Below are 544,405 nucleotides of genomic sequence, written 5' to 3'. Positions count from 1 at the left end.
GAAATTATCGCTGGAAACTTCCCAAATCTAAAGGATGCTGGGTTCAAGATACAAGAAGCACAGAGGGCCCCAAACAAACTGAACCCAAACAGACCCACAGCAAGACACATCATAATAAAAATGGCAAAGTTAGTGATAAGGAGAGGATCCTAAAGGCAGCAAGAGAAAAACAGAATGTTACCTACAAGGGAACCCCCATAAGAATATCAGCTGATTTCTCTACAGAAACACTACAGGCCAGGAGGGAATAGCAAGAGATATTTAAAGTGCTCAAAGGAAAAAATATGCAACTAGAATACTCTATCCAGCAAGAATATCATTTAAAATAGAAGGGGAAATAAAACTTTTTTCCAACAAACAAAAACTTAAAGAATACAGCAACACAAAACCCAGGTTAAAGGAAATATTGAAAGGGCTTCTCTAAAGCAAAAAGAAAGGAAGGAAAGGGAAGAAAAAAAGAAAAAAGAAAAGAAAAAAAAAAGAAGAAGAGGAAGAACTAGGACTGAGGAAACCGCAATCAGAGAGCAGTCACTCAAATAAGCTAGCATACAGATTTAATCATGAACAGGCCTCAAACAAATAAAATTAAAAAGAAAAAAATAAAAAAGAGTCCATCAAAACCATAAAATGTGGGCAAGGGATGTTAGGAAGTAAATAACACTTTTTGTTGTTTGTATGTTTCTCTTCTTAATTTAATATAGTAATGAAGTGTTTGAACTTACAGGACCATCAGGCTAAAACACACAATTATGGGAAGGAGTTAGCATACTTAAAAAAAACAGGGCAACCACAAGCCAAACCAAATATTGCATTTGCAAAAAATGAAAAAAAAAATACACTCAAGCAGATAATAACAGGAGACCATCCAAACCAAAAAAAAAAAAAAAAAGAAAGGAAGAATGGAGAACCATAGAATCAACTGGAACATGAGGTTCAAATGGCAATAAATAATCATCTATCAATTATCACCTTAAATGTCAATGCACTGAACGCCCCAATCAAAAGACACAGAGTGGCTGAGTGGATAAAAAGGCAAAACCTTCAATATGCTGCCTACAAGAAACTCTCCTTAGGACAAAAGATACATATAGATTGAAAGTGAAAGGGTGGGGAAAAATATTTCACGCCAATAGACATGACAGAAAAGCAGGAGTTGCAACGGCTCATATCAGACAAAATAGACTTTAAAACAAAGACATAAAGACAAAGAAGGACACTACTTAATGATTAAGGGATCCATCCAAGGAGAGGATGTTACTATCGTCAACATATATGCCCCAAATACAGGAGCACCCAGATAGATACATACAACAAATACTAACAGACATAAAGGGAGATATTGATGAGAATACAATCATAGTAGGAGACCTTAATACCCCCCTCACATCAATGGACAGATCCTCTAGACAGAAAACCAATAAAGCAACAGAGATCCTAAAGGAAACAACAGAAAAGTTAGACTTCATTGATATCTTCAGGACAGTACATCCAAAAAAAGCAGAATACACATTATTCTCAAATGCTCATGGAACATTCTCAAGAATCGACCACATATTGGGACACAAAGCTAATCTCAATAAATTTAGGAGCACAGAAATTATCTCAAGTATCTTCTCTGACCACAATGCCATGAAATTAGAAACCAACCATGGGAAAAGGAAAGAGAAAAAACCTACTACATGGAGACTAAACAACATGCTACTAAAAAACCAATGGGTTAATGAGGAAATCAAGAAGGAAATTAAAAACTACCTTGAAACAAATGATAATGAAGACACAACCTCTCAAAATCTATGTGATGCTGCGAAAGCAGTGCTCAGAGGGAAATTTATAGCAATACAGGCCTTTCTCAAAAAAGAAGAAAGATCCCTAATTGACAACTTAACCCTCCACCTAAATGAATTAGAGAAAGAAAAACAAAAAAGTCCTAAAGTCAGCAGAAGGAAGGAAATTATAAAGATCAAAGAAGAAATCAATAAAATAGAGACTCAAAAAACAATAGAGAAAATTAATAAAACCAAGAGCTGGTTCTTCGAAAAGGTGAACAAAATTGACAAACCCCTGGCCAGACTCACTAAAAAGAGGAGAGAAAGAGCCCAAATAACCAAAATTATAAATGAAAAAGGAGAAATCACAACGGATACAGCAGAAATACAAAAAACCATAAGAGAATACTATGAACAAACTATATGGCAACAAGTTTGACAATCTGGAAGAAAATGGACAATTTTCTAGAATCTTAACAGCCTGCCAAAACTGAATCAAGTAGAAACACACCAACTGAAACAGACCGATCACTAGAAATGAAATTGAAGAGGTCATAAAATCACTCCCTACAAATAAAAGTCCAGGACCAGATGGCTTCACAGGTGAATTTTATCAAACATATAAAGAGGAATTGGTGCCCATCCTCCTGAAACTCTTTCAAAAGGTTGAAGAAGAAGGAATACTCCCAAAGACATTCTATGATGCCACCATCACCCTCATTCCAAAACCAGACAGAGATACCACCAAAAAAGAAAACTATCACCCAATATCATTGATGAATATAGATGCAAAAATTCTCAACAAAATCTTAGCCAACTGAATCCAACAACATACCAAAAAAATTATACACCATGACCAGGTTGGGTTCATCCCAGGTTCACAAGAATGGTTCAACATACGCAAATCAATCAGCATCATACACCACATTAACAAAAAAAAAAGTCAAAAATCATATGATCATCTCAATAGACGCAGAAGAAGCATTTGACAAAGTCCAACATCCATTCATGATCAAGACCCTCGCCAAAGTGGGTATAGAGAGAACATTCCTGAATATAATCAAAGCATTTATGATAACCCCACAGCAAATATAATACTCAATGGGGAAAAATTGAAAGCCTTCTCACTTACATCTGGAACAAGACAGGGATGCCCACTCTCACCACTGCTCTTCAACATAGTTTTGGAAGTCCTAGCCACAGCAATTAGACAAACCGAAGAAATCAAAGGCATCCAAATAGGAAGAGAAAAGATAAAACTGTCACTGTATGCAGACAACATGATACTACACATAGAAAACCCTAAGGACTCAACCCCAAAACTACTTGAACTGATTAACTAATTCAGCAAAGTAGCAGGATATAAGATGAACATTCAGAAGTCAGTTGCATTTCTGTATACCAGCAATGAAATATTAGAAAATACAAAAATATGATACCTTTTAAAATTGCACCTCACAAAATCAAATACCTCGGAATACACCTCACCAAGGAGGTAAAGGACTTATATGCTGAGAACTATAAAACTTTAATCAACGAAATCAAAGAAGATGTAAAGAAATGGAAAGATAGTCCATGTTCCTGGATTGGGAAAATCAATATTGTAAAAATGGCCATACTACCCAAAGCAATCTACTACTTCAATGCAATCCCTATCAAATTACCCAGGACATTTTTCATAAAACTAGAAGAAACAATCCAAACATTTATATGGAACCACAAAAGACCCAGAAGCGCCAAAGCAATCCTGAGAAACAAAAACCAAGCAGGAGGCATCACTCTCCCAGACTTCAAGAAACACTACAAAGCCACAGTCATCAAAACAGTGTGGTACTGGTATCAAAACAGACAGACAGACCAATGGAACAGAATAGAGAACCCAGAAATAAACCCTGACACCTATGGTCAATTCATCTTTGACAAGGGAGGCAAGAACATCAAATGGGAAAAAGAAAGTCTATTCAGCAAGCATTGCTGGGAAACCTGGACAGCTGCATGCAAAGCAATGAAACGAGAACACACCCTCACACCATGCACAAAAATAAACTCAAAATGGCTGAAAGACTTAAATATACGACAGGATACCATCAAACTCCTAGAAGAAAACATAGGCAAAACACTCTCGGACATCAACATCATGAATATTTTCTCAGGTCAGTCTCCCAAAGCAATAGAAATTAGAGCAAAAATAAACCCGTGGGACCTCAACAAACTGAAAAGCTTTTGCACAGCAAAGGAAACCCAAAAGAAAACAAAAAGACAACTTACAGAATGGGAGAAGACAGTTTCAAATGATGCAACCGACAAGGGCTTCATCTCTAGAATATATAAACAACTTATACAACCCAGCAGCAAAAAAGCCAATCAATCAATGGAAAAATGGGCAAAAGACCTGAGTAGACATTTCTCCAAAGAAGATATACAGATGGCCAGCAAACACATGAAAAAATGCTCAACATCGCTGACTATAAGAGAAATGCAAATCAAAACTACCATGAGATATCACCTCACACCAGTCAGAATGGCCATCATTAATAAATCCACAAATAACAAGTGCTGGAAGGGGTGTGGAGAAAAGGGAACCCTCCTACACTGTTGGTGGGAATGTAAACTGGTACAGCCACTATGGAGAACAGTTTGGAGATACCTTAGAAATCTATACATAGAACTTCCATATGACCCCGCAATCCCACTCTTGGGCATCTATCCAGACAAAACTCTACTTAAAAGAGACACGTGCACCCGCATGTTCATTGCAACATTATTCACAATAGCCAGGACATGGAAACAACCCAAAGGTCCATCGACAGATCATTGGATTCAGAAGATGTAGTATATATACACAATGGAATACTACTCAGCCATAAAAAAGAATGACATCATGCCATTTGCAGCAACATGGATGGAGCTAGAGAATCTCATCCTGAGTGAAATGAGCCAGAAAGACAGAGACAAATACCATATGATATCACTTATAACTGGAATCTAATATCCAGCACAAATGAACATCTCCTTAGAAAAGAAAATCATGGACTTGGAGAAAGACTTGTGGCTGCCCGATGGAAGGAGGAGGGAGTGGGAGGGATCGGGAGCTTGGGCTTCTCAGACACAACTTAGAATAGATTTACAAGGAGCTCCTGCTGAATAGCATTGAGAACTTTGTCTAGATACTCATGTTGCAACAGAAGAAAGGCTGGGGGGAAAAATGTAATTGTAATGTATACATGTAAGGATAACCTGACCCCCTTGCTGTACAGTGGGAAAATAAAAAAAATTATTAAAAAAATAATAAATAAATAAATAAATAAAAACAGGAAAGCTGAAAAAAAAATAATGGCACTTTCCTCCCCCATCTTTGCTTCACTTCTTATCTTCCTTTTTCTTCCCATGCTCACTTTCCTCCCCATCTTCTCTTCCTTTCCTATCTATCCTTCCCCAAGTGGAAGAAGCATCACGGCGGCTAGGCTTACCCAGCAGAAAGCAGGTGTTAGGAAGCCACCTGGTTTATTTTAAAGCTTAGTAGAGTGACTTCCTCTGAGAAAACTTTATTTATCAAGAAGGATAAATACCAAAAAACCTTGGAGTTCCCATTGTAGCTCAGCAGTAATGAACCCAACTAGTATACATGAGGACACAGGTTCAATCCCTGCCTCGCTCAGAGGGTTAAGGATTTGCTGTTGCCAGGAGCTGTGGTGATAGGTTTCAGATATGGCTCGGACCCAATGTTTCTGTGGCTGTGGTGGACCAGCAGCTGCAGCTCCAATTCAATCCCTAGCCTGATTACTTCCATATGCCACAAGTGCAGCCCTAAAAAGCAAAAAAAAAAAAAAAGATACAGATAGATACAGATATTTATATATTTAACTATAGATATAAATACAGAAACAAATACAAGAAACATGCTTTAAAAGTGAAGACACAAAGTATTAAAGTAAAAGAACATAATACACACACATGACTAAGTAAAAGAAATGTGGTATAGCAAACCAATATCTGAAAAAGTAGATTATAAGTCAAGAGTACTGCTGAAGATAAAGAGGCACATTTCACAATAAGAGGGTCAATTCAGCAGATGGGTATAACCATTCTTTCAAAAAATTGAAATATAAATATGTTTTTGGAACATGAAGAATGAAGTAGGAAATCAATAGAAAAAATACTCAAATTCCTCAAATTTTTAGATATTAAGCTTAACTTCTAAATAACTCAAAAGCAAAGAATACATTAAAATGGAAACTAGAAAATATTTTTAAATAAATAAAAATTAAATACTCTTGTGAAATGTAGCTGAAGCCACATTTAAAAAAAATTTAATGCATCCATTTAAAAGGTATTAAAATTAATGAGCCTTCACAAGAAACTAAAAAAAGAGTAAATTAAATGAAAATAAAGCAAAAGAAAGGAAATAAACCAATAAGAGACAAGACAAAGTAGAAAATTAAGGTACAAAATAAACCATAGCAAAGCCACAGTTAGTTTCTTGAATAACTTAATAAACTTTAGCAATATTAGTCAGAGGAAAAACAATTACCAATAGCAAAAACGGCTATAGGAACTTCGCTACAGATTGCACAGACATTAAAAATATGATAATGATCATCTCAGAAGTGGAAAAAGCATTTAACAAAACCCAACATCCATTCATGATAAAAACTCTCACCAAAGTGGATAGAGAGGGAACACTCTTTAACTTTATAAAAGCCATTTATGACAAACCCACAGCCATTATAATATTGAACAGAGAAAAGCTGAAAGCCTTCCTGCTAAAATCTGGAACAAGACAAGGATGCCCACTCTCACCACATCTATTCAACGTAGTATTGGAAGTCCTATCCACAGCAATCAGACAAACACAAGAAATAAAAAGTATCCAAGTTGGAAGAGATGAGGTAAAACTGTCACTCTATGGAGATGACAAGATACTATATATAGAAAACCCTAAGGTCTCAACCCAAAAACTAATTGAACTGATCAACAAATTCAGCAAAGTAGCAGGCTATAAGATTAACATTCAGAAATAGGTTGCATTCTGTATACTAACAATGAAATAGTAGAAAAGGATATAAAAATATAATACCTTTTAAAACTGCACCCCAAAAATTAAATACCTAGAAATAAATCTGAGGTGAAAAACTTATATGTTGAGAACTATAAAACATTACTCAATGAAATTAAAGAGGATTCAAAGAAATGGAAAGACATTCCTTGTTCCTGGATTAGAAAAATGAATACCATTAAAATGGCCATACTACCCAAAGAAATCTGCAGATTTAATGCAATCCCTATCAAGTTACCCATGACATTTTTCACAGAACTAGAACAACCAACCCAAAAACATATATGGAACCATATAAGACCCAGAATTGCCAAAGCAATCCTGGAGGGAGTGGGGATAAACAGGAGGCATAACTCTCCCAGACTTCAGACAGTATTACAAAGCTGCAGTAATCAAGACAGTGTGGCACTGATACAAAAAAAGACATATAGACTAGTGGAACAGAATAGAGAACCCAGAAATAATCCCAGACACTTGTGTTCAATTAATCTTCAACAAAGGGAGCAAGAATACAAAATGAGAAAAAGACAGTCCCTTCAGCAAGTGGTGCTAGGAAAACTGGACAACTGCATGTAAATCAATGAAACTAGAACACACCTTCATGCCATGCACAAAAATAAACTCAAAATGGCTTAAAGACTTAAACGTAAGACAAGACACCATCAAACTCCTGGAAGAGAACACAGGCAAAACATTCTCTGACATCAATCTTACAAATGTTTTCTTAGGGCAGTCTCCCAAAGCAATAGAAATAAAAACAAAAATAAACCATTGGGACCTAATCCAACTGACAAACTTCTGCAAAACAAAGGAAACCATAAAAAAAAAAAGACAACTTATAGAATGGGAGAAAATAGTTGCAAACAATACAACTGACAAGGGTTTAATCTCCAAAATATAAACAACTCATACACTGTGCCAACAAAAAACCAAATAATCTAATTGAAAAAATGGACAGAAGACCTAAATAGACAATTCTCCAACGAACACATATGGATGCACAATAGGCACATGAAAAAATGCTCAACATCCCTGATTATTAGAGAAATGCAAATCAAAACTACAATAAAGTACCACCTCACACTGATGAGGCTATCGTGAATGGACATCATGAATAAATCTACAAATAACAAATACTGGAGAGGGTATGGAGAAAAGGGTACCCTACCCTCCTACACTGTTGGTGGGAATGTAAATTGGTATGGAAATTTACAGTATGGAGGTAGCTCAGAAAACTAAATATAGAACTACCATGTGATCCAGAAAGCCCACTCCCGGGCATCTATCCAGACAAAGTTTTTCATGCAAAAAGATACATGCACCCCATGTTCATCACAGCACTATTCACAATGGACAAGATGTGGAAACAACCTACATGTCCATAGACAGATGAATGGATTAAGAAGATGTGGTACATATACACAATGGAATACCACTCAGCCATAAAAAAGAACAAAATAATGCTATTTGCAGCAACAGAGATGGGACTAGAGATTCTCACACTAAGTGAAGTAAGTCAAAAAGAGAAAGAAATGCTATATCACTTATATAGAATCGAATAGACGGCACAAATGACTCTGTCTACAGAAAATAAATAATTTTTGGATAGAGAACAGACTTGTGGTTGCCAAGAGGGAGAGGGACGGAGTAGGAGGGACTGAGAGTTTGGGGTTAGTCAAAGCAAACTATTGCATTTGGAATGGATAAGCAATGAGGTTCTGCTGAATAGCACAGGGAACTATATCTAGTCACTTGTGATGGAACATGATGGAAGATAATATGAGAAAAAGAATGTATGTATATGTATGTATAACTGGGTCACTTGGAGAAAAAGAATGTGTGTATATATATGTATATGAGAAATATACATATATATTATATGAGAATTTAGATATATATTATATATATAATAAGAGAAAAAGAATGTATATATATATACATGTATGTATAATTGGGTCACTTTGCTGTACAGCAGAAATTGACAGAACATGGCGAATCAACTATAATGAAAATTTTAAAAATAACTAAATAAAAAGATTATAAGGAGTTCCTGCTGTGGCCCAGTGAGTTGATGGTTCAGACTTGCTATAGCTATGGCACAGGTCACAGCTGCAGCTTAGATTTGATCCCTAACTGAAGGAAATTCCATATGCTGCCACTGTGCAGCCAAAGAAAAAATAAAAAAGATAATAAGAGGATATTAGGAGGACAATTCTGTCAATAAATTTGATACTTTTAAGAAAATAAACAAATTCCTTAACAATACAAAACATCATGGAAAATGTGACATAATCGGATTAACATTTGAAAAGCAAAGGATTTGGAATACAATGTTTATAGCAACAGAATAAAACATAAAAAGAGTAAGAACCTCTTACTGTGTCTTTTTTTTTAATTAAATTTTACTGGAGTAAAGTTCATTTACAATGTTGTGTTAGTTTCAGGTGCATAGCAATGTGAATCAGATATATAGATACACAGATATATATTCCTTTTCAGATTCTTTTCCCATATAGGTCACTAGAGGGTACTGAGTTGATGTCCCTGTGTTGCTTATATTAACAGAATTAAACAGAAATAAGATTACCTCAATGTGGTTTTTTTTTATTTCTTCTTTTTAGGGCCACACCTGCGGCATATGGAAGTTTTCAGGTTAGGGGTCAAATCAGAGCTGTAGCTGCCAGCCTATGCCACAGACACAGCAATGCAGGATCCAAGCTCCATCTGTGACCTATGTCACAGCTTGCCACAATGCTGGATCCTTACCCCACTGAGTGAGGCCAGGGATCAAAGCTGCCTCATGGAGACTAGTCAGATTTGCTTCCACTGTGCCACAATGGGAACCCCTCAATGTGTCTTAACGCAAAAAGTATATTTGCTAACTCAGGCCCCACTAATGCTAAATTCTCTCAGCAAACTAGGAATAGAAAGAATTTTTATATGTAATAAAGAATGTCTTTTTAATTGGGTGCATTTTTCTAAATTTTTTTATTAAAAGTACAGTTGATGTAAAATATTGCTTCATTTCTGCCATACAGCAAAGTGATCCAGTCATACATATATGTACATTATTTTTCCCCATACTGTCTTCCATTATGTTCTAACCCAAGAGATTGGACATAGTTCCCTGTGCTATACAGTAGGACCCCATTGCTTATCCGTTCCAAATGTAATAGTTTGCACCTGCCAACCCCAAACTGCCTTCCATCCCACAACCCCCCTCCTCCCTCTCTGGCAACCACAGGTCTGCTCTCCTTATCTGGGATCTGTTTCTGTTTTGTAATAGGTTCACTTGTGCTGTATTTTTGTGCTATATTTTTTAATTTTATTTTATTTCTCTGTCTTTTTAGGCCTGCACCCTTAGCATATGGAGGTTACCAGGCTAGGGATCAAATCAGAACTGTAGCCACTGGCCTATGCCACAGCTCACGGCAACATTGGATACTTAACCCACTGAGTGAGACCAGGGATCGAACCTGCGTCTCTATGGATCCTAGTCAGATTTGTTTCCACTGAGCCATGACAGGAATTCCTGTGGCATATTTTAGACTCCACACATTAAGTGAAGTGACTTACTTCACTTAGTATGAGAATCTCTAGTTGCATCCCTGTTGCTGCAAATAGCATTGTTTTGTTCTTTTTGTGGCGGAGTAGTATACTGTTGCATACATGCACCACATCTTCATCTGTCAAGGGACATTCAGGTTGTTTCCATATCTTGGCCATTGTGAATAGTGCTGTGATGAACATAGGGGTGCATGCATCTTTTTGCATGAAAAGTTTTGTCTGGATAGATGCCCAGGAGTGGGCTTTCTGGATCACATGGTAGTTCTATATTTAGTTTTCTGAGCTACCTCCATACTGTAAATTTCCATACCAATTTACATTCCCACCAACAGTGTAGAGGGTTCCTTTTTCTCCACACCCTCTCTAGCATCTGTTTTTTGCTGACCTGTTAATGATGTCCATTCTGACCAACGTGAGGTGGTCCCTTACCGTAGTTTTGGTTTGCATTTCTCTAATAATTAGTGATGTTGGGCTTTTTTTCATGTGCCTATTGGGCATCCACATGTGTTCGTTGGAGAATTGTCTATTTAGGTCTTCCACCCATTTTTTGATTGGGTTTCTTTGGTATGACCTGTTTTTCTATTTTCAAGATTTGGCCCTTGTTTGCAACATCGCTTGCAAAGATTTTTCTCCCATTCTGTGGGTTTGTCTTCATTTTTTTAAAGTTTCCTTTGCTGTGCAAAAGCTTTTGGGCTTAATTAGGTCCCAATGGGTTATTATTGTTTTTACTATCCTTATTCTAGGAGGTGGACCAAACAAGATATTGCTGTCATGTACGTCAAAGAGCACCCTGCCTATGTTTTCCTCTAGGAGAGTATATTTTAAAAAAAATTTAACAGTGTACTATAATGAAATGAGTGCTTTCCAAATGAGTTAGAGAATAAATTAACGATGTCCACTCTGCCCACTACTGTACAATACCATACCAGAAGTCCTAGCCAGAATACTAAGGCAGTGAAAAGAGATAAAGAAGTAAAAAATCTGAAAGAAAAAATAGTTATTTACAGATATTTCATACATTGAAATTCCAAAAGAATCTCTGAAAATATTAATTAGTAAATGCATTTTGCAAAATCATAAGATACAAAGCCAACATTTTTATGTTGAGTAATATATATATATATATATATATATATCTCAAATCTTCTTTTATCAGTTCATCTGTTGATGAAAACTTAGGTTGCTTACATATCTTGGCTACTATAAATAATGCTGCAATGACACTGGGCTGCATGTATGTTTTCATATTAGTGTTTTTTTCTTCAGGTAAATACCCAGAAATGAAACTGCTGGATCATGGCAGTTCTGTTTTTAATTTTTTGAGAAGCCTCCATACAACTTTCCGCAGTGGCTGTATAAATTTACATTCCCACCAACAGTAGAATGACGTTTCCCTTTTTCCCGCATTCTTGCCAACACTTGTTATCTTTTTCATCATAGCCCTTCTAGCAGGCATCATGTGGAATCTCACTATGGTTTTGATACGCATTTTCCTCATGATTGGTGATATTGAGCATCTTTTCATGTGTCTGTTGGCCATCTGTCTATTGTCTTTGGGAAAAAATGTCTATTCAGGTCTTCTGCTGATTTTTCAGTCAGATTTTTTTTTGATGTTGAATTGTAGGAGTTCTTTGTTCATTTTTCTCTATTAACCCCTTCCTGACTCTATCAACTGCAAATATCTTGTCCCATTCAGTAAGCCGATTTGTTCATTTTGTTGTTTGGCCCAAGCTTCCTTGGGGTCCTTTTGCTTAATGTAGAATGTCTTTCAGCAAGATTCTCCAGAGAATGGCTGGTGTCAAACTAGTTACACCTAGAGAAAACGTTTTGAAGTCGGTGTCTCCTATGATTTGCTAATCGGAAGTATCTTAAAACAGAGCTACACTGTGTTCTACTTTCTTCTCTTTTTAAAGTGATTCTGCCTCTCAAAAGCAGCATTTAAGGCCCAGTTCCAGGACTGGGGAATTATTAGTAGAGGTCAGAACACCTCAACAATGCCAACTCTACTGCTTCTGGCTGACAAATTCCTAAAATGAACTAACAAAAAGTTGTTAGATTTGGTGGCAATAATTCAGCTAAATTCAATACTTTTGGGCTGCTTGTTTAACAAAATGTCACAAAGACTGCACCAAAATGCTCCCTGAAGGATCTTCAAACCTACTTAGTTTAATGACAGCTCTTCTTCCCTTTAAAGAATTAAAGTTCAGATTTCCAAGAGTTCACAAAGCAGTTTTGAAAACTTTCCTCATTAAACATGGGAACACACTGCCCTTGAGCCCTGAAATGCAGTTTTTCCAAGTGAAATTCCCTATCATATTAACCTACTTCGACATTCCTGAGAATTTGCAAGTGGCTCATTACCTCTGAAGATAGTTAATGTACCTCCTAATGTTATCAAAACTTACAGGAAACAGGAAATGAAAGTGGAGTGTCAGGTCTTCTAAAATAATCATAATAAGCATGCTGGCTTGCCCAGCAGAATCATAACAGCTACCATTTGCTGAGTCATCACTAGGTGTCAAGTGCTTCACCCTTATTCATTCATTTTGTCCACACAAACATTACTTTCCCATTTCACAATGAAGAAAGCCAAGGCACAGAGAGTAACATGTCTGGTGTCACAAAGCAAGAAATTCGCCAAGTTATGATTCAAATCTCCATACTCTGTAATGCTACATTATTCCGTCCCTTAAAATAATTCTGGCTTCCTGAGAGTGACTCACCTAAGTTTTTTCAGCATTTTTTTACTCTGTTGAATTGCATCTTTTATGTAGGAAGAGGACACGGCAGCTCAGAATGGCTAATCGGGGCTCTGCATTCAGAAAAGCAAAGATGGTCCAGGATGTGTGTCAATGGTGTTTCACATTGTGCAGCACATGCTAGGGGTGCCAAGCTCTCAGCACTGTGTTCTTACTACAGGTAGTACAATGCCTTTGACTTCCGACTGTGGTTAAAGGTGTGAAGGTGTTGAAGACATCTGTTGAAAAAGGGGTGGGAGTTCTCTCATGGTTCAGCAGGTTAAGAAGCTCGTGTTGTCACTGCAGTGGCTTGGGCTGCTGCTGTGGCCTGGGTTTGATCCCTTCCTGGGTTCCCAAGAAGACCTGGGAACTTCCACATGCCCATGGGACAGGCACAGCTGGAAAAAGAAAAGAAAAAAAATACATAAAGGGGCATCGGCAACATAAAGAGCCCCGTGACCTTCAACTTAGGAGGAGAAACTGCACAGGCTCCTTTCTTTCACGTGTGAAATGAAGCGCAGTTGAGGAGCCCCTTATGGCCACTGTATTACAAAAATATTGATGACATATTTCACTGATAATCTATGCAGGTATGATATTAGGCATTTCATGCATTATTTTATTTAATTCTTATGATATGTTTACAAGATTACTATTATTGTCTTCATTTTCCAGATGGCAGCCACAGTGCTAGTCAGCAATGCAGACAGAATTTTTAAAAATTTTTTATTATAGTTGATTTACAATGTTTTGTCAATTTCTGCTATACAGAAAAGTGACCCAGTTATACATATATATTTTTTTCTCACATTATCCTCCTCCATCATGTTCCATCACAAGTGATTAGCTATAGTTCCCTGTGCTATACAACAGGATCTCATTGCTTATCCACTGCAAACGCTATAGTTTGCATCTACTAACTCCAAACTGCCAGTCCATCCCTCTCCCTCTCCCTCCCCCTCGGCACCCACACGTCTGTTCTCCATGTCCATGACGGAGAGGGAACTTTAACATTTGTCTGTTTTAATCCAAAGCTTGTGATTCTTCGCTGTTACTATAGCTTTCCTCAAAAGGGAGTCTAAATTTATTTTTTTACACTGTTGTAGGAATTGCCCAGTTTTGGGGGTACTGTGTCCTGGGCAGAGATCCCAAAGGGCACAGTTGCAGACAGGCATGTGGTCTCCAAAGGAGGTTGTCAAGAGCCAGAACACTCAGGGACTTGATGGCAGTAGGAAGGAGAATAAAGCGAGAACAGAATCCAGGCAGACAGTATGGCAGAAACAGAGCCCTTAAAACTGGAGTTGGCCTTTATACTGCCATGTCACTAGAGGTCCAATAATTCTCTTCTTAGGCTTGATCTGGATTCGGTCTCCAAATTACAGCTACTGTTCTTTCTTGCCACATCTGGATGTTGATCTTGAAAGACATGGGTCATCAGCCTTTCCGTTCCCCGCAAGAGCACACTTGGCTGAAGCCATGAGAAGCTTGGGTAGTCCTTCCAAGAGACTTGATACACATACCCTTGTTTCTGTCTCTCTTAACCAAATGAAACTCTCCATTTTGTGAGCAAAATATGTCAGTGGTAACAGAAGATAGGCCCATTTAAAGACTTTTATGAACCACCACTTCTTTCAAGACGGCAAACCAAACCACAAACTTTACCATTTAAAATGTACTATCACATCTTCTCAGAAGAGACACATGACTATTTAACTCATTTGAAAGTTACAGTGGAGTAGACAGTAAATGATGGTTGCTCAATGATCAAAGTATTCATTCGGACTCTCTCCCCTGCTCAAGTGTAGAAACTCATCTGAAACAAGATAGAATTTAAAGGGGAAATTTCTGAGTCACTTTAAGTGTAAAGTAGGTGCTGGCCTTGGGAACATCTGGTTACTTGGACTCAAGTAAGGTCACCAGTCCTGCCTCCAGCTGTCATCGACACATCTGTGTGTGTCGTTCTCATCTTCCTTTCTTTTGCACATCTTCCTCCATGAGGTATGTGTTCAGCAGAAAAGGTGATGAGGTCGATGCAAGGAGAGAAAAATGCAAGCGCTCCTCCTCCTGCTTTAGCGGGGACCCTGAGAAGGACTGGGTTGGACCCAGACTATTGCTCACATACCCTCTTGGACAATCGACATTACAGGGGATGGGTGCCATATTCTGCAGTTACCCTGTGGCTCATGAGGTAGGGTAAGGTGATCAACAACTTTACCAGACTCACCTGGTAGGAAGCCCAAATGAAAATGGAAACAGTTTGGCCATAAGAAGGGAAAAGAGAGGTAGGGTAACTAATAAAAAACCATAAAAACAAATAAAAATAGGTATCTACTTAAGTCAATTCAAAGAGAGAGAGAGAGAAATCCTATTTAATCAAATATCCATTTTAGTTGGATATTTGGAAGCCCCAAATATTTTACACTAAAGAATATTCTATCACTTGATCTCATAGTTAGGAAAAACAAAAAACAAAAACACACTTGGACTAGAAAAGTGAAGAGTTATCTTTGGGTCAGAGGCAAATAGAACAAAAGTTAAACTAAGTGCTACTAGACATTTATCAATCAAGCATTATCTAAAGCTGAATGCTTTAGAATCTAAAGTGAGTTAATTATAATGAAATAAAAGGTCGTTTGTAGGCCAAATCTGAAGACATACCAGAAATGCTTACTGAACATTTCCTATTGAAGAATTAAGATCAATTCCCACAAAAACAATAGATTTGTTTCTCATATTGTTCCTATAAGTTACTTACTGAAGATGATTAATGACTAATTTACTAACTTAGCAAGCTTAACATCTCTTTTTAATACTTTCAAATGCTCCCTCTTCAAAAAGAGGGAAATTTATTTAGAAATCATACTCCTTTTCAGTTTCATTTCCTTTTAAATTTTATGCATTTAGTATTCTGAAAAATATAAAACACAGAAAATAAAGAGGAAAATCTTCCTTTTATTACCCACATATATAGCTACAGATACAGTTATACTATCCTTTCAAAATATACAAGAATGTCAAAGACTCGATTCAACTATGGAGTCATTCATGATTAACATAGCATTTTCTCTGGAGAAAGGGAGACAGTGGAAATATTGTTCTTATACAAGCTGGCAATAAGACTTGGGACAAGAATTTAATGTATATGCTCGTGTTGCAAAATCTCAAAACAGAGCAATCCACATGGAAATATGTAGCATCAATTTGTTTTCTTTCAGGGTATTTATTTCAGAAGCTCCCCATGAACAGTCATATTCTGGGAGATGGAGGTTTGTTTTTTTTATTTTTTTGAGGCATTTGCTTGAAAAACTGCGTGGGTAGCTCACTGTTGAGTGGAGATTCTACTACACTTTAAAGCTCTGCAATCTTAGGAATGTTCATAATTTTCCAAAGCAGATGTTCTTCTTGGCATCTACAGTAATACCTAGCATACACAAAAGTGCTGAATACATTAGGATGACCAGATGATAAGCCTTACTGTCTCTGTAGTCTATTTAAAGCTTGAAGCAGAAAAAAAAAATAAAAAAAAAAAACTAAAGAGAAATTTTATTTAGTTCAAGGCTTATAAAAAACAGAGCAAGTAAAAGTTATTGTCCTTTAGGCTTAGAACTCCATTGTAGAGTTCATTTCACAGTAATTCTAGAAAGGGTAGACATCATTAAAGTTTTCCCCTGAAGTGGATGTTCCCCAAATGGTCAGTGAATACTCAAAAAGAAACTTGGAGAAAACAAAAGAAAATTGGGTGATCATTTTTGCTTGTCTGTTGATTTTTTTTTAAATGGAGAAAGAGAAACACATGATTTCTATCCACATGCAAAAATGAAATCAGTAATGATGAAATAAATTCAAATAATATGGTTACAAATCTCCATTTTAAAAAATTAGCAAAGTTATTTCTATTTTTGGCCTTATAAAGCAAACATCATCCACACATAGAAATGAATGCTTTCCACTTTAAAAATATATCTTTGTTTTAAAAGCAAAACATGAGACCATGATAAACTGACTTTCATAAATTTAGAGTATTTATTCAGTAACTAGTTTCTGAACTCCTATTATATGCCAAGCACCCCTCTTGGCACTGAAGAAAAATATGGTGAAAAGGACAACATCACAATCTTGCATGAGCTTTCAGTGTTACTCAACTCTCATTGCCTCCCTCTGTCCAGTGACTTATTCAATAACTTTACTAAGATTCCAACAACCAAGTATCTTATTGGTTGAGTAAGAAGGGTATTATATGTGAAAGAAAACTCTTTGGTCTTTAAGTAGAAAGATATTCAAAAGCCAAGACATCCAATGCAAATTGAATAATTATATGTGGAATACCAGCTTGATCAAAACCCTAATTGCCAGCTTTGATGTGATTCCTCTAGGTTGAGGATCCCTTAGGAATGCCTTGTGGAAGCAAAGAAAAAAGTTTGAGAAAATCCATCCTTTCCATCTCAGACGTCCAGTAAGTTAAAAAAAGAAAGTATAGTTAGATCCTCTATAAATGCCCTTTAGATAGAGATCAATTCACATAAACCTAAATGTCAAAATATCAACCCATCTGTGCCAACTCAGCAATGACATTCTATTCTGCAGCAAGGATCCTGCAGGAACTCATGAGAGATGTCAACTCATGCCTTTGCCTGAAGCCCCTTTCCCTCCAAAGAGCTATATGCAAAGCAGGAACAAATGAGGTCATTAGAAGAACTCAGTCAGACTTATTTAGTCAACAATCTTAGATAATTCCTTTTTCAGTAATGGAGATATGAAAGAAAAAAAAGTTTTTCAATTCCAGGACAAAGTTGCATTTATGTTTCATATCATGCACCCTTACATCATCATGGAATAATAAATTTTTGGCTGCATGACCCTAGGCAAGAAGTTTTATAAACTATGTCCTATCTCAAAGTATTTATCCTGAAGGACTGTTGTGAGAATAAAATAAGATAATGTATAAAAAAGGACCTGTGACTCAAAGATTTTGAAACCAAATTTATGATTACCAAAGGGGAAACGTTGGGGGGAGAAATAAATTAGAAGGTTGGGATTAACATATACACACTACTATATATAAAATAAATAAAGTAACAAGGACCTCCTACTGTATAGCACGGGGGAATATACTCAATACTGCATAATAACCTATATGGGAAAAGAATATGAAAAGGAATGTGTGTAAGAGATTCACTTTGCTATATGCCTGAAACTAATACAACACTGTAAGTCAACTATACTCCACTAAAACTTTTTTAAAAGGAACTTATGACAATGCCAGGTAAACAGAGAAATCATACTATTCCCTCCAAAGGGGACCATGCACACTGATTTCTATGCGTGGGGACCCGTGGATTTAGGCAAAGACATGACCTACAGTCAAATATGAATATTTAAAAATACAGGCTGCGCCTGGCTAGGCATAGAGTGTGCACTATATAGATACTGTTTTTACCTTTCTCTGTGCATCAGGAAATAGTAATAGTGATGAAGTTATCTTCTAAAACTCCCATCTCTGACAAGACATCCATGTTGTGTAAAGAGCCCTTTCTGAGAAATAACATGCGTTAAATCAAGTGATGCATGTGTGACTCTAGCATGGCTGCTACGGGGGGCATCCTAGTCTGGATATTCCTCTTCTACCCTCTTCAAACCCTCTCAGGTCGTCGCACACCTCCAACAACAGCTCTCTCCAGTTTCTATCCATACACATTTTCCCAGCACCTTCCAGGACACTGAGATGTTTCTGATGCCTTCAGAGTGTGATCCCTAATTGTTGACTGATGTGTAGTCTTTGTTTCCTTCACTGTTTCTCTGAAAGGGACTGGAGCCTCAAAAAAAAAAAAAAAATGCCTTTTAATAGTCTTCCAGGGGTTTTTTTGGCAGATGTAGCGCTGTTATTTACATATATTTTTTTGCCAGCCTTTCCAGGTCAAATCTATTCACTGTATCACAATAAATGGCTGAAAGAAAGAAAGACTACAGCAAAGGCAAAAATCATTGCAGAAAACATTCAACTCACATTAGAGTGCTCCGAAGTAGAGAGTGCATAGGGAGCTGTACTAATGCTCAGAGAATGGAACCTGACATAAATTGGCTATGTCCTGGCACTGGTGGGAGCAAAAATTAATCAAGCACATTGCACAGAAAATTGACCATACTTACTAAAATTGAATTTAAACATGCTGTATAGAACTGGCAACTGTATCTAGTCACTTGCGATGGACCATGATGGAGGATAATGTGAGAAAAAGAATGTATATATGTATGTGTGACTGGGTCACTTTGCTGTACAGTAGAAAAGACCACTGTAAACTAACTAGAATGGAAAAATAAAAATTAAAAAAAAAAACATGCCCTACATCTTAGAAACTCCACTCAGTTATGTACCTCAGAGAAACTAGCACATGTACAAGAAGAAATCACTAGAATATATATTTCAGCATTGCTTCTATCAGTGAAAAACTGGAAAAAAAATCAAATAAGAATGATAAATTGAAATGTATTTATACCAAAACACTACAGAGCAGTTAAAATCAATTACCCAATACAAGTAAAAATGGATAAATTGCAAAAATATATTCTTGAGTCACAAAGCAGGTTTCAATATTCACTTAGTTTTTTTCAACAAGTTATTCATTAAGCATTTTCTTTGCATCAGATACACAAGTTTGGTCTAAGCAACAGAAATTCATCAGGGTAGAAAATAGCCTGATCTTAAGGAGCTCATATCTTTATGATAGAAAAGAGAAAAGAATAAATAAATAGACACTCTGTCAAGGGTAAAATTGAGTGAAGGAAATGAAAACAGTGAGGGCATCAGGACTGAAGAGACTATTTTTACACAGGATATGTGGGGAGCGATTCTGATAAAATACTGTCTGAGCAGAGACTGAAGGAGATAGGGAGAGAAATAGACAAAGTGCGCTTTCCATATGGAGAAAATAAGACTAAGCCCTGGGGCGGGACTCTGTTGTGTTCCAGGACCAGATAGGAGGCCAGGGCAGCAAAGGCAAGAATGGTGGGCAAAGGAATGGTAGGCAAAGTGGCAGACGAAAATGGCAGACCAAAGAATGGCAGACCAGAGGCAAGAGCAAACAGGCAGGGCAGAGCAAGGGTTTTACTTTTGTTCTGGCTAAGACGAAAAGCCACTAGTGGGTTCTGCAAAGAGAAGTTACACAAATGACTGTTTTCAAATTATCTCCCTGGGGAGTTCCTGTCGCGGCGCAGTGGTTAACGAATCCGACTAGGAACCATGAGGTTGCGGGTTCGGTCCCTGCCCTTGCTCAGTGGGTTAACGATCCGGCGCTGCTGTGAGCTGTGGTGTAGGTTGCAGACGCACCTTGGATCCTGCGTTGCTGTGGCTCTGGCGTAGGCCAGTGGCTACAGCTCCAATTCAACCCCTAGCCTGGGAACCTCCATATCCCGTGAGAGCAGCCCAAGAAATGGCAAAAAGACCAAAAAAAAAAAAAAAATTATCTCCCTGAACTTTGGGTGTAAAGGACCAAGAATGGAAGATGAGAGACTAGGTAGAAGGTTCTAGAAACTGTTCAAAGGAGAGACAACAATCATTTCAACTCGGTTAGAGGTCATGTATGTGGAGATAGTAATTAGATTCTGGATTCTAGATAGAGCCACTGGAATTTGCCTATAGGGTGGTTTTAAGTTACAAGAGAAAGAACTAGGTAAGGGTTAGTCCACAGGTTTTGTTCAGACCTCGCGGAAGAAGGGAGTTCTGTAACTTGGGAAAGACTGTGGAAAATACATATGTGGGGGTGTGGTAGGCCAATAAGAGGCCTCTGAAGATGTGCCGGTCTTAATCTTTAGAAGCTGTGACAATGTTACCTTGCCTGGCAAAAGGGACTTGCAGATGGGATTAAGATATAGAGCCTGACCTGGGGAGGTTATCACGCATTACCCTGGTGGGCCCAACATACTCACAGGAGGAAAGCAGAAAGGTCAGAGTCAGAGAATGCGTTGTGACGGCAGAAGCAGAGGTCTAGAATTATGCAGTTGCTGGCTTTGATGATGGAAGAAGGTCACGGAGTGCAGGTGCCCTCTGGAAGCTGAAAAAGGCAAGGGACAGATGCGCCCCTAGAACCTTCAGAAGGAATGCAGCCCTGACGATCCATTTCAGACTTAGTATCTTGCAGTTCTGGAGGTCACAAATTTGTCTTTAAGCCATTAAGCCACTAACTTTGTGGCTTTTAAGCCACTAAACTTGTGGCAATTTGTTACAGCAGCAATGGGAAACTAATTCACAAGAGACAAAAAACAGTGTAGTTTTAAAAGAGTAGTTGAATACATGATTTTTATGATTCTTTCCAGTTGTAAAGAAACAGTAGTAACAGAGAAAAGTGTAACTCTGCCACCTGCTGTCGGGTTAACAGCCTGAAGCTTAAAGACATATATGGGACATTTCAGTGTCATCAGGCATTAGGAAAAGGCACATAAAAGTCCGAGATATCACTACACTAGAGGCCAGCAGACGTTTGCTGTAAAGAGCCAGATCATCAACATTTTAGGCTTTGTAGGCCCGAGGGTCTCCATCACAGCTCTTCAGTTCTGCCGCTGTAAAGCAAAAGCAGCCACAGAAATCATGTGCCCATCGCTGTGTTCCAACATAGTTTATTTACAAAACCAAGTGGTGGGCTGAATGTGGCCTATGAGCCATAGATGTCTTCACTTTCATTATAATCTCAAAAAGAGCCCAAATGAAAAAGACTAACTGTACCAAGTGTTGGTGAAGATGGGGAGGAACCGGCATTCTCGTACACTGCTCGTGGGACGCTAACACGATACAACCCCTTGAGAAAACAGATTGGCAGGTTTTTAAAGATTAAATGCACACCTACCACACAATCCGGCATTCCTCTCTGAGTTATTCACCCACTACTATTGAAAACACAGAGTCTTATACATTGTTTTCAGGATAACTTGATGTACAATAACCAAAATTCGGAAACAACTCCGATGGTCATGAATGGTAAACGGACACACAAATTTCAGAACATCCTCACAATGGACTACTCCTCAGCAATCAGAAGAGGAATCTATTGACACACACATCAGGGGTGCACCTCCAAACGACCGTGCAAAGTGAAAATGCCAAGCACATGAGAATATATACGATATGATTCAATTTACATCAAATTCTAGAAAAAGAGAAAATTAACCTATAATGACAAAGCAGATCGGTGGTTGCCTGATGTTGCGGGTGGAGGCAGAAATGGAGGGGAATAAGGATTACAAGAGGGTATGAAGAAGCATTTGAGAGTGATGGAAACCTTCAATGACCTAACTTTAAACACGGTTTCATGGGTATAGATGCACAGCAACACTCATCAAATTGTAACCCCCTTTCGTCTGTCTCTCTAGGCCTGCACCTGCGGCATGTGGAAGTTCCCAGGCTAGGAGTCGAGTTGGAGCTGCAGCTGTCAGCCTACACTACAGCTACAACAATGCCAGATCCAAGCTGCTTCTGCCACCTACACCACAGCTCACAGCAATGCTGGATCCTTAAACCCCTCAGCAAGGCCAGGGATCAAACCCACATCCTCATGGATACTAATCAGGTTTGTTACCACTAGGCCACAATGGGAACTCCCAAATTGTAAGACTTTAAATGTGTGAAAAAAAAATTTTGGCTGAGAGATAAAAAAATAATAATGGTACAGAGAAATGCTTTCCTTCAAAGGGCACGGTGGTTGAGGCTACATCTGACCACTGTGAGTCTACGGCCTATGGTTAGTCATCTCTGCTCCACTACAAAGATGTCAGTGGTCAGATTTCATCTTCAAAAGGTATTAAAGGAGTTTCTGTAGTGCCTCGGGGGGTTAGGAATCCAACTAGTATATACAAGGATGTGGGTTAGATTCCTGGCCTCGCTCAGTGGGTTAAGGATCCAGTGTGACCCTGAGCTGCAGCATAGGTCAGACATGGCTTGGATCTGGCATTGCTGTGGCTGTGGTGTAGGTCGGCAGCTGCAGCTCCAATTCAACCCCTAGCCTGAGAACTTCCACATGCCTCAGGTGTGGCCCTAAAAAGACAAAAAAAAAAAAAAAAGGCTATTAAATAATAAGCAAAAATAGATTACACAGATTTAGTAAATACTCTTGTACATAGTCTCATTTAAGGAGATTCCAGCAGAGCTGCTGAGCACAATTTGTATTATAACAAAATTTTTCTATTTAACAGCAACTTAGGTGCAATAATAGGCTAAATTCTTCATGGGCTTTAACAAGTGGCAATGGTGACTCATCATTTAGGAGTGAGAGGCAACATTATAGCTACGCTGAGGGATCAAAGGGATCCAGCAACATCAGGACGATCATAAAAATTCAGTCGCGTGGACCCAAGGAAACTTCAGAAAGGGGATTTATTTGTTTTATTACAAGTGTGATAGTCTAGCACAACAGATTTTTAGGGGTTTTCCTACACCAAGTCAGAGTTCCCACGGCCTTTCAATTATCAACATTAAAACTGATTACATAGCTTTATATAAAAAACAGCAGATAGCATTGTTTTCCTGAGAAAGCAACCAGGGCCTGTCACAGTGCCTGGCGATACAGAGGGGCTCAATACAGGAAAACAGTGGTCTCCTCTAAGCCGTCATTTAAGAGGCACCACACTGAACCCGTAAACTAATGCTACTTTAAAGCAGCTTTTTTCTTTTCCCCAGGGCCACACCCACAGCATATGGAGGTTCCCAGGCTAGTGGTCAAATTGGAGCTGCAGCCACCAGCGTACACCACAGCAATGCAGGATCCAAGGCACGTCTGCAACCTACAACACAGCTCATGGCAATGTCGGTTCCTAAACCCACTGAGCGAGGCCAGGGAAGGAACCCTCATCCTCATGGATCTTAGTCTGGTTCATTAACCACTGAGCCACAAAGGGAACTCCAAGGCAGCTTTAAGAAATGTTAAAGTATGGAGTTCCCCTCATGGCTCAGTGGTTAACGAATCCGACTAGGTTGCAGGTTCAATCCCTGGCCTTGCTCAGTGAGTTAAGGATCCGGCGTTGCCATGAACTGTGGTATAGGTCGCAGACATGGCTCAGATCTGGCATTACTGTGGCTGTGGTGTAGGCCTAGTGCCTACAGCTTTGATTAGACCCCTAGCCTGGGAACCTCCATGTACCACGGGTGTGACCCTAGAAAAGACAAAAGACATGGAGTTCCCATCATGGCGCAGCAGAAACGAATCCGACTAGGAACGATGAGGTTGCGGGTTCGATCCCTGGCCTTGCTCAGTGGGTTGGGGATCCGGCCTTGCCGTGAGCTGTGGTGTAGGTCGCAGTTGTGGCTTGGATCTGATGTTGCTGTGGCTGTGGTGTAGGCGGGCAGCTACAGCTCCGACTGGACCCCTAGCCTGAGAACCTCCATATGCCATAGGTGCGGCCCTAAAAAGACAAAAAAAAAGACAAAAATACAAAAAAAATGTTAAAGTATGCTTACCAAGAGTAATCATAAGTGCATAATCTCCAGAAACCAGTATCTATGATGCAGGCTTGAAGCCAAATAATAATAGCGATAATAGTAATAAAACCACCATAGAAATATGAAAGTAGTAAGGAGAACCCTGGATACTTACTACATGCCAGGCAAGGCTCAGCACTTCACAGTTGTGGTTTCTTTTACTTCTCACAACAATCATGTGAGATGGATATCACTGCTGTCATCACTTTAGAGTGTACGGACCCTCTAATTACATCTTTGTGCAGGGAATGAACCACGTCTTTCTTATGCTCCAAGAGAGCATGAGAAAGCACCAAGTCCAGTTTCTCATGCCACAGGTATGTTGCTCCTTGTAAACTGCAGAGTCAGAACTCAAACGGAGTCACCAGACTCCAAGCTCTATGTGCTGATTGCTGTTTATTCACATCAGTAAAATTTTAAAACAACGTAAACGTTCAATAGCACAGAAATGGTTAAATGCATTTTGCTACAGCAACTCTGTGGAGTAAAATACAGTCATGAAAATGTTCATTTAAGAAACTCAATGCTACATGGAAAAATGCTCATACATTGATAGGAAAAAGAAAACAAAATGATTTTTCTGCTTTGATTATAATTATGCGAAAATGATATATACATATTAATAAAAACCATAACGGAGTAAAATATTAAACAAGCTACGTTATGGTGGTTGGCGGTAATATATTTAATTTCCATTATTGTTATTGAATAGAATGTTCTAAAAATTACTTTAAAAAAGTAAGAAAAACTGCAGCAAAGGATATGCCTATATTATGTGAAAATTGCATTTTAACCAGGGAGTTTTCGTTTAAACACCATCTCAATCATCCACATTTCTAAATAAATATGATATATTGTAACAAGCTATAATAGAAAAGACTATGAAAAAAGAATATATATATACATAAACTGAATCACTTTGCTATACACAAAAATAAACACAACATTGTAAATCACACTTCAATCATAAATAAATAAAATTGTGAAAATGAATGTATTAGTGTTGGACAATTAAGAAGTTAAAATCCAGGAGTTCCCGTCGTTGCGCAGTGGTTGACGAATCCGACTAGGAACCATGAGGTTGCGGGTTCGGTCCCTGCCCTTGCTCAGTGGGTTAATGATCCGGCGTTGCCGTGAGCTGTGGTGTAGGTTGCAGACGCGGCTCGGATCCCGCGTTGCTGTGGCTCTGGCGTAGGCCGGTGGCTACAGCTCCGATTCAACCCCTAGCCTGGGAACCTCCATATGCCGCGGGAGGGGCCCAAGAAATAGCAACAACAACAACAACAATAACAACAACAAAAGACAAAAAAAAATAAAAATAAAAAAAAATAATAAAATAAATAAAATCCTGGCAGATGGTTAATTTGTAGCATGGGGGAGGCAGGGGGATTATCGGATACCATAGGTGGAAAAGAGGATAATAAGCCTTTCTGTCATCTTTAGAGGTCATAAAATCTTCTATTTCTACAGCTTACAGACCATTCATTATGTTGACAATGCTTTGAAAGACAGGGATATTCTAAGGGAGCCAAATTTCCCTTATGGCTCCATCTTCTGCAGCAACTTTAACACCAAAGTGATGCACCCTTTGTTAATTATCTTCAGGTGAAGGCACTCAGACTTTCATAGGCCCATATGACTGTGTATTTCTGCATCTTTCTTCCCCCACCACCACCACCCGCCGCCCCAGGTTAAGAGCCTTCATTCCCACTCCAGCCACCGCAGCTTTAGATTTCTGCACCTTCCACCAGGACACGATGCCACCAACAGATGTGTATTGGGCATGGGGTTACCACTACTACTCTAGAGCACTTGAGTTTAAGTTCACTGCTTACCAGCTTTGGATCAGAATTAAGACAAGTAGATTTCTAAACTTCAGTATTTTTGGTTGGGAGAACCAAATTAAGAACCACAATAGTATTTAACTCTTTGGCTTACAGAAAGGATTAATTGAGAAAATGTAAATAAACTAGCCCATAAGAAGTACTCATTAATGTCAAGTATTACTATAATAAACACTCCTTAGTAGTATTATCTTTCCTTACAGAGACCCTTCAGCAACTCCTGGATACCTCCTGTAGTTCTGATGACTTCTAAAGCACACACTGTATCTTCACCATATTTTTATTGACTTAATCTCTATTTATAACATGTTATATATACTTTCAAGTTATTTCATTGCTTTCTCACCTCTAAGCATTATCCATACACTTAACCAAGCTATAATGTGTATACAAAAATGATGATTAATGAATGGATAAATTTGACATATTTCTATGCCATTTGCAGCAACATGGATGGAACTAGAGACTCTCATACTGAGTGAAATAAGTCAGAAAGAGAAAGACAAATACCATATGATATCGCTTATATCTGGAATCTAATATACGGCACAAACGAACCTTTCCACAGAAAAGAAAATCATGGACTTGGAGAATAGACTCGTGGTTGCCAAGGGGGAGGGGGAGAGAGTGGGAGGGATTGGGAGCTTGGGGTTAATAGATGCAAACTATTGCCTTTGGAATGGATTAGCAATGAGATCCTGCTGTGCAGCACTGGAACTATGTCTAGTCACTTATGATGGAGCATGAGAATGTGAGAAAATAGAATGTATACATGTATGTGTAACTGGGTCACCATGCTGTACAGTAGAAAAGAAAATTGTACTGGGGAAATAACAATTTTAAAAAATTGACATATTTCTGCTCAGTCTTTAAATTGTCATTTAATATTTCAAAATTTTCCATTAAAATACTCTCCAGTGTTTAACATCAGAAGTTGACATCCAGTTGAGGTAGGAAACCTCCCCCCCAAAATCTGATCTTTTATTGAGAAGAATGGATTGTTGCCACAGTCAGACTTAAAGGATGCAGGAATAATGATCTCCATTTATCCCCATTTAATTCATTAGTCTGGACTGGGCAGAAACCAGATGGACCCTGGTGGATGCCAGTGAACTAACACAAACATAACCAGGTTTAGCCCCAGTTATAGCTGATATATAAGATTTGATATTTTTACTAGAGCATATAAATACAGCCCCAGCTATGTCATGTGTGCCTATTGATTCGATGAATGTGTTCTGTTCGATATCTATCAGCAAAGGAGATCAGAAGTACTTTGTAGTCACTTGATACAGACAAGTAAATATTAGCAGTCTTGCTTCTGTTAAAGCAAGGGCTATATTACCTTTACTGTCCTCTACCAGAGTAAAATCTGAAGGGACTTGAGCCCTCTGAACACGGCAGCATATCACATTAATACTCTGTATTGATGATGCCATGTTAATCAGACCTGATGGATAAGAGGCAAGCACTCTTCACGCCTCTGTGGAAACATGGCTCAGAGGACAGGAGATAAACCATACAAATCATACAAATCTTGAAGCCTGCTACACCCATGAAGTTCTTTGGGGCCAAATGATTTAAGGCCTGCCAGGATGCCTTCTTTAAAATATAAGTTATTATACTGCACATCAATTATTACTAAGAAATTCAATGCATGAAAGGTCTCTAAATGTTGTGGAAGCAGCTCATTCCATACTTGGCAATACTGATCAGCCTATTTAGTAAGTGATACAGAAACTATAATATTTATTGTATTGCAGGGAAGGACAGAGACTAAGTAGCTATATTGCTGTCTTTTAAACAGCAGTAGAACATAGGAGTTAAAAACACAGACCTCATCCATATTCAGAACCCAGCTCCATCACTTAGTAGCTGTGTGACCTTGAAAAAGTTACTTGGCCTCTCTGATCTTTGGCTTTCTCCTCTGTAAAATGAGAATAATAATGACCTCATAGAATGTTGTAAGGGCAATTATGAGTTGATATGTCTGGCACAGATAAAGTTAGCTATTATTTTTATTACATTGGAAGTGCCCCCAGTACAGTGTGCTAGATAGTTTGAGAAGTGGGAGAGAAGGAAAAGACCCGAAGAGGGTCATAGACATTTATGTTTACGAGCTCTTTTTAGTGAATAGGATGAAAAGGTCAAGGATTAGTTTGACAAAAGAAAAAGGGAAGGGTTAGTTATTAAGTTTACTGCATAGAGAAGTAAGGTCAGAGTGTGGTGGAAAGAAAGAGATGCCTGGAGATAAGAAAGGACACCCACACCAAGAAGAGGTGAAGGTGACTGGAAGCGATGGATGGGTGATCACAGAGCACAGGCAGAAAGGGTAACTTTAGAAAGGTCTTCAAGCTAGAAGGAGAAAATCAGGAAGGTTTGAGAAGGCCAGAAGTATATTTCAGGTTGCAGAGACACAGTTGTCAGTGAAGAACAAACATCCAGGCCTTTATAGAAGAAACAAAACAGTTGACAGGAAAAAGAATATTCAGATAGTCCTCATTGGGAGAATTACAACTTAGAAGGGCAGTCAGGGCATTCTGTTCTTGTAGCTACAACTGTCAGCACTCTGGTAAGCTCATGCGAATTGGAAAAAGTCACGACTAAAGAGAAGAGGTGATTGAGTCTTTGAGGAAATAATTGCAGAAATAGCCCAATGATGAAGAAATTGGTGGGAACCAAATAAACCCAGAGCTCTTAATGCCCCACGCACACCCAGTCCACAAACACAGTCCTCCTCATGCCTTTCACATCAGGGCTCCCACTGGGGTGAATTTCAGCAAGGACATTTACATAAATCAGGGAACTGTTTCAAAGCCCGAGCCCACCAAGACCAAGCATCGCCTTCTATCGAAATAGGCCTTGGAGTAAGTCTCCCTGGATTGGCCTCTCAGGTCCAGCTCTGTGTGTCCAACTTCAGACCTTACCTAACTTCTCCAGGCCTCAATTCCCTTCTCTGTAAAATTAAAATGTCAAGGGTGCCTATCTCCTATGAATATGCAAATTAGATGAGTAAATATATGGGAAGTGCTTGGACCAGTGCTGGGCTCAAGGTAAGCGTGTATGGATCCACTGGTATAATCATTGTAGAGGAGCTCATCTCCCTTTCAAACTCATTAGATCTGTCTTCTGAACATTCACTTTCAACATAAGATATTTAAAGACAAAAGGTTTAAATTATTTCAAAGTCTTCTTTTTCTTAGTGACTATTTTATTTACAGAAACAGATTAAAATGAGGGGAGAAAAGGCAGAGCACTGAGCCATCACAACGGTTCCTGGTAGTGGCTGGGTGTGGTCATCACTCCTAAGGCATCAAATGAAGATATAAGGACCTGAAACTCTTCACATGGAAGTCTCAGATCTGTGTTGGTCCTACAAGGGCCAACACACATTAACTGCATCTCCGGACTGTATTCTTAATTTGGATGAAACGAGTTTCTGGAAGAGAGAGCCTTAGAAAGCTGTGCTTTTATTTCCAGTGAAGTTCTAAATGATAAACTAAACTGTCATAGCAGAAGAGCCATCCTTTAGCGCATTAGAAACTCCCAGAGGCTTTTTTTTCTTCAAAATAACAGGGACTACACAAGCAGAATATTCTCTCCAAAGTGGCAGAGATAAAGGTTCTTGAAATAGCAACTCACTTGGGAAAAGCTTCCAGCCAAACTTTCTCTCCTGACACCACACATCTCAGAGAAACAGCCCTATGCCATGCATAGCCAAGTAGAGGCCATGGCTAGAGAGAGGCATGGAATTCGGGTAAAAAACAAACAAACACAAACCTTTCTGATCGACACATACTTTCCAAACCCTAATGGCCATAGGCCATTGCCTCTGAACAAGTTAGAAACTGCTATTCCAAGGATAGAAAATACTCTGGCAAAATTGTCCAGATTTTTTTCATTTATAACATTAAAACTAAAAACTCGAAATATTGCTTTTTCTGGCCTAAGGCAGTCTCAGTTTTTCTTTCTCTAACATAGCAATTATCATCTTAAAATATTTCTCTCTGTTAGTTGCATCATCATTAAATAATTTGTCAAGCTCTAGCCTTAGAGAAAAAAACTCATCTAAACAGATATTCCCTATGGGCTCAAAAATCAATCTAGATAAGGGCCAATAACAGAACTAGATCTAGATGAGACAGGAGTCAGAGGACTGGCTGGTTACAAAGAGTCTCTGCAATACTTTTATTAATTGTTAGGGAGACTTTCCTGTTTCCTTATAGCAAGATTACCTGTCAGGGACATGCAGGATACAGCAACAGACTTCCCTGTTAGATCAAGTCAGTGGTCATTTCACTGCATCCTTTTTAACAAAACTGAACAAGCCTCATGAATCGGAGCCATCCTAGGATGAAAGCTACAGTGTGTCTCTGTTCACCAGCCTCCCCAAATCCCTCCCAGCTGTCTCCAGTCAGCAGTTCCATCATCTGAATTCCACCACCTCCCTGACGCCCCTGCCTCTGTACATTGGGTCTGCTTCTCCATTAAGCCCCTCGGCTGGATGCTTCAGCCCCTGACCATCAGACGCCCACCAGAGCACCACTTCCTGTTTCTGAGCTCTCGTTTCCCACAGCTGTGCACCCAGCTGTGGGGCACCTGCCAGGGTTTCGTCTGACGCAAACCTGACCTCCTTCTGACCAGGAGAGTGAGACGGGAACCTCAGCAGGTGAGATATAATGCAGGGCCGGAGCAATTGAACGAGACCAACCAGACTGCAGCCAAGACTATCTGTGGCCATCAGGGCCCCAGGAGATGACGTGCAAGCTGCAGTTGGTGAGTGATAGGTAGTGCAGCGTGTCCTAAGGTGGGGTCTAGGGTAAGAGGAGTGTGTTTGGAGAAGGAACTGCCTAGAAAAATACCGTGCCTCCATCCTGGGTTGGAGGGAAATTAAGAGACAAGACAGTTATAATCACTGCACCTGGAGCACCAGGATTGGAGCTCTAATCCCATTATAAGAATTGGGGCACAGGGTTCTGGGGTCACTTGGTACTTGAACATGTTGATGACATGTTACTACATTAAAGAAAGAGCAATCTGGTCGCAGTGGAGGTGACAGAAGAGACAGGATGAGCTGTTCCCAAGTCTGTGCCAAGCTGTTTTCCCTCCAGCCCCATCCTGTTTCCGCCCACTCCTGATTCTAATGGCAACATCTACAGGAAAGAAAGACTCACTCGGAGCTGCCGGCAAACTCCCACCCAAGCGTGGGTTGCCAGTAGGCAGAGAGGCTCAGCACTTCGGCAGGTCTCATGAAAAGAAAGCTTCTATCTTGTTTTATTATTTGGTTTAGTCGGACGGATAGAAATCTCAGATGATGCTGATAGGAGTAATGAAGTAATTTATAAACTGTTTGCCTGCAAATTGATCTTCCTGTAATCTGCTATGTTACATACACAGACATGCTCTAAGCTATCAGCACACAGAAAATAAGCTCAAGGGGGAATATTCCTCCTCTTTTATTATCTTTTTTTTTTGTACCTTAGTGTTAAACAAGTGTTTGAAATTCTCTGAGATAGTGACCAACACTTTCTGGTTTGCCTCAGGCCTTCTTAGTTAGGGCACTGAAGGTCCCACATTCCTGGAGAACCCCCAGTTCTGAAACTGACAGCATTAACGGCCTGAACTTCGCCAGAACACACATTGGGACTTGAACCCACATGCAGGACTCAAACACAGCCAAAACCCAGACTGGGACTTGAACCAACGTGCTGGGACTTGAACCAAGCCAAAACCCAGACTGGAACTTGAACGCACAGTTTTAAATTTGAGTTACCCACCCTGTATCTGGACTCACCAAGGGTCAGGTTCTTCATGGCTCCGTGTGGAAGGAATTCAGCGAGAGACAAAGTGATGGGCAAGGAACTGATTTATCAGGAGAGGACGCTTGTAAGAAAAGCAGGCGGGCAGGCAAGGAAACTCTGCCCGAGGAGCTGGTGGGCCACAGTTTTATCATCCAAGGGGCGTGGGGGTTGGAAAGACCCACCTCTTCCTTTCCAGAAGGAGTAGCTCCTCCTTAGTGTCCGTAAGGTAAGGTGTGTATTCAAATCAGCTGAAGGGCAGCTAAAAACTCTTGCCCTCGGTCTGAATTGGAAGGCAGTCCTCATCCCATTCCCCACCCAATGACCCGAGGCAATTCTCGCACCTCCACTAGTTAAGCAGACCTGCCTTGTTCTGAGGTCTTTCTTTTCAGTGGGCTCCAAACATCTCCCAGGTTTCCCTCCTTACCTGTGATCCCCTGTTGGGGCTTCTACAACCACCTGTGCCTCCTCCATCCCTATCAGTTCCATGCCAAGTGGGATTCAGAAGCCTGGACCGGAGCCTTCCTGTAACACAGGTTAGATGTGTGGTTTGGGACACGTCAGCTGACACAGATTATCCCCTGATACAGTTTAAGACAATATTAAGACCTACACAAAGCATTTCATTCTGTCCATCTTTCTGTGACATTAAAGGTTCTCCACCAAGGAATAGGCATCAACACCAAGCAAAACCACCCTAGAGTCGTGTCAAAATTCCCCGTCTTCTACCCTCTGTTAAGAACCACAGAGATAAGGTTGGAAAAACAGGTGCCAGCAACAATTAGCTTCAAATATTTTAGTCTTTATTAGAAAATTTTTGGCGCAGGCCGGGAGCTACAGCTCCAATTTGACCCCTAGCCTGGGAACCTCTACATGACGGGGGTGCAGCCCTCAAAAGACAAAAAACAAAAAAACAAAACACAGTAATCATTTGGAGTTCCTGCTGTGGCACAGCGGAAACGAATCCGGCTAGGAACCATGAGTTGTGGATTTGATCTCTGGCCTCACTCAGTGGGTTAAGGATCCGGTGCTGCTGTGAGCTGTAGGGTAGGTTGCAGATGTGGCTCGGATCTGCTGTGGCTGTGGCTATAGTGTAGGCTGGCAGCTGTAGCTCTGATTCCACCCTTAGCCTGGGAATCTCCATATGCTGTGGGTGCAGCCCTAAAAAGCAAAAAAAGAAAAAAGAAAAAAAAAATGTTTCGCTTTCAATATGAACTTAATATGTATTCAAAGGACAATTATTTTCTTAGGTACAAATATATTTTCCTGGAGCAAGGTGTCTCTGGCCTTCCTTTTTTACCTAAAGGGGTAAAAAGCTAAGAAACGCTTATTAAGGTCATAGCCCAGGAACACAGGCCCATTAAAAGGTGGAGGTTGAGTCATAAATAACAGAGTATTTCTCCTCCCCCAGGCCTTCTGGAAGGTTAATTTTATGTGTCAACTTGACTGAGCTAAGGGCCTGGAAAGCTGATAAAATATTATTTCCGAGTGTGTCTATGAGGGTGTCTCTGGCAGGGGGTGGCACCTGAATCAATAAACTGAGTAAAGCTTACCGTCTGCAATGTGGGTGGGCATTGTCTGAGCTGTTTGGGGCGGGGGGGGGGGGGGGAGCTGAATAGAACAAAACAAAATACAAAGGGTGAACTCGCTCTCCCTCTGCTTGAGCTGAGACACCCATCCCTGTTCTCCTGCCCCGGGACACTGGCGCTCAGACTCAGATGAGGACTTAACCCCACGGCCCCCGCTCCACTTCAATACATCTGCAAAGACCCTAATCCAAGTAAGATCACGTTCACAGGTACCAGGGGTTACAACTTGAACTTATCTTTTAGAAGGACACACTATAGCCCACAACAGATACTCCAAGAAAAAAATCTAGCCACACACTGAGAACCCATATTTTCAACAGACGCTTAATCCTAGATTACACAAAACCTCGCCTCTGTCTCCCTTTCTCTCCTCTCTCACTCAGTCCCAGCACTAACAGCTGAGTTCCCTTTAATTTGAAAATATGGGTCCAGAGAAAGAACAAATGGTGGCTGCCAAGAATGGCGAAGTTTCGGGAACACGCAGGTTTAAAGGTAGCCCGAAACACTGGCTTAATTGCTGAAGATGTCTGTATTTTCCACTAAAATGTTTTTCAGGATTTCTGAGTTAGTCCTAGAGTAAATCTTTTCCTTGCCTTCCTATTTGCATCACTATTTTAAAATGTTGGTTCCAAAATACTTTTCTACCCAAAGGGCTTATTTAAAAACACAAATGGGGACAGTTTTACTGTATTTTCCTGCATTTGGATGTAGCTCACATACAGACTTGAGCAAAATGAAAATCATATCAAAACAAGCAAAGGCTGTTGGAAGAAAAAAACCTGCCTCGAAGAAAGTGTGTATGTTACTGCGACAGAGTAATTTAAGGAAAAAAATTATTTCTTTGGACTTTCTGTCCTGTGTCTTTTTTCTTTTTCTTTCTTTTTCACATGTCCAAACGGTGAAGATTGTTTACCAAAAAAAGTCCCAACTGCTTCTGTTCCTACAAACTAATTTGACCTTCCTTATATGAAAACTATATAAATGTGCTGTCTAATATGAAAGAATGAGTTACTGTGCTTTTGATCACTAAAATATTCATATGACAATTAATAACCAATAAAAAATGTGTTATGTCCTATAATGTCCAAGAGTGCTCTCAAGTATGCCAGCGATGGTTCTTAAGCATTGCAAATGCTGATCCAGTTTTACTTCTCCAAGTTTCTGGGAAAATATTTTGTCCAAAGGAGTTTAAGCATTTCATCTGTTACAGGTTTTTTTTGTTTGTTTGTTTTTTGTCTTTTTGTCTTTTCTAGGGCCACTCCTGCAGCATATGGAGGTTCCCAGGCTAGGGGTCTAAATGGAGCTGTAGCCACCGGCCTACGGCAGAGCCACAACAACGCGGGATCCGAGCCACATCTGCAACCTATACCACAGCTCACGGCAACGCCGGATCCTTAACCCACTGAGCAAGGCCGGGATCAAACCTGCAACCTCATGGTTCCTAGTCAGATTTGCTAACCACTGCGCCACAATGGGAACTCCCATTTGATACAATTTTGTTCTGAAACATAATGAGGAAGTCAAAATTAAAATGAGAGGAGAAGAAAACTCTTACCAGCTTTTTGAGTGCCTTTCACTGGCTTGAAGCTCACACAAAATGAGGTTCCGTGGGTACTGGACATCGCCCTCCAGACATCCACACCTCAGGAGCTCCATCACTAACAGGAAGTTCCTACTCCAAAGTGTCCCCCAGCGAGGCCTCCTCTGGCCTAAAATTTCATGCTTCCACATGATACTTTGTATTCTCTTTTCCTTATGTATGTTTTTATTTTTAGTTAAGAGTAAAGGTTAGTTTCCTAAAGATAACAAGTGATAACAAGTTGTCTTTTCACTTTGGCCACTAGGCAGCTCAGTGCCAAAGTCATTGTTCAACTGTAACAACTACGTTCATTTGTAGGTCCTGCATTTCTTCATTTTTCCCAATCTTGACCTCCTATTCAATCTTCTTTTTTATTCTCTTTTGTGTTTTTCATTCTATATTATCATGTATGTTTCATGTGTTTCCTTATTTCAAATCATTACGGATTAGGATGTATATAAATAAATAACAAATGAAATATTAAGACTTGATAAGGGGAGAAGATGAATAATTCTTCTTCATCAACTTCTTCTCATAGTTGATAAAATGGAGATTAAGTGACTTAAATTTACAAAAAAAAAAGGAAAATGTTTTTATTCTGTCTAAATTACATGAGAAAAAAATGATCCTTGGTAGTCACTGTGGCTTTTTCCCAACAATTCACCTGTTCTAGAGGGTATGTATCATACAATGGATGTGGTCCTAGAAAGTCATCAAGTGGTTTGAGTCAGGGGCTTCTGGTTTGTCTCATTTTTTTCTCTGAACAGTAAAGACCATTCAGGAATAGAATGCGCAGAGTCTAGAGCCTAGCATATTGCAAATAACTAAAAAAAATTTGTGAATAATTTCATTAATGATTAAATTAATGAGCAGCTAAATGAATATTGTCCTACCTGATGAATATGGTGCTCCCTCTGGGATGAACTCTATTAATTGATGACAATTCTTCCTTCCTTCTCTACCCTTGCCAGGGTTTACTGTAGGTGAATTTCGATGTGTATTAACTGGATTACATTGCATATGTGTGTGTGTGTGTGTGTGTGTGTGTGTGTGTGTGTGTGTGTGTGTGTGTGTGAGAGAGAGAGAGAGATGAAGCCAGGTGTTCTGCCAAGGGTATGGCATCACGGACAGTCTTCATGACACAATCTGCAGGAGGACTGGACAGACTGTGTTCAAAAAGCTCAAGAATCTGGGAATCTATATGGTTGCCCACAGTTTGTGAGGTGCTAAGACCTCTTTCTGCATGCTTGAGCCTAAGAACTAAGGACAAAGTGTCCTAAGCAACAGAGCCCAATGGGACTGGTCCCTTCATTCCCCATCTCCTGGCAGCTGCACCAAACCCTCACAGTCTGCGTGCTGGGCTCTGTCACAGCTTCCCACACCCCGTCAATAAAGCCCCTAATTCGTACCACACCAGTGCATGAAGGTAAAGACAGGCATCAGCCCTCACCCCCAACCCAAGTAAGAATTCATGGTGGATGCCTTTGGCTGCTCTCTGGCAACTTCCCACCATTTTAAATCCTGAGCCTGATCTAATATGCAGGAGCTTCCCAGCTCTTGGGAATGGCAGGTCCTTCCAGAAGACCAAAGGTGTCAAGGCCAGCAGCACAAAGAGAAGCTTAGCTTGGAGAATGACTCTGGCTCAGAAGTTCTGAGCCAAACCCTTTGTTGATCCACTGGTCTCTCAGATTAACCCAGGCATCCCTGCTCACTGGTATCAATTTAGATTCTAGAGCTAAAAGGGACTGTGGAGGTCAGGAGTCCAGACCTGGCATAAATCTAGTGTACGGAGTTCCTGCCAGACAGTCTTCTGGTCTCTGCTCTCTTGCTGAGATGGGGCACCGTGTTCCAATCAAGGGAGCCAGTATGTGAGCCTATCTTCCATAGGCTAAGTCAGCCTCGGTCTGCCTATAGCTCCTCCCACTGGTCCTAGTTTGTCTCCACAGTGGCTGTACTTCTGTATTCTTCTTTCTCTGACAGCCCTTTGGAGATGTGAGGACAGAAGACAAAGCCCTCTAAGTCTCATGGGGCTGGTTCTTGGGTTTGAAGATCCCCAGACAGTGACAGGGCTATTCAGTGCACAGCCAAGTCATTGGCAGAAGCTCATGGATTCACCTTGGTAAATCCATCATCTGGAAAACTTGCTACCAGAGACCCTATTTCTCCACTATCCTCTGGAGCCTGGAATTCTTTGGAAATAAAAATGAGTACCCTTAAATAAACAAAAAACATAAATCAGTAAAAGGGGATAAGAAGTATTGCGTGGAAGAATAAAACTCCAGATAGGTTAGAGAAGGCCTCCCTGGGGACATTTTCCAATAAAAACCTAATGTTAGTGAAGGAGCTGGCTGTGTGGATACCTGAGGGAAGGGCACTGAGGCAGCAAAAACAGCAAATGCAAAGGTCCAGAGGCAGAAATGTGCCTGTTCAGTAGAGGAACAACATGGATGCCAGTGTGGCTGGAGTAGAGTGAGCAAAATGGTAGGTAGGTGAACACAATTTTTTATTTACCAGGTTTTTTATTTTTATTTTTTCCATTGTAGTTGACTTACAGTGTTTTGTCAATTTCTGCTGTACAGCAAAGTGATCCAGTCATATATATTTATTTTTTTCTCACATTATCCTCCACCATGTTTCTTCACAAGTGACTAGATACCGTTCCCTGTGCTATACAGCAGGATCTCAGTGCTTTTCCATTCCCAATGTGATAGTTTGCATCTATTAACCCCAGATTCCCAGTCCATCTCCCTCCCTCTCCCTTGGAAACCACAAGTCTGTTCTCCAAGTCCATGAGTTATTTTTCTGTGGAAAGGGTCATTTGTGCCATATATTATATTCCAGATATAAATGATATCATATGCTATTTGCCTTTGTCTTCCTGACTTACTTCACTTAGCATGAGAGTCTCTATCTAGTTCCATCCCTGTTGCTGCAAATGGCACTATTTTGTTCTTTTTTACGGCTGAGTAGTATTCCATTGTGTATATATACCATGATTTTTTAGATCATGGGCAGATCATGAAATTCTGACTCTTCCTCTGAGATGAGAGCCACTGGAGGATTCTGAGAAAAGGAGAGGAAAGACTGACCTCTGTCAGATCACTTTGCCTGGGTAAACAGACAACGGCAGAAGCCCAGTGACAGTTAGGTAGCAGTTCATAATCTAGGTGAGTGGCTGTGGTTTGCACCAGAGTGGAGAAAGTAAGAGTGGAGACAAGTGGTCAAACTCTGGATGCAGTTTCAAGACTGACAGGATAAACTGGATGTGAGAGAAGAGAGGAAGAGATTCCTCAAGGGGATGCCGAGATCTTGGATTGAGAAACTGGAAGACTGAAAAGGGCTTAATTCCATGAGGATGTTTCAGGAGGACACATGTGGAGGGAAATACCAGGAGCCCTCCTTTGGACGTGGTAAATATAAGGTACCTGTTACATGTTCATTGAAGCTGGATGAAGGGCTCTCCAATCTGGAGAGACCAACTGGGGTGTCACTAGTATATAGACAATATTAGCCACTGGTCTGGGTGAAAGGGTCCACAGGAAGCCAGAGCTGACTGAAAGGAGAAGAGGACTCAGCTCTGGTGCACCTCCAACATTCAGGGATAGAAAAGATAAGAAGGAACAGTGCAGAGCCCAATGGGAGTATGCTGGTGACGAAATGAGTTGTTTCACAGTCAGTATACTTGCCAGATAATGCTGACCCATCAACAAGATAAGACGAAGAAGTGGGATGATCAGGGACCTAGGGAGCTTACTGACAATCGTAAGCGCAGCCTTTTACTTGTACTAAAACATTCTTTGCAACTTACTTCAGTGTCTTTCAAGAGCCCTAAAATAATGATCTATTTTGAGCTTCCTACAATGACGTCAGGTAGCAGTATTATGACCCCATATTGACAAGTGGGCTCAAGATCACACGGATTCAAAGAGGCTGCGCCAGACTCCAGCTCCATGAGGCATCGCAGTCTTCGCTCCCCTCAGACGCTCTGTGGACATGAAATACTAGACAGTGCTTCCCAAGTCATCCTCTATCCTTCCAAAAATGACTGTCTCACAACAATAAATTTATCTAAGCCTCTCCACATTACTAATTTGGCTTATAAGACCTCTTGGATACAAATTCTATTAACTGTGTGTCCACTGTGCACAGAGCTGTGCCCTCTCACTGAGGCCTTCCAAGCAAAGGATGCCTCCGGGTGGTCTGCCAGGATCCTTCAACAAGTCCATGGTGGCATTTTAGTCAACGTGTTCTTATTTATTCTCATGATCATTTTTGTTAACCACCTCCCCTTTGCAGGCAGCTTTTATCTTGACTTTCTTTTGTCTGTCCCTTAAGGAAGGTGTTTTCCTGGGTTCCCAAAGGGGCATTTCTTTCTCTAAGTGCCACACTCAGACAGCTACAGTGCCCTCTTCTGGTGGAAATGCATAAATTTTTTCATAATTATTTTTACATGCTTCAGGTGATGCTCTCTGGGTTCTTTCTTCACAATGCCCGACTATGGGGGCTTATAAGAACTACATATGGTATTGTACATACCTATAATACCAGAAAACTTTTAAATAATGATCTCTATTGTTCTGCCCTAAATGCATTAAAGAATTAATGCAATATATGGACCACGTGGGAAAAAAAAGATTTGCAAGTGAAAAATGATCATACCCAAACTTAGATTTTGCTCCCCATCCCCACAGCTGATCTCCACCTTGGAGGTGTCATCCAAACCCTTTCAGTTGAAAGTGTCAGTTTCAAACCTGCTAAAGCAAAACATCATTTCTTGTTTCATTTGATGAAAGAAAATCCAGGGCACCCTGGGTTTAGCTTTGGGCATACTGGGTTGATGAGCTCGAATAAAGTCACTGAGGCCAGACCTTGGCTCTGCTTCTCTCCATGGACTTCCTGGTCAAGAGGCCCAGAGAGAAGAGACGCTTTGGGGCCGATACCAACTTGCCTGCCTGCAGCTTTGGCTGAAAGACCAAATCAGATCATCTGAACCCAACACTGCAGCGAAAGGAACTAGGTAGGTGATTTTCTTAAGCCTGGATCCATCGCACCTGATGACAGTAGGTGAAGGTTATTTCTGCAAGCAAAATAACAGTAACTGGAACATTAAAATAGAACAGTAGCAGAGGGGTGCTACATAAAAAAAAAAAAAAGACTGGGGTGGGGTGGGGTGATAGGAGCTCATTCCATGTGGGCACCAAGTCAAATGAGGCCTTTATATATGACAGTGGTATTTTTTGGTAAAGGATGGTATGTTTAACCAACCGATGGGAAAGGGTGGCAGGAGTTAGCATGGCCAAGCATCTTCTTTAATTTTCACAGCAGTCAGCTGACTCTGTCCTTGCTCTTCAAATGAGAGAACCAAGGTGTGGAGATGTTCAGTCCCTGGCCAAAACCCTCATGACTAATGAGACACAAAGGTGACCCCGGGGAGCCCGAGCTTCAGGTTCTGAAGTTCACGTTCGTTTCCCTCACCAGGAGACACACCTGCCACCGAGACGGTAACTGAACGTGGGCAGCACTGGATGCAGTCGACACTGAATGCAGGCAACGTGGGGAAAGCGGAAAGCCGTTTGTGAGAAAGGGGCAGGCCTGCTGGACCAGGATGCTGGCCCAAAAGATAAAACCATACTCCTTTACACTGAATAGGAGGGAAACCCCTTTATAATCCAGAGAGCTCATCGAAAGCAGTATTATATTAAGATATTTTTATATCCTATAATTTTCCTTTGCTCTCTGAAAAAAACGGCATTTCTGTCTTTTCAACTCATTTGAGAAACATGTATGTAAACGATACAGAATAAGCTGACAATTTGAAATGGAAAGAATAGCCACGTTGCTTTCTGTCCTCAGCCGGCTCCCCGGAAGCCTTCTGAAGAAGAGCAAATGCAGATGTGCATGTAGCACACAATGTTTTATTCAAAGATGCAGACCCTTCTTGCTTCGCTTGCTTGCCACATGATCTGAAGACAGGCCGTCTCCCTCAGCACTTTGAGGAACACCCTCTAGGCATTAAAACAATTTCCATGGGGGAGTTCCCATCATGGCTCAGTGGTTAGCGAATCTGACTAGGAACTGGGAGGTTGCAGGTTCGATCTCTGGTCTTGCTCAGTGGGTTAAGGATCCGGCGTTGCTGTGAGCTGTGGTGTAGGTTGCAGATGCGGCCCAGATCCCAAGTTGCTGGGGCTCTGGCATAGGCCGGTGGCTACAGCTCTGATTAGACCCCTAGCCCGGGAACCTCCATATGCCATGGGAGCAGCCCTAGAAAAGGCAAAAAGACCCCCCAAAAAAAAATTTCCATGGGAAATGGGGCTAAAGAGAACATATCAGAACTCATTAAGTATTATGCCATTTAAACAAGATTTTTAATTTCCCTTGTTCTCTCTTTTGTTATATAATCAATAACTACAACACATATTTCTTAATGATGCAACTTCTGGACTAGTCTGGAAAATGATTTCTGATTAACCTGCTAAAGTTCCTGCTTATAGAGAATGCAACCTCTAGGTTTCAAAAAGATCCTTTGCAACTCAGATGAAGCAGAAAAAGAACCTAAATATTTCCAGTGTCGCTCAGCCGTTTAGCCACAGAAGGAAAATCCTATGCTGAGATTCCAGAATTGTTCTTTGTTTTGGTAATCTTCCAGCATGTGTTTTTACTCTGCCAAATGCCACATCAGAGTCACAGATGGCAGCATGATTTGAGCAGGTTTGAGCTTCTCTGCTCTTTAATCCAAATCCTAAATTAGATGGAAGTCGATATTAACTTCTCAGCCTCCCCCACCCCCATCTTATCCTTCCTGTTCCTGCTTGTTTTCATCACATCGAGCTTTCAATTTTTTGACCTATTAGTATTTTTTTACCAGCACAATTAAAACACCAGGGTGACAGTAATGTCAATACAATCTCTAAGCACCTCGAGCGTCAGCTTGCTTGTTTCAATTTGTACTCTCAAATCTAAACTAATTGAGGTTATCAAACAAATGCTGGATGGCTAGTTTTGCCTATTGATAAAGGCAGATATAATGTTGGTAGCAGGTTTGGGCTTGAGGTTTAAATATGAAAATATTATACTTGAGGCTGTTTCTCCATAACACGCAATATTCCTCCAATATCCAAACATTTGGCTTCGGATTTTTTTTCCCCATCTTCACTTTTTTAAACAGATGCTTGCTATGATTTAGATGTGACAAATCCTAAAACTACCAATTGCACATACATTTTGAAGGTTAAAGACGTTAATGCACCGAATTTCAATACCACAGAAGTATTCAACCCTACCCAAAGATATGAAAATCATATGTGATTTTTAAACTGCTAACTTCTTTTAGAATTCAATAAAAGTGAATGGAATGTCTCCTACATGCAAAGTGGGTCTGAGAATTTGAGAAACACAGTGATGGCTATTAAGGGATCTGCTCTCGAATTAATGTATGTAGCACTCTGTTATAACTGATTGACCCAAACATATTCCTACAGTACACGCTGAAAAGATCACCTTTCACTCAAGTATACAGTGCAAAGATCTCTGCTTACAGATGCCACTGATTTTGCTTGTGTTTTGCTCCCAGGTTCCATAATATTGGATGCTGTGGCATGCACTTCAGGGCTTGGTTTAATGAATCAATTCATTCAACAAAGGTGCACACACTTAGTATGTTTTAGACACTAAACATGGCCCTGAAGATAGAAAGTCATCTCCACACTCATGGGATACACACAGTCCAGTAGACAAGGCCATCCAGATAAGCCCACAAGCTGTAACGCAGCATGGAAGGGGCTGGGGAGGCATACACATGGTCTTTGGGAGCCCTGCACTCCCCGTACAGCACAGGGAACTGTATCCAGTCTCTTGGGATAGACCACGATGGAAGATACTATAAGAAAAACAGCATATACATACATATATATATATGCATGACTGGGTCACTCTGCTGTACAGCAGAAATGGACACAATACTGTAAATCAGCTGTACTTTAAAAAAATCTTAGAAAATAAATCAATGATTAGAGCTCCCGTCGTGGCTCAGTGGTTAACAACCCAACTAGTATCCATGAGGACGCGGGTTCGATCCCTGGCCTCACTCAGTGGGTTAAGGATCTGGCGTTGCCGTGAGCTGTGATGCAGGTCACAGATGCGGCTCGGATCTGGCGTTGCTGTGGCTGTGGTGTAGGCCAGTGGCTACAGCTCCAATTCGATCTCGCCCGGGAACCTCCATGTGCCGAGGGTTCAGCCCTAAAAAGCACAAAAAGACTAAATTAATTAATTAATTAATTAAAAGAAAAAAAAATCCCTGTGCTTATGCCCATCTCTTCTTAGGTTCCAAATCTCATGCCTGCTCCTTGCTAACTCCCTTTCTCTAACTCAGAGCTCCCTGTATGTTCTCTAAAAAATAGACCCTTGGAAGAAGCACATAATCGGACTTTTAAATCTGGCCCCATCATCAACAAACTGCATGTCCTTAGACAAACTATTTTAACTCCTCAGAGTCTGCATGTCTCCTGTAACCTGGAAATGTGAATACTCTGCATATATCTGATGTGAGAGAAAAGAGAAAGGGCCCATGTCAGGGCCTGAGCATCCTTCGTGTGGATTCTCTCCCCACACTGCCACAGTTGTTTCGTTTTGCTTTTTGTCTTTTTTTTTTTTTTTTTTTTTGGTCTTTTTGTCTTTTCTAGGGCCACACCCAAGGGATATGGAGGTTCCCAGGCTGGAGGTCTAACCCGAGCTGTAGCCTCTGGCCTACGCCAGAGCCATAGCAACTTGGGATCCGAGCCGCGTCTGCAACCTACACCACAGCTCACGGCAACGCCGGATCCTTAACCCACTGAGTGAGGCTAGGGATCCAACCCGCAACTTCATGGTTCCTAGTCGGATTTGTTAATCACTGAGCCACAACGGGAACTCCCGCAGCCATGGTTTTTTCATGACCTTCTAGGTCACTTCTCAGTTCGGGCCTCACTGACCACTCTGAACTGTAATGATGACAGCCCATGTTTATTGATCATATGCAATGAGCCATGCATCCTTGAGGGGTCATCTCATTTCATCCCACAACAATCCATTGAGTAGAGACAGCCCAGCCAAACAATCTCACCTCAGGCTCCCATGACGACCAGCGCACGGCTCTTCCCGCAGAGTCCCAGTACTACCTAAGAACAGTCCAGCCCCCCAGTCACTCCCTAGCTTGCGCAGGCTGCTGCCTATTTGCAGTCTGACGGATCCACATCGTCTTCTCTGATGGCATTTCGCTCCCCATCACCCCCAACCTGAGGCCTCTTGTTCCACGAGTATTACATGAGAAGGAAGAGTTTCCAGGCACAAGGCCACAAGGAAGACCATATTGCTGAGACCAAGAGGCTTCCTTCTCCAGCGTCTTTTCCTATTTCCTTTGCGCAATGTCCCCCGGCCAAATGCTCCCCAACTGTTGCAACCAGCCTTGTAATCAAACTCTGCCAAAATGCAGCTGGCTGAGTGAGACACGTAGAAACACTTTAACCCTCTCCTGTCTACTATCTGCAGTTTGTACTTGTCTCATAAGAAGGAAATTTGCCATTTCATTATACTACAGGGTAGAACAAATCAATGTCCTTAAGAAAAGTACGAGGGGCTTCAAGAAAAGAAACCTCATGGGATCTCAAGGTATCCATGCCTGGTGTCTCACAATGTCTCTGATGAACCACTTGACAAGAAGTCTAAGCAAGGAGATCCCTAATAAGCTGCAAATAATTTCTTATTGGCTATATGTGTGTTTTGCTTCCTAAAGCATCTATCCTTTTTCCATGTCCCTTTCCTTTGAGGAAAAGCTATGATTCTGTGAACACACGGTCTCTCCTGTATGAGCTCCTGCACGAAGGAAAGAAAAAAAAAAAAGACTGGATTCTTCAAGGTTTATGATAAGACAGAAACCAAAAGGCTAGTTTTGTAGCAAAAGGTCTTAGACGGTAGAGAGCAGAGAAGTGACAGATTTAAGTAGTGACTACCCCTGCAATTCAGAGGTGCAAAGACCTTTCTGACCAACAACCACACAGTCCTCCATTTGGCTCATGGCTCTTGGAGGTGATTCACCGGGGGACTCAACACCTGGGAAGGTGTCCAGACAGAGCTACCTTCACGGTACATTGATGGATGTCCATTGTTTACACTAAGAATACCTCTGAAATTAAGGGAGAAATTAATATTTTATCACGCCTGCTGTTTCAGGGTGTTGTGTGAACCCATTCATAACCTTTCTTTCAACAGCTTCATTCTGTCGTCTGGAAATCTGAGGAAATTTTAGGTGTCCCACAGTCTATCTTTGGCAGGTTTCTTGGTCAAGGTTGTTAACTTTGTTGGCAACAACTCATACCCATTTTAACATCTTTTTTCATTGAATTTTTAGCATATCTAATGAAATAAAGTCATCTTTTAATTTCGCATTATTACCGTACTCTTTGTATCACCTTTAGCCTAATAATGAATTACTTTATTTTTTTTATGAATTACTTTATTAAGTTCAATAATGTAGTTGTTATAACACACATCTAAAAGCTTAGAATTCACCAAAGCAGATCAAACTCATTGTGGTCAAAAAAACCGACAATGTTTTCTTCTCGGTGGCTCCTAACTCCATAATTTCACCTCCTCTGTCTTGTTTGTTGCTCAAGCCTGAAGAGTAGGAAACTTTCTGTCTCTACTTCTCCACCACATGCCCCTCGTCGCAATGACAGGCATCAGGGCCTGTTGATTCATTCTCCTCAAGATCAGTTTTTATCAGCATCTTACCGTCCCTCTTGCTACAACCACCTATAATCATGAGACCTATAAACTGCTCCTCCAAATCTGCTTGGTCACTTTGTTTTAATGTGTTCCCCAAGCTGCAGCCAAAGTTAATCTCAGAAAAGCACAAATCCTCTAGGTCATTCCCCTACTTAGAATCCTTCAGTGGCTTTCCATGTTTCTCATGATCAATGCGTAATGATCATGATTAGGCCCCATGCAACCCGAGGCCTGTCTCCACTTTGTCCTCTGCCCCAGTCATTCGCTCTCTTATTCTGACTTAGCCACACTGGCTGATCCAAGCTTTTTTCCACCTAAGGATCTTTCCATATACTGTTCACTGCCGGGAACACTGCCTCCAACCCTCCTAGGTTCCTTTAACCCAGCTAACTTGTATTTACCCTGCAGATAAGAGCTAAAACATTCATTCAGGGGATAATTTCCTCCCCCCTCTACCTTACCAACAAACACATTGCCAACTAGGCCCCCAGTTCCATTTCCAAACTACCCTGAGTTCTTCCTTCACAGATCGGTCAATTTTCAATATTCACTTATTTAAAATACATGTAGCCTGTTAGAGTGATAACACGTAAGAACATGAATCGACAAACCCAGATGAGCAGATCCCACCCTGCTTAACCGACTTATGTCCAAATCCCACCAATCTAAGATTATTTTAATCCTAATAATTACTTTTTTATTTTTTTAAAATTTTTAATTTATTTTTTAGCCATTCCCACAGGGTGTCAAAGTTCATGGGCCAAGGATCAAACCTGCACCACAGCTGCAACTCAAGCCACAGCAGCGACAATGGGATCCTTAACCCACTGAGCTACCAGCAAACTCCTTAATCCCAGTCATTAATGCTGGGTTTGTCCTTCTTTCCTGGGTGCTATATAAAAGTCCAAGTGGGGTGTCTTATTCTGTCCCAGGGCACTGCATAGGCCCATCTTGTTTTTGGTACACACTGGTTACTGAAGAAAAGCTCATTTTTTCTTTTCACATTGTTTCACATGGCCCCCAAGTGTTCTGTGCTGCATGTGAGTTCCTGCCACTGCCTGAGAACTTTTATTGGGTGCAGTGGGAACTCCATGGCCTGGAACCAGCCTCTCTGGGTACCTTTCAGGTCTTGTAGTTGCCAAGGATGCTGCCGAGGGAGAGAGCAGGACCATCCTACTGGCAGACTCTGCAGCCTCTGCTCCCACAGCAGTCTGCAAAATCTCCATCCTCTCTCAACCAGGAAGGTGTTTCTCTTTTCCTGCGCCTCCACTCATGGTGAGCACAATCTTTTAAAAAAGCAAAACGAGGGTTGCTTCCAAAGAGTTTCTCCTTTCTGCTTTGCAAAAACACCCTTGAAGCAAGAAACAAAATTTATCTACATAAAAGAAGAAGAAAGAGAATAAAATATAGGAAGAAAAATCATGCAGAATAATTCATGAGGTCACTTCTTGCCCACAGAATGTGCTCAACATATATATATATATATATATATATATATATGAACAGGTGGATTTCAAATAGTAATTCAATCCATGTGTGTTTTGTATGTCTGGGAGTATGTTGACAGACCTACCTGCATATATACAGAGAGAGAGAGATGAGAGCTGATTTTTATGGGCAGCATTTCTAGTCTCTGTGCTAATTACAATAGCACCACATCCAGCTCCAGCTCCATGGTCAACTATGCACTTGGTAATAGAAGAGGAAAATGAACATGTGTTATAAGAGAGCTTCCTATAATACATGAAGCTCAGGATGTGTTTTCTATAGGCAAATAACAGTCCCTCTTCCCCTACAGGTGGGAAGGGAATGGCTGGAAGACAGAATGAAATGTAGGAGACCTGTCCACATGTGAGGCATAGCAGAGTGCTTTGGGTATAGGCAGAGTTTGAATGAAGCAGATGCTAACAAATGATGTACTTTGGGACTGAGATAACCTTCCTCTCAATTGGGCAAACATTTCACTTCCCTCTTCCAAAGCTGAGATAAAGTTTGGAAAAGAAGATTTATTATCTCCCTTTATAAAAGTCACAGGGGGGGGGGAGGGAAATTGATTCTGACATAGTTCCTCAGCTAGATTTCTTATTTTTTCAGAAGAAATCCAGCAATTGGGCTATGCTTGCAGAAATTCAATTCAACTCGAAGGCTACATATCATCTAATATGGCCGATGCTTAAGAATATCAAATGAAGAACAATCATTTCCTGGGAATTGAGCTCTCTCCCAGCAGTGAATATTTGGATTTTGCAAAATGTGTGTTCCTGCAGCACTGAAGCCAGTCGGGACCTTGGCAAGGTACCTGTCCTCCAAGACTGGTCGTTTTAAGAACAAAACCCCAGTTCCAGGAGGCACATTTGCTAGAATGGCAGTGGGCAGCAATTCAAGTAATTTGCTCCCTCACCACCTTGTGACAGTCCTGTTTCTGTGTCTGCGTTCCTTCTGCAGCTCCCCTTCTGCACCCAAAGGTCGATGCACCATTTCATCTGCACTTTCAGAAATCCAGCTTCCTTCTCATATCCTGTTTCTGGCTCACATGCCGCCTCCCTAGCCCTTTATCTCTATGGACTGAAAATCTTATAAAGAGTCTCCCTTTTGCATCAGACTCATATTTGGACCTCACAGATATCCTGGATCATTCATAGCCCCGCTCCATGAGCCCCAGCCCTAAATTTAAACAGGTCATATTGCCCTGTTTCAGAATTTGAATCTTTATCAAAGAATTCTATAATGGATTTCTAGTTTTAAAAGACTCTCAGGATTGCCAGATACATGGCTAGCCTGCTACAGATGCTCTGGCCATCATTCATATCTAATTCATTTCAATCTCTGGAAAAGCCCAGTTCTTCAAACAAATATATTCAGCCTCCTTTAAGCAGACTCCCTCATTTAATATTCAAGCTAGTACCCAATCAAGATTTTGTGGCACCTACTCTAAAGACCAGCAAGGAAAATTCTGTTATGCTTTTGTACTAAGGAAGCAGGATACATGTTCCACAAGATGATATTGGCGCTTGGCAAAATACATATATACCCAGAGGCACTGAATCCAGCAACAGAGTCAACAAGTAGAGGCTTGTCCTCACCATAAGGAAGCTTCTTAGTAACAGGAGCTATTTCTCTATGCAATTATAACAGTGAAATGCCCCAACTCACATGTTGCAGATGAATGCTGCATTGCATAAGCCATATGATGAATGAGGATAAAATCAGGTCACAGAGCATTAGCGGAGAGAAAAATAACAACAAGGTATCCAACCATAACATTATAGCCAAGCGCGCTGTCAAAAGTCAGCACCTCTGATGGAACTAGCAAGGCCAGCAACTGTTGCCCGTGCTCCTGAGGGCCAGTGTTGCATGAGACTGCTGTCCACTCAGAATTGCACTCAGTCGGTGCCTGCCTGGTCCCCGGGCTCGCTGTCCTTATTCTACCCAGCCCAGGTCACCTGACCTGCCTTGAGCTTCAACTCTGTTACATCATTATAAACCAATCCCAGCCTTAGCAACAAGGAATTTAAGAAGTTCTAGACCAGTAGTTGGAGATGACACGCCTTCCACCCCTGACTTCACCTCCCAGAACACACCTTCACAATTTGCACCTTGGTGGTTTTCTTCTGCTCACTCAAATTTTACCAAAGTATGACTTTGGAAACCAGATGGGTGTTAAGTTCTCATCCTATTTCCATGGGGAAGTTTTCATATCTGACTTCTTGCCTGTAAAATGAAAATAAAACCTGTACTTGCAAAGTTGTTACAAGCCTTCCCTAAAATGGTAAATACAAAATTGCCAGGCAAAGAATCTAGTGCATGGGAAGTGCTTAACGTGCTGCTTTTTCAAATTCCCATACTATAATTCTGGAGCTTTCCTCTAGTTTTATTCTGAGATCTTATTTGTCAAATTTTTCAATATTTCATTTCAAAAATGTCAGCACCCTAGGCATTTATTTTTCTAGGCCTGCACTACCCAATTACAGCACCATATAATTAAATATGAATACTTAAACTTAAATTTTAATAACTTTTAAAAAGAGATTTAAATATTTAATTCCTCAGTTGCAGTAGCCACATTTCAAGTGCCCAATGGCCACATACAACTAATGGCTACTGTATCAAACATCCCAAATAGAGAACATTGCCATTACGGCAAAAAGTTCTGTTATGTAGCACTGGCATAGATAATATCTAAGGAACTTCTTAATACATTTAATTACTTAGCTCTGAAGCATTTCATAACCTTTTCCTTAACATGCCAAAAAAATGACAGCTGACCCAGAGGCCATCTGCTGCTATGACACAAGTTATTAAACTTAAAAATTGCTTATGCTTGTTATGGTCACATGACAGTTTTGAGTCTTCTATTCTTAGGTTAGACCACCAATGTACAAAAAGAATTAACCTCAGACTGAACTGACCTTTAGAAATAGAAATCATATTAAATATTCTTGCAGGGAGTTCCCATCGTGGTTCAGTGAGTTAAGAATGCAACTAGTACCCATGAGGATGCAGGTTTGGTCCCTGGCTTTGCTCAGTGGGTTAAGGATCCAGCATTGCTGTGAGCTGTGGTGTAAGTTGCAGATTCAGCTTGAATCTGGCATTGCTGTGGCTGTGGTGAAGGCTGGTGGCTGCAGCTCAGATTTGATCCCTAGCCAGGGAACTTCCATATGCTGCAGGGGCAACCCTAAAAAGAATATATATATATATATATATATATATATATATATATATATATCTTGCAAGATTTTGAAATATTTCCCCTCAAAAAATTGAATTGAGCTAAGTATTTTCAAAGATTGGGTCAAAGGAGTACCAATATCTAATATTTTATAACCATTTTAATGGTACCCATATTGATTCATGAGAACTCTTCATTATATTACATGATTCTTTGATGGTCCGAAGTGAAACAGACTAAACAAGGCATCCACAGGTTTCCCAACTTTTACTGCTGGTATCTTCCTCTTGCTAGCTTCCAAAAGGCCATGGGTTGCCCTTTAAAAAAACTCTTCTACTTCCATAGGAACTCTTTCTTCAGAGGAATCACCAGCTTAGAGTGAAAACCCACCTTATTTCATGGGGGGAAATTATGTGGCATAAAATACGATTTGTTCCTTCAATCAGCAAGTATTAATGAGTCCTTGCTACATGTCAGTTCTTGGCTAGATGCTGGAGACACAGTGATGAACAAAACAAACACGGCCTTTCTTTTGCAGTGGTTAGGGATGAATATTTTAATTCAGCCTGACTTAGATTAATAAAATTACAAGAATTTTTAGTTGTTTGATTTTCCTCATCCTCAGACTAAATGGTGTAGTCTTCTGTTGTCACATGTATGGAAGAGAGACATTCTGTTCCACAAACATCTTCGTAGTCAAGTCAAAATTGTATGCTCCAAAGCGACCCACTCCTGGCCTGACTTAACCAGCCACCAATTTGGGCCAAGTCACCAAGATGATAAATGTGTTTCACTTCATAAACCAGCTGTAATTAATTGGTATTGCTATCTGAGCTATTCTGAGAAGCTGTACTGAGAAGGATATCGAAGGCAGATTTAAGAGGGTGGGAGGTGTTGTGATCTATTAGCAATCTCTTCAAGGGATTGGAGTGTGACAGGTATGGCCAGTTACTTGTACTACCTGGGGAAAAAAGGAAAGGGTTGGTAGGGGAAAGTGTTATCCCAGAACAAGGCCAGTAAAGGCAGACATAGAAGCCCAGAAAAGCATCAAGTTCAGAGGGCTTATCTTCAAACTACCTATGTGTTCTTTGGTGGCTTCCAATGTGAATCAGTCTTATTCTTCTTGCTATTTGCTTCTTTAAAAAGGCCCTCTTTCTCTTCTAAACTTTCCCCTAACCAAAGCATTTGTTTACATACAAATCATCTTGTTATCATTACCATTAAATTTGATATTCTTAAAATCCACCTCTAAAGTTGATGGGCTCTTCATTTACAGAGAACTAAATTTCAGAATTACCAATAAAACAAAGTTAGTTATGCAATTAGATTACTAACATGAAGTCCACCCCAACTGTTTAGGAGAATTCCATCAAGAAAGCTACATATATCTCTTAAAGTGTTTCTTAAGTGTGTTTCTTCAAGTTAACAAGAAGATGAATATGTGTTTAGTGCACAAAAGATAAAACAATAAACTATACTTTGAAGTTCCGTTCTCCCCCAAATGTTCCATTTCTCATTTCTATGCCATAAACACTTAAGTACTCCCCAAAATGATTTTTTTTTGTCTTTTGTCTTTTTAGGGCTGCACCCGCGGCATATGGAGGCTCCCAGGCTAGGAGTCCAATCGGAGCTGTAGCCACCGGCCTACACCACAGCCACAGCAACACCAGATCTGAACCGCATCTGCGACCTACACCACAGCTCACGGCAACGCTAGATCCTTAACCCACTGAGCAAGGCCAGGGATCGAACCTGCAACCTCATGGTTCCTAGTCAGATTCGTTAACCACTGCACCATGACGGGAACTCCTAAAATGATTTTTTTGATTTTTCAAAAAGAACCATGAAAACTCCTTTTCCCTCCACCACCGTGTGTGTGTGTGTGTGTGCATGTGGCACGCGCATCTCTAGGCTAAAGATAAACCAGAAGAATGGAAACTAGCTACAAAATTACCAGTGAATGAACAATTTACTGCAATGTCTAGCATATCATTCTTCTAACTCCATGACATTATTTATTACAGTGAAGAGATGAGTTATTTCATGCCTACAAGTTGTATAGCAGAGGTCTATTCATCTTTTAATGATGTATATTGAATGAAAAGAGTAATGATACTTACATATTTTAAGCTAAATGGCAAGTGTAAAAAAACAAAACAAAACAAAAAACTCAAGCAAAAAAAAAAAAAGGCTCCAATTTACTCTGTCAACCAATAATCTCATGATACACAACTCTCAGTCAAAAGAACTGAATATTTGTCTATCTCTGCCCCCTTGTGGTGACATGTACCTCTCAGGTAAGAGAAGCAAAATTTTAGAGGGAAACACTTAAAAAATAGACAGGAAAAAATTAAAGTAGAAAGGAACGATTATACTTAATACATAATAGAATAATTTTATTTCCATCAACATGTGTATATGTATTTAACATCTGTGTGTAATTTTTAAGAGCTATGGTACCAGAATAGTTATAAATGCAGAATCTAAATTAGTCTGAGACAGAAACAAATAGCAAAATTATACTTAATATTTCATTTAGGTTTTCAAAATATTACGATGGTAATTATACAGAACTACATTTTACCCAGAGACTATACAGGATTAAATGATATATGACATTCAATCACACTGAGGAATGTTTATTGAAGACCTTCTTACTACATTCCAGGCATGGGATTAGATCTTGGGAAGTACATGATAAGCAATAATAAACACAGTCTTCGCTCTCATGAGGTTTATGCCTTGTGAAGAAAAAAAAGACAAGCAACAAATAATCACACTAAAAACGTTACACTCTCCGAGGGGTGTTTGAAGATGAGAATATGGTTCTATGAGAGATGATAATGAAAATTATCTAGTGACGGGGGAGGCTAAAAAGGGAATAGGGTGGGAAGGCTGTGCCTATGGGGGGGGTGGTTAAGGAGTATATATGAGGACTTTCTGCTCAATTTTACTGTGAACTTAAAACTTCTCTGAAAAAAATAAAGTCGACTAAATAAAGAGAGAGAAAGAGGGGTTTCATTGCAAAGGGCACTGAGGTAGGTAGGAAAAGGCATGCACAGGGAAGAACACCAAAACAGGCCGTGGCATGGCACATTTCATGGTCGGAAAAGGCCAATGCCTGAAGCCCAAAGCAGGAGAGAGGTCTCCGAGAAGCATGGAAAGGGATTCAGGGGCTAAAGCATGCGGGCCGCGTTATGAATTTAGGTCTTCAGGCGAAATGCAAAGCTGTTAAAATGGCTTAAAGAGGACAGAGGTGATCTCATTTGTATTGTAGAACTATATTAAGTATTTTAAAATAAATCTTACAGCAAGAGGAGATGCGGGAGACAAAGTAATATACTACTTTTATTAAATTGTCATACATTTGGTAAATGCTTACTAGATGCCAGACTGTTCTAAGCTTGTAAAAATTTAAACCTCACAACCGCACAAGGTCTGTAATAGATAGTAGTGGTTTCAACAAGAGATGATCGAAGTTTAGACTAAAATGGTGGCGATGGAAAGGAATGATGAAAATGCATTTGAAAAGTATATGGAAGAATCCATGATGGGTTGGATTTGGAGACAAAGAAGGAGAGAATGATGTGAATGATTCCTTGGTTTCTGGCTCATGCCGCTGGAGGGAAAGTTGATGCCACATCCTAAAATAGAGAACTTCAAGGAAGATCAGATTTGGAGAGCTGGGGTGGTGGGGGGGGGATGAGAAGAATATACCATCCTGCGGTATTGGAAACGCTGGGTCTGAAGCATCTCTGAGACATCCAAGTGCACATGGGTCACTCCCAGGAAGATCTGGGTCACATCTAGAGCCACAGACTGGTAAACAGTTTCCTCAAAAATAGTGACTAAAGCCATGGCAAAGATGAAATTGTCTTTGGAAGGAGCACAGAGAAAAAGAAGAATAGAACTAAGCCTTGAGGAGGACACGTATATATTGGCCAGGAGGAAGAAGATGCACTTATAAAAGAGCAAGACCAACCAACCTCTGACCAGAGAAGCTTAGAGTATCTTGGTTGTAGAGGAGTAAGAAGATATCACTTAAGAAGGATGCTGGAAAATCTCAGGAGGAAGAGAGACTTCAGTCAACACAAGAGACATGTAGGAACTGGGTAAAGGTTGAGTTGATGGCAAACAAGAGGACAAAGGCACAAAAACTCAGTTCACCAATGGTTAATTCACTGACAACCAACCCAATAAATATATTGACTTGATCACTGAATATGAAATAGTTCATATACAGTGAGTAAAATCTTAGTTTTCATATGGGAATTCTCAATTTATACTGATTTTAATTGCTTTTTAAAATGCCATTTTGTATTGAGACAACCTTTTAGCATTCATCTGTTATCATTTATAATATCTTCAACCAAATTACTTTTGCCTTTATGCAACATCTTTTTTATTGGTCTATTGTGGTCATTTCTTTTCATTGTTTTTTGTGTTTTCAAGAATCATTTTGCAAATTGCTACAAACCAAGTCAAGATATTCTAATTGTTCCTTGATAGAAGTTGCATTTTTAGTTTCATGGAAATGTGATTTTTAACTAATTCTGATTCTTTTAAATAAAGTTAAATTTAATTCTAAACTAAAACATTTCATTTAATTAAAATTTAATTTAAAATTCTGATTTATTTTAGTGCTTGTGAGTTTAAAGTTTAATCATAATTAAAGTTTAATCTTAAATTTTAAATGCTAGAGATATAAAGGGAAAGCTGGCATGCCATTTGAGGAAATGGCAAAAGAAATAGGAGAATGCTTAAAGTTTACTGAAATAGAAAATGACATTCAAAGATAACTGACAATATTTCAGAGGTAGAGTGGTCTCATTATATATAAAATAGGGCAAAAAAGGGGGAGGTTAGAAAACAGCTTTTCTTTGAGAATTTTTTCATCAATACTGTTTCTGTGTAGAGAATAGACTTGTGGTTGCTGGGATGAGGGGAGGGAAGGATTGGGAGTTTGGGATTACCAGAGGCAAACTATTATACATAGGATGGATAAACAACAAGGCCCTGCTCTATAGTACAGGAAACTTTATTCAATAGCCTATGATAAGCCATAAAGGAAAAGAACATGAAAAAGAAGATATATGCATAAATATCATGGCAATGCCAGATCCTTAACCCACTGGGTGTGCAAGGCCAGGGATCGAACCTGTGTCCTCATGGTTACTAGGCAGATTCGTTTCTACTAAGCCACAATGGGAACTTTCTAAATTTTTTTTAAAAAATACTTATTCTGTTTTTCTAAACTTTAGCATTTATATATTTTTTGATCAGGTACTCAGATGATATATCAACATTAAAAAGCTAATATGCAGAAAATCATATTTCATCACTGAGAACCAAAGTGAAATAGCCAAATTGCTTTAACTCTTAAAATCATTTGGAATAAACTGATGAATATGGCAAATTTGGTGAAACCAGTCACTTGACAAATGGCATTTCAGTGAATTAGAACTTTAGCAAATATATATATATATATTGTTTTGGGGGGCTGCACCTGTGGCATATGGAGGTTCCCAGGCTAGGGATCCAATCGGAGCTACAGCTGCTGGCCACAGCCACAGCAACACGAGATCCGAGCCAAGTCTGTGACCTATACCACAGCTCAGGGCAACACTGAATCCTTAACCCACTGAGCGAGGCCAGGGATTGAACCTGCAGCCTCATGGTTCCTAGTCGGATTCATTCCACTGCACCACAATGGGAACTCCAGAAAATGTATTTTCAAATTAGGTGTCCGATTCACTGCAACAAAGACAAGCTTCCTTTTTTCAAAGCTCTCACAATCTAGAAGGAGAGAGAAATCCTCAGAGTTGCAAACTTTCTAACAAATATTTTTCTAGAAATGGCAAATAAGGTAGCTTAAGCATTCAATGCTCAGGAGATATGGATGATGGCCAGTGGTAGGAAATGAGGAATGAATAAGAGCCTATCAAGTTGAATTACTTTTAGGAAATGGGATTTCTTGTTAATGAAAAAGATTTAGAAGTTGATTGGGTGTGGAGGATGATTGAAGGAGCAGATCCAAAGATGATGTGCAACTTGGATAAATGGGAAAATTCCTGAAATAGGGAAATTTGGAGAGAGAGCTGCTAGAAGGAAAGATATTTAGAGTGAGACAGAGAGAGATTATACATTCAGTTTTAGAAATGTTAAGTTTCAGGTGTTTGTGCAGCATCTAAATTCGGAATGTCAAATACAGATTGATTAAATGGTCATAGAAGACAAAAACAATGGGTGGATGAGATAAAAGTAGGAATATAGTTTGTAACTGAAACCATAGGAGTGAATGATACCAACAGCAGAATATTTAGAGTAAGAAAAGACTCAGCCATAAAAAAAGAATGAAATGTTGCCATTTGTAGCAACATGGATGGACTTGGAGGTAATTATGGTAAAATAAATCAGACAGAGAAAGACAAATACTGTATGATATCATTTATATGTGGAATCTTAAAAATACAGCAAACTAGTGAACACAACAAAATAGAATCAGCCTCACTGATACAGAGAACAAACTAGTGGTTGTCAGTAGGGAGGAGGAATGCAGGGGTGGAAGAATGGGTAACACAAACTGCTGGATGTAAGACAGACTCAAGGATGTACTACTGTACTGCACAGGGAATAGAGCCAGTACTTTGTAACAACTGAAAATAGAAAATAACCCTTAAAACTGAATAAATTTTTTATTTAAAAAAAAAGAATGTGGGGAAAGAAATCCTGAGGAACATCTACATTTAAGAAAAAGTCAGAGGAAAAAGAATCCCCTAAGAAGTTAGACAGAGAGAGTGGCTGGAAAAGTAGTACAGACTGAAAAGGGTGCTAAAGAAAGGAGAGCATGCTTCAGGAAAGAATGAACAGTCAATGGAACTAAGTATTTCCGAAAGGTTGCACTAGATCAGGCAGTCTAGACCTAGACCTAGATCTAGACCTAGGCAGTCTCCACTGGATGTGTTACCAGAAAATAGGAGGCAAATCATTAGAGCTGGAAGGACACAAGCCAGGTTTCTTGAAGAATGAGCATGAGGAAATAGAGACAGCACACAAAGAGAGTGAAGGAGGGAAAAGCAGTTTCAGGGAATGGCTTTTCCCAAGACTGTAGAGATAGAAGCAAGTTTAAATGCAGACAGAAAGCAAAAATAAAGTGAGAGAGTTTAAAGATACAGGGAGCTTCTACCATGCTTGCTTCTTGAACAAACAGCTTTCTAGTTCTATTTCTCTTCTTTTTCTATTTTTCTATTCTTATTCTAACTCTATTCTCAATTCTTTCACCTGCAATATGGGATACAAAATAGTGCCTACTTCATGAACACGGATGATAAAAGCCGCCCAGATCTTCACATCCTGCCTGGTACATACTAATCAATAAATACTGGCTAATATTCACTAGCAGGAGTACAACTGGGGCAGCAAGAAAGGATAGAAATGGGATTTGGATTCATGCTACATGTAGATTTGGCAATAGGAAAGAAATGAACAAAGTGTCAGTCTCATAACCACTGTTATCTCTGCCAAACAGAGAATAGAAAAAAATGGTGGTGGAAGCAGAGGATGAGGAAGCAAGAAAAGGGGTTGTTTTCCTCCCATACAAGAGAGGGAGTAAGGAAATGAAGAAACTAAAATTCTTCAGGTGTCTTCTATAGACATACGTTAAAACAAATACTTTGTCTACGTCACCATCTTTGGTTCTCAAAATAGTTATTATTGTCATTTCATAGATGAGCAAACTAAAGATTCTAAACAATCCAGGAGAGTGAAAGGGGTCTTTCCCCATAGTCATTTAAGAACTCAAGCTGATAGAAATTCTGCCATTTTCAACAATACGGCTCCCAGGTTTGGCATAATCATCTCCGGCCAAGAAAAAATTTAGGAAGAAGAGTTTCATTTTTCTTAATCTGTTGCTGTTGTTGTTGTTGTTTTGTTTCTTTGTTTGCAGGTTTGTTTGTTATGGACCAGGAAGATGGGATGGGCCAGACTTGGAAGGACTGATTCCCTTTGCCATTGACTGGAAATGAGCCACACAGTCAGCAGTCTCTGCCACTGTTTGTTTATTTGTTTGAGAAGTATTGAGAGCAGGCAGGAAGATCATGAGTTTATTTTGGAAACATTTGAGATTAATTTGTATATATACAAATGGAACTTCACATATAAAAGGAGAGCATAAGAGAATCTCAATGGAGTTTTGAGAACCAAGACTATTAAACTTTGAAACAAGTAAGATTGCTCAAAAAAAGACAGTAGCCATAGAACCTTAATAACTCATAGATAAAACAGCACTTAGAGCATCTTTACCCATTGATTTAGAAATTTGTAAGAAGGAGTTCCCTTGATGGCACAGCATATTGAGGGTCTGGCATTGCCACTGCTGTGGCTCGGGTCACTGCCATGGAGCAGATTTGATCCCTGGCCTAGAAATTTCTGAATGCCACTGGTGCAGCCAAAACAAAAATACTTTTTTTTTTCAATATTTTTTTTCTTTTCTCTTTTCAACCTTGTTTTTTTTTTCTATTAATAAAATATTTGCTATGCAATTAGAAGTCATGCAGCAAAGGAGACAATACCAGTCAAACACATGTGGGCTATTTAGGAACCAGAAATAATTATTGATGTTTTCTGGAAACCAGTTGATAATCTATACTTAGTTTTTTGTTTGTTTCCTTCCTTCCTTCCTTGCTTCTTAAGGCCACACCTGTGGCAATGGAAGTTCCCAGGCTAGAGATCAAATAGGACCTGCAGCTGCCAGCCTACACCACAGCCCTAGCAACACAGGATCCAAGCCATGTCTGCGACTTACACCACAGCTCATGGCAATGCCAGATCCTTAACCCACTGGGCACGGCCAGGGATTGAACCCACATCCTTATAATAGTCAAGTTTGTAATCCACTGAACCACAACGGGAACTCATATACTTTGTTTTTTTCTATTGTATTTGAATCAGTTTCCTGATACAGTTCCTGCCATATTCATGGTAACTGTGTAAGCAAAAACTTCAAGCAATAAAACAAATAAACTCACAATCTTAATAGAGATAATGCTCAACCTCATAAAATCATATAATACTTCCAGAATAAATTCCTCTATGAATAGCAAGTGTGGTAAAAAGAGCAACAGACATATTCTTGTTCTAGTTCTGTAAATATCTACTTAGATAATTTGGGGAAAATTACTTTCCTTTGGGGGCCTCAGCTTTTCCATCTGTAAAATGACTCGTTTTAAATAGATTCAGTTTATGAAACATTTATTGGGTTTTTTTTATGACCACAGCTGAGGCATATGGAGGTTTTCAGGTCAGGGATTGAATCCAAGCCACAGCTGGGACCTACACTACAGCTGCAGCAATTCTGGCTACTTTAACCCACTATGCTGGGCCCGAGATCAAACCCATGCCTCCACAGCCATCTGACCCACTGAAGTCAGATTCTTAACCCACTGTGCCACAGCAGGAATTGCTAGTGGATATTTATTGTCAAACTCTGTGCCAACTACTGGCGATATATAGAGATGACTGTGATACATCTCAGTGCTAAAATGTTCATTGAAGCTTCCCCTTTTTTCCTGGGTACATGGAAAATTAATATTCCCAGTTCCACTATCAATAGACAGAACCCAGTGATTACTTACAGCCAATGAACAGCAAAAAACCTGTGCCAGTCCAGTATTAGACAGTGGAATACTCAATTTCTAATCTCTCTCTTCTGCCATGGAAGTCACAGAAAGCCCTTGTATTGGGAAGGTGAAGGTTTAAGTTTGAGTGTTGGGAAAACTGGGCATCTACATGCAAAAGAATCAAAAATGGAGTACTCTCTCAGGCTGTAGACAAAAATAAACTCAAAGTGGATTAAACACCTAAATATGACCTGAAACCATAAAGCTCTTAGGAGAAAACACAATCAGTACGCTCTTTCACATGGATCTTGGCAATAATTTTTTACAAATGGGACTACATCAAACTCAAAGGGTTTTGCACAGGGAAGGAGACTATCAACAAAACAAAAAGGCAGCCTACAAATGGGAGATGATATAACTGATAAGGAGTTAGTAGTCAAAACACACAAAAAAGGCATACAACTCAAGATCCAGAAAACAAACAACCCAACTGAAAAATGGACAAAAGACAAGAACAAATGTTTTTCTAAAGAAGACATACAAATGGCCAAGAGATGCATGAGAAGCTGCTCAACATCACTACCCATCAGGGAAATGCAGATCAAAACTACAATGAAATATCACCTCACACCTGTCGGAATGGCTATCATCAAAAAGACAACCAATAACAAACGCTGGCGAGAAAGTGGAGAAAAGGGAAACCGAACCTCGTGCACCGTTAGTGGGCATGACAGTTGGTACAGCCACTAAGGAAAACAGAATGGAGGTTCCTCAAAAATTAAAAATAAAACTGTGATACAATCCAGCAATTCCACTTTTGAGCTTTTTCTCAAAGAATCCAAAAAATAACACTTTCAAAAGATACATGCACATATATGTTCACTGCAGCTTTATCTACAAGAGCCAAGATATGGAAACAATTGAAGCATCCATCAATAGGTGGATAGACAAAGATGTGGTACATATGTGTACACACACACACACACACACACAAGAATATCAGCCATAAAAACGAAATCTTGCCATTTGTGATAACATGGATGAATCTAGAGGATGTTATGCAAAGTGAATGAATCTGATAAAGAAAAATTCTACATGATATCACTTATATGTCGAATCTAAAAAGCCAAACAAATAAATAAACAGAATAGAAACCAAATCATAGATATAGAGAAAGAAGAGGTGGTTGCCAGAGGGGAAGGAGGGATAGGAGAAATAGGTGAGGGAGATTGAGAGGGACAAGCTTTTAGTTACAAAATAAATAACTCACAGAGATGACATGTAAAGCAGGGGAATACAGTGAATAATATATATTGTAATAATTTTGTGTGGTGACAGATGGTAACTACACTTATTGTAGCAATCACATTGTAATATACAGAAATCCTGAATCACTAGGTTGTGCACCTGGAATTAACATAGGGTAGTAGGTCAATTACACTTTTAAAAAGAAAGGGAAGATTCATAAGGTAAGGCTGAATGTGAAAGTCTAAGTGAAGCAAATGGAAATATTTCACTGAGACAGAAGAGGAGGCAGTTAAGGATGGGAACTAAGGAAGCACTAATATTGAATAATTAGATAAAGATTAGTTAATAAATAAAACTGAGAAGACAGAGAAGCAGAAAGAAAACTGGAAGGAAATGGTGAACTGGAAGCCCAGAAAGGAGGGTTTTCCAAGAGAATCAGGAATTGTCTATAAAGTCACTTGCTGGGAAGTCACGAAACATGATTTCATTTGAAATCATGTAAGTCTTGAAGACAAAAACCAGATTTTAGTCATTTAAGAAATGAAAAGATGGTAAAATATGTAATTATCAAAGAGTGCTTTGGGGAAAATTTACTGTACAAAATGCTCCCCCAAAAGAGGGAGTTCGTGACTAAACACATTTGAGACATGCTGCATACTCTTAAGTATCTCTAAGACATACTTCTTAAAAATGTCTTCATGATTTTCTCACGTAGAGAGATGAGAAAAAGGAAAGGAAGGTACTATTTCCTTAAAATCTGACAATACCAAAGCTAAAAAGCAAAAGCAACATCCTAGGACTGGTTCATAAGTGTTACCAATAATGTTTAGCTTCTACTGTCACAAAACTTTGTGTCTTTAAGCAAATGAAAACACTGGATTAAGATAAAATTTTAATTGAATATGTTTTAAAAATGAGAGAACCAATAAAATATGTTTCACTTCTGATGTAACAACTTGAGAGAAGTCATATTGTCAGCCTATTCACAATTATGAGATGTATGACTGGTCGGTTTTTTACAATTTCCCTTTCTCTGATCTATAAAATGAAAATAAGAATAATATCTATTTCATAGGCTTTTTAAAGTGTCACTGAGATGAAACATGGAGAGCATTTAGGATATCACCCGGCACACAGACGATGCTTAATAAATATGGACTATTATTATTACCTTTACTATGAAATTTTTCCTATCTCCTTCAGCATCAAGCTGGCATGTAGCAGAAAACTCCAAAAATCTGGACTCTGATGATGTGATCTTATTGGCCGCGGGAAGTCAATTTAGCATTAAAGTGTAATTGTCACACTGATATTCAAGAGTTGACAGAGGAACTATTACATGTGGTTACTTTGATTTCAGGTGGAAAATCTGTACTTGAGCATGAACTCTCAGTATAACCATGGTCCTTCCAGGAGAATTATACATGTGGGATTTGCTCATTTAATCCCCCTGATTTCCTGGAAATAGAATAATGTAAAGCAAATTCCTATCTGGGGTTCCCACCTAAACACCACGTGTTCCCAGCCGAGTGGGCAAGGAGACTTGCTTTCCTACCATTACTCTAACCATTGGGTTAAGTCATTCCTCAAGAGCTCTGTTTTTGAAAGGACACCACAGAAAAATGTTTCACCATTTTCATAATTAAAGATCAATTCTTTAAATCTTAATGGGAATTAAAAACTGAACATAAAATCTTCTTCTCTGAGTAAAATATGGTTATATATGCTGCCGTTGCTGCCAAAGAACTCCCTCCCTGAGAATCTGCACCACGTGATCACGGGGGCTGTGAACATCGTGAGAGCTTTTTGCGCAAATCTCCCAGACTGTGCACTGCCTCCCACACAATTTTTTTTAATGGGATTTTAACTCATTTTTACCTTCAATGTCAGACTTATTCTGAGGCGATTTACAAACTCATCATTAAAGATGGAAAATGTTATTTCAGTCTCCTCGCCCTCATATTGAGATTTTTAAAAAAATCTGAAATTATCAGCAGCGCGACTGTGGTAAATGGGTTGACTGGATTTAAATCCTTGCTCTAGAACTGCACTGATTTCCCCCTTAGAATGTCTTTGGAGATGGATTTTTTTTATATCTGCCAACCTTAGATGGCCTTTTATGCTTCCACCTGTCTGTCCAGAGAGAGCTCAGCTCTAGCACCTAATGATGCGCTTCCCTGGGGACGGCAACCCAATAGCTCCTGGCTGCTGTCTGTCTGCTACCTCTGCATCCATGGATTCTTTCTTCCCTCCTCTGATACCTTCAAAACCTAGAAGAAGGCATCCTAGCCCCTGCCCTTCTGTAATTCTACCACTCATCTCTGCTTTCCAGGGCGGAGAGCAGTGTTCTAGAAGAAAAGTGAATGTCAGTCTAGTGTCCTCTTTGTATTTGGGGATGTTGCCATTACCTTTCCTCTAATCAGCCACACCAGAAATAGTCAACTGGCTGTTTCTTTTGTACCTAACTTGGACGTCAAAAAACCTTTTAAATAAAAGAATAGAGTAGGATTAGGCATGTGTACTGATTTCCACCGCTACCTTCACCTGGCCAATTTCTTTTTGTTCTTCAAGTGTCCTTGCGTCTGTAAGGTGTGCCAGGACACACTCTCCCAGCCCTCCTTCCTCTCCCAGCGTACACACCTGTCTAGAATAGGTCCTTCTCTGCAGTGCTCTGAGAAACAATATACTTTTTCTTCGTGGCATTTAACATAATTATAATTATGGAGGGATCTGTAATTGTGTCTTAGTGTTTCTCTCTCCCACTGGACTGTTTTCCTGCCCATGGTTACTACTCAGTGAGTGTTTGTTGAATGGATGGATCGTTGAGGCTAATAGCTTTCATTAAAGAAGCAGATCTGATGCAATATGGCAGTACGCAGATTTCAGATATCAACCTGAGGCAGGATGAGAGTGAGAGAGGGACACGCCATTGCATCACTTCAGCATTTAGGAAAGCATTTAATGTAATCTAATTCATTTCATGCGCCTGGCCCTTTAAATTTTGAAAGCAGCAACTAAACACACTGTTATCACCATCTCCTTGGGAACACTATTTCTCCCCTGTTACTGTTTTCTGTAACTGACCAGAACATTCAAATCTGATGTCTGCTTTTGTAGCCAATCACTTAGGGTACAAAGTACCATTGCAAAATAGCCCATAGAGCAGAATAAAAATTACTACCATCTTCTATTTGTTTCCCTAATCAATTGCCTCTAATGGCCACTCTGTGCTGTCTCCCCTGCGTTTTCTGCTCCTCTTTCTCTCCTTGGCATCTTCTCTGTACTCATTCATTTTACCACCGGCATACTAACCGCTTCAGGATTGTCCTGTATAGATTTTCCACTGTGTGGAAGATTCATAGCACATCATTAACCCTAGACTGGCCTCCTGACATTTTCAGAACTGCTCAGTAGTACCCCCCACCCCCATTAGCTGGCATTTGCTCAGAAAATGCAAAAAGCAGTTACAGTACTGTCCTGAGGTTAACACCATCAGGAAACCAAATCCTCGGAGGAAAAAATATCCATGATAATGCTTCCCAAAGCCAAATATAAGTGATTTATTAAAAATTACCCAAATTCACTTGTCAGGATGATTTCCAGAATTTAAAAATCTCATTTAACACATCTATCCTTCAACGATGGTATCTGAAATGTCATTCATAATTGCAAATTCTCAGTCTTGGCAGAAATCAAAATATCAAGGGCAAATGTATAAAGGGGTAATAAGGCAGTTGTAAATATTTTTTTCCTCTAATAGATTGCCAAATTTCTTCCTACTGAATAAAATCAACCATGCAAATGGGTTCTGCTAGAAAATATTAATAAACCTATATGGAAATTAAATCCATAAATACTTATTGGATGTCTAGAATGTATCTAGCATTGATTAAATGCAAAAATCAATGAGTTCTTAATTCCTCTCTTCCTCAGCATCTTTATCTGCAAAATGGTGCTAAGAGCCATACCTAACTCAAACATTTTTGTAGATATTGCCTAAGTTAATACATGTGAGGCACTTAGGGCAGGGTCTGGCATCTAGTAAATGCTCAACAATAATAACTACAATTATTTTTACTTACAGTAATGAAGGGGATTCAAACTAGTGGGCATGACTTAAATGTAAGCATATGAATATATGGACCTTGCTGTGATTGTTCTGGGTGTTTCTAGTGTTTTCTCAAACCTCATTTACCTTAATACAACTATATGAGTAGCAGGCCGAATACAGACCTGACCCAGCACTGGACACTCAGAAACTTTAAACTAAACTAATCAAGTAAGGTTTGGGTCAGACCTCTTTCTGCCCTTCACTGATTTCCAGAAGACATCGGCAATACTGCTTTCTGAAGGAGACCCAAGTTTCCAGCTCTCTCTACCCTAAATCACTTTCCGACTGTCCTAAAGTGAATGCAAATATCACGTGAACCCTGAACATTTGTTTATTTGTTCTTTTTGGGTTTTTGTTTTTACATTTTTTTCAATCTATAAAATAAGGATAATTATAAAAATAACAAATATATATATATATTCCTATGAGCCAAACACCCTTGTAAAAGAACTTTTCAAATATTAATCCATTTATTTCTCACAATAAAAATTATCATCCTTAGTTTACTGATGAGGAAATTGAGGCATGGAAAGATTAAGTGACTTGCTCAAGTTCACACTGTTAATTAGTCAGGATACGAAGAAGTAGCCAATGCTCTTACCACATAGTGTGGGTCCTTATCCCACACTATCCCACCGAGGTAATAAATTCTGCCTAAGCCAAAAATCTTGGTGTTTCAAGATTAGAAGCCCCAAGAGATCCTTACAGAGGAATAAAAAGCATTTATTTTACCCTGTTTAGCAAAGTTTAACTGTGGGGTGCCCATGACGAAGGTCACCATATGTCCAACTTTTCCAAGAGAGTCCGGGTTTGCACCTATTGTCCTGGTGACAGTTATAAACAGCACCCCTTTCACTTTCAATCTGGATAATTTAAATGATATGTCTGATTTTTAACTTAATATGTCTGAAAGTGGAAAACGAGTCTGTGTGTAAGTGTGTGTTTCCCCTAAGATTTTGAATTCTTTACCTTTAAAATATTTTTGCTGTTTTTTTCTTGAAATTGTCCTACACTGATTTCTATCTGTAAAATGAAATCCGAGTACTCATCTGTCTCAGAAGTCCCCTGGTAAAAGCTCTAAGAGAATATAAAGGAGCAATGGACCTTTACACCTATGACACAAAGTGTTGATAATAATTCCAATTAGAACTCAGCTATTCCCCCCATTTTTCTGCTTGGTTCTTGAATTGTTGTTGAAGCTGTTCTGTAAAAGACATTGGAATGTATTCTTGACCCCACACTATTAGTCGCTTTCTTTCTTTCTTTCTTTTTTTTTTTTTTTTAATATCTAGATTGACATACTCACTCACCTATCATTAAGTAAGACAGGAGCATGCTCTTCTGATTCATGACGTTTCCAGGGGTGGCCTCAAAACTCTCATGCATTTTTTTGTGGTATAATATAATGGACTATTCCTCCCCTGATGAACTTTTGTTTTTTCTTGTTCTGATTCAGTTGTCCTTGATGTGTCTTTGTTTTCTGACTTTGGCTTGTCTTCTCATAATCCAAAAATAAAAAAATAAAGCTCGCAGTTATACCTCTTTTATATGTCTTCTGGGTATCTTCCTGCCACTTAGCATTGTTTTAAAAACAGAATGATCTCCTGTTACAGATTATAAGCAGATAACTGACTAAAATGCCCTTCTTGTCTTCTCCCTCTGGTGAAATCTTACCTATCCTTCCAAGCCCACATCAAATATCTTGTTTTCTGCGAATCCTCTGGATGGAATTAATTGCTGGCCCATCTGAGATACTGCCATTTTGTTCATCTAGTATTATGATTTTGCCCTCATCTGTCACCTCCCACAACTGTGAAATCAATCAGAACAAGGATTTTTACTCAGTGTTATATCCCTCTCCTGGGCCTATCACAAGGTCTGAAATATATGTATTCAAGAACCCTTTGATGAATGAATAGCACTTTATCTGACACGAAGTTATTTCAAAAATATTATCTTAGCTCTGCAACAATCTTACAAAGTATAAGATTATGAATGTTTCCATTTCACTGGTGGGAAAGCTGAGGAATCCTGGAAGGCAAAGGGCATGAGGAGAGGCTGCAAACCACTCTGTACATTTCCAACTAAATAGATTTACATAAATTAGACATGGCTTATTTGTCCATGGCAATAAAGATAAGTTTGATTCAAGAAGAACTATTTGATTTGACAGTTTTTTCTAGCATCCAGAGAAGACTTCTGAAAACGTTTTTCAGGTTTTTTTTTTCCTTTACAGTCACTGAGTTATTGGATCCACCATGAGTTTCACTGTGGCAGCTTCATCTGACACAAAATGTGCAGGGCACAGGCTACACCTCTGAAGTAATTTAAGTCAAGGAACACAGGCCTTTAAACTTTGTTTCCCAAGTAGGTTTTCCATTACTTTTAGAGCGGTCTCCAGAGTAGGCTGGTATTCACAGAACAGACCTTGGTCAGTCTTCATGATGGCAGTCTACCAGGAAAATTTCCAGGCAGAAAGAGACCATAGCTCAGGCAACATGGTAACACTGCTCTCAGACCACTGAAATTGACTAAGCTCCCTTTGGAGCTTTTTGCCTTAAATCACTCACTTATTTTTCTCTTTAAAGACACTGGGATGCAAGAAAAATACACTGAAATAAATTGTCATGTGCACCTGACCTCTGAATAAGAAGCAATGTGAATTTACTGAATTATTAAATTTAGTGACTAAATTTATGAAATATATGCAGTTGATTCCTAACAGAGGTTAGGGGCTTGGACACTCCCTGAGGTCCAAAATATGCATAACTTACAGTTGGCCCTCCATACATACATGGTTCCTCCATATCCACAGTTTAATATCCATGGATTCAACCAACAATGAATTACGCAGTACTGCAATATTTACTTTAAAAAAAAAAATCTACGTATAAGTGGACCCCTACAGTTCAAACTCCTTCTGTTCAAGGTCAACTGCAATATATATAATATTGGTTTTTATATATTATTATATATAAGTACATATATATATTTGTGATCTCCTTATATTACTAAAATCGTTTTTAGTCCATGAGCAAAAAATAAATTAAATATATAAGCAAAAGAAAAAGATCAGTAGATTGAGTCTAATTTGCATTGTTCCATAGTGGGAAGAGTTCTGAAATCAGGCAAGTCAGAGGTGTGTGTTCTTTCAACGTATTTATGGAGTACCTGTTACATACTGGGCACCATGGGACAGGTTAGAGATTCAGTACCAGGTGAAACAGACATGGTCCCTGACCTCACAGAGCTTACACTAACACAGGAAAGGCAGACTCTGAACATACAAATGCAATAAAGCGCAAGTGAAGCCCATCCAAAGAAGGCACGGGGGGGCCTGAAGAAGGGATATTTAAGCTCAGATTAATGTATAAATATGTTAGTTTGGCAAAAGCTGGGGAGGAAGAGAGGGAAACAAGGAAGAGCACTGCAGACAGAGACAGAAAAGGAGACTGATGCAAGCGTGCTAGAGCATGTTTGCACTGACTCAGGAAGACTAAATCTGGTTATCTGAGTGACCAAGAGAAAACTGAGGCTCTAATAGGAAGAGAGTGAAAGCCTGAAGACGTAGACAGAATGCAAATGCTGGAGTACCTTTTAAGTCACTTTAAGGAGCTAGGACTTTAGAACATTCAGAACCATGGGACCTAACCCTAACCCTTTGATATACCAGTGAGGTTTTAAGCAGAGTAATGGCCTGATACACCCATCACTGACTGCTGTCTGAAAAGAGGATTGGAGGGACTAAGAATGGTGGGAAGGAAGCCATGAAGAGGCTGTAATAAAGTCCGAGTGTAGTAGATTGCAAAAATGCTTATAAAACATTCCTCTCTCTATCCACAACTTTTGGTAGTACCTTGTCACAGTGACTTAGTGGCTCTGGATGACAGCAACAAATACAATGCAAACCAAGGTTTGAAAAGTACTCGTATTTCAGGACTGTTCTCTCTTATTGTACTTGGAATCCTGAGACCACCCTATGTGTAGATGAACCCAAGCTGCCCTGCAAAAGAATGAGAGGCCACAGGGAAAAGAACCTCAGCATCCCAGCCAAAAGCCATCCAGCTGTCAGCTACAGCCTGCCCACCACTAGATATGTGGGTGAGGCCATAGGAAATCATTAAGCCACCAGCCAACTCATAAGCAGATCACAGACACAAGAGAAAGCCCAGCAGAGGTCAGCCAAACTGGTCCAGACCCAAAGCGCTGCCTGGCTGACCCACATGTTAAGTAAAATGATTTCTATTTTAAGCCACCAGGTTACGGGGAAATGTGTGTTATGCAGCAAACACTAATTGATACACTTGGCAAGAGAAGATGCTGGACTGAACCAGCAGGTTAGCAGGGAAGACAAGCAGGATGCAGGATCAGGAGAGATTTGGATATTTCAATCAAAGGAACTCCATAATTTTTGGCTTGGACCAATAGGTAGATGGTAGGGCCTACTTGCTGAGCTCCGGAATAGTATAGGAGAAAAAGACATGGGAAGGAAGACAGCAAGTACAACTGAGAATATGTAGAACTTGCAGTGGCTGAAAAACATCTAGGCAAGGATGTCAGGCAGGGCATTGGATAGATGGCTGGAGAAGACACCAAGAAAGATCCAGACTGAGGACACAGATTCGAGATTTGTTGGTATAGGCATTAGGGTGGAAGTCATGGTAGATAAACTTCCCAAGCATAACGAGGAGAGTGAAAAGCCTAAAGGGCCCTAATAATTTCTATTATGTCATTTTAGACAAAGTACTCAACAGCTCTGAGCCTATTTTACCACCTACAAAATGATGTAATATTAACTGACTTAATGAGCTGTATTGACTTTTTTTTTTTTTTGTCTTTTTAGGGCAGCACCCATGGTATATGGAAGTTCCCAGGCTAGAGATCGAATAGGAGCTGCATCTGAGACCTACACCAGAGCTCACAGCAATGCCAGATCCTTAACACACTGAGCAAGGCCAGGGATCAAACCCCCATCTTCAAGGATACTAGTCGGGTTCGTTACCGCTGAGCCACAACGGGAACTCCCTGGGCTGAATTAAAGGTTAAATAAAATTTATTTTGTTTTAAACATCTGACACATATTAAGGACTAAAAAATGTTAATTACCCTCCCATCACTTACAATCAAGTTACACAATGATATGTTAGAGTTGATTTTGCTCCCTTTTATTCTCAATATTGATGGATTAGTGATGTGTTTTAATTACAGGCAATGAGAATACTAGATTCTTTATTCTCATTTTGAAATCTTAAACAGTGTTGCTTAAATTACACACATCAGAATTACCTGGGGTGATTATTTCAAATGCAAATTCTTTAGCTCCACCCTTGACCTCTGAACCAGAAAGGATGCAAACAGGATTCTGCTTTTTTTTTTCTTTCTTTTTTTTTTTGGCTCAGCCTGTAGAATATGGAAGTTCCCAGGCCAGGGGCTGAACCTGTTCTAGAGCAGTGACTCCAGCCACTGCAGTGACAACACCAGATCCTTAACTGGCTGCACCACAAGAGAACTCCCAGATTCTGCATTTTTAATAAGCTCCCAAGGTGATTCTATACACATACTCCAAAGGTGCATTACCGAACCCCTTTCCTGAGGCTCCTTAATAATAACATAAAAACAAGCAGAGGTCGTTGAAATTTACTTGATATCCTATGGAATCCCCACACAAATGGCCACTTCCTAGTCATCTTCCCACAACTCTTCTGCTGCCCTAACTCTGAGCCTCCCGCCCCCACCCTCCCCACTGTCACTAGGTAAAATTCTAGGAATATTCCTTCTGCCTTTGAGTTTGACTAGCCTTCCTAGAAGTGGAAATCCTTGGCCTCCACCTGAACCATAGTATTATATTCCTCGAATAGAGTCTGACCCATTCCATGATCCCAAAACTCCCTCTCAGAGGGGTCTCGATCTGCCTCATCATGCCTGCAGCTCCACATGGTTTAATACACAGTCACATACATTACATGGCGTCAAGACTCATGACATCGTTGCTGATTAAGAATAAATATTGTTTCACAGCTGTTAGGAAGGTTCAAACACTTGAAACTGATTGCAGGAAGAAAATAGGTCCAATCTGTTCTGTTCTGCAAAATGTCAATAAAGACTCTTAAGCAGACACGTTTGATACTTTCCTGTTGCACAAATTACCGGGTAGAATAGAAACCAGGATGGCATGAATAGAAAGGCATATTCTGGGAGAATAAAGGCAGTGCCAAATCAATGAGCTGAGCCTGCGCAGGTAGCTACTTGCCACGGGCTTCTGAAGCTCATTTAACGTGGAGACAGACGGCTTTCTCCTTCTTTTCAGAAACGGAGCTCTCTGGTCATGGGGGCATGTTCTAAGCACATGGTTTTGTGAAGTTGTAGCACTTGGGATCAAAAATGCAGAGTCCTTAAATACACTGTGTTCGTTTGCTTATTTCTCAGCAGCTGAAGCAGAAGGGAGGAGCTATGCTAGGAAGTTCTAAAATAGCACGAAAGGTCTATGATTAAAATACCTTTAAATCTGTTCAATAGCAGCACATGTCAGCTCAACGTGCTTCTCCCTCCCAGCTCTCCCTTGCTCGGTTTCAACCCCCTCCTTCAGAGAGCCTGTACATTTGCCGAATCACTGCAGTTGCAAACAAAGAAAAGATAATCCTTCTCTGAATAAAATCATTGAGAGAGCGGGAAAAAAAAAGCCCAATCTCTATGCTCTTCTTAAGAGGTTGGGTTTTATATTTCTACCAGTGCAATGTGAAGTACATATTTTCAAATATCACGTTACCAGCAGGTTGTTGATTTATTCCCATGTGAGTGCTGCAGCCCCCAGATACCCAAGCTAAAGTGTATCCTGTGTCCAGAGCAGACTTCAGCCCAAGGAACAATCAGAGATGAGGGAGCTGCTCACCCCAGGAGACTGTGACTCTTCCAATTTCCATCCTCATGTGTAGAAAACTCCTTGATCTTTAAAATGTTTTTTTTTTTTTTCTAGAAGAAAACGTGCACAGATACATTTTTCTCATTCAGAGAAGGAACTGCTTAAAGGGGAAAGATAACATGTGCTTCCCTATGCCTGTGGCTTTGACTCCACAAGCACTGTCATTATCACTGATGGCAAGTCTTCTCAGGCACAAGAAGCTGACTACTATCAGCTGACACCAGGCAACTCCAAGAATCTGCTGAAGGCCACAGTTTCGATCTCAAGAAAATTCTTCTAGGTCAGGGGAGACCAGAGGGGTTGTTTACATCACTCTTAGTTTTGATAATTCCATTCTCTCTCATGCCTATATAAGCCTAATTAAAATGTAGGTTTCAGGAATCTCTGATGGCTAAGGATCTCAAAACTGAAGATTAAAAAAATTATTCTCCAACTGCTTTAAATTAAACTCCTTCCAATGTAACTCGATTAACCCCTTCTCTGTTTAAGACACTGATGAATGGAGTTCCCGTCGTGGCGCAGTGGTTAACGAATCTGACTAGGAACCATGAGGTTGCGGGTTCAGTCCCTTCCCTTGCTCAGTGGGTTAACGATCTGGCGTTGCCGTGAGCTGTGGTGTAGGTTGCAGACGCGGCTCGGATCCCGCGTTGCTGTGGCTCTGGCGTAGGCTAGTGGCTACAGCTCCGATTCGACCCCTAGCCTGAGAACCTCCATATGCCGCGGGAGCGGCCCTAGAAAAGACAAAAAAAAAAAAAAGACACTGATGAATGATTCAAATACAAGGCATTTTGCAAGCTTTTTTCACAAAGGTTTAGTAACAACTGCTTTACAACAAAGTAAAATTATTAATCCCATTTTAAGTACCATATGAAATCTGAGGCTTGGAAAATTTAAGAAAAGTTACATAAAATCAAGAAATTAGTAACACAAAATAATTCTGAGCCACTATTCTTATTCCTATAAATACATCATGTGGCAGGAAAGACTAGTTCTAGGGTAATGTCTTAGTCCGTTTGGGCAGCTATAACAAAATGCCATTAACTGGCTTATAAACGATAGAAATTTCTCCTCACCGTTCTGGAGTTTGGGAAGTCTAGAATCAAGACACCAGCAGATCTGGTGTCTGGTGAAAACCCAGTTTCTGGTTCATCTCTGGTTCACAGCACCTGTTGGCTATAACCTCTCATGAAGGCTGGGTGAGGGATCTCTTTGAGGTCTCTTTGATAAGGGCACTAATTTAATTCATTTGGTCTCTACTCTCATAACCTAATCACCTCCTAAAGTCCCCCATCTTGGGGGATGAGGATTTCAACATATGAATTGGGGGGGGGGGACGGGACATAAATATTCCATCCATTGCAGGCAAGATCTACAGATTGCAGCACTATTCACAATAGCCAAGACAAGGAAACAACCCAAATGTCCATTGACAGACGACTGGATTAGGAAGATGTGGTGTATATACACAATGGAATATGATTCAGCCATAAAAAAGAACAAAATAATGGCATTTGCAGCAACATGGATGGAACTAGAGACTCTCATACTGAGTCAACTAAGTCAGAAAGAGAAAGACAAATAACATATGATATCACTTACATCTGGAATCTAATATACGGCACAAATGAACCTTTCCACAGAAAAGAAAATCATGGACTTGGAGAATAGACTTGTGGTTGCCAAGTGGGAGGGAGGGAGGGGGGTGGATTGGGAGCTTGGGGTTAATAGATGCAAACTATTGCCTTTGGAATGGATTATCAATGAGATCCTGCTGTACAGCCCTGGGAACTATGTCTAGTCACCTATGATGGAGCACGATAATGTGAGGAAATAGAATGCATACATGTATGTGTAACTGAGTCTCCATGCTGTACAGTAGGAAAAAAATTGCATTGGGGAAATAACAATTAAAAAAATAAAATAAAATAAAAATTACAATAAAAAAGATCTATAGATTAAATAAGATACTTGATGCTAAAGCTAGAAGTGAAAGTTCACTTGATTCTTATGAAATGCTAGGTATACTTAGAAACAATCTAAGTGGAAAAGTCATAAGCCTTTGAACAACCTCAACCTCTATTTTGAACTAAAAGTTGAAAGTGTACTATTTCTTGGCAATCTAAATTATAAGGATTTTAGTGCAAAACTATATTTGTCATTTCTATATTTTATAGCCATTACAGTAAATATAGCTGTAAATTTGTATTGCATATTTGAGCTGTATTGAGGAAGTTTCTAAGTACCTATCATGTCTTCAGCTCTGCCCATCTCTGTAAGGAAAGTAACTTGGACAATGTCTTCTAACAAAGTTGTCATATTTTGTCACATGACCCCTCTGTATGGGTCATAGCTGGTTGAATGAGAATGCCCAGAGCAAGAATTCACAGATGCCCATTCCCATTTATGACAAAATAGCTAAGTCATGAGAATTGCTATTTGGTCTTGGACCGGTTGCTGAATCTTAAAAATATTCCGATTTTCCATAGACCTGATTTCATTGTGATTTCTATGCCTCCTTGTTTCTCCATAAATACTCAGAGTAAATCCCTACTACTTGGAAACAATTTACAAGAGCCTAACTAGCAATATATTCATCAATATTACCATAATTTTTAACCACTAATAGGGAGACACTTTTAATTTTCATTTAAAGCTATGAGACATATAACCCAGCAATCTCACTCCTCTGGGTATATAATCCAGAGAAAACTCTAATTTGAAAAAATACATGCACCCCAATGTTCTTAGCAGCACTATTTACAATAGCTAAGACTTGGAAGCAAGCTAAATGTCCATCAACAGATGAATGGATAAAGAAGATGAGGCACATATATACAATGCAATACTACTCAGCCATAAAAAGAACGAAATAATGCCATTTGCAGAAACAAGGATGGAACTAAAGATTATCATACAAAGTGAAGTAACTCAGAAAGAGAAAGACAAACACCATATGATATCACTTATATGTGGAATCTAAAATATGACACAAATGAACTTATTTACAGAACAGAAACAGACTCATAGACATAGAGATATACTTGTGGTTGCCAAGGGGGGTTGGGAGGGAGAGGGACAGACTTGGAGTTGGGATTAGCAGATGCTAACCACTATATGCAGAATGGATAAACAAGGTCCTACTGTACAGGAAAATATATATACATGTCCTACAATAAATCAAAATGGGAAAGAAAAAGGTTAATTAATCAAAATGAACAAAGTCATGGCAACAACAACCAAAAATACACCTAAAAATAGCTTAGCAATTTTATATGGTCTGTAAGTCTACCATAAAAGATCAATAACATTTTCCATATGACAGAAAAATCCTGAGAGCAAGTAGGCTTTCATGTTTCTCACTGTGTGATCTGAAACAGACTAGGTTTAATTCTGGCTCTGTTCTTACTAGACAGGCTACCTTGAAAACGTTATTGTGCCCATTTGATCCCAAATGTTCTCACCATTAAAACGGGCTTAAAATTAGGTCTTATCCCATAGGATGATTGGAGGGTGAAAAGAGGTAATTAATATCAGTAAAACACTGAAAACAACGCTTAAAACATAGATAATATTTTTCTTTTCTTTTCTTTTCTTTTGAACTCCATAGTCTGTAGACCTGGCTACTTACCCAATACAACAATCACCATAACAAATGCCTTCTCTGCCATATCTGACTGGCGTTTTCATTGTGAAACATATCAAAAAATGAAGTCTTCCGGGAGTTCCCGTCATGGCACAGTGGTTAACGAATCCGACTAGGAACCATGAGGTTGCGGGTTCGGTCCCTGCCCTTGCTCAGTGGGTTAACGATCTGGCGTTGCCGTGAGCTGTGGTGTAGGTTGCAGACGAGGCTCGGATCCAGCGTTGCTGTGGCTCTGGCGTAGGCCGATGGCTACGGCTCCGATTCGACCCCTAGCCTGGGAACCTCCATATGCCGTGGGAGCGGCCCAAAGAAATAGCAAAAAAAGACAAAAAAAAAATGAAGTCTTCCATTCCTCCCCAACTCCACACCCGCCATGCCGCTAAATTCCAGAGGAGGCTCTCCTCCCCCAGATAATGGCAGGCACTTATTTATCTAAAAGATAAGGCAACAAGAAGCTAGACTGGGATGTGCCCCTTCCATCACATGATCATTCAGGCAGTTTCTGAAATATGGTCTCCTGGTCTCTACACATACACTCTTTCTAGATCCAAAATCATGGTTCCTTTTAAATGTACACAAAATGTCATAGCAATAAATAAAACCCTAGCTGCTCCTGGCTGCCATTTCTACCTAAGGGACATGGGCAGACATAAGTAATGAAATTCTGGCTGACAGGCTATCAGAGAATCATTTATTCTCATTCTCTGCACATAAAAGAAAGAGCTTATAAACCTAGGAAAGACGCCAATATGTACATTAAATAAACTCTTCCCCATCAGAAGTTTGACTTTCAAAGCAATGTAAAGGTCGTGTATCCAAATTAAGCAGGTGCAAAGAATCTCAAGACACCAACAATTCAACTCCAGAAATATGAAATGATTCAATAAAATGAAATATCCATATTTTATTCACCAAGTGAAAAATATTTTTGACTCACCAAAATGAAAATGAATGATTGACAAGCCGGCTAACAAGTTAAGCCTGAGACATGAAGAAGTGAGTCAAATTACCTTGAGTTATAAGTGATACAGAATGAAAAGCCACAATTTAGTCTTAGGAAACAGATGGGGGGGGGCGGATTTTAGCCAGTTTCTCAATTTAGTAGAAACATCCTCTCAGCGCTACAGAATTAAGGGCAGAGTGAGGAAATCTGTGCAGACATCAGAGTTAGAAACCAGGTACATTTTCTGGGGTCTGTTAAAACGTAATAAGATGGTTTAAAAAAATTACATCAAAGGAATGAAAGGTGATTCTTCGCACACCTCCTCCTCCTAAAAAAAGTCCATAATACCTTTCCGCTAAGAAGCTGGCCAAACATTTTCTGTGTCAAAGGACAAAAATGTTGGTAGGACATAGTTGGGAGTAGAACTACTTAGAAGAAAATTCCCACTAAGACTTTAATGTGGAAAGATCCAGTCACTTGATCTCATGCAAATGTTTATAAAAGCCAGGTCAGTGATAATAAATAAATAATAAGCAATAATAATATAACATTAAAACACCTACAAAGCATGTACTATGCCTGAGGTATGGTTCTAAATGCTGTGCACGCACAAATTCAGTTCATCTTTACAACACCCTTGTGAGGTGGGTATCTTTTATTTATTTACAATTTAAAGGTGGGGAAGCTGAAATACATAAAGGCTAAAGAACTTGACCAAGCCATACAGCTAGTGAGGGGTAGCGTGGATTTAAGCTTGGACAATCTGATTTTTGGAGTGTGCTCTTAACCAGAGACATATGAAAAGCAACCGTGAAAGAATGATGACACAGGTGATTAGGTGTATTGTTGGGAATCAAAAAGGAGTGATGGAGAAGGTAGCAGCTGGAGAATAAATCTATCTGTGAGTCAAGTTCAATCCCTGCATCACTGGTGTGCAGCCTCAGGGCTTAGGAAGATAAGAACTACATTGCCTTCCACATGTGGAAGCTGTAGCCTTGAGAGCTGAGCAGAGTAATAGTTCAAAGCCTGTGGTTCAAAGCTTGATTCCCAGAGCCTGGGGAGATGGGTGAGGGTGGCGTTTATGGAATGGCATACACTGGCCTACGTATTCACGGCATCACAAAAAAGACAGGATTGGGGACACTGACAGCTACGTGAGTTCCCATGCGAATGGAGGCAAACAGAGCTCTGGCAAAAGTTCCTAGAACAATACTTGGTTCTCCAGAAAGGATGCTACCTGCAGAGCCAGACACTTTCAAAATATCTTATGATGAGACAAAAGGCAATAGCAGTTGTGACAGCCATAAACAGAGAGACAGGAATTACTCTTATTTTTTTCTGGATTGTGTAAATTACAGGTTTGGAACAACCCAAGACATAGGTCAGGACCTGTGAAAACTGAATGATATTAGACTTCATCCTTGAAAATGAGAGTTAGGAAAAAATTCCAGGAGGGCAAGACCTTGTCTGCCTTCTTCCTCACCCCCCCCCCAAAAAAAATCCCCAGAATTGAGCACCTGTCTGGCATATAATAACCATTAAATGATTATGTGTTAAATAAGTAAACCAGATTTCATTTCACCTAAAAACGGCTACATGATATTTCTTACATCTCGGGTTTTAGAGCAATTCTTACCCTTCTCATTGTTGTTTTATAAATTATTTTTAAGCTGAAAGGGACTTCCGCAATTAAGCCTATATATTACGGAGGAGGAAACTGAGTGACCCAAGAACTCAGCCAGGTCCTAGGAGAACTAGGACGAAAGGCTCACCCAACCCTCCCTCGGTCTCACAACATCACTGCAGACTTTCCTTCTTGGAGTTCTCATAGGATCAAAATGAAACTGCTTACTGAGTCACACAACTTCAGATAATCACTATCCTTTCGCATGACCTGTATTCTATGTCATCGTGGTCACATAAAATCATCTCTACTCCCTACAGATGTCCTCACGGTCTCACCTTCAACGTTCACACTTGCCATTCACTTCTCATCAGAATGCTTTCCCGCACTATTTCTTTGTAGGACCAAGTCCTCCTTGGAGCTCAAACTTTTCTCACCTTGGCATCTCCCTTAGCTAACCTAATTCCTTTATTGAAGTTTTACCCGTTTGCTGGGAGCCACTCTCTGGCCACAGGGCCCTTCTCACGTTCTAAGAGCAATTAAGGTCATTTACTCTAAACAGGGTGAAGTGAAACAACTTTTCTGTAACAGAAAATTCATTCAGTTGCCTTTACTTGCCTCTGATTCACTAAAGCAGATCTTTCAAAGCACAAGTCTCTTACCAATAATTTCTAGGGAATCAGCATTTTGTTTATTTTGAACTCAGTTGGATGGGGCTCATCTTTTCTTTTTTCTTTATTACAGTTTTAGGGTTCTATCCTTCTACTCAGAGGTATGAACAATATTCCTCCCCAGTTGTCTTTAAAGGAAACTTGTGGGGATAAGAAGAAAGCCAGAGAAGAGGGGCTATCAAAATATAAGGTTCTGGTTAGAGGGGACATCAGTCTCATGACAGGATAAGATGCCCCTCATTTTTTGCTCCCCACCTCAACAACGAAAATTCAGTATCCATTCACAGACAAAAGTGGGATCTAGCACCCTATGCCAAGGGACCTGGGAGAAATCTTGCTCACCTGTGCACCAGGTAATAGGCAGATAGACTTCAGTCCCAGCCGAGGACCTTGCAGTGGCCCATGAACCTGCTGCAGCTTCTCTCGACCTACAGTCCAGGAGCCACTGGACAGTACTGACTTGGATAACCACTCATGGATGAGACAGCATTTATGAAAGCACAGGTTTCCAGAGGAGAATTTCCAGCACTCTGTTGGGGAAAGAAAAAAAGTTTGGACCCATTGGCATAGGTAAGGAATGTAGTTTGACTGTCTCCCAAGGTGGTACAGCTTAGGGCCAAGAAAGAGCTTCCTCAGCCTCTGATTTATCCTGAAAAGAGAAAGGAGAGCAGGTGAGTAAGCACTCAGCTTCCTCAGCTATGTGGGAAGCTACTAAGAGAGTTCATGTCTCTCTTGCCCTGTCTCAGATCCTGAGCTCCATGACTGGGGGACAGAAAGTCTGGGAGGGCAACAGGTAGGAATCTCAGAGAGACTTCAGCTACAGAGACTGAAAATGGGAAGCTCCTGGCAAGTTTTGAGCATAGAAATGACATGACTGCTAAGAAGAAACTGATGGTGGGCAAGAGAACAAGAAGAGAGAAGAGTTAGGAAGCCATTGAGATAATCCCCAGGCAATAGCTCTTGGTGGCTTGGTTGATGATGACAGCAGTGTGCTACCGAGAAATGGTAAGATTCTGGATATTCTCTGAAGGCAGTGCTAAGAGGCAAGGCTAAATGACTACATAAAGCATGTAAGAGAAAAACAGCTTCAAGAAGACTCCAAGGTATGACAGAGGTATCACTGGCTGAGGTCAGGAAGACTATAAAAGAAGTCTTGGGGCAACAACCAGGTCCTCAGCTTTGGATGTGTTACATTTAAAATGACTATCAGATCTTTAAGTTGAAATGTCAAGTAGGAAGTTAGAAATGAGTCTGGATTTAGAGGAAATATTCAGGTTATAGTTATAAATTGTTTAGTCATCAGTATAGAGATTGTTTTTAAATCATCAGACTTGTTAAGACCATGAGCAGAGAGAAAAGAAAGTTCAAGTGTAAGCTCTAGAGCACTTCTGTGTTAAGTGTTTGGTAAGATGAGGCAGAAGCAGCAAAAGAAGCTAAAAATAAGGGGCCATTGAGATAAGAGAAAAACCAGAAGTGGGTGGTGTCCTAGAGGACAAGAGAAATAAGAGCTTCAAGAAGAGGGAGTGATAAGTGCTACCATTGCTGCAGATACATTAATGAGTCCTGAAACGTGCCCACTGGATTTAGATTCCTAGAAATCACTGACAGAGGTTGAGTGGAATGACTGAGGCTAACACCTAATTGGAGTGGATTCAAGAGAGACTGGGAGGAAAAGAATTGAAGACATAAAATATAGAATAATAATCCAAAGAACTTTTCTCCAAAGGAAAGTGGAGGAATGCGACAGTCATCTGAGAGTGAATGGGGTCAGGACAAGGTTTTTCATAATCTAAAGAATTAAGCGCATGAATATTGGTGAAAGGGGTTGCTTTAAATGTATAGATAAATTAAAATTTCCCTTGAAAATTGAGGTACTTTTTATTGACTCATCTTGAATAGCTATGTTTGAAATTGGCATATATTTTGTTAAAAGGAGACAAAGTTGTGGAGTTACACAGTTCAGTTTAAGAATGTAGGGTAATGTTAATATAATTCTAATTGAATGCAGCGCTTAAATATTTCCTTTAATTTCTTAATTTGAAGGTAAAGAAATGACTCTTTATTCCTTTGATTATTACAGATTACTGGACTTTTTAACTCTTAGTCTAGAGTAGGTCTAAACACCACAGAACTGGGACGATGGGAAGAGGATGAAACTGCCGGAGGCCAGCTCCGGCGGCCAGGGAGCGTACGCTTTTTCCCGATAGGAGAGGGATGCGGCGTCGGCGAATGTACAATTACGGAGACAGCCTCTTTGTCCCTTCTTTCAGGGTGATGGACTGCTCAAATTTTATTGGCAACAGTGGTTGATTCTATAGACAGCTTTTTGCTACAGATTACATCACAGTGTTAACTATTACATGGTAGAGCAGCCACACATCCTGTTTTAAGATCTCTGTCTTAACTAAACTTAGTGAGTACAATTTAAGGGCAATTAGGTACAAGACCTCATGGAAAGGAGGAGACAGTACAAATCATCCCATGGCCAGCCAGTCTTTACAATTGGAAGAGTTCGCAGACACAAGAATTTGGCATTCACAAATCTTGTTTTTAGGCTGGGGCTTATCTTTAAAGCGTTACGGCAGGGAGACAGTGTAAGAAAATATAAACCAACTTAACTAGATATCACTTAAAAGCTTCTATAACTCATAGCTAGGTGTCTTTTGGTCAAGAATAATATATGTCTAACTTCTATGAACCTCATTAAAATCCTAACTCTAAAGTTTACTGTATAACTAGTTAATAGATAAACACTGTGTTTTAACTAAGTTGGATTTAAATAGGGGAAAGTCCTTCAGGATGAAATTCTTACTATATTATTGTTGTAACTTTGTTAAATCACAAATCACCACAGGAAGATAAGAATGGGAAATAAGAATAATCAGTAAATAATCAGGAAAGACTGAGGAAAACTGAATAGCAAGTGAATAACAGAAAAGACTAAGTTATCCATGGGACAAGCCCCACTCAGCAACACAAAATGGGAATTATTTCCTGGGAAATTTAGTTTTCCACCTATGTCAGCAGGCGAGCCTTATTGTCTTCTGGGGCCTGTCCTCGGAACTGTGCCCTACAAGGCAGGCATCCCCTTGTTTAGGAACCTGCCCTCGGAATGGTACCGTTCAGACAGGCCCTTTTTCCTGATTAGGAGCTTGTCCTCGGAACTGCACCATTCAGGCGAGCTCCCTTCCTCAGCTTCTTGTATTTTCTCAGCTCCCGGCATGAAACATTAATAAAACTCACAGTATGAACACATGCACTGAAAGTGTTGCTGTAAAATTTACTGAGACATATTAATTAGTAACTTCCATATTTTTCATGTTAACTTTTATGAGGAAATGATTCTATGCCCATATCAAAAATGACTATGAATTTAATTATACTGAGCTATATATTAAGGTGTGAGAAAAAAATTGCATGCAAAATCGCTTATCAAGTGAGATTCTCAGTGTGGATTTTTTTTTTTTTTGCCTTTTTGTCTTTTGAGGGCCACACCCACAGCATATGGAGGTTCCCAGACTAGGATTCTAATTGGAGCTACAGCTGCCAGCCTATACCACAGCCACAGCAACGCCAGATCCAAGCTGCATCTGCAACCTACACCACAACTTATGGCAACACTGGATCCTTAACCCACTGAGCGAGGCCAGGGATCCTGCAACTTCATGGTTCCTAGTCGGATTCATTTCTGCTGCGCCACGACGGGAACTCCTCAGTTCTGAATTTGATTGACTTCTCTGATAGTTCCTTGAAAATGTGCAAGGAAATGTGGCATGTGGCAGATACCAATGGCCGTTTACCAAAATCATCCTCACTTTTTCTTTTAGTGCCAGAAGCCTCCAAATTTAGCTGAGCACGCAGCAGCTCAAAATGTGGACATTTCGCATTCTTCGTGCACCTAGGTGTGTTCAGTGACTGGGAGCTGGTCTTCGTGAAAGGTGTAAAAGGTATCTTCCAGGAAATGTTCTTGAAGAGAGGGTGCTTGCCTCATTTGTCCCTTTCTACTTTCCAACTGAAATGTAACCCTACTGGACCATCCAGTAAACAGGAGAATGGTGACTATGCCCAAGAAAGGTAACAAGGAGTCAGAAGCCTAGGTTTTTTCTGGAACCCTGTGGAATGCCATTCAGTCCTATCCTGTCTCTTCCAAATTTCTCAAAGGCAAGAAAGAAAGATCTATATTGCTCAAGTTGCTATCAGCTGACGCTTCTCTCTTGCCCATGTCATATGGGATAATATACACAGGCCCAGAAAGTAATAGCTTTGAATGGTCTGAGGTAACATTAGGGGATAGATTCCCAGGAATAATATTTGAGAGATTTTTGAGAAAGAGAGGCGATGCCTGCACTTCTCAGTATATAGAGTAATTGTCTGAAAGCATCTCTTTATCTCTGGTTTTATGTAAAATGTTTATTTTTTTAAAACAATGACTAGAAAGGCATCTGTACTATCTTAAGGCCTGTTCTTGACCATCCTTCTCCAAATAATAACAAATGTTTTATAAATATCCTTGTACCCTGGATGCAAAACATGACACTGTTCCTTATTAATGGAGTTCAAATGCCCAAACAAAAGTGAAACCATGAATTCTGGTTGAAAAAGTGGGTACTTGCCTGTAGTGATAACTATTTTGAAAGAAATTTATTCACAGGATATTAGAGGATATTATCAGACCACCCTAAAAAGAAAGAGGGAGATAATAACTATTACAAATAAAACAATTTTTATAAAGGAGACAGAAGATAGGCAATCTGACCAAAGAAGGAAACTGATAGTGAGGTTCAGCCAAGAAAAGCTGCTTTGTCATGCAATACGTTTTTGAATCACATGAATAAAAAGGGACACCAAATCAAGATTTTTCTATAACTTCCAAAGCCAATGTTTTTATCTTTTGTTTTTTGTTTTTATTCAAAACTAAAGATGGTTCTCTTTTGGTCGTGAGCATTGTGGTAGAATAGTGTTAATTCTGGCATCTTTGTGTGAGCTTGAAAACATAAAAGGAAATAGGATAATTGTCCACATTTGACTCTATTAGGCTTGACACTAAAAATAGCGCAGGATATGTTTCAGGGTCCCTGGTCATCAAGATGCTTAGCCCTCAAGATTAGGAAGAGGACTATGTCTCTACCTACCTCATTAACTTCTGTTCTCAGAAAGACATGGAATTTTCAAACATTAAACCATCAGCTAGCATGACAAGGAAGATGGAATAAATACATTCTTGAAGAGAAGGGAGATTATTTGGTAAATGGAGGTGGTTTAGAGGTCCTAAAAAGGAGAATGACAATTTTTTTAATGTCTTCACAAGGAGGAGCAATGAGGTTATAAAGCAAGAGGGAAGCAAAGACATTCTTCTACCTGGGTTGAAATGAAGAAGCCAAGGCAAAGCCAACATGACTATCAACCAAAGAGACTGAGCATGTAGCAGAAGTGCCCACAGGAGTGATGAGGCAAGGGATGGGGCATATAACCAAATATCTGCTTCTGCATTTCAGGCACAGATCACCAGAACTTGTTTTTTACCTCCATCAGTTAGAAAAGAAATGCATAGGTATATACTAAGTGAGGAGACTACCTCAGGGACAGACCCAATACAATTAAAAATAATTTATTATCAAATATTATTGGACATGGTAGAATGAGTAGCTCTCCTACTGGAAGATGACTGTTGGTAGGAAGATGCTAGGACAGAAACATGCAAATGCTCTAAGGAATATGCTCAGACAGTAACAACAAAGACACTAGAACACACACCCAGCTCAACTTCTGACTAGGTTAACTCAATCCCCATGCAAAAGGTTTAGCAAGGTAAAAGGTGTAATAATTTCCAGGTTCCTGTTTCCAGTTTCCATTGACTTCAGTCTCTATAGTCCTACATAAGATTAGCACCATTTATGCAAAGCCTTTAAGATACATGAAGAAGTAATTTTTAAAAAAACACTGTCAAAAGACAACACGATCAATAAAACCAGATTCAGATATGACCCAGATGTCTAAGTATTAGACAGGAAATTAAAAAGACAACTATGTTCAAAATGCACAAGGCTCTAATGGGGAAAGTTAGACAGCATATATGAACACATGGAAGTTTCAGTGGCAAGACAAACTGTAAAAAAAAAATTTTAAAGGAAATTCTGTAAGTAGCAGATGAGGAAGTCCATCAGCAGGTTCACTGGTAGATTTAAAACAGCTAGGAAAAAAAGTAAATTATAAAAGAGGTCAATGAATTTTGGTTGAAAAAATGGGTACTTACCTGTGGTGATAACTATTTTGAAAGAAATTTATTCACAGGATATTAGAGGATATTATCAGGGTGATGGTGGCCTCATAGAATGAGTTTGGGAGTGTTCCTTCCTCTGTGATTTCTGGAATAGTTTCAGAAGGAGAGGTGTTAGCTCTTCTCTAAATGTTTGATAGCATTCACCTGTGAAGCCATCTGGCCCTGGACTTTTGTTTGTTGGAAGTTTTTTAGCCACAGTTTCAATTTCAGTACTTGTGATTGGTCCATTCATCTTTTCTATTTCATCTTGGTTCAGTCTTGGAAGATTGTACTTTTCTAAGAATTTGTCCATTTCTTCTAGGTTGTCCATTTTATTGGCATATAGTTGCATACAGTAGTCTCCTATGATCCTTTGTATTTCTGTGATGTCCATTGTTACTTCTCCTTTTTCATTTCCAATTTTATTGATTTGAGTCCTCTCTCTTTTTTTCTTGATAAGTCTGGCTAGGGGTTTATCAATTTTGTTGATCTTTTCAAAGAACCAGCTTTTCGTTTCATTGATCTTTTCTATGGTTTTCTTTGTTTCTATTTCATTGATTTTTGCTCTGATCTGTATGATTTCTTTCCTTCTACTAACTTTGGGTCTTGTCTGTTCTTCTCTCTTGAGCTGCTTTAGATGTGAAGTTAGCTTGTTTATTTGAGCTTTTTCTTGTTTCCTGAGGTGGGCTTGTATTGCTATAAATGTTCCTCATAGAACGGCTTTTGCTGCATCCCATAGGTTTTGGAGTGTCATATCTTTGTTGTCATTTGCCTCTAGGTATTTTTTAATTTCCTCTTTGATTTCTTCAGTGATCCATTGGGTGTTTAGTAGCATGTTGTTTAGTCTCCACATGTTTGTGTTTTTTGCAGATTTTTTCTTGGTGTTGATTTCCAGTCATGTGGCTTTGTGGTCAGAAAAGATGCTTGATATGATTTCAATTTTCTTAAAGTTACTGAGGTTGAATTTGTAGCCCAGGATGTGATCAATCTTAGAGAATGTTCCATGTGCACTTGAGAAGAATGTATATTCTGTTGCTTTTGGATGGAATGTCCTATAAATATCTATTAAGTCCATCTGGTCTAATGCTTCATTCAGGGCCTGTGTTTCCTTATTGGTTTTCAGTCTAGATGATCTGTCCATTGCTGTAAGTGGGGTGTTAAAGTCCCCCGCTGTTATTGTGTTATTGTCAATTTGTCCTTTTAAGGTTGTTAGCAGTTGCCTTATACATTGTGGTGAACCTATGTTGGGTGTGTAGATGCTTAAAATTGTTATATCTTCTCAGCAGGTTAGGGCTGAAGAATGGGTGCTGTGAAACTTTAGGGAAAAGTTAACATAAAACAAGACATAGAGACATTTATCTTAATTAAAGATGGGAACCAGGAGACTCAAGATCTCAGGGACCAAGAGTGCCAACTCCAGAAACTGCACTGCTTTTACTGTGCTCTTTAGGATTACATCAAGTGAGGAGGGAGTTGTAGGTGCAGGATACAGTTTTTTCTTAAATTATTTTAAAAGTCACATAGCCGGAAGCTGATTATGCTTTTATTCTGATCTTTAGGCATTTAACAATCATTAGCATTGAGGAAGATTTGCATCAGCTATCTACGCATAGAATTCTAGAGAATCACCATTGTCTTCTGCAGATGGCGTGCCTATGTACAGCAACCCAGCATGCCTAGGTTTGCACCTTGGTTCTCCTTGCTAATGTATATCCTGCTAATGACCCTTCATAAACCCCTTAGGGCCATGAGGCTCATCTTCCTCGTATTCTTTAGAGGACATATCATGCTTTGCAAATGGCATGCCTATCTGCACAGGTCTGGCATGCCTAGGCCAACACATTATGTCCTCATTCAGCTGACCACATGAATAACTTATGCCTTTAGGTCTTTGTTCTTAAGCTTAAGTCATTTACCAGCACTGTGACTGTTTTTCAAGCAGGAATATGGGGTAAAGTAAAGCAGGACAAAATGGAGTTTTCAGCATAGAAAATAGAAGCAAAGAGGCTAAGAAAATAATGTAGAAACATGTCTCGTAACTGTTTCTTCTTGGACTGATCCTTTGATCATTATGTAGTGAACTTGTCCCTTAAAATATTCTTCATTTTAAAGTCTATTTTGTCTGATATAAGCATTGCTATTCCAACTTTCTTTGGTTTCCCATTTGCATGGAATATTTTCTTTCATCCTCTCACTTTCAATTTGTATGTGTTCCTAGAAGTGAAGTGGGTCTCTTAAAGACAGCTTATATATAGTTCTTGTTTCTGTATATGTTCAGCCAGTCTATGTCTTTTGGTTGCAGCACTTAGTCCATTAACATTTAAGGTAATTATTAATATGTATGTTCTTATTGCCATTTTATTAATTGCTTTGGATTTGTTTTTATTGCCTTTTTTATTCCCTTCTTTTCTTGCTCTCTCCTCTTGTGGTTTGATGACTATCTTTAGTGTTGTATTTGAGTTGATTTTTCTTGTTTGTGTATCAATTGTAGATTTTTGGTTTGCAGTTATTCTGAAGTTTTGATACGAGTCTATATATACAAGAGATTGTTTTAAGTTGTTGGTCTCTTAATTACAAGTGCATCTCCAGTCTCCTGCATTTGTACCCTCCTCTTTTCATGATTTCTGATTTTGCTGACATAATTGTGCGTGGATGATTTTGTACCAAAACCACACAGATACCACAAAAAAAGAAAACTACAGGCCAATTTCACTGATGAAGATCAATGCAAAAATCCTCAACAAAATACTAGCAAACTGAATCCAACAATTCATTAAAAGGATTGTACATCATGACCAAGTGGGATTTATCCCAGGGATACAAGGGTTCTTCAATATCCATAAATCCATTAGTGTGATACAACACATTAACAAACTGAAGAATAAAAACCATATGATCCTCTCAAAAGACACAGAAAAAGCCTTTGACAAAATCTAACACCCATTTCTGATAAAAACCCTTCAGAAAATGGGCATAGAGGGAATCTACCTCAACGTAATAAAGGCCATATATGACAAACCCACAGCTAACATCATTCTCAGTGATGAAAAGCTGAAAGAATTCCCACTGAGATCAGGAACAAAACAAGGATGTCCTCTCTCACCACTACTCTCCAACATCGTTTTAGAAGTCCTAGCCACAGCAATCAGAGAAGTAAAAGAAATAAAAGGAATCCAAATTGGAAAGGAAGAAGTAAAACCATCACTGTTTGCAGATGACATGATACTATACCTAGAGAACCCTAAAGACTCTACCAGAAAACTGTTGGAGCTCATCCATCAATTTGGCAAAGTCGCAGGATACAAAATTAATACACAGAAATCAGTGGCATTTCTATATACCAACAATGAAAGATCAGAAAATTAGGGAAGCAATCCCACTTACTATCACATCCAAAGAATAAAATACCCAGGAGTAAACCTACCTAAAGAGACAAAAGACCTGTACTCTGAAAACTATGAGATGCTGATGAAAGAAATCAAAGATGATGCAAATAGATGGAAAGACATACCATGCTCTTGGGCTGGAAGAGTCAATATTATCAAAATGACTATACTACCCAAGGCAATCTACAGATTCAATGCAATCCCTATCAAATTACCAAGGACATTTTTCACAGAACTCAAACAAAATATTCTAAAGTGTGTTTGGAAGCACAAAAGACCCAGAGTAGCCAAAGTCATCCTGAGAAAGAAAAATGGAGCTGGAGGAATCAGGCTCCCTGACTTCAGACTATACTACAAAGCAACAGTCATCAAAACATGTGGTACTGGCACAAAGACAGAAATACAGATCTATACTGGAACGGAAGAGGAAGCCCAGAATTCAACCCATGCACCTACAGCCAACTAATCTATGACAAAGGAGGCAAGAATATACAATGGAGAAAAGACAGCCTGTTCAATAAGTGGTGCTGGGAAAACTGGATAGCCACATGGAAAAGAATGAAATTAGAACACTCCCTAATACCATACACAAAAATAAACTCAAAATGGATCAAAGACCTAGATATAAGACCAGATACTATGAAACTCTTAGCGTAAAACATAGGCCAAACACTCTCCAACATAAAAGACAGCAACATATTCTCAGATACCACCTCTTAGAGTAATGACAGTGAAAACGAAAATAAACAAATGGACCTAATTAAACTTAAAAGTTTCTGCACAGCAAAGGAAACCCTAAACAAAACAAAAAGACAACCCATAGAATTGGAGAAAATCCTTGCAAATGAATTGACTGACAAGGAATTAATCTCCAATATTTATAAATACCTTCTGTAGCTCAATACCAAAAAAATAACAACCCTATCAAAAAATGGGCAGAAGATCTAAACAGACAGTTCTCCAAAGAAGACATACAGATGGCCAAAAAAACACATGAAAAGATGTTCAGCATCACTCATTATTAGAGAAATGCAAATCAAAACCACTATGAGGTACCACCTCACACCAGGCAGAATGGCCATCATCAGAAAATCTACAAACAATAAGTGCTAGAGAGGGTGTGGAGAAAAAGGAACCCTAGTACACTGTTGGTGGGATTGTAAATTGGTGCAACCACTGTGGAAAGCAGTATGGAGGTTCCTCAGAAAGCTAAAAATAGAACTACCATTTGATCCAGAAATCCCACTCCTGGGCATCTATCCAGAGAAAACCACGACTCTCGAAGACACATGTACTCCAATGTTCATTGCAGCACTATTTTCAGTAGCCAAGACATTGAAACAACCTAAATGCCCATTGACGAAGGAGTGGATCCAGAAGATGCAGTACATATACACAATGGAATATTACTCAGCCATTAAAAGGAATGAAATAACAGCATTTTTAGCTACATGGATGGACCTAGGAATTACCATGCTAAGTGAAGTCAGTCAGACAATGAGACATCAACATCAAATGCTATCACTGACATGTAGAACCTGAAAAAAGGACAGAATGAGCTTCTTTGCAGGACAGACACTGACTCACAGTCTTTGAAAAACTTACAGTTTCCAAAGGAGACATTTTGGGGGGTGGGGGATACACTGGGGGTGTGGGATGGAAATCCTATAAAATTGGATTGTGATGATCATTGTACAACTATAAATGTAATAAATTCATTGAGTAATTTAAAAAATAAAAATTAAAAATAAATACATAAATAAATAAATAAATAGAAGTGGTCATTGGACCTGCTGTATAGCACAGGGAACTCTATCCAATATTCTGTGATAATCTTTATGGGAAAAGAATCTGAAAAACAATGGAAGTGTGTATATGTATAACTAAATTGCTTCGTTGTAAAGCAGAAATTATCACAACATTGTAAATCAACTATATCTCTGCAAAACTTTAAAAAATGAAAAAAAAAAAGAGGTCAATAGAAATCAGCCAAATTTTCACAGAAAGAGAAGAGGTGATTTTTTTTCCCAAGGGAGTTACAAAGAAAATTAAAGACGATTTTAAAGTGAATGAAAATGAAAACACAGCATACCAAAATCTGTGAGGTGAAAAGAAGTAGTTCTCAAGGGAAATTCATAGCACTAAACACTAATATTCGAAAAAGAGGAAAAATTTCAAACCAATGATCCAAGCCTCCAATTTAAGAAAACTAGGGGGGAAAAAAAGGAGAATAAAATAATCACAAACCAAGAATAAGGAAGGAAACAATAAAACGATCAGAAGTAAAAGGAATTGAGAACAGCAAAACAACAAAAGTAATAAATGAAACCAGAAACAGTCAGCAGGATTCAACAGCCCACAGCTCCTCCTGACTTTTGCCGGTTTGGTCAGACAGTACCTCTAGTGAGACACTTTCTCATGAATAACTTTCCCTGGAACCCTAGATCCAGATTTCCAGCAAGTTCCACCTGTGCAGCACCCCCAGGGAGTTCTCTGCCATCTAGTGACCTAAGGAAGTGTGTACCTCAGCCCTACAGGTAGTGACTACTCCTTGCATGTGCTATTCTTACATTTTTTAGAATCCTCTTTTATTATCTAATCTCTCATTACTCAAAACCCCTGCTATAGTCAACAATTCTTCAACTCTCTCTGTTCAAATGACTAATTGTCCGATTTCTGTTTCCTGATTGGACACAGACTGATACAATCACATCATTTTTCCTCCAAGCCAGTGGTTTGAATAGCATAAAAGCAGGCTTTAGAATACCTTCCCTCTAAAGATCTTCAAACTATTTCATTGCAGAGCCTACACTCAACCACAAGCTAAAAAAGGAGGGGAGGGAGTATTTTCTTTTTCTTGTCACATAGGAAATTGCCAACAGGGCACCTGCATGTAACATGTGAGTCAGACATGCGAAGAAGCTTGCAATTTTCCTTCTGTGCCTCTGAATAGAAGGCACGATAGACAGAGCACTTGTGCCTCCCCCAGTTCTTCACTCAGTCCCTCCCTGGGGACCACCCAGGCTGGAAGAAAGAATTGTTCAATATATGAATAAAGCTTTCCATTGATGAGAAAGCCCAGCAGGAGAGAGAAATTCCTGTTTCTCTTTTCACATGCCACCTAAGACTTCATTACAAGACTACAGTTCTTTCCAAACTTTTTAAAAATCAAAGTGAAATGCTATGCATAGCCTTCCAAAATCCCATGTGATTTTTTTATATGCCTATTTGAATATCATATACTTTCCTATTTGGAGTTATTCCTTCTATATCCCTAACTGGTGAAAGTTAGAAGATAGACCAGAGTCTACAATAACAGTGAGAATAGGAGAGAAAGGAAAAGAATTTGCTTTTCATATGTTAATGCATTCAAATTTGACATGTTTGAAAAATTCTGACTGGCCAATCAACAGATTTGGAAAAAGAAATGGCAGAATCAGAAAACTATAGACTATGGATAAGAAGGAGAATCAGAATTCCTTTAGTCACATCATTCCCTGATATTAGAACACCCTGCAGAATTCCCATTCCTGTGACTGTCTCACCCCATGGAAAACTCAGTATTAACACTACAGTCCATTCTATATATAGACAACTGATTGTTAGAAAGTGCTGTCTATTTTGAACTGAAGTCTGTTACCATCGTTCCTGGTTAGATGCCTTGGGTTTCCTTGTAAGCCTCAGTCCTTTTTCATACAGCAGCCTTAAAATAGCTAAAGGCATCTCCGCTGTTCTCCCTCACGACACTGTCTGTGTACCTTTGGTAATGATGAACTTCGACTCACTCCCAGAACAAGGCTCCTGGAACAACTAAGATAGTAATTCTCATCAATGACGCGATGAGACAAAGTTCTCCTCATTCTGCTTGCACAAGCAATGAGACACTGAATGCACAGGTCCAATTGCACAGGTCCAATTTCTGGGGGGGAATAAAACCAAGCCACATTTCCAAAACTCCTTCTCAGAGGAAGATGAGGAGCAGAAGCCACTTCAGGCTGGAAATGCTTCCTTCTATCTAGAATACCTTTTAGGGCCCCAGAAACTCTGAGACCCCTGTACTTCTGGAGACTGAGCCTCTGATCCCAGGATCTGGCTGTTTTTCTCAAAGGACCTCTGAGTATACAGCTAACTCATGGAATACGAGAATGTGAAGAAAGATATTTCACACTGACATTTTAACATTTCCTCTAATGGTCTTCTCAATTCATTTTAGGTAGTCTGTTAGCTGATAGGTCCTCCTAAAAAGGTATTTCTCTATTGGGATACCAAAGTAAATGTTGACAGTATACTGTTTGCAGAAGTTGGTTAGGATATAGTGCTAGGTTAAGGACTGAGTTCAAAGACCCAGTATTTTTCATGCAATCAATAATGGGAGTGGACATCACATGCTAAAACTTGCGTTATATTTTGCACTAGCAAAGAAGAGATAAAAGGGTTCCAGATCTCAGAAAATGACTGAAAAATCACATCAATGGAATCTGAGTTCAGAGCTCATACCTGAGACTTTTCAGACTAATCTCAATTGTAAGACATAGACCCCAATCCCTCACCCCCAAACCCACAATGCAATAATATTTCTTCTTTCTTAAATGTCCGATGTTGATTGATATTATATGATACACACTATTTTAGGTAACATACATATGTCTCAGAGGAACTTTAAAATAAAAGATATTCACCAGTTATGTTTATGCTGTGAGATAGGACAGCAGGGAACTCTAAGCACAATTGTGAGTACCAAGTATACCAATGGTAGCAAACGCCAAAGCTGATCCAGATTATGGGAAAAAGAACCAGTGCCATGAATGAGCTCCTCCTTTACATTGGGAGGGAAGGGAAATATATTTCAACACAAGATAGCAGATGCTAAATGCCAAAATAGAACTATCTATGTACACAAAAGGGAGAGGAATCCAGCAGATGGGGAAGGCTTCCCGGAAAATGTACCCCTTATCCTGAGCCCATGAAGTAAGATCTGGATAAATGAAAGGGAGAGAGCAGGGCATTTCAGATGGTGGAAACTATATTATCAAAATGGGGAGGCAGAAATGTGCAGAGTATTTCCATTAAACAGTTAGTCCAGTTGGACTGGAAAGAAGGATTCAGTGAGAGATAAGCATGGAAGGCAAACAGGTTAGAGGCCAGAGGGTAAAGGGTCTGAAAATGCTTAATTGAAAATGCAAACTTCAACTTGTTAGGAACAGAGGCGTTTCCAGGAATACTTTATCACTGGCATGATTTAGACTTGCTGGTGCATAATGATTTTTTAAAAGGTTAGTAGATGCAAACCGTTACATTTAGAATGGATAAGCGCGGAGTTCCCGTCGTGGCGCAGTGGTTGACGAATCCGACTAGGAACCATGAGGTTGCAGGTTCGGTCCCTGCCCTTGCTCAGTGGGTTAACGATCTGGCGTTGCCGTGAGCTGTGGTGTAGGTTGCAGACGAGGCTCGGATCCCGCGTTGCTGTGGCTCTGGCGTAGGCCTGTGGCTACAGCTCCGATTCAACCCCTAGCCTGGGAACCTCCATATGCCGCGGGAGCGGCCCAAGAAATGGCAAAAAGACAAAAAAAAAAAAAGAATGGATAAGCAATGAGCACAGGGAACTCTGTCCAATCTCTTAGGATAGAACATGATGGAGGACAGTATGAGAAAAAGAATGTATATATATATATGCATGACTGGGTCACTTTACTGTACTGGAGAAATTGGCACAACATTGTAAATAAACTATAATTTTTAAAAAAGTAAACTGAAGAAAGGCTGGGGGAAAAATGTAATTGTAATGTATACATGTAAGGATAACCTGACCCCCTTGCTGTACAGTGGGAAAAAAATAATAATAAATAATTTTAAAAAAAAAAGTAAACTGATTTTAGTTGGTATTATTATTGTTTTTCAACTCTCTATAGACACAGCATCTCCTTTCTGCCTTCATCCAGTTGACTGCTCCCGCCTCCCCCATGGTACCCCACTGGTTTAGAATAAGTTATAGAAATTTCTTGTGAGCTATCGTGCTCATGTTTGATATAATGCATTCCCTCTCTCTGTCTCTCTTTCTCTCTTCCTCCCTCCCTCCCTCTCTCTCTGTAAGTGATTAATATTTTCTAGGCATGGGGCTTTTATATACATTATCTTCTTAATCTCAAAACAATCCTGTAGCCATTATTGTCCCCACTGTATGAACTGAAGAAACAAGACTTAGAGAAGTTAATTGGCTTGCCGGAGTTTGCATTGCCATTGGGTCAAATTCAGGTATTTCTAGCACAGAAGTTCGTGTCCTTAACCAGTTTCCTTATTTTAATTATCATCATTAATTAGCAGTTTTGCAACTATGTGCAACATATTCCTTTCATGTTTTACACCATTATTGGGCTTGAGTTTTTTCTTTCACATTCTCTGCTGCCACCATCTGGCCTCTCATAAAATTTTCAAGCTTTTCTTAAATCATTTGTAGTCTTATCAGAGTTTTGCATTTCCTTGAAAAAGAACTGAAATGTGTGTGGACTAGATTTATATTACTGAAAAATTCCTAATCTTATCAATAGACTCTACTTGTCTACAATGTGTTAGGGTCATAAAGAAATGAAAACGGAAATTCATTGGCTAATAAATTAGTACTGGCAAAAGAAATGTAGAGTAAATCAGCCACTATGCCAAATGCTGCTGAGGGATGTGTCAGTTCTGGCTTCAGAGAGCAAAGTGAGCTTGATGCATTTTTCCCTTGCTTGACTGTGGGAGCCCTGAATTAACAAGGGGAGGTAGGCAAATACAAGAAAATCAATAAGGCCATGAAAAAGAGGTTCAGAGGGCAGGGGAAGAATCAGCAGAGACTTAGCACTTGAGTTGTGGACTTCCAAAAGGCTGATAGCTGTAATCCTATGCAAAATAAAACCGGTTCACATTTGGTAGAATGGGAAAAACAATAAAAGCTTCGCCAATTCTTTACCATTATCCAGTCTCCTCTGCCAATCTCTAGCTTCTGCAAACCACAGACTGTATTTGAATCGGATTCTCCCTCACGTGGGAGGGAGGGCAGAGAAATAAACTGGAGTGTGATAAGGGGAGAGCACGCTGATGTGGGTGTGTGATAAGGGGAGAGCACGCTGATGTGGGTGTGGGACAAGGGGAGAGCATGTGATGCGAGTGTGTGATAAGGGGAGAGCATGTTGATGCTGAAAGATGGAGAGATGGGGACTTTGCAGTCCTCTCTGATCTGGCCTCACAGTTCCCGACCTGTTAATGAGCAATGCAGTTGATTGATTTCTAAGTTTCTTCCCAGTTATTGAATTTCGATTCCCTTCTTTGGACATATAACCTCAGTACCCTATTGAGGTGTGGGAATATTGAGGATGAAAGAGGAGGCAGAGGGTGTTTAGTGCATCCCACTTTCCAGGCACCACATAAGGTTCTTCAAAAACTGCTTCATTTCATTAATCCTCAACAACCTTATGACGGAGAAATCATTACCCTTATTTTTACAATTGAGGAAGCTAAATTTTATGAGCTCAGAGGTAAAATAAGCCGCCCCAAATCATGCAAGCTGGTGGCTAAGGGAAGCAGGATTCCAAGTGAGCTTTATTTAAATGAATGAGTGAAGGAGGTCAAGAAAGGAGCATATTCTCTTTTTTAAGAAAATAGATATTTTCACTTGCTGTATATTTCATTTCTCACTGATCACTGGGACTTTTGTCCCACTTGAAGTCACATGTCAGTCAAATGCAAAAAATGCATCTAACAGCATTTAACACACGCCCAACACTTACTATGTGTCAGGTGCTAAATACACTTACATTCTGAGGCATTGGGGGTTAGAAATGCACATATGAATTTGGGAAGACGCAGGAGAAGAGATACAACTCAGCCCATAAAGAGTACTAAAAAAAGAACAACATTAGAACAGTTCAAAAATTATGTTCAGAGGTAGGTGCTTCTTAGGGATATAAAAACTAAGTCAAGTGAATATTATCATTATATTAATTAAGTTTAAAAATTACCCTTTTATCATTTATCTCTGTAAAAAAAAGAAAGATAATATGATTCATGAGCAAAATGAGATACATAAATTTTAAAATATTTATTATTAATTTTTAGAGATATTAAATATTAATTTTTACAATGTTTACTCGGCTGCCTCATTCCCCCCCCCAAAAAAAAGCATAATATCTGATTTTTCCAGAAATAAAAAAATGCTTCCTTCTGTGGTAATTCTCATCATAATTTAAAATCTGGAGTTTAAGCTTTGAAATAGAAAACATACTTGGATTCAGCCACTTAGAACTTTAATATTAGTTAGTTGGGATTATAAGAAAACTTATTTCAATACGAGCTAATTCTAAATATTTTTCCTTCTGTTAAACATATGTTTGATTGCTCCCATAGCAGGAATAAGATTTTTCAAGCAAGCAACAGTGTTACTATGTCTAGAATATCCTAGCCACAGCCTGAGAAGATTCATATTTCAATGTATTTAAATACCTAGAATGAATTTCTGTTCTTCAAAACAAATAGGAAAGCCTCAGTCATCAGTTTTTTAATTAATTAAATTCTCATCCATGTCATTATCAAGTTCATACACTTAGTACAAATAAAACTGTACCAATATAAGAGAAATTGCTGGTAGCAAGTAATTATGTCTTCTTTACTTACATTTTAAATTTTCATGACTAACACTAAAAAGAACAATAAAAAGAGCCTCAAAAAGTAAATGGTACCCTAAGAATTGAAATAAAATAACAGAACTACTTTCTTATTCTAAAGATATACACAGGCCTAGCTGCAGGTTTTAGAGTTTGCTGGATTTCACTTCTTTATTTTTCTAAAATTTTCTAGAAAGTATAATTGATTTACAGTGTTCTATCAATTTCTGCTGTACAGCAAAGTGACCCAGTCATGCATATATATGCATTCTTCGTCTCATATTATCTTCCATCGTGATCTATCAAAATGATTGGATATAGTTTCCTGGGCTGTACAGCAGGACCTCATTGCTTATCCATTCTAAATGTAATAGTTTGCATCTCCTAACCCCAAACTCCCAGTCCACCCCTCCCCCTTGGCAACCACGATCTGTTCTCTATGTCTGTGAGTCTGTTTCTGTTCTGTAGATAGGCTTATCTGTGCCATATTTTAGATTCCACATGTAAGTGATATTACAGGAAACTGTAAAAATAATAAGCACCTGAATAAACTACGAGGTGACTGACTCACTTCTGGAGTCAACTCCAACCTCACCAAGAGAAGTAGCTGAATACCCAAGTGCAACCAATGAGAAGCAGAGGCGTCTTGGTCGTCTATAGCATTATGTCGAATCTCATGGAACTTAAAAGAAGAAGTTAAAGCCAAAATAAATTGTCTCTAAAAGAATATAAACACAAATCATTTTCTAGATGCCTACTGTGTGTGGGGTGGGCTCTATTTGTCAGGCACTGCATACTAAGGCAATGTTTCCTAAAACAAAAGATCTTCCATCATCAGTCTAAGAATGACCTCTGGAGAAAATCAGGAGAATCTAATTAGACAACACTTGAAACCACCATGATTAATAACTTGGTCTGCATCTCTGAGAAAAGTTAACTATTGGTGCTTAAAGGTACTATTTTTCAACATCCATAAGTCTTTTGAATTCGGAATTGAATAAATATTGTAAAGACAAACGACAGGGTCAGAAGGACACATCCTCAATTATACCCTGATTCTTCCATAATGAACTAATTATAAGCTGCTACAATATTGTAAAAAGATTTTTAATTCCTTTTTAAAGATCAATTAATAAAGAAATAAATACAAGAAAAATTATAGTCAAGGGCAGATGAAAAGTACCGTGTCTTAAAATACTAGAAACTGCCCACTATCACCCGAGCATTTACTAAATCACTGAATTACATAACATTATTTTTTGCCAAGCCTCAGTTACACAATGCAATGAATAAATTATTCAGATCTTTTGCCCTACCTCTTTGCTTTTAATAACACTTCTTTGAGCGGATCTCAAACCACAACTATTAAAATGGAAAATAAAATTTTAATACATGGAATGATATCAGTCGGCGATTTATTAACAAGCTGAAAAAATGACTGCTTTTACTAGAAACTGAACCTTGTATAAAGGCTTTAAGGTTTGAGACTGATTATTGATGAATGCCCATCATTCATGACACCACCAAAGTTAACACACATAATTCCCACCTTCCTCTGTTTCGAAAGTACTATTTTTCAACATCCATAAATGTCGTAGAAGATCTTCAACCGCCACTCAAGTTTCCCTCTTGGGTCACACAAGGTACTTATGTATTTAATCTTAAAATGCTTCTAAAATATTGTTTTTAAATTTATTTCTTAAAATTGGTACATAATATTCTATACGTTTCAGGTACACACCACTGTAATTTGACATCTGCATACGCTGGCCTTCCATCGTCACTAGACAATTGACCCCCTTCCCTCATTTTGCCCGAACCCCCTTCCCCTCTGGTAACCACCAATCTGTCCTCTGTATTTATGAGTTTGTTTTGGCTTGGTTTGCTTTTTCTCTTTTTCGATTCCACATATGAGTGAAATCATATGGTACTGGTCTCTGAATGAGTTTTTTAAAAGTTCTGCAGAATGAATCATTACAGACAGTCTTTTCTGTTCAATCTAAAGGTTTTTGCATCCTTAGTCATGTTTCTCTTCAAATCATATAAATCTTTCACCTTTTAAAGATTTTTGCAAGAGAGGCAACCATTCCCACTCTCTTCAAAGTTAGCACTAGGTCCCCAGCTCTCACTTGGATGGAATGAGTTTAGAACTTCAGCCAGTGACATATTCTAATTTAGGGATTAACATAAACACACTGGCCCTTGGAGACATTTCTCTTTAGGGACAGAGTGCTTCGAACCCTGCCAGACCTGATCCATTTCTCCTACTTTATAAGAAAAATAAAATCAACCAAATTCTGCTTGATACTCCAGACTGTATGTTTTCACGAACAGTCGCTATACCAACATTTCTCAGATCTGCACAATGAACCAACTTCCCAACACACTGGCCTCTTAATTTCATCTGGCTCTGACAGTAAAAAAAATGATGAGCTCAGTGATGCTGAAACAATACTCTCAACCACCATAAAGAAAACTTTAGTGTCTATTCTGTCACTCACTGAGCTAGGTTCAAGACTAATGAATTTCTGGGAGTTCCTGCTGTGGCTCAGCGGGTAATGACCCCCACTAGTGTTGATGAGGATGCAGGCTGGATCCCCGGCCTCACTCAGTAGGTTAAGGATCCGGCGTTGCATTGAGCTGTGGTGTAGGTCACAGACAGGGCTCTGATCCTGCATTGCTGTGGCTGTGGGGTAGCTGCAGCTCCAATTCGACCTCTAGCCTGGGAATCTTCATATGCCATACATGGGGGTCTCAAAAAACAAACAAAAAAAAGAAGACGACTAATGAATTTCTGCTGCCACGCAGACATAAATCCTGATGTTGAACTCATGGCAACCCTGCCAAGCAACATAATGACCAACTTACGAAAGAATGAAAGAATGTATATATATGTGTGTAACTGGGTCACCTTGCTGTACAGTAGAAAATTGACAGAACACTATAAAGCAGCTATAATGGAAATGGAAAAAATAAAAATAATTATAAAATGAAAGAATATGTACATCTCAGTTGTTTTTTGTTTTTGTTTCTATTTTCAAGTGCTCCAAGAAAATGAAAAAAAATCATTTTAGCTATATTTCCAATTTTCTAAAATGTTAAACAATCTTCATTTATTTTCCTTTATTATTCCTCTTGTAACCAGGCTTCTGGGCCCATCCACTGGGGCCTGAGAGTCGTCAGACTCTTTCTGATTCCCAACTGTACCTTTTGAGCATATACAACAATTTCCTCATTATTTATTTGATAGCTCAGTTTTCTACATCTGTAAAGGCAGATCATGATAATAGTATCATTCTTTTAGGTTTGAGGAGAGTCGACTAAATAAGGTTCGAAAACTATCAAATTCATAGAACATGAATTTTTCAATAAATATTATTATTATTAGTTCTAATTTCAATGGTCTTTGATAAAGTTAAAAGTGGATCGGCACTAGGGATCTTAATCAGAAAGTGACAGCTGGATTTTAAGCTTCTTGCATAGAATTACAAATTTTGAGAGCCAAAAAAGGCTACTGAGTCCAGGAGTCAGCAAGCCATAGCCCACTGGACAAATACAACCCACCACCTGTTCTTGCAAATAATGAGTTACTGGAGCAAAGCCTGTATGATTTATTGATGTATTGTCTGTGGCCTTTCTTATTCACTGAGTAATTGTGAAAGAGACTCATGTCCTGCAAAGCCTACAATATTTTACAGAAAGATTGCTGACCACTAATCTATCCTCACTCCCTTCATTTTCCTGATGAGAAAATTAAATACAATCACATAAGGTAGAACATCCCTAAGAAATTTCCTAATGTCTCATCTTTGTTAGTTATAGGAAACTTATATGCATGTAGATTGTTTACTGATAGAAATAAAACCTGCTTTATTAGCTTATTTTATGGCCCCCAGTGATGGTTACTGGAAGATTTTATTCTGACACTACATATCTAGCGCTTACACTATGGAAAGAAAAGCAATTCCCATTAGGACCAGAAAAACAGACAGGTTTAAAAAAAGGCAGCCTAAGCTCATGCCAAAAGCTGAATTTTACTTAATATAAAGAGAGGTGGCAGCTTTCCAACTTTAGCACAAAGCAGAAGTACCAAATGGCTGCAGAAACTGCTGCTCTCTGGAGACTGATGACCAGAAATGACCCTGGAAGCAATTTTTTATTCTCATGAGATGGCTTGCTCAGATATTTCTGGGAAGAAGCAGTGGGTCTTCTGAACGAAACATACTATTTGTCTCCTGGTAACTGCTTGCAGAAGTTGGTAGGAGTCAATGAGACCAGACATAAAGCAAGAATGCGGTGGAGCCATGGCATTGAATCAGTGATTACAGAGGGTATCAGTGGACTGTCCTGATGGAGGGACAGTTCATGGGTGCAGCTTGATATGCTTCCATTACATTTATGTTCACTCTCTAAATGCAGCATGAACCCTGCAAATAGAAGCCGTTCCTGGAATTCTCAAGGGTAAAGCTTGGCTTCAACAAAACTTTCAAAAGTGTATGCACACCTCTTCTGGCAGTGGCATCAGGAAGGCAGAAAAACAAAACGTTATTTCTCTTTTAGGGAAACCAGCTCTATTTTCTTCTATGCCACAGAGAATGGCATGAACTCTAAATAGTGGTTACTGTTTAAAGGATAGAAAAATGGGAGTTCCCATCATCGCTCAGTGGCTAACAAATCCAACTAGTAACCATGAGGTTTCGGGTTCAATCCCTGGCCTCGCTCAGTGGGTTAAGGATCTGGTGTTGCCGTGAACTGTGGTGTAGGTTGCAGATGTTGCTCAGATCCCCCTTTGCTGTGGCTGTGGTGTAGGCTGGCGGCTGCAGCTCTGATTCGACCCCTGGCCTGGGAACCTCCACATGCCACAGGTGCAGCCCTGAAAAAAGCAGTGGGTCTTCCGAAAGAAACATATTATTTGTCTCCTGGTAACTAAAGATAAAAGATGGGGGGAAAAAAAGGATAGAAAAATGACTATAGCTTTGCCACCAGACAAACATACTATTTGTCTCCTGGTAACAAAAGACAAAAGGAAAAAAAAAGGATAGAAAAATGACTATAGCTTTTGCCACCAGAAGTCTTCATATGCAATCCCTATGGTGCTGTCCTACAGTCACCTATTTCAGAATTATCAGCTGTGGTTGCTAAAAAATGCAGATTTCTGGTCCCTGCACCAAACAACGTGAATCAGCTCCTCTCTGTGTCACACCCACGCACATGCATTTTCTACAAGCTGCCCACCTGATTCTACTGCAAACTAGAGTCCGGACACCATGGAACTAGCACTAAATCTCTAAATTTAGCCACTGTCTAGCATTGCAACTTTGAGCAATTTACTTAAAATGAATGTAAGATGATCTACTCTACCAGCCAACAGGTTTATTAATTTTGAGAATTAAGGGGGAAGAGCCCAAGGTGTCATGTCAGTGAGAGGAATAATTACCTGGAAGGGACTAGCGCACTGAGCCACAAGGGCTAAACTGCTTGTAGCAGGAGTGTGAAGAAGGTACCTACCTGTTGGATAACATGGCTTTTTTGGTTCATTTGTGTTTTGTCTTTTTGTCTTTTGAGGGCCACACCAGCGGCATATGGAGATTCCCAGGCTAGGGGTCTAATCGGAGCTGTAGCTGCCAGCCTACGCCACAGCCACACCAACGCCAGATCCTTAACTCACTGAGCGAGGCCAGGGATCGAACCCGAAACCTCATGGTTCCTAGTCGGATTCGTTTCCACTAAGCCACGATGGGAACTCCACATGGCTTTTTTGAATATACTCAGGGAAAAGCATTCTAATTTTATAAAATGTTCGCTTTTCATGTTCTGTTTTCTCTTCCCTTTATCCCATAAATTTGAGTAGACTAAGTCTAATATGTATTTTCAAGAGGATGAAAAGAAAAACCTTCAGAAATGAGCAATAGGCCAAAGATCCGTGTAGTTCTGCCTGTTCGATATAGCCTGCACAATTAAAATGTCCAGGGGCAGAGCTTGAACTACCCCAGATGAGAAACCGCCTAAACATTTGAATGTTGCTACAGAATAAACTCATGAATATTTTACTCTCACCAGCTGCTTCATAATCCTTCTCCTGCCTAAAAGCCATGGGATTACGAAATGCAATTTCACCTACTCTGGGTTTTGTGCCCCTGTATATACAACAGCCAAATCTCTTCGGTATTTTCCTAACAAAACAAAAGGCAGTAAAAGCAGCTGTAACTGAAGTCACTGCTACTAGATAAATCCCAAATCTATTCATTTTTGTTCTTTTCTGCTACAATATACAGTTCAAAACCTGGCCTGTACTGCTGTCCTCTTGATGCTACCATAGCTCCTGGGACCAAGGAAGTAAGTGGCCCCTGAAATTAAAGTGGGTGTGCTGGGAAGAAACAGCCCCTCCCACTCCACTTAGAAAAATGGATTCATTTCAAGATACAGAAGAGCATATTCTTATTATGAATAAGAATAGATCAAATGGATTGATTATGCGACTGGCCTTTTAATACATCATCCCATTAAATCTTCTCCCCATTTTAGCATTTTCCATGAGGAAAGTGCCAAAGATTGCAGTAAATCTCACAGCGCAAGTACTAAAAGTCACCCGGGGCAGTCAGAGGAGGTTTACTTGGCTCCAGCTATTATAATTTTCACTCTACAATAAGACAGACCTGAGGGCTCTGTTGTATCTATCTCCGTTAGCAAACCAATTCTATTTGAATTGAAGCAGATTTCTCTTAGTCATTACCACCATTTTTCTTTCAAATCAGGGAATTATCCCAATTTGAGGGACTATGTCTTTAAGGCTGCAAGGTAGTACGGTGCTCAGCAAAAAACCCCAGTACTTAGAGGAACTGCCAGGTACTTTACACCCCAAATCCTCTTCCTTATAATGAACAACCATCAGCATTATTTCACTCCAGCTGTTTAGCATTCTGCGCAGGTAAATTTTCACTATGAGTAATTATAGAAACAGAGTTTATAAATTATTTATTTTGTGAGTGTGTGAAGTCCGGGGGCAGTCACCAAACCACCCTCAATTCTGACACCAGTTGTGAGACGAGGGTTCCCCAAGACCATACTTAGTTTCGGTCGTTCACTAGAAAGACCCACAGAACTCACTGGAAGCTCTTAAACTCATGATTATGACTTAGGATATGGACTAGGTTTGGTTAAAAGATCCAGATTAAAATCAGCCAAGAGAAGAGGCACATGGGGCAGAGTCTAGGAAAATTTCAAACACAGAGCTTCAAGTGGGTCCATGGAGTCATGGACAGCTCTGGTTTCCTAGCGTCAGAGTATGAGGATACTTGGGGAACCTTGCCAACCAGGGAAGCTCACCCAAGTCTTGGTGTCCAGAGTTTATATTTGGGCTCCATGATGGCTGCTCTCAATTTCCAGACACTCTGAAGGTCAAGCTGATGCCATATGACTCAAAGTTTCTACTATAAATAATATTGTTTGACTATCTGATGTGACCCCAAACCCCCCAGTCACACAAAGACATGCCTATCAGCACAGCATTGAAAGGGCTTAGAGATCACCTCCCAGTTTCTGAGGGTAGTGGGCAGACTTCTCTGCGACAAAGTTTAATTCTTCATTTCACAAAGGGTTTAAGGAAAGTCCAAACTTTTTTCAAGAATACAATTTTCACTTCCATTTGTTTATATTTTCTGATGTAGGATTTCTAGAGGTCCAGTTATAGCCTTAGGACCATATGTGAATATGAACTTCATCTTCCAGCCATGTTGTTACTTCATGAAGATGGGATTTTAAAAGGAAATAGAGCTGATTTAGATGGCAGCCAAAGACTGTAAGTATAAGCCTAGATTAGCATCAAACTATAACAGAGACCAATGTGCAATTACAACTATATCATGTGATCAGAGAATCTAAACATGGAGGTGAATTTTAGAATTTCTTTAGTTTAGAATCCTGTCCAATAACTAGATTCTGAAATCAGGTGTCTCCTATGTAGTTGTTCCCCAAAGTCTTCCTCTTAATTCTATCATCTTTTCCTCCAGCCATTCCAGGCTCTGCTCTTTATTCTTTTGACCACCAAGGAAACAGGTGGTTTGTCCATCTGGAACTACAAGTTTTGCTCCATTCTTTTGATAAAATGCTACAGTCTCAAAAGCTTAGGGCTCGTTTCAATTATTTTAATTATTAGGTCTTTAGGTTGCAAGCAGCTATAACTTAATCCCAATTAACTGGGGCAAAACTTTTGGACACAGACACACACAAACACAGGGAGAACATTATGTGATTTCTGTTGCTTAAGCCAACCAATGTGTGCCACTTTGTTATAGTAATCCTAGCAAACTAATATACAAACTAAATATGTATTTCTGCTGGTTTGAATGTTATGTTTTATAGCTGTCTCATCAGTTTGGTCAAAGTCCAGTACAGTCCACAAAAAGAATTTTCTCTTTTCTGTATGCGAGTTGTCTTTCATATTTCATTGTCTTTCATCAGCTTTAACCAATTGGTTTCTCTGTTCACATCACAGATCTTATCCTATGTGGCAGATAAATACAATTACCATGAGATTCTAGACTAAGTAGTCATATGTCAGACATAAAGGCCTTAATTTCAAATATTGTGCTTTGTGGACCCATATCTCTATTAGGTTCTTTTAATAGATTCCAACTATTAAAATACTCAATCTTTTTATTCATTTTGATCTTTTCCTTTATTTTTAACATATTAATTATTATTATTTTGAACTCCTAATTTACTATACTCCATATTTATATCATCTCTAGGTCTTTATTTATTTTATATTTTATCCCTTGATTATTTGACAATTTTCTTGCTTATTATATTTACATGACTGATACTTTTTTATTATATGCTGGATGTTATAAATGATACATCAGAGATGGACTGGAGCACATTATCATCTTCTAGAGAGTGTTAAGTTTTTATCTGGCAGACAATTAAATTGCTAGAGGATCAAGCTGATCCTGCCATAGTTTGATTTTGTCTTTGTTAGGGTGGGTCTATCCCACTTTTGCCCTTGCTCCTAGAATCTAGCCCTCACTTCTAGCATACTCCTAGCATTCTCCCAACTCCTACAATGACAAATCCAAGGTATTCACTAGCTGGACCCAAACTTTAAGGTCCCTCTGAAACATGACATCTCTGAAATTCTGATTAAATTTTAGCCTCCACGAATATTTTTCTCTACTCTAGCTCTTGAAATTACATTCTGTGAATGCCCAGCTTGTGAGTCAGTTAAAGACACAATGTGAATTTTATGTAGTTTTGGGGGGCTCTGTCTTGGAAGCTCTCTCCTATCTAATACCCTATCCCTCAAATCCCAAACACTATGGTAACCCCAAACACCAGTCTCTGTTTCCTCTGACAGCAAAACTTCTATCTTCTTAGGCTACTTCCTCCATACGATGGTTTGCAAGTGGCACCCAGGTAGAAATCAGGGTGAATAAGGATGTAGCTCACATACTTCCCATACCTCAGAAATATCAGCCTTGAATGGACTGCAGCCCATTTCCTGCAAATAATTGTTTTATATATCTTCTCATATTTATATACATTTTGGTAGAAAAGAGAAGTCTGGTGCAAGACAGTAGATCATGGCTAAATTTTAAAGTCATGCATAAAGTTTTTCAATACAGAACTAAGTCCACATGATTCATTTCTTTGCTGTTCTATATTCCTTTCTCTCTTCTCTTTCCAAACCTCACTAACCAGAACACAACAAAAGCATATTTCTAATAGATAATTCTGCCAATAACTAAAATCCTACTACAGGAAGACTCAACATGCTATCATCCTAGAGAACAAAATCTATAATAGAGTGACAGTGGGAATTCTGATCAATGAACAAATTGATAAATAGACTTCTGTGAAGTTCTATGGAAGAAATATGTATTCTACATAGCTTTCATAATTGCCTCATTACTTAAATGAAGCCTTACGGAAAGACAGAACCAGGCAAGGACTAAAGTTAAACAATATGAACACAGAGTGGATGCATAAGGCAGTTTTGTCTTAGACTGAGTTACATGTATGAGGCTAACAGAATCCATGTATTTTCTCAGATTTTCATATCCTATGAAGATGTACACTTTGGCCAGGCATAGCCAAACACCCTTCAGGTTTGTTCCATGAAATGGACTCTGATCTCAGGTCCTTTCATATTTTATGGAAGGGTTGGGAGGAGGGAGGAAACATCCAAACTAAAGTAGAAAGAACCCAGGACTTCACAGTTGAAATAATGGGCTTTTTGTTCTCAGATGCCAATTGCCCAATCAGCTTGCACAACCACATGTTTACATCCTGATACCTTGAAGCGCTCCTGGGCGATCCAGCTAGTCAACTTGAGAGAAAATTGATTGCCTGTCCATAGGCAGAAACTGCCAATGGGGTATTATTTCAAGGTTATCATGAAGGCTTTTTCTAGCAGGACCTTGTTTCTGGTTAAAATACAAATGCATCTTAGGGAGGTGTTAGGGATTCATAAGCCACATTCAGAATGATGCTTTCAACGTGTTTTCTAATAACTTGTTTTGCTAGTTTAGAGATAGTGGACCAAATACCACGTGGGCTGTGAAAGGGAGGCAAATAGGAAGACGAACAAAGGCATACACAGAAAGAGGTTTAGAGGCTTGAGAAATAGCTTCAGAGTGACGAGTTTGAGCTCCTACTGACATGGGTGTTCATATGGACATATCTTAGTAAGAGCATATTAGTATAAATGGTATTGTATATCTCACTTAACACGGTGGTTTTTAATTTGGGGCTACATAGAAGAACTCCCTAGGGAGACTAAAATTCCATGTGTCCTAACCATATCCCAAACCAATTACATTAGGGATGCTGAAAATATGCCCCTGGAAGCAGTGGTTTTTAAATCTCTACAGGAGATTCCAACAGCAGCTAAGGTTGAGAATTCCTGACTTAAATTCTCTTGACTTTGACTCCCTTCTATAAAAAAAAAAAACATCAGTTAGATAATCCCTGGGCATCCCTCAAGTCCAAGTCCTTCCATTCTGTAATCCTCCGTGAAAAGAAAAACTTCCTTTAGTTAGCTTTCTCCTTTCACTGCTCACAAAACAATGAGGAAAATCCAGTGAGATGACTCTTGCTTTAGTTTTGTGACTTTAGTGGACACAAATCTTCTCCAAAGTTTATATTGTTTCATAAGATGTTTGCCATCTCTGCTCACCTAGTCATTCATTAGAAGAAAAGGTGAAACAGCTATTATCTGTCCAAAGAAAGGCACATGTCTGACATGAAAGATTTTATAAACATTTCCGAAGTGGGATGAGCGATTTATTTCTGCAAACACAAGGAAACACTTGCTTCTTGACACCTGCCTTTTGTGAAAATTATGTATAAATGTTTTCAAGATTACAGATCCATAATCCATATAGGCAAAGCAAAACTGTTCCCATGACCCATCTGCAGAAGACTTTGAGGCCTCTTTTGTAAGTCCTGACAGTGCTCAGTTCCCTTCCTTTCTCTCTCCCCCAGAGCAGATGTGTGAGGATGATCGGCCACATGGGCTTTTACAGGAGGTTCTGGGAAGAGGAAAACCTGGAGCCAGGCCATCTGCACAGCACTGAGCCACTCAGTCCGCGTTAGGCATTTTTATCCATAGCTCTTCCCACCTCACAGGTGTGTTACATAAGAACTATATCATGTATAAGACACCCCAAGGTGCTGTAAAGCAGGAAACTAAATAAATATAGAAGGTTCACCTTGCCAGAAGGCAGCATCTCAGTATCCAAAAGGAAGATGCCAGGCCACCTGCTAAGGTCAAGTGGTTTGCAATCTAAAGCAAATTGCCTCTGTGCAAAACAAACGGTGTAACACCATCAGCCCTCTAAAATTTTTAATGTGGTCCACTAACATTCCCTTAGACATATCTGCATATCTGGGCCTTCTCACCCTTGATTGTACTTTTGCTCCACCTGCAAGATCTTCTGCCTTTATTATTCTCCTTTACTTTACTGCCTGTCTCTCCTGCCCCCGCCCCAATCCCAGCTCCCACCATGGAAAAACAACGTATCATTCAAGCTCCAATTTAATTAATAGCAGCTACCATTGTTCAACATTTACCATGCATGTACCAGGACCTAAGTTGAATGCTTTACATGTGTTATTTGACCTAATTCTTTAAACATCTGCAAAGTCAGTTTTGTTAAGCTAGTTTACTAGAAGATAACCAGAACTCAGAGAGGTAAAATAACTTGCTCAGGATCATAAAGCCAGAATTCAAATCCAGGACTAAAGTTTATGCAATGAACACTGGGGTGCATATATCCCTTTGAATTATTGTTTTGTCTGGGTACATGCCCAGCAGTGGGATGCCTGGATCATATGGTAATTCTTTTTTTTTTGTGTGTGTGTGTGTGTGTGTGTCTTTTTGCCTTTTCTAGGGCTGCTCCCACAGCATATGGAAGTTCCCAGGCTAGGGGTCTAATTGGAGCTATAGCCACTGGCCTACACCACAGCCACAGCAACGCCAGATCCAAGCCATGTCTTCGACCTACATCACAGCTCACGGCAGCACCGGATCCTTAACCCACTGAGCAAGACCAGGGATTGAACCCGCAACCTCATGGTTCCTAGCCGGATTCGTCAACCACTGAGCCACAACGGGAACTCCGGTAATTCTATCTCTGGTTTTCCGAGGACTCTCTACACTGTTTTCCATAGTGGGTGCACTAACTTACATTTCTACCCACAGTGTAGGAAAGTTCCCTTTTCTCCATAGTCTCTCCAGCATTCGTTATTTATAGACTTTTTAATGGTGGCCATTCTGACCAGTGTGAGGTGGTACCTCATTACAGTTTGATTTGCACTTTAGTGATGCTGAGCATCTTTCACGGGTCTATTGGCCATCAATATGACTTCTTTGGAAAATGTCTATTTAGATATTCTGCTCATTTTTCAATTGGGTTGTTTTTAAATTAACAATAGCCAAGACTCGGAAACAACCTAAACATCCATCGATAGATGAATGGATTAAGAAGATGTGGTATGTATATACAATGGAATACTGCTCAGCCATAAAAAAAAAATCAAAATCATGCCATTTGCAGCAACAAAGATGCAACTAGAGATTCTCATACTAAATGAATTAAGTCAGAAAGAGAAGGACAGGAGTTCCCGTCGTGGCGCAGTGGTTAACGAATCTGACTAGGAACCATGAGGTTGCGGGTTCGGTCCCTGCCCTTGCTCAGTGGGTTGACGATCCGGCGTTGCCGTGAGCTGTGGTGTAGGTTGCAGACGCGGCTCGGATCCCGCGTTGCTGTGGCTCTGGCGTAGGCCGGTGGCTACGGCTCCAATTGGACCCCTAGCCTGGGAACCTCCATATGCTGCGGGAGCAGCCCAAGAAATAGCAAAAAAAAGACAAAAAAAAAAAAGAAAGAGAAGGACAAACACCATATGATATCACTTATACATGGAATCTAAAATATGGCACAAATGAACCTATCTACAAAACAGAAAAAGACCCACAGACGAGGAGAACACACTTGTGGTTGCCAAGGGGGAGAGGGGCAGGGAGAGGTATAAATTGGAAGTTTGGGGGTAGTAGATGCAAACTATTACATTTTGAATGGATAGACAATGAGGTCCTACTGTACCACACTGGGAACTATGTCCAGTCTCCTGGGATAAACCATAACTGAAAGGGATATTTTTAAAATAATGTATATATGTGTATAAGTTAAGTCACTTTGCTACACAAGAGCAGTTAGACTACATTGTAAATCAGCTACAGTAAAAAGAATTTTAACATAAAGTTGATGCTATTGCTCACTGTGTTGCACTGTCACTCTTACCAACTCTCCATGAACAAAGCCACAGAAGTCTTCAAAATGCCTAAACTAATGAACCTATATTCTGTAGATACATACAAAAATTGGTCTTACTACAAGGCATGAGGACATGTTTTTATTATGCTTTTATTTTTATTTATTTATTTTTATTTTTACTGCCACACCTGCAGCATATGGAAGTTTCCCAGGCTAGGGGTTAAATTGGATTCAGGCTATAGCACAGCCATAGCAACACCAGATCTGAACCACATCTGTGACCTACATTGCAGTTTGCAGCAACACCAGATCCTTAACCCACTGAGGAAGACCAGGGATCAAACCCACATCCTCATGGAGACAACATCGGGTTCTTAACCTGCTGAGCCACTGTGGGAACTCCTATTACCCTTTTGTCACCTAGCATATTTTTATGTACAGTAGTCTAACCCAATCAAAAAATTATTCCCATTTAAAGAGTCCAAATGCATGGGATTAGATGAACACACCTACTTCTAGGGCACTAGGTTATGATTTTAAAGTTGATAAGAGCTATCAGGATTTAACAAATCATTGCTTTCTTGTAACATATAAAAAGTTTGCCAAAAAAACTGATATTAGATAGCATTCTAAATATGCATGAATCATAATATTTCCCAAGCAGCTCTTTATAGTTACTAGTGTCTTCTTTGTACAGAATGTTTTTCAATAGTCCATAGCACAAAAGTAGACTCAAGCATTTAACATAGTATCTTACCTTTCAAGAACAATGAACGCTAGGAGTTACTGCTGAGGCACAGTGGGTTAAGAATCCAACTACAGGGGCTTAGATCACTGCAAAGGTGCAGGTTCTATCCCTGGCCTGGGACAGTGGGTTAAAGGATCCAGGCTGCTGCAGCTGCATCTTGAATTCAATCCCTGGCCCAGGAATTTCTACATGCTGTGGGTGCAGCGCCTGCCCCCGCAAAAAGAAGAATGAGCACTAAGTCTATTATGCAAAGTGATATGGAGGTTAAGGAAAATATTTAGAAAATTCAAAAAGAAAAGCCCTCTAGGCAGACAAACTTAGAAAACGGAGGGAAAACTTTTAGAGCTTGAAGTAGATAATGCCCTAAGAGGAAAGATCAAGTTACATAAACGAGTATTTGTGATGAAATGAAATAAAACCTGATACTGAGAGATAAAAATAATTGGCACCAAGGAGACACTGACCCCACAGGGACTTCCTGCATCTGTAAAAGTATAGGTATTTCAAATGCAAAAAGAAAAATGCTGCCTGCTATGGCATCCTGATGAAATTACACCAATGCTGATTTTTCTAATTTCAAAACTCGTAGCCAAGAGTGCGCAAGCTCTTACTTGGGAACAAGAAATGACATAGAGAAGAGCACCCTGCCTTATTTGGGAGTGTGCGTCCCTTCGGTGAACTGAGATAATACCCACTCACTCTCCTACAAAGGTATCAGGGATGACTCACGAAAAAGGCTCTTCAACTTAGCCAGTATACTAAGTTTTAAATAATAAATAACTTCCTTTAAGCCTGCAGGAACTTTCATCTGCATAGAACTACTACTTAGAATCTCAATTGACTTTTCCTATTTCTTATTAATGCCTGCATAACTTTCAGGAATTATAACCGTAGGTTCCCATTATTTCCTGGCCTCTCAATAGCTATAAATTTTCTAGCCATATGATCTTACAGTCAACTAAATTTAGTGAAAGTAGCTCCAGATAGGGCGTCAAGTGAGCCATGTTCAAATTTCAGCTCCGCCTTAGGTGAGCTGCATTGTGACCTTGATTAAACAAAGCATCTCTCTCAGCCTCAGCACTTTTACCTATCATAAAAGGGGGAAATAATACCTGCCTGCATTTACCCACATTTTGGTGAGGCTCAAGTTGCAAAGGATTGTAAATCACATCTCTGTACCAGAATTGTTCATGCTAATTTAAGAGTTTCCTGTGGCCCCATCTTTTCTACCAGCCAGCAATAAGTACTATTAAGATTTTCAGGTATTTTCTCCCAGTCTTTTTCAAAGTATGTGCGTGTGTGTGTGTGTGTGTGTGTGTGTGTGTAGAGAGAGAGAGAGATCCTTTTGAAAACATAAGCATTTTCTTATTATACAATTATGTATTATAATACATGCATCTATTACATGTATAAAAGTATGTACCTCTAGGTTAAAAGTTCTTCAAAACATGCTTTATAACTACTTAAGCCTATCATATATAATAAAGCATGATGTACACATTATGCATTTTCATGTTACTAAAATTATTTCCAAATGTAGTTATTTAATGGCTGCATTTGAAAATATGGTAGTTAATAATTCTATTATCTGAGTAAACCATCCTTACATGATTAATTCCTATTTTTAACTCATTAGGAACACTTGTTTCCAGTTTTTTATTTGTTTGATTTTTAGCTTTGTTTTTTGTTGTTGTTGTTGATGTTACTCAGTTTATTTGCTGTTATAAATAAGATTTTGGTAAATATTCTATGCAAAAATCTTTTTATGAATCTCTAATTCCATAGAGTACATATCTAGCACTGAAATTATTGAATCAATGGCTACGGACTTTTCTAAGACTTTTGCTAACATATTGTCAGAATCTCTTCCTAAAGTATTATACTGCTTAGGTAATATAAAAGAAAATCAATTTTATGGTTGACTTTCCATGATCACCTATTTTAATTATCACCAATATCATAAGCAAAAAAGAGCATCCTTTTATAATGTGCTTTGTGATTACCAGTGAAATTTGAAAATTTGTCATTTTTATTTTTTTAAATTATTTCTGCCGTGAATTTTCTCATTCATGCTCCATTTTCAATATTTTCTTTATTGGTATGTAAGCACTATCTATTTTGAGAAAATTTACTTCTCAGTTATCAGAACTCATAAAATTTTCCAAATCTGTTATCTACATTTTAACATTGCTTATGATTTTTACATTGTGAGTTTTTGTTTGTTATTTTATTTCATTTTATTTATTTATTTATTTTATTTTGTCTTTTTAGGGCCACATTGCAGCATACGAAAGTTCCTAGGCTAGGTATCAAATCGGAGCTGCAGCTGCCAGCTTATGCCACAGCCACAGCAACACCAGATCCAAGCTGTGTCTGAGACCTACATCACAGCTCATGGCAACACTGGATCCTTAATCCACTGAGCACGGCTAGGGATCAAACCTGTGTCCTCATGGATACTAGCCAAGTTCATTACCACTGAGCCACAATGGGAACTCCCTTTAAGTTCTTTAAATGGAATTTACCAGCCAGTTTCTTCCGTTGCTCTCCTTTTGTATACTTTGTGAGCTAAGTCAGGGGGATCTCTCCTGCCTCTATCTATCAATTCATCTGTTAATAAAAACAAGTCAAAGACTTAGCAATCTAGAATAAAGTTAAGGTGTGACGATACTGATTATCGCTGTTCTGCTAGGAAGCCCAGTTTGAAGTTTTCGGCATGAGTTACTAAGTATTTCTGATGCAGGAGGAACTGGCACCAGCCCAGCCACAGCTCTATTTATAGACAACTGGGATACCTCCTGTGCTATGGCACATCGTTGGCAACAGTGAGCACCCAGAAATTCTGACAATGGGAAGAAGGTCTGTGCTGATACATCTGTAGGTCAGAGGGGGCAGGCTCAGGGCTACTGGCATCAGGGAGAGGATAGGAACAGGGAATAGGACAAAATACAGCTAAAATCAGTTCTGCTAGAGAAGAGTGGTTTGCAGATGTCTGAAATGCAGAAGCTATAATTGAGGAGGTGAGCCTAGAAGGAGTTCAATTTACCTCCCAGTTCTAAGGTTCTCTTGTTTCACTGTTCTCTGACTCCGTTGGAATCTGTGCTGAGTAAGGGCAAGCTTCTTCTTGCCATGCATTTACATTCTACACTTCTGTCTTTAGAAATACCTCTGAGTAGGCAAAATTGCCTCTTGAGCAGCATGAATAATAATCACGGCTAATAAAAGCAACAATAATTAACACTGATTAGACTCGCACTATGGCCCAGACCCTGTTCTATGCTCTTTATATTCGTGGAAACCTTCAAAACACTTTGAACAGATAGGAACTAGAATTTTCTTCACCTTACAGTTGAAGAAACTGAAATACATAGACGTTAACTAACTTGTCCAAAGTCACACAACCAGAAGGAAGGTGCACCAGATTTGACACCAAATAGCCCCCTTCTGATATTCTATATTTATTAATATATAATTGAGAGTATTAATTTTAATTTACACATGTAGAAAGATGTATACATATAGAAAGATACATAAATATTATTTACTTTGATATCTGTTTTTTGTTTGTTTGTTTTGTCTTTTTGCTATTTCTTGGGCCGCACCCGTGGCATATGGAGGTTCCCAGGCCAGGGGTCGAATTGGAGCTGTAGCCACCGGCCTACGCCAGAGTCACAGCAACGCAGGATCCGAGCTGCATCTGCAACCTACACCACAGCTCACGGCAACGCTGGATCGTTAACCCACTAAGCAAGGTAGGGCAGGGACCAAACCCGCAACCTCATGGTTCCTAGTCGGATTCGTTAACCACTGCGCCACGACGGGAACTCCTGATATCTGTTTTTATTTATTATGGTCAATGGAAGGGGAGAATTAGGAAATATTTAAATAATTCCCTGGATTATCTAGGCTTCAGGCTTTCCCGCCCTCCAATGCTTCTATCAGAAATCAAAGAAGAGAACAAAGGAAAAACACAAGCATGAGAACTCTTCCACAGTTTGGTGTCAGCTCTGCTGGAGACTGATTTTAAAAGGAAACTAGGCTGAATTTAGTGATCAAAGTAAGATCAGGTTTGTACGCCCACCTGCAATACTCCTGTTATCACCAGTGCTTCCCCAGCACCAGCTTGGAGCAGAACGGAGGATGGTGCTGAGCGTGTGCGGGTGAAGTCCCAAGAAGGACACCACTTCAGCTATCTCGGAGCGAGCCTTGCCAGCAGAGCTGATGGACTCGTGTCCCTACCATCCCATTCTCTTTTCGCTGCGGTGCCCTGCCCAGACTTGGGGTTTCCGTGGCTGCAGTTTCAGGACTGTGTGTGGCCAAGTCCCTGCGGAAGGCCTCGCAGAGCGACGCGGAGATGCTGCTCCACTGCCCCCACTGGCCTCTCATCTTGTTCCCGCTACTCCATCCTCCACCGCCCTGCTAGACTAATGATGCCAACACGTGAACTGAGTCACGCCCCTCCTCTTAAAACCCTTCCAGAGATTCCCACCTTCCTAAGCGGTGCACAAGGACCTACCCGTTTGCCCTCTCCTGCCCTCATCACCTTCAGGTCTGGGCTCCAGGCGTAAAGACCCACGTGTCAATCCTCACATCTGCTTTGCTCTCACGGGTCCAGGTCTTCGCAGAGCCTGCTCCCTCTTCTGCAATGTTCTCCACCGACTTCACTCACGTCAATATAGACTTAAATGATTTATATATTCGGGTCTCATTTTTTTGACATTTTATTTTTTTATTATAGTTGATTTACAATGTTCTGACAGGTTCTGCTATACAGCAAACTGTGGGTCTCATTTTAAATGCTAGCTCCCCTGTGAAGCCTCCCTGACGGCTTCAGGTCACCTTAATGGATTCATTTAAACTCAGTTTGTTCCACCCTGCCTCCCTCAAGCATTCATCATACTGTGTAGTAACTGTTCACTTGCGCATCCATCTCGAACTTGGACTATAAGCTCCTTATGGGAGGCAACCCTACTTTTCACCTTTGCAAATGGCACTTAATAAAATTTTAAGGGATGAGTGGATGAATGTGTGGCTCAATGAAAGAATCACTTTTACACAGGGATAATTTATTGTATTTATATCATTCCTTAATATTAGCAAAGGACCTCCAAACATATATTATCTCTTTTAGACAACCAATTTTTGAGATAGACGTCACTGAGATTTACGCATGAAGAAACAGGTTCAGTAAAGTTAAGCGACTTGGCAGATGTCACACAGGTTTAGTCACACCAAAACCTGTAGCCTTTCTAGTATGTCACAGCTCTTTCTCATAATACAGTAGATAATTTAAGTGTAGTCATTAGTGGTCCAAAAATTTAGGGATTTTCACAGCTGGGTGACTCTCTTAGTCAATCCTTCTTATTGGAAACATGAAAAACTGCGGCCCAGAGATAGGAAGGAGCTCAAATCGTACATGTGTGGCAGACCCAGGGAAGGGAAAGGACTTCGCAGCTCCTAACTCCCACTTTCTAAGGTCTTAAATCCAGGTTCCTCTACTCACTGTAAGACTGTATGACTTTTTTTCTTCTTACGGCCTCACCTGCAGTACATGGAAGTTCCCAAGCTGGGGGTTGCATCAGAGCTGCAGCTGCCGGCCGCAGCCACAGCCACAGCAACACCAGATCCAAGTCACATCTGTGAACTATGCTGCACCTTGAGGCAACACCAGATGCTTATCCCGCTGAGTGAGGCCAGAGATCAAACCCACATCCTCACTGACACTATATCAGGTTCTTAACCTGCTGAGCCACAATGGGAATGCCCAGACTGTACGACTTTAACTTCTCTGTGCCTCAGTTTCCTATACTGATAAATTGAGTAATACTGTACTGACTTCATAGGTTTGCTGTAAGGATTTAAATGAGATAACCCATGGGAAACTCTTGAAAAAGTGTCTGGAGTTCCCGTTGTGGCTGAGCAGTTAACGAACCTGACTAGCATCCATGAAGGTGTGTCGCGAGAATGTTTCTACAATATTCTCTTAGCCTCTTTGCTGAAAACTCCATCTTATCCTGCCTTGCTTTACCCCATGTTCCTGCTTGAAAAACAGTCACAGTGCTGGTAAATGACTTAAGCTTAAGAACAAAGACCTAAAGGCATAAGTTATTCATGGGGTCAGCTGAACGAGGACCTAATGAGTTGGTCTAGGCACGCCACAGACCTGTGCAGATAGGCATGCCGTTTGCACAACATGATATGTCCTCTTAAGAATAAGAGAAAGAGGAACCTCATGGCCCCAAGTGGTTTATGAGTGGTCATTAGCAGAACATGCATTAGCAAAGAGAACCAAGGTGCAAACCTAGGCCCGCTGGGTTGGGCAGATAGGTGGTGGCAGGCCATGTGCGGAAGCACAGTTGAGGATTCTCTGGAATGCTCTGCATAGATAGCTAAAGCCATGCTTCCTCAAATGCTAACGATTGTTAAATGCCTAAAGGTCAGAGTAAAAGCTTAACCATCTACTAGCTATGTGACTTTTAAAATAATAGAAGAACTTATAAAATAATTTTAAAAAACACCTATATCCTCCACCTACAGCCCCCTCCTCACTTGACTTAATCCCAAAGAGCACAATAAAAGCAGTGTGGTTTCTTGAGGCGGCGTTCTTGGTCCCTGAGACCTTGAGTCTCCTGGTTCCCACCTTTAATTAAGATAAATGTCTCCGTGTCTTGTTTTCTGTTCATTTTTTTCCTTAAGTTTCACAGCACCTGTTCTTCAGCCCTCACTCGCTGAGCTGGTTTCAGCAAAGATGCAGGTTTGATTCCTGGCCTCACTCGGGTTAAGACCTCGCTCAGTGGGTTGCCCGGAGCTGTGGTGTAGGTCACAGATGCAGCTAAGATCCTGCGTTGCTGTGGCTGTGGTGTAGGCCAGCAGCTACAGCTCTGATTCGACCCCTAGCCTCAGAACCTCCATATGCCACAGGTGCGGCCCTAAAAAAGCAAAAAAAAAGGTGTCTGATATGTCTGAAAACCATGAACGCTCGAAAAATATTAGCTATTAACCATCATCATTTCACTTGGGTGGGTTCTTCCTCTTTCATAAATCAATAATAGCATCAAAGCGCCAAAGTAGTAACAGCAGTCACACTCAAATGAAAAACGCATAGAAGGCAAAGAGCAATGTGATGCTTGTGCAGAGACAGAAATAGCCAGTGATAAGACTGGAAGATACCATGAACAAATGATAGGACGACCCTACCTTGAGGTCACACGCAAACAATGCGTTAGGCTTTTTCTTCCCTGAGACTACTCACTTTTTGAGAGAGGCAAATTAGTAGAAATTACATTGCATGGTTGAAAAATAATAAAGTAACAGCAACAATTTTTCATTACTTATTTTCCCCTTCAAATAATTAATTTATTCCTCTCTCTGCTAACTGAAATAGATAAATGCACGAATATATACATAAAATATAACCAGCAGTGAGTACACTCTTATCTATTGAAGGACCATTAGATTATAATCACTGCCTCTCCAATTGAGTTCCAGCCAGCTGGTTTTCTCTGAATAGATTGTCTACAGCTCTCATTAATCAGCCTCATCAGAACTGCATTTACTCATTGATGTCTTGCTTATCCTAGCTTTTAGCAGCAGTCAGATAGGCAGGGATGCTGTGGTAACAAACAAAATTACATTAGCTTGTAGGGGCACACGTCCATTCTCACACATGGACCCTGTCATGGCAGATTGACTGCGGGTCTGCACCTCATCTCATTCTGGGATTTAGCCTGAAGGAGCAGCTTCCATCTGGAACATCAGTGGCGTCACAACAGAGAAATCCACTGTGGCAAAGCATGAACCTACTCTCAAAGCCTCTGCCTATATGTGACACACATCACTTCCGCTCACCTTCATTGGCCAAAGGAAGTTTCACGTCCAAGCTAGTCTTCAGCAGGGTGAGGATGTGGATATATAGGAACCATTAGGAATATTAGCGATCTTATTTTTTTCTACTGAGTTCTGATAGATTCTGTTTTCCAAGGCTAATGTAAATTGTCCCCATCATGCTTCCTGCTTATTTCTGTGTGATTCCTGATTAGTTTTGTGAAGTCTGAAACATACTACTACTGTTCCAAATTGGATACGCATAATAAAAAGACCAGAGGGGGAGTTCCCGTTGTGGCGCAGTGGTTAACGAATCCGACTAGGAACCATGAGGTTGCGGGTTCGGTCCCTGCCCTTGCTCAGTGGGTTAACGATCCGGCGTTGCCCTGAGCTGTGGTGTAGGTTGCAGACGCGGCTCGAATCCCGCGTTGCTGTGGCTCTGGCGTAGGCCAGTGGCTACAGCTCCGACTCGACCCCTAGCCTGGGAACCTCCATATGCCGCGGGAGCGGCCCAAAGTTAGGTTATCAGATTACTACGTGAATTCATTCTAGCACAAATTCTCATGAGTTTATTTTCTTTTTCTCCAACTCCAACCAGTAAAGATATCTTCAGTCTTCTAAATCTTTTCCCCATGGGGCCTGGCACTTACAATAATTACACCCTTCATCTTTTCATAAATACTCCCTAATATAATGATTAAAATAAACTGAGAGCATTTCCTAGACTAAGAATAATAGGCTTCAGTCCTAGCTCTGTAATAAAACTCTTCTTCAATTTTAAAAAAGCAGGTCTATGTCTTTGAGTTTAAAAAGTAATGATGTCATTCTTAATGGAATTGGTGAGACTGGAGAAGAGTGTTCATTATTTAATGACTGTGATGGGCTCTGAAAGCATCCTGCAGTTCGTGTGCCTTATAAGGCCAGAATGAAGGGGAAGGAAAAAATTACTTTGGAAGTCATTCTTTCCATGAGTCAGGGAAAAACCAACTTTTGTATAATTTACCTCACATACAGTTTCCAAAATTACATTAACAATTTGAGCATGTGGGGTATTTTTACTCTAATTACCTAGATTTACCTCGCCTCAGTACCCTATCTCCATGAAGGGGACCAGAACCAGAACTAAAGTAAAACAAGTTACTTTCTTCAAGAGGGCTCCATAAAATTCACCATTTTGCCAAAACCCTTCTACAGTAGTGTTTTTCAACCTTTTTTTCATTGTCATCCCCTTAAGGAGCCTTTTTAGATTTTTTTTTTCCTAATCACCCACACACAATGTTAACACCATAGATTACTGTGTATCTGATTATTTGTTGTATGTATATATGTAATTTATACACAAAAATGTAAGAACCATTTTTTACCCCTTTGAGAGTAATGGTGCCCCACTGAAAATACGTGATCTTTAGGACAGATGCCTTTCCTCTCCTAGGCACTTCTATTTCACACTTAAGCCATGATTTTTTGCCCATCTTTCTCAACCATGCCCTTTTTCATTTTCTCATCTCTGGATCTTCGCTCATGCATGTTATGCCTTCTTTCTGAAATAATCTCTCCATTTCTGCTGAGTCCAACCATTTTTCAAGGAAGAGCCCAAGCCCTACTTCCTCCAAATAGAATTTTTTCAAAATACTAAATCAACCTCTGTCTCCCCACAACATTCACCTTTAATAGGAGACATTTTCCTTACTACAGTAAAATATCTCAGTCTACTTCAGACTAGAGGGATTTTAAGTACATGACCCCCTCACTAGATTGTAAGCTGTTAGATGCCAAGGACTCTTAATTATTGGATCTCTCACAGTTCTTAGCACAGGACTTTGTATAGAGAGTCCTCAAAAAGCATTTATTGTTTTGAGTTTATTAATTTATGGCTCTATTTGTTCTTGGTAGCACCTCATATTAAATACAGACTTCAGCTGCCAAAGAGCTCATGTCATTTAGATGAAGGCTTAGACATAGATGCACACATTCATAATGAGGCTGGAAAATAGGTTATTTGGTTATTCCCCATAAAAATGAGGTTATTCCTTCAATCCTTCATCCTCTGCTCATCAGAAGTGGGGTTTCTCCTTGGAAAGTTCCCTGTTCTATAAGTAGCACCGCTATTCTTCATATTTCACAGCCTCAAAATTTCAAAGGCACTCTAATGCTTCCCTCGACTTTATCCCCCATATCTAAGTAGTCACCCAAACTTGTTGATTCTGCATTTTTTCATGAATCTTTGATTTTTGCTTTTCTCCAGGATCCCGCTGTCAGTGCCTTATTCTAAATCTGTGACAGCTCATCTATCATCAACTCCTCTGTCCATGGTTCACACCTTTCTGCATCACTAGTTTTAATCACACTTCAATCATTCTTACTGTAGATTATCTTCCTGAAACATACTGTGATCTTATTCTGTGGCTCAGCTGCTTACCTGCAGACACATCGAATAAATCCAACCAACTCAACGCAACTGCTATGAACAGAATCATGTCCCCTAAAATGCATATGTTAAAGCCCTACCCCCCAGTGTGATAGTATTTGGAAGTGGGCCCGTGGGAGGTAATTAGGTTGAGATCAGGTCATAAGGTGGGGCCCTCATGATGAGACTAGGGCACTTATAAAAAAAGACACCAGAGAGCTTGCACGCTCACTCTCTCTCTGTCTCCCTCTCTCTCTCTGCTGTGCAAGGACACAGCAAGAGGGCCCTGTCCATAAGCTATGAAGAGATCTCCCCAGAATCCAATCAAGCAGGCATCCTCATCTCAGACTTACAGCCTCCAGAACTGTAGTAAAATAAATTTCTGTTCTTTAAGACACCTAGTCTATGAAATTTTGTTATGGCAGCCTGTAGAACTAATTGAAAGACCTTCAGGAGTTCTCCTGTAGCACAGTGGGTTAAGGATCCAGTATTGTCACTGTAGCAGCTTGGGTCGCTACAGTGGGGCAGGTTCAATTGCTGGCCTGGGAACATGGGATGGGTGTGGCCAAAAAAAAAAAAAAAAAAAAAGACCTTCAGGATTCTCTTAAATGGACTGAACTGATCATCCCAGGCAGCTGAGGCTCCCTACAAAGAATATTCATATCTACTTAGGACTTCATTCTTTCACCCATATACTAGGAAGATATCATCTGTACTTAAATCAGTTAAAATGCTTTTCAAAATAATTGGTTACAATAGCATTGTTATTGTTTAGATATATTTTCTAAAGAATATTCTTGCTACAAAGTGATCTACAAACCTCAACAATTCTTAAGTGTATAGATTACAGGATCCACCCTAATGCGGAGAAGAGCAGTTGTATTTAAGTTCAAAATATCCTTTCTTTTATAAAAATTAAAATTAGGGAGTTCCCATCGTGGCGCAGTGGTTAATGAACCTGACTAGGAACCATGAGGCTGTAGGTTCGATCCCTGGCCTTGCTCAGTGGGTTAAGGAGCTGGCAACGCCATGAGCTGTTGTGTAGGTCGCAGACACGGCTCGGATCCCACGTTGCTGTGGCTCTGGCATAGGCTGGCGGCTACAGCTCCGATTCGACCCCTAGCCTGGGAATCTTCATATGCTGCGGGAGCAGCCCTAGAAAAGGCAAAAAAAAAAGACAAAAAAAATTAAAATTAAGAAATAGAAATTTGATCAGATATTCATCCATTTAAGAAATATCATTATTGACCTATCATAAGCCAAGCCCTAAGCTAGTTGCCACTAATAACATGTAATAGTCAAAATGGACAATTTCTACATTCCTCAAAACTGTAGTCTAGTCTGATGGACGCCTTCAGATCTTTTCTATATGCAAGTGTGGAAAATAACTTTCATTTGCTTTAGAATAAATCTGCATGTGGTTTCAGGTTTGGGCCATAGCGACTTGCTCCTTACATCTCTCTTTCATTTCCATCTCTAAGGCTGCCTCTCTCTCTTTCTATCTCTCTTTCCTATACTAACTCCTTTCATGCAGATGAATGGAAAGAAAGCTCTCCTCCCAGTGAAGTTGTCCTTATTCAACTATAAAAGAGCAGACTCAAGAGACAACCCTCCACATGTCACAGCAGGAATATCCTGTAGCCAACATGCTTTCTGGGAAACTAGGGCAGGAAGCCATGACATGGGCTAAAGGTTTTCTTATCAGAGGGTTCACCCCCTATGGACTTTTCAAAATAAACTGGCAAAGCAGAATAATAGGGACCTAAGAAATTAAGCTCTGTTCCATGTCTTAGAAGATGACTTTTCTCTTTCTAAAGTTAAAGCCTGTGCCTCACAAAAGGTTTGAATTTAGAGAAAGTAGTTTTCAAATTCAAATCTATGGATTTTGTTTTTGGAGCTTATGTAACCCCAAGGAAATATAACTGTGCCTTATTTCCCTTCATGAGAAGTCTAGGACATGTTTTATGCACCCTTCCATGTCACAGAGCAGCATTCTATTCACTTTGATGATGTAATCTGCTGCTTAGTAATTCTCACCCAAAACTCAATGCTAAACTTGAGAGGTTTGCAGACAGATGAGCACAATTCCAAATAGACCCTCGGTCCCTAAAACAGGCTTTTATTCTTCGTTAAAATAGGACCACGTCACTCACTCCCTCATGGTCCTTTAGGAGCTTAAGGTCCACCCACGTGACCCTCTCCCCCCCAGCACACACCCCATGCATGTCTTGCATATCTTTGTGGAAGACTTCATCCTTCATCAGCAGGCTTGAGGTCCCCACACGCGGAGGCCCCACTAGGCAGCAGCCCAGCCATTTTAATGTCACAAATTAAATAGAAAGTATGTGGATTTCACAGGTCTTAAAAACCTTTCTGAGGATAGAAACCCAAAGGCTGAAAACTTGCTTTCCATTGTGATACACAGCGCAGCGGAAGAACAGAGAAAAGCAAGAGATCTTGTTTCTAGAGACTAAATTCTTCAACAATCTTGTCTTTGGCAGCTTCTTGCCTCATTTTCCTCTTTTCTAAAATAGAGCTAATGAAAGTTTCTCATTCTTAGACAGCCAGCTAAGAGCAAAGCTCTGGACTTTTTCAGAAGGAAGATCAAGCTACTTGACTATTTTCAATATATTGGACCTTAAAAAGTATATTTATTTTTAATAACAGCTATAAATTATTTCATGCTTGCTGAGCAGCATATACTTCGTTAAATTCTGTTTCATCATTCTTACAGTCCTATGAGTGAATATCATTATCCTCATTTTACAGGTTAGAAAATTAGGGCTTGAAGAGGATATGCAGCTGGTAAATAGTGAAGCCATGATTTTCATCAATGCTCTATTTTACTACACAGTATTGCATCTCCATAATTTTCATAGGTGCTACATTACAATCACCATCCCAGTTCCAGCTCCATGGCCACCTCAGTAGCTCCACCCCCAGAAGCAGATAGAAATTACTCAATACGTCAGGCAGATTCAAGTAGATGAAGTTGTGGAGCACACTGGTTAAGAATTACACTGCCAGCTCTATCTTACTCCTATGGGAGCCCAGGCAATTTATTTAGCCTTCTTGGTGTTCTGCTTTCTGATCTATAAAATGAAAATAATAAGAATACCTACTTGCAGGGTTAGTATTAGCGTTGAGATATTCCCCATAAAGCATTTAGCGTCTGTCACTTAGATCAGTTATTTGTGTTAACACCATGAAAACTATCTTTTTAAGCTGTGTATTCTCTGTACCCCCTTAATGTTTGACTTATGGCAGATTCTCAGTAATTGCTTGATAAATTAATAACAAATAAAATAGGCCAGGGTTCATTATCAAAGGAGTAAGCCCATCCCAAAACCAGGCTTTGTAGCAAATGCGAAGTCAGAGAGATGACCAAGATCAGATATTTAGTTACTCATAGGAGAGACAGCAGATGTAAGCAGAATAAACCATTAGACCGAGAACAAAATCAAGGTCACAGTTGGCAGAAGCTAAAGGAAAAGAAGCAGGGTGTTGAAACATGGATGCACGCACCAGATTATCAAAGGTGACTTGTCTGCCTTTCTTCGTCCCTTCCTCTGTAAGCAAACATTTGCTTGTCTCTCTCTATGTATCCAAAATTATCCTAAACTGAGATTACAATTAATAAAACCATTAGAATTACTTACTTTATTTATTTCCTTCTCATGCTTATTTGAACTACAATAAAGGTTGCTGCTAAAACAGAGGGAGATTTTTCCTGCCTTGATTTCTACTGAGGTACCAGTATGATCTATTTCAGATGCCAAATTGAATGTGGGATAGGCTGCCATATGCAGAATTTGTCCCCACCAAAAAGTTAAAAGAAGTGGTGTCCTAAGTAATGGATAGACCTTACTTACTTTGAAAATATAAAAAAGGAAATGGAGAGAATGAAAATGGAAAAAGATGTGAAAAGCAATTTCTCTGGAGGGAGTTGCTTTGAGTTTCCTCCCACTTACCCAAGACAGAAGAGTGTTCTAGTATTTTCTCATGTCTCGCCAGCTGAGTGAATGGACTTTAATGGCACCACCTGAAGAACTAGGCTTCCCTGACATCTAATGGGCATAGAAGACTGAAGCCTGACTCAAGCATAAGCTAGTCACAGTGACCTTGGCAGGCTCCTCAATGGGTTGCCCCTGTCAGGATTGACCTACTTTCCTAGATGTTTGATGGACAAAAGTTGCATGAATGTTTCTGGCAGGTGAGACCCAAGTTCCTAAGTAGAAAGAGCTGGTGAGGCATCAAAGTAGGTCCTGTGAGGTAGAGCCACCCAGAGAAGTAAAGAAATTCCAGGAACAAGAAGTTAGAAGACCTTGTCTGCTTGGGACTGTGAAAGGGAGTCAAAGTGACTGTGCACCACAGTGATGGATCTGACAGGGTTTTTGTTTGTTTGTTTTGTTTTTATTGCTCAATGAATTTATTACATTTATAGTGGTACAATGATCATCACAATCCAATTTTATAGGATTTCCATCCCACAACCCCGGTGCATACCCCCACCCCCGAACTGTCTCCTTTGGAAACCATAAGTTTTTCAAAGTCTGTGAGTCAGTATCTGTTCTGCAAAGAAGTTCATTGTGTCCTTTCCTCAGATTCCACATGTTAGTGAAAGCATTTGATGTTGGTGTCTCATGGTCTGACCAACTTCACTTAACATGATAATCTCTAGGTCCACCCATGTTGCTAAAAGTGATATTTCATTCCTTTTAATGGCTGAGTAATATTCCATTGTGTTTATGTACCACATCTTCTTGATCCACTCCTCTGTTGATGGACATTTAGGTTGTTTCCATGTCTTGGCTATTGAAAATCTGACAGGTTAACAACCCTAAAATGAGAGGTCTTCAGGGATGAGAGAAGAACCCACAAAACACCTACCAGAGAGATAATCACCTTAAAAATGTACCCAGTTTAAAAGGACCAACTTATTACATTTTCTCTCCCCTTACTCATGCCCTTTCAAATCTCAATAGGGTCATGAACAAGTTCAAAAACTGGATGAAAAGATTGTTAAGAAGGAGGAAAGAACAAAGCATAGAAAGATAGATGACAACTATGCCTATCCCACCATGTCTATCAACAAGAAGAAGGCCTGAGTTGGGAAAACAGCTGATGCTGCATCAGTTCAGTTTTTATTAACATCTTAGACTTGGCAACTCTGATTCATTTGTTGAGAGTAGGCTTGTTTCTTAAGAGAGATGGTAGGATATACTAATACCTAAGGGTGAGCAAAAAAGTTATGGAACCTACCCAAGTTCTGATTCAGCAGCAAGAGATAATTACTCTCAACAAATGCCTGAAATAAGGCTGAGGGAGATAATAATAAAGTTGTGTTTCATTACATGTCATGAGTCACGTTTTTCCACAAAGGCCTGAATCGCACAACAAATCTGTCTCAATCTTTCTCTCTTCCCCCTTGGCCTCTGTTTTCCCTCTTTCTCTCTTTCCCTCTCTCTCTACTGCATGTGTTACTATCTGTCTGTCTCTCTTTTTTTCTTTCTCAAGAATCTTTGGATTTATAATTTAAAGAAACTGAAAAGAGGTGATATCATGACATATCAAGACAGGCAGATGACATTCTCAAAGCAATCTAGTTTGCTCCCTCTATTAGTCAGTGTTCTATTGCAGAGAGCAGAACTCACACATAAAGCACTTAGTCCAAACGGAGCTTTTCACAGAGTAAGTACTCAGTGAACAAAAGCTGTTATTACTCGAAACATCACTTATTGGGCATTACCTAGGGATGAGGTATCTTAAGAATCATTCCTTTTTTAATGTTGCTCTGCTTACTACTATAAATATGCTGTATTATGCATTCTCTTTCAATTCACACCTTTTTTTTGCAGATACCTAGCCTCTTTTCAATCATTAGAAACAATAAATCATAACTTGTACATTCCAATCTCTAAAGAAAGTTAAATATTTACAAAGTTCTGCATGGCAAATAAAGAACAATTCGTGGAGACAGGCCCAATAAGAATGATCCTTTATACATTTTTGGAAACCTCTATCAGAAACTTGGCCTGGACATTATAGTAATACTTCCTCTGAACTTTAATGTTATCACTGCTTTTAACTTCCTCAGATCCATGTAAGAATAAAATGAAGCAAGGCCAATAAGAGCTGCTAGTTAAACTAGTATTCTTCTAAAGGCTAAACTTTTGGTAGTGCCAAATGTTATCACCTGGAAAAATATTGGAGGGTGAAGCAGAAATTTTTTTTCACTTTCTCTCTGCCTTTCTTACTCCAAAATTAAATGGTAAAAAGTGCTCAACTTTTCAATTATCCAGTATTGCCAGAAAATTTCAAACTTTCTCGATTTTTACGAAAACACACATCCACAAAATCAAACATCTAAATGACAATTAACAATTTTACAAATCTTTGTGGTCTAGGGAGTACCTCCATTTTTCATCGCTCTTGCAATGTCCCCCTCCCCAATCTAGGCTTTATTATTCCTAATTTATAGGTTAGGAAACTGAATCACAAAGCCAACTGACTAGTAAGCGCTGAGTTGTAACTCAACGACAAGACTTCTAAACACAAATTCCTTGTTAATTCCACTATCTCATGCTTTCTTGGACTCTTGGAAGAAATTGCTTTCTGCTTTTTATTGAAAATTGGTCACCAATAAAGTGGAGTGATCCCATAGTTAGGACACATGAGGAGGACAGAGGAAAACCTTGATTCTTTTTTTAGTTACTGATGACCAGGAGATACGGCAAAAAAACCTCTGGGCTTTCATATTTTCTTCTAGGAATGAACACTCTCATCACCTTCTAGGGAAAGTAGTGAGAGCAGGAAGGGAGCCGATGGGGGGAGGGCAGGAGGGGGCGTATCACACAGTAACTGATCTTGAAAAGAAGTAGAGCTGACCTTCGCCTTCCCAAGTGTGTGGCTTAGCACAGACCTCAGGAGATGGCGTGAGCAAGTTCAGAGAGGCTGTGGAGAAACGACTAGGAAGATCCCAGCAGAACCCTCAAACACACCTCTTGCCAGCTGCAAATCCAGCATGAGACAGGGCTGGGCAGCTTCAGACACTGAGTCTATCAGTCAACCCTTCTGGTTGAACTTGCGCTGTGGGCTGCGTAGGTGCAGATACCTGGGGGTTTATTCTCGGGGAGAATAAAGGATCTAAAGAAACAGCAAGTGTCCATGATGTGCCTTGAACTCTAAAAATAAACACTGCTACTCTAGTGCTATCAGCAGTGACCGTGGGACTAGACGGGAGGTGGTAATTGCACATTACAAGCAAGCTTGCTTTGCTTACACCTACAAGAATAGTGACTGATAAATCTGACTCACCAGATAGACATAGTTCGTAATCTCTCACCAGCATGCAAAGGAAAAGTTTTTAATAGCACTGTTGACTTTCTGTCCACACCATTCCTTAAAGATTGCTCACCCTCATCCGCTGTGTTATGAGCTATGGTCTTTTCTTTTTCAGAAGCCTACAATGAAGAGTTCTGCCTCCAGATATGATCTTGCCTCTTTTCCCTATTAACTACCTCCTCGCTGACTTCCTTCAACCTAATATTTGCTTTCTGTTGACACTCACAGCATTAAACAGATATGTCCAAATTTTTAAAAGTTGAAGAAACAGAAAAAAAATTGAACTTACGAATACAGCAATCATGAGATAATGAACAAGGACCTACTTACAGCAGAGGAAATTCTACTCAATATTTCGTAATAACCCATATGGGAAATGACTCTAAAAAAGAATGGATATATGTATATGTATACCTGAATCATTTCATTGCACACCTGAAGCTAACCCAACATTGTAAATCAACTATACGCCAATAAAATATTTAAAAAAAAAAACAAATATGGTAATCATGGGTGATGTTTCTTAAACATTTCTTTAAAAAAGATTAACAATCTTATAAATAAATATTTTTCAAAGCACATTTTAAATGTATTTCATGTATTTTAAAATATATCCCCAACTCCTATTCCAATTACATAAAATGAGGCTCACTCATATTATCTTCACTTAGAGGGCCACTGAGTAGAGAGCAAAAAAAAATCAGAATTAAGCCTCAATATTATATCGCCACATGCTTATACCATGTTGGCTTCAGCAATGCCATGAAGTACTAGATACTGCTAGATCAGCCAATGGATATTGTGAGAGTTGTAGCTAAGTTTTAATTTGCATTTCACTACAAAGTTTATTTCAGGCCCTAATTACTTTTTGGCATGGGGCAGTTTTGTATTTGTGGCTGAATAAAAGGCCATAACAACTCTGGTCATTCTTCAAAATTGCAAGTAAACCCTTTGTGAAAAATACATGGGAGGAAAGCTTTGAACAGTTATTTCCTAACTCTTTTCAGGGCAAATGTGTCTGCTCTTGCGACCTACATTAGTTTATCCAAAACAAGATAAACTAACTATCAAACTATTCTGCCAATCATGTGGATTGAATCAATAAGAATCAAAAAAATTAAACTTCCTTCTCTCACAATTTTTTGAAATCTCACTAAAACCCTAGGCAGACTTTTTATTTAAATCTTTATTCTGGAGTTCCCATTGTGGCTCAGTGGGTTAGGAGCCTGCCTGGTATCCATGAGGGTGCAGGTTCGGTCCCTGGCCTTGCCCAGTGGGTTAAGCATCTGGCGTTGCCATGAGCTGCAGCATAGGTTGCAGATGTGACTCTGACTGGACCCCTTGCCTGGGAATTTCCGTATGCCACATGTGCAGCCCTAAAAGGACAAAAATAAAATAAAATAAAATAAAAACCCTTTATTCTGATAATGTCAGTAAGGTTAAGAAAGAAGCCTCGTAAAGATTAGATGGCTCTTGCACATCTATCAAGGCAATGTAATTATGCAGTCAAGAAAGGACTCAGATCCAGAATGGATTTTTGAGGTTTCATCAATAAGTTTCTAAAAAGAAAGCTCTGGGGGAGGTGGAATGGGGAAATGATATGACTAAGGGTTAGGAAGACAAGATTTTCTTTTTAGTTATCAATATTGACTATAAACACAAACTGATCACAAAAAGAAAGAAATCCAGAGAGGTAAAGCCCTGTACTCAGGGTGGCTTTTTTTCTGGAGACTTTTGCCTCCTTTAGGAAGGAAGCTGAGATGATAAGCAGGCATTTTAAAACTAGAGAAACAAACTTTCTCTGGTAAAATGCCCCATGACTGGGGTTATGACTCCAAAGGGATGAGCCCTAGGAGTAAAGATAAACCAGAAATAGTTCAACCTTTGCAGGGACTGAAGCAGGCAGGGCTTCATATCATATTAATTTCTATAATTAGAATGAGATGATCTGGGGTTGCTACTATTCCTAGGCTCTTGCCAAAAGAAAACATACAATTAATAAGTTCTGGGATAACACTATCATTTGATTCAAATTAATTTAATACTTTTTTCATCATCCACTGCTTAGTACAATCAAAAGCAACCAGAAAATGTAATTAAAAACCAGGAGAAATAAGAGAAAACAGATTTAGAGCTGCAGGAGATTCAAATGATGAGGGGTTTACATACAGGCTTTAGGTCTTTATTAATCTGTCCAAAGACAAACCACAATTCTTAATGTCAAAATTCTTAATTTTGACAAAGAAACAGAAACTATAAAATAAAACCACACAAAAAATCTGAACATGAAAAATACAATAACTGATATTTAAAAATCAACAGATAATTCTAAAATTATATTACATAAAGCCAAAGACAGAATTAGTGAACAAGAAGAAAAACTGGAATAAAACCATCAACATAAAGCATGGAGAGATAAAATATAAAAAATACAGATGAGAGAGTAAGAGATGTAAGAGATACCGTGTGAGAGTCTAACTACTTGTAATTGAAGTCCCAGAAGAAGAAGAAGAAAATGAAAGGAGTGGAGAGAAAAAAAATTCCAAAGTTGCTGGAGAGGTCTCTTTCAAAGCAGTTAAAATCAGCTAGCTTTAGCAGTATCCATAAAATGATAGAATTCTCTAGTCATAGCCCAAGAATGCTATAACTAGCCTAATTGCCATTTTCCTAAATTCAAAGGCAAACTGTGAAAGGTATTTTCCTTAGTAAATTATTAACTAAAAGAAATGAGAACAGAAATCTATGATAGTTATATTAATGTTTTACTTTTTTAGTGATAAAAATGGTTTTGATATTATTTTGTATTTTTTACTTTTGAGCTTATAAATAAGATGCTTATTAGCTTACAAAACCCAAAGCAAAAAGTATCCTAAAATTGCTGTAGGTAAGCTTTCAAGCACAGCTTGAGTTTCAAGGAACAAGACACAGCAAATATTTGGTACACTCCTCAGTTAAATATTCTTATCCAACTAAATGTGACCAAGAGGTAGATGAACTCTGGGGAATTCTTGCCCAGTGATGTGGCACTGAGTAATCAATTAGAAACACAGTCAGTCCCTGTTTAAATTTTTAGTTGTAAAATATGCCCAAATTCCATAAAGATTCTTTCTCAAGAGGTGATAAAAAAATTTTTTGCAATTCCTGGCCTCTATAGAAAGATGTCTCCTGTGAAAGCCAATTAACCTAAGGCTTGGATTCTATTTGAGATCACATTAAATGATTGGACTGGTATCCAGCAGCATGTGCTTTTGAAATTGAGGGAAATCTGATGATAAATTGCTTAACTCATTTAACAATACATGTCTCCAGCATATTGCTTAGTGTCAAAGCTACCTGAAAGGATTCATTTAGCTCTAAAAGATGAATCATTTACTACCCACTCACTAGTCAGATGAGGTCAATATTGGTAAAGCTTTTCCAATATTGTCTTAGTAATTTTCTTTCCCAGACTAACTGAGAGGAAGGAAAATTGATTGATACCCAGTGCTTCTGAATAATTGTGCTTTATTTTATCAAATTTGATGAATTATGCTTAAAAAGTGATACACAAGTAAAACTTCTTTACAATTCCAACACATCGTAAAAGGTCACAGGCTTCCACAGCAGGGTTGGGTTGACCTGATGACAGTAACAAGGGGTCTGTCATACCTTGTGGTAAGGCCACTGTTGTGCAGAGAATGAAATTTTATGCTGAAATAATTATAGAGGCAACTCCATGATAACAGTGATTTAGAAAATTATTCTCTTGGAGAAGCTGAAGTTATTTCTTGAAGTCCTGTCAGATCAAAGGCGAAAGAAAGTAGAATTCTGAACAGAGGAAAAGCAAATAACAAACCTAACCACAAGCATAGTTCATGTCTGAACCAGTAGACAAGAGTCAATGAGAGAAGAACTAGAATCCAAAACAGGGTTCACAAGTCAGAATGAAAGTCAAGCTCAGAAAGGTAAGCAGCCCGGTTCAGATTCTTTCCACACCTAAGTGTGAAACTCTTAGATGAACCAGGACATTAAGCTATCTGTCACCTTTATGAAAGGAGAACTGATGGATAGCCTTTGGACGGTGTCAGTGTGGGTCATTAGGACACTCTGCTCCCATCCGTCAAGGGGCCATATCTGGGCCTTGGACACGGGCAGGACAGTGTTCCCAATGTTAGTTCAATGATATTTGATGTAGTACAATCTCCCCTTTAATGTAAAGCCTTTTTGGTTGACAAAGTAATCTGGTCAACATAAAAGGTAGACAAAGCATGCAGTTAGAAAAAATGTTTACTGGATATGACTAAATTTAAAGAGAATCACTCCAGCATGTACTTAATGTACATTTCTTGAATAAAGACTGAGAGTATAATAGAGAAGCCACTCACATTCAGGTAATCCCAACACAGGGACAGCAGAGACCATCAAATTCTACCTCTCACCCACAGAAGGAATCTCTCTTCACACCGTCCTTGGTTAACGGGGCATGTGCACTCAACCCAACACTTCCAGGGAAGGGAACAGATAAACTCTTAAGATTGTCGATTCTAATTTTTTTTTTTCCTTTTTTAAAAAAACTGGATAACTACTACATTCATAGAGGTCAAATTTTTTAAATTATAAAATGATACTAGTAAAAAGCCTCCCTCCTATCCATCTGTCTAGTTCTGCAGCTACACTGCCAGCACCACTGTATCCTGCCACACAACAAAGAATCATCACTATAAGTTTCCTATTTGTTCTTCCAGAGATTTTGTGCATAGAAAAGTGAATGCAAATATATTTTTCCAGTTCCACTTTTAAAGAGTTCCACTTATTCTAATTTGGCTTCCTTTTGTAAGCAGAAAAGTTATAGTGATCATGTTCAAAGACCTTATATATGAATACATATGAGTGTTTGTATACTACCCTAAATACGTTACAGATATTATGCCACATTATTATTATAGATAATGAACACTTAACACATAAAAATCATAAATTGCAATATCCTCTAATCTCCTTTCTTCGCAATCTCCCCCAGTGTTCTCATCTGTACTCATACCTTCTTTTTCCTGCTAAATTCTGCCATGATCCAATGCCTGGCCTCATGGTTCCTTAACCTAGCATCCACTTTAACATAGACTTTGGAGACAGACAGACTGGATATGAATCAAATTTCATTCTTCATACCCACAACCACCACCTAGATCAGAAACAAGGCAATACTGTCACTCTCACCACTATTCAACATAGTTCTGAAAATTCTAGTTAATACAATAAGGAATGAAAAAAAAAAGCATAGAGATTTTAAAGGAAAAAATAAACCTGCATGTATTTTCATATGACATGATTGCCCATGAAAAAAAATTTAAAGAACCTCCAAAAGAACTTCTAGAACATATTACTACTAGTAAATGAGGTGAGCAAGTTCACAAGATACAACATAAACATACAAAAATCCATTATATTTCTATGTGAACGCATAGACACTGAAATTTAAAATGCAATACCACTTATAACTGTTCCTCCAAATGAATTACTTAGATGTAAATCTAACAGAAACAGGTATAGGACTTAGATGCTGAAAATTACAAAACACTTATGAAAGAAAGCAAAGAAGATCTAATAAATGGCAAGATATACCATATTCATAGATTGGAAGACTAAGCATAAGTTGATGTCAGTTCTCCCCAAATTGACATGCAAGGTTTAACATAATTCTTATCAAAATTCAGCAAGATTTCTTATAGACATAAACGAGACTGTTCTCAAATGTATATGGAAAGGCAAAGAAACTGGAATAGTTAAAGATAACTTTTTTTAAAAATGAAGTGGGAAGAATCAGTCTACCTCAAGTTAAGAATTATATTATAGCTACAATAATCGAGGCTGCATGGTATTATTGGAGGAATAAGCACACAGATCAATGAAACAGAATAGAAAGCCCCAAAATAGATACCCACAAACAGGCCCAACTGATTACTGACAGGGGCACAAAAACAATTCAATGGAGGAAAGACTGCCTTTTTTTTTTTTAAAGTAAATTCTTTTTTAATTTTTATTATTATTATTAAAGTATAGTTGATTTACAATGCTTCATCAAGTTCTGTTGTACAAACTGACCTAACCACACACATTTCCCTATGCTGTACAGTAGGCCTTTTGGACAACATATGCTGAAGCAATTGAACAACCATGGGCAAAAAAAAAAGAAAAAAAGAAAAAGAAGACAGGAGAAGAAGGGGGAAAGAGAGAGAGAAGGAGAAAAGGAGAAGAGGAAGAGGAGAAAGTAACTTGACCTAAACCTTACCTTTTACAAAACACACACACACACAAATGTAAATATTGACAAATGGAAAACATTAAACCATAAAACTTTTAGAAGAGCACATATGAGAAAATCTTGGGAACCTAAAACTAAGCAGAGTTATTAGACTTGATAACAAATGAAAAATTGGTAAATTGGACTTTATTAAAATTAAAACTTGTGCTATGCTAAAGACCTTGTTTATGACAAGCTACAGACCAAGAGAAAATATTTGCAAACCAAACATAACCAACAAAGGACTGGTGTCTAGTGACTGGAAATGTAAAGAATTCTCAAAACTCAACAGGAAAAAAAAAAAAAATCTAGGTAATACATAGGCAAAAAAACCTGAAGAGACATTTCATGGAAGATGATATAAGGATGGCAAATAAGCACACAGAAGATGTTTGACATTACTGGCCATGAAAGAAGTGCAAATGAGAATCACAAGGGCATACAACTGCACACCTACCAGAATGACTACAACAAACAAATTGTGACAATCCCAAACTCTGGCCGGGATACAGAGAAACTAGATCACTCACACTTGGTTACTGTGCTCTTAGGCATTGATCTCAGAGCAATGAAGACTCACATTCACATTAATCCTGTGCATGAATGTCTGTTGCAGTTTTGTTCATAAGGGCCCCAAACTGGAAATAACACATGGCACTGTGTGTACTGGATTATACACCTGAGGCATTTTAGTTATGTGTTCCATGTCCTTCTCCCCAACTTAAAAACGACACGTTTGAGGTCGGAGGTCTTATCTAACTGTGAGACATAGACGAGAGTGTCAAAAGGATGACAGCTCTCCAGCCAGGCTGTGGAGGTCAGATCCTACATGGTGGCTGACTGGACTTGACCAAGTTATTTGACTTTTCTATATCTGTATTTCCTCAACTGCAGGAATGATAATAGTAAGACACCTACCTGCAAAGTTCTTGGAACAGTGTTTGGCACACAGTAAGCTCTCACCGCATATACCTGGCTTCTGACACTTGGCCCAGAGCCTGAGAAAGAGTAAGTGTTTTAATAAATGTTTTCCGAATGAATGAATGAATCAATAAGCGTGAATGAATGAATCACTAAGGTCTTGAAATATTTTCCCTGCCACTGGTTAAACTCTTGCCCTTTCTCTCCTGATCAGTATAAATCTAATCAAGGCCTTTATCACATCTGGTTATACTAATATAATAGACTCTGACCTAATAAATGAGATAATGTTTAATGTACTTAGGCCAATGCCTGACACAAAATAAAAGCTCAATGATTATAGCCATGATTAGGTTACTACAGAATTGTGAATTCCTTGGCAATTCTTTCACAGGGAGTCATTCTCTACTTGTTCTAAGAATAAAGTAAATCTCTTACCATAACATTTAAGGCCTCACATTCTGACTTTAAACTAGTTTATGTACAAAAAAAAAAAAAGTGCTCAATAAATAACAGCTATAATTATATTTACTATCTTCCTCACTAGATTCTTTTCCAATCTTATATTCAAATCCCACCAAATTACTCACTATTTTCTGAAGAAGCCATGGCTCCATCTACAATGTTTTTCTCTCTTCATTTCCTGCCAAATATTTTCCCTTTAGTAAAGCTTACATGCCATCATCTATTTCTAGCCAAGCCCCACCCATCCAGCTATCCAAACCCCATCCTTCATCTGAAGCATTCTTGAGGCATTCATTTATTAATTATCTTTTCATGCGCAGGGACCAGCACAGTGCCTAACGCATAATAATGCTCATTAACACTGAAGTTGGACTGAGGAAAAGAGAAAAGTGCCAACTAAAGACACCAGTTTTTAAAACTCCTGAAACCCCTACTGTTTTCCTCAGAAAATAATCATTATAACTGAGTGCCATGGGCAATATACGGTAAAGTGCTTTGGTTTCTAAGAAGGAGGATGTTTGCTTTTAAGATGTCATAGAAAGCAGCCACATGAATCTCCCAGGAAACCCCAAGTGTGTGTCTCTGAGGAGTGTATCTAAGCTGGGTGTTAAAGGAGGTACCACCATTCTGACTCCTTCTCTCCCTCATTCTCTGACCGCCCCCCATCCCCACCCCCACCCCCACCCGCCAGGAACAGTCCTCCAGCGACCCCCCTGGCCACTGCTGTCCCAGGCTCCCAAACACACACGCCTGGGTCCACATTTCCCCTGCGTCCTTTCCCCCTCACTCGGCAACATTTGCTCTTCCGCCAGCAAAAATCCCAATGCCCAGGATCCTATTCGCAACGATTTTAAGGGCTACTAATTCCTTGATGACGAACACAACTCTCAGTTTCTCCTCTGCATTTATCCCGGTCACATCACTTGAGCACTTGAGTATTTCGAGCTAATTCCTGGTTCGACTTCACACATCTCAGCCAGGAATGTGACTTCATCCTTCAAATGACTGCCACCAAACAGACAGTGCCAACGATGAGGATATAAGCTTTACAGAACACGGAGCCCAACCTGGTAAAAACACAACTTCGTTTCAAACATGACAACGAACATCTACCTAAAAAGGAATAAATTTATATTCATTATTTAACTGAATCAAATAACTCTTAGAGCAAAAATACCACTCTCAGGGGACAGGCACCTACCAGGTACTTTTATTTACTTAATTCTCCGTGTAGTGAAGTTTTCTGACAAGATTTTGGCAAATGTTTCTAATAGATTTTTCCAACAGATTTTTTCCACACTTTTAATGAGCTAGTTCTTTTTTTTATTAATAATTTACTCTCTGACCAAAATTGGTATATAAAAGATTAGAAAAGCTCTTTCCCCAGTTGGTTTTGACCTTTAACCCCTGTTTCACATCGACTGTCTATTTTACTGAATCTTCATCTCTCCCGCATTCGGGGAATAGAAATATAATTGAATTTTAAAGTCTATGCCTCTGTTTTCTCTTTCCTTATGTACTCGACATCAAGTCTGTTCATATAAACATTTTCCAACTGCAACCTGAGCGAATTCCACAGATTCCCCCACCTCCTAACACAGAACTTCCAGCCCCAGGAAAATTCCATGTTCTCAAACTCCCACCCACCCAAGGCCGCAGACCCACAGGTAACTGGGGCGTCGGAGGTTATCCATGGAGGCTCACAGGATAATGCTTCTCTCCTACTGGGGTTCATCTCTAAGGGTGGGAGTTCTCAGTGGTGTTTATCAAACTTTTCACTGTATATATTTTAGTGAAATAGATTTTTCTATTTTTACTTATTCTCTTTCCATGTCAAGAGACAAACACTGCACTTTTATGTTCAGCATCATTTTTCTTCTTCACTGTCTAAGGTTTTAGAGCCTAGCCAAACACAGAGTCTGACTCTTTTTGCTTTCAGAATGAAGTTTCCACCCGGCCTGTACAAATAGTTCTGTGAACTGCTCCAGCACCACAGCAGACACACCTACCGTGTCTGAGCCCTAGAAGGAGCAAAGCCCAGGTTCAAGTTGATTCCCCACTAGGGGAATTAAAACTAAGTGAAGGCAGAAAAGAAAATCATGCACTTGGAGACTAGACTTGTGGTTGCCAAGAGGGAGGGAGTAGATTCAGACTACTGCCTTTGGAATGGATCGGCAATGAGATCCTGCTGTGTAGCACTGGGAATCATGTCTAGTCACTAATGATGGAGCATGATAATGTGAGAAAAAAGAATCTATACATGTATGTGTAACTGGGTCACCATGCTGTACAATGGAAATTTGACAGAACACTGTTAATCAGCTATAATGAAAACGAAATAAAAATCATTCTGTAAAAAAAGAAAAAAGAAAAAATTTTTTAAAAACTAAGTGAAGATACAGGACCAAAAAAATGGTTGTATTAGAGCAAAACTTCCAACAAGGGGACAATGGGTGAGGAAATATTTTTAGAGATTTTCTATCAAATCACACTCTAAACAGGGTCTCAGAGGCAGCCTCTTTAAAAAAAAAAAAAAAAAAAAAAAAAACAAAACAAATGCAGGCCTATCTTCCTCACACCCAGAATGGCTCTTGGGAGCACTGCAAAGCTACCAGCCAGCCTCAAGCCCTGGGCCCTAAGTAGCTCAGACAGTATCCTTTCCTGCCTCTAAGAAACTCAAATATCTGCCCTCAGACCTGGCCAGCTGCCACCCACGGAGAGAACCTTCACATAGGGAAGGTTTATTGTGGGAATTTTCAGATCCAAAAACAACCTGACATTTAAGTTCTGCCACTAATTACTCTAACAATCAACCCACTGTTTTTCAGAGCCTCGAGTTTCTTTCATTTCCATCCAAGCTTTCATTTTGAAATAAAAGTCATTTCCCACCTGACTGCTTTTGCTTTCTATCTGTGTGGATTTGCAAAAATCTTTCCTCTAAATTTACTTTATTTTCAAAGGCAGTGGAGGCTGCTCTCTACCCTACTGTTAGAAGGCTGCTTCTCAAGCGTACAGACAGTGGTTGGTCGTGCAGCTGTTACACTGAGCACTTGCTCAGCGTGGGGAAGGGAGAAGTGGGGGCCCTGACAGTTAGAAAGCATTATGTAGAGTTCTTTACGCCGCCTCACGACTTTCTTCCAGGATGAGTAGCATGGCCTTCATTTGACAGATGGAGAAAGAGAGGTACCAAGAGGCTAAGTGACAGGCTCCAGATCACCCAGCTCCTAAGGCAGAGCAGGGGCTCAAACCCAGGACTGCCAAACCCCAGATCCTATTCCCTTTCCCTAGGCCAAAAGCCTCCCATGAGTGAGAGATTCCACAGACAGCTCTCTCCACCCCAGGCAGGGTTCACCCTGTAAAGTTAGCATTCCATTTCCCAACACACCTTTTTAATGGACATTCCTGTATTCCCTACCATAGGGAACTATTTCTGCCTTGTCTTTGTCTCCAAAGAGATGTCTCCATTATTTTGTCTCGTGTGTGTGTGTGTGTGTGTGTGTGTGTGTGTGTGTGTGTGTTTTGTATCTCAGAGAAGCACAGTTCTAGAATTAATGCATATTTTCTTAACAAAGTCCTAGGTTGCAAATGTCCTCTGTCTCCTGAGTAGACTACTCATTTGTATGAAATTACTTGGGAATATTGAGTCCAATTCCAGCTATTAGTGAGGTCTAAAATTAGGCTGAAAATTTTAAATCAGTGATCTCAAAAAAATCTTGCTTCTGGTTGGTAGGGTTAATGGTTACCTTCATTCATTATAAAAGTTCCTTGATAGAAAATGATGTTAGGACAACTGACCGGAAGAATGGTGAGCCTTAAAATCTCTAACAGTTTGATAAGCTTCAGTGAAGTAGAAAACTAATGTTAATATAAATTGGTACATTCCAATCAGCCATATTAGGTGAAGGTTACATGGAGTCAAATATTTGTATAGAACATGATTGGAATTCTGAGTATTTAACTTTCCCTCTAAACTCTCCTGAATTTTTATTTGTGTGGGCAGCTTTGCTAAAGAATTCTACAAAGAAATACTTAACAAGTGAGATCAGCTTAGTTAAATATCTGTGAAAAAAATGAAATGTGTATACAAGAATATAAATCATTGAGTCAATACCACCTAGAAAAAACACAGCAGCTTTGTGTAAATGAAACTAGACAATTTCGAAATCCTGAAGAAATTTGCAACATACCATCTGGTTACAATAGCCTATGTCAGCAACCCACATATAAAGGGAAAAGTGGGCCACAGTTTTGATTTGGACAAAATTTGTATGACCTGCTTTGGGTGAATCCTTATTTAAACTATTGAGTTCTATAAGCAAATACAATGAGTTCAATTCAATTTTTAAATACTTTCTCTCTCTTTTCCTCACATGCAGAGCAGACCTGTGATACAACAGCACACCGATTCTCAGTAAAAACATTCTCCAATTTTTTCAAGTCCTGTCGCCTGGAAAACGTTCTGTTACCTTCAGGACACGAAACCCCATGCTCTGCTCCTAGCAACATTTTTATTAGCAACATCTTTCACTTGCCACTTGTTACTCATTATCTTACTATTTATCTTTCACAACTGATTATTTGTGTCTCAGGCATATGCAATTTCTATGCCAATAAGAGACTGTGCAGTTCTAGAAACAAACCTGACAAAACTTTATCATCTCCACAACATGTAACATTGTATACACACAGCGGATGCTCCATGCTAAGCTTCTGACTTACCTAGCACTGCTTTTTTGAATTTTAACCAGGGTTAATTTCTTCAATAAACATGAAGTATTTTCTCTAAAATATTCTGCTAATGTAGAAAGTTGAATCAGATCAGATTTATTCTGGTCCACAGGTGGATCTCTTTACTGAAACTGAAATGGATATACGACTGGTGCTGAGACAGTCACCAACAAAAATTACACTAAATCTAAATATTATATGTAAGACTCGTAGAATTAAAATACTGAAACAGGCATTGAGAGATTGCCAGTCATCATTCTACCTCAGTATTAAATGATCATTTAACCATTCATTTCTAAGCATAGTATAAATTCTATCACATCTAAAATTGTTTTTGTCTATTCAGTGTATTACACATGTCATTCATTAATAACCTTAGAATTTTTTTTTTTTTCCTTTTTACAGATACACCTATGGCATACGGATGTTCTCAGGATAGTGGTCTAATCTGAGTTGCAGCCACTGGCCTAGGCCACAGCCACGACAATACCGGGTCCAAGTTACGTCTGCAACCTACACCACTGCTTGCAGCAATGCCCGATCTTTAACCAACTGAGTGAAGCCAGAGATTGAACCTGCATCCTCAAGGACACTATGTCATGTTTTTAACCTGCTGAGCCACAAGGGGAACGCCTAGTATATTATTTCAATTGAAATGTTTGGACACAAACTTAGTAGCCCTATCGCCAGAGAAAAGCACAGCATAAATCTTTCTAAAGCTTTGAATCTTCCAGGCATTGGTTCGCTTGCTGCTTTGGGGGAGCCAATGAGCATTCTCTAGTTCTATTATTCCATTTCCTCTTTAATGATCCAAAGCTTTTCTATTTTTTTTTTTGACATTTTGATATAGAAGCTCAGCTGACATTCAGCTTATATTTAATATAACCTTGAAAAATTCATAAAGCAAAAATATGATGAGAGTGACAAGCATTCTGGATCTTACCATGAATTTGGAGTTTCTTTGAACGGTAGAGAAGAGGGACATACCATCACAGTACAAGAAAATCATGGCAAATTAACTGATGAGAGTGGCAGTTTTCTAGTTTTTTAAATGTACCAACCTTTAACATAAGACTAATAAGCTTCGAAGAAAAGCTAAAAGCCTTCCCCAAGCCGTGATCATTATAAACTCAGACTCCATCCGGTCTGGGGAACTTGACCTTTATGTTAACTCAAAGCATAATCTCTGGAGGCCAATCCTAAAACAAACGTGGTGGATTCATAATAATGAACAGGAAATCCGGCATTCAACCTGGTGCCCGAACCCCTGCCCAGACCGCTGATAGTCATTAACCCTGAGCCCAAGTACTACTGCACGGAGACACTTAGGAAACTTCTGCCCCACTGGAAATTTTGAGATAAGCCAGGACTGGGAAGAACTCTGTGATGGAACCTAATGGACAACTCTAAAGAAGAAAGTCAGATTTCACAGTTGAACCAGCAAATTCGGGCAAAATGAGTTGGGTGACAGCTTTAACCAAGGAGACATGTCAAGAGAAAATCCCAGAGAGAAGAAGTGCATAGCATGGGAAGAGAAGCAGAAAGTGGAAAAGGGAAGGAAGAAACTGAAAGAAAAAGGAGGTGAACAAGGCCAACCCTGAGAACTTGATAGGAGGCAGGGAATCCCGCCTTGCAACTCTCAGGAAGCCATTCTTCACCCCAACTTTCCTGCACACACATACCACACTCTCTCAGACTGTTCCACCGCAAAAGAGCATCAATTACAATAATCGACACCCAGATGCTGAGCACAGAAAAGTGGCAAGAAAAAAGAATCCTTGACCTACCCAGTAAGCTGGGACGGGGTGGATGGAGATGAGGAGATCAGAACAAAGGAGGTGAAGTCAGAACGGCAGCTTGGAAGGGTACCAGAACGCCGTCAGCATCTTCTTATCTAGCATCTGCCTCCCTGGCAGGTTGGAATAGTCCCAGAGCCCAGTGGTGGCTCCATATGACTGTAGGAGGGAAAGCTGTTCACAGGTGAAGATGTCTGAGAAGGTGCTGGTCCACTCCCCTCCACTAGTTTAGATCAAGAGAGAGAAGTTAATAGAGATCACTCTTTCCTAAAGCCTTCCTCAGACTTTTAAGCAAATCTCCTAAAGACTTATTAGTGTGCTAATTTTGTAACATAAAAGCTAGAGTTGAGATATTCCCAACTCATCTTAAATGATTAAATTTTTGTTTCGGCACCCTCCTACCTGAGGAAAAAATGACAGCCAAACCATAATGTCAATCACCTCCCACTAAAAAAAAAAAAAAAAAAAAAAAAGGCAGATTTTAATGCAAATTAGGGAAGACTTCCTTAGAGAACACAATCAAAAATAAAACATATTGCCTTTCCTGAGGCAGAGATCTTTACTACTTCTTCCAGCAGAATCTGGGCCCTAATAAATGATTAAAGAAGTTTCATGAATCAGGCAGTTCAGGGAAATCAAGCTGTGTGTATGTGTGTGTGGCGTGTGTACACATCCAGAGAAAGAGAGAAATATGGCTAAAATGTTAGCAAGTATTGAATCTAGGTGGAAAATATAAGAATGTTTATGATTCTTTCAAAATATTGAGAAGAATCTATGCAAATGCGTTGTGTTCCTAACCTGAGCATTCCCAGTCAGATTATACTCCGAGTGTTGTTTTGCGACCTTTTCTCACCAAGACTTCATGAATACTTTTTTCATATCAATAAATTTATTTGCAGAGTGTGATGTGCAAAAGTAGTCCATTGGATGGCTTTGCTTTAAATCAGTTGTAAAACCGCTTCTCAGTTACAGATGATTAAGCAGTTGCTAAAGCAGCGATGAACATTTTATACACCTTTGTGTGTGTGTGATTATTTCCTTACAGAATCCCTGAAAATAGAAATACAGGATCGGAGAATGCACTTTTTTTTTACATTTTGAGACAATGGTTGCAAGATTACTCTTCACACAACCTGTACCTTACATATTCCCTCACACAGTGCATGACGGGGCCATTTTCCTCACAGCCTTGTTGATCATTAAATATTACCAAATAAAACAAATGCTGTATATCGAAAGTATGGTAAGCATTCTTTTCATTTGCATGTATTTCATCATTGGTGAATCTAAACTGTATTGTCCATTTGTATTTTTTCTTTTGTTTTTCTCCTGGAGTCTCCATGATTTCCCTGTTGACTTCATAAATCTCTTTTATCATACCTCTTATACAATAAAGCCATGTACCTTTTGTCTTTCAATTTTGCTCTCATGATATTTTCAAGAAACCAATCTATAAATTTTTCTTTGGATTTTGACTTTAGATGTCGTTTTTTTGTTTGTTTGTTTGTTTTGTTTTGTTTTGCTTTATCTAGGGCCGCTCCCACGGCATGTGGAGGTTCCCAGGCTAGAGGTCGAATCGGAGCTGTAGCCACCGGCCTACACCAGAGCCACAGCAACGTAGAATCCGAGCCATGTCTGCAGCCTACACCACAGCTCAGGGCAACGCCGGATCCTTTAACCCACTGAGCAAGGCCAGGGATCGAACCTGCAACCTCATGGTTCCTAGTCAGATTCGTTAACCACTGCGCCACGAAGGGAACTCCTAGATGTCGTTTTTAAGGAAAGGCCTTCCCTATCCCTAGATTAAATATAAGATCTTGCTTATATTTTCTTCCACTATCTTTATGCTTTGGTTACATTTAAATTATAATGTATTTGGAATTTAATTTGACTTTAAATATCTAGACTTTTGATTCTGTCCTGGTTTTTCCCAAACTAAACAGAATTCGTATTTTTCTTTCATGGCTCCGTGTCTTTCCCAAGTGTCATTCACCGACACCTCAGGATTACTAATTCTGCTTTCTAATTCGATTTACTCCCTACTCCTAAATGGCTTGCCAATCAAGGCCATTTGGATTCGAAAGAACTACTGACATAAACACTCACGTGGTGATATATCAGGCCATTGACACACATTTCTGACATTCTGAAAAATCCCTTCAAAACCATACAAGTCCCCCTAAAGCGTTAGCTTTCCTGCCACCCCCACTGGCAGGAAAGGTGCTAGGGGTCTCTGGCTCACGTAAGAAGTGAGTTAAGCAAAAGGTAACATTTCTAGCAGTCTCGAGAGTTTGTCAAGGTCTCCCGCTCACGGAGAAAGCTGCATTCTCTCCCAGGCCACTGTCACTTCACGTGTTCTACACACGACAAGCCCAAGGGCAGCATTTCCTGACAAAGGCTTCTCAGGTGCCTTCTGATCACAGACCTGATGTTAGAAAGACAGGGAAACTGGGGCCAATGGTCAAGAACAGGAGTCTGTCCCACTGTGTTGTCAAAAACTGATCTCCGTTTTTATTCATGTTTATCTATAAAGGTTTCCCCACCGCTCAGAGAGAGCTGAGGCTCTGTGTGTTTGGCAGAATGGAGGTGGGAAGAGGTATGTTTCTCTTTCTACAGAACAATGTAGAAGGGCCTTTCCATTTTTTTCCTAAAATGGTTAATGAAGTACTATAAGAAACAGATTTCCATGACTCAGGCAGAGTAAACTCAGGAGCGTCTGCTATTTCCAAATCACGATGGCTCCGCTGTCTCTCTCATCTGAAGCCAATAATCACAGTGTTTCACATCAACGAATTTGTTTTCTTTTGAACCAGCTACTTTAGGCCTAAGGTTAAAAATTGCTCTGTGAGTGTTAATCACAATTTTATTTCATCTCTTCCAAGCAGGTCATAACCTGTCCTCCAACAATGCCACCCTCACCCACACCCCCCGCCCACCAATTTCTCTAGGGAAACGGGCATCATTCTTACGTATGCTAGTCTTTTGTTATTATTTTTTCCAGTGACTGCAGTAAGGGTGAGGTCATCGGCTTAAACAGGTTTATTTCTTCCCAATCAAGAAAAACCAGGTCAGCCCCTTCCCTAAGATAACAATGATCTGTGGTCATTTAGAAATCATTGCTGAGTATGCGCCCAATGAAACTCAGCTAGAAGGCACTAGAGATATTGCCCCATTCCACTCACCTACCTGGTCAGTGGTGTCAACAAGTACTAAGTCTACGAAACTAAAGCGATTTCCTTCTATGATCTAGCTGTATTCATGAAGCTCACCCCTTGAAAATATGAAAATTTGCACGAAATAGGATAGCAAGGATTATTTTTGGCAGTGTAAGCTATGAGCCAGTCCACCAGTCCCTGGGCACCTGAACTATGCTCTTTCTTCGGTCTCTGCCTAAACAGTGTCAGTCTGGATGATACTGAAAGGCTGGCAGAGAAACAGAAGATAGCGGGGAGGTACCATACCTTCTGAAAAGGTCTGATTTGGCCATGTGGAATCCACCCTGTCTCAGATAGGGAGCTTGCAAGCTTTGGCATGTCGCCTTGGGCTGATCTGCCAGGCTCCACACATTATGTTTTGAAAGCACTTCCTCCAACTGCCGCTGAATTGGCAGGGTGGACCTCCTGTGGATCAGTTTTTCCATTCTCTCAGTCCTGCTTAAGCACAGTGATCTGTTATCTGTCAACCTTCTATTCTAAACCAGGCCCTGCCCTTGCCCTACTGAGAAATCTGGGAACTGTTGGAAAGAGAGAACCAAGTTAACGGTGTGGACCATCCAGCCAGGCATCTGAGCCTTCCCCACCTCTCCAGCCACACATCAGTGGCTTTGAACCAGCCATCAGCAGGGGCAAAGCAGAGGGTATGCGGTCATCTGCTCTGTATGAAACCATATTCTTCTGCTGAATAGTCACTGTTCTCCTCTCATAACCTATTCGCATGTGATGTGCAGCCAGAATGCCTTTGCTCCTCACGAAGCCCAAGGATCATCTCTCTAGACCAGGCCGTCTCCCGAGCTGTGCTCCTGATCCATCCCAAAGAAGGACGATTATTTTAATCAGCTTCTAAATAGAACGTGAAAGCAGCCATTATTTACTGAGCACCAGCTCTTTGACCAGCATCATCTAGAACACTCAAGAAGGTACAAATGTGGAATATAGCATGATTCCTGTCTTCAAGGTACTTAAAATTCTATCGAGAGTCTTGTGAGAAAAACGAGAAGTGGTAAGTTACATAGTATGATTTGGTCTGAGTAACAGGAGAGATGGGAATTTCGAGAAGAAAAGCTATGAGTGAGATGGAAGTGCTGGAGAGTACTTCATACAGGAGGCTAACCTCAGAAGATAGATTGATAACATTATGCTTTATAGAGGAAGTCAGCAAGTAGGAAAACCAAGCGCATTCAAGTGAAAGGCTTTGATGTTTTCAAGGGACAATCGAAGAGGAAGTGACTTTTGCCAAAAAATACATTTTAATAATAGTAAGTTGCCATTTAATGAGTGCTTACTATGTGTAAGGTAGATAGTGTATTATCATAGATGACGTAATGGGTAATGGCATTTAATCTACACAATAAGCCCAGATACTGTTATTAGCCTTATCTGAAAGATAATGAAACTAAAGTGTAAGGTGGCTAAGGAGTTTGCTCAGCATCACAGGAGGCAGTAGTGCTAAGATTCAAACACAGCTCCGCGGGGCTGCAGGATGAAGACCTGGACCAGCTCCACCCAGACAGACCTCATGCTGTATTATTATCTCCCACAGAAGGACAATGCTTGAACACTAGCCGGTCACAAAATTCCCAGTCAGAGCCCATGTTGCTCAAGCTTCTTAATGTCACCTCCATCTTTGAGTGACGTTAGATTAGAGAATCATGATAGCAGTTGGCCTAAGGAGAGCACCAGATTATTTGCTCACATACTTTCATAATAAACAGACCACGGTGCCCCATTGGTGAAGAATGTGTTTGCAGAGCCTATAAGGTTATAGCGCTGCACAGTACAGTCCAAAGTAGTTCCAGAATTTACAACCTAGCCCTACATAACCGACTATTTAAAAATCCCTTGCCATGCATACAGACGATGCTTACAATAATCTCCCCTTATCCCTGAGGATAGGTTCCAAGACCCCCAGGGGATGGATGCCGGAAACTGCAGGTAGTAACTAATCTTAAAGATACTATATTTTTGAGGAAGAAGAGTGTGTATAGATGTACGACTGGGTCAGTTTGCAGTACAGCAGAAATTGACATAATGTAAATCAACTATAATAAAAAAATTAAAATTTAATAAATTTAAAGGGTACTATATTTTTCCCTATACATACAAACCGATGATAAAGTTTGATTTATAAATTAAGCACACTAAGAGATTAACAACAGTAGCTAATAGCAAAATAGAACAACTATAACAATAAACTGTAATAAAAGTTATGTAAATGTGGTCTTTCTCAAAATACCTTATTGTACAAATACAAGGCCTGTACCACCTTAACTAAGCATTTATCATGCACTTCAGCCATAACTGTTGCAATCTGAGGTGCAAAACTAGCATTAATTTCTTTTTCCGTCTTCCCGATTTTAGGGATAGAAGTTTGTTCTTACCATAGATCTTAGCAACCTCAGAGTACATTTTTTTCCTTTCTTTGTTAAGTCAAGAAATTTCACCTTTCACTTAAAGGAAGCACTTTACAGCTTGTCTTTGGCATATCCAAATTTCCAACATTACTGCCACTGTGCTTTGGGGACATTTTTAGGTAAAGTAAGTGTTACCTGAACACAAGCACCGCAACACTGCATCAGTAGATCTTAGTAAGGCTACTAAGTGACTCACAGGTGGGTTGCTTCTACAGTGTGGAGACACCAGACACAGGGATGATTTACTTCCCAGAGAAGGAAGGAGTGGGACAACGTGAGCTTTCATCATACAGTTCAGAATGGCATGCAGTTTTACTCACACATCGTCTCTTTCTGGAATTTGCAGTTAATATTTTCTGACTATGGTTGACCGTAGGTAACTGAAACCATGGAAAGCAAACCTGAGGATAAGTGGGGGGACTATTGTGCGTAAGTCTCCACCTAGACATGAGATCCTTGGTCTCCCTTAGAACAGATACGAAGACCTGAGGCCCAAGCTAGATCTCCCAACTGCTCTGCTATGGGACAGAATTCCTGCACCACTCACCACCAAACCATCTTTTACCTAAACTTCAACAATGCCCACCACGAATCCATGTGAGTCTTCCCTCAATGTCCAAGTCATCGCATAGTAGTTCGTTCATCTATTTAGTAAACACCCATTGAGTGCTCACTATTTGCTAGTCCCTGTTCTGCTACATCAGTGGTGTCAGAAAGGATTCTTTTTCCCTTTTTCCCTTCTCATCCCTAGAGGGGAGTGAGATATGTTGCCTGACCTAACAGCATTAAAGTTATGCTATGATCGGTGATCAGAATTAGTAAGAGAGTTGGAATCTAATGACTACAAGGCTCTATCTTAGTTTCCCCAGGACAGAACAAAAAATGGATCCCACCAGCCTCGAATATATCCTGATGAAAGCAGGATGGAGCCAGTATGTTGGCAGAAGAATATAAAAGGAAGGTAGGGAGGTGAGGGCACAGGTGGAGAAGATTTCCAGGGTCTACCTGTTTCAGTTATCTACTGCTACATAAAAAGTTACCTCCAAAACTTTGTGACTTAAAACAATAATAATCATTTATTACCTCTCAGGGTTTCTGTGCATAAGCAATGCACAGGGCACAGTGAGGAAATGGCTCATCTCTGCTCACAGGGTCTGAGCCTCAGGTGGAAGAAAGGCCAGCAGATAGAACACCATCACGCAGCTTTTGCATGTGGCCTTGGCTTTCTCAAAACGAGGTGCCTGGGTTCCATAAGCAAGTATCCTGAGAGAGAGAGACAGAGAGAGAGAAAAAGAAAGACGGAAGCTACACCCTTTTTATGACCTGGCTCAGAAGACATCACAAAGCATCACTTCTGCCATACTTATCAGAACCCAGATTCACAGAATGAGGACCTAAGATTCACCTCTTGGGAGACCTACCTCGAGGTTGTGTAAGTCACACTATAAAGAAAGCACATGGAATTGAATAAACCTATTTGTATGGCCATGTTTATAAAATACAACCTACCATACCAGCTATAAGTAAATCTGAATGGACTGCTAGGTGATATAGTGCACATGGTGACGATATTTCTGCAATATCCCCTAGGCTCTGAGGATGTTGGGTGTTTCTGGTAGTAGACTAGAACATGCCTTCCCACATGCTGAAGAATACTGTTACTGCTCTGGACATCCTGTTATCAATATTATTAAGCTGGAAACCAAGATCCTCGGAATCCTCTTCCCTATATGGTTCCGGCCAAAAGAGAAACTTGTGTGAGGGAGTGCCCGTCATAGCACAGTGGGTTAATGATCCAGCTTGTCTCTGTGGAGGCGCCGGTTCAATCCCCAGCCCAGCTCAGTGGGTTAAGAATCTGGCATTGCTGCAGCTGTGGCACAGATAGCGGCTCCAGCTCAGCTTCAGTCCCTGGCCTGGGAACGTCCATATGCTGCAGGGGTAGTGAAAAATGAAAAAAAAAAAAGAGAGAAAGAAAGAAGGAAGGAAAGGAAAGGAAAGAAGGAAGGAAGGAAGGAAGGGAAGGGAAGGGAAGGGAGGGGAGAAAGAGAAAGAAAGAAAGAAGGAAGGAAGGAAGGAAGGAAGGAAGAAGGAAGGAAGGAAGGAAGGGACAAGTAGGAAGGAAAGAAAGAAAGAAAGAAAGAAAGAAAGAAAGAAAGAAAGAAAGAAAGAAAGAAAGAAAGAAAGAAAGAAAGAAAGAGAAACTTGTGTGAGATGTGGTAAGCCAAGGTGAAGCAGTGGGCAGTACTCTGAAAGCCACTAAAGTGAGATGTAGGGAGGGAGAGAGCTGCCCATCAGGTCCCAGCTCGCCTCTGCTTTCCCCCGCCAGCATCCAGTTCTCCTTCCTCTGCCTCGTGCCCTCCCCCAGACGCTTGGCTGCGGCCCCACGGAGGCGGTGGCTGTACCGATCGCCAGCTTTCCACAGACCTACACATCCTTCTCATCCTTGCTTCAACGGCTGGACATTTATAGAGGCTCAGATTTTCCCTACAACTCCAACTTCTCCACCCGTGCAAGTGCTTTGAGAGGAAGAGTTACTTTCTCACTCTCCACCTTCCCCTGTTGGAAGCCCACCCCCTCTAATTCCTCTAATAAGTCCCTGATTTGATAATACTAACAATAGCTCTGCTTCTCTGACTGGATTCTAATAGAATTCGTATGGAAAATTCATGGGAATATCTAGATAGAGGCAAATCCACCTTCTTCTTGTGAGTCGATGTGAACACTGGGGCACAGAAATGGCTTTTTCAGGTCACAGAAGGGCCCAAGGCAAGCAGTGGAGGCGACATTAAGCCTAATAAATGATCCTCTGAAGAAGGCCACTGAGGTGCTGCACCTTTAGGTCCCAAGACAGCCACAGGGAGAGACAGATAGTTCTCTTCTTTATTTTTCTGTTCATAATGCCTGCATTCTGGGAGGTGAGGCCCTCTAAAGCTAGGAACTATATAATCATGAAGAGAGGAAATATTTCTTGGTAATGAACTAAGCTATAGCAACACTGCCGCTCATCAGCTCTGAGTACTAAATGTCACAAAAGCCACGCCTTAGTTCACAGAGTCATCTGATACTCAGGTAGAAGAGCACACGCCAGACTGTGAGTCAATGACCTGCCTAACAAAACAAGGACAAACAGTGAGTGTCTGTTGGAAAGAGCTCCCTCTACAACACCAAGAGAATGGAAACAGAAGGCCTTCTGTTCCAAAGCCAGTGTCACTTTGGGAGAGGACATGCTACCCTCGCTTTTCCCACCTTCTTGATCTGGCTCTACTTCTTCAAGCTGCATCCCTTTGATCCCTGCCAGCAGGCATCGGCTAAGCTGCCACCTTCCAGACACCCACCTGAGCACTCTGCACCACTGTCCCTCCTTATGGTAACATAGCAGGGGTCTACCATTCACGCAGACCTCAGTCCAGGACCAGAGGGGGTTGCATCTCAGCCCTTCACAAGAGCAGATCTGCTCTTTTTTATTGTAAACTGCATGTCAAAACTAAGCCTCCGTCATAGTTTCCTGAAAGAATGAGTCGTGCACTCAGAAGAGGGCTAGATGAGTCAACCCCTAATGCACTAAGCACATTGTTCTTCTAGTCCAGCCAGAGCTGTTGGGGGACGTGAAGAGCCTTTCACACAACACCCTCAGCCTCCATCTCTTTCCCCCAAAGCCCTGTCTTGACAGCATCATCCTATCAACAATGGGCTGGGTGCAGGTGGCATTTATTAAGTGAAACTATTCATGAAAGTAATATTTCATCTTAGAGGCAGTCCTATCAGGGCAATGAGAACAAGAGATGTTTAAGGACAAATCACAAGCATTCAAGCCCACTACTGCTTATGTGCTTTCGCTGCCCTCCAGAACATTCTTCCAAGTCACATGTGATCTAAAGCAACTAACATCAAAATCAGATATCACCTTGAAACCCTTGTCAATTGAATGCATCGAAAACCAATGCTGCAACAACACATTATTCTAAAAAGATAAGTGAAATGAAAAATCATTTTAAACTTCCTTTATGTATATAAAGCATCAAGTACTGATTTTACTGACCAGGGATGAGACAGATAGAAAAAGAGGAGAAATTTATAGATGAGAACAGTAACTCTCAACTGGGCTATTCTGACCCCCAAGCTCCAAAGACATTTTTTGATCATCACAAACCCAAGCGGGTAGGGAGCTGCTGCCACTGGCATCCAGTTGATAGAGGCCAAGGATGCTGCTCAACATTTTACGACACACACTACCCTCTCCCACTAACAAATAATTATCTGGCCTAAAATGTTAATAGCTCTTAGGTGGGGAAATGCTGGGCCAGAGCCACCAAAAACCAATTTAAATTCTTCCCAGCAACCATGAATTTTACATACAGTGTAACACCTCTAACCTAAGCTCACACCTTGAGCCCTCTTCATCCTCCTTAAGCCCATGTTCCAACCGCAGTATTTTGATAGATAATATAAGGAATGAGAACATCAAAAACACAAAACTCTGTGTATGATCAAGATAAGAACCAGACAGCAAAGTGAAACAGAGAGCCTTCCAGACTCTGAGTAAAGCACAGTGGCAGCTGGGAGTTTGGTTCCTGTACACAATGCAGATGGTGGGGAGTGGAGCAAGTTTCACTGTACGAAAGCAGGCTGTAAGAATAAGTTGAGGAAAGCTGCTACACACAGCTCTGGAACAATAGCTTGCAAGAAGCTGGATACCAACGGAAGTAAAGGAAATATAATAGACACTGGCCAGGACCTGAGCCCAGCCACTCAGTGCCTGATTCTGTGATATCCTTAATATCACCACAAGACAGGAACTTGAGCCACCAACATAAGACCTGGGTTCTGGATTCTGGGCCAAGGGGCCAGTGACAGTGGCTGCAAACATACTAGACAGCAGAGAGAGTGAGAGAATGAAGCTTCACATCAAATTCCAAAGTACATGAAGAAAATTAACACTAAAAAAGTTATTTTAAAAAAAATCAACAGAGTATAAATTCGCTCTAGATCAGTGAATTGGTTCTCAGTTGGGGATGATTTTATCAACCAGGATAGATTTGGCCGTGTGGTCAGTGACATTTCTGGTTGTCTCAATGAGAGGGGTAGGCATGCGTCTAGCAGGCAGAAGCAAAGGAAGCTGCTGTAACCACCTTACAGTGCACAGGAGCCTCCAGAACAAAGGATAATCTAGCTCAAGGCCAAATCGTGCTGAGGAGGAGAAGCTCTGCTCTAGATGAAACAAATATCATGGACATGGCTAAAGGATTTGAAAAGGTAATTGAGGCAATAAAAAAGAGATAAATTTTGAAATAAGTTCAGAGAAATAAAACAAGGGAATGTAAAACAAATGCACTAAAATCTTAGAAATGACAAATATTGATATTTAAAAACTCAAACATGATAAAGTCCATGTGGGGCAGGAGGGATAAATGAGGAGGTTGGGACTGACATACACACACCACTATGTATAAAACAGGTAGGTAACAAGGACCTACTGTATGACATTGGGAAATCTACTCAGTACTGTGAATAATCTTTATGGGGAAAGAATCCGAAAAGGAATGGATATATGTATACATGTAACTGATTTACTTTGCTGTACACCTGAAACTAACACAACTTTCTAAGTTAACTATACTCCAATAAAATTTATTTTTAGGGAGTTCCCTCCATGCCTCAGCGGTTAACCAATCTGACTAGGATCCATGAGGATGTGGGTTCAGTCCATGGCCTCGATCACTGGGTTAGGGATCCAGCGTTGCCGTGAGCTGTGATGTAGGTCACAGACGTGGCTCGGATCCAGTGTTGCTGTGGCATAGGCCAGTGGCTGTAGCTCCAATTCGACCCCTGGCCTGGGAACTTCCATATACCACAGGTGCAGCCCTAAAAAATAAAAAAAAATATATGTTTTTTTTAAAAAGGACAAATTTAACTAACAGTAGTTCCAGCAAGGCCGTTAGAAGGAATGGTGCAATATTCAAAGATAGAGTAGATAAAATGGCAGGATAAATGAAGATAAATCTGATCTAGATACGTCAAAGTCAATCATAGAATATCAATAGATAAAAGAAAAATCTTTAAGGAATTACTGGGAAAAGGAGAGAATACCTAAAATAATGACCTTAAACATGTTTCTCAGTGTTTTCATTATCAGTAGACTTCTCACCAGGAGCAACAGATGTCAGAAAACAATGGAATGACAGCCGTTAAAACCCCAGGGAGAATAATGCTTAACCTAAAATTCTATCCTCAGCCAAACTATCTTTTAAGAGTAAAAGCAAAATAAAAAAATTTCAGGAGTTCCCGTCATGGCGCAGCAGAAACGTATCCGACTAGGAACCATGAGCTTGTGGGTTCGATCCCTAGCCTCGCTCAGTGGGTTAAGGATCCCGTGTTGCCATGAGCTGTGGTATAGGTCACAGACGCGGCTCGGATCTCGTGTTTCTGTGGCTCTGGTATAGGCCGGCAACAACAGCTCCGATTCAACCCCTAGCCTGAGAACTGCCATATGCCACAGGTGCAGCCCTAAAAAGACAAAAAAGACCAAAAAAAAAAAAAATTCAGACATAATGATAATAATAATACCCATAGATTCTACATAAACAAGTATCTCTCTGTGCATATAGAAAAAAGGTATTTATATGCATGATATGCATGTAAAATTGTATATAATAATGTATAATTGTATAAAACACATGTATATTGCATGTATATGTATATATTTATACAGTTTTAGCTTCTAAATCAGAAGAGGAACAAAAAGAGGAGTATGTATAAAACTGTCAGAAGGAAGGGAGGGAGAGATGGAGAGGCAAAGGGAAAGGATAACTAGAAAACACAAACTGGATAGTAGAAATGAATCCAAATGTACCAATAGCTATATTAACGTCAAAAGTAAACCACCTATTAAACCACAGAGATTATCAAGAAAAAATACGGTTTACAAGAAACACATTAAAATAAAAGTACACAGAAAATTTGGAAACAGGGAGTTCCTGTCATGACTCAGCAGTTAATAAACCTGACTAGCATCCATGAGGATGAAGGTTTGATCCCTGGCCTCGCTCAGTGGGTTAAGGATCCAACGTTGCTGTGAGCTGTGGTGTAGGTCACAGACGCGGCTCAGATCCTGTGTTGCTGTGGCTCTGGGATGGGCCGGCGGCTACAGCTCCGATTGGACCCCTAGCCTGGGAACCTCCATATGCCACGGGTATGGCCCTAAAAAACAGACAAAAAAAAGAAAAAAGAAAAGAAAATTTGGAAATAAAAAACTAGAAAAGATGGAGTACCCTTGTGATGCAGTAGGTTAAGGATCTGGCATTGTCACTGCAGCAGCTCAGGTGGCTGCTGTGGCAAGGATTTGATCCCTGGCCCAACAACTTCCACATGCCACAAGTGCAGCCAAAAAACAAAAAAAGATAAAAGATATATCATGAAAACTTTAATCCAAAGAAAGCTCATGCTTCAAACATGAAGGTCAATTTTCTCCTCTGTAAAATATCAATATAATGATGCATCATAATGCTAGTCTCCCAAGACGGTTGTAAAAATTAAATGATATAATGTTCAAGTGTGTAGCACAGGCCTGATACATAATATATACTCGGTCCCTACTGGATTTAAATCTTTCATCCTGAAACAGTATGCTGAGAGCCCCCAAACAAGCCAAAGACTGCACCTCCCCTTATAGGCAGATGCCTCATCCTGGTAGCCAGAACTACCCTTTCTTGAGTTGGTAAGTCGGCTTCTGGACCACTTCACTATTTCCATATTGGGAAACTTGCAGCTTAGATTCAGGAATAAAGAGTTTGTATTAGGTATTTAATACCTACGGGAGCAAAGTAGGCAGGGAATCTCACAGGTGCATTAGGAAGGCATGGAGACTAAAATCAGAATTCCAAAGCCCTGGGATTCTGGAGGGAAAGACATGTGTTTTCTTCATGTTCCATTGTCATCAGTGTTTATTACTAGGAAATGAATATGCTAGAATAAACAACTTCCATGACTGAAAGGAGCTCTAAGAAGAGGTCTGATCATACTGTTATTTACAAAACAGAATAAAATCCTAAAATCCCACTGGATAAAAAACTAAAAAATGTAAAGTGTTATTACAGCTTTTAGAATTTTCAAATGGCAGGACCTCAAATTCAAAGCCATGGCTAATAATTTAATCTGGGTATTTCAATTTATAATCTTCAGCCTAACTGTCCTAAAACAATAACACTCTGACATTTGAAAGGCAAAATTTGACCACAAATCTAAGGCAGAGTTTGGTTTTGACTTTAATTGATGTAAAAGCTACACATGCTTAGCTATAGGAGCATCAGGCCTTCTGAGAGCTTTTTCTATTTGTTTGTCGCTTTGTTTTTTCTTTCTTATCTTTTGAAAGGTCCCAAACCAGATACTTCCTTTCATGATGATGTTTAGCAAGAAAATATTTTCCAGCATCTTCTCTCAAGCTAGTGTCTAAGCAACCACTACTCTGAATCAACACATGTCCAAACCTTGGAGCTCGCATGCAGCAAGACGCCGGCTCTCATACCAAACCTATGTGAAAACTCAAGCGAGATGTTCTCTGTTTCCTTTTGATGTAGCGAGAAAAAAAGACAACTTCCCTCCTAGGAACCAGGAAAAGTGTCAGTAAAAATCAAAGGAAATCTTTTCAATGGAAGGAAAAGGAACACATCACACTTGTAATATCTTCCCTTTTGCAAGACCATAAACTCTAGACAGAAACCATGGCTAAACTAGTAATATTAATAATATCTTCAACAGTAAAGTTCTGTAACAGGGAGCAGAAAGCACTCTGGTTGGTAAAAGAAGAAAGACATGTATTAGGAGGTATCAGGAGCTTACAAAATTATTGAAAGTCAATACATTCTAACTCTCAGAATCATTTTTCCCCTGCAGGAAGCTACTAAGGCGGGAGGCTATTGACCCCAGGACCACACTGCCTCTGTCTCAGTCAGAGAAAGAGAGCCACCAGAAATGGGAGTTCTTGTGGACACTGGACCTTACACAACGGTGTGAACAGTTCCGTGATTTCTGTATGAATGTTGCTGCTGCACCTCCTGGTGCAGCCTGACCAGCAGGGCAAACAGAGCAGGCAATTAGGAAGGAAAGATGGATGTGAAACAGAGGAGAGCAAGGATACCCTAGAAGCTGTAAGACTGAGCTGGAGCCCAGGAGATAAATGGAAACCCGCATTGCCCTCTTACCACTTCGAAGCCTCCGACTTCAATGAAGGGGTGCCTGGCAGGAGAAGCTGGCCTCCTTTTACATACAAGCCTGGCTCAGAAGTTGGAGAAGCTGAAGGAGGGTGTGGGGAGAACAGAGTAGCTCAGGCTCTTTCGGCCATGTTGTTCCACTGAGGAATGACGCAGCAACTCTAAGGACAGTTACACATATCCGTGCACAATAGAATAGGAATGAAGACCACCTCTTATGCAACATTTTGGAAAAAGGCCTGCTTTGTTCTGTACTAGCATAAAAGGAGGCTGGGACTTTCCTTGCCCCACTGCCGCTTAAGAAGCCAATAAAGGGATGTCTGACCTATCCACAGTGCTCCAGACTCTTCTTCAGATTGAATCTGCCTGGTCTCCAGAGACTACAGAACAGAGGGCATCTAGAGTTGCTGTGGGTTCAGCCACTGTCCCCACACCAACAAGGCGAACCAGCAGATAACCACAACGTGCATAAACTGCAGCAGTGCCTTGTCCCAGATATGACCAGAATATGGCTACTGCTTCATTTCCTACCTTCCGAATTTCATGCAAGATCATATAGCCATGCTAATCCTGAATTATGCAGGGAAGGGAACTCTGAGAAATGTAGTTCAATTTTAGCTATATTAACAGAGTACAAATATACTACACTCTGTCATGAAACAGATGCCTTGTGCCTTCAGTTCAAAGTCAAGACTCAAACAGATGCCTCTGATAGAAAGACTCTAAATCATATACGGCACTCAAGCTGTAAGGGGGTCTGGGCAACGCAGTTCTTCAGCTTTTGGAGAGGCACACTAGAAGGAGATTGGAAGAGCTGTTGAACAAGCCAACACACAATACCCGTTAGAGTCACCGACATTCATGAAATCTTTCCCATGTGCTATGTGTTTAATAATTTACATCTATTGTAATTTACTATAAGGTATAAAACACACAATCTGCCGTCTGCGAGCGGGGGATGCAGGAAAGCCCATGGTGTACTTTGAAGGCCTGAGAGCTGGAGCATCAATGCTATAGATTCTAGTCTGAGTCCAAAGACCTGAGGACCTGAAGCACAGAGGGCAGGAGAAGATCGAATTCCTGGATCAACCAATCAGGCAGGGAGTGAATTCACCCTTCCTCTGCCTTTCTTGTTCTATTCAAACCTCAACAGATTGGAAGATGCCTGCTCACACTGAGAAACGGCCCTCTGCTTTACTCAGTTCAGCAATTCAAATGCTAATCCCTTCTAGAAACACCCTCAGAGATAATACTTAATCAGTTACTGGAGGAGTTCCCGTTGTGGCGCAGCAGAAATGATTCTGACTAGGAACCATGAGGTTGCAGGTTAGATCCCTGGCCTCACTCAGTGGGTTAAGGACCTATGAGCTGTGGTATAGGTCGCAGATGCGGCTTGGATCTGGCATTGCTGTGGCAAAGGCTGGTGGCTACAGCTCCGATTGGACCCCTAGCCTGGGAACCTCCATATCCCATGGGCATGGCCCTAAGAAGACAAAAAAAAAAAAAAAAAATCCAGTTACTGGGCATCCTTTGGCTCAGTCAATTTGACACATAAAATTAGCCGTCACAGAGCCTGATCCGACAAGCACCAGTTAGCAAATCCAGATGGGACTCACATGGACCAACCCTCCCGTCCAGATTTTTGTAATTATTCACTTCCCTGACTCTACTGAGCCCCTCCCACCCCTCTCCCTATTTTCTCCTTCCCCCTTAAAATGCCCACTTACCTCTTTATAAACTGAAGTTCAGTTCAGTTCACACTGGACTCTTCCCTGTTGCAATCATATGTCACTGATTAAAATATGTCTTTACCTGGGAGTTCCTATTGTGGCTCAGTGGTAATGAACCAGACTAGGATACATGAGGATATGGGTTCGATCCCTGTTCAGTGGGTTAAGGATATGGTGTTGCCATGAGCTGTGGTGTAGGTTGCAGACATGGCTTGGATCTTGCATTGCTCAGATCTGTTACATAGGCTCACAGCTATACCTCTGACTCAACCCCTAGCCTGGGAACTTCCATATGCCAAGAGTGCAGCCCTAAAAAGCAAAATAATAATAATAATAATAATAATTTAAAAAAATAAAATGAAATAAAAATGAGTCTGTAGCATCCAGCTTTATCTTTGACAATTTTTTTTAATTTTTTATTAAATTATAGTTGACTTACAATTTCTTCAATTTCTGTTGTACAGCAAAGCGACCCAATCACGCACACTTCCCTGTGCTATACAGTAGGGCCCCATTGCCCATCCATTCCAAATATAAGAGTTTGCATCCAAAAACCCCGAACTGCCCCTCCACCCCACTCCCTCCCCCCTTTGAAATAAAATGACTTTCAAAATTTCAACTTGAGAAGAATTATCCTATTTTTTGAGGACTATACAAGAAAATCTTTGAAGAAGGAAAAAAATGAAAAGGAGGTAAAGAAAAAGGAAAACCATACTAGTCATTTTAAAATTACATTGACTAAAAACCCCTAAGTTTATAATGGAAATTTTGATGCTAATAAACGTGCATCTTAGCATTCCTCTGAAATGGGGAGTATTAACATCGCCTCCGAATTAAATACAGCGAACCACTGCAAGCCTTCCTTCCTTCATTTATCTACCCAACAAATTTATTGAGTACCTGGTATATCAAGAGCCAAGTAATCAGATAGAATAACCTGGTGGTCAAAATCAATATAGAAATTAAAACTCAAGTCTACTGCAAGAAAAGAAAAAACAAAAACAAAACAAGGTCAAGCACAATTCATTATTTATTATTACTATATCGTATTAAGATTTATTGAGAACCTAGTATCAGAAATATACCTCAAGTATTTATATATATAATAGAAAGACATGAGACATGCTCATCACCAGATGGTTTTTTGAGTTTTGTTTTGTTTTGTTTTTTTGCTTTTTAGGGCCCCATCTGCAGCATATGGACGTTTCCAGGCCAGGGGTCAAATCAGAGCTACAGCTGCCAGCCTACACCACAGCCATAGCAACACAGGATCCAAGCCACATCTGCAACCTACACCACAACTCACAGCAATGCCAGATCCTCAACCCAGTGAGTGAGGCCAGGCATCAAACCTGCAACCTGCAACATGTTCCTAGTTCGTTTCTGCTGTGCCATGATGGAAACTCCAGCTCATCCCCAGATCATTTTAAACAAATGAAATTATTTCAGCTTCTGACCACTCACTCCTTGTATTCTTTCACATAATCTCATATTCTATTAATGCTCCCTTATCAACAAGAAAAATTGTTCCCTTCACTGAATATGAAGTCTGGTGCCATACCAATAAAACCTTGGGATAATCTAAATTCATCTGACCCAAAAAGTCCACCAGCAATGTCATCAGATTCCAAAGATGAATAGCATGAACCCCCCCATCCTCCACAGTTAGCTTTCTCATGGCTACAAATCTTCACTCTTCTTGCTGGACCATGCTTCTAGGAGTGACGCTATCACTGCCAGTTTTCTGGAATGACCAGCTGCCAGGCAGCCACACAACTCTCCTGTGATGTCTAATGCCAGAGGGTCACACTGGGGCATGGACCAGCTTTGCCACAGAGGACCCTCCACTCCCAAGAGTGCATCTCCGGCTGCCACTCTGAGGACCAGCAAGTCCATAAAGTTCCTTTTCTGGTTGCCCTGAAGACTCTCTTTCAATACTTTTTCTCTGTATTGGTTGAAAAGCATGGGTATGAGGGATAAAACTAGACGGCCACTTGCTCAAGTTCCTGGGGACTTCTAAGTTGACTAAAGTTCTAAATCCAAACACTAGAATCATCAAGCCAAATCCAGCATAGAGGTCAACGATCCTGACTGTATTGATCCTGCTGTCATGTTAGTAGGTACTATGACACAGACCACAAGAGAAAGCTTTGCAACATCGCTGCTTTACCAGTCGAACAGGGGAGAGTTCCCTAGGAAAACACTGCCAACACAATATTTAAATTAATACTGCCAAAACGAGGGCCTTCCGCAATCTTGGGTGGCTTAGAGGAATTTGACTGACCTGAAGAATAAAACTAAAATTTAAAAAAAAAAAATTTCTTTCCAAAGACAATAGATAGTATTAGACAGCCAAGTCCTTGGAGACCAAGAGTCATGTATTGAGGACTGAGGTCTCAGAAAGAGCGAGCATTCGTAGAAGGAACCCTCGCGGATGAAGAAAACAGTGATCACAGAGGAAAGATCAATCTGGCCCTGCGGTTTCAAAGAGCCAAGGGGAATTCTGAGAGGGAAAGGTACAGGGGATGGAGAAACTTTATCATAAAAGTGACTGAACTTGAAGATGTCAAGGGGAGGAGAAGCAGAGAGACTAATTCAAAAGAAACTAAGCTTTTCTCCACAGAGAAAGCACACAATTTTTTGAAGAGGCTTGAAACTTCACGAGGAAAAGGTTGTTATTATTGTTTGCTCTTTCCTATCACAGCAGCCTAGCTGGAAAGCAAGAGAGTCAGCTAGAAAAACACAATGCAGCCTTCTGTTCTAGGGGAAATGGAAAAAAAAAAAAAAAAAGAGGTCCAAGGTTGCCTCCTTCTTACCCACTCTTGAGGCACATTTTTATACCATTGTTGGACTTTGCAGTTTTCCTCTGGTTGCCATGGAATCAGAGAGACAAATACCTTGCTTCCATTTTAAAGCTGAATTCCCTCACAAACAAAATTGTTTCGATTTGAGGATATTCTCACCCTCACACTCCATCAGAGCTGCTTTCAAAAGAACATGTCTTTTAAAAACATGGGTGAAAATTCATGGCATTCTGACTATGGAGGAAATATATGTTTCTTTTTTAAAAACTAGGAAATGAAAAGAAAGAAAAAGTTAATGAAATGGCCCTATGAGCTCTTCACCAACAGGTGACTAGTAGCTCACATTTGGGCATATTTATTTCAGGGCTTCCCTCTATGTAGATGTATTTTTTGTTTTATACATTACAAAATTGCAGCCCTATTACATATATAGTTGTGTATGCTCCTTTTTCTTCTCTTTATATCCAAGGGATGTACTCTTCTAAAGCAGGGCTATAAATCCCAGAGATGGTCTTTATAGAGCTTTATAGCATCTTTCCCTTTTGAATCTTACATATTCTTATCCAAAGAAGAACTTAATAAGACATCAGTCTGATCTTTGTGTCTCCATGAACCTAAACACTTAAGAGGAGTTAGCAGCAAGGAAGGATGACTTAACTGTGTGAGGAAATTCTTGGAAATTCTTGTTCATTTTCCATTCATTCATGCTATTAAACAGGGAGTAGGGATAGCTTCATCTAGGGTTTGAACCAAAAATAATCTGAGAAAATAACTACAAAAAATCATGATTTTTTTCTTTCAGTTAATACATGTTCTCCACAAGTACCAGAGAGTACTTTTCAATGAGTAATTCTTGTGGCATGCTCGGGGTCAAATCAGAGCTACAACTGCCGGCCTACACCACAGCCACAGCAACACGGGATCCAAACCCCACCTGTGACCTACAGTACAGCTCATGGCGACGCTAGATCCTTAACCCACTGAGTGAGGCCAGGGATAGAACCTGTATCCTCATGGATACTGGTCGGATTTGTTTCCGATGCACCACAATGGGAACTCCCAACAATTAGTAATTCTTTAGCCCCTTCATTCTTGCAAGACTGATCAAGATTACCAGGCTTGTCCCATAAGCCAAAAACCTGGACTTTGAAACATATAAAAACTCCAAAGAAGAGGTGTGGTATGGTGGAAATTATATCAGTTTGCATCAAACAAAAGTGCTTTCAGATCTAAGCCCTGCAATTTAGTAGATGTGTGACCCTGAACATGCTATTAAAACTCCCTAAGTTTTCCTCATCTCTAAGAATTTGGGTTGAAGAACCACCCAACCGCTGAACTGGAGTAAGAACGGAATGACAGGCAGGGTGAGGGAAAATGCTCCCCATGGTGCCTGACACTGTGTGAAGCCCCTGGGAAAGATCGACGCCCTTCTTTCAATGGCAGCTTGAGATAAACTTAAAATGCTGCCTCAGGGAGTTCCTCTTGTGGCTCAGCAGGAACCAATCTGACTGGCATCCATGGGGACGCAGGTTTGATCCCTGGCCTCGCCCAGCGGGTGAAGGATCCAGCCTTGCCAGGAGCTGTGCTGTAGGTGGCAGACACCGCTGGGATCTGGAGTTGGCTGTGCCTGTGGTGTAAGCCAGCAGCTACCGCTCTGATGGGACCCCTAGCCTGGAACCCTCCATATGCCATGGGTGTGGACCTAGAAAGACTAAATAAAGAAGGAAAAACTCTGCCTCAGAATTACACCATTTCTGTAAGCAGCGGTGTTTACCTTGTTTGTTATCTAAGTGATCAGTGATTCTACGTTGTTTTTTCTACCTTAACAAACATGCGTGGATAACCCTACCTCCATTTGCCTCTCGGTGAAAATCACGTAATGGAAAAAGTTTTCTATGAAACTTAAAGAGTCAGGAAGAAGAGGAATGTTCATATTTCCAAGTTCCTTTTTCTGAATTCCCAGCCCAGTGGAGGAAACGAGTTCATTTGTGTACCATCAAAACCAAAAGAGAAAAAAAAAAGACTTCCCCTGTTGACTGTTAGGAGACCTCCTTAACTATTCTACCAGGACTTCCAGAATCAAGATTAAAAAGAAAAGAAAGACATGATGTTTCCACACATTTCCTATCAATATGAGGATGTTGGAATTATGCTGGTAAACAGTAAGGAAGCAAAAATCTCATGAGCACCAAATTGTTTTACAATTAACCATACTGAAAGCAGAAGCGGTCAAGAGTTTACTCAAGAGATTTCTGAAGATTAAGAGATTAAATTAAACCAATTATTTACTAAACCTCCCGAAAATCTATAGCAGGCACCAAAAAATATTCTCATTTTTTTATTCTCATTTTCCAGGATTGGTCTAAGTCCCAATAAATAGTTAAAGTGTGATGAGTTCTTTTGCTTTGGCTACTTTATTTATTTATTTAGCGTGTTTCAATCAAAGAAACTAAAATTAAAAGCACTTGTGTAGTAAATCATTGTAACATTGGAAACAGAAATAATTCATATCCCATATTTACATTCATCCTAAGTGAAAAACTCCTACTACTACTAGAATACTGATGTTTAGATAGATAGTATATAGCAAAATACTACTTTTGAACCATTTTTAAAAATTCCGTATTAGGTATACATCTGGTCTTGGCTACGGAAATAATTTGTAAATTCATAGAAGGCAATGTCATTTTTACAAATGAATAAAACAATACACAGAAACGTTTTGTGATTTGGCTAATGATCTAACGACTTGAAAACCAAAAAAAAAAAAAAAAGACTTGAAAACGAAAATTGATTTCGATTTTTCCTGGGACAATGATATGTCATTGAAAGTTTGGGACCATGAAGTTTACTTATATCATCCCTAAGATGTCTTAGGAAGATCATTCAGAAAGTAGTTTGCAGAATAAACTCAAGGAGGGAGAAATTAGTGACAGGAAGGTAAAGAAGAGACGAACAAAATAATTCAGCAAAGGAGTAATTTTAAAAAGGTTGGTATATGACAGGGTTTTTTGTTGTTGTTGTTGTTCCCACTAAAAGCAGCCTCGTTTGTTTTGGTTTGGGTTTTGGTTTTGGTTTTCTGCCTCCCCTACCTCACTAGAAATTCCTTTTCTACTGTCTCTTTTTCCTTCAGAGGAAATCTGGCCACTGCCCCACCCCCTTCCGTCCCCGGTGCATTCTTGGAAACTCCTGCCTTGTGGCATCTTATTCCTCCTTTCAATTCCAGCCTCTGGTTCTGAAACTTCTCTGCCTGTAGCTAAAGGAGCATGTGTCATGTTCAAGCATACGGTTTCACCTTCACCCCTCCAACCTTTCTGCTTGAGGTGCACACATGTTTGGGCCCTCAGACAAGCTGCCTACAGGTGCAGCCGTGGACTATAAATCCTTGGTAAGTTACATCCCGGCAAAGGAGACATGGACCTCTGTCATTCAGCATTTCCAAGCAGGTGTTAGCTTTAACCTCACAAGATCTTTCAAACTCAGATGGATTTCTGTGCAGTGAGAAATCACAATCCGCAAAAAGTATTTTCCTTTTAAAATACCCATTCCTGAGGTTTCTGAGAGCTAAGGTGGGCTGGCTATGCTTGGCAAGAGTACAGTCTGTGATTTCAGGGCTGTGTTTCAAGGTTCAGCCTTCTTAAATAGAGAACAAAATGTCTCTCTCTCTCTCTCTCTCTCTCTTTTTTTTTTTTTTTTTTGAGGTATGCTGCCTGCCAAAGGGAAAATAGGGTGGTTTTTTTTTTCCTTTTTCACCATAAGACTATCTTTCTTCTTTGGGATACATTTTTTTACTTGAAATAAACAGAATAAGTAGGAATCTTGACGATAAAAATAAAATATAATGATGTTTATTTTCATGTGATCAGTAAGTAAATCTTTACTTATTTAATAAACAGCCAAGGAAATGCCACGTATTTGACAAACCTGACTGACTTTTTTTAAATTGAATGATATTTCTAAGAATATATCCTCTAACTGTTCCTTTTGTATATGAAAAAGAGAAACAGCTCTCCACCTGGTAAGAGCGTAATTCTTTGATGAACAAAGTATAATTAACTAAAGAATATCCCTAAATTTATCTTATAAAAAAAAAACTTTTAAAATACCTGACAGATCATTCAGAGTTTAGGGATTATCCCATATGAAAAATATTCAGTAGGAGTATTATTTTTGGACTAATATGTTTTCTATGTTCCAGTATCTAAATAGCATGCCATACTTAATTAACTTCAATATAGGAGTTAAAAATATTGTTTAAGTCTTTGGCACTTTCTCAAAATGCTATCAAATTATATTGGAACTTGCCCACTGTCTTTATCCACCCTAAACTGTAAACTCAGGGAGGACAGGAACAACACCTGACTCGTTCATCATTGTTATTTCACTGTCTAAAGATTGTCGGTTTCAGTAGCTATTTGTTGAATAAATTAATTAAATAACCATCTAATAAAGTAAAATTTTTAACAAGGCTGTTTTTTTTTAAATAAACCCTATTTTAAAAAAGTAATTTTGCAACAGAAAAGTTGCAAAGATAGTAGAGAGTTCTGCCTTAACATCATGCTATTTTTTTAAAAAAACCCTTTCTAAAAAAATTTTTTTGCAACAGAAAAGCTTCAAAGACAGTAGAGAGTTCTGGCATGGCCGTATCCAGTTTCAGTTTGCCCTATATTATCATCTGACCACGATACATTTTTCAAAACTAAGAAGCCAGCATCAGTACATTATTATGAAGTAAACCCAGACTTTTTTCAGATTTCAATAAATTTTCCCATTAATGTTCTTTCTCTATTCCAGAACCTCATACAGGTTATCACGTGCTATGTAGTCGTCAAGCCGTATTAGTATCTTCTGGTCTGTGACAGTTTCACGGTCTGTCTTTATTGATCATGACCTTGAGAGTTGTTTTTTTGCTGGTTTTGTTTTTTTGCTTTTGAGGGCCACACCCACAACATATGGAAGTTTCCAGGATGGGGGTCCAATCGGAGCTACAGATGCCGGCCTACGTCACAGCCACAGCAGCACTGGATCCGAGCTACATCTGTGCCCTATACCACAGCTCACAGCAACACTGGATCCTCAGCCCACTAAGCAAGGCCAGAGATCCAACCTGCAACCTCCTGGTTAACTAGCTGGATTTGTTTCTACTGTGCCACAACGGGAACTCCGACCTCAAGAGTTTTAAGGGGTACTCTTTATGTGTTTTGTAGAGCATCCTTAGAATTGGTTTTTTCCAGTGTTTTTCTCATGATTCGTCTGAGGTTATGGGATTTTGGAAAGAAAGCTACAGAGGTGAAGCACCCTTCTCATTACGTCATATCAAGGATACGACATGCACATGACATGTCATCATGACGTGCACATGACAATACTGATGATGTTAACCTTGGTCATGTGGTTAAGACAGTATTTTCCAGGTTTCTCCACAATACAGTTACTATTTTTCCCATTTCCTACTCTACCCAACATATTCAAAAACGGGGGAAAGTGGGGGAAGTAACTTGTATTAATTATTTGGAGTTCTTCTGCTGGGAATATTTTTTCTCCCTCCCCTGTTTTTTTAATTCAATAATTTATGTATATCACTATGAATATATATATAGTCTTTCACCTAGTAAAAAGTACTTCAGGTTTATCATGTTGTTAGGTAAATCAATTGCTCATTCATTTTTATTGCTGAAGAGTGTGCCACTGAATGGATATACCACAGGTGATCCATTTTTATGATGAAAGACATTTTGTAAATCAAGTCTTTAGTGAATAAGAATAAAGCTTCTATAAACATTTATTTGCAGGTTTGTATCTGAATAGAGGTTTCCATTCAGATGGGAAATACCTAGGGGTTGTGATTATGGAGTCATATGGTAAATCTATGTGTAAACTTATGAGAAACTGCCAAACTGTCTTACAGGGACCTTGTAAAATATTTTAATACAGACTGCAGAATGAGAACCATTTTTAAATCATTTTGGCTATAAAATTAAACTGTAGCACTGATAGTTTATTATTGTGAGAGTGGCCAAGATGGTGGAGTAGGAAGACCCTGAGCTTACCTTCTCCAATGGATACACAAAATTACAACTCTTAACAGAGCAGTTATTAATGAGAACAACCCGAAGACTAGCAGAAAAGACCTTTTTACAACTAAAGATATAAAGAAGGCACTACAATGTGATGGGGGAGGACTCATATAATCAAAACCCATATGCCTCCAGGTAGGCAGCCCACAAAGGGAAGGAATATCACAATCACACAGGTCCTTCCCAAGGAGTAAGGAGTCCAAAGCCCACATTGGGCTCCTCAGCCCAGGGGTTCCACACTGGGAGATGAGCCCCAGAATGTCTGGCTTTGAAGGCCAGCTGAGCCGGCTTTCTGGACAGCTAGAGGGCAATAGAAAAGAGGGACTCCTCTCTTTAAGAGTCTCATGCTCTACCAACTAGGCTAGCCAGGTGGGGCAAGGGACTCTACTCTTATAGAGTGTACCCCAAATCTCACACACTGCAAGGCCCAGGACAGAAACAGTAATTCAAAAGGATACAGGCCCAGACCCACGTGCTAATTTTAAAGAGTCTCCCAGAGAGGCAGGAAGCAACTGAGATTCACCCTGGGGACACAGATGATGATGGGAGCCATTTGGGGGAGCTCACTCTACCATGAGGACGCTAGTGCTACCAAGCACCATTTTGGAGTCCTTCCCCTAACTTATTAGCACTGGGACCTGGCCAGAACCACCAGCCAGTCAGCACTACTAGTCCTGGGAACCCCAAAAGCCAAGCAGCTAGCTATGTAAGGACAAAGTCCCCCACCCACCAGAAGGCCAGCAGTAGCTGTAGACTCCCACATAATCCCAACCATCCCAGAACTCAGCCCAACTCACCAGTCAACTGCCCTATCCCTGAACCTAGCCTTATCCACCAGCAGGAAGAAGCAGCCACCAGACCATCCCAGCCTCACTTAGCAGAGAGATGGTGTTTATATACTTTAGAATATTACACAGCCATCAAAAAGGATGAGATCTTGCCATTTGCAACAACATGTGGACCTAGAAGGTATTATGCTAAATGAAATAAGTCAGACTTCCATATGATTTCACTAATATATGACATCTTAAAAAAAACAAATGATCCAACGTAATAAAACAGAAACAGAGTCATAGATGCAAAAAACACACAGGTGGTTGCTGGGGTTGGCGGGCCAGTGGAGAGAAAGAAATAGGTATGGGAGATTAAGAGGTTAAAAATTTGCAATTAGAAAATAAATGAGTCACAGGTATGAAATGTACGGTGTGGGGAATGTAGTCAGTAATAATATAATATCTCTGATGCGACGGGTGGTAACTAGACTTATCGTGGTGATCATTTGTAATGCATGGAAATACTGAATCACTAAGTTGTGCAGCAGGAACTAACACAGCATTTATACTTCAAAAACCAACAAACAAACTCATAGAAAGAAATCAACTTTGTGGTTACTAAAGGTGGAGAGTGAGGGGAGGGAGAATTGGATGAAGGTGGTCAAAAGATACAAACTTCAGGAGTTCCCGTCGTGGCGCAGTGGTTAACGAATCCGACTAGGAACCATGAGGTTGCGGGTTCGGTCCCTGCCCTTGCTCAGTGGATTAAGGATCCAGCGTTGCCGTGAGCTGTGGTGTAGGTTGCAGACATGGCTCGGATCCCGAGTTGTTGTGGCTGTGGCTGTGGCTGTGGCGTAGGCCAGCGGCTACAGCTCCGATTGGACCCCTAGCCTGGGAACCTCCATAGGCTGCGGGAGTAGCCCTAGAAAAGGCAAAAAGACAAAAAAAAAAAAATACAAACTTCCAGTTATAAGTGAGTACTACAAATCCGACTGGTATCCATAAGGATGAGGGTTCGATCCCTGGCCTCACTCAGTGAGTTAAGGATACGGTGTTGCCAGGAGCTGTGGTGTAGGTGGCAGGTGAGCTCAGATCCTGCATTGCTGGGGCTGTGGCGAAGGCTGGCGGCTGCAGCTCTGATTCGACCCCTAGCCTAGGAACCACCGTATGACGTGGGTGTGGCCTAAAAAGCCAAAAAAATAAGTGAGTACTAGAGATGCAATGTACAATGTGATAAATAAAATTACCACCAAAATCAAATCATTACAGCTGTACACCTTAAACTTACACAGTGCTGTACACCATTACAGCGCAATAAAACTGGAAGAAAAAAACGGTTTACAGTCATAATTTTTAAAACCATTCCACTTAAAAGTTCATCTAAAAATGCCTACAACTACTGTGACTGGAGGACCTCAGGCCAATTATGTGCAGGTAACATCATCTATAAATAGTGCTGGTTATGTTTATACAAAAATTCCCAGGTTAAACAGTCTTTGTCTTGAGGATGTTTGTAGCCAATGTAGCTAATTCATAAAGATAAACTAATTTCAGATGAAAAGTGTGGTCATTCTCCAGAAAGCATATTAAAATTCTATAAATATTAATGAGCAGTCTGTCCTACTCCAAAGCAACATTCCTCTCAAACATAAGAGCACTAGACTGCTAATGTTAAGAAAAACAAAATGATGGGCTTTCAGAATTAGCAGGGAAGCACCTCTTCTGCAGATCATGTATTATACAAGGCACTTTTCCGTCAACCTCCCGATTTAGTAAATTATTCCCCAAGTATTTGCAAGTTATTCTTGCATCATCATCCTCAATTGCCTTCAAGTTCAACTGCACACTTCAGGTATTTTTCTAAATCTGTTTGCTGAACTCGAAGCTAAGCTGTCATTTCTTCAAAAGGCAAGACTGTTTCTTTCATTTACTTGCTTTAAGCTACAGCTCCAGAAAGTCTGAAGACAATTAAGCAGGCACTTTCAGCTATTCAGCTAATTTACGTGCAGCCTGCGTTTTGTCCTCTCCCTCAAAGAGAGAAGATGAAAAAATAGTCGATTATCAATGTAAATAAAACCTATTTTCATGTTCCTGTCCATGAAGTCATATGAAGTTTCTGAACAGCTGAGCTAATTATGGACTCTAATTCTAAGTATATTTATTAAAATACATTTCCCCCACTCTTCTCTTCCCCCACCAAGAAAATGACAAAATTGTAGACTTAACTATTCCAGAATTTGTCGGTGCCTATACATTTTACGCAGACTAACACTTTTTTAAATTTTGGGCATTCCCTTGTGGCACAGTGGGTTAAGGATCTGGAGTTGTCACTGCCGTGGCTCGGGTTGCTGTTGTGGCCCAGGTTCGATCCCTGGCCCAGGAACTTCCATGTGCCACTGATGTGGCCAAAAAAAATTTTTTTAAATATTAACATGAACTTTGCTCTCACTCCACAACCTTATTAAGAGGAATAACTTCTCAGTCTTTACACCGAGCTATCTTCAATACAGATCAATAACAAGAACTGGGAGAGCTAATGCCTTCTCTGAGTTCAGGACACAGGAACAATTTCACAGGTATGCAACTTTGTGCAATTACCAAAGGCTTCATGTTATAGAGGCCCCATATTTGGTTAATGCTCTCTGTCTCTGTCTTGAAATTCTTAAGAATTTTTGAATTATTAAAAGGCTCCCAGTTTTCATTTTGCACTGAACCCTGAAAATTATGTAGCCAGTCCTGTCAATATCTTAATTTAATCACCAATCAAAACACTGCAAGGGCATTCTGTAGAACTATGCATACATTTTCCTTCTACCAGAATCTATTTTTGGGTCATGGCCTCCTGAATCAGCCAACTTTGTTCTGCAAAGACTATAGTTCTATTAATTCCTCTTTCCTTCTTTGTCAGGAATGAAGGTAGGGTAGGGGAGCAGTGGGGAGGGGTGTTATAGTCAAAAAGCTTCTTTGCAGTGTTTATATTTAGACTGGACCTTTCTAACGGTCCAGATTAATGAAGAGGCTTCTGATATAAGGGGCCACACCTCATAATCTGCTCATGGACTTGAAATTAGAAGGAACGAGGTGTGATGGAAGACTTGGCATTAGCGGATTTGGGTGTGTATCCCATATTCACCACATGCCAGGATAAATTACTTAAATGGGTTTGTTTTGTTTTGTTTTGTTTTTAATAAAGAGTAGAGAAAATGATAACTCTGGGCAAATTTTTGTAAAGTTCAAAAAAACCCCACTGTTTACACTCAGTATTTTGTGAAACTATTCTGTCTATAAATATACACATCCTTGGGCAATGAAGATTTTAAAGACCCCTTAAGTTCTCTCTTCCTGGACCATTCTCACCTCAGTGTTCTTTTTCTACTTTGTCAGGTTTGCCATCAAAATTCATCCCATGTTTGCCAGGGGGGAGGGAGTGGGGTGGATGGGGAGTTTGGGGTTAACAGATGTAAACGCCTACATTTAGAATGCATAACAACAGGGTCCTACTACGCAGCACAGCGAACCATATCCAGCCTCCTGGGATAGACCATGTTGGAAAATAATACATATATATTCAAAGAAGGTACATATGTGTTTGACTAAGTCACTTTGCTGTACAGCAGAAATTGGCACAACATTGTGAATCAACTATAATAAAAAGAAAAATTTTAATGTCAAAAAAAATTTCATCACTTATATTTATATCCCAGCTTAAAAACACAAAGGGATTAAGAATAGGTTCCAGCACATGGGATCTTTACACTTGGCAGACTCTTATTAAATTGCTTGGAAATGAATAAAAAAGAGAGGGGGGAAGTGCATCAAAAACAACCTTTATTCACAGTTTTTCAAGAACTGGCCTAGCTGCCTCACCAAAGCTCTATAAGTCTATGCCTCTCCCTCTTGGACCATTTGCTCTGGGTTTCTCCTTCTGTTCACTATTTAAGACGGTAGAAATAAAAAGAGGAGTTTTTAATCTAAATTTTGCTGATGAATCTGTACTTCTTGGGAAAAAAATTTATCTGTATTTGAATTCATCATCATTCCTGAGAATACTAACTAACATAGTTTACTCCATTTAAGGAATCTAAATTTTCAATGTCTTCATCCTTAAGAAGTCAGGCTAAAAAATGTTTCATGGAGTTCCCTTCCTGGCTCAGTAGAAACGAATCCAACTAGTATCCATGAGGACGCAGATTCGATCCCCGACCTCGCTCAGCATTGCCGTGAGCTGTGGTGTAGGTCGCAGACGTGGCTCGGATCTCGCATTGCTGTGGCTATACCGTAGGCTGGTGGCTACAGCTCTGATTCGACCCCTCGCCTGGGAACTTCCATACGCCACAAGTGCGGCTGTAAAAAGAAAAAAAGGTTTCATGCTATTATCATCACCAAATGGTGTAACTAAATTCCAAAGGGATGGCTTCACAGAGCCCGTTCAATGTCAAATTTGTTCCGAGCTATTTATAATTAAGTTTCAGTTGATGAAGGTCATAAGTAAACAATCTAGATGCTTTATCAAATTCCACCATCAAAACTTACCATGCCACAGTCACTTAAACATTAAAACTTTGACTCAATGGCTTTCATTGTGTGCGCCTGATTGTTGACATTGGCCCTTGAGAGGAAATGACATTAAATAGGAGACTGGTGTGCCAAGGTGCACAGCCCTAGAGCCAGCCCTCTCACCCTACCTCACAGAGTTCAAGTCACTTAAAACCAGTTAGCAGATTAGTTTGTCCTATAAGACTCTGCCCAAGGTTCTAAAGCTACAATAGGTTATGTTAATCTACTAAGCAAATTTATTCATTTCTAATATGACTCAGTATTACCTCCCAGAATAAAGACATCAACCCTGTTACTTAATAAACCTGTTTTTTTTTAATTAAAATTGTCATTGAACTTTAGACTTAGTACCTTTGGAATTCTCTCATCCATCCCCTTTATTTTACAGTCCAGGAAACTGAGACCAGATCACTAAGTGACTTGCTCAAATCTTGCAACATGTTAATTGCAGATTTGGAGTTAGAACTTGTCTCCTGACTCCTGGGACTAGGGTTCTTTTCATTAGGAAGTGAAATCATGCTAAACCTTATTATACCTGCCTGCATCCTTTGCTAAAAACTGCCTTTTTCTCAGTTGCATCAGAATCTACTCAATATAGTAGAGAAGCAAGAGGCTCAAATATAGATGACAATCTCAGACACAATAATAAATATCCTCCCTCACATTTGAGTAAAGGTTAGGAAACCAATTTTTTTTTTTTTGTCTTTTGTCTTTTTAGGGCCCCACCCATGTCATATGGAGATTCTCAGGCTCGGGGTCAAATTGGAGCTGTAGCTGCTGGCCCACACAGCACCATACAGCAACACCGTATCCTTAACCCACTAAGCAAGGCCAGGGATTGAACCCACGTCCTCATGGATACTAGTCGGGTTCGTTAACCACTGAGCTGTGACAGGAACTCCAAAACCAATATTTTTTGAGAGTGTGAAAATTTCCCCCAGGGATTTGCAGCACTTACAGGACACTACACGTCTAAACACCAACAGATTACAAGGCCAGGGGCTGACATCAGTGGCCACAAACATGAAATCCTGCACAGCAAACTGATTTCCAGAAGGCTACACCAGCTTGGCAAGATTTGAACTCCTTTTCCCACATCTTCACCATTTCCTCAAGGGTCTGGATACACATTCTTTCAAGTGTATCTTGGTTGTTGTTGTTGTTGTTTTTTGCCAAAACCAAACACACATGGAGCAGTCTTGAGATTGTCTTAGAAATGATTTGAGCTAACCCTAGCTGTGACACTAGGGCCAAGGGAACCCTCTAAACATTTTAAACACACTGGTCTTTCCCCCAGTATCTCACTATTACCACAGTACCATGCTCGGCCCACCCTGGTTCAACCTCTATTCCCATCCCTAATTCATCACTAAAGGCCTTTGGAGTCTAGCATCACATGGGAACTTGTCAGAAGTACATTCTCAGGCTCTGCTTAGACCTACTGAATCCGAAACACTGGGGGTGGAGCCAGCAGTCTCTGTCTTATTAAGGCCTCCAGTTAAGTCTCAGTCACACTAAGGTTTGAGAACCACCAGTCTAGCCTATACCCCTTCACCTCAGTTGTCACTGGTAATAGGAGAGAGAAGCATGAGGTAACAATAAGGGTTTGAAGTATAATAAAAGTTTAGAAAAAATTTAAAACAGCTGCTATGCAGAATTTAATGAGAACTAAATAAGAGTTGAATGAGTGGGGAGAAAAAAGTCCTGTAATAACAAAGACTAGGTTGAATTTAGTTAATCCAATATGCAAACATTTTGCATCTCATTTTATGGCCCCTGCAGTGAAGAAGAAATAAAGAATGTTTGGGTGAGGAAAAGACAAGGTAAAAAGCAGGTGTGGTAGATTTGTATTATGCCAGCTTAAGCAGATATCCGAGAAATCCGTCCCCTACACAGGACCGCGTGAGTTTGGAGCATGACATTTGAAAGGAGAAAGAAAGAGCAATCCTCTTCCTTTTATGCTGTGAAGGTCAGTGCCAGGTTCGAGGTGCTGTTGCGGCTCCTGGGTGTTGTCCTCTGTGCTGGCACCGCGCAGCAGCCACACACACTTCTCCAGCCCCTGCTAGATGTCCTCTTCAGCTTCTCCAAATCCTGGGCCAGGTGCACGTTTAGCTCTGTGAGAAAAGGTGCCGGCGTCTCTCGCAGGATAAGCCCATTACCCGAGTTAAAGGCTTAGAGTCAGGAAGTCGGTTTGGAAATGTGCTTAGGACCATTTCAAGTTTCTGTCCCCTCCCAACTGCCTGCCCTGAGAACTTTGGGTCCCATTACCAGACAAAGAAATGAAAACCTCATATAAACTGTGCAATCAGCTCCCCCAACTGCATAAGGTCAAATCCCTAAAATAAATCCCTTTATTGTGTGTGTGTGTGTGTGTGCTGATTTCTATATGCCAAGCGATACAGAGATAGATACAGATTATATAGATGAGAGACAGAGAAATAACAGCTCTCTGATCAAACCCTAACTGATACAGATTTAAGTACCTGGAAATGGGATGCTACTGCAACAAAAATGTAACCGGGTAGAGTGGCTTGAGATGGGGTGAGGGGCAGAAACTGGAAGCATCTTGAGAAGAATGCTGGTGGGAGCCTAAGGGACATAGAAGAGACTCCTAAAGAAAGCCTGATGTGCTTCAAGGAGGCTTTCGAAGAGGGTCTGAAAGAAAGTAAATGAATGGATGAATCAACAGTGGTACAGAATATTATTCCACAGTTTTTTTAAAAAATGAGCTATCAAGCCACAAAAACACATAGAAGCATCTTACATGCACATTACCAAGTGAAAGAAAACAATATGAGCAATCTACCTACGGTGTGATTCCAAATATATGACATTCTGGAAAAGGCAAAACCATAGAGACAGTAAAAAGATTGCCAGAGGTTAGAGGGAAGGAATGGATGACTAGACGGAGCACAGAGGACTTTGGGGGAGTGAAACTGTGCTGCCTGATACTATAGTGGTGGGTATGTGGTGTTGTCCATTTGTCAAAAGCCGTAGAATATACAACACCTAGAGTGAATTCTGATGTAAACTATGAGCTTTGGCCGATAATGTGTCAATGCAGGACCAACAACTGTAACAAATGTTATCACTGTGGTGTGGGATGTTGATAGCGAGGAAGCCGTGCCCATGTGGGGACCATGGGGCCATGGGAACTCTCTGTACTTGCTGCACAAATTTGCTGGGATCCTAAAATTGTTTAAAAAATAAAGTCTACTTTAGAAAGAAAAAATGTTACTGGAAGCTGGAGGAAAGAATGTCCTCGCTACGCAGTGGCAGGAAATCTCGTAGTCTGCTGCCTGCGGTGATGGGCGAAGCAAAAAATGTACCTGATGAACTAGATGAGCTAGCTCAGGAGACTTCCAGGAAGGCAGGATGCTAGAAGTGCCACCTGGAGTCTTTTTGCTCCTCACAGTAAAATGCGAAAGGAGAGATGAGCTCAGAAACAACATTTAAGTACATAGAAGCCAAGACTGGCTGAGTTCAAAAATAAAACCTCATTCTCAGCCCTTCCAAGCTTCTTAAATTAAGAAATAGCTTTAGCACAGAGATCAAATACTGAAGAACTATAAGATCCTTTCTTAAGACCTTAGAAAGATCTAAGGCAGTGCTAGGGAAAACTGTTCAGTCAGACAAAAGGTCCTCTAAGGTCTAAGCCAAATTCACTCCTTTAAACAATAATCCTTCTAAGACCCTCAAAGGTGATGTTTCTCAGTAGCCTCATAGGAAGATCAAGATGAAGAGAGGCCTGCCTTGAAAAGATATGTACCTGTAGCTTTTGTCTAATAGAGTAGATTATAAATGGATTCACTGAAAACCCAAAAATTTTATTTTGGGGGGCCACACCCACAGCACGTGTATAAGTCTCCAGGCCCTGGATCGAATCCTGCAGTGATAGTGCTGAATCCTTAACTGCTAGGCCACCAGGGAACTCCCATAAACCCACAAAATTTTTAAAAGAATTATGTCTTGTTGGATTTAAGGGACTCAGACGGTATCAAATGAAAGGCTTTGGGATCCCTGAATCGCTATGGCCAAGAAGCAGGTTGAGAAAACCACTCGGGTGCAATACGGCCATTTCTCATGAGAAGGGAAGGAAGACTCAGAAGGTAGATTCTGTACCCACACAACCGTTCTGTTTTTCACTCTGAGTACAGTATTCAGTACAGTTCATGAGACATTCAACACTTTCCTATAAAGTAGGCTTTGTGTTCAACGCTTTTATGTAATAATAGATTAATATAAATGTTCTGAGTACATTTAAGGTGGGCTAGATTAAGCTAGGGTGTTTGGTAGGTGATGTGTATTAAACGCATTTTCAATTTATAGTATTTTTCAGTTTACGACGGTTTTATCTGTACATGACCCCTCATAACTGAGGAAGATCTGTACTTGGAGTCGGCAGAAGATCCATGTTGGACCCCAAAAGGACAGCTAGAGGTGAGATAGATTAGAAGCTGCTGTGAGGAATTCAAGCCTGATACCCGATGTAATGGGAAGTCATTGGAGATATCTGGACAAAGCAGTGACTCACGGAAATGCATGTTCACAGAAGTAAGACCCTCTTCCAGCTCCCAGCAAAAATACAGGCATACTCCCTTTACCTTTCCAACTTGTTGCTGGAAACTTCCCTAGCAGGAAGTCTAGCATCTCTTGCCTAAAAACAGCATCCCATCCTAATCCCAAATTGTCCAAGTAGAATTCTTGGGCTTTCACAATTCAATTCAAGGCTCATCTGTTCTTCTAGATGGTAGGAGAAGGAGCCAATGGAAAGGCTAATCAGTCCATTAGCACCATAACTTGGCTCACTGTCACTGAGTTCCTGCACTTTCTAAAAGATGACGATCTACTGCTAAGGCGACATTCATCCTAGACCAGATCACGGTCATGGCCAGAGTGCTTCCCCCCACTTGCATCTCAAACTTAGGTTCCTTTAATCCTCACATGCTTAGCCATTATCCCCAAAACAGAACTCGTAATAAGGCAACTAGATCCAAAAGGGTGTCTACCACATGATGTTCAGAATCAGTCTCCCCTCCTTTAACTCTTGGTCCATGTATTAAACCTGGATCACCTGATCGCCATTCAGCCCCTCCCTTGAGGCGTTGCTAATAAATTGTTCTCAAAATTGAGTGTGTCAGTATGCATAAAGAATTTACACCAACTGGTGCAAAGCAAGGTCTCATTAAATTTGATTATCACTGTTATTTTACATTTAAGAATACATCTCAAAGGGTAGAAAACTTCTTAGAGATACAGGCTAAGCATATTACTGTTTTCAAAATGATTTCTAGCTCTAACTAGTGTCTTAGAACCAAAATGTGGTCACTGCCCCTTTCCCTTAGCAAAGACTGAGGACTGTCAGGAGGCAAATATTCAGTCTAGGTAGCAATTAAAACTGAGAATGGATGAGTCAGGATTTCCAATCCACACTAAGCTATATGTGTTATAAATAGGCCTTTTCTAAGGGAGTGAGTGAGCAAGTCAGGGCAAGGCAACTTTAGTGAAGAACAAGAAAAGAGAAATAATTGCGTTTTTAAAAAAAGCTCTAGTGTTGTAGAATGAGGGATGAAATCACTTTATAAAGAATAAAATACAATAAATACACTGTCTATTTTCTGTGCTGATACTTTAACATACAAATCCCTTTTCTTATCCTGTCTTCCAAATGCACTCAAGTTCTGCACATTAGTGCACATCGGTGAAACTTAAACTCCTAAAAGAGCATGTCGAGCATCTCCGCTATTAAGAACCATGAATAGGACTAGAATGGGGCAGGTTTCCTCAAAGAAATCGTGATGGGTGAGCTTTCGGCTACAGTGCTGGGCTGTACATGCCGTCTTTGAAATGGATCTTCTTTATCGGTAAATTACCCTCTCTTCCCATCCGTAGCAGTAATGACTCAACAAAGGTACTTCCTGGAGCTCAACCATTGGGAGGCGGGGAGGATTTTAGGAACTATCAGCCCCTTCTCCTCCTCCTCAGGAAATGTCAGGCCCTTTAACAGCTATTCCCCAAGCGGATACAGCCAAAGTCATTTCAGTTCTAACCTCAACTCCCCACTTTTATCCTTCTGCTGAAACTGAAACCACAGTTTACCTAAAAAATTGTGTTCCAAATTTTCCCCCCTCTGCCTTCCAACTTCATTCCGTATCATAATATTTAGTGTTGAGAAACCTTGAAAGCATTGCTTCTCTTTTATTAAGAATTTCTTTTCCTTCGTTGGGCTCTTTGGTGACACATCACGACTATTTTCTTTATAATGTTTCACTGGGTTTCAGTAATAAAGCTGCCTTGGTAACAAAGAAAGCAATACTATAATCCACAGTGCCTGTGGGTGTCTGCCAGTCATACAGAAACAAAGGAGAAAGCTCTGGAAAAGAACAGGAACGTTAATGAGTTTGCGCCGCAGGTAGCTGGCCTGCATCCCCCTAATCCCTCGCTGCAAGGACACTGTCCTGCCTGCGCCCTCGGTGCCAGCACCTGTTGCTCTTTCCTCTCCTCCCATGGCTCCACAGGGCTCACTGTGGAGTCATGCGTCTGGGGTTGGCTATCCTTCCACTCTCTGGGGACAGCAACCAGCCAGCGACAAAGCAGACATGACTGACAATAGATGGAAGGTGTTTGCAATTCCAGGGGGATATCTGTGAGCTGGAAAGGAAATGCTAGGGCCCAGCACCTGATGAGCAGCTAATCATGCTCTCGCTGTCGTCATGATGGGGTGTCATCTCAGCCACAGGACTGTGCTAGCTAGACTCCCTGGAACCAGAGGGTCAGATCCAGGGAAAATTAGCTCAGTTTTTCATCAGGGCAAGGACTGCCATCTTTGGCATCCCCTAGCGCGCTTTACGGTCTAGGATGTCAGGAGAGCTTGCCGACAATTAATCTCTGCAGGGGGCTGTGGGCCTCAGGATGGACAACAACTCTCGTTTACTTCTTTCTAGTCCTTACTGTGCTCTCACATGGACTGCTCGCACGGGCCGAGTATGGAAGACCATCACAGTACCAGCAATTTTACACCTTTTAACACACGATTCTGTGGAGGAATCGGGGGTCCATGCTGAGTCCAAAGGTGGAGACACACAGGCAGAGCAGCGGCGAAGCAATGCCTTTACCCAGCGTGGGAACCGCACCGGCATCCTTTCATCAAACAGCCCAGAGGCCCCAAACAGGAGCTCGAAACCCCAACACCTAGAAACCAAGCCTGAGACGGACCTGTCTTCTGTGAAATGCGCTTAATGACAGAATACTATTAGGTCCAAAAAATATTCCTGAGAGCGATCAATAAAACGAAAGAAAGGCTAATTCCACCAACACAGTGAAAATGACTGTTTTCTCAGGAAAGTTTATAATCAGGAGTTTTCATTTTGCCCAGGAAAGAGAGAATCACAGACTCACAAGATTTTAGGGGAGGGAGACATCGTGGTTATCATCTAAACCAATTTCCTTATTTTACCAAAACAAAAAAGACTAACTTTTTTTCCCCCAACAATCAGCAAGTTAAAAACAGGTTTCCACGGAAGGGGAAGGTGCCAGGGAGCCCTTCCCACGGAGGGCAAAGCTCTGTGAGATTCCCCACGACCAAACCGGCCATGGGGAACAAGAGGCTGAAAGGGGAAATAACAACACTGAAAGGGCAGACAGAAAGAAACCGAAATTAACATCGCTTTACTTCCCAGATTTCATTAAGCGTTTCTTGAACTCACCCTGGAAGGTTACAAGCAAAAATGAGGATCCCAGGCCTAAAGTGAATTCGACAAATTATAATCCAACACCAAATAAAACTGCCACAGGCATTTCTGGGTGGCCTTGAAAATATATGCCTTTGGGTGAGTTCCCGTCATGGCTCAGTGGTTAATGAATCTGACTAAGAACCATGAGGTTGCGGGTTCAATCCCTGGCCTTGCTCAGTGGGATAAGGATCCGGTGTTGCCGTGAGCTGTGGTGTAGGTCGCAGACACGGCTCGGATCCCGTGTTGCTGTGGCTCTAGGCGTAGGCCGGTGGCTACAGCTCCAATTTGACCCCTAGCCTGGGAACCTCCATATGCCGAGGGAGCGGCCCAAGAAATGGCAAAAAGACCAAAAAAAAGGAAAATATATGCCTTTTGCAAAGCATAGACCTTTCCCTGTGTTCCCTCGTGATACTGTCAAATACGACATGAATGAATAGAAAGAATTCATGAAACTAGGAGGCAGCCTCCTACAAGCTTTCCATAAATTTCCTTAACAAATGTTGGATAGTAAAATCTATAACTAAAACTCTGTATTATTTGACAATTAAAAACTGCCATTTCCCAAACTTTTCGACAGTGCTGTAGTCTCACACTGCTTCTAAAAATTCCCTCCACAGTTGCCTCTATAGACGGTTACGTTGTGCGCTATTCTTAGCGCTCAGCTAGGTCTCCAGCAGTTGGAGAATTCCGGGGAGTCCTCAATGCCAAATTCCAGGACAGAAAGCTAATACTCTTGCTTCAAACGTCTCTTTTTAAAACAAATGCGTGATTTTAGGTTTTACTCATCAAAAGAATGCTGCTTTTAAAACATAATATAGACTAAAACAAAAAGTTTTCTATAGCAAACTCAAAAATCATTTCAGTGAGAGCTTATGATGGGGTGGCAATGAGGCCGATGATTAGTAAGTATATGTATATTTTTATATATCTTTTTAAAAATAAGCTTCAGACTTAGTATATGATTTTAGTATCAAATTTTCAAAGAAATTGATATTTCACACAGTAGAGCAACTTGAGCAATAGGTTTAATGGGCTATAATGAATGCATTTCTCAATGTATCAGATTATGTCAGTGATCAGATATTAATTGAGCACCTACCATGGGCCAGCAGTAAATGCTTGGGATTAAAACAGACAAAAATCTCAGACTTTGTGGAGCTTACATTCTAGTGGAAAGTGATAAACAATAAAAACATAAACTTTTAAAAAACGGAGAAAGTATACAGCATCTTAGAAGGTGGCAAACAGTAGGAAAAACAGAACAGGGTGAGACAATCAGGGCGGAGATGCCATACAATTTCAAATAGGGTGGCCTAGGGATACCTCACTGAGAAAGGTGATGTTCGAAAGGCTTTCAGCAAGCGAAAGAGCTGGTCATGTGTGTTTCTAGGGGAAAACAATTCTAGGCAGAGCCTTGTGCAAAGGTCCTGAGGTAGAGAGCATCAGCTTGTGGAGTAGGATGGAAAGCAAAATAAAAGATGAGGTCAGAGGTCAATAGGGGCCTAGTTCTTTCAGGACTGTGTAGGCCATTGTTAGCATTTGGTTTGACACTGCGAATTGTATGCAGAGAAGTGACATGATCTGACTTATGCTGGACAAGCATCAGTCCTTGTTGGAACAAATGGTGAAGAGCAAGGTGATGGAAGCAGGGAGACCAATTAGGGGATGAGAGATAATCATGGCCTTGGACCAGGATTCTAATGAGAGATAATAAGAACTGATCTGATAAAGCACACAGTTTAAAAGCAGGGCTAATGAGATTTCCTGACTGATTGGATGTGGGGCAAGAGAAAAAGAGGAGATTGGGGGTACCTCTCGCAATTGCTGAACAACTAAAAGGGTGGTGTTGCCATCAACTGAGACGGAGAGAAATGCAGAAGTAGTGCAGGGGTTATGATCAGACCACCCACGTGGGGTATACCGTCTGTGATACTGATTAGCTCTTTCAGTGGAGATTTCAAGAAGGCAGTGGATAGAGGCAACTATTTCAAAGAGTTTTGCTGCAACGAGACGCAAGGAAATGGGGTTGTAACCGTCAAGGATGGCGGAGTCAGTAGAAAACTTTGGTTTTCACTATTTAAGATAGAAAATATAACAAATAGCATATTTGCGTATTGATAATAACATGCCAAGAAAAATGAAAAATTGAGGAAGCAGGATTGTTGCGGTGATGATCTTTAGCAGGTAAAGAAGGACGGGATCTGCATACAAGTGGAAAGACGAGTTTTCTCTCTGGGGAGAAATAATAGACACAGTGCAGATGGGAGCGCTAAGGGATGCAGGTGCTGGCAGATGGTAAAAGTGGAGGGTGGATCCTGGAGAATTTTCTTTCGGCTGTGATGGAGGATGATGTGAGGAGGTATTTGGGGTTGGAGGAGAGATGTGAGAAAAATTAGCTAGCAAAGTGAGAAAGTCACTAGACTAGGGAAACCATTTCCAGGCAGCACTAAGGATGAAGTATAACGCATCCGAGGCCCACCTGAAGGAAGCAGCCACCAATTTGCAGAGAAACAAACCTGTGCAACGTTTATAGTGCGGCCAGGGGTTTTTTGTTTTTCTCGTGTCCTGCTCTGATTTATTGGGGGAGGTGTGTAGTGGACAGACAGACAGATGTAGTGACTTTTGCGAGGAAGAACACTGAAGCCAAAGCGGGTGAGGGCATGGAGGGTACGTGCACGGGAGTGACGATACTGACCACATGAAGAGAGGGCATCAGGAGGGGGACAGTGAAAAGGTAGTAAGATCAGTGGATTGGAGAGCTAAGTAGAATCCAATTGTTGAGACTGTGGTTCTGGAAGGAGGGAGCCAGAAGATAGGAAGTAATGATCATAGAAAGGGAAGGGATTATGGAGACACTGCAATTACAGGTAAGGATAAAATTCAGAGCAAGAGTCTTTTTATGTACCCTCCCCCTAAAAAAAATACTATAGAGAAGAAAAATAGAATGTGGCCAGAAGAAAATGAGAAAGGAATAAACACAGAACTGTTGAAAGGATCTGCAGCTTTTCAGAAATGACTGCTAAGCTGCTTTGGGAGTTTTGTGGGTGTGGAGAGAACAGTGACAGGTGGCAGCCAGTGTAAGAAAAGGGCACCAGGAAGACGTCATTCCTTAAAAAGAACTATCTGCAACTATGTCACCCTTTTGAAGTTTCCTTGCGTCATAATGCTCCTTTTTTAAAATGCATTTAATCCTCCGTCATCTACCCCTCAGTATGAATTGTGATCATTAGACTGTTCTAATGTGCTCCCATCCTGTGGACTTAAATATGAGGAAGCGGATGTGCTGGGTAGGAAAATGAGAAGATGGACTAGAAACTTAGAGTGATGTCCACATCAGCATTATTTTTTTTTTTTTTCTTATTTGGCCACCCGCGGCATTTGGAGTTGCTGGGCCAGGGATCAGATCCGAGCCACAGCTGCAAACTATCCCAGAGATGTGGCGATGCTGGATCCTTTACCCACTGTGCCAGGCTAGGGAATCAAACCTGGGTCCCAGCACTCCAGAGATGCCATCGGTCCCACTGTACCACAGTGGGAACACTCAGCCTTATTTTTAATAGCTAAAAAGTAGAAAAAAAAAATGCCCATCAATTGATGAACAGATAGACAGAATATGGTATATCCAAACAATGGATTATTATTTGGCCATAAAAAGTTATGAAGTTTCAAAATATGATACAACATGGGTGAAACTTGAAAACATTATGCTCAGAAAAGAAGCCAGAAACAAAAGGACACATGTTGTACACTTCCGTTTATCGGAAATGTCCAGAATAGGCAAATCTATGGAGAGAGAAAGTAGATTAGTGGTTGCCTAGGACTATGGGTACAGGGAGATTGGGATGGTGGCTGAGAGGTAGCTTATTTTGAAAGTAATAAAAATGTCCCCCAATTGTGGTGATGGATGCACAACTCTGAATACACTAAAAATCCTCCTTAATGGTATATTACGTGGTATGCAAATTGTATCTCCATAAATCTGGTTTTGGAAGAAAAAAAGAAAACTTGAGTGAGTTTGGGTGGGTGGACTTCGGACAGCTGGAGGACGATAGTAAAATAGACTCCAGGGAAGAAGAATTTGGAAAATATTAAAAGGGGCTTTCTCCCTCTTGGGATTTGACCCCGAGCCCTGTCATACACCATTGGGATCTCATATCAGCTCTGCCACCCTCTGGGGCCCTCCCAGAAGAGACACAAGCTGACCAAACTAACTTAGGAGAGTTTTCAGAGCACCGTGTTTAGGACTCAGTCTCTAAAATCAAGCAGAAAAGGACTGAAATCCTCTCTCTGCTGCAGGTGGTGTGTGCATGACTTTGGCCGAGTCTCCTCTTCGCTCTCAGTCTCAATTTCCAATGAAATTCCCAAAAGTACCTTTCTTCTAGTATTGTCAGAAGAAGTCTACGAGCTAAGAAAGGTACAGCACTTATTGAGAAGTGGCTGGCACACAATGACTGCTTAATTATAATACTACTAAAACTGAATCAGTCTCAAAAGAGGTGGTCAGTGATATCAGCAGACGTGAGGGTGCACAGCTCCAGCGCTGCGTTTACACACTTTCAGGCCAGGTCCCTCCTGTGGGTTCAAGAGAAGAATGTTTTCCCCCTTCCTCTTTAGCAAATATCCCCATCGCTGGGTGAACCGTGTCCTTGCTCTCAAGACGAAACGGTGATGCTGCAGGGGCAGCTGCATTTCCACCCAAATACACAGATGCAAAGAACTGCTTTATCGTCGCCTTTTAGGAAAAAACAGGCCCAATGTCAAGGTCGTCGAGTAGCTTTCATAAGCCTGTAAGAAAAATTCTCCAAAAATACATCTTTTGAGCTTGATATTAAGCCATAAATAATCTACTGTCAGATGATTAAAAAAACAAACAAACAAACAAACAAACATGTTCTGAACTTGCAGAACTCATGTTCTAGTGGGCAGAAAGATTTTCAAATACATTTGAAATTACAATTTATTGAGTTGTACAATAAAAGTAGGTATAATGGGCTATGGTGGCACAGATAAGTGAATAATTAGTTCTATCAGTCCAGGAAGGCTTCAGAGAGGAAGTGTCCTTTCAAGCAGTCCTTGGAAGGATGAGAAGTTCTAAAAATGAAGAGGAAAGGAGGGACAAAGTGACCTCACAAGTACCTTTCATATTCACTAATAAGTGAAGTGGGAAATGTGGGGAGCAGGGAGGTGAGAACGGACCGCAAAGGGCTTTGACTGCCAGGCTAGAGGTTTTGGACTTTATTGTGTAGTTAAAGGAGGCAGGGAAGTGGTATAATAAGATCTGTGCTTTAAAAGAGAATGCTGCCGTCACGGCACGATGGAAACGAATCCAAGTAGGAACCATGAGGTTTCAGGTTCAATCCCTGGCCTCTCCCAGCGCGTTAAGGACCCGGCATTGTCGTGAGCTGTGGTGTAGGTCGTAGATGTGGTTCGGATTCTGCATTGCTGTGGCTCCGGCATAGGCCGGCTCTGGCATAGCTCCAATTCGACTCCTAGCCTGGGAACCTCCATATTCCTCAGGTGCAGCCCTCAAAAACAAGTAATAACAACAATAAAAAAACCTTTTAAAAAATAAAAGAGAACTGTGGGATACAACTTTTTTAAAAAAAGATACATCATTTACAATAGCGGCAAAAATATACTATACCTAGGAATAAATCTAATAAAGATTTTTCCTGGCTGCCCTCCAATATCAATTTTTCTTTCTTCCCTGGAAATAGAATCTCTAGCTCAGCACATGACCTTACAGAAGGAAGACTACCTTCCAGCCTCCACTGGATGAATGGAAAGTTGACAGAAGAGGCACTGCAGACCCCTGGAGAAGAACAGTCTCCCGTACACCATGCCAGGACCAGCAATCATCCATCTCCCTCTTCCTAGCAAAGGCCAGGCCTCTGTCTGCACTCCGATCCCAGCCTCACCTTTTCAACACCTTCTCTTCTTCAGCTACCCTTTCTTTCTGTTACAAAATCAACTGATATCTACAGTCAAGAAGCACAAGAACTTTCTTCTCTCCATACCCACTGCTCTGTTTCCCCGCTTCCATGAATCACCAAATTTCTTGAGTTTTCCTTTTCCCTTTAGTCTATTCCAAACTGTCTTCTGAACTTATGTGATCCTAAAAAGAAAGCAGTTACCAGAGATGTCCCTACAGCCAATTCTGTTCTCTTCTAATTTCACCCCAAATCGGCAGTTGACGCCGTCATCTCACTTCCTCCCCTTTTACCACTCCTCTCGCCCACTTTCCTGCCTTCCCTCCTCCTTTCCGACGGCTCCTACTCCTCTCCTCTGCTTGTCCGCCCCTTGTTCCTGACCTCTCCGTGCTGGATTCCCACAGAGCCCGTCTTGGACACCTTCTCTACAGTCTCCCCCCAGAACGATCTCATCTATTCCCACAGCTTTAAATACCATCTATAAAAGATAATGACGCCAAAACTGATTTTCCAACCCACAGCTCCACACCTCCTCTCTCTGAGCTCCTGTCTAGCACAACCTAGTATATCCATCTCCATGTGGCTGTCATAGGTATTTCAAATGTATCAAATTTAAAACCACACTCTGAATTTATACACAAAAGAAAACAAAAACATACCCGTTCCTCTCTCACTCATTCCCCCCTCACCAAGAGTTGTCCAAGATGAAATTCTGGAGGTCCTCTATGGTGGCCACGGGGGCACCAGTCAGACCTCCCTTCAGGAAAACCTGACTCAGAGGGCACTCCTTCGGATCTTTCTCCATGTTCACTCCAAGAAAATGCTGCCTGCCGGCTATTCCCAGAATGACTAAATGCAGCAGGAGAACAACAGCCAGACTCTTTTGATGTGGGACTCTTCAAATGAGCAACTGTGACCTGGGAACTCAACATATCCAAGACTTTTTCAAAGGGGCACAGAGATCTGAAGCTCTTCCTACACAATCCCTCTTCCTTGCTCAGAGCTCTCCTTTCACAGGTGGCAGACCTGCATCAGTCTGCAGTCTCCCTGCCTACTCAGACTCCCCTCTCTGTCAATACCTGGGAATGAATGAGTCATAAAGAACTTAACCATTAACCACCTCAGTGCCTCATTCAAACACTGTCTTTCAATCAGCACACACTTTTAAAGAGCCTCTAAAATTGTTCTGTTTTGGATCTATATTGATTTAATTCTTTGAGGAGGAAGATCAGGACTGGGTGACCTCTAGGGCAAGCCTCTAGTAAAAATAACCTCATAGCTGCTGTCCCTAGCAGATGTCTCCTAAAGCATCACAAGGAGGAGCCCAGAGGACAGCAGCTGACTAGCATCCACCAACAAAGTAAGGCATCACTGACCAGTACATCAATATCTCAATCTCCATCTACTGGGACCTATCCCTCTTGAAACATTCATCCCAAAATCCAATTACCCATGAACCTGGTTAAAACACATTAAAAAATGAAGGGCAACCAAATTGACCTGACAATGAGGACACTGGTGGGTTCTGTTTTCTGCAGAGGCTGGTGGCTCTACTGCAATTGGGAATTACCCAAATTACTTACCTTTCCACATAACTAAATACTGAAAGGACTGCGATAACTTCCTCGGTAACTTCTTTGATTGGGAAGCCATCAAAAAGACATATCTCTCATCCCAACAATGATGGCATAGGTTTAAATATATAAAATTATTAAAAGCAGAGTGGCTTTTCATTGGGGAAAAAAATATTATCTCTCAAAAAATTATGCTCATAGCTGAAGTCTGGCTATTAAAGTCAAGAGGCTATTTTTTTTAACAAGTATTAACTGTTACCTAGAGACAGTTTTCCCTAGTTGTGAGATATTTACTGTAATTCTTAAAAGGAAACAAACAAATTTTTACCTTGGCTCCATTTGCAAGATTATTAAATGTTTCTATAACAACAACAAAAAGGTTTGGCTAGTTTCAAAAGAGCAAATAAAAATCAAATAAGTACTTAGCTAACTACCACAAAACTAGAACTAAGAAAAGAGGACTCTCATTCAAAAAGATCCCGAGTTTTCAACTTGAGATAATTTAAATGTTATCTCCTCAGAGAGGCCTTCCTTGACTGCTTGGTCTAGATTAGCTAAACACTCCGATACTGCCACTGCCCCCAGCCAGTAACTACTGAAAGTCCCACTTTGTTTTCTCTGTAGCACCTAACACTATCTAAAACCATGCCTGCGTGTTTGTTTTTCTCATGTCTGCTTTCACTACTGACATCTATTTCTCAAGAGAGCAGAGACAGTGTCCATGCTGCTCAGGACCCTGTCGCCAGGCTTGTGTACAGTGCCCAAGTCGTGGCAAACACATGACAAATACTGGCTGAGGGCATGAGTTTCACCCCACAACAGCAATCTGTTCTCTAAGGTGTATGGTGTTGGAAAGGCTCGCAGTGCAAACAGAGCTTTAAATCTCAAAAGACTTTCAGTAATCATTCGATTCCCATCAACATGTTTGAACCAAGATTTTATTTATCATTCCAAGTGATTCATCTTCCCAACTAATCATAGAGGCACCAACACAACACCAGCTGACACACAGGTGATATGCAGACTGTAATTCCCACCAAGGGCCTACTGGTTTCAAGCTAGTTCCTTAGGTGAAGGGTCACTTCTTTTTTGTACATGAGTTGACCACTCAATAAAGCACATTCCATTTAGACTATGGAAGTGTTTTCGCCCCTAAATGGAGCATTCGGATTGACCTAAACACATTGAGGGATGGTAAATTAACAAATATGCCTAGACTAATTTGGTTATGTCTTATCTAAGAACAACCATTCGGTGGTTAACAGGAGGAAGGAGAAAGAAGGAGGGACAGAGGAATTTTGTTTAGGTAGTGAGGATGCAGATAATAATCCAGAATCTGCACATTTGGATAATGAGAGAGAAAAAGTAATACTGGCCATGACATGGGATTAATTATGCATATGGCTTGAATCAACATTGACTACAAGCCACAAATGTGTCTGCACTCCATTGGTTTGGTGGAGAAAATCAAGGGCTATTGACAAGAGATAGGAATAAAAGCTGCAGTGATATCACCTTGGGAAGGAAGAACTCTCAACTCTCATTCTAATACCTTATCAAAGTGACTTTAGGAAAATCTAATTTCTTGTCAACAATGGGTTTTTTTGTGGAGTGTTGAATTTACATGTTGATGCTAGAATAACCATTGTGTGCTAAAAGAGCTTCCGCAGGCCACATCCATTCTGGAGAGCCAGGGAGGCCACGTCAAGGACAAAGCAGCAAATGCCCTTATTTTTGATGCTGGAGCCCCAGCCTGTGAGGGCACGCCACTCCCCAAAGTGCAAGTCTTTCCCACCCTCTTTGATCCCTGAAGTAGAGAAACACCATACTGAGGAAGGAAGGAAGGAAGGAAGGAAGGAAGGAAGGAAGGAGAAGGAAGGAAGGAAGGAAGGAAGGAAGGAGAGAGAGAGAGAAAGAAGGAAAGAGAGAGAGAGAAAGAAGAAAGAAAGAAAGAAAGAAAGAAAGAAAGAAAGAAAGAAAGAAAGAAAGAAAGAAAGGAAGGAAGGAAGGAAGGAAGGAAGGAAGGAAGGAAGGAAGGAAGGAAGGAAGGAAGAAGAGAGAGAAAGAAAGAAGCAAAGAAAGAAAAATGAAGAAAGGGGGAGGGGGAAGGGAAAGGGAAAGGGGAGGGAGGAAGGGAGGGAGGGAGGAGGCGGGAGGGGAAGGCAGTGGTTTGGGCTACAGTAAATACAAAACAAAAACAAAGCTAAGCACGAATCAGCTAACATTTAGGGCTACTCTGTAGGAGTTGAACATTTCTCCCAAACAGAGAAATCAGTGGGCCGCCATGTGATATCTATTCAATCAGCTAGAACATTTTGCTCCTTAGCGTAATGAAACTTTTAAATAAAGCTAAGTTCTGGATTGGCTTCCAAGGGGAAGATTATGCAGTTTGCTTTGTGGAATGTCACAACATAAGGGGAAAAAGTGATCATCAATAAACAAATGCACAGAACTGAATCACTACATTCTTTTTTGTGGACAAACCCGTCTTTATTATAAGCCCTATGTAGGGAAGTCACTGCTTCTCCTTTTTATAAATAACTTGGTGCTTGGGGGCTGCCATTTGTAATGGCCTATGAGGGCTTCTCTGTACATTTCCATCGTTGTGTACCCATGGCATGCCATTTGTTTGCATTCCGTGTGTCAGCATGCGCATTTGTACTTGGTAGATTTGTGGGAAGAGGGAGACGACCCAGCAGTCACACAAAGCTCAAGACAAAATTGCACTCTTGGAAGTGAGCTGACTACCTTCAATAGATGCAGGAAACATAATACTTATTCCATGAGGCCTTCATAAAATGCATTTCTGGCTTCTTCACACACACACACACACACACACACACACAGATTTGGTAAAATTCAAAGAAAGGAAAATAGATCTGCCCCACACCCTAAAAGGATGTGATTTTTATTTCATTCATATCCATTTCTGGAAAAGATATGTAAATAAAGGAGGGGATAAGAATATAGCTTGATAAAAATCAGACGTCAGTTGGGCAAACCATAGTAAATCAATAAGCCTTGGACAAAACTAACTGGAGATAGTCATCTGGCTTGACCTTTCTCTCCAAAACTGAATTACTATTCTTCCCTCATCCAGGGGCTGTGTTTAGAGGACTGGTTACTACTGCGGTACCATAATGACTTAAGATTTCATTTTTAAGAATTCCAAGGTCTGGGGGAGTTCCCATTGTGGCGCAGTGGTTAGCAAATCCGACTAGGAACCATGAGGTTGCGGGTTCGATCCCTGGCCTTGCTCAGTGGGTTAAGGATCCGACATTGCCGTGAGCTGTGGTGTAGGTCACAGACGCGGCTCGGATCCAGCGTTGCTGTGGCTCTGGGGTAGGCCGGTGGCTACAGCTCCGATTAGACCCCTGCCCTGGGAACCTCCATATGCCGTGGGAAGTGGCTCTAGAAAAGGCAAAAAGACAAAAAAAAAAAAAAAAGAATTCCAATTCCAAGGTCTATGAGGAACAGAGGGTACTGCTCTTCAGAACTGCACTTAGAAGGAAATTTTAATTTGTTTTAAAATTTGTTCTGAAAATATTTTTATGACAAGATTCAAATTAGATATAGGCAAAGGAACTTTTTCATTGCTGAGATTTCTTTGAAAAGTGGGTGATGGACAACTGATGTGTGTATAAAGTGGCAGCTATCTGTCACTTTTCGGACTACATTCCAGAACTTTGAGGTTCACAGGAAATGAGGAGTCTAATTAACCTCCAGCTCTAAGGGAGGTCCCACAGATCTGTTTGTGATAATTGTATTTCTCGGAACTTAGAGTTCTCTTACACTCTCACCCCACCCACACCACTGCATGACTGCATAATCCACTTCTTATGGTCTTTGCCCAGGGCGCACATTAAGCAATCTAACTCCTACAGTTAGAAGGGCACCAAAGAGAACAGGAGAGGGGGAGGGGAGGGAGGAGAAGGGAGAGACGAGAAGAGGGTTTAATGATGAAATAACAACAATTGTTCATGCTATGCCAAAAATACAGTAAGCGTTCGAAATGAGAATGTTTGGGTTTGTTTTGTTTTGTTTAGATTCTTTTTTAATGGCCTATCCAGGGCAGGCAATAATCACTGGCCCTTACAAGGCATCTATGTCTCCAAAGAGAAACCCACTAAATATTTTAGAAGTAAACTTTCAGTTGGCATCTTTCAAAACACTGATTTCCAAAAATCTCCAGGCTAGAATTACAATTGTCTGGAATCCAATCTGTCAGTAAGAAAAACCTCAGAGCCTTCGCCCTTAATAGTAAAATGGACTGAGGGGTAGACACACTGACAGCTGGCTCATTTCTTGCTTTGCCATGTAAATCCTCTTTAGCATAACTGGCTTCCACCCTAGCTTTCAGAGTGATGGCCCCACCTAGTAAGTAGCCTATCTCATTGGTTAAGCCTTATTTCGATAATAACAAAGAATCAGACCAAATTCCAAGATTTCCATAGTCAGTAATGAAAAGACTACTGGACAGAGTGTTACCATGTAAGGAACCGGCTCCCTGCCCTGAGTTTCCCCATGTTGGAAATGAACACATCTGATGGCTACTTGGTTCATAGAGAAGGATGAGACTGGTCTTTCTCCCAAACAGGTCAATCACAGTATTAAGTTATATGTGTAGAAAGATGCATTCAGCAAAGATGAAAGCACTGAAAGAAATAATAATGTGCCTGCAAGATTTAATAGATCTTGCTAAGAACTTGAATTTTATGCAATAAGAAATTAAGTAATAGGGAGCTCCCATCATGGTGCAGTGGAAATGAATCTGACTAGGAACCAAGAGATTTCAGGTTGGATCCCTGGCCTCAGTGGGTTAAGGATCTGGCATTGCCATGAGCCATGGTGTAGGTCGCAGATGCAGCTCAGATCTGATGCTGCTGTGGCTGTGGTGTAAGCTGGCAGCTGCAGTTCCAACTGGACCCCTAGCCTGGAAACCTCCATATGCCAAGAGTGCAGCCCTAAAAAGCAAAAAGAAAAAAAAAAAGAAAAAAGAAAAAGAAAAGAAATTAAGCAATAATAACAGTTGCCATTTGTTAAGAAACTGTTATATTTCATGATCATCTTTACCTAAATACTCATTTAACCTTTATCAAAAAAATCTTGTAAGAACTATTATTAGTTTGCACTTGAAGAAACAGGCTCTCTGAGATTGTGATTTTTTCCAAAGTCATTCATGAAGTGGAAAATTTGGAAAAATAAGCCCATGCCCATGTCTCTCTGATTTCAAAATCACTTACTAACAAAACCACCTGTTAACTTTCTAATTAAGAGATCAAGATTTTGATGTATGTGAATTAGTTAAGAATCATTAATAACTATTTCTGTAGACAAAAATATTTATAATATGTGCATATATGTGTATACATATGTACAGTCTTTGAATGCCACATACCTTACATAACAAACTGGACATGGACATTATTAAATGTACACAGATAACTTCGTAAGTCATTCCATCATTTGCGAAAGAATCTATACCTGGGGAGAATATTCCCTTCATCTGTGATGGTCTAGAAAATCAGGGACGGTGACTATTCAGTTTCTCTTCTGCTTCCCTGCCCTCCAACCCAATTCATTCTCTTGACTAATTAACTCCTGACTGTCCAAATCAAAAAGACTCAAACTCTTGGCTCAGCTGTCACCTCTGCCAGAACGACCTAGCTGAACTCTGGCCTTCCCTCTGCCCTGAGTCTGCTTTTGGTGACCTAGCACTTTTCACACAATGTTTGCTTGTCTTCTGTTTACTTCTCATCTTCTCCAGTGAAAAGAGTCCATTGTCTTATTCTTCTGTCTTTAGCACATGGCATGATGCCGGTTGCGTAGTCAGTGGCTATTTAACGTGTGATGTATGGATAGATGAATGAACAAATGATCAGAACGCAGAGTATTTGGGCTTCCATGCAGTAGTGACACCCCTTACAATTCCATATCCAATTCTATAATTGCATCCTTGTGATGGCCAAAGGGTTCTCTGAAACTTCTTACGGAATACAGGCATTTGAGATTTAAATATCAGAACCAGGAACCCCCACGTCTAAAATCAAGAATCTAGCAGAATTATGGAATCAGTGACTTTATGGGAAGCGCAGCTCCTCAATGATCAGTTTCAACTTCTCTATTTGCCTGTATGATCTCAATACAGATATAAGGGTATTTATTTTGCCATATCAACAAAAATTGACTCAAACTTAAGGATAAAGAAAAAAGGGATTGCAAAAATTTTAGTAAATAGAAGGGCTCTGCTCAGTATTTCTTTGTGCGAATCCAGGGCAAAAACTTCCAACTACGCAAATGCTAAAACTTGCAATCAGTTACTGTTGCAACTAAAATCACAAATTTGAGGAGGAAAAATACAAAGTAATTTTTCAAAACAAAAATCAAGCAAAGCTCAAACTTTTCAAGTTCAAAAAGCAGCTGAGCACACAGAGAGCAAATGGACAATTTAAACATCCAGTTGAGCATGTATAATATCACACATTGTAAACACCATTCAAAATACTTCTGACTTCAGAAACATTTTTGGTCTAAATGTTTTAAATGTTGCATTGAAATGACTGCCTGAAAATGAAAGCATCAAGTGAAGGTATCAGAGTGGAACAGCATTTTTGAAAACACCCAAAACCCAAAACAATGCCGAGGGAAGGGCAGCTTCCTTACACTGCTAACAAAGGAAGGAAAGTGAGTACTGCAAAGGGTCCTCACCAAATGCTCTGACTCAAAACAAATACATTTAAAGATCAACTTAGATGGTCCTTTCATCCCCTCTAAAGTGCATGCTACACACAGGTTTGAAAGCTACTAGGATGTGTGAGTGGTGAACTGATAGAGGAGAATTCATCGTGCTCAGGCACCTGGAGTCCTTGACCTTGGTGGAACGATAATTAAAGACTCTTTAGCCTCTTGCTTTTCTCGGGTTTAAAGCAATGTTAACACGTTTTACGAGGCTGATGATTTTCATGACTTCATGTCTATTTGTAAATGAGGCGGAGGAAACTAAAAAATATGATTCCCAAACATGTTACATGTCCACTTCTCATTGTATGTGCACATGAGAAGTGAAATAAATTATGGAACATTTGCATTTTGTTTGATGGGTGTTTAGGGGGATTATTCTGCTCGGTCTGTTTCATTTGCAAATAGGTTATTTTTTATCTGTGGCTATTTTTGATGGGCTATGAGACAACTGAGGATTGAGTTCAGAAAACAGCTGCTTCCTTTATCTCCAGAGAGTCCAACAATTTGGTATAGTTAAATATTCTTTTTCACTTAATTAACCAGTTGTTTGAATTCTAGGAGCCTGAGCCTGAAAGAACTGTTAAGTTGTTCAAAGAGAAAGCAGCATGTCTACCCACACACTCTTCTACTATCTGCTAGTAGAATTTTATTTTATTTTATTTTATTTTATTTATTTTTCTTTTTGCTACTCCTATACCTCTGGAATACTTGACTTCTGGGAAAGTTAGTCCAATGTTTAAACTAAATCCTAAGGAAAAATGGCTATAGACTGTGTGCAGCCTTAAAAAAATCAATTCCAACCAATTACCAAAATGATTCAATTTGCTTGTCATGCATAATGTGCTATTCTAGGCATGCAATGCTATATGTAGTTAGACCTAGTGCTATGCTGTCTCATTACAACCGAGGAGAAGCAGAGGTAGGATGAAGTAGAGGACTGCGTGGGAGCTTTGGGACTAGACTGAATACACCATATTTAAATTCTGATCTCACGGCTCACTGGATACGTTGATTGGTTACTGAAAGTTTTCAAGTGTTGATTTCCAAATACAGACAAAACCCCCCACTCTGCGGAAGTTGCACCCCTAGTGAAAGAAGACAGACAACAAGCCAACCAACTAACAAACAAAAAGAGCACATTATATAGTGCTGTAGAAGATGATAAGGGCTGTGGCAAACTATAGAGCAAGGTGAGGGGGTTGGCAGAATCAGAGAACAGTTTGTGGTGTTCTATAGTGTGGTCAAGGCAGGCCTTATTGAGAAGGTGACATCTTGGCAAAGACCTGAAAAAGGGGTGAGGGAACGAGCCATACAGGTATCTGGGGAAAGTGAGTTCCTAAGATCCTAGGGCAGAAGGGGAGTCTAGGCTGGAGAGAGAAATAAGCGCAGTCTTGGTATATAAATGGCATTAGAATGAGAGTCACTGAGAACCCTAGAGAGTGACTACAGAAGAGCAGAGATCACCATCGGAGCCCTGGTGCTCAGACTGGGGGAAAGAAAAAGAACCACAGAAGAAGGCTAAGGCGAGACCAGTGAGGTGGGAGTAAATCAATAGTGAGCACATCCAGGAAGCAAGTGAAGAAAGAAGGAAAGAGGGATTAATTCTGCTCAGTGCCAGGGGTGGTTCGAGGAAGATAAGTACCTGCCCTGTAGATAGTCCTGAAGCCTACCGCATTTTCCCCACTTGGCCTCTAAGCCATAAAGTTCAAATTACCTAACGAAGAAATAGGTATAGTGTCGATCCAGCTGTACCGAGGAGCCTAGAATGAAAATAAAGCAGTCTCAGGAATCTCTTGGAATTTTTGCGGCCACCTGACTTACATACCTGTTTGTTACTTGCATACAGCAACTAAATTCCATCCCATACGAGAGAGGGGAAGGCTGCAAAAAAAAAAATCCACATGGCCCAGTGATATGGGAGAGGAAGAGTCAAGGACAAAAAGAATAGAGATGGGCTGGTTATCACAATAAATCTAAGGGTAGGAATGTTTTTAATGATTCTTTCAGAAGTATAGAGGTTTCAAGGGGAGTTCCCGTCGTGGCGCAGTGGTTAACGAATCCGACTAGGAACCATGAGGTTGCGGGTTCGGTCCCTGCCCTTGCTCAGTGGGTTAACGATCCGGCATTGCCGTGAGCTGTGGTGTAGGTTGCAGACTCAGCTCGGATCCCGCGTTGCTGTGGCCTCTGGCGTAGGCCGGTGGCTACAGCTCCGATTGGACCCCTAGCCTGGGAACCTCCATATGCCGCGGGAGCGGCCCAAGAAATAGCAACAACAACAACAACAACAACAACAACAACAACAAAGACAAAAGCCAAAAAAAAAAAAAAAGAAGTTTCAAGGGACAGCTGGCCTGCCTGCACAGGGATGCAGTTGTGGAACTGGCCATGGAATTGTAAAGGGGTGTCACTACTACGTGGAAGCCCTGGTACTCTGAGTTCTGATCCTTTGTTCATTCCTCTATCCACACATCACAGGTTGGTTAAATACTGACGGTGAGAAGGACACCAATTCTGGCCTCCAGAAGGCTGAAAAGTCATAAGGAAAGAAGGGAAGAAAGAGAGACAGAGAGCATCAGAGAGGAGTCAGAGAAGGGACACCCACTTTTCTAACGAGATCTGGTTTCAGAAGGGCTCTCAAAAAGTCTTTTCACGTACACATCCTAGAATTGTTTACTTCCTACCTTTGGTTTCCTTCCATTTTTTTCCTGTTATGATTTTACTGAAGTTTTATTTCTCTGTGGTTTTAAATCCAAAATCTCTAAGATTCTGTGTCGTACTTAGTTTTGGAACCTATCAAATTCTCATCCTTCGCTCTAATTTCACCCTCTTACTGAACTTCCTTTCGGATTTCTCCCTTATCGATCATCCCCATTGCCACCACCCTTGAGTTTTAAAATATTTCTATTAGCACCTTAAGTACTAGTTCACTTATTTTGTTCATTTACTCCCTGGCCGCTGGGCTCAGACCTTCTGAATGTGAAGGTGATGCCTGGAGACATTTCCTTTTACCGTAAGAACACTGGCAATTTTTTCAGGCTTTTTCCACAGACACCCATATTTCATATTTCCTACCTTCCTCAAAGCTCTTCCTACCTCATCTTTCCTTCTTCCTATCTGTTCTGAGAAGAGCTGACGGTTTTACTCCTCTGAAATATGAATGTGATCCTTCTTCTCCCGCTCCCCTAATCCACTTTCCTGAACATCAAATTCCATGTACAGAAACATATTTCTATCAGTGTTTCTTCCTAATTTCTCCTCTCTGCCCCAGGTAGGGCAATTTCCTTTCTGGTGTTTGAACACATTATGTTTCCCTCCCTCTGACACGCAGAAATTACTTCTCTGATTTGAAGTTCTGCTGTCTCCCTGCAGTGGCTTTTCTGCAACCCACATTAATCTTTATCTTCTGCGGCTCATTTTGCACTTATTGTTTGTGCCACGCACCACACTATACTCTCCTGGGTTCGTATATATAGAGCAATAGTTAGCCCTATGTTTTATCAGAATGCAAGGATGTTGCATTACTATTCTTTTGTCCTCTAATTATTTCAAGTACATATTTTACCTCTCCAACCAGAAAGTAAATTCATTTTCAGAAAAGGCACTGTCTTGGAAGCTCTTCTATCTCTTAACTCCAACTATAAGGTCAGGTAATTGATTGTTTTTTTTGTTTGTTTGTTTGTTTTTAGGGCCACATCTGCAGCATATGGAGGTTCCCATGCCAGGGGTCTAATAGGAGCTACAGCTGCTGGCCTATGCCACAGCCGAAGCAACGTGGGATCCGAGCCATGTCTGTGACCTATACCACAGCTCACGGCAACGCTGGATCCTTAATACACTGAGTGAGGCCAGGGATCAAACCTGCAACCTCATGGTTACTAATGGGGTTTGTTTCTGCTGAGCCACAACGGGAACTCCCATGATTGTAAATTTTGTTTTGTTTTGTTTTGTTTGTCTTTTTGTCCTTTCTAGGGCCACACCCACAGCATATGGAGGTTCCCAGCCTAGGGGTCTAATCAGAGCTGTTGCTGCCGGTCTATGCCAGAGCCACAGCAACACAGGATCCAAGCCGCATCTGTGACCTACACCACAGTTCATGGCAATGCCGGATCCTTAACCTACTGAGCAAGGCCAGGGATCGAACCCGCAACCTCATGGTTCCTAGTCAGATTTGTTAACCACTGAGCCACGACAGAAACTCCCCATGATTGCAAATTTTAACGCTTGCCATTCTCATTTACACTGGCTGGCAAACAACAAAATATTTCATTAAATCAGTTTAACAAGAACTGAGAGCAGATAGAGATCTTTTGTGTATCTATTTTACAAAGACTAACTTTGGTCACATATATATACACATATATAAACATTGAATCTAGTTCACTAGATTATTCTGCTTTGTGGACTATAATTCTGGATATTTTGTGATCCTGCTTACTACCAGAGATAAAATAAATTTTATTAATCCAGATAGACCTCCTTCCTGACCTGTCCAAACTCATACACTCAATGGTCTACTCAACATCTCCACATGATAACTAATCTACTTGTCCAAAACTGAGCTCTCAGTATCTACCCCCTCCTTAAAAAAAAAAAAAAAAAAATTCACAAGTTCTGTATCTCAATTGATGACAACTTCCATTTGCTCAATCCAAGTCTTAGTGTTACTACAAATCCTCTTTCTCTCAAACCCCATATGCAGTCTTAGGAAATACCATGGATTCTACTTTAAAATATATCTTCAGGTCAATCAATTCTCCCTACCCTCATTGCTACCACCTTGGCTCAAGCCACCCTCATTTCTCAGCTGGATTACTGCTAGAGCATCCTACCTTGTGTCCCTGCTTCCATCCTTACGAGACATGCTGGGTCATGTCTCCTCTCTGCTCAGAACACCTCAATTGCTTCTTATGCCACAGGGTGAAATCCTCGCATGGACCAAGACCTGTTACTTTTCCAACCACAACTCCTGTTGCACTTCCCTTCAGCCCCCGCTGTCTAACCATACTGGACTTGTTCCTAAAACATACCAGACATTGTCCACCGGGGGGCCTTTGCACAGGCTTTTCCTGATCTGCTCTTCCCACCAAATTCCTTATGGCTAATGCCCACCCCTCCTTAAAGGTCTTGTTCCAATGCTCCCTTCTCACTGAAGCTACCTTAGTAGCCCAATTCTAAATTGCCACCCATTGGCAATCTTCATTCTTCTCCCTTGGCCCTATTTTCTTCCCTCAGCATTTATCACTGTGGCAGTCATGCTACTCTGCCTCTCAGACATCTGACAACAGGGATATAATTGACCAAAAAGGCCCAGCTCTTGTACGCTGAAATCCATCCCTGTATTTGCATCAAGATGATGCGTCTCAGGGGTGACTCCCGGCCATTGGTTGAGTCTGCCAAGAACATTACGGTAGGCTCCTTCTTGGGAGACCCAAGACCTCCCAGGGAGCTGGCTTGGGCTCCAGCACTCTCCAAGGGCCTTGCCAATCTTCCTCACTCTGTACTGAAGACTGGGCTGTCTCCACCAGCTTTCTCTCCCTCTCACCTTCACGCCAGTCAGATCTGCACCATGGCCTGAGCACTCTCCCAGACCGTCCCAGCTCCAGCCATTTCAGCCTACTTCCCCCTTTTCTCTTACACTGTCATTCTCCCAATAAAATCAAACACATTTAATCCATCTTGGCACGTGTTTCTCAAAGAGACTCACACTAACATAATCATCTTCTCGCCTCCTATTTTTTCTCGTTTATTATATTTATTTTTACTGCCTACTAGAATCTAAGTTCCAGCAGAGCAGGAATTTTGTTTATCCGCATATCTCAAATAGCTGAGCACAATATCTAACACATCATAGGTGCTCAACAAATAAATGCAGAATAGACTGAGTGCTTTAAAATATGAGCACTCGGTCAACTAAATAAACAAATGCATGATGATCCCAATCAATGGTCACAATTCTGCTCCCGCCTACGTTCCCCGATTCTCTCATTTAATCTAGTCCTCCCCTTAACCTAGAAAACACTTGAGCTTTCCCACAGCCGAAATGAGAGTTGAGAGAGAAATTGTTTTTAGGAAAAGATCCAGATTAGTAATTGGATGACTGCCGTCTGTTCTGAGCAGCACATGTGCAATTCTGAGTGAGATATTTATCACGACCACCCTCTTGTCCTTAATTTCGGCCAGGATCTGCAGATCAACAAAATCGAACATTTTTGAGGTTTGATTATTTTAGGCAAAAAAATATCCATTCAACAGCAACCAAACTTGGCTCATAGGCGGCCAATTCTCCTGTTCCCTAGTCTCCCTCATGCCTTTTGAGGATGTCTGAGTAAAGACAAATTACTCTCAGGTATGACTTCAGGCTCTTGAAATGGTGGGTGTCCCTTTAGGGTTCTACAGTGGGGTGGCTTTAAATGACAGTATGGGGAGATATCTTCTCATGTTTTCCAGGGCCACTAAGGTGCCCAGAGTTAATACCCGACAGATTCCAAGGAAGGGGTTTACGTCAGCTGTGAGTGTTCTAGGAGCTAAACAGAGGAGAAAGCAGGAGACCCAACTCTTTCTCATAAAGACCGATGTACCCTTCAGCCTGTTTTGCCCTGACCTGTTTCTTAGGCAGAACTGAGGAATGACTATTAGAAAGTCAGGCAGTCCAGGTTGCAACCCTGGCTTTGCTACTTATTTGCCATGTGGCAAATTACCTCTCTGAGCCTCAGTTTCCTCATTTTCTAAATTGGGCTAATAGCACCTATCTACCAGCACCTTGTAAGATAAATCAGATGCAAAGCATGTGCCTATAGAGAAAACTAACGAATACGAGCTATTTTTAGGACTGATACCCATTATGCAAAGGAAATTAGACCACCTGTTCAAGGTTTGGGTTGTCCTTTTAACCTCTTCAATTGAATGTTGATATGAAGGTCCTTGATAGCATCCAAACATATACGATGAGGTAGATGGTAATTTGGACTTATGACATCAAAATTTCATCAAAGAAATGGCAGGGGAAAGAAAATAGACAAAGTCAGTCATAAAGCTTCCCAGCCTCTGCTTTGACCTAAGAATTCAACTGGGCTTGACTTCCTTTTTCTAAAGGGCCAGGGAATACTCAGGAGGTGTGGGACTCATGAGCTACAGAACGTCTCATCACACTTTCAAAGGCTCACTCTTCTCTCTTGCAAAACTGGGGAGGTCAAAGTGGGCACCTTCCTGAGTGTCATTGCTGAGTAAGGTCCAAGAAAGAATTGCATTCTATAAAAACCCAGGACAAGAAATAACAGAGGGTGGCACCTGACGTTTAAACCACACTGAACACGGCCAGGGGACCAAGTTCTTACCAGAGTTCCATTAACGCCTTAGATGTCTCCATGACCTAAGGACTCCAGAGCTTAGAATAAACTGCTGAAGGGGAGGGGGAGGGAGAGGCAAGGACGGCCTGATGTAAATTTACCACTACATTAAATTCTAAGAATTAGAAGTTTGTATTATTTTCAAACAGCAATCAAAGGAGGAAAGGCGAGCAAGTGACTCGCCCAGTCCAGGTAAGACTCTGTCTTTGCACCTGGAGGAGACAGCATGTGAACAACCTTGGACAAACACACAGACCCACACACGCAGAGATAGTTGTGAGCAGCTAGAGCAGAGGCTGATTAAATGCTCAGCGCGTGGGCTCCCTGTGCGCCTCCTAGAAACGAAGGAATTGGGTAAGGAACAGTTAATAAGAAAATATGCCTTGCTAACTGCACATTACAACAAAGAGCTGGCAGCTCCTGAAGGAAAAGGGCTTGTGCCGCTGCCGTTCAAACTTGTCAGTCAGCCCTTGCCAGCAGCCGCAGCGTCTGCCTCCCCAGCACACCCTCATTACATGTGTCTGTCTGGCCTGATCTGTACATCTGCTCAGAGACGCTGCTCCTGCCGAGTCGGGGATTTCTGCTTCCTCCCCCGGTGCAAGAGCGGATTTCTCCCTGCTCCTCCTCTGTCACCTCCATTCCTCTCCCCAAGGAGGCTCCTGCTGTATGGTAGTTCTGGACGTCCCTCGCTAGCTGCCTGTCCTTGACTTCTAGAATGGAAGAAGCTGAGCTGGTGAAGGAGAGACTCCAGGCCATCACAGTAAGTCTGCATACACTAATAACTCATGGAGGTGGTTGCTTACAGGAAAGGCAGACACGTTTGCTAGCTGCCCCCACCACGGAGCCCCGTAAGTGGAAAAACAGAACTGTCACCTTTCATGGACGTGTGTCTGCCGCTCTCTTAACCCTGGTGACCCTCTGTAACTCTTGGGCTTCCGAAACTGAGTACAGGGCAAATGTTCTTCATTTTCACAAAAACGGTGCCTATGTTTTAAATAGCAATCAGGAGCTTTAATGCCCGTTTGGTTAACCTGAAAAACGCAGTCTTTCCTGAAGTTTATATTTGACAAGCGTTAGATCAAAAAGCAGATGCCCAACTTGGAAACGTTTTTAAACAATTAACGCGCCAAAAAAGTTAAAATATGTTAAAAAGGGGAGCGAAAAAGAAATAAAACAAACAACTGAAACTTTTTATTTGTAGTTGTGGTAGCGTGTTCCAGAAAGCCTAACAGAATTAAAAAGTGAATGTTGTACTTAAGCTGAGCGTTAAACAGGAGAAAAGTAGGTAAAAGCACATATCAAATTAATTCTAAGATATCAGTTTCCAGCAGAGTCACAAACTGAATAAGATCCTGATAAAGGAATGCAATGCATGCAATGCAATGGATTTGGAAAATATTTCGTTAATACCGGGAAGGAGAATAGTGCATTTTTTATGTTTGTTCTGGGAAAGAGTCAAAGTATGAAATGAATTACTTTCCTTAAATGATCCAGCTTTTTTTTTTTTTTTTATTTTACAAAATCCTCTCTTTGGCAGTAACCTGAAAATCTCTGGCACAATCATTTGTCATTAGCTACAACTTATAACTTCTTTAAGGAAAAAATACTTAGGAAATCCACATCCCTGTTTTTCAGCATTTTTTTGCCACTGACTTAGCTGTCAAGAGTACTTTTTAAAAACTGATGCAAAATCAGCGTGGGTAGAAAAATATTATTCTTTGTTCTTCAAATTCCCAGAGCATAAGTTATTATTAAGCTAAGCTCAATTTTGAATTTTTTTTTTTTAATGGACACCATCAATGTCTCCCAGAAAGGACTCAGTAAGCTGAAACCTTTTCTCAGCCAGTGGTTAGGAACCAAAAGTCCACAGATAAAGTTGGCACTCTTCCATAAGACAGTGCTTTGGAAATGTCTAACTTCTAATTAGTACATTTTCCCTTCTTCAGAAAACCTTGGTTTGGCTTATTGTTTTGTTTTGCTTTGTTCTCTTCTGTTGTTAAACTCAGCCACCGCTTCAGCTGTCCTGCTTTAAGGGACAGGAACTGGGCCCTGCTCTGTTGTTTTTGGCTTGGGTCTCTTACATTACAGCTGTTGTTCTAAAGGTTACTTTATTAGATTGTGTGAGTGTGGGCTCACGCTCCGCTTTTCCTGACGCTTCTACCTCCTAATTAACCAAATTAAATCATGTATCCAGTGAAATTCACAAGGAGCCCCTTGCGCCACATTTTCCTTTTTGAAGCATAGCACACCCTTGTTTTAGCCCTTCCCACCCTGGGTGCACCTTACAACTCGTACTGAAGCCGCACATGTTCCAGAGGTATGACTGCATCCAGTTACTCAGGAAAGTTAGGAATTTTCACTGAAGGTTCCAAAGGCAAACAGAGCTAGAACAAGAGTCACAAAGCCTTACAGGCCGCCCAGTGGGTAACCAGGTTCCTGAATATACTGGCATGTGCTTTGGATATTTTAAAAAACAACAACTACTACTCTCTGGATTAATTCCTTGGCCTAAACATAGTCCATTAGAAAGAATTCAGCACATCTCCAAAGTAAGATCACAAAGCAGTTCTATGTTGGAAGTAAGATATGTGTATTAAGATGGTAGAGACAAAATGGAGAAAAGTTCATGGGAACAAATGTCCACTAACCTACACCTCCCAGATTAAGTCCAGTCACATTTGTCACGACCTAAAGGGGGAAAATGGAGCAGCGGTGTGTCCATGGAAACAACACATCCACTCCTCTCCGCCCCAGACCCCCGGGAAATGCCAGCTTTCTCCACCCTTGCCCTACCCAGGAAGCCCCCTCAGCTGTTCCCCTTCTCCTGGGAAAATGAAAGCACGTTGTGTCGAGAGAGAGCTTCAGGAATTGTTTCACTTTGGGAAGTACTTAAAACCCTCAAAATTTCTGACCTTGACTGAAACTCACAGATAATATTCTCACTTTAAGTCTTTTCCTCCTATTTCCCCACACGGAAACAATCTTTATACAGGTCAAGAATAAAATCATAAGGCAACTGCCCAAGGTAGGCAAACATAATGACACGGAGATTTCACGTTATTGGGGAAAAAAAAAAAAAAAAAAGCTTTTTACATTCTAAGATCTATGGGATTTTTACATTAAATTTTGTTCCTCCAGTTCCTGGCTGTGAAATGAAATCATCTTCACTGCTGTATTTATTCCATATGGTTTCGAATGTCCAAAAAGTCGTTACTTCCACTGTAAGGAATTTAAAAAACAAATGTATATGCCTAGCACTCGACAGAATCAAGTGCCCGTCTTCTGGTCCCTTTTTTTAAAAAATCAGATTAAACACAGTAAGTAGATGGAATATGGCACTAGGCTCTTGAATTGAAAACTAAATTACTGTGATGGTGCCACTGATTTCTCATATCAGTAAACTGAATTTTAGATGAGTCAGAAGTCTTCTCAAAGACTTCAAGAGAATAAGGACAAAATTGTGAGAGTACATGGAAACAATTGGTTAAAAGAAGGTACTTTGATTTCAGTATAGCAAGTATGGATTCTATTTTGCACAGCTCCTCTCGTGTTTCTTCTTCATTACTTTATCCATGTACAGGCATACCTTGGAGATATTCAGGTCTGGTTCCTGACCATGGCAATAAAGCAAATATCACAATAGAGCGAGTCACACGAATGTTTTGGTTTCCCAGTGCAGAAAAAAGTTATGGTTACACTACATAACCTAATGCAGTAGCATTATATCTAAAAAAACGATATGCATTCTTTAATTAAAAAAATACTCTGTTGCGGAGTTCCCATTGCAGCACAGCAGAAATGAATCCAATTAGTATCCATGAAGATGTGGGTTCGATCCCTGGCCTCGCTCAGTGGGTTAAGGATCCAGTGCAGCTGTGAGCTTTGATGTAGGTTGCAGATGAGGCTCGGATCTGGCATTGCTGTGGCTGTAGTGTAGACCCCCTAGCCTGGGAACGTCCATATGCTATATGTGCAGCCCTAAAAAGACAAAAACAAAATATTGCTAAAAAAATGCTAACCATCATCTGAGTCTTCAGAAATTTGTCATTATTTTGCAATAGTAACATCAAAGATCCCTGATCACAAAGACAATATCGGATGTTTTCATTTATATGTGAAATCTAAAAAATAAAACAAATGAACAATTGTAACAAAACAGAAATAGATTCTCAGATACAAAGAACGCAACTGGCGATCACCAGAGTAGGGAGGGAAGAGGGGAGGGGCAAAATAGGTGAAGGGGATTAAGAGGTGTAAACAACTAGGTATAAAATAAGCTACAAGAATGTAATGTACAGCACAGAGAATATAGTCAGTATTTGTATGGAATATATGGACTTTGTATGGAATATAATCTATGAAAATATTGAACTCCTATGTTGTATACCTGAAACTAATACAATATTTAAATCAACTAGATTTCAATTTTTAAAAAAAGACTGCGCTCAATGAAGAAAAACAAAAAGATTACTGATCACAGACTGCCATAACAAATATAATTATGGAAAAGTTTGAAATATTGCGAGAATTACTGAAATGTGAATGTGATCAAATCCTGTTGGAAGAATGGTGCCATTAGACTTGCCCTGCACAGTGTTGCCACGAACCTCCAATTTGTTTAAACAAACAAACAAACAAAAATCAGTGTCTATAGAGCAAAATAAAACTGAAGCACAATAAAATGAGGTACACCTATACCAACACTTCCCTTACTAAATTAATGGCCAAACTATCTCTTAGAGTTTAGTTTTCAATTGTAAGTGGAAAACAGGGCACTTCCAACTGATTAATTATTACAATGATTTAAAAGCCTCTTGAGGCTCTTTTCAAGTTAGTACACATTTTAACAAACAGCTGATTTGTATACAAAAAGACAGCCGTTGAAGTAGACTCGCAATTTGACATTCACTTTGCCTATTACCCCAGCTGCTGATACTGATGTCACCGGTGGGAGTGAGATGAAGGACCGACAGAGTTATCCCTACAGAGTCCCTCTCAGGAAGTCCACACAGCCCACGCCGAAAAGTGATGAAAAGGCCCCGGTGAACTTCCCTCAGAAATAGAAAAATCCCCTGATGATCCATAGCATCCTACATACAGCGCACCTTCTCCTCCACAAGGAACACACTGTCTTATCTCCACTCCAACAGTGACATTAGAAAATACTCTTAGTGCAGTTCCCGTGTGGCTCAGAGGGTTAAAGATCCAGTATTGTCACTGCAGGGGCTCGGGTCACTGCTGGCTGTGGGTTTGATCCCTGGCCCAGGAACCTCCACATGTCATGGGTGCAGCCAAAAAAAACTTTTCTTAAAAAAAGGGAAAAAAGACAATACTATTATTAAATAACATAGGGATACTCAGACTGAAAAACTTCTAGGCCTTAAACTGACAAGAGATTACAGTCATAAAATAGTAACTAAGAATTCCGCAAGGAGAAAGGAATAAGGAAAAAGCTGACATTTTTATCCTCCTCAAGACTTACCTATTAGAAATGCACATTACCCACTTATTTTCTCTTCCCTTTTTCAGTTAATGGATATTGAGCACGCACTATGTGCCAAACCTTATACATTTAAATGAAAATAAGTGCAAAAAGGGAATCCATTGGGAGTGTCAGGAGTAGGATGGGCTGGGTTACAATTTTCAGTCGAAAGGGCAGGATGGGCCCCTTGGATCATGGATGAAGGAGGAACTCTGTCCAAAGTTAGACAAGAGCGATAATCACTAGAACAAGCACCTGCCCAGGACCGACTCCGTCTGGTAATGAGCCATGTAAAGTCCTGACACACTGGAATGTGAGCAACAGAGCCAGATTTGCCAGCCAAAGCTGCCCATGATGCTAAGTAATCAAGACCTCTCATATTTCCCCGGATCCACTCCCTATTTTATTCCACTCCCAAGGAATTTTTTCTAGACTTGTAAACACAGGAAGGTTGGAGGCAGAAGGTTCTTTATCTAAAGCAGAAATCTACCCAATAACAAGACCACTATTAAAACAACGTAAATACATACATGTTCTAATTGGCACATGTCCTTCTTTAGTACCTGTTTCCTGTCGCTGGACATTCCACTTCATTGCCTTTGCCCTCTCTCCCTCCTTTTTTTTTTTTTTAATATCTGGGATCTTCTAACAGTTGATGATGAGGCAGTTCATGATCTCAAAGCAGGACCTGCTTATGTAATTAGTGAGGCCCAGCTAACAATGAATATGTGGGGAATCCCTGTTCAAAAACTGGACCCCTATTCAAAAAACATCCAAAATTTCAAGATAGTAACAGCAGAAGTTTAAGAGCATGAAGACTCAGCTCTGGGCCCTGCTAAATACCGTGCCATGTATGACTTCACTGGTCACATGCCCAAGAAGCCCAGATTGGCCATATGCATTTTTACCCTGTTCATTCTTCCTGTACAAATGAGAGCAGGAAAACAAGAGCCAGCCAGCCTGGATCTTGACAGAAGTTAGACCTTAATTTGTGTTTGGATCAGTGTGTTATTTGGAGTTCTAATGACTTCTTAAAAGTAATAATGAAAGGGAGCATAATAAGCCATTGTCCCATGGTATCTCATGGTTAAAACAAAGTCATGAGAAGAGCTCCCAATTTGTCACGAGCGCCCAAGACCTTCACATAAAGGTGGTACATGGAGAGGTAGGACTCTCCTAAATAAAGTCATCCTGTGCCAGTATGTTCAAACAATAAAGCCTCTGCACAATTTTCCACACTGCTATATTGAGATTACATGTTTCTTTCAGAGAGGGAGATTTTCCTTCAAACAAAAGCGCTATGCCACATTTCTTTGCCAAGCATAATAGCCCACCCACAAAGGAGACCGTGTGATGAGGTATAATAAATTGGATAGCTTATGAAGGAAACTGCTTCTTGATAACCAGGGAAGGTTTTTCCAGTGTGCTATAGAGTGATAATGCTACTTTGCAAAGCTCTCTACTGACAAGGATCCCCATGAGCTTTCTGAAACTTAGTGGATAGTGAAAAGGAAAAGCTGCTTCTTTAGAAAAAAGATTAAAACAAACCAGAAACTAAGTGACTAAGTCTAACAAGAGTCTAAACCAGGACAGCATAGTTCAGGCTAAAATTGAAACAGAACTTCCACTTCCTAATCTAGGAAATCTCAAACTACTTAGATGCTCTTAAGATAAAATAAGAATGTCTTATTTTATTAATTTATTTAAATGGCAGTGGTGTCATTCTGGGAAACTCAAAAAGTTTCCTCACCTGGAACCCTGGGACATGTCTATTTTCATGAATCACCATAGGAGCAGTTTGAATAAGAACTGTACTTAACAGTTTTCATGTAAAACCCCAATGACAGAGTGGATTCAGTCAAGCCATGTAAGACATAGAGCCAGGTTATTTTCTGAACCTCTGAATGGAAAGCCAACCTGGCTTCTGTCCTGAGATTCAGGTTTTCAATGTGTAACTGCATTGGTGATTGACATGGGGTAATGCAACACGTTAAAAGGAGCTACAACAGCTACTTAAAATCAAACTCTGCTAACAAAGCCAGATACAAAGGGCATCTCTTAAGCCCAAGAATTCTGCAATTATAAACAATAATAACATTTGGGGATTAACAGGTACACACTACTATATATAAAATAGGTAAACAACGGGACCTACTGTATAGCACAGGGAACTATACTCAATGTCTTGCAAAAACCTATAATGGAAAAGAATCTGAATATGTTTGTGTGTGTGTATATATATATGATATACATATATATACACATATATGTAACTGGATCACTTTGCTCTACCCCTGAAACTGACACATTGTAAAATAACTATGTTTCAATTTAAAAATAAAATAATAATAACAATACCTATTCTTGCATAGCCTTTTAGATATAAAAACTAAAATTTTAAATTTCACACTCACTATCTTATATGTCCAAACAGTCCCATAGGTATTTTCAAAATCAGATGTTACCATTCCCATTTTACAGGTGAAAAACCTAAGGCCAAGGAAAGTTAAGGGATTAAATAGTAGACAATGTCAGAGTCTCTGCTTATGACATCCATAATAAATTCTAAGAAACATCAAAACCTTAAACCTCACCCTCATTCAGAACTTCCTCGGCTGTTCACCCTTAATAGAGTTTGAAGTGGAGCAAAGAGAACTTATGGAGGTTCTGCTTTCCTCAACCACTTTTTTTAACCCAAGCCAGGCATTCACATCCTGCAGTCTCCTCTCCTCTTCCCCAGGAGTAGAAGTGGGAAAGGAAAGAATGCAATGCATTTCAGAAGCATTTGTTATTGCTTTAACATGGGTGGGACAGATTCGTTTTTCAGAGCATCCCATATTCTCAGCTTTTACCTTCTCCCCATCCCACTTCCATTACAGTCTCTTCCCTTCCAGCCAGGATTTTTTAAGGCAAAGACATTGCTGCATCTCTCACAGCTCCCCAACACTGAGCTCCACACTAGCCAGAGCACAAAACATGCATGTCAATGAGCAAATGGATGAATGAATATCATCACGCTGAACGGGGAGAGAAAACTAATGATTATCTGAACTGCTAACAGATTTCTTTTTTTTTTAACTGAAGACATGGTCAAGTTTACCATCACTCTGATTATTCAGGGGCTTGTTTTGTGTTTGTTGTTTATCCTTGTTGTGTTTTGTTTAATCACTAGACAAAGGAATCGAAGAGGAGAACATAAACTGGATTCTAGTTAGAGATTGGTCTGAAGTTGTTTCCAGGCTGGGAAAGAAGACTAAAGTTGCTAAATAAAATGGGATTTAGAAAATTTGTACTTTTTAATTCATCCCATAAGTAAGAGTGATAACTACATCTGGTTCCCATGGCTAACTTAAGAGTTAGGGGTTTTCAAAGCTAACTGCAGAAATAATCATATGACCAGAAGAAAACATAAGGATTTCTTTGTCCAGATTCCCATTCTCATTACACCATGCTCAAGAGATGCTTAACCAGCTTCTCCCTGAGCACTTCCAGTATCCGGTCAATGAATACCTTCCAAAACACCCTATTCCATCTGAGAACAGCCCTCTGTGTTGAGCTCTAGCACAGTGTGCCAGCGTCTAGTTTCGTTTAACTTTCTCCCAATCAGCATGACTCTAGCTTTACTCCTTTGTTTTCTTGATTTCAATCATTTCTCATATCATGGGCTCAATCTAGACCCTTTTAATGTCAGTGACACTCAAAATTTGGTGCCGAGAGTTGAACAGTACAAAGCCCTTAGTGCTATAATTTCCCTTATTTGAGGAATTGTATTTCTACTGATCTATTTGGCAAATGGTAAGGGGTAGGATAAAAAGAATCATCTTTGAAAGTATAGAAAAATTAGTTTCAACAAACCATATGACTTGGGAAAGTTGATAAACCCTCTGGTCCTCACTTGACTTTCTCTAAAATTAAGGATAGAACGAACTTGAAAGTTCACTAGTTGGATACAAGGAATATATAAAAATCAATAGTTTTCTGGAAAACAATAATTAGTCAGAAAATATAATGTGAAAATACCCCATTCCTGATAGCTACAACATTTTTTTAAAAACTGTTAAAACGAAAAAAAATAATCATACTTAGGAAACGTGCACAATTTATAAGAAAACTTTATATTTTTATACTTACTTAGGAACTGTGCAGGATATATATATAAAATGAAACTTTACTAAGCAATATAATATATGTGTCTGGAGAGCCATACCATTCTTTAAGGTAAAATTTGAATACAAAAAAAAAAAAAAGCTGTCATATATTTCCAAGTTTAAGTTTAATGCAATTCCAATCACTAAGGAGGCATTCTTATTCACTTCTGGTAGCTCTCTGAAATTACTAAAACAGGATCATGTGGCACTTGGTAAAAGAAAACTCACAAAGTGTTTTCTCCTTTGACAAAGAATTTCATTGATAAGGAATTTACACAAAAGAGGAGATGCACATAACATGGATTAAGATGTTCATAACATAAACCATTAAAAATAATTTAGAATAAATATAGGGCATATGTATATATGTGACTATATACATGTATATATATAATAATGGAATAGCATGCAGCCATTTAAATTAATTTCAAAGAAGACTAATGACATGGTATCATTATGTTCATGATATATTAAAAGAAATGTCAGATTACTCAGTGTGTAATAAACAATTCTAATCTTACATGAACTGTAATATATCATGCAGATATAAATCATATATAACAGCATCAATCTCTGATTATCTCTGTATAATGATAATTACTACTGAGAGTAGCTTTTAAAATTCCATCAGGGTTTTTTTGTTTGTTTGGTTAGTTGGATGGTTGATTTTTTTTGGTTTGGAAAGAGTGAGGAGGGATAAGTAATTGGCTGAGGTTGAGTTTCCCACTTAGTTTCTATTGGAATTTAACAAAATGATACAAGTTCCACTGGAAAAACAAACCTCTTCTACTAATCAAGGCATTTCTGATAAAAGAAACAAAGGAAAACTTGCCCAATAAAACGTTAATTTATCTTATTGGTATTACATAGTATTAGCATCAAAATCTATAATTAAAGACACTAAACAGATAACCTGCAGCCAGACCCTAATGTACATTTTAAAAAAATGTAAATGATAAAAGTCAGCAAATGATAAAATGAGTAATTAAAAAAAATCCATAGGAAAGAATTTTGATAAAACTTCAGATTAGTTAAAAATTTGGAAAAAAGTATTAGATCCTCAGCCTTTACCATAAACCAAAATTAATTCAGTCGGATTTAAAAGTTTTTCTTAAACTTTAGAAAGCTAGAAGAAAATATGGATGAATAATTATTGTATCTCAGACAGTAGAAGGCATTAAAAACATAAAAGCAATAGAAAAAAAAATTCAGTACTTCTAGAAACACCATAAATAATATTTAAAGGCAAGTAGGAAAAATTATTCACAATTTATATGGAAACTAAAGGTTGCTATTCCTAATTCAAAGAGCTCTTACAAATTGTTAGGTCAACAACAGACTTTACCAAAATAATGGGTAGAATCAGAAACAGGCAATTTAAAAAAGAATTAATACGATCAGCCAAGAAAATTTATGAACAATGCTTGACCACACTAATCGCAGAAATCTCATTAAGCCATCAAAATAAGACACTATTTTTGCTCTTATTCATAGTTAGTAAGGGTGAGGTGATGGACATTGTTTTGTGGAAATACAAATTAAAATAACTTTTCATTGAAGTCCTTGTACCAATTTGCATCAAGAATTTTTAAAATATCTCTACTCTCAAGTTCCCTTGTGGTGCAGTGGGTTAAGGATCTGGCATTGTCACTACTGTGGCTTGGGTTGCTATTGCGGCAAGAGTTCGATCCCTGGCCCAGGAATTTCCCCAGGTTGCAGGTGGAACTCTCTGCCCTTTGACTATGTAACTAAATTCCAGGGGCCTATCCTGAGGAAATAATCAGAAATAATGGTAAACTTTTTACATGCAATGGCTTATAACAGCAAAAGAGTCAAAATAACTTAAAAGGCAGTAAAGGGAATGCTAATTAAGCAAATCATGATATTCCAAATAAAATTCAATATTTTTATTGATAAAAGGTAATTACATGAGAAATGCTCATGACACAGTATTAAGTGCAAAAGGTGAAACATAAAACTGTGCATGGGCCTCCTTGTGTGGTTTGCTCTTGTGTGTTTATGTAAGTGTGCACGTCTGTGGTTTGCATACATTGAAAAAGTATTGGAATAAAATGCACCAAAATGTAGACAGTAGTTATTTCTAAAGTAGTGGGAGTACGGGAGATTTTTATATTTTTCTTGAAAATGGTCTGGATTCTTCAACTGTTCTTCGATGAACATATCCTACAGTTTTCATAGTTTACATTTATTAATCATAAAATTAATCATTAATTTGGGTCCATCCTTCCTAACAAACAAGACATTCTGAAATCCTGATTTGGTCCTCTTTTACTTCATAACTCTCCAAACCTGTACAATAAAACAACCTAGAGCAGTTTTTAGCAAAAAATCTCCCAGTGCACCTTTGCTTCACCCTTGAAATTCTCAACCAGAAAGTTAGCTCAACATGTTTATTTGTTTATTGGGTTTAGTTTTATTTTTCTATCTCTTCTTACGGGGTATTGGGTTTTTTGTGTTTTTTTTTTAATGTTAAGATAGTCACTTTTTTTTTTGTCTTCCCAGGGCCACACCCATGGCATATGGAGGTTCCCAGGCTAGGGGTCAAATCGGAGCTGTAGCCACTGGCCTACCCCACAGCCACAGCAACACTGGATCCAAGCTGCATCTGTGACCTACACCATAGCTCATGGCAACGCCAGATCTTTAACCCACTGAGCAAGGCCAGGGATCGAACCCGCAACCTCATGGTTCCTAGTCAGATTCCTTAACCAGTGAGCCATGACAGGAACTCCCAAGATAGTCACTTTTAAATAAATATTCCTCTCTGCTCACATTTACATAAATTTCAAAAAAAAAAAATAAGAAATGTTGTCAAAGCCATGCTAAAATCAAGAGGTACTGAATTCCCATGATCTAGACACCTGTGCTCCTCGGTTTCTTTACCCACAAAATGTGGAAAAATGTGGTCCCTGTTTCCCAGGAACTTGGGAAAATTAAATAAACTGTGACATTTAAGTGCTTTAAATAGTTCCTGACACTTAAAAAGCTCTCAATAAATGTTAGCTGTTATTAAACTATCATAGTCTTAATCATCTGCAGATCTTAAAAAACTAAGCAAAAGAAAGTTTTAAATGCTTTGTTTTTAGGAATCAAATGCTATCTCTTAAACATTCCTTGTCTAAATACAACACTGTTTAATAATTCATTCTACAGCTTGGCCAGGGATTAACCAGTAAGTTCACTAGTCTTTAAATATTCATAATTCACCTTTTTTCTCTCTTCAGAAAACTGGGTCATTTGCCTCTTTCAGCCTTCTAAAGCTTCTTCACCCAAGAGTCCAAGACTCCTTAACAATATTTTCCTGTCATGTCTATAAATTTTTCTGCTCCCTGAAATGAAACCCATCAGAGTCTGACCAACGCTTGTCTTCGGTGCTTAATTTCCTATTGGGCTTCGATTTCCCCTTAAATATACTTGTTCTAGCCTTTCCAGGATCAAGATGATTCTCCTTAATCAAGGAAGCAAAATAGAAGTGGAGTGGTTCTAGTTTCTCTCCATCATGTTATCTCAGGCTGTCTACCTCAGCAGCAGTCCTCTTGCTCTCAATGTAACTTAAACATGTGTATTTACTTATACACATACACTTTTTGTGCCTGCAGTGTTTTTCACATGTGTCACATCTTCATGTCACTCTGCATTTGTACCTTATTTACACTATTACAAATGGGTACCACCTGTTTATCTTTATTCTTGGTTTCGTGAGCTTTGGGGGAGCTCCCAGTGACATTAAACTATTGAGTTTGGCTTGGTCTGTGTCTCTTTCCTTTTTACCTGAGACCTTTTGTAATAATGTTATCCACATTTCCATTGGTAAATTACCCATGCTTCATGATCTGTCTTCCCTCTTAAAATGTTTGCCTCTTTAAAAAAAAAAATTAGTAACTTTTCAAGAAATTTTTGTTCAAGAATTTTTAAAATCAACTTTCATTGAAATGGAGTAAACCTCTACGCTCAAGATTCATTTCTAGGAATATACTGTTAGCACATCCCTTTCCATATGCACTGCTCAGGGGGTTCTGCATTGTTGGTAGTATTTAAATTCAAATAAGTAGCTTCTGTTGTTGTTCTTTTGAGACCTTGAACAATGAAAATATCAACAATATGAAGTTATAAGATACTTCTAGCAGAATGAATCTGAAACCAATCAGCCCAGTTCACTAAGTTCTGTTATTAATAATGCCTAACTGATCCCAAAATAGACTTCCATATGGGTTCCCTTCCTTGAATACTCCATAAATGTAGGTGCTTCCTGAGGGCTATCTTTAGCTCTCCTTTTTCATAAAGACATCTCTCATCATGCTGTGGCATAGTCTCCTGGATCTCTTCCAAACTCCAACATCTCTGTCTCTAGCTCTGACTTCTCTTCTGATCTCTCTCCATCCAACATTTTAACTACTTACAGACAACTCCCCCTTTTGTCCCAAAGACACTTCAAACTTGATGCGAATCACCATCTTCCTCCCAGATACTCCTCTCCTGAATTTCTTTCTTTCTTTTCTTTTTTCTTCCTTTTTTTTTGGGGGGGGGATGGGCCACACCTGAAGCACATCGAAGTTCCCAGGCTAGGAGTTTGAGTTTGGCTCAAGTTGAATCCAAGCTACAGCTGCCAGCCTACACCACAGCTCACAGCAATGCCGGACCCTTAACCCACTGAGCGAGGCTGGGGATCAAACCCGAGTCCTCAGGGATACTAGTTGGGTTCATTACACTGAGCCACAATAGGAACTCCTCTTACTTTTAAGTGATTCTGCTCTCTTCTCAGTTATATGGGTATAAAAGCCTAACACTCCCATTTGATGTCTTCCCCTCCTGCATCCATATGTCATCAATCGCCAACTTCTGCTGATTTTAGCTCCTTAGTTGCTCTGACATCCACACCTCTGCTACCTCTTGTTCAAATTCTCTTGATCTTATGTATGAGTTGTAACCTAACTGATTATCTCCTTCAAATTGTCCTGCTTCAATATATACACAATCAGGCTCTAGTAAACTTAAAACAAAGTTTGGATTCTATTAACCTTCTCCCTCTGAAAACCTTTAATGTTCCCTATCTCGATATGCAAGTAAATTCTAAACTTCTTGCCCTGTCTTTCAGCATTTTCTATTGGGGATTTATCTTCATCTCATTTTTTTATTTCCCACTACTCCCAGTATGACAACTTAGATTCCAGACTTACCATTCCAAATAACGTCCCCATTTTATAATCAGGGCTTTGCCTGCAGTAAGCCTTGGCTTGAATGCCCTTTCTCCCCGCTCCCCAGCCCGCAGCAGCTACCCAACATACTCTATTTGGATACTACTTCAAAGCCACATCATCTGGAAACAACCACTCCTTGTCTCCCCTCAACTCTCACAATACCTCACTTGTGCCTCAGCAATGAGAGTTATCACTTTAATTCTTAGACTACAGTTCCTTGTACGAAGGATTTTTCCTCTTTAAGAGAATGCAAGTTCCTTGGTGAAGGTATCTAATTCTGAATAATTTTCAAACATTGTACAATCCTTAATGTCACCCTGAACATTGCATTTGTACAGAAGTCCATAAGTACTGAATAATTTAAAAATCAATTCAGGATCAATCCTGCCTTGGTTGATAGAGTCCAACATTTTAGAATATTAGCTAATTTAATCAGTAACATCTCTAACATACACTCTTACGTATCATGTCTTATAAAACTTTATCAAGTTTATGAATGTGGTAGTATCGATGAATCACAGATGGCCACAATAACTTTATAGTGGCACAAGGTAAATAAATCAATTTGCAAAATAACTAAGAGGTAGTCTTTTACAGAATTGGAATTTGCGAGTGTCACTGCTAAAACATTCTAAGTCAGACAGCCGAAAATCTAGGCAAACTTTCATTGACGAAAACATCTTTATTAGCTGAACACTGACAAAGTAAACAGCAATCTAAGTTATTCATAATGGTTGACATTAATAAATATCTGATGTGCCGGATTACAATAGGTGTATATAGAGATGCTCAAGTTTCTGGGGAAATTCACATCTATTTGTTCCCAGATAACGGGGAAGGAGTTAGTTGACTATAGTAACCTTTGGTACACTAGCAGTAGAACCACGTGGACAACTTCAGCTTGTCTTATAGTTGACCGCACCATAACAAAACTAAACTGTTGCCATATTATTTTTCAGTAGCGCTTACAGATCTTTGTGCAGTTTGGCAAAAGGATAGTAACTTGTAGTTGATGAATATCTTATGAAGCAAAAGCATACCTATCTTAAAATAGAGTCACGCTTATAACATTATAAAAGTACCTTCGTAACTACCTAGACTGATAGGAGAGAGGCAATCACATCACCGCTGAGTGACAAAACACTGGTATTCCCTAGCAACCCTTCCACAGCACTGTGTTGCCAAAACACTTCAGACATGCTGCCCTGCCTCTACCCACAGCTTTCATTACCATATTACTAACCCCGGGATGAAACGACCAGCCCAAACTGGCCGTCCGCTGGGGTGGGGAAGCGTGGCCAGTTCCACAGTCACGATCCCAGAAACGTCCTCTTCTCTATGGGGCTGTCCACAGAGAACTGGACGGTCACACATGAGCACAGGGAACTCAAAATGGGCTGCTTTCTAATGAGGGGCCCCGCTCTCCTACCGGCTGTGCTGGCGCTGCCTCCGGGCCTCAGTATTTCATGAGACATAGGACAATGAGGGAGGTTTCGAGAAGCTGGGCTAACTTCCCACCCAGGGAAATGCTCTAGGGAACTGGCTAAGGGTGTGGGGGCTGAGCTCAAATGGCCTGGGTTCAAATCATGGCTCTGCCACTTACTAGTTGTGAGAACTTGGGTTGGTTCACCTCCAGAACAACTTCTGTGAAATGAAAACTATGATTATTAAGTGTAATATTATTATATGTCTATTTTTATGACTTATTAATGCTTACCAGAATGTTTGGCACAATATATTTGAAATATTACTAATATTTGCTCAATAATAATTGGTGGGTATAGTGAAGAACAGACTCTCAGAGGTCTTCATGGTTTTTATTCCTAATGACTGGATTTCACCCAAAGAAAAAAGTGAATCTGAAGCCCCATCCTTATTGTCTGGCTTTTTTCAGAATAGCTGTTTATGAAACTAAAAAAACAATACTAATGAGGTCATATATGCTTCTTACACACAAAGAGAAACATGACATAAATTTGGACAGCAGTGTATGTTCAAATGAATGCTGTTACGTTCAACAAATGTACCTGAACTTGTACATCAAAAAGGAGTTTTTATCTCCAAAGAGGCCACATCAGGAAGCCATGCACTTGTTTCAACAATGTTGCCAAATATTTTTGGACCTCTTCCTTCTAAATTACCTTCTGAGCCTGCTTCGAATTCTTTTAGATGTCTTCATTGGCAAAAAATGTTTGCCTTAGGGAATTTTCAAATTTGAAAGCAGATTTCAAACCAACTTTTATAAATAAGGTGGAGAATAATGTCACCTCTGGTCAAAAATAAGGAAATAAGGGCCTTTTTGCATCCCTTGTAAAATTTCTCAAACAATGCCAGACAGGAAATCTCTAAAACATTTCAGACCAATGGAACTATTATCAGAATTGGTGTGTTGCTTTTCATGTGATTAACAGGTTATGTGTTTATTTACTTAATTTTATTAAACAAATATGTCGAGAGCACTAGAGTCTGGTACTATTCTAAAAGTGTCTGCATATTAGCTTATTTAAGGGTTCTATCTTATGAGGTAGATACTCTTATAACCTCCATTTTACAGATGCAGTAATGAGGCACAAAGTTAAGGATTTGTCCCAGGACACACAGCTAGTAAATGGCAGAGCCAGACATTGAAACCAAGCTTTCTATTTCGCATACGGGCTATGTTTTCTAAAAAGTACAACTTCTGTATATTAATAGTCATGCTATCTGGGATTTTGAAGTATTGCACTTAAACTTGGTGAAAGATACTATACCTCTCCATGAAATTTTTTGGACCTCTGCTAGAAGCTCCCTGAGCGCTAAGCATTACCTGATCGCTTTTTTCGTTCTCCCATCCCACAGCAAAGTTGGCAGGAGGAAACAGTCCTGCCTCCTAGCTTCCTAGGGTAGCCTCTGTAGGCTACCCTGTTTTCCCGCAGAAGCAGACCTTTTACCCAGTGGTTCCAGGAACAGTCTCTTTGCACAGCATTTTCCTCGTGCCTATTTCAAAACTCCCTCCTTAAAATTCACATTTTCCACAGCATCACTCAGTAGCTTCATCTTGCTAGACTTAGTGGGAAAGGCAGAAAAGGTTGAGGCGGGAGGGAAAGCCATTAAAATATTTTTAAATTCCCTTTGAAAAAAGCACTTTATATTGTTTTCCATCAGGAAAATGCTTTGAATGTCTCGCTTTGCCCTTCTCTGCTTTGAAATAAGAGTTTCCAAAGCAGTTTCACCCCAATGCCAAGAGCACATACCACTGTCCAGCCATTTGATAATGACACTATCTCCAAGGAAATATACCTAAGCAAATTGCACAAAATAGATTACACTGGAACATTTTTTATTTCAGGACAAAAGAAAAATACAAGAAGAAATCTCACAGAAGCGTCTGAAAATAGAGGAAGAAAAACTGAGGCACCAGCATTTGAAGGTAACATGACTTTAATTTCATTTCAATGATTTTGCATTCAAGTATTCCAACTGCATGTGAATTTCAATAGTAAAGATGCTTTAGGAAGGAAAAAAATTCCAGCAGAGTTCTAACACCCTAATAACCATAGGGGTGGTCAATAGGCTAGTAATATTTGCATATAAGATGAATGAATACCTTCTGGCAAACATGTGGAAAGTTGGAAACATGGTTTTATTACTTTTATCCTTTATTACTGAATTTCCTCATTTCCTTGGGTAACCTTGAGAATTCAGTCTCGATGATTTTGCCCTAAACATAATCTTGCCTAACATCCCTTGGGAGTGGGTCCAGCCAGGAAGTCCCTTTTGAAATCAGTGAAAGGCCAGTCCTTCCCCAGGGGTGCAGAGCAGACACTGTCTGGCCCACTCAAGGATGCTCGTATTTAAAAGCTCAGTGCAATGAATCCAGTGTGGTCTCAGTATGGTTCAGTGTTCTGTTTTGTTTTGTTTCGACAAAACATTAGGTCATAACCAAAAATAAACCTCCATTTTCAAAATCAGACTTTACATCTTTCATGGGTGTGGTCATTTTGTAATGAAAGCACATTGAGTCTCAACATTTTATTATGCAGCTTAGTCACAGGATGCAACCAAAGGACAAACAGAAGCAACTTGTGAACAGGCCCATGCAGGAAACTACTTATCTGGCAGGGCTTCTCTCAGTAGATACAGTAAATCCCTCAATGAGACAATGCTGTAGTAGGGTCTACAGCTTTTGGATAAACTTGTCAGATTCAGCTAAATCCATCTTTCTGATGGATCAAGAAACCACCTCTGGAGAGAAAAGAGACACATTTAAGATTCTAATTAGTCTCAGTTCTCCGGATTCTGTTTGCTTCTTTGCTCCTAAGCAAATCGACATTTCCAATGTTTGATGGATAATTTCAAAGTATAGTCAGCTTGCTATCCTTACAATATGTCAGATTGAATTTACATAAGTAGGAGATATATAAATGCAGGGTATACTCCCAGAAAAATCAACGAAATATCAAAAATTTTACCAAGTCATTTCAGCACAACTCAAATGAAGTCAAAAGTAAATCTATGATTTTTGAGACAGGTTCTTTCTTTCTTTTTTAAATTACTTAATGAATTTTATTACATTTATAGGCGTACAATAATCATCACAACCAAATTTTACAGCATTTCCATCCCAAACCCTCAGTGCACCCCCCACCCCCCCAACCAAGACAGGTTATTTCTAACTCCAAAATCAATCTTTCTCCCTCCCCCCCACACACAATTTACACATAATTTTGATCTCACAGTGAACTAATTATTGCTTCTGAGTCATTGCATCCTTGCAGAATGGGTAGCCAAACAACAGTAGGACTCACAGTAGGAGAAAAGGTTTATATAACCCTTTCATTTGTTCTAGGAAGTTAGTTTTACAAGGGAAAACTCTGACTCACAGAGAGGTCCATTTCCGAGGTGACATCTCACTTCAATACTTAACAAAAACTGTTCAAAAAGTAATATATAATCTTCCCTATAGGTTTGCTTTATGGAATCCAGGAGACCTCTTCCAATGCAATCAATCCGAACACACATCGTGCTTTGGACTGAAGTACACAGTTGTACAGACTATATACTGTGTAAAGATACCTGAGAGAGAGAGGAGCTGAAACCCTGCCCATACGCCCTTGAACCACGCACCCTGGCACAGGGCGGCTTCTGTCTAGAGGACGAAGTTTCTTTCTGCACAAAAGTGCTGTCCGCCTTCCCAAGCTGTGCATTGACCCAAAGGCATGAGAGTAGGAACTACACTTTTTTCTAATGTGCATATTAATTCTTTGGAGACTAGTTGTGGCCCTGAGAGCTTGTAGCCCTTCTGCCTGCAACCTGGTGGAAATTCACGGTGAAATAAGTAAACAGGTCAAGTTAAATGATTTTTTTTTTAATTCAGTTTTAAGTGTTGGCAGTAATTCTTAATTCTGAGGTGGTCAAAAAGGTCCTGTTAAAGGTGTGGGATTTAACCTGAGTCTTAACTAAGTAGGAACTGCAAAGGTGTTTATAGAGCCTTTCAGCCAATAAGCATTTACTGAGCACCTATTATGGGCAAGGTCTAAGCTGGTCACGAAGAATATAAAATGAGTTTGCTCTTTGCCCTTAAAACGGTAGCTGACACATAAACTTATAATGCTGTTTATACTGTGATGAACACTATAGTCAAGGTATTAACTGCAAAGAGAACACAGAGGAGAGTGGCAGTATCATAAGTACATTCTTCCAAGTCTTGCAGAAAATGGTTGGCTATTTCAAACAGCAACTAGGCATGAGTCCAAAAGAGGGTTCAGAAATGTTCAGTAGTATTTTAAAAATTGATTCCAAAATATGTTCGCCAAGTCAAAATAGCTCTGTTGGCCTCTGCAGCTACCAGTCTTTTATTTTCTCGTTTGTCTCCATTCCGGTGACCATCCTCAACATTTTCCCAGTTGCAAATTATTTCATTACACTTCAATGACCCACTTTAAACCACGCAAATGTAAATATTTACACAGTGCTCTTTCTGTTATCAGCAGTACACAAGCTTCAAAATAGTTGTGTTAATTCACTCAAATGGTCTTTATCTCTGGAACCTACGACCCCTACCAACGACATCCTGAAAAGGGAGCATCCAGGGTCATTATCAGCTTCTCACATTCACGCATTTCTGAGACTTGAGCACCATGGGTCTTCTTGCCTAGTATCATGATCACAAACTGATGCCACCGTGAAACAGAAAATATACTCAACCTAGACAATTTTTTCTGAAAGTCCATTTAAATCATAGGGTGAGAAACTAATTTATTCCTAAAGACTCCTGTAACTGCTGTGTGGAATATAGCGGGGCTTCGGGAAAACCTTTCCCTACAAAACTGCCAGAAGATCTACTACCTGTATGTCACTTCTATTTTCATTTAGTTAATATAGCTTTGATGCCAGACGTCACTGTTGGGAAATAGATTTTTCTATGCATCAGCCTCACAGACTAGAACATGAGTCTCAACTGTGACAGAAAGGCAAAATAACTGTGTTTTGGTTACTAAAATATATGATTGTACCATATCATTTTGATCGTACATCCAAATTACATATTTTATATTTAGATGCAGAATTCTCTGCCGGAGTTAAAGGATAATTTCTGAATTATGAACAAAGTTTATAAAGCTAAAATTAAAACTGTTCTCAATCCTAACCAGACTAAGAACCAAGAAAGTAGCCCCAAGATAACCTAATTATGTCACAAGAACTACTTTCTGCTCTCTACAACTCAGCATCATAAGACTGTCCCATCAGAGTGTTTCTTATAGTGATATAAATGTAACTGACTGAAACTATCCTTGCAGGTTGTTGGGAAGAACTGTAATTTACTTTGATGGTTGTCATATGTCTTCTTTCCTGTGCATTAGCTATCATCATATTCTATCAAATAAAAACCAAAATCAAGGTAAATTCTTAAATGCTGATACACTCAGATTTTCTTGGCATATTATCAGGAGATAAATCTTGACCTTTATTAATAATATTTGCTGTGTCTGTGGGAACACATTTTACAAACAACTGAACAGCTATAATTAAGGGAAAAGGTAACACTGGGAGAAAGAATCTGGTTACAAACTGGAATGGTACAAACTGCTCTTACGGGGCGTGTTGTTCACATGCAATTGCTTGAAACTCTGAAAAAGCCAACACAAATATGATGGTCTAGGGTGAGGCTATTTCTGACCTACTCTAGTGGTTTTCCAACTGTGTCCTGTGCACCTGTAAGTTCCCAGGCCCCCTCACTTCTTAACTAGAGCGGGCCATGTTTTATCTGTTCTACAAGTCATAATTCCATGTAATATTTATTTGTAATCAGTGTAATACGTTTTAACGATTTGAAAACCGCTGCCTTAGTTAAAATAAACTTCATTTGGTAATTATCTAGCCAAATCAGCCTTATTTAGATTTCTTGTAAGTTCAGGGATATTTATATTCCGGTTGTATTAATTTTAGCATGCTTTATAAAAAAAGACAAAAAAATATTCTTACTTGCTTTCATTTTAATCATGGTGTTAGTAAAAAGAAGTCTCAAAAAAAATAGAGGAAATTCCTATTCTTATCTCTTCACCATTTTAGACATAGTAAATTCCCAATGAATAATTATTGAACAAAAAATTTACAAAGGCATATTAGGTATATATAGTGTGACAGCATTTTTCTTCAGGAAGAAAAGGAAAAACTCAAACTCTTTGAGAACAATATCTAACAGTTTTTAACTTGAGACACCGACAGGATGCTAGCTAAAACCTCTCTGAAATTTAAGTCTTCTTCATATTGGTGAATTTTATGCATCATTATTATTGGGACAAGTAGAGAGCTAAACTTAAAGGATATATAGACCCAGGGACGCTCTCAGAAGAAAGAAGAGGTACCAGGGAGGCAAAAAAATAAATGTCAGCCCATAGCCTAAAATTATCACTAAATTAGTTTAAGATACAATAGCAATCTCTTGTTCTGCTCACCACTCCAATTAATCCCACAAAAGACTTTTTTTTTTTTTTTTTGAGTGGTTATTGTATACTGTCACCGGGGTGAATGTCAAATGGACTCAAGAAGCTTGTTACTTTGACACAAGATATACATCCATCAACCCAACAAATAACAGTAAAGGCATCGCCCTGATGAGGCCCCTGTGTACCTGTTAAACGTACAGTGAACATAGAGCATATACTGCTGGGTGATTGTGAAGAAAGAGTTCTCTGAGGGTGAGGTGGGGATGGGAGGTGGGGAGGAGGAGGGGGAGGACAGAGACTGTCATAGACAAGAAGGACCTGAACCAGGCTTTGGAATATACATGGGCTGTAGATACATAAAAACTGGCTTTAGAAGGGAGGGGGATCAGAGAGGGTGCAGAGTAGAAAACTATCAGATTTATTCAGACAAGGCAGTGAGAGAAAACGATTTCTCTCTAATATTTCCATTATTGAAATTCCTAAGATTTGAAGGCAGTCAGGCATTTTGGAATTGTTGATTGATATAAGAACATATCTTTATGTTTCCTGACACCAGAAAAAGGCACTGAGGGAAAAATGGCTTCTAGATGGAATTGGCAGCAGAAAAGAACAGGAAGAGATGAAGAAGCAAAATCAACAAGACCAGCACCAGATCCAGGTCCTAGAACAAAGTATCCTCAGGTATGGCCCTCAATGAGATGTGCTACAACTACCTTTATTTTGACTTTGTCCCATGTTGAATGTATAAGAGCCATTCTCCTTTTTAGGGGCACAATCAGATCTCCCATTTGGATTTTTAATAAAGGCAAAGGAAACACATCAAAAAGCAGCAATAGACATTTTACTATAAATCTTCCCAATACACAGCAACATGAGACTTATTAAAAAAAAAAAAAAAAATCTTATGGCGTTCCCGCTGCGGCACAGTGGGCTAATCGTCTGTCTTATCTCTGTTGAGACACAGTCTCTGGCCCAGCGCAGTGAGTTAAGGATCCAGTGTTGCTGCAGCTGTGGCAGAGGTCACAGCTCTCAGATTTGATCCCTAGTCTGGGAACTTCCATAAGCCACAGGTGCAACAGAAAAGAAAAAAAAAAAAAATTCTTATGGATGAATAACCCACAGCTCTCTGAGCCCATTTCCTCATGCACAAAATGGTAGTAACAGTATCTATCTTTTGGAGTGGTTGAGAAGATTTAAAAATGCATGTGCTAAATTACTAGCACCTACATGGCACTTGGCAGGAAAGCAAAGAAATAATTCTTCAGAGCCCAATCGTCTCTCTCACCATCAGACAGGTGACACTTCCAAGGGTGTGTGCACACTCTCACTCCATCACACCTCTTCCCAGGGCGCCCCCCAGTCACAGACATGATATTTGGCGTGGAAGACACTAGGACCACTTCACTAATATTTTCTCTCTTCCGCTTCCCTGATTGGTCACAGGGGATGAGTTCACTTCTCATGTCCTTCCTTGCCCATCAGACACAATAAGAGTCAGCAACTTTGGATACAGCAGATGAAGTTTTTTAATTGCCTTGGTATAAAATGAGGCGAGGGGCATGAAAATAATTGGAAAACTCAAGTATGAGATGGGATTATTAGTATTATCACAAAATATGGATAGCATGGGAGAAAGAGATATGGGAAATGTCAGAATCACTTTCTGACCTGCGCATGGAAAAAAGACAGGATGGTCTTTGATTTAATAATAACAATAATTTAAAGCCCACACATCTTTGAATCATAGGTGACTTTCAAAAAACCTGGCTCACTGCAAATTTGTTATCTTTAGTGAGGACCATAGAAAAGACTGGAAGATAAAAATATTCAGTAGCTGTGCCATGACTACATTGCCCATACTCACCACACCAAACAAACAGGGTACATTAGGCCTAAAATTGACAAATAGAAAAAAAAAAAAAAAAACTGTTTCTTCAAGCAATTTTCATTTACTTGCTTAATTTTATACACGTGCCTATTTCATAGCTAAAATCATTGACCACTCCTTCTTAGTTAGATGTTTCTTAAATAAACAACTCTTTAAAAGTTTTATTTTATAGTTGACATGTTTGTATTTATAAACCCCTCAGTTACTTGTTCACGGATGACTATTTCTGAATTGCAGACAGCAAATACTTCAAAAATAACTCAGTAAATCAACCGTAGAGTTGGGAAAGCTTGGTTCTTCATAGAGCAGCCCTTAGCAAGAGCTTCCTAACAAAGTCTGGCTCAGCTGACAATTGCTTTCCTCACTCCTCCACACACCACCCTTATCTCTTAAGGCGTCCTGAATTTAATCCTTGTAAACCCTCCTCCCGCACAGACACCTCCTTGCTTCCCCAAAGCCCCTCCTTTGGAGTCTTTCCACATCCTGAACACCTACAACTTTCTCTGCATCTGATGATAATTGAAGTGGCTGTATACTCCAACTCCATTAACGACTTTGGGCCATTTTCTGAGTAATCCGAGGATTTAGTAGGACTCTACTGATTGCTTTCGGGCCTCGCCTGAATGCTCTGAGAAGCACTAAGCTTCTAGTCGTTTTGGTAGTGGCTTGCCTAGTTAGAGTTTCTATCTGAACAAAAAAGAAAAAAAGAAAAGGAAGGAAGGAAGGAAGGAAGGAGGGAGGGAGGGAGGGAGGGAAGAAAGAAGAGGAAATAAAGAAAGCACGAAGAGAAAGAAAGAAAGAAAGAAAGAAAGAAAGAAAGAAGGGAAGAAAGAAAGAAAGAAAGAAAGAAAGAAAGAAAGAAAGAAAGAAAGAAAGAAAGAAAAAGAAAGAAGAGGAGGAGAAGGAAAACCTATTTGCTGAGCCGTATAATGCACCAGGCACTTTGCATATATCATCCCATTTAATCTTCATAACCCTGTGACACAGCTGTTTATGATCTTGACTTTTTGCAGACAGATTAAATAATTCACACAGTTAGGAAGTGACAGATCAGAGACTACCTCCTTTGACTACCCTACGCTGCCTATAAAATATGGCACATGGAAACCTCCATGGACCGAAAAGGCATTATATCTTTAGGGAGTCTCTGAAGCATGTTCTCTCCTTGTTCTCCTTTCTCCAAACTGCCCTTACCACACCCCAGATCTTCCACATCCCGTCAACATCTTTGTTAAATTCCCAATTAAACTTGGTTCATTACCCAATTTCTAGCATCTCACTCCAGCTTTATCATAGATCTTTAGGATGTCATTAATCCATCGTGCTCCTTTGATTGAACACCAAATGATTTTAATCCCCAAATATAAATAATAATAACAGTAGTGATTCGTTTTTATTTTTTTTATTTTTTATTTTTATTTTTTTTTTGTCTTTTTGCCATTTCTTGGGCCGCTCCCGCGGCATATGGAGGTTCCTAGGCTAGGGGTCGAATCGAAGCCGTAGCCACCAGCCCACACCAGAGCCACAGCAACCCGGGATCCGAGCCGCGTCTGCAACCTACACCACAGCTCACGGCAACGCCAGATCGTTAACCCACTGAGCAAGGGCAGGGACTGAACCCGCAACCTCATGGTTCCTAGTCGGATTCGTTAACCACTGCGCCACGACGGGAACTCCTAGTGATTCATTTTTAAATGGCCTTGTGCAATTTACAAAGCACTTGCTCTTCTATTAACTCATTTCACACTCACAGCAATCCTGGAAAGAAAGCATCAACACCTCCCTTTCACAGATGAGGAAATAAGCTCAGCAAGGATAAGGAACTTAATTAAGGTCACAGAACCAGCACAGACTTGGGTATCAAAACAAGTCATGTTCGGTGCTCTTTAGCTGTAAAATTAAAAGAAAGCAGTAGCTATAAATGCTTTGGAAATAGTAAAACACGTGACACCTAACAGCAAACTGTTTTGTTTAAGGACTGGTACTAAAAAAATGCGTTTGCAAAGAGTTAGTAAAGAATTTTCGTCATTGTGACCCATAAAGGCATGTTTATCTCATTAAAAATGTGCAGGGGGAGTTCCCGTAGTGGCTCAGTGGTTAACGAATCCGTCTAGGAACCATGAGGTTGCAGGTTCAATCCCTGGCCTTGCTCAGTGGGTTAAGGATCCGGCATAGCCATGAGCTGTGGTGTTGTAGACACATTGCTATGGCTCCGGCATAGGCCAGCAGGCCGGCAGCTACAGCTCCGATTAGACCCCTAGCCTGGGAACCTCCATATGCCACAGGAGCAGCCCCAGAAAAGACAAAAAAATAAAAATAAATAAAAATAAAAATGTGCAGGGTACAGAACTTTTGAAAGCAACATAGGAGGAGACAAAAGTATCTGTGCCTTGTCGGTATTAAGCAGCCCCCACTACTTCCCAACATTATTAAAAAAATTCATGTTCCAAAGCAGCTTTACCTGACAACTGAACATTTTCTTTTCAGATATTTCTAAAGCTGCTAAATAATCAGGTGCATGTTTTTAAATTCATTCTTTCTCAGAAACAACTACCCACAGTGCTTAAGAAGCTTTTATTACCAGCTAAATACAGTATTCTTTCCTGTTAGCTCTGAATGGCAACCAAGCCAACTGATGAGGTTGAACTAGGCAGATCCATCCTCCTTCCCAAGTCGGAGCAAGAATCCCAGTCCCTGAATGTGATTTATCACTCAACATAGGTGCCTGCTCAAGGGTAACACTTGCCATCTGCCAGGCCTCTCAGCTAGAGGATAAGATTTTAACAGGAACATCAGAACAGAAATGTTCTATTACCTCAGAGTCTATAGCAAGGTCAGACTATCCATGAAGTTTGCATTCCTTTCATTTCCACGCTTTTGTGAAATGAGCTGAAAGAGCATGGTCTTTGCCCTTCATATCCCTGTTCTGGCGACCACAGTGCATAAGCCTGGCCATGTGCTTCCACCTCTTTGGGCCTCTGTTCCCTTGTTTGTAGTGGTGGGACCACCATGGCCACTTCATGGGACTATGAGGAGTGAAGCAACTTCGAGAGTGCCTCATCCGTGGTAGGTGTTCAAAAACATATCAGATGATATTTTTTTCTTTTTTTTTTTCTTTCCTTTTTTTGCTTTTTAGGGCCACACCTGTGGCACATGGAGGTTTCCAGGCTTGGGGTCAAATCAGAGCTACAGCTTCTGGCCTACACCACAGCCACAGCAACACAGGATCCGAGCCGCATCTGCGACCTACACCACAGCTCACAGCAATGCCAGATCCTTAACCCACTGAGCAAGGCCAGGGATCAAACCTGCATCCTCAGGTTCCTAGTCAGATTCGTTTCTGCTGCGCCACAATGGGAACTCCTAGATGCTATTTTTTAATTAGGAATCAGAAACAATTAAAGAAAGGACACTTCCTGGAACTTTATCTGGAGATTTTCATCTTCTGACCAAGACCTCTCATTTCTTTAAGCTAGCACAAGGGAGCTTTTTCTCCAGGTTACCTGAGGTTATCCCCCAACGAAGATCTTTCCCGTTTGGAAATAAGTGATGGGTTTTCTTTACGGTTTGAAGACGACCATGTCAATGACAGGAGTTAACTTTTACAGGGCAGTTGTTGTGGACCAGGCACTGTACTAATCACTTCACATATATTATTTTATTGAATCCTCACAATCATCTTATCAGGTAGATAACATTTAACGGAAGAGAAAACGGATATTTATGGAGGCTAATTTGCCCCATGTCACACAGCTAAAAACTGAAGGGCCAGAATTTAACATCAAATTAAAAGTCCTAATCATAAAAATAAATTGTGCCTCAGATCCTCCAGCAAAACTTTACAAAAGTCAAATCGCATAAAAGCTATCCTTTACAGCACTTTAAATTTCCAATCCATACTACAATTTCACTCTCATATGCATCATTTCATATAGACACTCATGTGACTATCATGTTAAAAACACTCAGAGCTTCTCTGACTCACACGTAACCTTTTAAGTAAAGTATGTCTGCCTATTTATCCTCTTGTCTTTTCTTCCAGAGAGAGGCAACATTTCAGAAATTAAGTGGGTTTCCATGGTTTTTGTTTCTGAGTCACATTCTTAGCTTTGGAACGACATTAGTGAGTATTTTGCCCAGTGCCCTGATTAATCCCTTAGGAGGAAATGTCCCCAAGAGAAAAACCGTATTGAACATTTTCTGAATCATTTGGTCCAAATTAGAGTTTCAGTTTGCCTCCCACCTGAGCCCTGCTCTTAGCATGACCACAAGACCATTTTCTTCCTGACCGCAGACACATGTGCAAATCCAGCACTGACTTCTCAATCCCAACATCCACTTCTAAGCTACAAGGATAGACTAGCTTAGAAATCCTGCTCTATCACTTCTGCTGTTTTCCTCCATCCAACACCTACAGCTGAAAGGCACCCCAGCACCCTTAAGACGTGTCCAAAGGAGCTATGTCATTCACTTGCTAGGCTCCTCTTTCCTCTCCAGCTACCCTGCGGTTCTCCATCCCTGCCTCCATCCAACTGCCTGCATCAAGCTCCTTTCCAGACACTTGCTCCTTTTGGAACTGTGTCCAAAGACCTCTGACTTCGGCTGGAGCACTCAGAGCGCTGGACAGAACGTCATAAGCATAAAATGCAGCATTAAAATGCAAAGGTTAACTGCCAAGGAGAGTGATGCAAATACACTGCATTCCCTTTTAGAAGGATTATCTACTTATGATTAAATGTTCCCTAGTAAGAATGTTTTCAATATTCCAAAGTGCCCTTCTGACCTTCTGCTTTCCTTAATGAACTTTCATTTGCCTCCAAATAGTCAGAAACTGGCTTCTGCACGTGGTACTGATGAGAAGGTACATGTGAAGCGCTGGCTTCCCATGTGATTGCATGCCGTGGGAAAAGCTGGAGAGTGGGCCACTAGAGCAGCTACAGCCTCCCCACATCATTTAAGGGAGAGTCCTCCACAAGTGGAGATGAAATACTAGAAAATCCATTCTGCTCAATAGCATAGAAAGTATCATCTACCCAGTTAACTCAAAAGATAGCAGGCAAGGTGCAATCTCAAAAAAGAACCCAAAGCATTGATGTAGCAATATAAAGGTTAAATGAATTTGCTGCTGGTTATGGCTTATCAAAGTTAGCTCATTACTATTTCTATCCAAGTTTCACCCTTACCTAATGCTCGTATCTACCTGTGCAAACCAAGTATACCTTAGTGAAACTTACGTCTCATCAAACACAGTGACACATGCTACATGAAAAATATCACTTTCTAAATATTTCTGCCTTCTTGCTCAGACCCAACCAGCCACATCTAAACAGTGTACTGCAGGGAGACAGACAAGACTGCTCTTCTGTGACAACACGAGGGAAAGGAAAGGAAAAATCCACCACTTGTTTCATCTTAATTTGCTGTTGCCTAGAAACACTCAAGAAATTATTCTGAGGCAATTATTTGAGTCAAAATCATTCCAAGCATGTTTCTCTCCCCATATTTGACTAATTGGTTTTTACCAGCTTTGTTACAGTTCATCTGTTGTTGTTTTTAATTTCCCAGATATTCTGATTATTTTTAATTCAGGAGCTTTTTAATTTAACCAAAGGAGCTAAGTTAACCAAATTTCCAGCAGGAAAGGAAAGAAACCTATCTCCCCCACAAAAAAAAGGACAATATCTAGAACATAGCAAGACTATCTATGACTACATAGCCTAATAAATGAATGAATGATGGATGGATGGATAGGTGGATGGATGGATTTTGAAAATACCAAATATTTAAGGAGACCAACTGAAGATTAGAAAATGACTTAAATGTTAGTAAACTAAAAAGGAAAGCCTTGAATGTTTTTTTCAATAACAAAGAAGAAATACTCAATTATCTTGAGTCAAAGGAAAAGATATATGGCAATAGCGCCCCTGGTTTTGGAAGCAATTGTTGATGGCATGTTTGAACATCTCATCCTCACTTTACTTTCTCACCTTTCCTCCTTCTTCACAGGCTCTATCACCTCCTAGCATTCTGCCTTTCTCATACCTGCCAATCTCATTTAACATTTTCTCATGTTAGGAGAAGTAAGGATTAAATGGTCACCTAGAATGAACACGCCTCCACCACAGCAGACTAAACGGTAGATCAGAACCACCTCTGAGAAGCCTCCCCTCACTCTCTCAACTGCAATCCGGGAATAATAGGTACCCTTTATGGAGTGCATATGATGTACCAAGCATTATCCTGAGACGGATAATTCTCCGAGGGAAGTCTCAGCAGCCTTGTGACTTACACGAGGACACGAAGTTACAGGAAGGTCTGAACCTTCCACCAGCGAACCCACACGTCACACACAGGTTTCGCTGACTCCAGATCTTTTCCATCACGCTTCGCTCTGCTTATTCTCCATTCGTTTCCATGAACGTTTGTTGAGAACCTGCCACATGTAAGTCTTGGTTCATCTAGAGGAGGTTCAAGGATCACACACTCCTCAAAGCGAACTTTTATTTCTGTTTACTTTTACGTGGATTATCTCATGCAAAACTATTCAGTAGCTTGAAACACAGATTTTAGGCCACGAACAGGGATGTCATAGACTTTTGGCTGTGCTGACATGAGTAAAGGGGGAACAAAGGAGCAAATGAACAAGCCAGAACATGGAAGGGACCCATCCTCTAGATGGTGGTCGTGAAGAAAGAATGTTTAAAAGCAGAGACTCGCTGTGTGAAAGGAAGGGTCTGCCATAGGGACCAGGCTTCCGCCCTCCCCAGGAGAGTCCCCAGAGACGAAATCTACAGCACAGGAAACTTCCACACCATCCCTTGCTCTGCCATAAAGCAAAGGTCGCTCAGGTCATTTAGACCAATGACGGCTAACTGGTCTTTATTGGTTATTCTAGTTATACTGAGGTCGGAATTTATATTTTTGGTCTTCAAATAATAAGAGTCCTGTTCTTCATATCAATATGAACAATTAACACTAGAAGCAAAGTAAAAATGAAGTGGATAGAAAGCAGAAAATATAGTGGGTGCTCTATAATACTGTTAGAGATAAATGTTAAGGGTTACAAGGCACAAAGCCAGTAATTATTTCTGGGTGGAGAGAGTCAACGGCTGTATACGTCACTGAATATGTTTTGTCATCTCATAATATGGTTACAAGTAGTACATTCGCTAAAAATATTTTTCCCCTGCAACTTTTTTTTTTTTAAGAAAAAAAGCTTTCCAAAATCTTGGATAAGCACATCAGCAGTTAACCTGCCATCTACAACAGTATTTGAAGGTCACTTGGGAAACTCATGTCACTTATATAGAGGTCAATTTGAAGTATTACTACAATTATTTAGCTCTTAATAAGTGTTTGGCATGTCCTGCAAGGTTCTCTCCAGGCCCTAATTAAAACCACACACCCTGCTTCTGTCCTGGCAGAATATTTGGGAAGCCCATAACTAACCAATTCACCACACCACACCAACCTCCAGGGCACGCGTTTATTTGCATTCACTTGAAAACTACCTTTGCAACTTGCACATAAAAGTGACTGATTCTCTGAAAACCGGTTCGGCTTCTTGTTTTTAATGGCAAATGCAACCCTTAATTTACAAAATATTATTCTGATTAAGAGGACTGGCTTTTCTACTAAATCATGCTCTTCTGACATTACCTGTGTACCAGGCAGTTTCAGATCAAGATAGTATCAGATAACTGTTAATATTTACAGAGTTATGTTAGGAGATGAGATTCACCCATGCAAGAGCTATTCACATATAACCATAAATTATTCAGCTTTTCTACACATCTGCTGTTCCCAATTATCAGAGCAAACTGACACTTGTTTCAATGTCACTGTCGGACCAGCTCTTCGCTAGTTATCTTGAAGCTGCTGTGCTGTAGTGCTCGTCCTGTTCTTCACTGCTCAGGATTAGAGGCAGTAGATCTGGCTCAGGCAAACTTAGCATTTGCTCCATGCCAAATGCCCTTTATTTCTCTGGCGGGCTTACCCATGGCATGTGATTGTTTGCACTGGTGGGTTAAATCTTTCTCATTACACGCATGCTCTTTGGCAAGGGTCAACTATAGGGCAATTCTTGTCCTATATTCATGCATAGAAGTATTCTTCATCTTTTTTTTTCTTTCTAAAAATTTTTTATTGTTATTACCCCAATAAAATTTTTTTGCCCACTGTACAGCATGGTGACCCAGTTACACACACATGTATACATTCTTTTTTCTCCCATTATCATGCTCCACCATAAGTGACTAGACATAGTTCTCAGTGCTACACAGCAGGATCTCATTGCTAATCCATTCCAATTTTTTGATATAATTTTATTTCAGTTTGGTGAATAAAGTGTGCCTGACATGTAGTAGGTGCTTAATTAAAGTCTGTTAAATGTCTAGTGCAATTTATTGGACCCCAACTCTAACAACAAAACAAAGCCCACCTTCTACTAGATTACGTACTCTCAATTTTATTGGGAAAACAGAGTTTGACATTCCCATTGGCCAAATTATCTATAAAGATAAAAATATCTGTAACTTCTGACCCATTAGTAATAACATACCCATATGTGTACTCAACAGTATCTGCTGCAATTTTAGAGCTACTCTCTTAGATAAATTATGATTTAAAAGTAATAAAATAAGGGAGTTCCCATAGTGGTGCAGCAGAAACAAATCTGACTGGTATCTGTGAGGATGTGGGTTTGAGCCCTGGCTTTGCTCAGTGGGTTAAGGATCCGGCGCTGCCATGAGCTATGGTGTAGGTCACAGATACGGCTCAGATCCTGGTTGCTGTGGCTGTGGTGTAGGCCGGCAAAGCTATAGCTCCGAATCAACCCCTAGCCTGGGAACCTCCATATGCCCTAGGTGTGGCCCTAAAAAGCCAAAAAAAAATTAATTAATTTTAAAAATAAAATTAAAAAAATAATAAAATAAAATAAGCCTTCCTTTTTTCATTGCAAACCTTATCCATTCAATATTAACTAACTTAATAGTGTCAACACAAACCATGGTGGATTTGATATCATTTAGAAAAAGCATGCATATTCTTTAACTACTAGGAGCAAAAACTTTTTTTTCTATTTTTACTGTTGAACTATCTGAAATGCATGACACTAATGATTCATCCTGCAAACCAACAAAAAAAATATGAAAAAAATTCCTAAAATTTGTCACATCAAGGTATATCCGCCATAGGACTATACAATAAGTAGTATACTGGCTTTGTTGCTTTAAAAGATTCCAGAACAGTAGCTTCAACAAGATTAGAAAGGTTAATTTTCCTCCTACTCAGAGCAATCCTAGCTGGGAGAAATTCAAGGGAGGGGAGCAGGAATATTACATGATATGATAAGAGACCCTGTTTCTTCTGTCTGGTTGCTTTGCCACCCCTAAGGAATGCCCTTGGTTGTAAGGTCAAAGGCAACTCCCATCACCAGGTCTGCATTTCAGCTTAGGAAGAGGAAGATAAATGGAGGTCAAACAGCTCGATTTTAAGGCTATGATATGAAAATTGCTGAGGTTACTCCTGCTAATATCCTATTGGCCAGAATTTAGTCACCTGATATTATTTAAAAGCAAAGGAGACTGGGAAATGTAGTCTGTAGCAGGACTACAGGGAGACACCTAAAACTCAGGGAGTTCTACTACTAAAAAGAACAGGAGGGATGGATTTGGAGGAAAATAAGCAGGTTGACAAAGCAGACTAGCATATTCTTTCATTAATTCAATAGACCCATTTAATACATGGCATTTATTAAATAGACACTCTTCCCATAAATATGAAAATTCTAATAATGTTGGAGCACTGTTTTTACTTACTCTCTAGAACAGTAAATTGCAAGGAAATTTTCAAGGACAGGTGTGTTCTTGAAGTGATATTAGCACCGTGCTTGCTCTATAATCATTCATATTGAAGTTGAACATCAAATCCAAAAATGGACCTGCTAGGTTTTCTCTTTCACTGGAGTTGTCAGAGGTGGCCATCCTCTCCCTAGCTGACTGAGGAAGAGAAAGGGGTAACTAATCATTATTGAGGAGTTCTTCTCTATCAAGCCCTGTGCTAGAGACTTACAAACCTTATCTCATTTACCTCCTTAAGACAAACCTTTGTGAAACTATTCTGTTCTTCAAATGAGAAAACTGAAGCTTGAGGGGTTCAATAATTAAGCCAAGTGTGTTAGATTTGCTATGGGCTCACTTTCTGCTTCCATGGGTAGTTAGGGGGAAAAAAAGTGGACCTCTGCACAAAAACTCACAAAACAGAGAAAAACCACCAGCCAGCCACCTCCTTCTCCCAAGATTTGTGGGGAAGAAAGGAATCTCTGGCCCAAAGGAAGAGTCAAGGGTTATGTTGCTCATCACTCCATGTTGAGTTCTATATCTTGCTGGAGGCAAACACATCTGAGAGCCTGTGAGTCCCCAAGAAACTGGATCCTTCTTCGGCTAGCCTGGGGTGGGGCTGGAGAGCAGGTCCTAGCACCTCCATCAGCTGGTCTCAGAGGTACATCAGAAGTGGCACAGCCTGGGTCTAAGACCTGCTGACTCAGGCCAACACAGAGAAGTCGCCATCAGCCCCTCTCTTTGGGTGTAGTCCTGACTTCCAATAGGAGAGCTTGAGCTACCAAGACACAAGTGATTCATCAGTTCTTTGGAAGTATATAGCTAAAGCCAGTTGTAAATTTAATTTCAACATAGCATTAGTGATGTCATTCAATCTGCAGTATTACAATCAAATTGCATAACTAACCAACTTGGTATTTATGACCCAAAGCTTCCATTACTTTGGACAATAATCTTATGCCCAAGCAAAGAAAGTCTCTCAACAAAGGAGCACTAGCTTAGGAAACCTCAGACTCTGAAAAAGACAAAGAACACCTACCAAAAACCAAATTCAAGCAGCCAAAGAGAAAAATGACAAAGCCTAGATTTTCATCCTTATCAAACTGACTGGACCACTAAGCAGAGAAACCTTCAGCACAATAAAATCACTCTAATGAAAATTAGGGGAGAAATACTACCTTTACAGGTAATGAGTCAGTGCTGTTGCATGCTGCTGGACCCCAGCTGGCATTTCAATCTCCACTGTATTATCGAAGGAAGTAAAAAAAAAAAAAAAATCCTTTTATACTGTTGAGCAATGAATTCTGTCTGTAAGTTCATAAGAATTCATTTTTAAAAGTTTTGTTCCCACGGTGGCTAATTAGCAAGGAGTTAAGAGCTCAGGCTCTATTGGCAGAGACTTGATTTCAAATTCAGTCCTGCCACAGACTACCTGTAAGCCTCTGGGCCAGTTGCCTTTCTAGGTGCCCAGATCAATCATCTGTCAAATAGAACTAATAACAGTACTCATGGGGGTGGTTGTGAGGATTAATTAGGCCAGTGCCTGGTACAATGAAAGCAATCAGTATGTTTTCAGTGTTGTTATAATTCCTAACAGGTGAAGCGCTGTAAGGTAGGACATAAACTTTTGAATTTTTTTTTCTACTGAATTCCCATTTGGTCCCTAATAGCAAACTCCATCAGGTTGTGAGTCCTTGTTAATGCCACCAAAACCTGAAAGAGATAAATGGATCCTTAGCAGCGGAAAAATTGCCTTCTGAAATAACCCTTTCTTGGTGCATCCAGCATTTACGGGCTGTCCTTTTTCTAAGACAAAAAAATTGCATTTTGGAATTAGATTGGGGACATTATCTCATGATGATTAAGGAAAGTTATCACCAGAACAGTGCATGAAATGAAAGCTAGCTGCTTTCACCTAGGTAGCTTTTGAAAATAACCCTCTTTTCTCCAGCAAATAGGCAAGAAGAAGCAAGATTCTAATAATGGATAGTATTACAAATCCTTTTTCATGTACTTTGCTTATCTAAATTGGCACATGATGCCTGCTCACCATCTCTCAGAAATTGAGAGAGGTACTAACTCATCCATCAGGCCCCACCTAACAACCCAGGAGGCACCAGGAAGGATATTTCTCTTTCTCCGATGCTTGTTTCTCATCAAACTGAATCAGCATTTCTAGGGCATCAATTCCCATTCGGAAAGGTAACACCTTCTGAAAACGGGGATGGCAGCACTTATGAAAATTCTAACCTATCGGCTGAGCAATAAGCAGATGAAGGTTAGAGAGTTAACCCCAGCGACCTACCCAAAGCTTTCCATGTAAAAAAACCTTAGTTTTACATATACATGTATAGACACATAAATTTATATTTATATATAAAACAAATTTTATACATGCACACACAAAAATACATACATAGGAAGTTCCCGTTGTGGCTCAGCGGAAACGAATCTGACTAGTATCCATGAAGATGCAGGTCCAATCTCTGGCCTCGCTCAGTGGGTTAAGGACCCAGCATGGCTGTGAGCGGTGGTGTAGGTCACAGACACACCTCGGACCTGGCAATGCTGTGGCTGCGGTGTAGGCCAGCGGCTACAGCTCTGATTCAACCCTAGCCTGGGAACCTCCATACGCCACAGGTGCAGCCTTAAAAAGCAAAAAAAAAAAAAGAAAAAAAAGAAAAAAAATACATAGATACATTATGAGTATATGTGAATATATTTACACACACATACAGATATATATGTACACATTTCCCTAGTTTTTCACTTATACTATATATATGCTAAATTTTCTCACTACCCAAAACCTTTGGAAAAAGATATGAGGCCCTGATTTAAGCTCTACATTTTTGGAGCTTCAAATCAGGGTTAAGTATGCTCTTCATTACAAATGGTCACTGAGCCAGGAAATATATAAACATATATATATTTATTATATATAGAGAGAGACAGAGACAGAGACTAGGGGTATGGGGGGACGTTAATAGAAAGTTAACCCAGATGATAATTTCATCTTTTTTTTTTAGGGCCACACCCACAGCATATAGAAGTTCCCAGGCTAGGGGTCGAATCTAGATCTACGCCACAGCCACAGCAACATAGGATCTGAGCCACATCTTGGACTTTCACCACAGCTCATGGCAACACCGGATCCTTAACCCACTAAGCAAGGCCAGGGATCAAACTTGCATCCTCATGGATACTAGTTGGATTCGTTTCCACTGAGCCATGGTGGGAACTCCCCAGATGATAATTTCAAATTAAAATAGGACGATCAAATTCTATTCAACAAATAGTAAATTTGGAGTCTATATTATAGCTAAATGGAAGAAAGAAATAATGAAGGGAAAGTAAAAATATCCCCAAGGAGAATATTTAAAAATCCCTTATAAAGCTTATATCCAGCACCTACGCTACACCAGGCATTGTTCTATGTGCCCAGGGTTTCTCCTCCGCAGTACTACTGACATTGTGAACCAGATAAGTCTCCAATGTGGGGGCTGTCCTGTGCATTATAGGATGTTTAGCAGTATCCCCAGCCTCTGCCCACTAGGTGCCAGTAGCACTTCTCACGCTGTGACAACCAAACATGTCTCCAGTCATAGCCAGATGACGTCATGGAGGAACTCGCCCTCAGCTGAGACCACCTGTACTGGATGTACAAAGAAAGCACTTGCCAGCAGTTGTGATTTTTGTTTTATGTTCCTTAAGAATCCTCATTCCTCAGAAATGTAGTACGTCACCCAGTGTGGAGCTTGTGAGACCCCCCTCTGGTACTGCTGGGCTGCCGCAGCTCCTGCCCCTCTGAGTTCTGACCTTGTGTGAGGCAAGGCTGGAGAGAAGCCTTACCCTCAAGGACTGCTCCTGGGTCGCCCAGCACTTCCACTGACATTCCAATCTTTTAGAAAGCTTTTTCTGAACAACAACCCAAAAAAAAGCAACATTTATCTCTTGATAACATTTATGCAATCCATAAATAATATACAGAAGTATCAAATCAACATATAAAAATAGAATATCGAAGTGAGAATTTTAAGAAACACTCCATATCAGTAAGCATCTCCTTGCAGAATTTTGAGATCCTAGGTAATTAGCACCAAGATGCTTCCTTATTATTCTATTGAGCAGAGAGAGTTGGTTATAACTGATAAAGAAGAGAAAGGGTATGTGGGTTGGTTTCTATTTTGTTTTCACAAACACGTCATGATATGTCATTTGACGGCTTCCTCATGTTAATGCCACTTTCACCGAGGACTTGACAACCTTCAAAAACATTTATTAGCAGATACTCTGATGAGGTTAGCAGGCTTTCAACCTCATACTCTTAGCATCTGAGTCTAAAGACAATCGTGAGAACTCGATGGCATTACATTACCCATGGTCCTCTCTGCAGCAGAAAACAATTACAAATAATGCATCTCCTACCTCCCGGAGATGTAATTGCCCAGGCAGATCAAGAGCTCTCTCACTGTGCCCCAGGAACAGAAAGGGGCAGAGACAGAAGGAAGCGAGCATTTGCTAAGTGCTCGCTCTTTCTTCTGTTCCTTGTGAAGTTCTATGAAGCAGTTAACATTGACCAGACCTCTAAATGTTTAATTGCTCCAGGATCCAGCCCTTGGAATCCCCTGCATGATCTGGCAGCCGCCACCTCCCTGACTTCATTGTCCACCACTGGCCTCCTTACTCCCTGGACTCTCATTTCAAGTTCTGTGGTTACTCTGACCCTCTCTGTGAAGCACGTGCTCCGTGACACACCTGTGTGTCTCTGCTCAAGTGACACTTTGTCATAGAGACTCTCCCTCACACTACGTAAATTAGAGCTCCCTCCCCCGGCACTCTCAGTCTCCTGTTTATAACCCTTATGCTCCTTTTTTTTTTTTTTCTTTTTAGGGCCACACCTGTGGCATATGTAAGTTCCCAGGCTAGGAGTCAAATCAGAGCTGCAGCTGCCGGCCACAACCACAGCCACGGCCACACGGGATCTGAGCAGCATCTGCAACCTACACCACAGCTCATGGCAATGCTGGATCCTTAACCCACTGGGCCCACCAGGGATCAAACCCATGTCCCACATGGATGCTAGTTCATTACGGCTGTGCCATTTTGCTGCATTTTTTATGGAACTGTTTTTCTTCATAAATAACTGTGTGCGTGAACATACACATTTGTTTATTGAGTATATATATTTGTATATATGTGTGTTTATACATAAATATGTGATCAGACATATAAGGAGATAGTCCAGGGCTAGTTTTGATCCTGGGCCATACACACACACATTTGCAGGAGTTGGCAATTGATACCCCAGGACCAAATCTAACCCTGGCCCAAGTTTTGTATAACCGTGAGCTAGAAATGGTTTTTATATTATTAAATGGTGTAAAAGGGAAGAAAAAAGAAAGACGAATATGCAACAGAAACTACATATGCCTACAAAGCCTGAAATATTTACTGTCTGGCCCTTTATAGAACAAGGTTGCCAGCCCCTGTGTTCATATACTGTCTACTTGACTGTAAATGCCTTAAGGGCAGGACTTGGTTTGCACACTGTTATATTCTAGCACACAGGATAGTTCCTGGCACAAAGTAGATACTAAATAAGCATTTGTAAATGAATGAGTGAATGAGGACAATGAGCCTTAGTGAGGTCTGGCAACTTGTCTTCAGTCACACAAGAAGTTGACAGATGAACCAGAATTCAAACCCAGGTCTGGCCTACCTAGTTCCACAGCTGGATCCTAAGGTCCCAGAGCTGCATGCAGCAGCGATTTGAACCTTGTTGTTTTCCACCCAAAGGAGCTCCATTAGACTGTCTCTGACACGCTGTCAGGGAAAGGACAGTGCAGAACAGAATTTGGAAGAGAGACATACTGTACTGAAGAAAACCTTGGATAATTAAACCATAATAACATTTTTTCTTATTTTTTATTCAAGTCTAGTTGATTTACAATGCTGTGCTAATGATAACTTTTACATCTGATATATTTAATGTGCTTTCACATACATCACCTCTTCTTGGCTTCACAAAGTTTCTGTGTAAAGTAAGGCAGGTACTATATTCTCATTGCACCTATTACAAAACTGAACTTCAGGGAAATTAAGAGAATCGGCTATCAAAAGTACTGAGCAGCAGAAACAGAATAATCCAGATCTGTCATTTTTAGTACAGAACCTTCTACTCTATCAACTAACAGATGTCCCCAGAACTCTACTGATGGGCAAATGTGCTACTCCTTATGATACATTAAACTCAGAGGGAGTTTAATAACACAGCATGACACCTCAGTACCTCTAAGAAACCCAAGGTCTACACTGTACCTGGAGTTTTATAAGCAAGAAAACCTCCTCAGCTATAAACAGCCAACTACCAACAGCTAGTGGCAGCAGGAAAGTCAGAACTTTGAAATGAAAGCAGTGAGTGCGAGAATGATCTGCTTGACCGTATCATTACGGGCTTTTATTGGTGTGACGATAGCACAGGAATTGTGAGCTGCCAGATGCATGACCATCTTAAGGAAGGAAGTTGAGAAGTTCCCATCATGGCTTAGTGGTTAACAAATCCCACTAGGAACCATGAGGTTTGCGGGTTCGATCCCTGGCCTCGCTTAGTTAAGGATCCAGCGTTGCCGTGAGATGTGGTGTAGGTTGCAGACGCGGCTTGGATCTGGCTGGCATTGCTGTGGCTCTGGTGTCACCCCCTAGCCTGGGAACCTCCATATGCCACAGATGCGGCCCTAGAAAAAGACAAAAAAAAAAAAAAGAAGGAAGTTGAGAAAGCTGACAGTTATCTTAGCTGGACACTAATATCCACCCATCTCCTGAACTAACTGCTATATCTAGACAGCCATCCTCCAAGGCAGCTGATTTCAGAGCTTAGAGTATTTGGCTGAGAAACTACATGTGTTTCATGGCTGCCAAGGGCCAGCTTTACTAACTCTGTGAATGCCAGTGGTTGTGTGTTTTTATCTAGAATAGAGGTCACCAGGCCACACTCTGAATGAACTTGAATCTGACAGGCAGCTCTAAGCTGGTCAAGATACCAGCTCCGAATGTTTGCAATGATCCAATTTCACAGGTCTGTGTCTGTCCCCATGCGTTCCCTTACATTTTGTCAGGCCAAGTAAGAATTTTTTTCCCCCCAGGAAATGTAGTTTCTATAAACAGTAGCAGCTGAGGCCACTGTACTAGATTTTGCCCATTTTTCAACTCTTTACTCACTTTTAGAAAATTGGGAGATTAAAATGAAGTGTCATTGTCAATGTTAGGATATGCACGGTTTTAAGTGTTAAATAGTTATGACTTTTAAATCAAGTTTAATAATTATAATGTCTTGCTTGGCTAGAAAAAAATTATAATTTTTTTCCAAATAATTTATATGGGAACTCGTGTAAGAAAAATTGGCAATCTGCAGGATAATGACAGATGGACTGTTCCTTTTGGTCCAACTTTAAACTTCAGTCTCTTTATGAAAGAAATCTCCCTATTTCATTTGGAAGTAACATTAGTGGTTGCAATGAAGAAAAGTCCGATTGGGATCGAGGCTCAAATATTTTACCTAAAGAGTCCCTTTGTCAAAATGAAAAATGAAAAAACTTGAATGAAAAACTATTAAGCCAAAGTCAGGTATTAAGCATCTTCGCTGTATTTAATGTGATATTGAGTGTAATGTCACATTCTTAGATGGTATCTGGATACTTATGTGTAGTATTCCATGCAAAGCTTGGAAATAGGGAAGATGTTGTGGAGAGCTCTGTATTTGTACTGTCTTAAGCAATAAAAAGTGCGTCTTTTTGTTGTCAGACTTGAGAAAGAGATCCAAGATCTTGAAAAGGCTGAGCTGCAAATCTCAACCAATGAAGAGGCAATTTTAAGAAACTAAAATCAGTCGAGAGGACAACAGAAGACATAATAAGGGTGAGCATTAGCTTATTTTAAAACTTTGAGTCCTTCACCAAACAAGTTCACAAATAGTACATAATTCTTCATAATATATCCACAAATAGAATTTATTTTTAAACTGTATAATCATGGAGAATTCTTTTTCTTTATAGTCTGTGAAGGTAGAAAAAGAAGAAACATCAGGAGGTATGTTTTTGAGCAGACTGTCATGCCTAACTAAGATATTTTTTGATAAGCCTACTGAAACGTTCCCTTTATTATTAATATATTCTAAATGAATTCTGAATTAATATTAATTTTACAGCGTCAATTGAGGACATCTATGCTAATATCCCTGACCTTCCAAAATCCTACGTACCTTCCAGATTAAGGAAGGAAAGAAATGAAGGAAGATAGAAGATGATGAACAAAATAGAAAAGGTATATGAAAAAATTTGTCTTCAATGGTAGGTTCTTGAATTCAGATTTTACTGTGTCACATATTAGCAAATCGCTGTGATATCCTATCCTTCCAGGTAAGCAATGATCCATTTTACAAAGTTCCATGAGGTATGGAAGTCACTTGCATAAGTAGGGATAATGGGGTTGTAATATTTATTCCATGCATTTTATTCCCCAGCAAACTCGGTAAGGATAGGGAAGATAAAGGCCTGAATAATACGAGAGGCTCTTACAGCAAAGCCCTTCTCAAAAATATCTCTCCCAACATATTCCATGTAGTAGAAACCAGAATAAATGAAATGAAATGAATAAAAAGAAAATATTCCCCTTAAGAAGGGTAGGCATTATTTACCCCCCATGTGAGAATGACTTGCATGAAACTAATACTTCAAAGCCCCTGGGGAAATGAAGGCTGGTATGCAGTCAGAGAGGGAAACTTTAAATTATAGAGTGAAAAGAGAAGCTACACTCTATCTGCGGGAAGTGGTTATTCATTCACTCATTCATTCATTCAACACATACTCCCCCGTGAACCCCTACTCTATGCCAAGCTCAGTTTTCTCACTGAGAATACAATAGTGAATAAAACAGCAAAAACCTCTGCCCTCACAGAGCTGACATTCTAAAGGGGGAAAAAAAATAGATTAAAATTCAGTACATAAATAAAATATGTTAAGAGGTGAAAATGCTAAATTGAAGAATAAAGCGGAGAAGGGGGGATGGACAAGTGGGGGTGAGGGTGTTGCCATGTTGGTTGAGTAGCCAGGGAAGACCAAGAACCACCGGGATGGAGGAGAGATGAAACGTGAGCTATGTTCAGAGAGGAAGGAGGGGACACAATAAAACAAGCGGTGCCACAGTGTATATTTGCCCAGGATCCCATTCGATTTCCTCTGCCAGATAACATCCCAGGATCTTGCCAGGGCCAAGAGGCGGATCTCAGCTTCCCCCAAGTCAACCAGTTCTCCCCAATTCAGTTGTTCTAGTACAGCTGACTTTTCTCTATTTTTAGCCCTTCTTCTACCGGAAAATGAAAAGGAACATAAGGCAAAATGAGAAGCATGTGATTCTAGCCTTCTTCCTCACTCTTCAATACCAGTTCTACATTTAAACAACCTCCCTGTTGGGAAAACTTTAGAATGCTCTTCTCTGATTTCAACAGGCTGCTGGTCTGTGCAGCAAAGTGGTGTAACATAGTAAAATAACCTGTGCAAGGCATTTTACCTACAGGAATGCAGAGTAATTTTTCCTAACTAAAAAAAAAAAAAAAAAAAAAAACTCCTTCCTCCCACTGGCCAGTGTCAAAGGGTATAAATCTGTTGTGTTGCATTTATTAATTAGAAAGAGGAGATATTTTGGCTCCCCAGTGAAAATCCTTACCAGTTGGAACCATTCGTTTCTCTTTCCCAGCTTCTCTTCTTCAGTCCTTCCCATTTTTCAATAATTCCACACATCTTTACAAAAAAACCCATGTCATGAAAGTGCTTGTCATTATATCATTAATGAATAAAATTGGAAAATTTTAAGACATCTCATAAAAGAACATCAAGGGGTATATTTCTTATAAAATTAACACTGCAAAAAAGCAAGCTAGTTTACAAGAGGAAAAGTTAACTAAATCAAGGATCAAATTGTCTCCCAACAGCTTTGTATGCCATGGAAATCAAAGTTGAAAAAGACTTGAAGACTGGAGAAAGTACAGTCCTGTCTTCAATACCTCTTCCATCAGATGACTTTAAAGGTACAGGGATAAAAGTTTATGATGATGGGCAAAAGTCAGTATACGCAGTAAGCTCTAATCACAGTGCAGCATACAACGGCACCGATGGCCTGGCACCAGTTGAAGTAGAAGATCTTTTAAGACAAGCTTCGGAGAGAAATTCTAAATCCCCGACAGAGTATCATGATCCTGTATATGCCAATCCATTCTGCAGACCTACAACTCCACAGAGAGAGAAGGCAACTCCTGGACCAAACTTTCAAGAAAGGATAAAGATGAAAGCTCGTGGACTGGGTAAGGATATGAATGGATCCATACACACTATGAACAATGGGCTTTCAGAGGAGAGGGGCAGCAGCGTCAATCACATCAGTCCCATTCGGCCCATACCCCACCCCCGATCAATGACTCAACAAGCAGAGGAGAGGCCCCACATCCCACAAAAGAGGCAGATGACTCCTTGGGAAGAATCAAATGTGACACAGGACAAGTGTGCTCCCTCTGCAAAGTCACAACTGAGTCCTGGAGAAGCACCAGTTGGGAAGTCAGAACGCCAGGGTTCTTCACCAACCTGCCAGGAGGATGAGGAAGATGTCAGATACAATATTGTTCATTCCCTGCCTTCTGACATGGAGGATACCGAACCTGTGACGATGATTTTCATGGGGTATCAGCGGGCAGACGATAGTGAGGAAGAAAAGAAGCTTCTAACAGGGTACGACGGGATCATCCATGCTGAGCTGGTTGTGATTGACGACGAGGAGGAGGAGGGTGAAGGAGAAGCTGAGAAACCATCGTACCATCCCATAGCTCCCCACAGCCAGGTTTCCAGCCTGCCAAACCAACGCCACTTCCGAGAAAGAGAGCAGAGGTTAACCCCATGAAAACACAAACCACAAATCTCCCCACAAAAATTCCATATCCCTGAAAGAACAAGAAGAAAGCTTAGGCAGCCCTGTCCACCAGTCTCCGCTTGACATTCAGATTGCAGGAGATGGGACTGAGGATCCGTCCTTAACAGGTAACAAGAGTGACAAGGCTTGCCATTGCTGTTTAATCATGTGACAATCTTCTCTTTGTGTTGTTGCCAAACCCTCTTGCTTTCAGCTCTTTTGACCACCTCACAGACTAATACATGCTAACAGTTTTTTTTAATTAATGCTGATATGAATTATAATCACCATAAGCAAAGTGATTAAGTCACTTCAAAAGATAAAGAAAGTGAAAAAAAAACTTGTTGCCTTATTTAGATATGGCATTGATTGACCTTGGTAACTTGAAATTCACCTTCTGTCATGGTATGGTACCGTATGTCAATGTATTTGAATCCCTAGCATGTTGGATCATTAATATCATATCTTTTCCCATGAGAATCTGATGCCAGCTCTTTTTCGTGCCTATGATTTAAACTTCCTCCATAGCTTAAAAAATTGCCTTAATTTTGCAAGAACAAAGAAGAAACAAATTTTCAGTGTGATATTTTATTACTTTGCTATATCTTCTTTCCCTATAATTTTATAATTCTATTAAATTTATTTCCTTATTTTTTCTACATTTTAAAATAGAACGTCATTTTATCTTACATCAGCAATGACATTTTAACTTCATACAGTCCTCCCTAACTTAGAAAACTTTTTTTATTTTCTAAATATGTGCATTCCATATATTCTCATTCTCTAAAATTTTATAGCAATCTTGCTTTTTTAGCATTGAAGAGGAAATAGTTTTTTCTACAAGAGTGATAGCTCATCAATTTTAGACTCCTTGTTGCCATTTGAATATTGTATTCTATTTATCTATAAACAATAATTAAGAGTATGATTACATTAATTATAATAGCTGTACTTACCATGGCTAAAGACATGAATCGAATTACCCAGGCATAAGTATTGGACATGTGAAAGGAACAGTAATTTTAAATGTTCTAACAGAAGAATTCTCATTAAAAAGCAATAACTGGAGTTCCCGTCACGGCTCAGCGGTTAGCGAACCCGACTAGCATCCATGAGGATGTGGGTTCGATCCCTGGCCTTGCTCAGTGGCTTAAAGATCCGGCACTGCCATGAGCTGTGGTGTAGGTTGCAGACGCAGCTCAGATCCCCCATTGCTGTGGCTGTGGGACAGGCCGGCGGCTGCAACTCAGATTCAACCCCTAGCCTAGGAACCTCCATATCCCCCAGGTGTGGCCCTAAAAGACAAAAAGGCCCCCCGAAAAAGCAATAACTATTAACTCCCAGCTAATCCAGCAATCAAAGAACCTGATAATTCTGCACTCCTGTGGTGGTACCTGGACAATTCAGGAACGAGTCTTCCGCTGCAACTCAGAAACCCAGTTGTAGGTTGCCAAAAAATAAAACACAACAAAATGGACCGCTTCCATTTTTTACATAGTTCATTTCGGCATACCAGCTGTAAATGTAAGTGTTGGGGGGTCTAGTGGTGAGCACAGCTGCCTCCCGGTTGTAAATGTAATTATCTGAAGAATTTCTAACTTCTTGGTAAGTGTCTACCAGTATGATCGTCCTAAATCAGAGCGGAGTGGGGTGTCTCCAGAGTGCAAACCCGCTGAAACTAAAGCTCCCTTTCTGTTTTGAGAATGAACTTTGTTTGCCGATCAAACCTTGCATCCTAAAGTTATTCTCCAAACAACAACACGGGAGGCTTAGACAAGAGGAGCCTGCAGTTTACGCTCGGGCGCAGTGACCTCACCCACCATGAGACCTCCCATTTTTAATCCCGGACATGAGGCAGCTCCTCCCGAACACCCTTATTCCTTCTCCTCTACTCATGTCAACATACCTACCCCAGAGAAAAAGATAGGAAGTGACTAATGTTTCCAGACAACACTAATCATGCCACTGAACTAAAATAATGAAAACAGGAAGACCTTTTTCAGACAAAGTAACAATACAAAGTTTTGTGCTATATCCATCAAAGCATCTTACAAACAGAATGCTCCAAATTCCTTGCCTTCTGTCATGACATTGTTTTACACTCCTGTTTTCCAATTCAGCATACGGATTACAGAGCTGGTATTTTTTAATTAATGAGTGTTAAAAAATAAATATATCACACTGACATATGCCCTCAGGGAACAACCATATAAATAGAATATATAGCCACGTAGGCATTTCAATTTCACAAGCACCAAGTAGGTTGAGCTTCTCCCTCTAACCAGCCCCCTAAAAAAAAAAAAAATGCATATTGATGCTTGAAAATCCACCATTTTAGTCAATTTCCCTCATGTATGCTATAGGTCCCTACTAAATATAATATTCCTGACAGGCATAATAGTTAAGAATTTTTAGTCCTTTTTAGTGTAAATGTCATCCAAGAGCAGCTTTTAACTTGGAAGCAAGCATGAAGGAGAAAGAAAGCTATAAAAAAGGTTAGGGTTAGGTCCTAAAGACCAGATTTTTTTAGTCAAAACTTTGAACAGGAAATGACAAGAAAATCTAGGCAAAGTTATGTCCATTTGCTAATGCAAATACAACAGAGTGTGTTCTAAGGATCTGGTTCAATATCAGACACACCTGCCAATGAGAGGCCCCTGTAAGCTTTACTGGGGCTCCACTAGCATCCCCGCCAGAGAGACAGGTGGTTCCCTTTGTCATCCTCACCAATCCACTCTGGTACTTCTTCTAGCTCTGTTTTCCCCCCTTACAGATCAAATGGCTTTTCAGGATGACATAGGGAACGTCAGCTCGGGGGATTCACAAGCTATCAAAGTCAAACTGCCAACCTGTGGCGACCATCAGGAGCCAGGGGATACTGAGAGGAAGGAGGCAAGCTCCCTCCCACCGAATTAGACCAGCCAAAACAACAACTCTGCTATGCTCTGGGGAGAGGACGTAGAGATCAGAGAAGAGCAGAAAGGAGGCGTTACAAGGAGAGCTGACGACTCAGGGTTTTTAGCTGCTACCCCAGGGGCCCTCCCTTGCCAAAAGCTCCGTCCCCACACATCTACTCGGAACTCACACCCTCTGCTTTCCATAGGTCTAAAGAAGGGAACAGCAGACTCTAGCAATCTGGAAATCTTTTCCCCCCTTGAAACAACGAGACGGTGCGTTACTGGACTATCCCACTCCTGAGAATGCGGGCGTCCAGGGTGTACGTTAAGAACGGCATTGAACGTCCACAGCACAATGGGCATGCCTGATTTACGGAAGCTAAACTGAGGGGTATTCTAGGGAGGAGATTTTGTCCCTAAAGGGACCTTTAACAAGTCCCTTAAAATGGACTTTTTCCCTGCTCTCATTTTCAGTATGGCAAAACAGAGGTCCAAAAATCCAAGGGTAAAAACCATTAAACCTTGCCTTCTGCCTTCAGCTCCCCTCTTGCTGTGGAAGTACCGTCCTCTCCTCAGGTTTCACCAGCCAGCATCTCCCAGCAATCGAGACTGTCCTCCTGGCTACAGAGCAAAAGAAATTCTCTCAGCTGGTCCTAAACTCAAGGGAATATTCTTGATCCTCCCACTAGGAATAATAGTTTCCCTGAAGTTTCCAAGGGAAATAATGCTCTTTGATTTCATTTAAACAAAAGCATTTGGTATAAGTACAGTGACAATAAAAATGATCATAGTCTTTTTACAGTATTGGATTCCCACCCTTTCTCGTATTTGTGAAAAATGGTTTTTTCAGATATAGGGTCATTTCACTTGTTAATAGGCAACTAATACACGGCTGTAAAGTGAGAGAACATGACTTCCTTTTTATTTTTAATTAAACAAAATTTTGCAGACAGTTAAGTAGCTGGTTCTTGGGCCATACTACACATGAATGTAATGGTCGGTGCCTTGAAAGCATCTCCCAACTTTTGGAACATGACTGAGGCAGCTATACTCTAAGTCCTAAATATGAAGGGCATGATCCCAGAATATCAGAGGTGTGTTATGAATTTTAAATCTATATTTTAAAATGGTTTCTACATCCACTATATCATCAGCAGTGAAATATGCTCCAAAAAGATACATCTGCCATTTGAAAATACTTATATCTTTTTATTTTATTTTATTTTATTTTATTTTATTTATTTATTTTTGTCTTTTTGCCTTTTCAAGGGCTGCTCCCGCGGCATGTGGAGGTTCCCAGGCTAGGGGTCTAATCAGAGCTGTAGCTGCCGGCCTACACCACAGCTCACGGCAACACCGAATCCTTAACCCACTGAGCAAGGCCAGGGATCAACCCACAACCTCATGGTTCCTAGTCGGATTCATTAACCACTGAGCCTCGACGGGAACTCTCGAAAATACTTAAATCTTGACAAAGACATTTTATAAATACTCCAACTCCTAACTACTGACTCACATTGTTTCATTATAAGGAAGTTTGCTCTTGGGAGTTCCCATCATGGCTCAGTGGTTAACAAACCCCACTAGCATCCATGAGGATGTGGGTTTAATCCCTGGCTTTGCTAAGTGTGTTAAGGATCCAGTGTTGCCATGAGCTGTGGTGTAGCTTGCAGACATGGCTCAGATACTGTGTTGCTGTGGCTCTGGCGTAGGTCGGCAGCTTCAGCCCCGATTTGACCCCTAGCCTGGGAACTTCCATATGCCTCAGGTGTGGCCCTAAAAGGACAAAAAAGAAAGAAAGAGAGAGAGAGGAAGGAAGGAAGGAAGGAAGGAAGGAAGGAAGGAAGGAAGGAAGGAAGGAAGGAAGGGAGGGAGGAAGGAAGGAAGGAAAAAAATTTGTTCTTCCCATTCAGTATCCAAGGATGAAGCCCTGTAGAATAACCAAATTTGATGAGTTAAAAGATAACCCAACCATCATGAATTAGGGTTTATGTCAATGTTTTTTTTTTCCCCCCTTTGGTAGTGCATAGATCAGAAATATGCACAAAACACTGTCATTGACCTGTAGTTCTTTATCTATAGCTAATAGTGATATTATGCACTAATCCTATATTTATTCAATTTATGCTATGTTTACACTATTAATTTTTATAGAAATAGGTTCCTTCTGATTCTGACCCTGCTTCTGCCCTAAGTTAACCAGAGCTTATTATTTCTACTATCTTTTTATGCTACTAAAACAATGCTCACCTTGTTGGATAAAACCATCTGAGGTATGTTTCAAACTTTCCTGAAATCTATGAAATGGTCATTTAGCGTGAATATTAAAGCTTTTTTTAATAACTCTATTTCTTCTTTAATTTGCAGCTTTAAGGATGAGAATGGCAAAGCTGGGGAAAAAAGTTATTTGAGAGGTGTACCATCTACGTAAACATCCTTTGAAGAAGAAGCTAAGAAATGTCTGCAAGTTTCTCTTCTGGATATTTTGTTTCTTTTTCCCGGGATTCAAAAAATATAATTATACCCATATTAAGCCATGTGAATAAGCAGTAGTCATTGTTTGTAAAAAGAAAATTTTAAAAATCTAGGGAGAACATTTAACTTTTCCAGTTACTTGACATGATTCAGTGAGGGGGAGACCAATGTATTTTTATCGTATTGATACCAAAGCATTTCTAATAAGAGCTTGTTAAATGTAAAAATAAAGTTATTTAAAATAGTCCGACTATATTTTATTAACTGACATTGTAATTTTGCTAAACAAAGATTCAAAGGTCAAAGGAAGCCACTGGGCCTCCTCACAAAAATACTCATCTTCAACTCTAACAAGTAAATATGCCATCCCAAGTCAACGAGGCTTTAAGACAACTATATCCTTCTGCTAAGAACCGAATCGATTAACTTGATAGAGACTTAAAGCTCTCTGCATATGGAGTTCCCGTCGTGGCACAGTGGTTAACGAATCCGACTAGGAACCATGAGGTTGCGGGTTCGGTCCCTTCCCTTGCTCAGTGGGTTAACGATCCGGCGTTGCCATGAGCTGTGGTGTAGGCTGCAGACTCGGCTTGGATCTCACGTTGCTGTGGCTCTGGCGTAGGCCGGTGGCTACAGCTCCGATTCAACCCCTAGCCTGGGAACCTCCATATGCCGCAGGAGCGCCCCAAGAAATAGCAACAACAACAACAACAACAACAAAAAAGACAAAAAAAAAGCTCTCTGCATACATTTTAAAGGTGCATGCAATAATTTTCTTCATATTTGGGGACTGCATTTGGATAGTGTACATGGCTCCTCAGATGATAACTGATATATATGCTCATTCTTCTTGAAATATCATCTTTCTTTCATTCAGTTCAGTGTGAATCCCAGGGTCCAATGACATGATCTAAGGCTGTTGGATGGAAGACTTCCCAAATTCTCAACACAAATCTGGTCTTATGTTTGACCAGTTCTCGAAAACAAGTTAGAATCCTAATATATTAAAACATAATAAGAAGGTGTACAACATTTCATTCCCAAGTATTCTTCCCAGAATAGTCCATCATGATTTGAAGAACACTCCCATACCAATTCTCTCCTACTCACTTTATTGTACTGCCCTCCACTCAACACCCTCAAAATCCACTTGAACACATCCTTCCCTGGATCACGCCAGTGCAAATTACTCAGGTCCTGCCAAGTCTTTCAGGGAATAGTCAGTGTCCTCGCAGAGAAAAAATAAATTTCCCTTGTGAGACTATGATGAGATTACCTTAGCTACTGATGTGGAGGCAACAAGAGGTAAAAGAAGCAGATTCTGATAAGGACAAGCATTTATCTGGGGGGCATCAACCTAAGATGAGTTGTTTGCAAGAGCAGTTGTTCTCTACGTGGAAAGAGCTCCTCAGCTGGCCTGGAAGGTTCTGGAAAATCTGGAGAGTCAAATTCCAGAGGCATTTTCATACAAATACCCCAATCCTAGCCCCAAAAGTCCAATTTCTCCCCTTTCATGTCACGTTCCAATGTTAGCATAAGTGACGTGTCAAATCTGCACATTCTTTTGTAGCTCCACCATCCTTGTGATTAAGTCATTGGTTTGGGAGAGTTCTCTTGTGGTGCAGCAGATTAAGGATCCAGCATTGTCATTGCAGCTGCATGGGTCACTGCTGTGGTGTGGGTTCGATCCCTAGCCTGGGAAATTCCGCATGCTGTAGATGTGGTCAAAAAAAAAAAAAAATCACTGATTTTTATACCCCAAAGTTTAGTAGAACACTGCCTGGCACCTAGCAAGTGATCGGTAAATAAATGAATGAATAAATGGTTCATAAGGAAAAAGACGTAGTCTGCAAGGGGAGGCTGTGTAACACCAGCAGGGCTCAGGCAACATGAGCGAGAATCTGGCTGGCAGGTCATCTAGCTACTTACCATGAGGTATGGATCAGGGCTTGAATGTAGACGTGGCCCAGCATGGCCAGAACTTGTGAGAGGCTGGAGCTGATCTTTTGCCTAGGAGTGAAGCTGGAGCTGCTGCAGAATTGGCTGCCAGATGGGCAGAACAGGTTCTAAGTGCAAAGCTGGAGCCTGTAGGTCAGGGCTGTTGAGGACTGGACCATCCACACACCAATCCACTGGCTCTACAGTTCAATGAAAAGGAAGGAAAGCTGGAAAAATGGAAATGAAGTGCCATCCTGCCACTATTGCCTGCGGGATCCCTCTAGCACCCTCTTTTGACAAAGCCTAACGTTGCATCAACTGGCAAAGGAGAAATGTTTACCTCACAAAGCAAAGCAACAAAGGGTGGGTTTGGAGAGGAAGCATTAAATGATGAAGATAAAGATGAAACATTTAATTGGCACGGTCCATCTGATTTTCTACTCAGCTTCCGTATTTATGCTTCTACACACATTTGACCATTCAAGCAACTAAAAAACAACTGTTTCAGACAAAAAAAAAAAAAAAAAAGGAGTTCCTGTTGTGGTGCAGTGGTTAACGAATCCGACTAGGAACCATGAGGTTGCGGGTTCGGTCCCTGCCCTTGCTCAGTGGGTTAATGATCCGGCGTTGCCGTGAGCTGTGGTGTAGGTTGCAGACGCGGCTCGGATCCCGCGTTGCTGTGGCTCTGGCGTAGGCCGGTGGCTACAGCTCCGATTGGACCCCTAGCCTGGGAACCTCCATATGCCGCGGGAGCGGCCCAAAGAAATAGCAAAAAAAAAAAAAAAAAAAGACACACACACACACACACACACACACACACACAAAACTGTTTCAATCTAATCAGATGCAGGTATCCTTTATACAAAGATCTCACCTTCTCCCCCAAATGAGGAGACACACGCTCTGGAGTCACTGTATACACAGCTAACTATATTTAACACTATTTTAAAGAATAGTTGTAGATTAAGAGAATAATTCAGAAGATAATGCAAAGTTCCCATTTACGCCACACCCAGTTTTTTCCCATTCTTAACATCTTACATTTGTATAATGCATTTGTTATAATTAATGAACTTAGAGTAATAAATTGTTATTAACTAAGGTCTCATAGTTTGAGATTTCCCTAAGATTTCCCTAGGTTTTTTTAATTGCTTCTCATTTATTTTTAATTGTTATTTCCCCAATTTTTTTCCTACTGTACAGCATGGCGACCCAGTTACACATACACATACACATTCTATTTTCTCACATTATCATGCTCCATCATAAGCGACTAGACATAGTTCCCAGGGATACACAACAGGATCTCATTGCTAATCCATTCCAAGGCAATAGTTTGCATCTATTAACCCCAAGCTCCCAATCCATTCCACTCCCTCCCTCTCCCCATTGGCAACCACAAGTCTATTCTCCAAGTCCATGATTTTCTTTTCTGTGAAAAGGTTCATTTGTGCCATATATTAGATTCCAGGTATCAGTGATATCATATGGTATTTGTCTTCCTCTTTCTGACTTACTTCACTCAGTATGAGAGTCTCTAGCTCCATCCATGTTGCCGCAAATGACCTAATGTCTTTTTCCGTTCCAGGATCCCATATAGAAAACCACATTACTTTTAGTTGTCATGTCTCCTTAGGTTCCTCTTGGCTGTGACTGTTTTTCAGACTTCTTGCTTTTGACAACCTTGACAGTTTTGAAAATTTTTGGTCAGGTATTGTGTAGAGTGCCTCTCTATTGTAAATTGTCTGATATCTCTTTCATGACTAGACAGAGGTCATGAGTTTGAGGAAGGAAGATCAGAGAGGTAAAGTGTCATTGTCATCACATCCTATCAGTGTTAACAAAGTTTCAATGTGATTCATCGCTGCTAAGGTTGACCTTGATAACCTGGCTAATATAGTTTTGTCAGGTTACTTCACTATAAAATTATACATTTTCCCCTTTTCCATGTATACTGCATGCTTTGGGAAGAAGTCACTATGCACAGCTCACACTTAAAAGAGTAGGGAGTTAAGCTCATGCTCCTCGAGAAGAGAGTATCTACATAAATTACTTCAAATTCCTCTGCACCAATCTGTCTATTCTTCACATTTATTCACTCAGTCATTAATTTAAATCAGTATGGATTCATGGATGTTTACAGTCCAACACAATTTGTGGCTCAAATTGTTCAGCTTTGGCCAACTGAAAGTTCTTTCGAGTTGGTTCCTATGCACCTTTGACATACACCCATAAATGTGTTAAATGTGAGATGTTTTTCCATTTCATCAGATAATCTTTAGATTCTTTCAACCATGTTTTGTTGTTTTCAGTGCACATGTCTTGCATTTTCTTAAAATTATTCCTAGTTTATTCTCTTTGATGGGTGTGGAATTGTTTTCCTAATTTCACTTTCAGACTGTTTATTGCTAGTGTTTAGAAATGCAATTGAGTTTTTATATTGATTTTGTATCCCTTACCTTGCTGAACTCATTTATTTCTTCTAGTAGTTGTTTACTGGATTCCTTAGGATTTTCTGTATGTAAAATTATATCATCTGTAAAAAGTGATAGTTTTACTTCTTTCAGTTTTACTTCTTTTTTCTTTCAGTTTACTTCTTTCTTTACAATCTGGTTACCTTTTATTTCTTTTTCTCACTTAACTGCCCTTGCTAAAACCTCAAATACAATGTTGATGCAAAGTGCTGAGGACACTCGTCTTCTTTTCTTTCTTTTTTTTTTCCTTGTCTTTTTCATCTTTTTAAGGCTGCACTTGCGGCATATGGACATTCCCAGGCGAGGAGGTCTTATCGGAGGTACAGCTGCTGGCCTACCCTACAGCCACAGCAATGCCAGATCCGAGCCGAGTCTGCGACCTACACCACAGGTTACAGCAACACCAGTACCTTAACCCACTGAGCGAGGCCAGGGATCAAACCCAAAACCTCATGGTTCCTAGTTGGATTCATTAACCACTGCACCACAACGGGAACTCCAACTCTTGCCTTGTTTCTGATCTTAAGGGGAAAGTGTTCACTCATTTACCATTAAGTGTGATGTTAGCTGTTGGCTTTTCCTAGATTCCTTCACCAGGATGAGAATTCTCTTCTGTTGAGTATTTCTGCCATGAATGGGTGCCTCTCTTTAATTCTGCTCAACTTTTTCTTCATGTGTTTTGAAGTCTGTTATAAGGCACATACCTATTTATCACTGCAACGTATTCCTGATAAATTAATGCTTTAACCAAGTAAGAAGTGTCTCTCTATCTCTGATAATACTCTTTGCCTGGAAATGGAATCCATCTGGTAGAAATACAGACACTTTTGCCTTCTCATGCTTACTCTTTCATGCTATTTGTTTCCTCATTCTTTGAAGACTATTTCTTCTGCAAACAGAATTTTTGTTGACTTTTTTTGTTCTCCTCCAAATGTTTTTTCACACTGTCTGACCACAGACTCCTAGTCAGGTGTTAAATGAATCATTATTCCTATGTATGGAATGCTTAATTTTTCTCTTTCTCCATTCAAGACTTGCTCTGCATTTTTTGCTTTCAAGAGTTTGACTACGATTTGGATGGGATTAAGATGGTGGAATAGGAGAGTTTGACTATGATGTGCATAAGCATGACTGCTCATGTTCCTGCTTGAGTTGTTTTCCTGCATCATGAATTAGTAAAGTTAGGCTTCTTAGCAAATTGGGAAATTTTCCAGTCATTATTTCCTCAGATTTTCCTCTTCTTCTGAGATAATACCTAAGATGGCATCATTTAACAGGTCCTGAGATTCAATTCTTTTCCAATTTTTTTTCTTTATTCTGTTCAAACATTAGATAATTTCTATTGATCTCCGAGTTCATTGGTACTTTCTCCGTCATTTTCATTCTGATGTTAATTCTCTCCAGTGAACTATTTCAAACACTGTATTTTTTCAGCTTTCCAATTTCCATAAGTCCTTTCATTTCTATTTCTATGCATTTTTATTTATAGCAAGCAAATCCCTTTTTATAAAATTGAGAACAGGATTTTTATAAAATTGAGAATAAGGATTTTAATGCATGCTTTAAAATCCTTACCCTCCTGAATCTAATCACCTAAGAAATCTCCAAGGTTTGTCTTCATTGATTGTTCTTTCTTTAGAGCAAGGATTGACAGACTATGCCCCAGAGGCCAAATTCATCCCACACTTTTTTTTTTTTGTCTTTTTGCCATTTCTTGGGCCGCTCTCGCGGCATATGGAGGTTCCCAGGCTAGGCGTCCAATCGGAGCTGTAGCTGCCAGCCTACGCCAGAGCCACAGCAACGCGGGATCCGAATCCGAGCCGCATCTGCAACCTACACCACAGCTCACGGCAACGCCGGATCGTTAACCCACTGAGCAAGGGCAGGGACTGAACCCGCAACCTCATGGTTCCTAGTCGGATTCGTTAACCACTGCGCGATGACAGGAACTCCTTTTTTTTTTTTTTTTTGGCATGGCCCACAAGATATGTTTTAGGAACTTTCTCTCCTCTAAACCAGAACTATAAAGCCAGGGCTAACATAAAATTACATTCATTTATTTGATAACAAAATAAGAAGTTAAGCTGATACCAAGTTTAGGATCAGCAAAACCCCCAGATCTTTCTACCCAAAGGTAGAATTCAAGAGTAGCAATAAGATAAATATATGTTTTACTGAGGTGAAATTCACATAACATAAAATAATCATTTTAAAGTGGTATTTCTTTTCACACTGTTGTACAACTACCACCTCTACTTATCTCAAAACATGTGCATCACCTCAAGACAAAACTTACACCCTTTACACAATCATTCCCCATTCCCTCCTCCACTCCCTCCCCCAAGGCCTCTGTAACTACCCCTCTGCTGTCTCCATATATTTGCCTATCCTGGATATTGCATATAAAAGGAATCATAGTAGGTGACCTTTTGTGTCTGATTCACTTCGCATAATATTTTGAAGGCTTATCCATGTGACAGCATGTATCAGTACTCTACACCTTTTCATGGCTGAATAATATTTCATTATATGTACCATAGCTTGCTTGTTCAGTCATCTGTTGATGGGCATGTGAGCTATTTCCATCATTTGGCTGTTGGAAATAGTGCTCCTATGAACATCAAACGTTTTCTGTTTTGTTTTTATTGTGGCAAAATATACATAACACAAAATTTTCCATTTTAATTACTTTTAAGGATACAATTCAGTTCATTAAGTACGTTCACAGTGTTACATAAGCATCACCACTATCAATCTCCAGAACAATTTCATCGTCCCAAACAGAAAATCTGTAAAGAATACCTTCCCATCCTCTCCCTCTCTGCCAGGCCCTGGTAAGCACCATTTGACTTTCTCTCTGTATGAATTTGACTAGTCGAGGTATTCCAAGTGAATAAATCATAGAAGAGCTGTCCTTTTGTGTCTGGCTATTTCACTTAGCATAATGTTTTGAAGGTGACATCAAGCTTTTCGTCAAATAAAAAAATACACACTTCACATATAAAAACTACTAAAGTTTAACACTGGAATCAAAAGCAATGACACCATCACCACCATGTACGAAGCCCCTTTCGCTGGTATCACTTCATCCCTTCCTCACAACTGCCCTGTGAGATGGGCCTTACATAAGAAAGAATGAGGCTCAGAGAAGATGAGTGACTTGTCCAACGATGTGACACCTGTAAATCGAAGGTGCATATTTGGCTCTTTCAACTCTACTCCCAAACTCCTTTTTTTGTCTTTTTGCCTTTTTTTCTATGGCTGCTCCTGTGGCATATGGAGGCTCCCAGGCTAGGGGTCGAATCAGAGCAGTAGCCGCCGGCCTACGCCAGAGCCAGGAATCCAAGCCACGTCTGCAACCTACACCACAGCTCACGGCAATCCCGGATCCTTAACCCACTGAGCAAGGCCAGAGACCGAACCCGCAACCTCATGGTTCCTAGTCAGATTCGTTAACCACTGAGCCACAATGGGAACTCCTCCTAGTCCCTTTTAATCACGAGATTAGCTGCCTCCCAGCCCACCATTTATAAGGATGGTCAGGACAAGGAGAGACCCATGCAGAAGGAAGAGTCAGGGAAGGCTACAAAAGTAAGGAAGTTTGGGGGCAAGATCTTAATAAACTAGCTTTTGCAAGGAAGGGAGAAACAGCAAGAGTATTCCAGGCAGGTGACCAAGAGTGACCTGGGTGCAGAGATGAGCCTGATGGCTACAGGGCAAGAAGAAAAGAAGCAGGATATAGACAGGGACAGTGTGTAACCTAATCCGATTTGAAAAGAGCTAAGAAGAATCCTTTCTTTCTTTTCTACCTACAACGGATATCTCAGACAAGGACCTTTGTTCTTTTTTTCTTCTTGCTTCACCAGAATATACAGATAAATAGAATTTCAGCCAATAACTACTCGCCCCCCAGCGCTTCCTAGTTGGCGTCTGCTGCATCTGTCTTTTCCCACTGCAGCCTGGACCAGGGCAGGATGTGGAAGGGATGAATATTACCTAGCACACATTAGAGCCAAAATCGATCTCATCACCAAGTAGGCATTAAAGTGAACTTGAATCATCTGTTAGATAACTTATGCCACAAGCTACCTATGCCCTTAAGATTGATTTCTACAGATATGAAAACAAACGCAGCCTAAGTTATGAATGCCATTCCAACTACAATTTTGTTGAATTTTTCATTTTTTTCAGAAAAATATATTTATTTTATTTTAGACACCCCCCTCTTTAAGACAAGAACTCATGATTTTGCTCACTGTTTGAAGCAACACTGCTGAGAATATAAAGATACAAAAGGTATCTTTAAAAAACAGATCAGGACAACTCTGTGTATTAACAGATGATATATCAAAATAGTGTCAATAGATAAATCAGTGAAAGAGAAGTTAAAATATGTTAGCCTCAGCACTGAAGATCCAGGAAGTTCACATATTTGAAAACCAAATACGCCAAGGTTCACCTTCTCCTTAAAAGAGTCTTTCATTGTCATAAGTAGAGTATAATTTATTTATTTATTTATTTATTTATTTTTGTCTTTTTGCTATTTCTTTGGGCTGCTCTCCCGCGGCATATGGAGGTTCCCAGGCTAGGGGTTGAATCGGAGCTGTAGCCACCGGCCTACGCCAGAGCCACAGCAACACGGGATCCGAGCCGCGTCTGCAACCTACCCCACAGCTCACGGCAACGCCGGATCATTAACCCACTGAGCAAGGGCAGGGACCGAACCCGCAACCTCATGGTTCCTAGTCGGATTCGTTAACCACTGCGCCACAACGGGAACTCCAGTAGAGTATAATTTATTAAGAGAAATTTATTAACCTTTAAGCCCCTTATACTTGAAAATTAGAAGAAAATATTTTAGTGCACGTCTAATTTTCTAAACTAAAAAAATATGTTTTTAAATACATTTGAAAGGAAGTTTATACTGCAAGTAGCCTGGTGCTCATAGACTATGAACACAGAAAGTTCCCATCTCAAACCCTAAGCTACTTATGATAAACACCTATATAAAGAAGAAAAGCATATCATTTTATCCAGTGAAAAATGTAAGATACATAGCTGAGGCTATTATCTACACCAGGTAGAATTTAGGTCCTTGGACCAAGCAGAAACTATGAAATAATCAGAAAGAACATCTAAAAAGTAAAGAGTAAAATGCCTTCCTCAACTTTTTTGTTTAAGAATTTAGAGTTTTTGCTTGTTTCCTCTACCTAAGGTGGTTATGTTCATTTGTTACAGAGAATGTAAAGGGAAATTATCAAACATCTGTTACAAATAATCATGGTTAGAACACAAACAAAATAGATTGGTCCCTAAATTTCATATCTAACCCACAACACGGACATCCCGCAAAAAAAAAAAAAAGGCATTATTTTTTCAAATAAATACTAAGAGTTGGTGAATTTTAAGGGAAATGCAATCCCAAGATCATCTAAGTACTAAAAAATGAATCACAACACAAGGAAACAGAAACAAAGTAGTAGTATTATGGCGCCACCAACTGGCTAGAAGTCCTCATAACAAAAATGAGACCCAGACAAAAAATAGAAGAAAATTACTGGAATAGGAAGGAAAATAAAATTGATAATTCTAATTCATTACAGCATCAGGAACTTCCAACAAAACAGCATCGCTCATTTTTTTTTAGCAAAAGGAAAGGGAATAACTCTTAAATACGTTCATGTTCGTAAGAGTGAATTTTATTAATTTGAAATGCAAGTCTATAATCTCCAAAGGCTTGGACTTAAATCTTATAGTCAAAACGATTAACATACAAAATGCCATTTCAGCTCTGTAGCTGAATATATAAAGACACTCTTAATCAGAAGATACATACTTGCATTTCATTACTAAGAAAGAAATTACAATATTAATAATATATTAAATGTTAATGAAATGGTGTTAGCCCCACTTCCACCTTACCAGGAATGTAGCAAAATACATGGAACAAACGACATTTCCAAAAAAAAAAAATAGTACTTAAAACATGTTTGTCAAACATTCCTAAGAAAAGAAGGAAGGGGGAAAAAAATTCCTAAAAAAGGCCATTCAGATAAAGTAGTAAAAATAAATGTTTTCTTTGAAGTACTATTGCACCTTTATAGTCCAAAATATATTTGCCTTAATATAATCTCCATTTTATCCTAATGACATCTTTTTTGTTTTTCCAAACAGTTCTTTCTTAAATGCTAATATTCTCAAATATTCAGCATAAAAAAAAAATTTGAGTTATTTCTCCTCAAGCAAAGCCTCCCCTTTAATAAAGGCTCAGAATTACACATAAAGATGTGACATCAATTTATGGTCCATAGGACCTTCCTGAATGTTGATCTCTAAAGACCAGACCTCAGAATTTCTCAAAAGACGTGGCCTGGTCTTCCCAACTTGAAGTCATGAATTCGCTCCAGGGAGTCGGTATAGGAACAAGTTTTTTGGATCGATGATGATTATCACCTGGTCTGCAAAAGCCAAGGTCTTCACTTGCTCATAGACGGTTGATTGCAGATAAGAACATAGTGAGAAAAGTCAAATTCCCACAGACATAAATTGCTAACACCATCTTTTTAAAAGCATGACCCTGAGAGGAAAAAAAAAAAAATGAGCTATGAAAAAAAAGGAACTAGTGTCATTAAGATTTGTGTCAATAAATAAGAAAAAAAAGTCTTACTTCTGCTTCAGCTACAGTACACGACTGGAGGATCTGAATCCTATCATCATCCAATATTTCAACTGTCAAGAACAACAACATAAGTTTGTCAGGCCAGTGGGGATGCAGGTAAACTAATTCTCAAAAAAAATCCCTGATCTGCAGCGTTTGCTGATTTCCAGGATGTGCATTCTCCCATTTCAAGCTACCAAATGTTGCAAACTTTCTGAATATTTAAGTCTGTCACACATTAGGACAAGCTGGCTAAAGCATCTGTCAAGAGACTTAAAATATTCCTCTTCTTCTAGTCAATAAACACCCACATCGAAGTCCTAACAATCCAAGTTAAAGTAACGTGTATTTTAAATAGCAACCCATAATCTAGTGGGCATCAAAAGTCTCTTTAAGATGCTAACTCCGCACAACATTGTAAGCCAACTGTACTTCAATTTAAAAATAAAGGACTCAAACCCTATGCAGGTGACCCTATCAAGAACCAAATAATGGTAGGACGGCTATTTCTACTCAGTTCCTAAAAGCTGCCCAGGCTTCTAGACTCACAACATACACACTAGACAACCAACAAGTTTTGTTTCTAGGAGGCCAACTTTACTTATCACGTGGGGAGCTGAAAACTAGACAGGACACCAAAGACATTAGCCCAGAAACCAAGCTAAGATGCCACCGGTTCTCTACTACTAATCTCTCCACTCCTAAAGACAACAGGTATTTTACTTTCCTGGCACTGGGACCAAAATGGACCTTGCCGCTAGAGAGTTTGAGCAAAATACAGCCTTCCTCTCTGGCTCGCTAGTTAGTTAGCTATAAACAATGTACATGGCAACCTACATGACAGCACACAGTAAGTTGGCCAAACAGGTAAGATCCGTCTACAGCTTCACGGTGTTGACCACAGGCATCTCTTCTTCCTCTGTCTCAGGGGTCTCTCGGCTCCAGACATTCAGAACTCTCAGGTGTACTGGCTCCAAGTCAAACCAGCACGTAAAGTAAAAAGTACTTAGAAAGAAGCCTTCTTCCCTAAACACTAATATCTTTCTCTTACATTTTACTCACAAATTCTAAAATAAATGTAAAAAACAAAGGCAGAAAAACTTCCACTAATTTTTACCTCTGACCGAGTAATCGAACAGAAATTTTTAGTAAGCTACCACATAAGAGTCAACGTTAGTGTTCAAGAAACTAACTGTGCTCCAGTAGTTTGCTTAGAAGTGATTCTACATAGCACAGCTTTTTGAGCTGGTTACCTTTTCGAGAGAGTCGGTAAGCATGTATCTCCAGAACAATCTCTGTCCCAACATGCCAGGCTACAAATCCAATCATTGCATAGGTTTTCCATGGGCCAGGAAGATCCAGTCCTGGTAAATCCATTCCCAGGAATATTGCTGGCCACTACATTTATAAGAGAAAAATATATATATACATTCAAATGTAATTCAAGAGGTAGCTGTGTATGTGTTGTTTACATGTATGTAAATTACATCAAGTAAAGCACACAAAAAGAGTTTATGATGATGAATTAAGACGAATTAATTTAGTCTTTTTTACTGTAAGACCAGAAGGCTACAATGGGAGATTATAATTACGATCTATTCCTCGTTAAAAAAGAGGCACTTTCTGAAATGTCTGCAATGTAGGAAGGAAGAAAAGTATGGAAACAGTTTCTTTCTTTCTTTTTTTTTTTCATTTTTGGCCGCCCTGAAGCGTATGGAGTTCCCAGGCCATGGATCAAATCCCAGCTGCAGTCGAGACCCAAGCACATTGTGTGCAATGCTGGATCCTTAACCCACTGTGCTAGGCTGGGGATTGAACCTGTATCCCAGCACTCCTAAGACACTGCTGATCCTGCTGGGCCACAGAAAGAACTCCTGGAAACCATTTCTGATTATACCTCCCCTTACATGAATTTCTATGGACTTAGAAATATGAGGGAAGGAGGTGTCAGCTTAGTATTTATTGTATAAAGCATCAAAATGTACTGGATAATCATACTTGACTTTCGAAAAAACCTTTCCCTGGAAGGCATCATCCCCATGGAAAGGACCTAGAGAAAGAGAGCTGCGGCCCCTTGAGCCCACTGCAGCCCATCCATGACGGACCCTCAACTTGAGCTGCTTAAAGGTTTGGTCATCAGCACAGCTTATTCTGTCAGTAAAGGCAAATGCCTAAAAAATGTCTTAAAAGGAAAGTTTTAAAGTTATTTGGAAAAAAAAACCCATAAAACTGAAATAATGCCTTAAATAGTCACCTCTAGAAATTACTTTCTGGATTTCAATGTTTAAGGCTGATTTCTCCTCAACAACCAATTACTCCAACTACTAATACATCTAAAAATCATTTAGAGCCAAATTACAACTTGCAATATAAAAACTAGCAATTATATATGAATAAGTGGCATCACAATTACTTACCTGCTATTATTCTAGCAGCTGTTCCACACTCCAATGAGTCCAGTTAAACATTTGCTCCTACCAAATAAAGAACCAGTCAGTATTCTTAAAAGTGATAGAACTACAATTAATTCCCAAGAGAATAAACAAGCATGCTATTTCCCTTAACGGCTAGGCATCAGATATCAGAAATACATTTTAAAGCCTTTGAAAATAAGTATAATTTATCACTGAATTTTATAAAGTGCAGAAAAGGAATTCGTGTGCCAACTAATGATATCTACACAAGAGCACTGATAAATAAAGACTCCAAGTACCTTGGGTCATGAGAAGGTGGTCTGAAGGCCGCCAAAAGAAGCTGAAGAACTGCTAGAATCATCACGGTACAACCAAGGAACGGGTGATAACCTGCATGCTGAACACAGTAATGTCATTTTAATGGCCTCAATGCCCATCCATTTAAACCCTCAAGTTAAAAATAACACACACAGATGTATTCTTAGGGTTTTCCTAGAGCTTCAAACATTTAATAATGATAACAACAGGTACCTTTCACTGAGTATCTACACCAGGCATGTACTTCATACACATGGTCACTATGATGACAGTTAGTGGAACTGAGGACTGAAAGAGATCGAGCAGCGCATCCGAGGCCACACGGCGTGTAAATGGTTGTGGGGGAATGAATGCACAGAACGCCACCTCTTCCCATCAGGATGCTGGATGCCCACCAGCACCAGGACAGCCATTCGAGCCCATCTAGGACTAGTCAGTGTTTGATTTTATTTGAATCCGTATCCCCCACCTGCTTAACACTCAACAGATGTTTGTTGATTAAGTGAATAACCTGCACTGTCACTGTATTACAACCTCATTGCCTCTGTTCAGAACGTGTTGAATCATCAACTGTCTCAAAGGGTTCAGTGACACTCCTCCCTCAGCGATGTGTTGCCTGCTGAAGGGAGCAGAGGATTGCTTAGACCGTGCTGCCCAACTATTTCACGTTAAAAACGCAGAGACTGAGAACATGTTCCACTGCATGACACGTTTAGATGGAGGATGGCACAGTCTGTTGTCACTGACTTCCCTGCTTGGAAGGCTCTGAAACCTGTGATCTAGAGCAAGGACACAGGGGTTCTAAGCCAAGATAGGAAGCTTCTGCTAATTAGGAATTAAAAGCTGACAGAAGAGCACCATAAAGCTTTTAAACTATGGACTCAGTTATACACGGATAAGTTATAGCCTGGACCGTGGAGCTGGAACGTGAATCTAGCTGATAAAAAACAGTAAGAGGGAGTTCCTGCTGTGGCTCAGTGGTTAATGAATCTGACTAGGAACCATGAGGCTGTGGGTTCGATCCCTGGCCTCGCTCAGTGGGTTAAGGATCAGGGATTGCCATGAGCTGTGGTGTAGGTCTAAGACTCGGCTCAGATCCCACGTTGCTGTGGCTCTGGCGTAGGCCAAAGGCTATAGCTCCGATTCGACCCCTAGCCTGGGAACCTCCATATGCTGCAGGTGTAGCCCCAGAAAAAAAAAAAAAAGAAAGAAAGAAAGAAAAAAACCGTAACAGCAGCTACAAAATTCTCATGTGTTTAGGTTCTGCTGGGAATGATGTTGAGTGCTTTCAGTTCATTAACTCTCAACCCTCAGCAAGCCTATGAGATAGACAGTATACTACTCCCATTTGAGTAAACTGAGGGACGGGAGAAGTGAAGCGACTTGCCCAATGTGTCCAAGTAACAAACGATGACATGAAGATTTGCCGACTTGTGCTCTCAACCTTTTTACTATCCTCTTCCTAAACGCAAAGACTGCAAGCTTTACAAAGGAAGTTTTTATGCTTGTCCCAAGTACCTGGAGAGAATAAAGTTCCAATGTCTTGATTCATATCAGAAAATCTTCATAATTTCCTTTGCAGAACAGATGGACCCACTTATAAAACCACCTAAAGGAGTTCCCGTAGTGGCGCAGTGGTTAACAAATCCGACTAGGAACCATGAGGTTGCGGGTTCGGTCCCTGCCCTTGCTCAGTGGGTTAACGATCCGGCGTTGCGGTGAGCTGTGGTGTAGGTTGCTGACACGGCTCGGATCCTGCGTTGCTGTGGCTCTGGCGTAGGCCGGCAGCTACAGCTCCGATTAGACCCCTAGCCTGGGAACCTCCATATGCCGCAGGAGCGGCCCAAGAAATAGCAAAAAAATAAATAAATAGATAAACCACCTAAAAAAGCCGGAGGGAGCTTTCCTAGTAATGTCTGTGACCCAAGATCCATCAATCTTAGTCCTTGTAGCAAGAGCCCAAACTGAAGTACTAAATCCTGACATCAAATTCTGACCAGCTAGGAAACTGGAAGAGTATAATCGGAAGCACAGGCTCTGACCTTAGGTACGTCTCCCACTCTTGTCAAGCCTTACTCATTCACTTGGTAAGTATTTACTGAGTACCTGATGTACCAGCATGCTCTGGGTATTAGAGATACACCAGCAACATACCAGTAAATAACCCAGCTCTCATGGAGCTCACAAACTAGTGTGAGGAGGCAGATAAGGAACAAATACATCACATAAGTAAATTATATGAAATGAATAAGTCAAGAGTGCCTTAGGAAAAAACAGAGCAGGGCAGTGCTCTTTGAGAAGTTATTTTGAGTAAAGGCTTGAGAAGGTGAGGGTAGAGGAAGCATGACTGAGGTGGAGGCAGACAATAAAGCAGAGCACGCCTAGCATCAGGCTAGTGTGAGATGAGACAAAGCCACGTGATGAGGGGGGGGAGATCAATTCAGAGAGTAACTGGCAGCCAATCACAGAGGACTTCGTTTTTACCTTTGAGTAGAATTGAGACATCAGAGGAAAACAGTTTGGGACATGGAAATGACATGATCCAATTTACATTTTTTAAAAATCGCTCTGAGCAATGAGATCCTGCTGTACAGCACTGGGAACTATATCTAGTCACTTATGATGGAGCATGATGGAGATAATGTAGAACAAGAATGTACATATATGTGGGACCGGGTCGCTTTGCTGTATAGGAGGAAAACTGACAGAACACTATAAACCAGCTATAATGAAAAAAATAAAATCAGTTTAAAAAAAAATCACTCTGCTCCTTGGTTGAAAACAGACCAATCAGACGCCTACTCCAACAGTCCAGGCAAAAGACGATGGCGGCTCAAACCCACACAGGAGCACTAGTGACGGTGAGGAGTGTGGTATTAGACTTGTGTGATGTGAGGTGTACAAGCAGAGTTAAGAATAATTCTCAAGCTTTGGCCTAAGAAGAGAACTGCCAACAACTATTATGGGACGGCAGGACTGGAGAAGATCAGGACTTCAGTTTGAGATGTCTTAGACCTGCCAGGTGAGTTCCTGAGTAGAAAGCTGGATGTGTGAGTCTCAAGCCAGGGGAGAGGTCTAAGCTGGAGATACCCATTTGAGAATAAGCCTCCGTTTCTTCATTTGTGACAACGATGAGATTATTACCTATAACTACTTCATTTGAGGTTTAAATTTGGTAACATATATAAAGCACTTAGCACGGCTGCTCCCATAGCATTAGTTAGAGAAAACCACATCCAGTGTTCATGTTCCTTAGATGTCATACTTTCAATTTTCACCATCCCTTAGATAGAAAACTCATGAAAGCTATGCAGTGTATACCTCACATCTAAGGTAACCTAAAGATACATTTCATTACCAAGTAATCTGCACTGACATTCTCACTCCATCCCTGACCCCCAACCATGTGAATTAGTTATCAAATGAATCAAAAAAGGAAAGGATATGTGCAGAAATATCTTTTTTATCCATCATTTGAGAATAAAACAGCAATCTCCCTTGGACACCAAAATGAATTTAAAACATATAAATAGAATGGAAGCATTCCGTTTAAGAACTACTTACCCAATTCCAGCCTCTTCTGTAAATAAAAGGCAGAAGAAAAGCAATGAAGGTGAAGGCAGAAGTAGTGAGCATGAGCACTCGATGCACCTGCAAGGGTGAAATGACAAAATGAGGAGAGAGTCAGCTATGTGGGAGAAAGGAGCTGGCGTCATGAGGATGATCATGGGATGAGATTCACGGAAGGCACGCATCTGAACCAACCTACCACATGTGGGGTCAGTTAAAAAAAGAATTTGACTATATCACTGAACATTAAAGAAAAGCCTAAGCTGCCAACCTCATCATTCAAAAGCATCTGCCAAGGCCTCAGCTGCACAGAGCAGCTGGAACGGGTATTTCACACAAACTTAACCTGCCGGGTCCATCATTGCCTTACAAACATAGTTTTACTAAGTTTCACCACCAAGCACAGTGCTTGGATACAATAAGACTGCAAGGAAACAGAAGGTACTAGTTTCTGAGGAGTGTGGAATTTAATTGAGCTGAGAAGAGAAACCACATTTGAAATGTATAATTCATTATCCAAATGAGAAGAATACTGAGCGTGAAAATGGGCCCTGCTCGTTGATTATGCCAAGATAACCGGTTGCAAACCAAAACCATCCCCAGAGAAAGTACGACATAGAGTCATCCATAAATATAGACATCATAGTTTTAAAGACAGTGGAGGAGTTCCCATTGTGGCGCAGTGGTTAACGAATCTGACTAGGAACCATGAGGTTGCGGGTTTGATCCCAGGCCTTGCTCAGTGGGTTAAGGATCCAGGAGTTGCCGTGAGCTGTGGTGTAGGTTGCAGACGCGGCTCGGATCCCGTGTTGCTGTGGCTCTGGGGTAGGCCGGCGGCTACAGCTCCGATTAGACCCCTAGCCTGGGAACCTCCATATGCCACAGGAGCGGCCCTAGAAAAAGCAAAAAGACCAAAAAAAAAAAAAAAAAGACAGTGGAGAATTTGAGTTAGTAAAGAGGAGACAAAAAGAATTCTCCAGCTGGGAATATCCACCTGAGAAGAGAGAGAGAGCAATCAGAGGCAGACAGACAGGAAGGAGCAAGATATGCATCATGATAAAGAATAAATAAAAGATTTGACGCTGCCAGCCAAAGGTGAGACATGATGTTAGAGAAGGTAAATCTTAAGAGCTATAAACGTTATGAAGTTTCAAGAACACCTTCTGATAAAGTCAAAACTGTTCCAATAAGGAGTATTTTTTTCGTTTACAAACAGACATGTACATTCTGTCTCAACACATACTCACTGAATCTTCCACTATGTGTGCAAAAAGCTATACCCCATGACAAATGGAAGGTTTGTTTTGCTTTGTCTTGAGGAATATTATGACTCTTGCTAATGTTTCTATTTTTTTTTTAAAAAACTGCCTCCTCATTCCATGGGAAGGAAGAACATGAAAAGGGACATGTTCAGTTTTTTCTTCCCACCCACAGGGGAGATATGTGATGCTGACAGGTGAGCTAGGAATGGTCCGACACTTACTGGCCCCTAACCAGAGGACGCACTGCAGCTCTGCAATGTAGTAAGCACCCACCGTGTCTTTCTTCAGCTCTACAGCCTTACCTGACCCACCTGTGCTCAGTGCAGTGGGCACATGCTCTTCTGCTCTCTTCCTCTGAAACTAGACATGGAACTCAAGACCCCTTGGGGCCCAGAGTCCATGTTACAAAGGAATGCACATGGCCGTGATACATTCTCCAATCCAGCCTGACCCTGCATAAAGCTGTCTTCATTTTGAGCTCCATCAAGCATCTTATATCTATTCTCAGTTGGTTAGGAAACCAAAGGGCAAAAAGAAGAAATTACAAGAGTTCCCGTGTGGTACAATGGAAACGAATCCAACTAGGAACCATGAGGTTGCGCATTCAATCCCTGGCCTCGATCAGTGGGTTAAGGATCTGGCATTGCCGTGAGCTGTGGTGTAGGGCGCAGATGCGGGTCAGATTCTGGCATTGCTGTGACTGTGGTGTAGGCCGGCAGCTGTAGCTCCAATTAAACCCCTAGCCTGGGAACCTACATATACCAGGGTGCGGCCCTAAAAAGCAAAAAAAAAAAGAAAGAAAGAATTTCAAAATTATAACTATGATCACAAAAAAATGCACATCTTCATATTTGTCACATTGCCAATGTTCAAACAATATTGAAATTGCATTAAACTTTTTCTCCACCTACCTGAAACCATGCTGCATAACCAAATAAAGGCTTTGGCCAAACAGGTTTGAAGAACCGGGCGACCAGTACACCAATGCTAACGGTAGTCATCCATGCCACAAACATTAAGGCACCTACAGGTGGGAAAAGGCAATGGTTGACAACACAATCAAATTAAAGCTGTTTCTTAAATGACCAAGCCAAATGCTCAGAAAATGTAAATAGCTAACAAAATACATTCAGCTGACACAAGCATAAGCTAAATATCAATGCTTTTACCACCACCACAGCTACTTTGAATCGCTAACAGTTCCAAAGCTCTTATTTCATGCCGGGCACTGTCTCCAAGTGCTTTACATGCATTAATGGATCATTCTTTACAACAATCCTATAAGTAGTTACAATTATTATTCCAGTTTTGCTGGATGAGGAGGAAAGCATAGGAAAGTTAAGTAACTTGTCAAGGTCACAGAGTCAGAATTTGAACCCAGTCTGGTTCGCTTAACTGTCTAATCATGATACAATGCAGCCTGTCTGCAGTTACCTCAGAATCTTCTCACTGATTCTCCACTCCAAAAAATGACAAAAAAACCGTTAGGCACATTATTTCTGAATCCAGTTACTGTCAACTAGAGCTACTAGTAAAGCAAAATAACAACAATATAGATATTTTCAAGCTTAACTGTGATGACATTTACTAAAACTCTTCTAGAATAGACAGTGCTGGAGAATATAAAGAAATATACCAATTAAGAACAGTTCCAGAGGTTCCCATCGTGGCTCAGTGGTTAAAGAAGCCAACTAACATCCACAAGGATGCCAGTTTGATCCCTGGCCTTGCTCAGTGGGTTAAGGATCTGGTGTTGCCATGAGCTGTGGTGTAGATTGCAGACGAGGCTCGGATCCCGTGTTGCTGTGGCTACGGTGTAGGCCAGCAGCTAGAGCTCCGATTTGACCCCTAACTTGGGACCTTCCACATAGCAGGAGTGTGGCCCTAAAAGACAAAAAAAAAAAAAAATTTCCCCTAACCAATACCATTTTTTTTTCTTTTTAAGGCCGCAACTGCAGTATATGGAAGTTCCCAGGCTTGGGGTCGAATCGGAGCTACAGCTGACAGCTGCTGGCCTACACCACAGCCACAGGAACCCGGGATCTGGGCTGCAATCTGCGATCTACACCACAGCTTGTGGCAATGCCAGATCCCTGACCCACTGAGCAAGGCCAGGGATTGAACCTATATCCTCATGGATACTCACTAGATTTGTTTCCACTGCACCACAAGAGGAACTCCCCAAATACCAACATATTACAATAGTGTGGTATTGTATACACTTACACTATTCCCTACCTTTCAATCCCATTTTTTTCAACAATAAGCTGAACTACTTTTAATGGAATACAACTTTTACCTATAGAACTAGAGCACATTAGAACCTCATTTCTAGGCTACTGATCTTCCAACTTGGTTCACCTCATCATCTTAAGTATATGATACTTAAATATAGCACTGAGTATTCTGTATACCTCAAATATTTGTACATTGATCAGTTCTTTAAACAAAAAAAATTATCTTTCAATAAAGACTATCGTTATAATTAAACAATCACGATCACAAACGACTCTTTTATTGGCATTTATTTTAATAATGGCATAATTAAAGTCATAAAAGTTAAAATAATTAACTCAATGATACTCAATCCTGGCCACAGTTAGAAACAACCAGAACAACCCTCCTACACTGTTGATGGGAATGTAAATTGGTGCAGCCACTATGGAGAACAGTATGGAGGTTCCTTAAACTAAAAATGGAGTTACCATATGATCCTGCAATCCCACTCCAGGGCATATATCCAGATAAAACTCTCAGTCAAAAAGATACATGCATCACAATGTTCAACAGCAGCACTATTTACAGTAGCCAAGGCATGGAAGCAACGTAAATGTCCACAGACAGATGAATGAATAAAGAAGATGTTCTGTATCTACACAGTGGAATACGACTCAGCCATAAAAAAGAATGAAATGCCATTTGCATCAACACACATGGACCTAGAGATTATTATACTGGGTGAGATAAGTCAGACAAAGTCAAATATCACATAATATCACTTACATGTGGAATCTAAAAAATAATAATATAAATGAACTTATTTGCAAAACAGAAATAGACTCACAGACATAGAAAATAAACTCATGGTTAACAAAATTCAGGGAAGGTGGGGAATAAATTAAGAGTTTGGGATTAGAAGATACCTAGCGCTATATATAAAAGAGATATACAACAAGGATATACTATAGCACACAGGGAACTAGATTCAGTATTTTGTAATAGCCAATAATGGAAAAGAATCTGAAAAAAATAGTTTTATATATAACTGACTCACTTTGCTGTACACCTGAAACAGTGAAAACAACTATATTTCAATTTAAAAAAGAAACAATTAGTGCACTTTTTTAAAATTATGGATGTTTTAAAAGCTCCACGGGTGATTTTAACATTGCAGTCAGGGTTAAAACTACTGATTCATCCCTACTCTCCATTCTTAATAAAAATAAGCATACATTAAGATAGAAATGCTACCTGCAAATGTTCATGTGTAAACATATGTTCATAAGATTTATGAACATTTGCTAAATTACGCCCAGTACCATTCTCAATCTAGCCAGCACTAAATTTATTCCACAAAGTAGTAATACTACTACACATATAACCTTACCATGAACCTTCAGAATGAGTAAAGAATGAGATCCTCCTATGTTCTTGGGAGAGCCTGTCACATTGTATTTTCCATATGTAATCAAAGGTTGTTTAGAATGCTTATGAATTCGACCTGAAATTTTTTTTTCAAATGAAGATAAATTAATTCCTCAGGAGAGAAGGAATGAAGAGACAACGGCATGGCAGAGAAACAAAATCTCTTAAGGTAATAAAACACAAATAAATTTCAACAGCAATGACAAACATAAAATATTGTACATTGATTATAGTATATATTAATACATATGTATCTGTATATTAATATTATATACTATAACACATGGGGTAATATTTTTACATATAAAATTATATCTATGAGTGCACAGAATCATTCCAAATAGTTTGTGTATGTGGGTATGTATGGGGGTATGTGTTCATTCTGGGAATATATCCTACAGAAATACGTACCTATTAACCAAAGATATATGTACATGAATGTTCACAGAAACGTTTTTTTCAGATGGCCAAAAAAATTTAAATAAGCTAAGTGTTCATCATTAGGAAAATGAGTAAATAAGTTATGGACTATCCATTATTTTTAGAATATATGCAAGTATCCAAAGGATTTAAAGTAATTAAGAAATTTGATATGAAATATATATGAATCTTTGTCTCAAACAAATAAATATTAGAGTACATACTTCATCTTAATAATTTCCAAAAATAAGTATTTATACAAGACACAGGTTATACTATCTAAATGAAACAAACGATTAACAAAAAAAAGTTAGGAAAAATGGTCCAGCTAGATATTTATAAACCACTCTATTGAAACAAAATCAAAATTAGGGAGTTCCCATTGTGGCGCATCAGAAACAAATCCGGGAGTTCCCGTCGTGGCGCAGTGGTTAACGAATCCAACTAGGAACCATGAGGTTGTGGGTTCGGTCCCTGCCCTTGCTCAGTGGGTTAACGATCCGGCGTTGCCGTGAGCTGTGGTGTAGGTTTGCAGACGCAGCTCGGATCCCACGTTGCTGTGGCTCTGGCGTAGGCTGGCAGCTACAGCTCCGATTGGACCCCTAGCCTGGGAACCTCCATATGCCGAGGGAGCGGCCCAACAAATGGCAAAAGACCAAAAAAAAAAAAAAAAAAAAAACAAATCCGACTAGGAACCATGAGGTTTCAGGTTTGATTCCTGGCCTCACTCAGTGGGGTAAGCATCTGTCATTGCCATGAGCTGCGGTGTAGGTCGCAGACACGGCTCCGATCTGGCATTGCTGTGGCTGTGGTGTAGGCCAGAAGCTGTAGCTCCAATGAGGCCCCTAGCCTGGGAACTTCCATATGCTGCCAGTGCGGCCCTAAAAAAAAGCCAAAAAAAAAAAATCAAAATTAAAATTACAAGTCCCCTCAAAATGAATAACAATGAAGGTGCTTTACATCAAAATACATGCGATGCAATCAAAGCACTATTCAAAAGAAGTTTTTATCATCCTAAAAACATTTCCTTGGGGAGTTCCTGTCATGGCTCAGTGGTTAATGAATCCAACTAGGAACCATGAGGTTGCAGGTTCGATCCCTGGCCTTGCTCAGTGGGTTAAGGATCCAGTGTTGCCATGAGCTGTGATGTAGGTCAAAGACACGGCTTGGATCTGGCATTGTTGTGGCTCTGGCATAGGCCGGAGGCTACAGCTCCAATTAGACCCCTAGCCTGTGAACCTCCATATGCTGCGGGAGCAGCCCTAGAAAAGGCAAAAAGACAAAAAAAAAAAAAAGAATTTCCTTGGGAGTTCCCGTCGTGGCTCAGTGGTTAATGAATCCGACTAGGAACCATGAGGATGCAGGTTTCAATCCCTGGCCTTGCTCAGTGGGTCAGGGATCCGGCGTTGCATGAGCTTTGGTGTAGGTTGCCAAAGTGGCTTATATCTGGCGTTGCTGTGGCTCTGTCATAGGCTGGCAGCTACGGCTCCGATTAGACCCCTAGCCTGGGAACTTCCATATGCCGTGGCAGCAGCCCTAGAAAAGGCAAACACACACACACAAATTTCCTTTAAAAAAAAAAAAAAGTATTGAAGCAATCATTTCATTCAAGGTGCATTTAAAACAACAAAATACAACCTATTGAACCAGAAAGAAAAATTGATTAAAATAAAGTAGAAGTTAAGCTAACAAGTCTAAAATGAGAAGAATCAAGTTTGTAAAAGGCCATAAAAATCAATTGAGTTTTTTGGCAAATCTGACCACAGATAAAAGAATATCAGAGTTCCCTTTGTGGCTCAGTGGTTAACGAATCTGACCACGAACCATGAAGTTGCGGGTTCAATCCCTGGCCTTGCTCAGTGGGTTAAGGATCCAGTGTTTCCGTGAGCTGCGGTGTGGGTCGCCCACTCAGCTCAGATCTGGCGTTGCTGTGGCTCTGGCAGAGGCCAGAAGCTACAGCTCCTATTCGACCCTTAGCCTGGTAACCTCCATATGCCGTGGGTGCGGCCCCAGAAAAAAAAAGACAAAAAAAAAAGAAAGAAATATCACAAACAATATCAGAAATGAAAATGGTAACATAACCACTGATCCAGAAGATATTCTTTAAAATTATATGAAAATGCTATAACAATTTTAAGTCAACCAAAATACTTCAAAATCTAAATGAAATGGATGAATTTCTGAGAAAATCTAGAATTATAAAAATTGATCAAAGTATTAGTAACTCCGAAGAATAATAATAAAATTTTATTTAGTCAAATAGTTCCTTCCCTAAAGCTTAAACTGTTACGTGATGAGTTCTATCACACCATTAAAAAAATGTTTTAACTTGAATGTTTACTGTGGTAAAGAAATGTGACCATATTCAGGTATGTGCTTTCTGAATGTTTCAACCTCCTATCTCTGAGCACTGTCGATAGCCACAGAAGAGAAGAAAATTACCTACAGAAAGGTGGTGGTGGGGGAACAGCAGTTATAAAAAGAAGAGAAAGATAATGATGTGCTTAGCTTACAGCAGAAGTAAGGATATCAAGAAAAGTGAGTAGAAAACAGAAAACTGAAAAGTTATTTGAAATCTAAAAATGTTAAGCAATTTCCCCTATATCTTATTTTTGATAACTTTTGCTAGAGCACTTTTGCATATTTGGGTGGAAAGAGTAGTTAATTTTTCTGTTCTTATCAGTAATGTAGTATCTTTCCAAGCTTGGCATCGTCTTAGGAAACATCCAAAGCTTCTGACTCAGAGTGACGTTCCCTCTGAGCTTTTAGGCTGCCACCAACAAATGCCTCCTGAGCACCAAGCTTGCCCCAGATGACCGGGATTTTACATTTACATGAGCTACAGAGATTATACGATTGCTTTGGAAAAAAAAAATGGTTTCAACCTCACAAAGTCTCACTGCTTTTAAGCAGAGTGCAACTTATAAATGATCCACACATATATGACTAGAAAACAGACAAGACAATGAGGTAGGTGGTAACTGCACTTTGTTCCCCAATACAAGGGAACTGGAGAGTGAATTCTCTGAAGCAGTAACATCTAGGCTTGTTTTTTTTAGGTTTGGTTTTGTTGCTTTGCATTACACCAGTTTTTTAAAAAATGAACCTGTGTCTCTGACATACATATTTTTGTTAATAAACATATTCATGCACTATTGTTTTAATACATTATGAAGAGTATTAAAATATAAAATTTTAGAGATAAAATAAACCTAAAGAGAAAGTTCTAGTATTGTTCTCTGTATCCCCTAGATTACCTTACAACATGTACATCTTGGTTGGGAGAACATGTCCTAGAGCAGTAAGTTATCAAACCACAGTATGCAGAATAATCACCTGAAATGCTTGTTAAATGCAGATTCCACAGGTGATCAGTAGGCACATGAAAAGATGCTCAACATCACACTAGTTATTAGAGAAATGCAAGTCAAAACTACAGTGAGGTATCACCTCATACTGCTCAGAATGGCCAGTGTCAAAAGTCTACAAATAATAAATTCTGGAGAGGGTATGGAGAAAAGGAACCCTCCTACACTGTTGCTGGGAATGTAAACTGGTGCAGTCACCATGGAGAATAGTGTGGAAGTTCCTAAAAAAATTTAAAAATAGTTACTATGATATCTTGCGATCCCACTCCTGGGCATTTACCCAGAAAAGACGAAAACCCAATTCAAAAAGACCCCAATGTTCAAAGCAGCACTATTTACAATAGCCAAGACATGGGAGCAGTCTAAATGTCTACAGACAGGTGAATGGATAAAGAAGATGTGATACATATATACAATGGAATATTACTCAGCCATAAAAAAGAATGAAATAATGCCATTTGCAGCAACATGGGTGGACCTAAAGATTACTATACTACATGAATGAAGTGAAATAAAGACAAATATCCTATGATATCACTTATATACGGAATCTAAAAAAACGAGATAAATGAGCATACTTATAAAACAAAAACAGACTCACAGACAGAGAAAAACTTATGGTTACCCAAGAGGAATAGGTGAGGGGAAGGATAAAATAGGTGTTAGGAGTTGGGGATTAACAGATACACACAACTATATATAAAAAGATAACCACCAAGGACCTACTGTAGAGCACAGGGAACTGCATTTTGTATCTCATAGTAATCTATAATGAAAAGAATCTGAAAAGGAGATATGTATATATGTATGCATAACTCAATCACTTTGATGTACACCTGAAACCAACACAATATCGTAATTCAACAACAGCAATTTAGTGGGTCTGGGATGAAGTTCAGGAACCTGCATTTTGAGCAGTCACTCCAGGTGGTTCTGAAGAAGGTGGTCTGAGCCCCACACTTTAAGAAATACCACAAAGGACAAGATAGAAACTCTCTACCATGCCAAGAGCGTGGCAACATCAGCAGGAGCAGGAGATAAAACAATACTCTTCTGCACATCCATATCCACAAAGGAGGTTTTTCCAGAGAAATGTAAGAACCAACACTTAAAACATTGTTTCCATCAGAAAATGCATTCCAATTTCTACAGTGCTGGCCTAAGAAGAAATTTTTGGCATCACCATAGACTTAAAAACACGCATAACTTATTGTACAACAGAATTCATCCATTTAAATAAAACTGCTTTTCTTTTAAAGTATAAACCTTTCAAGCATAAAAATTTTTAAAGTATAAATGTGAACTGTTAAACCCCCTAGCAATTTAAGTCATTGAGTCAATGAGCTTTTGTGGAGCAGCTATAAGACGCTGGGCACCAAAGGAAGCAGTTTGATAGAATAGAAATGAAGCAGGAGACAGAGAGGTCCCAGACTGAAAAACTGTAATCTGTTCCCTGTGGACAGGTAACTTCAAGGTAAAAGCTGCATCCTGCTTGGATAAAAGATACAGACCATCTATTTCCCATCCTTGAGGTCAAGGAGACCTCCGGAACTGGAACTACGCACTGGCAGACAGGTGCCTCAGGGGTCAGAGAAAGGAGGGGCACCAGACCATAGTACGTCCTGTCAACCTCCCGGAGACCCTTGTGCTGGAATCCATCCTGGCTAAAAGGTGCGCGTGCACACAGGGGAGGCCCTGAGTCCGGACAAAGCCAGATGAAGCAAAACGATTGGCCAGAGGAAGCCCGCAAGGACTGCCCCCATACAAGAGATTTAAATGACCTCCAAAGCATGTGTTGCTGCTCTTCCTCCCTTGCTCTTTCTCTCTCTCTTTCCCGCTCCCCCACCAGCCTGCCTGTGCCTGTATTTTCTCCACACCTGTCTCCTCTCCCTTCCCCCTTTAAATAAACACTTAATTGCCTCACTACCCTCAGTCTCTTTGCCGAATTCTTTCTCCAAAGGGACAATGTTCCCGGGACCTACGTCAAGTGGTTAAGGTTCAGCATTCTCACCCGACAGCCACCGGAGAAAAGACAGAGCAACACTTTTGTAATTGGAACAAAATTGGGCTTAATTCCTGACTCTGCTAGTTGTTTGATTTTGAACAAGTTTCTTTGCCTTTCTAGGCTCCAGTTCTCTTATCTCTACAATGTGAAATACAATTTCTATCTGCAAAGTCTCTGTGAGGAATAAATGAAATGTACGTAACATATAATAAATGAAAGCTGCAATAACGATGGAGTTCCCACTGTGGGGCAACAGGATCAGCATTGTCTCTGGAGCGCTGGAATCTGATTCCCAGCCCAGGAACTCCATATGCTGTGGGGTAGAAAAAGGGGGAAAAAAAGCAATAACACAATTACCTGTACTTTAGTAATACCTGTTTTAAAAACACAAATATTTGACTGTTTCCTCATTAAAAAATGTACGTCCTACATTTTCCATGTTTGAAAGTATTGAATGTGTGGGTTCTGAGGTCACAAAGTTTAGGTTCAAATTCCAACTCTACCATTTACTTGTGTGGACAAATGACTTAACCTCTCTAAGCCTATTTCCTCCCATATAAAATAGGGATAATAACAGTACATATCTAGTAAAGGTCTCTATGAAGATAAAAATGAAAAGCAATGATAGCACTGAGCCAATAACCAGCATATAAGTACCAAGTGATTTTTACTCATTTTTAGCATTTAGCCATATTTGCTACTGCAAGTAAGAATACACAATTTGACTAAGATAACCAAACACATAGCCTACAACTAAATATGCAAATATTCCTAAATTTTCTCTAACACTGAGTAGATATTTTACAGTGCTTTAAAACCTTTTAAATCTCTACCTATAGTAGAAAATCTAAGCCATATCACAGAATCCAAACTACTATATATAAAATAGATAAACAACATTAAGTCCTACTGTATAGCATAGGGAACTATATTCAGTATCTTGTAATAAACTATAATGGAAAAGAATCTGAAAAAGAAGGTATGTGTGTGTGTATGCATATAATAGTGATTTAGTTATACATATATATACACACACACATATATGTATGTATATGTATAACTCAATCACTTTGCTGTACCCCAAAACTAACATAACATTGTAAATCAACTATACTTCAATAAAAAAATAAACCGTATGATAGAACACGCAAAGCTTTCCACAATTTTGCCTACACCACATTCCCTCCCCCTTTAGCCCACTGCCATTCCCCCATTCCATATGCCCAGCCTGTCACCATTTTCAAAGTAGGCCAGATGCTCAAAGTTTGGGGTAGTATTATCCCCAGGGAGATGAGTCAAGAAATATTACACTACCTTGACACTTGTTCTTCAAAACATCATTTGCCAAGACTTGAAACAAAATCTAATTCTTATTAATATGTGTTGCAGGACCTACCCAGGCAGTCTTAAGGATAAATTAGACATTCAAACTCATAAAACTACCTTAGGCTACACTTGGCATCAGACTGACCACGGATATGGAACAGGAACCAGAGCACACGTGCAAGGCACCATGAGGCATTCTTTTTCAGTGGGAGGTCTTGGCAGAAGTTTACTCGGCTGCCCAGGAGCTATTCTCTTTAACCCCCTCCACCTCCCTGGAGAAAGCTCAGTCCAAGGAGATGAGATTCATATAGGACAGGTCGTCCACAAGAGCCCATATCTCTTACAGTAACCCCAAAGTCCTGCTTTTAGCATCCCTTCAAGAGATCTGCCAATGTCACTACACTCAGGGAACCCTGAAGATACGGCTTCTTACCAGGTATTTACAGTTTCTTCCAGATCCAAAGGCAGTTTACCAACCAGAAATCACTTCCGCCATAAGCGTATTACCTTATAACATAGTTGACAATACCTTTACCTAATTTCCAGAGAAGCAAAGTTAGAAGGTCAACCAAAGTCAGATTGTCAGGCAAAAAAGGAAGAGGGTTTAATAATGCTTCAGCCACAAATGCATATCTTAAAAAAGAGCAACTGCAGTAGGCTCTCCTTAAAAGGAGGGATATGGGGAAAGTTGAGAGAAAAAAAAAGATAATTTTTTTGAATATACTTACCATCATCAGCTGCACCACCTGCTAGAAATATGTAGTAGCTTGTGTTTAGATTGAATCTATTCTTCACCCCAGGAAGGGTAATGTTTCTTCTGAAAGAACACTGCATGACACCATCTGCCAACCTCCAAGCCATATCCTCAAGAGAATCCTGCAGACACACACAATGGGTCTTCTCAGCACTTTCCAAAAATGTGCTAAAAATAAGATATGATCAAAATCCTGGCCTGTTCAATTTCCTTTCCCTAAGATCCTCTGTGCATGTTTTGTCTTCAATGTCATTGTTTTTCTACTTCCTCTTTGAAAAGTACAAGAAACACATTCTTCCAGTTTATTTATCTTTATCCCATTTGGCAAAAATAGCATTTTTACTACCTAGGTTAGAAACTTTTGGCAGATGCACTAACTCCATATGGCCACTAACACATGATCAAAAACACTGAAGAAACAATTAGCAAGTAGTACCCTAGTAGCCAAAATGCAACATGCAACTGGGGAGAAGTTTCAACCCCATGAGAAAGTTATGCTGAGAACATAATGCATCATTACATAACAGCACTGCTCTATCAGAGCTCACTTACTTCTCAATTGCTGTGTGAAAATGACACTTCTCTACCAGAAATAGGCCACCTTTGGCACAGGTGCCAACAATGGGCACTTAAGACAACTGCCTAAGACACTAAACCGGTCTCCACCATGTGTGCACCTCTTTCTCACCAGTCAAGAAATTGTGTAACTAACCGAGCTCCTGTTGTGGCTCGGTGGTTAACAATTCCAACTAAGAACCATGAGGTAGTAGGTTCAATCCCTGGCCTTGCTCAGTGGGTTAAGGATCCAGTGTTACCATGAGCTGTGGTGCAGACACGGCTCAGATCCCGCGTTGCTGTGGCTCTGGCGTAGGCCAGCGGCTACAGCTCCGATTTGGCCCCTAGCCTGGGAACCTCCATATGCCGCGGGTGTGGCCCCAGAAAAGCCAAAAAAAAAAAAAAAGAAAAGAAAAAGAAAAGAAATTGTGCAACTAACATAAGCTTCTTCTTAAAAATCTGTCTGTAAGGCTTTTGAAAAGGGGCTGATGCTTGACCCTCTTAACAAACCATAAAATATTTTTTATAAGATGAAACAAAAAGGACACAAGCAAGAATTCATCTTTTCCTAAAAGAGGTAATTGTTTTATGCTTTCTAAGATAGAAAAGGGGTGTGGTAACTACAGTTAATAATAATGTATCAAAACAGCATAGACATATACATATACGAATACACAGCTAGATAGACAGAGGTTGCAGAAAGGTTTCTCCCAGGCTACCATAAGAAATGAACCCTGCTGCCGGGCCCCTGCTTGGTCCCTGCTGCCAACTGCAGGTTTGGAATATATCTTGCACCACAGCCATGCCACTGTCGGCTGCACAGCCAGAAAGCAGACTGCCCAGATGGAGATTCCAGAATTTTCACACCTACCTTAGAGTCCATTATAGGGTGACTTCGCCCTGTCAAACGGGAAGGTTGTATGTGCACAACCTGGTCTTCACGAATACACATATAAGCATCATCATCACCCTGAAAAACAAGCGCAAATGAGAAAAAGTTCAAGGAAATGCCAACATTCCATTTCTTAGAAAAAGTCCCTGATGAAATCAAATAATAACTGATACCTCTAAAACATAATTTACTGACTCGATCTTAAGGATACTACAAATTCTAGAGAATCGGCTGACATATTAATTAAAAATAATTTTGCTATAATACAATACAATTTCAGTGTGAAAAACAGATTCAAATAGACATAGAACACGGTTATATGTCCAGAATCCACACCAACTGAACACCATTGTTAATGCTTTCATATATATTCATCGAAACCTATTTGTATGTATAACCTATTTTTCTCCCCAAATAGGAAAATACACAGTTTTGTTAACTTTTTTTCACTAAACTTTTCCTAAACATTGTTCTGGATGCTTATTTTTAAGTAAATGTGTCCTATAAATTTTCATAACTGTAAGTACACTACATTATATTGGGTTGGGGGGGTAATTTTTAAGATGAAAGATCCTATAATCAAACATTGTTAACACTATACACACTTAATAGAATTACTACTACGTATTGAGACCAAACTGTCCAAGCTCAAGGGGGCATTCATTGTCAGTCTAATCCTTATCCATCCTTTAGTTTCCAATATTCCTTACCTCTAGAAGTTCAACATGACTTAAAGTGACTATCAGAGTATCTTTAAAGCACCGTTAAGTCATGGTACAAATGAATAATCTGGATTTTAAGTTATTTATATAGTTTGGGTTCTTCTGTTTATTCTAAATTTTCCCCACAAACTATCTAACAAGGCCTTTTATGCGCTTTAGTCACTAAATTTCTTATCAAGATCTAAGACTAACCAGTTATAAAATTTTTGCTATAAATACTAATGTGATATCCTTTTTTATTTTTATTTGTTGTTGTTGTTGTTGCTATTTCTTGGGCCGCTCCCGCGGCATATGGAGGTTCCCAGGCTAGGGGTTGAATCGGAGCTGTAGCCACCAGCCTACGCCAGAGCCACAGCAACGTGGGATCCGAGCCGCGTCTGCAACCTACACCACAGCTCACGGCAACGCCGGATCGTTAACCCACTGAGCAAGGGCAGGGACCGAACCCGCAACCTCATGGTTCCTAGTCGGATTCGTTAACCACTGCGCCACGACGGGAACTCCCCCTAAATTTTTTATTTTTTAAAGTTTCATTTTTGAGAAGTCTCAAGCTCATAATCTCAGTAAAGCCATTATCCCTGTTACACCTCTTGTATTCAAATTAGAATAAGCACAACTCAAAATAAGAAATTTGGAGTCAGCAGAAGTTGACCATGGTAATCAACTGTAGTTTAATAAAAAAATTAAAAAAAAAAAAACAAATTTGGAGTCATCATAACCTAGTGCAGGAGTCTATGCACCACAACACACAGACCAACTTCAGCCTGATGCCTGTTTTTTGTGCAGGCCACAGGCCAAGGATGGTGTTTACACATCTAAATGTCTTTTTTAATTAAAAGAATAACATTTCATGACCGTTAAAAATATATTAAATCCAAATTTCAGTGCCAGTAAATAATTTTATTGGAATACATCCATACCTACTAATTCACGGACCACCTATGGCTGCTTTAGCTCTGCGACAACAGCTGCGTGGCTGCTGCAGAGACCATGTGGCCAACAGATTCTAAAGTGGTTGCTATCTGGACCTCTCCAGAAAAAGTCAGCTGGAATCTGATTTAAATAGTATGTTTTCTAGAATGTTTATCATCAATGGGGCATAGGAACTTTGTTGTTACTTTAAACAAAATTTAATATAACAAACTAGTTGATTTTTGAGGCAAACCGATGATAAGAAGTCAACTAACTCATCAAGGCAGCCCTCCCACATACTGGAGGGAGGATGGCGAGGCAGGGGAGGTCACGCTCAGTTCTCACTTCTCTACTACGAGGGTAAGAGAAGGTGCCAGGACAACCCTGGGCTCCAGGCAGGTGTAGAAACAACAAATGTGGAGTGTGAAAGGGCACATATAATGATGTCCAACCAAATTCCTGGACGGGATAGAACCTTTTCCCCCTGTTTGTTGTTCTCAATTCAAATGTTTAGACTGCATTCGATGAGGAAATATTATGTGGATCTTGTGGGAGAAATAAAGATAACTACATAGTTCCTACAGTCAAAGCCTACTGTTTTTGGTTTTTGGTTTCAATGGCCGTATTGGGCAGCATATAGACGTTCTGAGCCAGGGACTGAATCCAAGCCACAGCTAGGGCAACGCCAGATCCTTTAACACGGCACTGGGCTGGGGATTCAACCAACGCTTCCACAGTGACCCGAGCCACTGCAGTCAGATTTTTAACCACTGTGCCACAGTTAGGAACTCCCAAAGACTATGTTTTAACAGAGTAGACAGTTTAAATAGTATATGAAATAGGACAAAACAGAGAATTAAACAAAGTGCTACAGAAAGATAATTTAGGCAGGGTCAAAGGGCTGAAAAGCCTTCTCAGAAGACAATATTAACCAGGCCTTGGGGGGAAAAAGACATTTATATGTGGATAAGGTAAAACTGTGATTAAGGAAAAAGTTTCCCAAACTGAGGAACTTCCAGGACTAAATATATAGAAATATAAAATATATATGTAATTGTTAGAAAACAGGCAGTTTTGTTGGCCAAAACAGATATAGGGTGGACTTCCCGTTGTAGCTCAGTGGTTAACAAACCCGACTAATATCCATGAAGATGTGGGTTTGATCCCTGGCCTTGTTCAGTTGGTTAAGGATCCAGTGTTCCCATGAGCTGTGGTGTAGGTCACAGACATGGCTTGGATCTGGCATTGCTGTGGCGTAAGCTGGCAGCTACAGCTCCGATTAGACCCCTAGCCTGGGAACCTCCACATGCCACAGGTGCAACCCTTAAAACAAACAAAAAAAAACACAGATATAGGGTAAGGCCAGAAACACCAACAAGGAATTTGAAGAGTTCTGAAAGTCATTCCATAGGAAAAAAAAAAAAAATGCCCTATAACTACTAAAGGTTCACCAATGGCTTTGAGGGCTAGGACTAAAATTATCTCAAATTTGGTCAAAATTTTAACCTGAATCTATTGTAAAAATTGTGAGACGGTCTACAAACAACTGGCCTTAAAAAGAAAAAAATCAAGAAAAAAGGTAGAGTTAAATTGTTCTAAAATAAAAGAGATTAAGGACATAAAACAATTAAATGCCTTGAGTGATAACTAATGAGATCTAGATCAGAAATTCAAAAGTATATATGTGTGACCTTACTGTGGAAACTGGAATATAGACTGCATAAAATGATTATGCCACTGTGATAGAGAGATTATGATAATTGGAAGAGAATGTCTTTCTGAAGAGACACATGCCGAAAACTAGATAGAAAATGTCATGGTATCTACAACTTACCTTTCACATAGGTCAGGGGAAAAAATTGTGTGTTTATATTCAGCAATTAAGTTAATCTACACACAAACACACAGATTGTTGTACTACTTCCTGGTACTTACTGGTACTTGTTGTACTTACTAGTCTCAAATTTCATATAGGTTTAAACCTTTCAAAACAAAAAAGTGGAGTGGGGATGAGAAAGAAGAACCTGAGAAGTGAATAAAAAAGAGAAATGGAAACCACAAAGCTTCCTCGAGCACCAGAGAAGATGGCGGGAGCAACGGACGAAATGGTCCATATATTGCCTAGGACAGTATCAGACAAGAAGCAAGGAATCGGTAACAGTAATTAATTATTGCTGTTGAACACCAAGCATGAAAAACACAAGAGGATATTAGGAGGGTAGATAATAAACTCAACATCACAGAGGATGCTCTGTGTTGTCCGGAACACTCATCTGGAAGAGACCACCCCACAGCTGGAAATCCCAATCTGGACCCACACAAGAGAAGTCGGGATAGGAACACTCTGGGACAGGAGTGTGGAGAAACTACTTCTAGAATAAGACAGCATTGGGCAGGAGAAGGCAGAGAACAGAAGCAGTAACGTGTATACTTGTACACTTTATCTCATTTGGCAAAATATCTGAGGTGAGCGAGATGTGTGTACTTTGAAATTTGGTTAAAATTCAATTAGCAAGTCATTGTTAACAAAAATATGGAAAGTTGTACTTTCATCAATTTCAGTGATGAGGTCTGATACCAAAACAAATGCTATCATTAACTTTCCAACTGAAAAATGGTATAATTTTAGGCTATCTAATCAGTATTCATAACATTAGACAAATTCAGTACTTAAATTTACATAACCTACTGATAAGAAATATGTCATAAAAATATCCTAAAAATTTTAAATAACCAAAAATAGAAATAACTACTTTAAAAATATTTTTTGATGATGATTTATTTCCCCCAGTTTAGGCAAACAGGTGTACAGATGATTTTAATCATTAAATAGGATTGCTCTGTAAATCAACTGCACCTGCATAACTAAGTCTTTTTTTATAAACATTTTGATGAGTACTATACTAGAAACATAAGTAAGATAAATATATCTTGAATTAGAGATAAATGCTTTTGTACCATCTATGCCCACAACTTAGAGGAGAAATCACTGGTCTACTTGTAGGCTCCTCATCACAACACTCACTGCAATCCTCTTGCTGTAGGATTTTATGTGACCAGAAAAGAAATGTGCTAGTATACTATTTCATGAGGTTTGGCTATAAAGCGACTAGATGGTCTTATTTAAGGGACTAGAACACATAACTAAATGTGTACTCTACCTCAGATATGAACCTTAAGGAAATTACACATTTATTCCAACAAGGCTACCACTGTTAATCCATGCTGGACTCATCTTTAAAATTTCCTTCCTAACCAGTTCTACTCACACAGGTACTACCACCATCATTCCTTATTGCTTTATTTTATTTTTATTTTTTATTTGTTACCCAGACTCCTAATACACCTCGTGCCCCCAACTTGGTTTGTTTTTGCCAGAACAGAGAATACCCTAAAGAACATGCTGCAGGTCTAATGGTAATTACAAAAGGGAAGTGGGGGAAATGTTTTGAACAACTGTAACATCATATGAACAAGTAAAATTTCCCATAAAAGCAACTCTAAAAGAGAGTCATGATTTCTTACATGTTATTTTTAGACATATCTGTTAGCCTATGACATCTCTGTTATCTCACAGGTTTAAGGTGTGCCCCCTGCTGAACGAAAACAGTAACGAGTGCACTGTGGACCTAGAGAGTGAAATACACAGGTCATATTGTATATTGCAATGGCATCCCTTAAAAAAAGGTACTGTGGCTTCCTGCAGTATTTACAGCCAGCCTAAAAAGGACCACTGCAATCAGCATGCACTTTTAAGGAAAATATTCCTTCTTCCATCACAGAACCTTAGAGTTCCTTTTTTTTAATATGATTTCCTGGAATTCCTGCCATGATGCAGGAAGTTAAGAATCTGACTACAGCAGCATGGAGTGCTGTGGAGGTGGAGGTTCGATCCCCTGCCAGGAGCGGTGGGTTAAAGGATCCGGTGTTGCCACAGCTGCAGTATACTTCACAGCTGCAGCTCAGATTCAATCCCTGGCCCTGGAACGTCCATACACCACAGGTGTGGCCATAAAATTAAATTTAAAAAAAAAAAAAAGGAATTATCATTTCCAAATAAAAGTGATATTAGGTTTAAAACCTGACTTCTTGGGTTTGCAAATGTGGAAGTTCGAGGCTTTCTCCATTTGAGGCCTTTTCCCCCACCATGGCCAGCTCTACTTGAACACGACTGATGCAAGTCGTAGACTTTTTCACCCCATTTTTTCAAGTTTTATGGAAGTATAGCTGATTTACAGTATTGTGATAATTAATTTCTACTGCACAACAAAATGATTCGGTTATACATGTACACATATCCATTCTCTTTCACATTCTCTTCCCACACTGATTATCGGAGAATATCGGGTACAGCTCCCCGTGCTGCACAGCAGGCCCCCCCCCCCCCCCCCCCGTTCCTCCTCCTCCCCGGGAGATCAGAAAGCTACTGCAGCACCCTGCTCTCCACACCACAGCACGAGACTGCCACCTACAGAGCCTTTCCACCCACTCAGTGCTACGCAAGGAGAGGGACAATCAAGTGAAAGTCAGTGCTGCCTTCTGCAGACCTGGTAAAGAATCCATTTATACCTGGACACATCCGTTTTAATTCTCTGTCTGAAAAATATGCCAGTGACCATCAAAATGGGGCAATGATGGCAGCAACCCAGGCTGTAGTTGCTGGCCCCTTGCGAAAACTAGCAGTTGAAAAGCATCACAAACAATATGAGATTTTATGCAGAGCAACTTTTTCTTTTTCTGACTGTGCCTGAGGCATGAGGAAGTTTCTGGGCCAGGGATCAAACTCTCACCACAGCAGTAACACTGGATCCTGAACCCAATGAGACACCAGGAACTCCCAGAGCAACTTTTTCTTAACTGCATTTCCTCCTTTAGCACAGAGGTAGAAAAAGACAGAGGTAGCAGAAAGACAAAGCGGCAAATCCAATGGAAATAAAATGATTTTCCCTACATTCCTCAGGACAGCCTTGTTCTTAGAGGTGTGTAACTGCCCAACTCAAAGCTACTTAACCGAAGTTCGTTTTCTCCAACCTCCCTTTCCATTCCTCCCTTAAGTATGATAATTTGACTCTGGAACAAACGACTAAACTGCTGTTGACTGGAGCTCACTCCGGTGACTCTTTCATTAGCACTTATGTAAATGAGAGGTACAAACCATCCAACGGTCATGAGACAGCGCCAAGGATAAATAGCCTTCACTGGGGCCGCTCATTTCAACCATCACTGACTGGTCATGGCGTGTGAAGGACAAGAAGACGCAGGCAAGCTCCTTCGCTGGGTCACAGTTCAAAGGACTCCTAACACAGAACTTCTTGTTCCCACAGTCTGAAGCATTGAACTAGAAAAATGACAGGGGAAAAAAGTCTTAATTATCAAACAGGCAGTTCATTTCCAATGACAGAAGAGCCGCGACCTCGAAGTATGGGTTTCAACAAGAATACCTTTTAATAATAAGGATTCGAATAAAGGAACATTGACACATGCCAAATTAGAAATAACCAAAGCAGTAGTTAGGTTATGAACTTTGAAACTTAATTAATTTTAATGAAAGTTTGGAAGACATAACATTAGCTGGACTGTAATTATGCATGAGTATTAAAATCCCTTTAATACACAAAATATTTCACATTAATTATGTTCTGGAGCAAAGTCCCTGGTAAATTTTGAGAAATTTCTCAGGGAATATTTAAGTCCACACTGACAATCTTGCCTAAAGGGTACCCTCTAGTTTTCAGAGATGGAATTATTAAAAGCAAACAAAAAACTTTTAGCAAGTTTTTATATTTAGATCATGGATTCAGCTTCTAGAATTCAGTTTCAAATTTCACATTAATATGATAAAAATGTTTACTCCTATATATACCACTACTCCAAATAACAGTAATAACAATTTAGTGGGGGAGAAACAATTACAGTGATTTAACTCAGAGCTCCTTGGCATGGCAAGTAAGAAAAAGAGTACTGAAAAATGTCAGGTCTACAACTCAACAGAGCAAGCAAACGAGCAGTCATCTTGGCTAGAATGAGCTGTGACAGTTCATTTCAGAAGAGAGCTGAACAGATTTAATGGGGACTATACAGGAAAAAAAACCCTGATTTTTTTCTTCTACTCTGCGAATAGTTATAGCCACCCAATAGGTGTGGGTTTTTCCAGACCAACAACTATCTGTAGACACCCACTGGGTGTCCTACAATCCAGTTTTCTCCTGACGCTATCCAAATTCAGTGTCAGATCCCGCTGGTTAAGCGCTCGGGCCCACAAAACGGCACCCACTTCAGATGCCAGTCACATGCCCCAGGGTGTCACCTGTATTTCTGAATAGTCAGCCAAATATTGAAGGTTTCCACGATCCCCTCCTCAGGTTAGATAATTTATTAAGATGGCTCACAGAACTCAGGAAAAGAGTCTACTTACTAGATTTATTTTTTCACTTACCAGTTTATTATAAAAGGATATCGACCCAGGAAGGGCCATAGAGCGGTACATAGGAAGGGAGGTGGAGCTTCCATGACCTCTCTGAGTCACCACCCTCCCAGCACCTCCAAGGGGTCCATGACCCAGAAGATCTCTGAACCCCATACTTCTGGGGTTCCACCATGTGGGCATGATGGATTATGAGCTCAATTTTCAGCCCCACTCCTCTCTCTGGAGAATGGGATTGCGGGGGCGGGGGACCAAAAAGCTAAGAGCTTCTAATCCTGGCCCTTTTGGAGACCAGTCCCCATACAGGAGTTTACCAAGAGTCACCTTAGAACAAAAGATGCCCCCATCATCCGGGAAATTCCAAGGGATTTAGCAGCTCTATAGCAGGAACTGAGGTCAAAGGTCAATTACAAGCAGGAACCAGGGCAGAGGCATACACACACATTTTATTATATATTATTATAACATATTCTTTTTTTTTTTGTCTTTTGTCTTTTATTGTCGTTGTTGTTGTTGTTGTTGCTATTTCTTGGGCCGCTCCCGCAGCATATGGAGGTTCCCAGGCTAGGCGTCCAATAGGAGCTGTAGCTGCCGGCCTACGCCAGAGCCACAGCAACGCGGGATCCGAGCCGCGTCTGCAACCTACACCACAGCTCACGACAACACCGGATCGTTAACCCGCTGAGCAAGGGCAGGGACCAAACCCGCAACCTCATGGTTCCTAGTCGGATTCGTTAACCACTGCACCACGATGGGAACTCCTATAACATATTCTTATAGACCATATATGTATACATACACATACATCTTATTATTTCACAGGAACTTAAAGAGAAATCATAGTAGGGAAGTTCCCGTTGTGGCTCAGTGGTTAATGAAACCGACTGGCAATCATGAGGTTGCAGGTTCGATCCCTGGCCTCACTCAGTGGGTTAAGGATCTGGCATTGGCTGTGGTGTAGGCCGGCAGCTACAGCTCCAATTCTACCCCTAGCCTGGGAACCTCCATATGCTGTGAGTGCAGCCCTTAAAAAAAAAAAAAAAAAAAAAAAAGACAAGAGGCAAGAGAAATCATAGTAAACGGGTGCGAACAAGCCCCTAGGAACTAGGAAATGTGTGTTTTGGTCTCTGCTCTCCCCTCTACTCATCACATTTGCTAATGAACCTATTCTCTCAGGGTCTCTGTACCTTTAACTATGCAACAGGGACTGAAGGAAACAGACCTCGAGGTCTCCTCCAGCTCTGGGCAAATGCAACCATCCTATGACTCTGAATAAACCTCCCTAAAATTAGAGATAATAATTTTCTATTGTATTTCTGGTGCAGAGATACAGTAAATGGCTCCAACAAGAGCTAATGCCTTCTATACGCATATATGTAATGATAATAAGCTTGTCAATAGATTTCTAGTGGGAAGCTCGGGTCCAAACTGATCATGTACACCCCTAAAGCAGCTTTTAAATAAACATTAAGACTAAGTAAACTGACAATTAGTGCAAATAATCGACAGAATTTTTTGGTCAAACAGAAGTTCATAATAAGGTAATCAAATGTCCCACCATACACTGCATAATGTAGAAAAGAAAGAAAACAAAACGAGACCTAATATAGGAGTACAAGAGCTTTATTTTGCCTTTCCTATGAGAACAAAGAGTTATAAAAGACAAGAAAGGGAAGGAAAAGAAAATGTGAACTCATATTTACTGAACATCTATTAAATGCCAAGCAATTAGAAACCTTAGATGCATTATGCTGCTTAATTCTCATAGTGATACTAGGTAAGAGCTAGATATTATTACTTCTCATTTTATAGGTAAAGAAACAGACTTTGAGAATCAAGTAATTTGTCCAAAGCCAAACAAAAAATGGACAAATCAAGATTCAGGCCCAAGTTTTGGTCTTACAACTATATTATCCTGCCTTAAGATATTTTTCTTTATATTCACTTCTGAATTGGTAAGTATAATGTATCAGAAATGCCTTCAGTAAAAATTTCCAATGTTTCTAATATGTATTACCCTTTCTAAGAAAACTAAAAACAGAATTACCATTTGATCCAGCAATCCTACTCCTGGGCATATACCCAGAGAAAACCATGACTCGAAAAGACAGATGTACTCCAATGTTCATTGCAGCACTATTTGCAATAGCCAAGACATGGAAACAACTTATTTCCATCAACAGAGAAGTGCATCAAGAAGATGCGGTACATATACATAATGGAATATTACTCGGCCATTAAAAGGAATGAAATAATGGCATTTTTAGCAACATGGATGGACCTAGAAATTATCATGCTAAGTGAGGTCAGTCAGACAATGAGACACCAACATTGTATGCTATCACTGACATGTGGAATCTGAAAAAAGGACAGAATGAACTTCTTTGCAGAACAGACAATGACTCACAGACTTTGAAAAAACTTATGGTTTCCAAAGGAGACAGTTTGGGGGGTGGGGAGATGCACTGGGGGTGTGGGATGGAAGTCCTATAAAATTCGATTGTGATGATCATTGTACAACTATAAACGTAATAAATTCATTGGGTAATAAATTTTTTTTTTGCTTTTTTTTTTGTCTTTTTGCTATTTCTTTGGGCCGCTCCCGCGGCATATGGAGGTTCACAGGCTAGGGGTCCAGTCGGAGCTGTAGCCACCGGCCTACTCCAGAGCCACAGCAACTCGGGATCCGAGCCGCGTCTGCAACCTACACCACAGCTCACGGCAACGCCGGATCGTTAACCCACTGAGCAAGGGCAGGGACCAAACCCGCAACCTCATGGTTCCTAGTCGGACTCGTTAACCACTGCGCCATGACGGGAACTCCTACTTTTTGCTTTTAAGGATGCACCTGTGGCATGTGGAAGTTCCCAGGCTAGGGGTCAAATGGGAACTGCAGCTGCTGGCCTATACCACAGCCATGGCAATATCAGGTCCTTAACCCACTGGGTGAGGCCAGGGATTGAACCCACATCCTCATGGATACTAGTCAGATTCATAACCCACTGAGTCAGAACAGGAACTCCCTTAACCATAATTATTTTGTTTTTTTTTGGTTTTTTTTTTTTTGTCTTTTTGCTATTTCTTTGGGCCGCTCCCTCGGCATATGGAGGTTCCCAGGCTAGGGGTCGAATCGGAGCTGTAGCCACCGGCCTACGCCAGAGCCACAGCAACGTGGGATCCGAGCCGCGTCTGCAACCTACACCACAGCTCACGGCAACGCCGGATCCTTAACCCACTGAGCAAGGGCAGGGACCGAACCTGCAACCTCATGGTTCCTAGTCGGATTCGTTAACCACTGCGCCACGACGGGAACTCCCATAATTATTTTGAATCAGAGGGCCCAAAGGGAATTCTAGCTGATAAGCCTGCAAGAGTTTCTGTGTTTTGGCCTTAATGAAGTAAGATCAAAGAATTATATCACCATTTCAAGATTCTCTTCTAAATCTTGTCTAAATTTAGCTTCAGCTTTAAGCTCCCTCTCCATATTTGTTATTTGGCAACAACAAAAGAAAGCTGCTGCTTCAGATTTTTTTTTCAAATGAAAACGTAACCTCTGCTAGTATAGACTACATGTGATTGTCATAACCACACCTTAAATATGCAGCGTCTTGCACTCCCCTTATTCTAACCTGTAAGTCACAATGCTGCAATGAAGACTTCCTCCTGATTTCCTGAAGGGAATCCAAAAACTTGCTCCCACAACCCGGGAAGCTACTTCTCTGCACGTTCCTGAGCACAGAACCACAATTTCCAAGGAATCGGTTCCTTTAGATTGCATTTGGTAAAACCATAAAAAAAAATTACTTACTGATTTGGTTAAATGGGAGATTGGAGATAATGTTGGCATGGGTGCTACTGTAGCTTCAGGTGTTGTAAAAGGAGGTACATTTGGTCGTGAAATCACAGGACCAGGAATCTTCACCCAGTAGATCTTGTATTTCTCAACGACTGTGACTCTAAAATGCAGTACCAGTGAGATAAGCGTTTAGACAGAACCATGATTGTGCCCATATCATAATCAAACCAAGGAAAAAAAAGAATGAACTACGGACATAAAACTTAGTAGAGGTGTATTTCGGAGATATTTCAGGTTTTGTTTCAGACCACTACAATAAAGTAAATATCACAATACAGTGAGTCACAGAATTTTTTGGTTTTTCAGTGCATATAAAACTTATGTTTACCCTATACATAAGTGTAAACTATACATAAGTGCACTATTAAGTATGCAATAGCACTATGTCAAAAAAAAAAAAAAAAAACACGTAAATACCTTAATTTAAAAAGACCTCTTTGCTGGGAGTTCCTGTTGTGGCTCAAATCCAACTAGTATCCATGAGGATGTGAATTCAATCCCCGGCCTCTCCAGCATTGCTGTGAGCTGTGGTGTCGGCCACACACGTAGCTCGGATCTCGCACTGCTGTGGCTGTGATGTAGGCCCACAGCTACAGCTCCAATTTGACCCCTAGCCTAGGAACTTCCACATGCAGCAGGTGCGGCCCTAAAAAGCAAAAAAACAAACAAACAAAAAAAAAAACTCGTTGCTAAAAAATACTATCATCTGAGCCTTCAGCAAATTAGAGCAGTAACATCAAAGATCACCAATCACAAATCACAACAATAAATATAAAAATGGTGAAAAAGTATGAAATATTTTCATCTTTGACAATTACCAAAATGTGGCACAGAGACACAAAGTGAGCAAATGCTATTGGAAAAATAGCACCCACAGACCTACCTGCTTGATGCCAGGTTGCCGCAAACCTTCAACGTGTAAAAGAAAATCGCCGTATCTGTGAAGCCCAATAATGCAAAGCGCAATAAAACAAGAATGCCTGTGGTACTTAACAGTACCACTAATTTTGTATGAAGCAAATCTCCAATGACCTTCTTCCACCTCATCACTCTGTGAACTTCTATTGCTCCCTCTTTCTCTCTCTCCTTCTCTCGCTCTTCTCTTACTTGTCTGTTCTTTGGACAAATTCACAGCAGCCACGAATGCCAGACCACAGACTCAACTGCATAGATTTGTTCTCTCTGACATATAAACTGACTATTATTACACTTTTCATGGTGGTGGTTCAAATTATTCCAAAAGGCATGTGTAGCAGGAAGTTACAAGAAGAAGCTATATAGAAGCTGCATGAGCAATTATCAGCTTTCCTTGGGGTCACATTCCCTTTTCACATCCCACTCAATGCAGAGGTGCAAAGCTGTGTTACTGCGTGCTGCCGACCAGTGCACAAAGTAAAGCAGAAAATAGAGACAGGCTAGGAGAGCAAGTCTCCCTTTGAAATACAACACCACTCAGGAATCATTATATGACTTTGTGACATTCCATTTCCCCTTGTATGTAAGATTAATAGAGAAGCACTATTCTAATTCTACTGAATTTCATAATTCTGAGAGGCACACAGGATCTTAACTTTTTTCTGACAGTCTAATCTGCAAGTTGTAACGCTAAAAAATATGTCACCAAAATTTCAGAACTGTTTTTTTCTATATATTTTCATACTAAATACAGGAACAAATCTAAACAAAGTGTAAGTCCATATACCACATGGACTCAAGCACTAACTGATGGGTCTTCATGTGAAAGGCAGTACATACAATAATACTTCATTCACTCAACAAAGGTCTATTAAGTGTCTATCAGGTGCCAGGTCCTAGGCTAGGTGCTCAGTATATACTGCTAGAAAAAAACAAACAAAAAGGCAAAACAACCACTTACATCAGAAAGGTGGTGTCCTTAGTATACCAAACCTCTCCTACACAAATGAATTTTCATGGGTATAAAAAATGATGCAGAGTATTATTATTTCAATTATACTAGTTACAGAGTTATAAAACTCTTCTACTCACAGAAACTTTATGTGATTTGGGGTACTGCTTGGAGCATTCCAATAGACTTTGACTTCTGTTTTTTTGGATGGACTCGTGTGACTCACAGCTGATCCCTGAAATAAAATGGAAAAGAACTACCATTCAGTCACTCAATAGCTCAGTATGGCTTGAACTACCACCATTTTGCAAAGTAATTTATCATTTCATGGCCTTGGCATTCTGGTAAAGACTTTTATTTAGAACAGAAACTCAGGTACTCAATAAATATATGTTGACTGGTTGACACCGAATTAGCAGCTGGCATTATGAATAACTAGTCAGCAGAAATTTAAGAACTGAAGAGAGTTATGAGTCTTGGATGTGTTAATGCTGTGTGGAGCCTTCTAATTATTTCATTTATACTGTAAGTTCATATTTTCATTATCTGATACAAATAGAAAGCAGAAAATAATCCAAAGAAAAAGTTTCTGTCTCCAAATATATAGAATTATATTTTAGTAATTCCTTTCTCTTGAACAATCTTGTTCCCGCTGTCATTCATCTGGCAAATTCCTTCCTGTTCTTTGAGGTCTAGCTGAGGTCATCTCCTCCAAGAAGCTCTCTCTCAGCTCCCTCCAGCCTATATGTGGCACCTCTGCCATGCTTTCCACGTACCCTGTGTTTGGTTCTAACCGAAGTCATCATACTGTTATTTCTGTGTCTATCCTATAAGCTGTATGTTCTACTTACACGCCATATAGCATATGCCCATATGCTTTATTTATGAGTGAGGCTACGAACTCTTCAAAGAACAAGAATAAGTCTTGTTCATCACTATATTCCTTGCTGGAAAGTTCCTGGTATAATAAATGTTCATAGATTAATAAATTACTTACAAAAATTAGACCTATGTTCTACTCTAGAACTGTACCTTCAATATTAATAGCCTCCAAAATTTAATATAACAAAGGTCAATATTATATAAAACATCAAAAGCGATGAAGTCTTCAAGCTACGTTTCTAGGGTGCTGATGTGTAAAGATATATTCTCAGTAGAAAATTTAGAGGGAAAGACTGATCATTGTGAATCGATCCAGATGTCTGCAGTACATGGGCAATGACACTGTTTATCTTGCAAACACCACCCTGTAGTAAAAGGACCCATGGAACTGAGAGAAGTCAGCTTTAAACGAAATACAAACCCGTATGTCTTCACAGGTCAGAAGCTGTGACACTTCGCTGTCAATTAATGTGAAGGAGCCAATAGGAGGGCCACTCAAATTCTCAGCATCACGAGCTTCTAAGAGAAAGCCTTTAAATGGCTTCCCTGACAAAGTAACTGAGAAACAAACAAAAAGATAAGAGGTTTAGCAGGAGTTCCCTTGGTGGCTCAGGGGTTAAAAACTCAACTAGGATCCATGAAGATGCGGGTTTGATTCCTGGCCTCGATCAGTAGGTTGAAGATTCAGTGTTGCCATGAGCTGTGGTGTGGGCCACAGATGTGGCTCAGATCCAGCATTGCTCTGGCTGTGGTGTAGGCTGGCAGCTTTAGCTCCAATTCCACCCCCCAGCCTGGGAATTTCCATGTGCTGCAGGTGTGGCCCTAAAAAGCAAGAAAAAAAAAAAAAAGAGGTTCAGCAACATCCCAAGGAAAAAAAACTGTTTGGAGGAGGCCTGTCACCTCATCAGATGTATACACACAAAGCTATTCCAAAAGGGAAAAACAGAAATCATCCTACAAACAAAGAAATTCCATGCTCTGCCCCACAGGACATTATTCTGTGAGACCTAACAGCCAGTCCATGGAGAAGAAGAGGATTTAGTTACGATCGGGGGCAGTCCATGGGGCCAAAGAGGTTCAAAAAATGCTGAGTATCACTTACGATGGAGCATGATAGTGGGAGAAAAAAGAACGTATACATGTATGTGTAACTGGGTCACTATGCTGTACGGTAGAAAAAAAATTTGTATTGGGGAAATAACAATAAAAAAAATGCTGAGTAACAGTAAATATTTGCATCTCTACTACAAATCCCTCAGGGCCTTTAACATCCTACTGTGCAGAGTTCCCGTTGTGGCTGAGCAGGTTACAAACCTGACTAGTATCCATGAGGTTGCAGATTCGATCCCTGACCTTGCTCAGTGGGTCAGGGATCCGGCGTTGCCATGAGCTGTGGTGTAGGCCACAGATGAGGCTTGGATCCCACGCTGCTGTGGTTGTGGCATGAGCCAGCAGCTGTAGCTCTGATTTGACCCCTAGCCTGAGAATTTCCATATGCTGCAGATGCAGCCTTTAAAAAGCAGCAAAATAATAATAATAATAATAATCCATCCTACTGTGTCATATGAAACTCTAAGAAGTACTGTATATATAATGCATAGTATTCCAAACTGATTTTTCCATACCTCCTTTTTGTTAGAGTATCTGTTAATATTTTGCATTTCTAAAGTTCCAGAAAATAATTTGTAAAATGCTGTTGTAGATATACCTTTACTAGTCACCCTACATTTTGACAGAAACACAGAGATTATACTATATCAAGAAGGATAAATGTTTAACACCTTAAGCCAGTAAAATAAACTTTATTTTCATATTTTATTGAGTAAACAGTACTGTTAATGAAAACATAGAAAATAATAATGAAAACATATTTTAAAACCTATTCTGAATGGGCAGTAAACATACTACTTAAGTAATATCGTCATCTCTAGCAGTTAAACACAAAAATGAGAAGTGTAAGATCACAGTATCTTACGAAAACAGGTGAAGAGATTTAAACGAAACTGTATAAATCCAACAATACAAAGACTCGACGTGCAGTAAAGGGGTGACGTGCGACATCTAGTTAACACCAGCACAGTACCTTTGATCTGATCTCCTGGCAGGAATGTCGTCTGACTCACTGAAATGTGGTGAACAGGATCAGACTGCGGAGAGTGACCGTGTTCAGGAACCATCCCATGGCATGACTTCGTCACTTTTCCACTGGGATAATTAACCACAGAACTAAGGTGCAACAGCAGTATGAAGGCACCAATGGTAAATCCAGGAACTGCCATCTTAAAAAGAAGATTAAAAGCACATTATTTTCATAAGTAAATAAAATACAAAAGCTTTCATACCACAGGACAGTAAGTTCTAGTCAACTACTTGCTTGCAATAAATCAGTTAAACACCACATTCTCAAACATATGTAATATAAAGAATATGCTGGAGTTCCTGCTGTGGCGCAGCAGAAAGGAATCCGACTAGGAACCATGAGGTTTTGGGTTCAATCCCTGGCCTTGCTCGGTGGGTTAAGGATCCAGCATTGCCATCAGCTGTGGTGTAGGTCACAGACGTGACTGGGATCTGGGGTTGCTGTGGCTGTGGTGTAGGCCGGCAGCTGTAGCTCTGATTCGACCCCTTAGCCTCGGAACCTCCATGTGCCGCAAGTGCAGCTCTAAAAAAAAGCAAAAAAAAAAAAAGAATATGCAATGTGAAGTCTGACCTGAATTTGAATCTCAGCTCTATCAATTACTGAGACTTTAGGCAAGTCACTTAAGCCTCCTTCTTTACCCGAAAAATAAGGAAACGAAAACCCTCCTTCCAAACCTATTTTAATAAAATTCAGATACAGCCAAAAAGTCTGACAAGGAAGATAATAAACGTTAGCTTTTGTTAGCATGATTGGGAAATAATAAAATAATCCAATACAAGCAAATGATTCCACTTCATCCTAGAAACCTTAAAGAATAAATAAGAATTGTTTCTCCTGCATTTAAATATGATCACCTGAATAAATCTGATGTGATTCCTCTCAACTTTCCGTTAATCTAATCATGATGACAGAGCAGATAATTTAATTTGCCCCACTGAAAACCGAAGATAATCAAATGCAAGAGACAATATTTTTACTACCTATAGCCAAGATACTTCTGAATTAAGAAACACAACTGTTAGCCCAAGGAATTTTCTTCTCTCATCCAGTTTGTCTGCCTCTTGTCATCTGCCTAATAGAAAACCAGCCCCATCCTCATCTAGCCCACATCAACCACCTAATCTGTGCATATATTCAGAACCTGCAAATCATAGCATTTTACAAGGCTAGAGGTAGATGGGATAAGACGTTTATGGCAGTAAAGTCCACACAGTGGCTGCAGATGGGCAGAAGCCAAGAAACCCAGAAGCAGTTCATTCTCCATAAAAATGTGGGTTTTCTATACCATTAACTCTGGTCATAGACAAAATAAAAGCATCCTTAGAAACTCCAGGAAAAAAATTATCCTTCTATAGTCATGTAAATTACACACCCCACATTGGACTAGAGCTAAACTACAGAAATTCCCTGCTAGACACCAGAAATTGTGCAGGAGCTACACTCTTTTAAGCAGGCCTGAACCTTACATCGGTGGCTATCAAGTAAATAGCTTAGGGTCCAAGTGCATATCACTATATTTTATCAAACATTGAAGCTAGACAGAATTCATTTCATTTAAGGATAAGCAAAAGTAACAAACAAAGGAACCATAGAAAAATGAACTAAAGAAAAAAAATCTATAGCATAAGAGAAGCTCAAGAGTTCTCCATAGACTCAGAAGAAAAGGACAACTTTGAAAATGGTTAATTTCTATAGGAAAAAATATTTAAGAAAATAACTGCTAAAGAATGGAGCAATAGGAAAATTTTCTGTTCAAACATTGCTTCCAGGTCCTTTTGTCAGAGGGAAATCTGCTTTTAGGCTCATACAAGATTTAGTGAAAAGGATCAAAGTCATCATTTTAACCATGTGATCTTGGCCAAGGTATCATGAAGATAAAGCGCAGAAATGCCCCTCACCTAGAGAACGGTGAAGTGGGAAGAGTTAGTCCGATTTAACACAGACTTATTTTGCACTGACTTCCTGTCAGGTGAAAGTGGAAACAAGACTTGATTTCTAGTCTCTTATGTGCATTAGGTAGCTCAGTAATGTCAATCAGGTCACTTAATCTCTGTCTCAGTTTCTTGGTTTGCAAAATATAACCAGTGATCTAGAAAAAATTTAGGGTCAATCCCACCATGATTTTAAGAAAGCAAAGTGAAAAAGCATACTGGGAATTTTTAGAACATGGAGTATGAGACAGGAAAGGGAAGTGACTAAGACACCACTACATGTCTTTCATTAGGAAAATATAACAAAGTCAGAGAGGGAAGTAGACAACAGCAAGTCCCTTGACCAAGATAAAATTCTGTTTTCATTACGATGGCCAATGACACTTTTCGGTTAATGATTTAAAGAACAAACTTTTTCAAATAAATACGTTAATTCATTAGCCAACCTATGCCAACAGACTGCATAGTTATAAAAAGGAATAGTTAACTCACAGAAACATCTAAGCTAAAACTATGGAATGTGGATAGTGAGCTATTATATTACAAGATCATTCCTTCAAGCACTGAAAACACTCTCACCAATTTTGTATGATTTTTACAAGTTTTTAATATTTATATTCTATCATGTATACAATGTAGAGAATAAAAGATACCATAACTTGTATTTTGTCATCCCATGACAAAGACAAACCCATCACCTTAAAAGGTTAAAAGTTACCCTGAGTCTCTAACTGAAATATTATCAAACCCGATAAGGTTTATACAGTTTTCTTTCTTGCCTGAAAGACAGGCACTTAGTAAAAAGGTACAATGATTTCTTATACCATGCCACATACATACTACATACATGTATGCTTATCTGCATACATCTCACACAAAGATAAAACTTCAAAACAAGTATATTCTTTATTATTTAAATGCCAAATTCTTGTACTTGGATGAAGATCATAATTGTGATTGAGAACCACGGCCATTAATCAGGACAATATATTTATGACAACAAAGTAAAACTCAGATAAAATGAGAAGAATCCAACTGAAAAATATTTAGATGTGAGAAAAAAGATTATGTGTTAATTAAGGATCTTTAAATAAAATGGTCATGAAATGTGTTTTTATTGAGTCTTTTTATTTAAGTGCCTTTTTATCTTTTAAAACCATGTCAGATGATTAAGCGAGCAAATAACTAATGAAGTCCAGCTATATTGCATTCAAGCTCTACCTTTTATTATTAGTCATTTGTTTTACATGAAGGCATCAAAGGAGTTCAAAAGTTAACATACACATGAAAACTTGTGGGAACTAGCCTAGTAACACCCACTCTCACCATCCAACCTATAAGTGTAAGCACACACTGAGGGTCTTGCTAGCAAGCTTTTCTCAATTTAAAAAAAAAAGTTGCAAAAAAAAGCAAACACTTAACCAAAAGAGTTTCCTATAAAAATCTAAATAATCTGGAAAAGGATTTTTTTTTGCTACTGTGTTTTTTTTTTACCATGAAGTAAGAAATCCTTTAAAATTATGACCCTGCAAACATTTCAAGAGATGCTATTTACTTTTGCCACATAAAAAAACTCCTGTGTTTCCTATTCCTTCCTTTTTTATGCTGGGTACATTCTACCAGATTGTTATTTCATAACCTACCAATGAATCCTAACCTGAAGTTAAGACAAACAAAAACTATAACTATAGTTCATCAATTAGCTTTTTTCATAATGATTTTCTATAAAAGGGAAAGAATTTTTCACCCAAGTAGTATCTTTACTTTTTTATAGTATTTTTTCTTCTGGTTTTATTGAGCTATAATTGACATATAAGCACTGTGTAAGTTTAAGGTATACTGTGTAATAATTTGATTTACATACATCATGAAACAATTATCACCATACATCATAAACTTTATTTTAGTTTAGTGACCATCCATCATGAAAAAAAAAGTTTTTAATTTTCTAAAATGAAAAATTAATCAAGAGTCACTCTGAGAAAGAAATGGAAATTTTTATTTGAGCCAAAGTGAGGATTATAACCTGGAAGACAGTCTCTCAGAGAGCTCTGAGAACTGCTCCAAAGAGGTAAGGGGGGAGGGCCAGTATATATGTGATTTTGGAGAGGGGCTGCATGTTATCAAGCACACAGCTTGGAGTAAGGCTGTTATTCCAGAGGAACAGATCTCTCGGCTAACGATTCCAGTGCTTTTCCAAGTACGGGAACATGCAAGAAACTGGGTTCATGAAATTGTCTCCTGAAAATATCTATCTGAAATCCTGTTCTTCCCGTTCTCCCAAAGCACAGAGTGCCTCATCCAGATTTTCACCCTGAACTCCTTTCAGGGTGAGCCTCAGGGTAGCAGCTGTGACTTGAGGTACACATACCCCGAGAGCTGACGACCTGACTGTTGAGGAAGTGGACGGCGGGCAGCATTCTTTACAATCCCTTCCCTTTGGGTCTTAATTTCTACTGTGGTTTGGGAGGCATTCTGTGACCAAACTGTCCTATGGCACTAGGAATGCTAGAGGATTTCTTGGATAGGCCCCTCAATGGGCTAATACTGAATGAAGCCCAGTGAACAGCAGCCAAAAGTCTCTGGACCACCTGTCTCACTAGTCTGTTATGGTCCAGGAAATGGTTCCCTTCTGCTGATTTTTTCCACGTCTAGAGTTACACTGTTACTATCATTCATCTTATAATACTATCCATTTCATCAATTGTGTCAGGTCTCCTTATCACCACCAAATTTATCTGAGGCTTGGTCACACATCTGATAATGTGAGAAACAACAATCTTGTAAAATAGGCAGAATGCAAATAACACTGATAGCTAGTAACACTGATAAGGTCATAAGTAAGTATTCAAGCTAAGAATCTCCATTAGATGCCACCCAGTATTTCCCCAGGTCATGGACTGGTCTGTTCTACACCAACCACTACCTTTAAGGAGAATCATGTGTTGGCAGTGTACATAAACCTCCCCACAGATGTCTACATGCACAAGGTGAGTGGTCCTCAACCCCTTACTGGACTGAGAGATGAATGCTATCTTCTAAGGAGCTACATGGCTGGAGCCAAAAGAAGAAAAATCAATTTTTATGGTTGAGCAGGTATTTCTGTCTCGGTAGAAGTCTGGTTAACCTATAAGGCAGATGCACAATGCACACCAGAGGGAAGGGAGGTGGCCCAAAGGGGAAGTACAAAGATTTTATGTTTAAATTTCTCCTGTCTTGCCTTAAAATGTGAATATTTATTTCATCATAACCATAATATTAAAACATGGCAGGAGTTCCATCGTGGCTCAGTGGTAACAGACCCAACAAGTATCTATGAGGACGCAGGAACCATCCCCAGCCTCGCTCACTGGCTTAGGGATCTGGTGTTACCTTGAGCTGTGGTGTGGTCACAGATGTAGCTCAGATCTGGTATGGCCGTGGCTGTGGCATAGGCCGGCAGCTGCAACTCTGATTCGACCCCTAGCCTGGGAACTTCCATATGCTGCGGGTACAGACTCAGAAAGACAAGAAAAAAAAAAAAAACAACACTGAAATCCCTAAAGCACCTCAATGCTCCTTTCAGAATTTCCATCAACCACACTGTAAATGTTTAAAGTAAATAACTACTTCTTTTCAATATTATTTTCGTTTTATTTTATTACTAATATTTCCTCATTTCATTACTAATATTACAATGGCATTATTTTCCTTTACTTCATTATAAGTATAAAATTCTTCAATTAATTTATGAGTTAAACCCACTTTTGCTTCTAGACTTTTGGCCTAGAAACCGAACCATTTATAGTATGTCTTCCATTAAAAACTGGAATTGAAAGTCCAAGTTGAATACAAAATTAATTCCAGGAGCTCCCGTCATGGCTCAGTCATTAACGAATCTGACTAGGAACCATGAGGTTGCAGGTTCAATCCCTGGCCTCGATCAGTGGGTTAACGATCTGGCGTTGCTATGGCTGTGGTGTAGGCTGGCAGCTACAGCTCCAATTAGACCCCTAGCCTGGGAACCTCCATATGCCGCAGGAGTGGCCCTAGAAAAGGCAAAAGACAAAAAACAAACAAACGAAAAAAGAAATTAATTCTGAGACACAGCACATGTGTAATTTCATCATTTCATCTAGGATCTCGGGCAAACCTGGCAGGCCTGTGACCAAAACCTAAAAGGACTGGAGTGGGAGGTACAAATAGTATTCACTTGTAGAGTGGCAGAGTCTGGCAGAAAGAGTTTTAGGAAAGTAGCTAGAACCATAGAAGGATAAGATTGATAAAGTCAGAAAAGTTAAGACTAAGCATGTAGATATACAGGAAGCAGTAAAATTTCTATAATAATATGGAAATGATTACGGTGTCACAATAAAGAGGGAAAGAAAGGTGACAGTGTGAAAAAGAAAAAGAAATAAGTATTGGGAGTTCCCCTTGTGGTGCAACGGAAACGAATCCGACTAGCATCCATGAGGATTCGTGTTCAACCCCTGGGTTGGGGATCCAGCATTGCAGTGAGCTGCTGTGTAGGCTGCAGATGCGGCTTGAATCCCATGTTGCTGTGGCTGTGGTGTAGGCTGGCAGCCACAGCTCTGATTTGACCCCTAGCCTGAGAACCTCCATATGCCCCCGGGTGCATCCCTAAAAAGAAAAGCAAGAAAGTACCAGGTATATGATGACAGTCTGGTAGCTACTATATCTTATATAATCCATTTTTAGAGACGAAGATACTGAGACCGGGAGTGTACCCTAAATCACGTACACTCTTAGAGTTAGAACCTAAATCTAAATGCAACATCTGCGTTCTCTTCACTGGACATCACTGCTCCCTCCTTGAAGACAGAGGGATGTGGAAAGTAAACAGATACACCAAGGTTCCAAATTTCACAATGAACAATTCGAATGGGGGTTTACTGTGACAAAGGTGAACTCTAAATTGGCCTACTTAATTCAGAATGTTGGGTGCACTCTAAGAGTCTGAGAAACAATGTAGAGATTTCTTTCATAGAACCAAAGCTCTTGAAAGAATGGATATAAAAACAACTATTTCAATGCCTAAAAACACTAACTTGTCAATAAGTGGTAATTGTCATTATTTGTCATCACTATTAACCTTCCATATCACCAGTATGTGCTAATTTCTTTTGAACACTGCTGTGGTTAGACAACTGAGGTTTTCATATATTTCTTTTATCTGCATTTAATTTGTTCAAGCTTTCTGAAATATTTCAGAAAATTTGCTCCCCTTCTTTCCAGTAATTTAACTTTACCTTCATAGAAAACTTCTACATCCAGAGTTAAACTGACTTTGATAGCTGAATCTTAAATTATAGGGAAACTGAAAAATAGGTCAAGTATTTCCACGTCCCCAGATTAAAACGTTTCAGACTCCATTTTCACAGCAGGAAACATAGATAAAAATGATTTTTTAAATTAACAATAGGAGTTATGACATTTTCAGCGAAGGTTCTAAAAAACAAAGAGCGTAAAAAATGGCATACTGAATACCAATTTGAGATCTGTCAGGTTTGACAACTTAAAATGGTCAAAAATAATTCTGAAAAAAAATTTAGACTTTAAATGGAAGCAAGAAAAAGTAAAAGGAGAGGTAGAGGGAAAACCACTGAAGCAAAGGGAACGGGGAGCTCTCCAACCTACTTCGGATCCCCTCATCACGGCATCCTCAGAAAGCAACTCGTCCTTATTTGCTCTCGAAAAATGACTCAAGCAAATATCTTAATACATATAGAGCATGACCCCCACTATAGTCCTGTCCTCAAAACACTGTTAGGTACTAAGTGGAATGGACCCTTCTCTAAAAACACAAAATTAATAGATGAAACCAAAGTATATACTATTAATCTATCATTTAAACGATGTTACCATTTACCGAATGTCTGTTCTATTCCAGTCAACACAGTTACCTGTTTTAAATGTATGAACCCTAATCCTTGTCAGGGGGGAAGGTTTCTTGTCGCATGGAAATTGAAGCTCATGGAGATTGTACAAACCACTGCCTAAGATCACATAGGGATAGAACAGGAAAAAATTTCCACTGTAGAGATTTAGAGGTACAGGAGAATCTCATGGAAGAGCTGAAGGCTTACAACACATCAGGCATCATGTCAAGGACTTAGCACACATTCCTCAAAACAACGGAGGAAGATATGGGGGTATTTCTGTCCCAATACGTAAAATAGGGCACTGACTAAGATTCTTGCTAGGGCCACACCAAATGAGCGGTGAAAAGTACTCCAAGGTTTTAACCACGAAGCCATCCGATTTCACATCAGACACTTAAAGCTGACACGGTTAGTAAGTAAGGGCTTCAGAGTGAGCACAGTTTGAATGGGATCAATAAAAGAACTAAAGGTAAAAAGAAAAAAGTGAGAATGGACTTTGGAGAGCAATAAAAAATAGCCTACCTACATTCAAGGTCAAATGTTAGAAATACTCATTGCAAAAATGTTACAATTAAGTCTGTTCCTCTTCATGACCTTTACATGAAGATACTCATCCCCAAGACTTTCCCCCTTGGCTATCCCTTCCAGAGCCTCAAGCACCACCCCCAAATGATATTTCCCAAATCTTTCAATGGCCACCACCCTGCATCTCCACAATGCTTTGACTCAAATTTCCAACTATATATAGATTTCTGTTTAGATAACAATGAGTTAAATTTTTCAAAAATGATATTCATGGAGTTCCCTTCATGGCTCAGTGGTTAACAAACCCAATTACAACCCATGAAGATGTGGGTTTGGACCCTGGCCTCACTCAGTGGGTCAAGGATCCAGTGTTGCCATAAGCTGTGGTGTAGGTTGAAGATGCGGCTCAGATCCCGTGTTGCTGTGGCTATGGCATAGGCAAGCAGCTACATCTCTGACTGGACCCCTACCCTGGGAGGAACCTCCCTATGTCGCAGGTGTGGCCCTAAAAAAAAAAAACTCCTTATTTTTGCATCTGACTTTCCTATGTTGATGGTGGCCTGTCAACACACTTCTAGTCAACAAGACAAATGTATAGTGCCTATCATTTCATGCAAAAGGTAAAAGCCTGATAATATCCAATATAAGCAAGGATATGGAAAAATAAAGGGTATAAATTGTCGAGATATTTTTGGAGGAAGTTTGACAGTTTCCTACTAAACTAAAATATGTTTAATCTTTAAGCAAGGAATTTCACTTCTAGGAATGTATCCTACCAAAAAAAAAAAAAAAAACCCCACAATGTGCAGCACAAGGAATACAGTCATTTTATAATAACTTTGTATGGAGTATTTTATGCAGTTATTTTATAATAACGTTGTGTGGAGTATATTATATAAAATTCAGGAGTTCCCATCGTGGCGCAGTGGTTAATGAATCCGACTAGGAACCATGAGGTTGCGGGTTCGGTCCCCGCCCTTGCCCAGTGGGTTAACGATCCGGCGTTGGCGTGAGCTGTGGTGTAGGTTGCAGACGCGGCTCGGATCCCGAGTTGCTGTGGCTCTGGCGTAGGCCGATAGCTACAGCTCCGATTCGACCCCTAGCCTGGGAACCTCCATATGCCGTGGGAGCGGCCCAAGAAATAGCAACAACAACAACAACAACAACAAAAAAAAAGACAAAAAAAATTCAAATTACTGTGTTGTACACCTGAAGCTAATAATAAGTCAACTATACTTCAATTTTTTGAAAAAGAAAACCCCATGCAATTATTCAAGGATTACCTGTAATAGCAAACACTTAAGACAATTTAGGTAGTTACAAAAACATACTAGGCTATATCCAAACTCTAAAATACTGTATGCCCATTTAAAAGAAAGAGATAGAGTAGACAATGAGAAAAATAACAGCTAATAATTACTGACGGCTTTCTAGGAGCTAGGCGTTAAGTGCTTTGCAAGTACTTGCTTCACAAAAATCCTAAAACGTGAATCTGCATGTATTTAGGTGGAAACATACTCATGCCACAATGAGAAATGAAAGCAAGCAGATTACAAAATGATACGTAATGTATCAAGTATATATAAAAGGAAAGGGAAAAGAAAAACAAACTTTTACACCGAGCTTTAAACACTCTCATTAGTGGTTACCTGTAAGACAGCGTTTTCAATATGGGAAGAAGAATGGACTTCTTCTTAATCCTCTTTGCAGTACATGTCTTTGTTAAGCATATAGTGCTTTATAATTTAAAAAACACTACAAAACATGCTTATATGAAGACTGTAAAGAAACACTTTAAATGAATTGTAAGATGTTTATACTTTTTTCATTTTTCTATTTTTAGTCTATGTTATTCTATGTTATTTTACTGTTTTTATGCGTTCGCATTTTAATAAATAAAACCTCTACTCTTCTTTTAAGGTCCCTTTAAAACACCATCAAATAGTCTGCCCTACGAGGCAGTACGCAGTAAGGACTTTGAAATCACACCAGCCCTAAGTTTGAATCCAGCAGGTACCACCTTAGTGTTGACTGACCTTGGTGAATTATTTAACCTCATGGGCCTTTAAATTTCTCATTTTGTTAGAGACAATGATACCAATATCAAGGACCCTGGTGAAGATGAAACAAAATAACATCTTCTAAACATCTAGAATAGAGGAGTTCCCATGTGGCTCAGGAGAAACAAATCTGACTAGTATCCATGAGGACGAAGGTTCAATCCCTGGCCTTTCTGTTCAGTGGGTTAAAGGATTGATCCAGCGTTGCTGTGAGCTTTGGTGTAGGTGGCAGATGAGGCTCAGATCTGCTGTGGCTTTGATGTAGGCCAGGGGCTGCAGCTCTGATTCAACCCCTAGCCTGGGAACCTCCATGTGCCTCAAGTGGGGCCCTAAAAAGACAAAAAAAAAAAAAAAAAATTCTAGCACACTGCCCACCATACACCACGTCTTTCATTAAAATCTTTTTCATGGAATCTTGCCTAATTCCACAAACCTTAAATTAATCAGCCTCCTCTCTCTAAGGCTCCAAAAGCTTTGGTTTTTGCTAATAAAAAATTTTACCACTTTTCTGCCCCAAATGGTTCATTTGCCTTAAGGCAAATTCCTGGAGGCAGCAAAGCCATCCTATTTCTTGATGTCCTTTCATAATGACTACCAGGCGACCTTGAAAGCAAGCTTTCAATGTGATACAATATGTGATTTCCAGAAAATCTGATGTTACTGAAGTGGACAGGTGTGAAACAGGAGGTATAGCCAGCCAAAAGCATCAACATATTGACTTATTATAAGACTTGGAGTTCCCGTCATGGCGCAGTGGTTAACGAATCCAACTAGGAACCATGAGGTTGCGGGTTCGGTCCCTGCCCTTGCTCAGTGGGTTCAGTCCCTGCACTTGCTCAGTGAGTTAATGATCCAGCGTTGCCTGAGCTGTAGTGTAGGTTGCAGACGTGGCTCAGATCCCGAGTTGCTGTGGCTCTGGGGTAGGCCAGTGGCTACAGCTCCGATTCAACCCCTAGCCTGGGAACCTCCATATGCCGCGGGAGCGGCCCAAAGAAATAGCAAAAAGACAAAAAAATTTAAAAAAATAAAATAAAAACCATAGATGTCAAGGTAACAGAATTAAATTCTAGGTAAAAGGGACATTTAAAAAAAATCTTAAAAAAAAAGACTTAAGAGAACTCAGCTCTTTAAACGAAATCATCCTTTAAAAAGTCTAACTCATGGTTTTCAATAAATCAATAAACCAAATTTTAGCCTCCCACCTCTTCACTATCCAAACACAATACTCAAATCTTTCCACTTTTTAATTCAGAGAAAAAAGAAAATATCTGAGCTAAAAAGTTTAGCTTTGTAGAGAAATATTCCTAATACTACATTTAAAAATCGAAAACTTCCCTTTGCCCCTAGGGCAGGAGGACAAGAAGTAAAAAAATTAAGGGCAGAGGTAACATCTAGTCACCTCAGAGACTCTCTGAAATTCTAAAGGCAAACACGAGGTGGAGGAGTAGGGGGAACTAAGATTCCTAAATTACAAAATACTTTAAAAACCAAATAAAGTTCTAAGTAACCTTCATATAGGTAACTATGTCATTAGGTTTAAATGTAGAAGGGAGTTTCCATAGCTAAAATTAAAAAACAAAAAAAACAAAAAACCACTAATGCATGAATAAAGTCCATGCTTTTCATGATCTCAAACACGTGTCTACTTACAATTACCCTTTTCATGGGATTAAAGCTCTTTAGTCAAAGTCATGGGACATATTATTAACCTAACTCCTTCGTGAACACTCATTAGCTCAACACAAGCTCACAAGCTCCAGACTATGCTTTGTTAACAAGGCATCCACCCCGCGTCGTCGACCGCCGGGGGTCAGCACAGGCGCCCTCTCTCAGTACTGTCGCCGCGCTAAATTCAATTTTCAAACGCTTTGCAAAGAGTTCTGACCCAAAGAAAACAAGAGACACTTACCTTGAGAAGCAAAGACAGCCTATCTAACTTCCGGTTTTGTTGCAACTTGTCTCTCTTTTCAGCAGCTGGGTGGAGCCAGTTTACCCATAATGAGAAGGGAACGTTTCTCTAACTAAGCGGCAAAACTGGATTTGCGAGGCCAGCGCTAGTTTTAGGACTTCATTTCTGAGAATTAAGCGTTCTGTTTTACACGAACGAACACTTTTTACCAACAAATAATTGTTTCGCTGAGAAAATTAAGTTTTTGTCTTTAACTACAAAACCATTTGAAAATACAACCTGTTGTATATAGTGCTAAATAAAGACAAACAAAAGAACCTATTTGTGCTCAGGTAAAGGTTGCCAAATTTAGCGAATTAAAGTATAGGATGTTAAATTCAAATTTCAGATAAACAACTGGTCATTCTTTAATATAAATATCGTCCTATGCAATATTTGCAATATTATGTTTAAAAATGGTTCATTGTTTTTCTGAAATTCAAATTTACTATTTTATCTGGCACCCCATTTAGGAAATAACAGCATTTAGCAAACTATTTCAATTAATTACAAAAGGAGTAATAGCATCAGACTGCATAGAACTGAAACTTTTGAAAGTATAAATGACTTTTGAAAGTATAATGCCAAGGAATTCTTTTATTATTCAAAATTTACTTTGGAATTTAGTAGTTTTGTTTTTTTTTTCCTAAGTCTTTAGCCTTTGTTTTTCCCAAGATTCTTTTTCAAAAGAAAATTTTCAGAGCTAGGAAAAGACAATGTTCTGAAAATATTAAACACTCCACTTCAGACTATGACTAATACGCGCAGACTGGAAAATGGGCTTTGTCCCATTCGCCTTGACCTGTGATCACTGGTGGGCAAACCACAGTAGTAAATTCTCTAAAACCTTTTGGAGAGGGGAGACAACACCAGGGTGTTAATCTTTTCCCTTAGGAACTTGTCACAAATAACAAAAGCCCCTCTACAGGATCTTAGAGGCAGGCTTTAAATAAGGAAAACCCAGTTCTGGTTTTCTATCCTAAAGCTGCTTGGAATGTGAATGAGTTGAAACAAAGTCAGTTGAACCCTCAGTCCTTCCACAAAAAGCTTCAGGTGGTGACCTAACTTTCTGCAGTTATAATTAGTCTCTTTCCAGGAACAGTCCCCAGTGGACACTTTGCATACCAAAAGCATGATAAAAAGTCTATAAAACGAATAATTCTTAGAATATACGGTCATAATCTTTCAACCCAAAGCGCTTTTAGGAGGCAGTATGGTATTTTGTAGAAAGAACTGAATGGAGAGGCTTAGCTCTATCTAAAACCACCCTCTCCAGGCCTATCATTTCCCTTGAAGTCCCCAGTTTAATCCCCCTTATCACTCCCTCCCAGAAGCTCACCTCTACCAGGCTCCTTCATCATCAGCTGCTTCCCAGCTGCCAGAAAGGAAGCCAAATTCATTAAAGTGTTCAATGGACCTTGGACTCTGAGAAGCAGATACTATCCTATTGGATCCCACTCTCATACCTCTAAATTAGCAGTCCGCAATTTTTTTTTAAATTTCAGTACACATTTGCAACTCCTATAAATTACTGCACTCCCAAAGGGATATTTGGTTATGGGGCTGATATCTGTCAACATCTATTGTACTAAAAATTAAAAGTGAGAAATATTTAAATACTAACTCACAAATTCCACAAATTTAAATGACAATAATGAACTCACTATATGTTGATATATCTTTTACTATGGCTTCTATGACTGTTTTTCAAAAATAAGAATTTAATGAAAATACTATGTACAAGTAGACAGGTAATAAGGACCTACTGTATAGCACAGGGAAACCTACTCAATACTGTGCAGTAACCTATATGAGAAAAGAATGAAAAAGAATGGATATATGATATATGTATATGTATAACTGATTTTGCTGTACATCTGAAATTAACATAACTTTTTAAGTCAACTATTCCCCAATAAATTAAAAAAAAAAAAAGAATTTAGTGAAAAGAGTAGTCTAAATCTTTATAGCTCTCTTCTGTGCTGGGGTTAATGGAAGACAGCTGGATTCTCATAGCTGCTTCTATATTCAATCTGTCACAATATCATATAACACATCGTGCAGCTATTGAGAAAAACTACACTGTGCACTCATGAAAGAATAAGCATGAATAAGGCAAATAAAGTATACAAAAACAGTAATAACCCTCTGTTGAGCTTCCCTTTTGACCAAGACATATGTATTGTCCTATCTAAGTCTCACAAGGACTCTAGGTGAGAGGTATTTGTTATAGACATTCTGCAGCTGAGAAGGCTAAGGATGTGCCTGGCTAAATAAACGGCCAAGGGCAGGCAGAGAAAAGTGGCAGACACAGTTCTAAGCCAGAGGTACTAAACTCTACACTCAGCCTCACTGCCAAGTCTGAATGAGGTCTGATGGACCAAACTTATAAATTTTCCCTTCCTATTATAGTCAGCATTTCATCAAAAATTATATTCAAGTAGAACCTCTCCAATAGAGCGGACCCTGCTTCAACTCAATAAATCCAAACACACTGTCTAAATGGACTCAGTCTTTAATTATGTCCCTCTCATCCAAATTCACTTCCCTTCTCTATCTCCACCGCCATCATTCTGGATTATGTCCTCATTAGTTCTCAACCGGACTATGGTCCTTATCTACTAAGTGCCTCCAGTCTCTCATCAACCTAATTAGCCATTCCACAGGCTATCATGTTAATCTTTCTAAAGCATAACTCACATCATGTAATTCTCATACCCAAAAAATTTGCACTTACTACTGATTACTGAATGAATGAACGTCCAGATTCCATAGATAAATGGTCAAATGAAATAATATCCGTAAATCATCACAGCTGGCACAAAGGTATTTAATAAACAGTACTTAAAAGAAAAAAAAGTTTTATAAATGAAATGCCCCATCTTCCAATAAGCACTTCGCAATACAAAACCGTTCCAAAATTATCCATGAATGTCTGTCCAAACTCTGGTAACTAAATCCACATTTTACATGTTCTCTGACAACTCAAAACTATTCTCAGCATTAGATTAGTAGCAGCAACATTCTTCTTCGTATTTTTCTTACCCACCAGTTCAAGGTCACTTCACATTATGCTCCTCTACACACAGCCTATTACCTAAATTATTTGAAATAATGTGAAAACTTTATGATCAATGATCCTGAAGAATATCTGCCACTTCACCCATATCCTTGGCTAGAACTATCTGTGTCTTCAAAAAGTAACTAGCATTATTACTGAGACTCAGTTTTGATTTATCGGTAAAATTAATCTCTTCAAAAAATGTTTTTATTTTCACCATAATTCTTTTCCACTAAAAACCCTTGGAGATGATCTGAAGTCATGACAATAGAGGATAACTCTTTGTGGGCTAGGACACTGCTTTCTGGTAACTCTTTTCAAGTGAGATATTTCCTTGTTGTGACACAGTATTCTGCTCTTGGAGAATGTCAAGGCATTTCATCACCCCAGGTATTAAATACCAGCAGTCCGCCTCTACCCATTAATAATGATAATCCAAAAAATGCCACTACATGTTTCCAAAGCTGCAGCAGGAAGCACATGCATGGTATAAGAGTGGGCCCACCGTGTAAGGCTATGATTAGATGAATCACTCTGGGCCCCGATGGAAACACTTTGTTTTTAAAGAAAATAAATACCAACAGGGTAAAGACCTCGAATACTACACGATTTTAGCCATATTACTTCTTCCTCAGTTTAAAACAAATGAAAAAGGCAGCGGAATGTGGTGAAAAGAACAGTGGATCATCCTGGACAAGTCACTTCCGCTCTTTGTTTTTCCTACTCCAAGACTGAAAATAAGGGGTTACAACCAGAACTATATATATTCTGTAAGGTCTTCATGGCAAATTCCTCTTTTTTTTAATATTATTTATTTATTTATTTATTTTTGTCTTTTTTAGGGCTGCACCCGGCACATATGGAAGTTTCCAGGCTAGGGATTGAATGGGAGCTGTAGCCGCTGGCCTACACCACAGCCACAGCAACGTCAGATCTGAGCTGTGCCTGTGACCTACACCCCCTCTCACGGCAATGCCAGATCCTTAACCTACTGAGGGAGGCCAGGGATCGAACCCGCAACCTCATGGATCCTAGTCAGATTCATTAACCACTGAGCCACAATGGGAACTCCCATGACAAATTCTGAATGCACTTTTCTGGTGGACAAGAAGAGGAACAGAAAAAAAAATTAGGTGAAGGTCACTTAAATTTATCACAATCATCCAATAAATATTTAATCAAGCACCTACTATATGGCAGATATTGTACTAGATACTGACTTCTATTTGTACAAAGTGGTTGTGCATCTAGTCTAATATATATTATGATTTCTTAGGTGGAGGGAGGGAGGAAGGAAGGAAGGAAGCAAGGAAGGAAGGAAAGAAAGAAAGAAGGAAGGAAGGAAAGAAGGAAAGAAAGAAGGAAGGAAAGAAGGAAAGAAAGAAAGGGAGAATGGGAAGGAGGGAAGAAAGAAGGAAGGAAGGGAGGGAGGGAGGGACAGGAGTATAATTACTCCTGTGGACACACAGTCCTAGCTTTCCAGACATCTGACTTGAGCATGTTCTTTGTCCAAAACCCAACAATGTATGTTTTATGAAGATGAGTTTGGTTTGGACTTGCATGAACACCTCCACTTTTAGAGCTTCAACTCTCTCCTTGATGTTAATAAGCACCCAATATAAAATAGCAGCCCTTTATATAACAATAAATTCAAGTCCTGTTTTCCTGCTTTTTAAGATAACGAACATCTCACCATTCAAAAACAGAAGTCACTCTATTTTCTCCTCTGCCAACCTGAATGATGAATGAATGGCCTCCAAAAATATTATCTACATCCTAATCCCTGGAACCTATGAATGATACCTTACAAAGTCAAAAAAGGGGGGAGGGAGGTGCAGATATCATTGAGTTAAGAATATTGAGATAGAAGATGGCGGAATAGAAGGACTGGAGCTCAACTTCTCTCCTAAAAACAACAAAATTCACAACTAAAGACTGAGCACTCTTCACCCAAATGGTCTGGAAACCTTAAAAAAGATATCCCACTCCAGAAGAAAAAGAGGAGGACACATCAAGAGCTTTATTATAGTAGAAGTGAAAATAAATAAATAAATAAAAATGATAACATTAAAAAAAGAAAAAAAGAATATTGAGATAGATTATCTTGGTGCCCTAATTGCAATCACAAGTGTTCCTAAAAGAGAGGCAGGAAATTACATGCAAAAGAAGAGGAGAAGACAACGGGACCCCGGAGGTAAAGACTGGGGAAGGATGCCAGCAGCTACCAGAAGCTGGAAGATACAAGGAACAGATCTCATCAAGAGCCTCTGGAGGGAATGTGGTTCTCCCAACATCTTGACTTTGGCCCAGTGATATTACTTTGGACATTTGGCCTCCAGAATGTGAGAGAACAAATATCCGTTGTTTTAGTTACCAAGTTGATGTTAAATTGTATCAAACAATACTCACTATGGAGGCTACAAAGAACAAAGAGCTTTATTTGGGGTCTTATGAATTGTAATTTGGAAGACAAAGACTTGGGGGAAACTGAAAGAAGATTTTAGGGAAGAGAAAGAGTCAGGGGCCCACAAAGACAAAAGCTGCATGGCTGCCAAAGAACCAAGACCAACCCTAACATGAGTCAGGAAACATCTGTCCTCAAGGAATCACGAACTGCTCTTGAGAAAGGGCCCAACAGGCAGGCTACCAAGAGCCACCCTAGGGGAACAGTCCAACAAGGATCCTGAGTAGAACAAGAATCAAAGGCTAGGTGTCTTTTTCAAGGAAAGTTTTGTCCAGATATATCCCCAAGAGTGGGATTGCTGGGTCATATGGCAGTTCTATATTTAGTTTTCTGAGGTACCTCCCTACGTTTTCCATAGTGGTTGTACCAATTTACATTCCCACCAACAGTGTGAGTGGGTACCCTTTTCTCCACATCCTCTCCAGCATTTGTTATTTGTTGACTTGTTAATGATGGCCATTCTGACAGGTGTGAGGTGGTACCTCACAGTACTTTTGATTTACATTTCTCTAATAATTAGTGATGTTAAGCATTTTTTCATGTGCCTCTTGGCCATATGTATATCTTCTTTGGAGAAATGTCTATTCAGGTCTTTTGCCCATTTTTCAATTGGGTTGTTGGGTTTTTTGCTGTTGAGTTATATAAGTTGTTTGCATATTTTAGAGATTAAGCCCTTGTCAGTTGCATCATTTGAAACTATTTTCTCCCACTCTGTAGGTTGTCTTTTTTTTTTTTTTGTCTTTTTGCTATTTCTTGGGCCACTCCTGCGGCATATGGAGGTTCCCAGGCTAGGGGTCTAATCGGAGCTGTAGCCACTGGCCTACGCCAGGGCCACAGCAACTCGGGATCCGAGCCGCATCTGCAACCTACACCACAGCTCACGGCAACGCCGGATCGTTAACCCACTGAGCAAGGGCAGGGACCGAACCCGCAACCTCATAGTTCCTGGTCGGATTCGTTAACCACTGCGCCACGACGGGAACTCCTTTTTTTTTTTTTTAATGGTTTCCTTTTTTGTGCAATGATAATCCACCTGTAGGTTTGCTGCAGCGCTATTCACAATAGCCAAGCCATGGAAACAACCTAAACGGCCATCAACAGATGAATGAATTAAGATGTGGTATACATACATGACGGAATTCTACTCAGTAAAAAAAGAACAAAATAATGCCATCTGCAGCAACATGGATGGAACTAGAGACTCTCAAGTGAAGTAAGTCATAAAGAGGTACCGTATGATATCACTTCTATCTGGAATCTAATATATGGCACAAATGAATCTTTCCACAGAAAAGAAACTCATGGACTTGGAGAACAGACTGTGGTTGCCAAGTGGGAAGGGGAGGGAGTGGGATAGACTGGGAGTCTGGGGTTAAGAGATGCAAAATATTGCATTTAGAGTGGATAAGGAATGAGATCATGCTGTATAGCACAGGGAACTATATCTAGGATAATGTGAGAAAAATGTGTGTGTGTGTGTGAGAGAGAGAGAGACTGGGTCACTTTGCTGTATAGTAGAAATTGACAGAACACTGTTAACCAACCATAATGGAAAAAATAAAAATCATTAAAAAAAAAAAAGAAGAAGAACTAAAGGCCAGATTCCATCCTCTTGGCTCATTTTTGAGAGCTCTCTCTCTCTCTCTTTTTTTTTTTTTTTTTTTTTTTGCTTTTTAGGGCCGTACCCACGGCATATGGAGGTTCCCAGGCTAAGGGTCTAATCAGAGCTACAGCTGCAGGCCTACACCACAGCCACAGCAATGCCAGATCTGAGCCGCATCTGTGACCTACACCACAGCTCACAGCAACACCGGATCCTTAACCCACTGAGTGAGGCCAGGGATCAAACCCTCAACTTCATTGTTCCTAGTCGGATTCGTTTCTACTGCACCACAACAGGAACTCCAAGAGCTCTCTTTTTTAAATTTTTTAAAAATAAAGTATACTTGATTTACAATGTTCTGTCGATTTCTGCTGTACAGCAAAGTGACCCAGTCATACATACATACACATATATATATACACACATTCTTTTTCTCATATTATCTTCCATCATGTTCTACCCCCAAGAGATTAGACATAGTTCCCTGTGCTACACAGTAGGACCCCATTGCTTATCCATTCTAAATATAATAGTTTGTATCTACCAACCCCAAACTACCTGTCCATCCCACTCTCTCCCCTCTCCCCCCCCGGAAGCCACAAGTCTGCTCTCCATGTCCAAGAGGCTGTTTCTGTTTTGTAGATAGGATTATTTGTGCCATATTTTATCTTTTATTTTTCTTTGCCATTTCTTGGGCTGCTCCCGAGGCATATGGAGGTTCCCAGGCTAGGGGTCGAATAGGAGCTGTAGCCGGTGGCCTGCGCCAGAGCCACAGCAACGCGGGATCCAAGCTGTGTCTGCAACCTACACCACAGCTCATGGCAACACCAGATCCTTAACCCACTGAGCAAGGCCTGGGATCGAACCTGCAACCTCATGATTTCTAGTCGGATTTGTTAACCACTGAGCCATGATGGGAACTCCTGTGCCATATTTTAGATTCCACATATAAGTGATATCATATGGTATTTGTCTTTCTGACTTATTTCACTTAGTATAAGAACCTCTAGTTGCATCATGTTGCTGCAAATGGGATTATTTTATCCTTTTTATGGCTGAGTAGTATTCCATTTTATTCATATATATATGTGTGTGTGTGTGTATATATATATATATATATCTCACATCTTCTTAATCTATCCATCTGTCAATGGACATTTAGGTTGTTTCTATGTCTTGGCTATTGGGAATAGTACTGCAATGAACACAGGGGTGCAGGTATATTTTTGAATTGTAGTTTTGTCTCGATATATGCCTAGAAGTGGGATTGCTGGATCATATGGCAGTTCTACATTTAGTTTTCTTAGAAACCTCCATACCGTTTTCCATAGTGTTTGTACCAATTTACATTCCCATCAACACTGAAGGAGGGTTCCCTTTTCTCCACACCCTCTCCAGCATTTGTTATTTGTTGACTTGTTAATGATGGCCATTCTGACCAGTGTGAGGTGGTACCTCATTGTAGTTTTGATTTGCATTCCTCTAATAATTAGTGATGCTAAGCATCTTTTCATGTGCCTACTAGCCATCTATATGCCTTCTTTGGAGAAATGTCTATTCAGGTCTTTTGCCCATTTTTCAATTGGGTTGTTGGGTTTTTTGTTGCTGAGTTGTATAAGCTGTTGGCATATTTTGGAGTTTAGACCCTTGTCTGCTCCAGCATTCACAATGATCTTCTCCCATTCTGTGGATTGTCTTTTTGTTTTTTAAGGGTTTCCTTTGCAGTGCAAAGAGTTTTGAGTTTAATTAGACCCCAATGGTTTGTTTCTGTTTTTATTATCCTTATTCTAGGAAGTAGATCAAACAAGATATTGCTGTGATTTTGAGAGCTCTCTTAGCAATACCACTCCATTTTATTTTCCTTTCACATTTGTTACAGCAGACACAGGAAACTTAATCAACTCCCCTTTCTAATTTCTTCATTATTTTTGTCAATTAGCAGTACCCATTTTCCTCAACACTCAAGCTTAACCTGGAGATGACCTTCAACTTTTTCTCTTTTATATATTTTATATGTAATCCATAATCCATTGTAAAAATCTTTAGTGGTCCCTATCAGAAAAGTATTAATGAAATAAAATAAAAAAGAAAATATCAGAGAGCATTATACGGTAAAAGTAAATAAATGCTGTTTCATGAGTTTTTCTGGTTATATCTATGAATAGATACATCCTGGTTTGTGAGATAAACTGTATTTCTTACTGTGGGCAACAGCCCAAATGTTGAAATCAACTGCTTTAACATGTCCTCAAGTGAATCATCAGTTCCTTCTTTCTCAATATTGTTGGAAATGAAGAAATTTTCCTCTGCCCTTCTAGGTTCTTCTGGATGATCAAAGAAATAAATTGACATGAGACAGAACAGCAGGAGAAGATCAAACAAAAGTTTAATAACATATAAACATGGCAGAGACCCAGAAAAACTGGGCAACTTGCCAAAACGGCCTAAACCCTCATCTTGAAGATTATCTTCAGCTAAAGACAAAAGAGGCTGTTGGGGGTAGTGATTTGGGGACTTTCAAAAGGTAAATGACATGGAGATGGGAAAGCAAATGTTTGATAAATAAATGTTTGCCAGGCCATGCAGAGTGGACGCTGATCTCCTGAGTTTCCCTTCCAGCACACCTAGGCCAGAAATATCTCTGGTGATAGCTCTATTCTCAGAACAGACACTTTATCTAAAGTATTTTGGCATCAGCTAAGGGGAACGTAAAAGAAAGACTCCCCGAGTATTGCGTTTCTTAAAATAATCAACCTAAATTAATCTTCATGCCAAAGAAATACATTTTGGGGGTGGCAAATTTTGCTGCCCTAAAACACTTGTATGTAGGCCTTCTTCTTCGCACAGATGTTAGACTATCAAGGGCCAAAGGCAAAAATAGAATATATAAGAGAATGGAAAGAACAACAACAAAAAAAAAAACCTCTAGGCAGTTGGAAATAGTGAAATGTGTCCATTTTTTGCATAAGCTAATTCACTGACAGTTAAGAGTCCAGTCTGGACAGTGTGCCATTGGGCAGGCTGGCTGGAGTCAACAAAGGTAACAATTTCAGTAGTTTATGGATGCTCCAGGAAACTTTGCTAATCCCTATGGAGCAAGAAGAACAGGTATCTCTTTGCGATGGCTGATATGTCCATCCATTGGTCCCCAACTCTGAAAGCCACATTTGCACTGCCTGATACTTTCCTCCAGTCTCTTACCTCCCATCAGCCAATGGCAGAGCCGAGTACTGATCACATCAGTTATCTGAGTGTTTAAGAGAGTTGCTTAGTAACTAATGACTCCCAGCTGCCTTCTCTGGATCTAAACCTCTAATACATGGTTCTCTGCTGCCCCCAGGAGGGCAAGCTGCCCTTCTCTATCCTAAAATGGGATGTTTTCTTTTAAGATGTCAACAAGACTTTAAAAACAGAACAATGGAAAAATTCTTGACCTGAATAACTAATAACTTTACCCTCTCTGAGAGAAAAGGAAGCAACAACCAGAACTGTATCTCTTGAGTCAATTCCAATCAACAAAGAAAATGTGATCAATCCAAAGACAGAAAATCTGGGGGAAACGAAGAAATTAGAAGTGGTGGCATCTACTTGGATGGGAAGATCGGTAGGAAACGGGGTAGGATCAAATTTGAAAGGTAGAAAGCAAGAGTTGAATGCTGAACATATTAAGTTTTAGATGCCATTATGCTATCCAAGTGGACATATCTGTTGATACCATGTCTAAAGATATACATTTAAGCCATTGGCCATTATGGAATATCACGGATGGAAAAAAGAAGTCTGAATAATAAGCCTTGGAGGGCACTAACATTTAGAGGTTGGGAAGAACAGGCAAATTCAGTAAACGAAATTGTGGCCAGTAAAGTAGGAAGAAAACCAAGAGAGTGGTGAGTCCCCAAATGTACAAAGTGGTTCTGAAGGTGGGTGACCTGGTTTATCATGTCCAGTGTTGCCCAGAGCTTGAATAAACTGGAGGCTAGCAACTAACTAAAGAGCATGGTTTCTCAGAGTCACCCATGGGCCTCCCACATCAGAATGATTTACTTATTAAAATGAGATTTCTGGGCCCACCTAAGATCTACTGGATCAGACTTTATGGAAAGGCACGCAGAACTCTGCCCTTAAACCAGCATTGAGTGATTCTTATGGACCCAAGAGCTGCTGTATTAGAGTCTTTGTCATTGGAATGATACCAGTCTTTTCCCAAGACTCATGCTTCTCAGGCTTCAATATGCATCAGGATCACCTGATGGATTCCCTGAAACACATATTACTAAAACCCACTTCCAGAGTTTCCAATTCAGGAAGACTGGAGTGAGCCAGAAAACTGTGCATTTCTAATCAGAGTCCTAGCAGTGCTGAGATTGTTAGGCTATGGTCTACACTTTGAGAGCCACTGCAGCAACTTGAAACAAGGTGCTTTAAAAGTAGGGTAAAAATACATGCGATTCCAGATACAGAAAACAAACTGGTTACAGTGGGGAGAAGGAGCGGGAGGGGCAAGATGAGGTAGGGGATTAAGAGGTACAAACTTGTGTATAAAATAAATAAGCTACAAGGATACATGCACAACACAGGGAATGCAGCCAATATTTTATAAAAACTACAAATGAAGCATAACCTTTAAAAATTGTCCATAACTATGTTGTACACTTGTAACTTAATATTGCACCTCAACCAAACTTCAATTTAAAAAAACATATCTGATTCAAAATGTGGCCCCTCCCTCAGTTAATAAAACTCTAAGATAACATGGTCTTAGAAATAACAAATTTCTTTCAAGTTTTCTCTCTCTCTCCGACAGCTGGACTCTCTCCTTCTTCAGGAAGCCTCTGATTTTAAGGCCTTTTACCACGCTCATCATTGCACCATGTTCACCCAATTATCTAGGAAAATCTCCCTTACTGAAAGTCAGTTGACTGTGGACTTGAATCACATCTACAAAATACCTTCACAGCAACATCTAGATTGGCGTTTGACTGAATAACTGGGGATTTTAGCCCAGCAAAGCTGACACATAAGATGGGCCATCACACTACTGTATCTACAATAGAGCTCCTTTTAACTCTCTACCCCTGCCTTGCTTTAATTTCTTCACAGAACTTATCACGACCTGACATTATGTTTAAACATTTATTTATTTATGTATTGGCTATCTCATCGGCTAGGATGTAAGGTCTGTTAGGGAAAGAGTTTTATCTTTTATCTCCTATTTTGGACATTCTGCTTAATTCTGTTCTTGTATTATTATGACCAACATTTATAAATATCTGTTTATATACATACACCCTGGGTCACTTTTCCAGTATTTAATTTTTTTTCTTTCTACAGCCACACCTGTGACATATGGAAGTTCCTAGAGCTAGGGGTTGAATCAGAGCTGCAGCTGCCGGCCCACACTACCGCCACAGCAATGCCAGATCAGAGCCACATCTGTGACCCACACTGCAGTTCGCAGCAACACCAGATCTTTAATCCACTAGGAGAGCCCAGGGATCGAACCCACATCCTCATGAGGACTAATCGGGTTCTTAACCCACTGAGCCATAACAGGAACTCTAATCTTTAATTTTTTAAAGTAATCTTTTTTCTAATGTCATTTAGAATTAATTTTTTCAAGTCATGTCTATATATAGAAGTATAATTCTACAAAGAGTAACATTTTCCCTTGCTGGTGTAGAGTTCTGTGATTTCTGATAAACATGCAGTCATATTACCGCCACAATCAAAAAATAGAGCATTCTCCTCACATCAAAAAGTTCCTTTGGGGAGTTCCTGTCGTGGCTCAATGGTTAACGAACCTGACCAGTATCCATGAGGATGCAGGTCCGATCCCTGGCCTTGCTCAGTGGGTTAAGGATCTGGCATTGCCATGAGCTGTGGTGTAGGTCACAGACATGGCTCGGATCCCATGTTGCTGTGGCTGCGGTGTACAGTGGCAGCTATAGCTCCTATTCGACCCCTAGCCTGGGAACCTCCATATGCCGCGGGTACAGCCCAAAAAACAAACAAACAAAAAAGTTGCTTTGTGACCCTTCATAGTCAACCCTTTCCCCACTCCCACCCCAAGAAAGCACTTGTATTAGTTTGCTACGACTACTATAACAAAATACCACAAACTGGATGGCTTAAACAACAGAAATCTATGTCTCACAGTTCTGGAGTCTGGAAGTCCAAAATCAAGGTGTCAGCAGGACTGGTTCTTTCTGAGGACTGTGGGGGAAGGATCTGTTCCAGGCCTGTCTCCTTGGTTTATAATAACTGTCTTCTTCCTGTGTCTCCATACCTTCTTCCCTCTGTGTGTGTCTGTGCGTGCACATTATAAGGACACTAGCAATATTGGATTAGGACCCATCCTAAAGGCCTCATTTTAAACTGAATAACCTCTGTAAAGATACTATTCCAATAAGGTCACATTCTGAAATACTGGAGTTAGGACTTTAACATATGCATTTGGGGGCAACACAATTCAACCCATGACACCACTGATCTGTTTTCTCTTCCTCTGGATTTGCCTTTTCCAAATTGTTTGCTATCATTTGAATGAAATCATAGCCTCTGTGGTTTTTTGCATCTGACGTCTTTCAATCAGCATAATGCACCTGAGATTCATCCATGTTGCATGTGTCAGAAGTTCATTCCTTGTCATTGCTGAGTCATATTCCAGTGTGCACACTAGTTTGTTTATCCATTCACCAGCTGAAGGACATTTGAGTGGTTTCCAACTTGCAGCAATTATAAGTAACTACATATCACTACATATCCTCACATACTGGTTTTTGTGTACACAAATGTTTTTGTTCCTCTTACATAAAATATTTAGACGGGATTTTCTAGATCACATGGTAAGTTTATGTTTAACTTTAAAAGAAACTACCAAATTGTTTTCCATAGTTACTGTACCATTTTTTCATTCCAGCCAACAATATGTGATAATTCAGATAGTAAAGAAAATTATATTTTGTGATATTGTTTGGTAATACTTAAGAAGGATATTAATTTAGTATTACAGAAATGATGGAACCAAGAGGTATAGTTTTAACTTGGAGGTTATCTGCTTACACCACCCCACTCCAAGAAAAGCTCTTTGTAAGTAGCTTGTTCTCAGAGAAAGGGAGGAGAAGAGAGAGATTCTTCTAATTGCAGCAAGTTGTTTCTTGAAATACATATTTAGTTTTTAAAATTTTCACCAAAATAAAACATACACATAGGTTTTTTTAAAAATCAAATAGTACAGAAGCCATATAAGAAGAAAACATTCTGTGTTCCTCTGTCTGCTACCCTCAGTTCCTAAACCTAGCAGCAAAACCTTTCACATATATCCGCTTTGATTCTTCTGACAATTGCCACAATGTTTCTTAATACTATATTCTTCCCATTATTTCTTGCTATACTATCTTGACACATTTTTAATTATTTTCCTGCTACTCCCTCTGCTCACCTCTACCCTCTATGTGTTCATATCACTATTTTTAGTTCCTCTACTGACCACTTTTGTGACTTAATGTAATGCCCAAACTTCTATCTGCTTGTCTCAAATATAGACATTATCCTTTGAACTTCTCTTACAGTAGACGAGGATAATAACACCTTTAGCATTCTTTTCATATTCCCTTCCCCATCCCCTCCCATCTTCTGTCAATCAATAACTTCCACATGGTCAAGGTGAATAACATTTACATTCTATTCTGTGACCATAATTAGATTTTACCCTGTTTTGCCTATACATTGATTTCAAAGTTGAAAACTATGAAGAGCATCTACGTTATGATTACTGATTGTTTTAATACTGTTCACTGAAAAGTCAAGATGGATTTCCTAACTTATGTCTCCAAAGTTTTGACCCAAGTGCTACTCAAGAAAGATGACAAGGTTCAAAACAGATTCTCTTTTCTTACTGTCCCACCTGCTAGAAATTAGACCATATTTTGGGTTCTTCACATTTAGAACACTGACTTTCTCATACTGTTCAACATTTGTGTCTGTCTGTTTGTTTTGCCTTGGAGTTTCTTAGAATTTTTCTTTCTATATAGGATAAAGAAGTAAATGCATTCCACACAATATCTCATCTGCTAGAATGTAAGGTCTGTTAGGGAAAGAATTTTATCTTTTATCTCCTATTTTGGACATTCTGCTTAATTCTGCTCTTGTATTATTATGACCAACATTTATAAATATCTGTTTATATACATACACCCTGGGTCACTTTTCCAATATTTAATTTTTTTCTTTCTACAGCCACACCTGTGACATATGGAAGTTCCTAGAGCTAGGGGTTGAATCAGAGCTGCAGCTGCCGGCCCACACTACCGCCACAGCAATGCATTCCACACAATATTCTTTTGCTAGAATGGTTCCTAGAACTTAGGAAAAGTTTACTTCCAGGATTACTAGTTTATTATAAAAAGATTTAATACAGAAACTACCAGATGGAAGAGAAGCATAGGGTGAGGTGTGTGTGGGAAGGTACACTGAGCTTCCATGCCCGCCCCAGGCAAGCCACTCCCCAGGACCTCATGTGTTCACCATCCCACAAGTTCCCTGAACCCTGCATTCTGGGGATGTTCGTGGAGGCTCCATTATGTATCAGTCCATAATAATCAATCATTATCTCAATTTCCAACCCCTGTCCCCTCTCCAGAGAACGGGGTTAGAGGGCTGAAAGACCCAAGCTTTTAATCACAGCTGGGTATTGCTGGTGACCAGGCCCCATCCAGGATATGATCAAGTATCACTTCATTAAAACTAAACACATTCACAAAAATTCCAAGGGATCTAGGAGCTCAGTGTCAGGAACCAGGGTCAAAGACCAAATACTAGAACAAATGATGCTCTTAGTGCTTATTATTTAGGAAAAAACGAGGGTTTTGGGAACTCTGTACTGGTACCTGGAGGCAGAGGCCAGTGCACTTTGTCTCTATTATCTCACACCTTTGCATAAGAAGACAGGGCTTATTGTTAGACCATTTTTGCTTTATTTTATTTAGTTATTTATTTATTTTTTTGCTTTTTAGGGCCACACCCATAGCATATAGAAGTTCCCAGGCTAGGAGTCCAATTTGAGCCACAGCTGCTGGCCTACACCACAGCCACAGCAACACCAGATCTGAGCCAAGTCTGCAACCTACACCACAGCTCACAGCAACGCCAGATCCTTAACCCACTGAGCGAGGCCAGGGATCAAACCTGCAACCTCATGGTTCCTAGTCAATTTCTTTCCACTGTGTCACAATGGGAGCTCCAGCTTTGGGTTTTTGAGTCAATAATTTCAGAGATCTTTTTAAGACTGGCTCTGCCATGATGGGAACTCCCCCTTTTTGCTTTAAAGTGGGTAACCTATTGGAGAGTTAGCCCAGCCATTCTACCCACTCCCAAATACCAAATGTGTTGAAGAATGTAAGCAGAAGCCCTGTACAAACCCCAAGCTTTGGAAGATCCTGGAGACAGACAGCCATAAAAGAACTGCTGCCTCTGCACAGACCCAGAGCAGTTTACCTCTTCAACACTGGGAGCTGAGGGCCATCAGTGGGGCCCTCAGAGATGGGGAGGGGGCAGCAGGCTTCCAGGGCTCAGAGGTGCCCTTGGAATACAGGAACTATAGCTTCTTCTCTTACATTCTGTGTTCACTCCTGTACCCTCGGCTCCAACGACAGTGCCTGGCACATCGACAAAAGTTAAAAAGCTCCCAAATGCTAATTCTGAAGACAAAATCAAATGTACCTCAGTGAAGAGGATGGAGAGGCATTTATGGCATGTATTTCCCTTCACTCTTCCCTTCTCCCCCTCTAACAGATCCTCCTCTTCTTTCAGCAGGGTGTCTGGCCACTCGTGGAGGAAATAGACTTCCCAGCCTCATTTGCATCTAGGTGACATGATTAAATTTGTTCCAGTGGAATGTGAGTGGAGGTAACAGAAGAAACCAGGCAACTGGATGATCTGGAGGAACTAAACCAACAATAGGCCTTGGCTTGCCTGTCTACGATTGTGCAAAAAAGAAATAAAATTTTCTCCTGTATTTTGCACTTTCTGGTACAGCAAGTTGCTCAATTCAGCATTCAAACAACATAGTTTGGCTGTGAAGGAGCTCTCTAACAAGATTAAGTTTAAAAACGACTATAAAACAAATGACTATAAAGAAATGGCACCAAAGCCAAAGATTTATGACAGAGAAACTAAAGTCCAGAATTAAATGAAGTATTTTAATATGCTAAGAATATTAAAGCCCTGCCTGCTAAGGAACATTTAAAGCACAAAATTGAAGAAGATATAATATGACTAAAAAAGACATAATAAATTAAAAGATGGCAGTGCAAAACAGAACTATCAGTGTCTACTTTATTTTTTCTCCATCAAAGAGAATAATCTTGAAAGTGGAAAGACTGAAACAAACACAATCAGAGGGAATAAAATGAACAAGAGAGAGGATGAGGGGCAGCATCTGCATCTTGGGCCCCAATTCCAGCCACTTTAACCCTTTACCTGAAACTTTGCTTCTCCCAAGTTTATCAGAGAGGAGGTGTCAAACACCAGACTCAGAGGTGCCTTAAAAAGACTGGTGCACTGCTCTTCAACATAGTTTTGGAAGTCCTAGGCACAGCAATTAGACAAACAAAAGAAATAAAAGGCATCCATATAGGAAGAGAAGAGATAAACTGTCACTGTATGCAGATGACATGATACTATACATAGAAAACCCTAAGGACTCAACCCCAAAACTACTTGAACTGATTCATAATTCAGCAAAGTAGCAGGATATAAGATTAACATTCAGAAGTCAGTTGCATTTCTGTATACCAGCAATGAAATATTAGAAAGGAATACAAAAATACGATACCTTTTAAAATTGCACCTCACAAAATCAAATACCTCAGAATACACCTGACCAAGGAGGGTAAAGGACCTATATGCCGAGAACTATAAAACTTTCATCAAAGAAATCAAAGAAGATGTAAAGAAATGGAAAGATATTCCATGTTCCTGGATTGGGAAAATCAATATTGTAAAAAATGGCCATACTACCCAAAGCAATCTACTACTTCAGTGCAATCCCTATCAAATTACCCATGACATTTTTCACAGAAGTAGAACAAACAATCCAAACATTTATATGGAACAACAAAAGACCCAGAATCGCCAAGCAATCCTGAGAAACAAAAACCAAGCAGGAGGCATAACTCTCCCAGACTTCAAGAAATACTACAAAGCCACAGTCATCAAAACAGTGTGGTACTGGTATCAAAACAGACAGACAGACCAATGCAACAGAATAGAGAACCCGGAAATAAACCCTGACACCTATGGTCAATTCATCTTTGACAACGGAGGCAAGAACATCAAATGGGAAAAAGAAAGTCTATTCAGCAAGCATTGCTGGGAAACCTGGACAGCTGCATGCAAAGCAATGAAACGAGAACACACCCTCACACCATGCACCAAAATAAACTCCAAATGGCTGAAAGACTTAAATATACGACAGGACACCATCAAACTCCTAGAAGAAAACAGAGGCAAAACACTCTCTGACATCAACATCAGGAATATTTTCTCAGGGCAGTCTCCCAAAGCAATAGAAATTAGAGCAAAAATAAACCCGTGGGACCTCATCAAACTGAAAAGCTTTTGCACAGCAAAGGAAACCCAAAAGAAAACAAAAAGACAACTTTCAGAATGGGAGAAAATAGTTTCAAATGATGCAAACTGACAAGGGCTTCATCTCTAGAATATATAAACAACTTATACAACCCAACAGCAAAAAAGCCAATCAATCAATGGAAAAAATGGGCAAAAGACCTGAATAGACAGTTCTCCAAAGAAGATATACAGATGGCCAACAAACACATGAAAAAATGCTCAACATCGCTGATTATAAGAGAAATGCAAATCAAAACTACCATGAGATACCACCTCACACCAGTCAGAATGGCCATCATTAATAAATCCACAAATAACAAGTGCTGGAGGGGCTGTGGAGAAAAGGGAACCCTCCTGCACTGCTGGTGGGAATGTAAACTGGCACAGCCACTATGGAGAACAGTTTGGAGATACCTTAGAAATCTATCCATAGAACTTCCATATGACCCCGCAATCCCACTCTTGGGCATCTATCCGGACAAAACTCTACTTAAAAGAGACACGTGCACCCGCATGTTCATTGCAACACTATTCACAATAGCCAGGACATGGAAACAACCCAAATGTCCATCAACAGATGATGGGATTCAGAAGAGGTGGTATATATACACAATGGAATACTACTCAGCCATAAAAAAGAATGACATAATGCCATTTGCAGCAACATGGATGGAGCTAGAGAATCTCATCCTGAGTAAAATGAGCCAGAAAGACAAAGACAAATACCATATGCTATCACTTATAACTGGAATCTAATATCCAGCACAAATGAACATCTCCTTTGAAAAGAAAATCATGGACTTGGAGAAGAGACTTGTGGCTGCCTGACGGGAGGGGGAGGGGAGTGGGAGGGATCGGGAGCTTGGGCTTATCAGACACAACTTAGAATAGATTTACAAGGAGATCCTGCTGAATAGCATTGAGAACTTTGTCTAGATACTCATGTTGCAACAGAAGAAAGGGTGGGGGAAAAAATGTAATTGTAATGTATACATGTAAGGATAACCTGACCCCCTTGCTGTACAGTGGGAAAATAAAAAAAATTATATATATAAAAAAAAAAGGGTAAAAAGACTGGTGAAAATATGCCTTTGGGGCTGGAGGGCAAGGCTTCAAAAGGTAAGAAAGAATGGCCTGATTTGTGAGAATTACTCAGATATGAACTTATTTCGTATTTCATTTATTTGTTCATTGACTCTCTTCCTTACACACACACACACACACACACACACACACACACAACGTGCTTCAATTAAAATATAGACTTCAAGAGAGCAGAGATACTGTCAATTGTGTTTTCCATTGTGCCTAGAATAGTGATGCTTGATGCACTCTCTTTAAAATCATTTCCCCTGGCACACCAACATGTTACTGTTTCTCCCAGCTTAACAAAACTTTCATTGGCTTCACTTCCCCTGTCTGAAACTGTCCCAATTTTTTTTGACTCCCTCTTGCAACATAATGCAACAGTACCCTGTACTCTCCATATTAGTCTGCTCTGGCTGCCATAACAAAATGCCATAGACTAGGTTGCTTAACCAACAGAAATTTATCTCTCACTGTTCTGGAGACTGAGAAGTCTAAGATCAAGGTGCCAGTGAACTTGGTTCTTGGTGAGAGCCTTCTTTTCTTTTGCCTTTTTTTTTTTTTTTTTTTTTTTGCCTTTTTAGGGCCATACCTGCAGCATATGGAAGTTCCCAGGCTGGGGTCAAATCAGCTACAGTGGCCTGCCTACACCAGAGCCACAGCAACATGGTATCCAAGCCGGGTCTGCAACCTATACCGCAGCTCATGGCAACCCCGGATCCTTAACCCACTGAGCGAGGCCAGGGATTGAACCCGCATCCTCATGGATCCTAGTCGGGTTCATTAACCACAGAGCCAAGAAGGGAACTCCTTGGTGAGAGCCTTCTACCCACCTTGCAGACTGTCGCCTTCTCCCTGTCCTCACATGGCCTTTCCTCACTGTGCACACAGAGAAAGTAACTGCTCTCTCTCACCTCCTCCTCTTATAAAGCCACAAATCCCATTCTGAGGGCCCCACCCAAGACTTAATCTAACCCTAATTACCTCCCAAAAGCATCACCTCTGAGGGTTAGGGCTTCAATGTATGAATTTAAAGGGACACAAACCTTCAGTCTATAACATGCCACCTCGCCCCTCCAAATTCATGTCCTTCTCATAGGCAAATACATTCATTCTGTCGCAAGAGCCCCAAAGTTGTAACTCATTCTGGTATGACTCTAAAGTCCAAAGTCCAAAGTTTCATCTAAATAACCTCTAATCCGTTAAGTGTGAGTCTCTAGGTATGATACAACCAATGGCATAATTCCCCAGCTGTAAACCTATGAAACCAGGAACGTTTAATGCTTCCCAAATGTAATGCTGTGCCAGGATAGACATCCCATTCCAAAAGAAAGAAATAGAAAAATGGCAAAAAAGGAAAATTAATTGGTCCTAAGCAAGTTCAAAATCTAGCAAGGTGAATTTCATCAGATCTTAATGCTCAAGAATGCATATGTATATAAAACACATATACATATATAGCACCAAATATATGCATATATATACATGTATATATAGAGACTCATTCCTTATGATAAAACCATTTTTACATAAAAATAATAATTTTTAAATATATATTTGTGTGTGTGTGTGTGTATTATATACATACATAAATTTATTACAAGAAATTGAGTCACACAATTATGGAGGCTGAGAAGTCCCAGGTTGGGCGGTAAGCAAACTGGAGACCTAAGAAAGCCAACAAGAAGAGTTTCAGTCCAAGTTCAAATCTCAAGACCAGAGAACACTAATGTTTCATCTCAAAGACCATCAGGCAAAGAGAGAGACAGACTCTTTTCTTATACAACCTTTTGCTCTGCTCAGGCCTTCACTGGGATTGGAGGAGGTCCACAGTGAGGAAGGCAATCTGCCAATCCAAATGTTAATCGCATCTAGAACACCCTCACAGACACACAGAGAATAATGTTTAATCTAGGTGCCTTGTGGTTCAGTCATGTTAACACATAACCATTCCACTCCTGATGCCAGTTCTTCTCTTCCCATTCTCATTTAAGCCCACTCTAAAAGGAGTCTGTCCTTATGACCCTTGCCTAGGTTCCAATGTCCTCTGCCCTGCTAAATCCATCTTTCTCACCTTGTCTGCAACATTAGAAGAATTTAAACATGGTTGATCACTCCTCTTGACACATTTCATTTGACTCCCAGGACAACACTCTCTCTGTGATTGTGTTACCACACTGGTTCATCTTTCTAAGTCTCCTTTGCTGGCTTCTCCATTTTTCCATGTTGGGATACCTTTGGTTTCCGCTCTTGGACATCTCCCAATCTTGCATTCTTTCCGTTGGAAATTATATTCGACCTTAGGACTTGAAACACAACCACATGGGCCCAACTGTTAAAGTCACAGCTTTAGCTCTGACCTCCAGCTGAACTCTCAACCATATGTTCTACTATCTCTGATAGACATCTCGACCTCAGCATGTCCAAAATGGAGCCCTTAATATCCCCACCTTTGAGTACGCTCCATTTACAACCATCTCCATCCAAAAGATAACTTTCATCGTACTCGACTTCCACGTGACATTGAATACTGTTGTTCACCTCAGTTTTCTAGATACTTATTTTTTCAGCTCCTATGACTCCACCTACTCTTAGTTCTCTCATGGCTCTGGCATGCTGTACTCAGCCTTCTACGTGGACCTCTATTATACTCTTAAAGTTTAGGGCTTAAACATTAAGCTTCGTGAACTGAAGTCTGGCACTTGCCATCAGACTCCACACGGTGTAAAACATGAGCTACACTGCCGACCTGCAGCGCCCCGAAGCTCAGGGTGGAGACGGGGAGTGAGGCACGCTGTGCTCTGGGAAAACTGGAAGAACAGGTCTTCAGAGAGTTATTTTTAGATTTTATGAACCCAATTCTTGCATCTCCTCATATCCAGAAAAACACCAAAATTCGTCAATGATGACTAAAATCTGTGACCAGTAGTCCCCTTCATGAGACCAGCAGCAAACTTCTGTAAAATGTGTGCCTGGCTGCAGGCACCTCTCCCTCACCTTCAGGACTTAGATCTTAATAGTCCCCCCTTTCCTCTTTCAGAGAAAGCTCTGAAATACTGCCTCCTCCTAGGCTACAGTTAGTGGGCAAAACAAAAGACGTTATGGTCCCCGGTGAGAAGAGCCCCTCCCAAGGGTGGGCCAATGAGCCCTGAGGGAACTCAGGAAAGCATATCAAAGGAGTGATTCCAGTAAGCCCACACCTTTGGTCTTCCCAAGGAAACTGGTTTTCTGTCAATCTTCTGTAAATCTGGTTATCTGCACATCTTTTGCTCCTACCACCTCACCATTGTTGCAAAAAACTCCTACATCCTAGCCTCGTCCCTCCCCTCTTCAGAGTGGTTTCTCAGGGCTACCTGAGAATTTCACCCCAAATAAAACTTAACTCTCTCCTTTCAAGCTGTATTTCCTTTTTTTTTTTGGTCTTTTTTTTTGCTTTTTCTAGGGCCGCTCCTGCGGCATATGGAGGTTCCCAGGCTAGGGGTCTAATCGGAGCTGTAGCCACCACCCTACGCTTTATGAACTTTCTGCCTACCAAACCAAAAAACCCAAGTTGTTCAATTAATTAACTAAATGGCAAATTAACAATTAATTAATCTATTCACTTCATCCAATTTTCATTCTTAAACTCAACTACTGTCCATTGATGGATGAATGAATAAAGAAGTGTGGCATATATGTGTGATGTATGTGTGTGTATCACACATGTGTATGTGACTGTGTGTGGGTATGTATGGTCTGTTATTCAGCCATAAAAGGTGAGGAAATCCTACGATTTGCAACAACATGGATGGACCTTGAAGGCATTATGCTAAGTGAAGTAAGTCAGACAAAGAAAGACAAATACTGTATTATTTCACTTAAATGTGGAATCTAAAAACAAACAAACACCATCAAACTCACAGACAAAGAGATGAGATGTGTAGTTACCAGAGGTGAAAAGCAGGGAGGGTGGGGAATTGGAGGAGGGTGGCCCAAAGGTACAGACTTCCAGTCATAACACAAGCAACTACTAGGGAGGTGACGTCAACACAGTTAACACTGCTGAGCAACACACCGGAACGCTGTTACAGAGTTAATCCTAACACCTCTCATCACAAACGGAAATTTTTTTCTTTCTTTTTTTCTTTTTTCTTTCTCTTCTATTTGTTGTATCCATATGATGATGGCTGTTAGCTGGACATGCCGTGGTAATTATTTCATATGTAAATCAAACTGTCGTGCTATACATCTTAGATGTATACAAAGATGGATGCCAATAATTTCTCAGTAAGAATGGGGAAAAAAGGAAGTCCTTGTTGTGGCTCAGTGGTTAACGAACCTGACTCGTATCCAAGAGGATGTAGGTTCAATCCCTGGCCTTGCTCAGTGGGTTAAGGATCTGGCATTGCTGTGAGCTGTGGTGTAGGCCGGCAGCTACAGCTCTGACTTGACCCCTAGCCTGGGAACCTCCATATGCCATGGGTGTGGCCCTAAAAAGACAAAAGACAAAAAAAAATGGGGAGAAACTACTTTTGCACATAAGTAGATCTTGTGATAGGTCAGTCTTTGCCCCTCTGCCGCAATTTTGGTTTCATACTTCTGTCCTTGTGTTCTAAGGATTCACCTAAGGTCCTCCTTGCCATGACGCTAATAAAGGATGGCAGAAATATACTGGGAGCTCAGCCTCACCAAGGGTAAAGTCTGAGTCATTTTAAAATCCAAAATGCTCTAGGCATATGTGTTTCAATAAATAATCCCCTTGTTGTGTTGGCCCAATCATGCATCTGCTTTAGCCTATATGTTCCTCTCTAATATTGATCTATACTGTGTGTCTCTCTAGCCTATGTGTCTCTCCCTACCACAGATCTACATCACAGATATATCATATTTTTTATAATTTTCCCTAAGATTCTTCTCTGGGGATACTAGATTTTATTTCTCACACTTTCACTTAATTGTTTGGGATTCTCAACCAAAATGGCTTTTTTTGAAACATTATGGTACCTCATCTGAATTCAAATATTGCCTCTGGCCTAACTTTTCAACACCTCTTTGAACAATAGAGATTATTTTGTGTTAAGATGCCAAAACCAGGGATGGTGGTGAGGGGTAAGGAATAAAGACTAACATACCAGAAGATGCAGCATGGGCCAAGTTCAGGTTCAGGACTGGATACTGGGGTGTACTATACGTTGAACAGCAAGGTATCAATTTGAAGCATCAATAAAGAATAAAGTTTGATAATAACTATACCTACAATGCATAATGCATCCAGAAGTTGACAAGGTATCTGACAAAGTGTGACCTCTCAGCTTTAGGATGAACTGTGCCAATTGCATTTAAGCCTGTCTAAGCTTATCGGAGAATGACCTGAGCAGACCCCACAGAGCTCTTGTATGAGGAGCTGAGTTATCACTTCAGAGAGAACGTAACTTGAAGGAATCAAGCACAACAAGCTGATTCCATAACAGAGCTTCGGTGGGAGGAGGACAATTCTGAACACAGAGTGGTGTTTGTCAGTTATATTTCTTTCCAAGAGCCATCTCCAAGGACTTATCTCACAGTTCTGTGAAGAAGGGAGTAATGTAAGTAAAACCAAGGAACTGTGCATTTGTTATCTATTGCTGTATAACAAATTAGCACATGTTCAGTGGCTAAAAACATACATCTATCATCTCACAAATCGGGCACAGTTTAACCAGGTCCACTGCTTCAGAGTCTCTCCTGAGGCTTCAGTCAAGGTTGCTGGCATCCCATCTGAAAGCTCAACTGGAGAGGTTTCTGCTCCCAAGTTCAAATGGTTGTTAGCAGGATTCAATGATCTATGTCCTGCTGGACTAGAGGCCTTACTGTCCTGCCTACTGACAGCCAGCAGCTGCCCTCAGTTCCTCTTCACTGGGCCCTCCCGGGCTTGGATGCTTGCTTCATGCACACAAGCCAAGAAGGCAGTCAGGGGACCTGCTGGAAATCACAGTAATGTAATTATGGAACTGACAGCCCATCACCTCTGCCATAGCCTGCTGGTTAGAAGCTAAACACAGTTTAGCTTCCTCACTTGAGGTAAAACAGTTACACAGGGCAAGAAGACCAGGAAACAGATATTTGGGGACGATTTCAGAGTCTCTCTGCCTCACACTGATTTATCAGAAACTCAAAGTCATTGAGGGTATCAGCAGCATGGCTTTCATATACTGCTTTGCCAGAGGGCTATAGATGAGAAGGGTAGTTAATGATGGAACCTCATTGTGAGTCTGAGAGCACAGGAACTGAGAGGGGACTTAGGAGCCAACCTGAGGCTGAAGGGTACTAGAACAGCCCCTAAAATAAAAATTCTTCATATTCTGGCTTAGGACCAGCCTTAACAGGGAAATATTCAAGTCTGAATTCAATAAATGTAAATACCCACATGGTGGCAGTAGATGCCAGGAAATCCTAGGTATTGTGCATGTCTAAGGACCAAAAGAGCAAATTTATTTCCCCTCATGGCAACCTGTTTTCCCTATGTCTGACGTTGCTTTTTCTGAGAAGCCTCAAGAACCTTCAGGTCTTCTTCAAACAGATATGATAAGGGATTGTCACCTTTTTTTTTATGTCTACTTTGTCACAGTCTCCTCAAGTGCCACAACCTCCAGAGAGACTCTCAGAAATCTCCAGACTAGAAATGGGCACCGGGCTCCATATTCATGTTTGCCCCAAATGCCAGGGGGGGTACAAGCCAAGCTCTCCTAATACTTCCATCATCATACTTTCGTGACAGTTCCAGGCTAGATCTGCATGTTCTGTCACAGAACATCTGAGAAATAAAAGGCCGCTCTCCTGCTTCTTGCAGGATTAGTAATTTCCAATTAACTCTCTTCATTCTCTCCTAGATAGACCCTGACAGATTCAACCCCTGGGGAAAACGGCTGGAGGGAGAAATGAAAAGAACCATGATTCTGGAGTGATGGTCAGTTTGAACAGACTCTTTTTCTACAAGAACAGCGTGAGGGAAGTGAGACTGCCTATCCTCAAGTCAGTTCTTGCTGGTGCTCCAGCTCCTAGGGAGCCCAAAAGAGGGGTTTATGCGGGGGGCGGGGAGGGATTCTGAACTGAAGGCAGGCACCTCCAGTGCAGACATGTCAACACTGCAGCACCAAGGTGGTCTAGATCAACCCCAGCCTGAGGCTCGCTTGCTCCTAAGTACTGATAACCAGCACACAAGGACTTCTGGACAAATAAAAAGAGGGCCCTGAAGGAAATGGACCAGAACTTTTCCGCCAATAGAGGACTGTGTTCTGTTCGAAGCCATTAATGGGAGTTATTTCCACCCCAAACTATAAAAATGTTAGCCTGAATTACTTTGTTTAAAATATTAGGATTTGTAAAGGTTTTGCAACTGGAAATAAGTGGGCCAAAGCAGCGTTCACACGCTCGGGCCGCTGCCATCTGTTTGATACAGCTGTCTGCTGAAATCTGCCAAAGGACAGTTAAAAATAGATAGTAGCGCCCTTAAAGGACTTGCATGATTGATTTATACAGCCTTCCATATTTATTCACCTAGATCAGTTGTCTCCAAATGTTTTTGCTTGTGTATCCTTAAAAGAAATTTTAAAAATAGCACATCCTTCACAATTTTTTTAAGTTGACCATCTGATATTTTTTAATATGGTTAAAAGTTAAATTCTCCTTGGGTTAATGTTACTTTATTATTAGAATGAATCAGGATTTGGCTATTCCTATTTTTCATTATATTTATAGCATTAAAAACTTTGTTTTTATACATACGTAGATGAGAATGAAAGTTTTGTTAGGAAAAGTTAAAATATGCTAAGTATATATTTTGCATCTGATAATTAGAATAACATGAACATCAGTGAGGGAGAATTTGATTTAATAAAGCTGATTTTCTGAAGCTTAGGGTACATTATCATACGTGATATTTTTGAATCATAGGGTTTTTTTTGAATATTTTGTTCTACATTCCTTATAAATTAGTATAGGTCCTACTTTTCTTAAGAGCATGAAAAGGAATAATGAGAAAAACAAAGACAAAGAGGAAGAGAAATATAAGTATCAGGTCCTAGGATGGATTTGAGTTTCATTAGCCCAAAGTCTATAAAATATGAGGTGCAGACCTCTTTTTAAAAGCGTACATTATAAACTTTTAAAATTAGGAGGGCAAATATTTACGTAATATGAAAACAAAATCACAACAAATTATACATTTTAAAAGGATGATAAATTCCACAAATATCATACAACCTAGAAAAATATAAACAAAATTAATACTCTATAATAATTTTTCTACATTTTGACTTGCTATTTTTAATCATTTCTTCAAATGACAATGCCATTTTGTATCATTTCTATGAGAAAAACAGAAAGATAATCAAGACTTTTCTTCAACACAGTTGATACATTTTGTTACTGATAGTTTAGAAAAGCTTCTTTCTGTTTCATCGTTAGTGGCAGTTATTGGTTAATTTCCTCCCAGTTTCTCTCTCAGGAGGTGCTCCTTGCCAGGGAAAGCCTTTAGGGGCTCCAGCCCACTGACTGACCAGGCTACAGCTACAGCATTAGGACTCCAGCACTGCGGCCAGCTCTGCCAGGTCCTCCCTGCCCCCCCTCTCTCATCCACCTGAGTGAGTGTGTAGCTCTGATACGACTCCCTCAGGAGTAGCTCATTATTTAGTAATAGTGAGGGTATGAAAGAGATAAGGCAGTCAAACAACAAGTGTCATCAACTCCAACTGTCCCGTGCTACTGACTTGGGAACATCCCAACAAGGATCAAACCAACTCCTTCCAAAGGCCATGCCTCATCCTTGCCAGACACTCATCTAAGAGAGGAAAAGACAATGACCTGTGGAAGGTTTACGGTTCTAAGAGCCTTCTCTAACACCAATAGTTTGTTGTCCTTCTGAAGAGTTTAGACCCCAGGGTGCTGTACCAGGAAACATTTGGGATGGATAAGAGGTATTTCTTTTCAAAAGTTGGGAAATGGTGACTATAAAAGAGAATTAGGGCAAGGGAAAAGGAGAGAGAGCATTTCAATGTATATTCTCCAGTTGTTGGATATGGTCTTCTCTGAGACTATGCTCTTCTCTGATTTGAGCCAATATCAATACAGTTACTTCCATTATTCAAATTTTGTGTCTTTACCAATATTTTGTTTCCTTAACCTACCATTAATTTTGAGATGTGCTTTGACATATTCCACTGTGATCGTAGACTTATCAATTTCTCCCTGTAGTTCTATCCACTTTTGCTTTATAAATAGTAAGTATGTTTTGTTAGGTGTATCTATTCTGGTGAATTGAATCTTATTCTAGCATTTATCCCCCTATATTGTAATTACCAGTTTATTTGTATGTTTTCCCATTAGAGTGCTTGTGCATTGAGAAAGGTCAATGTTTGATTTATGAGTGAATATCCGCTACCACTATTATAGCTCAGGCTCTCATTACCTCTTTCCTGACTATTAATATAGCCTCCTAACCAGACCAGTACTAACTGCCAATTTCACCCCCTCGAAGTCTCTGTCAGATTAATCTTCTTTGAAAACAGCTTTGATCATATCACTTGTTAAACTGTGGCTTCCTACTGCTCATGGAATAAAGTACAAACTTCATAGTCATCATTCAAATTTCTCAATGATTTGAAATTCACTCATTTTTCTCACTTATGAGAAGACTGATCAAACCGAAATCCTCACTAGCCTACATGGATCCTACATCCCTTCTTCTTTTTACTTCTAATACTCAGATGATGGTAAAACTTCCCTTCCCATTCTGCAAATCCAGTCCCTTTAAAGTCAATCTTAAAAGCCTCTTCCTCTGAAAGTTTCTGGCATATTCACTCCAAAAAAATATTCTCTCCTTTTAAATAGTGTTACAGACTGGATGCCTGTGTTGTCTCAAAAAGCCATATGTTGATGCCCCAACCCCCAATGTGACTTATTTAAAGAGAGAGCCTGTGAGGAGGTGACATAGGGTAATGAGGTGATAAGGATAGGGCCCTAACCTGATATAGCTGGTGTCCTTATAAGAAGAGGACTAGATCCCAGAGCTCTTCTTCTCCACCACCTGACGGCAGAGTGAGGAGGCGGCTGTCTGCAAACAAGGACAAGAGTTCTCATCAGGAATAAAATCAGTCGGCACCTTGAGCTTAGACCTCTCAGAGTCCAGAATTGTGAGAAATATGTTTCTGTTGTTTAAGCCACCCAGTCTGTGGTATTTTATTATGACAGCCTGCACTGACAAATACAAATGACAATATACTACCTCATCAATATCTCTTCTTGGCTTTAGTTTTTTGTTTTTTGTGTTTTTTTTGCATTGAATTATCATTGCTCATGTAGCATGGTTATTTCTCATTTATTAATGTCTAATAATTCATGATGAGTCAAAGAACCCAGTGACCTCCAGGCCAAATAAATAATCTTATATGTATGCTTGCAGAACCAGGGTTTGCTTGTCAAATTTGTATTTATTTGGTATCTTATCAAAAAATTGAGGCTTTGAAAGTTTATTTACAAGATCTTATATGATATTTTAAAAAATGATTCTTTGTTATGTAATCCTTAACTCCATGTCTACTTCTTATGTATTTCACACAGAAATTTGAATGTGAATATATTCTTCAAGTTAATAATATTTTAAATCAAAGGCTCTGACTTTACTGCTGTTAAATGAGCTCGTCCAGCATAAATACTGTTTGAATTCTCCTAGAATTAAAAAAAATCACCTATTTCCCTTCTAGCACAGGTTGTACAAGTAAAAGCAGTGAATGATTATAGTAGAATCATTTTTTAAAATGTTTTTAAAAAACTACTTTTTCATCTACACAAATATGCTTTGCATCTATATAACATTTCTTTTTTCCAAACAGTTAATTTATATATTACACTGACAGTTACCACCTGACTGCAATGTGTCATAAACTATGCTAGCACTGAAAAAAAAAGATGAGCAAAAAGTAGGACAGATGATAATTACATTTTTTAAAATTATAGCCGACATTTACATAACGCTCATTATGCTCCAGGAACTGTTCTAAAGATTGTATAGACACTAAATCATTTAAGACTCAAAGCAATCCTTAAAATGGATTCTATAACTATTCCCATTTTAAAAATAAGGAAATTGAGGCACCAAGAATTTAAGACCCAAGATTCCAAGCTAAGAAGTCCTGACTTGACAATCCCTGCTCTTCAATACTCAATGGTACTCTGTTGCCTCACTAATCACACAAGTAAATGTAAAATTGCTATCATACAATGCAGTGGGAAAGAGAGGTACAAAGGCTCTTAAAGGCCTCCATAATGGGGGCTTGGGCTGGTCAGGAAGGTCATAGAAGCTCCCTGAGGAAGTCTGCTTGAGTTGAGATTAGAAGGATGAGTTAAGTAGGCAGAGAGGGTGACAGGAGGCTTCCTGGCAGAGGGAACAACAAGTAAAAAGCCCTGTGTTGGAGTGCCCGTCGTTGCTCAGTAGTTAACAAACCCGACTGGTATCCATGAGGACTCAGGTTCAGTCCCTGACCTTGTTTGGTGGGTTAAGGATCCTGCATTGCCATGAGCTGTGGTGTAGGCCGGCAGCTTCAGCTCCAATTCGACCCCTAGCCTGGGAGCCTCCATATGCCTCAGAAGCGGTGCTGAAAAGAACAAAAACAAAAACAAAAAAGCCCTGTGTTGGAGCACAAGCAAAGGACTGAAGCATGGCTAGTTGCCTTCAACAGGAACAAGAGGGATGATGATGGAGGGAAAGGCTGGGGAGGGAGAGAACCGTGAAAGGTAAGGATGAAGGCAAATTATGTAGGCCTTTATGTTATTCAGATTAAGAACCAATTTTCCACTTCAAAGGGCAGAGCTTTTTCCTCTGAAAGAGAAGGCTCTTGTGTAGAGATAAAGATTCAGAAGCTATGGATAAACTATTGCATCCAGCTTTTTGTTTTTGCTGTTGGCAGGAGGGTTGGCCTGTTCGCCATACTGAAACTAGATCATCATAGCTTGAAGTAGAAGTATTAAGATGAAAATTAAGGCTCTGGATGGGGATGAGATTCCTCAGAAAGGGAGTGGAGTAAGAAGAGAATGCTAACATTTAATCGTCAATTGGGGAGAGGGTGAATCTATAAAGGCAATTTAAGGAAAGAGAAAAAGAAGGGGCTCAGGGGACAGGAAAGAGGAAAAGAAAGAGTGAAGAGAGAAAGGAATGAAGGAAAAATGGAAGAAGGAAAGAAGGAAGGAAGGAGAACAATCTGAGAGGTAAAAGGAAAATCCGGAGAACATCAAGCCACTAGAAGCAAGAGGAAAATGTTACAAGGCGGGAGAGGTTAACCACGTCACATATGCTACTGAGCTGCTAAATCAGATCAGAAACAAGATTCAGCATCCTGAAAGTCATTGGTAACCTAATGGTAGCCATGGGAATAAAGCAATGATTCTTAACCAGAGGCAGTTTGGTTCACAGGAGTCATTTGGCAATGTGTGAACACATTTTTGGTTGTTACAGCTGTGGGGAGAGGGCTGCTACTGGCATCTAGTGAATAAAGACCAGGGATGGTGCTAAACATCTTAAAACGTGCAGGACAGTACTGCAAACATAAAAGAAGGAGCCAGCCGAAAATCCCAAGAGTGCCAAGGTTAAGAAATCCTGAGATCAAGCAATGTCAGCAGAAGTTAGATTGGAAAAGGTTTAGGAATGGCTAGGGGTAAAGAAATAGAAACAGTACATAGAAATAATTTTTCAAAAATGTTAATAGGGCAGTAGCTAGAAGGGAATGAAGATATCAAATGAAAAATTTCTCCTCTCCCTCCCCTCACCTCTGTCTCTCTGTCTCTCTCTCCTTTCTTCTCTTTCTTACTCTTAATTGGGAGAAACTTGAGCCTGTTTTTTAAAAATCCAGTTAAAGGAGAGTTTGAATAATCAGATTAGGGAAAAAATAATCCATAACTTCCAGTATTTTAGAAGGTGGAAGGGGGTAAAATAAAAGCACCAGAGGAGGATTTAGCCTTAGGAAAAAATAATGACACCCATATGGTAACAGAAGGAAAACAGGATAGTAGAAACAGACAAATGGACAGGTAAATTGAGTTCTCTTTTACTGGCTTCTATTTTCTCTATAAAATAAAAATCAAGATCATCTTCTGAGAATCACAGGAGATGAGAGGAAGAAGGTTTGAAGAGGTTTGAAAAAATCATTAGGGAACGTGGGAGAGAGGTTGACTGAAAATCATTACAGGACTTCTGCACAGTTTGAAGTTGTTTTAATTAATTTTTTGTAAAATCAAAGTGTCCTATTACATAACTCTCTCCAGCAGTGCTTGGCTACTGAGGCACAGATGCTGAAAAGGCGGACAGTTGGTTTATATTTGGTTGCAGTCCTTGGCAGAAGCCACAAAGAAGATAGAAGGGGAAGGGAGTTTAAGGCACTAGTTACAGTATTGTTGAACAATACATCATGGAATCTGGCTGGGCAAGGAGAGATGTGAATAAGGATATGGATGGGAAGAAAGCTCATGAGTTAATGAACATCAACAGGAGGACATTCTATCCAAGGCAAAATATGAATCCAGTAGTTAACCTCAATCTACACCACAAATATGTAAACCGAGATTATGCGCCCTCCCAAAGCAGGGTATGCAAAATGAAGTCTGATTATCATCAATAAATGTGCTGTGCAACATGGGCCCCCTGAGGTTCACAGAGCTCCGGGTGAACCGTACAACATCATATGAGAGAACAGGCTTTATCAAGGAAACTCAAGGAGTCAGCAATAAGAAAAGTGACAGGTCCTTGGATTTTCCCATTTTTCCCATGAAGAAGTATGTGGGCCCCTGGCCATCGGACGGACACTTGGTCCATAGTCCAGGGCAGAGCCCCTACCTTTCTTACAGGGCGAGTATGACAGCAACCTTATCAGAAGAGATAAGCTCACACCATAAATGTTAAGCAGCCTGGACGGCATGTAATCTATGCAGAGGAAGTAGCAGTGAAAAGGAGCTGACTAGCACCTGCGGACAGCAGACACCATAGAAAGCGGTAGTTCCTGTAAGAGGGTGAATACTGCCATTGGTCTTATAGGAAGCTGCGTTCAAGGGTGGCTTCTCCCACCACGTGAAGGGTGATTCCTGGTTCTGGATGGTCCAGGGGTTGAATAGTCAAGAGTGAACTCTCGAGGTCCCTTTCAGACAATCCTGCCCTTGTGCCAAGAAATTATATACATTATTCAATAAATGACATTTACAATAGCTTGTTGCAAAGGTATTTCAGCAGACTTCTCTCACTTTATTTCTTCACCATCCTGTGTGGTTTTCAGAGAAAAGGAAGAAATAGAGGATATGGTTTCAAAGTGAAGACAGTCCTATGAAACAAACCATAACGTTGTTGGCACTTGCCAACTAAAAATGTTTAAGTATAACTTACAGAGAATATTTCTAGATGTGATTTCTGATACATACACAAAAATAATACACACATAAATACCAGAATTTCAAAATGGCAATGTGTTCTGTGAGGATTTTTTCTTTTATAACAAAGATGGAAAAAAAATAAAACAAAGCTAAGAGAACAGAGAGCAGAGAATGTCCAATAAAGATTTCCCCTGAATTGGTTTAGAGTTCTAAAATAAAATAACAGAATGTTTATCACTAAAACACAGAAAGTATACCTACTGCCAAGAGATGAAATTTCTGAGGTCCAAGATTTCTATAACATGAAAAATCAAACAAAGCAAAAAGTTGGAACACTGCAGAGAAAGCAGTCTTCTTGGTGGTTTTATTTTTATTTTATTTACTTATTTATTTACTTATTTACTTATTTTAAAGATTTTTATTTTTTCATCATAGTTGGTTTACAGTCTTCTGTCAATTTTCTACTGTACAGTAAAGTGACCCAGTCATTCATATATATATTCTTTTTCTCACATTATCCTCCATCATGTTCCATCACAACTGACTGGATATAGTTCCCAGTGCTATATAGCAGGATCTCATTGCTTATCCACTCCAAATGCAATAGTTTGCTTCTATTAAGGTGGTTTTATTTTATTTTATTTTTATTTTTATTTTTTTAGGGCTGCACCCGCGGCATATAAGTTCCCAGGCTAGGGGTCTAATCAGAACTACAGCTGCCAGCCTTCACCACAGCCACAGCAACGCCAGATCCGAGCCGCATCTGAGACCCACACCATTGCTCGTGGCAACGCGGGATCCTTAACTCACTGAGAGGTCAGGGATGGAATCTGCAATCTCATTGTTCCTAGTCAGATTTGTTTACGATGCGCCATGATGGGAACTCCCAAGGTGGTTTTATCTTTAAAGATGCTCTAAAGCCACCTAAAATATGCAATATTGAAATCAGTGGCAATTCACCTTTCCAATAGAATTCAAAGTAAAAGAACCTCAGTACCTCAATGTTGAGAGGGGTGCCCTAGGAAAAAGTCCTCAAGTTGATCAGGGAGATAATATGTCCTCTGAAAGCTAGAAGTAATGCTTTGTATCCAAAATCAAAGATCGTCAAGGGAAAAGAGGTGAAAAATACGAGGAATGCAAAACAAAAGAAAAATCCTCTTTCTATGACAAAATAAGGGAGGGACAGTTTAGGCACACAAAGTCACAGATTTTAGAACTTGAAAAGTATCCAAATGAATTGGCAAGCTGATGGGCTACAGATTTCAGAAGAGTAGGAAATACAGGATCCCTAAAGATAGAGGTTTAGGAAGACATGACCTTAGCCACAAAGATATAACTAGTGCTTCTCAAAGTTATGTGCTTTGAATGTGCTTACAAATCACTCAGAGATCTTGTTAAAGCACACTCTGATTTAGTAGACTTAGCATTAGCCTGAGACTTTGCATTTCTAATAAGCTTCCAAGTGATGCTAATGCTGCTGGTCCTTGGACCACACTTTGAATAGCAAAGTGTCACACTGATGATACCCAACTTAACACAGCATCCAGAGAACCCAAGGAGAAACTCTCCACATATTCATTCAGTCATAGAAGTGTACAGACCTTCAGAATAGCCACCATTAACAAGCCTACAAACAACAAATGCTGGAGAAGGTATGAAGAAAAGGGAACCCTCCTTCACTGTTGGTAGGAATATAAATGTTTTCCACTATGGAAAACATCATGGAGAGTCCTCAAAAAACTAAAAACAGAGTTGCCAGTAATCCGGCGTGATCCAGTAGTCCCACTTCTGGGTATACACCCAGAAAAAACTATAATTTGAAAAGATACATGCACACACCACCACCACCACCACCCCCCCTCCCCCCGGTGCTCACAGCAGCACTATTCACTATAGCCAAGACATGGAACTAGCCTAAAAGTCCATCAACAGATGAAAGGATAAAGAGGACACAGTATATAAAAAAGAATGAAATGATGCCATTTGCAGCAACATGGATAGATCTAAAGATTATCAGACTAAGTGAAGTAAGTCAGAAAAAGAAAGGATGTACTCACTTGACAACTTTGATGTATAACATACAGCAGTGTTAATTATATTTATCATGTTGTATATTATCTCCCTAGTGTTCATTTATCTTATACTGAAAGTGTACATTTTGACTGTCTTTATCAAATTCCCTGACCCCCAACAACCCACTGTCCCCCACCCCACCCCACCCGTTGCCTCTGGTGATCACAAATCCATCTCTTTTTCTATGAGTTTTGCTTGTTTGTTTGTTTCAAAGTATAATTTTGATTTACAACACTTTACTAGTTCTTGGTGTTCAACATGGTTATTCTAAAGGTTTTTCAAATGCAGTTTTACTAAGTTTGAATCTCTACCTAAATTCTTTCCAGTAAAACATTTTATTTTTTATTTATTTATTTATTTATTTTTTGTCTTTTTGCTATTTCTTTGGGCCGCTCCTGCGGCATATGGAGATTCCCAGGCTAGGGGTCCAGTCGGAGCTGTAGCCACCAGCCTACACCAGAGCCACAGCAATGCGGGATCCGAGCCGAGTCTGCGACCTATACCACAGCTCACAGCAACGCCGGATCGTTAACCCACTGAGCAAGGGCAGGGACCAAACCCGCAACCTTATGGTTCCTAGTCAGATTCGTTAACCACTGCGCCACGACAGGAACTCCAGTAAAACATTTTTTAAGAAAAGAAAGTAAAAGCTTATTATTGATTTTTTTTTTTTTAACAATCAAAGAAGGAATCATTTGCCTTGACGACAGCCCATGTTGCCTATGTTCATGGAATAAACTTCCCAAAGTGCTGCCTAATTTAATTTAATCCCAAAGTTTTGCTGATATTCCACTAAGCTGCATTCATGATATCCAACCCCTTTACTACTGTGTAAGCAAGAAAATGACTCCCACAGTCACTGTAAATTGAGAAGCAGGCTTTTTTTAAACCTTGGCAATTAAAATAGATTGGCCTTTGTAGTTATACCATTGACCTTTCCTTAGAGTTTACTTGATCATCCGTGTAATACTTCAGTCAAGTGAGCTGGTAATTAGGTTATGCTGGTCATCAAACTAAGAATTTATAAAGCAGGTATCCCCCATAGATTATACTTCATCTCTGATTTTATTCCCACACAATGTACTATGTGATGCTTTTCATAACATAAAACCTACTTTGAGAAATTAGTCAAAGTACTTCTGTTTTCCAATTCTGGCCTTATATTACAGTTTGGACATCTACTCCCAGAGAGCCTTTCAACTTAACTTTTGAAAATTAAATAATGTATGCATCTGTACAGCTTTGAAACAAGAAAGTAAATCAATAGTGACATGGTAAACAAGAATACAATCCTCTCTTAATACCAAAATCTAAATATTTCAGTTCAACAATACTGAGTCAAATTAAAGTACACAACTCCTCACTGTTGCATCACTTGCAGAACCTGGGTAATTTCATATCTATACTTCACGATGCATCAGCACGATGTAAGATAGTGAGTTTGATGCAATCCCTCCTGTGGAAAGGGGGATGGGGGAGAAAGGGCAAGGAAAACATCCCTGTTCTTTGATCCAAGATGCTTTATTAAGCATTTACTATAGAACAGGCAAAAATCTACAAAAGTCTACTATGGATAAGGGGAAAAGATATTTTCTCCCTTCAAGGAACTCACTCTCTGGTAGGAGAAACACACCTGTAACTGTTATTGTCAAGATATCTTATGCATTCTTCCATTTCAAAAGCTTTGTTTTGAGAGGTCTGTTTGTTCTCCACTCTTTGAGCTGGGCAAAAGATCCATGAAATCAGCTGTTAAATCAATGCCAATTCATAACTGAGAAAAATCAAAAACTTAACCAAAATTATGAATAAAAACACTACTTTTAAAAAGATAAATATAGCACTGCTAGCATCATGCCAGCCACAGCTTATCATACTATTCTGAGATATAGCAAATTCAAGCCTCCCTGGCCTTCCCTGTGACAGTTCAAAAGGGGAATGGAAATACATACAATTAAAAAGAAATAAAGGGAGTTTCCATCGTGGCGCAGTGGTTAACGAATCTGACTAGGAACCATGAGGTTGCGGGTTCGGTCCCTGCCCTTGCTCAGTGGGTTAAGGATCCGGCGTTGCCGTGAGCTGTGGTGTAGGTTGCAGACGCGGCTCGGATCCCGCGTTGCTGTGGCTCTGGCATAGGCTGGCAGCAACAGCTCCAATTCAACCCCCAGCCTGGGAACCTCCATATGCCGCAGGAGCGGCCCAAAGAAATAGCAAAAAGACAAAAAAAAAAAAAGAAATAAAGGATCATCTCAACTGGTGCAGAAAAAATAAAGGATGATCTCAATTGGTTCAGGAAAAAAAAGCATTTGAGAAAATTCAACACAATTTCATCAAAAAACCAAAAAAAAAAACCCCAAACCTCAACAAACTAGGAATAAAAGGAAACTGCCTGAATAAATAAAAGCCATGTGTGAAAAACCCACAGCAAATTTATATTCGATGGTAAAAGACTGAGAGCTTTTCCTCTAAAATCAAGAACAAAACAAATATACCCATTTTCATCATTTTTATTCAAAACAGTACTAGTCCTAGCCAGGGCAATTAGGTAGGTTAAATAAGTAAACAAACAAACAATTATTGGTATCTAAATTGAAAAAGAAGCAAAATGATCTCTCTTTATAGATGTGATGATCTTATATTAGAAAACCCTAATGATTCCACACAAAAAAACTATTACAATAAACAAATTCAGCAAGTAGCAGGATAGAAAGTCAACATACAAAATTAAGTTGCATTTCTGTACACTAAAAATGAACATCTGAAAAGAAAATTACAAAAACAATTCCATTTGCAATGCCATCAAAAAGAATAAATGCTTAGGAATTAACCAAGAAGAGAACAGACTTGTACAATGAAACTATAAAATATAAAACATTGCTAAAAGAAATTAAAGAAGACATAAATAAACAGAAAGATATCACATGTTCATGGATTGGAAGGCTTAATATTGTTAAATGTCAGTACTATCCAAAGTGATACATAGATATAATGCAATAACCATCAAGTCCCAATGACTATTTTTTTTACATAAACAGAAAAACTCATTGTAAAATTCATATGGAATGCCAAGGAACCCTAAATAGCCAAAACAATTTGAAAAAGAAGAACAAAATTGGAGGACTCACATTTCCTGACTTCAAAACTTACTGCAAAACTACAGTAATCAAACCTCCATGGTAACAGAATAAAGACATACATATAGACCAATGGCATAGAATACGGTCCCAGAAATAGACCTTCGTGTACATGGTCAAAGGCATCAAGACTGTTCAGTAGGGAAAGGACTAGCCTTTCAACAGATGGTGCTACGAAAACTAGATATCTGTATGCAAAAGAATAAAGTTAGCCTCTTCACTAACACTATACACAAATATTAATTCAAAATGGACCAAAGACTTAAATGTAAAATTATATAGCTATAAATATATATAAACTATATAGCTTTTATAAACTATAGAAATATAAAACTCTTAAAAGAAAACATCAAGCATAAAGTTCATGACACTGGATTTGGCAGTGATTTCGTGGATATGACACAAAAGGTACAGACAATAAAAGAAAAAAATAAACAAATTGGACTTCATGAAAATTAAAAACTCCTCTCATCAAAGGACACAATTAACAGAATAAAAAGACAACCCATGGAATGGGAGAAAATATTTGTGTGTCTGTATCTGTTAAAGGATTACTATTCAGAATATATAGGATGCCAACAACAACAAAACAACTCAATTCAAAAATTGCTGGAGTTCCCATAGTGGCACAGCAGAAACGAATCCGACTAGGAACCATGAGGTTGCGGGTTCAATCCCTGGCCTCCCTCAGGAGTGCTATGGTATATGTAGGTCACAGACACAGCTCGGGTCTGGTATTGCTGTGGCTGTGGCTTAGGCCGGCAGCTACAGCCATGATTTGACCCCTAGCCTGGGAACCTTCATATGCTGCGGGTACAGCCCTAAAAAGACAAAAAGACAAAAAAAAAATTGTTGAAAGACTTGAACATAATTCTCCAAAGAAAATATACAAATGAAGAGTTCCCTGATAGCACAGCAGGTTGAGGATCAGGCATTGTCACTGCTATGGCTCAGGTCACTGCTATGGCACCGGTTCAATCTCTGGCCCAGGAAACTTCCACATGCCACAGGCATGGCCAAAAAGAAAATATTAATTAATCATTTAAAAAGTAAGAAGAAATACAAATGGTCAATATGTACATGCAGAGATGTTCAACATCACTAATCATTAGAGAAATGCAAATATAAACCACAGTGAAGCACCACTTCACAGCCATTAGGATCACTAGTGTTAAAAAAAAAGGCAGAAAATAACAAGTGTTAGCAAAGATGTGAACAAATTGTAGCCTTTGTGCACTGCTCATGGGAATGTAAAATGGTACAGCTGCTATGGAAAACGGTATGATGGTTCCTCAAAAAAAAAAATTAAAAACAGTTTTACCATAGGATCTAGCAATTCCACTTCTGAACATATAACCAAAAGAATTAAAAACAAGGTCTTGAAGAGACATCTGTACACCCATATTCTCAGAGCATTATTCACAGTAGCTAAAACAAGAAAGCAACCCAAGTGTCCACTGACAAATGAATAAACAAACTGTGGTATTTACATGCGATGGAATATTATCCAGCCATAAAAAGAAAGGAAGGTATGACAAAGGCTACAACATAGGTAAGCACTAATGACACTATGCTAAGTGAAATAAGCCAGTCACAGAAAGACAAACGTAGTATGATTTCACTTCCATGAGGTATTTGGAGTAATCGAAATCATAGAGACAGAAAGTAGAATGGTGTTTGCTAGGAGCTGGAAGGAAGGAAGGTTGTGGAGTTTATTATTTAATGACAATAGAAGTTTCAGCATTTGCAAGATGGAAAGATGGCGGCGATGGTTATACAAGAATATGAATATACTTAATACCACCGAACTGTATATTTAAAAATGGTTAAAATGGTAATTTTTTTTCTTTTTAGGGCCACACCTGCGGCATATGGAGGTTCCCAGGCTAGGAGTCAAATTGGAGCTACAGCTGCTGGCCCACACCACAGCCACAGCAACACAGGATCCAAGCCACATCTGTGACCCACACCACAGTTCCTGGCAACGCCAGATCCTTATCCCACTGAGCAAGGCCAGGGATCAAACCCTCAACTTCATGGTTCCTAATCAGATTCATTTCCACTGCACCACAAAGGAACTCCTAAAATGGTGAATTTTATATTACATTCCTTTTACCACACCAAAAAAAAAAAAAAAAATTAAGGGAAGAAAAGAAATAAGGAAATGTAGCTCAGTGTGTTAGCCCTGTTCAGTGAGATATTCAACTCCATTCACAAGTACAAAAAAAGAAATAACAGGGAAAAAACATTTAAGATGTCAAAAGAGTTAGCCTAAGTAAATTATTCATTAAACCAGAAACAAAAGTATAGATACTATAATTCATTTGTTTATTCATTCATTTCATCTTTTGCTCACTCTTTAAAAGAAAAAAAAAAAAGGCATCATTAAATGCCTTCAAGTGCTAGGCAATGGGGATCCCAATGTAATAGGGATAACATTTTTAAAGATACCAATGTAATGTTCTTTCTTCCTCTCCTTTTGATTTTTTTTTTCCTGCTTTTTAGGGACACACCTGCGGCATATGGAGGTTCCCAGGCTAGGTGTCCAACTGGAGCTAGAGCTGCTGGCCTACACCACAGCCACAGCAACACAGGATCCGAGCCGAGTTTGCAATCTACACCACTGAAGGAGGCCAGGGATGGATGGAAACTGCAACCTCATGGTTACTAGTCAGATTCATTTCCACTGCACCACAATGGGAACTCCTAATGTAGTTTTCTTATTTGTCTTTGCAACATACAAGATCTTCTACATTCAGCCTAGGACATCTGCTTCAGCAGGTGACTTGGACTGTTACGGAATGAATGAAAAGAGAAAGAAAAGTGAGTATTTATTTTATTTTATTTTTTTGTCTTTTTGCCATTTCTAGGGCCGCTCCAGTGGCTTATGGAGGTTCCCAGGCTAGGGGTCCAATCAGAGCTGTAGCTGCTGGACTACACCAGAGCCACAGCAACTCGGGATTCGAGCCACGTCTGGGACCCATACCACAGTTCACGGCAACACCAGATCCTTAACCCACTGAGCAAGGCCAGGGATCAAACCCACAACCTCATGGTTCCTAGTCGGATTCGTTAACCCCTGCGCCATGATGGGAACTCCAGAAAAGTGAATATTTAATACCTGACATTCAAAATAGGATTTTGCTTCAAGACTATATGCATTTTTGAGATAGAAAATTTTTCTCAGTTCTTTTATCTCTGATACCTTTAACATATTAGGGGCTGAGATGAATGAATTTGTTCATAACAGAAAGAATGGAAAACTCACGCTTTCTGGGCTTGAGTGATTGTGGAGACAAAATAACCTGAAGAAAGAGGAAGGTGAAAGAACCAATCTGCTGTGCCCTGATGGAAGCAAGTCTGATAGATCGAGGGAATTATTAGACTAGAAACGCCGTATGGACAAGGATTCATCACTGTACCCCCAGCACCTAGAACCGCACTGAGCACACAGCAGGTACAGTGCTGTTGCATAGAAGAACATTTGTTCTGCTCCCTGCTCTGAGCCCTACGTGTAGAGTGCTGTGTTAGAGAAGGGCCAGGGGTGGCCACAGAGAGGGGACCCAGCCTGGTTAAGAGGATGAAACAAGGAAATCAGTTATAGACAGAACCTAGTTTTCATCCCCAGCACACATTCCATGGACCCACCAAGGCAGAAACGTGGTAACTTCAGCAAAGACTTATGAAATTGATGCCTTGGGCCTTGGAACAGGCTGAGAGTATCTGAGATATTCAAAAGGGTCTGTAGGGAAAGTAAGGCTTTAAGGAAGGTAGAGACATTGGGTAGGGCCTCTAGGTTCTGACCACGCTAAGAGAAAATGGCCAAGAAATTATCTGCTACAAACATCAGTAGCTTATGCCAACAGGATAACTAAGAATAGGACGGGACAGACCTACTTCAGGAGATGCCAGTCCCTGCACAGAGACCACTTTAGGGCCACAGAGTTCAATTCCTCCAATGGAACAAGTTCCTGTGAGACCCTGCTCTGTGTGCCAGGCACCACCTTAGAAGTATGGAGACGGAGTGGCTTGAAATGATGAAACAATGATTTCAAAGAGACAGGGTTAAAGAAATTATCTAAATAATTGGATCAGAAATCATTGTAAAACAAAGTAGACTGAACTTTTTGTTTTCCAAGTGTAACTAGTAGTTGGGGAATGGTAAAGAGACCAAAGCAGTTTTTAAGAATAAAGTTTATATGGAAACAACAATGGATGAAGGGATAAAGAAGATACAGTGTGTATATACATACACACACTGAAATACTGTACATTGTACATATACAACGGAATATTTCTAAATCATGAGAAAGAAGAAAATCCTACCATTTGCCACAATGTGGATGGACCTTGGGGGCATTATGTCAAGTCAGACAGAATGATAACTACTCTATGATAGCACTTACATGTGGAATCTAAAAAGGCCAGACATGTGAAAACAGACAGTAGAATGGTGGTTACCAGAGGGGGTAACTGGGTGGGGGCAGGGGATTGGAGAGATACTGTTTAAGGATACAAACTTGCAACCACAAGATAGAGCCTAGAGATCTGATGCGCCACATAGGGACTATAGACAACAATGCTGTCTTATAAACTTCAAAGCTGGGGGGCAACTAGATCTTAATTGCCCCCATCACAAAAAAGAAACAAACTATGGACTGTAGTTAATAATACATCACTGTTGACTCACTGGCTCTAACAAATGCATGATACTACTCTAAAATGCTAACTGGGCATGAAGGATTCAGGAACTCTCTGTACTTTATTTTCTTAATGCTAAACTATTCTAAAATTTAACATGTATTTACATTTTTTTAAGAATATAGTTTTCTTGGAGTTCCCGTTGTGACGCAGCGGAAACGAATCCGACTAGGAATCATGAAGTTGCAGGTTCGATCCCCGGCCTCGCTCAGTGGGTTAAGGATCTGGCACTGTTGTGAGCTGCAGTGTAAGTCGCAGATGCAGCTCAGATCTGGCGTTGCTGTGAATGTGGTGTTTGCCGGCAGCTAGAGCTCCGATTAGACCCCTAGCCTGGGAACCTCCATATGCCACGTGTGCAGCCCTAAAAAGCAAAAGACAAAAAAAAAGAAAGAGAATATAGTTTTCTTACTATATCTAAAAAGTGTAAATAATTTTACAACTCTGCCATCCAGACACACACAACACAGTCCCTGTCACAAGGACCCCAGTGAGAAAGGGAGAAAAAGGTGAAGGCAATTATCATACAACAAAGGATCATGCAGGAGGAGCAGCAACTCCAGAGCCCTGCCTGGGAGGGAGTACAAGGCAGGGAAAGATTTCCTGAAGGAACTGTCCTGAGATGACTGAGTCCTAAGTTAGTCAGAAAAATCCATAAAAGCAAGAAAACAAAGCCACTGTTGACACAGCCATATATAACATAAGCAACATCCAACTCTAACTTATGAAACCTTTATTGAGGACCAGGCCATGGGAATAACGTCAGCGCCCTCAGATTTGGCGTTTACAGAACAGAATCACTGAGAGTGCGATCGAAATCACATTCCTCCACTTGTTCACTCTGTGACTTTAAGCAAGTTACTTAGCCTTGGGGACTGGGTTTCCTTATCTTTAAAACCAGGGTAATGACTATTATTTGGGGAACTGAATTAATACATGCTATGGGCTTCCAACAGTGCTGGTACCACCTAGACTCTCATTAAATATTGGTTGTTATTAATAGAGTATGCATTCATTTTCAAAAGTTATGAAGTATTTTATTTTTGCATATCCTTGGAAAATAGATTACAGTTTAGGAATTGGGCACAAACAAGATTAAATGACTTGCATAATACCTGAAGAATTTTTTTTCCCTAATTCTGTTTTCTTTGCAGAAAGTGCTTCTGTAAATAAACTCTTGGCTTCTCTTTGCTCTTTAACTCACTCCACTCCTAGGGAGGCAGAGTGCCTTACCTGCCTGGTGAACCGGGGAAGAATAACTGCGAGAGCTGGCTCATCTCTGCCCTTGTTCCTTCAGGAAATAAACAGGCAGTGAGCATCCCCTCCTCCCCAGCCCGCTGTGACGGGGAGGGAAGCTTGGCCAGTTCTGCAGTTTAGTTTTAGCAAGTTTATTTGGTGGACAGATCTAAAGCTACAATCTCCAACTGGACTGTTTTGTTTTTTTTCTTCTTGGCAAGTTTGTTTGCTTAGTTTTCTGTGTGCCAATCATTGATTCAGCCCCCAAGCTTCCTGACAGAAAACTGTGAGGTGTTTATGAAACATCTCTCAAAGTGGTCAAGCACATTACATAAGCACATTCCATTCTTTTTTCTTGGAGCCATCCCTCTTGAGCCTTTGATCCTGCTGCTCCAAACTGCACTGCTTTTTATAACAATTAAAAATAAAAACAGGAGAGTTCTCGTCGTGGCTCAGTGGTTAATGAATCTGACTAGGAACCATGAGGTTGAGGGTTCGATCCCTGGCCTTGCTCAGGGGGTTAAGGATCCGGTGTTGCCGTGAGCTGTGGTGTAGGCTGCAGACGCGGTTCGGATCCCATGTTGCTGTGGCTCTGGCATAGGCTGGCAGCTGTAGCTCCGATTAGACCCCTGACCTGAGAACCTCCATATGCCACAGGAGTGGCCCTAGAAAAGGCAAAAAGACAAAAAATAATAAAATTAAATTAAATTAAATTAAATTAAATTAAATTAAATTAAATTAAAAACAGAGTACTATGCAAACTATGGCAGAGACTGCAAGTTATCTGCTTATAAACCCACTCTTTCTTTCCTTGATTATGAAACCCAGGTTTGGGCTAGTCTCATCGATGACTAGATCAAGGTTGCATTTGCATGTACCCTGTGACTAAGTTTTAGCTAATGAGATTCAAGCAGAAATGGTGTGTGGTATTTCCAGGAATTCTTAAAGGAAGGAGAATCACCCTTCTTGTCCTCTTCCTCCATCCTGTTCCCTGAACGTGGGTATGACAGCTGGAGTCCTGGCAACCTTACTGCACTAGGTTGAGTTCCACATAAGAGGGAGGAAGCTGTGAGCTAGAGAGAGTCTGGCTTTCTAACAACTTTACAGAGCTGCCATGCCAGCTTTGCATTGCTTACCTTACCTCTAGACTTCCTTGTGAGAGAGTGAAACATTTCTTGTTCTATCACATGCAGCTGTAGTCACCCTGAAAAACATAGAAAATTAAATTTCAGTCCTTCTTGCTGGTCCTTTCTCCCCAAAGAGGCTGCCTACTCTAAACCGTTCTACCTAGAAATTCTGGAGCCACTGTTTTAACAGGAAGTTAAACTTAGTTGCAAGGGGAAGATGATTTAGCTTTAAATTGGGGGGCCAAAAAATTATTTAAAGGTCTAAGTAAAAAGAAAAGATCACCACTAAAAACAGCCTCTCAAATTTTCTCCTATCATGGTTTCCAAGCATTGTATGCACTGTTTTTAGCAAATCTGTTATGTCAATGCTTAGGATTTTTTTTTTGTCTTTTGTCTTTTGTCTTTGTAGGGCTGCACCCACAGCATATGGAGGTTCCCAGGCTAGAGACTGATCTGCAATGGCAGATCCAAGCTGTGTCTGCAACCTACACCATGGCTCATGGCAATGCCGGATCCTTAATCCACTGAGCAAGGCCAGGGATCGAACCAGCATCCTCATGGATGCTAGTCAGATTCGTTTCCACTGAGCCACGATGGAAACTCCAGTGCTTAGGAATTTTTAAATGACTTTCCCTATGCAAGTTCTAAGAGCCTAAGATTTGTTTTTTGTTTCAATAGAAATATAACTATATTTACTTCTATATATGTATGGCTCAATAAGTTTTCTAATAAATATCTATTGTATACCAACTAACCCTTACTTCATACTAAGGCTCTGCTCTTCCTCTGCTTTCTACAATTTAGACTGGAAACTTGGGCTCTGATTTTGTTCTTGTAATTCACCTTTATGCTCCCTCTTTATGCAGTAGGAACTTACTGATCGTGTCTTTTGTCTCTGCCAATGTCCTGGAAGCCCCCTCCTCATCTACTTTGACAACTGTCTTTGACCTGACAAAGACAACTGACCACTGCCCCTTCTTTTTTAAAGCTAGCTTACAAAAAGCCTAATTTTTGCTAAATGCTCTGAGACACTTCAAATGCTTTCATTATTTTATCTAATCTTCACACTAAACCCACAAGTGAGGCGTTGTTCTCTCCATTTTATGGATGAATCAACTGTGATTCAGTGAGATTGAAATTAATCCAAGGTTGATTTGTTTTCGAAGGAGATGTACTATCTCCTTTTTGGAAAAATCTCTGTCTGCTTCCCTGAACCTATCATTAGATTAGGTCCTCCCACTTCTCTAACTTCAACTCTTATTTCCTTTCCTGTCTTTCCTTTTTCTCCTCACTGGCTGTATATCTGGATATTTCAAAACACACAGAATAAATTATTCAACTTAGAAGAGATTCTGGAAACAGAGGTCCAAGTTTTATAAAACTATTAATTTTGTCAGTATAGTAACACTACGAAATAAAGTACACAGGAAATATTGGTGAATATAAAGACCAAATAAGGCGGCCCCTCCACTTCAAATCCAGAAAAATCACAGAATTGGAACCTAACCACAAATAATACTCCAAATAACTCTTTTCCCTTTAGAAAACACACAAAGATGAAGAAAGCCCTTCTGACCACAGCTCTTCTATTCCCCAAGTGCACTCAGATCAGTGTTTTAGAAAGCGCTAGAGTCTCTGCCAAATAGCTGAGATTACCCATCAGTTGTTCTTCAAGAAGAGTCTTCCCCTAACAACTCAGCATGAGATTACTGTGTATATATAGATCGCTGTCACGCACAGGACAGGCACATGACAGATGTTCACCAAAACGAGGACTGCACCGGGCACCACTGTCGCCCTGGACTGCAAATTCACTGGCATTCCAAGAACCTCCCAGATAGCACACTTGTGTGACTTTTCTTTTTCAAAAAAAAGGACACTACATGGCTTGTACATTTAATCTTGGAGACACATCACTTTAAATCATAATGCTTTCATTACTTAACATTCCTCACTTTCTTCCACAGTACAAAAGCTCCCAGATTAAGGTTGTGTGGATTAACAAAGCTTCCTTTAAAGTTCAAGCATTTGTGTAAGAAGAAGTCACTGCTAAAAGAATTCACTACATCCATCGGTTTTACTTCTTTTATCCGGCTGAAACATTGGGCACTGAAGTGAGCGTTTTGCTGGAGGAAGGACAGCAGGAAAGGCTAATTTTGGAGCCCTGGAAAAGGGTGATTAACAGGTGGGCAGTGTGATGAGACAGTGATAGGAGAGCATGAAAGCAGAAGAGGGAATGGAAAGGAGAGCCTGAAGACAAACAAAAATGTCAACTGTGGTTCACAACCTCGTCAGGACCCCACTAGGCTCTACTCTTTGGATTTACACAGAACTTAGGCATTAAGCACCATTCCTAGGTCCTTGTTTAATTCAAAGTAAGTAATTTTACAGCTGGAAAAACCAAAGCACAGTTGAGTATCTTCCAAAGCGTCACAGCTAGTTAGTGGCAGAGCTGGGATTCAAACCCAGGAACCACTTCATAATCATGATGTATTATAATTTTACACAGCATACCCTCGAGAGGAGTGGCTCTCAACCTGTTTTTAACCATGACCCCCCAGGAGGCACACGTGACCCAGCACATTCAAACATAAGCAAGCAGAAACAGAAGTCTTGTGAAATAATACTTTTACCAGATGCAATGCACTCAGATCTTTTTTATTTCATTTTAAAAGTTGTTGGTTGCAACCAATAAATGATATCGCAACCCTTAATGGGTTACGACTCACAATTTGAAAAACACTACTTCAGAGCCCGGGGCTTCCCATGATAATTCAGTATCTCCCCTTGGATGTTTGAGGGTCCTCTCAAGCAACTGGACAGTCATCATCACTTATTTGTTGACAATCTACAACCAGACTCCTGAAGTTCACCCTCCAATCCTGCTCCCTCCCTTTTCTTCCTCTCTTTAAACAGCAGCTTCTCCTGCAGTGCCCACCTGGTAGCCACTAGCCACATGAAGTTATGAATTACTTTTAATTTCAGAACTGAGACACGTGAGGAGTGTAACATATACGCTAGATTTCAAAGACTTAGTATGAGAAGAAGGTAAAATATCTCATTAATAACTTTTATACTGATTGCGCAGAAATGATGTTTAAGGTATACCAAAGTAATAAAATACATTATTCACATTTATTTCACCTGTTTCTTTTTATGCTTTTGATGTGGCTACCAGAAGAATTTTAATTACCTATGTGGCATACAATAGTTCTATTAGACTGTAAGATTCTGGTTGCTCAGACTAAAAATCTTTGAATAATCCTGAATCCTTTCTCTCCATCAGCAAATGGTGTAGCCTGGACCATTAAAACAGATTCATAGTTCAACAAATTCTCGCCACTGTCTCTGCTGTATGTTCTTCTCTCTCACACACACACACGCCACTATCTCCTGCTCCAATAAGTGAAATGCTTAACAGGTCTCCTTGCTTCCTTCCTCACCATTTGCAGTTTATTTAGCTATTCCCTATAAAGTTGTCAAGTGATCCTTTAAAAAGGTCAATCAGATTATGTCACTCCTCTGTTCAAAATCCTCCAGTGGCTCTTTTTCCCAGAGCAAGAGCCCAAGTCCTTGCAATGGCCTACAGAGCCTTTCTGGTTCTGGCCACCCGCCCCACCCCCTCATCTACCTGTCATAATTTCTTACCACTCTTTTTTTCATGTAGCTACAGTGGCCTCCTTGAATTCTCCGAGTATGGTCCTACCTCAGGGCCTTTGCACTTGCTGTGCATCTGTATATAACCCTCTATTCTGGGTATCCTCTACCTTCTCTGTTTGGATCAAATGTCAATTACCAGCAAGTCCTTTACCGACTACTATGCTTAAAATGCAAACCACCGTCTCCTCGCTTTTCCATATCTCCCCCTTCTTAAAGTCTTATAACCTTTAAATATCCTACATAATTTACTTGATTTTCCTGTCTCCCGCCAATCACATGTAGGAGTTTCATGAGGACACTGACTTTGTTTTCATTGCTGCATTCTCAGCACCTATGTTTCTGGCAAATCACAGGTTCCCAATAAATATTAATCGAATACATATTGGCTGAAATGACCTGTGGGTTTCCAAACTCAATTTTGGACCATCTGCATGTAGCCATTCTCAGAAAACTACTGAAACAAGCAAACACTTCAGTATCTTTAGTTTTTAAACCCATTATTCTCCTGGACCTTCAATAATTCCACAATAAAGAAAGCAAGATTCTTCTCCACACACCAAATCTTCTGTTCATTTTCTCAGGATTCCCGGGTGCCCTTCAAAGGCCCTGGAAGATGGGTTTTCCTTTCCTCTCAGGCACAAAACCTCCTTAGGCATCTGTAGCACGTCTTGAATTTCTTACCTAAAATAAGTGCAGCTACGGCCAATAGAAATTCTTAATCTAGATGATCTTCCAGGCTATGCGGGTTTCAGCGGGTACAAAGAGACAAGTGTAGTTGCCCCGATTGTTTGTAGACTGGCCATATTTCACCTACCTAGTCCTTCCATGTCTGCATTCAGGAAGATGTGCCCGCTCTCGGGTGGGACTAGACATGGTGGGCACGCGAAGGATGGCGTGTCCCAGACTGGAGCCAGGCCCTTCATTTCAGACACGGGGACACCAAGGCTCAGAGCATTTAGGCCAAGTAACCTTAGGCCACGTAACACAGTCACAAGGAAGACACAAAACGTGGTAGAAAAGGCACAGGAAGCCGGGCGGCAGGCCTCCCATCATCCTGCGGGCTCCCAGAAGGACCGTGGTGCGGTTCAACCTAGCTGTCAGCCTCCTACCGCAGGACTTTAAGGCCTCAGCCACGAGTTCGCAGGCCGTAAAAGGAGGCGCACACCCAGGCCGTCGCACCTCCCTCGCGGCGCGAAAACAAGCGGCTCGCGGCCGAGGCTGCTGCCGCCTCCCAGCCCCGAGGCGCCCGCGACCGGACTCTCGCGAGACGAGAGGTGGGGGCGAGCGGTGCGAAGCCTCCCGGAAGTGGGCGGGGGGACCTGTCAGCTCCCACCCCGGCAGGGTTCTCTCGAGGTCCCCTGGGGTCGAGGGTCTCCTCGCGGGCCGGCGCGAGGCGGAGTCACGGAGAAGCTCCCGGCCGCTCGCGAGCAGCCTCGACCCGGCCCCGGCTACCGCGGCCCCTCCCTTTGCCCTTCACGGCGCCCGGCCCTCCTTGTCTGCTGCTTCCTTCTACGCCTGGGCAGCCTGCCTTCTGTCTTTAGCTGTCTCCTCCCCCGACTCTTAACACCAGAGTCTGGGTCCTGCCGTGTCCCAGAAGCCGCACGTATAACTTGCTCGGTGTAAGTGCTAGGAATGCCGCTGGCCTCCCGGGGAAATGCGTTCTTTCTATCTATAGCTCTATCTGTACATCCCAGGTCCACGCCAGCTATTCCAGGGGCAACAACTGCTTCCCTCTGTTCTCTTCTCCCCATTGGTGGCTTCCGACCCGAATTTGGGAATGGGGAGATCTCCCACCTGTTATCTTTGAGCAGGCTAATCTCTTGTAAGCAGAAGTGCCATTTAAAGTCTTCAAAAGCCATTTGGCCTGGGACTGAGAATTTTACCCCCTCCCAACGCCAGACTTTCCAAAACGTATTGCTTTTCTCTGAAAATACTTCATTTTTTTCCATTGTAATTTTTTTGCTTTGGTCTAATTGTGCTCAAAGGGAGGAAACAACTATCAGTTTGCTTTTTCAGATTCATTCTTTCTCTTTGTTCTGCTAGAGTTAAAATACATTTAAAACATGTAAGTGTGGCTGTCAGCCTTAGAGAATTTAAGATAATAGTTATTTTCTGTATCTTAATTCTTTTTTTTTGTTTCATAGGGGTAACTCATTCGATTTCGGAGTTCTTTTAATTCTTGTGAAAGATTTCAAATCCTCTAGAAGCCAAAATGGGACACAGTAAACAGATTAGAATTTTACTTCTGAACGAAATGGAAAAGCTGGAAAAGACCCTCTTCAGACTTGAACAAGGTCAGTAGCAAGTGATTCGATGAGCTCTGTGTCTTAAAATTTTTAATTCATTGTCATATTAAAATTTTCAAAACTCAAAATAGATGTAATTTCCAAGGACCTTTCTAAACCTGATTATGCAAAGTACTATGTCCTAAAAACAAAAACAAAAACCAGTAGTGAAAGTGAATTTTAGTTGAAAATATTTTATTCCTATCTGTCATGTTAGAATGAGGATAAAATAGTTCACTTTTCTTTGTATGCTAACTTCCACTTAAGACAAAAGTTGCATGTATAATTAGGTTGACCATATTATTTCCATTAGCATTTATTACTAAACTTGGCAAATTGCTTCATATGTAATTTTACTTTGGGTATATCTGTAGTTTTGCTTTTTTTACAGCTCTCTTTTTCCTTGACTGGACATTTGAATTAGTAAAATATTTCACAGAAAAAAAGTATTACTTGTTTATCAAAAGCCTCGCAATTAAGGAGAGGTTAAAATCTGAAAATGATTTTTTGCTAAATACAAAGTGAAATAATTGATCAGATTATGTTGAAATATATTTGAGCTGTGATTTAAAAAATCAAATTATATATCTCTAAGACTAATCAAAGAGATGCTTCATTTTCTTAGACTACGTTTTTCAACGTTGAAAAATATTTCATACCCACTTATGTTCATACTACTGTGAAGCAGAAGTTCAGTGTATGAAAATAAAATGCAGTACCCTTTGTTAGTGTACCAAATGGACGATGAGAGTAGTCAACATTTTGAAGAAACTTTTTGCCCCTGAATTTCTCAAGAGCTAAATTTTTTTTTTTTAATTTCACCTGTTAAATGTGTTTCCTCCAGGCCAAATCTTCATCTCCTTCCAGTTTAAGCATTTAAGATCACTGAGTACTTAATCCATTTTTGGCTTTCCTGACTGTGCACTTTTCTGGTTTTGATTTTTTTTCCTACCCTCTTGAATACTCCTGTCAGCATGGTCATGCCTCTTGCTGAGCTCACATCTTTCCACATTTTATTTAATTATGTATATCTGCAAGAAATCCTTTCTTTTTATGTTTTGCTGGCCTCAGAATTATATATTCTCATGGCTTCAGCTGGTACTTCCATGTTTGTGACTCCTTTTGGAAGAAAGGCTTTGAGCTTTGCTTGCTTCTTGGAAGCAAGAGACTATAATGGGACGAGTAGGGAACTAGAATTTTCCTGGCTCTGCTGCTAAGAATTCATGTGACTTTAAACAAATCACATATTCATTCTAAACATTAATTTCTTTATTTGTGATATGAGGTGTTAATTTCTGCTTTTCTGCTTTCCTGAGTTTTGCAGTTGAGAATTAATAATGTTTGACTGTAAAGCCCTAAATATATATGAGGCCTTGCTAGATTGCTATACCTCTCTAGTCTCACCCTGCTGTCTTGGCTTCATCCCAGTATCGTGCTATGGAAGAATCTTAGGATAGCTCCACTTGGGTTTTCTTAAATCTTAACATGTCCAAAACCATCTCCTCACAGTTCTCAAATTTTCTTTACTTCTTAGCTTCCGTGTTTACTTTAGTGATGTCTCCATTTTCATAGCTTGCGATGCTAGAAACTTGGTACTCTTCTTTGATGACTTCTTTTCTTTAACTGCAATCTCTCTTTAAGACCAGTAATTTCTTTCCAAATGTCTCTGCTTGCCTGTCTCTCTTCCATATGCCTGAATGTGGATGCTAAAATAATCTTCTCATGCCATCTCTTTTCTTTTTATTAATTGGTATTTATAAGCTCAAATTTAAACATCTCTGCCTGACTTCCAGGATTTTCTGTAAGGGAATCCACCTTCCCTAGCCAAGAATGATCTTATTGTTCCTCATTATTCATGTCCTCCATCTGTACAGACGCCCTGTTAATTCCCTCCCCAGTGGCTTTTCTCATGTGTGTTCTTATACCTCCACTCCAGTCAGATTCTTCTGTATCTTTTAAATCCCTTTACCATCATTCTATGTGTTTCTCCTTTTCAACTTTCAGCTAAAATTCCACAGCTGGTATGAAACCTTTCCTTAATTTGTTACCTCTTTTCTTTGATTTGTGATTACACAATTGGCAGAGAACAGTTAAGTGCTGAAACAATGTAGCAAAGTCAAAAAGCTTGTTAGTCTTATACTGTCCAACTAGAGTTTAAGATCTCTGACAATGGGAAGAGTATGACAATATGACAGACCTAGTGCAATGTACAACAGCTAGTAAATCCTTGCTGGTGAGTCTCTAAAATGCCAGTTAAAACTAGCCCAGCTATTTGAAGAGGAAACTCTGAAGGCTTTGTAAAACAAGAAGGATGTGGTTGACTCTGTAACTCTGGGTTAAGCCAGTAAATTCATCTAAATGATATAAATGGAGACGTGTAAAATTTTTACTTCAGTGATGATGCCTTTGTATTATTTTAGAAGATAACTGTGAAAGATAAAGGGAAGGGAAAATGGAGACAAGAAATCATGAAGGCTATTTATATATATATATATATATACACGTATATATATATATATTTTTTTTCTTTCTTTCGCTTCTTAGGCCGCACCTGTGACACGTGGAGGTTCCCAGGCTAAGGATCCAATCGGAGCTACAGTGCTGGCCCTACACCACAGCCACAGCAATGCCAGATCCTTAACCCACTGAGCGAGGCCAGGGATCGAACCTCCAACCTCATGGTTCCTGGTCGGATTCGTTTCCACTGTGCCACAATGGGAATTCCAAGAAGGGTATTTTAAAAACATGGTTTAACTACATCAGGGTTGAAAGAAAAGAGAGGACAGAGTAGGAGAAATTTTAAAATTCATAGGAATTGGTGGACAATTAGGTATGAAGAAAAGCTCTGGCAATTTTTGGTTCTTTTATCATGCCCTTCTTCATTTTTCTTTCCTTTTTACTTTTCCTTAAGCAAGGATTCCTCCTCATTTTTAAGGCCAATATTTCTATAGACTCTTCTAATTTAACAAGTACAAGACCAAATAATTATCTTTGGGGGCCAAATCAGAGCCCTCTCCTTTACTTCCTATCTCATTTAGTAGCAGAATAATGAGTAAAATCATTACTCCCCATCTTCCATTCTTTTACCAAAGGTTGGTCAAATTTCAATTTTTCCTTTCTAAAAGAACATATTTATAAAGGTTCCTTGATTAGGAGTCTCGTTTGTATACATCTAGCGGAGGGGACAAGGTAGAAAAACTTAGTTTATGGTAACAAACTGAGTTTAATTGCTCATCTTGCTAGTTTAGTTGCCTGCAGGAGGGCTAAGGCTAATCTGAGTAAAGTATTCCTAGTATATGAGGAATAAGATACCCACACCATGTACTGCTGCGCTAAGCTAATTTTAGCAAACTGAGCAATTAATTATGGAAGCTGACATACTCTAGGTATTCTGATAATTCATTTACTGTACATAAAAATTTAGTTTCAGGGATTTGGATTAGTGGTCTACAGAGTGGAAAGATAGAAAGATTTATCTATATACATATATAGTACACACACACACATATATACATATACACACTTGGGAGTATGCACTGATCTATTTCTATATAGAAAGAGAATGTAGGATTTGTTTTTATTTTTCTTTCTTTTCTCTCTATCCATCTGCCTCCCTATTTTTTATTTTAAAAAGTAATTGAATTTTGCTAGTATTACAAATTGACATTGATGCTCTCCGTTCCTATGTCTATGTATCATAAACAAACAAAAATTTATTCTTAGGGAAGAGTGGAAGTTACAGGTCTAAAAGGTTGACAGTCACACTATCACTGGTTTACTTGCAGTATATTGCCATGAATAACACTTTTACCCAAGCCAACGTAGGCAGATATTCAAGTTATATTATCTTCAATAGTAGAGTCTTTTTTGTGTGTATGTCTTTTTTGCCTTTTCTTGGGCCGCTCCTGCGGCATATGGAGGTTCCCAGGCTAGGGGTCCAGTCGGAGCTGCAGCCACCGGCCTACGCCAGAGCCACAGCAACGCGGGATCCGAGCTGCATCTGCAACGTACACCACAGCTCACGGCAACGCCAGATCGTTAACCCACTGAGCAAGGGCAGGGATCGAACCCGCAACCTCATGGTTCCTAGTCGGATTCGTTAACCACTGCGCCATGACGGGAACTCCAATAGTAGAGTCTATACAGTACTTTGTCACAAGAGGCAGTGTAACCATAAATGCCTCTTTCACTTCAAGAGATTATCAGACTTAAAGATGAGTTAGAAGTGTTTGAAATTTGCTCTTTGAGATTTGTCCTTTTCAAGTCTGACGTGAAACTCAATAGTATAATACTGAGAAAATATTCTCAGAAAAATAAACACAGTCCAACTCTGAGGTGATTGAGAAAGTTTACTTTTTGATGGAAATTGACGCTATAAAACAGAGTTTGGCACATTTTTTTTTTCCTGTTAAGGTTTCAGATAACAAATATTTTCAGATTTGCAGTCCATCTGCTTGCTGTTGCAGCTACTTAACTCTGCCTTTGTACCAAGAAGGCAGCCATAGATAATACATAAATGAGTGATGTGATTGTGTTCCAATAAAACTATTTACAGAAAGAAGTAGTAGGCTGAGTATAGTTGGCCAACCCTTGCTACAGCAAGAGCATTTTGAATATACATTTTTTAGTAACACTTATAAGTATGAGACATGTTTTGATTAGCTTATGAAACAATTGATATAGTATGTCAGGGAAATCTACATATTTACTAGCACATTTCTACAAAAATATAATTGGCGAATGGGATTGAAAAGTTAATGTCATGGGAGGTCCCATTATGGCTCACTGGGTTAAGGACCCAACTAGCGGAGTTCCCTTCGTGGCTCAGTGGCTAACAACCCCAACTAGGATCTATGAGGACACAGCTTTGATCCCTGGCCTTGCTCAGTGGGTTAAGGATCCAGCATCGCTGTGAGCTGTGGGGTAAGTTGCAGACGTGGCTTGGATCTGGCATTTGTGGCTGTGGCATAGGCCAGCAGCTGCAGCTCCAATTCCATCCCTAGCCTGGGAACTTCCATATGCCACAGGTGCAGTTCTAAGAAAATAAAGAAAAGAAAAGAAAAGCTAAGGTCATGGATTAGTAAACACTGACACTAAGACTTTATCCATTGGGATTTGAGTATCTTTGTGTGGTATTTTTTCAAATCTGAGACCATTAAATCAAGTATCAAAATAAACAGAACTTGGAATACTTAAATTACTTTATCACAAAATATTAAACCAAGGTTTTTAAAGTTAATGAAATTCAGTTACCTTGCTTTCAGACAGATATCAATATTAATTTTTCGTGAGAGCTAAAAGATTTTTTCTATCCATTGATAAATTAGTTATTTAAAACACTTTATTTATATCTTATCTTTATTTTTGTGTTTTATAATTTATATAACCTATTAAATCATCATGCATATATATTATATAAATAAATAAATATTCATATTTAGAAACTGCTTGTCTTTTTTTTTTTTACTGAGCATAGGCCACTGATCCAAAAACTGTTCGAGATATTTTAGATGCATTTTAACCTTTGTACTACAAGTTCTCTGAATCCTTGTGTAATTATAAAAACAATATTTGTATAAGCTGAGCAGGGGACAGGTTGTTTAGCTGTGCTGAGACAGCTAATCTCTGATATTTGTACTTGTTCAAAATGACACCATTACTTCTGTAATGAATTTTCATCATTCTTACAAAGATGTAGATATTTATGATTCTAATAATCATTAAGTATTAAAATTTCATACTTTAATTCTTTGGGCAATTACTTCTCAGTCTATTTCTTTATAATTGTAACTCTTGTTTTTTGTTGTTTTTTTTTTGTCTCTTTGCTTTTTCTTGAGCCGCTCCCAGACATATGGAGGTTCCCAGGCTAGGGGTCTAATCGGAGCTGTAGCTGCTGGACTACACCAGAGCCACAGCAACTCGGGATCCGAGCCACGTCTGTGACCCACACCACAGCTCACGGCAACACCAGATCCTTAACCCACTGAGCAAGGCCAGGGATCGAACCCGCAACCTCATGGTTCCTAGTCGGATTCGTTAACCACTGCGCCATGATGGGAACTCCGTAGCTCTAATTTTAAAATAATGTTCCCCCAATTATAAAATTATAGAACAGTATAAATGGTCTTTTTTCTGTGCTTTTTGTTGCAAAATAAAATCAGGTTTAGACTCTAAACAATTTTGAAACCTGCTTGTAGTATTATGGTGTGTGAATGCTGTCTTCCTGCTTACTGTCACATTTCAGCCATACTTTTTTCCAGAAAATATTTCAAAAGATCTATAAGATGCATAAAATGTAAAAAAAAAAAAAAACAGAATGAAAGTAATCATGCTATTAAATATCTTTTTTTTTTTTGTCTTTTTGCTATTTCTTTGGGCTGCTCCCGTGGCATATGGAGATTCCCAGGCTAGGGGTCGAATCGGAGCTGTAGCCGCCAGCCTACGCCAGAGCCCCAGCAACGCAGGATCCGAGCCGCGTCTGCAACCTACACCACAGCTCACGGCAACGCCGGATCGTTAACCCGCTGAGCAAGGGCAGGGACCGAACCCGCAACCTCATGGTTCCTAGTCAGATTCGTTAACCACTGCGCCATGACGGGAACTCTTAAATGTCTTTTGATAATATTATTTATAATGACTTTATAATATTCCAGCTTTCAGAATACCGTAGTTTGTACCACAGTTTATTTAATCACTCTCAACACTAGATATTTAGTTGGTTGTAAGTTTATTGAAGTGTAACAAACAAAACTGTGATGTGCACAGCTCTGTATGATCTATGTCTACATCACTGGTTAATACCTCAGGAAATATATGTCTGTGAAATTACTGACTCAAAAATGTAAAGCTGGAGTTCCCGTTGTGGCACAGTGGAAGTGAATCTGACTAGGAACCATGAGATTACAGGTTCGATCCCTGGCCTTGCTCAGTGGGTTAAGGATCCAGTGTTACCATGAGCTGTGGTATGGATCACAGACTCGGCTCAGATCTGGCATAGCTGTGGCTGTGGTGTAGGCCAGCAACTGTAGCTCCAATTCGACCCCTAGCCTGGGAATCTCCATATGCCACAAATGCAGCCTTAAAAAAAAAGCAAAAAAAAAAATGAAGCTTATTAGCACTTTTAGTATACTTGTACCAAATTGCTTTATAGAAAAATTTGTATATGTAGCCACTTGGAAAAAATTATTAGTTTTACTATAGAATGTGAGAAGTTACAGTGAGTTCCCTAATTTTACAAGGTTACTTATTAACCCCATTTGAATAATTTGTTTCTTACTTGCTAAATCCACTTACTTTGAATACATTTATATCTACATTTTGGTCCAATCCAGGAATATAGTTAGCAGTACTTATTACTAGATTATAATTTTTTCCAGGAATGCCTAGAACATCCATTCCCTCATATTATCCATATTGCAGTGTACAAAACAGCATTTTTATTTCTTTAGGCAAATATAGAAATACTTAGTTGGATTAGAATAAATTGGAAGAGTCCAGCATTATGTTAATATCTTTCACTGAAATCTTTCCTTCACAAAGAATATCTTACCCAGTGTTTAAAGATTAATATTGTGGTGTAGAATTTACCATCTGATGACCATCGCTGTGAGGGGTTTACTTCTCCCAAAGAACAATTTTAGATATGACTGAAACATATCTACATATTCTCCATTTAAGAATTTCCCTTGAACCAAACAGACACTCTTTATATGTAAATAAGTAGTTCATACTGATATCTCTGATTCACACCCACCACAGTGGGGTTCATTGCAGCTGCCCCCCCTTGCTTATTTGTGGCATCTTTCTATGATAGCGAAAAGCCTGGCTCTTATCACCTTGTGTCACCTTGGTTTTTGAAAGATATTTTCACCAGGTATAGAGTTCTATCCTGGGAGTTCCCACTGTGGCGCAGCAGAAACCAATCCAACTAGTATCCATGAGGTTGAAGGTTCAATCCCTGGCCTCATTCAGTGGGTGGGGGAGGTCCAGTGTTGTCAGGAGCTGTGGCAAAGGTCACAGATGTGGCTCGGATCCCACGTTGCTGTGGCTGTGGTGTAAGCTGGCAGCTGTCCTCCAATTCAACCCCTCACCTGGGAACTTCCATATGCCATGAGTGCAACCTGAAAAAGCAAAAAAAAAAAAAAAATGCCTATACTGACAGTTTAAATCTTTTAGTACTTTCAAAGATGATGCTCCAGTCTCTTCTTGCGTGCATTGTTTCCTGTAAGAAATCTGCTGTCATCCTTTTTCCTTTGTACATGCTGTCTTCTCCTCCTCCGCCCCATGCACACACCCCCACCCCAGCTGCTTGTAGGATATTATCTTTGTCACTGGTTTTGAACACTTTGATTTTGATGTTCCCTGGTGTGATTTTCTTCATATTTCTCATATTTCTCGTATAGGGGATTTGTTGAGCTTCTCGGATCTATAAATGTTGTTTTCATCAAATTTAGGAATTGTTTACCCATTATTTCTTCAAATAATTTATGTTCCCTTTCTTTCTCTCGTTTGAGGACTCTGATGACCTTTATGTTAAGCCACTTGAATTGTCCAAAAGATCACTAATGCTCTTCAATTTTTTAGATTATTTTTCTCTCTGTTTTCTCTGTATAGTTTCTACTCCTGTGTCTTGAAATTCACGAATCATTTTTTTTTTTTGCTATGTCTCAACATCTGTGAATTCCATCCTCTGTGTTTTTCTATAGTTTTCTTCTCTAAAAGTTTGACTTGTATCTCTTTTCCCTGTAATATTTTTTGTGTCTTGACTTAACTTTTTGAATGTATGGAATACAGTTGTGATAACTGATGTTCTTCTTTGTCTACTGGATCAACATCCATGTGGCCTGCACCACAGCCACAGCAACATGGGATCCAAGCTGTGTCTGCAACCAACACCACAGCCACAGCAACACTGGAGCCTCAACCCACTGACCAAGGCCAGGGATTGAACCTGCATCCTCATGGATCCTAGTTGGGTTTGTTACCCACTGAGCCATGAAGGGACTCCAAGACATAACTTTTCTGAATACAACCGATGTTCAAGAGGTCTCTTAACTATAACTGCTTAAAAATTGTAATGTACCCCAGGCCTGAGTGAGCTCTGGCAGTTGTTCGGTTTACAGCTCCCACTCTTTGCCTAGCCTCATGTAGTCAAACCCTGTTCATGTACAGTTTAGTATTCAGGCAGACTCAAAATGACTCTAAGTAGGTTTCTGGAGCTCTTTCTTTGCATAGCTCCCTTCTTGCCTGAAAATTATACTCTTCACAGTCCCCAAACTCTAATCTGTGTCTCCTCAACCCCTTAAAATTACTGTTCCTACACCATGACCCAGGCCAGAAAGGTGCCCTCGTCTGAAAGCCACAGAGTTCATAGAAATCACTCTTCTCTCAGGCATCACCGTCCTTCTCTGTTTCCGAAGACAGTTGTCTCATATAGTTCTTTTAGTTTTTCAGCAGAGGGCAAGTCCAGCACCATTTATTCCATTATGGCCAGAAGCAGACATCTTCAGAATGATATATATATATATATATTTTAAATGTTTTTATTTTTTTGGCCACGTCCATGAGATGCAGAAGTTCCTGGGCCAGGGATCAGACCCATGCCACAGTATTGACAATGCTGGATCCTTGAACCTCTTGGCCACCAGGGGACTCTCAGAATGAGAGTTTTAATACACAAGTTAGGTCATGTCACTCCTCTGCTCAGAATTGTTCACTGGCTCATTTCAGTCCATGAAGAAGCCAAAATATTACAATGGCCTGCAAGTCTCTGCATGATCTGGCTCCCCTGTTACCTTTCTTTCCTCATATCCTACTCTTCCTCCCCAAGCTTACTTCGATCTCGCCAAACTGAGCTTCTTGTCATTTCTGGAACCACCAGGCATGCTTCCGCCCCAGGTCCTTTGGGCTCTCTGTTTCCTTAATTTGGTCAGCACTTTCCCTGCAAGGCCATGGGTAGCCCTGCAACACCTCCCTCACTTCTCTCGAGCCCTTCAGCTTCTCAATAGCCATCCTCTTTAAAGTTACTAGCCACCGTCTCCTCACCATTACCCTCCTCCCCCCCCATTTTCCTTACACTGCTCCGATTTTTGTCTCAGCATTCATCCATTTCTGACATGCTACTTTTTCTTATTTGTCATGTCCACTGTTTATTTTTTTTTTAGTTTTATTTTTTTTTGAAGCATAGTTGATTTACAATGTTGTGTTAGTTTCAGGTGTACAGCAAAGTGATTCAGTTATATATATTCTTTTTCATATTCTCTTCCATTATGGTTTATCACATGATATTGAACATAGTTCCCTGTGCTCTGCAGTAGGACCTTCTCGTTTAACCATTCTCTGTATAATAGTTTTCATCTACTAACCCCAAACTCCCAGTCCTTCCCTTCCCCCTCGGCAACCCCAAGTCTATCCTCTATGTCTGTGAGTCCTGTTTCTATTTTGTAGTTAAGTTCATTTGTGCCGTATTTGTCCACTGTTTAATGGCTGCCTTTCCCCTTTAGAACTCAAGCTTCACAAAGGCAAAGGTCATTGTCTTTTTTGTTGCCCATTACATCATATTCACTCAGCACATAAGTTTTTACTAATTTGTTGGATTTTTAACAAATTAAGCATCAAAAGTATAAACATTGCTGTATTTCTTGTTTCAAAAAGTTCCTTAAGGGGCTTCCTGTTGTGGTACAGCAGAAATGAATCCAGCTAGTATCCATGAGGATGCAGGTTCGATCCCTGGCCTTGCTCAGGATCCGGCATTGCCGTGAGCTGTGGTGTAAGTCACAGATGCAGCTCGGATCTGGTGTTGCTGTGGCTGTGGCATAGGCCAGCAGCTGCAAGTCCAACTCGATCCCTAGCCTAGGAACTTCCACATGCCATAGGTGCTAAAAAAAAAAAAAAAAAAAATTCCTTAAGCTTAAAGATTATAAACAGCAGAATTAAATTTTCCTGCTTCATCAATTATTGCCTATTATTAATTAAAATGCTGCACCCATATTTAAAATGCATACAAGAAATATTTATAGTAGACTTTACTAAAATCAGAATTTCCACATTCTGGTAATCATCATCAAGGTTTAAGGTCTGTCTTGAACCAATAAAAATTTTTCTTTCATAGTAAAGTTATGGTAGTAATTGGTTAATTTTTAATTTTTCTCCTCTTATGGCAAAAATACTTTGTAATACAGTACAGAAGTATATACGTATGTGTGTGTGTATATATATATATTTGTATATACGTATGTGTGTATGTATATATACACGTGTGTGTGTATATACATATGTATATATATATTTGTGTGTGTGTGTCTTTTTAGGGCCGTACCCACAGCACATGGAAGTTCCTCGGCTAGGGGTTGATTCAGAGCTATAGCTGCCAGCCTATGCCACAGCCACAGCAATGCCAGATCCAAGCTACATCTGCGATCTACACCACAGTTCACGACAATGCCAGATCCTTAACCCACTGAGGAAGGCCAGGATTGAACCAGCATCCTCATGGATACTAGTTAGGGTCATTACCACTGAGCCACAGCAAGAACTCCTCAGATATATTTTAATAGAAATAGCCTAAGGCAAAAGTGAGACTGTTTTGGCTTTCAGAATTCCAAGAAAGGCTTAAGTAAGTAAACCATGAAGAGTAGGAATATGGGAGTTCCTGTTGTGGCTCAGCAATAAGAACCTGACTAGTATCCATGAGGACGTGGGTTCAATCCCTGGCCTTGCTCAGTGGGTTAAGGATCTTGTGTTGCACCAAGCTGTGGTGTAGGTCACAGATGAAGCTTGGATCCCACATTGCTGTGCCTGTGGCATAGGCTGGAAGCTGGAGCTCTTGGATTCGACCCCTAGCCCAGGACCTTCCAAATGCTGCAGGAGTGGCCCTAAAAAAAAGAAAAAGAGTAGGAATATAGGCAGTAGTATGCTGAAGTTGCTTGTGTTAACTCCTAAGAATGATCATGCATATCTCTTCCAGTTCCATGTTCAATGATGTGATTTTGGTAGCTAGAGATTGACTATAGTGAGATTGTTTTCCCCCAGAAGTCAGCGAACACCGTAAATCAAGAGTTCCGCAGCACTCAGCTCCACACAGCCCCCTGTTAACCCTCCATTGCCATACCTCTGGATTTGACCCAGAGGATAGAACCTGATACTAGGAAAAACTGGTATCAAGATCTCAACTGTCTCTAGACCTCCTGTTAGAAATCTGAATTCTGCCTCTCTAGAGACTGACTTCCCTCAAGGAAACTGACAACATGAAATAGTTGTCCCCTGATACCTCCCAAGTTTCACATACTATCGCATATTCTGATGCCACAGAAAAACTCACTTTCTCTCCTGCAGTTTGAAAAATACCAGCAAAGGTCTCTGGTTAGATCCCCACTTCTGGTCAGTCGATTCAGGAAGTTGAGGTGGAGGGCTGGCAGGGAATGAGGATTCGTGGGAAATTGGATCCTGTAAGAAGTGGCATATCTCAAAGTAGCCGCTTTGGTTTCCAGGAGAAGAGATGGACAGTATAGAGCAGACGGGTCTATGATGAAGACTATATGTTAAATACAAAAACAAGCTAAATTGGAATGCAGTGTGGTTGCAAAATCAGCATGAAATATTTGGAGTTCTTTTAAACGTAGTTGAGAAATCATTGTTTATACTACTCTCAATAAAATATCTTTTTACTGTGGTAATTAAGTCCTACAGTGAGTTTATTAAAACGTGCTTTTTGTTTAGGGTTTGAACTGCAGTTCCGGTTAGGCCCAACTTTGCAGGGAAAACCAGTTACCGTGTATACCAATTACCCATTTCCTGGGGAAGCATTTAATCGTGAAAAATTTCGTTCCTTGGAATGGGAAAATCCCACAGAAAGAGAAGATGATTCTGATAAATACTGTAAACTTAATCTTCAACAAGCTGGATCATTTCAGTATTACTTCCTTCAAGGGTAAGTCAAGTGTTCTGTATGTGAAAAAAAAAAGTTAATTTATTCTATGACTTGAAGTTATCTAACTTGTAGAAAGTTACTGTATGAACCATAGCAGTGCAATTTTTATAGGACTTTCTTGAGATGCAAATAGATATGGTTCTTGAGTTTTTAGGAAATAATCATAAGCCTCATTGCATATTCAAAGTATTATTATTATTATTTTAAGTAAAGGCATTAGTAGTCTTTTCATATAACCTGATTAGAGGATGCTATTTACTTGAGTGCCCTTATTACTGATAGATTTAATGCATTTATTTTTCCTTAAAGCAATATTATTAGCTATATATATTATAATATGTCATTATATAGAAATTGGAAAAGGATAAAATGTGGCTTTTTATGGAGCTTTATTGCAACTTTTTAAATGATTTTAATGTGCTTAGAAATATATTTTTAAATGGGGCAATTTACTTTCCAGTTAGAGAGTCAGGCTAAAAGATGAGAATTTTTTTCTTTTCCTATCATTAATTGAGAAGTTTCTGTTTTGTTTTTTCTTTAGAAATGAGAAAAGTGGTGGGGGTTACATAGTTGTGGATCCTATTTTACGTGTTGGTGCTGATAACCATGTGTTACCCTTGGACTGTGTTACTCTCCAGACGTTTTTAGCCAAGTGTATGGGACCCTTTGATGAATGGGAAAGCAGACTTAGGGTTGCAAAGGAATCAGGTAATGTCAGCTTTCCTTCTTTTCTTCTTTTAAAAAATAAATGTACTTATCCTCTGTGATACAGATTTCAAAGGCTTTGATTCTCCTTTAATTTCATTTCTTTAGTAATATAAATTAATAGAACCAGGAGTTCCCATCCTGGCTCAGGGAAAATGAATCTGACTAACATCCATGAGGATGCAGGTTCGATCCTGGCCTTGCTCGGTAGGTTAAAGGATCCAACGTTGCGTGAGCTGTGGTGTAGGTCAGAGATGCAGCTCGGATCTGGTGTTGCTGTGGCTGTGGTGTAGACTGATGGCTACAGGTCCTAATTGAACCCCTAGCCTAGGAACCTCCCTATGCCATGAGTACAGCCCTAAAAAGACAGTATATATAAATTGATAGAACCATATGAGATTGTTCATACTTGACCATTTTTAACCTATAAAATGACAGATTATTTGGTTTGATTTAATAAATTAAGGAACTGTGATAAAAAGAGATTATTATTTCTAAGACTCTGACATAAAAATTAGTAGTACACTACTAGAATGTGTTGGAAATGTATTGTCATTATATGTAATTTTAATTCAACGTTGATTAACTGTATATGTGAAAAGCATAATGTTGCCATATATACCAAGAGTAGAATGGAACTTAACTTGCATTTTACTTTTAAGTAAAGGGTAATGTTAATTTTCTACGTTCAGCTGAATAATAGAGTGAGGGAGCAATCAGAAGTTCATGGACATGACGAGAACAGAGTACAAGTACTACGGAACATTAAAACTAGGAGAAAGATGTATTCGTATACTTGCATAGCGTATATTTTCTATGTGTTAATATATCCATTCAAGAAATATAAATTAAGGGAGTTCCCGTTGTGGCTCAGCTATAACAAACCCAACTAGTATCCATGAGGATGCGGTCTCTATCCCTGGCCTCGCTCCATGGGTTAAGGATCTGGAACTGCCTGGTGTAGTTCACAGATGTGGCTCGGATCTGGCATTGCTGTGGCTGTGGTATAGGCTGGCAGCTGCAGCTCTGATTCGACCCCTAGCCTGGGAACTTCCATATGCCTCAGCTGTAGCTCTGAAAAAATTTATATATAAATTGGGAGTTCCTGCTGTGGCACAACTGGATCAGCAGTGTCTTGGGAGTACTGGGACGTAGGTTTGGTCCTGGCCCAGCACAGTGGGTTAAGGATCCCATGTTGCCACAGCTGCAGCTTAGGTTGCAACTGCAGCTCAGATCTGATCCCTGGCCCAGGAACTCCATATGCTGGGGAGGCGGGGGGGTGGGGGGAACAAAGGTTCTTAAAGAAATATAAGTTGAACCTTAATAGTTACTAGGCACTGTGTGATTTTTATCAAATGCATTATCTCATTATCCATGACTTGGATGACACTGATATTTTGAAAGATTTAAATAGACTTGCTCAAAGTCACTTGTGGAACAGCTAGGATTTGAACCCAAGTTTTTAACTCCTATTCTGGTAGTATGGTTGTCTTGCCATTTAGATTTACTTATGAGGCGTTCCTGTTGTGGTTCAGCGGGTTAAGAGGATGTGAGGATGCAAGAGCATGAGGATACAAATTCGATCCCTGGCCTTGCTCAGTGGGTTAAGGATCCAGCATTGCCAAAAGTTTCAGTGTAGGTTGCAGATGCGGCTCAGATCTGGTGTTTCTGTGGCTGTGGTGTAGGCTGGCAGATGCAGCTCTGAATCGACCCCTAGCCTGGGAATTTCCACATGCTGAGAGTGTGGCCCTAATAAGAAAAAAAAAAGAATTACCTATGGAAATTTGACCTTAAATTTTGTTTAGTTTTAGGTATTTTTTTTCTTATAATGGTCTTTCTTTTCTTTCATTGCAGGCTACAACATGATTCATTTAACCCCGTTGCAAACTCTGGGACTATCTAGGTCATGCTACTCCCTTGCTGATCAGTTAGAATTAAATCCTGATTTTTCAAGACCTAATAAAAAGTACACCTGGACTGATGTTGGGCAGCTAGTGGAAAAGTTGAAAAAGGAGTGGAATATGCTCTGTATTACTGATGTTGTCTACAACCATACTGGTATGAGCTTTCTTAATTATCTCTGTTGATTTTGATGAGAATATTCTAATTATTTCAAACCTTGCTGTTTTAAATAACATAAAGTCTGAAGACACAAGTGACCATTAGATGTCCTTCAATTTCAAAATCAATTTTTTTTACTTCAAAGAAAACAGTGTGAGTTGAAGGTACAATCAATATATAAGTATTTGATATGTGATGATTAGAAAAACAGGAACGTGATCATAGAAAAGACTGCATATTTCAGCTTGTACGGTGTTAATACTTTCCAGACCAATTAATGAACCTTGTACAGCAACAGCTTTGGTATTATAGCATATACTTGGAAAAAACAAAAAACTGAATGACATCTAAAGAAAAAATTATTAGAAGAGTTCCCATCATGGCTCAGCAGTTAGTGAACATTTAACTAGCATCCATGATGATGTGGGTTGGATCCCTGGCCTCACTTAGTGGGTTAAGGATCCGGGGTTGCCATGAGCTATGGTGTAGGTTGCAGATGTGGCTCAGATCCAATGTTGCTGTGGCTGTGGCGTAGGCTGGCGGCTACAGCTCCGATTGGACCCCTAGTCCAGGAATTTCCATATGCCATGGGTATGGCCCTGGAAAAAGACCAAAAAAATTATTAGAAAACTTTTGGAAGTTAAATTTGAAAATTCTGTCATTTACATGTTAAAAGATATTATTAAAAGTTAATGTATTTTGGATCCCAGGATTTCATAGCAACATATAATGCTGTCAAATACATCAGAGGTTTCCAGCTAGTGATCCGCAGGGACATGATTGTTCTCATCGTCTGTGAGAACAGCTCCACCTGGAGAAGCCTCTGGCCATGATCAGCTCTCAGTTTAACCCAGTGTGCATTGCACATATTATCTTCCATGATATACAAAAGTCAGGAAACCAACCACTGATTTACATATGTAAACAACAGGAATTCTGAGTGGTACAAAATATTTAACAACAACAACAAAAAAATCTCTCTATCATAAAATCATTTTCCAAGTAACCATTGGAACCATAAAGATCCTTAAAAGCTCAAATATTTGGTTCACCAATATAGATAATAATCTATAATAATAATAAGCAATCGAAGCTAGGCAGAGAAATGAGTACATTCTAAAACGTATTGTTTCCATATCCACCTGGAAACCAAGCATCAGGGTCCACACTGAAAACTTCCTAGTATCCAAGAACTCAGTATTCTTCACTTTAGGATTTGATGCTATTGGTAACTACTTTGGCATCTATAATACTATTCACATCAAATTTATCAAACCACATAATGGCATTGTCTAAGTTACAATATGGCCTAGGCAGCTGTAAAGGGACAGAAAAATATAGTGACTTAAGACCAAAATTGCATTTATTTCTTTTTTTGTCTTTTTTTGTCCTTTTTTTTTGTCTTTTTGACTTTTTAGGGCTGTACCGGTGGCATATGGAGGTTCCCAGGCTAGGGGTCGAATCAGAGCTGTAACTGCCAGCCTAGCCACAGTCACAGCAATGGGGGATCCGAGCCATGTCTGTGACCTACACCACAGCCCACAGCAACACTGGATCCTTAACCCACTGAGCAAGGCCAAGGATCGAACCCGCATCCTCATGGATGCTAGTCGGTTTCGTTAACCACTGAGCCATGACAGAACTCCACGATTATTTCTTATAAAAGATTAAGTAGTATTGCAAGACTGGTGTGGTAGCCCAGCAGTGATAGGGAACTAGTTCTTCCATGCTGCTCTGCTGTCTCCAGCACTTTGCCACCGTCTCTCAATCAGATGTGACCACTCCAGTTCCTGATATCACCTTCTACCCAGTGGGAATAAGAAAAGAGAACCTTTTAAGGACATGACCTGATGTATGTATCGCTTCTGCTCACATTGCCTCAGATTGGATTCTGTCTCTTGTCACACCTAGCTGTAAAGGAGCTTGCAGTATATCTTTTATCAGCCATGTGTACCACTGAACCTTGAGAGTTCTTTTACTAAAGAATCAAAAGGAGTCTAAAATTTGGGCTACAGCCACAGACTCTGTCAGAGACTATATTTCTGAGTCGTTTGAGAGATTCTGCGCAATGTAAAAGACATGAACTTTGCTTCCTCCTTACTTGAAACGTGTCACATGGCATGATGTCCTGTCTGTGAAACAGGTTCTCATTAAAAAAGTTACTCACCAGGGGAAACCAACTTCCAGAATGACAGTGAGGGTTTCATAAGCCCTCTACCCTGCAAAACAACCATAACTGGTGAAAATTATTTAAAAAAAATGAAAGTCTCTGAAAATTGTCCTAAGGGCATTTGGCAAATGGAGAGACATTTATTCAAGAAAAACTACTGAATTTCAGAGTCATGAGAGTCATGACATATGAACCACTGACCTCCCCCCTCCCCACCCTGTCCCAGCTCTGAGTGCTGATGGGCTGACTCCTTCCCCACCCTACCCTAGCTCTGAATGCTGATAGGCTGACTACTAGCAGGTGCTGCCAAGGACACCAGACTCCCTTTCTCCCTGGCTCTAGGTCTAGGGCTGTGGTTGAAAGAGGCAGGCTTCCCGTGTTTCCCATTACCACCCCCCCCACCCCAGAACTGTATTACAGGAACTAATCTAGGAAGAGAAAATGAGGGGTCTGGGGCTCCTTTCCTCCACCCATCCCCCACTCATAGAGGGAACGTTCTACCCTCTGCATGGCGGGTCAAGAATACCGGACCCTTAGAGTTCCCTTGTGGTGCCATGGGTTAGGTATCCAACAGCCCAAGTCACTGCTGTCATGCAGGTTCAATCCCTGGCCCAGGAACTTCCACATGCCATGTGTGTGGCCAAAAAAAAAAAAAATATGTATATGTGTATATATATATATATATATATATGGTATATATGTGTATATACCAACCCTTGCCCCAGCTTGCTCGTGGGATCAAGGTTCCACACTTGGAGAGGTAAGCCGAGTAAACCAAAAGCTACCATCCCTGCCCCCCAGCTATGGGGCAGTGGCACAGGTGTTCTGTCCAGGGGACACGATGTGCAGTAAAAGCAGAGTACAAATGGAACCGACTTTATTTGGTCCATGGCATGGGCAGGTTCAGGCCTATGAGCACTGCTGTAAATAGTGGAGAATTTGGTGGTAAACAGTCAAGAGGAGGCTGGTATCTTCATGAAAGATGCTAGATCATAGGCCAGCTAGTAGTTTAACAGAGAGAACCAGGGAAAGAGCTAAGAGGAGCCATCCAGGGTCAGAGCACACTTCAGAGACAGGCCTCAAAGATAACCCCCGCCAAGGGACCCACATTTAATGGGATCATATTGTGGAACAATTCATGCTCCAAAATATTATCAAAAATAATAGCACAGTCAGGAGAGTTATTCCTGGGTGTGATATCCACGGAAGCAGGCTGCTTAACAGAGTTCAGAGAAAGAGGCAGTTAAGAGATCCCTGTTAAAAACCACCGTCATCCCAGGCTGACTGCCTGTGGCCAAGCCTGCACCTTCTGAATGGCAACCTATCAGGGAAATAGGCTTCCCTGAAATTGTCCAGCCAGGTCACAGACAAGCAACCAAAGAGACCTGGAGGGGATGGGATCATCTATATTATCTGAGTCACCAATACTTAACAAAATTGAGATGTGAAAAAACAGTAAAGTGTGTTTTCTCCATTATGCAAGAAAAGGCAGGCAACAGAAATCACCTTTGAGAAGTCCTAGATGGTGTACTTGAAATAGACTTTAAAGCACATATTATAAATGTGTTTAAAGAACTAGAGGAAACCAGCTGAAGCAGTAAAGGAGGCTATGGTGAAGCCATCTCATCAAAGAGAGACTATCATAAATAGATAGAAATTTGATTAAAAATAAATGAGATTTCTGGAGTTGAAAAGTTAGTAACCAAAATGAAAAATTCACTGGAGCTGTTCAGCAGTGTATTTAAATTGACAGAGGAAAAGATTAGTGAACTGTGACTATGCAATCTAAAGAACAGAGGGGAAAAAAAGATTAAAATGAACAGAACTTCAGTGAAATGTAGGGCATCTTCAAGCCCATGAATATATGCCTCATGGAAATACCAGAGGATAGGAAAGGATGGAAAAAAAGTACTTAAAGAAATCATGGCTGAAAACTTCCTAACCTTCAACATTAATTTCCACATCCTAAAACTCACAGACTGCCAAATAACATTAACAAAAGAGAGCCACATTCAAATCCATCAAAGTAAAAATTTTGAATGTCGAAAAGACTTAGGGAATCTCGAAAGTCATATCTTGAGAGGCAAATATTCTCAGAGTCAATTTAAAATGAAAGTCGGGGGGCAGATTTCCCATTATGGCTCAGCGGTAAGGAACCTGACTAGTATCCATGAGGACACAGGTTTGATCCTTGGCCTCACTCAGTGGGTTCAGGATCCGGCATTGCCATGAGCTGTGGTGTAGGTCACAGATGCATCTCAGATCTGGCGTGGCTGTGGCTGTGGGCGGCAGCTGCAGCAGGGTTTTGGTCCCCAGCCTGGGAACTTATATATGCTGCAGGTACAGCCCTAAAAAGACAAAAAAAAAAAAAAAAGCAAGATCCGAATATATGCTGTCTACAGGCCACACACTTGAAATTCAAAGATACAAACAGTCGGCAGTAAAAGGATGTAAAAAGACAAACCAGAACTGTTACTCGGGGTTCCCTCTCTGACTGCTGCTGAGACAGCTCAACCTTGGGCCTACACAAGTTCTTCCAGATCGTCAGAGGGGAATGTGATTTATATCTCCGGCTGGCTTTCTAGTCACCTGGCTCGGAGTGTACTTGGTGTTTGATGAGAGGTTGTGTTTAAGTCCCTTTGCTCGTGACTTTCTGTCCTCTGCTGATGAGTGTGTCTGTGGTTTGGGGAATGTGTTCAAGCCTTTCCTGTGTCCTTCTAGGAGTGCTCCTGCGTGGGTGCAGCCTAGCGCCTGTACCGCGCCCTCCCAGCCCCTGGAGGTGTCTGTGATCCCAGGAAGGCTCTCCTTGGCGGTCCTTCCCTGAGTCTCTCTATTAAGTTTCTGGTTGCGCTCATGTTTTTCTTGCATCATAGAGCCCCCAGCCTTCTCTCAAGTGCTCCCCACCAAGGTCTGCATTATTTTCCACAACACCCTTGGGCAGGGAGATCTCTACTTGCTATTCCAAATAAATCCAGTGCTCTCATGTCAGAGCCCTTCATCCTCAAAGCTCGCCTTTCCTGCTGAGCAAAACACCTGCACCGCTGTTCCAGAGCTGGGGACAAGACCATCCTGTTCTCAGCATACTCAGGCAGGAGGTGGCAGTCTGGTCTTTTTGGTTGCCTCTCCCTATGTGGGACTCGCACCCCACAAGCAAGCTTCAGCTCTCGGGGGCAATTAGAGCCCCAGTATTCTCTCCTCCCACTGCTGGCGTAGGACTTCTACCCTACAGGTGGGACCTCAGGTGCAACCAGGACTAGAGCTTCCACAACTGGAGAGAGAGGGAGTGAGACACACAGGCAGCCTCTTCCAGAATGAAACTGCCCCCTGGACTGGGAAAGGCCTGCCGGGAGTAACCTTCCATTACACACAGCGGTTGCAGGGCAAAGGGAGCAGGTCATTGTGCAAATGCACAGACTTTTGCTATTCTTACCAAGAATCAGTAGATTTTCTTGAGTAAATGTTTCTGCATGTGCCAGATGCCCTTAGGACAATAACCAGAGACTTCAAACGATTGTGTTTTCTAAGTGTTGCTACTTAAACTGTTTTGCTGGGAAGGAGTATCTGCTAGGTTCCTTACTATGCCACTCTGGAAGTCCATCTTTCATTTTTAATTTTGATATAAAGACATAACTTGGAGTTTGTCTCCTCTTTCATGTAGATTTAGAAAAAAATGCTTTTATTACCTAGTGTTTAGAATTATTTCATTTTACACTTGATTTTGTTTCATAAAAGTGAGATAAGAAACAAAGTCTCAGGGTTTTACCATTTAAAAAGTTTGGGTTGCCTTAGTATTTATTCTTAAGAAAGGAAAACCCAAATTGGATATAATTATCATGACATTTTTCTCTTACATCTGGAATTTCAATGACTGTGATGATAAATCTCAGGAAAAGTACCTTGCTTCAAATTTGGTGAATCATCAGTTTAGCTTTTATTACAAAGCTCTGTTTCTTATGTATCCTGTCTTCATTCAAGGGTTTGTTTATTATTGGGTATAAATAAATACTAAGTAAATCAATGACTTAAATGATTTACTGTATAAATGAAACTAAAAGTAATAATGATTTTAAAACTCTGTATGGATTGTAATGGTTTTCACCTAAGCGAATGAGACATGACCACACTCACCTCAGACTTGGAGCAAAGTGGTTAGACCGCAGGTTCTGGGGAGACTTGCCTAAGTTCTTTCCTGGCTATGTGACTTTGGCTGAGGGACTTAGCTGTCTTTGCCTCGGTTCCTCACCTGTCAGGGGAACATGATAGCGTGTCTTATATCCTGTGGAAGGGCAAGGGGATGAATAAATTAATGCATTTGACTACTTCGGGTAGTTCCTGGCATATGGTGGGTATTAAATAATTGCTCTTACTTTTTATTTTATGTACATTAGCCACTCATTATCCTCAGTGTGAATTCAGGGGGTGTTATCCATTCTAAAGATAAACAAAACATGTATAACTTTGATTTTTTTTAAGTAAATACTTGAAATATTTGCAAAATGCCTAATTCTGATTCTGAACTTCCTGATACAAATGGATAAGAAGATACAAGCTATACCTTTATTCTTTGAGTCGATCTCTTTCAGAAGTTTCTCACTTTTATCAGTCTTGTCAAAACAAAATATCATATTAATCTTTCAAGATTAGCTATGCAAAGAGAGTACCTATGAGAGAACTGGGTTTTTCTCCATCAGGATTGTGTAAGCAAAATTGAAAATGAAAACAAAAAACACCTCTCTAGAATGAAAACTCCATGAGGACAGGAACCTTTCTCACGTATTTGCTGCAGAACATCCAGCTCCCAGGACAGAGCCTGAGATATGTCACATTTTCAGTATAGATATATGTGGACCTGTGAGTGGATTTTGTGTTAACATGCTGTCCCCAGGCAGTGCATGGATGCATCAGATGCATGGATAAGTGTGCCTGGGCCACTTTGAGAGATGTGGGTACTGAGAAGAGTGGGTGTGAGGAGGCAGGGTGTGTTCAAAGAAAGAGAGGGACCAAGACGCAGAACCCTCCCTCCAAGGTGTAGAGGAGATGAGAAGGAAAAGAGAGGGCACAAAAGAGAGGAGAAATTTAAAGCAATGAAGACAATGACACCTTCTGTAAATCAAGAAAGAGGTGTTTTGTAAATCAAGGAAGGATCAATCAGTACTGGCAAGTGTAGAGACAAAGGGATGACAACGAGAAAGTAACACCAATGTCATGATGAGGAGGCTGGGGTAATCTCAGGGAGCTCTGGCTGCAGAAGCAGATGGCCGTGGGAAAAGGAATGAAAGTGTGGGGAGAAAGTGGAAGCAGAAGCCACAGGTCAGATTTTCCAGACATTTGGTCTTGATCCTAATAGACTTTGCAAAACTTATAGAAATAACTGTGTTTAGATAAGATGTGTGTTTGTACTCTTGGCTTTGGGGAGATACAAGCACATTTAAAGGTCCAGAGAAAGGAATCTCACCCCACCACCACCCCTCAAAAACTTCAGGAAGAAATGAGATGTAGAAAAAAATGTATAAATGACATTTTGCATTCTAAAGATAGGTGAGAGACAGAACCTAGAGCTGAGGTGGGACCCAAGAAGGTCCGTCTCACTCAAGAGACCAAAAGTGAAAAGGAGAAGCTCTTGGGGAGATTACATGTTGGGAGCTCTTCTCCTGCCCTAGAATCTAGTAGCTGGATGCTGAAAAGCCTAAACAGAGCTGAAGATGCAGGTAACTTGCTGCTTTAAGGAGGCCAGAGAACTTGCAGTCAGGGCAGAAGCCCAGTGTGCCTTCAAGGAGAAGATGACCTTCAAGTTTAGAAGGAGCATTCCAAAATACAGTGGCTAAGGACCCTCAAAACCGGCCAAGGACGAGACCCTTCTTAACTTTCACCACAGGAATAAACGTGTTATCCAGTGGTGTTCATAAATCAGTGTTGAGCCTGTTTGTTGTCAAATTAAAAACCACGACAGAAAAAAAAAATTGTATGATGAAGTAGATAATAGGGCACCACAGCCAAAAAATTGTTTTCATACCACAGAATCATTATAAAGTGTTGATACCTAATATGTAAGAAACTGAGTGGTAAGTGACATTTTATTTCACCTTTAACCTTAACATAGATACTAACTTCAGTTTAATTACAAGGTATTCCTTTGTATTTCCTTTTTCTTTAAGCTGCTAACAGTAGATGGCTCCACGAACATCCAGAAAGTGCATATAACCTTGTGAATTCCCCGCACTTAAAACCTGCCTTCGTCTTAGACAGAGCACTTTGGCATTTATCCTGTGGTGTCGCAGAAGGAAAATACAAAGAAAGAGGAGTACCTGCTTTGATCGAAAATGACCATCATATGAATGTCAGTATGTATAGGGGAGCAGCACACTAAACCAATAGCACAGTTGCTAACGTGTACATTAAATGTATGCTTGAAAATTATTTAGAGCCTTCTTTTAATACGCTAAATAACATTTAGTAAGATTTTAAATATATATTTTAAAACTTTTTCATTCAGGCATAGTTGATTTACAGTGCTCTGTCAGTTTCTGCTGCGTAGCAAAGGGACCCAGTCATACATACAAATTTTTTTAACTATTGAAATTTTTCAGTGCATTCGAAAAATAATTTGGGAGGATATTTTTCCAAAGATTCAACTCTGGGAATTTTTCCAAGTAGACGTTAACAAAGCAGTTGAGCAATTTAGAGGACTTCTCACACAAGGTAAGGGATATGCACTAGAATGTTTCTGTCAATTTTAAGAAATTCAGTATTGTTTTCATAGGGATAACTCCTTTCTTGGTTAAAGCATTATTAATCTGTTGTTATATATTTGTGTTGTTAAAACTATCATTCTGGAAACTATCTGAGAGTTAGCAGAGCTCTCTAAAGGGAGAGATGATTATTATCTCACAATAATAGATAATTATTTCCCTTGGGTCTGTTTCTTATATTGGTTCCTTAGCGCAGAGCTCAGAATACAATAAAGCCCAGTGTATATTTGTTAAATGCATGAATGGGAGGCAAGTAGAGCAGGTTATTTTAGTTGCCAAAGACTTGAAACAGGCTTTGAAACTGAGAGATATAATAGTCTTCTGCTGGCTAACAGACTTCTAGCTGGTTAAGACCACCTAACCACCAGTGAGACTGATTCCAGATATTAACCAGTAACAAAGGTAAAGAAACAAATATTCGGTAAGCACGTAATTAACTTTCAGAAGTTCGTCATGGAGTTCCCTTTACGGCTCAGCAGGTTACAAACCTGACAACTATCCATGAGGATGTGGGTTCAATCCCTGGCCTCACTCAGTAAGTAGTTTAAGGATCCAGCTTTGCTGTGAGCTGTGGTGTAGACCAGATCCTGTGATGCTGTGGCTGTGGCATAGGCCTACAGCTGTAGTTTGACCCCTAGCCTGGGACTTTCCATATGCCTCGGGGTACAGCCCTAAAAAGACAAAAAAAAAAAAAAAAGTTAATCATTGTGTCCTTGACACAGTAGGATAAGAAAAACTGTGCTGAAAGAGAAACTAGAGTTTCAGGAGGCAAATTAAAGATTATAAAAAACGCATCTATAATTAGTATAAGACAACCTAACTGCAGGGATCATTGCATCATTGCTGGCTCTTAATATATGGAATCCTCTTCCTCATCCAGAAACTAGAGCTAGAGTAGGACCCAGAAATATTGCCTTCGAAGTGGAAGTCAGTATGTCTTGGGGCCCAGGAAGCTTAGGCTAGAATTCACAGTTGCACCTTTCAAAATTGTGTAACATCCTAATACATGAATTTTTTGTATTAACTTTCATCCGTGTTCTGTTTTAGTAAAAGGCCACTGTCTTCCGTTCCCTAATGTATGCTCAGAGTAAAGAAAAGAAAACCAAGCAGTGTAGAAATATAATAAATAGAGTATGTAACTTCTTTCCCCCAAAACCTACTTCTTAGGAGGAACTACCAATTAATGGTTTCTTGTGTTTCTTTTCAGACTCTTTCTGAAAGAAATTCACATTTTATATAATTAGATATAGATAAATTATATTCATAAGCTTTACATTTATCTTTTTTATATACTCACAAAGAAGACTACAGCATACAGACTGTTTAACAACTAGTTCTAGTTGACATGATTGTGTGACAGCTGAGTATTTCTTTTAACCTCTAGACAGCACTGTTTTAAAGTTCTTGGATTTCTTTAGGCTTTTTGATAGATGATTTTCAGTTTATTTCTCAATCATTGATTCATTCAGTATGTGTTTACGTGCTGGGCACTTTTTCAGGCATGGGGAGTCAGTGCGAACATAGCAAGCCGTTGCCCTGGGGGAATTTATACTCTTACAAGCCATACTACAGAGACTATGTCCTTGTACATGTTATATTTACTTGCTGTGTGAGTTATCTGTAGGACAGATTGTTAGAATGAATGGCTCAAAGAGTAAACAGATTTAATGATGTTGTCAAATTGCCTTTCAACACAAGTCGTACAGTTTACAGTATCACTATCGTCACCAACAGTAGATACCATTAATCTTTATAATCTTTGTCAATCAGGCAAAATAGTCATTATTTTGTTACATTTCTTTGCTTACTAGTGAAATATCTTTTCCTGTATTAATTAGCCTTTTATAATTCTTCCATTAATTGCCTATTAATGTTTTCTTGTTTTTCTATTGGATTGCTTATCTTTTTCATATTGACTTAGGGTCTTTCTTTCTATCTTTCCCTGTGTGTATGTGTTAGGTTGTGTGCAGGAGGATAGACAGGGAGGTAGGATGCTTATAAAATAAACATTTATTTTATAAAGAAAAACTATGAACTGAAAATTTGGAATCAGTAACAGTTATAATCTCTCTCTCTCTCTATATATATATATATTATATAAGCACTTAAGATATAATATTTTCTTTCTTTCAGAAAATAGGAAAACGACGAAGCCCGATCCAAAACAACACCTTAAGATCATTCAGGATCCTGAGTACCGACGGCTTGGCTGTGCTGTGGATATGAACATTGCACTAGCAACTTTCATACCACATGAGTATGCTTTATATTTTGTTACATATTGTAGAGTAATGTTACTTGTAAAATTTTGTATTATTTTCATGCTATTTATTAAAAGCCCAAATAAAACATGAAATAAAGTAATTCACCGTAATTTTACTACCTCAAACACAGGATATTTCCCCTTTTTTCTGTGTGCTGGTCCATGTTTCTATATGAATATGTAAAAATGTACACAATTGGAACCCTTCTTCAGCCATAGTTAAGATCCTAATGAATATATTTAAAGTTTCTAGGCCTTTATGAGAAAATTTGTAAAACTATTAAAATATTGTTTGTGCTGCTTTATCTGCTTCAAGCAATGGGCCAGCCGCAATTGATGAATGCTGCAATTGGTTCCGTAAGAGAATTGAGGAATTAAATTCAGAGAAGCATCAACTCGTGAACTATCATCAGGAACAGGTTTTACCTACTTTTGAACTGCTGTTTTTCTTTGAGTCTTAACACTGTTTTCATTGTTGTTGACATAACATAATTTAATGTTTTCTAGGCAGTCAATTGCCTTTTGGGAAACGTGTTTTATGAACGACTGGCTGGCCATGGTCCCAAACTAGGACCTGTCACTAGAAAACATCCTTTAGTGACGAGGTATTCCATTTTTGTTTTCTTCTCATTAAAGGTTAAAAATTAAAAATTGGATCAAATCCTTCAAATTATCCTAAATGTTTCCTTTTATGTGTTACTCAGTACCTTCCTTAAATTGAAATAGAAATTTTGACCTGGTAACTAGACTTAATACTAATTAATTTTGTAAGGCAAATCTTTAGTTAGAGAAACCATCATCAGTATAGTTTATAATTATTTGCAATTAATTAATTTACAGTTCGTTATTTTATAATTATTTACATTAATGTTTCTGGAGGACTGCATACTTACTAATAAAATCAGTGTTAGCCAAAATGAGCAAGCATTTGGCTGCCTCTAAGTAATATACGGCATAGATGAGACAACTAAAGTGTAGTAAAAGCCTTTGCAAAATAATACCAATACCTCGGTGATTTGCTTAATAATTTTATGAGATATTTAATTATTTAGAATGTTAACCAGATATGCTATAATACAAACTCAATTTCTCAAATCGTACTGGATTTACTCAGAAAGTCTACTGAAGAAATTTTTACCTGTATTTAAGTTTATTTCCTGTAAATGGTGAAAAATTAATCTTGTTTATTCTAATCTTTATGGAGGAGGTGTAATTTCAATAGTGCTAATTCAGATTCTCTCCAAGGGGTCTCTCTGTAGAGATTTCATATTTAGCTGTTATCTTCATAGATATTTTACTTGCCCATTTGAAGAAGTGTCCCTCGCTGCAGAAGAATCTATGATTCATGTCCCCAATAAAGCTTGTTTTCTGATGGCACATAATGGATGGGTAATGGGAGATGACCCTCTTCGAAACTTTGCTGAACCAGGTATATCATTTTTGTTAACTTCTCTATAGATGGGAAAAGCCAAGTCCATGGCAAGCTCAAATATAAATTGTCTGTTGCTTTGTTGTCCCACTGAGCTAGTGATTTTTAAACTATTTCATCGCAGAGATGCAGAGGTGTATATGGTTTGAGAGGGAACAGAAGGGATTGATTGACAGGATGGAATTCATCTTCTTTCCCCTCCTTTCCCCTCTACCCCTTATCTCTTCAAACACAATAGCTTCTATAGATCTGTTTTGTATTGGGGTTCTGCCTAAGGTTTTATTTGGGCGAAATGTTACTCTGTTACTTTTTTTTCTTTTTAAGGCCACACCTGCAGCATATGGAAGTTCCTAGGCTAGGGGACAAGTCAGAGCTGATAGCTGCCAACCTACACCACAGCCACAGCAATACAGATCCCAGGCATGTCTGGCACCTATGCCACAGCTCATGGCAACACTGGATCCTTAACCTACTGAGCAAGGCCAGGGATTGAACCCACATCATCATGGATACTAGTTGGGTTCCTAACCTGCTGAGCCACAAAGGGAATTCCACTCAATTGCATTTTTGAAAGACATTGAAACCTCTGTTATTACAACTATTTACTATAAGAGATATTTTCACTCATTAGCCAGAGGGGTGTTTAAGGTATTTGAATGACAAACTAGAAACCAACTGTTTTTAAGTTTCCTCTCACTTAATCCTAATATATTATTTTTCTACAACTATTTCATTGCCAGGTAGAACTTTGCAGGGGACCTACCATTATATTTATCTTTTAACATTTCAGCATTAGATGCCTTTTCGTGTGTGTGTGTGTGTGTGTGTGTGTGTGTGTTTTGTCTTTTGTCTTTTCTAGGGCTACTCCTTCGGCATATGGAGGTTCCCAGGCTAGGGGTCTAATCAGAGCTGTAGCCGCTGGCTTATGCCACAGCCACAGCAACATGGGATCCGAGCCACATCTGCAACCTACACCACAGCTCACGGCAACGCCGGATCCTTAACCCACCGAGCAAGGGCAGGGACCGAACCCGCAACTTCATGGTTCCTAGTTGGATTCGTTAACCACTGAGCCACAACGGGAACTCCTAAATGCCTGTTTTAATAACATTAAATTTAATTCAAAAATCTCATTTTAAAAAAACATTATAGCTTTGGATTTAAGTGTCTCTGTCCTCTCCTAAACATTCTAAGTGAAAAAAGCCATTCTTCTCTAAAAAGGATTTAATGTAACCTATTGCCAAAGAAGGATAGCACAGTAGTGATGGAGCTTGAAATGTTTTAGGTAGAACTATAGCTTTAAAGGCCTATGATATTACTGTTACTGTTTTCCTTTAATAGGAACTTGAATTTTTGCATTAAGCACACATTTTTAGAAGAGACTATAAGGTAGAATTTTGGCAAAATAGATATGAAATATAAATTACTATTACTTTTTGAATACTTTATCCTATATCATTTTATTTTTTTAAGATTTTTATTTTTTCTATCCTATACCATTTTAGATGTGATTTTAACCTATATGTGGTTTGTGTTAGAAATAGTAAACTGAAAACCACAGTTTTCGTTACCAGGTTTCTGCACCAAAAAAAAAAAACAAAAAAAAAAACAGTTTTTCTTTGAAGTATATATTTTCATTTTATTCTTGAACCACTGAAAGCAAGCTCCTTTCTTAACAGGTTCAGATGTTTATCTAGGAGAGAACTTATTTGCTGGGGAGACAGTGTTAAATTACGCTATGGGAAAAAACCACAGGACTGCCCTTATCTCTGGGAACACATGAAAAAATACACTGAAATAATTGCGACGTATTTCCAGGGAGTCCGTCTTGACAACTGCCACTCAACACCTCTTCATGTAGCCGAGGTACGGAAATACAGTTCATCTGCCTTGAGAAAAGAAAGTCAACATTCTTTCCTCTCTTTCCTTACAGTGTACAAACACACGTTTCCCTTTGCTAACTGGATAGCAGCATTGATTTGGTGGTAGTATGGAACAATTTTGCATAATTGGCATAATTCTGACAATTTTTTATGCAGTTGTTTTGGCGTACTAGGCTATAAAATGTTTGAGTTAATATTTTTATTTTAATTTAGGAAAGTGGGTCGGATTGCCTCTGATAATACATGCACAACCATATTGCCATGTATTACTAAAATATTGCAAATATTTTATGTTAATATGTCACAAGACTCTTATTCATATTTTAATAATATATAAATATTAATTTGCCTTATTCTTGTTATTTTTAGGTTGTTTTCAGTACTTTAGTAGCCACTGTGAAGTTGAGTAACTTTATTTCATATTATAGTGATTATTTAAACACTAACATGACAGCATATATTAAAGCTAGTTTTAGCCTAATTGATCCCATTCTTATTAATTATTTATGAAAATGCAAACATTAGGGTTTTCTGTTCCTCTGGGTTTTTTACAGTAACTTAAGCAAAGGCAGCATTTTATAGCATTAGCTTTTACATTTATAGCTTTATAAACAGTGCAAATTTTCATCCCATATGTAAGCTACTTTGTGACAAGTTAGTGTTCTTTGGAAATGTGTGCCTAACTGAAAAACATCTATTTCTATAATCTTAAAGCAGTATTATAATGATAATATTATAGTCAAGTCCTGTGATGAAAAATTGATTTGATTTGGAAGGTTCTAGCAAACTTTAGTTAAGATAGGACATTTTTTAGCTTCAAAAAATGGTAGTTTTTGTGTGTGTGCCTTTAGGAATCGAAAAATTATACACTCATAAGATTGTTATAATATTATGGCAAAGCAGAATATTAAATTTTAATTTGCTTAATTTAAGTAGGATCATCTAGGATCATACTTGATAGAATTTCAAGTATTTTATTAACCTTTTTGCAAATAGTATATTGAAAAAAAAATTTTGGAACTGATCTGATTTCTGATTAACAGTTTATTGTCATCTAGGGAGTTCCCATCATGGCTCAGCAGTAACAAACCCTACTAGTATCCAGGAGGAAGCAGGTTCAATCCCTGGCCTCACTTGGTGGGTTAAGGATCCGGCATTGTTGTGAGCTGTGATGTAGATCGCAGATGTGGCTCAGATCCTGCATTTCTGTGGCTGTGCAGCTGCAGCTCTGATTCAACCCTTAGCCTGAGAACTTCCATGTGCCACCAGTGCCATCGGTGCCATTGGTGCAGCCCTAAAAAGACAAAAAAAAAAAAAAGTTTATTATCATCTATAGGAAAAACTGGCTTCAGTCTAGTCAGACCTAAACTTTGTAATAGCTAAATGATTTGCCAGCAGGGAATTTATCATGAATGACTTCATCAGGTACCTGGAAATTAATAGTCTGATTAGAGGTTCTGGAAATTAAATATAGAACAGGGGAAAAGCCTAGCAGAATTGCAAGTTATGGTTTACATTTTTTAATGTGACACTAACTTTTTTCTTCTTCCTTTTTTTCCCCCTTTTGTGTCCCTACATCTGCAAAATCTAATCTTCCTCTCTGTTACATTCTCTTTATAAATTCTCTTGTTTCCTGTGTGTATTGGTCTGTTTTGTTCCTTATATATGCATGATCAATTTATTTGGAAATTCTCCTTGGATTTCCATTTTGTCTTGCTACATGATATCTTTCTATATCAAATCCATGCCTAGTCTTGCCTCTTCTCCTTCCCCTGTATTATCTTGCTTTTCTTTTTCTGTTACATCTGTGATTGTGCTTGTGCTTTTTGCAGTACATGTTGGATGCTGCTAGGAAATTGCAACCCAATTTGTATGTAGTAGCTGAACTGTTCACAGGAAGTGAAGATCTGGACAATATCTTTGTTACTAGACTGGGCATTAGTTCCTTAATAAGAGGTAGGCTTGTTGAAACTGTTTTTTCCATCTAAAGCTTTAGTTTTTGTTTAAGAAGATTAAAAAGCATTTAATAGCTTTACATATGATGTTTAATAACTTTCAACATAGTTACTGTTCTTTTCAATATTCTATACAACGTTTCCTAATATAACTCAGTCTCTTTTTAATCAGTAAAAATTCCTCCTTGGGGTAAAATATCTCCTTTTAACTTGAAGGCTGAGTGGAATGAATTGATGTCTCACAAACAAAACTGTTTTTTTGTTGTTGTTGAAAATATACAAATCTGTTTTCATCTCATACTTGCATATATGATATATAATCTTTAGACTTTATATAATCAATATCCTAATAAACAACATATGGTCCTTTTACCTGTATGTGCCATTTCTCTGGTTAAGTTTAGAGAAGGCTTTTTTTTTTTATCATTTAAACTAATGGACATTTGTTTAAATGTTTAAAGCAGTTTGTTTTTATATTTACGTGGTCTTTTTTTGAAAGTCAGTCATGACGAGAAATCTAACCTCTTGTTGGACATTTACAATGAAGATTGTTAAAATTCTCTGTACTGCTTTGCAGAGGCAATGAGTGCATATAACAGTCATGAGGAGGGTAGATTAGTTTATCGATATGGAGGAGAACCCGTTGGATCCTTCGTTCAGCCCTGTTTGAGGCCTCTAATGCCAGCTATCGCCCACGCCCTGTTTATGGATATTACCCACGATAACGAGTGTCCCATTGTGGTAAGCATCTAATGCTCCTTGCATTTACTTACTTTGCTCAATGTTTTGATATTTAGTTCTCTTGATTTTCATTGGCAATAACATCCATAGTACTTCAGATAGTGCCTTGCGTTTATGATAGTGATACACAGTTTAAAACGTTTTGTTCCACTTTGATCTTATAGAATGCATTTATGTCTTTATCCGTTTGCTTCATTATGCTCTAGGATGGCAGTTTGCAGTTGAAAGAAAATAAACTTTGGGTTTTTCCATTGTCTTCTAGCACAGGTCCGCATATGATGCTCTGCCAAGTTCCACGATTGTTTCCATGGCATGTTGCGCTAGTGGAAGTACTAAGGGCTATGACGAATTAGTGCCGCATCAGGTTTGTTAATGTGTTGTTTTTTAAAATCCACAAGGCCAGCAACTTTGATCATTTTAATGAAAAGTTCTTATTATAATTAAAACGTACACATGGCAAAGTTTGAAATCTTTGTTCAGATTTCAGTAGTTTCTGAAGAACGGTTTTACACTAAGTGGAATCCTGCAGCGTCGCCATCAGATACAGGTGAAGTTAATTTCCAGAGTGGCATCATTGCAGCCAGGTGTGCTATCAATAAACTTCACCAAGAGCTTGGAGCCAAGGGTTTCATTCAGGCAAGAAAATAAATTTTCTGGGTTTCTTTCTTAAGGTTCAATTTTAGAGTAAGTCTTTCCAATTTAAGCATAATGTGTTTTCTTTCTGTTTCTCAGGTATATGTGGATCAAGTTGATGAAGACATAGTGGCAGTAACAAGACACTCACCTAGTATCCATCAATCAGTTGTGTCTGTGTCTAGAACTGCTTTCAGGAATCCCAAAACTTCATTTTACAGCAAGGAAGTACCTCAAATGTGCATCCCTGGTAATGTGATCTAAAAATGTTATTGTGATTATATTATCGTTAAATTCTTTTTGTTGTTGTTGCTTTTTTTTTATTCCAGTTTTACTGAGATACAATTGACACACATCACTGTGTAAGTTTAAGGTGTACATCATAATGATTTGACTTACATACATCATGAAATGATTATCACATAAGTTTAGTGAATGTTGACTTTATCTCATATAGATACAACAAACAATTTTTTCCTTGTGATGAGAACTTTCAGGGTTTACTCTATGAACAACTTCCGTATATAATGTACTGTTAAATTCTTAATAATAATAAATACTATTACATTGTTGTTACATATCATATATGTTGTTACACAGCTCAAAGGTAAATGTTGTTAAGAAAAAGAGCTGGAATTTTTTTTTTCTTTTTACAGCTGCACCTGTAGCATACGGAAGTACCCCTGGCCAGAGCTGCAAGTGAGGCCTACACCACAGCCATGGCAATGCTGGATCCAAGCTGTATCTGCAGCCTATGCCACAGTTTGCAGCAGCATCAGATCCTTAACCTACTGAGCAAGGCCAGGGATCAAACCCTCATCTTCATGGAGGTTACATCGGGTCCTTAACCCAATGAGCCACAGTGAGAACTCCAGAAATTTTTTTTTTTCTTTTGCCTTTTTGCCTTTTCTGGGGCCACTCCCACGGCATATGGAGGTTCCCAGGCTAGGGGTCAAATAGGAGCTGTAGCCGCCAGCCTACGCCAGAGCCACAGCAACGCGGGATCCAAGCCGCGTCTGCAACCTACACCACAGCTCACGGCAACGCCGGATCGTTAACCCACTGAGCAAGGGCAGGGACCAAACCCGCAACCTCATGGTTCCTAGTCGGATTCGTTAACCACTGCGCCACGACGGGAACTCCTAAAAACTACAGTTTTGTCCAATAGAAAGTTACAGAAATGTACATGTAACTTGACAACACTTAAATAAACCTGGAAATATGGAGAATAGTGTATGTTGTTTAGAGATCCATATGTATATAGTAAAAATGCCCAGGATCATTGAACAGCCACCTTCAGATGTTGGTCACCCGTGAAGGAGGGGGACAAGGGGCACACAGGACATCAGTTGGATTTGGGATGTTTTCTTAAGTGAGGTAGTAAGAGCAGGGTGTTTTGAATTTTTCCCTAGTTTTTCTATTTTTGAAATATTCCATTTTTTAAATGTAAGCCTTTACTTTCTCCCTACTCAGTGTTAGGAAAGCTGTGCATTATCCCCCAGATCTAAGCCATTATTACTTGATAAGATCTCTTTTCAAATAAAACTTTGTTAATTTAGTTGTGATTTTTTTTTTAAGCATCATGTGAAAACTAATTAGGTAGAATTATCTACTTTCAGACTGTTTTTTGTTTTTTCTTTTTTTCTCTTTAGTGCCACACCCATGGCATACAGAGGTTCCTAGACTAGGTGTCAAATCAGAGCTGTAGCCACTGGCCTACACCACAGCCGAAGCAACGCAGGATCCAATCCGCATCTGTGACCTACAGCACAACTCCATGGCAACGCTGGATCCCCCACCCACTGAGCAAGGCCAGGGCTCAAACCCGTGTCCTCATGGGTACTAGTCGGATTCGTTTCCACTGCGCCACAACAGGAACTCCTAGACTGTTTTTTGGGGGTTTTTTTTAATTAACTGATATTTCATATTCAACTTTAAGTAAAATGATTTAAAATGCCTTTAGCAATTCTTAAGTTCAGATTGTTTAATATGAAATTTTGCTTAAAAATTTTTATATATTCCTAGGCAAAATTGAAGAAGTAGTTCTGGAAGCTAGGACTGTTGAGAGAAACACAAAACCTTATAGGAAGGATGAGAATTCAATCAATGGAATGCCAAATATCACCGTAGAAATTAGAGAACATATTCAGGTATTTGGGATGCTCATCTCACTACTTTGGGAACATTTTAAGGACATTAGAATTATTTATTGAATGGTTTTATATAATTTTTTTCAAGCTTAATGAAAGTAAAATTGTTAAACAAGCTGGAGTTACCACAAAAGGACCCAATGAATACATTCAAGAAATAGAATTTGAAAACTTGTCTCCAGGAAGTGTTATTATATTCCGGTATGTTAATTAGAATTCAAACTGTTGACTTTACTTACATTTAAAATAGTTTACATATCCTGTTATTTTTGAATAAATTACTCCTGAAAAATCAACCATATTTTAATTAATGTTTTCAGAGTTAGTCTTGATCCACATGCACAAGTCGCCGTTGGAATTCTCCGAAATCATCTAACACAGTTCAGTCCTCACTTTAAATCTGGGAGTCTTGCTGTTGACAATGCAGATCCTATATTGAAAATTCCTTTTGCTTCGTAAGTATGCTTCAGTTTGTGGAGATTTCCTACTTTAATAACTGATAAGTTACCACGAGCCTGATGTCAGCAGTTTTAAGTGCCCTCTCTGTCGTTTTTACTCGAAGGATAGTCCAAGGACCGACGGTACTGACATCACTTATCGTTAACATTTTGCTCTGTTTCTTTATCATCTGTGCACACGTATGCATGCGTGCTCTTTCACACACTCTCTAGAGAGATCGATAGATCAGTAGACATACATGCATGTGTATTTACACGCATAGGTATATGTACGTTATCTATATATGTACATATCTCTACGCAAACACAATTTTTCTGAACCATTTGAGACAAGGTTGCGAAAATCATACTCTGCCACATCCTTTTTTTTGAGTGTGTGTGTCTTTTTAGGGCCGTATTCACAACATATGAAAGTTCCCAGGCTAGGGGTCTAATCAGAGCTATAGCTGCTAGCATACACCACAGCCACAGCAATGCCAGATCCCAGCCACATCTGCAACCTACACCACAGCTCATGTCAATGCCAGGTCCTTTAACCCACTGAGCGAGGCCAGAGATCAGACATGGGGGATACCAGTCGAATTCTTAAACCTCTGAGCCACAACGGAAACTCCTACCACATCCATTTTTTAATGCCAAAGTGTTATTCTAACATATGTCTGTACCATAATTTATTTAATGTCTCCATTTTTTGAAATATTGAACTACCGTTATCATCCAGCAATCCCACTCCTGGGCATATATCTGGACAAAACTTTCATTCAAAAAGATATGTGCATCAGTCACCATTTCAGGACATCTAAATTACTCCCAGTTATTCACCATTATGGATGTCTTTGTACATTCCTCTTTGCATAAACTCTTAGTTATTCCCTTATCGGTCCCTTGTGAGGTGGCACTGTATAGTACTGGAGAGTATGGGTTTTGAAATTTCTTAACTCCAGCTTCACCACTCTCAGTATGACCCGTTATTTAGACTTTCTTTTTTTTTTTTTTCCCCTTATGCCTTTTATTTATTTATTTATTTATTCTTTTCCCACTATACAGCAAGGGGGTCAGGTTATCCTTACATGTATACATTACAATTATATTTTTTCCCCCACCCTTTCTTCTGTTGCAACATGAGTATCTAGACATAGTTCTCAATGCTATTCAGCAGGATCTCCTTGTAAATCTATTCTAAGTTGTGTCTGAGAAGCCCAAACTCCCGATCCCTCCCACTCCCTCCCCCTCCCATCAGGCAGCCACAAGTCTCTTCTCCAAGTCCATTATTTTCTTTTCAAAGGAGATGTTCATTTGTGCTGGATATTAGATTCCAGTTCTAAGTGATATCATATGGTATTTGTCTTTGTCTTTCTGGCTCATTTCACTCAGGATGAGATTCTCTAGCTCCATCCATGTTGCCGCAAATGGCATTATGTCATTCTTTTTTATGGCTGAGTAGTATTCCATTGTGTATATATACCACCTCTTCTGAATCCCATCATCTGTTGATGGACATTTGGGTTGTTTCCATGTCTTGGCTATTGTGAATAGTGCTGCAATGAACATGTGGGTGCACGTGTCTCTTTTAAGTAGAGTTTTGTCCAGATAGATGCCCAAGAGTGGGATTGTGGGGTCATATGGAAGTTCTATGTATAGATTTCTAAGGTATCTCCAAACTGTTCTCCATAGTGGCTGTACCAGTTTACACTGCCAGCAACAGTGCAGGAGGGTTCCCTTTTCTCCACAGCCCCTCCAGCACTTGTTATTTGTGGATTTATTAATGATGGCCATTCTGACTGGTGTGAGGTGATATCTCATGGTAGTTTTGATTTGCATTTCTCTTATAACCAGCGATGTTGAGCATTTTCTCATGTGTTTGCTGGCCATCTGTATATCTTCTTTGGAGAAATGTCTCTTCAGGTCTTTTGCCCATTTTTCCATTGATTGGCTTTTTTGTTGTTGGGTTGTATAAGTTGTTTATATATTCTAGAGATTAAGCCCTTGTCGGTTGCATCATTTGAAACTATTTTCTCCCATTCTGAAAGTTGTCTTTTGTTTTCTTTTGGGTTTCCTTTGCTGTGCAAAAGCTTTTCAGTTTGATGAGGTCCCATGGGTTTATTTTTGCTCTAATTTCTATTGCTTTGGGAGACTGACCTGAGAAAATATTCATGATGTTGATGTCAGAGAGTGTTTTGCCTATGTTCTCTTCTAGGAGTTTGATGGTGTCCTGTCGTATATTGAAGTCTTTCAGCCATTTTGAGTTTATTTTTGTGCATGGTGTGAGGGTGTGTTCTCGTTTCATTGCTTTGCATGCAGCTGTCCAGGTTTCCCAGCAATGCTTGCTGAATAGGCTTTCTTTTTCCCATTTGATGTTCTTGCCTCCCTTGTCAAAGATGAATTGACCATAGGTGTCAGGGTTTATTTCTGGGTTCTCTATTCTGTTCCATTGGTCTGTATTTAGACTTTCTTAATCTCAGTTTCTTCATCTGGTAAATGGGCTTATAATAGTTCCTACCACTTAGATTTTTAAAGATTTAATAGAATAATGTATGTAAAGCACTTAACACAATTCGTGGCACATAATAAATGCTTGATATATGTTTGATATGAGTACTGGGATAATTTCCAGGAATGGAATTTCTGAGTTAGACTGTTCATATATTTGAGGCTTTTGATACGGCCAGATCCCCTCCGGAAAGACTGTAGTAACTAATATTTTCAGCTTTATGTAAAAGAATCGAGTATCCCCCATCTCTACCGATACTGAGTGTATATTATCATAATGTAATATTTAAGAGCATAGAGACTAGGACCAGACTACCACAGTTTGAATCCAGTTTCAGACTTATTAACTGAAGACCTTGGGCAAGTTCCCTAAGAGGTAGAATTAGAGTGACTCTCAGAACACTGTTTGACATGTAGTAAGTGATCAATTAATATTAACTATTACTAGTCCAATTAGTAAATATAAAATACTTAAAATGATAATTTATTTTAAATATTAATTGAGCTAATTTTTTAGTTCATCAACCATTTGTATTTATGTGGTGAAATGTCATTTTACATGTTAATCCATTTTTCTGTTGTGTTCAATTGTTTTTGTTGTTTTATAAGAGCTTTTAGTAAGGATATTAATTCAAAAAAAAGTCTAACATGAAGCAGTGTTGTATTTCTGTGGAATGTTGTAAAATGCACATTCCTCATTGGAACTACTCAGATTATCTTGGGGCAAGGCCAAGAAATCTGCATTTCAATAAACTTTCCAGATGATTCTTATGCAAGAAGTTCACTGGCTCTCTGTTGAAATGTACTGCACTATGAAGGAGTTGGTTCTGAGGCTGCTGATAGATTTGACTCAATCTTGACTCACATTGGAGAATAGACTTGTGGTTGCCAAAGGGGAGGGTGGGGATTGGACTGGGAGTTTGGGGTTAATAGATTCAAACTACTGCATTTGGAGTGGATAAGCACTGAGATCCTGCTGTATAGCACAGGGAACGGTATCCAGTCACTTGCGATGGAACATGATGGAGGATGATGTGAAAAGAGGAATGTGTATGTGTGTATGACTGGGCCACTTTGCTGTACAGTAGAAATGGACAGAACACTGTAAACCAACTACAATGGAAAACTAAAATCACATAAACCTAAAATAAAATCTTGACTCACAAATTGCAGAGCAGGGGTCAGTCCAACCTGTGAGGAGGGAGGCTGGCAGAGACAGAGGGAATGAAGCACAGCTGACAACTTTCTAAGCTGAGACAGAACTAGAAGAGAAAGAAGGGAGCACATTCGGTTGTGCTCACATTCAGTTGCATTCAGTTGTGGTCACTCATACTGTCTCACTGCTGGGAACCTCCATGTGCCACGAGTGCAGCCCTGAAAAGCAGAAATAAAAAATAAAAACACAAATTCATAAGATAAAGGATAGAGCAACCAAAAGATTTTTCTAACGTAGTTCTAATTAATAAAATTCGGCGCTCGATTATTTCCTTGGCTTGGAAGAAATGTTACTTCTAGCTGAATTTTTAACATGTTTGTCCTTTATTTTTATAATATATATATAGTTCATAATGTATAGTATAATGCTGAGTTCCTACAACATACATTGCCAAGACATTTTATGATTCAATTCAGATTTTATTCTTTATGTTGATCGAGAACAAATGAACTTTTAGTATATTTAACCAGTTTTCTTTACTTTCCCATTTTTTAGTATTGCCTCTAAATTAACTTTGGCTGAGCTGAATCAGGTACTTTACCGATGTGAATCAGAAGAACAAGAAGATGGTGGAGGGTGTTATAACATACCAAACTGGTCACCTCTTAAATACGCAGGTCTTCAAGGTAAGCAGGTATAAGGATGGTGACACTTAGGGGGGTTATTTTTTTTAGGGTCATATAGTGTCTTCCTTATAGAAAGAAGAGTATTGGCTCAGAGTTTAACTACTTGGGTTCAAATCATGGCTCTGTCACCTACTCATTGATTGGCCTCTGGTAAGTAACTTAAATTCTCCATGCCCCAAATGTGAATAATTTTGTCTAATCATAGACTTTTATGAGGATTAAATGAGATAATTCATTTGGGCCCCAAATGGGACTAGGTAGTGAATATATGCATCTTCCTTTTTCATCAAATTGGAAACATCTTTGTTGCATTCTTGTTTATCCTACAAAGAGAAATTTTAGTAAAATATTATGTAGAGTATTATAAATATTTAACTATCAGTTTAATTCATTTGGTTGATAATATTTTCTTAGATTTTTATCGAGGAAATTTGGGGAGTTCCCATTGTGGCTCAGCAGGTTAGGGACCCAGTGGTATCTCTGTGAGGATGCAGTTTCAGTCCCTGGCCTCACTCAGTGGATTACAGATCCAGTATTGCCACAAGCTGCAGTATAGGTTGCAGATGCCACTCAGATCTGGTGTTGCCATGGCTGTAGTATAGGCTGCAATTGCAGCCCCAATTCAACTCCTGGCCGGTGAACCTATATATGCCGCAGGTGCAGCTATAAAAAGGGGGGAAAAAGGGAAATTTGGTTTATCGCACATGTATTTCTGGTTCATATAGTTTCCCACTTATCAAGCCTCCTTTTCAACTCCTTATTTCTCAATTCAGTTCTTATACCTTCTGCAAATCCTTCCTTAACTGTTGCTTTCACAGTCATTTCTTTGTCCTCCAGACACCCACTGCACTTACCTACTATATCTCTTATTGGCCTTTGAAATTTATTGCCTTATTTTAGTAGTTAGTGTAGTATTTTTCATGAATCTTTATTATTGTAGTCAAGAAACAGGCTTTAGAACCACATTTCAGGGGTTGCACTGACCAGCTGTATAACGGTGTCATAAACTCCCTGTGGCTCAGTTTTCCCATCCGTAAAGTGGAGATAAAAAGAGTACCTACCACAAGGGGTTAACGTTGGGATTAAATGAGTTAATACATGTAAAATATTTAGACAATGCCTAGTTCATAGTAAGTATTCTGTGATTATTAGCTTTAAAACTCCACTAAGTAGACTGTTCTTTGAGAAAGAATAGTGTTCACCTTTTCGGGGAATTATTGTTTTTAGCTTTCATACTTTCTACAAAACCAAGCACTTAAGAAGCGCTCAATGGAGTTCCCGTTGTGGCTCAGTGGTTAACGAATCCGACTAGGAACCGTGAGGTTGCGGGTACAGTCCCTGCCCTTGCTCAGTGGGTTAACGATCCGGCGTTGCTGTGAGCTGTGGTGTAGGTTGCAGATGCGGCTCGGATCCCGCGTTGCTTCGGCTCTGGCGTAGGCCGGTGGCTACAGCTCCGATTCGACCCCTAGCCTGGGGACCTCCATATGCTGCGGGAGCGGCCCAAGAAATAGCAACAACAACAACAACAAAAGACAAAAAAAAAAAGAGAGAGAGATTTTGGGGGCTCGTGACTTTTTTTTTTTTTTCTAAAATACTCTCATTTTCAACACAATGTTTTGTGCTGTGAATGAATAATAAAGAAATGCATTTGTTTCCAGTCTTAAACAGATGGCTCTAGTTTCCCTCTAAGCTGTTAATTAAGATCCTTCTTCTACTTAACTAAAAAGACCTTACTTTTGTGAACTTCTTTCCTGGGCTTTGTTTTTTAAAGTTAGGTCTGGTTCTTTACTAATTCTCTTTACCTTCTCATGAAATGATCTTTCTCATTCTTTCGAAGTATAATTGCCCTGACCTGATTTATTTTCTACTCTATACCAGTCCCTTTTCTCTCTGGCAGTTGAATATTTCCTGCAGTCACCTGGTATTTCCAGCAGGCTATTCATAGCAACCTCAGATTAAATCGTACTTAACTATTTCACTGACGTTGCTCTCCTCTCACCAGAATTCCCCTTTCCCACTGCCTGTGACAATACAGACTCAGTCATGTTGGAATCCAGCTTTGGATCTGCCCCTTTCATCCTCAACATTCAATCAATATTTATGGCTTCTAGATTTTATTTTTTCTGTATTCTCTGCTGATATACCATTTCCTTTTTACTTCCACAGTTATCATCCTATTCTACAACCAGGTCCCATCTACAAAACCAACGAGCCCGTTTTCCAACCTCTTGCTACTACCTCTTCCACAAATCATACCATCCCCTTGGTCATCATCAGATCTCTCTCCTAAAACACTGCTCTGTAATGTCACTCCATTATTCCATTTACTGGGCAATATTTATCTTCCCTGAAAATACTAGGGCCTGTGTATGACATTAATTTATACTGTCTTGTTTTCTAGGTTTTTTTTTTTAAGTTTTAAGCTTCATTTCCCAAAGAAGATTATAAGCTTTCTGAGGTAAAGAGCAGTATCTTAAATTTATATATATTTTTAATTTCTCAAAACATTATATATACATAATAAAATTAAATCCTAACTAATTAAATAAATTCATTTGAAATGAAGTCAGTGAAGCCAATATAATTTTTCAAAGTAGAAATGACTACTTTATTGAGTAATGAAAGACATACTGTTGCTCTGTCACCGAAATAACGGAATCCGCTATGTATGCATAGGAATTCTAATGCTTCTATTTGAATATTACCCGAGCATATGCTTGTATAGCTCATTTTAATAATTTATCTAGTTCCAAGTACCTCCCATTATATGTCAGAGGTCCTTTCCAAAACTGACTTTATTCTTCTTGTCATCATGGGTGCTCTTCTTATCTCTGAAACCAGCTCTATGATTTTCTTAAAATCTTGTCTGAGCGTCAGTGAATCCACCCTTTTCATTCTGTGTGTGTGGGTGTGTGTGTTTTAGGGCTGCACCCACAGCATATGTAGGTTCCCAGGCTAGGGGTTGAATCGGAGCTTGTACCCACTGGCCTGCACCATGGCCACAGCAATGCCAGATCGTTTAACCCACTGAGGGAGGCCACGAATCAAACCCGCGTCTTCATGGACACTAGTCAGATTTGTTACCACTGAGCCATGACAAGAACTCCCTGAATCCACCATTTTTCAACAATGAAAAGACACAGACATCATTTTTCTTTCGTTAGATGCCTTAGGGCAGGGGAGCTATGCCAGTTGCCCTTGAGTACTGTAATATTAAAATTCAGAAGAGCAAGACCAACAACCCCAGCAGACAGGGAATCTTGGAAAACCCAGCGTAGCACCTGTGACAGCAGTCCCCTTCAATGTGCCTGGTATCTTGGTTGCCAGGGTTGCCACAGCCACCTCCAGCCATGGGAAGTGCCACGGAGGACAGCACCACTCTCGTGCCTACCTCTGTGTGTTCACCCCAAATCACTGGAGACTAGCGACAGCCCAGGCTGTGGGCACAAATTCCCTCTGCCACTGATGCACGTGATATGATATTTCTCTAAATTTTCAGGATTAATGTCCGTGATGGCAGAAATAAGACCACGGAATGACTTGGGGCATCCCTTTTGTGATAATTTGCGATCTGGAGATTGGATGATTGACTATGTCAGCAATCGGCTTATTTCACGATCAGGAACTATTGCTGAAGTAAGTAAAGCTATATTCTACTCCAAAAAGGGGGGGGGGGAGACAATAAGAACTATATTAACATATCATATACAATATTTACATCGTTTTCTAACCTGAAACATTGTTTTCTAACCTGAAACATTTTTCTCCCTTTTCATCATCTTTCACTTCTAACAAATGAGAAGCTAGATAGTAGAGTTGCATGTTTGGATTTAGCTCTTAAAATGCACCCAGCCTGTAAGCACACCAAATTAACTTCCAAAATTATCTTTATAACAGGTTGGTAAATGGCTGCAGGCCATGTTCTTCTACCTGAAGCAGATCCCACGTTACCTCATCCCATGTTATTTTGATGCCATATTAATTGGTGCATACACCACTCTTCTGGATACAGCATGGAAACAGATGTCAAGGTACACCCAGCAAAGCTTGAGTGTTTGGGCATGTTTGTGTAGAAGCCATATACAGAGTCAGTTTATAAACCTTCTTAAAACACCAAGACATGAGGCATCGTCATACCCATATAGAGCTGAAAAAAACTGATAAGTGGATAGAAAATGTATTAGCATCCTTTAATCCAGAACATATAAAAACAAACCTAGATAGTAAAATCTGTTCTATAAAGCTGAAAAACATGCCAGTGAGGGAATTTGTTTTATATTATCTGTTTCTATTTATTCCTTGACTTGTTAAGTTAGTGGATACAATTTTTTTGAATCAACCCACACTGTTCTAATTTTTCATTAGTTAAGGGAAACTATATTCTGCTGTTATTATAAATGACATTTCCCTAATTCACCAATAAAACCACATGTCAGTATGTACCAGCAAAGACCTACCAAATCGATTTGGGCATAATTTCAGAAACAGCAAAATTTCACCCTTACCATTTGTTTTACAGCAGGCCTTTTTTTTTTAATTACTCAATGAATTTATTACTTTTGTAGTTGTACAATGATACAGCAGGCCTTTTAAAGCCAGCTAGAATACTGGGTAAAATGAAAGCAGTTCTAAAATCTTATCCAAATGGAAAATTTTTTTCAGCTGATAGTACCATTGTTATACATTTGTATAGAGAGATTTTTTTGAAGGGAAGAAACCAAGTAAAATAATACTGCTAAAATTTTTTTAATCAATGAATATAAAATTTCAGTTATGCCAGATGAATAGGTTTTGAGAGCTGCTGTACAACAGTGTGGCTGTAATAACAATATTGTATTGTACTCTTAAAAATCTGTTTTAAAAAATTTTTTTTAATTTTAAAAATCTGTTAAAGAAGGTAGATCTCATTAAGTGTTCTTACCACAGTAAAAATTTTAACTAAATAAATGAATAATGAAAGTATTGTATTTCTACACATAATTTTTTTAACTTCAAGAGCCTTTCATTTATTAAGTGGTGGAAGATTAATTTTAAATTGCAAAGTCAGTAATGAGAGTAGGTGGTTTTTTGCACAAATGAAACATCCTGATAAGATTAGGTTATTACAGTTTAATATAAACAGACACACACATTTGGCCGTTTGTTCTTTCCAGTCAGTAATGTGTCCTAGAGCTCCTTCTCTCTGAGTGCTGCATAGCATTGCTTAGTTTACCCAGGCTGCTTCTGTTGGGGACATTTACATGAACATTTTCAGTTATAATAGATTTTGCCAAGTTACCTTTCAACATCTCTGTACTGATATAATCTGCAAGGTGGGACAGAACTAGTTAATCCCTATAACCTTCTTCTTGATAGCTATATAGTATTCCATTATATGTATGTATCATAATTTATCTAAACATTCCTCCATCAATTTGTATCATTTCCAAGCCTTTTGCTATAATAAACCTGAGGCAGTGAACATCCACTTTGCTTCTATCTACACATAATATTTTGAATTCCATCACTTTATTGCAGCTTTGTTCAGAATGGTTCTACCTTTGTGAAACACCTTTCACTGGGTTCAGTCCAAATGTGTGGAGTAGGAAGATTCCCTTCTCTGCCACTTCTTTCCCCTTCACTTACGGATGTACCATACAGGCTGAATGAGATCACAAGAGAGAAGGAGCAATGTTGTGTGTCACTGGCTGCAGGTAAGAAATCATAGACAAGGTTAAAGGCATGAACCTATTATTCAAAGAAGAACATTATGAGGAAATGATTGCTTAAAAAGACTCATGTTATCCAAGATTTTATGGCATTGCTTAGTAAAATTTCATAGGTATCCGCTTGTAAAAATAATAGCTGCTCACTATCTCATTTTCACAGTACACATTTTTTTTTTTTTGTGGCCAGTTAATCCTTTTCTTCTGCATGTTTCTGTTTTTTCCAACTCTTGACATTTTGCATTTCTTAATCAAATTTGTTTTACCACCCTTTTCCCATTACATTACATTCTTTTTCCCAGTTTCAAAAATTAACCCAACTGAGTAATTACCAAGAGATCACATAAAGGTCCTCTACAAGTTACAAAACACGAAACAAATGTTAAATAATTTTCATGTGTCTAAATGCCACCAAATGCTTTCAGCCCAATCAGTATCTTTAACTACAAGCAGATTTAAAACCCAAATCAAGTAACAAATCTAAATACAAGCAAAATAAACTTTTGTTTTCTTTTTAATAAATCTCAAGCTATTTCTAGAAAGTGTTTAATATTTGAGGTCACTGAAGTTTAGAACTTTTCAAGCTAAACTGAAAAATACAGGATGAAAGTAATATGTTTGTTTCCCCTTAAATTTGCATCTGCTCAGATAAAGAGAAAAGATTTAGTGGGACTCAACAACTAAATGAATTTCTAAATCATTTAATTTAGAGGTTCATATAAACTGTCTGCATGTTTTAATTATATAATTGAGTTTTAGGTTTTAACTCCACCATTTGATCTTCTTTTGGTGTTTTCCCCTGTGAATCCAAGCAGATGGTCTTAAAACTGAACAGGGCCATTGTGAAAAAATTTGATAAACAGAATTTGATTTTAAAGCCTATTGTTTAGAAGCCAATTACATAAAATAGTGATCTCAACATTTTTGATTATTCACTGCTGTTGTTAAGCACTCTCAAGATAAATATGCTACCTGATATCATCAATAATATACTGATGTAAGTTACGATACTTGTTATGCTTACACATCAGGTGCAATATAAAACAAAAAATGGAAACTAAAAAGACAAGTTGATAAATATAAATACAAGTTTTGATGTTCTCTTCTAGCATCCTAAGGGAGAGTTTTGTATATTCCATACTAACAAAATCTGAAGACAGATTTTGGGGGGGTTCATTTTTAAATGAATACAAAGACCAAAAATACCTTCTTTTGGTGATAGTGGTACAAAAATACATATTAATTATAAGCTTTTCTAATAACTGAAAAGGTAGAGATCACTCAGAGGATGTCTGGTCTATAGGCCATGTACTCTTAGAGGTCAAAAAGTTAGTACAAACATTTCTGCATATCATTGCTAGAGATTTTATAGTTTGGACTTTTTAACTGCTTGTATTTTAGGGCATACCAACTCAAACGCACCCTTGACCCCTACATCTATGCTTATATCTTATGCAAGGTCTTAAATGCAGTACCAGGAAGTCTTTGCAGCACAGAGTGCTGTGTATGTATGTATTAGCCGCCGTCATCACCATCAGAATTCTCATCAACTATGTATAAGCTGTATTTGTCAGCAACATGTAAGCAGTACGCAAAGGGTTGAGGGAAATTTTGTACCATTATATGGGAGACAATGTAAAAAGAAATGTCTAATGTTTCCTTTAGTTCTGTTCTTTCCTAACTGAAGAACAGAATGTCTTTTTCCAAGGTGAAAACTCAGTAGGTAGACACTTAAATTGTGAAGTATTACCAAAAAAATTGTTTATCTTAGTCAAATTCTTTCACCTCTCAATTTACCTTTCATAATCAATCTTTTATTTCATTCATTCAATGAATTTTACCATGATATGTTATGTCCCAGTTATAGTTTTCAGTGACATGCTTTGGTAAAACAAGGCAGATGAGGTTCCTGTTATCATGGGTCTTATTTTCTCCTGGGGAAGACCTTCACTCAACAAACCAGGAAACAAGTAAGATAATGTCAAATACTGTTAAGTGCCTAGCAAATAGTTATGAATGAATGCTATGAACATTTTATTTATGTCCTCAGTTTTCTCTTCCTAAGTATTTGTTAAATACATTTATTCTTTAGCATAGTTGTTGAGTGAAATGCTAGTTTCCTTTTCTTTCCTACTGATTATTGTTTTTAGTGCAAATACAGATAACAGTTGAATTTCTTTTCATGTTTATAGGAAACCGAACTCAATCTAAAAATAAAATTTTAGATTTTACCCATCACTCTGTTTTATTTCATGCAAAGGCTCTAGTTATCTAGGATGTTCAAGTTATTAGGCATCTAAAAATCCTTGTTTTCATCTGTAAAAACTGTTTCTGGCTTACAAGCTGTATAGCACTTTTAAGTTGTTTTAAAGTAATGGGAAATTTGGTAATAAAGTAACTAGAGTGATAGATTAATAAACATTTAATTATGTAACATTAAGGTAATCATCTCATTTAGGTTAATCTGTTGCCTTCAAATTGCAGGTAGGACCTTTTAAAATTTATCATTATTTTAATAATCAGTTTTATATTAATTTTTCTTTATGTATTCAATATTTGACCTCTGATTTTAATCTATTTTATTTTATTTTATTGTCATTTTTGGCCACCCCACAGCTTATGGAGCTCCTGGGCCAGGGCTCAGATCCAAGCTGCCATTGTGACCCAAGTGGCAACGCCAAATCCCTAACCCACTGTGCCGGCCAAACATCAAACTCATGTCCTAGTGCTCCCAAGACACCAGCAATCCCACTGAGCCACAGTGGCAGCTCTGTAACTTTTAATTTATTAAAAGAAAGTTTGTCTGTGTTTAAAGACACACACATTTGAACCAATTCAGAGAAGCATCCTTCTCTAGCACTAGTTCTCCATCTCTTTCAGGTGATAGATTCCATTAAGAATCAGATATGACTGTGGAACTTCATCGCACAAATTTTGATTTAAGTATAGCCATACATTTTGCAGATAATTGAAGAGCCATTTGAAGGCGGTTTATAGCTCATCCTTGACCCCTGAGTTCTGAGCGACTCATCTATAGTAATAGAGCTCACAGGCTTGAGTATAGGAAGATTAATACATCACTGTGTTGTGCTTTCTGCTAGGTTTACCTCATTTTTCTTCTGGCATTTTCCGCTGCTGGGGAAGGGATACTTTTATTGCACTTAGAGGGCTACTGCTGATTACTGGACGCTATTTGGAAGCCAGGTAAGAGAAAGTCTAAGAAGTTGCAGTGCACAGTTATGTATGAATGTTTTTCACATGCTTTTCAAACTTTTCTCATACATCTTTACTCAACCTTTGGGTGGTATGTTTTCCTTAGGTGTGCTTTTTATTTTATTTTATGTTCATTTAATAGGATCATAGAATTTCAGAGTAAAAATCTTTGAAGTTACTAAATTCTAGTCCTTGATGTTACAGATCAGGTTATCTTCAGCATTTGCTACGTTATTTCAAGTAAAACTAAAAATGTATAACCATGTTTGTAATATCACTCAACAAAGAATAAAGTTTCTATGCCTGAATTAAGTATAAAAACTCAGAAAGTTTGCCATTTTTTTTTTTTTCGTCCTTCTATAATGAAGGCATTGCTGCCTCTGTGATGGAGTCCTTTAGAAAAAAATCACAATATCATGTTTTCTTCTTTTCGTTGTCAAATCTTATAACATCCAGTTTTGTGTTTTCTAGACTTAAAATAGTATTTTCTTATGTCACAATATTATGAATGAGTTTATCAGAAATAAAAGAAAGGCACTACAGCAATGCCCTACAGCGTTCCATGAATCAGCAGTGTTACCATCATTTGATAGCTTGTCAGAAATGCAAATTCTTGGTCCCTGTAAACCAAACTTGGGGTGGAAAGGGTGGATCTGGCAGGCAGAATCTGTGTTTTCACAGGGGCTCCAGGTGATTTTCAGTGGCTTAAGACTAAAGGTTGAAAGCACTGCTTTACTAGCTAAAACTTGTAGCAAATAAAGCATTTATATGATTCTGGCTTTTGAGGTCCTCAGAGAAATAACTGAAGGTTTGCCTTGTCAAATGACAAGAGTTTTGGTTTTGGTCCTTTATAAAATTGGAAATTTCTGAGTGAGCATCTGAAATGCATTATATTCTTCCCTACAAACCTAATATCATAAGACCTTCTCTTGATGACCTGAGATAGCACGATGGAGCTGTAGAAATTTGGGAGGCTGTGTTCTTCTTCCCTAAATGCCCCTAAGGGACTATGATTAAGAAGGAGGAAGTCAGAACATAGTATAGTGGTTAAGAACTTGGGTTTGGGCCAGACTGCCAGGTTCTGATCCTGCTTCTAATGCCCAGCTGACAGATTATTTATTCTCTGTGATCTGTAAAATGGGTATAGTACTTACTTTACAGGGGTTTAGTGAGGATTAAAAGTTAAAGTATCTAGAGCAATGTCTGCCACATGCTAAGCATTTCATAAGTGTTCATTTTTAAATAATTATTACTATTGTCACTGTTCGCTGTGCTCCCAATTTTCACTTTTATAAACTATCAAAAATTTCTGCTTCTTAGTTTTGCATGCAACTGTCTATATTAGGCATCAGCAGACTGGCCTGCTACCTGTTTTGTATGACTTAAGAGCTAAGAATGAATTTTAGCTTTTTACAAAATCATTTAAAAAAGAAGATGTGGCTGAGACCATATATGTCCAACAAAGCCTAAAATGTTTATCGTCTGGCCCTTTATGCAGAAAGCTTAACTATCCCTGATCTAGGTGGTTCCCAGAAGATGATGCATTTATTAGGGTACTGTGAGCTGCTGTGCATTATAAATGCTTACATGTCAGTGGCTTTTCACAAATGAAATTTATTTTCTTGCTTCTGGTCCTATATGGGTATTCAGGAGTCAGCTTTCTACAGAGTGGTTCATATCCATGGGCTCCTTTATCTTCAGGATGTGCCATCTTCCAGGGCCTCTGGGTTCTCCCCAGTCAGCTGGCAGAGGAGGGCATACAGTCTGGGGAAAACACACCTGTTCTATGCACCTAATACATCAGTTCCATTCACATTCTTTTGCTGTAGAATGTAGTCATCTGGCCACAGCCAAGTGTGAGGTAGGGTGGGAGAGCACGAAAGCCAGCTTAGTTGACACATGGCTGTCTCTGTCACAGATGAATCTGCTTCCTCCCTCTGTGGAGATATTCATGGACAGAGGACTCTTTATTCAACTTTGAAGTGTATGACATGTTCTAGACAGTTAAGATGGCTAGCACTCTGACCTTTTAATAATCAGAAGTGTCACTGCCCATACTAACACTTCTGTACTGCAGAAAATAAAAAAATTCTTTTTATATTGTTATTTGAGACAAAGACATTAAACTGATACATAGAATTAATTAAATTTCTAAATGGGTTTATCCAGGAAGCCTTAAGGCCTAGAGATTTTATTTCACTTTTTTATGGTCTTGACTGTGGCACATGGAGGTTGCCGGGCTAGGGTTCGAGTCGGAGCTGCGGCCTACACCACAGCCACAGCAACACCAGCTCTGAGTTGCACTTGTGACCTACACCACAGCTCACGGCAATGCCAGATCCTTAACCCACTGAACGAGGCCAGGGATTAAACCTGCATCCTCATGGCCACTAGTCAGATTCTTAACCCACTGAGCCACAATGGGAGCTCCAAGGCCTAGAGATATTAAATGACTTTCCAAGGTCATATAGGTGGTAACATTAGAATTTAAATCTCAGTCTTCATACACATACACACGCACATATTTGCTTTTTTTTATTAAAGTGTAGTTGATTCACAATGTTGTGCCAGTTTCTGCAGTGCAGCAAAGCGACCCAGTCAGACGTATATAGACACGCATAAACCTCGGTCTTCTTAGTCATCAGTTTCATGCTCTTCTTAGAAAGCTGTGCCTTCTTACGAAGTCGTCATTTGGTCTATGATGGTAGAATAACACTTTAAAAAATAAACTATTCTCTACTAATTTTTGAAAATCGGTTTTGTTTTTCAAGGTCAGTTTTTACCATTTATTTTCTTATACGTTTGTCTTATTCTTGGTATCTGCCATTTAAAGTAATAAAACTCATTTTCTGAGTTACTCATATTTTGAAATACCAAAGATTTAGAAAACTATCCCAGAGAAGTTAAGTCACACAGATTGAGAAAAAGACAGGGCTAGGATCAAAGCTTTTGACTTTTAAGTCGGTTAAACATCTGGCGTTGCTGCAGCTGTGGCATAGGTCACAGCTGCAGCTCAGGTTCAGTCCCTGGCCCGGGGTTTCCACATGCCATGAGTACAAGCAAAAAAAGTGCTTGTGCAATATTATGAACAGTTTTTACCTGAAAATCCAAAGAAATAAAGGCAAAAGAGAAAAATGCATCCAAAAAAATGGTTACCGGGAGTTCCCTTCGTGGCTCAGTGGTTAACAAACTTGACTAGGATCCATGAAGATGTGGGTTCAATACCTGGCCTCACTCAGTGGGTTAAGGATCCGATGCTGCCGTGAGCCGTGGTGTAGGTCGCACACAAGGCTCAGATCCCATGTGGCGGTGGCTGTGGCATAGGCCAGTGGCTATAGCTCCAGTTTGAGCCCTAGCCTGGGAACTTGCATATGCCACAGGCGCAGCCCTAAAAAGAAAAAATAATAATAGTAATGGTTACCACAAAGTGACTTTTAAGTAATTGTTTTTGTGTCAAATGACTCACTAATTCTGTTGTTTTAGGAATATTATTTTAGCATTTGCTGGTACCCTGAGACACGGTCTCATTCCTAATCTCCTGGGTGAAGGAACTCATGCCAGATATAATTGCCGGGATGCCGTGTGGTGGTGGCTGCAGTGCATTCAGGATTATTGTAAAATGGTTCCAAATGGTCTAGATATTCTCAAGTGCCCAGTTTCCAGAATGTATCCTACAGATGATTCTGTTCCTTTGTCTGCTGGCACACTGGTAAAGATCATTTCTTAAAATAATTTCCTGAAAAATGACATTTAGCTGCTAATATAAAAATGCATGTGGTTAAGAATCAGAATCTTAAGAATTTTGCAAATATTGATATTTATTCCACCCCTGCTGCTACTATGAGAAATAGTGAAGATTAGACTTGCTCTTTGCCTAAAGAGCTTGCAACACACATTGCCTCTTCTGTCTCGAGGTGATGTGTGGATAATACAGTCATTGCAAAAAAAGAGGTACATGGAAAGTGCTCTGTAGTTTCATAAAAAGGGGAGAGATGATTTAGTAGACCCATCTCAGGGAGGACTTCAGAAAGCAACGAAAATTTCACCTAAACTGAACCTTACAAGGTGAGTCGGATTTCAGCAGAGGTGAGGGGACACTGTAAGACACTGAGGATGAAAAGAATAATAAAACGCGGGTGGATTGAAGTCTCACTTGGCTTTTATGTAAGGCACCTAGAGGTAGTGAGGCATCGTGGAAAGGGTGAACCAGGTTGTGGAGAGACTTGGCTGCCAATCCAGGGAGATCAGAGTTGATCTTATGAGCAGCATAAACTGAGTAACATTTTGAGTGATCTTTTACCCCAGTCAAAAATGTGCAGAAACTGTACTTTCGCCACTACTGAGCTGTTATGCTTTGTTTAATATGACTTCGGGGGGGCTCCTGAGTTACCCCAAGGCCAGCGTAGATGTATGTCCCTGTGAAGCTTGTATCATGAGGTAATCAGAGAATATTTTCACCTGAAGCAAACTAACACTTTAATACATAATGGATCCCCATTGCTTTGTATGTAGATGAGCAATGTCAATTTAAAATTCAGATCTCTGTATAATAAGCTAGATTCATTTATTAGTTGAACGATTCACTCTAATACAAACCATACAAGCTCACGAGATTTGTTTTCATGTGTCAGCAAAATTACAAATTAGCTCACGTCACAGAAATGTGTGGTCAAAACTAGAATATGTTAAACATTTATATGCCAGAGGTCTCCCGTATTATGTGATGTGTAAGAGCTGCTCCTTTCCCCAGTTCCACCCCTTAGCCTCATTTTTCCTTTTAAGGGAAAAAAATATGTTTTCACAAAACTTCAATTGTGGGATTTAGGGGATGATTTAAAAAAATGTAATCTCTACCAGAGGTTAACATCCATTATGTCTCAAACAGGATCAACCATTGTTTGAAGTAATACAGGAAGCTATGCAAAGACACATGCAGGGGATACAGTTCCGCGAAAGGAACGCTGGCCCACAGATAGACCGGAACATGAAGGATGAAGGTACCCAACTTCAGGCGCATCGTAGAGATTTACTGATGAGATGAAATTAAACCTTGTAATTCTTCCTTTATTCAACAAAGAGTTTATTTGTGTGTAACTTCAGAATATAATAATGAAAAAGATGAACAGTTTCTGATCTCACCAGTTTAGTTTTAGTTTCTGGAGGAAAGGTAAAATGTTATATCTTTTGCCAGCCAACTTGAAAGTAATTGCAGTGGTTGCATTTATGATCATGGTAATAATTGAGTGCTTACCTTGTGCTAGGCACTGTGTTAACTGCTGTGTTGTTCCGGTGTAACAGGCCCAGGAACTTTGGGGATGTTGTTCCTATTTTTATTGATAAGATGACCAAAGCAGAGCAGATGGCCCAGAGTCACACGGCTACTAAGTGGAGAGGTTTTATCCAAAGTGTGTTTCCCTCTATAATCTAGGCTCTTATAAAATATTTTTTGTAAAGAGGTTTATTTGCATACAGAGTTAAAATAAGTATACTTTCTTTAACCTCTTTTAAGTTCATTGTATTCCTTTTTTTTTTTTTTTGTCTTTTTGCCTTTTCTAGGGCCGCTCCTGTGGCATACGGAGATTCTCAGGCTAGGGGTCTAAGCGGAGCTGTAGCCGCCGGCCTATGCCAGAGCCACAGCAACACGGGATCCAAGCCACGTCTGTAACCTACATCACAGCTCATGGCAATGCTGGATCCTTAACCCACTGAGCAAGGCCAGGGATCGAACCTGCAACCTCATGGTTCCTAGTCGGATTCGTTAACCACTGCGCCACGACGGGAACTCCTGTATTCCTATTTTTATGGCACACTGTCCTTAGCCAAAGCAAGGCTATTGATAATTTATTTCATTTTATTACCCACTCCCCTTAGAGACATTCCAGTGGGTTATTGTCTGTTCATTTATTGTCTTGTAAAGCATATATTGCTTTAAGTGCATGTAGGCTTTTTTTAGCTTTTTAATTTTGAAAGAATTGAGGACTGATAGAAAGTTACAAAAATGATACATGAGAGTACCCTGAACCCTTCATCCAGCTTCCCCCAAGGAGGACATTGTATGTAACTATAGTACAATATCAAGATCAGGAAATAGACATTAGTCTAACAGAGTTACCGAAGCTACCATCCGTATTCTGCTTTCACCAGTTTTATGTTAACCCGTGTGTGTGTGGGTATGATTCTGAGCAATTTTACCCATGTGTAGCTCCATGTAACCACTACCACAGTCAAGAAACAAAATCGTTCCATTATCACAAAGGTCTTCCTAGAGCTACCTCCTCATCGTCACGCCAACCACCCCTGGTCTCTGACAACTGCCCATCTCTTCTGCATCTCTATAGTGTTGTCATTTTGAGAATGTAGATCTATGGAATCATATAGTACATAACCTTTTGAGATTGGTTTTTTCACTAAACATAATTCCCTTTGAGATCCATCTAAGTTGCTGCATTTATCAATGGTTTATTCCTTTTTATTACAAAGTAGTATTCCCTTTCATGAGATTCATACTGTTCATCTCTTGAAGGACATTTAGGTTGTTTCCATTATTTGGCTAATACAAATAAAGCTGTGTGAACATTCATATACAGGTTTTTATATAGACATAAGTTTTCATTTCTCTGTGATAAATGGCCAATAATGTGATTGGGTCATATGGAGGGCACATGTTTTATTCTATAAAAAACTGCCAAACAATTTTCCAAAGCGATTGTACCATTTTACACTCCCATCACCAAACTGCACAGATCCAGTTTCTCCATGTCCTTGCCACAATTTGGTGTTATCACTTTTTTTCCTCAGCTCTTCTGATGGTTGGGTAGAACACTACATGTTGTGGCTTTGATTTTCATTTCCCTGTTTAGTTCAACATCTGTTCCTATGTTTATTTTCCATCTACATCCCCTTTCTAAAGAAATGTCCATTCATGTCTTTTATCCATTTATATTGCTGGGTTTTTTTATTATTGAGTGTATGTGTGGTAAAATACACATTTACCGTTTTATCATAAAATATATCCTTTCAGCCATTTTTCAGTATACAGTGCAGTGGCTTTACGTATATTCAAACTGTTGTTCACCCATCACTCTCCATCTCCACAACTCTTTCATCATCCCAAACTGAAACTCTACACCTAATAAATGATAATTCCTCATTCTCGACCCTACTAGTCCCTGGTAAACACTAATCTACTTTCTGCCCCTTTGAATTTGACTAGTCTGGGTGCCTCATATAAACAGAATTGCCCTTTTCACTTAACATTGATACATCAGAGCTAGAGGTACTATATCCTCATGCCCTTTGTTTCAACACTGCCAAATTCCTTTCCAGAGTTACTGTACCAGTCTCTATTCCTACTAACAATCAGAGTGACTTCTTATGTGCCCACCTGCCTACCAACATTTGACACTATCTTCTAGTGCCAAATATGGGATATAAGGTCATATGTCATTGTTTTTACTTGCAGTTCTCCTGTCACTGAATTTGAGTATTTGGTCACATATTTACTGTCCTTTTTGGAAATTTTCCTCGTCTGTAAATTACTGGTTCATGTTCTTTGCCTTTACTTATCTTTCTTTTTGGCATTCCTATATTTTTCGTGTTGATTTTTTTTCTTTTAGGGCTGCACCCATGGCACATAGAGGTTCCCAGGCTAGGGGTCAAATCGGAGCTGTAGTCTCTGGCCCACACCACAGCCACAGCAATGCCAGATCCGAGCCACATCTGCAACCCATATGACAGCTCATGGCCACGCTGGATCCTTAACCCACTGAGAGAGGCTAGGGATTGAACCTGCATCCTTGTGGGTGCTAGTCAGATTCGTTTCCACTGAGCCATGGTGGGAACTCCTTTCATGTTGATTTCTGAGAGTCTTTTGTTTATCCTAAATATTTGATCATTTTTTTATTCCATTAGTCTTACTAGCATCCTCCAAGATTTATTTCTTTCCTTATTTGAGTTAAATAAGCTAATCTAATGTATTTATGGTAATATATGAAAGCCTCTCAGAACAATGCCTACTACTGCAGTGCCTTTGCTGTGGTCATTTTTTATTGTTGCTATATGAGTACTATCTTCAAGAGTGTTTTTAGTCTTTTTTTTTTTTTTAGGACGACACCTGCAGCATATGGAAGTTCCCAGGCTTGGAGTCAAATCCAAGCCTACGCTGCCAGCCTACGCTGCAGCCACAGCAACACATGGGCCCTTTCAATCTGAGATCTTTGTTGATTATGGAATATTTATCATTTTGTTTCTTCAAATATTTTTTCTCCTCTTTCCACTTTCTCAGGATACTTTTGTCTGTATAGCCTCTTTTTTATTTTTATTCCCATAGCTTTTAGCTCTTCTATTTTCTCCCTTTAACCATTCTTGCTGTCTTTGGGTGATTTTCAGTCTTATATTTTAGCTCACTAATTCATCCTTAGCTCTCTCCATCTACTTTTTAGTCCTTTTGTTGTTTTCTTTATTTCAGCTATTAAAAAGTTCATACCTGGCATCTCACTTAGCCATTTTTAATTCTTTTGTTCCTGATTCATATTAATAATATCTTTGAAGATATTTATTTTGTTTATTGTATATTATCAGTCCATCTGTTCCAGTAATAATTCTGCTTCATGTGGAATATGTTGCTCAGCTTCTCTCTCTTAAATAGTTGAGTTAAGGATCCTTCGTTGCCATGAGTTGTGGTGTAGGTCGCAGACACGGCTCACATCCTGCATTGCTGTGGCTGTGGCATAGGCCAGTGGCTACAGCTCTAGTTGGACCCCTAGCCTGGGAACCTCCATATGCTCTGGGTGTGGCCCTAAAAAGACGACAACAACAACAAAAAAAGAAAATAATACTATTAGGTGAAAAGACTAGAAAGGATATATATAAATGTAATAGTTTTTTTAAGGTAATGGGATAATGGACTTTTTTTTCTTAGAAAGACTTTTTTTTCTTTTTTAAAAAGATTATCACTAAAAAGTGATCTATTCCAGATAGTTCAGATAACTCGCCAATTCACTGACAAATCTTGATGCAGACTCAAGAATCTAAATTCCTTCTTATAGGTTCTACCCTATACTTTAAATAGCAGTTTAGTTTAATTTACTCTCTGTAGTAGTAACGTACAAATTTATGCCCAATTGAACTGATAAGAAACACTGATGCTTTTTTTAATCCTTCACTAAGATAAGTAAATAAAAATAGATTGCCTATTTAAAGAAAATTTTTTGTGATACCTCTGATTTTTTTCTTTGTTTAATTGAAGTAGAATAGACTTAAAATATTCTATTGATTTCAGTTATATAACATGGTGATTATATATTTTTATGCACTGCAAAATGATCACCTTGATAATTCTGGTTGCCTTCTGTCATCATATAAAGTTATTACAATATTATGACTATATTCTGTATACTGTACATTACAACCCTGTGACTTATTTGTTTGATAATTGAAACTTTTCACCTCTTAATCTCCCTCACCTATTTGACTCATTCCTCCACCTTCTATTCCTCTGGCAACCACCACTTTGTTCTCTGTATCTGTGAATCTATTTCTGTTTTGTTATATTTGTGCATTTGCTTTGTTTTTTAGATTCCACGGATAAGTGAAATCATATAGTATTTATCTTTTTCTGACTTACTTTATTTAGCATAATACCTTATAGATCCATCCACATTGCTGCAAATGGCAATATTTCATTCTTTTTTTTATAGCTAATGTTCCACTGTGTGTGTGTGTGTGTGTGTGTGTGTGTGTGTGTGTGTGTGTGTACACATACATGTAAAACATTTTCTTAATCCAGTTGTCTGTTGGTAAGTACTTGGGTTGCTTCCATGCACTGGCTATTGTAAATAGTGCTGCTAAGAACATTAGGGTGCATGTATTTTTTTCAAACTAGTGTTTTCATTTTTTTCTAGATATATATACCCAGGAGTGGAATTGCTAGATCATACGGTAGTTCTATTTTCAGTTTCTTAAGAAACCTCCATACCGTTTTCCATAGTGGCTATGCCAGTTTACTTTCCCAGCATTGTAGGAGAGTTCATTTTTTTCCACATCCTCTCCAACATTTGCTATTTGTAGACTTCTTGATGAGAGCCACTCTGACAGGTGTGAGGTGATATCTCTTTGTGGTTTTGATATGCATTTCCCTAACAACAGCAGTGTTGGGCCTCTTTTGATGTATCTGTTAGCCATCTATATGTCTTCTTTGGAAAAATGTCTATTCAAGTATTCTGCCTATTTTTTTATTGGATTGTTTGAGGTGTTTTTTTATCATGAGCTGTATTAGCTGTTTTATATTTTGGATATTAACTTCTTGTTGCTCGCATTAGTAGCAAATATCATCTCTCATCCTCTAAGGTTTTCTTTTCATTCTATTGATGGTTTCCTTTGTTTTACAAAAGCTTTTAAGTTTAATTATGTCCCATTTGTTTATTTTTGCTTTTATTTCTTTTGCCTTTGGAGATGGATGCAAGAAAATATTGCTATGGGAGTTCCCATCATGGCACAGCAGAAATGAATCCAACTAGGAACCATGAAGTTGCGGGTTCGATCCCTGGTCTCGCTCAGTGGGTTAAAGATTCTGCGTTGCCATGAGCTGTGGTGTAGGTCGCAGACGTGGCTTGGATCTGGCGTTGCTGTGGCTGTGGCTGTGGTATAGGCTGGCAGCAACAGCTCCAATTAGACCCCTAGCCTGGGATCCTCCATATGCCGTGGGTGCAGCCCTAAAAGGACAAAAGACTAAAAAAAAAAAAAAAGAAAAAAGAAAAAAAGAGGGATTTCCCGTCGTGGCGCAGTGGTTAACGAATCCGACTAGGAACCATGAGGTTGCGGGTTCAGTCCCTGCCCTTGCTCAGTGGGTTAACGATCCGGCGTTGCCGTGAGCTGTGGTGTAGGTTGCAGACGCGGCTCGGATCCCATGTTGCTGCGGCTCTGGCGTAGGCCGGTGGCTACAGGTCTGATTAGACCCCTAGCCTGGGAACCTCCATATGCCATGGGAGCGGCCCAAGAAATAGCAAAAAGACAAAAAAAAAAAAAAAAGAAAGAATGAAAAAAAGAAAATACTGCTATGATTTATTGCAGAGTGTTCTGCCTATGTTCTCAGAGTTTATGGCTTCAGGTCTTACATTTAGGTCTTTAAACTATTTTAAGTTTATTTTTGTATATAGTGTCAAAGACTTCTTATCTCAATGTTTTACTTGTGGCTGTCCAGTTTTCCCAGCACAACTTATTGAAAAGTCTGTCTTTTCTCCATTATATATTCTTACCTCCTTTGTTGTAGATTATTTGACCATAGATGTGTGGGTTTATTTCTGAGCTCTCTATTCTGTACCATTGAACTTTGTGTGGTTTTGTACCACACTGTTTTGATTACTATAGCTTTGTGGTAGAGTCTGAAGTCTGTGAGGGTTATAACCCCAGCTTTGTTCTTTCTTCTCAGGATTGCTTTGGCAATTCAGGGTCTTTTTTGGTTCCATATAAATTGTAGGATTATCTGTTCTAGTTCTGTGGGGAAAAAAATGTCATGAGTATTTTGATAGGGATTACATTAAATCTGTAACTATTTTGGCTAGTATGTCTATTTTAATTCTTCCAATCCAGTAGTATATCTTGCCATTTCTTAGAACCATCTTCAGTTTCCATCATCAGTGTTTTGTAGTTATCAGAATATAGGTCTTTAAACTCCTTGGTTAAGTTTATCCCTAGGTGTTTTTGATGCAATTTAAACAAGATTTTTTTTTTCACTTTCTCTTTCTGATTTTTCATTATTTGTATATAGAAATGGAACAGATTTTTGTATATTAATCTTGTATCCTACAGCCTTGCCAAATTAATTTATCTGTTCTAATAGTTTTGAGGTGTAGACTATAAGGTAGGTTTAGTATTGTTGAATTCCTTTAGTTTTTGCTTGTCTGAGAAATTCTTTTTTTCTACTTCTGTTCTAAATTACAGTATTGCTGGACAGAGTATTCTACATTGTAGGGTTTTCCCTTTCAGGACTTTGAATATATCCTGCCTCTCCCTCCTGGCCTGCAAAATTTCTGCAGAGAAATCATCTAATAGACATATAAGGGTTCCTTTGTATATAACTCTTTGTTTTTCTTACTGCTTTTAGAATTCTCTCTTTGACTTTTGCAATTTTAAATATGGTATGTCTTGGTGTGGGTCTGTTTGGGTTCATCTAATTGGGACCCTCTGTGCCTCCTGTTACTAGATACCTTCTTCCTTCTTTAGGTTTAAGAAGTTTTCAGCCATAACTTCTTCAAATATATTTTTGAACTCCTTCTTTCTCTCTTCTCCTTCTGGAACCCTTAAAATGCAGATGTTGGCAGATTTCATACTATTCCATAGATCTCATATGTTGCTTTGAGATTCTTTTTTTTTTTCATTTGTCTTTCTATCTGCTGTTTTGATTGGGTGATTCCATTATTCTATCTTCCACATAATTTATGCATTTTCTGTGTCATTTAGTCTGCTATTCATTGTTTCTAGAGTGCTTTTTATCTAAGGAATCGAATTGTATATTTTTAATTGGGTCTTTATAGTTTTTAGTTCTCTGTTAAACTAACTTTTTGAACACATGGTTTGATAGATTGATTATCTCTGTTCCACTATTTGTTTTTCAGAGGTTTTCAAGATTCCCCACTGAAGGGTATCTTGTTCTCCTTTCTCAAGGTTGTTTTGGCTCTTTGGGGTCCTTTGTGTTTCTTACTCTTTCATCTGGGAGTGCTCTGCCTTTTCATTTTACTTAACTTTCTCTGTCTCCATGAATTAGGTGAAAGTGTTATCTATTGTGGTCTAGAAAGGGTGTTTTTATGTGGGAGCATCTCTGTGTAGGCTACATATGTCATATGTCTTTGGTGTGAGATCTGGATTTAATGTGGACACCAGCCATGTCTCCTCAGGGTGTGTGGCCACTATCACCTCAATAGAAGATGTGGCTGGTTTGGTAGAAGCTAGAGGCTATGCTCTAGAGGATGTGAGGTGGGACTTCCTTTCTGCTCATTGGCAGCCACCTCCCTTTTAGGGACAGGGTCTGCTCCAAAGTTGCTGGAGCAGATGTCCTGAGGGTCAGATTCAAGCTAGCTCTCTTCTTTTTAAGCATGTATTTTTCCTTTGCCTTTGCCCCAAAGGAGAAGAGTGCTTTTATAAGTGGGGCTCATGCATTTATGGAGGTCCAAGGCACTGCCTGTGTAGAAGAATGTGGCTCCTCTTAAACACAGTCCAAGGTCATGTTTTTTTCCCCTGCTGTAGTCATCCCAGATATACTGCAAGGTTATCACATAGAGTGGGCAGAGCCCAAGTGCTCACTTAGCTGGCACTGGGGATCATGGCATTGTTGTGGGAACTGAGGCAGCTTCACTCTTGTAATAAGTCTTGGCTGCTTCTGTGGCAGTGTTAGAGTTAAATGCCAACAGTGGCCACCACCATCCTACCTGGACCACAACCCAAGCCCCTAGGCTGCCTTCTGTGTCCCTAGATCAAATCTTTTCCCAGCACCTGGCTACTAAAGATCCAGTACCAACCTATGGTATGGAGTGAGTGGGCTCAGGGCATTCACTCAGCTCAAACTGCAGAGCACAGGAAGGCAGCAGCCACTAGGGTAGACTTCTCTCTGTCTGATGGCAAGCCAGCACCCTCACAAGCAGGATCTGGGCTACTCAGGCCTTTCTTTCTGTCCCAGCAGTTCTCTAATCAGCCTAGGGGCCTTGTCTTCTCCTTGTAGACCCTGCCCCCAGGATTGGGACACCCAGTCTGTGACTCAACCCACTCTGCTTCTCACAGTGAGTAATGTGACATCTCTTTCCTCTTATTTCCCTCCCAGGGGCACAGTTTCCAACTCGGTGCTTATTGTCTCATGCTAGCTGGTTATGTAGGAATCCTTTTTACAGCCTTGGTTGTGTAGGAGTTCTTCTGCTGTTTCCAGTTATTTTTCCTTGAGAACTATTCCATGTGTTGTTGTATTTTTCATATTGTGGTTGGGGGGTGGTGAGCTCCATGTCCTCTTACTCTGGCATCTTGATTCCCCACTACAGGGTATTTTGTTCTCCTTTCTCGAGTTGTTTTGGCTCTTTGGGGTCTTCTGTGTTTCCATAAAATTTTAGAATTATTTGTTATAGTTCTGTGAAAACTGTCTTTGGTATTTTGATAAGTATTGCATTGAATGTGTGGTTTGCCTTGGTAATATGGCCATTTTAACAATTTAATTCTTTCAGTTCATGAGCAATGTGTATTTTCCATTTGTATTGTCTTCAGTTTCTTTCATCAATGTCTTATAGTTTTCCACTTAGGGGTTTTTTACCTCCTTGGTTAGATTATTTTTAGGTATTTTATTCTTTTGATGTAATTATAAATGGGATTGTTTTCTTAATTTGTTTATGATAGTTCATTGTTAGTGTATAAAAGCACAACAGATTTCTGAATATGAATTTTGTATCCTGCAACTTTACCATATTCATTGATGAGCTCTATTCATCTCTTGGTGGTGTCTTTAGGATTTTCTGTGTATAGTATCATGTCATCTACAAACAAGGCAGGTGTTACCTCTTCCACTTCCAGTTTGGATTCCTTTTATTTCTTTTTATTGTCTGATTGCTGTGGCTTCCCGTACATCCAATACTATGTTGAATAGAAGCTGTGAGAGTGGACATCCCTGTCTTGTTCCTGAACCCAGCAGGAAAGCTTTCAGCTTTTCACCGTTGAGTATGATATTAGCTATGGGCTTTTCATATATGGCCTTTATTATGTTGAGATACATTCCCTTTATACCCATTTTGTTGAAAGTTTTTATCTTAAATAGGTGTTAAATTTTCTACACCTATTGAGATAATCATATGATTTTTATTGTTCAGTTTGTTAATGTAGTGTATCACATTGATTGATTTGCAAACATTGAACCATGCTTACATCCCTAGGATAAATCCCACTTGATTTTCAAGTTGAATTTGGTTTTCCAATATTTTGTTGACGATTTGTACATCTGTGTTAATCACCTCTGAGTTATTTTAACTTTTAATTTTAACTGTGAAGTATCTCAACATATGAAAATAATCTAAATTATGCTTTGAACCTAGAACTGAAATTAGACAGATATTAACGTTTGGCCATATTTTCTCCATACCTTTCTCTTTCATTTTGAAAAGAAACAAAACATCACAGATATATCTAAAGCTTCATCTCTGACTCTTTCTCTTACCTCACTCTGGAATTAATGACTATCTTATAATCAGGGTTTACTATTTCCATGTATTTTTTTTGCACTTTGTGTGTTCGTGTATGTTTGAGTATGTGTAAATTATATATGATATATAATTCAGTATATATTCAGTATATTATAATATATACTAAATAATGTATAAATATTATTTTATAATTTTATGCAAAACTATCACATTAGATATAACCATATATATATAAAGATATATGTATTAATACTATCTGTATTTTTTACAGAAAAGTCATCTTATTATAAGTATCCTTTTGCAACCTATTTACTCAGTTATTCTGTTTTGAGGCTTTATCTATCTTGCTTTATGTAAATCCTAGTTCATTAATCTTAAATGGTATAGAGGGCTTTCCATTATATGAATAGACCATAGTGTTTATCTGTTCCTCTACTCAGCAGTTATTTCTTTTCTTGCTACTACAAGAAGTGTTGTAATGCATATTCTTGTGTGTGACTCCACGTGCATATAGGTAAGGGTTTCTCTGGCGTATGTGTCTAGAAATGAAATTACCATGCAGTAGATTAGGCACATCTTCACCTTTTAAAGTATTACCAAATTTATCTCCAGGGTGTTTGTCTTGATTTGCTATATTCCTTTTAAATTTTGTAAATGTTTTCTTTCTTTGGTAGGTTTTAACATAACGGCAGGGGTTGATGAAGAAACAGGATTTGTTTATGGAGGAAACCGCCTAAATTGTGGTACCTGGATGGATAAAATGGGAGAAAGTGACAGAGCCAGAAACAAAGGAATCCCAGCCACTCCAAGGTAGTGTTTCTTTTCTAGTGCTTATATAGTTATATCTTTTCTAAAATCACATACTTGTGGAATCTTTTATTCTATTAATCACGAAGTCTTCATGTTAAATCATCAGTCAAAATCGTCCTCCCATTTCCCCTTCAGTCACTCTTTTCTCTCCCCCAATATGCACACACATAATCCTCTCGATATAAGTCAGCAAGTAAAGCCACTTTCACGGGTTGATTACCTACAAGCATCTCAAAGGAAAGTTTCTGATTCATTTTCCCTGTGGTTAAGACATTCCTCTATAACCTGAAGTGCTGTCATTGTAAACATTTCTTTATGCTTATGTTGTATAAATATGGAAAATAACTAATTGTCCTGTCTTTTATGAAATCCTTTCACTTTCTAAACATTTTTCCCATGAATTTTTTATATTTTATCCTATCATTTCTTTTTATGATTTCAAATGCTTACTATAATATCATGCCTGAGAAACTTGTTTTATTATTCCAAATTTTATCTTTGATCAGAATTGCCAAAAAGAATTATTGAATAGTAGTTGCTATTACATATTTTGCAAATTCTTTTAAAAACCTGTTTATTTTGGTAAAGGATTAGACCTTGTACTTCCCTTTTCATTTTCCTTAAAAATGAGCTTTCAGAGTATGATCGTTCACCTTCCCTGGCTTTCTCTAGTCTTATATTTCATTTTTCTGTCTTTTTCTCTGGAACTCTATCTCAGTATTCCGTGAGTCCTACTTCCGCCTTTTTCCAGCAGCTATCTCCTTTCACGCCATAATCTCCATTTTACTTCATAGAATTTTCTAAAACCGTATTAAGACAGTAATAGCAATGGAGTTGCTGTTTGTGGCTCAGTGGTTAACGAATCCAATTAGGAACCACGAGGTTGCGGGTTCGATCCCTGACCTTGCTCAGTGGGTTAGGGATCCGGCGTTGCTGTGAGCTGTGGTGTAGGTCGCAGACGCAGCTGGGATCTGGCGTTGCTGTGGCTCTGGCATAGGCCAGCAGCTATAGCTCCTATCAGACCCCTAGCCTGGAAATCTCCATGTGCTGTGGGAGCGGCCCTAGGAAAAAAAAAAAGGCAAAAAGGCCAAAAAAAAAAAGACAGCAATGGCAAAATAATAAGAGAAGTGATTTCTTATATATTTGTATATATCCCCATAAAGTGAGGTTTCTTATAGTCATTTTTGTAATACATTATATAATTCATAAAAATTGTTTCTTAAATGACCTTAAACAGTGCTTAAATTCCTCATAGTCACAGAATAAAATTCTGTTTTTAATTTTAGAGATGGGTCTGCTGTGGAAATTGTGGGCCTGAGTAAATCTGCTGTTCGTTGGTTGCTGGAATTATCCAAAAAAAATATTTTTCCTTATCATGAAGTGACAGTAAAAAGACACGGTAAGCTGTTTATTTACAAAGAAACTCCAAATGTACAGTCTATATTCTTTTTTTTTTTTTTCTTTTTTTGCCCACATCCATGGCATATGGAAGTTCCCACACCAGGGACTGAATGAATCCAAGCCACAGCCATGAGCCATGCCACAGCTGCACCAATGGTGGATCCTTAACCCACTGCATTGGGCTGGAGATTGAACCTGCACAGCCACAGAGGTAATACCAGATCCTTAAACTGCTGTGACACAGCGGAAACTCCAGTACTGTCTGTGTTCTTAACCTATGTCATCATCATTTGACTCAATAAACTAATATTAGAAAACCTTTAAGATGAAAAGGAAAGATAAACCATTACTTTACTAGTATGAAAATTATAACAAACCTGATTACTAACCATATGTTCTTAGCAACTTTGACCTGAGATATAAAGAGCACCATACTTATTTTTTTCCTAAGTATGACTGTGCACAGGTTGCCTTTTGGTCAACAATTATATCTTTACATATCTTTTTCTAGAACAGTGCTATCCAATAGAAATATAATTTAAGTCACATATGTAATTTAAAATTTTCTAGTACCAGCACTTCCCGTCATGGCTCAGAGGTAATGACTCTGACTAGTATCCATGAGGACGCAGGTTCAATCCCTGGCCTCACTCAGTGGGTTAAGGATCTGGTGTTGCCCTGAGCAGTGGTGTAGGTCACAGACGTGGCTCGGATCTGGCATTGCTGTGGCTGTGGTGTAGGTCGGCAGCTACAGCTCTGATTTGACCCCTAGCCTGGGAACCTCCATATGCTTCAGATATGGCCCTAAAAAGCCAAAAAACAGAAAAATTTCTAGTACCTACATTTACAAAAGTTAAAAGACACAAGTGAATTAGTTATGATATTTTTATTAGCTCAATATATGCTAAATATTCAACAAGTAATCAATATGAAATTATTAATGAACTATTTTACATTCTTTGGGTGGTACTAAGTCAATAAAATACAGTATATATATTACATTTCTGGCACCTCTCAGTTCAGCTAACCTCCTTTCGAGTGCTTAATAAAGACAAGTTCATCAAATGTAAGAGTGATCCAAACAAAGACAAATGATCTGGGATCATTTGTTACAGTCTAATCCTTTTTTGGTAATATAATGAAAGATAATTTTACTTTCTGGCTAGTACCCTGACACTTTTTTTTTTTCTTTCTTTTTAGGGCTGCATCCACAGCATATGGAGGTTCCCAGGCTAGGGGTTATTGGAGCTGCCAGCCTACACCACAGCCACAGGAATACGGGATCCAAGCCACATCTGCAACCTACACCACGACAATGGGAACTCCCCTGATACTTTCAAAAAGTGAATGATTGGAGTTCCCGTCATGGCTCAGTGGTTAATGAATCCAACTAGGAACCATGAGGTCGCTGGTTCAATCCCTGGCCTTGCTCAGTGGGTTAAGGATCCGGCATTGCCATGAGCTGTGGTGTAGGTTGCAGACACGGCTCGGATCCCGAGTTGCTGTGGCTCTGGCGTAGGCCAGCAGCTACAGCTCTGATTAGACCCCTAGCCTGGGAACCTCCATGTGCTGCGGGAGCAGCCCAAGAAATGGCAAAAAGACAAAAAAAAAAAAAGTGAGTGATTTATTTAGTCAGTTTACTGTAACTAAATATATAGGTTTCTTTGAATGCTTAAAACTACCAAGTCTTTTATAATGTTTCAGGAAAGGTTGTGAGAGTCTCATATGATGAGTGGAACAGAAAAATACAAGACCACTTCGAAAAGTTCTTTTATGTGTCGGAAGACCCTTCAGATGTCAATGAAAAGCATCCCAATCTGGTGCACAAACGTGGCGTGTACAAAGATAGCTATGGAGCTTCAAGCCCTTGGTGCGACTACCAGCTCAGGCCTAATTTTACCATAGCAATGGTTGTGGTAAGTGACTTGTTATCTTCAAATTTCAAAAATGTTGTGCTAGGATTTATTTAGTTCTTCGTTCCCATTTGTTTTCAAGTTGATTGAACTGCTAAAAAGTATATTGTTTACCAGTTACTTTTATACGGTCTTTTCTAATGAATAAAGCATTATGCATATCACCCTTAACCTAAAACATGGAGTGTTAAAAAAATAGAAAATAATGGATGAGGACCAATGAAGTTCTTCCCAGTGTTTTCTATATCATAACACACAGAAAATGATACTTGTACAGCACACTGGTCTAAATGGATTAGGTGGCTGCCAGATCCAGCTGCTTCCGTTAGCCCCTGGCCCCCACCTGCCTGCCCCGAAAGCTGAGGGCATCTTTATTTCAGCGCACCCGTGCCTGACCAGTGCCTCAACACACTCATTGGAAATATCTGGACTCGTGAACTAATATGGTAGCTTCAGTTCACATTCTGTTTTCTTTGTTGTGTGACTGTGATTAGTTCTGTCTAGCCAAGAATTCTAGACTCTCCTTATTTTATCTGTATTTTGTCTAAAAATAAAGTACGGTAAAAGAGAGAAGGTATGTATTCTTCTGCACCTGCCTAGATGTTTCCACTTTGTCAAAAAGGATTCAATGTAGTACTATTAATTATAGTAGAATAAAAAATACAAAGATATATGGAGGTAGCTTTGGGTAAGCGTGCATTTGGTTTCATTTAACATTTAAATATCATATGATATCACTCATGTAGAATCTAATAAAAATGATACAAAAGAACTTATTTTAAAAAACAGAAACTCACATTTCATAAACGAATTTTATGGTTATCATAGGTGAAAACGTTGAGGGAGGGAAGAATTAGGAGGGTGGGAATAACATATAGACACTATTGTATAAAATAGATGATAAACGAGAACCTACTGTATAGCACAGGAAAATCTACTCAATAACTTGTAATAACCGGTATGGGAAAAAGAATGGATATGTTTGTATGTATGACTAATTCTATACACTTTGTTGTACACTTGAAACTAATACAATATTGTAAATATCTATACTCTAATAAAATTAAAAAGTAAATTTTAAAAATAATAAAATTAATGCAGATTCTTAGTCACCAATACTTTCTCTCCTTCGCATATCCCGAGTAGATTTACTCATGCTGTTGGATTGCAAATTCTTCTGTATTTTATTATGACCCTAAAAGCAAAAAATAAGTTCCAGATAAACTTTTTTTTTTTTTGTCTTTTTGCCATTTCTTGGGCTGCTCCCACGGCATATGGAGGTTCCCAGGCTAGGGGTCAAATTGGAGCTGTAGCCTCCAGCTTACACCAGAGCCACAGCAATGCGGGATCCAAGCCGTGTCTGCAACCTATACCACAGCTCCCGGCAACACCTGATCCCACTTAACCCGCTGAGCAAGGCCAGGGATTAAACCTGCAACCTCATGTTCCTAGTCGGATTCATTAACCACTAAGCCACGATGGGAACTCCCAGATAAACTTAAAGGAGGAGTTCCTATCGTGGCTCAGTGGTTAACGAGGCTGACTAGCATCCATGAGGACCCAGGTTCAATCCCTGGCCTTGCTCAGTGGGTTAAGGATCCTGGTTTGCCGTGAGCTGTGCTGTAGGTCACAGATGCAGCTTGGATCCTGCATTGCTGTGGCTGTGGTATAGACTGGCAGCTACAGCTCTGATTAGACCCCTAGCCTGGGAACCTCCATATGCTTACAGGTGCAGCCCTGAAAAGCAAAACAACAACAACAAAAAACTTACGGGAGGTTACTATAAATCTTCTGAAGAATTAATTATGTAGGTTTAAATGTGTTTCACCTTCATTGTAGCTATGGTACCTTCCTTTTGGAGCTAGTGTACTTTCTTAAGTGACACAAGGAAATAATAACCCAAACAGCTTTCCTAATTAGCTCTAAGGCCAAGATCAGAGCCTCGAGGTTGGCCTGATAGCATTAGGTCTGATTAGGCATCTGCACTCAAATTGTAACCCACACTGCATTTTTTTTTTTTTGTCTTTTTACCATTTCTTGGGCCGCTCCCACGGAATACGGAGGTTCCCAGGCTAGGGGTCCAGTTGGAGCTGTAGCCGCCAGCCTATGCCAGAGCCCCAGCAACTCGGGAACCGAGCCGCGTCTGCAACCTACACCACAGCTCGCGGCAACGCCAGATCCTTAACCCACTGAGCAAGGGCAGGGATTGAACCCGCAACCTCATGGTTCCTAGTCGGATTTGTTAACCACTGCGCCACGACGGGAACTCCCCACACTGCATTTTTAAAGTTTTCATTCTTTTCCAAGTTTATAAATAGTTTATGTTCCAGTCTGGGTAGAAACCAATTCTATTGTGATCTTAAGTTTGTGTATTTGTTTTTAACATTCATTAGGCCCCAGAGCTCTTTACTATTGAGAGAGCATGGAAGGCTTTGGAGATTGCAGAAAAAAAGTTGCTTGGTCCTCTTGGCATGAAAACTTTGGATCCAGAGTAAGTATTAAGAATGCAGTTCATATTATGTTTAATATATGATTGTATTTAATCTTGGTGTGAAAACTTTGGCTCCAGGGTGAATTGGAATATAAGTATTAAGAACATTGTTGGAGGAGTTCCAGTTGTGGCACAGCGGAAACGAATCTGACTAGTGTCCAAAGGATGTGGGTTTGATCCCCAGCCCTGGGCCAGGGATCTAGCGTTGCTATGAGCTGCAGTGTAGGCTGACAGCTGTAGCTGTAATTCCACACTCTAGCCTAGGAACATCCATATGCCACAGGTGCAGCCCTAAAAGCAAAAGTAAATAAATAAAAGGGTTTTGTTTGTTTTTTGGGTTTTTTGTTTTTTGTTTTTTGTTTTTTTTTTGCTTTTCAGGGCCACACCCGTGACATATGGAGGTTCCCAGGCTAGGGGTCTAATCGCCAGAGCCACAGCAACGCCAGATCCAAGCCTACACTGCAGCTCACGGCAATGCCGGATTCTTAACCCACTGAGCAAGGCAAGGGATTGAACCAGCAACTTCATGGTTCCTAGTAGGATTTGTTAACCACTGAGCCACGATGGGAACTCAAGTCTTTTAAATATTAGACATTATCTGCTTACTTCATGTGATGAGAGAAGAAGATTTAACTCTATTCTTACCTCACCACAAACCCTTTCCATCCTCCCTAAGTAATTACACCACTATTTTTATTTAAACCAATAAATAATTTTGTTTTTATAATTATGTGTTTGTCACATTTCTTTTCTTTTTCAGTATTTGTTTTTTCCTTGAGTTTCTGATGACTTTCTGTTTTTCTTCTACTGTTTTGCTTTAAAGCCTGATACCTATCATCAGTTTGCTTTCTCTGTCATGTATGAGAAAGCTGCATTTCTATACTACCCCCCACCTTTGTAGATTTCTCCTGACTTATTACATACTCAATTCAGTCTTGAGATGCAACATTTTATATGTGTGTACCTCTCTGCATTCTAAAGTGTTCTCTACATTTTCAGAGGAGGTAAGAACCACTGGTCAAAACTAAAACCCACAGTTAAAGCTTACCCATGTGGCAAGTTCTATCTCACTAAAAGGAAAAAAAAAAGAGATTAATTAAACAGAGTATAGATAAAACTATCTTATATTAAATGTTGCAGTGTTTGTAATACTTTGGTTTATATGTGTGTATAAATTCTCTGTGTATTCAGTTGCTATTCGTATAATGTACTAATTTTAATTAATTTTAAAATAACTTCTTGGAGAAGTTTAAAAACCAGCCTTATTAATAATAATTAATATAACCTTATTTTTAATGTTCACTAATACAGATTATTTTGTGTATAATTGTTATAAGCATATTTGAGGCCTGGTGATATAATTAACCAATATCTAGTATCAGGGTAACTCCTTAAAGGCAAGATGCCTGAATATTTTATATTTTTTGTATTAGCCAGTAAGCGTTTGTTAATCATTCTCTAACACATTCTTAAAATCCTCAAAATTAAGTATATACCAGCTTAAGGTTAAAGGGATGATGAGCTTTGGTCTACAGATTGGAAGACAAAACAATTTGATTCCTTATTGCCTGTGCTATTAGGAAATTTTTTCTAATGCTTCCTGTATAATACCTCATCTTTTTTTTTTAACCTGTATTTCAATCATTTTGCAGTGATATGGTTTACTGTGGAACTTATGACAATGCCTTAGACAATGACAACTACAATCTTGCTAAAGGTTTCAATTATCACCAAGGACCTGTAAGGATTTCATTTCTCTTCTTTGAGTTTTCAATTAAAGTTATTTTTCAAGAATTTTAGGTATTCACAGCTCTGTCTTTCCTTCACTTTTAAATTATCTTTTTTAGGAGTGGCTGTGGCCCGTTGGATATTTTCTTCGTGCGAAATTATATTTTTCCAAATTGATGGGTCCAGAGGCTACTGCAAAGACTATATTTTTGGTTAAAAATGTTCTTTCTCGACATTATGTTCATCTAGAGCGGTAAGTCTTCAGGGGAACGCAATTTCCAAAACTAGTGTTTAGTCAGTTTATTAGATATTAAGTGAATGGCATTTCCTTAGAATTCATTTCTATATACACTAGGTATCTCAATGAAATTCGAAAACTTTACTCGTCAACATAAGGTCTTTGTAATTTTTACCTTCTTTTAACTCTTTTTTATTTTTTTGCTTTTTTAGGGCCGAACTTTTGGCATACGGAGGTTCCTAGGCTAGGGATCAAATCGGAGCTACAGCTGCCGGCCTACACTGCAGCCACAGCAACTTGGGATCCAAGCCATGTCTGTGACCTACACCACAGCTCATGGCAATGCTGGATCCTTAACCCACTGAGTGAGGCCAGGGATCAAACCTGCATCCTCATGGTTCCTAGTTGGATTTGATTCCTCAGCGCCACCACGGGAACTCCCTTTACCTTCTTTAACTCTTTTAAGTTGTTATTTATTTTAATGTAAAGACTTGATATTGCATGATTTATACATATGGTATAATTGTCTTTGATTTTTAAAATTTAGCAGATTATCTTTGTATGTAATTAACACAGAATAAATACAAAAACTAAAAATATTCAGTCTGGGCCTTTTGAGTTAACTAATTTGAAGATATATCAAAAAATATGGGAGTTCCCGTCATGGCGCAGTGGTTAACGAATCCGACTAGGAACCATGAGGTTGAGGGTTCGGTCCCTGCCCTTGCTCAGTGGGTTAACGATCCGGCGTTGCCGTGGGCTGTGGTGTAGGTTGCAGACACGGCTCGGATCCCACGTTGCTGTGGCTCTGGCGTAGGCCGGTGGCTACAGCTCCGATTCAACCCCTAGCCTGGGAACCTCCATGTGCCGCGGAGCGGCCCAAGAAATAGCAACAACAACAACAAAAAGACAAAAGACAAAAAAATATATATATATGGAGTTCCTTTGTGGTGCAGCAGGTGAAGGATCCAGCATTGTCACTGCAGCAGCTTGGGTTGGGTTTGATCCCTAGCCCAGGACTTCCACACATGTGACCACAAAAAAAAAAAAAAAAAAAGATATCAAAAAATAAATTTCAGAAATGATTTCATTATAATTAAAACATCAGAGTTAGTCTTTTGACTATTTTAAATCCATTTGCCACCTCCTTGGTCCTAATTTTGGCAGATAAATAGTGTCAGAGTTTTGTGTCTTTATAAGGTGATATAACTCAGTCAAAAGCTGTCTGAGTTTCACAGATTCTAGTTTAAACCTAAGTATATGTACTTCTTATTGCTCAGAATAATTCTGCATAAACATGCAGATTATATCTCCTCTACTACAAGAACATGAGGGACTTCCATCTATCACTATGAATGTTGTCAGGTTTTTTTTTTTTTTCAGTGTTTCTTTTCATTAGCTTAAACATAGTCAGGGAAAAACCTCAGTCCTCCCATAATTCTGCCTCATCTAGAGATTAAGTTTGAAGTCTGCGTGCTGTGAACATTCTTCTATTGCATCTTTATTGTCTCAGTATTTTTTATTATTTGCATTTATCTCCTCTTTCTTCCCTTTTGTCCACGAGAAGTGAAAATACCTTGCACTCCAGAAATCATTCTTCTGCTTTTGCCTATTTCCCATCCCTCCCAGCTATTCCATGACCTTGCTCAGTAATTGCCTTTCTTGGTATTCCACTTTTCCTTCCTTCCTAAACTACAAGAATGTCTGCCAGCCCACCCTAAATAAAGTCCCTTTGTGGTTTTCCTACCTCAAGCCTTGCTTTATCATTCTGTTTTTAGCACATTTTCTGTATAATTAACCTCATTTTTTTCTGCTTTTTGACCACCCACTCAGTCATCACCACATGCAGTCTGGCTGCTGTTTTGCCCTCACCACTCTGGTGAAGCCACTTAGGAAGACCCTTTCTAGGAGTTCCCATTGCGGCTCAGGGGGGTAAGAACCCAGCTAGTGTCCATGAGAGTGTGGGTTTGATCCCTAGCTATGCTCAGTGGATTAAGGATCCAGAGCTGCCACAAGCTGTGGTGTAGGTCACAGATGCGGCTCAGATCTGCGTTGCTGTGGCTGTGGTATCGGTGGGCAGCTGCAGCTCCGATTGGACCCCTAGCCTGAGAACTTCCATATGCGGCAGGTGCAGCTGTAAAAAGAAAAAAATTCCATTTCTGCTTTTCAACTACCTGATGTCCTTCTGCCATTGCTCATTTCCTCGCACACATTTTTCTTCCTGTAGTTCCCATTGTTGTTAGAGTATTACCATTATCATGCTCTGCAAGTTCAAACACCCCAGGTACTTTTATTTTTATATCATTACCTCTCCGGAACATCTAGGTATTTGTGGAGACTTGATTCTAGCTCGATACGGTCTTTGTCAGCCCCCCCTTCTTTCTGTTGCCACTGCCTGATTTAAGGGATTATGTTACATTGAAATGAAGAATAAATTTGATATGCTAATAACGTTGCGTTCCGATAGTGAGATCCAGAACAACCTCCATAATTTCTCTTGACTCCTCTGTAGGAGAGAGGAATAGTTATGATACCTACCTTTTAGTGTTGCTATGAGCATTAAATGAGATAATGTATATAAAGCACTTAGTATTAGGAAATAATAAATGCACAATAAATACAAACTAATATAATTCAAGAGGATGAGAAATTAATGTAAAAATTTAGATTGTTTTAATGGGCATTTTTTCCTTAATCATAATCCTATGTTTCTTCATTATTTCATCATATTTGTTTTCTAATTTTGTCAAGATCAAACATAATACATTTACCTAATTAAAATTTGAGTCTCATAAGCTTAATAAAAGAAATAAAATTAGGGAGTTCCCGTCATGGCCTCCATATACCATGGGAGCGGCCCAAGAAATGGCAAAAAGACAAAAAAAAGGAAAGAAAATTAGGCCTGAGAGGATGTTTGTCTCTATATTGTATATAGCTTGGAATGGTGTTTTCTTCTGTTTTTATTTTATTTTATTTTATTTTTTGTCTTTTGTCATTGTTGTTATTGTTGCTATTTCTTGGGCCGCTCCCTCGGCATATGGAGGTTCCCAGGCTAGGGGTTGAATCAGAGCTGTAGCCACTGGCCTACGCCAGAGCCACAGCAACGCGGGATCCGAGCCGCGTCTGCAACCTACACCACAGCCCACAGCAACGCCGGATCGTTAACCCACTGAGCAAGGGCAGGGACCAAACCCGCAACCTCATGGTTCCTAGTCGGATTCATTAACCACTGCGCCACGACGGGAACTCCTGTTTTTATTTTTATTTTTTAATTTTTTTTGTCATTTTGTCTTTTTGGGGCTGCACCCCCGGCATATGGAGGTTCCCAGACTAGGGATCGAATCAGTGCTGTAGCCAGTGGTCTACACCACAGCCACAACAACATGGGATCCGAGCCGAGTCTGTAACCTACACCACAGCTCATGGCAACACCAGATCCTTAACCCACTGAGCAAGGCCAGGGATCGAACCCATGTCCTCATGGGTGCTAGTCGGGTTCACTAACCGCTGAGCCACGACGGGAACTCCTCTTCTGTTTTTAATACATATCAGGATACCTTTGTTTTTGAAAGTGTTAAATCCTGAAGATTGAATCTAAATTCTTTATACATAACATTCAGTATATCCTATTGTATTTTGTAGTAAATGTCTACATGTGATTGTTTTCTATACTAGAAGGTAAAATCACCAGGTGTATTGCCTCTTTTGTTCATCCAACAAGATTATGTGTTAGATTATATTTCATAAAATGCCTTTTCTTTCTTTAAGATCCCCTTGGAAAGGACTTCCAGAACTGACCAACGAGAATGGACAATACTGTCCTTTCAGCTGTGAAACACAAGCCTGGTCAATTGCCACTATTCTTGAAACACTCCATGACTTATAGTTGACTCATTAAGTGTGCAGTCAATTGTGCTGTTGAATGCAAGGTCATACTGTAATGTAAATGCTTCATATGCACATGCGCAAGTCATTTTAACATCTCATTCATATAATAACGCCCACTGTAAAGCATTGGTTTTTCTTTTTCATTCTCTTTTTTTTTTTAATGTACAGAGTAGCTTTTGATTTGAGTAAGAAAAAAATCATCACTACCAATGGAATGTTTTTCTTTTGAAGTCAGGAAGTAGTCTTCAAATGCCTCGAAGTAAATAAATTGAAATCCAAAGTTTTAAAAGAAAAGTCATGTAATCTTATATTTGTACATAAGTGACAATGAAATGTGAGGATGTCATAATGAAAGAAATGGAAAAGTATCTTTAAACTGTGGTCTATGTTTTCCTCAGTAGCAATACATACGAAATAGGCTGTGTAATTAATGTTCTCACCTTTACTGTAGGGTTTCCAGCACCTTCCACACTGTGTTCAATAAATACTAGATTAATGTTGAATCATGGAAGTGTCTACCTACAATCTATGTTCATAAATGGAGCACAGATATCTATAATGTGCTTTTATTTTTTTCACTGATATGTTAAAATGTTTTTAATATAATGAATTTCAACAGTATTTTTATCATAGTTCACTTCTGCTAATGATGCATAGGATATATGAAAAAAACCACAAAGCATTAGGAATTTATTTTCTAGAAACAGTTTTGTAAAATTAGTCTTGAGTTCCAGTTTCCTACTATGAGATGGTTTACATTTTCAAAATGCAAATTGTTGGGCATATTTATGAGAACTTTAAAGAAAAAATGCTATATTAATTTTCTAAAACTTAACTATTTTTAGCTTGTGTGTAAAAGTGTATTATACTGGTTTCCTATTAACTGAAACCTGTTGACAAGTTTAGCATTGAGAACAGTCTTAATATAAATAAAGATATGAATTCAGTAGTTATCTTGAATTAAATAAAATCATTTCAAAAGTTTTTCATGTTATTTTAAGATACCTTAAATATAGAAAAGTCATGAAAGGAAAAAGGCTTTTAACATTTGTATGATTTGACATTTTGAATAATGCTTATTTTCTAGATTTTTTTTTTTTACTGTTTTACTGTTTTTGTCTCAAGACACTTAAATTAGACCACTATACCTTCAGTTGAAAGAAAATAGTTGCAAAAATCCTTTCATTATTATATAATATTATTCAATAGTATATTTATAATTAATATAATGGTGCAGTAACACCTTTCTCAGAGGTCACATACCCAACTACTTTAACTATGAAGGAGTAAAAATAAGAAAAACAAGTAAACTGAAATTTATGGGTAAATTTATAAATTTATGGGTAAATTTATATTTAAGTAAAAATATAGAAATGCTTCAGATGTCAAATACTGATGGTCAGCACTACTTTTTTTTTTTTTTTGTCTTTTTGCCATTTCTTGGGCCGCTCCCGCAGCATATGGAGGTTCCCAGGCTAGGGGTTGAATCTGAGCTGTAGCCACCGGCCTACGCCAGAGCCACAGCAACGCGGGATCCGAGCCGCGTCTGCAACCTACACCACAGCTCACGGCAACGCCGGATCGTTAACCCACTGAGCAAGGGCAGGGACCGAACCCGAAACCTCATGGTTCCTAGTCAGATTCGTTAACCACTGCGCCACGATGGGAACTCCAGCACTGCTTTAGAAGTAGATTTAACTAGTTTAGTTTCCTGGTTTCCAAACCTAAAGCAGATTAAATTCTACAGATTTAAGGACAGTTGTGATAGCAGTCTGACAACTATAAATGCATTGTTTCCAAGTTTCCCCTCCTTCTTCACTGCTAAATTTATAACCACCTCTAACCTGTGCAGTTAAAAAGAATGACCTTTATTGAGGGAGAACTATTAGTCATCAAAGATTCACACAGTTCTGTTGTTGAAATTTAACTTCTGAATTAGGTCTCCCTGGCAGCCTAATGGTTAAGGATCCAGCATTGTCACTGATGTGGCTTCGGTTTGACCCCTCACCCGGGAACTTCCCTATGCTGTGGGTGTGGCCAAAAAAAGTAATAAAATAAAGATGGTAAGAAAAGTATCTGAAAACCAATATATTTAACAAAAGCAAAAGGTAATGACTGACCGACAGTTGTAAAAAATGAATGAATTCTACTAAATAAATAAGTTGACAATTTTAAAACCATAGCCGTATTGGATTATCTGTAATAGGGCAAATATCCACCTCAGTGAGTTTTGGATATCATCTTGCCACTAGAAAATTAAGTGGTTCATATTCCTTATTAGGCATATTAATGACAATTATTATAACCTGCATGGCCTATTTTAAAGTTTGAGAGGCATGTTACACATTATTTCATCAAATGTAGCTAAAATAACAGCTTTAGACTTTATTTGACTAAAAAGTATTTAAGTAGAATGCTTCGTTCCTGAGTGGTGTTAGATGAGGTACCATAACATTGCATTTTGAGAATGGTTCTGTGCCTTGGTTCTTCATTAATTCAAGTCAGTCTTGCTCTTTAACTTGAGAAGTTTGCCAGTTTAACCAGTGTGCTGTGATAATTTTATGAGTTTCAAGGGTAACTGAGGAAGTATGAGACCTGTCATCCTATCTCTGAACACTGTAACCCACGTGAATTGTAATCCATTTCTGCTGTGTCTTCAGCTGCTCTGTCTAGTGGGCAAATGTCACTTTTATGTCATGTGCCAAGAAAATAAAAATCTTTTCTAAGGGACTATATTTTGCTTTTTTCCCATTATTTACCAGTTAATTAATTTGTTGGTGCTGACTACTACCATTTATTCAGGGCTGGCTTGTTCGAGGTGCTTTATTTTTCTGCAGGATGTATAGGGGCAGAAAGAAGAAGAAGAATTTTAGGCTGTTTGGTAATTTATTTAATTAGCCATGTTGAAATTAGGAGCAGAATTAACTTTTGATGCATAAATTGATCTCTTAGTAACTATACACTCCTCCAGGTATTTCTTGAAATCTTTTACACTACCGTGAATTTTTGGTTTACCTTTCATGAGTATGATTGAATTTGTCAAACTGGCTGAATTTATTTATATAGTTACTCAATGTGCCAGAATAATAAACTCAAGTAAGTTGCTCAATTAGGGGAGGGAGAGCTTTGAGCTCTTAAATAATACTGCTACTTTGTCATTTTGGAATGATTTTTTTCCTAATATATATTTCTTAGTATATCTGTTATTGGTTCCAGGTTTTTTGTTTAACGTACAAAAGCTTTTCATTTTTATTTACTCAAATCTTTGAGTTTATCTTTGTGAACTCTTACATCTCTTCAAAATTTAATCTCATTCAATAATTTAATAAACCTTTGTTTCTGTGTTCTGGTGTTTGTTTTTTTTGGTTTTTTTTGGGGGTTTTTTTGTTTTTTTTTTTTGTCTTTTTGCCTCTTCTAGGGCTGCTCCCATGGCATATGGAGGTTCCCAGACTAGGGGTCTAATCAGAGCTGTAGCTGCCGGCCTATGCCAGAGCCACAGCAACTCGGGATCTGAGCTGAGTCTGCAACCTACACCACAGGTCACAGCAATGCCGGATCCTTAACCCACTGAGCAAGGCCAGGGATCGAACCCACAACCTCATGGTTCCTAGTCGGATTCGTTCTGTGTTCTGGTTTTATACTCACATATTTTCAGCAGCGTTACTCTATGAGGTGAGACATTACTTGGGTTTTTTTTTCTAACTTGTTATATCCAAACTCTTGAATTTGATTTATAGTATTCTTTTTTTAAAATATTGAATTTCATTTAGTAATAGGGTATACTTTTGGGTTACACTATTAGAGTTATCTTTCCCTATTCTCTCATTTAACTCTTAACAATTTTTGTTTTAATATTTGTTAGAACTCTTTTTTGCCGTCTTTCTCTCTCACTCGCTCCCCTTTTTTTAGAATCTTATTTTATATACCTGTTTGTTCTTCTCAAGTACTTTTCCATATCCAAAAGTATTCTCTTACCATTTTTACTAAGCCTATACTTACACTGTAAGTTAGTTTGATAAGAATTGACATCTACAAAGAGTGTCTGCATTTAATTCAGGGCTTTTTTAGATTGCTGAAATTCTTCCTAATTTTTCTTTACCACTTAGGGTAAAAAACTCAGATTCAGCAAACATTTATTAGCCCCTAGCATGTAATAGGGAATTTTATACTGGAAGCATTATACTCACTTTATATACGAGAACACTACTAAAGCATCTTGCCCTAAGTGACACAACTGACAGATTCAAGGACCACAACTCAACCCCTCATCTTCTACCACAAATCCTTTTTCAAAGATCTTCAAGTTTGCAATCTTTTGTGCTCACCTTCATGCCTTTTTTTTTTTTTTTTTTTTCTTTTAAGGTATATGGAGGTTCCCAGGCTAGAAGTAGAATCAGAGCCGTAGCTCCTGGCTACGCCCCAGCCACAGGAACACAGGATCCGATCTGTATCAGCAACCTACACCACAGCTCATGGCAGCATCAGAGCCTTAACTCACTGAGGGAGGCCAGGGATCCAACCTGCATCCTCGTGGATGCTAGTCAGAATTTTTCCACTGAGCCATGACGAGAACTCCCTCGTCTTCATGCTTCTTACCACTATCCATCCACAGATCAAACTATTATCAATTGCCCATCTGATTATGGAAATCATTAGTTCCTGTTGTGCTTGAGTCTAGATATGCTCCCTTATTATCAACTGGTCAGAATTTATCTTCATCTGTCTGCCTTGATAGGATAATTGATGTATTACTGGCTAAATATTCAGACTCATAATGTATACGTTAGGTTATACAAGTTGGATAAATTTGCAAATGTGTCTTGTCAAAAACACTTAACATTTGCATGACAGAAAAAAGACCAAAAAAAGTCAAAAGTAATAGGGAGCATAATAGTTAAGAGATGGCCAACTGTAAAAGTTGGCCCATGAGAACTTCGGTCAAAAGTCAAGAGTTCATTCCCAAACATGCAGAATACCAAAGAAAGCAAGTGCTAACAAATACGGCACTCAATGATGCAAATACCCAATGGTAATATATTTATTGTAATTGATATATTTTGAAGGTGAACTGAGCACTAAACATCTTAAAATCATTACATAAAAGTGCTTGAAAAATGATTCATCTTGACTCACACTCAATGAGTAGCAGTCTTCACTTTTACCTGCTTAGGCTCTCTTTTATTCCCCACTTCCTGTTTGCATTCTTGTCTTTAGATTAACGTAATTTTTTTTGGCTATGCCTGCAGCATGTGGAATTTCCCCAGGCCAGGGATCAAACCTGTGCCACAGTAAACAACCCCCAAGCCACTGCACTGACAACGCCAGATCCTTAACCCGCTGTGCCACAAGAGAACTCCACATAATATTTTCTTAATTGACCATGACTTACTCCATCCTTCATAGAACTGAGGAAACCCCTTCTTAACACTGATTATATCCCACTACTGCCCAGAGGACATTGGGATACTCTATAATTTGGCTCCAATTGCATTCCAGTTTTGTTACAATAACTCTTAGCTCTTTCCAAAGCTAATTACTTACCTGAGTCTTTGTTTTTTCAGCTGTAAAAACAAGGATCATGGTAATTACTTGCAGGGCAGTAAGTATTCGTGAGGGTAACGCATAGTGTATTAGTGTTTGACTGTATATAACAGAGCCCAAGTTACAGTGATCTCTGTGAGACAGAGGTCCAGAAGTGTTAAATCCGGAGCTGATGTACTGGTTCTGTGGTCATCAGGAACTAAGGCTAGCATCTAATGACAATATTCTATCATTTATTAGATGTAATTTGGTTTTTTTGTTTTTTGGTTTTTGGTTTTTTTTTTTTTTGGCCTTTTCTAGGGCCGCTACCTGTGGCATATGGAGGTTCCCAGGCTAGGGGCCGAATCGGAGCTGTAGCCGCCAGCCTACACCACAGCCACAGCAATGCAGGATCCAAGCTGCATCTGCAACCTATACCACAGCTCACGGCAATGCCGGATCCTTAGCCCACTGAGCAAGGCCAGGGATCGAACCCGAAACCTCATGGTTCCTAGTCAGATTCATTAACCACTGAGCCACGACGGGAACTCCTCTTAGATGTAATTTCTTAATGTGACTTCATTGTCTCCTGTCTTATTAGTAGAGACTTCAATCACAGCTATTTCGCTTCTTTAAAATTTAATGTAAGTATAAAATTATGAATTAAAAATGTAAATGTAAAACTATGAATTATAAAATCTGTTCTTATTTTAACTAAGCCATAACATTTCCAACCAATTTGAAAGCTGTAAACTTTGAGTTCTTTTTTCCTTAAGGAAAATAGGGCCTGTCTATGCTGATCCTAGGTTGTTGAACCACAATGATTTTTGGTATTCCAACCCTACATATTTCAAGGCTTATTACAATTGTGGGTTTTAACAGTTTTCTCTAACCCTTCATAACAGACACAGGACAATTATCCCGGGTGTGATACACAATCTTTGTTGCTGTTCAGTGAAGTAAGGCCACACCAGGAGACATAACTGGAATAGATGCTTTAGCCTTGGTGGTTGATTTCACTCCATGTTTCCTCTTCAGTTTGTCATAATTTCCATGGTGGGGAGGGCGTGGGGATGAGCAAAATGGGTGAAGGGGGTCAAAAGGGACAAACTGCTAATTATAAAATAAAGTCATGAGGGGACTTTCCATTGTGGCTCAGTGGTAATGAACCCAACTAGTATCCATGAGGAGGCGGGTTCGATCCCTGGCTTTGATCGGTGGGTTCTGTATCCAGCATTGTTTTGCTTGCTGACACAGCTCAGATCCTGCACTGCTGTGGCCGTGGTGCAGGCCTGCAGCTACAGCTCCAATGGAACCCTTAGCCTGGGAACTTCCATATGCCCCACATGTGGCCCTAAAAAAGCAAAAAAATAAATAAAATAAATAAAGTCATGAGTATGTGACTTTAATAGTAATAATAATAGTAATACTGTACTATGTATCTGAAAGTTGCTAAGAGAGTAGATTATAAAAGTTCTCATCCCAAGAAAAAAATTTTTGACTATAGTGATGACTGTTAAAAAGACCTGTGGTGGTGATCATTTCACAATGTATACGAATATTGAATCCTTATGTTGTACATCTGAGTATAACATAGCAATTATATCTCAATTTAAAAATTCTCAGTAATAAAAAATTATTACATTGTGGGGAGAGGTGAGGACACTTTCAGAAGAACTAACGTGGATGTTCAAACAAGGAAATAGTTGTCAGTCAAGAGCCAGGTATGAGTATAGAACAAGGTGGTTACCAAAGGAAATTTTATTTTATTTTATTTTATTTTTATTTATTTATTTTTGTCTTTTTTTTGCCATTTCTTGGGCCACCCCGGTGGGATATGGAGGTTCCCAGGCTAGACGTCCAATCGGAGCTGTAGTTGCCGGCCTATGCCAGAGCCACAGCAACGCGGGATCCGAGCCACGTCTGCGACTCATACCACAGCTCACAGCAATGCCGGATCTCAAAAGGAAAATTTTAAATGCTGAAGACACGAACCAAGTAGTTCAAAGGTAATCAGTAGAATCAGGAATTTCAAACTTAAATTCCCAAGTTGAATTTTGAGCTGGATCAGTCCTATTTAATTATGTGCTGTTTAAAAGTTAAGAAATCTGGAGTTTCCATTGTGGCTCAGCAGTAACAAACCCGACTAATATCCATGAGGACGCAGGTTTGATCCCTGGCCTCTATCAATGGTTTAAACATCCAGCATTTCCATGAGGTGTGGTGTAGGTTGCAGATCCGGCTTGGATCTTGCTTTTTTGTGGCTGTGGTGTAGGTCAGTGCCTACAGCTCCTATTCCATCCCCAGCCTGGGAACTTCCATATGTCCCAGGAGCAGCCCTAAAAAGTAATAATAATAATAATAATAAAAGTTAGGATATCTGAATCGTTATTTAGTTAAAGGTAAGACCTGAGAATTTTCTTTTTTTATAATGATTTTTATTTTTTCAATTACAGCTGATTTACAGTGTTCTGTCAATCTTATACTGCCCAGCGAGGTGACCCAGTCACACATACATGTATACATTCTTTTTTCTCACATTATCATTCTCCATCACAAGTGACCAGACGTAGTTCCCAGTGCGATACAGCAGGATTTCATTGTTTATCCATTCCAAAGGCAATAGTTGCATCTATGAACCCCAAATTCCCAGTCCCTCCCACCTCCTCCCCTCCCCATGGAGAACACAAGTCTGTTCTCCATGTACATGATTTTCTTTTCTGTGGAAAGCTTCATTTGTGCCGTATATTAGATTCCAGACATAAGTGAAATCATACGGTATTTATCTTTCTCTTTCTGACTTACTTCACTTAGTATGAGAGTCTCTAGTTCCATCCATGTTGCTGCAAATGGCATTATTTTGTTCTTTTTTATGGCTGAGTAGTATTCTATTGTGTATATATACAACGTCTTCTTAATCCAGTCATCTGTTGATGGACATTTAGGTTGTTTCCATGTCTTGGCTATTGTGAATAGTGCTGCAATGAACATAGGGGTACATGTATCTTTTTCAAGGAAAGTTTTGTCTGGATATATGCCCAAGAGTGGGATTTCTGGGTCATATGGTAGTTCTATGTATAGTTTTCTAAGTTACCTCCATATTGTTTTCCATAGTGGTTGTACCAGTTTACATTCCCACCAACAGTGCAGGAGGGTTCCCTTTTCTCCACACCCCCTCCAGCACTTGTTATTTGTGGACTTACTAATGATGGCCATTCTGACATGTGTGAGGTGGTACCTCATAGTAGTTTTGATTTGCATTTCTCGAATATTCAGTGATGTTGAACATTTTTTCCACGTGTTTTTTGGCCGTCTGTATATCTTCTTTGGAGAAATGTCTATTCAAGACCTGAGGATTTTCTAATCATCTTTCTTTGGTCATCTTTAGTGATATACATTTCTTCAGAATATGATATTAAATCTCATCTCTCTGGAGTAAAGTAGGCAATTAAAGTGGAAAAATGAACAAATAAAAAGTATTTGTAAATGCAGTGCATAGAGGCACTTATGCTTAGAAATTATAAAAACAAGCTATTAGCATTCCTGATTTGGCTTATAAAATGATTTAATTAGCTCAATTTTCTGCCCTTTCTTTCTTTTACCAATTTGCATATTTCTTGCACAATTTTTTTTTTTTTTTTTTTTTTTTTTTTTTTTTGCCGTACCTGCAGCATATGGAAGTTTCTGGGCCAGGGATCCAATCCAAGTTGCAACTGTGACCAACACCACAGCTGCAGCTGTGAGGAATCCTTAACCCGGCACACCACAGCAGGAACTCTGCACTGTTACTGATTCATCTTCCAGTGAATGGTTGCTCCTAATGGGATCAATCGTTGTCTGGGAACTAATACAAGAAATATTCTCCTGTAGACAAATGCTTTTAAAAAGGAAGGTAGGAGTTCCCACTGTGGCTCAGTGGTAACGAACCCAACTAGTATCCATGAGGACATGGGTTCCATCCCTGGCCCTGCTCAGTGAGTTAGGGATCCAGCATTGCCATAAGCTATGGTGTAGGTCACAGTTGCAGCTCAGATCTGGTGTTGCTGTGGCTGTGGGGTAGGCCTGCAGCTGCAGCCCTGATTCGACCCCCTCGCCTGGGAACTTCCATACTATATGCTGTGGGTGTGGCTCTAAAAAGAAGAAGAAGAAGTAGAGGAGGAAGAAGAAGGTACTGATGAGTTTTAACAACTGAGGGAGAAGGTAAGTGGTTAAATGATGTTTGGGCTCTTCCACGTGGTTCTATTTTTCAGGTCCTGATGAGGACCCAACAAACGGAAAACATTTTCTCTCACCAGTATTTATCCTGCAGTTGTCAAAGACTATGTCATCTATTTCTGTAGTAATTGAAAAGTTCCTAGACATGGCCAAATGTTCAACTACTATAGCCAGTCATTTGAAAATTTTAACCAGTGAAAATGAGCAAAACCTAAGTCTGTGCTGTTTATTTTTAAAAATATGTTTAAGAAAATCACCAGTTCATTTAATATGCCAATTACAAATTCCAACTCTGTTTAGAAAACCCATAGCCTCATTCAATACGTGTATGTACTTCAACTTTTTAAAAAAATTATTCTGCACTCTACATCCTTTTTCTTTTTAAATGGGCCTTTCCTGGCCCTACAGAGCAGATTTCTTTACTATTCTATCTCATGGGACTCGGTGAAATTTCTTTGCAGCACTTAAGTAGTGATAATTCTACATTATCATTCAATTAAAACATTATCATTCAATTAAAACACTTCCCCTGCTAAACTGAAATTTCTACCTGAAAACAGCACGGAGCCTAGTGCCTAGAACAGAGTGATGGGGTTCAAGACACATTATGCCAAAATATGGCACCTTAACATATTGAATTTTTTTTTCTAATGTATGGCCTTTATTTCATAAAACTCTCTTGAGAGGAGTTCCTCTCATGGCCAGTGATTAATGAACCTGACTAGTATCTTTGAGGATGCGGGTTTGATCCCTGGCCTCGCTCAGTGGGTTAAGGATCCGGTGTTGCCATGAGCTGTGGTGTAGGTCATATATGTGGCTCTAATCCTATGTTCCTGTGGCTGTGGCACAGGCTGGCAGATGTAGCTCTGATTCGACCCCTAGCCTGGGAACCTCCATAAGCCGTGGGTGTGGCCCTAAAAAGACGAAAGAAAAAAAAAAATCTCTGAGAACTATTATGAGGATCTTGAGGGGTTTGCGGTTTCCTCTTCTAAAAGAAAATTCCATGAGCCTTGTTTACCCTTGTATATTCCAGCCTCACATAAAGCATGTGCTCAGTAAATTAATGACTAGATTTCTTTTTCTCAGGATTGACAAACAAGAAGCACAGTGACTATAAAACATCCACAACTGAATTGAAATGTGACTTCACAACTAAACAACTATCTGTCTCCCAGGACCTACAACTCAAAATCTGATATACGAACAAAGCCGGTAAGCGTTCTAGTTCACGGTGAGCTCCTAGGAGTTCTTTATCAAAGAGGTATGCTAAAAATTGGGATCTGGGGCGTTCCCGTCGTGACTCAGTGGTTGGCAAATCTGACTAGGAACCGTGAGGTTTCGGGTTCGGTCCATGGCCTCGCTCCGTGGGTTAAGGATCTGGCATTGCTGTGGCTGTGGTGTAGGCTGGTGGCTGCGGCTCCAATTGGACCCCTGGCCTGGGAACCTCCATATGCCACAGGTGTGGCCCTAGAAAAGACAAAAAAAAAATTAAACTAAAATAAAAATTGGGATTTGGAAAATGGTGGGGTTTAGACAGACCTAACCAGGCATCTGGTTAGAGTGAATTTGGGCAACAAGATTTGTGTTGGAATAAATTATAAGACTGGCTACAGGATGAGGCCTTGAAAAGCAAGCTAGAATAATACAAGTCAATTACACCCACCAGAGTGGCTGAAACAAAAAAAAAAGAGAAATTACCAAGTACTGACATGGCTGTGGAGTGACTAGAACTCTCATACTCTGCTTGTAAGAGTGTGAATTGGCACAGGTGCTTTGGAAAACTATTTAGCATTACCCAAAGAGCTTAAACAGACCAGCAGTTCCATTTTGGGTGCATGCCTAGGAGAAATGTGTTCAGGTTGTCAAAAGAAGACATACACAAGAATGTCAAAGACACATAATTTGTGATAACCCAAACTTGAAGCTTCCCACATGCTCATCAGCAGAATTCAGTTCTGGTATGTTTGCACAGAGGTATACAGCAATGAGAAGAACTACAGCCAGAGCAAACCATGAAGATAAATCCCACAAGTAGTATTGAGTCAGATCCCAAAGAGTACATACATACTAAATGAGTCCACTTACATAAAGTATGCAAATGAGCAAAACTAATGTATGCTACGGGAAGTTGGGATAGTGGTTTTCCTTATGGGGTGTGCAGTGCTTACAAGAGGGCATGAGAAAGACTTCTGTTTCTGGGCACTTGCAGTGTTCTATGTCCTGATCAGCCTCTATTTATATGCTGAAGATCAGTTTATAGAAAATCCTTGAGCTGCACACTTAAGATGTGTGCACTGTTCTGTCTGTATGTAGGTTAGAGTTCAATAAAACACTCCCCAAGAGTTATGGAGGAGTTCCTGCTGTGGCACAAGGGGATCAGGGCGTCTCTGTGGCACCAGGTTTGAGTCCCAGCCTGACACAGTGGGTGAAGGTTCTAGCTGCAGCTGTGGCATAGGTTGCAGCTGTGGCTCAGATCTGATCCCTGGCTGGGAAACTCCATATGCCAAAGGTTGGCCAAAAAAGGGAACAAAACAAAACAAAACAAAAAACCCAAAAAACTGTTACTGAGTCCTTGTATTATTTCAATAGTAGTTAAAACTATATTTTGTGATTCATTGCTTTAGGTTTTAAAGATTCACTATCTGCTAGTGAAGTAATCCATTTTTTTTATTTAGCTAAATATATCTCTTCAGAACTATTTCTCAGTTTGATCAATACACCTACATTTAGCCTAATACATACATTTATATCATTAACTTGAGTATTTTATAGACGTCTAGCATACCCCCAAATCTTTGCATCTAAAATCTCTTTCTCCTTCTCTCTTCACACATCTTTTTACACACTTTAAAAAAAAATTAGGGGAGTTCCCATTGTGGGTCAGTAGAAACGAATCTGACTAGTATCAGTGAGGATGCAGTTTCAATCCCTGGCCTTGCTTGGTGGGTTAAGGATCTGGCATTGCCGTGAGCTGTGATGTTTGCAGACGCAGCTTGGATCCCATGTTACTGTGGCTGTAGTGTAGGCCAGCAGCTACAGCTCCAACCCTTAGTCTGGGAACATACATATGCCATGTGTGCAGCCCTAAAAAGACCAAAAAAAAAAAAAGGCTATACCCAGTGTTACATAGATCTTTGTGTGTAGACATCCTGATGGCCAGCTCAGCTATCTTTCCCTGTATCTCCACGGTGTCAGAAAAGTGCTCGGGGGAGTTCCCCTTGTGGCTCAGTGGAAACAAACCCGACTAGGATCCTTGAGGATGCAGGTTCCATCCCTGGCCTCACTCAGTGGGTTCAGAATCCGGCTTTGCAGTGAGCTGTGGGGTAGGTGGCAGTGCGGGGTGCCTCTGGGAAAAACTGCCCTGGTGTAAGGGCTGCCACTGCCATCTTGGACCAAGATATAAAATTGGTCTCTCCAGCCATTTGGACCAAGGTATAAACTGACCCTGGAATGGAGAGGTCAGGGAATTCAAGAAAATTAGAATTCGTGATATTAATGTGTATTTAAAGTGTTTGACTTCTAGGGAACATGTTAATTCTTTTCGTATTCTAAAGAGAATTCTTCCGTTGAAAAGCCTATAACCATGTTTTCCAGATAGTGACAAAAAGCCATCTTTGAAAACCTACGTACAATTAAGCTTTTTAAAAAAAATTCTTAAACTTATGATTAAATTGAAAATAGTCCTTCTGAGTCATTCTGCAAACTCACTGAAGACCCAGGAGTGTGGTGGAGGTTTCAGGAGGGCACCCTATCTAGGGCCTGAGTGTGGCTTTGGGGGACTTAGCGAGCTCGGGAAAGCGCCACTAGAGGGCGCTTTGCCAGCTGCAATCAGGGCTTGCGCGTCTGCTTTAAATTTCACAATAAATCTAACTTGATAGTGAGTGTAACCTAATATAAATTATACTATAAGATAGGGACTTTTTTCCTCTCATAAATGAAAGGTTACCTTCCTTTTGGATCAATATTGAGCATAATTATATCTGCTCGCTGTTACGCTTTACAAAAGCATTTCCAAATATTCCCAACTGCCTCCTAGACTTGTGGGAAGGGTGATAGTTCCTTTTGAGAAAAACTAATCAATTCTGAAAGACATGCCTTTTTAAAAAAAAAAACAGGAAGAGCCAGTACCGACTATGAAAGTCCGCTGTGAAATTCTGAATTCTTCATGTCTCCATTCACAATGTCCTGATAATTTTTCCCAGTTGTCATCTGTCTTTTTCCCAGTTCCATCCAGGAATGAATGGTAACTGCATTCCTGGATCTTTGTAGAAAAGAAATCTCTTACTGCAGTAATCATTTCTCAAGATATATATTTTTAGCAAATCATCACAATGCCCATTTTAAACAAAAGTTGTATGTCAGCTCTAAAGGAACCAAAATAATAACCTCAAAATTAAAGACATACTATTTCAATAATATATAAGGTTGAAGTTTTAATTCATGATAAAATTGAAGAGGTGTTTTTCCTTTTTTTTTTGGATTTTTCCAACCAGTAGAGAGATTTTAATTTTAGTTTAGGAACAATAGAAGAGGGGAAAAAAAAAAACACGTTTGCTTAAAGCCTCTTTGGATAGCAATGCCTGCCCTTAAGAGATGACGTATTCCTTTCCACTGTTAAAAAGAAACAGCAGGCCTCTAATGGAGTCCCTGTGTAAAGCCCACGTCACCGGCACCAAACCAACTTATTACCCAATCTAATTGCAGTCCTATCTTCCCAGAAATGTAACCTTTAACCAGTCAACCTGAAATGACCAGGTCAGCATGAAAGGAGAGAGACCTTGCCTGAAACAATGCATTCTTTGCTAATAATTTCCTTTTCCCACCCCCTTTCCACCTTTAAAACCTGGTCCTTTTTCTATGCCATAGAGGAGGGCCTTTCTATTTGCCGGATGGGGTGCTGCCCGATGCATGAATTGTTTGCAGGTCCTTTCTAGTCAAAGTGAGTGCTTCTGAATAATAAATGTGAAGAAACCTCAGGTCCAGCCTGACCTTCGTATTGATGACACAGCCACGCATGTAAAAGGAAAGACCTGAACAAGCAGCTAATTCCCCCCTCCTTTCTCCTTAACTGGAGGATCTCAGCTCCTGTTGGGAAGGGCAAAGTCTCCCCTTATTTTACCTTCTCGTTGCTGAACAAATGATAACGTGGACAAAGACATCCACAGGAGAAAAATAACAATTTTCATTCACGGGCATGGAGATCTCATAGAAATGGGGACTAAGACGTGGCCAGAGCAGGCAGCTTTTATACTTCTTAGATTAAAAAAAAAAAAATTAGGAGAAATTATCCTATCAGGATAATTGGGATAAACCTAAAAAAAGTTAGGGTTTTGGTGCCCAGTGACCGAAGAATCTAAATAGAATTGGGGGTTGTGGTGGTGAATTAAGGAAGTAACAAGTTTCGATGATACAAGCATCTCAGCCGCCAATTTTTGATTCCGGCAATAAGGGCGTCGTCCTTCTACCTCTAGAGTACAGAGCGAACCTTCCACGTGAGAGATGCGTTCCCTGCTCTCAGGGTGACAGAAAAGAGGACCAGAGTATCCCCTCTTGCGTTGGCCATTTCTTAAGTAACTTTTGTTCAAAATAATCAACATGGCATGGAGGCATATTTTGGGACAGCTCCCTGGGCCTCAACAGTTCCCTCCTCTGAAACTTCCCTGCCAGCTGCAGAGGGAGAGAAAGCGTCAGTGGAGACCTCCCTGCCACTGACCGGTTCTCAGTCCTGAGAAGAGTTCGGTTCGGTTCAGGAGGCAGTGATGCCGATGGGCTCCCAGAGCTAGAACTACAGTACAAGCAATCAGGTCTTTAAGAAGAGGAAAGAAAAGGAAAGAACAATGGTAAATGAAATGGAGCAGATTATACACCAGTTTCAGAGCCCCAGAGGCAGCCAGTTGAGATTTCTCCATGTCAGGGTCAAAGCATCTTTTCAGTTGGAAATGTCTCTGATGCTGTCATTGGGTGTTCAGGTAAACTTTCTGAGTGGCTCATTCAGCAACAGACGCAAGGGTTGTTTAAATGGGATCTGTTGTCGTCATTTCTCAGAAGTTTATATCATCATCTAGCTTCAGTTTGCAGGATTTCAGGAAAAAGGCTGTTTCAGTTCTCAATGACTCCAAGTCAAAAGGATGGAAGAAAATTGGAAACATTAGTTTAGAGCTGCAGCCAGATGTTGGAGGAAACTAGAAGAACTAAGGACCAAGGCCAGTTTTCAGGTAAAAAACAAAACCTTAAGGAAAATTAATAGCACTCAAATCTAATATCCACAACTATGTACTATAATTTCTATTGAAACAATTTTTCTCTCTAAATCACTCCCACTTCTATCAAAGACAGCCACATTAAGACTAGTTTGTTTGCCTTTTTTTTTTTTTTTTTTTGGTCTTTTTATGGCAGCACTTGCAGCATATGGAAGTTCCCAGGCTAGGGATGGAATTGAAGCTGTATCTGCTGGCCACAGCCACAGCTACAGCAGTGCGGGATCCAAGAAGCTCACGGCAACACCGGATCCTTAACCCGCTGAGTGAGGCCAGGGACGGAACCCACACCCTCATGGTTCCTAGTCAGATTTGTTTCCCCTGCACCACAACGGGAACTGCTGGAGAACAGATTCTGATTGAACTTATGCAGTAACTATATTGCCAAGAAAATAAGCATACTCACTGAGAGTTTCTAAATTCTAGAGGGATCAGGTAGGGAGAAAAGAAAACAATCTCAATTCTGCTTATAAAAATAAGGTTTACCAAATTGCTGTAAGTCTTTTAAAAATTCTCATAGCTAAAAAAACAGGAGGTCCCATTGTGGCTCAGTAGTAAGAAACCCGACTAGTATCCATGAGGATGCGGGTTGGATCTCTGGCCTCACTCAGTGGGTTAAGGGTCAGGCGTTGCCATGAGCTGTGGTGTAGGTCACAGATGAGGCTCAAATCTGGCGTGTCTGTGGCTGTGGCCTAGGCCAGCGGCTTGCAGCTCCAATTCAACCCCTAGTCTGGGAACTTCCATAGGCCGTGGGTGCAGTCCTAAAAAAAAAAAAAAAAAAATTAAAAACAGGAGAGTTTTTAAAAGTAATATTTTAGACAAAGAGTCGTAAAAACTATAATTATATGGATCAGTTCATTCAACCTTGTGTAATTTATTCTTGTTCTACTTGAGTCCGGCTATTCTATTTGTTCTGTCAGGCTGGCCTGATGATTAGAGGTGAGAGACCAGTGATAATTCTAAGAAGTTTGCCAGGTTTTGGTTACGGCTCGAGAAGGATTTGCCCAGTGAAGGGGATATGCCTAGCTCACTGGAGATTGTGGAAGCTGCGCCGCAAGTGGAAACATATTTTTTTTAATAGTTTCTTTGCCAGTGTGAGGGTATCAACCTCGCGGCAAGGGAAGGCTTTAGCCCACGTGGAAAAAATACATACAATAACACGAACAGCTTGATAACCCATACTAAGTGTCAGTTGAATGAAGTCCGGTTACAGGTGTTCAAAGGTCCAGAGGGGGAGTTCCCTTTGTGGCTCAGTGGTTAACAAACCCGACTAGGATCCCTGAGGATATGAGTTCGATCCCTGGCCTCATTCATCGGGTTAAGGATCCAGCATTGCCGTGAGCTGTAGTGTAGGTTGCAGATGCGGCACAGACCCGGCGTTGCTGCTGTGGCTGTGGTGTAGGCCAGCATTCGACCCCTAGCCTGGGAACCTCCATATGCTGCCGGGGTGGCCCTTAAAAAAAAGCCAGAGGGAAGTGGCTTGAGGCCTCTGAGGGCAAAAATAGTTTTTCCCTCTCCCCCCCCGCCCATCGGTTATCAACCTGACAGGTCAGAACTTGCTGGTAGACAGTTTATACCATTTCACAATTTTACAGAAATCTTCTTGCCAATGTCTATTTACAATTTGAATAATCTTAAAGCACCATGGTAGATGAAGAAATCCAGAAAAATGGAAACAAATAAGAAAACAAGAGCCCAAGAGTTCCCATTGTGGCTCAGTGGTAACGAGCTTGACTAGTATCCATGAAGATGCGGGTTCCATCCCTGGCCTCACTCAGTGGGTTAAGGATCCAGCGCTGCTGTGAGCTACGTTGTAGTTTGAAGAAGTGGCTCAGATCCAGCATTGCTGTGGCTGTGGCATAGGCCAGCAGCTGTAGCTCTGATTTGACCCCTAGCCAGGGAAACTCCATATGCCCTAAAAAAAAGGCAAAAAACAAAACAAAACAAAACAAAAACAAAAAACCCCAGGAGTTCCCATTGTGGCTCAGTGGTAACAAACCAGACTGGTATCCATGAGGATGCAGTTCGGTCCCTGGCCTAAATCAGTGAGTTAAGGATCTGGCGATGCTGTGGCTGTAGTGTAGGCTGGCAGCTGTGGCTCCAATTTGACCCCTAGCCTGGGAGCTTCCACATGCCGTGGGTGCAGCCCTGAAAAGGAAAATAAAAGAGAGAGAGAGATTTTTTGCCATCAGGGAGACAGAAATCACAATCAGAGGATCCAACTTGCACTGGTCGTCTCTTAAGTAACTTTAATTCAAAATAATATACCAGGAGTTCCCATCATGGCGCAGTGGAAATGAATACAATTAGGAACCATGAGGTTGCAGGTTTGATCCCTGGCCTCGCTCAGTGGGTTAAGGATCCAGCATTGCCGTGAGCTGTGGTGTAGGTCGCAGACTCGGTTCAGATCCAGAATTGCTGTGGCTGTGGTGTAGGCGGGCAGCTGCAGCTCCAATTCGACCCCTAACCTGGAAACTTCCATATGCCACGGATGTGGCCCTAAAAGTACCCCCAAAATAATAATAATATGCCTTTGAGGCCTATTTTGGGCATATTACACTGGTCCTCAACATTATGATTCAGGTCGTGATTCTAAATCCAGAGGCTGGAAAAAAAAAAAGAGATGCTTTATAGGTAAGTTGAGGTACACAATAAAGCTTTGGAAAGAATTGGGAAGAGAACAGTGAGGGATTTAGGTGAGAAGAGCCATCTAGCTGAGTTCAATCCCCACCCCATCTCCCTTCCTCCATTGCCTGAGTATTTATTTATTTATTTATTTATTTATTTATTTATTTATTTATTTATTTATCTTTTCAGGGCTGCACCTGCAGCATATGGAGGTTCCCAGGCTAGGGGTCTAATCGGAGCTGTAGCTGCCAGCCTACACCACAGCCACAGCAACGCGGGATCGAGCCTCGTCTGCGACCTATACCACAGCTCATGGCAATGCCGGATCCTTAACCCACTGAGCAAGGGCAGGGATCGAACCCTCGTCCTCATGGATGCTAGTCGGGTTCATTAACTGCTGTGTCACAACAGGAACTCCTCCTTCGCCTGAGCAGATGAATATCTCTGTGCTCTCTCCACTCTGTGTCTTGCTGGGAAAGAAGATCCTTCAGATCAAGGGTGGAGCAATATTTTCTGAAGTAAAATGAAGTTCACAGGTAGTATTCAAACGTCTGTTTAATTCTATCCTTTAGCAAGAAATACTCCAGAAAACACTGGCGATGCCATCTGATTTCCAGCAAAATACCTCCCACGCTCTCTGGCGAGGGTGGTCATATTACTGAAGAGCAATAGACCAGAGAGAGAGGAGATGCAGGGGAATGAGGACGATTAAAACCAATTCAGACAGTAGAAACTTTGGCCCCAACAGATGGGGAGCTGAGAGTTCAAGTGAAGGAAAGATGTCGATCACCTACCGGTTCCCCCGAAGCTGGAAGAAAACATAAAGCCGGAAAGATAGTAACTAGGATGCAGTTCAAGATGACAGGCAGAACAGTCAGGCCTTGGCCTCGGCCTCCCCTCACACTGAGAGCAGTTCTGCTCAGAACGCTCTGCAGGCCAGTGCAGGAAAATGATCTGTGTGTCACAGGTCCACGAATGCAGAAAAACAGACCTGCAGAGTCAGCATTTACAAATCGGAAGTTCCCGTCGTTGGCTCAGAGGCTAAGGAATCCAGACGAGGAAAACATGAGGTTGTGGGTTCGATCCCTGGCCTTGCTCAGTGGGTTAACGATCTGGCGTTGCTGTGAGCTGTGGTGTAGGTTGCAGACGCGGCTCGGATCCCACGTTGCTGTGGCTCTGGTGTAGGCTGGAGGCTACAGCTCTGATTCGACCCCTAGCCTGGGGACCTCCATATGCCTTGGGTGTGGCCCTAGAAAAAGATTTTAAAAAAGGAAGAAAGAAAATACGTAGCAGTCTGACATTGCCTCATGAGACTGATTTTTATTTCATTTTTCTTTTTCTTTTTCTTTGAGCTGCAGCTGCTGGCCTACACCACAGCCACAACAATGCCAGATCTGGGCAGCATCTGTGACCTACACCACAGCTCTTGGCAACACTGGATCCTTAACCTACTGAGTGAGGCTATAGATTGAACCCACGTCCTCATGAGTACTAGTCAGGTTCGTTTCCCCTGAGCCACAAGCCACAACGGAAACTCCCTCATTTTTCTCATAGCTCCTTTTTATTGTATTTTACCAAAATATCAATCCAAAATGATTTTCTTTTCTTTTGGCCTATGGAAGTTACCAGGCTAGGGGTTGAATCAGAGCTGCAGCTGCAGGCCTACACCACAGCCACAGCTGCATCTGCTGCCTAGGCTACTGGATCCTTAACCTACTAAGAGAAGCCAGGGATCAAGCTCGCATCCTCATGGAGACTATGTAGGGCCCTTAACCTGCTGAGCCACAGTGGAAACTCCTCAATCCAAAATGACTTGAGGGGAAAAGAACTGGTCTTCTAATAGGATAATTTGAGGAGCTCTGCCTTAGTCACAACTGAAAGGAGATTCAAAAAATTGAATCAGGGGAGTTCCTGTTTCGGTGCAGCAGAAATGAATCCTACTAGTATCCATGAGGATGCGGATTTGATCCGAGGACTTGCTTAGTGGGTCGGGGATCCAGCATTGCCATGAGCTTCGATGCAGGTCACAGACTCGGCTCGGATTCTGTGTTCCTGTGGCTGTGGTAGAGGCCAGCAGTCATAGCTCTGATTCGATCCCTAGCCTGGGAACTTCCCTATGCCACATGTGCAGCCCTAAAAAGAAAAAAAAAAAAATTTGAATCAGGGCTTCAGGGCTTATCTGATGTAAGAGTAGGAGAGGTCCAGCAGCTCTCTGCCTCTATGGTCTCAGAAGTTTCAAAGCATGAACTCTTCCTAAAACTGAGGAATGAGATAAATGAACCTGACTCAGTGGAGTGCCTTTGCCGTAGAGGCAAACAGCATTTTGAAAATGTTTCAGTTGTCGATCATTTTGAGAACATTTCAGTTGTCAATCAACTCTATTTCGATTTTTCTCCTTGGATATGCAGGCCTGCGTTCTGCAGAGAACAAAGACTGCAAGACATTGCAAAGAGATTTTCCCTAAATATTTTAAAGCAGGAAATAAGCAGCACTGGCTAGAGCTTTCCTCTAACTGCAGAGAAATGAGAGGGAAAGAGACATTGTGTTCTTTACCGCAGATCCCCAGTTGGCTCAGTTTGCTCCTGATAACTGCCCAATTCGAAGAGGAGGCAGGGGGTTCCTGTCGTGTCTCAGTGGTTAGCGAACCCACCTAGCATCCATGAGGACGGGGGTTCGATCCCTGGCCTCACTCAGTGGGTTAAGGATCTAGCATTGCCATGAGCTGTGGTATAGGTCACAGACATGGCTCCAATCTGGCATTGCTGTGGCTGTGTTGTAGGCTGGCAGCTACAGCTCCGATTGGACCCCTAGCCTGAGAACCTCTATATGCTGCAGGTGTGGCCCTGAAAAGACAAAAAGACAAAAAGACAAAAAAAAAAAAGAAGAAGAAGAAGAAGAATTGGAGGCAGAGGATCTGGGACTCTTGGGTTCTCTTCTTACCTGCTGAAAGGTAGTGGCAGCACTGGACAAGGGTGTGAGGTTTACAACTGGGAGGCTCACATGCAATTGAGAGCGTGAGCAATGATGGAAAGGCGATCACACAACAGAGCCATGGCAGCAACCAGCAAAGTGTACTTATTTGTGGGAAGTGAATTCCAGTACAACCCAGGGTGGGTGTGTATGTGAGATTTGTAGGTGTCTGCAGACCTTGCAAAACCCCTAAACATTTGAGCTATTAATGTTAACATATGCTGTGGGTAGAGGAAGAGGACCCCCATAAAGAAGGCTGGGAAGGAGCAAAGGAATAATCAGAAAAATAAGGGAAAAGACAAGAGAGCGGTCTTGAGAAAGCCAGAGAGTATCACTGTAAAACATGCAGAGGTCAAGCATCTCCTGAATTTAGCAAAACCGTGACCTTCCCGAGAGCAATTTTGATGGTGTGTTTGGTTGAAAGCCCTACCGGACTGGATCCGTGGCAAATAAGAGGTAAGGAAGTAGAAATATCAAGTGTAGCCTAGTACATTTCTCTCAAAAGGAGACTTCTTTTGGAGTTCCCGTCGTGGCACAGCGGAAAGGAATCCGACTAGGAACCATGAGGTTGCAGGTTCGGTCCCTGGTCTCACTCAATGGGTTAAGGATCTGGCGTTGCCGTGAGCTGTGGTGTAGGTCACAGACACGGCTTGGATCGGGCGTTGCTGTGGCTCTGGCATAGGCCAGTGGCTACAGCTCCTCTTTGACCCCCTAGCCTGGGAACCTCCATATGCCTCGAGTGCGGCCCTAAAAAGACAAAAAAAAAAAAAAAAGGCAAATGTAGACTTCTTTCAAATCAGTAGAGTGTGAAGAGATCAACGAAGGATGTGGTCAAATGAAGGTTTGGGGGGTTTTGTTGTTTGTTGTTAACAGGAGAGAGTTAACCGTGTTTATATGTTGAGAGATGAACCACAGAGGAAGAGTAACAATATGAGCATTCAAAGGAGGAAGATGTCCACGGATGAGGGTGCAGAAGGGGACGGGATCATAGCATAGGTAAAGGTATTAACCACTGAGAAGGGAGAAAAGGTACAGATCAGTAAGGATACAGAATGGTTGGTAGGGGTTGGATTCATTTTCTATTGCTATCTAAAAAATTACCACAAATGTAATGCTAACATCTGAGCCGACTCTGCAAACCTACACCACAGCTTTCAGCAAAGCTGGATCCTTAACCCACTGTGTGAGGCCAGGGATCCAACCCGCATCCTTATGGATACTAATGGAGCTCTTAACCTGATGAGCCACAATGGGAACTCCCAGTTATCTCTTTTATATTTAGTAATTTGTGTATGTTAATCCCAAACTCTTAATTTATCCGGGGTGGGAGATTTCCTAACTGCTGGCTCTTTTCTAAGAGTACAGGGCTCAGGTGAACTTCAGCACTGTCAGTCTTGTGTTCAAGATGAAGCAATCTCATTTCTTGCTGAACAACCAGAAGTGAGAATAGATCTCCTGAATGGGGCCAAGCAGAGTTCAAGAAATAATTCCTTAAGATTTCTTTTTGACATTGCTTCTGCAAAACCAGTTGAACTATTTATGGAGAGGTGATTAAAAAATGTCAGTTGGAGTTCCCATTGTGGCACAGCTGAAACGAATCTTACTAGGAACCATGAGGTTGCAGGTTCGATTCCTGGCCTCGCTCAGTGGGTTAAGGATCTGGCATTGCCGTGAGCTGTGGTGTAGTTCACAGATGAGGCTCGGATCTGGCATTGCTGTGGTTGTGGTGTAGGCCGGCAGCTGTAGCTTCTATTCGACCCCTAGCCTGGGAACCTCCATATGTGTTGGGTGTGGCCCCCCTCCAAAAAAGACAAAAGACAAAAAAAAATCAGTTGTTTCAAAGTCCTGAACATCAGATATCTTAAAAAGGAGTGCCTGAAATGAAAACAAGAAATATTAATAAGAAATTTGTACTAAAGTAAATAGCCTGAGGAGCTGAACCTAAGAACCAATCCAGTGGAGCTGAAGTTGATGGAGCCCTGATCATTGAGCTCCCAGAAGCTAAGATGTTGATGCTCTTGGTGATATTGCCCACAGCCTTGATGACTTCTCAGGTAAGGCATGCACACATAACCCAGTATTTGGCTAAGCTTCCTTACTGACCTTGACAATGGCTTGTCCAGGGAAAAAAAATCCACCCCATGCATGGTTTGCTATGGCAATGAGTCCTTGAGTTCTTCGTGGTTTATATGCAATCACTGGGCTTTAGCTCACAGGGCTTCTTCCAGTCCTGGGGGAAAAGGCCGGTGCGGCATATAGAGGGATCTGGACAGATAGTTTCTGAATACAGAAGGGACAGAATTTAGAAAACATAGTTTGGAGAGTAGTAACCAAATAGTAAAGGAATCTGGAAGAATCAAACATTTGACATGTGCCAGAGTTCCGGTCGTGGCGCAGTGGTTAACGAATCCGACTAGGAACCATGAGGTTGCGGGTTCAATCCCTGGCCTTGCTCAGTGGGTTAAGGATCCAGTGTTGTTGTGAGCTGTGGTGTAGGTTGCAGACGCGGCTCGGATCCCGCGTTGCTGTGGCTCTGGCGTAGGCTGGCGGCTATGGCTCTGATTAGACCCCTAGCCTGGAAACCTCCATATGCCGCGACAGTGGCCCAAGAAATGGCAAAAAGACAAAAAGACAAAAAAAAAGATTAAAAAATACATATATTTGATAAGTGTTAACGATGTGTGTAAAGTAACAGGATCCAGTCAAGTTCTAGGTAGATACAAACTAGGTTTCCCCCAAGGAGGGGAGGAAATCATTTAAATCTCTACCAGAGAAGATAGTTTTTGCATATCCATCAATTACCTGTAATGTACCAAGTGTGGAAATAGCACAAAAACAATGAACAAGGCTAAAGTCTAATAACTCCAACTATTGCTAATTTGGGAATAGAGTCAGAAGGGTATGCTACAGTTTTCCTTTGAAACAAAATTTCTCTCTATGATCATTCTTCTTTTGATCAAAGATAATCTCAAAGAAAGATTTTTTTTTGTTAATGGCTGCCCCTGAAGCATATAAAAGTTCCCAGGCTAGAAGACAATCAGAGCTGTAGCTAAGACCTATGCTACAACCACAGCAACTCTGGCTAGGAGCCACATCTGTGACCTATGCTGCAGCTCACAGCAATGCCAGATCCTTAACCCACTGAGCAAGGCCAGGGATTAAACCCACATCCCCTCTGACAGAGGTCGGGTTCATAACCTGCTGAGCTACAACAGGAACTCCAAATAAACCTAATGCTTTCTAGGAATTGCCGTCATGGCTCAGCAGAAACGAATCTGACTAGCATCCATGAGGACAAAGGTTCGATCCCTGGCCTCTCTCAAAGCGTTAAGGATCCGGCGTTGCTGTGAGCTCTGGTGTAGGTTGCAGACACGGCTCAGATCCCTTGTTGTTGTAGCTGTGGTATAGGCTGGCAGCTACAGCTCTGATTTGACCCCCTCCAAATGCCGTGGGTGCGACCCTAAAAGCAAAAACAAAACAAAAAAAACCTAGTTATTTCTAGGACCTCTCTTTTTTATAGGATAAAAGAACAAATTCTTTGTGATTTTACAAGGGCCTTCTGGGAAATCAATCTTAAATGCAAAATATATCGTTTGAGATTTGGAATTTGGAAGGCAAAATATCAAAATTTGTGAGGAGGTTTGAACACTTGCTTATATAAGATCATGGGTTACTGTGAAAAATACTTGGCCACCTCTTCAACCAAAATGACAATAAAATATTTTAAAAGTATACATAGGAGATAGCATGATTGCAGAGAACCTTAGCTCTTTCAAAAGTAGGAAGATTTTGTACTCAAACAATCAAGGACATAAAATCAATATAAAACACAGGAAATAGTTCTGATAAGATACAGAATCCTTGTTTTATAGGCAGATTTCTCAGAAGGAAAGAAAAATCTCTTACAACCTCTTACTAAGGAAGGCAGGCAAGTAATCCACAAACAGTGAGAAAACTAAAGTCTCATCGTAGGTCGGTATATTTGTTACTAAAACACTTTTGACAATCTCGTAAGTAAATCCATTAACCTTCAGCCCGCTTTGACCACTGTAATTAAAATTTCCTTTGGGGGATTTTTCTTTATCCATGCAATTCTTTCCTACACTTTCCTCCTCCTCATTCTGGAACGAAGATCCAGCTTACGTCAGCACAAATTTGCTCTCTTTTTGCGTAACTAAAACCTACCCTGCAGATATTGCCTACAAAGTTCCTCTCTGTCACCTTTGCTCTGAGAAGAGGCTTGTTTACATATATTGATTATATCTTTTAACCGTGGTCACTTCTATTTCACAGGGAAAACTAGGAGGTTAGGTAATTTTGACTGAATACACTAGCATTTTTAGCAGATCAGTAGAGGTTATAAACACACATTTCATAACTTATTATAGCTATTCACATCCCAAAGCTGCATAAATGAATACATTCATTAACAGATCCAAATATTTAGCCTCTGGGAGTTCCCATTGTGGCTCAGTGGGTTAAGAACCTGACTAGTATCCATGAGGATGTGGGTTCAATCCCTGGCCTCCCTCAGTGGGTTAAGGATCCAGAGTTGCCGTGAGCAATGGTGTAGGGAGCAGATGAGGCTCAGATCTGAGTTGCTGTGGCTGTGGTATAGGTAGGCAGCTGCAGCTCCGACTTGACCCCTAGCCTGGGAGCTTCCATATGCCATAGGTGCAGTCGTAAAAAAAAAAAAAAAGAGGAAAGAGGCAAAAAATACATAAAAATTATATAAACTGCAAATTATGTTTTGCAATTAATGTTTCAGCATCCTATCCTACTTAGAAATGATCTGTGAATCTATGAATATCCATTAATTAACTCAGATTAACATTCATCTAAGAGTTTAAGTTACTGAAAGATCTTAGAAGCCATTTCCAAGATGACACACTACAAAACACAATTACTAGGAATCCTGTTGTGGCTTATTGGTAAGAACCTGAATAGTATCCATGAGGACGCAGGTTTGATCCCTGGCCTTTCTCAGTGGGTTAAGGATCTGGTGTTGCTGTGAGCCGTGGTGTAGGTCACCAACTCAGCTTGGAACCCACGTGACTGAGGCTGTGGAGTAGGCCAGAAGCTGTAGCTCCTATTCAACCTCTAGCTTGGGACTTCCATATGCTGCACCTGTGGCCATAAAAAGAAAAAAAAGAAGAAAAAAATGGACAAGAAGGGATACTGATTTGTTTTTTTTTTTTTTTTGATCATAAAACTGGCTCATGTAAAATACAAAAGTAAACATTTGAAGAAAAAACGTGAAAAACATTTACATGGACCAGTTTCTCTTTAAAAAAAATTTTTTTTTGAGGATACAGATTTTATTCAACTCTTAGGGAGAGCGGATCAGAATATCTCAACAAGTGGTTTTGCCTTGGAATTTCATAGAGAAGTGCTATGGTGTGAATGTGCCACTTGGATCCTTAGTTGCTGTGGCTGTGGTGTAGGCCGGCGGCTACAGCTCCGATTAGACCCCCTAGCCTGGGAACCTCCATATGCCCCGGGAGTAGCCCTAGAAAAGACCCCCCCCCCCCCCCAAAAAAAAAGTCAACAAGGAGTGATTTACAGTTGGAATTGTTTGGCCAACAGTTGAAGTCTCAGTTCGTTAGCTGAACAGGACATGCTTTTCTCTGTGGATAGCTGGTTTCAGGTGGACAAAGAGTTTTAATTTTAGCTAATCAATCATGAGACAGAGAATGGAAGTTGAATGGTCTGAGTCGACTCACGTTAAAAATTCACGTAAAAGGAACTGTCAAGGTAAACAATGCAGTCATCTGTGATTCTTGTGGGAACCACGAGAATATTGGACAGGAGATCTTATTTAAGTTTTATTGGGAGAAATGGTTCTTTGGAGTAAGCCATTTCTCAGAATGTGAAAAGGTGGAGGAATTTTGGAACACAGAAGGTTGAGGGGATTTCTTAACCATCCCTATTTTCTAGGTTTAAGGAAAGTTTAACCTTGATACTGTAAAGCAGAACCCAATCATGGGCGTGACCTCAGCAGGGCTATCTTAGAATTCTGCTTACTATGGGAGGTGGGGGGGGGGTGAAACTGAGAAGCTGCCTAACAGTATCTGTTTTCTCTTCGAGGTGTGTGTGCACGAGGAGAGGGTTGATGTAAGGAGGAGCGTTGGCTGGAAGACGTCTGTGAAGGTATGAAATGACTGTTGTGAAAAATAGAGCAAGTCAACTGAAGATGCTGAAGATGACCGTGACATAGACATGTTATTTAATATCAAAGACCGCAAGTTTGCAATGGCTCTGATGCACTGTTACGTGGTTATATCGTTTTCTCCAGGAATCCTTGGCAAACCTGTCAGCTCAGGGTATGTGTGGACAAGGAGATCCGTGGACTGATCCAAATTAAGGTACTTCTGGGTCAATGGAATAGGAGTACAAAAGGACATGGCCCTGGGCGGTGGTAGGGAGAGGGGATGGACCCTGAAGGTCAAGGTAGGTAGAAAAAGAAGAAGGGAACAGAGAGGATAAGGTAAGTGGGGGAAACAGTGCCTGAAAATCTGAAGAGTTCAAATAAATAGGTATAATGGAAATGAAGGTGACTCAATTGAAATGGAAGAAGTTCTGGGTAAATACTGGATATTTGGGTTTGTTATTTCACATCCTGGTGATAAAGTCTAAAATACAGCCATGGGTACAGGCAGCTGAAGTACAGTAAAAGAAAGGCTGTAAATGATGTGACTGTTGCTGAGAAGTGTGAAGATGTGGCTGGCACACGTCGGGGATAAGAAGGGGCAGTGTGAGAGAGTAAGGAGAACTCTCCGTAGTCGGTGAGGGCGTGGTGTTTTAAAAGCGGTGGTGAGGCGCTAGGGAAAATGACAGCACAATCTGCTGGGGCTGGAACAGCTGTTTAATTTTGTTGTTGTTTTTCTTCTTTTGTTGTCGTTGTTTGTTTGTTTGTTTTTTAGGGCTGCTCGCACATCTTAAGGAAGTTCCCAGGCTAGGGGTCGAATCAGAACTGCAGCCGCTAGCCTATGCCACAGCCATAGCAATGCCAGATCCTTTAACTAAGCCACTGAGTGAGTCCAGGGATCGAATCCACATCCTCATGGAAACTAGCTGGGTTCATTACCACTGAGTCACACCGGAAACTCCTAGAGCAGCTGTTTAATTGAGGGAGTGGCCTTTCTAGCACAGAGCTTAAGGAAGAAGCTTGTCAGTACTATGTAAACATATATATTTCCCAAATACCTGGTACCTCCATGAGAGAAACAACAACGAAATAATAGCACTGTAGTTATATTTTTGTCAAATGCCAATTTGCTATAGACCCCACCAAAACAAACTGCTACCAAGACAAACCTGAATTTATAACTTACTGTTGATAAAGAGAGAAACAGAGACTATGATTCACATTTTTATTTATTTATTTATTTATTATTTATTTTTTTTTATTTTTTGCTTTTTAGGGCCACACCCACGGCATATGGAGGTTCCCAGGCTAGGGGTCTAATCGGAACTGTAGCTACCGGGCTGCGCCAGAGCCACAGCAACGTGGGATCTGAGATGCATCTGCGACCTACACCACAGCTCACAGCAACGCTGGATCCTTAACCCACTGAGTGAGGCCAGGAATGGAACCCGCAACCTCATGGTTCCTAGTCAGATTCGTTTCCACTGCACCATGATGGGAACTCCCGATTCACATTTTTAAAAAGGTGTCCAGTTCTCTTAGATTTAACACATGCATAGACTTATATAACCACCACTACCATCAGGGTAGAGGACAGATCCCTCACCTCTGGAATTTCCTTATGCTCTTCCTTTGTAATCAAAATTTCTCACCGTCTCTAATCCCTGATAACTACTAATCCCTACTACTTCATCCCTATAATCCCTCTATGTTATATAATAGAGTCAGACAGTATATTGATGTCTCCACTCAAAAACATTTGGAGCATTTTCAGGTTTGGGCAATTATGAATAATGTTGCTGTCCACATGGGATTTTAGGTGAACACAAGTTTTCAATTCCCTTGCATTAATAAATACCTAGGAGCAGGAGTGCTGGGTCATATAAGTGTATATTTAACTTTTAAGAAACTGCAAAGCAGTTTTCCAGAGCAGCTGTGTGATATTGTATTCCCATCAACTATGTACGATAGTTTCTTGCTTCACATCCTTGTCAGCACTTGCTGTTGTCAATTTTTTGTTTAGCCATTCTAACAGGTATGTAATGGTATCTTGTGTGATTTTAATTTGCATTTCCATTATGGCTAATGATGTTGACTGTCTTTCTTGTGCTTACTTATCATCTGTATATCTTCTCTGAGAAAGTGTCCTTTCAAAGCCTTTGCTCATTTTTTAAATTGAGCTTTTTCTTATTGATGAATTTTGAGAGTTCTATGTAAATTTTGTATACAAATCCTTTGTCAGGAGATTTTAAAGTATTGTCTAGCAGTCTACAACTTGTATTTCAATTTTTCTTAACCATGGCTTTTGCAGGAAAAAACATTTTGAAGTTTCGATGGAGTCCAGTTTATAATTTTTTTCTTTTATGGAGTGTACTTTTAGTATCATAACTAAAAAAATTTTGCTTGGAGTTCCCGTTGTGGTGCAGTGGAAACAAATCCGACTAGGAACCATGAGGTTGCGGGTTCCATCCCTGGCCTCGCTCAGTGGGTTAAGGATCTGGTGTTGCCATGAGCTGTGGTGTAAGTCACAGACATGGCTTGGATCCCGTGTTGCTGTGGCTGTGGCCTAGGCCAGCAGCTGTAGCTCTGATTCGACCCCTAGCCTGGGAACCTCCATATGCCAAGAGTGCCTTCCTAAAAACCAAAAAAAAGAACATGCCAGATTCAGGTAACTTGGTAACCTGAGAGGACAACTGGTTTTTCCTGTTCCTGAGCTATGCTTTCAATGCAATAGTTTTAAGTAACATAATAGCATAGGAACAAAGTATAAGTAACACCTGTAAACCTGAGATTTAATTCCCTAAGCAATGAAATTTTTTTTGATTTTTTAACTGTTTTGAAAAGAAATTCTTTGAAAATTTTTATCACCATAGACTTTGTCTTTATTTGTTGTCTTTTCTTTTTTTCCTGTGGAGTCTTAAGCCACTAAAGTTCATAAACTACCAGGCTTGATGCTGCCTGAAGACACTGATCTGGAGAATGTCACTTTGTGTATAATGCTTGCAGTGTAATCCATACCAAATATAATTTAATTTGGTCTTAATTTCTCTGGAGCACCAATGCAAACCACAGTTACCATGCAGTATTACAATGTACTCAGGCTTTCAATAGAGTTGCCAGATCCAGCAAAAAAAAAAAAAAAGATGCCCAGTTAAATGTGAGTTTCTGACAAACAATAAATTTTTTTATTATGAGCATTATCTTTTTTTTTTTTGGTCTTTTTGCCTTTTCTTGAGCTGTTCCTGCAGCATATGGAGGTTCCCAGGCTAGGGATATAATCGGAGCTGTAGCCACCGGCCTACTCCAGAGCCAGAGCAACGAGGGTTCTGAGTTGCATCTGCAAGCCACACCACAGCTCACAGCAATGCCGGATCCTTAAGCCACTGAGCAAGGCCAGGGATCGAACCCACAACCTCATGGTTCCTAGTTGGATTTGTTAACCACTGCGCCATGACGGGAACTCTGAGCATTATCAACTGAAGAAAAACGCACAGCCAAAAAATTGCAAGTTAAGTTTTATTTGGAGGGTCTTACTGAGGACTATAGCCTGGGAAACAGCCCCTCAGATAGTCTGAGGAACTGCTCTGAAGAGTCAGGATACATAGAAGGATTTTGCTGAAAAAACAAATGAACAAACAAACATGTGGTCTAACATCAAAATATTACAGCTAATCAAAAAAAAAAAAAAAAACCCAGATTTCTCAACATAATGATTTTAGTGTTTTGGTTTTTTTTTTCTTTCTGTATAAACCAATACACTGAAGTTATTCCATAGATATACATCTCAATTGTTTCAGGCCAATATTGCAAAGCATAGCTTCCTATTTTTCTCCATCTTGACTTTGCCTCAGGGTGCATGAGGAGACATGCTGCAGTGGTTGGTGGCTTAATCCTTGTAGAACTGGAACGGCGGGTAAAATTCTTTGTTTCCTGTAATGGCGGGCAACATTCCCTTTCAACAGTGTATACCAAATAGTGCATAGACTGAACTACTATTCATTTTTTATTTGAAATTCAAGTTTAGGTGTTCTGTATTTTATCTGGTGACTCTAATTAAGTACCAGGGAAGAGTTCCCACTGTGGCACTGTGGCACTGTGCGTTAAGGATCTGGTATTGCTGCAGTTGTGGCAAAGGTCACAGCTGCAGCTCAGATTCAGCCCCTGGACTGGGAACTTCCATATCCCATGGGTGTGGCGATAAAAAAAAAAGAAGAAGAAAGAAAAGTAACAATGCGATAGTGAGATACATAGTCCTGTTTGGTCCTGGATGCCCTTAGGCGAATATATTGCTCTCATCGGTCTTTCTTTAGGTTGCCAAAATTTTACCTTTCAGATGCATTATTATAGAGGAGCCGAAGCTGTTCCTTCACCCCAGAGTCCCCAGATTGCTCTTTGTCTCTCTTCCTCTGTGGCCATCTCTCTTTTTCACTGGTACTTCTATCCATATTGCTACTCTTGCTGTTTGCCACTTTTTTTCTATACCGTGCTCATTCTTTTTCTATTCCATTGTTTCTCTTTCTATGACAGCTAACCGCAGTGCTTTAAAGCATAGACTCAGAGGCAGATAAATTAAGACTTGAATCCCTGTTTACTTTTCAGTCTATATGGGAGTTCAGTAAGTTACTTAATGTCTGTAAGCCTCGGGTTTCTCCTTCTGTTAAAATACAGGCAATAATGCCTACTTTATTTTTTTTTAATTTTTATTATTCAAATGAATTTATCACATAATGCCTACTTTATAATAGGGCTTTGTGGGAGTTAAATGAGATTGATACAAACAAACTAGTCAAAGGTACAATCCTGCTTGTATTTCGGTTATTAAGAGAGCTTCAGGCTTTGGGTACTCACTCGAATTCTTTAAATGTGTTAGGTGCCTAGACTTGCAGCTCAGGCTCTGTTAGACATTCTTCGCTGGTGAGTTTGTACTGTCTGGCTTGTCTTCACCGTCATTACCAACCAGTTCAGTTCGGTTAAGGAAATATGTATCGGGTTTCTAACGTGCTAAGCCCTAGGTACTAGAGATCCAGAGGTAAACAGGAGAGCCCTGACTTCAGGGAACGTGTTGGGCAGAAAGGATAGATATAATCAGATCACAGTACAGTGAAGTAAGATTATTTAGACATGCACAGAGGTCTCAAGACACTAGGGAATGACAGGAGTAGTTCAGACCCCGGGAGGAAGGAGGTAAGAAAAGGCTTCAAGTTTGTGATAATATCTGAATAGAGTATTAAACAATGACTGGGGCTAGCTATTAAAAATATAGGTGGGAGTTCCTGCTGTGGCACAGTGGCTTAGAAATCCAGTTGCAGTGACTCAAGTTGCTGTGGAAGCATGAGTTGGATCTCTGGCCTGTCACAGTGGGTTAAAGGATCCCACGGTGCCACAACTGTGGCGTAGGTCAGCAGCTGCAGCTCAGACTCAATTCCTGACCCAAGAATTTCCATATGCCACAGGTGCAGCCATTAAAGGAAAAGAAGAAGAAAAAGAAAACAGGAGGTCCCGTTCTGGGTCAGCAGAAACAAATCTGACTGGGATCCATGAGGATGTAGGTTTGATCCCTGGCCTCGCTCAGTGGGTTAAAGGATCTGGAGTTGCCATGAGCTGTGGCATAGGTTGCAGATGCTGTGATCTGGCGTTCCTCTGGCTGTGGTGTAGGCCAGCAGTTACAGCTCTGATTTGACCCCTAAAAAAAAAAATGTGTGGGGGGACCAAAAAACATGTGGAGAGTTCCTTTGTGGTACATCAGGTTAAGGATCTGGCATTGTCACTAGAGTGGCTTGGGTCACTGCTGTGCCAGGGGTTTGATCCCTGGCCTAGGAACTTTCACATGCCATGGGCATAGCGAATAACATCAAACAGGAAAAAAAAAAAGAAGAAGAATGAAAAGAAAAAAAATACATGTGGGAGCAGTGGAAACAGTCTATATATGAACAGCATGAGGAATAGAAATAGGTACTATCAATGGTATATATAGGGAAACTCAAAGCAGTTCAGAATTATTAGTAGTTTTTTGAGGGGTTTTTTATTTTGTGTTTTTTTTTTAGGACCACACCCATGGCATATGGAGGTTTCCAGGCTAGGGGTTGAATCAGAGCTGTAGCTGCCGGCCTACGCCAGAGCTCACAGCAATGCCAATCCTTAACCCACTGAGGGAGGCCAGGGATCGAACCTTTGTCCTCATGGATGCTAGTCAGATTAGTTTCCGCTGAGCCACGATGGGAACTCCCTTATTAGAGTTTTTTACATTGAGACGCTGAGAGGCTAATGAAAGCATTTCTTGTGGTCATCAGTTTAAGGACTCATATCTTTCTATCAGTTATGGGTCTCATATTTGGCCCTCTATTTTCTTTTTTCTTTTTTTAATAATGATTTTTATTTTTTCCATTACTGCTTATTTACAGTGTTCCATCAATTTTCTGCTGCACAGCAAGGTGACCCAGTCACACATACATGTATACATTCTTTCTTCTCACATTATCATGCTCCATCACAATTGACCAGACATAGTTCCCAGTGCGATACAGCAGGATCCCATTGCTTATCCATTCCAAAGGCTACAGTTTTCATCTATTAACCCCAGATTCCCAGTCCCTCCTACTCCCTCCCCCTCCCTCTTGGCCCTCTATTTTCATTAATTTTTTTGTTTTTTGCCTAGAGTTTCAATAATTTTCTGAGATGCCAAAGTAGGTGTTACTGTTTCGTAATTATAAACACTTCTCTTTTTTTCCCTCATTTTAAAGCTTTCCGAATAGAGTAAAAGGTCTTTCTTTTTTTTTTCTTTTTTGCCTTGCTCTGGGGATGTGGAAGTTCCCAGGTCAGGGATCGAACCTGTGCGTGACTCAAGCCGGTGCAGTGACAATGGTAGATTCTTAACCTGCTGCACCACAAAAGAACTCCTAAAAGATCTTTCTTTTCTATATATTAAAAAAAGTGCTTATGTCATAAAGTATAGTTTTCCTGCTGGTGTATTTCTAAAATTTTTTTAAAAATTTCCCCTTACGATCGCACATAATTACTACTATTTTTTTTAAATAAATAAAAATGTTCATTATATATTAGCCCTATCTATGTCTTAATCTTAGAATAGTTCCTAGTTATTATTTTTATACACCAGCCACATTTTACTTTCAAAAATATGGACAAACATTAAGATCTAATATGCATATTCCACTATCCAGGGATTTTCTCAAGATCATAGTACAAAAAATTTTAAACCCAGTTATCCTACTCTATTACAGTTATTTAATTTTATTTTTCTGCTCTCTTTCTTGATCATAGTTCATACGCAATATAAAGAGACACAGACTTAACTCTTAGCCGCACTTCTGCTCTCTTTGGTGGCGCCACTTTGGGCTCTGCTTAGCCTCAGGGACTCAGCCAGGTCGGGAGAAGGGGTCATTACCCATCGAACAAGCCTTCTGGACAGACGACGGGGTGGCGGTCTGCCCCAGAGCGAATCTCCTTTGTTTTCCCTGTCAGTGACAATCATTTTTAGAAGCAGGCTTGCTTTCCAGATCCTCCTCTCCACTCCCTCTCAGGGTCCTTTGCCCCAGCGGACTTTGACTTTCCCAGCCGGGCACCCTTCGCCACTCCGCAGCCCGGCACAGGCCCGCGGCGGGAGTCACTCCGTTCGCCTGGTCCCCTCAGGGCCCATCTAGCAGGAGGCAGTGCCCGGGAAGGGACGTGACGGCGAAGTGGGCATCAGGGGGGTCGCCCGCGGAGCCGCCCAGGTGCCTCGCCTTCGGGATGGAGCGGCCGAGTGCCGAGCGGGGGCCGCCAGAGCGGAGCCGGGAACGGCGTTCGTCCGGGCCGAGGCGGAAGCCGGAGCATTTGGGGGACGGGACCGCGGGAACCCGGAAACGCCTGGGCCGCACCGGGCCGGCGGCGGCGGCGGCGGCGGCGGGAGCGGACGGCGCTGCGCATCAGGGGTCGCGGCGGACCCGGCGTGCGCGGCAGCCTGGGGCGCCCCGCGGAGCTGAGCCGCTGCCCCCACTTGCGCGCAGCCGGCGGAGCCGCGCGGGAGGTGAGCCTGGCGCGCTGCTGGGCGGCGGCGGGCGCGGGGAGGCCGGTGCCTGAAGCTCTGGCCGGGGCAGCTCCCGGAGGAGGAGGCTGCGGGCGCGGGACTGATGTGAAGCCCGTCTGCCTGAAGGGGACGGTGTCGAAGAGCTGAAGGACTCCTGAAGTAGGGGTGGGAGTGGATGAAGTGACACGTTGTAGGTCCCAGGGACGACGTGAGGAATGTGCTGGGTGGAGGAGGAAAAAGGGCCTGGGGAAAGGGGTGTGTCAAGCGAATGAAAACGGCCGTGTGTGCCTTGGCGCCTGGGGCGTGGGGAGCCGAGGGGCCAGAGGGCCCGGCGGGCGCCCATTCCGTCAGCAAACGGCCCTGGCGCTCCCGCTCGGTGTGTGGCCCTGTGGCAGGTACCGACCACCAGACGGGACCCTGGGTTGAAGAAGCCGCAGGGACTTCAAGAAATGGAAGGGCTGTCCTTGGTAAGGCTAGTAAGCAGGTAAGGGCTTGTCTGAGGCCAGTGGGATGCCTCTCGGAACAGGTGTGTGTGTGCTCTGAGTGTTTAGGAAGGGACGATTTTAATTAACATTTATTTAAACCAACTAAACGCCGGGAAAGCTGGGTCGAGTGAATTAAAGAATAATGGTGTTAAATGTAGCACCGGGCCTTGCTTCGTAAAACATTTACCTTTTGTTACTTGTGGTAGAATACTGAATCTTTTGTTATGTTTTATTACATGCATTTTTTGCTTGGTTTGGTTTTTTGGTCTTTTGGTCTTTTTAGGGCTGCACCTGCGGCATGTGGAAGTTCCCAGGCTAGGAGTTGAATTGGAGCTGCAGCTGCTGGCCTACGCCACAGCCACAGCAACTTGGGATCTGCACGGAGTCTGTGACCTACACCACAGCTCATGGCAAGGCAGGATCTTCAACCCACCGAGGGAGGCCAGGGATCAAACCCGCATCCTCATGGATTCCTTACCGCTGAGCCAAGAGGGGAACTCCTACAGGCAGTATTTGAAAATGGAACCAGGGTTTTTTGTCTCTGATTACCATTCAGCTTTGGTTGTTAAAGATGAAATTTGGTACACTTTCTCGGTGCTCTTACTCATTTTCACTGGTAAACTTAGATTGTTTCTTTTAAGGGCGTGGTTTCTAAACATAGATTTGTCGCCATAACTTTCCTCACAAGTATTGGTTTCTTCGGTACCTCAATTTGCTTCTTCCCGTTTTCATTCCCACTACCTCTGTGATAAAGGTTGCTTTTCTTTCCTCTTCTTACTTGCACTATAGCAGTGGCTGGGCTTGCTGCCTTCAGCCTGTTATCCTTCCAGTAAGTCCTCTCCATACGGGTTTTTAAAGCCAGAGGTCTTATATATTCTTTGATTACTTTTCCTCAGAAATACTCAGCGACTCCACTGGCTCCAGAGTAAATTTAAAATTATTTAATTTTTTTATGTGAAGATCGTATTTTTTATTTTTACATGATTTTAATTTTTTCCATTATATAATGTCGATTTACAGTATTCTATGTATTTCTACTGTACAGCAAAGTGACCCAGTCATACACATATATATATATTCTTTTTCTCACATGATCCTCCATCATGTTCCATCACAAGTGACTAGATATAGTTCCCTAAAATTATGTAAAGTAATTAGTATGTAGCATCCAAAGCTCTTCAAAATTTGTAGCTTTCCATGGCTCCAATGAGATCAAAATACAGTTTATTTGTGTGTGTGTGTGTTTTGTTTGTTTGTTTTTTGTGTTTTTTTGGCTTTACCTGGGGCATGCGGAAGCTCCTGGGCCAGGGCTCCAATCCACACACAGCAGCAACCCCCAGCCACCTGCAGTGAAAACGTGGGGTCTTTAATCTGCTGCACCAGAAGAGAATTACTCATTCTTTTTTTTTTTTAATTGCTTTATCCCATAGGTTCTGTTTTTTAACTAAACCATAGTAGTTGTTTGAAATGTAATTTCTTAACATATTTATGCCTACCTCCCTTGATCTTTGCTTAGATGCTTTCTTCCCACAAGGAAGGCCTTCCTTGCCACCTTTGTAGAAAATCTCTTTATTCTTTAATGCCACCTCTTTCTTTAAAAATTCTTTTTTTTTTTTGTCTTTTTGCCTTTTCTGGGCCGCTCCCGTGGCATATGGAGGTTCCCAGGCTAGGGGTCCAATCGGAGCTGTAGCCACCAGCCTACGCCAGAGCCACAACAACTCGGGATCCGAGCCGCGTCTGTGACCTACACCACAGCTCACGGCAATGTCGGATCCTTATCCCACTGAGCAAGGCCAGGGATTGAACCACAACCTCATGGTTCCTAGTCGGATTCATTAACTGAACCATGATGGGAACTCCTAAAAAGTTTTTTAATGAGATATAATTGACATATAACTTTGCTAGTCCCTGATGTACAACATAATGATTTGACATTAGCATATATTGCAAAATTATTACAAGTGTAGTTAACATCCATCACCACACGTAAATACAAATTTTTTTTCCTTATGATAACAAGTTTTAAGATTTACTCTCTCAAAAAAAGAAAAAAAAGATTTACTCTCAGCAACTTTCAAATATACAGTATAGCATTACCATGCTGTACAATATTCCCAGGACTTCTTTTCTAAGTGGAAATTGCTAATTCCTTTTTATGAAGTTTTTCTAATGTCTGCTATTAATCCTAAACATTCTTGTTCTCTTGTGTGCTGGATTTTATAGATTTTGTAATACTCATTAAATTTGCATTTTACTATGGTTTTTTGAGAAAGTTATCTATATACTACCTCAAAGATTTATTACTAGGATCAAATAAAGTACTAAAACAGAATAGAAAAGCACTTTCAAATAAAAGATTATTAATAAAAATGAAATAAAGTTATATTACAACACAAGAGTTATCCTTCCAAATAGAAACAGAGTCATAAGAGTCATAGATTCAGAAACAGATGGTTGCCACAGTGGATTAAAGATCCAGCATTGCCACATCTGTGGCTCGGATCTGATCCCTGGCCTGGGAACTCCATATGTCTCAGGGCAACCAAAAAACAAAACAAAAACAAAAAACTAGATGGTTGCCAGAGGAGAGCAAGATGGAAGAAGGAGAGAAATACCTGAAGGAAATTAAAAGATACAATGTTTCAGTTACAAAATAAATGAGTCACAAGTAGGAAATGTATAATATAGGGAACATAGTCAAAAATTACATACTATCTTTGGTGACAGATGGTATCTAGACTTATCATGGTGATCATTTGGAAATGTATAGAAATAGCAAATCACTATGTAATATACCAGGAACTAACATAGTGTTGTAAGCCAATTATACTTCAAAAACAAACTTAGTAAAAGACAGCAGATTTGTGGTTACCAAAGGGTGATGGGGGTGGAGCCGGGTAGAGTCAGATGAAGGTAGTTGAAAGGCAAAAACTTGCAGTTACAAGGTAAATAAGTACTAGGAATGTAATGTACAGCATGATAAATATAATTCCTACTGCTACACATTTTATTTCAAAGTTGTTAAGAATAAATCCTGAGTTCTCATAACAAGGAAAAAAAATATATGATTTCTTTAATTTTGTATTTATGTTTACTAAACTTAATGTGATAATTATTTCATGATGTCTGTAAGTCAGATCGCTATGCTGTATGCATGACAGAAACTTTATATATAGTGCTATTTGTCAATTACAGCTCAATTAAACTGAAAGAAAAAAAAGTTATCTTTGTCTCCAGGAGCGCTGGTGAGTCTCTGAAGTTTATATCAAGTTGTCTAGCTTCAGCTTGAAGGGCTTTGGAAAAAGAGCAGTTTTTGTTTTTTGTGATTCCAAGTCAGAAAAGTGAGAGAAAATTGTAAATATTAGTTTGGGGAGTCATAGCTAGATATTGGAGAAAACTAGAAGAATTTCAGGATCCAGTGTGGTTTACAAGTAGATAACACAACCTCAAAGACAGTAGAATTTGATAGCCACAAAAATGTGCTGCTAAAACATAACTTTTTCCTCTGTAGTCATCTCTATTTCTACCAAAGATAATCACGGTAGAACTAATTGGTTTGCAATATAAGTCTAGTCTCATTAAACTTGGCTTGATTATTTACATAAGTACAGCAAGCATAGTAACTGACCATATAGACTTTTAAAATCTGCTTTACTGGAACTTTTTAGAGGGAATCTCAGACTTTTAAAAGCCTCTCAAGCCTAGGAAGCCAAGCCAAGTTCTTGCCATCAGATTTCTCCTGCAGTGCTCATAGATTTGAGTGAATTCCTCTCTTTTCTCTTCTTGAGGTCCCCAAGAAATCCTGAGGTTCTTGGCCTACCAGGAAATGACCTTCCTTACTCACCTGATTTGGCTGGGAACTCTGAAAGCAAAATGCCAGGTTTTTTGTTTGTTTGTTTTTTTGTTTTTGGAAGGGGCCTCATTGGCTCAATAAAGTCAATCTTAGTTCATTAAAGCTGATATTATGCATATCCTTCTCAAATATGATATTCCAGTCAAACTTTGGCAATATAGCCAAGTTGTATCCTATTACAAAGAGAGCAAATTCCTATTGAACTTATGCAAATAACTGTATTGCCATGAAATTAAGACTATACACTATGAGTTTCTAAATTCTGGCAGAAAAAAATAAATTTTTATTTAGGACTACATGTGTGGCATTTGGAAGTTCCCAGGCTATGGTTGAATTGGAGCTACAGCTGCCAGCCTATACCACAGCCACAGCAACCAGGGGTCCAAGCCATGTCTGCAAACTACACCATGGCTCACAGCAATGCCAAATCCCCAACCCTCTGAGTGAGGCCAGGGATGGAACCTGCATCCTCATGGATACTAGTTGGTTTCATTTATACTGCACCACCACAGTAACCCCAATGTTTTAATTCTGTTTACAAAGGTATGCTTTACCAAATTGCTTCAAGTTATAGAAAGCTTAAGAGAAAAGGTTTCCTTAAATCTGTTTAAAATGTTAAAAAACCAGCATTGTTTCTAACAAAAACTCATAAAAATTAAAACCGTTCTCATCATTTTCTCAATTCCATGTAACTCTTGTTTTGCTTGATCTAGAGTTTAGTAGTTTCCTGAATCCATTTATTTTTTTCCATTAGGGTTCTAGAAATTATTACCTTGTTCAATGGTATGATCTTAAAGTTATTTGAAATCTGTATGCTAGAGTACTTGTCAGAATAAACAATAACTATTGTTAAATGACAGGAGACTTAAAAATGGCCGTGGGTAAAGATTTAATAAGAGTTTATTCTAATGCAGTTGACAAGGAAATTTGGTTAATTCTGTGATACTCAAATTTTAGGATGATAATATCCCACCTCCCAAGCTGGCAACAGTCAGTAGCATGCTAGCTTGCACATGAGGTGCAGGGCACGTTTCCCTCTGGCCATATTCTTGCAGCCCCCAACCTGACAGTTGAGCTGCTGGCACACCCAAGAATCAATAACCTGATGCCTGGGCAGCAGAAAGCCAAGTCAGATTCTCAGGACACAAGACAAACAGGAAAATAATAGCTGTCGCTGAGAAGGCGAGGATCAATAACCAGTGGGTACACCAAAACCAGTTCATAGGTGTCACGATTCAGAGAACTGATTTTTACAAATGCTCTCTCTTGCTAATCTGAATTTGTAAAGGAAGGGACAGTGTGAAATTTTACCTTCCTCTCTCTAGTCTCCTCTCCTGTGATTAATAGTTAATCCTCCTTGGTTGATGAATTTCCTCTGGGGAGGGATTTATGACAGTTGAGTTCCTTTAGAGGATGTATCTTTAAGCAGATAAGGGAACTTCAGAGAAGGCCTCCCTGCATTTGAATACCTACAGCTCAAAATAATCAATATGCCAAAGTGGCATATTTTGGGGATAGCAGATTCTGCGTCCTGTGACCCCTTTTTATAAATGAGAATATCAAAGTTCAGACAAATCAAATAACTGGCCCTAGGTCTTACATACATTCTTTGGGCTGCCTCAGTTATATTTGAAATAGATATAATTTGTATCTTCCAATGTGTCTTTCACTCGGTAAGAAATCAATATGTTGAATGAATGACTGAATAGATATTAGAATCAACTGAAAGGACCTCTTTTTTTTTTTTTTTGCAATTTGATCACCTAATTTTATGTCTTTTGAATCAAATAAGAATAGTAAACACTGGGCCTTACTTTGCATGTTTCTTAACATTTCATTTTTCTAGTAATTCATTTATTTTTATTTTTTTAATTTATTTTTTATTGTTATTTCCCCCAACACACTTTTTTTTCCCCCACTGTACAGCATGGGGACCCAGTTACACATACATGTATACATAATTTTTTCTCCCATTGTTGTGCTATGTTGTAAGTATCTAGACATAGTTCTCAGTGCACACAGCAGGATCTCATTATAAATTCATTCCATGAGCAATAGTTTGCATGGATCTCTCCCTTAAAGCCCAGTCTTTCCTTTGGTAGCTATGAAGTATAACTTTCAAGTTTCTTTCCCGTTCCTAAAAGTTTTAGAGAGTGAAGTTTCTCTTTGATAATCTTTGTGTGTGTATGTGTGTGTGTGTGAGAGAGAGAGAGAGAGAGAGAGAGCGAGAGAGATTGCAAAAAACTTAAGAGCAAATTGTAGACCTGTCTGGGTAACTGAAGTAGCTTGAACATCATCACACTGGTCATTAATAATGTGTGTATGAATTTATTATTAAAGTTCAGATCAGAATGAATTGGTAGCTTAATGTTAGATTTCAACCCTTTAAAAAGTAAAAGTATCCTAAGTATATTCATGTTAATTGTCTTCTTTAATAAAGAATGAAGTGCTACAGTTATATATATTTTAATGATTTTTGTTATGTCTTTTGCTATGTAAATTTGAGAATGGTATATAAATGAGAGTTTATTTTATTTTATTCATTCCTTTTTTTCTTTTTATGGCTGCATTGGCAGCATGTGGAAGTTCCAAGGCGAGGGGTTGAATCGGAGGTGTAGCTGCCAGCCTACGCCACAGCCACAGCAAAACAGGATCCAAGACACATCTGCAAGTTATACTACAGCTCACAGCAACGCCGGATCCTTAACCCACTGAACGAGGCCAGGGATGGAACCTGCGTCCTCATGGATACTAATCAGATTCATTTCACCTGAGCCACAACAGAACTCCAAGAAACTTTACTTTGTATCTGAGCTCTGGCATGTTATGCAAATCAAGTTATAGACTTAATAGCTTTGATTCGACCCCTAGCCTGGGAACCTGCATATGCCGCGGTAGGAGCCCTAGAAAAGGCGAAAAGACAAAAAAAAAAAAACCTCCGAACTCTGGTTTTTAAATCTGTTAAATGAACGACCCTTCTTGTATAGATTTAATGGGGTTTAAATGAGGTGATGCCTATAAAACACTTAGCACAATGTCTGACAGGTTGTAAGTGCTCAGTAAATGTGATTTCATTAACTTCTCTAGTGAAGTTGAAATTATTAGAAAACATTTAATGAGAACTAGTTTCAGTGTGCACCTGTCTTTTATGTATTATACAGAGAGATCGAATTCACAAGATCATTCTTCGGCGAATTTATATATTGTGGAGCTTATTTATTCTTTTATAAAATCCAACATAAAGTAAATGCCTAATATGTGACAGGCACTGGTAAGGAGATGTAGGAAATACAGTGATGAATAAAAAAAGGAGATGCATATATATCAACAAACTAGTTTGCTGAAATCTGTGAATAGTATTATGAAAGATATCTACAAGATGGCATGGGAATAGAGGGAAGGTTTCAGTCTGTCAGACTTAGGAAAATTTCACTGAGACATCTTGTATCTTGAGGTCTGTGAGATGTAAAGAGGTTCCGCGGGTAAAGAAAAGGGAGGAGTTTTTTTAAAAGAGGGATATTTGTTCAAAGAGTACACGAAGAAAAAGTGTTTGAGATCAGTACTGTTTTATGGCAGGACATGTGGTTGGGGCCAGATTATGAGGAAATGTTTTACAGTATCTTCTATTTGTTAGGGAATCAAACTTTACACATAAGGAAAGCATGTGATCAGATCCACATTTTATTAGGGTATCTGCTGCATGGAGGATAATTTAGATTTGGATCGTGTAGAGCCTCCAAACTGAAGGCTCTTCCCATCAGTTTGGAGGCAGAACATGAGACTTAAATAGTAAATATTGAACAAGCAAAGTTAAAATATATTCACAGACAGAAACAGACTCACAGACATAGAAAACAAGCTCATGGTCACCAAGGGGAAAGGGAGGGGGAGGTACAAATTAGGGATTTGGGATTAGCAGATACAAACCACTAAATATAAAACAGATAAACAACAAGGTCCTACTGCATAGAATTCAATATCTTGTAATGACTTATAATGAAAAAGAATATGAAAATGAATATATATATGTATAACTGAATCATTTTGCTGTACACCAGAAACTAACACAGCATTATAAATCAGCTATACTTCAACTAAAAAAAAAATTGAGGGAGTTCCCGTCGTGGCGCAGTGGTTAAAGAATCCGTCTAGGAACCATGGGGTTGCGGGTTCAGTCCTTGCCCTTGCCCAGTGGGTTAACGATCCGGCGTTGCCGTGAGCTGTGGTGTAGGTTGCAGACGCGGCTCGGATCCCGTGTTGCTGTGGCTCTGGCGTAGGCCGGTGGCTACAGCTCCGATTCGACCCCTAGCCTGGGAACCTCCATATGCCGTGGGAGCGGCCCAAAGAAATAGCAAAAAAAAAAAAAAAAAAAAAAAAGACAAAAAAAATTGAAATGAAACATTTGGAAGCAACAAAACAAAATGTATTCATCTTCTGTGTTGTTTGTAAGTGCGGAATATATATACACTTGTAAGATGATATGTTTACCTGGGAGTGGTTGTATTGTCAGGTGTAGGAAGGATGTTGGTTAAAAATAAACAAGCAAACAAACACTCCGAAGCATTTGAATTTTAACACTGGAATTTTGTCCTTAGGGGAGTATGGTAATTAATTACCTAAGCATAATTAACAGCTAGGATTTTTAAAAATTTTTAAATCTTTGGCTGTTTGTCAAACCATAAAGCCATGGATAATAGCTCAACTTACAGGAGTTCCCATCCTGGCTCAGCGGAAACAATCTTACTAGCATCCATGAGGATGCAAGTTTGATCTCTGGCCTTGCTCAGTGGGTTAAGGATCTGGCGTTGCCGTGAGCTGTGGTGTAGGTCACAGATGCAGCTGGGATCTGGTGTTGCTGTGGCTGTGGTGTAGGCTGGCAGCTGTAGCTCTGATTCAACCCCTAACCTGGGAACCTAGGGGTTCCAGGGGTTGTGGCCCTAAAAGGCTAAAAAATAAAATAAGAACAGCTTGACTTACATGTTTTATTAAATTCAGTTATTTTCACTTCTAAACACAGTGTTCTAAAATTTTTATCATTAGCGAAGGGTGAAAAGAAAAATATTTTAAGACCCTTTGCTTTAAAGGTTTATCTCTAGGCTGAATTAAATAAATAGCTAAACATTATATTTGATTACCCTAGTTTATTTTAATACTTAAACACATTTAAAATTGTTTGAGGAGTTCCTGTCATGGCGCAGCGGAAACAAATCTGACTAGGAACCATGAGGATGCTGGTTCGATCCCTGGCCTCAATCGGTGGGTTAAGGAGCTGTGAGCTGTGGGGTAGGTTGCAGACGCGGCTTGGATCCTGTGTTGCTGTGGCTGTAGTGTAGGCTGGCAGCTATAGCTCCAATTGGACCTCTAACCTGGGAACCTCCATATGCGGCCTAAAAAGCAAAAAAAATAAAAAATTAAAAAATGTTTGAAAATGCTAGAACGTTTTAATTAATGTTGGTACTTGAGAAGTAATACTATGTAATGGAGAATAATTGTTTGACTTTCTGCATATAGGTAGAGATATTTCAGATGACATATTTGATGCGTGAGAATTACTGAAATTAGGCAGTAAGTTATATTTAAAGGAGTCAATTTGAGAATAGTTGGATATAGACAGAAAACTTAAGTTGGGAATTGTTTTCTAGCTTATAACCTTTCTCTCATTATCTGTTATTAATAGGTTATAAAAACAAAGACTAATAAAGATACTGATAACCTGAACTTTCTTTTGCCTTTTATATCCTTTAAAATAGCAAAGAAATTTGTTTTCTAAAATGAGCTGTAGGAGAAGAATTACTTTGTAATGTTGATCAAGTCCTTACCGTCCCTATAGAAATAATAATAATAATAATATTATTATTATTATCATCTTTTTAGGGCTACACTTGCAGCATAAGGAGTCTCCTAGGCTAGGGTTCAAATTGGAGCTGTAGCCAATGGCCTTCACCACAGCCACAGCAACATGGAATCTGAGCTGCGCCTGCAACCTACACCACAGCTCACAGCAATGCCGGATCCTTAACCCTCTGAGTGAGTCCGGGGATCAAACCTGCGTCCTCATGGATGCTAGTCAGTTTCGTTTCTGCTGAGCCCTGACGGGAACTCCTAGCAATGTTATTATTAATCATTTAGTTTTGTGAGCCAAGTGGATGGGCTTCAGATTTTCCATGATGGATGATCACTAGACTAAGATCTCATTTATTTGGTATCCTTGATTTGTTACTGAGTCTGGCATTTACTTATTTATTTTGTCCGTGCCCACAGCATGTGTAAGTTCCCAGGCCAGGAATCAAACCCATGCCATGGCAGTGACCTAAGCCACACAGTGACAACACTGGATCCTTAACCACAAGGCCACCAGGGAATTCCAGTTTTTAAAAATATACTTATTGAACACATAGTATGTGCAAGGAACTATTCTATGCACTTTTCGGTATTACCCAGTGTTCCTGATAACATTATTCTTTTGAGTACTGAACACTTAATTTTAACAGTCTTCTTCCCACACATATTACTTTCTTCTTGACTAGACATGGACTGGAGAACAATTATATTTTTTCAGTATAGACTTAGATGCTTGTATTGATTTCCTGGGGCTGCTGTAACATATTACCACAGATTTGGTTGCTTAAATAAGAGAAATGTATTCTTCCACATTCTGGAGACCAGGAACCCAAACTCCATGTCACTGGACTGATTGATATCAAGTGTCAGCAGGACTGTGCTCCCCCTGTAAGCTCCAGGGGAGAATCCATTCTTTTTTCCTTCTGGCTCCTGTTGGCTGCCAACATTCCATGGTTTGTGGCTTGTGTCACCCCAATGTTCAAGGCCAGCATCTTCAAATTGCTTTCTGCTCTATCTTGACATTGCCTTCTCCTCTTGAGTATCTGTGTTTTTCTCTTCTGTCTTTTACAAGGTCACTTGTGTTGGCACTTAGGGCTCACTTAGCTAGTCCAGAATAATTTTTCTGTCTCATGATCCTTAGTTTAATTTCATCTGCAAGATTCTCTTTTCCAAATAAGGTAACATTTACGAGTTTTAGGGATTAGGACCTGTTGCTCAGTAGGGTCAGCAGTTTGGAAGAGTTGATCTAGAGCAGGGAAGAGAGGATAACTAGAACCTGCCAGCACCTTTGTTTCTTTTTCACTGCATTCAACCCTGCGAATCTTCTGAGAGCAGTGGCTCTTGCTTCACATCTGCCTTCCACATCTTGTGCAGATTTTGTGTGTAGCAATTCTCACCTGGCACCATATAGAGAAGGGGATTTGGGGAAATGTGTTTAACCAAGTTGATACAGTGATAATAGAAGGATCATAATTTCCCAATGACATTTTCCTATTACACATTATGTTGTAGCAGTTTACATCCTTATACCATTACTTAAATTATTTAAACAATATGTGTCTTCCATACTAGAGGGTAAGCTTCATGGAGAAACAAGTTATATTTTTTTTATTAATCATTGTGTATCCAGGAGTTTCCGTCGTGGCGCAGTGGTTAACAAATCCAACTAGGAACCATGAGGTTGTGGGTTCGATCCCTGGCCTTGCTCAGTGGGTTAAGGATCCGGCGTTGCCGTGAGCTGTGGTGTGGGTCGCAGATGCGGCTTAGATCCCGAGTTGCTGTGGCTCTGGTGTAGGCCGGTGGCTACAGCTCCGATTAGACCCCTAGCTTGGGAACCTCCATATGCCGCGGGAGCGGCTCAAGAAAAGACAAAAAAAAAAAATCATTGTATATCTCGTGCTCATCACATCACGGTGCTTGACCATATTAAGTTCACATTTAAATATCGGTAAATTGTGTGATATCTTTATTTTCTACTTCTGCCCCCAATCTCCTGAGTATTCAACCTTTGCTAATGGTTAGTGCCTTTGGACCTATCACGGAGAAGGAATTTTTCCTCGATCTTCCCCTTTCCCTTGTTCTTTTGGGTGGCCTAAGAATTAAATTGACATGAGACCAACTGACAGGAGGAAAGCCACACAAAAGTTTAATAACGTGTATGTGAGAGACCCAGGAAAACTGAGTAACTCACTAAAATGCCTGAAACCCTCACCTTAAATTCCATCTTCAACTGAAGACAAAAGAGGATGTTGGGGTTAGTGGTTTGAGACTTCAAAGGGGAGGAAAGCAATTGACTTGGAGATGGAAAAGCAAAAATTGGGTAGATAAATGTTTGCTGGGCCATTCAGAGGACAATGGGACACAGAACGGACTCTGACCTCTAGGCAGCACCTCGAGTTTCCCTCCACCACACATAGCCCATATTCTTCGTAGATATCTCTGGTGATAGTCTTGGAACAGGCTCTCTATCTAATTTTTTTTTTTTAAGGTCAGGGGAAAGGTAAAAGTCTTTAGGGCCCTCACTGTTTCCAGCTTGAAATAATCCATATGCCAAAGAGATATTTGGGGGTGGCAAGTTTTGCTACCCTATAGATCCCGACTCGATTTTACACTAGTTTTTGTTCTGTGTAGAATACCTTTAACTTCAGTCTTCAGCTGTTAGAGGTGGGAAACGGCAGTAGAGAAAGCGATAGAGCAGACCTGCACAGGGGAGAGGCAATGGAGGGGTGAGAAAGGGTACATTTCCGCTTTTGGCACCTGACATGAGAAGGAACTCTTAGAGCTGTATTTATCAGGTCAGTATGTTTCCATGATCATTGACATTATGTAAAGAGTACAGTAACACTGAACGATTTTTAATCTAAAAATTAAAAGGCAAATAGGTTTTATATTTGTTAAGTTGGAGAAATATTTGAGTACTGTTGATTTTATCTGAATTGTAGAAGTGGAAATTCTGCAGTCTGTAAAAGAGCAAGTTAAAAATTGACAGTACTCTTAACCTACATACAGGTGGTATTTTCTTATGTAAACAGATACCTGACACCTTGGGGAAGAAAAGGAAAGGGAGACAATGAAAAGCTGTTTAACTTAGAATGTAAATAGGAACTGTAGAATATAAAGAGTGAGTTGTTAAGTGTTATTGAGCAGGATTTTGCTTTCTTAAGCACTTATAAGTGAACTTTTAAGTTCACTAATTTAGTGGAGGTTATTTCTCTCATAGAAACAAAATCGATTGTATCAACAGTGTAAAGTACCATTAACTAATATTTCTTTCACTTTATAAAAAATAGGATTTTTGAATTTTCCACGGGATTATTAAGGGACTTGATAACGTTGCTGCTCTAATGGGAAGACTGTATCTACTCCTCAGATAGTTTGGAAAGACAGTCTCTAAGTGTCAGTGTCAGAAGTAAAGCCAGTTTTGATGGATTTTATTTGTCATTATTGAGCATACAGTTATAGGTTGCAGCTTGAAAGTTTTGGTATCATGGAAGATGATGGACAAAAAACTGCGACTGGGGTCAGCCTTTCTGTATGTATTTTTTCTGTTTGTTTACTTGGAAAAAACCTTAAAAAGATTTGTTTTTATACCAGTAGCTGTTTCTGACTAGTGTATAATGTGAATTTATATTTGCATAGCACTTTATAACGTGTGTTTTCATATGTACTCTTTTATGTCGTTAACTTGTAATAGATTATAGTATTCTACTTAGGGAGTATATGTCTGAACTAGTGTTTAGAAAATGTAAATATAGCTCACTCTAAATATCTGAAGTTGGGGAGTTCCCATCGTGCTGCAGTGGTTAACGGATCAGACTAGGAACCATAAGGTTGCGAATTCGATCCCTGGCCTTGCTCAGTGGGTTAAGGATCCAGCGTTGCCATGAGCTGTGGTGTAGGTTGCAGACTCGGCTCCGATCCCGCATTGCTGTGGTTGTAGTGTAGGCCAGCAACCACAGCTCCGATTAGACCCCTAGCCTGGGAACCTCCATATGCTGCAGGTGCGGCCCTAGAAAAGACAAAAAGACAATAAATAAATAAATAAATAAATAAATAAATAAATAAATAAATAATTTCTTAGGTACTTAGTCTTTAAAAATCTATATAAATGTTAATACAGTTTTTAAAACATTACTAACCAGTTTTGTGGGACTTTTAGTGGCTGGAGATATAACAGCAAAATATAGGTGTTATTGCCTCAGTAGAATAAAGGGCTTCATACACAGGCCTAAAGATTCTACATGTACATTAGTAAGCAATTGGAAATAACTCTGTAGCCAGACTGATTTTCAGATTTACCTACACGTACCTCTGTTTGAAAAGATAAATAGAAATTATTAGTAAATAGTGTTTTGAATATTTCAGGACTTAGTTAATGCATATCTAGAGCAATAATGATGGTATACACCACTAATTTTTTGTTAACCTTGATTAATCTAAGGGTGGAAATGGTAGCATTACTGTGTATTAATGATACATATACTTATGCAGTGTGTATTTTTGGAACTTTAAAGCCTGTAGAGTAACTCAGAACTGGGTGACAAAGCATCCTGAAAGGCAAGGGTCTTTGGGAGGTACTTCAGTGAAAGTGAATGATATATAAATAGCGTATCAAATATCCCTAAATCTTACATTCCATATGTTTGAAAAACCTTTTTTCCCCCTTAAGACTATTAAATAATTATTAAGAATTTTTTTTTGTCTTTTTTTTTTGCTATTTCTTGGGCCGCTCCCACGGCATATGGAGGTTCCCAGGCTAGGGGTCCAATCGGAGCTGTAGCCACCGGCCTACACCAGAGCCACAGCAATGTGGGATCCAAGCCGTGTCTGCAACCTACACCACAGCTCACGGCAACGCCGGATCGTTAACCCACTGAGCAAGGGCAGGGACCGAACCCGCCACCTCATGGTTCCTAGTCGGATTCATTAACCACTGCGCCACGATGGGAACTCCGAGAATTTTTTTGAACTCAATAAGCTTAACAATATTTGTTGACCACAATTCTAACCAAGTCATCATCCAAATTTATCAAATCCAAATGAGTGGAACTTATTAGATGAAATTTTGTTGTATATTTTTCTTTTGAGAAGTGAGAAGGAATTTAAAAGTAGTGAAACTCAACTTAGTAAATATCAAATTTATATAACAATTCAGAGAAAAAATAGTGATTGGAAAACAAGTGCAATATCTATTTTAGTGACTAACCAAATCCTGAAATACTGCTGTGCAAAGGACTTTTAGAAGTATTAGCAAGAGTTCCTGTTGTGGCTCAGCAGATTAAGAACCTGACATAGTGTCTCTGAGGATGCATGTTTGATCCCTGGCCTCACTCAACAGGTTAAGGATCCAGGGTTGCAGCAAGCTGCAGTGTAGGTCACAGATGCGGATTGGATCTAGTGTTGCTGTGGGCTGTGGTGTAGGCTGGCAGGTGCAGTTCAGATTCGATCCCTAGCACAGGAACTTCGTTATGCCACAGGTGTGGCTGTAAAAAGAAAGAAAAAAAAAAAGAAAAAGGTAGGAGTACTAGCAGTATGATCGCTATACCAAATAAGTGTGATTATAGTATACACACACATACACAAAGATTGCAATTATTATTATTCTATAACGGCACTAATAATTTTACAGTAATTAGTGGTTATATATATAATATATTGCTACATATATGTAATATATTGCGCTATATATACACAAAATTTATAACTTAAAAATGGAGACAGTTGCCATGGCTGTGGTGTAGGCCTCAGCTGCTGCTCCAATTCAACCCCTGGCCCAGGAACTTATTTATGCCACAAATGTGGCTGTAAAAAGAAAAAAAAATTGAGGCAGCACTTTATTTATTTTCGGCTGTGCCCTTGGCATGAGGAGGTTCCCAAGCCAGGGGTTGAACCCTTGCAACAGCAGTACCCAAGCTGATCCTTAACTGCTAGGCCACGAGGAATGCTGAAATAACACTTTTAGGTGGAAAAATGAAAATTAATAAAATGTGTGTGTTAGAACTGGAAGAGACCAAAGAAATCATATAAAATATTAAATCTTAGGGAAATAGCTTAAAGTATTTGTAGCATATATAATATTTAGTAGCTACCTGTTGAAAGAATTTTAATTTAATCTTTAAAAGGAAAAGAAGAGGAGTTCGCTGGTGGTCTAACAGTTTAGGATCCAGTGTTGTCACTACTGTGACTTAGGTTCAACCCCTGGCCTAGGAACTTTTGTATGCTGTGGACACAGCCAAAAAATGGAAAAGAAGGATGGGTAAATAAAATATTTGCTTATTTGATGGAACATTATAAAGTTATTAAAAGCAATGAACTAGGTCTGTATATCAACATAAATGGCAAAACAATGCTGAATAAAGTAAGGAAGATGCTGAATAATGTGTACAGTTTGATGCCATGTATGTATATTAAAATATTTATGGCTATAGGTATATCTATAGAATTATATAAATTTTTAAAGTGGACTGAAATACATACTCCAAATGCATAACAGAGAAGGGGAAAAGGAATAGGACTTAGAGTTGTGGCTTAAAGGGGACTTTGACTTTAGCTATAATGTTTTATTCCTTTAAAAAAGGAAAGGAAAGGAGTCTATTGTGGCTCAGCGATAACAAATCCCACTAGTATTCATGAGGATGTGGGTTCAATCCCTGGCCCCGCTCAGTGGGTTAAGGATCCAGCATTGCCATGAGCTATGGTGTAGGTCAAAGAAGTGGCTCAGATCCACTCTTGCTGTGGCTGTGGCGTAGGCTGGCAGCTGCAGCTCCAATTTGATCCGTAGCCTAGGAATTTCCATATGCCGCAGGTGCAGCCCTAAAAGCAAAAAAAACTTGAAAAAAAATAAAAAAGGAAAGGTTAGCATATGTGACAAGATTGACATTTTTTAGTTCTAGGTGGTGGGGTCAGGGGTGTTTGTTATATTCTTGGTATTTTGTTGTATTCTTAAAATCCTTTTTTTTCCTCAAAAAATATCTATTATTTTTGTGGAGAAGTTAGAACTTTGTGATTATAAGACTTCATTTCCTACATAACTAAAAATCCCTAAAAGTAGTTGAAAATCCTTTTAGTGGGAATATGAAGTGGTCTAGTTACTTTATTTTACCTTTGCTGCTAAGGTCCTGGGGTTTAAGGATTTCCAACCAACTTATTTCTAAAATAAGAAAAATTGACAGAATCTATACCAAAATGTCAGTAGATGTCTTCGAGTGGTGTGATACGGTTCAAAATTTTACTTATTAATATAAATTTAAATTTCTACATTTTCCTCACTAAGAATATACTTGTTTTTAAAGTGATAAATACTTTAGAAAAACAAAAACCAAAACAAAGCAAAGCCATCAGAATGAAATGATGCCACTCACTCTAGTGATCAAAAGAGTACATTTTCTAGGTCTTTTAAGTTAAGGTGAAAGTGGAGCATCTAAGCATCCTGACTATTTTGACACTGCTGTAAATGTTAGCGCCTCACTCAAGTCCAAATGGGTTAAGGAAGCTTGGTAATCAGGGTCTTTCAAGGAACAGCGGCAATAATTTGTTGACTGGTTCATGAGGTTTTTGACAGTAAACTGAATGAGGCCCCATTTGTGAAAGAACTTATACAGTTTTTTTGCTGACTATTGGTATATCAGTTTCTTGGTTAGGAAATTTTCATGAAACAGAATAATCTGGAAACCAGAGAACTGGCAATACCTGAAAGGATAAAAGAAAGGGAATTAGGCAGTAAGAGATAAAAAATGTAGGAGGGACTGAAATTAAATCTTTAACATGAAATTGTTTAAAGATGGTTTACAATTATAACGGGAAAATATTGTAGATTTTAACATGACGAAACAGGGGTTCCCTTTGTGGTGCAGCAGAAACTAATCCAACTAGTATCCATGAGGATGTGGGCTCAATACCTGGCCTCGCTCAGTGGGTTAAGGATCCTGCATTGCCCTTAGCTGTGGTGTAGGTAACAGATAGAGCTTAGATCCTGCGTTGCTGTAGCTGTGGTGTAGGCCGGCAGCTGTAGTTCCAATTTAATCTCTAGTCTGGGAACCTCCATATGCCAAGGGAGTGGCCCTAAAAATAAATAAATAAATAGAAATAAAATGAAAAAAACAGGAGTCCCCTGGTGGCCTAGTGGTTAAGGATTGGCATCGTCACTGCCGTGGCTCAGGTTCAATCCCTGGCCCGGCAACTTCCACATGACAAAAAATAAATAAATAAAATAAAATGAAGAAACAATGTTAATCTTATAAATTATAGAGGTGGAACATAATCTTTGTTTTGGTCTATTTTGAGTTTATGTATTTGCTGTACATTTAGGGTTTGTATTAAGTGAAAGTACTTACTTTTACCTGTATTGTACTCCAAAATCAAGCTAAATATTTGTATGTCTTAGAAATACTAGTATTTTGATTTTGTGTGTGTGTGTGTGTGTGTGTGTGGTCTTTTGTTCTTTTTAGGGCCACACCAATGGCATATGGAGGTTCCCAGGCTACGGGTCTAATCAGAGCTGTAGCCGCCGGCCTACACCACAGCTCACAGCAATGCCGGATCCTTAACCTACTGAGCGAGGCCAGGGATTGAACCTACAACCTCATGGTTCCTAGTCGGATTTGTTTCCGCTGCACCACAACAGAAACTCCTTGATGTTTTTTATTTTGAGTTTTTTTCTGCCCTGATCTAGAATTGTAAATTTAATTGTCATTCTTTACAGATAATCTATTGCAAAGAATTGTTTTGCACGTACTTGACTTTTTGACTTCATATTAGAGAAACAGCCCAGTTCTTTCCTTCTGTGTTTCTTCTGCTTCTCATACAGAATACTTCTGACACTTCTGGTCATCACATTTATGTGGGGTTTTTTTCCCCCTCACATCAGTTTTCTGCAATACCAGCTGGATATCCTGCAGTGTACTCAATTCTGACACTATATCTCTGGAGATAGTGTCAGATCCCACAGGCTAATCCTAAAGGCTGCTCCCACCCTACTTCAGATGCCAGTCACAGGTAGCAGGTCCCCAGTTTACCCACAACTTCTGTCTGACTTGGCTACACGTCAGAGGCTCCCACCACCTTCTCCTTAGGTTTGATGAAATTGCTAGAGTGGCTCACAGAACTCAGGGAAACATTTATATTTGCCAATTTATTAAAGGCTAAGATAAAGAATACAGATGAGCAGCCAGATGAAGAGATATACGTGGCCAGGTCTGGGAGGGTCCCCATGGAGTTGGGGAGAGTTGGGGTGCCTCCCCTTCCCTGTGTAGAAGCGTTCACCATCCTGGAAACCCTCTGAACCTCGTACTAGTGGGATTTTTTTTTTTGTCTTTTTGCCTTTTCTAGGGCCGCTTCCACGGCATATGGAGATTCCCAGGCTAGGGGTCGAATCGGAGCCGTAGCCACCAGCCTACGCCAGAGCCACAGCAACGTGGGATCCGAGCCGCATCTGCAACCTGCACCACAGCTCACGGCAATGCCGGATCATTAACCCACTGAGCAAGGGCAGGGACTGAACCCTCAACTTCATGGTTCCTAGTCGGATTCGTTAACCACTGTGCCACGACGGGAACTCCCTAGTGGGATTTTTATGGAGGCTTCATCTTGTTGGTACGATGGATCATTAACTCCATTTTCAGGCGTTCTCCTTTCTCAGGAGAGTGGAGAGTGGGAAAGCTCGGAGGATGGGACTGAAAATTTCAAGCTTCTAATCTTGGCTTATTCTTTTTGGTGAGCAGCTCTCATCCAGGAGCCATCTAGAAGCCCACCCAAATTGCCTCTTAGAACAAAAGGCATTTCTATCACCCAGAAAATCACAAGGGTTTCAGGAGCCCTGTGTCAGGAGCCAGGGGCAGAGACCAATATATATGTACACATAAAATTATCTCACAGACTGAAACAAACAAACAAACATTGTGAGAAACTAAGAATACTAAGAACTGTATTATCACAGTCAATGTTTATGCTGATGTTATATAAACTTGGAAATGGAAAAGCAAGATTGTAGAAATGTGTATCCTGGATTAGAATCTCACCTTTAAATTTTTATTAGAAATGAAATCGGAGTGTTTTGCTGATATAACATGTATATTATGGTCTTAGTTGCACAGAATAAACAAAAGACTTTCTTGAACAGATTTGAGTTCCTTGTTTGACATTTTCCAGGAGAATCAGAGGTCTGTGCCAAATGTAGATTGCTGGCAACTTGTTCTTCTTCCATACAGAGATAAAGGCCTCCAGGAAGTCTTTTGGAATTCTAAAGTAGCATATAATGGGATCCGGGGAGCCTGATATTTAATTTTCTGTTATTTCCAGTTAGTAGTTTTAAGACCTTGAACAAGTCATCTAATGTCTCTGTTCACTATTTTATTTTAAAATAAAGAGATTGTACTAGATGATTTCTAAAGCAACCTCCACCTCTAAAATGCTTGTAATATTATTTCACATTAAGATTCTTTGTGTTTTTTGTTATTGTTGTTTTTGTTTATTTTTTGTTTTTGTTTTTTGCTTTTTAGAACCGCATCTGCGGCATATGGAGGTTCCCAGGCTAGGGGTGGAAGCAGAGCTACAGCTGCCAGCCTACGCCACAGCCACAGCAATGCAGCATCTGAGCCTCGTCTGTGACCTACACCACAGCTCACAGCAACGCGGGTTTCCCAACCCGCTGATGGAGGCCAGGGATTGAACCGGCATCCTCATGGATCCTAGTCAGGTTACTTAACTGCTGAGCCACGACAGGAACTCCCACACATTAAGATCCTTTTGCTAATGCAGATTTATAAAAATGAGATAGATGGCTGATAAGGTGGTTGTGCCACCTTACATTTCCATTAGCGAAGTTGAGAGTTCTGTTTGCTCTAAATCCTCTTGAACACTTGGTAGCATCAATTTTTTAAGATTTTGGCTATTCTAATAGGTATATAATGGTATCACGTTGTGGCTTTAATTTGTATTTCTTTAATGACTAATTCTGAACAACTTTCCATTTGCCTCTTAGCCTTTCATTTATCTTTTTTGGTGAACTGTCTATTCAAGTCTTTTGTCCATTTTAATTTGGGTTATTTATTTTCTACTTATTGTAAGAGTTCTGTTTACATTCTGGATCCAGGGCCATGGTCAGATTTTTGTGATGAGAACATTTTCTCCCATAATATAGTTTGCCTTTCATTATTTTTACAGTATCTTTGGAAGAGCAGATTTTAATTTTGATGATATCCAGTTCATCCTTTTTTTTGTTTTATGGTTTGTGCTTTTGTATCCTGAGAAATCTTTGCCTATTTCTTTGTGGTTATGATTACTCCTATGTTTTCTTCTTGAATATTTATAGTTTTAGCTTTTATAACAGTTTCTATGATCCATTTCCAGTTAATGTTTGGTATGAAGCAGGTAAATAGAGATTCATTTTTTAAAAATATAGCTATCTCATTGTATTGGAATTATTGTTAAAAAGATTATGCTTTCTTTTTGGTATCTTTGTCAAAATTATTTGGCCAAATATGTATGGATCTTGTTCTGGACTTCATTCTGTCTCACTGATGTATTCTTCTGCCCTTATGTCAATACCAGTGCTTTTTACTAGGGCTTATAGTAAGTCTGTAATTTCAGTAGTTTAACTCCTTTCACTTTATTCTTCCTTTTCAAAATTGTTTTGGTTGCCTAGGTCCTTTATATTTCTATATACATTTTTTTTTTTTTTTTGGTCTTTCTGCCTTTTCTAGGGCTGCTCCCTTGGCATATGGAGATTCCCAGGCTAGGGGTCTAATCAGAGATGTAGCTGCCAGCCTACACCACAGCCACAGCAACTAAGGATCCGAGCCGCGTCTGCAACCTACACCACAGCTCACAGCAATGTCGGATCCTTAACCCACTGAGCGAGGTCAGGGATGGAACCCGCAACCTCATGGTTCCTAGTTGGACTCGTTAACCACTGAGCCTCGACGGGAACTCCTGTCCATATAAATTTAAAAATCAGTGTATCTTTCTACCAAAAAAAACCTTCCGGGATTTTGTTTGAGATTGAATCTTTAGATGAATTTGAAGCAAAAGATGTGTCCTGGAGTGGAGTGGCAGTTGACTGACCACACTGCATTAAGTCCTTCCTTGAAGGAGGATCTTAGTGCGACATCTCCAAGCCTACAGAGTTATAGTGGTTGATAGTGTCGTTCAGAGTTTTCTGTATTTTTACTGGGCAGGTGTGTGTGTGTGTGCACGTGCGTGTGTGTAAGCACACGTATGTGTTCTATCAATTATTGAAAAAGATGAATTAAAATCTCACATTCTGGGAGTTCCCATAGTGGCTCAGCAGTTAATGAACCTCAGTAGTATCCATGAGGACTCGGGTTCAGTCCCTGGCCTCCCTCAGTGGGTTAGGGATCTGGAGTTGCTGTTAGCTGTGGTGAAGATCGCATATGGGGCTTGAATCCCACGTTGTGGCTGTGGGGTAGGCCGGCAGCTGTAGCTCCGATTCATCCCCTAGCCTGGGATCCTCCATGTGCCTCAGGTGCAGCCATAAAAATATAAAAGACAAAAATAAATTAAATTAAAATGAAATCTCACATTCTTCTTTTTTTGGCTTTTTAGGGTCGTCCCTGCAGTTCCCAGGCTAGGGGTCCAATCAGAGCTACAGCTGTGGCCTACGCCACAGACATCACAGACATAGCAACTCGGGATCCAAGCTGCATCTGCAACCTACACCACAGCTCAAGGCAATTGCCAGATCTTTATCCCACTGGATGAGGCCAGGACCAAACCCGAAACTTCATGGTTCCTAGTCGGATTCGTTTCCGCTGTGCCAAGATGGGACCTCCTCACATTCTTTTTATTGAAGTATAGCTGATTTACAATGTGTTAATTTCTGCTATACAGCAGAGTGATTCAGTTATACACACACACATTCTTTTTTAAAATAATCTTTTCCATTATGCTTTATCATAGGATATTAATTTAGTTCCCTGGGCTATACAGTAGGGCCTTGTTTATCCATTCTATATACAATAGCATACATTTGCTAATCCCAACCTCCCACTCAATCTCTCCCCCAACTTTCTCCCCCTTAGCAACCACAAGTTTGTTTCTCTTGTCTGTTAGTCTGTTTTTGTTTCTAGATAGGTTCATTTGTCTCATATTTTAGACTCCATGTATAAGCAATATCATATGGTGTTTGTCTTTCTCTTTCTGACTTACTTCACATAGTATGATAATCTCTAGTTGCATTCATGTTGCTGCAAATGACATTATTTCATTCTTTTTAGTGGCTGAATAGTATCCCATTGTACGTATATACCACATTTTTTTAATCCATTCATCTGCTGATGGACATTTAGGTGGTTATCTTGTCTTGGCTATTGTGAATAATGCTGCAGTGAACATTGGGGTACATGTATCCTTTTGAATTATACTTTTGTGTGGATATATGCCCTAGAGTGGGGTTGCTAGATCATATTGTAATTCTATTTTTAGTTTTCTGAGGAATCTCCATACAGTTTTCCACAGTGGCTACACCAATTTACCTTTCCATCAACAGTGTAGGGGGGTTCCCTTTTCTCCACATCCTCTCCAGCATTTTTTATTTGTTGACTTTTTGAAGATGGTCATTCTGACCAGTGTGAGGTGGTACCTTATTGTAGTTTTGATTTGCATTTCTCTAATAATTAATGATGTTGGGCATTTTTTCATGTGCCTATTGGTCGTCTGTATTTCTTCTTTGGAGAAAGGTCTATTTAGGTCTTCTGCACATTTTCTTGATTGAGTTGATTGGATTGTTTTGTTGTTGAATCATGAACTATTTGTATATTTTGGAAATTAATCTCTCAGTGATTGAATCATTTGCGCATATTTTCTCCCATTATGTGGGTTATCTTTTCATTTTATTTATGTTTCCTTTGCTGTACAAAACCTTGTGAGTTTGATTAGCTCCCTTTTGTTTATTTTTGTTTTTGTTTTTATTTTTATTTTTATTGCCTTGGGAGACTAACCTAAGAAAAAAATTGGTACAATTTATGTCAGAAAATGTTTGCCTATGATCTTTTCCGGGAGTTTTATGGTATCATATCTTATGTTTAAGTCTTTATGACATTTTGAATTTATTTTTGCTTTGTTTGTTTGTTTGCTTTTTGGTCTTTTTAGGGCTGCACCTGTGGCATATGGAAGTTCCCAGGCTAGGGATCAATTGGAGCTACAGCTGCCAGCCCACACCGCAGTCATAGCAACATCAGATCTGAGCTCTGTCTGTAATCTATACCACAGTTCATGACGATGCCAGATCCTTAACCCACTGAGCAGAGCCAGGGATTGAACTCACATCCTCACGGTTCATTACTGCTGAGCCACCATGAGAACTCCTTGAGTTTATTTTTGTATATGGTGTGAGGGTGTGTTCTAACATCATTGATTTACGTTGCAGCTCTCCAACTTTCCCAGCACCGCTTGATGAGGAGACTGTCTTTTCCCCTATATTCTTGCCTCCTTTGTTAAAGATTAATTGACCATAGGGGTGTGTGTTTATTTCTGGGCTCTTTCTTCGGTTTCATTGATCCAAATGTCTGTTTTTGTGCCAGTACTATACCATTTTGATTATTGTAGCTTTGTAGTATTGTGTGGGGTCTGGGAGGGTTATGTTTCTGCTTTATTCTTTTACTTCAGGATTTCTTTGGCAATTCTGAGTCTTTTATGGTTCCATATAAATTTTAGGATTATTTGTTCTAGTTCTGTGAAAAATGCTATGGGTAATTGATAGGGATTGCATTAAATCTGTAGATTGCTTTTGGTAGTGTGGCCATTTAACAAAATAATTCTTCCAATCCGAAAGCATGGGATATCTTTCCCTTTCTTTGAATCTCTTTAATTCCTTTATTAATATTTTATAGTTCTCAGCATATAAGTCTTCCACTTCCCAAGTCACATTTATTCCTAAGTATAAAATCTTACATTCTGACTATGGATTTAACTATTTTTCCTTTTAGTTCTATTAGTTTTTGCTGTACCTATTTTGAAGCTATGTTATTAGGCACATACACATTATAATAGATGTATCGTCCTGATGTATGATTTTATCATTATGAAGTATCCTTTAATTCTAGAAATAATTTTTATGTAATCTATTTTGCCTGGTAATAATCTAACCCCTCCAACTTTCTCACAGTTACTTTTTCTCATGGCCTGTCTTTTCCCATCCTTTTACTCTTTAACATATTTTTATCTTCATATTTAAAGTGAGTCTGAGTTAATATCAAATTATTTTAAGAAAAATATAAGAACCTTACTGCTTTTGTCATTGAGGGAAGCTTGGTGAAAGGTACATGGGAACTCCTGTACTATTTTTCGTCTTTTTTTTTTTTTTTTTTTTTTTGCTATTTCTTTGGGCCGCTCTCGCGGCATATGGAGGTTCCCAGGCTAGGGGTCGAATCGGAGCTGTAGCCCCCGGCCTATGCCAGAGCCACAGCAACGCGGGATCCGAGCCGCGTCTGCAACCTACACCACAGCTCACGGCAACGCCGGATCGTTAACCCACTGAGCAAGGGCAGGGACTGAACCCGCAACCTCATGGTTCCTAGTCGGATTCGTTAACCACTGCGCCACGACGGGAACTCCCTGTACTATTTTTTCAACTTTAAAATTGTCTGATAATTTCAACATCTCAGTCAGTTGTGTGTTTTTGTCTGTTGATTGTCCTTACTCATCTTAGTTGATATTTTTCCTGTCTTTTGGTATGATGAGTATACTCATTTTAGATTGTATCCTGGACATTTTGAGTGTTATGAGACCTTGGTTCCTACTAGAATTTCTGTATCAGTAGACAGCCATTGAGGAGGGAGGAATGGTGATGCACGTTTGCTGACATTCACCTTATATGGCGCAGGAATGCTTGGCAGAGCTCTGCCCCTGTGGTCTTTGTGGCCGAAACCCCTGATGGAGGATGGGAGGGCTACCACCTCTGTTGTCATTATGCAGATGTCATTATGAGGATGGTCAGCAAGAGTCTGCCCCACAGATTGCATAGCCCTCAGATGGGAGGATTCCATCCTGCAGGCCTCTGTCTTCCAGTCCCTTTTTTCTTAGGGCTTTTTTGTTGTTGATCTACACTTGGTGATGGTTCCAGGCTGTAAACTGCTATAGCACTCAGAGTCAGATACATGAGTGGCAAAAATATCTCCAGGGAATTCATTGCTGGGTCATCACACAAGATCTGAAATTTAGCAGTAATGAACCTGACTAGTATCAGTGAGGATGCAGGTTCAATCCCTGGCCTCACTCAGTGGGTTAAGGATCCAGCATTGCCTCAAGGTGTGGTGTAGTTCACAGACATGGCTCAGACCTGGCATTGCTGTGGCAGTGGCATAGGCCAGCAGCTGCAGCTCTGATTTGACCCCTAGCCTGGGAACCTCCAATCAAATAGTTCATGATTCAACAAAACAACCCAAAGAGAAAAAGAAAAAAAAAAAAAAAAGATCTGCAGTCTCTAGCCAGTTTTGTTTTATTTTTTTTACCTGCGTCTTTTTTTTTTTTTTTTTTCCCCTGCTTTTTAAGGCCTCACCCATGGCATATGAAAGTTCCTAGGCTAGGGGACAAATCTAAGCTGCAGTTACTGACCTACACCACATGCTCCGGGCAACACCCAGTCTTTAACCTGCTGAGCAAGGCCAGGGATCAAATCCACATCCTCATGGATATTAGTTGAGTTCCTTACCACTGAGCCACAGTAGGAGCTCCTCAGAGTCTTCTTATAGTTGCTTTGTCTTTGGTGCAAGACTATGATTGTAATTAGCCAGAAGAAAAGGATGGAATGAACTTACTCTGACTTGTTTGGAGCAAGACAACTGTTAATGGTTTTTAATATCTTTCAATTTCTGTGTTTTCTAACTTTGTTTATTTACCCTGTGTTTATTTGTTTTGCAGGCAAATGAAGATAAAACAATGTCAGCCAACCTAAAATACCTTTCCCTGGGAATTTTGGTCTTTCAGACTACCAGTTTGGTTCTAACGATGCGTTATTCTAGAACTTTAAAAGAGGAAGGACCTCGTTATCTGTCTTCCACAGCTGTGGTTGTTGCTGAACTTTTGAAAATAATAGCCTGCATTTTATTAGTCTACAAAGACAGCAGTAGGTATCTAGGTGTTTTGTTTTGTTTTGTTTTGTTTGGTCTTTTGTCTTTTTAGGGCCACACCAGCACCATATGGAGGTTCGCAGGCTGGGGGTCTGATTTAATCAGAGCTGTTGCTGCCGGCCTTCGCCACAGCCACAGCCAACACCAGATCTGAGCCGTTTCTTCTGCAACCTACACCACACCACCTACACCACAGCTCACAGCAATGCTGGATCCTTAACCCACTGAGCAAGTCCAGGGATCAAAACCACAACCTAATGGTTCTTGGTCGGATTCGTTCTCGCAGCACCATGAGAGGAACTCTGGTTTTTTGTTTTTAAGTCATTTCAATTTACCTAATTGTTTTGGAATTATTCACACATTTTATATAAACATATATATAAATAAATATTGATAACTATATATTTGAACACTTGCATTATCTAAGAAAATTTCAATTTTTACTTTATTAGATAGTTTTAGTCTAATAATAACTATATTTTATTCTAATCTATATCTTCATTCATGTCTCCTGGTTAATGCCTTAAAGATGAAGCATAGTTTCTTGCATTTATAATAATTTGAGAATAAGAGTAATTTAAAGGAGTCATAATTTTTTACTAAAGTCAAGACTTTTTATTTATTTGCTGCATGATCAGTCCAGCAGTGACTAATTTGATTTTTTTTTTTTTTTTTTGCTCTTTACGGCCACACCCATGGCATATGGAGGTTCCCAGGCTAGGGGTCTAATCAGAGCTACAGCTGCCGGCCTACGCCACAGCCACAGCCACAGCAATGCAGGATCTGAGCTGCGTCTGCAACTTATACCACAGCTCACGGCAACACTGAGTGAGGCCAGGGATCGAACCCGAAACCTCATGGTTACTAGTCGGATTTGTTTCTGCTCTGTCACAATGGGAACTCCTGATTTTTTTTTTTTTTTTAAAGATTTATCAAAATATAATTCAGGTGCTGTACAATTTACTTATTTTAAAATGTACAATTCAATGGGGATTTTTTTGTATATTACATTATTAATTCTTTGAAGTTTTAGTTTTATGTAGTTTGATATATCTGTGTACAGATATATCATAAAATTTGCAACTTTAACCATTTCTAAGTATACAGTTAAGTGGTATTAATTACATTAACAGAGTTGTGCAACCATCAGCACTCTTTTTTCTAAAACTTTTCATCACCTCAAACAGAAATTAACCATTAAGCAATAACTCCCCTTTCTCCTTTACCCTAAGTACCTGGAAACCTCTGATCTTTCTGTGTCTATAAATTGACCTAGTCTAGATATTTCATCCAAGTAGAATCATACAAAATTTGTCTTTTTATGTTTGGTTATTTCAGTATAATGCTTTCAAAGTTTATTTGTATTGTACCAGTATTAGAATTTTTTCGATAGCTAAATAATATTCCATTATATGTATATGTGTGTATATATGCACACAGGTTGTCCCCAACTTATGATAGGATTCAATTCAATGATTTTTTTGACTTTACGATGGTGTTAAAGTGATATGCATTCAGGAGAAACCGTATTTCGAATTTTGCATTTTGATCTTTTCCAGGCTGGTGATGTACTCTCAGTGTGCTGGGCAGCCATGGCAAATGGCAGCTCCCAGTCAGCCATGTCACCGCGAGGATAAACAACCAATACGCTTACAACCATTTGTACCCATACGACCACTCTGCTTTTTACTTTCAGTACAATATTCAACACATTACATGAGATAGTCAACACTTTATTATAAAAAAAGTCTTTGTACTAGATGATTTTACCAACAGTAGAATAATGTAAGTGTTCTGAGCACGTTTAAGGTAGGCTTGGCTAACCTGTGATGTTTGGTAGCTTAGGTGCATTAAATACATTTGACTTACGAAGTTTTTAACCTATGACAGGTTTATTGGAATGTAACCCCATGTAAATCAAGAAAGAGCTATGTAGCATTTTACTGATTCTTGCATTGGTGGACACCTGAGTTGTTCTACCCTTTGGCCATTGTGAATAGTGCTATGATAACAGTGAATTATACTGCAGTGGACATATGAGTCTCTGTTCAAGTCCCTGCTTTCATTTCTTTTGAATATATATTTCAGGGTGGAATGGCTAGGTCTTACGGTAATTCTGTGTTGAACGTTTTGAAGAACATTTGGAAGTGAAACTTTTCCATAGCAACTACACCACTTTACATTCCCACCAGCAATGTACAAGAGTTCCAGTTTCTCAACATCCTCATTAACACTTATTATTTTCCATTTTTAAAAAATTACAGCCATTCTAGTAGGTGTGAAGTGATATCCCATTGTTGTTTTGATTTGCATTTCCCTGATAACGAATAATGTTGAGCATCTTTTCATATGCTTATTGGCCATTTGTAGATATTTAGAGAAATATCTACTTTAATTGGGTTGTTTGTAAATTTAGTATACTTTTGAAACTACCATGTTGGCCAGTGTGGTTGGAGCATATTGATGTGGGAGGAGAACGGAACAAAGAGAGATTGAATTGGTATTTAGAAGGTATTCTACAGGGTATTTTACAAGAATAGGCTATGAATTTCACTGTAAAAGCAAAGGGAAATAACTGAAATATTTAAAATATGATTTTTCTTTTTTTCTTTTTAGGGCTGCACCCATGGCATATGGAGGTTCCCAGGCTAGGTAGGGGTCCTGTCAGAGCTGTGGCTGCTGACCTAGCCACAGCCTCAGCAACACCACAGCTCATGGCAAGGCTGGATCCTTAACCTGCTGAGCGAGGCCAGGGATCAAACCTGCGTCCTCATGGATACTAGTGAGGATTGTTACTGCTGAGCTACGACCGGAACTCCAAAATGTGGTCTGTTTTGCAAACAAAAAGACCAATGTGGCAGCTATATTGACAGAGGGGGAGGAGCAAGAATAAGTGCAGGAAATCCCATGGAGGCTCTTGAGATGGTCCAGGCAAGAAGACGGCGATGGCTTAGATTATGTTGTTAAAGAAGAGAGGATATTTATGAGATACCTTTTTGAGCTACAAGTGTCATCACTTGCTAGTAGGTTAGGTGTGTGAAGGTCAAGGAAAAGGAAGAACCCAGTTTGAGAAATAGTTCCTTGGTTTTTAGATTAAATTACTCAGTGAATGAGTGTTCAATAAATGATATATGAAACGTAGATTTGAGGGGAAATTAAGACTTCTCTTTGGGCCATGTTAAATTTGAGATGTCTGTAAGGTCTTCAGATTGAGATGTCAAATAGTAGAATACATGGCTATGAAGCAGGATTCGTTAACTTATATATTACTTCAAATGTTGGATGAATAATGTAGTATGTACTAGTATATACTGAGAAGAGAAGAAGACTGAAGACTAAGCTATAAAATTCCTAATACTTAGAGGCCAGATTGAGAAGGAGGAATCAACATAAAGAGACTGAGGGGTCATCAGCAGTACAGAAAAAGAGCCATGAAAATGTAATAGGAAACTGAGAAAGCAGTGTTTTTGCTGCTAAGGTGTAGATGAATGGAAGTATCCACTCATCTAGCACTGTGGAGCCAAAGATATCTTTGACATGAGCAGTTGGCATTGTGGAGAGATGACATAAAGCCCACTTTTCAGTGAACCAATGCACCAATAGACATACCATATATAAAAATAAATTCCAGAAGGGTTAAGGATTGACATTTAAAAGGCAAAATTTTATGTCCTTGGTACCATGAATTATTTCAAACAAGGTATAAAAACTGCAAACTATAAAGGGAAAAATAGATAATTTGAGGGTACATTAAAGTGAAAAAGACTTTTTTCATTTTTTTTAACATGTTAAACCAAATGAGAAGCCATGCTACAGACTGAGAGAAGAGAGAGTTCCCTGGTGGCTCAGTGGATTAAGGATCTGGTGTTGCCACTGTTGTGGTTCGGGTCACTGGTGGGACACAGGTTTGATCCCTTGCCTGGGAATTTCTGCATGCCATGGGTGGGGCCAAAACAAACAAACAAACAAACAAAAAACCAGACTGAGAAGATATTTACATCATGTGTAATCATTAATAATAATGATATAGAATTAGGTAACTCACAGAAGAGAAAATCTGAATGGCCAATAATGTATAAAAAGATGCTCAACCTCTCTAGCAATCAGAGAAATCAAATTAAACCCTAGGACTCAATTTCACTACCTTCATACTGATAATGAGAAAAATATATGATAGCATTAATTATTTAAAATTTAATTTTAAAAATGAGGTAATATTTTAGATTTTCTTCTGCTAAAACTAAGAAAAAAATCTTTTGGCAATTTCTATTTTACTTACATAATTTTTTTTTTACTATTTCAGGGCCAGGAAAGTGAATATCAGGTAGCATTCCTTAAATTTCTTTTTAATTTAAAAACAGCTTTCATAATCAAAATTTTCAGTTTTATGTTGGGAGAAAAAAATCATCTATAAAGTATAGGTTTTCTTAGATCTTTTCCTTTCTTTGGGGTAAATGTATCCCTTAAAGTTCTTCCGACTTTTTTTGTGATTGATACGATGTATTGGCTAGCTCACTTTTAACTCCTTTCTCTTTGATGAGGAGAATGTAAAAGAAAAGACTTGATTTTTAAGCTCCCTTGCAGCAGGGGATAAATATGCAACACGCAGTGCTGGTCAGTAAGAGGGAAAATGATGCCTGTTAGACCACTGTTCCTCCTCTTCTTTCCTGCTGCAGGAAAAACGAATTAGAGGTGCATTAGTCATTTGGTAACCTTGTTGCCGTAATCAGGTAGACAATAGAAGAAAAGTATGAAAATAAAAAGCCAATAGAGAGAGGGGGAGCCATAGCTTTGGTCTCTGATGTCCTCACTGAGCTGCTATAACAGCTTTGGACCTGGACTCATGATACATGTGACAGATCCCTGTGAGTTTGAGTCAGTGTTGGTTGAATGAGTTTCCTTCTCCATTCCTTCCTTCCTTCCTCTCTCCCTTCCTCCCTTCCTTCTTCTCTCTCTCTCTCTCTCTCTCTCTCGCCACACCCGCAGCATATGGATGTTTCGAGGCTAGGAGTTGAATCACAGGTACAGCTGCAAGCTTATACCATAGCCATACAAAGGCCAGACCCCAGCCACATCTGTGACCTACACCACAGCTGATGGCAAAGCTGGATCCTAAACCCACTGATCAGGGGCAGGAATTGAACCTGCATCCTCATGGATACTAGTCAGGTTCATTACTGCTGAGCCACAACAGGAACTCTTGAGTTTTCTGTTGTTTGAGCCAAACCCTCTCCTTAACTGATTTACTTTCTTCTTATGATTAAAGTCTTCCTAATTATTAATTATCATGGATGGCTGATGAGAAAATGTGTTATAAAATATATATTATAATGTTATGACAAAGAATACTTGGTTGACGAACACTTTGAGGTTTTGGTTATCATAGATACATAACGTGTACATATCAACTTGATTTATTTTCCAATGAAAGAATAGAAAGATAATACTCTTTTTAATATACTACCTTATAATAGTTAACGTTCAAAATATTATCATCGTTAAAGTTATAGGTATACCTCATTTTACTGCTGATACTGTGTTTATTACAAGTTGAAGATTTGTGGCAACCCTGTGTTGTCAGATGATGGTGAGAATTTTTTAGCAATATAGTATTTTTTTAATTAAGGTATGGACATTGTATTTTTTTTAAGTTATTTTTATTTATTTATTTATTTTTGTCTTTTTGCTATTTCTTGGGCCGCTCCCGCTGCATATGGAGGTTCCCAGGCTAGGGGTCGAATTGGAGCTGTAGCCACCGGCCTATGCCAGAGCCACAGCAACGTGGGATCCGAGCCGTGTCTGCAACCTACACCACAGCTCACAGCAACGCCGGACAGTTAACCCACTGAACAAGGGCAAAGACCGAACCCGCAACCTCTTGGTTCCTAGTCGGATTCGTTAACCACTGCGCCACGACGGGAACTCCTGTATTTTTTTTTAAAACATAATCCTGTTGCATAGTTTAACAGATTCTAGTATACTGTAAACATAACTTTTATATGTACTGGTTAAAAAAAAATTCTTATAACCCACTTTATGGTGACATTTCACTTTACGGCGATGATCTGGACCTGAACCTGCAGTATCTCTGAGGTATGTCTGTAAACTTTGGACCTAAAAGTATCTTAACGTGTTGCCAAATTTCCAGTTTTTGCAGGTGAGAAAACTGAGGCCTTGACAGAGACTGTATTTAACTTATTCAGAGTTACTTAATTATTGATTTTGCACATTTCATGTTTTTTCTAGAATGTAGTCTAAGAGCACTGAATCGAATACTACATGATGAGATTCTTAATAAACCTATGGAAACACTTAAACTTGCTATTCCATCAGGGATCTATACTCTTCAGAATAATTTACTCTATGTGGCACTGTCAAATTTAGATGCAGCTACTTATCAGGTACTTAAAATACATTTCTAGTACTCCTTCTAAGAAACAAACAAACAAACAAACAATAATATTAGCTATTTTCTTTTTCAGGTCACATATCAGTTGAAAATTCTTACGACAGCGTTATTTTCTGTGTCGATGCTTGGTAAAAAATTAGGTCTGTACCAATGGCTCTCCCTAGTAATCTTGATGACAGGAGTTGCTTTTGTACAGGTAACTGTTCAAGATAAATATACATTTCATTTTATTTATTTATTTATTTTTAGGGCTGCACCCAAGGCTTATGGAAATTCCCAGGCTAGGGGTCAATTCAGACCTGCAGCTGCCAGCCCTATGCCACAGCCTCAGCCACACGGGATCCAAGTCTGCATCTTCAACCTAAACCACAAGACACCGCAATGCCGGATCTCCAGCCCACTGAGCGAGGATAGTGATCAAACCCGCATCCTTATGGATATTAGTCAGATTCGCTTCCGCTGCTCAGCAATGGGAACTCCATACCTTTCATTTTTATCACAATTTCAAAACCTTGTTTTGGAGAGTATGGTTCTGTTAATTTGTCTTTTTTTTTTTTTTTTGCCTTTCCTTGGGCCGCTCCCGTGGCATTTGGAGGTCCCAGGCTAGGGGTCCAATCAGAGCTGCAGCCACACCGGCCTATGCCAGAGCCACAGCAACGCAGTATCCGAGCCGCATCTGCGACCTACACCACAGCTCACGGCAACGCTGGATCCTTAACCCACTGAGCAAGCGCGGGGATCAAACCCTCAACCTCATGGTTCCTAGTCGGATTCGTTAACCACTGTGCCACGAAGGGAACTCCAGTTCTGTTAATATGTTGAAGCCATTAAATGCTTATTCTTACCACTTTCATCTTTTGAGGGCTTCCTTTGAGTAAGATGCTTCTTTGGGACTGTAAATGACACAAAGAAATAAATTACCTGACATAAAGAAATAAACAGCCTAGTTAGGAAAATGAAACACTATATGTAAAACAAAGCAAATTTTTACTGGATGTCTAGACATTTGAGATTAACCATTCCCTTCCTTTTGTCTATCAGCTTCCCTGATACTGTTCTTTCCTGGCCTTTCACACATCTTTCTAATGATGCTTTATTGGTTTCCTTCGCAGGTTCCCCTTCCTTCACATGCCATTAGATATTGAGGTTGTTGATAGGCTTGTTATTTCTCTTAAATATTATCCTTATTTTTGGAGATTTCATTCTTTCTGGAAGATTTTATTAACACATATGCTGATAGCTTCTTGGTCTTTGTAATCAACTCTGGTTATTGCCTCTAGTTTCAGATTTTTATGTCTAAAAGTTCGTTGGACATCTGTGTTTAGTTGTTCGATGGGCCTTATAAGCTCAGCATATCCAAAACTAAACTTTACCTTTTCCCCACAAAACCTGTTTTTTCCAGTCATTATTTACTCAGCCTGAGAGTTGTCCTAGACTCTTCCTTCAACCTGTACCCAATCACTAAGACCTTCCTGATTCTGCTTTCTAATACTTCCGTTCTTATTTGTCTCTCCTAACACTTTCCCATTTCACTTTCCCATTACATGCCGTCTTTGTGTCTCAAGTAATCTTTTGCCTTCTAGTTGATTTTTTTTGTTTCAGTCTTACCCATCCAAAATTCAGCCTCCACTCAGTCACCGCAATAATCCATCTAAAAACAAATCCAACCATGTCAATTTCCAACCATCCAAAGGTGCCCCTGGGAGTCCCTGTTGTGGCGCAGCTGAAACAAATCCGACTAGTATCCATGAGGATGTGGGTTCGATCCCTGGCCTCGCTCAGTGGGTGGGGGATCCAGTGTTGTGGTGAACTGTGGTGTAGGTCACAGACGTGGCTTGGATCCAGCATTGCTGTGGCTGTGGTGTAGGCCGGCAGCTGCAGCTCCGATTTGACTCCTAGCCTAGGAACTTACATATGCCATGGGTGTGGCCCTAAAAAGCTTTAAAAAGGGGGGAGGGCATCACATTCCTCAGTGCGTGGTATGTATATTTTGAATACATATTTCTAATATTTATTCAAATGGGCATTTCAAAACTATAAGTGACATTTTTATAGGTATAGCTTAAGGTAAGCTAAAGTCAGTTTTTAAAAAAAGTATTTTAAATTAAAATATCAAGTAACTAATAGTTTGGGTAGAACATAGATTTGACCAAAACCGTCAAGATGATAGATAAGTGAGGTCTGAGGGACACTGCTCTACAGGATAAGCTCAGAATGGTTAGCATGATAAGGACCTTCCATAATGTACCAAGAACTCCAGACCCATTTTTGCTGATCCAGCACTTCACGCTCTGAATTTCTACAACTAAAGTTCTTACAGAGGTTATTTTGTGCATCTGTACATTTATTTGTTCTCTGTTTGAGAGTATTTTTTTTTTTTTGAAGTTGTCAAGTAATGGTAATACACTATGGGGAAAAAAATGATTATAAGGTTTTCTTTCAAATGCTCTCCTCTGCACTCCCCAAGAATGGTAATGGTTGCATTTTTACCTTAAAGTCTTCAAGTGGGCTCTGAAATATGCATTTTGTAAAATGTTATAGGAATTAAACTTCAATTTTGTTTTTTTCTCTTTCCTCAGTGGCCTTCAGATTCTCAAGAGCTCGAGAAGGAACTTTCAGCTGGCTCACAATTTGTAGGCCTCATGGCAGTTCTCACAGCGTGTTTTTCAAGTGGCTTTGCTGGGGTTTACTTTGAGAAAATCTTAAAAGAAACCAAACAATCAGTATGGATAAGAAATATTCAACTTGGTAAGTTTTAAAAGTTTTCTAATGGCATTTTTTAAAGTGATTGTATTGTTATGTTCAAAGATTTCTATGTATCTTTAATTAAATAAGCATTTAATGAAATCTGCTGTTCTAAATATATGGCAAGGTTTTTGCCTTTAGAAAAACTATATTTTATTTTATTATTATTATTATTATTATTATTATTATTATTTTTTGTCTTTTCATGGCTGCACCTGTAGCATATGGAAATTCCCAGGCTAGGGGTCAAATTGGAGCTATAGCTGCTGGCCTACGCCACAGCCACGGCAATGTGGGATCCTAGCCATGTCTGCGACCTACACCACAGCTCACGCCGATGCCAGATCCTGGACTCACTGAGATTGAACCTGCATCCTTGGGGAGAGTAGTTGGATTCGTTTCTACTGTGCCACCATGGGAACTCCCTGAAAAACTGTATTTTAAACGAATAAAAGACATTCATTATTATTATTATTCATTATTCAAGAATATGGAATTTTAGGTGTGTGACCGTCAAAGTGTATGTATCCTGTTTCTGTCCTCACCTTTCGGAGCCTGTATCTTTGGTTGCTATGTACCCCGCCTCCTAAAGATGTTGCAGGTAACTTATGTATTTTCCTCCTGGAAAAAGAGATGAAGATAGCAAATTTCAATAACATGATACAGTGTCATCAACTGTAGTCACCACGTTGTATATCAGATCACCACAGTGTACAGTTTAAATATCTTACATTTTATTTATCAATTATGTCACAATAAAGCTGGAAAAAAAAGAAAGATACTTAGGAGTTCCTGTCATGACTCAGTGGTTAACGAATCTGACTAGCATCCATGAGGACACAGGTTCAATCTGTGGCCTTGTTTAGTGGGTTAAGGGTCTGGCATTGCCATGAGCTGTGGTGTGGGTCACAGATGTGGCCTGGATCTGGCGTTGCTGTGGCTGTGGTGTAAGTCAGCAGCTACATCTCCGATTCGACCCCTAGCTTGGGAACCTCCGTATGCTGCAGGTGGGGCCCTAAAAAGCGAAAGAAAAAAAAAAAGATACTTAAATGGAGTAAGTTTGAAATGAAGAAATTTTTGCCGCTTTTTTTTTTTCATTTCAAAATGTTGTATTTTAGCTTTTAAATTCTACAACATTTTCTAACTGAAGGTAAGCAGTTTAAAAGAAAATTCTTACCTATTGAAAGATTGCCTTTGAACAGATATTTAAACTATTTATATACAGTATTATGATATTTGACTCCTCATACAAAGATTTCAGAATTTAGTATTCTCATATATTCATTTGGAAGATGCCATATGTGAGAAGTAGCTCAATTGCAAATCGGTACATTCTATTTTAAGCCTCTGTCCTTGTGACTCAAAAGCCCATCTTTGAAACCATTATTTTTTTCTGTGAAAGCATGTTTTTTTTCTTCACATCAACTTAATAGGTATAACTTATCTCACGATAACAGTCATAATAGGCCCTATAAAGGCCCTATGTAATGAATTGTCTATAATCCTAATAGCCTGTATTTAAGTCAAACCATCTCAAACAAAACTTCCAAATTTGAAGTCCATCCTTTCAACTGTTTTCCTTTAATATGATAACAAACATACCAAACCTTCATTTTGTCACATAGCATTTATTTGTTTCTCTGCAAAATTTGTAGAAATATGTATATATTGTTTAAGAACCTTCGAGGTAAATACTTTTAAAGACAAAATTAAGTTAGCTTGTCTTTGTTCAGTTTGCCTAGAAGGCAAGTTCAGACTTGAAAAGGATTCACCATTTCAGAAAGAATATATCAATAGCATAGTGGTTAGGAATCTTGGTTTTTTGGCACAACATTGTAAATCAACTATAATAATTTTTTTAATTTAAAAAATAAACAGGGAGTTCCCGTCGTGGCGCAGTGGTTAACGAATCCGACTAGGAACCATGAAGTGGCGGGTTCGGTCCCTGGCCTTGCTCAGTGGGTTAACGATCCGGCGTTGCCGTGAGCTGGGGTGTAGGTTGCAGACGCGGCTCGGATCCCACGTTGCTGTGGCTCTGGCGTAGGCCTGTGGCTACAGCTCCGATTCGACCCCTAGCCTGGGAACCTCCACATGCCACGAGAGCGGCCCAAGAAATAGCAAAAAAAAAAAGACAAAAAATAAATTTTTTTAATAAATAAATAAATAACAAAACAGGAGAAGAATCTTGGTTTATAGTCTGATCACTCACATCCTGATTTTATCACTTATGATCTGTGTGGCATTTCTTAACTTTCCTCTGCTTCACTTTCCTTTCTATAAAACGCACTTAAGTATTGTTCTTCATATGTTGTAGAGTGTTCAGAATAAAGTACTTTCATATATTAAGCACTAATGTCAGCTATTTACATAAATATGCAAATGTCAAAAAAGAAAGAAAAAAATATTCGGGTTTGTGTGAGTTGCTCAAAATTTTCTCGAATTATGAGATAAAAGTGAAAGGTCGGACTTCATGATTCTGTGATATTTCATGAATTTCTTTTTCTGTGATTTAACCTCATAACGCAATCTAATGATAATGGTAATGACTCAAAGTTTTGAGTCATAATTAAGTTACAGATGATTTGAGGTTTAAAAAAATTAAAGCAATATTTTAATTTTTCAAACCTCTAACTATCTCGCTAATTGATGATAGACAGCAACAGAGTGGAGAAACAGGAATCTTGTTACTTAAGTTTGCTAGGAGTACCATCATCCTTTGGTAAAGGTGGGGATTGGTTCCAGGACCCCTGTGGATGCTCAAGTCCTTTGTATAATTAGTTACACAATAAATCAATGCCTATTGATTTGTAAATTAAAATTTTTTGGCTTTATAAAAATATACTTTGGCTATGTTTATATAAATATACAGGTAAAAAAATTTTTAAGTCAGTCAGATTTTATCAAAAAGGAAAAGTGTTTAAAATTTTTTAGAATGTCAGTGAAAAACTATCTCTGCAGACAAACCAAATGATGTATGACATAGACTTTACTTTTTTATTTTTAGGTTTCTTTGGGAGTATATTTGGATTAATGGGTGTATATATTTATGATGGAGAACTAGTATCAAAGAATGGATTTTTTCAGGGATATAACCGCCTGACCTGGATAGTAGTTGTTCTTCAGGTAAAGCATTTAACGTCTTTTCTGGCCATGCCTGCAGCCTGAGATATGGTTAAACCTCATTTTTTTTTTTTTTTTTAAGTAGCCACAATTTGGAATTTGAGAAGGATTTGGTAGAAAGTTCTTCCTATAGTCTTAAAGGGAATGACTAAAGTGCTTTAGGAAGAGTAATCTGACAGCAGTGAACAGTAGATTAGAATGAGAGGAAACCAGAGGAAGAAAGCCAAGTTAGGCTGTTAGAGGGCTAGTAAAACAACTTTCAAGTTATACTTTATTTTTACTCAAAAGTAAAAGTATTTTATTAATCAGAGTGTCCGATCTTCCCACATTTGTCTGAACAAGTGATGTTTAATTACTGAATTGGATGAGGATAGCTGTTTTATTCATGATGTGGTCAAACTCATTATAACAAACTGCACATTTTGCCAGTTATTACTTTATCAGATTCTTATTGAAATAAGGGGTCTATTGAACAAAATCTAGAAGTCTGTTGGTTATAAGAGATGTTTAATAAAAAATCTTACTTTAATGGGATTAGATTTATAGGATAAAAGCCTAAAGCTTCATTGAGATTGTTTTGAAAAGCAGTTTTACGTATGTTTCTTTTTTAAAACTTCTGCAGGCATTGGGAGGCCTTGTAATAGCTGCTGTTATTAAATATGCGGATAACATTCTAAAAGGATTTGCAACCTCTTTGTCCATAATATTATCAACACTGATATCTTATTTTTGGCTACAAGATTTTGTACCAACCAGGTAGTATGATCTTTTCTATTTCTTTAAATTTCCAAAAGTATACAGAAAAATAAGAATTCTTCATAAGATCTGACCTGAAAAATTTTGTTCTATTACAACTTTTGAAGAATCATGGAAATATAAGATTCATTTAGCTGTCTTTTTAAAAGTGTTTCAAACTAAATGCATAAAAGAAAATCTAACACCGGAGTTCCCGTCGTGGCGCAGTGGTTAACGAATCCGACTAGGAGCCATGAGGTTGTGGGTTCGGTCCCTGCCCTTGCTCAGTGGGTTAACGATCCGGCGTTGCCATGAGCTGTGGTGTAGGTTGCAGATGTGGCTCAGATCCCGCGTTGCTGTGGCTCTGGTGTAGGCCAGTGGCTACAGCTCCGATTCGACCCCTAGCCTGGGAACCTCCATATGCCGCAGGAGCGGCCCAAGAAATAGCAACAACAACAACAAAAGACAAAAAGACAAAAAAAAAAATCTAACACCAGAATTTTTTGAATACAGTTTGGCTGGCCAGAATTTTACCAATGGATCTGAGTGGGGTTTTATCCCCAAAGTTAAAAGTTGTATTTTTAAAAGTTAATAAGTCATATATAGTCATAAAACAAATCATATAATGACATTTTAAAATGAATTTATATAGCTAAAGCCAGGAGAGTGGATGACATTCTGAAGAGGATAATTTGTTTATACAAAGAATGTGGCTCATGAGAAAATTCTGTTAGATGGTGGCAGGAAGAAGAGTGGTCTGGAAAAGAATTGTAAAAGGAGTGATGGGTGAGGCAGGAGACCCAAGACCACATAGTGTCATGGATGCCAAAGGAGGAGACAGAGTTAGGAAGAGTAAAATGTAATGAGATTTTTTTTTGTGTGTGTAATGAAGTGTAATGGGTTTTTGTTTGTTTTACAGTTATTGTAATCCCAGAGCAGTGAGACTATATTATAATGGAGTCCATGATACCATTCTTGGTTTCCTCTAACTTCACTCCCCTCCACATCTTTTCATCCTCTGAATTTTGTACTCCTCTCTTCATCTGTCCTTGGACTTCTTTTATTTGCACTCACTCCCTCAGTGATCTCTATTCTCCTGGCTTTAAATACCATCCATATGCTAATAACTCCCAAATTAAAATTTGCATTCTAGGCTTGTATATTGAATTGCCTATTTGATATTTGCACTTGGAATGTCTACTAGATAACTCTTTCCCCATCTCTGTCAGGGTTCCCAATTTGGTAAATGGTAGTACCTTCATTGTTCTAGTTGCTTAAGCCAAAGTCCTTTTTGACTTAGATAGGAAAAGTTTATGCAGAGTAACCTAAGAGAAGGCAGAGTCTGTAGATATGGATATAGATAGATTTATGAGAGGAAGTTAAAATGTATGGAATTTTTTTTTTTTTTTGTCTTTTCGCCTTTTCTAGGGCCGCTCCCATGGCATATGGAGGTTCCCAGACTAGGGGTGGAATCCAAGCTGTAGCCGCCACAGCAACATGGGATCTGAGCCTCTGAGCCTCGTCTGCGACCTTCACCACAGCTCATGGCAACACCAGGCCCTTAACCCACTGAGTGAGGCCAGGGATCAAACCTGAGTCCACATGGATGCTAGTTGGGTTCATTAACCACTGAGCCACGAGGGGAACTCCCCATTCTTTTTTTTGGGGGGGGATTTTTTATTTTGCAAGCGAAGTAAGGTCATCAGCATGTCTTTTCTCTCATATGACATTCTAATCCAGAACAAATCCTGTCAACTCTTCCTTTTTAATATCTCTAGAATCTGGCCATTTCTCACAACCTCTGTTGCTACCCCATGGTCCAAACCACCCTTATTTGTCATCTAGATTAAGGAAATAGTCTTCTGACTTGCCTCCCTGCTTCTTGTCTTCACATGTGTCCCCCAGTTTTCTCCATTCATTAACTGGAATGATTTTCAGTGTAAACCAGATCATACCTTCTCAGAAACCTTCTAATTGCTTCCCATGTCACTCAAAAGTTGTCATCATCATTGGCCTATTTGATTTGGATTTAGCGCTCAGCTACCTTTCTATCCTCATATTACTTTCCTCTTGTACCCGCCCCCCCCTTTTTTCTTCTTTTTTTGCTTTTGTAACCTCTGCTTTGGGTGTCAATTGCCATTTATTCTTCTTAGAATACTTATCAGATAATCACGTGGCATACTCCCTCACATCCTCAAATCTTGGCTCAAATATCCCTTTATCAAGCGATCTCTCTAAATAAAAATGCGCCCCCTTCTTCCAACATTCTTTCCACCTGTCTTCTGAAGACTTATCACCATCTGATAATAAGTAAGGAAGGCTGAAGCCTTCTACATAATGGGTACTCAGTATGTTTGTTGAATGAATGTTCAGGCCTTAAAATTTTAATACAGTTAGTAAAATTCATGTGTTAGAGTTTGTGAGATAGGATTATGAATGGAATTTAGTAGTAGAAAAATATAATATGCTTATTATATTTCTGTATTGAACATGTGTGGTTTAGTTCTTCTCTAGAAACTTGGACAATAGGTCTGGACATGCATATTGATTTATGGTCATATTTACATATTTTAGGTCTGGACATTAGGTTTACATATTTAGGTCTGGACGTGCAATTAATTTTTCTGAGGCATTAATTTAAATGTTTTTGGTTGGTAGGAGAATGAATTACTTAGCTAGTAAGACTACCCTGATAATTAGCACCTTTGTCTTAATGATGCTTATTTAATGATTCCCTATCCATTAAATGGGGAAATTATGTGCTTTAAAATTATTTGAGAATATCTGGAACTTGCAGATGTTTTTGTTAATCCCTGTGACATGTGGAAGGAAGTTCCTGGGCCAAGGATCAAACCTGTGCCACAGCAGCAGCCAGAGCCTCTGCAGTGACAAGGCTGGATCCTTGACCTTCTGCACCACAGGAGAACTCTAGAACTTGTAGGTTTTTTTTTTTTTTTTTTGGCCTTTTGTCTTTTTAGGGCCGCACCCACAGCATATAGAGGTTGCCAGGCTGGGGGTGAAATCTCGGCTGTAGCTGCCACTACACAATAGCCACAGCAATGCCAGATCCGAGTTGCGTCTGTGGCCTACATCATAGCTCACCCCAAAGCCAGATCCTTAACCCACTGAGCAAGGCCAGGCCAGGGATCGAACCCACATCCTCATGGATACTAGTCAGGTTCGTTAACCACTGAGCCACGATGTCCACTACGGGAACTCCTGGAACTTGTAGATTTTTTAAGGTAACTTAAAAAGGCATACTTAAAAAAAAAAAAACAACAACAACCAAGGTGTTAACTTTAAATCTTCAAATCATGCAGGGAATAAAACAAGTAAATGAACATGTAAACTAGCAAAGGGACAAAAAAGTATTTTTTCAGTAAGATATACACCTGCACGTGTAAACCCATGTTTCTGAAATTGAAATGACTTAAAAGCAAGAAAACAGAGTTCCTGCCGTGGTGCTGCGGGAACAAATCTGACTAAGAACCATGAGGTTGTGGGTTCGATCCCTGGCCTTGCTCAGTGGGTTAAGGATCCAGCATTGCCGCAAGCTTCGACATAGGTTGCAGCTGTAGCTTAGGATCCAGTGTTGCTGTGGCATAAGCCGGCAGCTACTGCTCTGTTTCAACCCCTGGCCTGGGAACTTCCATGTGCCACAGGTGCAGCCTTAAAAAGAAAAAATAAATAAAATAAAAACAAGGCTAATTCATGTCCCAATAATCACACTTTGAAGACTATCATGTTAAAAGTTAAGACGGGAGTTCCCGTCATGGCGCAGTGGTTAACGAATCCGACTAGGAACCATGAGGTTGCGGGTTCGGTGCCTGCCCTTGCTCAGTGGGTTAACGATCCGGCGTTGCCGTGAGCTGTGGTGTAGGTTGCAGACGAGGCTGGGATCCCACGTTGCTGTGGCTCTGGCGTAGGCCGGTGGCTACGGCTCCGATTTGACCCCTAGCCTGGGAACCTCCATATGCCGCGGGAGCGGCCCAAGAAATAGCAAAGACAAAAAAAAAAAAAGTTAAGACGGATATTCTAGTTTACATTCACTTTTAAGTTCCAGTACCAGTTTAAATTCATTTCCAGTTTATAGTAAGGTATATTAGATATATGGATAGATGAAATAAAGAAGAAACTAAAGTCTTCCTGCATTTAATTTAATTTCCTTTCATAAAGCAGCCTATAAAAATCACTCCTGAGTTTTGCTTATTACTACATTGGATTTTAACCTGAACTTTACTTTGGTTTGAAAAGGAATGAGATTTTCCCTCTATATTTTCAAATTTTGTAATAAATTGAGATCTTTCATTATTCAATATATTGTAGGCAAAAGGCCTATTACAGTGAAATACAACACTTTAAACATTTTTGCTTTGGGAGACTGTGGTTGTAGCGCAGTGGCTGAAAGGGCAGGCTTGGCCCTAGAGTCAGACATACTCGAGTTTATTTATTTATGTATTTATTTATTTACTTATTTGTCTTTTTAGGACTACACCCGAAGCATATAGAGGTTCCTAGGCTAGCGGTTGAATTGGACCTGGAGCTGCTGGCCTACACAACAGCCACAGCAACTCCAGATATGAGACGTGACTGGGACCTACACCACAGCTCACAGCAACGCTAGTTCCTTTAATGCACTGAATAAGGCCAAGGATTCAAAGGATTGATACCACGTCTTCATGGATGCTAGTCGGATTTGTACTGCTGAGCCACAGCGGGAACTCCCATTTAGTTTAAATCCTATTTTCCACTTAAAGCTGTGGGACTTTAAGCAAATTAATTAAATTCTCTAAACCTGAGTTTCCTCTTATATAAACAAATAAGGACAGTACCAGCCCTTCTTCATATATGGCTGTTGTGAGAACTGAGATAATGCATGTAAAGCACTTAGCTGAATACCTAGAATGAAGTAAGTATTCAGTTTTTGTTAGCTACGTTACTGGAACATTTGTCCCAAATTATGTTTGTTTTTATAGTAGAGAAATGTAACTTGTTTTGTTTTTAATCTGATTTTCTCTTTTTCATTTTTTTCTTCACCTATTTAGTGTCTTTTTTCTTGGAGCCATCCTTGTAATAACAGCTACTTTCCTATATGGTTATGATCCCAAACCTGCAGGAAATCCCACTAAAGCATAGTGGTAATACTTTCTTTATCTGGTTTTTCACAATGGTGCACTGGGAATCTCAACATTAATCCTGCACAGAGGATTCTAAGAGGAAGTCATCATGCTGAATCTGATTATATTGTTCAAATGGCTTGAAAATATAAAAGTTTAAAGATAAAATATATGTAATGAAACAAAATGTCTGTTGCATCTAGAAATCAAAACTTGAAAGTATTTCCAGGGATTCGAATTGGAAGAAACTTGAAATCTGAGTTTAAAAAGATTTTACCTTCTTGATTGCTGCAGAAAAATATCCTATGCACTCTTTGCAAGAGCACACAAGTGTCAGACATCAATTTTGCAAATTAGAAATATTTAATCTTGTTAAATGTTTTTACCTTACTCTTTCTGTACAGATAGATCAAATAACATGGAATATTCAGAGTTTGAAAAGTATAATTATAATTACCTATAAAGCTGTGAAGAAGTAGAAGTATGATTTGGAAAACATTTTCATGTATCTGAGATTTTTATATTTATACAGAAGATTACTTAACAAAGGATTGCTATATGTTGCAAAGTTCAAATGCATAAAAATTGATAAAGTAGCATTCTGGGTCTGATCTGTCAGAGAATAAACTTCATGTTCAAAAGCAAAGAAATATACACATGTTTTTCACCATCTACATTTTAAGATCTTTTAGTGCTTTAAAATGCTAAAAGCAATTTAGTTACTCCTGTGCTAGATAGTAGCCAGTCACTTTCACACTAATGGAGTTTTGTCTTTAAAGTCTTAATTGTATTTCTTTTCTGTAAATCAGATAAATCCTTAATATTACTCTAAATTAAATTTTATGTGTGTTAACTTCCATTAAAGTTTAAAAGTGTAATTTAAAGGGATTAAATACTCATTTAATAATTTAATAATTATTGTCTAATGTCTCCATTTGGAGAATTTTGAACTATCAAAGCATATACTGTAAACAACTAGAGCGTTTTTAGGTGAATATTTTACTCACTGATCTGTAAAAACTTCCTTTAATCTGCAACTGTTGACAAAACAACAACCAAAAAAATAGTAGTACATATGTCAATAAATTGAGACCAAAATGATTTTTCTTGAACACATTCCAGATTGCCATGATATTACATTATTTTAAATGGCGCTATAACTATAACTTGAAGGCTGCTCAGAAGAACTTTCTAGGCCTCTCATAAACCCCGTGTTCCTAGGAGTACTCTGATCACATGACCGAGAGAGGCGGCCACATTTTGCATTCCCTTTCAGTGGCCCTGCAAAAGCTGAAAGAGCCACAGCTTTGCTTTAAGCTAGTGTCTTAAATGGGTTTCTTTGCCATTTGATTAGCACTGGAGTTGAAATTACAAATTATGTGAGTTATTTAATAAGTTGGTTCAGGGAGAGAATATAAAACAGATGTGATCAAATGAATTGGTGGGCACAAAATACTTTTCTACAATTGGAATATGGGTTTAATTTAATTATTAACTAGAGACAGAATTACCTACTGTGTATAGGAACAATTTTATTGTTTTCATTCATATATTATCTATTTTTAAAAGTCTCCCGTCCTGATAGTATAAAAACTATACAAAATATTTTTATAGAATTCTAATGGATTTTCTTAAATAAAATTTGGCCCAACAGTACTATGTTAAAAACTGTTGGGGACTCTTGGCTAGTTAGGACTGGCTGTGTCACTTTGCTAATGCAAACCTAGCCTCTGCAGGACTCAGGCCTAATCTGTCCATCCAGAGTTTTAAAAAATGTTTAAAATTACAAAATATTTTAAATTAATTTGCTGGTGATTCCAAAATAGCACCGAGTAAACTTTCTGGAACCCTGGCTTATGATTTTCAGTGACCATCTTTTAAAGTATTTATTTAATAACTTCACCATATTTTGAGGATGGTGTTTTAGACTATAATGATGTTCAGACTTACATCTTATTATTTACTGCTAAGGGAAATCTAAATCCTGCATATATGCACAGAATCTTATATATGTATATGTATGTATATATATTTGGTCTTTTTAGGGCCGCACCCTCGGTATATGGAGGTTCCCAGGCTAGGGATCTAATGGGAGCTGTCGCTGCTGGCCTACACCACAGCCACAGCAACACCAGATCCAAGCTGCATCTGCAACCTACACAACAGCTCACGGCAACGCTGGATCCTTAACCCACTGAATGAGGCCAGGGATCGAGCCCACAACCTCATGGTTCCTAGTCGGATTCGTTTCCACTGCGCCATGTCGGGAACTCCATATGCACAGAATTTAAGACTAAATACAAAAGATTCAGTTTCAGCTCACACTGAAGTACTGGTTGGGTACTTATGTATTAATTCGGTGTGCATTCATAATTGATTGTTAATTCAGATTTACTCTTTCTCTGTTTTAAGACTTCAAAAAAAAAGATACAAGTAAATTATTAAACATCAGACATGTTAGTTATAGTAGTAATATATTTTCAGGTGTCCAAAATAACACAATTTTCAACATTCCCACGAAAGTTTATAAAATGTAATCAAGAATTCTGAGAATGGGCAAAATAGTCTAAGGTATATTTTCAAAGCAAAATTAGACAGGCATAATTTATATTATGCCTTCTGGAAGGTTATTGAAGCTTTGTGTAGTTTATAATTTTTAATTCATAAAGAAGTTAACATATTTGAGAAGGCAGACCTGTATTCTTGGTCATGTTGTATGTACAGATAATGCCATTTTCTTCTGTGTTATGTTGTGTTTTTATGACCCACAGAAACCTTATTGTATCAGTCTTTTGTAATGATGCTTCCTTGATTATTTAAATTCTTAAAGTTTATATGTTATCTCTCCACTACTTTGTTCATTATAAAAAGGTACTAACTCATGGGAGAAGAGAGCCAATTAATAGTTCTATAAAAATTAAGAATATGGTATTTTGGAAGAAAAGTTTGAAATGCAACATGTAGATATTTTTCAACACAATAGTGTTATCAATTCCTTAATAAGTAATTTTTAGAGAAGTTGTAGATTACTTTCTCAGTGGAAAATGTAGTGTAGAAGTGCAGAACTTAAATGTTTACATCAGTTTATATTGAATGTCACAGTTTCATAGAAGGAAAAGTGGTTTGATATTTAAACTAGATTTTAAGGAGACAATCTCCTTAAAATCGACTTTGGGCTCAGTAGAGTTAATGTAATACAGACTATTAAGAATGGATATACTTTTCTTACATATCAAATGATTAGACTTATAAAATGTCATTGTATAGTCATTCACCAGAGTTTCATTTTATTTTTAAAAAGAGTTTAGCATCACTCATTTTATTTACACTTTCATTGTTGTAAATATTTAATTACATGTGAATGTATGCTCTATATAAGAAAAAGTTTATCAAATTATTTATGCTATATTGAAAGTCATCTTAATAATCTCCCAGATATGTAGCATATTTAAAGTAATTATAGGACCAAAGGAAAAGCACCTTTATCAAAATCTGGTCCTGTGTGCCTTGCTTTACCAAATACCTGACTTTCTGGAGAATAGTACTGTAATTCATAACTTTAGACACATAGGTTAAATTAGGATATTTTGAGAATAACTATAATTCAATTTTTTTGTTGTTTCAACACTTGTTATTTAAATCCACTAACAATTTTAAAATAAGTATATTATACAAGTATTAGTGAACAGAAGCTATTTAAATAAATTATGACACCATTGCTCTGTTGTTGAAATTTGAAACTTTAACAATTGTATATATTAGTCATTTTGCTTTTTTATTTCTTACATAATTTACTATGATGTTTTAACTATTTTTTTAACGACTTGGATTCTGAATTTGTCTACATGTCTGTGTATTTCATTTGCTTAGGAAGATTCTTTGGGGTTCGGGGCTGTGATTTGTATATTTAAAATTTTTATGGACATAATTCAAAGGAATGTATAAATTGGTCTTTTGTTAAATGCCCTTTTAATTGATAAATTTCTCATTGTCACTTTTTGGTATCCAGGTATTATCTATTCAGTAGATTTATGAAAATAGATTATTTCATAACTGTAAATTTTTTCCCTGTATTTCCTTATTTCCCTATTCATCTGTGTTTGACTTAACCATGAATTATTCTTTTCTCTATATCAAAAATGACTCACTGAGCCTTTTCCTACCTCTCTAGTTACCTTTATCATGTATATGATCTTCTTTCCTTTTTTCTAGCCTACGCTCTAGCATGAAAGATGGGATTTTATTTAAGCTAGTTAGAATTTCTCTATCTGTATGACGATAACAGCCTAAATTTTTTTTCCACTTTAAATAAATTATAGCTTTGCTAGCCTCAAAGTTAAGTAATTACAATTATTGGTATACATTTTCTTTATAATTTGAATATATTGCTTCCATTGTGACTATCAATTCAATGTATAGAGATCAAATGATAAACATTATAAAGGATTCTCTTCGCACCTTTGTTACTGAAGTAACCTTGTACAAAATGCTGTTTTAAAAAGATTATAAAATAAGAACATCAGCGTTTTTAAAATATATACTCTTCTTTGGATCTTCTTATGAGCAGCACTAACGGAAAAGCTTTAAATATTTTTTTTTTTTGTATTGGAATACTGGTTTTCTTGAAAGTATATCCCAATCTTGAACCCTGTGCTGTGCAAATACACCACATAATCTATATCTTATAGCTATTGCTGCCATTTAACAGAGTCAGATGGTGACCAGCAATTAGTAATCATAATTATCTTTCCTATTCTTCTTAAGAAGAGATTTTTTTTTCAAAGCAGGATTGATTAAATATACATTCCAGAAAAGAAAATATCAGAGGAAATAAATTGCCTTCAAATCTCAAAGATTTGAAATTCTACTCTTGTAGAGAGTATCTTGGTGATGATAAATTTAAAGGTTTCTCGAATTCACCTTTGGTTTCAATAATTCACTAGAGAGAACTCACTGAAAGCTCTTATACTCACTATAACATTTATTACACAGAAATTAGAACCAGCCAAAGGAAGAGATACCTAAAGTCTAGGAGGGGTCCAAACTCCAGGTTTTCTTTACAACTGTTCACTGCACGTGGAGTCTTGGACAATGCTGTCTACTTTGGCCACCATCTGTGATTAGTATAATATCTGTAGATGTGTGTCATAGACTGTGGCCAACCACAAAAGTTCGTTCACACTTTGGTAATCAGATTTTTACTGAAGCTTTGTTACTTGGCCTGATGGATTGATTCTTTGCCCGAATGACTGGACTTATTTTCCAGCCCTGACCCGCCCTGGACCACTAGCTGACACCAGGCTCCACGGGCTCATTTTAGGTCATCCTGTTAGCATAAACTATCAGGTGTGATTTGAGGGGCCCAACGTGAATAGTAAAGACATTCCTATCACCGGGACCTCCTGAGGATGTAGGCCCGAACATTGGGTAAGGCAAAATTCCTTACTACACAGTGGTAATACACGTTCTCCTGAATTGATGAGGATGACACAGCAATGACAATTGTTTATAGGCTAAAAATTTATACATTGTCATTTTTTAATTTCAGAAATTTTGACAAATAGTTCTGAACATATGGATGTGACTCGAGAATAGAAAAACATAACCAGATACAGTGCTAAGTACATACGTAGTATTTTAGTTTTCAGTTTTGACATTTAATGACAATTCTATTAAATGCTGGAATTTTATTTATTTATTTTTAATTTTATGGCCACATCTACAGCATATGGAAGTTCTCCTGCCAGGGATTGAATCTGCAGCGACCCATGCCACACCTGCAGCAACGACTGATCCTTTGACCCACTGTACCAGACCAGGGATGGAACCTGCACCTCCGCAGAGACCTGAGCCGCTGCAGTCAGATTCTTAACCCACTGTGCCGAGGGTGGGAGTTCCAATGTTGGAATATTTGAAAGACAAATTTTTTAATTAATTTATAAACTTTTAATGTATGCTTTATATTATACAATTTTGAGATTTATTTATTTACTTATTTATTTAGAAGATCTAATAGGGTTTTTTGGTGGTCTGTGAATTGGGCAGCATCCCATCTAGCACAGGAGCTAATTTAAAATTACCATTAACTATCATTCTTCTGAGGAAGAGTTAATAGAATAAAACTGACCTCATTTGTTAGTGAGGTTCACAGTAGGCCTTCACTGTTAACTGATGACTCCACATTTCCAGGCATCCTTTATTGGAGCTAAGTATTAGCCCTCCATTGGCTCTAATTAGATTTTTTGATTTAATGCATTTGTTGACATTTAATTATTTGTGGTTTCTAACGTGTTAAAATAACTTTTTAAAACAAGTAATAATGACATTCCTCTGGAGATAAAGAGTTTACCCAAGATACACACTTTCATCCTTTTTTAACTTGAAATCACTGAGGATTTAAAAGAATAATGAGGAGTTCCCATTGTGGCTCACCAGGCTAAGACTTTGACCGGTATCCACGAGGATGCAGGTTTTATCCCTGGCCTTGCTCAGTGGGTTGAGGATCCGGCATTGCCCCAGGTGGCCACATAAGTTGCAGATGAGACTCGGCTGGGATCATACGTTGCTACAGCTCTGATTCAACCCTTAGCCTTGGAACGTCCATATGCCGCAGGTGCGGCCCTAAAAAGAAAATAAATAAAGAATAATGAATGCTTTTATAGTGTTTTGGGGTGATCATTGAAAATACACTCATGTTAAAATGTATTTTAAATGTAAAGTATTTAAAAGGTTTAGTTAAATGTGCTAAGTCAGACTTCAGCTATATACTTTAGAATCTGTAGATATGTTTGTGTTTGCTCTTTTAAAAATACACTGTACATACAGAAACATGATCTGTAATTATTGAGGGTTTAAGTTTTCTCCTTTAGGCTAAAGTTTTATTATGTTCATTTTATTTTATTTTGCTTGGGTAGTAAATACAGAAACTAAAAATTATTATGTTAAGTGCTTTTTAAAAAATACATGCAAGCTGCTTCAATAGACTTTTAAATATAGCAACAGTAATGTTTCCTGGGTGGTGATAGGATTACAGAAAATCAAGATAGAGGTGAGCTCATATTTCATTTTATGACTGATTCAAAATATTGCTATGAATTATAGAATTTTAAAATCCGAAGCTTACTTTGGATTTATATATCCAAATTTCCATTGCTTTATATTTATTACATTCCATTGCTCCATTTACCTTAAAGGCCATGTTTTTGTTATTTATTTATTTATTTATTTATTGTCTTTTTAGGGCCACACCCTCGGCATATGGAGGTTCCCAGGCCAGGGGTCAAATTGGAGCTGCAGCTGCAGGCCTACACCACAGCCATAGCAACACCAGATCCTTAACCCACTGAGCAATGCCAGGGATCGAACTTGAGTCCTCATGAATGCTAATCAGATTCATTTCCTGCTGAGCCATGATAGGAACTCCAATATTTTGTTTTTAATAGCATTATTGCCATTTTAATGACTTCAACCATGCTGTGATAGGTTGTGTCAGCTTAGCTTTGAAAAATTCATGGGTTATCTCCATGCATTCACAAAGTAAGCATTATTAAGGACCTTTTTTTAAAATTTAAAATTTCTTGGAGTTCCCACTGTGGACAGCAGGATGGGCAGCATATCTGCAGCGCCAGGACCCAAGTTAGATCCCTGGCTCCATATAATGGGTTAAAGGATCCAGCATTGTCACCCCTTTGGCATAGGTCACAACCGTGGCTTGGATCTGACCCCTGGTGCAGAAACTCCATATGCTGAAGGGTGACCAAAAAAGAGAAACAAACAAAACAAAAAAACCAAGAGAAAGAAAAAATTTCTCCAGTTTTTCATTTTGAAAAATTTCAAATGTATATGAAAGTTAAAATAATGATATGCCTGTTTACCCATCACCTAATTCAACAGTTATTAACATTTTGCCATACTAGTTTTATCAGGACACTTTACTCCTAAATACCTCATATTCATATCCTAAAAATAGGACATTTTTCTAATGAAACTCAATCCCATATCACCCTTAGGAAAATTTAAGTTAATTTGATTGTATCATCTGTGTTATATTCAGATATTTCCAGTTGTTTCAAAAATGGCCTTTCATAGTTTGTTCTTTCTTTTTACGGCCATCTCTTTGGAAGTTCCTGGGTGAGTGTCTGAATCAGAGCTGCAGCTGAGGCCTACTGCCACAGAAATGATCCACACCTCAGCTTGCAGCAATGCTGGATCCTCAACCCACGAGCAGGGCCAGGGATCAAACCCACAAGCTCTCAGAGACAACATTGGGTCCTTAATATGCTGAGGCACAATGGGAAATCCTACAGTTTGTTTTTGATCCAGGATTCAATCTAAGTTCATACTTTGTACTTGATTGTCTCTTTTAGTCTAGAAGATCCTTCCCTGTACCCAATGACTTTTTTCCCAGACATGACTTTTTGTGGGGTTTTTTTTTTTCTTTCGCTTTTTAGGGCTGCACCTGTGGCATATGGAAGTTCCCAGGCTAGGGGTTGAATCAGAGCTACAGTTGCTGGCCTACACCACAGCCATAGCAATGCCAGATCTGAGCAACCTACACTATAGCTCATAGCATCGCCAGATCCTTAACCCACTACTCAAGGCCAGGGATCAAACCCGCAACCCCATGGTTCCTAGTCAGATTCATTTCCACTGAGCCACAACAGGAACTCCCCATATATGACTTTTTGAAGAATCTAAGTCACTCAGCTCCTATCCTTGATCTGTCTATGTCCTTGACTCGTTCCCTTTATTCACTGTGTTTCCCTTGAACTGGAAGAAGTCCATAGGTTTGATTAACTTCAGGTTAAATGCTTTTGAGAAGGATATTTCATAGATTATCCTGTAGATTTTATATCATATCACATTAGATGATGACAAAATTCTAGATCTTGTTACTAATGATAATCACTTGATCAAGGTGGTTCCTGCCAGATCTTTCCATTATAATGGTCATTTTTTTCCCCTTAGTAATTACTTTCTTTAGGGTAATATTTTGGCATCATGAGAATGTTTTTCTTTTTTCTGACAAGCCTTTTATTCAATGGCTTTTCTTGTTTGGTCGAGGTGTGCAGTAGCTTAATGTGGGATTTCAGCTCCCAGACCAGGCATTGACATTGACCTTGGGCCATAGTGGTGAAAGTGCCAAATCCTAACCACTAGACCACCAGGGACTCCCAACTGATGAGTCATAACTGAATCATTTATTACATGGAGGTGCCAAATGGTGATTTAAAAATTACGATTCTCTAATTTTCTTTTACATTTAGTTTCTATTCATCATTTTGGAACGACTGTTTCCCCTCCTTTCTTTTTTCAAAAGCCCCTCCTTTTTTTTCAGTATCACTGTCTTCAACCTTCAACGTATCATAGTCAAATACAGTCACGGTTTTTTCTGATGTTTGTAGAGTGAGCCAGTGAAGCCACTGCAAGTTAGCCTCTGTATCTTTTAGACATGACCACATTAGTGTTTGAGTTTTTCTTTGCTTCTGGTAAAACACATCCCAGGCTTGCCTTGTACTCATTCTGTTTCAGGCCTGGGGAATATCAGCTATTTCTCCAAAGAGCCCTATCTATTCCTTTTGGGGGGGAAGAAATTTGAATTCCTTTCGCTTCTAGGCCATTTTTCCACTGGTAGAGCTAGAAAATAAAATTGTTAAAAGTTCATGAGGAGGGAGTTCCCGTCGTGGTGCAGTGGTTGACGAATCCGACTAGGAACCATGAGGTTGCGGGTTCGGTCCCTGCCCTTGCTCAGTGGGTTAACAATCCGGCGTTGCCGTGAGCTGTGGTGTAGGCTGCAGACGCGGCTCGGATCCCGCGTTGCTGTGGCTCTGGCGTAGGCCGGTGGCTACAGCTCCGATTAGACCCCTAGCCTGGGAACCTCCATATGCCGTGGGAGCGGCCCAAGAAATAGCAAAAAGACAAAAAAAAAAGTTCAGGAGGAGTTCCCGCTGTGGCTCAGTGAGTTAAGGGGATGTGGGTTTGATCGCTGGCCTCAGTAGGTTAAGGATCTGGTACTGCAAAAAGCTGTGGTGTAGGTTGCAGATTCGGCTCTGATCCTGGGTTGCTGTGGCTGAGGCATAGGCTGGCAACTGCAGCTCCCATCTCCCCCAGCCCAGGAACTTCCATATGCCTCAGCTGTGGCCCTGAAAAGAAAATGAAAAAAAGCATGAATTCAAATTGGTGTGTACAGTTAAAATTTAAGTTTTTTTTAAATTTTATATTTGCTGCTCTTTTATTGTAAAATGAAAATATTGCTTCTGAGTAACAATGTATTTGCTTGTATGTTTTATTATATAGCTTATGTTTTAGCACTACAATACCAGTATTACTAATGGTAAATATACTGAATAAAATTTCAGGTTTCTTTGCAGTTCTCTTTGTCCTTAGAATAATAGCCCACTAAGAATGTATAGTTAATGGAAATTATTCTTTTCTCTACATGGTTATGCTATTAATGTGATATAATTAGGTTCATTTGGGGGATTTTGTATTCAGTTTTATATTTAATTAAATTTTTTATTGCTTTTGGATATGTGAAGTATTTGCATTGCTCCAAGTTAAAACTATATAAAAAGTATACTCAGATTAGTCCACCTCTCACACAGAGTTGCACTCACTTCCTAACCACCTCTACAGGTAATTATTTTCATTAGTTTCTAGTTGCTCTTTCCTGTATTTCTTTCTCTTTTTTTCTTTTTCCTTTTTTTGTCTTTTAGGGCCACACCCACAGCATATGGAGATTCCCAGGCTAGGGGTCTAATCGGAGCTGTAGCTGCCCACCTACGCCACAGCCACAGCATCTCAGGATCCGAGCCATGCCTGCAACCTACACCACAGTTCAAGCAACACTGGATCCTTAACCCACTGAGCAAGGCCAGGGATTGAACCTGTGTTCTCATGGATGCTAGTCAGGTTCGTTAACCACTGAGCCATAATGGGAACTCCTTTCCTGTGTTTGTTTAAAAAAAGCTTATCTATGTTGCTGTATTTACTGTATTTCTTTCACTATGTGAAGTGTGTTCCTTGCATTTAAGTTTCCTTTTTATGTTTAAAAAGGTTTTTATGCTCTGGCGGTTCTAACATTTTACATACTGCTATGAGCTTGTCTAAGCTTCTGCTACTCAGTTTGCCTCTTTTAAATGTTCTTTGACTCTCATCTAATTGCCTTTGTGACAATCAATGAACTTATTCTACTCCTTTCTCCCATCTCCTCACATTTGTAGTTGCTTTATTTCTATTTCTATGAAATGTTTTAAACATATAACACTTATACACTATTTTCTCTCTCTAGTCCCTGCATTTGTTATAAAATTAAATATATTTTAAGTAGACTTAATACTCTTCACCAGTACTTTGGCTGAAGGCTCCTCAGTCAAGTCTCGGCTGAATGAAGCTCTTATAGTAAAGTACTCAAGAAGGGCTTTTAAGTACAATAGTCCTCAAGTTCCAGCATGTTTAAAATTTCTTCTAGAGCCTGGCTACTTTAAGTATAGCTTGACCGTTAATCTTTGGTTCATACTTTCCTTGAGGTTTTGTTTTTTTTTTTCAAATGTTGTTCCATTGTTGTGTTGCTAGATGTTATTGTCAAGAAGTCTGGCACCACTTGACTTTTTTTTTCTCCTTTGGAAAAAAAATGTTAGTTTTGTTGCGGTTGGTTTTGGCCCGGAGGCCCAGATCATTTTTTCCATTTCGTTTTCCCCTGGATCCTCTGGTTTCTCTCTCTGGTTTTTTGTTGTTTTGGTGTTTCTGTTTTGTTTTGTTGTTTGTTTTGCCACACCTGCAGCATGTAGAAGCTCCCAGGCCAGGGGTCAAACCTCACCACAGCAGCGATCCAAGCTGCTGCAGTGACAATGCCACGTCCTTAACTCACTGCACCGCAAGGGAACTCCCCCCTTTTTTCCCCTCATAACTGATTTATTTGTCTCCTCCACGTTTCTTTTTTTTTAATTTTTTTTTTTTACAGAATAAAATACATACATTTACACACAATTACATTCACAAAGATTATTATAACATGGATCTTAAGAAACAGATTAAGTGACTCCCACTGGAGAAGTGGAATGGAAAATATGCTGAGACAAATAGGAAATTTATTCTATACTTTGTCCCAATTTTATGGCTTTCATCTTTACTACTTAGTTTTATCTATTACATTTCAATTTTTCTTTAAAAATTAGCATTATATTAAATTGTTATATTATGCAACTAAAATTTATAAAGAAGAAAGCCTTATATACCATTAAATATTTTATATAGCATAGTAAAAAGAATAACAACTGGTAAGCATAACAAAAATAATACACCCTCTGAAAATAAGTAAAATATAAAATGCATAAGTTGGTTAAAAAACAGTGTAACTATATCAATATGTCCTCACAATTTGTTGCATCTCATTGATTCTTCAATATAGACATTACACCATTCTAGGTGATGTGATAAACAAGATATTATAGACTTTACATTGTACCATGGAGAGAAATGGTTATTAATAATACAATTGTAGAACTGTATTATTTAATTGTACAGTGGCATTATTTAATTATAATCATAAGTTCTTTGATGGAGAGGAAATCAGAATCAGATGTAGGAAGACTTCAGCATTGCAAGAATGATGTCAAATGACCCCCTTCATGGTGGATTATGCACTTATTTACTATGAGATATATTTCTTCTTCAGAGATTCCTTGTTTGTGTATCAATTGTAGATTTTTGGTTTGCAGGTATTCTGAAGTTTTGATATAAGAGTCTATATGTATACGAGATTGTTTTAAGTTGTTGTTCTCTTAATTGCAAGTTCATCTCCGGTGTCCCGCATTTGTACCCACCTCTTCTCATAATTTCTGATTTTGGTGGTATAATTGTGCATGGATGATTTTGTATCTTTACTGTATATATACCTTTACTGGTGAGCCTTGTCATTTGTGGAATTTTTGTTTCCTGTTGCTGATCTTTTCTTTCCTGCCTAGAGAAGTTCCTTTAGTATTTGTTGTAAGGCTGGTTTAGTGTTGCTGAATTCTCTCAGCTTTTGCTTATCTGAGAAGGTTTTGATTTCTCCTTCAAATCTGAATGAGAACCTTGCTGGGTAAAGTAATCTTGGTTGGAGGTTTTTCCTTTCATCACATTAAGTATATCATGCCACTCCCTTCTGGCCTGCAGAATTTCTGCTGAAAAATCTGCCAATACCCTTATTGGGGTTCCCTTGTATGTTACTGGTTTCTTTTCCCTAGTTGCTTTCAGTATTCTCTCTTTGTCTTTAATTTTGGTCACTTTGATTAATATGTGTCTCGGGGTGTTCCTCCTTGGGTTTATTTTATATGGTACTCATTGTGCTTCCTGGATTTGAGTGAGTGGTTCCTTTCCCATGTTAGGGAAATTTTCGGCTATTATCTCTTGGAATATTTTTTCTGTCCCCTTCTCTCTGTCCTCTCCTTCTGGCACCCCTATAATACGGATGTTGGTGCATTTAACATTGTCCAAGAGTTCCCTGAGACTCTTCTTCATTTGTTTTCAATCTTTTTTCTCTTTTCTGTTCCACATCCGTGATTTCTTCTAATCTGTCCTCCACCTTGCTTATTCGTTCTTCTGCCTCCTGTATTCTGCTGTTAGCTGCTTCTAGTGAGTTTTTTATTTCAGTTATTGTATTTGGCATCTCTTCTTGTTTAGGTTTTATATCTAGTATCTCTTTGGTCAGTGTTTCCTGTAAGTTATCCATCTTTGCCTCCAGTTTAGTCCCAATGTCTTGCATCATCTTCAGCATTGACAGTCTAAAGTCTTTTTCCTGGAGGCTAAGAATCTCCTCATTGCTTAGCTGATTTTCTGGGTTTTTCCTTTCTCCCTCATCTGAGTTATATATAGTTCTCTGTCTTTTCATTTTTATAGGTTTTTGGTGTGGTGACCTTTTATAGATAATAGAGCTGTAGCCTCTCTTACCTCTGGTGTCTGCCCCCCTTGTGGCTGAAGTTGGTATGGGGGGCTTGCTGTAGGCTTCCTGATGGGAGGGGCTGATGCCTGCCCACTGGTAGGTGGAGCTGATTCTAATCCCTCAGTTGGGTGGGGCTTAGTTTCTGGATGGGATTAGAGGCAGCTGTGTGCCTGAGGGGTCTTTAGGTAGCCTGTCTACTGAGGGGTGGGGCTGTGATCCCACCTGGATTGTTGTTTGCCCTGGGGCTTCTCAGCACTGACTGACAGGTGGGGCCAGATGTTCCCAAAATGGCCATCGTCAGAGAAAGGCAACTGCTGAATATTCCCGAGAGCTTTGCCCTCAATGTCCTTCCCTCACAACAAGCCACATTCACCCCTGTTTTCCCATGATGTCCTCCAAGAACTGCAGTCAGGTTTGACCTAGGTTCCTGTGGAGACCTCGCTCTGCCCTGGGACCTAGTGCACATGAAAGTCTGTGTGCGCCTTTTAAGAATGGGGTCTCCGTTTCCCCCAGTCCTCTGGAGCTCCTGCACACAAGCCCCGCTGGCCTTCAGTGCCAGATGCTCCAGGGGCTCTTTCTCCCCGTGACAGATCCCAGCATGTGAGGGTTTGATGTGGGGCTCAGAACTCTCACTCCTGTAGGTGAGTCTCTGTGAGCCAGTTAGTTTTCAGTCTGTGGAGCTTCCCACCCGGGAGGTATGGGGTTGTTTATATCACGAAATCACCCCTCCTACCTGTGGATGTGGCCTCCTCTTTTTCTCCTGGAGTAGGGTATGGGTTTCCGGTCCATTTGGGTGGAGATTGCTCAGTCTTTAGTTGTGAATTTTGTTGTTTTTAGGAGAGAAGTTGAGCTCCAGTCCTTCTATTCCACCATCTTCTCCATGTTTCACTTTCATGTGTATCTTTTCTCTCTTAGAAACCCTGTAATTTAATTTTCATTTTTTAGATGACTTTATTTTTTCAGTATATTGCCTGAATTTTATCAGCTCTCATCTTCCTGTTTGCTGTTTGTTACATTCTTTCACATCTGCAATGACTTATTTAATGCATATTGGAGTACTGTATATAATTTTCTTATATTTTCTAAAGGGTAGTAGTTTCTATTAATTGAAGTTTTCATTTTCTGTTTTCTTTTTATAGAGGGTTTTTCTGTTCTTGATAAAACCTATGGGATTTTCTCTAGATCAGCAAGAACAGGTGGTTCTATGGAAGGGCAGGGTGAAGGAATGTAGGTAACAGCTTCATAGTTACGGAAGGCCCTCTTCTGTTCGTACAGTGAAGTACAGGTTCTTTAATAAATGGACCATTTAGAGGTTCAGATTCTTTAGAAATATTTAGCTTCAGCCACTTGGCCTTCTCTTCCAGGGATTTCTTTCCCTTCCAAGCTGCCGAATGAAGTGGTCTCATGAACTTTCCAAACATTGGTTCTTGTCTGTTTTCAAGCTTGATTCTCAGCCTTCTCATTAATTTTGGGAACTCTCAATATTCTTCCCAATCAATCCCTTTTGCTTATGTTAACCAATGCTAGTTTCTCTTGACTATAACCAAAGAACCCTAACTGACATGTCAACCTCTTTCTTTCTTTTTTGGCCATGCCTGCTGCATGTGGAAGTTCCTGGGTCAAGGACTGAACCAGCGCCACAGCGGCTACCCAAGCCACTGCAGTGACAATGCTGGATCCTTAATCTGCTGCATCACAAGAGAGATCAACCTCTTAATGTAAAGCCTCTGAATCTTCCCAACCCAACCCCAAATCACATACAAAGCCACAAGAATATGCACATTGAGAACAAGACTTGTCTGTGAGAACAGGACTTACTTCTGTTTACTATGACAGCTCTTCTAGCACAATGCCTGGGGCATTCTGGATCTTCACTAGGTCTTAAATTTCCCTTACTACCTTTTTTCCAACAGCACTTACCACAATCTACAATTATCTTCCTTTTGTGTTTGTTTTATAACTCTGTCCTCCAGTATTATTAAGCTCTATGTAGATAAATACCATATCATTTACTGATCTATCTCCAGTGTCTAGTGTCTAGTAAAACAGTGACAAACATTTAGAGGCTTTCAATATTTTTTTGAATGACTGAACAATGATCAGTTCTTAAGGATGATAAAAGCAGTGCATCTAGATGAAGTATGATTTTGAAAAAAGTCAACAGTAACCACACAGTAAATGATCTTACCAGCCCTCTCCATCCACCCAAAACAAGCTCCTGGGGATTTAGCTATGAAATTTATCTCATCGTACTTTCTCTAAAAAGCTTCGAGTTGGAGTTCAAGTAAATGTTTTCAGTAAGAGAATATTTTTAAACACATGTTGAGTTTACTTATTGATGGAAAAACATAATTTGAAGTATGAGGCTAAAATCCCTTTCTTCTCCCTTCCACGGAAATCGGTTTGTTTTCTATTTCTAGTCAGTTATGGAAATAGAAAAAAGAAAATCAATCCAATTTTATTTTTTAACATTTTATTTTGAAATAACTCTAAACTTACAGAAAAATTGTAATAATAATCCAAAGAAGATATTCTCTTTACCCTGTGTGTTAGTTATATATAGCTGTGTGCCAAATTACCCCCATGCTTAGTGGCTTAAAACAACTACTTTTATCTTACAGTTTCTGAGAGTCAGGAAACCAGGAGTGGCCAACTTGGGTAGTCCTACCTCAAGGTCTCCTGCAGTTGCAGGCAGGTTGCTGGCAGGTGCTGCTGTCAGCCAAAGGCCTGACCAGGACTGGAGGACTGGCTTCCAGCACCACTCACTCACGTATTTGCTGGTAACAGGCCTCAGTTCCTGGACACAGGACCTCCCCGTAGGCTGCCTAAGTGTCCTCGTGTCTTGGTGGCTGGTTTCCACTAGGCTTGGGCCCTGAGAAATGAAGAAGAGAGAGCCAGTAGGAGGATGGAGTACTTTCTATGACCTACACTATGACGTCAGTGCTGTCACTTCTATTATATCCTGTTAGATAACAGTCGCTAACCCCAGCCCACCCTCACCAGGAATTAGACTCCACCTCTTCCAGAAAAGAATGTCACTTAACTTGTGAACATATCTTATAACCACCATACCCAAATTTACTATTTTTTTTAACATCTTTCCGTTCTGCTTCATCATTCTCTTACCCTTTCCTCACATACTTATTTCCTATCTATTTCAGAGCAGGTAGCAAGCTCCACATCCCTTCTCTCCTAAAGGCTTATATTCCTTCAGGAAAAGGAGGGGTTTTTTTTGTTTTTTTTTTTTTTTGCTTTTTAGGGCCCCTTCTGACATTCCTTTTTTTTTTTTGTCTTTTTTAGGGCCACACCCACAGCATATGGAGGTTCCCAGGCTAGGAGTCTAATCAGAGCTGTAGCTGCCAGCCTACACCACAGCCACAGCAACTTGGGATCCGAGCCACGTCTGCGACCTACACCGCAGCCCACGGCAATGACGGATCCTTAACCCACTGAGCGAGGCCAGGGATGGAACCCGCAACCTCATGGTTCCTAGTCGGATTCATTAACCACTGAGCCATGACAGGAACTCCACAAAATTGATCGTTAAGCAATACAGGCAGCGGGCTACAAAGTGTGACTTAGGTTGTGCAAGGTTTTGTTTTTCTCTTTTAGGGCCGCACCTGCAGCGTATGGAGGTTTTCAGACTAGGGGTCAAATTGGCGCTGTAGCTTCTGGTCTACACGACAGCTCACAGCAACGCTGAGCCTTAACCCACTGAGTGAGGCCAGGTATTGAACCTGCGTCCTCATGGATACTTGTCAGATTCGTTTCCACTGAGCCCAGACGGGGACTCCGGTTGTGTAAGTTTCTATCAGAGGAGAATGAAGAAAAAGGTGCTTCGGTTGAGGTCTAGGCCGCTCCCGCCCCCAGCACCAGAAAGACAAAAAACTGTTTATGAAAACTCAGTTTATCCTGACTCCTTCAGTTCCACTATTTCTGGGAAACTCTTTGAACCGTTTCCTTCGGTTTTGGTCTCGGTTAGAACACAGCTGTGGATGGTCCAGGGAGTCTACTCGTCTGGTTAAAATTCCAGTGCAACCGTTTTCTC

At 39.6% G+C, this 544,405-nt stretch overlaps 4 protein-coding genes and 1 long non-coding RNA gene across 9 annotated transcripts; 3 read left to right on the top strand and 2 right to left on the bottom strand.

Annotated features, from left to right (window-relative positions):
- Positions 1–204,666: 204,666 nt before the first annotated feature.
- PALMD (palmdelphin) lies at positions 204,667–255,346 on the top strand. The gene is given in 12 exon segments (XM_047785217.1): positions 204,667–205,030; positions 222,448–222,528; positions 227,604–227,728; positions 246,578–246,642; positions 246,645–246,691; positions 246,829–246,862; positions 246,981–247,069; positions 247,072–247,096; positions 248,763–249,662; positions 249,665–249,709; positions 249,712–249,858; positions 254,995–255,346. Coding segments are annotated over 12 exon segments (1,647 nt in total). The 5' UTR covers positions 204,667–204,985; the 3' UTR covers positions 255,039–255,346.
- Positions 255,347–265,230: 9,884 nt separating this feature from the next.
- FRRS1 (ferric chelate reductase 1) lies at positions 265,231–366,936 on the bottom strand. The gene is given in 19 exon segments (XM_047782917.1): positions 265,231–266,091; positions 266,182–266,243; positions 267,426–267,570; positions 268,489–268,505; positions 268,590–268,616; positions 268,619–268,647; positions 268,886–268,983; positions 272,469–272,555; positions 274,648–274,760; positions 277,344–277,457; positions 285,229–285,376; positions 286,681–286,779; positions 293,491–293,673; positions 298,568–298,715; positions 300,623–300,717; positions 301,786–301,922; positions 303,448–303,643; positions 362,342–362,404; positions 366,802–366,936. Coding segments are annotated over 17 exon segments (1,791 nt in total). The 5' UTR covers positions 362,342–362,404; positions 366,802–366,936; the 3' UTR covers positions 265,231–265,998.
- Positions 366,937–367,312: 376 nt separating this feature from the next.
- Positions 367,313–445,789, top strand: AGL (amylo-alpha-1, 6-glucosidase, 4-alpha-glucanotransferase). Its single transcript, XM_047785215.1, is given in 35 exon segments — positions 367,313–367,606; positions 368,132–368,281; positions 380,990–381,200; positions 381,742–381,908; positions 383,760–383,963; positions 392,292–392,473; positions 392,724–392,835; positions 395,019–395,142; positions 395,465–395,567; positions 395,656–395,753; positions 396,438–396,577; positions 398,257–398,268; positions 398,271–398,443; positions 400,293–400,416; positions 400,993–401,156; positions 401,419–401,520; positions 401,637–401,792; positions 401,889–402,039; positions 403,815–403,939; positions 404,028–404,140; positions 404,260–404,394; positions 408,599–408,729; positions 412,229–412,365; positions 412,627–412,760; positions 414,247–414,422; positions 417,536–417,638; positions 421,131–421,356; positions 422,533–422,644; positions 433,492–433,627; positions 434,914–435,026; positions 436,733–436,944; positions 439,335–439,432; positions 441,085–441,172; positions 441,280–441,413; positions 445,167–445,789. Coding segments are annotated over 34 exon segments (4,596 nt in total). The 5' UTR covers positions 367,313–367,606; positions 368,132–368,199; the 3' UTR covers positions 445,285–445,789.
- A 35,084-nt stretch (positions 445,790–480,873) lies between these two features.
- Positions 480,874–527,446, top strand: SLC35A3 (solute carrier family 35 member A3). Of its 5 annotated transcripts, none has more exons than XM_047785213.1 (8): positions 480,874–481,047; positions 508,102–508,306; positions 514,557–514,711; positions 514,793–514,915; positions 517,299–517,467; positions 520,469–520,587; positions 521,207–521,340; positions 526,365–527,446. In XM_047785213.1, the coding sequence occupies exons 2-8, from the start codon at positions 508,120–508,122 to the stop codon at positions 526,453–526,455; spliced, it is 978 nt and encodes a 325-aa protein (XP_047641169.1). In that variant the 5' UTR covers positions 480,874–481,047; positions 508,102–508,119; the 3' UTR covers positions 526,456–527,446. The 5 variants fall into 5 exon arrangements, with proteins under 5 accessions (XP_047641169.1, XP_047641170.1, XP_047641165.1 ...); XM_047785209.1 differs by lacking the exon at positions 480,874–481,047 and adding an exon at positions 481,124–481,531; XM_047785212.1 differs by lacking the exon at positions 480,874–481,047 and adding an exon at positions 481,350–481,514.
- On the bottom strand, positions 512,711–518,082 carry LOC125129943 (uncharacterized). The gene is made up of 3 exons (XR_007135606.1): positions 518,010–518,082; positions 515,565–515,612; positions 512,711–512,980 (listed from the first exon to the last, which is right to left on the bottom strand). It is a non-coding gene; the product is annotated as an uncharacterized LOC125129943 (long non-coding RNA).
- Positions 527,447–544,405: the final 16,959 nt, after the last annotated feature.

Source organism: Phacochoerus africanus, chromosome 6 (genome assembly GCF_016906955.1).
Source record: "Phacochoerus africanus isolate WHEZ1 chromosome 6, ROS_Pafr_v1, whole genome shotgun sequence".
Taxonomy (NCBI): Eukaryota; Metazoa; Chordata; class Mammalia; order Artiodactyla; family Suidae; genus Phacochoerus; species Phacochoerus africanus.
The sequence above is the reverse complement of the archived record's forward strand: the minus strand, read 5'-3'. Positions and strand labels throughout refer to the sequence as shown.

What these genes read in the sequence shown, in the direction of transcription:
- SLC35A3 (XM_047785209.1), top strand. Translation starts at nt 481,316, where the DNA reads ATGAAAACGGCCGTGTGTGCCTTGGCGCCTGGGGCGTGGGGAGCCGAG. An exon ending in TAGATGCAGCTACTTATCAG is followed by an intron (nt 514,712 to 514,792) that starts GTACTTAAAATA and finishes TTTCTTTTTCAG; the next exon opens with GTCACATATCAGTTGAAAAT. An exon ending in CAAGATTTTGTACCAACCAG is followed by an intron (nt 521,341 to 526,364) that starts GTAGTATGATCT and finishes TCACCTATTTAG; the next exon opens with TGTCTTTTTTCTTGGAGCCA.